This window comes from Syngnathus scovelli, chromosome 22 (assembly GCF_024217435.2).
Source record: "Syngnathus scovelli strain Florida chromosome 22, RoL_Ssco_1.2, whole genome shotgun sequence".
In the NCBI taxonomy this organism is placed as follows: Eukaryota; Metazoa; Chordata; class Actinopteri; order Syngnathiformes; family Syngnathidae; genus Syngnathus; species Syngnathus scovelli.
In genome coordinates this window covers 2,566,573-3,083,517 of record NC_090868.1, presented here as the reverse complement: position 1 = coordinate 3,083,517, position 516,945 = coordinate 2,566,573, and the positions used below count along the sequence as shown (strand labels likewise).

At 45.9% G+C, this 516,945-nt stretch overlaps 38 protein-coding genes and 6 long non-coding RNA genes across 99 annotated transcripts; 24 read left to right on the top strand and 20 right to left on the bottom strand.

Annotated features, from left to right (window-relative positions):
* Positions 1-2,153: 2,153 nt before the first annotated feature.
* dnajc2 (DnaJ (Hsp40) homolog, subfamily C, member 2) lies at positions 2,154-5,893 on the bottom strand. Its single transcript, XM_049760877.2, has 16 exons — positions 5,687-5,893; positions 5,067-5,257; positions 4,841-4,916; positions 4,662-4,760; positions 4,364-4,586; positions 4,223-4,288; positions 4,050-4,141; positions 3,838-3,959; positions 3,623-3,772; positions 3,457-3,545; positions 3,294-3,363; positions 3,025-3,212; positions 2,848-2,948; positions 2,652-2,762; positions 2,406-2,566; positions 2,154-2,323 (listed from the first exon to the last, which is right to left on the bottom strand). Exons 1-16 carry the CDS (start codon positions 5,739-5,741, stop codon positions 2,255-2,257), a joined length of 1,863 nt encoding a protein of 620 aa, XP_049616834.1. The 5' UTR covers positions 5,742-5,893; the 3' UTR covers positions 2,154-2,254.
* Positions 5,894-6,200: 307 nt separating this feature from the next.
* Positions 6,201-16,280, bottom strand: LOC125992176 (protein PHTF2). Of its 8 annotated transcripts, XM_049760862.2 has the most exons (22): positions 15,960-16,280; positions 14,987-15,039; positions 12,893-12,973; positions 11,699-11,755; positions 11,483-11,494; positions 10,851-10,920; positions 10,615-10,773; positions 10,375-10,543; positions 9,924-10,085; positions 9,613-9,817; positions 9,400-9,543; positions 9,175-9,331; positions 9,028-9,098; positions 8,836-8,964; positions 8,684-8,769; positions 8,423-8,615; positions 8,216-8,347; positions 8,059-8,145; positions 7,839-7,994; positions 7,672-7,767; positions 7,476-7,601; positions 6,201-7,408 (listed from the first exon to the last, which is right to left on the bottom strand). In XM_049760862.2, exons 3-22 carry the CDS (start codon positions 12,935-12,937, stop codon positions 7,388-7,390), a joined length of 2,277 nt encoding a protein of 758 aa, XP_049616819.1. In that variant the 5' UTR covers positions 12,938-12,973; positions 14,987-15,039; positions 15,960-16,280; the 3' UTR covers positions 6,201-7,387. The 8 variants fall into 8 exon arrangements, with proteins under 8 accessions (XP_049616819.1, XP_049616818.1, XP_049616820.1 ...); XM_049760861.2 differs by having other exon boundaries at positions 9,400-9,817; XM_049760863.2 differs by lacking the exon at positions 9,924-10,085.
* Positions 16,281-16,406: 126 nt separating this feature from the next.
* LOC125992192 (transmembrane protein 60) lies at positions 16,407-17,568 on the top strand. 2 transcript variants are annotated; one of them, XM_049760898.2, is made up of 3 exons: positions 16,407-16,635; positions 16,761-16,874; positions 16,935-17,568. In XM_049760898.2, exons 2-3 carry the CDS (start codon positions 16,791-16,793, stop codon positions 17,250-17,252), a joined length of 402 nt encoding a protein of 133 aa, XP_049616855.1. In that variant the 5' UTR covers positions 16,407-16,635; positions 16,761-16,790; the 3' UTR covers positions 17,253-17,568. The 2 variants fall into 2 exon arrangements, with proteins under 2 accessions (XP_049616855.1, XP_049616854.1); XM_049760897.2 differs by having other exon boundaries at positions 16,410-16,583.
* A 59-nt stretch (positions 17,569-17,627) lies between these two features.
* LOC137839851 (uncharacterized) lies at positions 17,628-20,806 on the bottom strand. The gene is made up of 3 exons (XM_068649680.1): positions 20,666-20,806; positions 20,500-20,608; positions 17,628-20,404 (listed from the first exon to the last, which is right to left on the bottom strand). Exons 1-3 carry the CDS (start codon positions 20,773-20,775, stop codon positions 18,941-18,943), a joined length of 1,683 nt encoding a protein of 560 aa, XP_068505781.1. The 5' UTR covers positions 20,776-20,806; the 3' UTR covers positions 17,628-18,940.
* Positions 20,807-20,901: 95 nt separating this feature from the next.
* On the bottom strand, positions 20,902-27,472 carry LOC125992171 (lysine-specific demethylase RSBN1L). Its single transcript, XM_049760842.2, has 6 exons — positions 25,489-27,472; positions 23,797-23,907; positions 21,984-22,474; positions 21,760-21,918; positions 21,146-21,283; positions 20,902-21,048 (listed from the first exon to the last, which is right to left on the bottom strand). Exons 1-6 carry the CDS (start codon positions 26,042-26,044, stop codon positions 20,902-20,904), a joined length of 1,602 nt encoding a protein of 533 aa, XP_049616799.2. The 5' UTR covers positions 26,045-27,472.
* Positions 27,473-28,035: 563 nt separating this feature from the next.
* Positions 28,036-40,371, bottom strand: LOC125992177 (tyrosine-protein phosphatase non-receptor type 12). 6 transcript variants are annotated; one of them, XM_049760866.2, is made up of 18 exons: positions 39,769-40,371; positions 35,984-36,092; positions 35,843-35,919; positions 35,676-35,771; positions 35,367-35,405; positions 35,213-35,281; positions 35,048-35,107; positions 34,844-34,986; positions 34,698-34,764; positions 34,539-34,616; positions 34,115-34,213; positions 33,474-33,559; positions 31,690-31,879; positions 30,698-31,619; positions 29,908-29,979; positions 29,572-29,619; positions 29,394-29,481; positions 28,036-29,218 (listed from the first exon to the last, which is right to left on the bottom strand). In XM_049760866.2, exons 1-18 carry the CDS (start codon positions 39,871-39,873, stop codon positions 29,209-29,211), a joined length of 2,358 nt encoding a protein of 785 aa, XP_049616823.1. In that variant the 5' UTR covers positions 39,874-40,371; the 3' UTR covers positions 28,036-29,208. The 6 variants fall into 6 exon arrangements, with proteins under 6 accessions (XP_049616823.1, XP_049616824.1, XP_049616822.1 ...); XM_049760867.2 differs by having other exon boundaries at positions 29,908-29,975; positions 30,683-31,619; positions 33,474-33,562; positions 39,769-40,370; XM_049760865.2 differs by having other exon boundaries at positions 33,474-33,562; positions 39,769-40,370.
* A 2,919-nt stretch (positions 40,372-43,290) lies between these two features.
* LOC125992195 (uncharacterized) lies at positions 43,291-53,095 on the top strand. Its single transcript, XR_007489550.1, has 3 exons — positions 43,291-43,541; positions 49,237-49,340; positions 51,883-53,095. It is a non-coding gene; the product is annotated as an uncharacterized lncRNA (long non-coding RNA).
* Positions 53,096-54,582: 1,487 nt separating this feature from the next.
* pim3 (Pim-3 proto-oncogene, serine/threonine kinase) lies at positions 54,583-58,389 on the bottom strand. The gene is made up of 6 exons (XM_049760891.2): positions 57,765-58,389; positions 57,528-57,637; positions 57,401-57,451; positions 56,949-57,312; positions 56,280-56,456; positions 54,583-56,021 (listed from the first exon to the last, which is right to left on the bottom strand). Exons 1-6 carry the CDS (start codon positions 57,850-57,852, stop codon positions 55,816-55,818), a joined length of 996 nt encoding a protein of 331 aa, XP_049616848.1. The 5' UTR covers positions 57,853-58,389; the 3' UTR covers positions 54,583-55,815.
* A 46,880-nt stretch (positions 58,390-105,269) lies between these two features.
* On the bottom strand, positions 105,270-109,694 carry il17rel (interleukin 17 receptor E-like). Of its 2 annotated transcripts, none has more exons than XR_007489548.2 (18): positions 109,479-109,690; positions 108,900-108,927; positions 108,634-108,783; positions 108,449-108,555; positions 108,270-108,384; positions 108,164-108,208; positions 107,955-108,094; positions 107,824-107,895; positions 107,702-107,756; positions 107,469-107,632; positions 107,004-107,048; positions 106,785-106,839; positions 105,940-106,076; positions 105,821-105,868; positions 105,697-105,753; positions 105,522-105,629; positions 105,406-105,457; positions 105,270-105,328 (listed from the first exon to the last, which is right to left on the bottom strand). XR_007489548.2 is itself a non-coding variant. In XM_049760885.2 (18 exons), exons 1-18 carry the CDS (start codon positions 109,581-109,583, stop codon positions 105,313-105,315), a joined length of 1,503 nt encoding a protein of 500 aa, XP_049616842.1. In that variant the 5' UTR covers positions 109,584-109,694; the 3' UTR covers positions 105,270-105,312. The 2 variants fall into 2 exon arrangements, 1 of the variants encoding a protein (XP_049616842.1); XM_049760885.2 differs by having other exon boundaries at positions 105,693-105,753; positions 109,479-109,694.
* Positions 109,695-110,851: 1,157 nt separating this feature from the next.
* Positions 110,852-115,599, top strand: LOC125992182 (protein phosphatase 1H). 3 transcript variants are annotated; one of them, XM_049760881.2, is made up of 10 exons: positions 110,852-111,375; positions 112,248-112,434; positions 112,533-112,904; positions 112,963-113,075; positions 113,143-113,227; positions 113,289-113,407; positions 113,473-113,536; positions 113,597-113,704; positions 113,777-113,928; positions 114,289-115,599. In XM_049760881.2, the coding sequence occupies exons 1-10, from the start codon at positions 111,140-111,142 to the stop codon at positions 114,434-114,436; spliced, it is 1,584 nt and encodes a 527-aa protein (XP_049616838.1). In that variant the 5' UTR covers positions 110,852-111,139; the 3' UTR covers positions 114,437-115,599. The 3 variants fall into 3 exon arrangements, with proteins under 3 accessions (XP_049616838.1, XP_049616837.1, XP_049616836.1); XM_049760880.2 differs by having other exon boundaries at positions 112,500-112,904; XM_049760879.2 differs by having other exon boundaries at positions 113,473-113,704.
* Positions 115,600-115,662: 63 nt separating this feature from the next.
* On the bottom strand, positions 115,663-125,268 carry LOC125992173 (ubiquitin carboxyl-terminal hydrolase 15). 4 transcript variants are annotated; one of them, XM_049760849.1, is made up of 21 exons: positions 125,112-125,268; positions 124,481-124,608; positions 124,154-124,284; positions 123,136-123,262; positions 122,781-122,926; positions 122,636-122,697; positions 122,262-122,351; positions 120,619-120,766; positions 120,357-120,530; positions 120,122-120,280; positions 119,831-120,055; positions 119,686-119,769; positions 119,247-119,341; positions 118,991-119,179; positions 118,792-118,910; positions 118,460-118,720; positions 118,210-118,396; positions 118,004-118,153; positions 117,820-117,923; positions 117,643-117,731; positions 115,663-117,405 (listed from the first exon to the last, which is right to left on the bottom strand). In XM_049760849.1, exons 1-21 carry the CDS (start codon positions 125,198-125,200, stop codon positions 117,073-117,075), a joined length of 3,090 nt encoding a protein of 1,029 aa, XP_049616806.1. In that variant the 5' UTR covers positions 125,201-125,268; the 3' UTR covers positions 115,663-117,072. The 4 variants fall into 4 exon arrangements, with proteins under 4 accessions (XP_049616806.1, XP_049616807.1, XP_049616808.1 ...); XM_049760850.1 differs by lacking the exon at positions 122,262-122,351; XM_049760851.1 differs by lacking the exons at positions 124,154-124,284; positions 124,481-124,608; positions 125,112-125,268 and adding an exon at positions 123,820-123,906.
* A 373-nt stretch (positions 125,269-125,641) lies between these two features.
* Positions 125,642-129,790, bottom strand: LOC125992181 (sodium- and chloride-dependent GABA transporter 2). The gene is made up of 15 exons (XM_049760878.2): positions 129,459-129,790; positions 129,200-129,388; positions 128,652-128,786; positions 128,389-128,529; positions 128,244-128,331; positions 128,042-128,174; positions 127,845-127,979; positions 127,347-127,450; positions 127,147-127,271; positions 126,968-127,080; positions 126,766-126,903; positions 126,595-126,697; positions 126,429-126,529; positions 126,195-126,365; positions 125,642-126,119 (listed from the first exon to the last, which is right to left on the bottom strand). Exons 1-15 carry the CDS (start codon positions 129,463-129,465, stop codon positions 125,967-125,969), a joined length of 1,836 nt encoding a protein of 611 aa, XP_049616835.1. The 5' UTR covers positions 129,466-129,790; the 3' UTR covers positions 125,642-125,966.
* A 191-nt stretch (positions 129,791-129,981) lies between these two features.
* kdm5a (lysine demethylase 5A) lies at positions 129,982-139,549 on the bottom strand. The gene is made up of 29 exons (XM_049760841.2): positions 138,530-139,549; positions 137,799-137,876; positions 137,488-137,610; positions 137,255-137,425; positions 137,004-137,183; positions 136,846-136,924; positions 136,684-136,775; positions 136,454-136,612; positions 136,254-136,373; positions 136,036-136,194; positions 135,795-135,976; positions 135,575-135,737; positions 135,387-135,506; positions 135,125-135,319; positions 134,881-135,062; positions 134,700-134,824; positions 134,478-134,628; positions 134,286-134,406; positions 134,035-134,211; positions 133,736-133,914; positions 133,524-133,662; positions 133,270-133,449; positions 132,622-133,182; positions 132,330-132,488; positions 132,140-132,268; positions 131,925-132,072; positions 131,637-131,857; positions 131,043-131,534; positions 129,982-130,580 (listed from the first exon to the last, which is right to left on the bottom strand). The coding sequence occupies exons 1-29, from the start codon at positions 138,674-138,676 to the stop codon at positions 130,302-130,304; spliced, it is 5,211 nt and encodes a 1,736-aa protein (XP_049616798.1). The 5' UTR covers positions 138,677-139,549; the 3' UTR covers positions 129,982-130,301.
* LOC125992194 (uncharacterized) lies at positions 133,772-135,119 on the top strand. Its single transcript, XR_007489549.1, has 2 exons — positions 133,772-133,887; positions 133,996-135,119. It is a non-coding gene; the product is annotated as an uncharacterized lncRNA (long non-coding RNA).
* Positions 139,550-139,611: 62 nt separating the features above from the next.
* On the bottom strand, positions 139,612-141,994 carry LOC125992190 (aldo-keto reductase family 1 member D1). Of its 2 annotated transcripts, XM_049760893.2 has the most exons (10): positions 141,696-141,994; positions 141,435-141,602; positions 141,250-141,366; positions 141,120-141,197; positions 140,854-140,976; positions 140,593-140,702; positions 140,359-140,524; positions 140,198-140,280; positions 140,072-140,130; positions 139,612-139,896 (listed from the first exon to the last, which is right to left on the bottom strand). In XM_049760893.2, the coding sequence occupies exons 1-9, from the start codon at positions 141,786-141,788 to the stop codon at positions 140,088-140,090; spliced, it is 981 nt and encodes a 326-aa protein (XP_049616850.1). In that variant the 5' UTR covers positions 141,789-141,994; the 3' UTR covers positions 139,612-139,896; positions 140,072-140,087. The 2 variants fall into 2 exon arrangements, with proteins under 2 accessions (XP_049616850.1, XP_049616849.1); XM_049760892.2 differs by having other exon boundaries at positions 139,612-140,130; positions 141,696-141,992.
* Positions 141,995-142,049: 55 nt separating this feature from the next.
* trim24 (tripartite motif containing 24) lies at positions 142,050-147,435 on the top strand. Of its 4 annotated transcripts, none has more exons than XM_049760846.2 (19): positions 142,050-142,821; positions 142,901-143,016; positions 143,085-143,232; positions 143,297-143,429; positions 143,512-143,628; positions 143,695-143,809; positions 143,868-144,014; positions 144,089-144,203; positions 144,264-144,400; positions 144,478-144,741; positions 144,811-144,873; positions 144,957-145,068; positions 145,157-145,214; positions 145,466-145,592; positions 145,662-145,945; positions 146,014-146,125; positions 146,204-146,269; positions 146,370-146,531; positions 146,608-147,435. In XM_049760846.2, exons 1-19 carry the CDS (start codon positions 142,536-142,538, stop codon positions 147,151-147,153), a joined length of 3,108 nt encoding a protein of 1,035 aa, XP_049616803.1. In that variant the 5' UTR covers positions 142,050-142,535; the 3' UTR covers positions 147,154-147,435. The 4 variants fall into 4 exon arrangements, with proteins under 4 accessions (XP_049616803.1, XP_049616805.1, XP_049616804.1 ...); XM_049760848.2 differs by having other exon boundaries at positions 142,898-143,016; positions 144,499-144,741; XM_049760847.2 differs by having other exon boundaries at positions 142,898-143,016; positions 144,496-144,741.
* A 192-nt stretch (positions 147,436-147,627) lies between these two features.
* Positions 147,628-153,102, top strand: LOC125992179 (fibulin-1). Of its 4 annotated transcripts, none has more exons than XM_049760875.2 (17): positions 147,628-148,133; positions 148,206-148,326; positions 148,387-148,522; positions 148,587-148,737; positions 148,895-148,987; positions 149,059-149,148; positions 149,258-149,347; positions 149,412-149,543; positions 149,665-149,808; positions 149,913-150,032; positions 150,092-150,217; positions 150,279-150,392; positions 150,456-150,587; positions 150,651-150,774; positions 151,794-151,936; positions 151,996-152,130; positions 152,199-153,102. In XM_049760875.2, the coding sequence occupies exons 1-17, from the start codon at positions 148,082-148,084 to the stop codon at positions 152,336-152,338; spliced, it is 2,043 nt and encodes a 680-aa protein (XP_049616832.1). In that variant the 5' UTR covers positions 147,628-148,081; the 3' UTR covers positions 152,339-153,102. The 4 variants fall into 4 exon arrangements, with proteins under 4 accessions (XP_049616832.1, XP_049616829.1, XP_049616828.1 ...); XM_049760872.2 differs by having other exon boundaries at positions 149,210-149,347; XM_049760871.2 differs by having other exon boundaries at positions 149,207-149,347.
* A 107-nt stretch (positions 153,103-153,209) lies between these two features.
* atxn10 (ataxin 10) lies at positions 153,210-165,350 on the top strand. The gene is made up of 14 exons (XM_049760889.2): positions 153,210-153,385; positions 153,804-153,983; positions 154,041-154,117; positions 154,196-154,292; positions 154,370-154,531; positions 154,603-154,683; positions 154,774-154,930; positions 154,996-155,113; positions 155,247-155,425; positions 156,407-156,470; positions 156,553-158,108; positions 158,192-158,424; positions 162,695-162,810; positions 164,843-165,350. The coding sequence occupies exons 1-11, from the start codon at positions 153,243-153,245 to the stop codon at positions 156,735-156,737; spliced, it is 1,443 nt and encodes a 480-aa protein (XP_049616846.1). The 5' UTR covers positions 153,210-153,242; the 3' UTR covers positions 156,738-158,108; positions 158,192-158,424; positions 162,695-162,810; positions 164,843-165,350.
* On the bottom strand, positions 157,314-162,269 carry LOC125992188 (protein Wnt-7b-like). Its single transcript, XM_049760890.2, has 4 exons — positions 161,747-162,269; positions 161,021-161,247; positions 158,728-158,999; positions 157,314-158,664 (listed from the first exon to the last, which is right to left on the bottom strand). Exons 1-4 carry the CDS (start codon positions 161,827-161,829, stop codon positions 158,182-158,184), a joined length of 1,065 nt encoding a protein of 354 aa, XP_049616847.1. The 5' UTR covers positions 161,830-162,269; the 3' UTR covers positions 157,314-158,181.
* Positions 165,351-174,257: 8,907 nt separating the features above from the next.
* On the top strand, positions 174,258-188,164 carry pparaa (peroxisome proliferator-activated receptor alpha a). Of its 2 annotated transcripts, XM_049760888.2 has the most exons (10): positions 174,264-179,285; positions 181,613-181,806; positions 182,605-183,788; positions 184,926-185,136; positions 185,291-185,445; positions 186,188-186,326; positions 186,661-186,863; positions 186,927-187,187; positions 187,251-187,494; positions 187,558-188,164. In XM_049760888.2, exons 4-10 carry the CDS (start codon positions 184,953-184,955, stop codon positions 187,800-187,802), a joined length of 1,431 nt encoding a protein of 476 aa, XP_049616845.1. In that variant the 5' UTR covers positions 174,264-179,285; positions 181,613-181,806; positions 182,605-183,788; positions 184,926-184,952; the 3' UTR covers positions 187,803-188,164. The 2 variants fall into 2 exon arrangements, with proteins under 2 accessions (XP_049616843.1, XP_049616845.1); XM_049760886.2 differs by having other exon boundaries at positions 174,258-179,285; positions 186,661-187,187.
* Positions 188,165-188,253: 89 nt separating this feature from the next.
* On the top strand, positions 188,254-189,060 carry cdpf1 (cysteine rich DPF motif domain containing 1). Its single transcript, XM_049760899.2, has 3 exons — positions 188,254-188,444; positions 188,523-188,634; positions 188,825-189,060. Exons 1-3 carry the CDS (start codon positions 188,332-188,334, stop codon positions 188,933-188,935), a joined length of 336 nt encoding a protein of 111 aa, XP_049616856.1. The 5' UTR covers positions 188,254-188,331; the 3' UTR covers positions 188,936-189,060.
* A 498-nt stretch (positions 189,061-189,558) lies between these two features.
* LOC125992531 (cyclin-dependent kinase inhibitor 1B-like) lies at positions 189,559-191,922 on the top strand. Its single transcript, XM_068649681.1, has 3 exons — positions 189,559-190,457; positions 190,664-190,765; positions 190,860-191,922. The coding sequence occupies exons 1-2, from the start codon at positions 190,148-190,150 to the stop codon at positions 190,762-190,764; spliced, it is 411 nt and encodes a 136-aa protein (XP_068505782.1). The 5' UTR covers positions 189,559-190,147; the 3' UTR covers position 190,765; positions 190,860-191,922.
* Positions 191,923-209,096: 17,174 nt separating this feature from the next.
* On the bottom strand, positions 209,097-214,773 carry LOC125992174 (DENN domain-containing protein 2A-like). Of its 4 annotated transcripts, XM_049760856.2 has the most exons (19): positions 214,430-214,773; positions 213,254-213,773; positions 213,027-213,100; positions 212,877-212,968; positions 212,629-212,805; positions 212,482-212,575; positions 212,357-212,407; positions 212,102-212,292; positions 211,925-212,034; positions 211,467-211,536; positions 211,132-211,209; positions 210,923-211,063; positions 210,709-210,857; positions 210,456-210,633; positions 210,347-210,388; positions 210,182-210,284; positions 209,780-210,037; positions 209,614-209,700; positions 209,102-209,510 (listed from the first exon to the last, which is right to left on the bottom strand). In XM_049760856.2, exons 1-19 carry the CDS (start codon positions 214,521-214,523, stop codon positions 209,479-209,481), a joined length of 2,541 nt encoding a protein of 846 aa, XP_049616813.1. In that variant the 5' UTR covers positions 214,524-214,773; the 3' UTR covers positions 209,102-209,478. The 4 variants fall into 4 exon arrangements, with proteins under 4 accessions (XP_049616810.1, XP_049616811.1, XP_049616812.1 ...); XM_049760854.2 differs by having other exon boundaries at positions 209,099-209,510; positions 209,780-210,284; XM_049760855.2 differs by having other exon boundaries at positions 209,101-209,510; positions 210,456-210,857.
* slc37a3 (solute carrier family 37 member 3) lies at positions 210,923-219,179 on the top strand. 3 transcript variants are annotated; one of them, XM_049760884.2, is made up of 14 exons: positions 214,939-215,012; positions 215,609-215,794; positions 216,260-216,374; positions 216,432-216,524; positions 216,592-216,675; positions 216,740-216,885; positions 216,984-217,080; positions 217,149-217,233; positions 217,297-217,490; positions 217,566-217,707; positions 217,777-217,878; positions 217,967-218,166; positions 218,226-218,291; positions 218,374-219,179. In XM_049760884.2, exons 2-14 carry the CDS (start codon positions 215,718-215,720, stop codon positions 218,464-218,466), a joined length of 1,494 nt encoding a protein of 497 aa, XP_049616841.1. In that variant the 5' UTR covers positions 214,939-215,012; positions 215,609-215,717; the 3' UTR covers positions 218,467-219,179. The 3 variants fall into 3 exon arrangements, with proteins under 3 accessions (XP_049616840.1, XP_049616839.1, XP_049616841.1); XM_049760883.1 differs by lacking the exon at positions 214,939-215,012 and adding an exon at positions 210,923-211,068 and having other exon boundaries at positions 217,149-217,490; XM_049760882.2 differs by having other exon boundaries at positions 214,936-215,012; positions 217,149-217,490.
* Positions 219,180-219,354: 175 nt separating this feature from the next.
* Positions 219,355-223,823, bottom strand: LOC125992191 (cyclin-dependent kinase inhibitor 1). Of its 2 annotated transcripts, none has more exons than XM_049760894.1 (3): positions 223,658-223,823; positions 221,215-221,681; positions 219,355-221,133 (listed from the first exon to the last, which is right to left on the bottom strand). In XM_049760894.1, exons 1-3 carry the CDS (start codon positions 223,681-223,683, stop codon positions 221,075-221,077), a joined length of 552 nt encoding a protein of 183 aa, XP_049616851.1. In that variant the 5' UTR covers positions 223,684-223,823; the 3' UTR covers positions 219,355-221,074. The 2 variants fall into 2 exon arrangements, with proteins under 2 accessions (XP_049616851.1, XP_049616853.1); XM_049760896.2 differs by lacking the exon at positions 223,658-223,823 and adding an exon at positions 223,195-223,411.
* A 3,552-nt stretch (positions 223,824-227,375) lies between these two features.
* Positions 227,376-229,916, top strand: LOC125992204 (suppressor APC domain-containing protein 1). Its single transcript, XM_049760935.2, has 4 exons — positions 227,376-227,540; positions 228,242-228,412; positions 228,471-228,617; positions 228,681-229,916. The coding sequence occupies exons 1-4, from the start codon at positions 227,448-227,450 to the stop codon at positions 228,759-228,761; spliced, it is 492 nt and encodes a 163-aa protein (XP_049616892.1). The 5' UTR covers positions 227,376-227,447; the 3' UTR covers positions 228,762-229,916.
* On the bottom strand, positions 228,013-228,831 carry LOC125992205 (uncharacterized). The gene is made up of 3 exons (XR_007489551.1): positions 228,693-228,831; positions 228,454-228,605; positions 228,013-228,259 (listed from the first exon to the last, which is right to left on the bottom strand). It is a non-coding gene; the product is annotated as an uncharacterized lncRNA (long non-coding RNA).
* A 1,261-nt stretch (positions 229,917-231,177) lies between the features above and the next one.
* On the top strand, positions 231,178-234,939 carry prdm4 (PR domain containing 4). Its single transcript, XM_049760932.2, has 11 exons — positions 231,178-231,561; positions 231,645-231,760; positions 231,821-232,009; positions 232,070-232,804; positions 232,872-233,021; positions 233,087-233,205; positions 233,281-233,366; positions 233,438-233,565; positions 233,642-234,133; positions 234,200-234,368; positions 234,454-234,939. Exons 2-11 carry the CDS (start codon positions 231,646-231,648, stop codon positions 234,803-234,805), a joined length of 2,535 nt encoding a protein of 844 aa, XP_049616889.1. The 5' UTR covers positions 231,178-231,561; position 231,645; the 3' UTR covers positions 234,806-234,939.
* A 136-nt stretch (positions 234,940-235,075) lies between these two features.
* tmem209 (transmembrane protein 209) lies at positions 235,076-238,486 on the top strand. Of its 2 annotated transcripts, XM_049760934.2 has the most exons (15): positions 235,123-235,235; positions 235,471-235,610; positions 235,698-235,756; positions 235,823-235,954; positions 236,026-236,249; positions 236,318-236,507; positions 236,590-236,765; positions 236,836-236,907; positions 236,978-237,074; positions 237,144-237,269; positions 237,344-237,441; positions 237,529-237,643; positions 237,710-237,807; positions 237,916-237,989; positions 238,073-238,486. In XM_049760934.2, the coding sequence occupies exons 2-15, from the start codon at positions 235,471-235,473 to the stop codon at positions 238,125-238,127; spliced, it is 1,656 nt and encodes a 551-aa protein (XP_049616891.1). In that variant the 5' UTR covers positions 235,123-235,235; the 3' UTR covers positions 238,128-238,486. The 2 variants fall into 2 exon arrangements, with proteins under 2 accessions (XP_049616890.1, XP_049616891.1); XM_049760933.2 differs by having other exon boundaries at positions 235,076-235,610.
* Positions 238,487-239,127: 641 nt separating this feature from the next.
* On the top strand, positions 239,128-247,164 carry ahcyl2b (adenosylhomocysteinase like 2b). Of its 2 annotated transcripts, XM_049761331.2 has the most exons (16): positions 239,129-239,513; positions 243,588-243,696; positions 243,775-243,918; positions 244,115-244,215; positions 244,295-244,397; positions 244,474-244,568; positions 244,626-244,732; positions 244,823-244,939; positions 245,011-245,163; positions 245,239-245,309; positions 245,516-245,610; positions 245,720-245,818; positions 245,881-245,949; positions 246,021-246,099; positions 246,165-246,285; positions 246,364-247,164. In XM_049761331.2, the coding sequence occupies exons 1-16, from the start codon at positions 239,187-239,189 to the stop codon at positions 246,368-246,370; spliced, it is 1,797 nt and encodes a 598-aa protein (XP_049617288.1). In that variant the 5' UTR covers positions 239,129-239,186; the 3' UTR covers positions 246,371-247,164. The 2 variants fall into 2 exon arrangements, with proteins under 2 accessions (XP_049617289.1, XP_049617288.1); XM_049761332.2 differs by lacking the exon at positions 246,364-247,164 and having other exon boundaries at positions 239,128-239,513; positions 246,165-246,289.
* Positions 247,165-247,886: 722 nt separating this feature from the next.
* On the top strand, positions 247,887-255,702 carry strip2 (striatin interacting protein 2). Of its 4 annotated transcripts, none has more exons than XM_049761324.2 (22): positions 247,887-248,117; positions 249,216-249,285; positions 249,541-249,615; positions 249,803-249,937; positions 250,006-250,126; positions 250,197-250,265; positions 250,325-250,431; positions 250,493-250,620; positions 250,693-250,881; positions 251,142-251,192; positions 251,983-252,215; positions 252,635-252,700; positions 252,767-252,830; positions 252,897-252,968; positions 253,027-253,101; positions 253,166-253,263; positions 253,345-253,471; positions 253,544-253,644; positions 253,748-253,814; positions 253,905-254,009; positions 254,075-254,279; positions 254,351-255,702. In XM_049761324.2, the coding sequence occupies exons 1-22, from the start codon at positions 248,007-248,009 to the stop codon at positions 254,599-254,601; spliced, it is 2,520 nt and encodes an 839-aa protein (XP_049617281.1). In that variant the 5' UTR covers positions 247,887-248,006; the 3' UTR covers positions 254,602-255,702. The 4 variants fall into 4 exon arrangements, with proteins under 4 accessions (XP_049617281.1, XP_049617282.1, XP_049617284.1 ...); XM_049761327.2 differs by lacking the exon at positions 247,887-248,117 and adding an exon at positions 249,026-249,148; XM_049761328.2 differs by lacking the exon at positions 247,887-248,117 and adding an exon at positions 249,049-249,137.
* A 241-nt stretch (positions 255,703-255,943) lies between these two features.
* Positions 255,944-262,307, top strand: dhx57 (DEAH (Asp-Glu-Ala-Asp/His) box polypeptide 57). The gene is made up of 22 exons (XM_049761319.1): positions 255,944-256,135; positions 256,358-256,537; positions 256,592-256,849; positions 256,917-257,114; positions 257,188-258,071; positions 258,163-258,317; positions 258,398-258,519; positions 258,604-258,799; positions 258,875-258,999; positions 259,078-259,211; positions 259,276-259,330; positions 259,398-259,612; positions 259,687-259,803; positions 259,869-260,139; positions 260,207-260,407; positions 260,470-260,746; positions 260,808-260,903; positions 260,979-261,200; positions 261,261-261,335; positions 261,420-261,548; positions 261,620-261,820; positions 261,883-262,307. Exons 2-22 carry the CDS (start codon positions 256,362-256,364, stop codon positions 262,024-262,026), a joined length of 4,251 nt encoding a protein of 1,416 aa, XP_049617276.1. The 5' UTR covers positions 255,944-256,135; positions 256,358-256,361; the 3' UTR covers positions 262,027-262,307.
* Positions 262,308-262,572: 265 nt separating this feature from the next.
* Positions 262,573-263,287, bottom strand: stmp1 (short transmembrane mitochondrial protein 1). The gene is made up of 3 exons (XM_049761347.1): positions 263,125-263,287; positions 262,941-262,994; positions 262,573-262,872 (listed from the first exon to the last, which is right to left on the bottom strand). The coding sequence occupies exons 1-3, from the start codon at positions 263,137-263,139 to the stop codon at positions 262,801-262,803; spliced, it is 141 nt and encodes a 46-aa protein (XP_049617304.1). The 5' UTR covers positions 263,140-263,287; the 3' UTR covers positions 262,573-262,800.
* Positions 263,288-263,568: 281 nt separating this feature from the next.
* LOC125992374 (dynamin-1-like protein) lies at positions 263,569-268,024 on the top strand. Of its 2 annotated transcripts, XM_049761329.2 has the most exons (19): positions 263,569-263,801; positions 264,174-264,315; positions 264,658-264,704; positions 264,768-264,839; positions 264,930-265,016; positions 265,068-265,230; positions 265,298-265,418; positions 265,505-265,636; positions 265,693-265,899; positions 265,972-266,092; positions 266,152-266,307; positions 266,372-266,461; positions 266,528-266,620; positions 266,696-266,749; positions 266,867-266,938; positions 267,163-267,294; positions 267,361-267,470; positions 267,538-267,697; positions 267,769-268,024. In XM_049761329.2, the coding sequence occupies exons 1-19, from the start codon at positions 263,700-263,702 to the stop codon at positions 267,823-267,825; spliced, it is 2,118 nt and encodes a 705-aa protein (XP_049617286.1). In that variant the 5' UTR covers positions 263,569-263,699; the 3' UTR covers positions 267,826-268,024. The 2 variants fall into 2 exon arrangements, with proteins under 2 accessions (XP_049617286.1, XP_049617287.1); XM_049761330.2 differs by lacking the exon at positions 266,867-266,938 and having other exon boundaries at positions 263,570-263,801.
* Positions 268,025-268,243: 219 nt separating this feature from the next.
* creld2 (cysteine-rich with EGF-like domains 2) lies at positions 268,244-270,381 on the bottom strand. The gene is made up of 10 exons (XM_049761344.2): positions 270,017-270,381; positions 269,849-269,931; positions 269,664-269,774; positions 269,498-269,589; positions 269,253-269,429; positions 269,084-269,182; positions 268,939-269,022; positions 268,782-268,877; positions 268,582-268,722; positions 268,244-268,510 (listed from the first exon to the last, which is right to left on the bottom strand). Exons 1-10 carry the CDS (start codon positions 270,152-270,154, stop codon positions 268,461-268,463), a joined length of 1,071 nt encoding a protein of 356 aa, XP_049617301.1. The 5' UTR covers positions 270,155-270,381; the 3' UTR covers positions 268,244-268,460.
* A 223-nt stretch (positions 270,382-270,604) lies between these two features.
* alg12 (ALG12 alpha-1,6-mannosyltransferase) lies at positions 270,605-273,125 on the top strand. The gene is made up of 9 exons (XM_049761343.2): positions 270,605-270,803; positions 270,961-271,093; positions 271,163-271,336; positions 271,396-271,590; positions 271,654-271,758; positions 271,836-272,058; positions 272,125-272,294; positions 272,362-272,437; positions 272,496-273,125. Exons 1-9 carry the CDS (start codon positions 270,645-270,647, stop codon positions 272,770-272,772), a joined length of 1,512 nt encoding a protein of 503 aa, XP_049617300.1. The 5' UTR covers positions 270,605-270,644; the 3' UTR covers positions 272,773-273,125.
* Positions 272,846-278,795, bottom strand: zbed4 (zinc finger, BED-type containing 4). 2 transcript variants are annotated; one of them, XM_049761322.2, is made up of 3 exons: positions 278,633-278,781; positions 277,721-277,765; positions 272,846-277,449 (listed from the first exon to the last, which is right to left on the bottom strand). In XM_049761322.2, exon 3 carries the CDS (start codon positions 277,260-277,262, stop codon positions 273,591-273,593), a length of 3,672 nt encoding a protein of 1,223 aa, XP_049617279.1. In that variant the 5' UTR covers positions 277,263-277,449; positions 277,721-277,765; positions 278,633-278,781; the 3' UTR covers positions 272,846-273,590. The 2 variants fall into 2 exon arrangements, with proteins under 2 accessions (XP_049617279.1, XP_049617280.1); XM_049761323.1 differs by lacking the exon at positions 277,721-277,765 and having other exon boundaries at positions 278,633-278,795.
* Positions 278,796-279,062: 267 nt separating this feature from the next.
* Positions 279,063-286,559, top strand: brd1a (bromodomain containing 1a). The gene is made up of 12 exons (XM_049761320.2): positions 279,063-279,665; positions 280,209-281,631; positions 281,858-282,014; positions 282,085-282,216; positions 282,289-282,727; positions 282,802-283,122; positions 283,254-283,793; positions 283,868-283,994; positions 284,070-284,203; positions 284,732-284,841; positions 285,155-285,309; positions 285,390-286,559. The coding sequence occupies exons 1-12, from the start codon at positions 279,578-279,580 to the stop codon at positions 285,571-285,573; spliced, it is 3,810 nt and encodes a 1,269-aa protein (XP_049617277.1). The 5' UTR covers positions 279,063-279,577; the 3' UTR covers positions 285,574-286,559.
* A 527-nt stretch (positions 286,560-287,086) lies between these two features.
* On the top strand, positions 287,087-442,942 carry LOC125992383 (uncharacterized). 9 transcript variants are annotated; one of them, XR_011086215.1, is made up of 15 exons: positions 287,227-287,368; positions 287,916-288,034; positions 288,193-288,280; positions 288,490-288,525; positions 300,840-301,056; positions 320,068-320,176; positions 364,360-364,413; positions 376,478-376,609; positions 381,951-382,065; positions 382,471-382,597; positions 389,401-389,535; positions 393,467-393,612; positions 439,986-441,090; positions 441,170-441,341; positions 442,281-442,941. It is a non-coding gene; the product is annotated as an uncharacterized lncRNA (long non-coding RNA). The 9 variants fall into 9 exon arrangements; XR_011086221.1 differs by having other exon boundaries at positions 287,228-287,368; positions 439,986-441,341; positions 442,281-442,403; positions 442,734-442,942; XR_011086216.1 differs by lacking the exon at positions 287,227-287,368 and adding an exon at positions 287,087-287,167 and having other exon boundaries at positions 439,986-441,341.
* Positions 347,326-408,845, bottom strand: tafa5a (TAFA chemokine like family member 5a). 2 transcript variants are annotated; one of them, XM_049761345.1, is made up of 5 exons: positions 408,147-408,845; positions 370,260-370,409; positions 356,399-356,526; positions 352,282-352,458; positions 347,326-349,259 (listed from the first exon to the last, which is right to left on the bottom strand). In XM_049761345.1, exons 1-4 carry the CDS (start codon positions 408,256-408,258, stop codon positions 352,450-352,452), a joined length of 399 nt encoding a protein of 132 aa, XP_049617302.1. In that variant the 5' UTR covers positions 408,259-408,845; the 3' UTR covers positions 347,326-349,259; positions 352,282-352,449. The 2 variants fall into 2 exon arrangements, with proteins under 2 accessions (XP_049617302.1, XP_049617303.1); XM_049761346.2 differs by lacking the exon at positions 408,147-408,845 and adding an exon at positions 389,477-390,049.
* Positions 442,943-443,029: 87 nt separating the features above from the next.
* LOC125992384 (uncharacterized) lies at positions 443,030-447,089 on the top strand. Its single transcript, XR_007489596.2, has 5 exons — positions 443,030-443,320; positions 444,461-444,568; positions 444,638-445,708; positions 445,772-446,805; positions 446,878-447,089. It is a non-coding gene; the product is annotated as an uncharacterized lncRNA (long non-coding RNA).
* Positions 447,090-460,400: 13,311 nt separating this feature from the next.
* Positions 460,401-505,274, bottom strand: tbc1d22a (TBC1 domain family, member 22a). 5 transcript variants are annotated; one of them, XM_049761334.2, is made up of 15 exons: positions 504,316-505,274; positions 499,808-500,065; positions 498,883-499,066; positions 498,595-498,817; positions 496,999-497,178; positions 492,462-492,532; positions 487,783-487,911; positions 487,063-487,125; positions 486,664-486,729; positions 484,497-484,611; positions 478,072-478,178; positions 472,960-473,035; positions 470,513-470,640; positions 467,197-467,292; positions 460,401-461,347 (listed from the first exon to the last, which is right to left on the bottom strand). In XM_049761334.2, exons 2-15 carry the CDS (start codon positions 499,867-499,869, stop codon positions 461,219-461,221), a joined length of 1,629 nt encoding a protein of 542 aa, XP_049617291.1. In that variant the 5' UTR covers positions 499,870-500,065; positions 504,316-505,274; the 3' UTR covers positions 460,401-461,218. The 5 variants fall into 5 exon arrangements, with proteins under 5 accessions (XP_049617291.1, XP_068505643.1, XP_049617295.1 ...); XM_068649542.1 differs by lacking the exon at positions 504,316-505,274 and adding an exon at positions 499,380-499,436 and having other exon boundaries at positions 499,808-500,051; XM_049761338.2 differs by lacking the exon at positions 486,664-486,729 and having other exon boundaries at positions 504,316-505,273.
* On the top strand, positions 472,024-473,171 carry LOC125992385 (uncharacterized). Of its 2 annotated transcripts, XR_007489597.2 has the most exons (3): positions 472,025-472,120; positions 472,710-472,811; positions 472,899-473,171. It is a non-coding gene; the product is annotated as an uncharacterized lncRNA (long non-coding RNA). The 2 variants fall into 2 exon arrangements; XR_011086170.1 differs by having other exon boundaries at positions 472,024-472,811.
* On the top strand, positions 500,775-513,623 carry cerk (ceramide kinase). Of its 2 annotated transcripts, XM_049761339.2 has the most exons (13): positions 500,782-501,028; positions 505,320-505,433; positions 506,036-506,161; positions 507,236-507,361; positions 507,921-507,987; positions 508,173-508,318; positions 508,882-508,956; positions 509,049-509,201; positions 509,511-509,616; positions 509,735-509,799; positions 510,904-511,106; positions 512,135-512,331; positions 512,688-513,623. In XM_049761339.2, exons 1-13 carry the CDS (start codon positions 500,887-500,889, stop codon positions 512,794-512,796), a joined length of 1,629 nt encoding a protein of 542 aa, XP_049617296.1. In that variant the 5' UTR covers positions 500,782-500,886; the 3' UTR covers positions 512,797-513,623. The 2 variants fall into 2 exon arrangements, with proteins under 2 accessions (XP_049617299.1, XP_049617296.1); XM_049761342.2 differs by lacking the exon at positions 512,135-512,331 and having other exon boundaries at positions 500,775-501,028.
* Positions 513,624-516,945: the final 3,322 nt, after the last annotated feature.

Sequence of the window (516,945 nt, the reverse complement as noted above, 5' to 3'; positions counted from 1 at the left end):
AATGAGGAGGTGGGGGCGGGTGGGGCACATATCTCTTACAGTTAAACTTTGACCATGATTATTCCCTAATAAAGTGGCCTGAAAGTGGTGGTGTACCTAATGGAGTGTCCGAGTGACAGATCAACCAGCCAATCAGGAGGTGGGGGTGAGGGCGGGTGGGGCACTTGTCACTTTCAGTTAACCTTTGACCCTGATTATTCCCTAATGAAGTGGCCTGTTATTAGGTGTACCTAATGGAGTGTCCAAGTGACGTCACAAATCAACCAGCCAATCAGCAGGTGGGGGTGAGGGCGGGTGGGGCACTTTTCACTTACGGTTAACCTTTGACCCTGATTATTCCCTAATGAAGTGGCCTGTTATTAGGTGTACCTAATGAAGTGTCCAAGTGACGTCACAGATGAACCAGCCAATCAGCAGGTGGGGGTGAGGGCGGGTGTGGCACTTTTCACTTAAACCAGGGGTGTGGACCTCTAGTCCTCGAGGGGCCGCGTTCCAACATGTTTTCCAAGTGACCCTCGTTAAGCGCACCTGCGGGAAAACTTTTAGCTTCTTTCACGTTCAAAAGGAGCTAAAAGTTTTCACGCACCTGCACTTAACGAGGTAATGTTTTCTTTTTTTTTTTTTTTTTTTTTTTTAGGGTGACTGTGTTTTGTTCTTGTACAAGATGAACATACAGTATAAGTGCAGCTGGAAACCACAAATAAATACATGCTGTCCTGATTGATGATAGGACTTGGATTAAAGTTTTTTCATGAACATAATTTAACCAGGGGTGTCGAACTCCAGTCCTCGGGGGCCGCGTTCCAACATGTTTTCCAAGTGACCCTCGTTAAGCGCACCTGCGGGAAAACTTTTAGCTTCTTTCACCTTCAAAAGGAGCTAAAAGTTTTCACGCACCTGCACTTAACGAGGTAATGTTTTCTTTTTTTTTTTTTTTTTTTTAGGGTGACTGTGTTTTGTTCTTGTACAAGATGAACATACAGTATAAGTGCAGCTGGAAACCACAAATAAATACATGCTGTCCTGATTGATGATAGGACTTGGATTAAAGTTTTTTCATGAACATAATTTAACCAGGGGTGTCGACCTCCAGTCCTCGGGGGCCGCGTTCCAACATGTTTTCCAAGTGACCCTCGTTAAGCGCACCTGCGTGAAAACTTTTAGCATCTTTCACGTTCAGAAGGAGCTAAAAGTTTTCACGCAGGTGCACTTAACGAGGTAATGTTTTTTTTTTGTTTTGTTTTGTTTTTTTATGGTGACTGTGTTCTGTTCTTGTGAACAACAAAGGGTGTAGCACTTTTCACGTAAACCAGGGCCGTGGACCTCCAGTCCTCGAGGGGCCACGTTCCACCATGTTTTCCAAGAGACCCTCGTTAAGCGCACCTGCGTGAAAACTTTTAGCATCTTTCACCTTCTAAAGAAGCTAAAAGTTTTCACGCAGGTGCACTTAACGAGGTAATGTTTTTTTTTTTTTTTTTTTTTTCATGGTGACTGTGTTCTGTTCTTGAGAACAACAAAGGGTGTATGTAGCACTTTTCACATAAACCAGGGCTGTGGACCTCCAGTCCTCGAGGGGCCGCGTTCCACCATGTTTTCCAAGTGACCCTCGTTAAGCGCACCTGCGTGAAAACTTTTAGCTTCTTTCATTGTCTGAAGGAGCTAAAAGTTTTCACGCAGGTGCACTTAACGAGGTAATGTTTATGTTTTTTTTAGGGTAACTGTGTTTTGTTCTTGTACAAGTTGAACATAAAGTATAATATAAGTGCAGCTGGAAACCACAAATAAATACACGCTGTCTTGATTGATAAGACTTGGAGTAAAGTGTTTTCATGAACATATTTGAGCAAATTTGCCAGGGGTGTCGGACTCCGGTCCTCAGGGGCCGCGTTCCAATATGTTTTCCAAGTTACCCTCGTTAAGCGCACCTGCGTGAAAACTTTTAGCATCTTTCACGTTCAGAAGGAGCTAAAAGTTTTCACGCACCTGCACTTAACGAGGGAGTCATGAAAACATGTTGGAATGCAGCCCTGTGGACTGGACCTTAACACCTGTGACCTTTGACCCTGATTTTTCCCTAATGAAGTGGCCTAAAAGTGGTGGTGTACCTAATGGAGTGTCTGTGAGTCACACTCAAATGTAAACAAAGGCAGCACTTTCTTTTCTCAATTTTTCTTTTAATTCTTTTCATATAAAACAAAGAAGACAAACACATTACGGTCATAATAAAAATAATAACGATGCCCTCTTTGTGTTGTCATTTTTTACTCTTGCTTGCGACTTGCTCTTGTGCAGCTTTCTTGGCTTTAACCATCTCCACCAATTCCTGTCAGAGAAATGAAAAATATAAACAAAACACAGTGGAATGTGTGGTGTCATTAAAACCGCAGCCGGCCACTTTTTCTCACCTTGTACCTCTTCATACAATCTTTCTTGTTCCGTCCTGGCACGGATGCGGCTATCTTGTCCCAGCGTTCAGGCGTACTGACAGGATATGTCTTGAGGGCCTGCTCAAGAAGCTTCTGTTCCTCTGTGGTCCAGGGAGCAGCGCTTCCATCGCCACCTGGGGCTTGAGGTCACAAGGACAGCGAGAATTATTAAAAAAAAAAAAAAAAAAAAAAGACAAATCATTTCATCTAAAGTGGAGCACCCACCTTCAAACCTCTCCGATGGCGCAGCGTTGTCAACGGTGGGTGGCACAGAATTGTGTTCCTTCTTGAATTTCTCAAAAGCTTTTCTGTTGATGTCATCTTTCTGTAATGGATCTGAAGAGGCGACAGTTGGACGTGGATTGTGTTGGCCCTAATTGCTGTGAAGCAAACGCTATTCAAGGACTTTTATTTTATTTACCAAGGCGTTGTAAACTCTTGGCTTTGTTGATGACGTCTTTGGCTGTCCTCTTCATGCCACTTGTCGAGTGTAAATTCATGTAGTTGGCAATAACTTCCCACCTTGAAGAAGAAGGAAAAAAAAAGTGCTTATGTAGCATGACTTGTAATGCTGGATATTTATTGGCTGGCAGATTACCTCGCATTGGTTCCAGCAGGGAAAAGATTGACGGCCTTGATGAGCAGCTGGAGGTCTTCCTCGTTCCAGCCTTTGCCGCCGCCCCCTCCTCCCCCGCCGCCGCCGCCGTGCTCGGCGCTCCGAGAGGCCTGCATTGCCTGAACCTCAGCCTCCCGCTCCTTCTGGAGCTGTGCGTTCACCTCCAGCACCTGAGAGGGAAGGGAAAGATTTAGGCACACTTGTGCTCAGAAGAACGGACAAGCCGATGAGATTTTTTTTTTTCTTTTTACCTGCTTCTCGACTGCAACTTTGCTGTCCTCCTTTGAAGCAGTGGCCAGTAACTCATTGAGGGTCTGCAGGCTGGAAGTGAACACAAGAAGAAAAAACTTCAAATTGCGTTTCATGTAGCTCAACATTTGTGATCAAATCAACGCTCTGCTTGCTTTCGTTCACCTGCTGAGTTCGAGCCTATCGCAGAGCTTCTCCACCTCCTCCATCATCTTCACGTTCTCGCCCTCACTGGCAGCAAAGTAGTTCCAGTTCTGCGGCATGTGAAACGGTCGCCGTTAGCGCAGCCCACGGATGGGCAGCAAACAATAGCGCTTGGTGTGGAATCAACCTTGCAGGTTGTCCTGAGCTTCTGCCGCTCCTTCTTGATGGCTTTCTTCTGGATCTCCTTTTCTTTCTTGGCCAGCTGGGCCGCCTGCTTGGCTTCTTCGTCTTCTTTCTCTTTCGCCAAACGAGCCGCCTCCAGCTCAGCCTGTCGGGCCTGAAAACAAATGAGAATGTCATCAGCAATTTTTTGTTGCTTCAACTTTTCCCGTCGGGACTTACTCTGTCTTTTTCTTCCTGCTCTTTCTTCTTGGCTTCCGCTTTTGCTTTCTTCTCAGACTCCTTCCGGGCCTTTTCCTCTTCCTTGAACTTCTTGATCCGGGGATCGCAACTGTAAGCGGTATCTGCATGGGACAAACGGAGCGGGTTCACTCGAGCGATTCTTTCACGGCATGCGCGCCGTACTGCAACGTTCACATTTGTAGTCTCTGTACCAACTAGTGTTCGTATTCGGATCATCTCCTCCTTCTTCCTCTGAGCTCTGGAGGCTCGGTTCTGCTTTTCGATCCATCTCCGCTCATCCCGACTGCAAGGGGAAAATCCCAAGGGCTAGTCAGACACAGACACTCAGACCAACGAATCGGATTTGAGTGCTCAAAATGTCTACCACTCAGCCTTTTCCTTCTCCTCCTCATCCAAGTACGAGAATTCCCGCCACGAATCAAAATTGTACCTGCAACAACACAAATCAAATCGCGAGAGTAAGACCTTGAAAATATTTTCAGCGCTGAAATTGAATACGGCGTACCAAAAGGAGTAGAAGTTATCCACTTCCTCAAAGGAAGATGCCTTGGTGCCGAGGTTGGGCACGTGCTTTTTGGTGGACCACCGGGAGTTCCTCTCAAAAACTGCAGGGAACACCTGGAAGAAGTTTTCTTTGCCCTCCGCCTTGGAAGGCACGCTGTTGTCAAATGTAGGATCGACACTGTCAAATGCTCGCCTCTTCACGGGGTCGGACAGGGCTTCGATAGCTATTGGGAAGCAATAATGACATCAATAGAGAGCAACCCCAAACCCTCGATCAATACAAACGAGTAACAACGCACCTTTAGTTATACACGTGAAGTAGTCATTATCGCCTTCTGAAATTTGCTCTCCCGCAGCTTTCCTTTTGTCGGGATGGTGCTTCAACACAATGGCTTTGTCTGTTGAGAAACAAGCAAGCATGTGACCCCAGGAACAAACACGATAAACTAGACCAGTACCATGCCGAAAGAATACTTACGGGCAGCTTTGATCTGTTTTTGAGTAGCTTTGTATCTCAAGTGCGGAAGACCGAGGACAGCGTAGTGATCTTGATTCTAACACCGAGAAACAGAAGGCAAGTTGTAAGCATATGTATAAGCCAATGAAAACAAAATTATATTGTTCTTAGTAAATCAGTCAACATTCAAGTCCATGTTCCCATTATACATATGTTTGCTCAACATTAAAAAAAAAAAAAAAAACACCTTCCAGTCCTTTGGGTCGAGCGTTCGGAGCATGGGATGCTCTTGCAACTGAAAGTCCTCATCATCCGACTCCTCAGAGGACTCCTCTTCCTCTTCCAACTCCTGGAAGGAGGTGGACAGGTTCCTGTTTCTCCTCTTCACATAGGCTTCGAACCATCGGCCCACTGGCTCCACCTGAACCTGCACGGAGGCTGACAGAAGGATGCAAATGTAGGTATTTATAAATATGTACTCAACTACTAGTCACACTCAAACTGACCCCCTAATTCTGCTACTCAGTCAAGCCTTTAACGGAAGTAGTTAATAAATAAAATGTCCACGTTGAAAATATATGTTATGACCATGTATATGTATTGACATTGTGTGCTATAACCAACTGTTTTTATACCGGCACAATAATTTGACTGACAACGTGTCACTCAAAAAATGAGCTGCTGTTATGTAACAGTCACATAACTGAGCTAAAATAGCCCGACTCAGACAGAAATATCTTTTTGGTATGAGCTCTATGTTTTCTGTCTGTTTTGAAACGTATTGCTAAGCTAACAAGCATGCTAACAAACTCTTAAAGTGTAGCTTAGCACACTAGCTCCCATTAGCCTCAGTCATTCAATCCTTACCGGCAACGTCTCGAAACACTGTCGTTTCATCGTTGTCCACCGCTTTTAATAACATTTTTACAAAGAAGGCAACACGAACATTCGACAGCCACAGTAATTAAATGATATATTTCTGAAGGAACTTCCAAATTCAGTAAAGGCTAACGAATGTTTGCGATAGCGACATGTGTCGACGCAGTCTGTATGTCACTTCCGCCTACGCCGGTATGTCGCTGAGACCAAACGTCACTTCTGTGATACGTCACTTCCGTTTTTAGGAACGTTCGAAAATTGGGGTCAAGTTTTCTACTCGTACGTGAAAAAATACTTGAAACTGAAAATAAACGTGTTGAGCTTGAAATTTGAAAAATAAAAAATGTATTAAAAATAGTTTAATAATTTGCTTGGGGAGAGGAGGAATAACAAACCTTAGTGCCTTGCTCAAGGACTCTTGGACAGGATTACCAGGTTTGAGGATAGAACCCACCACCTCCAGAATATTTGGTTGGCTTCCCTCCCAAAAAAACACACCAAGTAGCATTATATCATCCAGCGCTTGGATTTTATTATCAAAATGTCGACAGACCAATTTCCTCTCAAATACATGAATTTTTTTGGACCGTCTGAACTTCATGTTTCAACATACACTTCTTTGTTCCTTAAAAAAATAAAACACATATTCAAACATGCCTCTTCTCCCCACAAGTGTGAAGAACAAACTTGAAAATATAAAGAGACCACAAAAAAAAAAAAAACACACACACAAATGTACAACCTGACAAAATTTAAAGCTGCAAATACATTCTTTTACCAGCGTAGGAAAAAACAGTTTTCAAACAATCAATACAAGCACTTTGGTCTCCTTCTACCGCACACAATTATGAATAATATAGAATTAGCAACATGCTAACAACATTTGTCAGCATTTAAATTGGACGAGACTGATGCAAATGATCCGCTGTAGGTTTAAAGTGCACGTTTGTTTTCTTTCAATAACCAGGCTGCTTCAACGTGACGAGCTAATACTGATGAACATAAATTGACCAATCGGATTGCCTGCCCCAAACTACCATTTACATCGCCATTTGTTTTGTGTTTTGACTCGACTCGGGGGGGATATGAAGAGAAAATACTGCGGAAGACATTTTGGAATGAAATGGACAAATAAAATCAAATAACTTCATTTACTTTCCCTTTTTGTTTGGATTTGACATTTCTTGTTCAACACAACCATCCTTATTTGTAGTCTTATTACTACCATCTTCCATATTTGTAGTTTTCTTTCTTTTTCCTAATTTCTACCTTGGTGAGTCAGCCAATTGCGAACCTGAAAATGTGGCAGGTGACTGATTTGCTGCCGATTGTTCACGTCATCCAATATCGGGATTTGTACCTGCGTTGAAAAATGTAACTGTATTATTATCAAGAGCAGGTAGAACACGCGAGTACTTTTGAAACAAAATAAAAACCAAAATTACAACAGCAACAACAACAACAAAAAAAACAGACATGAAATATCGCACTGCACTGAGAAGCAACAAGAACGACAAAATAATATTCAGGACAAGAAAATAAAATAACTTAAGCTCAAGGGCACAATGTGAGACGTCATAAATAGTGAAGTTAAATAAAAGGTGAAAACACTGAGCAGGTAAAATAGCTTGTTGACGGACAAAGCACTCGGATGATACGTCGTCCTCTTCTTCTTCAGTCATCTCAATGTCACGACTTGATTTTCCACAGCTGCAAACACACACACGTATGTTACACATGTACGGACACACACGCTGTTTTGTTTTGTCACGCTCACCTTCAAGTTAAATCCTAACAGGTCTGAAATGACGCCCGAGACAGCGGAGAGGATGACCACCTGCGTGATGTTGTACAGCAGCGGGTTCATGGTCAAACCGTACAGCCGGAACGGACTATCCAGCTCCTGCGAAGCGACAAAGGCGGCAACGTCACCCGCGTGCACGCTTGATGACCACACGCGCATGCACACACACCTTGAGTAGTTTGGTTGCCAGTTTTAAGACGTTGTTGACCAGCGTCAGCTCTTCCTTCTTGTTGGGCTTCTTCTCCATCTTGAGATACAAGTTGATCTGAGACACACACATACACACATAATCAGTACTAAGAAGCAAAGTGTGCGTGTGTGTGTGTTTTCATCCACCTGTTCAGTGAGCAAAATGGAGGTGTTGCTGTACTTCTTGCTGGTCTCCGAGCCCAGCGTGACGAACCTGAGCAGGAAGAGCGAGAGGCTGGAGCACCAGATCACCAACTCCCAGTTGTAGTGACACTCCAGGAACGGCTCTTGCGCGTGCAGCAACTGCGTGAGAACAAACGTCGGTGGAATCGCCGTGACGATGGCAAGGTGCGCTCGCGCACGTTACCTGCGCGCAGCAGATGAAGACGACGGAGAGCGTCAGCAGGAAGGCAGAAGATACGATGACGTCCACGGAGCGCTGGGGGCCTCGACGCTGCAACGGAATCGACATCGTTCAAAAGCGTTCAGCCAAAAAAAAAATCTCAATCAAGACTTATTTTTACTTTAAGGTATGAGCGTAGTGACAGCCACATCTTGATGTTCTGGACCTTCTTCAGTCGAAAGTGAGGAACCTCTGATTTCCTGGCTCTCCGGGCTGAAGTCAGGTGACCAAATAGTTTTGCGAACAGCAGCCTCTGAAAAACACATTTATGTCATACACTCCAGTTTGGCAACAATAAATAAATATTCATTGTCAGTATGGTCCTCACCTGCTTGTAGGTCCTCTCGGCCACGCTCAGCAAGAAGAAGAAGAGCCAGATGAGGCACACCCGCACCATGAAGCTCAGCGTCACCATGGTGACCACCAGGGCTTCCGAGCCGGAGCCGGCGCCCAGCGCCACGGACAGCAGCTCGTTGGCCGACAGCGTGGGTAGCTGGTCCAAGTCGCCGTGCTGAGCAAGTCTGACGACACAGAAAATAAACATTGGAAAATAAAATCGTGCCGACTCATCGCAAAGTAATCAAGCCACCTGTAAGCGAAGGGCGTGAGACCCAGCGTGACCGACACCAGATTCCCAAACACCTGGTAGCCAATTCCCGGAGTGTAAAGATTCACCTGGAACACGCAAACACGTTAAGCTTAAATTTAAAATGAAAAAAGGTGCGTTGGTGGTGCGCTCACTCTGTTCATGATCATCCCACTGATCTCCAGGACGGACATATCAGCTTTCTTGCACTCGTTTCCCTCCCAGACGATGGCGCTCACTCTCTCCAAGCCCGGGTTGGAGCTATGGAGCCAGGGGGCATGGCCCTGAGGAGGAACAAAAAGGTTAGTCTCCCAAAAAATCAACTGGACGGTGTTGCGTTTGCTGACCTGGTGGAAAGGGTCGTCTCTGTACTCCTTCTTGGTGGGAGGACACAACGGCGCGCCTCCTCCTTCTCCGTCTGCGGAGGAGGACAATTCTCATGTTAGGCACACAAGTGAAAGGATTTTTATTGGGGGCTTGGCGGACTCTCTAACCCGTCTCCGAGGTGCAGGACGACCTGCACTCGGCGCAGTGCAAGAAGTCCTCCCACAGCAGGTCCTCCGTCTCCGACTCGTGGCGAGTGCTCTCCGAGTCAGGCGTCCTCAGGCTGGAGCACCTGGAGCTGCAGCTGGTGCCCGACTTGGGGACATCCTGACACAAGAGAAACATTGAGACTCCGGGGTGGGGTGGGGGCATGGGGGGGACAGGACTTGACAGACCTCCACGGTGTAGTGTTTCTTGTAGTGTGTGCTCTTGCGGTTTCGCAGCGCACAGTCGACGTTCAGTCTCTCGACTCCCCTGCGGAGGGCGATGTAAGACGCCTCTGGGTCCTCCTCGCTGGACGCCTCGTCTGACGCGGGCCCCTGTGAGACACCGGCGACGTTGTGAGTCGTGACTATGTTTTCAGGGAGTCGCGCGGCGCCTTGGCTCACCTTGGCGGTGGTGGCGGCGCTGCGGGCGGCGTGCGCCTGCGGGGGCGGCCCGCGGGCGGCCCAGCAGGCCTCGTCCAGGCGGCTCAAGAGCTCGCAGCGCTGCAGGCCTTCCTCGCTGCTGCGGTTGGTCACGCGGCCGTCCAGCGACACGTAGCCGTTGTCCGTTTCTGTCGACTTGTCAATGGACAGCTTGGACTTCTTGGACCTGGGGCAAATTGTTAAGCGGCTTACAATTCCGCGCCTCAATCGGTTCAAGCGAGAAGAAAATGCCTCACTTTGGCCACTCGGAGAGGAAGAAAGGAAATACACACCCAGCTTTACACAGATCATGCCAGAAACCGTGGAAGAGAGTGCCCAGGCTTTTTGTGGCGCTGGCAGAGTAGGAGAGCGGCGCCCCCTCATGTGTGTTATCGGTAGTGCTAGAGCCGTCGCCTTCCCTATGCACCTCCATCTGGGAGGCCTTCCTCAACTTCCTTTAGTCGGGGGAAAGAAGGATAGAGCACAGAAAGACTTAGTGTCCGCCGCTTGGGAGCCTTGCGAACCAAGCCCAAGGCGTGCGACGATCCTTCCCGAGAGAGGAGAAACGTCGAGGTGACGTTCCCAAAGTGAAAATGCAGACGCTCCAAAAACACACAAAGCGGCGTCAAACTCCAAACTTTGCAATCGTGATGGAGAGCCTGATCAATCATGATCAATTGGAAAAAAAAAGATCTAAATTTGAACGAAGAGACTCTCCATGACAAACAGGTTTTTTCTCATCACCTGCGTCTCTTGCCGCCGAGGCCGCCGGAGACCGGCTTGGGCGTCCGGGTGGAGACGATCTGACAGTGCACGGTGCCCAGCAGCAGCATGAGCCAGATGGCGCCCAACACCTCGGTGGCGGGGATGCCGTGAGGCTGCGGGATGCTGGCGTAGAGGAGGGCCGCCGCCGCTGTGGACATTTAGAGGAGGCGGAGTTACTAATGTTTCAAAATATTCAAACAAGCTCGCCAGGAGCCGCACCTTGCAAGACGTAGAGAGCCAGCAGCAAGAGGAAGATGGCTCTGGAGGTGACCTGGATCCACCATCGGTAGAAGAAAGGGAAGAAGACCACGCGCACGATGCCCTTGCGAGTCAACGAGGTCCACGGGCTCTCCGGTTTCGCTTTTGCAAAGGCGGAGCCTTGGGAGGGAGGCAAAATGAAAGAATGACGGCGGCGCTCGTCAGCACGCACGCACTTCGAGTCACCCTCGTCTCACCTCGAACCAGGTCCACGTCGATGAGGTCCGGCTTGACGTGACCTGTCTTCTTTGGCTTGTTCCTCAGGCCCTGCGGGGAGGACGCAAAAAAAACATCAATGGAGGTAGATTTAAAAAAAAAAAAGTTTCCATTTGGGAGGCACACAGTACTTTCTACAAGCGTTAGATGCATTCCTACTTTTTTTTTAAGTCGACCAAGCCACACCGAGCCCGTGTTAAAAAGACATCAAGCACACGTTGAGTCACGCGTTGTTGTCCTTCAGGCCGACCCAAACGAGGGGATCGATAGTTCCTCGTTGGAAAGAGATTTATCTTGGCACTGCCCTTCCAAACAAACCGCTCGCTCGTGTTCTTCTTATCTGCGGGCTACTTGCGGTTTCTTATCTTTATAACGGCCACTCGGCTTCTTGGAGACTGTAAATGGCCTCCTTAGATAAACATTGGATCAAAACCCCCGCAAACGTTTTTGGGGATTTCCACTCGGGTGTCACGTGGGCAAGCGTGGAGGGGTAAACACACCAAACACAAAGGCCGGGCCGCTCGAGGGACGGACCAAACACAAGCGGCGCTACGTCTACGCCGCGGGGTCAGCGAGCGCACGTGCACCACGCCGGCCGCCGCTGAATACTCACCCGGGATATAAACTGAAGACGAGGACGATTGACAGGGAGGATGGGTGAAGATGGAGAGGAGGAAGTGGGGCAGAAAGGAAATGGTTAAAAAAAAATAAAAGAAGACAAACACTTGGACGAGGACGGAGGTGGGAGGGAGAAGACAACTTGAAGAAAGTGAGAAAGAAAACAAATGAATGGCGGGCGGTGGCCAAGAGTAAATGGAGAGAGGAGCACCTTGATTTCCCGCTGCTCCACCGACTTCTCCCAGATCTGCTGGTCGTAGGCGCCGATCTACGAGACAAACGCAAGCACAGACTCGTGAAGATTTTGTTTGACGACACGGATTAGTTGTATTCAGACAGACACAAAAGAGTGCTGAGGCGCTCAAGCGTCATCTGTCTGTGCCACGTGGAGTCAACAGACTTGGCGTGGCGTTGCCGTGGCAACAAGATAAAGTGCCGTCAGTGAGACCTGGCAGGGTTCAACTACCTATTTCCTCCACACAGTGTGGCGAGACTCCCGTGGCCGGGCCAAGTGTGCGCTGCGGCACTTGGCGAGGGTTGCCATGGCGACGCAGTCGGAGGAGTGGGGGATTATGATGAACAACCTGGCGGCTAACTAGGAGCTGCTAGCGTGCAAATTAGCTCATCGGTGATCCTTTTGTGAAAGCGAATGGGGCTTCTCCGTGATGTCATTTTCAGTCGACGGCAAGACAAAATGGCCGCCCCGGTGATGGATAAAGAAAAACGTGGATTTTTCTGCTGAGTTCATATTTTGCAACAGTAACCGAAATAGCACGTTTCGACGAGAGGAGTCGCGAATAAAATGTTTTGACTTGACTTCCCCTGCAATATGAAAAACATCTCACTCCACTTTTGCATGTATGAAAAAGGAGAAGCTCACTCATCTCTCATGACTCAGCGCTTCTCCTCACGAGCAACAATTTGACTCAACAATTTGGAGCTCCGATCACAGCTTGAATGCAGTCAGACAGATTTCGTTTTAATTGCACGTGAGTCACGTTTGTTGTCAAGCGGAGCGCGTCTGCCAGAGAGGAAGGGAAAATAACGAAAGCCAAGCCGGCTGAGATACACGTAAGGTGAGAGGCGAGGAAGGGGGGGGGGGGGGGAGAAGGTCGGTGGGTATCAATATTAGTCCAGCGGCGGATCGGATATCGGAAACCACGGAAAAAAAGATGACACACGACGCCGGCTTGCTGGCCCGTTTTGTATTCTGAACGCGTCGGGTCCTTTGAATGGCGATCATGCATACAGCAAATGTATTGGGACGCAGGCTTGTCAATAATTAATCATCAATCAGGGGTTGGAGGAGCTGCAGAATTAAATAATCGAAGGCATTTTTCAACGACTGCAGAACACAAAGTTTACGATGGGACGATAAGAGCAGGCCATAAAAGCAGCTTCTCACCTTTTTCTGGTACCACACCACGGCATCTTTCACTTTGGAAGCCATTTACATGTCACCTCTCGCCGTCTGGGGCATCTTAGACTGGAATGGAAGAGGGGGGGAAGAAAAAAATAAATAAATCACACGGGAGGGAGAGGAAGGTGAGTGTGACAGAGCAAAGCGAGCGCACACGCAATTTGGAGGCAGGCGTGTCCAGACTAACGACGCCAGGGGGAGGGAGGGGCGGACCTGCGCGGCGAGCACACGCGGGCGCACATTTGTAACAGTTGTACAAATGCAGACTTGTGGTTGGAAGGCCACTCGGTCACACCACCGAGCATGACGCTTGCGATACAATGCAGCGCCGGGCTCCGCCCTTAACATTTGGGCGTTGACACCAATTTGTTATGCGCGCAAGACGTGTCACTTTTGACAGGCACATTCTTCTTCTTTTTTTTTTTTTCTTCTTCTTGTTACTATGTATAAAAATATGGAAAATTCCAGAGTGTCAAAGCCGCGCTACAAGTCACTTCCAACCCCCCCCGTTGTGTTGACGCCAACATTCAACAGGTGCCGAATAGAGGACCCCCCCCCCGCCGCGGACCCCACTGGGATGATGTCATGCATTTAAAGGAAGGCTGGACTTTATGCTAAACGATGACACAAGGCTATGTGACGGCCAACCGGATCGAGGATGTTTTTCTTAGTCTGCTGGATATCTCAAAATTACAAAAGGATTTGAAAAAAGCTGAGAAAGCTTCACTACATCTTTCCGAGAGGGGACACGTGGAAATGCTGAAGAAAATTGGGGGGGTCCAAGCATTCCTCAAGGGGGCGGTGTCCCCGGGCCCCCACTAGTGCCACAACAAGCAGGAAGGAAGCCATCTTGTTTAAATTTGAAGATGTGGTCAGCTCCTTCCTTGTTCTTGTCACTTTTCTCATAAAGGTCTTCCTCTCCTGTCAAGCTTCTCATGCTGACCGTGACATGGAGTGCATTGCCATCTCGCCGCGAGATAAGCGTGATAAAAGCTCACGCGGCAAGGCCGTGCTCGCTCCATCGAAAGCGGTGGGGAGTGCCCGAGTGCCTGTCTATCTTGACACAACAGGCGGAAAGAAAAAGACATTTATAGCAACGGGAAGACTCTCCGGCCAGAAGTCGTCTGAACTTCTAATCCTCCAAGCTTAAGGCACTTAAACGCTTGGCTGCAACTCCGCTTCCCCGGTTGGCCTAATATGGCCTCAAAGTTGCAGATTGTGCAGTGAAGCTCGTCATTTCAAACATGGCAGGATCCCTAAAAAAAAAAAAAATCTTCCCAAAATACACTGCGGCTTTGGGTGTGTATTTCAGGAGCACAAGCGGATGTCTTAATGCACTCAAGTCACATGACACCAAACACAAAGTGCAGCACACTGGCCAGTTCCACAGAAATTCAGTCAAGAGAAACGGAAAAAATAAACAACTGCTGTGCACACTTCGGGGAGGCCGTTAAGAGCAAAGTCATCCCGAGCCTGGGTGTGGGGGGGAACAACAACATTAAATATTTAAGAAAAGGATACAAATGGGACAAGCCTCACATGGAACATTCCACTGACGTTAAGCTTTTAACTTGTCAAGACACCTTTTGACCTGTGTTGGATTTTGATGGCATGAAAAATAATGCGTGCAAAGTGTCATAGAAACACAGGAGGCAGATAAACAAGGGCGGGGCACGAGACGGAATTAATTTCATACACAACGCGAGTCATAATTGGGTTATGCAATGGAGAACGATATAATTGACACCTTTGGATGAGTTCGAGTTAACTCAGCTAAGTGGAACCCGAGCTGCCATCCTCTCCCCTCCCTGTGGCTGCTCTATATTTCATGATGGGTGCCAGTTACATCTCTTGTGCCACATTGGAAAAAGCGCCAGGCTGCCAAATGAAGGCGGGCGAGCCAGATAAACACAGGCGCACCCCAATGATGGGTCGAGACTTTCCGTCTGGCCCGCTATGGGGACAGGGGTGGACTCGTATCCTCTGAAATTCACTTCCGGTCAGCCGACAGCAGGTGGGCAAAAGTATTGGGACAGTAGTGGACAATGTACCTTAAGTCAGTAATATGAATTAACATACCAGCGGTGGTGAAAAGTCTTGACGCTGGGATTGTCAGGCTCCAGGCGGTGACTCTGCACAAGAAATGATTATCACACATCAATGATTTGATATTTGGGGAGAATAGCGACTCAGCTTTTCTGCTAGGGACACCAGCGAAAAAAAAAAAGGGATGCTTCCTCCTACGTTCACACTTTAAACATCTGCAGCGGGCGGGTGATGTAACAGTAATGCAGCAAGTGATGTAACCAAGCCACCGGCGCGACGGGCTCGCTCGGCCGGGCATCGCAGGTGCCCGACGGCAACTCAAAAACAAATACGACGCAAGACGTGAGCCTTAATCGCAATCCATTGTATCCATGGCAACTAACATCTTATCCCAATCTCACAGTTGAGATTCTTTTTTGAGCGTTAATTGTTAGTTTCCCTTCCATCTGTCAGCGACAGACACACCTAGTTGTCTCACACTATGACAGAAGAAGCTAATTAAAGGCGGCCATCCCGTCACCTTTTGACCTCACCCAACAAACAATCTTCCCTGACAACTTAATCCCTTTGGGGAAAACAAAAATAGTCTCAATCTACGCAACCTTTGAAACAAAATGTCAAGTATGAGAACCCAACCTTAAGAGTTTACCTTGAAGCAACGTTCTCCGTGTCATGGGTAATCTAGTAAATCAGCTTCACAGCAACCTCTTATCAACCAAATACGTTCAAGTGCAAGTGCAAAGACACGGATGTAAACAACGGGTCCTTTTTGCCGTTTTAAAGCGTGATGTATAATAAAAACAGTCAACGAGCAACGCGCACACAACGTGTTCTTCTCCTTTATCCCTTTTCTAATCGTTTTCTAAGCGCCCCCCCTCCCTGCAGAATGAGAAGCTAGCTCGGAAGCTAACTAGCCAGACGGCTATGCTACCCGGCGGCCACAAAGACCCCCCCCCCTCCTCCTCTTGACCCAGACATGCAACTGGCGGGGGCTGCAGCGTCTTACCTCGCTGATGGTCAAAGTTACTCCCGCCGCTCACAATGGATAAAAAGAAAAGCTTGGAGCTAGCCAGCCCGGTCCGTGGTGTTCAGAGGCTCGGCATCTCCTCGCTGGTTCAGCTTGTTGAGCTCCTCCGAAGCTGAGTGACGAGTAATGCAAAAATACAAGTTCACTTCACTCGCCCCGACCGTAAAGTCCCACTTAAAGACGCCTCCACATTTTCAGCAGCCTTTGTGTGTCCGTGGAGAAACAAAACACGTCATAAGTGCGACTCACCATCATTAAACGGCTTTAAAACACATAAAAGAAATGTAAGAAGACAGTGGATTGTCTACCTCTAGTGGACATTATTAATTCCTGCAGGTGAAAAAAAATTGCCCTGCGTCACGAGCACGGGGACTATGGTGAAAGCTATTGCGTGACGCAAGAGCTTGCTAACCAATCAGGATTCAGAGTGGGCGTGCCAATCGCGGATAACGGATCTACTTTCGCTCGCCCATCTACCAGCGATCGTCAGTACAAAACCTTCGGAAAACAAATTTTTGAATTAAAAAACAAACATTCAAACAGTAATGATGTAGGCCATACGGGAAGATGGAGAGGCTGGTCACCGATGTAGGAACACGCTGAGTGAGTGACATCGTCTGCGGCTAGCTTCATGCTAATGTGCTATGAGAGCTAGGTTAGCATGGTGGATTTTAAATATGTGCACAAATGGATTCCAATAATAAAAGCCTGTCTCGATTGACAATGCATTTAGTCATGTTATTGCGTATTTAACAGTGTTGAAATGTTATTCCATCCTAGCCTGTTTGTCTCCTGCCTTGCCAAGTCAAGATGTCCCTGGCCCAGAGGGTCTTGCTGACCTGGGTCTTCACCTTGGTCTTCCTCATCATGCTCGTACTGAAACTGGATGGGAAGGTAGGAATGTACTTGCAGAAATGACAAATATGCAATAATGATGGTTAATGTGGACCTCAGGTGCAGTGGAACTGGTTCCTCATCTTCTTGCCGGTGTGGGTCTTTGACGGCATCCTGCTCCTCATGCTCACCATCAAGATGGCCGGTCGCTGCAAACCAGGTTTTGACCCGCGGAACGGCTCACCGGACCTGCGTCTGCGCGCTTGGTACCTGGCGGCCATGCTGCTGAAGCTGGCCTTCTGCCTGACGCTGTGCGCTAAGCTGGAGAAGCTGGCAGAGGTGAAGCTCACGTTGGTGTGCATCCCACTGTGGACCATGCTGCTGGGAGCGTTGGTGGAGCTTGGCTTCAATATCTTTCCAGAGAGGAGAGAGGCCTGATAAATGATGGAAGAAACAAAAAAAAAAATTAGACTACTAAAAATTAGACTACTTTGAACAACACACTGGATGATTACTTTTATTTGTTACCATTCCGTTGAATATTTGTGATTTGAGAATGTTTATGTTGCACAATTTTAAATCTCAATTTTGCGTCCAAAGTCAAGTACTGTATTAAGTAGCTGAAGTTCCACATTGTCAACCGACTAAATGTGACGTGCTGTTTAGAAATGAATTTAATGAACAAACAAATGAATGATACTTATTTTGCACTGTTTTGCACTGTGCCAATGTAAATAAATGATAATGCAGTCAATGTGTTGTGGCTAATCAACAAGAAATCGAAATATGCTGAGCGAAAGAAAGACATTGAACTTCTTCTGAGAATATCAATATTTTATCCAGTGAGCCTTTTATTAGTTTGGCTCTTATTTATTTAAAGTAGAAACCCTTCTACGCGTTTGTCTTTACAAAACCTCTTATATACACTACAGTGCTGACAGTTAAAAAGAAAATGGCTAAAATCAAATAGAAAAACACACACTTGATAAATAATCCTGAAAAAACAAGTCCCTGAAGACTTTCTACGGTCATTGCGAGTTTGAACACAAATAGAAAGATCATGTCAGGTTTTTTTCCATTTCTGGCTGACCACACCTGAACTGTTTCAAATAAAAAAAAAAAAAAGCTTCATATTGTCCTTCACCTCTCAAGTGAAGCCTTCTGCAAGTCCCCAAAAAAAAAAAGATGAGAACTAGCTTACATTTTGGAAATATTTGCCACTCTAGCTGCGAGACTAAATGGCAAAAAAACACAACTCGGCTTGCTGACCATTTTTTAAGGCTTTGGTCTAATTTTCCAGTGTGTGGGGGTCAAAGTGGGAAACTTTGGGATGATGAAGCAACACAACGAAATCTCTGTGTGAACATTCCATAGTTTACAGTTGAGGACAGGCACTCGGGGGGGGGGGGGGGGGGAATGTCGTGGGCTACATTAGCAAGTGGGGAGGAAGAGATAGGAAACATTCCACGACTGTGCGACAACAAGAGAAGAATAGTTTCAAAATTTGGAAGCAGAATGTCCGTCACTAAGCGCTTTTGGAAGCTGACATTCGTGATGAGCTTAAAAACCATCTTGGCGGTGTGTGTATAAAAATCTCGGAAGAACACAAAATCTCCCCTGTGGACCGCGGGAAATGACGTGGATCTATGCCGAAGCGGTTGAAAAACGGGTCACGTTTCACTCGGCAGTTTCGAGAGTGCATGATAATAATTATTCGTTGGGCTACTTGCCATTTGTGACATCACTCCGGTAAGACAACGTGGCTGAAACCGTGGGCGACACCTCGATTTAAAAATAGTAACATCTCGGCAGGAAGTGTTATCGTATTACGTAATATCGTCTCGGCCATTGTATTACAACGCGGGCGAGTGTTGTGTAAGGTGGCGGGTTTTTTTTGTGTTTTGTTTCATAAAACGTCTCGGGCACAATTGGAAGCATTAGCTGCAAGTTGAACGGTAAAACGTCAATCTTCCACAATGAGACTCGGCTTACCTGGTTTGTAACACTTTTCAAAGCATACTGGGACTTTTGAAAACCACTTTCCTTTTTACATCATTTTACAACACCAGCAAAAGGAAAGCTGTACAATTTCATCTGGAAAAACCAAATTGTTAGGTAGAAAAGCCCTAGAGACTCCGCTCCTCCTCCTCCTCGTTGTTTGGGGGGAGTGGGGGGAGAGGGGGAGGCGGCGGGGGAGGGGGAGAGGCAGAAGAGGAGGGCGGGGGCGGGGGAGGCGGGGTGAAGGTGTGAGGTGGAGGATGGTGAGGCGGGGCCGGTGCCATGGGTTGGTAATGGGGGGGAGGAGGGTGGTTGGGGAAGGGCTGGGAGGGGAGGAAGGGGTGCGTGGGGTAATGTGGGGGGTAGAAGGGCTTGGGGTGAGGGTGGAAGTGGTGGGGGGACATGAGGGGGGCCATTTGGGGGTAGTAGTGCTGGGTCTGGGTGGTGGCGTCACCCGGGTGTGGGGGGGGCAGGTGCATTGGGCTGATGTGAACTGGGTGGGGAGGCGGCACCTGACTGAGGAAGGGGGGAGGTCTGTGGGGGAGGTGCGAGTGAGGCAGGAGCGGCGAATAGGAAGGGGGGAACATTTGGGGGAGGTGATGGGGAGGCGGCATGGGGGGAGGATATTGCTGCATGTGGTGAGCGTGCGCGAACGTCCGGGGGCTCATGTCCACGCCGTGAGTCCACTTTTCTGTCGGCGCGTGAGTCCGTGCGTCGCCATAGGAACCGAGGTGGGCGTGGAAGTCCGAGGACGCGGGAGCCCGCCGGTCGGCGCCCGCTTCCGGGTTGAAGCGCGGCGAGTCTTTGTCCTTCTGAGGGGAGGGGGCCAGACGGGAAGACGCGGATTCCGGGGAAGGGTGCGGGTGAGAGTCTGGCGGGGGCTTAGGGCTCTGCGATGAAGACGAGGAGGAGGAGGAAGGGCTGGCAGCAGCGAGCGGGTGGCGTAAAGAAGAGTGCGGCGAGGAGGTCACTGGGGACAACGGAGACGAGCTGGAAGACGGCGTGGTGGCGCTTGGCAGATGACGATGAAGAAAGTTGTGATGAGTGTTTTTTGTGGCTTTTGTGTCAGGCTGGTGAGGGCGAGGTGATGAAGGTTTGCTCCTTTTGGGCAGTTCTGCTGTGACTCGGCTCGGCGGCGACTGTGGACGTTTGGGCCTCGCTTCATCCTGTGCAACCTCGTTCTCCTCCGGCTTGTCGCTCGCTCTCGCTTGCGAGTCCACTGAGAGCATCGGCGGCGGACAATCATCAGAAGGCGGAAGATCTTCCAGTGTTGGCAACGTCCTGTTCCTGGCTGCACCCAACTCCTCCTCTTCCTCCTCCACTTTGATCCTCTCCTGTTCCTCGCCCTTGGTTTCTTCCATCAGGTCCAGCTCCTCCTCTTCCTCCTTCACTTCCTCTCCCTGGCCTCCCTGCTCGTACTGCCGTAAGCGGACGTGCCAGGCCAGGCTGCAGACGGCCGACACGGTCTTGAACTGGTGGACCACGTTGCGCGGGATGAAGTAGACGTCGTCGTGACATAGCCGGATGCGGGCGTAGCGGATGCCCTCCCGACGAAGCTGGTTCAGCTTGGCATCGTCCACCCATTGCACACACTAGGAGACCAATACGACAAGATGGCGGCATCGTGGGATTAAAACCTTGAAAATTCACCATGATCATAGTCGATATACTTGATTCGTTTGAAGACCTGAGAGAGCGGCGGTTCATAAAGATCCAACTGCAGCCGCTGAACCACGTACGGGAAATCGGCGGCGTGGAAGCACACCACGTCTTTGGTTACGCGAGGAGGGTCCAAGCTGCAAAGGAACGCAGATGTCACGTCAGCGTCCATCCGTACGTCCGTACTTACTTACCCTTCTTTGTAGCAGACGGCTTTCAGCACCCCCACCGCCGCCGTGGTCTGGCGCTCGAAACCCTGGCCGATGTGGTCGGCGTGGGCCCGGGTCCTGTCTTCGAAGAGCATCTCCCTGGGCTCGCTGGTCCTGGGAAGGGACTGGAGGAGGTTCTTCACCTCGTTGGTGGAGCTGTGAAGGAAACTAAATCTAGTAGTAAAACCCAATAAAAAGTGGAAACTGTTCTGGCGGTCTTCTTACCGTCTTCTTTTGAAAGGAGACTTTGGTATGTCGGCCACCGGGATCATCTGCTCTCCCGGCCTCACCCACATGATGGGCCCGTCGTCGCTCTCGTCGGGGCTCATCAGGCTCAGGCTGGACATGGTCCCCCAGGGAAGTGTGCGCTGGAAGGAAAAAAAAAAAAAAAAATCCGTTTGCCGCCCAACTTGTGCAAAGTAACATCTGCCCGTGCTTTGTTTATCCAGCAGGCAAGGGACTCACCTTCAGGAAGGGCGACTCCCCCAGCATGCCGAGGAATTCCGGAAAGAAATTGCCCGCCTCCTCATCCACGGCTCCCACCAGGCTGATCTGCCTCATCGCCCCGGCTCGGTACGTGCCGTGGCTGTAAGTTCTCTTCACCTGCGGCGACGACAAGCAAGCGTTTTGGACCTTGTGTCAAGATTTTGGCTGATGATGTCAGCAAGATGAGTAGCTTCAAGCTCATCGGGGGGTGCCTGCTTTTTTTTCTTCTATTTTTTATTTTTACATCCGCTGTACTTAAAATAGTCAATGACCTAGATACTGAAGGATCAGGTTTTTCAAACGACCTCATAAATGTAGTTCGTGCGACAACCTCCGTCTCACCTCTGAGCGGTTTTATACGCTCGCTTGTGGTCGCGGATGTGGCTCGACGGGACTAAGTCCATTCGAGCACTGCGTCACAACAAAGCCGGCGCGTCGCCCAACACACATTTTATTACATAATCCCTCCGCCGCGCTTGGCGACAAATGAGTTGCTCGAATGCGCTCAGAGTCAAAGCGCCGCATTAGCCCGCCGGGCGCCTTTTATTGATTCTCCGCCAATGGTCAAACATAAACACGGCTGGGGACTTTACCTGAGAGTAGAAATTCGCCATTGTGGTGGTTTCGATGTCCTTCTTTCCCAGGATCTCCATTTTGACCGGCGCTGATGAGAACTTGGTGGAAAAGTAGTCCAGGAAGTCGGGCAGGTAGGAGGCTTCTCCGTGGACGATGCCCATGACGTAATGAGCGGCCTAGGACGCACAGATAAAAAAAAAATGTAATCTTTGCCATTTAAAAATGAAATTGTATCACGTACCTGCGCCGAGTCCTCGCTGAAGGCCAGCGTGACAAACTCCTGGGCGAATCGCCGCCTCTGGGCCGCCGAGAGCGAGGCCAGCTGTGAGCCGTAAGCGTGGGCCACCAGAGCGCCGCCGTTGGGCTGCGTCTCGATGTGGATGTAAGGGGCGAACTCCAAGCCCGAAAGGCCGGGATGGATGTGGCGTCCCGGGCTCTTGAGCGGGGACGAGTTGACGTACGGCGAGTGCAGGTGGGCGCTCTTGTTGTTGGGCAGGGGTTGAACGGGTAGGGGCAGTTTAAACGGGGACGCCGTGGCGGCGGTGGAGGAATTGTCGAGGTGAGGCGGCGGGGAGGGCAAGAGGAGCAAGCCGGCGCAAGCGGTTTGGCACGAGCGGTGGTACATCTTCACGCGCTTGTGCTTCTCCCCCTCTTTGTGTTTCTTCTTCTTTTTCTTCTTGACTTTTTTGATTTGCAGCTCCGAGTCCAGCTCGGCTTGGACGCCTCCTCCATCTGTCGGGGGGGAAACGAGTCGGCCGACCGTGAGACGTTTCGGTGACTGCTCGCGATCGACTTTTTGTCATTTCTTACACGCCGACCCCGCGACCCGCCGGCGGATTTTCTTCCGCAGAACTGAACCGAGGCATTTACAAGTCATCGAATAGCGTGAAATGGAAAGCCTGGAGAGCGGCTGATACGAGTCAGGCCGCATCTCCTGAATTGCCGCGGGCTTTTAGTTATTTATGCGCCGAGTGCGGTGTGTTCACGGAGGCGGGGGACTCGCCCGCGCGTCTGTGGCAATTGTTCACCCAAAGTGGACAGGTAGTAGAAATAGATAGCGAGCCGGGATATATGTGCTGCCGCGTCAGCAATCTTACGCCGTCTCGTTTGCACTCCGGGCACGTTTTTTTTTTTGATGCCACATAACGCGGCAATGAGACGGCCTGAGCGCACACTGTAATACAATGTGTGTGTGAGAGAACAATAAAGAGAGTAACAGAGCGAGGATTTGCACACAAGCTACTAATCCAAAAGCTCTTTAGGTGCCCCACGACACACAAGCGCCCTCCCCCAATTCCCCTTTCTGCGAATCCACACACTTTCCCCCCCGAAAGTGTCCTCGAGCCCCAACAGAAAATTATTTGGAAGCAAACGATACGATCGACGCCGGTGAGCGGTTGTGCTTTCTTTCGGGATAACCGATCAAACCAAAACATTGATGTTATTGTTATTATTAAAATACAGATTCATTTATTACTTGTATGTGTTACAAAAAAAATGCATAAGAGGACTTGGGGGGGGGGGGGGCGTGGGGGGGTTGGGAGTGCAACCCACTAGTCGACATTAAACAGCATCTGATGCGTTCCCACACACAAACGCGTTAACAAATGGCCTCGGCGCTCGTAAAGCAGCCGCTTGCCGCTTATTGATTTCCTTTCGTCGTTTCCTCCGGCCGCCGATGGCCCCCCGCTTCAGCAGTAAACTAGAACTGATAAGATTTTTTTCGCCCCCTTTTCCGCTCCGAACGGACTTGGAAAAATAAACACTCCTTTGGATGCGTCAAATTCACGCCTGCTTTCTATTTGGATCACATGACTGGCGAGTTGCCTCGGAAGCACATTTAATACCTAATAATGTTTTTTTTCTTCTTCTCACTGGATAAGGGGATAAAAAAAGAAAAGAAGAGCCCCACAAGGACGGAATTATCTACGGTTAATTTGATGTGCAGCCACCGGCTATGAATGTATGAGAGACCTTCAAATGCCTCCCTGTTCGGTTACAAATTTTTGATGGTGGCAAAAAAAAAAAAAAGAAAAAAGAAAATCCATATCTACCTTTAATGGGCTGCTTGACCTCTCCATTCTCCCGCTTGATGTCGTTCATCACTTTGTGCTTCTTCTTCTCCTCACGCTCCTGCTCTTTAGTCTTGTCCTTGTTCAGGAGTTCTGCGGGAACAGAAAGGAAGTGATATTTTATCGTAAATAAATAAAAAGAAAATGGTTCAATCCCTTGTACGCAAGATTAAAGCGAGACTTGCTATGATGCATGATCACAGCACGCAATGTTCCCGGGAATATTGCAATATGCTTATGATATTTTATGATTCGAACATGCAATTTCCAAGGTGAAATCGAGTTTTTTTTTTTCCCCCTCCCCAGACTCATGGAGAGCACGGACGTGAGGAGTGTGAAAGTGAACACGGCGGGGTTGCGGCTGCCGCTCGCCATCAAAGTGGAAAATGCTTTCATGGCGGCTTAAAAAGAAGGCTTGAAGGAGCAATGACACTTTTTTTTTTTTTTTTTTATAGCGACATGACTCTCCTTCCATTTTAAAATATACTGTTTGACATTTCAGTGGATTCTTTCACTTCCACTTTGTACGCGGGTGTCAGACTTGCGTGGTAACATATAGGGGTCAGAGGTCAATGTGTGGCACGAGTTCCCTTCAAGACTAAAGTCAGTAAGTTAATAACGGCGCTGAAGAATTTCAGAAGGGCACTATTTGACCGCGGCCACTTCGTAAACGCTGACAGCCCGGGTGAATATTTAATCGTATTTTGACATCTTGAGTGCGGTTGTGTCCACGACGCATCTCTGGACAGCTGCCATGACTGTTCACAGGCGCGACCTCTTAAACTAACCAACTGGAAAAGGCAACGCTCGCATACATAAACACCCGATTGGCCTCTAATGATGTAAATCCTTTAGCATAAAGACAAATGGCCCAAACTTGGTTTTGCAGATTTGGATCACGAAAAGAAGATTAAGACTTCCTCCTGAGAAAGCGACAAAACAGCACAGATAAAACAATGTCTTCATGGATCAGGACAAAACCGTGATTCTGGATTCAGGGGTTGTCGACCTAGTAGGAGATTAAAATGGAACTTTCCAAGAGAAAGTTAACAAAGCCGATCGCTTCTCCCAAAAATATTTGCCACTGTATAGCAACGTTGTCTAAAAGATATTTTATTGAAATGATTGCTGAAGGTTAGGAAACAAAACGTGTCTAAAGTAACCGAGCATGAATGGAGCAGAGGGGGGCGTGGTGCTCTACCAAAACAACACTTGCTCCATAATGGCGGGCGCCTGTCATCGTGTCATGACAGCGGCGTGTACTTTGAATACACTCCGATAATCGAGCCAGAATTTCGACGTTCAATACCCCGGCGGGTGTTAAACCGACAGTCACGTGACACACTTTGTTTGTTTTCGGGATTATTTTATGATCTATGCGTTAGCTACCACCGCGAGGGTTCAGCGACGGGTGAGGGAGAGCTGGCAGCCATTAACCGAGGGAAGGGGGGGCTTTGTGGCGTAAACACCCCCCTTGTGTTCCAGTCCAGCCAGTTTGAAGGGCTCCCTTTCAAAATCGTCCGAAAACGGGACTGTCCAGACGAATTAGGCGGCAGACTAGTGCACACTAGTTAAAGGGGGAGGGAACGTGCCAGACAAGTGGCTGAATGTAACACTTTGGAAAATAAGAGTTGAGTCAACTTAATCGAATTGTTGAAAGACACCGTGGCCTACCTTTATGTGGCAACGCGACATCCCCATTTTGTCTTTTGATTGGAGAAATGTGGTCGAATCTGCCAATGTCGTTGTTAGCGGGCGTCACGAATAGTTTCTTTTTAGCGTCTCCCTTCTCGCGCTGTTTATCCTTGCTCGGCTTCTTGGTTTTTGGCGCCTTGTGGAGGAAGAAATCGCTTTGCTTTAAGATTTTGTGCCCGGTAGAGACTGCCGCTTGGTTTCCGCTGATTGTGTGGACCAAAGCGGGGCTGGCGTTGGCCGGGTTGAGGCTCCACAAACCCGCCGCGAGACACGGTTGCTTCGTCGGCTGCTGGAGTTTCTCCTTGCCGCCACAGTTGCCTCCCAGCAGCCCTCCATCCCGGACGACTTTCTTTGGTTTGACGTTCCTCTCCTCGACTCGGAGCTTCTTGGGCGGCGGCGCGTTTAAGTCTCGGGAAGACTGCGGGCGGTTTTCGGGGGCGCCTTTCGCCTCCGAGGACTTGGGGAGCGGGTTTCCAACGGGGGCGGTCGCCGCGGCTCCGCTGCTGAAGCGAACGGAGCTCGGCGAGTCCGCCATCTTGAGGCTTCTCTCGCTAGTATTTACTCGCTCCGCTCAACTGGCGCGAGACGTGCGGAGAGGCGGGGGCGGGGCTTGACTCGCTTTGATTGACAGATCCGGAGGGGGCGCTTTACAGTGCAGATAATACAATACTACGTAAAACTCAATAATAACAGCTAAATTGTCATTTTTTCCCCCCTTAGAATTATACTAATTTATCCCAAAACCGCACGTTGCCACTATTTTACCGCATTTCTTCGTCTGCACCGCTTCCTGTGTTAATAGATTTTTCATCAAATCAAATTTGAGCTCCTGTGTTGCCAGGTTAATCTAATCTGCCCAGCGCATTCATAATAATAAATGCTAGTATGCCTTAAAATAAGACTTTGTTCCATAACCACGCTTTTATCTTAAAAGTGGAAATTAACTCATTTTTATCACATGACATTCATAATGTGAGCCCAAGGGCATTTTGACGTCATCTCCAGTCAACAACAGGGGGAAGTATAATGCCAAAATGTCTATTCAATTCTTAATTTATCAATGTAATAATATTTACAACACTGTGTTTAGACTTTCGGGCAAAGATTTCTTTTGACTTCCATTTTAAATCATTTAACGAGCAATTTTAACACAATATTTGGGCCGTCGATCACAATCCACTAGTTTATACTGCTCCAATTGAACAGTCTGAGAAATAGTGGATGACAGCGTGTGTTTGTCTGTGGGCTGGAAATAAAAATGCATCCATCAAGGGGATCCGCTCACCTCTTTGATCCAATTTCCCCAAGAGGATTATCTTATTTCCCTTTCACACACAGAAAACACATCATTACGCAACGTCTTGTGAACCGTCCGGGCCTTGTGTACACTTTGTGTATTCAAAATTGGCTATGATATAAAAATGAGTCAGCCAAACCGGGAATGAGGCCATTATTGACAGCGCAAGGAAATGATTGTCGTGGCTGGATTAGTAAACAGAGCCATTAATGGCAAAGTCAAAAGTTCACATGCTGGGAATAAAACTGAAGGTATTGTCTAGAAAATGACAGTTATTTCATCAAGAACAATCTTGCTTCATTGACACAGCTTTTGCATCCTGTATTGTGATGCAAACAGCTCGCCACGCAATTCACAAAGTCGGTGTGTATTTCCCCAACGTGCAGAGATTAATAAATGCCTGCTATTAGCATGTGTGTGTACAGGTGGTGGCGCCATCTTGACGCCCACGCACACATTTCTAGCAAGTCATGACATTATCAGTTTACAAGAGGCGAACAAATGGAAGGCATCCAACTCCACTAAAAAATGCTTTACTGGAGTTTTGCCACGGAATGCCATTTGGGATTTCTATTTCTGTATACAAGTCAATGTTGACCTATTCATGTTAATATTTCATCAGAAATGAGATAGCGCAGCCCAAAGTGTGCTTCACAGATAAGTAGCACATTCCAAAAAAAAAAGAGTCATGTCTTCATATAATGTTCATTTTACTGATTGATTTCTGCAACATACAATGTGTGTAGTTTTAAGGGGGGGGGCAACAGGGTGGGTTACACGAGGGTGGTGGTGGTGGGGTAAACAAAAAGAGCTTCAGCAGCAAATATCAGCACCACTCAAATGAGGGGCGGGGGGGTTGGGGGGGGAGCTGTCTCGTAAAAGGCACAGGTGGGCTTGTTTCTGAAACTGAGGACAGTGCGCATACGGTTTGTCGGCAAAACCTCGAGTCCAAGGAAAGAGAAATCAAATGAAAGTCTGATGGGAATTGAGCGAAGTGGATCAAACCAAGCGACAAACAACTGCGTATACAAAAATAAGATTTAAAACAATTTACAAAAAAAAAAAGCCACATTATTATTATTGTCATTATTATTACAATCTTATAAGAAAAGGGCCAACAGGCTGCTTTTCTGTCAACTAATTAAAATCTTTTTTTTTTTTTGGCAAAAAGTAAAACCCCCAAAAAAACAAATAGGCAGCTAGAAATAATTTACACTTTTTTGAGTAGAGTTGACGAATTTTCTTACATCTTCTGTTTAAACGGAAAGAAAATCCGAAATAAAATAGATCTCAACTCACCTGTACAGTTTTGGATCTTTCGAAAAGCAAAAAAAAATAAAAACTATGAAACATTGTGTATCCTGTAATAGACATTGCGAGAAAATGAGAGTCCTTGTGGGTCCGATTTGAGCTCGTTCTGGTGTCAGTCAACTGCCACGAGAGTATCGCATGTGCAAAGTCGTTCACCTGACGGCCTCCCCCAGGGGGCGATGAAGAGACAAGCAGCAGAAAATGAAGCAAGCAAAAAAATAATAATACCGACGCATGATTGGAAAGCTGAGGAGGACTGCGCTTGACGGTCTTCTTCGAGAGACAGACTAAGGCCGGCTCATGGTCCCAGCACTGAGAACCCGAGTCTCCAAGCGTAGTTGTTTGGACCTTAAATACTTCAACGGCTACTTAACAACTTATTAGGACCAAACCACATCACTCTAGGACTCGGGTTTAAAAACATCGTAGGACTATTGTCCAAAGTACTGCAGCTAAAAGGCAAACCATGACAGAGGGGGAGACACAAGGGTATGTCCCCGTTTTTCTTCTTCTACGCTCATCTTGGGTAACGTAGCATCAGCAGAACAGAACGTGAGGGGAGAGTGAAGAGGAAGGGAGGCGGGGAGACTACCCAGGAGGTTGCGTCATGGTTAAGATTATCTCACTTCGCTTTGAAGATTGTTGCTGATTCAGTAGAAGGGCACCTTCTAGTCAAGTGTTGCTTTCAAGGAGAACATCTAATAAGAAGGGCTTCCATTTGGTCAAAGAGGGAAAACGTCTCCAGCTCAGAGAGAAGACGGCTCCTTATTTGCGCTCACGTCAAAGATATTAGGCTTCGGACTAACCGGGGGAAGAAGCAGACGGCTTCCACGTCAGCGTCTTGAAACATCCGCCGGCAGCCAGCCAAACGGACGAGCCTCTCGAGAAGAAGGGGGTGAAGGAGAGGGGGGGGGGCTCCGACTTGCAAAAACGCACAGCCGGCAGGGTGGCATCTTAGAAGCTCGCTTTGGGACCACCCCGGGGTGAGATCTTGGCCCGTCTCCAGAGGGAGGACATTGTTGTGGACAGATCGGTCCGTCGTGTCCACGCCAGGGGGGCATTGTTGAGGGCCTTTGGGCGCAATGCGGCGGTTATCGAACCCTGGAGACAAAGAGGACCAACCACAAGGCTAAGAAAACCAAGAGAGGTCCAAAACAGGGCTGAATCATTTGAAAAAGTAGCTTAAGTATCGCAAGTTGGTATCGGAGGCCTCCGAGTGTACCCGATACCTAAGAATGATTGAACTGCTGACTGAACAAAAACAAACCAGACTTACCCACTCAGGTCTGCCTTGCTGTTGGCTGTTGCGGCGGCCGAAGACTGACTATCGGCTGCAGAGGTCTTCTTGACACACTCGGACAAATCTACACAAAAGTAAACACACAAAAAGCAAATGTTTAATTTTGGACTGCGGTCGAACAATAACTTTTGGTGTTTCATTACAGGGGACTCACCTTTCCCACTCCACTCAGCTGAGGCGGGTGTCCTAACGTCCAGAGGGTCTGGCGGAGACAAAACAGGCATTTAAATTTAAAAAAAAAAAAAAAACTTGAACTCATTCAAACTTTGTATGTGTACTCTTGCAAGCTCTTTGGGAACAAATTCATTCATGCTGACTCAATGCCTGCCCTTCACTGTCCTACATCATTCCCTTGCACGAGGGACAAGAGCGCCCTCTGTTGTACAACTGTATAAACTTCACTTGAGTCGGGGATGACGTATTTTTAGTTTTCCTGCCATCATCCAGGAGGCGTCTGGGTGAGCGTCCTCCCCCAGCGAGGCAAACGCACCTGTGGCCAGTATGAAGGACTCGGGGGTCCTCTCTGGGAGGGGGGGAGGGGAGTCGTCACTGTCCCAGCTGTCTGGGTTAAAAGGGTCAGAGGTCAAATAAGAGGCAAGGTTACAAAAAAAAAGAAAAAATCAAATCTGGATGGATTGATTGGGGAAGCAATCGGTGCGGCAAAACAAGCAGCCACCAGCCGTGTGCTTGACACAAAGCAGAAATCAGCAGAGCGCCACCCGTCCAAAAGCACATCCATCTTTGCGACCCATCCATCGTGTGACGCGTTATGGAAACAACGCTCCGGAAAAAAAGCCAAGCAGAAAAACAACACTCCCGGGACCACTTTGAGAAATGCCATGGACATAAATCTGCGTCTGGTGGGTTTAAATACGGGAACTACTCGAGGCGAGCATGAAGATGAACACTTTAGTCAACCCAAGAGTGATGGACATCATGCAGCCTCGGCGTATTTAAAAAAGGCAGCAAACACTCAACGCGTGTCCAAAAGCATTCCTAAGTGTGTCCCAAGTCCAACACTCCGTGATTCTCCGTTGCAATTGCATAACCGCAACACGCCACCGCAATCCCAAACGTGTTTCACATGCTCTATTGAACCTTCACCATTCAACATGCGACCACCACACACACACACTTTCTTAACCCACATTGACCCAGAAAAAGTATGCGAGGATTACGGGGGCAATTTTCTGTGGTTTGCTCAACTTGTGTCAGCGGGTTGCTAAGTGCAGTGCGAAACAGGCCCCCGATGGCGAAATACGGACCGGCGGTCGCCGTACTTGCTGTGGCTGCGGCGGGTGACGAGGAGCTCTGCCCGGCGATGGACATGGGCGACACCTTCCGCACGGGCTGATGATCTCCAAAGTTAAGGGACGTGACCGTCGCCGTGGAAATACTGGTGCGGTGGCTCTCCCGGCACGCCGCCATCTCCCCGTCGCCCTCTTCGTCCGAGTTGTCCGAGTGCAGCGGGTTGGTGAAGCTCAGCGCAGTCCGAACCGGCGTGGACGAGGAGGAGGACGAGGAGGAGGAGAGGTGCGAAGAAGAGGAGGAGGACGGGGCGACGCGATCGGACGACGACGAAGACGAGGAGGTCTTGGGGAAAGGTTTTTCGGGGCTGGCATGAGTCCACGCCGCGTGACTGGCCTTCGGCTCCGCCCGGTCCCCGCCGTCGCTCGTTACCGGGAGGTGGTTGGGTCTGGCGAGGACGCCGCCTTCTGCGTGGGTCTCCCCGCATCCCCCCGCTCCGCCCTCTGCGCCGGAGTCCTCAGACAGCGAGGAGCTGGACGTGAGCAGGGACTGTCCGGAGCGGGCCTTGAAGGCGTGGCACCTCTGCAGCGGGCTCCCGCTATTGGTCGAGCCGCCGCCCGCTCCGGCCGCCGCTCCCATAGAGGCGCAAGTGTCAAAACTGCGAGGTCCTTCCTGCAAAGGCACCTTCTTGATCTCGATGCTGAGCTTCCTCTCCACCCGTGGCGCAACGCCGCAGTCGGCCGCCGGGGATATGGGCAAGGAAGGAGTCCCGCTCAGACCCGATTCCGTCTTTGCTGTTGCCGCAGACAGTTTGTTGTTGTAGTTTTCATTCAGATCCAGATTGGACATCTGCTGCTTTTGACAGAGCAGATTTTGGTCATTCGGCTCGGAACTGCTCTGCGTCTTCTTCACACTTGCTTCGGACAGGTTCTTCTCCATCTCTGTGCCTTTATTCTGGAAAGAAAGAAGGCATGACATTTTGCTGCTTGTAGGCACAACGTAAATGAACAGCTTGTCATTTTACCTGAGTGAGGTTCTGTTGCGCGCTGGCCAGGACGTGGATGACAGGCTTGGGATGGTAGCGGTCGTTGTCCTGGCGGACGTTGGTGACGGTGGGGAAAGCCGACGGGGGCGACGGGGTCAGTATAGGGGGCACGGGGTGAGGCTCAGGGGGCTGCAGGATCTCCTCTTTCACGTCGCCTTCCACCTGAGCACTAAAGTCACAAGAACAATCTTGACTTTATTTTTCCACCACTAGAGGGCGCAAATAGTAGCGACAAATTTTCCACCATATTTTCTAGGCAATCCAAATTGGCCCGCCGAGGCGCGTCAAAATGCGATTTGAAATTTCCGAGAAAGCCAACGGAAGAAGCGGGAGCAGATTGTTTGTGAGCACGTGAGCGACGCGTTTTCTGACAGCACGTGAAAATTGTTGACAGGAAGTTGAGGTTGCCACCTTTGAGCCAACGCATTCATTTTACGTGTTTGCTGAAACGCCAATTTCCTTTGCTTTGACAACTTTGCAGACAAAAGGGCACTTGGGTTATTTTCTCCAGATTTAATTTTGATCCCACTTTATGGATTATTTCTTTAACCGATGAGACGGAGCGAGTTTCCGTGCAAGCGCGCAGGGGCTTCTCGGAAATGATTTCAAATGCCTTTTGACTTGATTAAGGGGAATTAACGAGTCTCCTCCGCGGGGAGATCAGATTGCACGCCATCTTAATTTACCGTCCTGCTTCGGCACTCTTCATTGCAGTCGTTCGAGTGGCGACACTAACTTCTTTTCAGATAAACAAAGAAAAAATGGCTTCGCTCGGAACAACTTGAAAATTGTCTGAGCAAATAAAAGAGATGATTCCCACCACTGGAGCGGATTGTTTCCATGGGGATATGAATTATTAAAAAAGCACGAGTTCATCCGAGACGTTCGTCCTTTCGATATGATGAAACTTTTATGATATGCTGAAGGGCTTAAAAAGGAGCAAACGTAAAAAAAAAAAAACAAACACGAGTAGGATTTGCTTTACATGTTAAGTATGCAAATGAGCTTTTGAATAAAGCACATTTTGGGGTGTGTCTGACTCGCTAGCGGTGACCTTGACGTTCAAGCGCAGTGTGTGTGTGTGTGTGTGTGTGTGCCGACTATAAAAATAGCTACTTGGATAGTCTTAGGAGGCTTAAAACACGCAGTGAGTATTTAGGCAGCGGAAGGATGAATTTGTGGGAAACGGCTCCATATATATTCCCATATAAGTTGACATTTTTTAACGGCACGTTTGCGGCTTTGGGTTGTAGCGCTTTGAAAAAAATTTTGCGTTCCCATCAACCGTCTTTGGTCAGATAAAAAAGAGGTTTATTTCTGCGTGTGGGGGGGGGATGGAAGAAAGAAAAAGCCAGACTTAATTTTTATGTGGATATCTTTTAGCGTCCTTGAGTGTTCATTTCCCCGGCGGCGGTAATAAACGCATATCTTGTCTATAGGTACGTGCATTCATCATGGGCGAGGCTGCCGTTTCTGGGCGTGGATCGTAAAAGCCAACGAGAATCAGGAGGACCGAGCGGAGAGGAGAAAGTGGAGCGCAATCCCTGCCGGGGCCGTACGGCGAAATTAAAATTGAGAAGGGGAGAGACGAGCGAGTCCCGCTCAGCAGGGGAGCGCGCCAATACACTTATGGCAAAGATAAGTCAAGTGTTTGGAAAAAGCCTGCCAGCCACATTCGAGTTGCAGACCATTGCAAAAGATCAGCAGGAAGCAGAGTAAGGAAGACATTTTTTTTTTTTCAAAAGACAGAAAAAGCATTTCACCTGCGTATCCGAGGTGGTTTGGGAGGAGGCGTGTCCCATCGTTCGTCATCCGACTGGTGGCTGGCTTTGTCGGGGCTGCTTTCATCCTGCTTTAAAAAAAAAAAAAGTAAGCTGCGTAATGCACCTCTGTGGGTGTTTGTGCCGCTAAACAATAGCCGTGACTCAGCCCGCTAAAGGCATGAGTCAGTAATGGCCGCTGAAAATGTTTGGAGAAGCAGTTAAGCACAAGATAATAACACACTTGTTGCCCTGATGACATTTCACGCCCAAATCTTCTATAATGACTAACAATAATTATATAACAATAACTGTGACTTTTAAACGCTGTTTCCGGGTGAGGAGAATGTTTCTAATCATGTGTCTGAACTTGGGTCGCACGTCAAGGGCCACGGGAAGGAAGATGAACGAGTGGCGACACGCAGCTTGTTAGCAGTTATGTGGGCCGAAGGACTAAAAAAAAACAGACGAGAGCAAAAAAGTTCTTTTTGATTAGAGTCCTCCGAGGCTCCACAACTCTCCGAGAGTTTTCTGGAGGCCAACTTTGACACGCTGCCTCCCATGTGACTCATTATTTGTGTTTTTGTTTGGCTTCCATTGTGCTACTAGGCGACATTTGTGTTGACACGGCGTGCGCCTCCTACCATGACGTCGTGGATCTGCACGTTTGTGGGGCTCTCCAGTAGCTGAAGTTGCTTCTGGAAGAGCTGCGCTATCGCTCTGTGGACCAACTCGTACTGCTCCTGGGGAGGACAACAAGAGACAACAAATCAATGAAAAGCAAAAGTTTTTTGGCACGGCAAAGGATGGAGCAATGAAACAAGCACTGGCGGATGAACGCTAACCTCATTACTCCCCCTGAGTGAGGCAGGAAGTGTACGCCGGGCTTTTTTTTTTTTTCTTTTTCTTTTTAAATTTCATTACCGGCTTCCTGGAAACTGCTTCGCTTTGTGTTAAGCATAATATTTTGATTCAGACGAGAGGTACGAACACAAATATACGGCGGATGTGAAATCGAAAATTATGAATAGAGAGTAAGAAAATAAATAAAAATAGTGGCGGACAAACCTTTGTCTGAACAGCCGAGTGTCGCTGCGTCCTCATTTCTTGGATCAAGTGGAAAACGTTGAAATCTTCTGGAATTTTCTTAAGGGGCACACAAAAAAAAAAAAAGACATTTATTTGGACATTAAAGACAAAGCGGAAAGTATTTGGATTTGCAGCTACCCCAGCTTTGAGAAGGTTCCACGTGTAGTCAATGGCGCAGATGGCTCCTGTCCTCCCGCAGCCGGCACTGAACAGAGGAAAAAAAAAAAAAAATCATACAAATGATCTGAGATGAGCACCTTTTTCGAGTACCCGCTGTATCGCACCTGCAGTGGACACATATGGGGACGTCATCGTTCTCTTGGTATTCCCTCATAAGTCCGATCATGTCCAAGATGGAGTCAAACGAAGAAGGGACGTCGTGATCGGGCCAGTTGATGTAATGGAACTGCGTTATCCTACGTGTTTCCTGCGGAGAAGACGAGACGGCTCGTGATTGCTTCCCGCTTCGTGTTTGAGCGCCAACTTACGTTTTCGTACTCCACCACCAAAGAGCGGATGGAGTAGTCGGTCCTGGCTTGCTCCGATTCCTGAAAGACAACGAGAGCGTTGACAAAAAGCTCAAGCGACGTCCATGAGAAGAAAATATGAGAAAGGCTCCGCCTCCTCGCACAGTTGCAGATTGATCTACTCACGCAGGAGATTCTGAAAGGGCCGAAACTCACAGGCTCCCCGAACAGCGGGAAATACCGTTCGCATTTTTTCTGAGGAGAGAAGAGCGGGAGAGTTTGCCGAAAAGGAATCTACTCCTTTTAATTAAAATTTAAAAAAAAAAATAAAAAGGCTCACCCTTCCCATCTCAAACTCACGACAGGCCATCACAATGACCTGCAGGGATGCACAGAGGACGTATTAGGACGGGCTCACATCTGCAAGCTCCTCAGCTTAATCGCCGAAAAAACACGGGACCCATCTGCTCAGTCCCATCTGCCTCTCAATTTCTCTCAGCTATATGAAATATTTATCCGCTACTTATACAATTAGCAGCCTTTTTCAATTATTGATAACAAAATGGATGTCTTCGAATCCGGTGGACCAGCCGGACCGAGAATCGAAATCGTAGCGAAGCCCGAGTGATGACGTTTTTCGACAACTCACAGCCACATTGTATTCCCAGTTCATCCTCCAGAAATCGATCACGGTGTTGGGGAGGGGGCCCTGAGTTGCTATGTAGGCCTCCGGGCCATCCATACCCTGAGAAGAAAAAAAACAAGATGATCAATCATCAGAAGAATCACCCAGAATTTTTTTAAAAATCTTCACACCTTGATAAAATTGGCATTGATGTAATCTGTATCCTGATTGGTCGTTTTTAACGTCAGCTTCACCCGAGTGTGATCAACTGAGGAGAAAAAAGAAGGACATGGTTTGAAAAGGCAGAAAAAGTATCTCCAGGAGGCACTTACATGGCAGTATGTCCTTGTATCGGTTCTTCTTGATGTTTTCTTCTCGCTCGCCGATGTTGGTGGGGTAAATCTTTTCCGTGCGGTACTTGGTGGAAAGCCGCCGCAGACACTGCAAAAAAACAAAACATGAAGACACCGAGGTTGAATATTTCCTCATTTAAAGCTCCTTGTGGTTGACATATTGAGGAAGACATGTTGAAAGAGGAGAGAGTCACATGATAACAATTGCTTTTATTCCAAAATGATGTAAAACGGGGTCACAGGGCACACACGAACTCCACATCCACGACGGCGCTGGCTACCGTCTGCAGAGGCCCTGCTTCTAATTACTCGTACTTCCTGTTACATAAAGTGCACATGTGTACCCGGACAAATAATAGAGGACGCCTGGAGGGCGGAAAAGGAAGAATAAAGCGGAGGGAGTCGGACCGTTGCTTGAGCCGACCGACCGGCACAAAAGATCAACAAGAAAAGATGCTCTTGCTAACAAAGCTAACGGCCTTCCTGCATTCACGATTCCGTGACACACTTTGGTGAATGGGAGACGAAGAAACCAGGGCCTGTGAAATGACAAGATGCGCCTTCCTGGCATCCAATCGTAGAGGAGCGAAGCACGTTTTCCTGCGCACACACACAAACACACACACACGCACAGAGGCAGGGCGTTTCCCGCCTCCACAGACCCCCGTCAGGGTGAGTCACCAACGTTCACAGACACATTACTTGGGTCGAAAATAACTCGCGGATGCCAAGGCCGTTACAGCGCAGAGGGCTGCCGACATAATAACTGTGATTAAAAAAAAAAAAAGAAAAAAAGCCATTAGCAGCTAAGCGAATTGAGTGAACAGAAAAAGGTAAAGCCGCTCGGAGATGCTGCCGCCGAGCTAACCTACTTTCCGTCTCCTGGCTGAATAAGCAACGGCGTACTTGCTGAATAATTCAAACATTTAGACGCTTTTCTCTTTCTGCAGTTCGGTCGTGAGCGCTGATTGGCAGAGCATGTGTTCTTCCTGCATATGGATAGTGCGTGCATGGGGGGGGTTGTGTTTGTGTGGTCAGGAAGTGGGGGTGCCTCGCTGCTGCTTCACTCTTGCCGGTCAACTTTCAGCGCCACGGTAAAATAGGTCAGCACTTACAAAACAAAAAACTGGCAAAGATGCACCGAGAAGTTTGGAGTCACATCCCATGAAAGCAAATTTAGGTCAGTGGAGCACCGTCGCGTCCGCTCCTTTAATTAGCCACCGACCGGTGTTTCCTTTTTTTTTTTTTCCTCAATGTCTGTCACTCTTCATTTCCAAGTCGCCCTGATAGAATTCCCGTAGCTCCTCTGTTACGCAAAACAAACCGTTCGTCGCTATTGTTCCCCGCCGGCCGCAGGAAGCAGATGCGGACCGAGCGCACGTAATCCCGATCATCCGCTTGTGCATCGCTTCACCGGGTGAGATATTCGCAGGGCGTAAAACGGCGACCTGTTGACCTTGCGCTCGTAGGCCGTGGCCTTTTTTTTGTCGAGGCCTTCGTGACACTTTTGTGAGGCGGTAATCAATGTTCTAACTTTCACCCGAGTGTGTGATCAGCAAACTTTCGTCGAGCGGAAATACGCCTCGGCTTCTCTTGTGAGAAGAAGCCAGCTTCCGGGGCAGAAGGCCTGTTTTTTGGGTTAAGCCCAACGAGGGGGAAGCTTCCAGAAGAAACGAGAAGGTGTTTTTACAGTAACGTGAGGCAAAAGGAGCGACAACCCCCCTGCCGTGTCACCCTAAACCAAAAAGCAAGCTAATGAAACATCCACACGTCACGCGCACGTCGGCAGATTCCGCTTTAACGAGATGACAAAACTCCTTCGGCAGTCTCCGCTTTTTAACCTGAGAGGCTCGAACATCTTGAAAACATCCACAGACCGTGGGTGGGAAGAAAAAAAGCTTCAGTCGGTATTTCACACAAAAAAAGTAGCGCCCGACAAATTATACTTAGTCTTCATATAGAAGCTAAATAGCACAAGGAGAGCAATCAAATCAATTTAACACACGTCGGCTTTTATACGCAATTTGGGACCCGGCACCTTGCACAAATTACACGCATATATTTTGATTTGATGTTTCCCTCCAGGGCAAGATTGCATCTTTTTGCATTGGTAGCGCTGACAGTAAAGGGGCAACTCGGCGTCTGCTTCGGGCTTTCCGTTCACCTCGTGAGTCACCGATGTTCTCGCGGAAAAACACACACGTTGCCAGTACGGGCTGATGAGCCCAGAAGAAAATAGGTTTGACATTCAAAAAAAAAAAAGAAAAAGCACTCTGCCTGAATATTTCGGATTCTCCCGCAGTTTGGCCAACCATATAATCTGTGACTGGATGACCTAGCAAGTGCACTGTCATTATGTGTATAAAACACACTCTATATATAAGTAACAATAGGTGGTTAAAGTGGGTGTCCAAGTTTTTTTTTTACAGCGGGCCTAACCAACTACTAGTCAACGGGCTGCTCTCGGATGAATAATTAAAGAAGAACAGCGCACAATGTTGCCAGATGAGAGCAAAGTCAGCCAGAGGCCTCGGATTAATATTTAGCACGCGGGCTTCAATTCAAACGTTTTCTCGCCTGCAACGAATGTTGGGGGTCATGCGAGGGGCCGGACGAGTGAATGTAAGGTCAATATCATCTTTGTATCTTCAGCGAATAATTTTGGAGCATTGTGACGTTTGAAATTTAATATAGAAAAAGTATCGGATCTTGGTATTGGTGCGGATGGACGTTACATCACAACATGCTACTAAGCAATAGCCAACATTACAAATCCTACTTCCCTAAAGTCTCTTTTTGGGCAATATCTGAGGTCAACTTGAAACGCATATTTACCGGACAGAACTCCAAAACAACGGAAAGCGTGTTGATATTTCGGCGAATTTTTTTGAAAGAGGTTTGACAAAAGTATATCCAAAAGGCAATGACGCAGCGATTTAAAAGGCGGGATATAATGTTATGAAATAAACGCAAGAAAGAATGTTGCAAGCTCCGGCAAGCAAGCAGCTTCCATAAAGTTCACGAGAGGGTGTGTATTTGTGTGTAATGTGTGTGGGTGCCCGACGCCTCCATCCCAATCAGTACGTCACGATCAAACAACTGCTCAATACTTCATACGAAATATGATGCAATATAACCTTTAAACACGGTGACTAACATTAGATTTAAAACATTTGCGACGCGTTGCTAGGAGCTACAAGCTAACCTCCAATTAGAAGGTGCAATACTTTTCTAATTGATGGGAAAACGGGCTAGAGCAGAGAGGGCCCTTTTACCCCCCCATCAAGGGCAAAGGAGCTGGAGCCAGAGCATCACTAAGGGTCTAAAAAAAAAATCTAAATGTAGCATATGTAGTCACTGTTAATGAAGATCTTAGAAATAGGGAACACCTATCAATTAGTATTTCATCGGTGTATTTTATTAGTATACATTTATGTCTATGGTGAACAGAAGCTAGCTTATAACAGGAAGTAAAAAGCCACCATAACAACTGCACTAACAAGCTATGCTAATAAAAGAGCTATTCAATATAATGACTATTAGCCAAAACGTGACGTCAAGAAGGTTTGGTTGCTTAATTGTACGAAAGAGGAACCGGCGGCGTGTCTGTGGTTAGGCCGACGTGTGAAGCCTGGAAATGGGAGGAATGGGACAGCGGGGCAGGGCGGTTGTCCCTTTGCGGGACAGAGCGGACCGGGTGGGATCAGAGCACGGAGGGTTTCTACGTGAGCTAACGAGCTAGCTGTCGATCATTTTGCACCCACCATAAAGTCGCTGCCGAAGTTGTCCTCTCCCCTGTCGTCGTCCCCCTCCGTCATGGCTTTCACGCCCTGGATAAACTTTCTCAGGATGCCGGCTTGGTCCATCATGCTTGTGGGCGCTTTCTATTAAAAACAACCTCCCTGAAGTAGCAGAGGAGGCGAAAAAAAAAAAAAAAAGCAACGAAAAAAAAAAGACAAAAGGAAGTGGGGGGGTTGGGGGGGAATAAATAAAAAATAAATATGCTTCACGGATCCTCCCAAGGAGTCATCGTCGGTTCACAAGCCTTCCTCGTCTTCTTTTTTTTTTTAATTATCGCCCCATGTTGTCTCGCCTTCTTTCTTCTTTGCTGTTTTCACAATGCTTGACAGTAGTCGGAGGAAAATGCAGGAGCGACCGGGGTTCCGCCACAACGGTGAAGTTTATTACCACAGCGTCACACAAGCTATGCAAACTTCCTTGTAGATGAATTTTTTTTCTTCCTCCAAGAAAGCAATTAGACTTTAAAAAGAGATCCGGTTCGGATAAGTCTATCTATCCACCCCTCCCTGCCTAGCTCGATTTCCACATTCACTGCTTGCTCGTTACTTGCTACTGGGGAATATCCGGACGCGGCTAGCCAACGAGAAAGAGAACCCGCCCCTTCCAAGAGAATTCACTCTGCTGATTGGCGGCAGCGGATAAATGTTGGGATGTCATTGGCAAACACGAATGTCTCTCTGTGTAAAGGACGATTCTGATTGGATAGAACACCAGTCTGTCGTTTTGACGCGGTTTGGCACGTCATCGTTTTGAATTTTATTTTTTTTATTACACGCATATTGGATAACAGTACAGCAATAGGATTATTATTATTATTATTTTAATTAATTAAAAACGCTCGGAATGTGTGTATTTTGGTAACGGTCACAATTCTCCTACCAGATCAAGAATAGACAAGGGAGCAGGTTAATCCCGTCCATATCTCTAAAATCAAAAGCAAACACTCAAATAATCCAGTCAAGCAGCCATTACGGGATTTTAATCTCCACCACTAAGGATGTTGGGATGTGTGGCTCGATATTACGTGAAGGCCGGAATTAAAACGCAGATTAATGGGTCAAATGTCGACTCTAGATTAAAACAACTCCAGAAATAACTTGGAACAAATACACCGCTAACAGCCAGTCTTTTTTTTCCCTCAATTATTTAGTAAATCGATTTGACAAGTGAACGTGACCTTTGTCTGTTCTGGATTATGGCAACAGTAGTGGAAGTTTGAAAGGGGCGATACAAACTGAAAACAAATTACTGTGAGAAGGTTGTGCCAGTAACACTAATTTATCCTCACACACAAAAATCTCCTTCTGAAGCATGACATCATCCCAACACAGTTTCTTTCTCTGACTAACCCCCTCAATTCACACGTAACTGTCTAAACAAGTTTATTTCTTCCCTCCACACTCGAGTGGAAACAAATCAAAAAGCGAGACAACAGGCGATGGTGTGTGCATGGGAATCCTAAAAGAACGTGGTCTTCTGGGTTCAACGCCCGCCTCCTTCTCTTGACAGTGGCGCTGAGGGGCCCCAGGACAGTTAGCTATGACAACATCCTGCTGACATGGCTCCCAAATCATCCCGCTTTGACTTTCTCCCTCACACACACACTATTTTTCCCCTCCCATCTTTCCGCCTCTCTCTCTCTGGAATGTAGCGTTCAGAAGCAGCTGAGAGGAGGAATGCTGCTGTTACAAGCCCATACACAACCTCAAGGGGCTGGAGGGAGGCCCCAGCAAACACACACACACACTACTGCACGTACACATTATGAACTTGAACCAAAAGCAACCCATTTGGGTGATTTCTAATCAGGAGCGCTGCTGGCAATAATTCCACGGGCTCCTGACTGGCAGTATTGAAGCGGTGTCATGATTAAGCCAATAATAATCCAAATAAGGATTGTTGGGAGCCGGCCCACGCCTCCACGCAGCCTGAAGCGCAATTGAATAATGCCGCCATTTATATCTGCCCAAAACGGTGATTATTCATCATTACACAGCCTTCTAAGTGATAATGGGGATACTATCATCAAGGCCTATTAAAAGTAATAAAAATGGTGCAAAGAAAGCAGTCATCATTGTGCTTAAATGTCTGCTTGACCATAAGCGTTTCATTATTCTGCTACATTTCTTTTAATAATAAAAGTGAATCTGAGAAGTGCAGGACGTCACATCCACTTCGCAGTGAAACAATATTGAAGAGTTGTATGTGGGCTCCCTCTAGTGGTAAGAGAATGACTAAATGAAACTATTCCAACACTGCATAATTTTAGAGCCCAAACATTTAATTTTCAGGTGTATAGCTTTTCCCAGTGTGTAATTTTTTAGGGGTCATTAGTTGACGTTGCTCTAACTTGTTTCCCTCAATCAGCTGACTAACAGTATTTTTTATTTTTTTTTTCACACCAGGGTGTGATTACTCGAATTGGCCACAAGACGGCAGCGTTGCACGCAGAGCACATCGAAAATGATGCAATGACATTACCGCCTTAATTTTAGGTTAACTTTGGATTTTATTCAATTATTATCACTTCATGTGACAGAAGACATGCTTTCTCCCAATTCACTCAGTTGAAATCCTCAAAAATACTCGTTTGTAGCTAGATTAACGTGCACTGGACGGAAAACACTGTTGCGAAAGCGACTTCCGCATGTGACGCGGCATAATCTCGCGAGAACACGGCGAATTCATGCGTTGCGTTCAAATACGTCGTAATCTTAAGACCTTTACAATAAAACGTCAAAATTCCATTAAACGGTGCGAAGTAACAGCAAAATTAGTCTAGGGAGTGAAAAAGATTCTTTTTGTTGATGTAAAAATAATAAATATTAAATCACCTTCCGAATCAAAGCATTAATGGGCGAAGATTGGCCCATACAGTGCCCACCCCTGCATAGTAACAAAGCATTATTTCCCCTTGATAAGTAAAACATTTTTACTCACCAGTGCAGGATACAATGGTCATCCAAATTGCATGACTTGGTATCGATTGCTTCTTTATTAGTTGTCCACCAGGGTGCAGCATTGACTCACGGATTGCTTTGCATTGCACTGAAAAAGCTCACTGTAAGAAAAAAAAAAAGCCAATTTATTTCCAACCGTCATTCCTCTAAACTAAGTAAATACATCACTGAAGTTTAATGTAGAAATTTGGAAGCTCACAATATTTGCAATGCAGCTTCTATTACCACAATATTAAATATATTGTTAAATAAACACTTCTATTTATCCGTGTTAGTCAAAGTTGCGTAACTTTATTGGCTGCCATTACAGGTGTTCCTAATGGAGTGTTATGTTTGTTTTAGATCAAAGCATATTTTTCTTAACTTTGGTTTCCGCGTTTCCAATAAGACTTCCTGTGCAATGATGTCACCTGTTTTGACTTGACAGGCCCGCCGAGGTGCAGGGGGCAAGCCAGTCAAGACCTGCCCGTGCTCAGCTGTAATCCAAAGCCTTCTTCGTGCCCTTCATCTCCATTTCACGCCAATTTCAAGTCTGACGCCTCATGTGTAGAAAAGTCGGATATTCATTCTGACACCCCCACCCCACGCCTCGGGGATTGAATAAAGGGATTATATGCAACCATACATTTCCTGCTTCTGCTCAGGTCATGGTTTGGACACCTGAAGCATTCCTGAAGGAATGTCTTAACAAGAGCCTTCTGGATTCCCCGAGTGAAGGAATCTCGGAATGTGGCGCGTTCTTGAGAAGAGCATCTGGTCCAAAGCTGTTCCAACAGGTAACCAAACTAAAGCACCCTTAATAATGGCCTGTTGCAAGACCTGATCCAAAAGGACAGTAGGCCACATTAGAGGTTCTCAAAACCTTTGAACATCTGCTGTTTGGTGACACGCTTAACATGACAGCCCAGTTGCATCTGCCTGCATGAGCGTCTTGGACGGGGAAACCGACACAAAGCGAGACGGCTTTAGGTGGCGTGAGTCAGCGTAGTGACTAATAACGGAGTCCGTTGGCTAAATTAGCTCATGTTACGTGGCGCAATGACAGATGGGGGAAGAGATCGGATCTTGATAGCGGAAGCCAGACAGACAACACCAATTTGCGGCCAGAAGCACCGGCGGAGCTAGAGGGGGAGCCGTGAGGGCAGTGCCTCCCCGAAGAAATATGCTCGTATTAATCCTGTACAACCTATTTTATATATGATATGTAATTCTTACACATGGTTGGAGTTTGAGTCAACTATTTAAATACTGTGACTTATGATCAGGTGGTTTTCGTCTCCGTACTCAATTGTTACACGATTGAGAGAAGATCGGGAGTAAGACCTCCTGGAGCCACTTCCTATTCAAACCGGCCCGTCTTGGCCTCAGCCGTCGGAATTCACGTCGTGTGCATTAACGGACAGCGTCGGGATCTTTTCTCGTGGACTGGTTTTTCAGTAAATCTCATCTGCGGAGCACATGCTTCAAAGGGGTGAGGATGAGGACACCAAACGGACAAGGGGAGAGGGGGGGGGGGTTGCTGAGGAAACCCAGAAGCATGCTGGGAAACAAAGTGCGCTGTTAGCCCTTTAATCTCCATTCAGGAACTTTTTTTTTAAACTTGAACCAACCGGAACACTGTGCCCTCTCCTCCCCGGCACCCCGAGTGATTCTCCAACTTGTTTCCCATGGCTGTCCTTCAACAACAATCCTCTTTGTTCTACTGGAAGACGGGTGGGAGAGGGAGAGATAATCACAGGAGGCGAGGGAGGCCGAGGCAAAACCGTGAGCCAGATGTGGCAGCGCTGGCTTTTTTTTTTCTTCACCGGGACGTCAGCGGGCCTCTGAAGTCGGAACGCTCCTTCAATTTGCCGCCCTGTGATGCGGTCAAGCTCATTTCGGCTCGCTCTGCAGCTGGAGTCGGAAAGCACGCCGAGGTGGGAGGGGGGGACTACAGTCCACAATTCCGAACCTGGGGCTTTTGTATTTCACAATGATTAAAGTTGAACTTATAAGCGTCCCCCCAATTTCTGTCATTTTTTTCCTGACCTACTTTTTTTTATGAATAGGCACTATTCTGCATTGTTGACCCCGTTTAGCACCTGCAGGAGCGGGGCCCCCTTCACATCAAAAGCATTTTTCCACCTCACTGACAAGCACGGCGTCAACAAAGCCAGGCTGGAAGCAGTTTCGCTTCCCCACGTAGCCGCTGCCGCTCGCTACCATGGTGCTCGGGCCTTGTTGATACCGGCGGGTGTAAACAGACAAGGAGCGAGACGGAGGAGGTGGTCTGAAGGGGATTCTGTAGATTAGTATTGCTGGAAGGACACGTGTTAGATTTTTCCGGTGTATTTCTAGACAGGAAAGGAAAACATCATGCGCTGAAGGAGTCGCTTGGTGTCGAGTCATCTCATGACTATGCAGGCTCGTCGTTGGAATAACATCAACTGTCGTAAACAAATGAACGAGCCGCTTACTTGCACCTGAATTAACAATAACAAGACCTTTTCGGCCTGGAGAAAGACTTGGTATTTAAAAATTGGATCTCATTCAAAATCATCAATTTTCGATTCAAACCGGGAACTCTAATTTCCTTTAAATTATTAACTCATGTTTGATTAGATTGAGATGATGAATTTTAGCTTCAGACCAGCGCCCCCTAAAGGTGTGGAGTGTTTGCATACAAAAACGGGAATTACTTCTATTGCTTGTTATCTTTGTGGTGCGTTCGAGTGCAACTGAGGGTAAGAATTAAAAATAGAAGGCGGAGTGTAAATGAAGACACGCGTGCTGGCACTCGGGCAGATAAGCGGGTTGCAAATAACACGTGTGTTGTATTTTGCGGTGTTGTGTTGTTGTAGTTGTCTGCTTAATATAGCTTTAAATTGCAAGGCCGACCTTTGTTTGTTTTTTTGGCCCCCTTGGGATCGGCTCGCCCGGGTCGTCATCTTCCCTGATCCCTCTTTTATTTGATAGTACCGTTCTGGCCGTGATATAATAAGAGAGAACACGAGAGGGTTGCGACGCTGGAAAAACCACACGGGCCCTGAAGGGAGCGGGAAAAAAAGCAGGCTTGCAACAACAGGCGTCCATTGCACTTGTGCCCTTGTTACGGATATGAAACAGAACTGAGTGTCAATTTTGGGTTGGGAGTAGTTTGGAGGATTTTTTTGTTTTTTCTGGCTGGGAGCGCTTACAAACATCACTGAGGCTACTTTGGGTCATTGTGAATTAAGAAATGTTTTTGGGAGCCGGCAATTTATTCGATATTCGATAAGAGCGGGTGTACTACTTTCTAAATTGTCAAGACTTTGGCACCACCTAGTGGCATCTTAAGGTACTTCGGAAAGAGCAGGAAAAAAATGCAAATTAGTGAGTTTTTCCGAGTTGCATTCAAAAGAAAAATAATTTGGGAGGAGCAAAAGCGCAAAAATACGGCGGATCACCGCACAATAAAAGCTGAACCTGATACGAGCGGACATTTTGTGTGTTGCCGGAGTTGACATTCAGACAAACAGCGATTAGGGATGCTGGCTCAGCGAATAAGCCGCAGCGCCTCTCTGTCCGCTCAGCGCTTTTTGGACATCCTGTATATCTGGCCAATCACGTGCCACTCACTCCACATTGGCACACGCCATTCAACCCATTGTGCCCCGTTTGGAATTTAGCGGCTACACACTGGCCACTTCATTAGGTACACCTTATGAAGTCCAATACAGGACCTGCAAACAGTTGTCGTTCGAATTAAAATGGAGTGAAGAACTGATTTAATATCGTGAGCCGGCGCCTGGTGGAACGCCGTCGCCTCCGGAGCGGGAAGAGAAGCTTCCTCTGCCCGTCGGTCACTTGAAATGTAAATGAAGCGTGCGAGCGAATGACTGCACAGCTTGATGTGGCCGTTTTACATAACGTCGGAGCGGCCAAAGCGACAGCGCGGTTCCGGCTTGGCCCGGCTCCCGCCGTTCTGGAGCTCTTTAGCGGATGGCAGTGAATGGCCGAGTGGAAGCCCGTCGTGGAGGCCGAGGTGCCCACGCACCAGCCTGCCCGCCGCCCCCGCGCTTACGCTGTCGCTCCATTCAAACCATCCGTTCGGCACTCGAACGTATTTAGAAATTGCATCCGAAGCGTACGACGGGCTGTACGCACACACACACACACACCGACTCACTTGACTTTTTCCCATCCTTCTCTCGCCTACACGCACGCTGCCACAAAAGAGTATTCCCAGATGGATGCTAGCAGAGCGGGAATTATGTAACAACTCCCAACTTGAGCTCCGCTTGTCATCTCCAAGCAAACCACATACACATTACGCCGGACCGGAATAGAAAGCGCATTGGAGAAAATTTAATGGATATAAGACCCGACCAATTTTAATCGGCCATTTTAGAACCGGCTGTTTTTTTTACATGACCCGAAAAAGGGGCTATTGAACGCCCGGCAGTTCCATCCTAGCAACGGCCCGACTCTGAAAGAGGTTTGCGGGCGCTGCCAGATGGAAGCTGGCCCAGTTCCGCATCCCTGACAAGCGACTCTCTCGAGTCGTAATTCACGACAACGCTACTCGATTGCAAAAGCTGATCTCGCGAAATGAGTTGGTGCGTGTTCAGCGGTTTTTTGTGCTGTCCTTGAATGGACTTTCTGTCGTAATTCTGGTTAGTGGTCCTCCCGTTTATTTGCAAGCTAAGGGGTGGTGGTGGTGGTGTGGGGGGGTGCAGACCAAACTGGGAGCAGATGTAACTTTTACCCCCCACGCTGACACATCGTGCTCACATGCACCAATCCTAGCGTCTCAACGGCGGCCTCCCTTTCGAAGGAGGGGGCCTTCACGCACCCCTAAATTCCTGCCATCACCACCAGCGCATTCCCAGGCCCTCTCCTCGCAGCCCCCCCCCCCCCCCCCCCCTCACCGGTTCCTCGGAACAACGGCGTCAGTGTGGCCCACTGGCGTCACCTTGCTCCTCGGCTGCACACTGGCAACTCTGTTTGTCAAACGGGGGGAACCACCCCGACTTGGAGATGATGGGAAACTAGGAATGATCTTAAAAGCTTGTTTTGACAAATTTGTTTTGTAACACGTTTGCGCACACCTGTCCCGAGATGAAACAATGCGTGGGTTGTCGTTTTTTTTTTTTTTTTTGTCTCTCCAAAATCCCCCACCTGGCCACATCACACGGAAATGAACACAATGGCCTTGTTGTGCACAGAGGAGGGAAATGAAGGGATTGTGCGGTCACCTCATCTCACCCATCCAGGTGTTTAGCGATTAAAAAAAAAAAAGATGCAAATGACAATTACAACAAATGCTCTTCTGTATAATTCGCTTCGAGACAGATTGGTCGATGGAAAAATATCTTTCCGGATGGTTTCAATTCAAACAAATACAATCTTAACTGGAAGAACGTTATCATTCATTTGTGATGAGTCATGGGGATTTTTTTTTTTTTTTTTTTTTGCTACCTTGATTTCTTGTTTGATGATGCCGCCACATTTGTGCAAGTGAGAACATGCTCTGGTTGCTTTCCGGAGAGCCAGATGTTTTTGGACGTGTCTTTCCAATGCTAGCAGGTGGTCACAGCTTGTGAAACATCTGGATGAGACAAATGACAAAAGATTCATGCTGGAATTTCTCTGGCCTGATTTCAACCAGCTTTTCTTAAGTAGTGTTAAACATCAAAAATTAGAATATTGGTTTTAGACGGGTACAAAGGGACGTTTGCGCCGTTGTGGGAGTTAAAAAAAAAATCTGTGGAGGGGAAATAATGCATGGTGCTTCTTTTGCGCGACATTACAGCATGGCCTAACACCCCACCTGATGAAAGCGACGCAGTATGTTGCTGATGCTCATAGGTTCTTTCAGCGGATCGAGGAGGCCCCGCCCCCAGCCCGGCCAATAACAATGGACGCCGGCGTGATTAACCAAACAAATGCCACCGGCGGCACAAAACCTCTTCTGTCAATGCACGTGGGCATTCCCGACATGCCTCGCTGTTTACGTGCACCCCCTGGTTTGGGGGGGGGGGGTCAGAGGGGTTCATGCATTTGGGCCGGCGTGTGACTGGGGGCAAACTGCTTCCATGGACGCTGCCAACAAGTGACCTGAATGAACTCGCCCGATTGAATGCATGCGGGCACATCGTTGTACCGACCGTAAATAAGCCGATCTAAACGGAGGGCCCCCTTTCCCAAGATCGTTTTTTGTTTTACAGCGACGCGAGTTAACAGGAAGTCACCATTAAGTGTCCGAATACATTAATCTTCCTAAACAGTAGGGGGCAGTGCACTTATGATGTAGCCTATATTTTTTTATATACCTTACAATTGTAATATAGTACAAACTTATTTTTAGAATGCTTTGTTGTCAACTATGACCTACATTCATATCTTAATTCATAAAGTCTGCAGATGTTCTTTCCTTCCTCTGGAGTCCTTTTTGTACTCGTAAATAGGAAAAGCGACATATTTTGATGATGTATTTATTATTTTTTACAGAATGTCATGTTCCCAAATACGATGAGGCACGGCATTGAGTGTGCGGACAACATCGTAAACTGGAGCCAATAAATGCTTTGTCACAGCGGGGGCAAGTTGAGGAGGTAAATATGGAAAGACCGTGACGTCGCTTACTCCGGTGATGTTTTTGATTGGAGGTGTTGGGGGGGGGGGGGGGTTTCTAGGAGACATTGTTATCACACAACAGCAAGTGAACGACACAGTGACACGCAGTCGAGCTTTTTCCAGCTCTTGAATAATTAAACATCCACTGAACGGCTCACTCCAAATCTATTTTTAGCCGGACAAACGTGTGTCAAATATACACGGGAGCGAGGCGCTGGTATTTATCACGCGACATAAAACGTCACATGACGCCGGCGGCCACATCAATGGAGGATGACTTCGCCCCCCCCCCCCCCTCCCCTGAGGCGTTCGAATGACACTTTTGTTTGCTCTTAAAATGGACTGGCTTTGTTCTAAAAATAAGATTTCAGCACAGCAATAAATGTCACTTGACCGACACACCACTTGCTTTATTTTCCATGGAATGTTTTCATTTTTACTAGAACCCGAGAACTTGCTAACACACCACAAGAACAACCCTGTAAAAAGTCGGTCTGCCGTTTTTGAGCTTCGCAAAAACAGACCGGCTTACCAAAGCTTTTTCATCGCCATGGTGACCTGGGATCATCTCGCATATTGAAATTTAAAACAGTCAGCGCATGCTTTTTTTTTTTTTTATGCTTTCACTCAGAATATTTCACGCTTGACTGCGTTCAAAGAGATACTGTACGTTCAAGCGTGACCGCATCAAATCTGAATATGAGTGACCTATACGCTTCAAGATGGTATCTTTTTAGCCTCGAGCTTAAAGTGACCGGCGCTTGTGCTCTGGCCCACCACTGAACTCCATCTTTGCCCCTCCTCCCAAAAGCCTGCCGGCTACAAATCCTTCACATCATCTCGGCATTTTCAGATATCGTCAAGTTCAATGTAAAGAGGGACGACACGGCTCGTATGTTGTATTAATCGGAAAAGATGGTGTCCAAATACTTTTGTCCACAGAAATTTTCCTTCTCCGTGATGTCATCGGTATGTTCGGTGGCAGCTGGCTTTCACTTCCGGAAGATGATGTTACTCATTCGTATTAACTTAGCTTCCCTACGAATTTCTCAACGGCGGAATACGCGACGGCGTGACCTCGCCGAGACGGGCGAGCGTATTGTTTTAAAGGTCGCCGTAACGCCGGGTCCGCGGCCGCCTTATCTGCCGACACAAATTGACGAGATGAAGCGCATTGTTTACACACAACGGAAAAGTCCCGACATACGGCAAGTTACTTGATAGTGGTAACCTTCGGCGGCGACGTCAGCGGAGATAATCCGGCGAGACGCAAACATGAATAAACGCACCGAACGCAATAATGGCAGATAGCCGCGCTTGAAAACAGGAAGCCGAGCGTGCTCTGCTAATCGGAGGAGGGGTGGGGGGTGGGGGGGGGTCGCTGCCTGCGTTGCCGTGCTTGCTCAACTCAAAGTTGCTGGAGCGGAAGTAATCTCGGCTGTTCACTGAGTGCATTCTTTTAAGCTACTGAGCTTGCCTCCTTGCTTCGAAAACAAAACAAAGCGAGCGGCGGTGGCGGCGGCAACGGCATGTTGGGTAACCAAGTCCTTTTTCGGGACCTTTGCCATCCACCTGAGCGCCTCGCCACCCACGTTTGGACGGCTGCCATTTGCTCGGGCTTTGCCAGGGAGAAGAATTACAACGGGAAGGAAGCCTTCGAGCGCATTTGATTGATCGGCCGACTCGGTTTTAACGCCCAAGCGGAAATTCAAAAGGCTTGTGAATTAAAACACGCCGCGTGATGTCACTGGCTCCTTTTGATTTGGACTAACCGGGGACCGCGAGAACTTTAAAAACTGCAGCGCTGCCTTAATTAGTCCATCTTGGTGACGTGCGGCGCAAAGTAGGCCGAGAGCGCCGACCTCGTTGCACACGACCGACCGTGTTTGCACTTGAGTGTGTGCGTGTTATGATGCCGCGTGTGACCTAGTTATGTTGGGCCCGCGTCGGAGTTTCTGCGCTGCAGGTCACATCGATGCACTTTACTCGCTCGCTTTCGGAATTCTTGCTGGGCCAGCACTTGCGCTCGAACAGAATTTTCCCCAGCATGTCGTGGAGGTTCTGTACGTTCTCGCTTTATGATTGCCTTTGTAGTGTCACATTATTATTATTATCGAGACTAACACGTTTTCCGCCGCGTCTGGGAACTGAATGTCCTGGTTGTAACATAATCGCCGTGACGACTTCGGCCATCGCCGTGGATACGGAGTCACAGGTAAACAAGAGAGGGGAAGGGGGTGAAGATACAATGACTGTGATTTCAAAACATAAATGAAAGGCTGTTTAAATCACGTTTGTCCCAGTTTGGACCGGAGCGTCCGAGTGAAACCCGGTGCTGAGGAGCCGACACAATTGATGCATTGATACACCTCAGGGTGCGAAACATTCTCACATTTCTTCCAATTCAAAGACTTTGAGGTCGGCGAAACTGTGATCACATTCCTCGCTAGCAATTGTTTTCGTTTGGTCAGGAAGTCAGGAAAAACAACAAAACAAAACGCATGAATTTTTAATCTACAGGTGAGTCGTGTCTTCAGGGATCCTCCGAACAAAACGTGACTGAAAAGAAGTCCTTCTGTACTCTCAACCGTGACGGCAATCTTCCTTTTCACTATTTAGTTAGGAGGTCACGGTCGGCTGGACTCAATCCCGACATGCATTGTGAACCGACCAGATCGTCATTCATCATCGGACCTCATTTGTTGGAATGAAACACGAGCCCAGAAAGCTTGGAGAATTTCTACTCGATAAACTCTATTGACTGGTGTAAAATTAATGAAAGGGGTAGACTACATCGGAACCTTACGCAACGATGATCTCAAATTTGTCAATCTGGTTTTTAGTGTGCGGTTCATAACTTTGCTGAAAGATATTTTGCTCTAATAATAATTTCCATAAAATTGAGGTGCACTCTGGCAGCACACAAACCCTTCTGTCACTTTGCTGGAAGCCCGAGGGCCGAAATTATTGCTTTGATTCCGATTTTAACGATTAATATTTTATTCCGCCTATTCATTACATTACACATAGTACTGATCAAGCTTTTTGAGTTTCTGTTGTCATGCCAAGCTTCAGAACTTTTTTTTTATCATGGGCAGAGAACGTCCTCAACTAATCTCTAGTAATAGTAATTGTTTACACACAGCAAAGATAATGGCTGCTTGTGAGAAGTGTTGTAAGCTCTTTGTGTGTTTGTTAAAATTGCCATTGTTTGAAGGTTTATAATCACCCTAAAAAAAACATTTTATCTCTGCGTGTGCCCATACTTACCGCTCATGAATACGTGGTGTTCAACAGAACAAAGGGTTCCTTCAGGGTGAGCAGCAGGTTGCCTCCAGCTTCGCAGCCAGGTAGTCCTCTGCTGGCAGTGGCGCAACTTTTAATGAACACCAGGACCAGACCATGAGGTGGCAAGCCCCGAGCAGGAGGCCTCCACATCTACACAACACATGGGGCAATGTTCAAACTGAAGCTGAAGATAGTTTAAGAAAAAATATTTGAATAAATTAGCTAAATAAATATGAATTAAGAAATACGACAAGTTAAATGTCAAAATGGATTGATTACGAGTGACGTGTTAGCGTTGTTGCTAACAATAGCATTTTGTTTTTAGCAAACGCTACTTCTACTCGTTATAAAAAATAAAATATAATACAAACTTCTTCTCGTTATGTATTTAAATAATGCATATCTCACTAAAATGTCCAGTAGAGCCGCAATACACACCACAATCTCCAAGACAAAAGAGTATTTCGTTCATTAAAGTTTGGGCATGGCAAACCGGAAATTGCCGCGCTATCACTTCCTGTTTCTTCTGAAAGTGCAGCGCCACCTAAAGGCTTGGCATGCATGTTACATTATTTTGTAAACATGTTTGCGTATTAAACGGCATTTTATCCATAAAGTATGTTTTATCGGCGCTAAAAGTATAAAGTATAGAACGACGTAACAAAACAAGTTAGATTCGTTATACTGCCTTTTACCTCAATGTCAATAGATAATAAAATGCAACAATAATTATAGATATTTTCAAAGTATGAGAGTCAGTATAGATTTAATTGTGACGTCACACAGAAGCAAAATGACGTGCTTAAGCACAACATAGCATGGACCAATACAAACTCGTGCATTCTAATGGCCGCGTGTCCTCAAAGCGGGGTCAGACGGATGGACACACAACCACTCACAGTTAGATCCACGGAGAAACAAAGAAGCTAGTGTGAAGTGTAGTATCACTGGCAACGGCGGTGCAATCTCTCGTCTCGTCTTTTCCTGTTCTCGGCGCTGGCGTCGCAGCCTGTGCCGCCTGTGTGGGTTGACACCCACCGGCCCATCTGCGCCCGCCGAAGGCCTTCAGGGCCCCTGGAGACCATCTGGCATCTCCCTCTCGTGTCTGGCGACTCGTCACCTACGAAAGTCTCTTCGACTTATCTGAATTGCTTTGCATACTCGTGCAAGTCAGGACACGTCATATGACATCATTTAGATAGGAAACAGATCATATTAAGAGTTAATATATAAATGGTTGTGTTCCTCTAGATACTAATGGACATTGATAAAAGTGTGTGCGTGGGGGTGGAGACCATATGCCCACCCATCTCCACTTAATGAGGATTTCACAGTGAGAGTGGATGAGGCCTCACTGTCATCTGTGAGGTTTTGATGAAGACAAGATGGCGCTCATTTACATGCTGTTAAGACAATGAATGGGAGGATTAGCCGGGTCGTTCGAGCAGAGTTAATAAATTAACTTGATGAATGAGAACAGTGCTTTAACAGCACTACTTGGTAACTAGTGGAGGTCAGAAGGGTTAGAGGAACCAGAGGAGCCTGTTTTACACTCCAGCTGTGACTGTCTCCAGCCTAGAACATGTGCCTCTTATTTGTAGCGTGGTTTTTGCACATTGTCGTGCGGTTAATGACTGCTGTGATGTCTTGGCGCGGTCATGCTAGTCTTTGTGGTCGAATAAAAAAGTTACATTGCATTCTTGCACTTTGAAATAATCACGACACCAGTTATTTCTGTACATAAAAGTGGGATTTTAATTGAAAATTTGGTATAAAAAAAAAAAGCAATATTAAATCCTTCGGGACCCCGAGTGGCAACGTTGAGCCCGAAGGTGTTGAATGTGGCGCGGTTGTGTGAAAAGCTAATTGTTTTCAACTTCAAAGTACAGATGGAGTCAACGTCCAAAGTAGTTAAATAACATTCAAATCCTCTCAAATTTAAGTAAACTTGTTTTATTCTGCTTTACATCGACAATTGTCAGTGCATCCTCCACATCTACAAAAAGGAAAAAAAATTGTCGATATGTAAAAATAAGTTAGGAATGCAAACTAAATGCAAAGTAGAATATGCAAAAAAAAAAAAAATCGTTTTTAAAGGGAAGGGAGTTTAAGCAGACAATAAATAAATAAATAACCACAGAATGTGGAATGTCTACATGTTTTGTTGACAAATAAATTAAATGAAAATGGGGAGGAGGGGGAAAAAATATACACACTAAAAGAGGCGGGAGGAAACACACTGTACAATATTTGCCAAAAAAAAAGAAAAAAAAAACCCAACAACACAGTCTATGAATATTGCATTGATTGTGCATTTCACCCCCCCCCGAGGAGCCCCGAGAGGGGCCGAGGGGGGGTGGGGCATAACGTGTCAAGCGGTGAGATGGCGGGAGGCAAAAAACGTTCAAGAGGCGACAGAACTCGCAACAGGCATGGCTGAACACAGCGGGAGGGAAAAAGAGAGAGGAGAAAAAAGGCCGAGCGGGGTCGAGGTGTATGCGTCTGTTGACATGTTGTAGACATTCAGAAAAGACAGGATCCAGTTTCCAAAACACCTGTTCAGGCTATAGAGTGAGTGAGCAGCTTCCAAGAGTGATACACAGTCGCGCATGTGTGTTTCAAGTATTCTATTCTCTCCTCTCTGATGCTCTCGCAACCTCTCAACTGGGGGCTACTTGGCTTGTAGTGACGGAGACGCTCTCCGGTCACTGAGGTTTGAGTCCGAAAAAAAACAAATGTTGAAAACTGCTGAGATGAAAAGCCCCCAGAACAAGCAGCGTTCCAAACAAAAAAAGGCACTCCAAAATTAAAACGTTGAATTTAAAAAAAAAAAAAAAGTGTTTTCCCCAAAGCTCTATGAGAGCAGCCATATCTGAATAGGAAGGCCTTGCCAGATGCATATACCAGCCTACTGACAAAAACAAGTTCAAACAAGGGGAAATAAATAGTGCTGGTAAGACCAACCAAACAGCCAACATGTTCCCCTTCAGGAAACAACTGAATGGAAAAAAAGGGAATTTTTGGGGGTAAGAGAAGCAACAACAAACAGTTGCAACCAAACAGCAACATGTTCCCCGTCGGGAAACAACTTTTTAAGAGAAACAACAACAACGTGTTGCTGAACCCCCCCCCACGGCAAGTCTTTAGAGTCCTTCAGACTGCTCCTCAGAGGCTCCCCTTGCTTGAGGTTGTGCTCGACGACGAATCGGTGGCGATGGTCCGCAGGCGGATGTCGACGGCGGCCGGCTCCTCGGGATTGGAGTCGGGCGCCTCGGCCGTCGCCCGCATCCAGGCGTGGTCGTAGATCTGCTCCAGTGTGGGCCGGTCGGAGGGCCGCAGGGCCAGGCACCATTTGATCAGCTGCTGGCACTCTGGGGAATCAAGAGAGCAAGCTCAGAGGGACGCTTTCACTTCATTATTCGGACAATTATTCATTAACTGTAAATATATTAGATCCCCCCCCCAGTAAATAAAACAAGTGCCTTGGCTCAATAAACAATTTGGAAACACTGCTGCAATTCATTCTTTTCACACCAGTTAGTTCCGGATCCCATTAGTACTACTTGCTGCAGCTAGGGGGCGACAGAGGCAATCTTTGCGGCCGCGCGTGTGTACTTGCAGCAACTCACCAGCTGACACCCTCCTCCTGAAGTACACTCTTCCCCGGAGGATCTCCTCATCCTGCTCGAAGGGGATGTCTCCGCACACCATGTCGTAAAGCAGCACGCCGAGCGACCACACCGTGGCGGAGCGTCCGTGGTATCTGTGGAAGCGGATCCACTCTGGTGGGCTGTACACACGAGTACCTAGAGGAAAAAAAAAAAAAAAGGGGGGCAATGAGTATGGAGGCTGCACAAAAAGGCACAAAAATGGTTGGTGTTTCTAGGTCATGCAAAAAAGAGAGAGAGAAGCTCCCTGTGCAACCACAACAAACCGGCTAACCTATACCCCCCCCCCCCCCCCTTTTTTTTCCTCCTCCTCCCTCATCAGCACAGAGCAGGAAACGTGATCCCATCATGTGACGCCGCGGCTCGGGTTTCACAACAAACGCCTTACGTGGCACTCGACGGACCCGACTATGACTCACGCGATTCGGTTCCCGTACGAATCATGCGTCATGCAGTCGTCACAAGCGCTCACGATTCAATTTGAAATTGATTAATATGAGGAAAGCCCTCCGCCCCCCGCCCCAACTTAAAAACATAAACATCACTGCGTCACAGGCTAGTAAACGCCTCCGCGGCTGGAAATAGCACCGAGTGCATCAAGGGCCCGAAATGACCAAAAAACAACCTTACCGTCAAAGTCCGTGTACACGGTGTCCTTGAGGATCGCCCCGGAGCCAAAGTCGATAAGCTTGAGCTCCCCGGTGCGGAGATCCACGAGTAGGTTCTCGTCCTTGATGTCCCGGTGCACCACGCCGCAGCTGTAGCAGTGGCGCACCGCTTCCAGGACTTGCCGAAAAAAGCCCCGCGCCGCGTCCTCGTCCAGGGCGCCCTTCTCGGTGATGAAGTCGAACAGGTCCTTAACGAGCTCCGGCCGCTCCATAACCAGGAGCCAGCCGTCGGCGCGCTCGTAATAATCCAGCAATTTGATAACTCCGCGAAAAGAGGAGCTGACTTTCTTCAGCAGGAGAATCTCCAGCGGGACCATGCTTCCATTCTAGGAGGAGAAAACGAGGGAATCCGTGATGATGACTGCGGGGATTACACGCAGCCCGCCCCGATGTTACATCAAAACAAACACTTACAATCGAGCCCCACTCGGTCACCCTTTCCTTGGCAACGTGTTTGACAGCGACCTGGAGTAAATAAAAAAAACATTTAGAGTCGCATCAAGAGGAAATTCTCAATTCCTCCACACCGTCCGCGACTCACCGGTGCCCCGTCAGAGAGCCTGCTGCCGGCGTAGACTGTTCCGAAGCCGCCGCTCCCCACCACGGAGCCCACCTGGTAGACCTTCTCGAACGGCTCCTTTTCCACTTTGACTGTTTCGGGGGGAAGGCGAAGATTAGCTCCCCGAGTAGTTCCACAACAGCCTCTTTCAAGTCTCCCTCCCCCGCTGCCAGCCGTCTTTTGCTTTGACCAAGACGCTGCGACGTTACGCTTACTTACCCGGCGGAAGCTGGATTTTCACTGGGAGGTGGTCCATGCTCGAAGGGTTGCAAATGTGCGAAAAAGAACCAAACTTTGACAGCAACATATTAGAAAAAGGAGGTAAAAATGAAAAGCCGGTGGTGGTGATCCAAGGCAACCAGAGAGAGGGGATTCGACTACTTCTAGAAAGACTTTAAAAGGGTTCGGGCGCCGTCTAAATTGTAGTATGGATCGTCTTGGGGTATATCCAACCCAGCAGTGCGCCAACTCGGCCGCACCGCGCCCGTTCAAATCGTGTCACGACCGTAAAGTCGCACACCGGTGCCTGAAAGCCGACATGAAAGCGGGTCGGAAGGGGTCGAGGTACCCCCAAAAAAACAAATAGTAGATTCCGAGGAAACAACAGCAACAAAAAAGTAACGTCCGGAATTTCTGGAAACGCACACGCGTGCAGTAGGTCAAAATGTCCTCCGCGATGTGTTGTTATCCTGAAGTGTTGCCGCTGTCTGAGCTTTGACGCTCTCTCCCAGAGCCAATATTTTGACGCGCAGTGGGACGTTAAGTATCCCTCCGCCGCTATACCGGGCGATCCTTTCGTTCAAATCTTTCTGATAAAAACCTCACGTTTCCCAAAATACATATCCGAACACGTATGAAAAACAGAAAATATCATAAAACACACTTTTAGTCCAAAATACGGTTTGAAACTCCATTTGTATCACGGGACTACTTTTTCATAGTAGGAGACGCGCAAGAATTCCTGTCTGGTAGATTCGCACTACGTTCACTATAGCCTCGGAGGCGGCAACCAATCAGATGTGGTATAAAAATACTTTCTTTTGGGCATTGGCCAATCAGGTAAAAGTTGTTGTAATAAAGCGGACATTTGAGTGCACGTGGCGGCAATTTTGGACGCCCCCCCTTTTTTTATTTACTTGTACCCCCCACCATTACTTATGCAGCAAGAGACAGACAGTCTGGTTGGAAAAGAAAAGGTCATTTTGTAGACAAATTAGTCATGAACATATCACCACTGTTCTTTGTTCATGAGGGCGTGGAACCCAAATAAATAGTCAAGTCTACTTAGCAACCCAAACTAATCCATAAACGTCAGTTACTAGAGTTAGTCATTAAGGTGTGCAAATCTGTTTATTCTGTCTTTTGAATTTTCAAATCCAAACAAAGCCTTTGCAACATTTAGACTCGGTACGATTTGTACTTGCATGAATCCCACTTGATATTGTTTTGGGAGAAAAATAGGTTAGCGAGTTGAAAACACGCACCGATCGAAGTTTGCAAAGTTAACCGTGCAATTCTGGAGTTCAAACTTTCCACGTTTACTGTCACACATGGCAACATGACCTTGGCTCGCTGTGAACTTTCCACTGTTTATCTCCTCTATCCGCTGATAACCTGTACATGTATGTGTGTATTTTTGACCGCTAACCAAATAAAAAGCGTTTGAAAAGTTCCACGGAACGTTATCGGGGCACAGACCGAGCCAGCGCAAAGTTATGTAAATGCAAATATGAAAACACCGTGCAGGTTGTAAATTACTTTAATGCTCTATATTTCGTTTCATATATTAATCGGCGAAATTCATACAAGTTATGCATTGCTTAACGTTGTGTATAAACCTACCGCCAGATTTATGTTGAATAAAATACTTCTATATTTTTTTTTTTTACTTTATTATTTGACATCCCACTTTGGTCAACATTCTGTAAAAACAACAATACTGGAGGAGGTCAAAGGGGAAACTGCCGCTCCTTTGTACCCGGATGTGTTGACAGCAATTATGACTGTCTGATTATCTGATTCGGTGGAAGCCGTAGTTCTTTGGAAAAAGGCAACACAATACAAATGTAAATTCTTACCCTGAAGCTCAACACATTTAAAGCACCATTTTAAATGTCTATCTGGTTAACCATAAAAGTGGTCCTGCTTGTTTTTGTGCAGGTACTTGAGTGAGTGCATTCTTTCAATGACTCAAACTGGCTCAAAAATGTTTCTAGAATTTGACTTCAAGGACTGAAACCAAGTATGTTTTCATGACCTTGTGGATCCCAAGTGGGGTTTCTAGCCAAAATGTCTCACTTTTCACCAGATACAAGTCAGTTCAGTTGAAGTTTTTATGTCCCCGTTTCTCATGAGGTCACACTCCATAACTATTAAGAGTCTTGGAGATGCAACATAATACTTGGACAGGAAAGCCCGCAGTGGGTCAATGTGCAAATGGGGGTGGACTGAGGTGAAGCTGTAATGAGACCCGCGATAGATGAGATGTCATAAATGTCACAATTGCTCTTGACTTTTAGTCTACACTTTAAAAAAAACATCACTTAAGTAGTAATTTAAGTCGGAGCAATTTTAAAATATATTTTCACGTGTTAGTTAGCATAGCAAAGCAATTAGCCGAGCTGTTTTTCCGACGGGACGGTGTTTTGATTCTTTAATTTTCAGTCATTTAAATAACCCGCAGTTAATCTCAGTGAAATTTAGTTCAATAACGTCGATGTTCATATTTTTAAAAATATATAAAACCATACCGTCTGGGACGCTGTCCTGGAGGGCTGCCATTTTCGGCGACGGACTGCCGAAGAGGACAAACATAGCGAATTGCGATTCATCGTGGGAAACACATTCAATGCACTTCGTGACTTACAAGAATACCAGAAAACATTAACAGTAACCATTGAGAAATTTGTCCTTTCTGTGGTACCGTAATTCGCGATCTTAAAAATGGACGCGCTTTTAATTTAGCTCATTACATTCTACAAGTTCACCACTAGATGGCAAAATGTCGGAAAGCGATCTTCATAACGGCACAACGATTTATTTATTTATTTTAATCAAAATACGTTGCTGAGTTCACCCAATGTAGTTTTATTCCAGTCTAGTGCAATCACATGACCGTAAATTTTACATTTTAAAATCCATTTCCCGGACTCCTCAAATGAAAAGACATCATCAGGTCATAATCGACCACCAATGACCTTACAAGCACCCCACATTACATTTCCAGCGTCCTCTAAAAATATCCTCACACACTAAATAATGCATTTAATAGACAGTATGCATCTCTCAATCCTATGCTCTGAAATGTTGGAGTGTATAATACCGGGATGGATCCAATCTTTGCCCTGGACAAGGATCAGTCAACTTTATGAAGTATTCATGATTGTACCCCCCCCCCCCCCCCCCCCCCCATTCAACCCATGCAGACAAGCATCTTTTTGCTGAGGTTTAATCCGAATAGTCGTTCACAGCTCTCATGGGAAATCATCATCAGTTTTTTTTTTTTTATGCGCGGCACTTCTCAAAGAAAAGCCATGAAGAAGAAAAATGGCTAGTGGCACTGTGATGAGCTGTCACTGTCCGGCCTCCTCTCGTTTTGGGCGTACACATGCCTGGGATGCCTCCCACTTTTCCTTTGCTCTAATTGCCGCCTTAGTAACGGGTGTCAGCCAGCCCCAAAAAGGGGGTGGGGGGTCCAGTAGCATTTGCATCTCTAATTTGATGGCTTTCACTGGGGACACATAAAACCAGACATGCCAGAGGGTAACGTGGCCACATCAGAGTCCTGGAGTCACATGTGGTTATTTTTAGCCTCCACCGCGCCGGTTAGTAGCGACCACATCATTTTGGTAAGCCGACGGTTGAATTCCATCCAGCTCGGCTTTGCTGGTGCAATCTGGGACGTTTGTCATGCACTGTCCTCTCGACATGAGAACGAGTCAGGATGTCCTTACAGGCCTCAATAAAACTTTCATTGTGATTGCCAGCCATTAAAAATCAGAGTGACAGTGTACACGTGTGGCAGCCAGGTATGGATTACGACCCCGTCTCGGTATTACGCAACAACGTCAGGCTGGTCAGTCTGGTAATCTCCCGGCCACATTGTGTAAGCGCTCATTAGTGCTTTTAACACATTCCCTTCGCACCTTCCCGTTATGCAAATTTGGCCGGAGAATAGCGTGCATGCTACATACTACATATGGAGATAACGTGTGTTAGCATTTGGTGTTGAATAAATAACGTGGAGAGACTCGATCGTGTCCCCCGAGATACTCGTGTAAATTTAGCCGGCATGAGGGTCAAGCGTAGGGCAAAGTGACATTTCTCGTCCTTGCGTTGCTTATCGCCTTCTGCGTAGAGCGGGCGAATAATAATAGGTTGAGCGAAAAGACAAATTAAAATAGGCGGCCGGCCGGGGGAGTTATTTAATTTCTGCGTCACCGCCAGCCAGCGGGTTAACGATGCCCTCGGTGAGTGGATGAGTGACGGCGGCCTTCGGCGAAAAACATTTTTGAAGAGTAAATCTGTTTTTCTGTCCTGAAAAACGTCCGTCACGTTTCTTCTAATGTCAACTTTATCATTAACATGTTTCAAACTTTCGTGTTGCGGCAGATTTTTTTTTTTTCATTTTGCAAATTGTCAGTAAAATATCTCTTTTCCAAAATATACATTTTTCATTTTTTTTCTTCACTAATATATCACATCCATATTTCCATTTGACATAAATATCCTCGAAATGGAATTTCCTCTTATCCCTATTAAGAGATAGTTATTTAGTAGTCAGTAATCACTAAGTCTATTGCCCAAACTGTCAAGAGATGTAACCCGGCCCCCCAGGCAACTCGTCGTTGCTTAATCCTCATCGGCAAAGCGTCGCTCCATAATTTCCACGTACATCCAGTACAAGTTAGCGCTAAGTGCTCCACTTCCCTTCACTGACTTGATCCATTTAACCGCCCATCCCCGTCTTAAGAGGATACCGAGACCAAAGCTTTAAATCCCCCCCCCTACCCAACCGGGCTGCGATTCTGGGAGGGGGGTGGTCAGTTGTAATCTTTTGTGTTTAAAGATAGACATTCAGATGTATTATTTTAGTCCTCTTTTGGGGATATTTGTAGATTTGCATTCCCTTTGACCGACGTTTTTGACGGGCGTACTGCTGACTGTGTGTCTGCGAGGGCCCGAGCTCGGACACGAGTTGCCCGCTCAGCAGTCTTGTGGCCGCACGTTTATTTTCCCCCAAGAAATTGCAGCACGGTGTGGAGATACGCCGACAAGCCCCTCCCCCTTCGCCTGGGGGGGTCATGGTGGTGGGGGCATTATCTTCAATTTGGTTTACATGAACGCTGTAATTAATGGCCGTGAGGTGCTTATATGATTGACAGTTCGTCCTTTCCTTGTATGAAAGCAGGTATGGTTAGCTTAGCCTAGCGTAAACCGGCGACAGCATAGACAAGCAGGCTTAGCATACATGTTCTTGAAATGTGGGAGGAAGCCGGAGTGCCTGTCGAAAATGTTCGTAAGCATGTGGAGAAATCCTAACGCCACACAGGAAGGCAAGATTCGAACCCACAAACCTCAGAAATGCGAGGCAGATGTGCTAACCACGACACCAATTCCAAACACAGTCCGATTGTATTCAAAACACACCACGTGCTACGCGCTAAATTGAAAGCTAACGCGCTAAAGTCGCTTTGTGATACTTCGTTTGGGTCGATGCGGGCTAATGATGCTGATTAGCACAGTTGACCTTCCGCTTTGAAAAGCCACTCTTCTCCGTCTTGTTCTCGCCAAAGTCCGCACACGTCCGAGTTAATGAGAACACACCGGCTAGTGACGAACCGTCTCTTAACGAAGGGCTAGCTAATTGCACGTCGATGAGCGTGGCGCACTCAGCACTTTTCCGCCATAATTGCTCTCTTTCCGCCGTGTAATCAAAACGAGACTTGGCGCTTACGTAACAATTCTATACAAAATGCCTCATTATTCCCCCGCGCGCTAGCCTTGTCAACATCGACGGCGGCGGATCAATCCGAAATGTCAAGAATGAAGCAGTAATTATTCCTGGGGACCGACGTGTTCTTGCACGCTAAGTCATCAGAAATTAGGGCGCTGAAGGGAACACGGTGTCAAAGCTTGATAGCGGCCGCGCCCGCCGCCACATTAGCGGCGTAGCGTCTTGCGTCACATGCTAATCACCCCTCGCCGCCTCATTCCTGGGATTGTGCTGCACACGGATTGCAGGTCCTTGAACCGCGGGTAATTACGGGCAGGAATGCGCACGGCCCAGAAGCCAATGAGAAGTAGCATGTTGCCATGGCAACCGGCGAGGTGTTAATTATTTTCTTCCTTGACGGAATCCCCTCTTCAAAGAGAAGAAACACCTGCGAGTCAAACCCCCCTGCTTCAGTTTCTTTTTTTATTGCCTCCGCTGGTTCTCTGTTTTTCCGTTGCCTACTCTCCCAATTTCCTCTTCACGTCGTCGGGCCTGTTTTTGACAAAACGGTCATTTACATGTTTGTTTACACACGTCAACAACCGAGACAGAAAAAAAACGGTTTGATTCCATCGAAGCACAACTCGAGTTGTTTATTAAAGCGGTAGCGCTAATGTTAGCTGGGTAGCATTTATGCTAGCCTCTGTTACTCTTTCATCACTTTGTGCAAATATTCACTACGCCCACCAGGAACTAGCAACTCTTCCGAGTCGGAATTTTTTTATTTTTTCCAAAAATGACATTAGCGACTATCATGGTGACCTGAGTATTTCCAAGGTCTGTAGGGATTGTGTTAAGCTCCTCTTATCATCAAAAAATGTTCTCATTTAAATACAAAAGCGCTTGAGGGAAAAATGATCCTGAGAATTATTTTTGTTTCAATGATCTTCCGGAAGGCGGAGGAACTGGTTTGGGCGACAACATGCTATGACACACATCGCATTGAACTTGGGGGAATGTAATTATAAGTGAGGGAGAGGTCAAGTAAAGTTTATTTCATCTCGCCGCTTCGGTTTGAAAATGTCGTCGATGCTTTCGGACCTCTAACGAGAAACTAATTTGGAGTATTTCACCAAATTGTTGATTTTTATCATCGGCGATAAGCCCGATTTTCCTTTTCACTCCTCAATAACAACCGGATTGTTTTTACCTTGCCTGCCATGTTTAATTTGAGTGATGGCCCAAACACGTCCAGCACCCCCCATCCTTCCTGCTCTTTAATTGGATCGTCAACAGGACCCCCCGTCTGTATTTGTGCACGACTCCGCTACACACACACGCACAAAAAGTCACACAAACCCATCAAAACCAGAAGGGCTGTGTGACCACGCTGACTGGGGCCAAGTTTTTCCAAAAGGGAGGGGGCGGGGCACTCTGACCCCCCCCCCCCCCGCCCCTCTCAGCTGATTAGGAAACTACTAGTAAGGTTATCGCAAACTTTCCTCCTACATGCACGGAAAACACCTTGACATGCTCGTGTTTGTCTTCGCTGTTGGCGGGTAAACAAAGACGCTCGCTCGCATCTATCGCACCGATTTTCCATTTCGCAGGCCCGGCCGGCCCCCCCCAAAAAAACGCCCACCGCTTGCGCCAACAATACAAACACCGAGTCTCATTTGACTTTTTCCGTTGAAACAAGTCGTGTTGCGCTAACCTCCGCGTATGATGTCTTTCGCATCGAGATAAATAGAGGTAACTCTTTCCATCAACACAGAAGAGTGACGTAAATAAAGATTGAAACAAAAACAAAGGGCTTGTCAACAAAATGAGTTGGTTAGCTTATGCTGTAAAAAAAAAAAAAAAAGGACTCATTTGGTTGGTGCTCCATTTATTTGCACTGGGAATTAATTCAGAATTTTCGGAATTGCATCGCCATGGTAACAGAATTATTAGAAAAAAAAATCCTCTTCAAGCATGTATTTAATCATGTCTTTAATGCATTTATTCAATATTCTGGTTAAAATTGTGACCATTAAAACTGACTGTTTTAATAAATTAAAAATATATAATTTATTTTTATTAATAACTGTATTTTATGACATTTTTCTATGTATTATTTTTTTAAATATTATTTTTAATATTATTATTTAATTTGTGACCATTAAAACTGACTGCTCTAATAAATTAAAAATATATCATGAATTTTTATTAATAACTGTATTTTATGACATTTTTCTATTTATTATTCTTTAAAAAAATATTATTTTTAATATTATTATTTATATTAATGTGCTTTCGTAGTGTAGGTTTTCCGCGGGCACTCTACAATATTCATTTATATGACCAAAAATCCATATCGGTGAATGTGGCTGTTTTTGTAATGGGAAAAAAAAAAAGGAATTGTCCGAAGTAGCCTCGAATTGGATCGTTGCGGATCATCAAACAACTCTACTGGGAACACTGCCACATGGCACCATGTGTGGATTGGGAACGTTCGTAAAAAAAAAAAAAAAAAAGTCAGGGCACCTCTCCACACACACTCACCCAACACACACACACTAAGGAGGACTATTTCATTAAGTATTATTAGTTTAGTTTCAGGAAGCAGAGGTCAATGGAAAAAAAAAAAAAAAAAAACCCTGACTGCTCCGGATGACTTGGTACTCGGAAGTTCATCATTCCGAGCTGCTCGGCGGCCTCACATGTCCAATAACGGGCGACATAGCAATATCAGCGGTGTATTAGCGCCCTCGGATTAGCGGTGTGTGCGGACGGGGGCGAACGGGGGGTCAACACGCTGCGAAGCTCGGCGTGCGAACTGATTGATGAAAGCGGCCGTAACAAGGTTTCGCGGAAAAGTAATAGAAATCTTTGCTGACCTGTCGCCGCTTTGTTCTCGCCGATGCAATCAAAACATCACAAGTGTGAAAGTCTGATAAATGGCACGCTGCCACGGCAAAGTTCAAGTTCCGTTTCGATTACGCGCCGCACACACAAATCGGATGAACAGGAAGTTACCGTGATCATTAAACGCAAGCTCGAGGTCGTCGACAAAACGTTTTTGGGTGGCGAGGAGAAATGAGAAAACTCTGCATATGTCAACGATTAAAAAAAAAAAGACCGGTCCACACTTTTTGGATAAACCTGGGAACCTTCCAGGTACTTTTTTTTGCACGCCATTTAATCAAGACCAGTTCTTCGCGTCACACTTTGCCTCAGGTCCAAACATGAGCATCAAAGCAAACAGCGCCACATGTTCTTAGCATGTCCAAAAAGCGCACGTGTGTCCTCCGCCCGTTCGTCCCGGCACCTTTGTGTCTTTTTATGAGCTCATTGCAGGGGAGCGCTCTCTCGCCAGAAACCCCCCCTCCCCTCCCGCCCTCACCATCAAAGCTTGAGCGGCGCCTCCGCGTCGTTTGATGCTGCGTCGAAAAAGAAAATAAGAGAGCCTGGAGGAGGTTTTGATTTCTTCATCCATTCTGCTCTCCATAAAAGCCAACCAGGCCACTCTTGAGTTCAGAGGGAAGGAAAGCACCATGGAGGAAGTCCCAGGCCTGATGAGATGATGTCATTTACGATGTCATGGCCTGCCTGCAATATTTTAAATATATCGCAAAAGCACCATATTGATATCCCCTGGCGGGAATTCACCAGAACGTTTTGATTACTCATTTCGGGGCTGATTCAAAACTTCTGCCTGAAATAACTTTTTTTTTTTTTTAATATATATATTTTTATCCCCATTAAGTCCCATTCGAGTGCTTATATATTAGCAAGCTGTCTTGAGAACATACAGTCTGTCCAGAGTCTGATGACTAACCGTTCATAAACTGCTGAAAACAAGATGTCCCATTATCTATCTCACACTGTTCCAAAGTCTCCCTTTTAATCTAAAAAACCTTCACCGTCACAAAAACAGCAAAGACGCTTTTGAATAGCTGCTTATTTTCCAGCCTTCCACTGAGAAATTTGCATGGTAAATAAATTTCATTTGAAAAGAAACCGGGGCAGGTCGAGTTAGATTCCACACCTGAAAGTAGAATGAAAAGCTCTTGACATATTTTTTCATTCATTTCAAGACCTGAAATGAAGCTAATATGTGCTAGTCATGTAAAAATAAAAAGGCTTTATTATTTTAATCCAACAGTGCATCCACCTCTTCTCTATCCCCTAGGGGGCAAACCTAAAGAGGTCACAGAGGTCACGATGACTCTTCAAAGGCCCCATCACGCATTTATTGATCGGGGGCCGCTAATCCGTGTGAATTTTCAACTCGAGAATTCCGACGGGTTGCTCAACGGCGCCCCCTATGCTTGGACATTCCCCACAGCTGCGAGTTCCCTTCTATGGCTGGATGTCTCTATGTATAGAAAGCAGACATCCATGTCCCGATATAAAGTTCGAATCCCCTTTCGCACCTCCTACGGTATCACGAGGTGTGAACATTCGTGGCGCAACACTGGATGACTTCGACTATGCTGCAGCACGCGCAAGCTATTCACCCTCAAGGGTCGAGGGGGGGGGGGGGGGGGGGGGGGGGGCGGGGACAAATATGCCGAAGCACAAAATGTACTAGATGATGATAGAAGGTGCGGAATGGGGCTAAAGGTGAGGTGATTAAAAAGTCTTTTACAGCAGGCCTTTTTTTTTTTTTTTTGTGGCGAGACTTATTGATGTTTCCACTCCGAGTTGTGTCGAGTGTCAATAAGACGCCGTCGGCCGTCACGTGCTGTGGCAACAAACAAGCCGAGACGACGCAAAGGTTGTGTGGAGTGATGCGGGCGATGTTTACATGACACCACGAAACTTTTCCCATATTGTTCATTCGATACTTTTCCTTTTCTTGACCACTAATTGTTTTATGGATCAAAATATATGATTTTTTTTTCAGAATTCATGCTAATCTCGCTAGCATCCAAGTATTCTGACGTTTATAGCCGTCATTGGCAGTGAATGATTTAACAAATTTAAATATAGCAGATATCGCATTAGGTTTAAGAGTGTCTAATTACCGGAATTGAACTTGTTAGCTATTTTTTGATCGTGTTGCTACAGCTCAGCAGTTGTTGTGTTTGCTGGGCGTGCTCAAGTTGACCCTCCCAAGATAAATAAAGTAAAACAAAGCCACAGGGTAACAGTAGCTAGGGGGGGGGGGAGGGGGGGAGTTAGCCGAAGGAGTGTCCCGCTCGATTCCTTGGGATATCCCTATCGAGTGTCAACCTTCACTGGATAAACAATATTAGCTACTACCGTGACTCACTTTTCCAAATAATGACAAAGTTGAGGTGGAACCTGTAATTGGTTGAGTGAAGGGAAACTGCGGCCAAGTCCAAATATGAGTGTTTTTTTTGTAAGACGATCCCCCCCCCCTCCCCTCTGTATTCAATTTGCACACAAACCTCATTAACACCTAAAAACTTCCTCTCTCTCATCTCGTGCCAAATCGACCCGTGCAGGCACATGCTCGTATAAACCGAGTCTGATTTAAAGCAGGCCCGCACTTTGTTGTGTTTACTATACATGCAACTTGTATCTACTTGTCCTTAACGACGACGTCTATACCGCATTTCCATCTTACGTCAGTCTTTGTTTCAACTACAAAGCTATTAAAAGCGATATTTGAGACGCGCAATGTCTTGGTCTGTCGCGGTACTAATGAAAACCGTAACACCAATCAAATCTAAATGGAGCAGAACTAAAATGGTATTCTGCCAAAAAGATTGTGCGATAGCGCTAAAAATGACCCCATGTGACTTTTTACTGCTTCACAATTGTTTCGACATAACTTCGTGGGAATCCGAGCCTGACCAATCAGCTTTCCCGCCACACCTTTTTATCCCGATGACCCATTTAACCACGCAGGTAAATCTGCACTGATATCATTAACCCCCCCCCCCCCCCCCCCTGGTGTATCCAAGCAGAAAAATCTAGGCCAAGAAGCCGTAGCGTATCGCTTTAAAAACGCTCTAACATGCAAAAAGGTAAAAAAAAAAAATCTGGCATGCTCGGGTGGTCCGATTTTTTTTTTTTTGAGCTATAGATACAATTTTCTGAAGATAATGCTTACAGTGTAGCTCTACATGGTTGTTTAGTGCCAATAAAAACATTTATGGGGCAATTCAATTTATTGAGCATGGATGGGAGCGAGAGGCAAGCCATCTGTCATGTTGAATTTCCTGGGCAATTATGAGCTAGCCTGTAATGTTATTTGCCCCGGCGGTTCTTTATATCCAAGTTAGGAGCACTCACGTCTTTGCTAATAATGCGTCAAAATAACTCATTTGTGACCGGGAGGCACGATACTGGACGGCTAGCTGACATTTATGCCGAATGTGGTCAGCTGTTAGCTCTGGATGACCACCACCAAGATCAACAGTAGCCCCCCCCCCCGCCCTTCCCCTTTTTATTTTCCCAGTGGCGCTTTGGGCCGGTGACTCTACGTCTGGTCAACTCCTCACTTGTGTGTGTGTGCACAACAGGAGGATGAAGCGAGACGGCCAAATTATGGTATGAGGGAGGCGGAGCGGGACCATCAAAATGCTGTTTAGACTCAAACAGTTGGCAGTCTGGAAGGTTTGAGTAAGTAAAGCTTTATTATATGAGCATTGGCAGCGCTAGGTTTTTTTTTCTTCCTCGGGGCTAAGGGGGTTGCGAAATAAAAAAAATATATAAAAAAGAATCGTCAGAAACAGCTGATGAAGATTCACGATAGGTGTTAAAATGTTGGAAATAATTCCAGAAAAAAAAAAATCCGAAATATTAGTAAGTAACTCAAAAATACACAATGCACGCTAATGTGCTAAATTAGCTTGAGCGACAAGTCTCGACTTTGGTTCTTCACAAATTCCCCAAATTAAATTTACAACTCTCAACGATGACATCAGCGAGTGACCTTAGCACAGCCATACATTTGTGGGTCTTACACTTTTTCGGACCAAGCGGCACCTCTCTCCAGTCATAATAAACTAATCCGAGAATTAGAACACGGTCTGTCTTGTTTACACTCCTCACTACCGTGATGACACGCTCTTCTGGAACGCACACCAAACATTAAAATAGCGGCCCGCTGGTCAAGTCTAGACATTTTATATTTTGCTGGACTCCCCACACTTTTTTTTGTTGTGCCTCACTAGAACTTTTGATTTATTCCTGCAGAGCCTTTTCATGTGTGACATGTATAGGAGAAGGTTTGTTTAGGCGTGATGCATCATGGAAAGCATGGCTCACCTCTTTCTGCCTTATAAGGTAGCCGGCGGCGTGTCTCACGGGAGAGAAATGAGATGTTGTTCGAGTCTCTGGCCATATAGCCACTAAGTATGCAGCGGTGAGTGTGTTTGACTAAATGGTGAGTATGCAAGGGAAAGGGAAGCCAGCTTGTCTATTTAGGGGAAAGAAATGATCCGAAGGTCCATTAAGGAACGGGGAGGAGAACCAGCGGGATGAAGATATAGCAGAAGGTATTCGTGAAACACAAGAGAGGCTTTGATATGGCTCCAACTACCGTGTTTGGCTAACCCCCCCCCTCCCCGCCATCACATTCCCATCTTCTCTTGGGGGTCCGCAGTGGGATTAACCCGCCGCCGAGGAGCCCCTGCTATCTCACGTGAGGGGAGCTTAGAGGGAAATGAAGGAGAAGTTGCGATCCAATTTTCAGCCTCCCACGTGGGTTTGTGTTTTTTTTGTCCAAAGCCGTTCCCAGGACGTGGAGTGTGTGGTCTCGGCTAGTTTCGGAAATCTCTTATGACTCGAACTGGAGAATTAGAACGCGGTTATCCTACGGGTAGTAAATAGACGCCCAGGGTCATCACCGGGTTGACCTGACACTGACCCGAGCTCGTTATAAGTCGGTAAAGTTATGAGCGCAAGCTGATAAAATAGGATTGCGGCGCTCTAAGCTCATCTATCGTGGAGACCCCCGCCCCTTGTTCAGGCTTAAAGGCCGATTATGCCATATGATATTGAATCCTCTTTGGGCTGTTGCTATTGTGTGTTTAAAGTTAGCACCGCTCGGCCTTGGGTGTGTGGGGGGGGGGTCGTGGGTCAGGAGTTCAACGGGGGAGCTAAGTAATGACCTTCAATCAGCATCCATCACTTACTGGCGGGACGCATGGCTGCTTCCAGGTAGACGGTGGAAGGCTTAGCGCCACTTTTCACTGATGAAGTACCATGACCTGATTATACCGCTCAGATTTTGGGTTAACCCCCCCCCACACACACACCTCTTATTTTGGCGTAAAACACACTTAAATGTCAAGAAAAGGGCAAATATTTGGTTTTATAGTGTTTAGCCGCTAACAGGTTGCTCTGACATTGGAGGCGGGGCTTTTTTGGATTTGGGAGACGCCGGCCCACGCTGACTGATTTACAAGGTTATGGCACGCCGTTGTAAACTTTCAGAGGCTGTAAAAAGCGGGCTGATTGACAGGTCAAGCTGAACTCTGGAGCGGTGACACGTCGTCGTTTGAAACGTTGCCATCTCGACGCACGCACAACATGACACGGCGGATTGTTTACGGTTTTGTAAACAAAGGCTTTGTTAAATTCTATATTATATTTTTATTATGAAATATATATATATATATATATATATATATATATATATATATATATATATATATATATATATATAAAACCTTTATTTACCCAGGCAAACAATTAACAATAAATATAGATAATAAATAAATATATAATGAAAATTATATTATATTTATTATAATATTTTTTTTAACCTTTATTTACCCAGGCAAACAATAACAATAAATATAGATAATAAATAAATATATAATAAAAATTATATTATATTTATTATTATATTTTTTTAACCTTTATTTACCCAGGCAAACAATTAACAATAAATATAGATAAATATATAATAAAATATTATATTATATTTATTATTATATTTTTTTAACCTTTATTTACTCAGGCAAACAATTAACAATAAATATAGATAATAAATATAAAAAAAATATTTTATATTATATTTATTATTATATTTTTTAACCTTTATTTACCCAGGCAAACAATTAATTAACAATAAATATAGATAATAAATAAATATATAATAAACAATTATATTATATTGCATTTATTTATTTATTTATTTATTTATTTATTTATTTATTTTAATCATTTTCAGCAATTTGCTTCACAGGCACTCGGCCGCACGTGCGAGCTTTATGTTGACTTTTTTTCCAGGAGTCATTTTGTCTTTCAGGGAATTTGGATGGAAAATAGAAAATTGTTCTCCTTTCATGTGGCGGTGGGCAATTTATTTTCTCCACGCGTCCCCCCTTTCTTGGAAGATAATGTATGGGTGGGGGCGAGGAGACATGACTGCGGTTCGAGAGCGGCCCCGGGTTTTCAATTTCAACGCTGGCGCTGAACTTTCCTGCACCTGTTGCTAATTGTTGCTCAAAATGGAGGCTGCAGATTCTCACTGTGTACAACTAAAACATGGTGATAAGCGATGACGTCTGCCGCCGAGGATCGGATGTCACGACCTGGCTTAAAATGAACACAGGCGACCAATCGGCTATTATTCCGCGCTAGCCGAATAACTCCAGCCCTGTAATTAGCGAGTTTAGCTACATAGCATGTCATACCCCCACATACATCAAAGTCAATCCATTTTTCAGGAAATAAAACCCAATTTAGCGACGTTTTAATTCCAATCTTAAGGCGGCTCGGAACACGACACATTGGCAGGATTTTTTTGCGGCGCTATTTTCGTCCGGCTTTGAATCGTCTCGAATTATATCGTCAGCTGACTGCCAGCGCGTTGTCACTTTTATTGGCTGTACGCGAAATCGAATGAGCACCAGCGTGTCTGTTTTTACGAGCCGACATGCTCATGTGGTTTTAATACGGATCCAGCCAAGCTCTTTCCTTCTGCGGACCACCGGGAGCAATCGGACCGTTCTTTTGTTTCTTCTAATTAAAGACTGCGCCTGGCTGGGTTTTGCTTATTTGAGGCAAAAAAAAAAAAAATTGAGCGCCATTAGCAGTCACTCTTGAGTCCTTCCCACTTTTTTTTATTTTTACCCAAAAGGAAAGCCAGCGAGCAACAAAGGGAGGAAGTGCCCCTGACATTAGCGTCTTAGAAAATTATATTTAGCCTTTGGGTTATATCGGGCGCCATTCTGCCGGATTTAGATCAGAACCACGAGTGATTGTTGAGGAGCTTGGCGGTCACAATCACTTGGAGTTTTATTCCACTCCGCTAAATCCTGGCCATCTTTGATATTAAAAGACTATATTTTATTTGACTTTACGATTATAGACGTCAACGATATTTACTGGATGGGCCTAATTTGTCTGAAAAGGCCGTATTAATATCGTTTTTGTGTCCTCGTATGACCACGGATCCAAAACACAGTCTCATATTGTCGGACGCTTGCAAATGATCCCTTAGCATGAGTGCTTATTACCAACGCATCTATTTGGAATGATTGCACATTGCATATCCAATGGCCGGTCGGTGTCTCTGGTTCTCTCGCACCCTCTCCGGGGAGCGCCACGGCCGCAATCCTCCCACGCCTGCACTCGCTAACTCCCCGTGGCTGAGTCACCGCGCCAAATTCTGTTGGACACCGAACCAACCCGCTGACCTCAGGTTCTGATCCGCCCGTGGCACGCCGGTCGAGAAGCGTCAGAAGTTTTACCGAAATTTTCTATTTTTTAGTTTCTATTTAAACGCCATACTGTACTTCTGTTCAGACGCGAAGCTAAAACCACATTGTAGACAATTGGAGGATATTTATAAAAGGTGGGAGTGAAGAGGGGAGTGTAGATGTTCTCACATTTTGGTCTCATCTTCATTATGTGGTCGTCTGCTTTTCCTTACAGTCAAGGAAGTGGGCGGCGACGCTAGTTGTTGCTGCAGTGTCTGAGTAAATAGTCTGGGAAGCAAAAAAAAAAGCTGCGCCTGCAGAACCATTCCGAACGCCGGGAACGTGCTTAATTATATTCATTAACATATATTTCGGATATAAATAAAAGAAAAAAAAAAGCTTTGGTAGTGATCGTGTCACACGACTTGCGCCGCAAATTAGACCTGCTCTTATGTGGTCTACTTTCTGTCAGAAAATTACTCAACGTGCCGGGGGCGTGTCATAAAAAAAAAAAACTATTTATGTGCTCATCTTCACACCCACTCTGGCTCAGTCCAGCAGTATATCATTTAAAACCAATATTACTTGTTTTCATGTCAAAATAATAACTCGGAAAGACGCTACAGAGCCAAAAATCCAAAATTGTCTCATCAAGCGCTACTACAGTTGGAGTCGTTGGTCCGACTCGCCTTCAAGTTCTTTGCCAAAGACTTTTGTGGGCCAGAGCATCATGCAGATGTTGAGAGTTAGCGACAGAGCGAGGGGCCCGGCGGAGGGGCCGATGCTGCGGCTTGGAAGCGTCCCCAAACAGAGGCCCCCATCCCTCCCCCTCCGCCGGCAGCCCTCCCTTGTTATTGTTTTGACTACGTTTGGGGGCAGGGGTACCGGGTGGGAGGGGCCGGGGGGTGAGCGGGTTCACGTGGGGGGTAAGGCAGTGCCTATTATGTCTGAGCATCTTGGAATCTAGGTCAGGATTCAACCTCATGGTTTCCAACCGTCCTCCCTCCCTCCCTGCCAGGGCCACTGCCAAAAATCTTTAATCCCGCAGCGCCTTTTTCACTCCTCGCCGTCTTGATCGATGCACGTCTAAACCTTCCCTCCTCCGCTATCTCGCCCTTGTCTCATGGCGCCAAATGCCAGGCATTTATCAGGGATAAGCAGATGTCCCCTTTGCTTCAGGGGAAGGGAAAAAAAAGGAGACCACAGAAGCTGCAGCCATTTTTTTTTTTATGCAGCTGCTTTTGAATGTTAATTCTTAAAGAAAACTTTCATCGTCAACCAAACCCAAGTCGCTCGCCGCCTTTTATCCTTTCAAATCGATTTGATTTAAACGTTCGTCAGCCGTCGAAATGGAAAATCCCAGCAAACAAGTTCATCTCACGGATGACACTTGGGGCGCCATCGAGATTGGAATCCAACTTTTGAAGATACAAATAGTAATCGACGGGATTTCATAATTTATAAACAAACACCAGCTGAAAGCTGCTCAGCGTCTGGAGGTTAACACCGCCACGGTAGACGCATCTTCAAAACACAAGCATAACTCAGATAAGTCAGCAAGATCAACATTGTGGTCCTCAGCCTTGGAATACTTTTGGAATTTTCATTACAGTTTAATCTTTATTTTTTTACCCTTTTTTGTAAACCTTTTTAATTTTAGCTTTAGTTATTTAACGGCCTAAAAAAAAACATCTTTGTAAAAATACCCTCCATTTTAGCTACTAGTAGCTTTAGCTAACAAGATCAACATTGTTTTCTTCAGCCTTGGAATCCTTTTGGAATTTTTATTAAAGTTCGCTTTAATCATTTTTTTTTTTACCCTTTTTTGTAAATCGTTTTAATTTTAGCTTTAGTTATTTAACAGCCTAAAAAAAACATCTTTGTAAAAATACCCTCCATTTTAGTAGCTTTAGCTAGCACAGTTTTATCTCCACTGCCTCAAGTGTCACCTTGGTAGTAATCATTAAAACACAATACAACATTTTGTTGACAGAGGAACGCCCCCCCCCCCTTCGATCAGATAAAACAAAATATTTTGCTTGTCTCCGACACCCTCCGAGAATTATCCAAACATCGACTGCTTGAGGAATCTGCTTCATGTTGTCCTTGTGACTTGTTTTGTAACACACACTGCAAATCCTATTGACTGCATGACTGAGAGATCAAAAAATAACCCCCTTCCCCCCCCACGGACATTATCTGAAACTTCATCCCTTCATTCTTAGCATGCCTGTCTGCATTGTCGTGTGTCATGACGCACGAGGAGGCAAATAATAAATAATAAATGAAATTTATTTTTTTGAAAAAACCTTTCCAAGCCATATGACTCAAGTCAATTCCCCACTTGGCTACCTGATGTATATAATTAGATCGGTGACATTATCTGCAAGGGTCAAAGTTCCACCCGAGGCACCTCAAGCGTGGAGGACAAGGACACGTGGAGGCGACCAATTAGAGGTCGCTTAGTTAAGGAAGGACGCCGCTATCAGCGAGGCTGCCAACAATGCGACGCCGCGCAAACAGAAAAAGGAAGTGATAAGAGGCCCTAAAAGGCAGATTGGCGAGAGTGACTCGAGGTGGTAAAAATGTAACAACGCCCACACAGGAATTCCTATTACCCAGTGGCTTTTGTATTTCGACAATCGGGTGTAAACAAACAGGTGCGACGAGGTGAAAGGTTGACGCTGAAAGCTGTTTGCGCGACTAATATTCAACAAAATGTGAAAAAAAAAATATCCGTCATAAGGCCTATTTGACTTGACGTAGCAAAAGCATGGTTGCTAGGCAACCAAATAGTAGCCTGGTGCCTTCATTTTAAATCTACCTTGCTATTAGCTTCATGCTAGCTAGTTTGTCAATCCACTCAATTTATTTAGGGCCTTATTTTTTTTTAATCCAAAGCCTATAGCGCTATTACCTTTGTATGACCTTGGCTGTCAAATAATTTTAGCCAAGCGGTGTGTGCCATTTAATCATCACACACTAATCATCCAATCACCATTACGGCGAGTACAGGCACAATTATTTGGTGTTTGTTTTTTTTTAACGTCCCTCATTCTCATTTCCATAATTTGTCCGCTGACTTATTAAGAAGATAATCCTCTTGTTATACGGTCACCGCGGAGGAATTCACGAGGGAACTGTGTTTGGGGTTCATATTAGGACACATGAAGTCCTTCGCCCATCCCTCCTCCTCCTCGCTGTCCTCCTTCCCTTGCGTCAGCTGCTTGCCAGCGCTAATGATTAATTGCTTATTTGCTAGGCCGGGCTATGATTGGCGTGTGCGCGGAGTGGAGTTGACGAGACGCCAAAGCTGTCAAGCGGGATGCAGAACGACAGCGGCGAGAGAGGGAACGAGAGGTTGATAGTAAATAATCTGCCTGTCTGAAGATTTTTACTAGCACAAGCACACTGCGCGACCTTTTAGCGAATTTTAAGCTAGTGAGCGGACAAAAAAATAAAATGGCTTTGCAATTACACTTAAGACAAGTTGCTGCAGTGCGTTTTTTTTTTTTTTTATACTGACCCGCATGCTGACACCGTTCCGTCAATCAGCGCCGCAGCCTCCGTTTCAATCATCGTTAGAGGCGGCGATCAAATGGCGGTCGGCGTTGGAAAACGACTGATTGCATGCATAAACATGAACGAAAGGACAATCAAGTGAAGAGGCTTGGAAATTCAATTGGCCTCATCGCGCAGTTTTTTTTTTTATATATAAAGCGATTTGAAGGATCCATTCCGATGCTGGTTTTTAGCTTTACTCAAATTTTTATATTTTTATATCAAATATATATTATGTAATAAGTTAGGAAGAAGCGGTGTTAACAGGTTCAGTTCACCTTCCTGTCAGCGTTTGGAAGTTGGCCTTTGGCACTTTTGGATAAATAATTAATGCATGTGCGCAAATAAAACCTGCCTTTGATTAATATTTGGCGATTTGCAAATGCAACTACGGCAAAGTTAACCTGAACGTGAACTCACATGACTTGAGTTCACCCAGCTCAAGCAAGTTCTTTTTTTAGTTTGTTAGTTTGCAGGATTCCGTTGAAATGGCGTGACCTAAAATTTGTTTAAATAAATTAAATCCAGTTTTAATTTGTTCTCACAGCAGTTTTTTAATTTTTTTTTTCTCAAAGGCTTCATTTTTTTTATGATTAATTTTAGTTATAATTTAAAAAAATATATGGAATATTTAAAAAAAAACTAAAATGTGAGGTAAAAAAAAAAAACTCTTAATCTCAAACCACTAAAACAAACGTCCCTAAATAATGATCCAAACCCTTTAATCGATGAACGTGATAATCGATTCATTGTGGAATAATCGTTGCATCTCCACAAAGTCTGAAAATCAGATTATTTTTGTTCTATAAAATGCTCCATTTCCGCATCTTATCTATTAATCAGCAACATTCTGGTTTGCGCCATGTGATTTCCGACTTGCTCCTCTTATTTACTCATTGATGTGGTCAACTATGAAAACATGTCGTGCGCATTCCTCGAGGCTCCGCCCCGCCACCGAATCTGCAAATTCCATCCGGCGGCCATTACATCTAAATATACGCTTTTGTCGCATGTGCTGCTGGAATTCCGAATCCTCTTGTTGTGTGTCTGCTACTGCTCCCCCCCCCCTTTTTTTTTTTTTTACAGTTGGGGGACACTTTTTCACAAGGCTGTTATTTCCTGTCCCTCTGCATTCTGTGGGTGTGACATCCACGAGGAATCGGGGCAAACCTCGTGCAGATGTAAGACACGCACACACACACACAAAAAAAAAAAAAAAAACCCGACTGTGATGCAGGCGGAGGATGCTGAAGCAGGGAGGGGAGGGGCCGAGTGCGCCGTGTCCTCAAACGGCCTCTGAGAAACTGGAGGCAGGGATGATGAGAATGAGCAGTGCGGCGTAGTCGGGGAAGGAGGTTAGTAAACCGTTTGGAATTGGATAACAGCCCCGCCGCCGCCGCCTCGTCGTCACGTGAAAGTGACGAATGAAAAAATAGCAGATTAACTGAGATGCCGGTCGGTCGGGGGACAGATGGCGCCGGTTTAATCTAGTACGCGCAAATCCGACACATATGACGGATTTAAGCGCGATAGCCGATTCGAGTGTTTGCGTCCGTACCGGCGAGCCAATTAGGAACGACTTGATTAGGTTCGAACTGGATGCGGAGGGGAAAAAAAGGAGGGGAGGGGTGGGGAGCTCCGGAAAAATGTCTGCAGTTGGAGCCGCAGTGTCACCCTGCCTCTCTTTGTTGATTTTTGGGAACAATTTGTCCTCACAGGAAAATGTCACGCCACCCTGTCAGCTCCGACTGCCCCCCCCCCCCCCCTCCCTCGCCCACCACCGTCTCTCGCTTCCTCTCGTTGCAGCTTCCTCCCTCCTCTCACTTCACATCTCATCATGTCCTCCCTCCCCTCACTTTTTTTTTTTTTTTTAGGCGAGAGCATCCACAGAACACGTTTTTTTTTACACAAAAGATGCTACCGAGATGATTCCTTGGATATTTTAAACCAAAGAGCAGGACAGGTCAAAAACACGACAGGTCCCGGAAGGACACCGGCGCGTGGATGCTACGAAAAAAGCATTTGCGGTTGCCCTCAAATGAACTCCAGGAGATATCGTCTGACTTCCTTCCTGCTCACATGCTCCGCCCCACCCCCACCCGAAATAAACAACAACAGCATTCTTTGTGGAAAATGCTAACGATGGTTGGAATGTGCGCGACGCCTATCATGTGAGCTAGCTTACAAATAAGCTACGCACGGTCAAGCCCTTGCGGCCGCACGTGCACGGGGTGACGCAGAGGTGTGTGTGTGTGTAAGCTTAGGCTTTGTCCAGCAGTTAAGACGATACACACCTAGCGTAAGCCCCTTAACAAATAAACGTTATGTACTCGCAGGTGCGTCACACCGTGTCTTTTTAGCTAACGTGGGCCGGCCTAAAAGAACAATCAAGCCCCTTTTCCATTTGATACAGTCCAGTATTTCATCGAAAAGACTTCACATGATGTTCTGTACCGAGCTCAAGTCAACGTGCTCGACGGGAGGGAAGTCAGCCGGTACTTTCTGGTTCCTCCCGAGCGAATCGTTAGAGAATTAGCGTGAAATCAGACGATCGTCACTACAACCTGACTAGTCGTCATCGCTTGTTCATTGAATTCAGAGTCACATGTCGGCTATGCTAATGTTTTAGCTTTATTCTCATGATGACTCAGCATTTCTCCCATGAATTCTTAGCCCGTGGCGTTGGTGAGCGTGTTATCTTTAGCCACCTCACGCCAGCCGTTGACCTTTTCCAAAAGGTCCGGCCGCCCAGTTGTCCGAACGGAGACACGTACGCGGGATGATTGACCCGCTCAGGCATGTTTGGATTTGACAGCACGTTCCCGAAAGGTTGTAGCAATTTTTTTTTTTTCAGGCTTACTATAAATAATAGCTGGGATTTGACTGTCACAAAATATTTTTGCTACGTCTAATCTATTCAACGTCGCTGGAGGGAAACAGTTGCGCGATTTCCCTAATGTAAAAAATGCCGGTACGTGCGATTTTTATTTTTGGCTCGTTTCAATGACGAGAAGTGTGTTAAAGTTTGTTTTACAAAAAATGGAGCACAAGTCACTTGCGCACGTGTTTAAAAAAAAAAAAAAGATGTGCTGGAGGCGATGTGGGGGGAAACCTTTGGACCAGAACGTCCTCAAGTCAAAATGTGCAATGGATGTACTATTCAGACATCCTTGAAAATGAATTTGAACACCAAAGCCCGCAAACATTCCAATCGGTAATTAACCAGGAAGTCTTCCTTTTTTACGACCGCATTTTCTTTTCAACGGTGACCTTGTACTCCTATATTTAGCCCGGAGTCCGTCGACGCCTCCGTGTAAGGTTTTCGAGCGCCGTGTTTACACTGGAAACATCATAAAGGGCTATTCTTGAATTGGCCGAGTCGACAAGCGACAAAAACACTTGAAGCGGCTAAGAAGCAATCCAGACGAACCTTAATCCGAACCCTCGGTGCTAAATCAAGGCTCAGCTGTGAGTGACACGTAGTAACTACTGAGTGATCAATGAAGCAAAAAAAAATTGTTTAACCAGTTAGCATTTTGACCTGGCAGGCAGCCATTTTTTTTGTGGGGTTATTTGATTGTCAGAAAAGCAGTAACGTCTATTGCCATGGCTAATTTGTCAAATTCCGTCGAGGCCTGCGGTGAATTTATAAAGTTTCATGGAAATATTTTTCAGCCTCGGTTGCTGTTTATCGGCGATTTCCTCCCGGTGTTTGTCGCGCTCGGCGCATCATCGCTCATCATTAGCGGCGGCGGCATGAGAGGCCATTAGAGAGAAATTGACCCAGCTCGTTGCGGTTCCCAGCAGGTTGCAGCCGGCACCATCCGACGCTCGAGAGCTCGTCGGCCCACTTTCAAACATTTATCGATACGCCACTTGACCCTGCTCTAAATAAAACTTACAGTCGCTCGGTGTCAATAAACTGCAAAAAAAAAAATATTCACACGTCCGCATTTGGACTTGCTAGCAGGTGCAGAGTCCACTAGTGTCATAGGCTTGTTTATTGTCGGAGGCGGGACAGGAAGTGACAGGAATCCTCGAGCTAAGCGATACTCACGAGAAAGACCGCGTTAATCATTTTATAGGCCCTGCTGACACGTGAATGTGAAATCCGAATCATTTCAAGGTCGCTTTGCTAGCACACACACACACTGGGAATGTCTACTCCACCATGCATGAATATTCATGGATGTACTTATGTTCTAGTCATGGATATTGCTCGGGTTTGTGGATCATGTGTGTGTCAGAGTGCAAAGATCAGGCACAAGACTCACAAACTGCAAGTGAGATCTCTCATGGGGCCCATCCTTGACAGACTTGAGCATGTGTGCGTCAGTGTGTGTATGTGTGTGTGTATTTCTACAAGCAGCTCTGAAAATGACATTGAGCCCATCCCGAAAGCTTTAAAAAAAAATTAAATCAGCCCAAAAACAGAATTTGTATCCAAACAAAAAGTTAAAGACACAGGTTTGTGCAGGAAAGCAGAAAGCTGATTGGTCAACCAAGCCCAATGGGCGGAGCCTCACGAGGTGAAACTAACCGCAGAGACGATGAGCGACGCGGTTTAAAAACAATAATTAATTCCGATGTCAACAAAGAGAATCTTCCCCGTGCACGGCAAGTGACGTCAAACGCTCGCCGTGTTCCTGTTGAATTGTCAACAATGACACAGTTGAAGTCACACACCTTTATTTAGAAACACACACAAGAGCAGCTGGCATCATTTGCAGCGTGCAACATTTATTCATATCCAAGTGCTATTTATTTTTCTTATCGAGCCGTGACGATGTAGTATATTTAAGGTCATGCTTGAAAGAAATAAAAATATCTCAAGATGAATTAATATACAATGACTAAGTTGTTTTTCCAGCCGTAGGCTACGGATGGTTAGCGTTAGCTAAATAGAACTAATTTTGTGCTTGTTTCTACATGCCAAGGCCAGAAGGGTTTGCATCTACGTGTGTGTGAGGTGCCAGTCGAGGCCAGTTGAGGCCGTCTCGACGGCCCCGCTTTATTTTGACTTTGGTTACCATAGCGACCCAGTGGGACTTTGAGTGTGTCTGCACTAGCGAGGCAATGAGCCATCTCGCAGCGTGCGTTTCTTCCAAGTCGTGAGTAGTATAAAAATAGCTTTTGAATGAACGCCACGAGGAAGAGTCGAAATAAAAAACGGGTTCATTATCCTGTTATCAGTTCCCGCTTATGAACGTAGGCGTGTTTACCTGCGTCCTAGAAAGGAGGACAACAGTTACACAAGACGCGTATTCCTGTAAAGCTAACACGCTGCTGCCGAGCATCGCCAAAATAACCTTTGACCGGTAGTGTTAGCCTAAAGCGGTGTTTTTGATTATTTGCCTCAAACTCTCGTTTGAATAAACGATTGCGTACAATTCACACGGACTCATAAACACGGTTCGTGCCGTGACTCGCCCCGGAACGTCGACGAGTGTACGCCGAGAGGCATGCGAGGAACGTGAGGAACGTGGAGTGCACGCCTAGCATGGGAAAAAAATAAAACCCTGCTTGACGGTCCGGTTGTTTCCTTTTGTCAAACAAAGCTAACTTGAGTTAGCCATGTTCAAAAATCCAAATCATCCGAAGTTTTTAAAGAACGAGAAGAGCAAGAATGTTTGGGATGTTTTGAAATAACCTCAAAAGTCAACTCTGGACAATGACTGGTTTTCTTTTTAAGCGATTTAAATAGATTCTTGTTTGAGAAGCTTCAAAAATAAAAAAATTCAAGTGTTGTATAACTTCGGTTCGTTCGAGTCGTCGCTTTGACTTCACTGTCGCATTCCATTCACGATTTTCCTTCAGTCGATGAAAGCACAAGTGACGCACGAGCGGTTAAAAGAAGAACCATTCAAACAGTCTCCTTGAAATAAAAGTCGTTTTTTTTTTCTTTTCAATCTCCATTGACCAGTTTTATTTAAAAAAAAAAATAATATTAAAGTTGCTCGACTGAAAGCAAGGAATGAAATCAGAGCGCAGCAGGAAATATTGACTTCAGAAAGTGCCGGAGAGCTTCCGGGACGATATGTTCTCTCGTATGTGTGTGCTCGTATTTGTGTAATTGTGTTGAAATCAAGACTGAGGGGAAAAACATGTTTGCTTGAAACATTTTGTAATATTTGTAAAGTAGCAAACATTCTGGTCCTAGCTTGATCTCTCATTAGATTCTGAAGAAACCACCGCGCCGGAAAATTAACAACCAATTAGAGGCAAAAGGTGTTTTGTATGGTTTGTTATTAATTCCGCAGTTGTAATAAAAAGGAACAGAATGTTCATACCAAGAAAATGTGTCACGAGAGAATTTGCCTTGATGCTTGCCGCCTTTGATGATCCCGCCCGAAGAAATCATTTCCAAGCAAATTCTTTCATCTCATTACATAGACTTCCTGTTGTTGTCCATGACAAAAAAGTTCTGACTTCACCCTGAATGACCTCAACTGAAAAAAAGCACTTTGTTGACAATAATAATATTTTTAAAAAAAGCATGTTTTTCACCCACGGGTTGGCTGAAGGTCAAACGTTTCTTATTTCACCGACGTTACCTCGATGAGTCACTGGATTAATAAATTTGGCCCACGCTGAATTTTAAAATCTTCCAAATTAAGAGTGGAAAAGGCCAGCCTGCATCACACAGCTGAGTTTTATATGTGACACTTTTTTTTTTTTTTTTTTTAAATCTGACAACAACAACAAAGAGCCTGCTTATCGCCAAAAGGAAATGGATTTGTTTTTTTCCGGCTTCATCGCGCTATAGCAAAACAATGTTTGGCTAATTTGAGTTCGGAAAGTTGTGTTGCTTTATGAGCTGGAAAATTTGGATTCCCCTGGGAAAAATTTTTACAAAAATGCATCGTTGCCAAATAAACCACGTAATAGTTGTTAATATCAGACAAAGACGTCGCGATGCGTTTGAGGGAACTGGGACAAAATGTTTACATAAAAAATATTGATCCTTTCCAAAAAAAAAAAAAAAAAAAAACTACTTGCCTACTGGTTTTCCCCGACATTCCCTTATCCAAAATGGAAATTGGAAATTTTCCAGCACCTCTGCCGATAATTCTAATTCTAAGTGTGTGTCTTCAAATAACAATTACGGCCCGGAAAAATATTTTTGTCGCGACCGTTAGCATGAGTCTTCTTTGTCTGACTTGTTTACGTGATCCCCTCACTCCACGGAAGGACGTGTTAATCCTATGACGATATCAGGGATCCCCCCCCCCCTCCCTCCTCGTAGACCCCCACCTTCCTAAACTATGCTAAGAGGCTCCGCCTTCTTATCCGCCATGTGACCAAAATAAACTTGAAAACAGGATGGCGGGAAGATGCGCTGGTTTGTGACCCTGCCTTTTATTTGTGTGTGTGTGTGTGTGTGTGAGTGTGTGAGAGTGGTAAAAGGGGGCTACCCCGCTATAGAGGAAGCCAGCAGGAAGTCTGAGCCGATTGTTTTTCTGGTTCAGCGAGTTCGCCGCGGCTTGTGTCTTCATAACAACGAGAGCCTCCACGTGTTATTGGAAAAAGCTGCAGCGAGTGTGTGTGTGTGTGTGTATGTGTGTGTATGTCATGTAACAACACATAATGGGATTATATGAGCATGTTTACATTGGGAAAATGGCTGTTAAGGTTCTTTAAAAAAAAAAAAAAACAGCAACTGATGTTTACGACGGTTGTCGACGGTTGCGCGTTGAGGTCACGGCGCCAAAGACCCGCTCGTGCCTGAATAAACATTAAACGGCAAATAACAGAAGAAGAAGAAAAACATGTGTGTGTTATGTTTGCCTTTTGTGTCTCACTGTTTGGGGACGGTGGCACATGAAAGGGATGAAGGTCAGAGGTTATCGGGTGCGTAAATAACGCCGGAGCGGCGACGCCAAATGTAGAAAAAGATGCGGTCAAGGACTTGATAAAAAAACGGGAAAGTCGAGTGAGGGTCACCTGAACGGGGGAAAGGTCAAGAGCTTCTGACTGGAATATCACAACACGACCTGAATTCAAGTCAACCGTGTACACACATGCGGGAGCGTCACTCGATAGAGGAACAAAAAGAAAATGGAAAACTTTTTCTTTTTTTTTTTTCCGCTAGCAGTTTGGCTTCACTCAGCTTACACTGATTTAACTCGATTTGATTGGTTGTCAATAAGCTTGCGTAACCCAGCGTGGTCATCATTCGGAATTTCCACTCAGCCCACACGACAGGGAATCCCGCATATTTTTACAATGATTAAAAATGAGTGGCGCACAGCACGAATATCAATAAAGTTTTGACATTTGAATCCTCATAGAAAATGAACGCGGCCTTCCGATCACCGTGGTGCCGAGTGGAAGTGTAAACACGACCCCGCCTTTCATGTAAACACGTACGTGTGTGTGTCAACGGACCAGGATATCCTGCAAGCGTGTCATTTTTTTTTTTTTTGCTCGTTTTATTGATCGCAAAGCTCTCGTCATTAATTCATCGGCGGCTGAGGGATGCCCGCATTGTGTATTCATCACTTTGCATGATGATGATGAGTCAGCCGTGGCTTTGCGGGGAGCACGTCGACGTCCTTCAGGTGACAGCCAAAAAGGCACTTTTCACAATTGCCCTCAACCCACAAGAGGCGGGAAAAAAAAAAAAAAAACGTTTAAGCCACACGGTATGTCACACGAATCAATCTATCTCGCACAATCGGGACGCAAATCGGATTCCCGTCGCGTTTATATGAACGATCAGATTTACGAGGTGGGAGGAAGAAGCCATTGTCTTTTTCACCGTATGCTAAATAAAATCATCCGCTAGGATTGGGCTTAAATAAATCACTGCGTCGGCATTTCGAATGAGTCGGGTGACTTGAATCGTTTCGGTAAAAGATAAAACCTTAAGGGGTCAAATTTTTTGCTGATGAAATCTTCTTATAGTTCACGTAAAGTACATATCATGTATAAACGTGCAAGGCTGACATTCCGAATTATAAAACCGACCTCCTCCCACTGGTCTAGTGAAGACGTAACCGTCTATGTGTTTTGTTTTTTTTCCCCGTCCACCCGTCATGCTGCCCGTCGGCCCTCGTGTGCATGAGCAGGTATATTCTAGCTGACATACGGATCAATAGTGAATTAGGCCCTATCACAGCTGCTCGCCCCGGAGACGGGACACGCGGGGCGAGGCGGCATCAAGCTGATAACGCTCCCCCTCGGGCCAGCTGCAGATACGAACGGGTTGAGGCGGATAGGGGGAGGGGGGTAGAAAAGAAGCTGTCAGAGGGGGAGACAAGCTGGGTAACCGAGAGGGAAAGATGCGGCGATCGGGAATGGCCGCCAGATGAAGAAACTAGTCAAAACTATACTTAGTTTTTAAAAGTGAATTTTCCGGGCCACATAAAATGATGTGCCGGGCCGTATCTGGCCCCCCCGGCCTTAGGTTTGACACCAATGTCTTAAAATATAACAGGGGTGTGAAAAAAAAAAAAACAGGAAGGCTTGAATTAGATTGCATCAAATTTCAAATTTCCAAGACAAGCAATCCCTCAATAGCCCCGCCCCCTCGGTAACGACCCCCGTAACATCCGGCCTATTACACCGGCCGGCTTGTTCCTGGATGTGAAGCGTATATGGCAATAAAAGATGGCCACCTGTGCTTATTGCTGGATTGGTGGTGGGGGGGGGGACATTTTCCAACATGGCGTAAAGAGCAGTCACCATCTGCGACTGGCTTTCTAATAAACGGCTTAATAGCTTTCCAATCTTACGCCGGGGGTCTCCACGTTTATACCCGTGTGTGCATCTACATGTATGTAAAGTGCTTCGGGGTGGGCTTCGAGATTTATAGCGCTCTAATCAAAAAATCTTACAGTAGATGCGGATCGTTTTTGTCGTCATGTATATTGCCGGAGAATCCAATTGTCTCCCATAAGAGCTATAAACGTCCGTCACAGCTCGATAGACTGCCACCATACAGACTACAATATTTGTTTTATTGAACGCTGATGGCGTAGGAATGCCCCGTCGAAAGCTGATATTTCGATTTATTTACGCATCCCTGCACATATTCAAATGAAGTATGCCGATTAATTCACACCTGCCCGATAAAAGTGAGAAATACCTGCAGGAAAAAAAGCGGGGACTTATTTATTCATGAGCTATGAAACGGATCATGCATGGCAACGGGGGGAAATAGAAACGATTCGATGAATTTAATTTGCTATGATTAAAAAATATATACATTTGTGTATACATAACCCCGCAGTTCATTAACATGGTACGACCCGTACGCGAAGGTTGCGAAGCGGGCTAATTACAACCCGGCCATTGTTTCTCGTAATGAATTCTCTTTATTAGCATTCTCCGCTGAATCCTTCCACACGCGTGTTGTATTGTGCTAAAGTATTTAATGAACCTGCCAGTGACAATTAGCGCAGGGCGCCTTGTACTCTGAGCTCTTGCCATTAATTTAGGCTAATTAATGATGTGATTTTTTACAAGCGGGAGATTACACTTTGTGTTTTTTTACACCACTCTAAAGTCATTCATTTATTCTACTTTGTACATAAAAAAATATATATTTTAATATATATTATATATTAATATATATATATATTTGTATTTTTTTTTATTATTTGTTTTAAGTAATTTTCAGGTCAGTACGAATGATTTGATTTGTACTGCTGCCGACTTGTTTTATTCCAGCGAATCCTATTTGATTGGACGCAGAGATTGCCCCGTTTTCCTATTAGCGCCGAGGATCAGCGCCGGTTCATCTTATAGCGTTTAACGTCAGGATTTTTTTTTTTAATCTCTGTGTTTCCGTGACCCTTGCTAAGCTAGTTAATACACAACTACGAGGTGAAGGCAAAAAAAAAAAAGGAGGGGTTGTTTTGTGCTAATCGGAAAGGTCCGGGGGGAAATGTTGGATGCGATGAATCCTTTACCCGGATGGGGAATCCGCCAGCAGGGGTTTCAATTTGTCTCCGGGGCCTTGTGTGTATTACATGCACGTCTGGATGTTTGAAACAGGAACACGTGACGGGTTTAAAGAGCGGTCGCCTTGGCGTGGTTTTTTTTTCGGCAGATGGGGGGGGGTTGCGTCAGCGTTGCCGTTTCCGTCCGCCTCAGCCTGCGTTTGCATCAGCATTGACTTTCTCTTGCCTCAACACATGCAATTCAAAAACAAATGTGTCAATAGGCTGCAAGACGCCGTTTAGTTTCGAAATGTATTTCCGCAAAAGGCTGACGAAACTGCACTTTTAAACCGTAACCGCGTGGGAAAGGCGATTCGAAAATGGACGCCGCTACAAAATCACAAGATGAAAAGCCGCGTTGTTGTTCAGGTAGCCCAAACCATGTTTTGAGTTCATATAATAAAATATATTCATAAATAAAATAAATATATATTAATAGTAAATATATATCGACAAAATAATATTCTATTTTATTTATTTATTTATTTTATTTTATTTTTTTTCCAGAGCATTTAAGTGTGGACGTGCTGAGCCTGCTCCTGTCACTCCCGGCTCGCCCATCATTCTCTTTGTGTCTTGGCGGGGAAGACGGGGAAGGGGGTGGGGTGGCACCGGTTTACGCCAGCTGACACAAACCCGATGCCCTCACACACACAGATACACACACACACACACACACACACACTTACGCAGGGGCTCAGAAAACTTTTAGAGCTTTGAAACATTCAAGGCTATGTAGTAACGGTCGTGGGGTTCTCAACACACAATAATGTCGGAGATTTAATCGGCACACGGATATCGTATTCTGGGCCCGTCGTGTGCCCTTCCTCTCCCCTCTGACACAGTGAGCTCCGACCGGAAACTGGGCTCCTTAGCATTCTGCACAGAGAGGAGCTTTTGTCTTGGCTACACAGATGCCTCTTTCTCTAAACTCAGTGGAAGTGTGTGGCAAGTGCGGATAAAAGTTAAGGGTGTCGAAGAAAAGAAAGGAAAGCGGGTGTAGGGGGAAAAAAAATTGGGGCGCGTTTAAAAAGATGCTGTCAGATTCAAAAGAGGAAATGCAAATGAGGTGTTTGGGATGACATCACGGTGTGTGAGCGTAATATAAAGTTAGTTTGATGGGAAAACGAGAGTACGATTGGCCGCTTTAGTCTCCAATGATTAAAAATATTCCTGATATTTTACTATTTTTTGGTTCTTTCGAAACGAGCCAGACGGCCTCAACTTTCACCCCTGGTTGCTTCACCCCAAGCAGACTCCCTGCGGAAATGTCGCTGCTATTTCGCCACTGTGCTTTTATGGCCACCTTTACCATGGGGAAGCACTTTGTCTTTGTGACCTCCAAGGGAAGGACAGACGATAAAGATCAGACGTATAAATATAGACGCACTCCCGCTCGCCGGCCAAAACATTAGGTACACCTACACGAGCAAAAAATAATATAAAAAATATATATACGTATATAAAAATTAAATTAAAAAAATATTAAAATAATAAAATAATAAAAAAATATTAAAATAATAAAATAAAAATATAAATATATATAAATATATATTTTTTATTTTATAAATACATGTATATACACACAATCTATACCACAAATGTCAAACTCAAGGCCCGGGGGCCAGATACGGCCCGCCACATAAAAATGAAATCAAAAAAAATATTTAAAAAAATAAAAAATAAATATGTACATATATATTTACCCTTATATTTTTATAAATACATGTAAATACACACAATCTATACCACAGGTGTCAAACTCAAGGCCCGGGGGCCAGATACGGCCCACCACATAATTTTTTTTGTGGCCCGTGTAGACAAATTGTGCATCAAATTCGTGTGTCATGACTAAAATTGCAAATTGTCTTCATTTTTAATACTTTTTTAAAAATATTTCACCAGTTTTTACTCGTCTGATTTGAAAACGAGTTGTCAGTTTGTTTTGTTGCTTTTACTGAACATAATATGAGGTACAGTCATAATGGCCCTCCGAAAGAAGCTATGAAAAAAACGAGTTTGAGAATCTCTGAATTCTATACACACTAGATGTGCAGGAGCCCGCATGTCTTGCACAAGGGACACGCACGGACATCTTGACACGTGTTAAAAAGGTGCATTAGACTGTAAAAAGCGTCGCATTCATCACAAGGCTGTATTGCGGTTGATATAAAGCTGGCTGGAGCTGTTTAAACAGCTCAGCAATCTCCACCGACATCTCCCTGATGCATCATTCATGAAGCAGGCCGGAGCACGGCGATCAATAACCGAGCACGCATGACGCAGCGATGAAGCCGTGATTTCCCACAACGCTCACCCTGCCGGCGGCCATACAGTAAAGCAGAGCCACGCCCGCCCTCTCTGCAGCAGTCGGGGAGATGACTCAGGCCCACTCGTACAGCGAACGTCGTCTTATGTGGCGAGCATCTGGGATTGGCCCCTCCCCTCCACCGCCACCATTTTGGAACAGCTGCGGCCGAGGCTTTCATGTCTGGCGGTGGAATGCGGGACGGCAAAGGTAAATTACAGGGGAAGCCGGAGGTCAATTTGCGCCTTGAGGCTTCTGGATTTTAAATTTTTTTTCAAACGGTGTCGCTGCCACAGATGTGGGCTCGCCAGTCACGGGTTGTGACAAACGACCGGACCGGACCACTTGCGAGCGTTGGCTTTGCCCACCGCAAGCATGTTTGACTAGTTTGTGAACATGCGAGTGTCGTATAATCCATCATTCAAGTCCATGTGGGCGTCTTTTTTTTTGGGTGGGGATAAAACGTTGGGAAAGTTGAGTGTGAAATGAAACAACCAAGTCGATAAGTCAAAAACTTGTTTGGGTTTACGCTACTTCCTGCAACAGGAACCACTTGCAAGTCTTTAAATACTCGAAAAGTGCAGTTTAGGGCTTCCTTTGCGGGGCTCCTAATGTTGTTGTTAGCGAGCCACAGCCAAGAATCAAAAGGCTGCGGAACCGATTAAACGTGCGTAATGCGCAGCTGTGAAAATGGCCCCCGTTTGGATATAAATATCGACGATCGGCTGGGGTGAGTCAGGTCGCTTCCGGAATTGTTTTGCCATCTCCAAGAAAAAACGGCAATGTTGGAAAAATTTGAGGTCTTTGTTTTGAACGATCAAAGGAGTCGAGGGTTAGCGTTAATGGACGCCGGGATAAAAGTTTTTTTTTTTTTCAGCCAAGTCGTCATAAGCAGGCGAACGTAGCGTTCAGTTCCTAAACAGTAACATCATCTTGTCCTTTTTGATGCCAGGCCAGATTGTTCTAGAAGGGCACGAGCTGTTTCTCTTGCTTATCAGCAGTAATACCTTTGCCAAGCGTAAAAAAAAAAAATCTCAGATGACGCTAAAAGCACTTGTGGAAACGGCGGACCAAAGATGAAAGGGATTAAACTATAACCGGCACGGTTGCCGAAACCGATTTGAATCGGAAAATCGGATTTGAAAATATTTCTGAATCATCCTGAAAGAGCCGTACAACAAATATGAATTGATGCAATGTTGCCGATAACTTATTTGAACCAAACCGAATCACTGAATCAAACAAAATAGAATCACCTACTTGGAATCGGGTCATTTATTAATCGTCATTTACGGATATACGTATTTAAATGTGATTTATTTCGGTTTTCCTTTCATCCCCTCTCGTAACACTAAGCGATACCGGTTTCACTATATCCATTTTGAGACGGGAGTCATGTGAATGCACCGGACGCCCCCGTCTTTTTTTTTTTTTTTTTTTAAATGGTGCAGCGGAGCAGAGCCCCCGCTGCGCGAGAGCTGTCGTATCCTACGCAGAGGCGGAGAGAGCGAGAATTTTGACACAACGCCAGGCCGACCTCATTTCCCCCGACTCGGCTCGGGGAGCGTGTGCGCTGTCGTGGCGCTGGCCCAGCTGGCGGATCTCCGCCCTGCACTTTAGACATGTAACACAAGCCGTACCGTCACTCACACACACACACACACATCCAATCAAAACGACCTCACGCACACATATTGCACATAATCCAGCTACTTAAGGGATCTTGTCATGTAACAAAGGTTTGCAGGAGGCATTTGCAACAACCATATAAGCTAATTCTTAGCCGCGTGTGGGCGCTAGCTAAAAATGCTACGAGGGCCAATAATAAGACGATTGGATGTAGTGACACACTGACAGTGTGTGTGTGTGTGTGTGTGTGTGTGTGTGTGTGTGTGTGTGTGTGTGTGCATCCCTGGCAAGCTTCCCTCCCCAACAAGGAACTCATTGACCTGGATCGGTGCAGAGCCGAGCCGCGCCCCTCCTCACGGCTGCTGCAGCGACCAGAAAGGGAGGGAGCGAGCGAGAGAGCCCCTGGTGGCTGCACTGTGAACCTTTTGGCGCCAATTGATTCCCACGTTTTATGAGTCTAATTTTTCTTTTCTCGCTCGACGCTGCACGCGTCGTAAAAACAGTCTGACTCGTCTCGGCTTTTAGTGCGGAATACGAGCGTGCGCGGCTGTCCGGGTTGCGGCGAGTTAATCTGTCACTCATTGGATGAACGTTGAATGGATTAGCCTTTCGCTAGCTAACTTTTAGACAATGGGGATTTGGTTTTTATCAGCGGGAACGGGTCATTGCTTGTGCAGCAGCTTCTGAGGACTCAACGTGAAGAGGTTTAAAAAAAACAAGCAGATTTTGATTGACATTTGAAGGTATTAGAAGCCAATTTTGCCCCGCCCATTGCCTTCATTATTATTTTTTTATGTTAGCTTGAAGACTAATTTGCGGTGAGTACACAATGTCCTGTGCCAGCCTTCGAACCGCAAGCCTCTGGCATTCAAAAATTCCAATGTCAAAAAAAAAACCATGCAAGCACGGAAGTACTGATGAGCTTTGCCACTTCGGAATTTTTCTTTGTAAATGTTTCTGTTGCGTTTCTAAATCAGGAGTACAGTTACTCGGCATCACAGAGACAAATTTGCGAGTGGGAGTGAGTTGGGCTTTTAAGATATAAATAGGAGATAGTTCAGAGAAGCCATCTTTTTTAGGGACGATTCGTGCGTCGGAACGTCAAGCTAAGTCTTTGAAATGACAACGTAGATGACGGCGGGACCAGACAAAGGCGGACGGGTGGGCGAAGTTTGTCATCTGTCGACTTATTATTATTATTATTAGTCTTGCGTGCGTTTATGTGCAGCCGCTCAACTCTATGCAGGAAATAAACAAAATATTTATATTCATATATTATTTATTATGTTCTTCCATATTATTGTCTACAAGGTTGCTCATTCGCTATAATGGAAGCAAGAAAAACAAATCAATCAGCTTTTGTCGTGTCTATTTGTGGCTTGAAATCAAATTTGCACAAGCACTCTGTCAGGTAAAAGATCACAGCGGACACATGTGTGCATGTGTGGTCGGCCGTGATTGGCCGGCCCGGCACACTCCCCCCATCATCCCGACCCCTCCTCTTTGCCTCCGGAGTGGTTCAGACACACGGGCCTGGTCGCCATGACGACGGCCACGTCAGGCGGCTAGCCTGGTGTAAATATCTTCCCCCTCCTGTGAAGCTCTCTGCCTTTTCCTCAATTTACCCCGACCTCCCGCCATACATCCTTATATATCGATACAAAATCATTTCTCACGGTTTGTCTGCCTATTCACGTATTTAGCATGCTATTAGCATAACATGTTTAAGGGGAATGAAAGGAACCAATCTGATTGGCTGCGACTCAACTGGACTGCGACCACTCCCACAGCGGCGCACACCTCCCTCAGAGTTATTAGCTAGGTGCAAATGATTAGCAGTGCTCAAGTGGGGGGGGGGGGGCGTACTTGAAACGGCTTAAAGTCTCCAGAGGCGGACAATGTCAGGATATCAATCTGCGAACACTTTCGTAATCATTCCCCAAGGTTGTTTCCGTCAGAAAAAGTAATTAATTCAATCACGAAAAGGAAAGCCAACTATGATGAAAATCATGACACCTCTCCCCGCCCCGCCCCTCCCACACATGACTTCAGGTGATGTTGTTGAAGCGAATTCTTGGAAAAGCTCCACGTGCGCTCTTCCCGGACACCGGGCGGGCGTCACATTGTGGACTGACCGCTCGGCTGTGACTCACTCCTTCCGATAACGAGAAGGGCGAAACGATGGCGAGCGGAAGAGCCTCACTTTCCCACCCTCGTGAGCGAAATGTGTTATCGAGACAACCTGATTCCGGGATGATGCGCAAAAAAAAATAAAAAAGGGGGGGAAACCTGCAGCGCAACACGGCTTGAATTATTCATCGGCGAGACAGAAAGGAGCAGGCAAGGTGAGAGGAAAGGATGGAGGATGCGAGAAGGGAGGGAGGGATGGCGCAGGAGTCTGAGCTGCCTGTTCCCGACGGTCACGTTCGCGCTGTCTGAAACCCGAAAGACGCGACACACACATCGAGAGTCTAGATGAAGGGCGGGAAGATCACACGCTAAGACAAACGTGGGAGGTGGTTTACATAAAAAAAAAAAAGATGGCAGCAGACATGGTGAAGTCAAATAAGGAGAGGCATGAAGTCAAAGAAGCACTTAAGAAGCAACACTTTCCAGACAGAGCTTTTTTTTTTTTTTTATTGCCTCATTTTAATACGAGCGACAGGCTTTGTGTCTGGCACATGCAGAACAAAACGTACACATAAGATCCAGAGCGAGCTAGAGAGAGAGAGAGCGAGAGAGAGAGAGAGAGAGAGAGAGAGAGAGCTGGAAAAAAAAAAAAAAGTCGAGAGTGGATATATGTGCATGCAGCTGGGCGGAGGAGGAAGAAGATAGACAACACTGCTGCAGTGGCAAAGACATGTACCTCGTGCAAAACACACACACACACCGAAATCGACGTGGCACATCGAGAGTCGCGGCAGACGCACCTGCACGCGCACACACTGTCACGCTTCGCTGCTAGATTTCACACTACTGATATTTATCACTTGGAGAGACGCGAATAAATGCATATATTAAGTCACATGATACAATGAATTTAGCAGAGCATAGCGGCTAACAAAGAAAAAAAACTGATATTTGTCACGCACATAAATAGACGTATATTAGGTCACATGACAGCGACAAAAGCTAGCAAAACATGCTAACGTTAGCATGGATGTAATCCCAAAGCGGTCTAATCAAATGTTACAATTTGGCCTGCAAATGTAGGTGACTCTGATAAGGTTTTAACCTTTGACCCTGACAGACTCAAAATCAACAAGCGAGCCGGTGACACGAGAGCTAACGGGGTTAGCTCAGTGGCACGATCTGAGTTTTATGTCCATATAAGGGCGTCTTAATCCCCCCACCCCCCCCGTCTAAAAAAAATCCAAGTCCCGTCAGTTAAGACCATGATCCATCCATACGGGCTGGCGCTAAGCTCAGCACGATGCTAGCCGTAGCGTAGCGTGACTGAGGCGCATTACGCCGGTCGGCCCCCGTCGAGCTCGAGGCAACTTGCGTGTCCGGCCCGGGTGTGCGTTTGGATGTAAGTGTAATTACATGCGCTTGGCTCGCAAAAAAAAGATGTGGACATGCGGCGGGTGGGAATGGTCGCATGATCGCGTGCACGTTTTTGGCGCGTCCATCTGTGTGCCTACGACCGCTAGTCAGGCAGCCAGATGAGCGGCCATCGCTGCTCTTCCTCCTGCCGAGGCTGTGAAACCCGGAGATAACCGATACCACGTATGAAAATAGAAATGTGTGAGAAAAAAATATATATTTTAGCGCCTCCCTGTGGAAAATTGCGATACTTATGCAGCACCAATTAACTCATTCACTGCCAGCCCAGGATTTTGTCGTGTATAGCCGTCAATGGCAGGGAAGGAGTGTCGATTGAGCGTGTGAAAAATTTCAAGTCGGGTTTTTGTGGGGCTTAAACGGAAAAATCGACGCATTAAGGACTTTTTAGGTCGAGCGTTTTAATCAGGACGGTGAGAACTGTCAGACTTCTTTCAAGTCCGTTAAATCTGTACGACGTCGGGCTTCAGATAAAAGACTCCCTCTAGTGCCTTAACGCGGTCAATTCGAAGGATTTTTTTTTGGTGGATTAAAATCGACCGCGTGTGAAATCCCGAGCCTAACCTCGCCGAAGACATTGCCGCCATTTTGCTCCGAGCGACACAGAGAGGTGAGAGGTCACGGAAGGGTGTTTTTGTTTGTGCGGCCCATCTGCTTAATCCACTGCGACATTTAAAACTTGCAGAGGGAGGGGGGGGGGGCGAGACGGAGGAAGCGTTCCATAAATGTATCGATTCCGTGAATGGCAAAGTGTAAACACAGAGGCGCCGTTGCATAATTCATGAGAGGATCATGTGTGTGTGTTTACATGGATGAAACTAACCTGGCGGGCGACGGGGGCGGATGTGATATTTCGGTTTGCGCAGATTTGAGATTTTTGATGGACGATTAGCGCCGAGAGCTAGCTTCTCCACACGCTGCTATCAATCAAGCCTTTCCGGAAGGGAGGGAATGTGCTGGCGTTTGTGCTTCTGTCAATCAGCCAGCTTGATGGCCGTCCATCCGTCCATCCGTCCGTCCGTCCGTCCGTCCGTCCGTCCGGCACAGCAATTACAAAGCCGTTCGAGTCGTGTGTCAAAAAGCGACGGTGCCTTTAAAATTGACCCGTGAGCACCCCCCCCCCCCCCCCAACTGGAGGTTTGCCCGCCTGCCATCGGAGCGCTCCAACCGGCGCCAAGTTCCACACTCGCCTCGCATGACTGCCAGCCTACGCCATCCCCCCCCCTCCCCCTACGGTTTCTGCTTATTTAAAAATCCTTTTCAGCAATTGTACTTGGCACTTTGTGTGCTGAGTGAGACGTGCGCAGCCTGAAAAAAAGAAACGCTCCACTCTGTTATTTCGTGGGTGTCAAAAAAAAAAAAAACAAATTTGACGTGTCTTTGAAAAAGAAGATGAAGACCTGTCGTCGATGTATTTCTTAAATAGGAGTCTTGACAAAGATGGTATTGAGGTCACGTGAAAAAATATTAATTCTATTAAAATTATTACAATTTATAAATAAATATTTGAATAAATAAATCTAAAAAAAATAAATACATATCTTAAATAAATAAATTTAATCCCAAATTATATGCATTCAATTAACGAGACATTGAGAATTTGACGTGGGAGGATAGTTGCTACGGGGCAAGGTCATGCCAAGCATTACAAAACAGCACTGGCGAGAAAAATTAAGCTGGAATAAAAAATATATATATCACCAAAGTCCAGTAAAAGCAACATTCCAGCCAAGAATATGACATCAATACGAAAAAGAAGGGCAAACGCTGCATTCTGGTGTCATATTGTTCCAAAAAAAAAATGGGAAACTTTCCACCAGCAGGAGTCAAACCACTGGAATGTGAGGGTTGGCTCCCCTGCCGTCATTTTTTTCCTCCATAACAACAATAAACGATCACATTTACAATTTCCATCCTCGACATGGCCGCCTCGGTCTTGCCTTCTCCTCGAGCTTTTGCTCTCTCCGCCTACTCGGAGGTAAATATTTCTTTAAGCCCCGTCACATCAGTCGGTTTCCCAGGACAAGCACCTGCTTTCCCTCCCGATTTATTTGTTATGAATTCCACCATTATGGACGTCTCATCTTCGCTATTTGTCTCCTGCTTGCAGTCAGCAGCTGACGCGCCACGGGATGTGTGTGTGTGTGTGTGTGCGAGAAAATGAAGAAACGTGAGCATGTAGATGCGCATGAGGAGAATCAGGTGACGGGGCGCCGTCAGACCAAAACAATAACACAACAGCTTGCACGTGTGCACACACACACAGCTGTCAAAAGTCACCCCCCCCCCGCCCTTTGACCTTTCTGATCACATGCCCAAAAAAAAAAATGGTTCGACAATACAATAGTTTGTATTTCCCTTTATTTGATCGGGCCCATACTGCTGGAGAGAGCTCGAGAATTGCCCCCGCCGCTAATCGGATTAGGAAGGACAAATCAGTACCAGGGAGGCCCGGATTGACTGAAGCCTACAGATGGCTCCTTTTGTTTCAGCGGGGAAAGGTACGAGGCCAAGTATAAAATGGACGAAAATAAAAAAAAAAGCTTTGATTTGACTTTTAGCTCTTAAAAAAAAAAAAAAAAGTCTGCTCCCTTACCGAACTGCAAAACAGATGTAGTCACCGTGACCTGGCGAAACCTTTTTAAAAGCTTCTCATCCATTTTTATCTAGTTAAATCCACTCCCAATGAAACTTAGGGAGGGAGGGGGGGGCTGATGAGACGGTTGGGGTCGGCGGAGGAGAGCGGGAGTCATTTGCATTTGTCCCGGCGTGACCCGAGGGTAGGAAAAAAAAAGTAGCGAGGCCGGAAGAAAAGGGAAGAAGCAACTGATCGTTTTTCCATCGTTTAAAAAATCGAAAAAGCGATTTTTAAGGCACCGTTTAGATGAGCGCAGATATGTGTCACGCCGTGCCCTAAATAATAAGAAGCGCCGCTTGGATTTGTATAGTAATGCTTTTGGCTCCCGGCCAAGGTAGGCCCTGCTGTCGACACACACACGTACACACACACACACGCATCCCACAGCTTTACACTGCGGAAAATAGGGATGCCCTTTACTCATTTGGATGGAAAAAGAAATACGATTCAATTAGCAGCTCAGCCCAAACTCACCATTGTAAACAGTGTGTGCGCACGCCGGTGTGTGTGTTTGCGTGTGCTCGGAGCGCTCGTGAATAGGCCCATAGAGCCGCTAACCACAGGTCGGCCATTACACCTAGTTACAGTCACCGCCGGATCGACAAGGAGACAGACAGTCTGCGACACTGACAGAACGCCACTGTGCGGGAGTTCCGAACGCGCGCCGACGATTAGCAACGGGGTCCCCCCCCCCCCGAAAAAACTTCTTCCCGGTCGCCCTTCTCAATGGCGTATTCTTAATCTAGAAGAGACGACGAGCTAACGTGATTGATTCGGAGGCGGTCGTTACTTTTTTATGCTCGCTGTATTTCACGATTTACGTTTGGATGCGGGATTACGTGCCCCGGTGGGACCGCCGCAGAAAGATCCAGAAAAGAATCTCCTGATACTTTAGTCCAGAACACAAATTCCGAGAGAACAATCGGAGTCGCTAAATCAAATAATGGGGGTAGTTAACGCCTCGGATTAATCAAAGCACCCGCCTGAGTGTTTATGAGGAAAATATGGCGGCGCATGAATGCTTCTTTGTGATGGTCCCGCCCTCATTTGGCCAATATTGCTTCTCTGTCTATTGCTGTGTCTTTGGCCTTAAAAGGGAAGCCTATGCTCCATGTTGCCTGTTTGTGAACCCCGCTGGAACAGCTGAGCATTTAGAATGGTTTGTTTATGTCTGAAAAAGGGCTTTCCACACTAGGCCACTGTGGAGGAGCCGAGACGTCGTTCTGGACTGGAGGACGGATTTCTAACTCGAATCTTGACCTTTCCGTATTTCTCCAACCCGTTCGTCTCGTCTTGATTAATTAATGGATATTGAATGATCATCTCTGTCGAAACTAATTTCAACTTGCTGTGTAAATGTATTGATCTGAATCGGATCCTGACTGCACTGATTTAAATAAGAGCTGACGACTCTTCTTTAAAAGACCTTAATGATCGACTGTCGGGTACTTATCTGTATCAGATCCAATTTGCAATGTATACGCACTAATCCAGATTTGACTAACCATTTTCGATTAAAAAAAAAAAAACTGAAAAATGTACGGAAACATTTTTTTACATATTGGCCCAATCAGTTTCTCAACCGGTTCAAATATGCTAATTCAAAATATTCATATCACATCTTATATATTGGAAAACTGCAAATGAATCATTCAATCAAATCCACGGCAAGTGACTTCAGTTTTTCAGCATTCCCACGCAATTTACAAAAACGTTTTACTCGTATTATTCTAATCATCGGTCGCTGGAACGAGAGGGAGGAAAAAAGCAAAGGACGGGGCGGTGGAAAAGACGGCTCGGGCTCCGAGGGGGAAGATAGAAGGCTTATTATTGGTCGCCGGGAAGCCTGGAAAGTCTGCCTTCCAGGAAAAAAAAAAAAAAATTGGTGGAAGCGGCCTGTGGCTTTCCACGCACGTGCGCACCCGCCCGCCTGCCCACCCGCCTGCCCACCCGGTATATTTAACAGCACGCCAACTGCGTGTGTTTTGATTGACAGGTGTCAGGATACCTTGCACCTGTCTCTAATGGAGGAGCAGAAGCGCAAGGGGGAAGAAAGATGGAGTGGTCCTCAGTGACAGACACATGTGGAGGGGGTTGGTGGGGGGTTCTGTCGTTAATTGCCCCCTACTCCATAACCCGCTGAGCGGAGGGAGGGGGGGGTGAAAGAGTGGAGGAGGGGTGGCGCTGTCTGCCATCTGCTCTGATTCCTGACCCCTCCCTCCCTCCTGCAAGCAAGCTCTCCTCCTTGCACATCCACTTCTCCCGCCATTTTCCCTCCTCCTTGTTTCTTCCAGCGTCAAAAAAATATGTGTATAACATACGTCTGATCCAGATTTGAATTTAATTTGCGATGTAAATCCGCCGATCTGATTCCGATCCAGTTAAAACTGAAATATTAATAATAAGGTGGCATCACGACGACCTCCCCGAAGGAGAAAGTCTAGTGACAATAAAGTCTGAGTATATCTTTGCTGACAGCTTGCATGCTTCTCCCTTCCTGACCTCTCCGACCTTTCAACCCTCCGCCCCCGGGGCTCGCTGGGGCATTGTGCATCCGCAAACATTTGAGCAGAAAACGCAAGCGCAGCATTCTAAAAGGTGACCTGGGTTAGCCTTCCAATTCCACGCCGCCAGCTCCCCAAAACGGGAAGCTCCATCAATGGCGTGGCGTTAATGGACCACGGGATGATGTTCCACATTGTGTACATACCTATCGCACGCACGCACATAAGCGATTATCAAGTAAAGCCCAACAAGTGGGGAGCTTATCGGCCTGGCACTCGCCCCTCCCCTCCTCTTCCGTCCCCATTGCGCTCTGCTTAGTGGGAGGGGCGGGGTTCACCCCCTTTTGCAAAACACAGCTTCTGCATTACTCATTTTACAAAGACAGAAGAAATTGAGCCATCTTGGAAGATGTTCTTGGGTTTGTGCACAGGAAGGGGAGGGGGGGAGGTTAGCCCCACCCTGAGGTTGTGTGTAAATATTTTTCTAACAGTATTTGCAATGACTTTGGGGTATTAAAACTGACATTTGGAATCCCTCTTGGTTATATTGTCTCTGGGCAACAATGTTTGTGCTGAGTTGGCTCGCACTTGTATTCCCACTCGTGCTTTTGCTATTGTTGTGTGGACGCCGCTCGGCTCCACCTGCCAGTGTCTCAAACACACACACACACAGAGGAGTGTGTGACCGTCGCAGCTGGCCGATCGGCACGTGTCCTGACCTCAGCGGCCGAAACGGCAAGGGTCACAGGTTGTGTGTGTAGGGAGGATGGGGGGGTTAATTATGGCCGTGTACTCACGTGGCTCTTAAAGTGACAACAAACACAAGCAGGGATGATAGGAAGGGCGCCGGCAGCGGGCCGGGCGTGTGCCGGGGTCAGCGAGGGTGAAAGGTCAACGCGGCGGACAAAAGGGCCGGCTGCTGCGGTCCTTTTTGGCTCTTCACGAGTATTATATTGCCCGGCAACTCAGGCATTTACGGACGGCGGCCATTTTTAAAAGCAGGAAAACTTTACAGTTGATTATGTGTGTGTATAGAAAGTGAATATTATTTATTTATTATTATTTTTCTGTACTTTTTACTTTGTCCATCAGTGCGGCACTAATAGTCATTCTTTGCAGATGATAAAGAATATGAACACAGTTTCATGGCAAGCCATAGAGATGCAACAACGCAAGATGCTATTTAGCATTAGCATTAAGCTAGCGGCAGGGTTACGACTACTGTGGAGGAGTATCCGTTGGATGCTTTGCTGACATTTACAGAGTCGCTTAATGAAATCGACGGCCAGTTGAGATGTCAATCACGAAACGTCGTACCAGACAGCGGTTGCTAGGCTACGCCAGCTCACGTCGTCATTGCCGAGAGGTCAGTCATGTCAGCCCCACTTGACGCAGATATTAGCCAGTCTCCATTACAAAGAGTGCCAGTAAAATCTAACAGCCGGCCACCCACCCGCCAAGTGGAAAATCCAAATACGGTAATCCTCCGACAGTACGCGTTGCAGAGCAAAAAAGGAGACAGCTGACGGATAGCGTGAAGATGGGAGTTCCAGGGAAAAGGCCACGTTCGCCAGCCGGGGGAGGCGTGAGCTCATCGGCCCGTGCAACTCCGCGCCGGTTCTCCCTCCCGAAACTCGGAAACTCCTCCTGTCTCGGCCTTCTATTATCCCAAGGCGACACACAATGTCACACACTCATCCCACTGTTCTGCTTATTGATGACTCAAGCTTTCCGTTTTCTTTCCGGATACACAGTCAACGCCGAGCCGCTCCGGCACCTCTGGGCCTAATGGACTGATTTGGACTGTTTACAGCTGTGCTCCGTTTCTACAATGACTCACAAAAGGAACAAAGGGGCCTCTGTGAGTGTGTGAGGGAGCTTCTCCGTTTCTTGTCAACAGGACCTACCCGAGTGCGCTAAACTTTTTCTTCGAAAGCCCTCCCTACCTTGATTAACTCCCCCCGGGCCTCCAATTTCATGTTTTGAAATACACCATGTGTGGGAATGTTCACACAACTCTAAATTAGCATTAGCATTGATTCAGAGGAAAGTTATCAAGGGTAAAAAAAACAGAAGCATTGCGCAACAGCATGTTAGCTGTGATGCTAATGTCAACACCGTGGGTGGTGTGTCATGGCTGGGTCGCCATGGCGATTATTAAAAATGTGCTGGTCCATTTACAGGAGTATCTTGAACTATAATGCTAGCACCGCCGCTAACGCTAACACCTGGCTGGTCCACCAATGTTACAAACTACTACAAGTAGGCAAGGGAGTTCAAAATGTCCACTTTTAAAGTCAAACTGAAACGCTATTATGCAAATTGAAGGTTATATACCGCTCCCGGTATTTTCTCTTTCACCCTTGAACCTTTCACCTAGTCCCCCTCATGTTCCTCCTGTCAGTTGCAGGTCTTTCCGTGCATACCTGAGGCTATGAGTGCCTCCTCAGTGTGTTTGACATCAAATTTCCACTCGGCGCGGTTCTAAAAGACCTGTTTGTTTAACGCAAAGCCCGGACGCGAGCCCAGCTCGCCGATGAACTCGCCCGGGGAACAACACCCTGTCGGAATGTCTGGAATTCTCCATAAGGATTAGCTCATCCCTGTCTGTTGTCTCTGGCTTGTGTGTTTGTCATTCTTTCCCCCCGCGTGGGCTTACATGGACCAACTGATGGACTCGCACACAAAAGGCCAACCTGAAGGCCTGAGATGCCGGAGCGGCACACAACCATCGCTCTTACGTTACCCCGCAAAAAAAAACAACCTCTGGACACCGTTACCTGGGTCATTATTTGGATCTGAGGAGCCGTAATTTTCAGCCATTAGCAACATCAGAGACGAGATCGTGCCGCATGTTCCAAAATCCAAGAATAAGGAGTCTGTTTATAAGCGTGCGTCGACACAAAGAACAATAGAGACTATTTACACAGATGTCCAAACATTATTGGACTAAAAGATGCACCCTTTGAAGGCCCAAAATCAAGCTGTCCATCACTAGAAGTACAAATATCCACTTTGATAGAGAAAACATGACGTTTGATAATAAATAATAGGAATAAAATAAGAAGAAAACTGCTTTCATCACTGTAATTGTTCCACTAGGTCACCCATGTTGGCGCAACTGAGTTAGAGCAATAAGTTAGTCAACATTGCCCCCTTGTGGACAATATTATATAGCATCAACAGTAAAAGATTATTTTAAACGAATAAAAAGAAAATTGGTGAACTCAATTAATAGATTACACATATTTGTCCACACATTTTAATGATTAATATTGTTCATTTTTGCTTCGTCACCTTGAGCAGGATCGAGATATCTTCAAGAGGACTATGACCATCATGTGATGGAGTTGCGAGCGAGCATGGAAATCCCACTTGACAAAATAACACTGGTAATTCCCCTTCAATGCAAACTGAAAGGAACTATAAGTAGCATTTAATAAGGAAGTGTCACATATTGTTTTACGGAAACTCTTGACATTTATTACAGGTTACAAAAGACCTACCTTGTTTCTGTTGTTTCAGAGAGCAGCAGGAACGACAACGTTTCTAAGTGATCCCGAGTGTGCAGTCCGCATATTCTCTCATTTGAAGTACAGTTGTATTCTGAGTATTTATAAAGTCTACACACCCCTGTTCTGAGGCAATTCACAAGGAGGCAGGTGGGTCCCGACTCCCATTTCTCCAGTTATAAGAGGGTGTGCACACTTATGCTACTCCATCACTGTTGGTTATTTTGACTTTTTTTAATGGACTTAGGCATGCTGATTTATCTTTGTTACTTTTTATATAACAAAAACATGGCATGACTGACGTGCAGACTTTGAACGGGAAGATCCAACTCATGACGTAATCATGTCAACGAGTGGAGTGACACGTGCACACGTTGAGGAACAAGCGAGAGTTCAAAACAGATTGACGGGAACTCGGACGTAAAAAATAAATAGAGTTCATAGAGAGTGTTTACTTACACGCTGGTCACGCTGACTCACTGGGTTGTTTGGATCCGTGGAAGAAAGCAAATAGTTTGACCTTTTTCTTGTCTTTTATTCATTTTCATATAGAGTCATTAAGAAGTGTAGAATCTGCCAAAAAAATAAAAAAATTGACTTAGTGACAGGAAAAAGGTGATTGAGGTGGTGGTGGTGGGGGGGTGACTTACTTGATGTGTTTTCCAACGCACTTCATTTTTGTTTCCTTTCTCCTTCGATCAACTAAGAAGAGAAAATATACTCAGCGGTCAGCACATCAAGTCGGCCAGGGCGGTTTGAACTTTACCTGCGATCGTCAAAAGAAACGCCAAGGCCACCACGCTGATCGCGGCGAGGCCAAGACCAAGTGAGATGACGTCCCAGCCGGCTTGTGTTCTGAGAGTTGACCCTTGACCTGTGAAGAAAAGAAGACAATCGCACAAATGGCCATCACGGGGGGGGTAAAGAATAAACTTACTGACTTGCTGGGTGGGGCAGTGAAGGACGGTGGCGGCGTAATTCACATCGGTCCTCCTCACCTGTGCCAACACAAAACATAAGTCAAGTCTTCTCTTGAGCAACCGAGTATTTATTCGAGCAACTCACAAGAACACACACGTCTGTCAGGATCAAGTTGACGGATGAGCGCTCCCCCTGATGAAGACAAATACGGTCGCCACGGTTACTTGCGGACGTGACGGAGCGAGGCGCGCTTGGCGACCTACCACTTGCACGGTCACGCCGGTCCCAGTTGCGTGACACACGGTGGAGTCTTGAGAGGGCCTACACGCGTCGATGGAGAAAGTGGCGTTGATGCGTGATGTCAGCGTTGACCCTTGTTGCGTCAAGGTCACGTCCCACACTGCAAATAAAAAGTCACTTTGTTTTTTTTTTAACCGCGTTAAAGTTCCTCTACTTAATTCCTTTGCATTGAAATGCCACAAGGTGACCTCAAAGCACTACATGAAGGTCAACAACTCACTTCCATATAGTTTCTAGCCCACAAAATGGCGCCAAAACAACAAAACCGTATATAAGTCACCAAACAGTATTGTGCATAGTTTATTATTACAACACTAAATAATTGTAAATAATACATGATTAGTATAAACAGAAAAGTTTGTATAAATATTGAAAATATACGTGTAACATGTTAACAAGAAGTACTGGGCAGGCTAACGAGTTAGCGGAAAGATGCTAATTCGCGATCGTGCTAACACGCGAAAACGGACCTCTAAAGGAATGTAAACGAACATTTGGAGCAATAATACATTTTCCTAAAGGTTATACACATGTTATTGTTCATTTCTTTTGTTAGGAGACCCACTTACATTGTCAATAACTGCTGTATCAAAGTAACCGACATGATGTATGTAAGCGAAGGTGAAACAGGAAGTAGCATCGCCTGAAAATGCCCTTCAAAATAAAGCATCCTACCTCAACTCAAAGAACGCTGAAAATTTTTAGCAACAACAAATCTAGTTTATTATAATTTGTACTTGCTTGAAGGGCATTTTTACAAACACCTACTAAATATGAAGAATTTTAAATTATTTTTTAAAAGTAGTACCTTGGAGTCTCTCGACAAAAGGACACCTGATCCAAGACTGGTTGCCTGCCGTGAACTAAAAAATAAAATATATATATATTAAAAACCTTATTATTTTTTTTATGTTTCACATTTTTTTCTGTATTTATACTTGTTTATTTACTCATTTAGATGTATTTAAGAATGCCCCCATTACATTTTAGGTCAAAATGTCCGCCCCACAAAATAAAGAGTTGTTACCTCCATGCACAGTTGAGGGTGAGGGTCCACTTTTGCAAATGTTATCTGAAAAGCAACAATATTTATATATATTGCGTGTGAGCCAAACAACATTCCATGGAAAAAAAAAAAAAAAAAGCACTCCAGCAGCTTCATGCGTCATAGCACTGGCGTTTTGTTTCTCTTTAACCACGAATGATTTACGTAGAAATTCCACTTTAAGAATGTTTACAACTTGAATGCCAGCAGACATGCTTGAGTTAAACACCCACGTCCAAAATTACGTCAGCGGGATTTCACAATTGTGCCACTTAACATATTCGAAATGAAAGATGGAATGATAGATTCACATCACTTGTTTTTCCATGATCGAAACTGAGTCACATCATGACTCAGCTCAATCGTAATGAACAAGCTCTGAGTCATCATCAATTACCAATGAATGAATGACGAGGCGTTGACGACTCAGCATTTTTTTTTCTTTACCATTTCTCTGCTGATATCGCGCCAGACGCTCTCCTGATCAGAACAGCCGTCTTTCTCCCGCCTCTGGCACAGCGTCACCCGAGCCGAAAGCGGACAGGCAGGTTCCCACGACAGCGCCTCCTCCAGCGGGTCGAAACGAATCCCGTGCCACATCTCCTCCAAGTCTACGAGGACCCGCGAAAAATATTAGCAATCAAGTTTACAAAATAAAAATCACGCAACAGAAGACTCACCGTCTTTGAAAGGGCAGACCTGAACTCTGGGGGCGTCCATCACGGCCGGCCAACCCTGCGGATAATCGGAAACATATAATCGGCGTTCATCGAATACATAGAAACTCCGCCGGAGGTCTGACCTCAATGCACAGGCACGGCAACGGTCTGGAGAAAGACAGAACCACGCTCTTGTCGGGCTCTTCTTTCTTGATCTGGGAGACAGATACGATTAAGTTGGAGTTCAAATTCCGATTCTTGTCCGAGGCCTTACCATAGCGTTGGCGCCGGTGCCGACGCAGATGAAATCCTTCCGGCACAATCGCACATGGTAGTCGTGACCCTGCAGGGCCTCGCTGACCCCGACGTGAATTTCTTTTCGATCCAGGTCGACGTCATGCCAGAGCCGACCAGCTGATGGATAGCTAGTTAGTCTCAGGTAGGGGGGGGGGGAGCAGAGGTGACATTTTGAGGGGTACTCACTAGTGCATTCTGGGATGTTTCTTCTCAGATCTTTCCATGAGCAGTCTGGAGTCAGAAAAAAAATTATGAAACAGGTTTCACAGATAAAACACGAAATTCTGAGTACCTGGAGCCACGTAAATCCCACTCTGGATTATCCCACAGTAGCTCGGGAACGTGGTGACGCTGACTCTCACTTTCTGCCGCGGAGAAACGTCAATGCAGTCGTTCTCCACCTCCACCTAGCAAGATAAGTCGGATTATTTTAACAAACGGTAACAGTGCTGAGGTTCAGGGTCACGGTACCTCCATCCCAGCCATTTTCCGCCTGGATGCTTTTGAGATGCTGATGCTTTGGCACTTTTGCGGCGTTCCTGGCGTTTCGGAGCAAATGGAAAAGCCCTGGATGGACTCTGGAGGTTGAAAACATACCAGGACAATTGTAGATACCAAGCACCGATACTGCAAGTACTTTTAATATTGGAACGTACTGGCAAGGTGTGCAGTTGTTTTGATCCGAAGGCGCAAGGAACATTTCTGGTTCGCCTCGCACATCATGACAGTGGAAAAGCTGAGGTTGCGGAAAACAGCGGTCACGTCAAGTCCGTCAATAGGCTTCCGGCAAGGAGGAGGAACAAAATCTGTAAAAACAAAACAAAACAAAACAGTCACTTTTCACCAGATGACTTCCTCCATCATCACATGTCGTTCCTGTTTAACCGGACAGGAGACCACTTCGGATTGTGTCGGCACTCACAAGCTGGCTTGGTCTTGCATTGAAGGCCCTGTGAGGAGAAGAATCACAAATAAAATTGAAATATAATTTTAAAAATAAATATAAAAAAAATAAATACCAAATAATTAACAAATAAATAAATACATAAATAAATACATAAATAAATAAATACATAAATAAATAGATGAATACATACATAAATAAATACATAAATAAATACATAAATAAATCAAAGGACTACTCCATAATAAAAAAATAATATAGTGCTGAATAAATCGTTTCATTCACTTTAAGTTTCTATATAGTGTTACAAAAAATATTTCAACTCCAGTTTTTGTTTACCTGTATTTTCATGATACAAAATAAAAATAGAAAGTCAATTAAATGTTTGTTAGCCCTTTGAGACTGTTTGTGATTTAGGGCTATACAAATAAACTTGACTTGACTTGACTTGACTTGTTTCGTCGGTTCACTGAGGTATCAGAAAATTCTGTCAAAATATTCAACTTTAAATGTGAGTCAGCAATTATAAATATAAACTGAAAACCCCTCTGGATTATTTTGGGGTGTGTAAAACAATCAAGAAGGAAGCAGACGTACCTGAGAACACTTGGTACCACATGCCGTTATCCTTTCCACTTCCAGGTTTGGTCCAGCACCTCCAAACCCAAAATGGCACATCAGCAAGGCAGCCCAGAGGATCATCTTTGGACTTGTTCAGTCACGACTCCCACTCTTATTTGAGTGATGTGCTTGTGATGTCAGTATCTCCCAGTGGTGGTGTGATGGCGCTAGGGAATTGGTGATAATTGGTGACATCATGGGGGCGGAGCTTCCTCCCACGTTTTAAAAACATGCAAGCTCAGCTGATTGTATTTTAAATTCCCCGTAGGTGTGAGTTTCGGTCTTTTTGAGCAATGTGATTGGGTGGCCCAAAGTCTAAGGGGATCGGGTCCAGCACGCCCGCGATCCTCGTTCAGACAGTGGATGGATGGATTGAAGGGGGCGGAGCTTGATGACTCTGGAAAACAAGAGTCTATTATTAGCAACAGACAGTGAAATTAGGTAATCAATGTGTATTCACAAAAAAAATCTAAAAAACACACACAAAAACGTTTGACTTGAGCAACAGTAAAAAAAATAAGCACTGGTAAAGTTTTCAGGAAACGCAATTAAAGGAAATACACATAGCAGAACACAAACCATGATTACTGGAAATCACATGGGATTTATTTCTCCTCCCTGGAGATTTTTATCTTCTCTTGATTCATCGCTGGCATCGTTTCCTTTAACTGATAGCGAGTGCGGATAAATAGCGCCCTCTGGCAGGATGCGAGGTGTATTGCAGGATGGCGTTTCAATTACGTCATGACGATAAATCTTTCGTCGGGCTTTTAGAATAAATTTGTTGTGTTATTAAAAAAAACAATTATGGGTTGGTTACTGGCTATTTTTTTCATTTTTTTATATTTCCATTTCCACTATTGCGCAATATCTTATTTTTATAGGTTATTTAATAAATTGATGGCGAGTCTGACGACATAGTTTTCTTTTAAATAATCAGTCATGCTGCACTTAGATGTCGGTTGCATCTCAATCGAGGATTGAGATGATTGATTGCATCTACGGCGAGGATTTATCCTCCTTCTGGGGAGTGCTCATCCTCTGCACGCTGCAAAAAATGCCGAGCACAACACGAGCCTTGCGCTTAACATGAGAAAACAAAAATGAAATGTCTGACTATCAAACCAAAATAAATCCTATAAATGCTTTATTGTTATTCCCATGACTATTGTTAGTGTTCTTGCCGATTGAACCTTTTTTTTTAAATCGATTTAATCATGTGCATATCTACTTTTGTCCCACGCTGTATTCTACAGTTGTGATGTATTTTTAATGAACTAGTCATTACACGTATACATGACGTAAATAAAAGCAGAGGGTTCATTTTTTGCAGCGTGGGTTTACGGAGGCGTCACGTGACCCGATAATTCCGCGTTCCCGACGACCGGGATGTTTTCTCCGGCTCTCCATGGAGGCGCGCCCGGCTTTGCCTACTAAGCCATCCTCGGCGTTATTCGTCCCCGGTGCGAGCCACCCCTTGCACGCCCCAATATCGATGCGGCATTGAACGACCGACCGCGTCATCCCATCGAGTTCTGTCGTCGAGCAGCGCGGCCGAACTGGGGGGCAATCCGGGGAAAGGGAGCCGCGGCGCCGCGCACCGGCCGCCTGACACACCGCCGCGGCGCACCACCAACATGCTGACCCGAGTCAAGTCGGCCGTGGGCGCCTTTATGGGTGGAATCATGACCGGTGGTGGTTCCGGAGGAGGTGGAAGCCCCGGCTCGGACCTGCCTCTCAAATTCCCCTATATGAGGCCGGAGTTCCTCGGACTCTCCCCGGATGAGATTGAGTGCTCTGCGGATCACATCGCCCGGCCCATCCTCATCCTGAAGGAGACCAGGAGATTACCGTGGGCCACCGGATACGCTGAGTAAGTCCGCCCAAACGGGTCTTGGCCTTTTGGGGGGGCATCACAACAATGATCCAGATGGAGCGCATGCGCAAAGTGCGCAGACCTCTAAGCTGCACCTGTTGTGAGAGCCTATGCGTAACGTCATTTTGCGTGCATGTTGCATTAAACACGCAAAAAGAAACGCAATAAGGTCATGGCAGATAAGAGACACGTGATTTAGATTCCACTTTTGCAGGGGGGAAAATATAAATAACCTAAACTATATTTGCTCAGAGCGGAAAAGTGAAAAAGAACCTATTGTGTTCCAAGGCCTCGTCTGCTGATCCGACACGAGTCAGGCAGATGAGTTCAGGGTTGGAGCAAAACTAATAACATGCTAGATTTATAACGCTTGGGGAAGAACAGCTTTTTCATGGAAATAAATTAGAAGGAGTCACAATGACAACTTATATCCGTGAAATCCTTTTTCTGGAATTGAAACAATGTGTTGACCTTATATAATGGTGCATATACCGTCTTGCCCATGCAGCTGTGAGTCAGTGATGCTGCCGAGTGAGCACCAAACAACCCACAGTCGCCTTCTAAAAATAGTCATGCTAATTTCTCTCACACACCCTCCAGAGATGTCTGATAAGCAAGCAGGGCACACTTTGATGTCATTTATTTTATACCGCCGCCTCCACTCTCTATTTCTTCTCGCTCTCTTGCTCATGTAAAAGTAAGACCCTAATATACATATTTAATTTAATTTAATTTAATTTAATTTAATTTAATTTAATTTTATTTTATTTTATTTTATTTTATTTATATTAATATTTATTTTATTTTAATTTATTTTATTTATTATATATTTATTTTATTTATTATATATTTATTTATATTTTATCCAGAGTGATTAATGCTGGAAAGAGCGCTCTGAACGAGGACCAGGCATGCTGCGAGGTGGTGGTGGTGAGAAGACGGCCCATGAGCTACTGCCCCCCCTCGACGCCCAACAAGACCCCCACGGCTAAGAGACGCAACTCCCTGCCCAACGGCGAAGGCCCGGGAGTCTACTTGGAACACAAGCATCCGGAGGTGCGGCCATTTTGCTCTGTGACTATATTTTGTGCATAATTTGTACCAGATATTTTCTTTCTTAGCATGGAGATGGAGAGACTACTTTGCCTTTCCAGGATGAGGGTCTCATGTTCCACTACTGGGCGTTATTCGACGGCCATGCTGGTTCCGGCGCCGCCGTCGTGGCCTCCCGCCTGCTCCAGCACCACATCGCCTGCCAGCTCCAATCCGTCATGGAGATCCTGCATAACCTGGATTCCCTGCCGCCGACCATCCTGGGCGAGGAACCCGACGGCAACCCCTACCTACAGGGAAACACGCCGGGTCCTCACCAGCGTTCCCTGACGAGGGCGGCGTCGCTTCGGGGCGCGGCCGGGGCGCCGAGCTCACCTAGCAACACGCCGCCACCGCCGCGGTTCTTCACCGAGAAGAAGATCCAGCATGAGAGCTTGGTGATCGGAGCGATGGAGAATGCCTTCAAAGAGATGGTAGGACTTCAACGTTTGTATTCCTCATTTTTGGACGTAAACTGGAATCCCATCTCAGGACGCACAAATCGAGAGGGAGAAGCAAGGGTACAACATCACGGGAGGTTGCACGGCTCTCACCGTGGTCTACATGTTGGGGAAGCTCTACGTCGGCAACGCGGGCGACAGCAGGTCCGCGTGGGCGTCCTGATTTTTTTAATCTAAGCGTTTCCATCTAACTCGTCTCTCCGATTGACAGGGCCATCATTATCAGGAACAATGAGATCGTTCCAATGTCGACCGAGTTCACGCCGGAATCCGAACGACAGAGGCTTCAATTCCTGGTAGGACTTGGTTTTGGATTTTTTTTAAAGATTGAAATGACACGGGTTTGTCCATCATCAGGGTTTCATGCAGCCTCAACTGTTGGGAAACGAGTTCACACACTTGGAGTTCCCGCGGAGGGTCCAGCGGAAGGAGGTCGGGAAGAGGATGCTCTACCGGGACTTCACCATGAATGGATGGTCGGTGACATCATCACTCATTGGATGGCCAGAATGTCACATTTTTGCTTTTGTCTTTCAAACAGGGCCTATAAGACCATTGAGGATGAAGATCTCAAATTTCCGCTCATATACGGCGAAGGGAAAAAGGTCAGGTTGAATTCAGACTTCGGACTTCTGACAAAAAAAAAAACTTGGTTGATTTTCCAGGCTCGGGTGTTGGCGACCATCGGCGTGACGCGTGGACTTGGAGACCACGACCTTAAAGTTCACGACTCCAACATCTACATCAAGCCCTTCCTGTCCTGCCTTCCCGAAGTGAGCACTATTGACAAGTCCAACTTTATTCCGAAATGCACCACAACGAAACACACTGTTTGGGTCACACAGGTGAAGGTGTACAACCTCACGCAGTACGAGCACGGCGCTGACGACGTCCTGGTGATGGGCACGGACGGCCTCTGGGATGTTTTGTCCAATCAGGAAGTCGCTGAAGCTGTTTCCACCTTCCTTGCCAACTGTGATCCAGATGACCTTCACAGGTAAGGACCAAATATATATATTTTTTTGTATTATCATTTTAAATTAATAATTCAATTAATATTATTTAAATGAAATTTTTATATATTTTTAATTAATATTTTTTTAAATGACATTTTTAGATATTATTTTTTTTAAATTAATAATATAATGAATACTTTTTTGAATATAAATATTTTTTAAATTACATTTTTATATATTGTTTTAATTAATATTTTCATTAATACTTTTTTAAATTAAATTTTTATATATTATTTTTTTAAATTAATAATATAATTAATACTTTTTTCAATATTTTTTTTTAATATATTTTAATTTATATATAAAATTAAAATATTTATATTTTAATTTCTTATGGTTAGGTATACGATGGCAGCACAAGATTTGGTGATGCGAGCACGCGGCGTGCTCAGGGATCGAGGATGGAGGATCACCAACGAGCGTTTGGGCTCCGGGGACGACATCTCCGTTTTCATCATCCCGTTGATGTATGGCAATCGTCAGCCCTGAGTGGCAACCCCCCCCCCCCTTCCCCCCCTTCGATACAAAATCTTTTTTTGCACATGTTTCTGTTGGAGTGACCAGCCAAAAAAAAATTTGGTGCGAACAGGAGCTCACAAAACCGGCTCACCGTTGCCTCTTGATGACTTAAGCGGCATTATAACCCAAGAGACAATCTGGACGAAAGTTTTGGGACGCATCAGACAAGTCAGGTGTCCCTATTGAGTCTAGCTTTTTAGGTGCTCATAAAATAATCGTAAAATAGAACCTAAGGCTTTTTTTTTTCGGCCAAAATGTAGCTTTTGAGAATCTACAGATGCTTCCTGGCATCACTTGCATGGATCCAAATTGAAAAAAAAAAATCATTCCATTAAAAATCAACGGCGGTTTTAAGCATCACGGTTGGTTGGACATTAAACGACTTAATTGCACTTTAATTCGACTGACGTCACTTCAAAAATTGAAAGATGTTTTCGTGCATGCCTCGACCGAATTTGTATTCTTGTAACTTGTCGTACGGCTAAATTGAGTGTCATTTAGTTTTAGTTGTGCTGACGGCGTTCATTTTGAAATATTCTGAAAGGAGAAATGGCGGCATGATGCTGGAAATGATGTGCAGAGGGAAGAATGTGGAATTTTTTTGGGTGTCATTTTTTTCCTCATGTACATTCCACGAGAAATGTAGAATTCTTATTACGCTTTTTGTGGTCATCAAAAAAGTTTTGGATCCTTCGACGTGATTGAATGTTCATCCTCGCTCGACTTGTCATTCAGCCTTCATTTCTGTCCATTAGATGAATGTAATTTTTTTTTTCTCGCCCTATTGTGCCACCCAACTTCTGCACATCAACTCAGGTTCAACGTTGGGTCGATAGAGAGCGTGTCCATCCGATATTGGCGTCTTCATGTCACCGCAGATGTAAAAATTGGGTTTGCTGTACTTGTAAAATGAAATAGCTGTGCTTAATTTATTTTTTTTCTTCGGGATTCTACTTCTTAGCAAAAAACAGCCACGGGTGGGAATTAAAGTGGCCTCGTGACTTTCCTGCTTTGTGAATGTCGACTGTACCTTTTGTATAAGGTTCCTCCAGAAGTCCAAAAACATTTTAATGTTTACTTAACTGTGCAACACTGTTGCAGAAGGTGGGCTGAATAAATAATTATTAAATGTGTCTGATTTATATTTTCTTTTACTATTACAATTTTTTTTTGCCAAAGTCAGATGGACAGGTAAAGAAGCTTGATACAACTTTATTGAAGACTGTGTATAAATACACATGCACATTTCAAATGTAAACCCAAGTGAACTCAAGTGCAGCCAAACCTGGAAACCCCTTAACATGCAAGGACGCCTGGAGTTATTTCTTTTATAAAAAAAAAAAAAAAAGTCCCAAACAGAGCCATCCTTTTATTTCGAAATGAAGAAAGGAATTCCCTCCCTGACAAGAGCACCTCATCATCTCCATTCCCAATCTTTCATCTCTTGCTAGAGTTTTAAATGTTATTAAATGCTTACATATAAATAAATAAGCTTTTATCAAATGTGCACTCACAGAGTGAACTCTTATGTACATTACAGTATGTCTATCGTAGCAGTCTTGTTCGCGCTCGTTCCGGAAGGGGAGGGGTGGGGCGTCCGAAAAGCAAGGCAAGCAGAGGTGCTGAACTCCCCCCCACCCTCCCTCCCTTTTTTAACCTGACCCAAAAGGTCAGGGGCATGTCACCCCTCTTGGAGAGAGACACATTCAACCAACCCGGGGAAAGAAAAATAAAGAACTAACATGGCCCGAGTGAGAATTGGAAAAAGAAAAGGCAATATATGCGGTCAAGACATTTTTAAATGACATTCAAGTGTGTTTAAAGGGGGCCATGCAAAAAAGTGGGGGGAGGGGATTTAAAAGTTAAGGCTGAGCACACACAAGATGGCGCTAACACTGCAAAATGCATAGCAGGCGATTGAAGCTCCTCTGGCATTGATGGCACGTCATGATTGAAGGTTGTCAAAGATGCAGATAAGTGGAGTGTTTAAATGGCCAACAGAGGGCGCCAGAGACAGCTGGACATGAAAACAAGGTCACAGCAAGAGCAAGTTTGGCAATTTAATCAAAAGAAAATAAATAAGAGGGCGGGCAGATTTGATATGAGCAACGCCCGCAGGGATGAAGGCAGATTCCTGTGGGGGGGGGGGGGGGGGGGGAGTTTTCAGAGAAAAGTCACGTCACATTCATCTCTGAATGACTGCAGTTGTCCGGCAAATGGAGGAATTTCAAAAAAGTGGATGGTTGGTGATTGTGCGAGTCCACAATGCTTCGAGCGCGGGATGACGACACCTCGGTGTTTAAAATATGTACAAAGCGACCAGACTTAAAAGCGGACATTTCTCTCAGAGATATATAAAAAAAAACGCTCAAACTGCTCTGACCTCCAAACGCGACGGCCACAGATTCCTTTTGAAACAAAAAAAAAATGTAACAGCGTGTGCAAACAGTGATTCAGCCACGGCTCCGGATTCTCAGCGTACCGTAAAAAGGTCACGCCCCCTTTGGCTCCGACCTGGCGAGCCCGGGTGGGCCTGATGGCGCCGGCTTGCCATGCTGTGCGTCCATATGGCTTTGGATGGAAAGATCGCAACCTCTATTGCTTCATCAGTTAGCGCTCATGGGAACATCTCGACTGGGCGCCTCTTCTTCCTCGTGTTCCGACCCGTCGCTCTTAGCGCGCCGGTTCTCGTTGGGGTCGTCGCTCACAGCGACGGGAGAGGCCGCGCCCCGCGCCGAGGACGTGCTCCGTCTGCCTTCGTTCTCCTCATCGTCCTCCACTTCTTCCTCCTCCCCATCTTCTTCTTCTTCTTCTTCGTCGCCGCCCTCCCCATCCTCCTCTTCGCCGTCCTCCTCCTCTTTCTCCCGGTCCAGAGCGAAGTAGCCAGTGCCTTTGACGGTATCCTGGCGCTGGTAGAAGAGCACGTAGCCCGCTTTGGACTGCACATGAGCACAGTGGAGCCATGAATAGAGAACCTTTGACACCCCCCCACCCCTCCCCTCCCCTACAAGATGGGCCTGGAAAGTTCCACTCCATTTGACTGCGCTCAGGTTAAACGGGACTTCACGACATCCTCTAACTAGACTATATGGAGTTTGTTGATGAACCTCCACTGGGTGGCGCTAGTAAAACTTTTTTTTTTTTAATGTCTCTAAAATGATGAGCGCTGCACTCACCACGATTTGATCCTCGCTGACCGGCGACACGCTGCTGTCGTCGAAGTTGTACCACTTGCCGTCGTTGGTGTTCTTGGCGTAAGCGGTATCTGTGGGGGGGGGGGGGGGGGGGGGGAGTAGATGACGGCACGTTAAAAGTCAAAGTGGTTCAAAAGTGCGGGAATTTGGAAGACTCACAGTGGCCTCCGCCCATGCCGCCGTAGTGGTTGGACACGGCGATGAGGTCGTAACAACACGGCCCGCTGTTGGGGTTGATCAGGAACTCCGACATGTCCAGATCGCTGCGTGTCAAAAAAAAATAAAATCAACCATCCAAGATGGCGGCAAGGTGAGATGATGGATGAATCCACCACGTGCGTACCTGAGCGGAAAGTCGACGAGCGAGTCGAGTTTATCCCTCATGTAGCGACTGTAGGAGAATCTTTTTAGGTGGACCACGAGCACCGGAGGTAGAGACCACAGGTCCAGTTTCTTCGTGGCCTGCTGGTGCTGCTTGCAGTTTGGACAGTACCTGGATGGAATTGTCAAATTGCTATCGGCGCCAACGAGAAGACGCGAGGAGCTTACCAAGGGTCCTCGGCTCCTAGCTTCTCCTTGGTGGTGAACAGTTCGATGCAGTCTTTTAATTTAAAGTAGGCCTTCTTCTGAGGCTTGTACTCCATGCTCTCGTGCTTGTCGAAGTCCTCCACGACCGTGTCGTCAAAGTACTTTTTCTTCATCTCGGGTTCCCAATCCAAAGAGAGGTAAGATCGATCTGCAAGAGAACGACGGATGAGTAAATTCGTGAAATGGGATGGCGGCGAAATGAATCCCCCACCGTTGAGCCGCAAGTGTCCCTCGTCGAAGCGGATCTGCCTGGTGTCCTCCTTGCCCATGTTATTGAGCTGGAATGTGAAAAGTCTCTTTTTGCCGTGCCCGCTGCTCTGCTGGCCTTTGCTGGAGTTCTGCGGGATGACCAGGCCGTTCTCCAGCTCGTTGTCCCCGCCCACGGAGTCCTCGGATTGGCTGTGGTCGTTCTCGGAGGGCAGCTCCTGATCCTGACTGGACTCGTCGTCCTGCTCGTCCGTCTCCATCTCGCCTCAAGTATGACAATTTTTTTTTTTTCAAATGGAACTGTCAGAAAAAAACAAATTTCCGTGAAGGACTCACTCGGCGACCCCTCCTCCAACACGCCATTGGTCGCGTTGCCGTTGACGGCGTGCACTTTAATCGACTGGGTCTCCTCCCGGGCGTCCTCGTCTTCCGCTACGGTGGATCTCACAAAGCGGCTGCAAGAACGAGACGGCTTTTTTTTCACACAGAAGCATTACAAACTTCGCTTGGAGATAAGCGGCGACTTGAAACCCACCAAAGACGCAGCAGCAGCATATTGTAGAGTTTGTCTTCGTTCAGCGTCCTCGGCACGGCGATGAGGAAAGGCTGGCCGAACAGCGGCGTGCTCGTCTGGTTGTACCCCGACTGTTTATATTTTTCCCTCAGGTGCACCGGAATCACCACGTGGTCCGTGTCCTCCACTCGGTTCACGGCCAGCTCAAACCTACGGAGGTGTTCCTGCGGTTAATAGACTTAACGGCTTTTCGAGACTTTGCCCCGCCGCCACTCACACGAAGATATCGTCTCTCTCCATGATGCTGCTGAGGTTGTCGTTGGTGGCGAAGATCCGGTGGAAACGGTGGCTGTAGATGTCCGTCACGATCATCTGTCAGGGGAGGGAGGGGGGGTCACATTGGTGCAGATCCAAGACTTTCATTCCATTTTTTTTTTTATAACTTTGCAAGATGATGAGGGACAAAAGAGTGGATTTCTATTAGGTTTGCAATTTGCTGCCAAATTCGGGATGCTTCATCCTTGGCAGAGGTCTGCGCTCCACTGAGAGCATTTTTCCGGCGCAATGACAAAAAGGGCGAAACGTCGCCCGACGTAAGACTGACTTGTGTATGATCAAGGACACTTAAAATGATTAAATGGCCACGGGTCGGCGTTTTAATGTGACGGCTCTTAAGAGCTTTTTTTTTTTTTTGACATTGGAATGCCCGTCCGTACCTTCTCAGCAGGAACCCCCGACAAAGCGGAGAGTGAGGTACACAGGTCGGAGATGTAGCCCACCTTTGGCACGGTTAGTTTGTACTGAGAAAAAAAAAAATTAAGTGTGAAAGACCGTGCCGAGATGTTAGAAGACTCGCGGTACCTGTGTGGGCTTGGCCAGAGGATCCAGTCGGACGAGATACACCTCCAGGGTGCGCTCTTTCTTCATGGGAAGAGGCAGCGTCAAGTAACAGAAAGGGTCAAAGGTCACAGAGACCTTGAAGCAGACAGGACACACCAACGTGGACTTAAAAAGGCCGTGAAAGATGTCCACGATGATGGAGTCGTTCCTCTTGATATGGTTCTCCCAAGCTTCCTCGGCCACCACCTTGGCGAGGAAAACGTTTTAATACTCGTGGAGTTGAGATCATGCCGAGCGTGGCCCCGCCCCCACCTTATCGGGCCGTCCGTTAGCATCCTTGAGCTGTATGTACGGCTTCTTCCTGATCCGGTTCAAGTCCTCGTGAAGGCCGTCCAGGAAAAAAGCCAGCAGCTCGTGAGAGTCCTGCTGCTGGTAGCCTGAGAATTGAGGGGCGAAGCGGCCCACTTGGGTCTGGAAGGAGATTCGGGGGGGGGAAAATCAAGGTCAGGTCATGCCACCCAAAAAAAAAATGATGCTCGTGATGAACCTTGAAAGGCCTCGGCGTCACGTAGCTGAATTTGCACGACCACAGTTGCTTTATCAGCTCGGCGTAGGCTCGGGCGATCTCTCCCTTCATGCCCAGCGGGTTGTCCTCGTTCAACTCGCTCGTGTACTTGTCTTTGAGGAAGTAGTCCGTCAGGGGAGGGATATTACTTAAACACTGAGAGGGACACCAGAGCGAGCAGAGGACAATGAGAATGTCACGGCGGACGTGGTTTCATTTCCAAGCGCGGCGGCGTGTTCCTTACCTGCACGGCGGAGTTCATGAAGCAAGTGTTGCCGAGGTTGGAGAGCCCGCACAGGCCGGCGTGCTCGCTTTGCCGACTCAGCTCCGAGTACTCGTAGCTGTTGCTGTAGCTGTGGTAGGAAGGCAGGCTGAAGGTTGAATTCTTCACGCTGCAATAAACAAAACGTCCCGAGGTGAGGAGCAAATCAATTGACGGGTGAAACAGCAAGTGGTGGAGTGATGTTTTTGGGGGGGGGGGGGGGGGAAGAGGTCTGCAGCGAGCGGACCTCTGAGAGCTCCGCGGGACGGCTTTGGCGGTTTGGGGCTCCCAGCGGTCGAGGGCTGTGATGGCGGCGGAAGGGTGCTCCACCCGCCTGCTGTCCAGCTCTACCGTTTCAGACCTCAGGCACCACCAGCAACACAGTAGCATGACATCTCAGCCCCACCCCCGGCCCACATGGCTCTACAAAACGCAAAGCCGCTCGCTTCCGGCATCGTCGAAGCGCGGCTCCATCCTCTCGACGCAGCCCCGGAAGAGACTCCCGACAACTAGAACATCTCCAAAACTACTTTGTTATCATCTGACGTCCCGTGATGCGATCTCCGGCACCTCCCTCCGGCGCCTCCTGCCTGCCTGCTGCCGCTCTGCTACCAGCGGATATTTATAGCAAGGATGCTCAAGAGTGCCGCTACCAAAGCTCGAGGTGCACAGAGAAAGAGAGAGAGTGCAGGGGAAGTGAGCGGAGGAGGGGCTAGAGGGGGGGGGGCAATCGACTGCATCCAGCTGAGGCTGCAGTATTCACGAGCTTGTAAATGTACGTTGATGCATGTTCTTACATCGCCATCGTCATGCCCAAGCCTCCTGGGTCAAAGCCGCACTTTGGCAGCTCTAATGCCTTTTAAAAAAAGAGAGCTAGGACGATAAACAATCTTGGAAGAAGTGCTTTTTTTTTTTTTTTATGACAGCTACTTGTGCCTCGTGCGAAGAGGAACGTAGATGGAGAGGACTTGTGAAGGTCACTTGCCTTGCGAGAAGGTGCGCATGGCAATGAGCTCGAAATGACAGTGACTGCTAGCGTGCGTCGCCACCCAAAAGACAAAAAAAAAAAAAAGAGGCCGCATGCATAATTTAGATGAAACTGCTACGGAGGAGCTTCTGCCACAAACTCAGCAGCCGAGAAAAGATGACGCGTGGCTGTGGAATGTCAACATGCGGTCCGACGCCTTTATGGATGCAAAATAAAATTCATAAAAATATCATTTATGAACAGTAAAAGCGGTCGATTCACATTTCAGCTTTTTTTAATGAGTCCATTTTACCTTGCAAGATGTAAATAAGTTGTCTCCTTCACTACCATTGACTCCTAGAAGCGCGTCAAAGCCCTACTTTTACCTGAACTCATCCACTGCCGGATAAAATTGCTGACTAAGATGACTCGAGGCTCCGCTAGCACTGCTGTCACCCAAAAAAAATCAATCACATTTTTTTTTCCTCGCTGTCACCTCCAACGATTGAAACTGCACCCTTGGCAATATTCTCTACGCACGCCCCGAATCCAAAGCAAGAGACGATTTGGACGCCGTAAACCGACACTGGGCTCCATCTCTGGCTGTTGCCATCCAAACAAGTGCCCCCCCCCTCCCCCTTCTACTACTACGTCTTACTTCCTGCTGTTGAAGCTGCTGTTATGATTGTTTGTGAGAGATGAAGGCGAGATCTTTGGCAAAGCGGAGAGATTGGAAGCACCGGATGACCTTCAAAAAAGATAAAGAATAGATCATGAGTTAGCGGAGAGGAGGAGGAGGGAGAGCTACAGAAAAGGTGCGAGGAAAATAAAATAAAAAAGCAAAGTGGGAATGTGTCGGCAATGATAAATTGAGCAAATGAGAGAGACATGCTAGGAGGGCTAAATGATCATCCGATTCTGTCATGTCTTGGTGTAAACTCAAATCTCAAACTATTTTCACTTTCTGTGAGAAAACTTTTTTTTTTGGGGTCCACAAGGTAAAAAAAAAAAAGAAGCCGGGACTGCGCTCACTTGGCTGTGTCGGAGCCTCGCGGCCACGAGCCGTCTTCGTTCTTCTGCTCGATTACGAGAACCTAAAAGAGAGATATTGGAAGAGAAAATGGTGAGGTGTAAAGAAAGGGGCGGAGCCAAAAGCTGCAAAATAAAACGTCACTACCTGCCCTTGATAGAGGCCGGCGTCTTGGATGGTGCTGTCGGGCTTGTTGAGAGGTTCAAAGGTGTTGCTCATGTAGCGGTTCCAAAGTCTGGTTTCCTTCTCATCGGGGATGCTGAAGAGCTTTCGCATCTCCTTCTCGATGACGTCTGCGTCAGGAAAAAAAAAAAACATACATTGTTCAAATAAATAAAATAAATCAGCCACTCTTTGCATCAGTTTAGTGTTTACCAACAATCACTCAAATTGGACACGGCACAAGAAACAAAAAATGTCAAGCTTCTGCCATCTAGTGGAGGAGCATTTAAATATCCTGTCTGTCATCTTCAGCAAAGCAACTTTTAAGCGGGCGACTCACCGATGGTGTCGGCTTTGCTGAAGCGCCTGGTGATCACGTTGTCCATGTTCCCGTCCTCGCAGAGCTTCAGCTCGGTCAGGTAGACCTCCACCTTGTAGTGCTTCACGAACATACCCTGCTCCACCACCTAGGACGGACACACGAGGATGTCACTCCTTTGCGTTGACAAAACTAGCGGCTAACGCTAAACCGTTTCGTTTAGGTGAGTTTGTGTGGTGGCCGCCGACTCGTCTGACAGGAGCCGCGGTCAAGAGTGGAAGGCCCAAATTAGCAGCACCTTGTGGAAACAGCTGAGGGCTCCGAGCCTATTTATTTCAACACCGCACGACTCCGACACGCTCGCTCTTGAATTCATATTCCCAAAGGACCGATTGAACATATGTCCCGCCAGCTCAGAATCACCGCCCCTCGCTCGTTGCAAATCTCGACACGTCTGAAAGCTAGCAGGGGAAAAATTACCGCCGAGAAGAATTTCTCAAATCACCGCCGAGCCAAAAGCTTTTTATCCGGTGACCTCAGCGGGCCTCGCTGGGCTTCAAATAAAACAAGGACAATCACGCGGCCGGTGCCAGCGAAAAGATGTCGTGACCGGAGTCCTCGGTGTGTGACACCAACCCCCTTTCAAAACACAGAAAGTGGGATCGCCACGGAACACGTGCGAGATCAACAAAAAGCACGATGAACCTCCTTCATGTTGTGCCTCGGAGCCTGCTCCATGTCGCTTTTCACTCATACAGAACCTTGCCTGAAAATAGAAACCCCGCGGCCACCCGATACGCCCCAGCGCATATATGGTAAAATGGGAGGGGTCAATGGACCAGGGAGGGAGGGAGGACCAGGATCGGGACCAGGGGGGGGTTGGGGCAACACCATTGGCAGCCATGATAGCATGACTAGCCAAATGTGCAGGTGACATCTGACAATAGCAAAAAAAAAAAGTATAATGAGAACACTTGTGTTAAAATAAAACTAGTCCTAAAAATATTGACAACTTTTTTTTGCTCTCGTCAAGTCATACCTTACGTGCAATTGGCTCCTGACCCTCCGTCAGCCCGTACCAGCTGACCAACTTATTCCAGCCCTCCGTAGGAACCAAGATGTAGTCCAGCTCATCGATAAGGTGCTCCTTGATAGCCAGAACATCCCGATCTAAAAATAAAGAAAGGAGATGGGAGGTTGGACAAATACGCAGAGCACACAAAGCAACCTGACAATGACAACAAAACACAAAGGTATGCCGCGGAGAATTCCATGAACCTTGCAAAAAATAAAAGAGACGCAGTCCAACAATGCTGTTTGTGCTCTTCTGTGCTATTTGTTGCCAGAACGTGTCAGGAGGTCTTACCTCGGAGAAGACCAGCGTTGTCAACTGGTCCGGGGTAGACGTTCTGGTCCCCCATTTGATATTTGTCCCAACTATCAAATCCAACATATTTCTTCCACTGTTTGAACCAGTGACTGTCTACGAGGTACCTGCAACGATGACAAAAAAGTTAAATTCGATTTGAGTCACTGATGGTTTTTACAAATGTAAACTACTAACTTTTAATAACCAAACGTGAGTTTTGATGGTCGAACCGAGTTCGGGTTGCTTAAAGTGTGTCCAGCTGGCTCTGTGATTTTGACAGGTGCTTGTTTTTCCGACTCCGCCCTTAACAAGTCAACGGACGAACCCACTGACAGGTTCGGAATTAGCAATTAGCTTAACCATAGCTAAGTCAATATACGAGGCGTCCTGTAGATATGTCATGAATTAAAAAAAGTGCCGGAATAAACTAGGAGGGGCTGGGATAGTAACTCGAGAATGCCTCAACGCAGGATAGCTGAGACACATGAAGCTGACAGCTAATTCCAAGCTAACTGTCAACACGGTGCTGGAGTCGCCACTTTACTCCGCTTCGGCGAAGTCGACAGGCGCGGCTGAAGCCGGCGGCGCCCACGCACCGCTTTAAAAATGCCCCCCAGTCGACTCTTACCAAGTGTCGCCCTTTTTTAGTTGTGTTTTCATCAGTGCCGCGACCTCTCCTCTCTGGGTTTCCAGATCGGCCGCTCCTCCTTCCGCCATCTTTCCTCAGTCATGCCGCGGTGCATGATGGGAGAGAAAAAGACGCACGTTGCGCATGGAAAGGGTGGTACGTCAGTGTTTTGAGCCAATCAGGATGGAGTAACGGCATGTTTTCAAATGGAGCGCATACGTCATATTTAGGTTGTGTCAGTTCTTTTTTAAAAAGATGACAAGTGTTTTTATTTTGTAATGTACTTACCCACGAGTCATTTTAAGTTTATTTTATATACATAGAAAATCAATTTTTAAAGAAATAATAAAGAACCACCTTTCTTAATACGTCACCTACAAATGTCAACTCACAATCTTTCATTTTTTTTTCACCTTATCTGGTTTCTATATCATTCATCCCATAACGGGATAATTTATATGACAAAAATCCTTTTTTACATATGGACAACATAGCAGTTAATGCGTACAATTATTAAAGCAGACATTAGATACATCCACCGAGGATTTTATTTAAAAAGAGTCTTAAAATTTCCTTTGTACAGACGATTTGTTGCAGTATAAAATAAAAGACTACAGTGACATTAGTTCTACAACAGTGAGCACAGAAATCTTGTTGACGTTGCAAAATAAAACTTAGAAATACAAATACCAAATCACTTATGATGATATAATATTATAATACAAACAGGGCTTTGGGGCTATGCACAGTAATTGGAATTAAGAGTCGGCTGCATCCACAAGCAAGCTATTAATGATTTATATGTCTTTAATTCTATTCAGCTCTTAAAATTGAACCAAAATCCACCTGCGTAGCTCATAAGTTTGAATCTTGCTCCGCCGACACAGGGTGGTAGTTATTTTTATTCCTACCGGTGTCTTCCTCAGGGGCAAAAATGGCCAGCAACCTCTCTTGCTCTCTCTTGGTTTTGGGGAGGTCCTCAGATGGTGTGATGAGCAGCCGGATGCGCTTTAAGAAGACACAAAAAGTCCACGACGTGCACTATAAACATTTGAAATAAATTATGAAAGAAATTAGCATTACCTCTCTGAACGTTCCCTGAGTGGTGCTGATCTTGTAGGCCATCCACAAGGGGATGCAGACCATGGAGGAGAGAGCCAGCAGCCAGCCAATCACGTAGCCCCACCACGGATACACATACTCATTGTTGTATTTTAAGGGTGTGTATTTAATGAGGGAGAAGGCAAAAGTACCCTGGGGAGACAATCAAACTAAAAGTTAGGCATGATAATCATTCATTGTAAAAAAATAACTCACAATACACGTGGCCGGGGTGAAGAACATCCAGCAGTACTTGATGTAAGGTCCTGGACGGTAGCCAATCATGTCTTCTATGTTGTCATAAAACCGATCAGCACCTGGAGGGTCCCCATATTTGTTTTAGCTTTAAAAAAAAAAAAAAAAAAGTTTGATGGCGGCTTACCGTAGACCCATGCAATGCAGACGGTCTCAAAGAGGCCCATGAAGAGAAGACACATGCCGCTAGCGGCGTAGTAATCAAAAAGCTGGAAGACGTACATGCCACCCTGAAAAATAAAAAAATAAAATTGACTCCAACACTCTGAAACTCCCCGAGCTGCATCCCCACACCTACCTCCATGAGCATGATAAGCCCCACCAGGAAGGAAAGGAAGACCACAAGGAGGAGGAAGAGCTCCCGGCGGTTTTTCCGGCGGAAGGTGGCGGGGTACATGTCGACGATGGCGGTCACGAGGCTTTCCACGCATACAAACTTTCGAATAAAAAGTGTCGCTTTAATCATCACTATTGACACAGCAGCGTGGAATAATCCTCACCTGACTGTCCAGCCCAAGAAAAACAATCATGATGAAGAAGAGGGCGGCCCAAAGGGGGGAGAAGGGCATCATGGTCACGGCGCGGGGGTAAGCAATGAAAGCTAAACCGGGACCTGCAAACAGATTCCATTTTAAATTTGTTAGCTTGAAAAATTCACCGTATTGCCGTCCAGCCTCACCGGATTCCGCCACCTCCGAGATGGGAACGTTCTGCTCGTAAGACATGAAGCCCAAAATGGAAAAGATGGCAAATCCGGCCACAAAACTGGTGCCGCTGTTCAGAAAGCACAACGCCAGGCAATCTCTGCAATACAGATGATTTATTTTCAAAAAATTTGTGCAAAATTAATACACACAAGGGGGAAAAATCCGATCCTACCTGTAGCAGTTGTTATTATATTTATTATAGCTGCCTAGTGCTGTCAAAGAGCCTAAGCAGATAGCATAGGAAAAAAAGATTTGGGTCCCAGCATCCATCCATACCTTAAAAAAAAAAAAATTGGCAAGTTATAAAAAAGTGCATGACATGCACCAGGGACAATCATTGACTATTCCAGAAGTAATAACTGGGATAATTATTAAACCGAGTTTTCAGAAACCAAAACACGATTTCAAAACAGGCCCCAACCACAACAATGGAGCAAAACAAGAACTTGTTTACAGCGCAGATGGACCCAGCAGGCTCCCACAGCAGAGAACCATGGGGAACCTGCATCTGCTGCAACCTCACCAGCAGGGGGCATAACACCAAAAAAAGCCTCTCATTGGGGATTTTCGAGAGGGAAGGTCATACTGTTCCAGTTAGCATAATTTGAATGAAGCTTCAGGATTGCTTCATGAAGCAGTTGTATTTGTGCCTGAAGTTGCATTTTGGTACCTGTGGGTCTGCTAGACGTCCCAAATCAGGGTAGAGGTAAAACTGAATCCCAATCCCTGCACCAGGTAAGGTGAGTCCTCTCACCAGAAGCACGATCAGCATCAGATAGGGGAAGGTTGCAGTGAAGTAGACCACCTAAATATTCAAGAAGATTGTGTTTCTATATTTGTAAATATTTTTTTTCGGTTGCCACCTACTTTTCCTGTGGATTTAACCCCCTTCCAGATGCAGAAGTAGCACATGACCCAGGCGATGAACAGACACAGGACCAGATCCCAGTTGAGCGAGCCCATGTGGTCGATCCCGGGCGAGATCCTCAGAGCTCGTCTCCTGTCGAGACCAAAAATCAGTGCAGAGGAGTCACATGACAACATGATCGCCCGTCACTTGAGAACTCACTCCCAGAACTCCATAACCGGAGATGTGGCATTGAGGAAGATGGTTTGGTTGACGGAGGTGTTTCTCCTCTGGAACTCCACGCAGTTTTCTGGAGAAGTCATGAGGTCATTCTGAGGGCACTAATCCAAATTGATTTTTTTATTACCTGTGTTCCATGAGTTGTTGCAGGAAGACCAAGGTAGATCCCAGGAGAAGGAGAAAGATAGGTAGAACATCCCCCAAGCCAGGACGATGATGTAGTAGAAGTTCAGCAGGGTCACTATCACTTGTGTTCCATAGCCAAGACCTGAAGACAATTAAAAAAAAAAAAAAAAAATAGTATGAACTTTTTTTTTTTAATTGTATTTAATATAAAAAAATTGCCAGGGGTGTGTAGACTTTTGCAACCCCTTTTTGGAGTGATTGTACCTTCAAACAAGGGGCTGATTTTTCTCCAGCACGTCACTCCTCCCTGGCTGGTGTACTGGCCGAGGGCCGTCTCCAGGAAGAAGACGGGAACTCCGCAGGCAAAAAGGAAGATGAGGTACGGGATGAGGAAGGCACCTGAGAAATCAGACGCTTACTTATTTGGGTGTTCCTTTTTGGTGAAAGTCAATCTGGAGGGGTCTTCTTCCCCTTATGGGTGGGTGGCCTGAGATGTTTGCTCACATTTCCACCTCTCTGCGGGGACAGCTGTTGCGAGTGAGGAGCAACAACAGCTGTGTGACCCGGCTAGAACCTGAACTTTGACCTTGCCACCCCGCCGAGGCAAAGCACATGCTGTTTCAAGACACCCCCTCGGGAAAAAAAAGGGGGTGAAAATAATCTCTTTAAAAGAAGAAGAAGACAGGAGCTCATTTAAACGAAACAGCGGGGGTTAAAAACAAGCAAGTCTTTTGTTTTGTATTTTCTGAGGGAGACAACAAAACATTGGGGGGGGGGGGGGGGGGGGGAGTTTTTAGAATGGAATTCCTCACCTCCTCCGTTCTTATAGCAGAGGTACGGGAAGCGCCACATGTTCCCCAGACCGATGATGGATCCGGCGACGGACAGGATGAATTCCACCTTGTTGCTCCACTGGCCCCTTTCCTCCATCTTCACCTCCGAGGTGGGTTCTCGTGCGGGGACGGCGGCGCCATTCCGGACGCCCACCTTGGCGGCGTCAGCTAAAAATACGAGAAATGTTGGGATTTTATTTTTCTCAAAAAGTGAGCGTTGATAAGCGAGCGAGCTTACCCATCATGGTCCGTGTATGCCTCACGCTGGTGGTTTACCAGTAAATGCTGAAGATTTAGAATTTAAAGACAAAACTAGGGGGGAGGGGGTGAGGAGGCGGGGGCTACGCTAAACTTAGTCCAGCCTCCAGTCTTCGGCGTCATGTGGCCGTCCGCCTGAGAGCAAAGTGCATGGCTTAAACTTGACATTCAAAAAAATGATGGAAGCCCACCTGAAAAGTCTGACATGATATCAAATATAGCCATTTTTATTTCATTAATTAAATTGCTGTAATTAAAAACATTGAAGAAAACACTCGGAATTTTATTATCATTATTTTCAACTGAAATGCACAGAAGCTGAAAATATAAAATTCAAGAACTTCTGGCGACTCACCAAGACGACAAAAGTGGTTGAGGCGAGTTTACGCCAGAATGTACCCGGGGGCAAGTTATGAGTAGCCCCCCACCCCCTCCTCCTCTTCCAGCACATTCCTTTCTGTAAAAGACAAAATAAACTCCGGAATAATCAGCATCTGCAAAAATTGTTTGACTAGCAATAGTTTATTAAAAGGTGAGAAACCAAAAAAATGCCACAACCCATTATTTTAATTTTGGAAGCTATATACATTATAAATAATTCCACTACATTACAACCATTTTTACCTAACCAGATAAATCTGGAGGAGTTTGTTGGTTATTGAAAGCGTGGGAGATATCTGGGCAGCAGTTCCTCAAGCTAAAACTCGGGGTCCAAGAAGGCTGAGAAATATTTCTGTGTTGAGGTTGATGATGCAGGAAGTTCGAGAAATAGGCTTCTACGTGGAAAGGGTCTCCATCCTGGACGTTCAAGCCTGACGTAGTGCTAACTGTTCTGGGGAGGTTCCTCCGCTGGGTTTAGATGGACGGCGGTGGTGGGGGGGCGGGGCCAAGAAGCGCCGGCTGCCAGCAGTCCTGGCGCGGTGAGCATCACCACGGTTTCCTCGGGGGGTTCGGTCGAGCCCCCTCCTCGTCTGGACCCGCCGGCTTTGAGGGAGCAGTCCACGCAGATGTAGTCTTCGTTCTCGGCCATTTCGCAGGAGACGCCCACGCAGACTTGGTGGAACCATTCGTCGCAGCCGCCGTCGCATTGGACCCAGTCCACCTTGGAGACCGAAAAGAAAGTTCTGTTAAGCCGTCTGGCTTTTTTTTTTTTAAATAATAGAATTTGCTTAAAATAATTTTCAAAAATCTAATTCCACTCATGCGGCAAGCCTACCGAATTCCACGGCTGTGATTGGCCGTCGCAAACTGGCCATTTGTTAACTTACCGGCGAGCCTCGTGTGGCGTCTCGCAAAAGCTCGACCGGTTAATAAGTTACGTGTAACTCTCTTTAGGATGTTCTAGTGCTGTCGTCAGCTGTCCGTTGACTTCCATGAAGTTCATTTCAGGAACATGTTTGCGATTAACTCAAAAGGAAATTCTACAAGCGTGCGACACCGAATAATTTTTTTTTTTTTTTCAATTTGAGTTAACAAGTATAAACATGGTGGAAAATATTCTGTTAACATGTAATCTGTCGATATGTCTATCAATTATTTGTAATTTTTTTTTTTTGTGTTTCACCTTGTCTTTACACGGTCTTTGACAGTTTTTGGCGGCGCACACGGCGTTCTCGTCGTTGGAGTCTTCGGCGCCGGACCACTCGTACTTCGAGGGAATGTCGAGAATCTTCTTCTCCTTTCTTTTCTCCAGCCCTTCTCTGATGGCTTCTGCTTTCGCGGCGGCTTTCTCTTTCCGCTTCCTCTCTTTCTCCTCCTTGGCTAAACGTTTAGCCAGCTGCTTCATCTCCCGGTTCTTATCCAAGCCCAGTTTCAGCTTCTTCTTCTTGGCTTTGCCTCCGAGGCTGAGCTCCAAGCCGGCTCTTTTTAGTTCTTTGGACTTGGAGGGTCGAACGCCGCCCAGCGTCCCGGGCCCGCCGGCGGAGGTCATCAACATGTGATGGTGATGGTGGTGGTGATGATGGTGGTGCTCGGCTCGCTCCAGCTTCCTCTTCCTCTTCTTCTCTGAATCCTTGATTTTAATTTTCAGAGACTTCTCCATTGGACCATCATCAGGCTGAGGAAAAAAAATATGTAAGTTATAAAAATTTCTATCCAGTTAAAAATAATTCAAATTGGAACATTGATAGTCCTTAGTCTCCACAAATGGTGCCTATACCTCCATAACCTGGAGGAACCTCTCCTCCAAGGGGGGATGCGTGGCCTGCAGGATCCTCCAGATGTGCTGGGTCTCATCTAGAGACACTTCCAGCAGGTCACCAAGCATCATCAGCTCCTCAAGCTGGGCTTTGGCTTGTGGAGACAGCTCCAGAACCGGCGGCTCCAGACTGCGAGGTACCAGAGGAGTCTTCCTGGGTTGCTTTCTTGGGGTTCCCACATCTGAGAAGAAGAAGAAGAAAAAAATTAATCATGGTAAACAATCGTTTGGGAATCACTAACGCCTTACTTTGTACGACGGACTTGGAAGCTGAGGAGTAGGCGTGTTCGGCGCAGAACGAAGGCGTGGCCGTCGGCCACATGTGACTAACCACCTCTTCGGATTTAACCGGGATCTCGTCGTCGCAGAAGAGGTATGGTTTCACCTCACCTGGATCCTGGAAAGACAACATTAAGAATTATATATAAGCCAGAGCTCTGATTTATTTCACGTCCAGGTTTTACCTTCACGTCGTAACCGTACGTCTCCCGGATGTCCTCATCCGAGTCCGTCTCCTCGTCGTCGTAGTCCACAGACTGGCGAGGCGACGTGGCTCTGCTGAAGCCTGACTGCTGGAAGGTCTGGATGTGACCCTAGAAGACAACAAGGTTCTCTCAAGTTTCGTCTGATGGTGGATTCCAGCCGTCGTCTTACCTGCAAGTCGGGGTTGGCTGCGGCTTTCTGCAACTCGGCGTTGATGATCTTCTCCGTCTTCTCCCGTGCGGCCTGCTCCACCATGCGCTGGCTCAAAACGGACAGCTTTGCGAGAGCCGACGACAGTTCCTCCGTAGCCAGAGCTCGACGTGCCCGGTCCTGGTAGCAACGTTGACCGTTAGTTAACATAAGTTCCTCAGTTTTTCCCTCACTCGTGGGTCATTTTGGTTCTCAAATGTTCACGGTCCAGGAGATATGTGAGGTGACCCCAAAAATGTTGGAGAAGCCATACCTGCCAACTCATGGCCCTCTCAGTTAAACACTGGAGGGCCTCGCCTTCTGGTAGTCTCACAGGAAGCTTCTGGAGCGACACCAGCAGAGACAAGATGGTCTCCAACCTCGGCCGCCTGGACCGTTGACACAGCGGGCAGAGAAATTTGGAGTCCTTGCTATTGTTCTGCCAACCAGCGCCGAGCTTCTTCTGCGTTCCCGTCTTGGGCAGAGGAACGCAAACACCGTGGAACCAATCCTTGCACAGCTCGCACTGCAGCATGAACCCGCTGGCCGTTTTCCGACACAGGCAGAACTTGACCTCCTCGATTCGATCGGCCATGGCCATCTTGGCCAGGTTGGCGGCACGAAGCGAGTGGATGGCTTCCACCTCTTTCTGCTCTTTGGCTTTGAAGGCAGCGACCACGGTGGAGGGGTCTCGCGACTCCTCCGGGTTCTCGTCCACGTCGCTCAAGTTGTCCGGGTCGAAGCCTCCTCGGTCTTTCTCCATCAGCTCCCTCACTCGTTTCCGCTTGCTCTTGCTGTTGCCGTACACGCCGATGTCCACGCGAGGACTGAGAACCTTAAAAGATCATCACAGAAGGTACTACAATCACTATTTCAAATTTTATTTTATTTTTTTAACGCTACCTGAGATGTGACATCGTACCTGGAGTAGAGTGTACGTCGAGTTCTTCTTGAGAAAGGTGCGGCCGGTCCTCTCCCTCCAGGCTCGCGCCGAGGCAACTTGCGACTCCACCTGGGCCAGCGGATCGAGACGGACGGGAATGGAACGACCCCGAGCCAGCAGGTTCTCCAACTGCTCCAGGTAAGCGTAGCTACTCCCGCTCTGTGTGGAGATAAAAAAATCTTTGTCACTGTGAACTCAAGATGAAAATATTGTTTTTGGAACGGAAGATCTACCTGAATAGCGTCCACCTTGGAAGTCCAGTCTTTGGCTTTTTGCAGAGCATCTCGTAGCGCTAAAATATTAGGGAGGTATGCTGGAATGTTCCTGGCCTCCAGCACGATACTTTCCAACGTCACCATACTGTGCCGAGGTCTTTTGTTTAAAGACAATGAAGCAGGAGTGACTCATCTTGCTACTTTCAAGCAACACATCTGTGGAGAAATACCTGGCCTGCAAGCAAGCACGGGCCTTGTCCTCCCATTTTTCAGAGACGGTGAGGATCTCCTGCAGTTCAGCCATCGCTTTCTCCACAGCGAGATGGGGAGCTAGGCCGACCCCGGAATCGATGAGCCTCTTCATCAGCTCCAGGGTGACGCGGTGAGGCTCCGTCAAAGTGACGCGTACCTTGAAAAGACCACAGACGTCATTTATTTTGTGGATCTCCACGTCGCAGCTGGTAGACCCTTAATGTCCCGGGAACCCCAGTTTGAGGACCACTAATACATCACGTATTTCAAAACCAACCTCATCGAGCCAACGGGCCTGCTGGAGCTCCTGTTTGAGGCGAGGAAGCTCAGGTAACTCCACATCGAGCCCGCTGCCCATGTCCAGGAGGGCCTGCAGCTTGGAAGAATCGGGCAGTTCGTCCGCCAGCGCGACCTGGGCTCGCTCGTGGAACTCTTCCACGTTCTCAAGTAACTCCTGTAAACACGTGCGAGGCAAACGATCACTCCATCTTTTTTTTTTTTGTCAACGCATTTTTGGGTGATACGAACCTTCACTTGTCTGGCCTGGCTGATGACGCAGGGGAGCTTGTAAAGTTGCTCCACAAAAGCCTTGAGCTCGTCCACCGTCAGCTTGCTTCGGGTCCGACTGCTCTCAGAACGCAAGCGGCTGCTGTGGATTGGCGAAAAAAAAAAAAAAATGGTGGTCAATGCGTAAATATCTCGCTTATGTCGTGACCTTACCTGTGTCTCTGTTTACGGCTGAGCAACATCTGAGCTACGGACGAGCAGGTCTCGGCTTCTTTCACCATTTCTCGGAGGCGGCGGAATAGAGAATTCTCCGGGTACTTCCTGTCCTCGGCGTCCTCCAGCAAAACCTTCAGCTCAATAAGATCTATGGGAGAGAGCCAAATTAAAATTCGCTAATTCCCCACACAAAGTAGAATAACTGAGATGGGTGGAAACCTTTTTTGTTCTTCTGGTCTGCAGCCAAAGCCTCGTTGATCCTTTTTGCCCAAGTGTCGTACGACTGCGCACGATTCTTCACGCCGTACAGCATGGCGGGAAACTCCTCCAGATTGTAGCGATATCTGAAGATGTGTACCTAAGCTAAGTCGGGCCCCAAAATTTTTTTGGAAGATCTTACCTGAGGCACTTGTTGCTGAGAGGGCACTCGCAAAGATCTGCCGCATGGTGGAGACAAACTAGTCGATCCGGAGAACAAGAGCAGGTGAGCGCCGAAAGGAAGCAGGTGGTCTTGCACTTATGGCACTGCCGCTCGTCGTCGGGGACCAGCTCAAAAACTTCCTGCTCGGAAGACAGCACCCCCTACAGGCAAAAGGACAACAAGTCATTTTTTGAACCACAAAATGTTGGACAAAATCACCAACCATTTCTTGCACTGTCTTTCTGAGCTGCGTCTCCTCGTCCATCATCTCCCCCATCTCCTTAACGACGGAGGCGGCCAGCTCCACGTCCAGGCTCTCGGGATCGGCGGCCATTTTGCACAGCAGCTCATCGTGAGAGAAGACGCAATAGCGATGAAGGCGTCGGTAGTGGGCCACGCACTGACGGCCCATCGGTAACTGCGACGGACGAAATCGGATTCAGATTTCCACGGGGCTCGGTAGTGAACCTTGGGGGACGCCTTACCCAATCAGCGGTGCAGAAGTTAACAGCCTCGGCAAAATTATAACCCTGATTGAAGCCGCTGTGGTAAGCTCGTGGAAAGGTCACCACAAACTCTCCTGCGCACTGATTGGTCCTGTACACCTATAAAAAAAACAATCATTAATATCATCGAAAATAAAAATGGATGGAATGTGGTGAAGGTCACGTACAGGCACACCGTGCTCCATGAGGATGTTGGGGTTCATGATGGTGACCAGCTGATGGAGGAGGTCCGGCTGCGACTGAAACAACTCGGGAGCTAACTTCTTCATCACCGCCTCGAGCTGCTCCGCTGCCGACGCCGGGACTCCATACCAGGTCTTCGGCTCGCCCCTGATGTCCGAAAAGTTACATTTTTTTGCAACAGGTGACGAAGACGAGCAATCTCACCAATGGAGGAAATTAATGGAGTAGCTCCAGTGGTCCTCGATGTGCCAGCAGAAGGAGGAGAAACACATGCCGACGTAGAGCCAGGGCACCTTCATGCCTGAGATGTCCACATTGATGTGGGCGAGGACCGACTGCTCCAACACCGGCATGTTGTTTAAATTCCAGCCAGAGTTGGCGTATTCCTAAGAAGAAGAACATCCATGACTATTTGTAACCCTGTAAAAAAAAAAATCTCACTCACCTCCTCATCTCCAAGCAGCCTCCTCTTGCCGTCTCGGACGGGGAACCCGCTGCCTACGTCCTTCGAGCTGATGTCGGCGCCGTACTCCACGATGACGTCCTCCTCGATGCTGCTCACCAGGCGCCAGAATTCTTTCTCCACCAGCTCGGTGGGCACCATCTGTGAAAAAAACTTTTAACGTATGTGCACAAGAAGACTAACGAAAATCATTTGCATACATGGACTGGCATGTTGAAGTAGTCCGACTTGAACTGGTCGGCCATTTCTCCAAAACTCTGGAGTGAGTATTCCCTCACCGCCTGCTCAAAGCCAAACGCTTCTCTGGGCTTACTGCACTCCTGCGTAAGGATCAGAGGGGGGGGGAATGAAAAACCAAAAATCCAGAAGGGAAATTGAGCATAGTCGTGTTGGGGTTTACCTCGAGAACACACTTGGGGCAGCGCCAGTCACCTTTGGGGACATCTTGGAGAGGCGGAATCAGGCAGAAGGTGTGGTAGCTGTCGTCGCAGCCGTCGCACAGGAGCAGGCGGTCCTCCTCGTCGCCACGCCCGCACATCAGACAGAAGTATAGGTCGATCTGGAGGTACGGATCACGATGTGAGGAAAGAGTTGAGAAGAAAAAAAAAAAAAGTGCAGACCCGAACTCACAAAATTGACTTCAAGCGTCTCCTTGCGTGGTCTCATTTTGATGGCGAAGGCTTGAGCTTTGAGGTGACGGTGTTTTTTGGTGTAGCCGTCGTCTAAGGGAAACATTTTCCGATTGTATTCCACGACGGAAATCAAAAATGTGGGGCCAATCGTGTTTCTTACCTGCTGACACAATTTCTAAGTCCACCATTTTGGGACTGGCACCGAAGAGTTTGAGGCCTTTGGGTTCTTTGTTTTCCCTCTGGTAAGACAAAAATGAAAAATTTACCTTGCGTAATTCAGTAGATAGGATAAAAAAAAAAATCCTTCTTGACACCCGCCTCTGATTTAAGTCGCCTTGAGCGTCTTTCGGCCAGCGGGCGCTCTTTCACCTGCGCTGCATCAACCTCTCCGTCTTTGTCCTCGTCTTCTTCTTGCTCGTCCTCCTCCGTGGCCTCCTCGCCGACTCCTTCATCGACTTCCTCGCCGTCGTCTCCATCCTCGTAGAGTTGCTGGATGCCCTAACGGATGGGAAACGTGTAAACGGCTGAAAAATAATATACCGGGGAAAAATAAATAAATGATGGCTTACGGTTAGAGTGGCTCCTGACTGGAAGAGCTCGTAGGGGTAAAGGATCCTTTCGTAATGGGACCGCAAGAGTGAGCCGGTGCCTTTCCCTGGCGGGAAGCCCATTCTGCTGCTCACTTTGGACCACCTCTTCTCTTTACACGCGGTCACAAAGCCACCTTCTGATGACACAACCTGAAGAAAAAAAAAAGATGTTGAATATTAAACGAATAGAATCCTTCATGCAACAGTTTTACCTTGCTGAGTTGATACAGGTCTAGGACTTTCCGCTCCACGTGGGGGAAACGAATCTTGGATCCCTGCAGTTCCCAGAATTTGGCAATTTGATCCAGAAAATTGAGCTTAACCCGAGTGAGTGCCTGGAAGTAGATGAGACAAAACCGGAAGTGACGAACAGCACCCTCCTATTTTTGTTTTCCTCATGCATTGCAATACAAAAGTACATCTAGTGGGGAAATGTTGGTTCATTTGAATTATCAAAGCAAATTATAATAATAAAACATATTTTCTTATTTATTATTTGTCATAATAATGATTATAAACTCACCTCAAGTTCATTCAATCTTTGGACTCGAGGAGTAAACCGGAAGTGACGCACGTCGCACGCAAACGGAGGCTGCCAGTCCTTGCAGAAGAGGAGGAGAAATAAATTTAATAAGTTGACGCATAAAAGTAAAATAAAAGACGTAATCGCGATTTAATACGAATTATAGCATTCACATCACTTCATTCACGACGTTTTGAGGAAATGGTGACTTTGAAGTGGGTTGTGGTCACCACAGGACCTGCCCACTTTTTCATCGCTGTTTTTTTTTGTGTGTTTGTTTTGGGATTAAAGCTTCTCGTTCGTACAAAAACAATTCCATCGAGGAAAAAAAAAACAAAGTTTATAATGTTGGCTTTTAGGCCTGCACAACCGACAAAAATAAAATGAGGCGTGACTGGGCTACCTGAGGCCCAACGTCGAGTTGACGTAGCTAACGTAAATTAGCTCGATGAATACATCAAATGTGAGTGGAATTTCTCACTATTTTCCGCCTTTAATATATTTTTGGGGCGGTGATAATATAAAATTATGCTATGGAAGGTAAAATGAAGGAGTTTGAGTGGTGGTGCCCACAATAGAAGCCTTGTGTGACCTCTAATTGGAGTGATGGGAAGTGGTCCTGTTTTTCTAAATACAGGCCCATGGAAAAAAAATGACAGGAAGAAAAAAACCCAGAAATCAAATCATGAGTTTATGTTTTCGTGTTGTTACGTGGATGTTTTTCTATTTACCTCCGGGGGTCTGATCTTGCAGATGCCAGTTTTCTCAGCGATGGGTCGGATCTTGTTGATAAATCCAAGGGGGTCCGAGAAATCCTCCCAACTTGGCTCAAAAACGGGACATTCCGGAGGGGGTACAAACTCGCCGATGGCAGACATGTTTGGATATTTTCTTTTTCCTCCCCCCTCAAGAAGTCTTGTCAATATGTTATAGTAAATATTTCCAAGTTGCTTTCACCAGGCCATGACTGAATCCAAATGTTCCTCCTCGCGTGGAACTTCCTCCATCATCTTCCTTGGTGTAAAAAACGTCAATGACGTTTCGGATAAGGGATGAAATGGAGCTATTTTGAACGTTATTCCGGCTAGGATTCATGCAAAAAGCTTGGATTTGGGGCGCTTTGTCGCCTCACCTACAGGGCACAGAGGGCAGTGTCAGTCCAAAACGCCATCACGCTTCTCTCACAGAGGAGATAGACGATCGGGGTGAGTAGACGACTTTCTCCATTATTTGATGGCAAAACACATACCTTCTTGTAAATCCAAAGAATTACAATCCAGGATGGCGACGTTAGCTGGGAGTGCTAACCTAGCTCGGTGTGTGTACCTGTGTAACACATGATCTCTTCGCGATGCTGCACTTCCAACCGAGCCGACTCACGCCGAGCAGTATTCAGCCACTGAAGGTATTTCGATCTTTTTGAAATTATCCATCACTAACCTCCCAAATTGGTTAGTATTGTACATTGTTGACTGATGCGTTCATTTGCCTCCGCCATTCATTGACGCGTACAGGAAACTAGCATTAGGGGGCTAATTTTGTTAGCTTAGCTACCAAGCATTGCGCAGCTAACGTTGGCTAAAAACTTCGATTTGCCAGGGTTAATTTTAGATATTGTGGCCACGAAACTCATATTCGTCGTGGTTAAAATGTAAAAAAACGAACTGTTATTTTTCTGATGTCACTTTTTAAACATCGTCCGTCCCTGTTTGGGCTACATGAGTTGAGCTAGCGCCGTCTAGCGGTGTGGAGTCGTCATTGACGCGTTTAAATTGTTCAAAGTATAAACAAAACCTTAAAAAAGAAAACGAGATTATTTTCATACTTATTTTGTTGAATAAACTTTACTATGTCGAGCAAGGTACATTTGTACATGTTGTACAGGCATGTAATAACAAGTGTAATAAAGTTAAAATGAAGCTTATTGATTGATATTTCATGGTTGGTATTCAAAATAATTCATAAAAAGGAAGGGTTAGTATAAAAACACACAGGAATAATGAGATACAACAACAAAATCATTAAAAATGTAACATAGCTGATTGCAAAAGATTTGAAATCACATCATCATGGGTGTGTCCGTGGGAGTGAACCAGCCCTAACGAAACAAAAGGACATTTTTTGAATAGTTAATATTTCAATATAAATTTAAAAATACAATATTTTATATCATTGCCCCTCTCGAGATAATATTTTTGGAAGTTTGCCCCCACCCTGATTTATACAGAATACTCCAAACCACGTGATATGATTGTGGAGGAGTCGAAACATACTTCATAAAATTGTTGTTTAGTAATCATCATGAAATGGATATTCAGGATGATCGGCCCACCTGTTGAATAACAGAAAAATATATTAATTAAAATGATACCAATGTCAGAGTACACACGGTTACTCACATGAGGAGTTCCACAAAGCGAATATTCTTGTTCAAACCCTCAACAGCCTTCATGTCCTCTTCAGAAATGCAGAAGTCAAAGATCTACACAGATGACGCAATTCCAGATGATTTTCTTTTTTTCCAAATTCCACGTTACGCTTCTTAACTCGTAAAACAAACCTGAAAGTTCTCCTTAATTCGAGACAGGCTGAAGCTCTTTGGGATGACCACAACTCCCCTCTGCACGTTAAATCTGAGAGCAATCTGAGCTGCCGTCTTCTTGTACTTCTTAGCCAGCGACACCAGAAGCTCGTCCTCCAATAACGGCGGGCAGGTTAAGTTGACCCTGTTGGTAAATGCATCTTAATTTTTTTTTAAACAAAACTGCTTTTTGAGAAAGATGCTCCGCAATACCAGGATGCATCTCTAGATGTCCCTAATGGGCTGTATCCCACGATGACAATTTCTTTCTGCCTGCAGAACTCCAGCAACTTTGGCTGAGTGTAATAAGGATGGCATTCAACCTGATAAGATCAGGATAGAATTAGTAACATCAAAATAATTAGTTCTGCAACTTTCTCCCTTTGTTTAGCAGGACGCTGGACAAGGTTGCGCAATCTCCTCCCTTGTTCAGGAAGTGTCTTTTTGTTTTTTAACACTGTAACATATTTGCACCTGATTTGAAACCGGTTTATATTTCAGTCCAGGTTTGTTGAGGATCAACTCCAGCTGTCGTTTGTTGAAGTTGGACACGCCGAGAGATTTCACCAACCCGGCGTCTTTGCAAGCTTCCAAAGCCTTTTTTTGGGGGGGAAATAGTTAATAGCAAACAAAATGCAGAAAAAAGACTCTAAGCAAATATTCAGAATTCTCAGTAGTGCCCTTACCTGTTAACAGTTAATACTTAACTTATTAATTAAGGGGTGCAGTTTGATGCTCACCTCCCAAGTAGCACAGAGATCTGTGTCGTGATAAATATATTTCCCGTTCTCATCTTTGGGGTAGAAGTTATCTCCTGGCTGCAGAAAAGTCATCAATATTCATCGCTAACTCATTTCGCAACGCGTGTACCTGAAACGCCGTGGGCAACTCGATGATGTATAAGTCGACATATTCTAATTGTAATGTCCTCAAAGTTCTCTCCAGAGCAGGTCGGACCAGTTCTGGCGGATGGAAGGTATTCCAGAGCTGCACAAAAATATGGCGTTTAGAGATTATCGGTTCTTGAATAGGTGAGTGAGCAATGTTTTGCAAACCTTTCCACAGTAGAAAATGTCTTCTCTTTTCACAGTTCCATCTGCTATTTTGTCCCTGATGGCTTGTCCCACTTCATGTTCGTTGAAATAAACCAAAGCACCATCAATGTGTCGGTATCCTGTCTCAATTGCAACTTTTACAGCATTGTATGCAGTGTTTTTTGGGGTCTTATGGGAAGAAAAAAAAAAAAAGTCCGATCATGGTGTAATAATTTCAAGTTATTTCCTAATCATCTCCAGATGTGGTGCAAATTTTCTTACCGTGCGTGGATCTGCGTAAGTACCAAGTCCTATCAAAGGCATGCTCATCCCGTCGCAAAGAGGGACAGCGTGACTCTCAGCTGTCAAATTCATTTTTATAAATGATGGAAAAAAAATTAAAAATTCCCCAAGCTCTGCAACATGCGCTCGGAACGCTCCACGCTGCAATATCTGATATTTAAATCTTGCAGCAAGCTGTGCTGCGTGCCCTTTGGCCACAGTCGGAAACCCCACCCATGTCCAAAGAGCGAAAATGTAAACATAGGAGGTGGAACAGCAGGGTTACGTAGATGATTATTTAACTCTAGCCATCCTTTTTTTTTTTTGAGTGAAATCGGATGATGGGGGTCGTGTCGCATGAAAATTGGCATTCTTAGCGGCGTACTGTCACTTTAAGACGCCGCGGTGCATTCTGGGTAACTTAGCTAGCTGTTGTGGTAAAAAAGAACCGATGTCTCTTTTCTGACATTTCGGCTTCAATAAAACGTATGTAACGTGAATTATAACGTTTAGTCTTTTAGTAGGGTTTTAATTAAAAGCAATTTTAATTTATAAATATTGTAATTGTCTGTACTGGATAACTTGAAGAGCAAATTAACGGGGAAGCTACGTGGCTAACGATGCTAGCCTCCCAGTGCCGAATCGTTTTTAATATTTCTCATATAAGCTTGTTATTAGTGCAACTCGTGACTAATGTATGATTAATTCCGACAATATATAATAAATATGATATGTTTGCCATGTCCCGAAGTATAACATGTCAAAGTAGGCTGGTCTTTGTTTCCCAACGTTACGCTACAATCGATTGACCCCCTCGAATAATCAATACGTGTTATTGAAATGGATCCGAGTGTCAAAATTACAACCAATGACGATATAGTCATCATCGTGGAGAACGAGGCAGAGAGTTTGCCCCTTGGGGAGGAGAGACCGAAACCACAAGGCGCATTCGGGCTCATGGACACCTGCCCCATCTGCAAGTTGAGTTTTCATAACCGAGAACCCAAACTGCTTCCTTGTCTTCACTCGTTCTGCAAGAGATGCCTGCCGGCACCGTTCCGGGGGGTCGAACCCAGAAGGGACCACTCCCTCCATCCCCTCGGCCAAGTGGAAAACAACAAACAATGTGAGTCAAGCATCCTCACCACTGTCAATATTAATTCTGGAGGATTCAGAGGACTCTTGATGATCTTTCCATCCAGTAGGTACCATCCGTTGCCCGGTATGCCGACAGGAATGCTGGGAAATGGACATGTTGGACAACTTCTTCGTCAAGGACTCGGCCGAGGTGCCGAGTAGCACCATGGAGAAGAACAGCCAGGTTGGGCGGTTAAATTTGAAACTTCAAGTCCAAGCGCTGGTCTTACACTTTTTTATTTCTCCCGGCAGGTGTGTATGAGTTGTGACGACAACACGGAGGCCACGGGTTACTGTTTGGAGTGCGTGGAGTTCTTGTGTGTGACCTGCATCGAGGCCCACCAGAGGGTGAAGTTCACCAGGGATCACACGATCCAACAAAAGAAAGAAATGTCACCAGGTAATGAAGCAATTTGACATTTATGATTATTTTTAATTTAAGGACATTCCCTTCCCATGTGCAGAAGCAGTAGCTGTCTCCTCCCAGAAGCCCGTTTTTTGTGACATCCACAAGCAGGAGCCGCTGAAGCTTTTTTGCGAGACGTGCGATCGACTCACCTGTCGAGACTGTCAGCTGCTCAAACATAAAGATCACAAGTATGACTATCATCAATCAAAAATAATCATCAGTGATTGATTTCCGTCTGATTGATTTTGCCGAAATATGGTTTGCGTCCAGCTATCAGTTTTTGGAGGATGCGTACCGGAACCACCGACAGTATCTGGAGAACATGACCCAGCAGCTGCAAGAGAAAAGGAGAGCCATCGAGGAGGTCTCCAACTGTATCAGCAGCGGGTATGTCTGATGTTTTTTTTTTTTTCTGACAAACTTTGTTTGATTTTTATCGATTTCTTTTTATAGACTGCAGCAAGTTGAAGAAAACCGCAAATCCGTCACCAACGAAATAAAGAAGGCTATCTGCAATCTCATCATGGAGATTAACAGAAAGGGAAAAGTTCTCGCGAACCAGCTTGAGGTCGGTTTGACTCGCTCGGGAACGTTTTGGACTTTGCTCCAACGTGCTCTTTCTACAGACTCTTACCAAAGATCACGAGCTGGGTCTGAAAAAGCAGCAGGACGAAGTCAACCTGCTGCGCCGGCAACTGGACCACGTGATCAGTTTCACCAAGTGGGCCACGGCCAGCCACAGCGGGACGGCGCTCCTCTACTGCAAGAGATTGGTGAATGACGTCACACTCAACAGGAATAAATAATTGTGATACGTGGAGTCATAAAAAAAAAAAAATCTCTTCAGATTTTATTCCAGATCCACTATCTGATGGGCACCAGATGCAATCCGTCCACCATCCCTCAGAGTTCTGTCCGCTTCCAGTGTCGCTCCGGTTTCTGGGCCTCAAACGTCGATCTGGGTAAGTCCTAAAATGGACAAAGGGTCCCTGATGATTTCACGGCTGACTTGTGGTCTCCAGGTTCTCTGGTGGTGGAGAGAAACTCTGCCCAGCCGTCCATGCCTAACCAACAAGCAGGTCCCAGAGGAGATCTGGCGAGCGGGGCGCTGTCGCTAGCTCAGCAGCGCCAGAGCACGCTAGCCCAGCTACAGATGCAGGTTGGAAAACTTCGCCGCTGCTGATTGGATAACGCCAGACGTGAAATATTCGCTCTTTGACAAATCCTCTGTCTCAGGTTGACAAAATTTCCCAGCAGCCCCACAGGCAGGCCGCGTCCAATCATTGGTCCTGGTACCAGAACGCCCGGCTCCCCGGGCCGCACGGATCCCACGCCCCACCGGGCCCACCGCCGCCGACCAGACCCATCCAGGGGGGCTCCTCGCCATCTCAGGGCCACAGCAGCTTGGCGCAGATGGGACGCCGATTCGGGACCGCCCATGCCAACACAAGGAGTCCCAACTCGTCAATCCTGCCCAACGCCGGGTTCCCGACTCCACAGGTACCAAAAACTAGATTTGTCAACACAACCCCGAGAAATTTAAAGGCTTGTATTCCTTTAACCGCACAGGGGACCTTTCGCTATCCGGCTCACATGTCCACTGGAGGGGTCTCGCATGGACCGCCAAACCAGGTCAATCTGATCAATTCCATGCTTTTGTCACACCCCCTCCTCCCTTCACAACATGTTTTGATTTAGTTTTTTTTTTTCTTCAGCGGAACTTGGGAGACTTCAGCTATCTGAAGAGGGTCGAAGCCGGTGGGCCGGGCCCGTCCGTTAGCATCACAATGGCGAGAAGCCTAGCATCGGCAAGCACTGACAAACTGGGTTAGTTCAATCCCATAAATACAACAAGTTATGCGATATTTTCCACTTGTGAAAAGTAATTTCCCCTTTTTTTATTTTATTTGTCAAGTTCAAGGAAGGCATAACTCGCCCATGACTAAACCGACATCTTCGGAACGAAGCGGAGGGTAAGACATGCTCAAAGTTCTCAGACTCCAAATTCACCATCTGCAAAAGCACACAATTGAAAACATATGCAAGAATTCCTTGTGCCGCTCATTAAATCATTTTGACTCTCTGGTGCCCCCTACTGGACGGAGTTGAACGTTGCATCAACGACAAGCATGCGAGTTGTATTTTGACTCATATTCCGACTCGTTGCGACACGTACCTCCAAAACTCTTTCTCTGTCTTCCTCGGGCAATCTTGGACATTGAAGGCCCCCGTCCTGGAAGCCGAGCACCGAGACTCCAGCCGCTCCCTCAGCCAAGCGACGGAGAAGGTCGTCCCCGGGGCCCGTTATCGTCATCAAGGACGAACCGGAGGACGAGGATGAAGTCCGTTTTGTAAGTCCGCTCTTTGGGCGCTACGATATTTCCTCTCCGCCAACACGTTTTTTTTTTTTTCCCGCCTAGGTGCAGTCGAGCCTCCCCGACAGCAGCACGGGGGCGTGTCCCACCCTGCAGCTCAAGATCGGCCCCCCTTTCTCCACACGCCAATCCGAGTCGGAGCAGGCGACCGAGCCCCGCCCTCAACCCGGCGCCCAGCCGGCGTCGGAGAAGAGCGCCGCGGCGGAGGACGACCCCAACGAGGACTGGTGCGCCGTTTGCCAGAACGGAGGAGAGCTGCTGTGCTGCGATAAGTGTCCCAAAGTTTTCCATCTGGCCTGCCACATCCCTTTGCTGCACGAGTCGCCAAGGTAACAAGCCTACTTCTCCCTTAAATATATTTTGTTCTCCTCGTGTAACGCTCACGTGTCCCTCTCAGCGGCGAGTGGTTCTGCTCCTTCTGCCGAGACCTGGTCTCACCCGAGATGCAATACGAATGCGACAAGCAGGACACGCAGACGGGAGAAAGACTGCCACCTGTTGACCAAAGGGTGCACATTCATTTTTTATTTGATTTTTTTAAATACACTGCAGGATCTTTAACCCCCACTGTTCCTTCTCCTTTGCAGACATGCGAGCGGCTTCTTCTGCTTCTCTTCTGCAGTGACTTTAGCACCCACTTCCAGCACGCATGCGTAAGTTCTCGCCAATTGTGTCCCGTCGACGGAAATAAGAGTTAAACGTTTTGGAAAAACTGTTTTGAAATTAGAACCATTTTTTTTCTCTCTCCTACAGGAGTCCAAAAAATATAAAGAGGTGATCACCAAACCGATGGATTTATCTCTCGTTAAGAAGAAGCTGGAGGGGAAGACCAGCGATGGCAAGCGTTACGTTACTCCCGAGGAGTTTGTCGCCGACGTGAGGCTCATTTTCATGAACTGTGCCAAGTACTACAAGGTAAACGGGTGCAGATCGCATAAAGACGAGAACTGTTCATTTATCTCCATTTTGTTTTCTGTGTTATGATTCCCAGGCGACGACTGAAGTGGGCAGCGCCGGTTTGTACTTGGAGGACTACTTTGAGGAGCAGCTGAGGCTGCTTTACCCTGACAAGATATTCCCTGGAGAAAGGGAAGGCGGCATGATCCCACCGCTGGAGGACGAGATCGACGATGACGAAGAACAGCAGCAGCAGGAAGCCGCGGCCCCCTCGGAGCCAGCCGCCAGCTCCGTGGCGAACCCACCCACACCGGCGGAGGAGAGCACACCCCCGGCGGAGGAAGACGAGCTACCGACGAAGGAGCAGGCGACCGACATGAGCGAGGCGGGAACAAAACCGGCGACTGAAGACGGAGCAAAGCCGCTCCCAGAAGATAAAGTCAAGCAAGAAGACGAAGCAGAAGTCAAAACGTCCGAAGCGCCCATCGGTTCCCCTGACGAGGAACTCACCCCACTTCCTAACGAGCAGACTTGCGACGTCACGAAAAGCCAGGAAAATGTCCCCGACGAAAAAATGCAGGAAGAGACAGCGGACAAAATGGAATGCACCAGCGAAGAAGTGGACGAAAAAGAAGCCTGATGACATTTTTTCGATATAGGCCCGTTTAAGCATGTTATTTAATACAAACTGGAAGCTCTTTGTGAGATTCTGCAGGGTGGACAATTTATTATTGTCATGACTCAAAAGTCAACAACCTCATTCATGCACGAGTCATCTTTTCTTTTATACCTCATACTTCTTTATTCTTGCGCAATAGGAATTTTTTTTTATCATTATTGTATTCATTACGACGATATATGTTCTGTACAGGTTGAAGCGCATCCATTTAAATAATCCCTTTTGATGAACAACAAAACAGAACGTCTTAATCTGCTTTTTTTATCGTCGCCTATGAGCTCATCGAGCCTTGTTTTATCTTTTGCAACCTTGTTTTTTTTTTTCGCCTCATTATCAGCTGCCGATAATTCCGAGACGTGAGCAACACGTTCGCTGAACGTCCTTGTTCTCGTTACGCATCGCAATTCCTTCCTCTCGGGACAAGATTGCGGCAAAAAAGAATCTGGAGTTCTCGTTTCTGTGGGTCAAAAAGATAAAAATATGAAAGCTCTTAAAAAAAAAAGAAGACAGCTGAGTTCTTAAAATGTATTTCATCAATTAAATTTTACTTTTAATATTTAAGGTAAGAAAAATAAAGTCCAAATTTAGATTAAATAATTAATATTACAAAAATTATTTCAAAAGTTTTATTCAAAAATTATACAAATGTTATGAATGAATGCAGTATTTATTTTTCGAGTTGGACATTTTTTATAGCCAATCTTCATGGATGATCTTCCATGCAAGTTAACTTCCATTTTTTTGTTCATTCAGTGATGATGCACTTTTTTTCTCGCCTGTGCTGATGACATGAACACATTCCAAGCCCCTCCCCCTCCCCCCTCCTACAATTACCAAGACGGCACGCATCCTTCCAGTCGACACACAACAGAAACTACCGAGTGACTCGATGGCGCTTTGGATTATCTTTCTCATCATACACTTCTTTCCTCATGGGCACGGTAAGAACGCTTTCCTTTTTTTTTTTTTTATTATTTACCGCCGCTAATCACATCCAACGTCATCCTTATTAGAATCCACCGACTTTCCTCATCCTCACGTTTTACACGGCTGCTGCCAGGATGGCAAGGAGAGGGCTCGAATGGTGCCCGACTGCGACAACCTTCCCTTCATCTCCCACTTCCACGCGTGCAGGTGAAGATTTTAATTAAGCAATTATAAAAAAAACATAAATATAAATATGTTTTATCGCAGGCTGGCCCAGGAGCAGTGCTGCTTAGCGGTGATGGAGCAGCAACTGTGCCAAAATGGCGCCAACTTAGCCACCTGGCAGCAGGCTTGTGAAAGACACTTCTTCTCTGGGAACACTTTGGAAGTTCATATCTCCAAGGTGACACATCTCCTTCCACTTATCCATTTATACCTTTGATTGTAATAATCGTTTGTGTCTTCAGAGGTGCTGCGATTGCTGCATGTTGGGCATGGCGGTGTCAAGTCAAGACCCGACTTGCGGCTTGACTTACACGTCGCTTGGGAAAGATTGCAAACGCATCGCTCAAAATTGTTGCGCCCATAACGGCACGGAGGGATTTAATTCCACAGCAGGTGACGTACGCTTAGATATTTTTTCCTGTGGACTTTTCGAGAATATTTCAAAACGCCGTGTCTGGTATCTCTCTTATCTGTGTATCATTGAAAGTAAGGACAGTGTGTAAGTGTCACCGCAACAAGTTGTGTTAATATTTTTTTTTTTTTTTTCTAGTTAATTTTACCACGCCGTTTACGATGAATTCTACCATGGTGCCTCCGATGAATTTGACCATCGTGCCTCTGATGGAATCAAAAGGCTGTGCAGGTTTGACCTTAACGATTTTAATAAAACCTCAAAGAAATAAAAGAAATAAAGATTGTCTCTCTACTCTCCAGTCATGAATTGCACCCAGCGTTGTCTTGAAGAAAACACGTGCGCTTGTTACCTCGGTTACCGCCTGCGACCCGACGGCGTGACCTGCGAAGGTGAGTTCCCTTTTCGAGTCATGAATTCGTTTTTCAAATACGCGTTCGATTCCGTCAGCAGATGTTGACGAGTGTCTTCTTGGCGTCCACAACTGCGTCGCCGGACAAGCGTGCGTCAACACGGAAGGCTCGTTCATTTGCCGACGGGAAATCGGCTGCGGCGCCGGCTACGAGCTAACACACGATAACCGGTGTGAAGGTAACGTGTCAAGAAACGAAGAAACGACGCCATCTTCTCAACGATTTTTTTTTTTTCATTCCAGACATTGACGAGTGCGCTTTGAACATTCACAACTGCACCTCAAATTTCGAGTGCAACAACACGGAAGGTTCCTTCCAATGTCACCCCAAGTGTCTCTTGGGGTACCTTAAAGACGCTAACGGCAACTGCTTTGGTAGCTAACACGACACGCCAAAGTTTTACTTTTACCCGAGCTAAAAAATGACTGAAAATTATGCTTGAGCTTTTTTTTTTTTTTGGGGGGGGCTACTTTTGACACATGTACTCTTCTGTAGACATCAACGAGTGCGTGATCCACTCGAGCGTCTGCCAAGCTAGCCAAACATGCGTCAACACGATTGGCTCCTACTTTTGTCGTAAAAGGACCATCATATGTGCACGAGGCTATCGCCCGAACGAAGATGGCACACACTGCGAAGGTATATGGGGAGGCAGTGCCCCGCATCCCCCACCCTCTAATCCCGCCACTGGTTGGAAATCTCAATACAGCAATTTGGGTTTTTCTTCTCCGTTCCTCCTCTAGATATCAACGAGTGCCAGTCGGATGTTTGTCGGGGTCACGTCTGCGTCAACCTGATTGGCTCGTACCGCTGCAGCTGCAAAAGTGGCTTTGTGTTCAACACCATCAAGAAGCTCTGTGAAGGTAAAAGTCATCCTGAACGTGCCTTCACCCAATCCCAAAAAAAAAATCCCACTTTGTAGATGTCGACGAATGCAAGCATTACCCCAAGAAGCTGTGCGCCCAGAAATGTGAAAACACAGAGGGGTCTTACCGATGCAGCTGCTCCGCTGGTTTCAAACTATCCTTCGATGGCCGCAACTGCGAAGGTAATGAATTCGAAATTCCTCTACGTCAATATTGGCTCACCTATTTTGGGTTCTTCTTCAGATATCAACGAGTGCGAGTCCAACCCGTGCAACCAGGAGTGCGCCAACGTCTACGGTTCCTACCAGTGCCGCTGTCACCGTGGTTACCAGCTGAGCCATAGGGCAACATGCGAAGGTGAAGGGAAGAAAAAAAAAAAATCCAACCTGGCACACGTCAAGAACCTCTTTTAACCGTTAGACATCGACGAGTGCGCCCTGCCCACCGCCAGCCAAGCATGCGCCTACCGTTGCTCCAACTCGCCCGGGAGCTTCGAATGCTCCTGCCCACCGGTGGGCTACACGTTAGCCTCGGATGGACGCACATGCCAAGGTAAACGAATAATTCCTTTACTCAAACATGCTGCTGTGTATTTAATCTTTGCAATGTGTTTAGATATCGACGAGTGTGAAAGCGGGAGCCACTCGTGCGACGATTCGCATAGCTGCTTTAATATCCACGGAGGATACCGTTGCGTGGCCTTTCAGTGTCCAACCTACTACCGGCCAGCGGCACATAAGTGAGAAAATGTTTTTGTATCCTTTTTAGATCTGGGCCATGAATTTGAAATGAAAATATAAATAAATACAACTGCAGTACACTTTTCAACCTGCCAGAGGGCGCTAGTTAGCCGTTGCTCTATTGGCAACCTGGCTTCTTTCCATCCCATCTGTGTGGCAGCTTCTCATTGTGAGCCTTTTTATATGTATTTGCAATTAAGCCGTCAAAAAAAAAAAAAAAAAAGCACGTGAAAATGACCTTTCCATACACGCACAGTACCTGCTTCTTCTCTTCAACATTCCTGTTTCCGAGAGGTTTTTTTTTTTCCGGCAGGAAAAATAAGCTCGTGGGTTTTGGGCACCTCGGGGCTCCCGTCCAGCATCAGCACGGCGACCCAATTAGAGGTGGAACGGCCGGTGATGGATGGTGTCCGTGAGGGTCGCTGTCAGGCGATTAACACTTGGTAGCCGCGTCGCTCAGCGGACACTTTTTGGTTCCTCCAACTTTTCCAGCGAGAGGTTGATTGAAAAAAAATATAGCATGACCGCGGCGATGGTAAATCTTTGGGTTGGAGGGGCCTCCTTGTCCAAATAGTGCATTAATCATTGAATAATTACAGTATCTCTGTTTTGGACTCTTATTTTTGGAGCTTATTGGGATGTGTATTATTTGACAAAATGTTGACCCTGCGCCGATGATGTCACTGGATCGCATCAGTATAGATTTTTTTTGGCCCGGAGTCCCCGACCACATGGTCTTGGCGTTGGAGTCGCTGAGCGACTTGGACTCTCACCTGCTAGCTGGCTCCGGCCCCTGTGTGCTTTTTCTGCGGTCGGGTTTTGAAAGCTCCACTGTTACTCGGGTAAGTGTTACTCTTGAGACGGAGCGTCGGGTTTGGACTCAAAGGCGCTCGTTCCCCTCGGAAAGGCGGATTACTCAGACGGCGGCTTTTTAATATCGAAGGACGGATTCGTACTCTGCGGTTTCCGCTCACGTGTCTCACGCTTGTTATGCCCCCCCCCACCCCTCTCGATTCAGATTGCCCAACGAGGACTCGCTCAGCATGCGTTGCCATAAATTCTGCCAACCCAACAACCAGGAATGCGTGCAAGAACCTGTCAGAATGGTCACGTACACCGTCCTCGCTCTACCCAGCTACAGGGACCTCCAACAGCCTGAAGGTGAATCTTCCACTCAATGCCATCGAATAAAATAAAATAAAAAAAATTCCCTTCCACAGAAATTGTTTACCTCCGGACGTCGCTGCCGTCTCATTTCGCCAACGGCGACGTCGACGTCATCTTTGAAATGCTGAAGACGGACGAGAACTTCTCCTACGACGTCGTCAAGCGCTTTTATGAGGGTTACGTCATTGGTAAGACAAAATAGTTTATTATCCCTTGACACAGAGATGGCGTCAAAGCACTACTGTCATTTTTCCAGGTGTGGTGCGGCAGGTGAAGCCAGTCGCCGGACCCCGGGACGTGGAACTGCGGGTGGCCTTGAATTACTTTAAGTCGGGATTCGTCTCACACCGCAACGTTGTCGTCATCTACATCGTCCTCTCCGAGTTCTGGTTCTGAGCTCAATCGCTCATTGATATTTTTTTTAATGTAGGTGAATTTTATTTTTCAACACAGGATGATAAATGAAGATGAACATATGCAATAACTGTAAACACCTAGAATGTTCTTAATCAGTTTTATAATATTGTAAAGTTTTTTTCATTGAGCAACTGTACATAGTTTTTTTCACATTTTTTTGCATCCTCCACTGCCTGCAGAAATCGGCCATCTTGCAGCTTCCAAAGACATCCAAGTCTCACAAAATTTTCCCTGTAACTCCACACCGCCAGTTTCCTCAACAAACTTCCAGTTTGGTGAGGATATTTCCAGTTATTACCGCTCGCAGGGAGGAATAATCAGATATACAATACTGGAAATGTTTTATTCTGTAAATAACTCACGTTAAAGATGAAAAATGGCTCCAGGGCGAATACTTTGCCACGTATATAATCAACTGATCCGACTTTGACCACCACCGTCGTCTTCCACGTGGCCAACCAAAACACAGGGGGCAACCATAGCGGGGGGAAAATCCTCTGATCTAAACTTCACCACACTGCATGGAAATCCCAGATGCTTGTCCTGTGGCAACAACTGTCCCACAACTTGTCTTGGATAAATGAAAATCTCTGCAGATTTTAAACATTGCACTCACTCAATGGATTTCATATGTCGGTTTAGAATTATTAAAGGGAGTGGGTAGTAATTATGTGTAATTAAAACGTTACGGAAGTCAGGAGAGGGTAAAAGCTACAATAAATGTTATCTGCTCCTTTCATTCACACACTTGTACTATTTATTTTTATTGAACTGCGTGAAATATTGAAAACACTAGCACATGTTTTGACTCCGCCCCTTACTGAGAATCAACCAATGAGCTTTGAGTTCTACTTCCGTACCCGCCCCCTTCTTCCCAACTCACATGAAGCAAGAAAACATGGCAGCTACTACCAACCCAAATGATTTTTCAGTGTCTATCGCGCGTATTTTGAATGAAAAGTACTGCCCCGAACACTTGGAGGCTCTTAAAAGGTTTACGAGCGCGTTACGGGACCAGCAATACAGGTGGGAACAAAATCGGGAGTTTTCTCGTAGTACGACTACGGAGGTGTTAGCTTGTATGCTAAGCTAACTCAGCTGTCACGAATACAAATAAACAACCCATTCGACTGTAATATAATATTTTGAGTACACCGGTAGAAGTTGAAGGCAGGTCAGACTAAAAGTTTTTTTTTAAAAAGTGACCTTATTCAGAGGAGAGTGACTATTTTGCGCATCACTCCTGATGACGTCATGAAAACACTTTACAGTATTTACAATCTAAAATGGCTTTTATGGTCCACCATTTCATCCACGGTAATGCACCCGATGACCTGAAGGTCATAAGAGTCCGCTGCTTGGTCACGGGATAAATTAAACTAGAGTTAATTCCAAAAGATCTTATTATTAGGTAATTGTGTCATTTTATTTGCTCGACCTCCAGGGATGCTGTGGATAGAGAAGCTTTCCTGACTATTCTGAAGGTCTTATCCCGATTAAGCGACGAGCTCCAAGCTGATCGGGACCTGAAATCCGCCACCTTGCAGCTTCAGCTCGCCGCAGAGTGCTTCCGGGCTCTGAGGAACTCCTGCGTGCAAAGTGCTCGCAACCAGAGCCTCCTCAGGTAACATCATGCATAATTTAGATGTGTGGCAATACGTCAATATGTTTCGTCTTTCAGGGAACTTGGTTTTGTCCATGTTTCCATTCAACTCCTGAGATTCCTCCACGCAAAGAGCGGTGATGGGATTTTTGAGTGTAAGTTTTTCGTTATCAATCCCCCTCAATAATGCAAATTGGTTTTTGTGACCCATTTTTTTTAATTATCCATTTTAGCACTGCGTTGTGGGACCCAGTTTCTTGGCAATCTGTCCGTGGGGAACCAAATGTGTAAAGAGGACATTTGGCGGATGAGTTTTCCAGATTTACTCTTGTAAGTTCTTGCAAAAAAAGATATCTGGAATTCTATCAAGGATAGAATTTCACGCAAATTCTCCCCATTGCGAGCAGGCAGCTGCTCAACGTTGACGACGAGAAGACGGTGAGCTACGCTTCCATGGTGCTCCACACGTGCCTGGATGAAAGCAAGGTGGAGGAACTGGCCCAGCAGAACATCCAGCTGGCGCTCAGGGTGGTGGATCTTTGTCAAAGCCAGCCTGAGCTGGACTGGACGTAAGAGAAAATTGTCCATGTCACAGGAGAGTTTTATTTATTTTTTTTGATCACATTATCTTGATTAACAGGGTCCTTATCGCAACTCAGCATTTTCTCAAGTCTTCAGCTCTGGTTGAAAACATGTACTCTGCAATGTTGCCCAGCGAAAGGTCATTTATTCATTTGATTTGGAAAATCATCCGATCAGCACAAAACTTGCAGCGAGCTGAACTGTTTTTTTATGCCGCCTTTTTATTCAGGCTGACCCTCTTAGAGCTGATCTCCGCCCAGCTTAATGGCGGCGAGTCACCGGATTGCGGCATCCCCCCCGGTGTGGCCCGTTTCCTCGCCTCCTCCTTCCAGAAAGGTTGCGGCGCCGTGCTGAGCCTCGCCACTGGCTCCGCCTCCAGCAACGAGGTTCTTCTCAAATCTTTCCCCATCCAGTTTGATGGACAGTGACAGTATAGTGTCATTCTCCTCAGGTCCTGCAGGAGGCGCTAACAGTGATCAGTTTACTCGACCTACTATGTGAGATGACGTCACACCATGGACAGTTCATGTTCCTCCAGGACCATCCGGACCTTCTGGTGACCACTGTAGGTAAATCAAATCTCAAATTCCCTCCCCACTCCCGTCGTAAAGGCGCCGTGATGCAAAACAGGTCCCAGCGCGCATTCCTCCCCCCCCGGCACTCGATCAAACATTTAAGTGTCTCCCTCCTGTTTCCCATCAGAGCTGCTGAAGCAGGTTCACACCATCGGCAAGAACGGTAAGAACATCTTCAGCCCGGCTCAGAATTTCGACACCCTGGTCGACGTGCAGACGGACCCGTCGCCCGTCGTCAGCTTCAAGGCGCACCTCATCAGGCTTGTGGCGAATATGTGCTACAGTCACGGCAACAACCAAAACAAGGTAAGCCTAAAAAAAAAAAAATGGCGTATTTTTGTAATGTAGGTTTTGAAGCAAGATAGAGTGCGTTATTATTTTACAACAGGCGTCCGCCAACTCAGCTCGGCAGACAGGAAATGAGTCCATGGACTTTACAAAGCATGTTCTTGCCCCCCCCCTTCCCACTCACGCCTCCCTAGCCGTGATTTTATCAGTTCGCCTCCATCGCCCGCTGTCAACATCTCACTCGGCACACGGAGATAAATATTACGGCGGTCTGAGGAGGAGCTGGCCTCCGTGCGTGCGGCGATATAAGGGCCCCGTCCCGTTTAATAGGAAGCGATTGATGGAATGCTTGTGGGATGGACACCCTCGGTTGGCCTCGCCGTCATATTTATGGATGCTGATCTGCGGCCTGTCAGTGGTCAGAAATCACCCCCGTATCTGTTTTCACCACGCAAGTTCCAGTAAACCACATTTTACTCCGTTTTGCCGTCTGGAGAGACGGGGAGCATAAGATGTCCCCGCCAAGCGGCCAATTGGATGAAGTTCGGTCGCTGCGATGGAAAAAGCAGATTGGGGGCTGTTTGTTCTCATCTTTGACAACACCAATAGTTTTTTTTTTTTTTTTTTTAACCAGGCTATTAGTTCTGGCACTCTATTTGGAGAGTAACCGCCGTGACAAGTGGAGGTCAGCGGCAAGCAAATACAATAATTGAGCCTATAGACGCAAATAAATGATAAGAAGCAGATGATGGCGTCGTGAGAGGCAAAGCCACAACTATGCCGCTGCTTTATTTTATTTTTTTTATGTCTTTTTCACTTTCCCCCCTCTGTAAGGTATCACTTGCCTTCAAATAATCGCTCGGAATTTTTAAACACCGGCCCTTTTTTTTTTCTCACTTATTATAAGAGACATTGGTTTTGAAATTGTGGGACAGCTGAAAAACTTTAGAATTTTAAATTTACTGCAGATGGTATTTCTCTTCATTTGTTTCTCCTCAGGTGAGAGAACTTGAAGGCATCCCGCTCATTCTGGATAACTGCAGAATCGACAGCAACAACCCTTGTATCCTTAATCACTACAAAATATCATTTTTATTAATAATTTGTGAAATAAAAAAAAAAATCTCCTTATTTAACACTTCCAGTCATCAGCCAGTGGTCCATTTTAGCCATTCGCAACCTCTTCGACCACAACCCGAAGAACCAGGAGCTGCTGGCCTCTCTTGAGCGCCGTGGCGACGCCGACTACTCAGCGCTTAAGGACTTGGGCTTCCGCGTGGAGGAGCGGGACGGCGCCTTGTTGCTCAGACCTACCCCGAAGGACCTTTGAGGGCTTCACTGGAGCGCAGGTTTTAAGAAAAAGTTTGCTCGGTATCATAGTTAGACGCTTATAGAGTAGGAGCTAAACAAGCTAGATAAACAGAGGAGGGAGGGGGCGGGGGGGGGGTTTACAGAATCCCGACCCGATAAGCTGAACAGTCCTGACACTTCAACAATGCGTGCCCTGCCCCGCCCTGTTTGCTCTGTCTCCCATTTTTGCTAATGACAAGATGCGCTGAAACAATCGGCCAGACCCTGCCGTCAATCCGCCGCCATAGTGCGGGGAGCTTACGGGGGTTCCGGTCGCCAAGGATTTCAGACGGCTAACAAAACAGCGCTTACTTGCGCTCCAGCGGCTGGCTGCAATGCTTTTGAGCCCCCCTCACAGGAAAAAAAAAAAAAAAAAAAAAAAAAAAAAGCAGCGAGAGTCATTCAGCGCCGCCACGCCCGTCTGGTCGCCTCTCAACATATTAGTCAGGGCCGCGACTTCTGGGGTTTCCCAGATCAGCGTTTTATGCTGCTTTGTGTTCCGAAAAAAAAAAAAAAAAGCGATAAGGCTTAATAAAAACATTTGTTTGCGACCCACAACGTTTTGTAACGACTTTATTGAAGCCACGAAAGGTCAGATGTGACCCAAAAAAAAAAAACAGACTCAAAATGTTGCTTTTGGAAAGCAATTCTAAAAAAATTTCAGACTAGCATCTTGACCAAGGGTTATTTTTACTCAATTATTTACAATTTAGCAACAACAGTATAAACCCCAAATAATTTATAACTCTCAAATACAACCCCCCCCGACACACACACTTTCTTTTTTTTTTTTTTTTTGTAAATGACATAAAGTGCCATGTCCCTCATATAAAAATATACTCTACAAATTGTTTTCTCAGTTACATAAACATTATTTAACACATGACGGGTGATGGACTATGAGCCATTCATGGGAACGTCCACTACCCCACCGCGCCGGCGGGCTTGCCTTGCGTACTTTTCTCACCCCCTTCAAAAACAACAAAACAATGAACACAGTCGGGATGGAAAGTGCCGTTCGCACTCACGAGGTTGGATGCTAAAAATAGAAAAAAAAAAACCTCATGCTTAATCGATAGCGTGAAAAGGTGACCGGGAAAAGAAGTCCAGGAGAAAAAGAAAAAAAAAAATGGTGAGTTTTTGTTTCCACTTTCGCGACATAAATTATTTTAAAATTCAGTGTTCAAACAGTATACAGTGTGAATTACGGTCAGTCGTATTCCATTCCTCGCCCCCTCCCCTTCCCATTTATTGTGTGCGAAACCTTTTCCATATTTTTTTGAGGAAACCTTCAACTACTAACATCTCCCGTTCTCTTCCAGGACGCGTTATTTCGCCACGCCCATATATGGTAAGTCATCAAAAATGTGCAAAATGTTGGAATAAATACTTTGAATAAGACGCCCTGACCTTTCACCCCTTCTTTACTTGCAGGTGAAAACTTGGGATTTCTCACTACAGGTGTTGCACTTGACCACGCAGCACCAGTGGAACTTGCAGTTGCACTGCCAGACTCGCGTGTAGTGACGCGTGTCGAAACCGCGGCCGCAGCACATCACGTTGCAGCCGTCGCCGAGAGCCGCCGACGTCCCGTTGCAGAGTCTGCCCCGCGTCCCCGTGCTCCCCGTGGCCTTATCCTCCTCGCAGTAATTCGGCGAACGCTCCAGGTACACCAAATCGGTATCGGTGGGTTTCTGGTAGGCTCGGCCTTCTTTGAGACGTAGAAAAGACGGCTGGCGGAGGCGGGAAGCCTGCACGGGCTCCACTTGAACCGCCGCGCCGTAGCGTTCCTTGAGGAGAAAACCGATCTCTCGGAATTTCGGCAGGGTGATCCAGCAGGTCTTGGTGGTGCAGGAACCGGAAACCCCATGGCATTTGCACTCTAGTTTCATCCTCTCTTCCAGGATCTGCTCACAAAAACCCCGAATTAGTTTAGACTAGAAGACTCGGGAGGATTCTGGTCTTACTACCTTCCGCCCTGCCTCGTTGTTGTGCAGGTTCATCAGGCGCCGTGCGTTTTTCTTGATCTCCCGGGCGTCCACGAATCGCCGGGAGAACTCCACGCCGTATTTCACGTCGGCCGAGCAGCCGCCCCACTTCCAGCCTTCCTCGCGGTCGTGGTAGCCCTGCTTGTCTCGGTCGCAGCCGCACTGGCTAAGGTTACCTTGGCTACACGCCGCCGTCACCGCGTGGGCCACACCGGCGGCGGTGATGGCGTACGTGAAAGCCGCTTCTCGGCTACCTAGTCGGAAATAAATCATCAGCCGGGAGAAATAATATAAAAACGATTCCTCCGATGGTGTTACTGACTGGCCCTCGAAGTGGAGAAGGCTTTGTTAGGCCCACCTCTGGTATTACGTTGTCAGTGTGAGGACTGAAGTTCTTTCATGTAGCACATGCAGAATGTGGCTTCCATTAGAAGACGTCATCTGGTTCGCAGTAGCGGACCCTGCGTGTAGCTTCGGCGGCCATGAAGGCTTTTAATCGCCCATGATGCCGTAGGCCACCGAAACATACCATCACGGATGCTGACTTTGTATCGGGAAGCATCTGGACGCTCCTTCTGACTCTTTAGTCAATGAGGACATGAAAAGCCAAGATTTCCAAAAGCAATTTTTGAAACATGGACTCGTCTGACCACAGCGGACTTTTCCACTTTGCGTCATCTCAGACAGAGCCCGAGCCCAGAAGGAGCTTCTGGATGTTATTGCTTTAACTTTTTTGTAAGACTTGAGTCTTATTTTTATTTCTTTTTTAAATATTTTTATTTATTTATTTTGACTTGAGTCTTCCCTTTATTTCTTTTTCTTTTTTTACGTTTTTTTTTGGGTAGAGTAGTAATATTCTTTATGGAATCGTGTCAGGTTTTGAAACTCAGGGAGGGAAGGTCGGGTTTTTTATTTATTTATTTTTTTTATACGTGATTTTAAAACATTCTTCAAATAATTTATAGCTATTATGGCTTGTCAATGATGGAATCCCCATAAATTCCCCACAATGATTTCTTGTTGTTCTTAGACGATTGGACCCACATACCGAGCCTTTCAAGGATGCCCCCCATAAGAGGCAATTACGACACCCTTACTACTTGTCGGATTTTCATTCCTCCTTCGTTTTCCGGCCAATTTTTAAACACTAATTTATGTCCGCAAATGCAGGCTGAAGTCCTCAGCAGTTTTTGGTTCACTTATTGTCCAAACTTGAGGAAAGTGACATCTACTGGCTGACCAGAAGTTTTTTTTTTTTCTGGATAAGCCTTCCTGTTATGTTTTCATCAATGGAATTTCTCACACATCTTAAATGTCCGTCTTGGGCATTCCACGATGTCGAAACCCTCCGTGACTGACACATGGCTATTTCTTTTTTTTTTTTTCTTCGGGGTCACCGTTTGAACCGGAGAATAAACACCCTTATATTTGACGGTATCCTTCAGGGGGGGGTTAATTGGCACCACGGTGGGTCGGTGTAACGGGATATCCGCCCGCGCCAATCAGTGTAATACGTTCTCTCAACAATCCGCGGTATTAACACACGGGGCGATTCTAATGGCTTCCCTCCAACCTGACAAAATGAAACCATCGGGTTCCATAACTAATAACAAAGTCTTCTCTCATCAGGCTAAATCTGTACAATCCGCATATATTCTACAGGGGGGGGCATTTCCCTCTCTTCGCTGTGATTTGTTTGGATTGCACAGCAGCGCATTGTTGCTATCCAGCTGCCGAGCAGGCCTGACTTCAATTAGCGGTTAGCGTGATTCGAGCCGGCTCTTAATGAGTTCAAAAAGAGCCGCGGTCAAGTCGATGAAGTGCTACAGATGGTACATTAGTGACTTGTGTCACTTCATTTTTTTTTTTAATATATAATTATTCAAATTTTGCAGGGTGTTACTTTTCACTACGATAAACAGGACGAGAAATTCTTAACAAGTCTCCATGGGGAGTCCAGAGCTGCTTTTTTTTACACGCCACAAAGTGAAAGGAGACATTTCCTTTTGACAAAAGAACGAAAAGGATCCAGATGTCTGTCTCTGTGGAACAAAGTGATTGCTCCCAGAGCTGCGAGATTAAACGAGGGTCCAAACCCGCAGCGTGACCGCAACAAAACATTTCACATGGCAATAGAATTTATAGAAGGGTCTCGCAATGAGGAGCCAAAAAGGCTTCGGAGCCAAGTTGGATAGCAACGTGGACGGAAGCCCAACCGGGCATCCAGACCGGCCAGTCTACCTTTAAAAAACTTTCGAGACGCTAATGGACTGACCTACTCTCAGCTCTTGTCCGAAGACCGTCTTCTCGCCGAGGGCCGAGCAGTTCCAGCGCCCGTGGCGGAACTGGTACTGGCACTCGTTGATGCCCAGTTGGGCGCCCTCCCCGATGACGATGATGGCGTCCGGGCGGCTCTGACAGAGGGCCCGCTGACGGGGCGCCAGGCCCGGTATCTTGTTGCAGATGATGTTGGCGCCCAGAGCGACCACGGATGACAGCGTCCTGTATGTAGACAGACCCGGATTAAGTCAAGGGTCAGAACCGTATGCAGTTTTCATTGAGAACTGCATTAAATGAGGTCATTTGATTAAAAATGCCAAATCACTACTTTTGTCCAAGTTTAAATTCCAAAATATTCTCAAATCTACAATACCATGAACATAATTATCACTGCTAATTAATTTCTAAAAGCCAATTAAGAACATGCTTTTAAAAAAACAGGGCAAAGCAATAAATAACTATCTGTGATTTGTCGTCTAACATGAAATTTGACTGACTAAATATTCCAATTCCCATTTTCCTCCATTTTTAAAAATATCCTGTCTCGCCAAAGAGGAAGCTCAACAAGTCAGTGTGGAAATAAACCGGGGCACGTTATTTCCTTGTGTACAGCACCTGCGTCCTCGCCGTGCGTAATCGGTGCGTAAAAGCAATATTATCCGAGACTAGGCGTGTTTAAAATGCGGAAAAAAAGGAGCAGCGCGTAAGGTGGGGAACGTACAGGTAGCTACCGCTGGTGAGGATGAGGAAGATCTGCGGGTAGTAGACGGAGAGCAGCGCGCTGCGAGACGAGATGATGAGCATGGTTGCGCATTGAACGCAACTTGATCCTCACTCCTTCTTGTTAAAAAAAAAAAAAAAAAAGTCCTTTAACAAGGTACGCGTTGGATTCAAGGCTTTCCCGAAGGTGCTCCAATTCCGAGCTCCACTGGCGGTGCGCCGAGGGTGAGCCGCTGCATCCCGAGGCCGAAGTGCGCGCTCCCACCTGGGCTGTGAGAGTGCGGAGGTGGGCGTGGTGCGGGTGTGGATAGGTGGGTGGGTCGCAAAGTGAGCATCCGGAAAGTGGCGCCTGTGGGTCTTTGCGATGGGATGGTGTTGCACATCCTACTTTGTCGCGCGCCTCCAATACCGGGCCGGCCCACGCCTCCGTGGGATGGGACCCTCAGCAAAATTTTATTGAGGGAGTCCTCTTCATTCAACGTTCTAAATATCTAATATTCTAAATAATTGAAATCAATAAAAATGTCATAATTCTGTGCTTTTATATGATTCGACAACATTCAAAACAATAATTTGCCTTAAAATTATTCAGTTCAAACAGTTCTCAAAGACTAAACGCAAATAAGCAGTTTGAACATTTTTGCAGTCATTCTTTTCCCTACCACGAGGGGGAGCTCGCATACGACTACAGCATTGGTATGTGTACTACACTATGAGAAATATTGCACTTAAATAATAAATGCAATAAATAATTAGAGTAAAATTATAATAATAAATAATGTGATTGAGCAGAGAAACAATGAATGACAAAAAAATATATAAAATCAAAGCCTTACTCCGCATACCAGCCCCTCCCTTCAGCAAATCTACTTGTCTTAATACCAAGTGTATCGAATCATTTCGTCACATCGAGCTTATTAACATGCTTCTTTCCTTTTAATCCTTTTAGCAAAGAGTTGAGAGGTCACGTTTTGTTCCCTCCGGGCCCCGGATGTTGAGTTCATCAGCGTTTTTGCGCCCTCGTGTGGTGGCAAGGGGAAAACACATCTGCAGCTTCAAACCCAGGTAAATCCACATTTCAGGATTAAATGTGCGGGTTAGTTATTTAGTTAATTATTACCATCTTGCTTTTCCCTGTTTTTTAAATAATAATACGGGAGTGTTCAATTCCTCAGAATCTTTAAACGAAGATCTTTTTTTATTAGTTCTCTTCACAAGAGGACAAAGTCCATATTTTATCCGTCGCCCTCTTTCATTCCTGTACTTTCAAATCTTTACAACCGCAGGGCGATTATTTTTTAAATAAATTCCAAATATGATGTGAGATTCCCCCGAGAGGAAAGGAACCCTTTAATTCCAATTGATTGAGAATGTAAACAGACTAAAACTACAGTTTATTCTTTGAAAAGATTGGTCAGGGCCTCATTTGCCTCTTTTGAAAAATGTCCAATCAGATGTGCTGAATCCTGTGTGACTTTCACTCTGACTGACCTTCCTAACCACATGTTCCAAACGCCAAAATAGCTCTTAATAGTCTGCGTTCAAGTCTTGGCAGTTGCACGGTAATATCTGTTTCTTTTCACTTTTCAAGACTAGGACTTGACTTTCGGGGGGCCCCTTGTGTTGGGAACGCGTGTGCCGCCAAGTAGGATATCAAATCAGGGATGAGAGCAGCCATAAAGATTTAATGAGTTCATGTTCGTCAAGGGTGATGACAGAAGAGACATTATCTACTCGGTTATGATGATTGACAAGGCGGAAGGGAGGGAGGCTAAGCATCATCCTGCTCATAAAATATTTTTACGGGCCTTTAGGATACATTCCAGACCCACCTAGAATCGGTTAAAATCCCCAATGTGGGGACGCCGTTCAGTTTGTTAATATAAACAAAAATATCGGCAAAAATTAGTAAATTAAGTGGCCAATTCCTGCTGAATTTAGCTATTATGCTGCCCTCTGGTGGTCAGGAGGACCAACACAATGTGTATTGAATTGAAGCAAAAAAAAATGTTTACATTTTTTATTATGTATAATATCGCCTGTTTCTCGATAGTCGAGATACAAACGTCTCGAATGTGCAATATTTGCCGGAGGGGGAAAAAAAAATCAGGATATAATTGGCTGTCAAAAGCGGTGGAAATATTTTGCATGTCGCCAAGCGAAGATGACATGAAGAGCGACTTAATGCGCCTGGAAGCTAATTTAGCAGTCAAACATAAGTAGTAGCAACACTTGTTCCCATTATTTTGCCAAGGTTGTCGTTGAAATGCCAGGGATTTGTCAGCGTGAAGGGAATTTAACCTCATTTAAGGCAAATCTTGGTGTTTTAGGAAAGCAGGTTGAACCTCGGGAGGAGAATCGGGGTCACCGTGTCAGTCTAATGTGCGTCAATCACAACTTGGCCACGGGAATTATCGAGATTTGTTGAAGCGAAAGAGAGCTACGTTGAATTTAATCGTGATTTTTAAAAGCCAGAAATTGAATCCAGAAGAACAAGCTGTTGTCTTTGAGGTCTTCAGTGATTGAATACCACCAAAGTGATTTTTATTTATTTTTTTGTTTTGTTTTTTTTTTGCTGCTGCAGCAAATGCTTTTATTTATGTTCTCAGTGGATGTGGCAAACATTTTGCAGATGTGGAGACGTGACAGTGGAGCCTTTTGAGAACAAAAGCAAACGATATTTCACGAATGAGGAATTGATTTGACAAGTTTTCATTTTTTTTTCTGTAATAATTTCGATTTTCTAATAGCCCAGATGCATTTTTGTAGCTAAAACAGTCATTTAATTTAGAAAAACGTACAAATGTAAAATATTGACATTTATAGCAACTTTGTTGGTTAGAACAACAACTTCTTTGCTCCAAAACAATTTGCTGAGTTATTTTAGTTTTTATCTTACATTACGTTGGGGGACAATACAATGGACAGTTAATTTTGTAAACTTTTATTTCTATGCTAAAAATGTGCCAAAGCCTATTTTCACATTAGCAAAACTATTTATCTTCTTAGTATTTTTATTTTTTTTAATTTCCAGTGCATGGCTATTTTTAATTAATAGACGAGGTATTAATTAAAAAAGTGTTAATATTAATTTCAGCCTTGATAAAGATGCACTCCGAATTCCACCGTCAAGTCTCAAGCACTCCAGCAATGTAAGTACCTCCGACATCCTCAAGGGGGCTCTTCACCCCCACGTTTCACACGGTGCACCAAACAAATCTGCACAGCAACTCAGAAAGCTCCAGCAAGAAGTTCCACCATTTTGGTTCCTACAGTCCAGATGGTTCCTTTTGCTCCGGCAAGTCCCGGGTATCCCACGTTTTTTTTTTTGTTTTTTTTTTCTTTTTGTATATGTACACGTGAACTCATATCATCCTCCTATAGAATATAAATAATTATTGTAATTATGATTTATGACATCATACACAGAAGAGGAAGTGTGTGTGTAAATAGCAGGTTGACATGGAATGCAAGCAGTTTTTTTTTTTTTTTGTCAAGTACTCGTGCAAATATTTGAGGTACTTGAGGGAGATAATCAATACTCAGCCACATACGATCGGATTATTTTTTTGGTACACAGTAAAAATATAATTTGGTTATTTGAATTTAAATCTCTTTTTGCCTTCCAAGTAAGGACAATGCTTTTTTTTCTTTTTTTTTTAAATCAACATACATGGTCAATTTATAGAGTTGATTGAATTTTAAGTTTATTTGATTGCATCCATTTGTAACGTCAGCGCGGCTGTTTTTTATCCGGCCTCATTTGATCTGTTTGTAATTTGCATGGGAAACAATTGCCCCGTTGGGGAGGGGGGGGGGGGGGGGGTAATCATACACTTGCAAAAAATTTCAGTTTTTTTGGGGGGTAAAACACAAACAAATCATCGAAGGAAGAAAACAGTCCCGTCGTGTTTGCGCTGACCTTGCTGATTGTGTTTTCTTTCAATCACACGGGTCAGGACGCGGGTCAGGCCCCATGGATCATTTACTTTAACGGCCGCTTCCTGCCTGCTCGCACGCACGAGGCACACGGACACGACGTGATGCGCTAAAAAAGACCTCACCGAGCGGCTACGTTTGTACCGAAGAAAGGCTTCGTCTCATTTGGTGCCCTGTTGGGACGACAGATGTGCCGATGATGTCATGTCGAAAGAGTAGAGGGGCGGGAGGGCGAGGAGGAGGAGCCTCCATCCCCGGACTGGGACAGGAGGGGAGGAACCAGCACATCCTCCATTGCTGTCACGTGATCATTTTATAAGATCCAGCCTCCAAACTACTTTTCCAAAAGATGTGCAGTGGAGGCAACAAATGCGTTGAATTGTTTTTTTTTCTTTTTAAGTCGTAAGACCTCTCACAAAGCGAATCGTTTCCAAACCGCACAGGCCGTTGGAGCTATAATTTACTTAGCGCAGTCATTGCTGAAGTTTACCCTCCCATGCCGGGACGGGCCGCAGCATAAGAACCCAATTGTTCTCGCGGTCTGTAGTGACAATGGCTGTTTGTGGTCCTCCGGAGAAGAGGAGGGGAGGGGAGGGGGGGGAGAAAGGAGAGCTATGCCATCCAAGTCATTTGTGCTGCATGTGGTGGCAGGCCGTGCATTTGCCTACCTGGGCCTTCAAAACGTATGACCAGAATGAAAACAAAATGTATTATATTCGTCAGAGGTGGTGAAATCTGGGAAAAAGAAAAGCTGCAGTTGCTGATGCACTTTTTAGCTGTTTATTGAGCAATAAAACACATAGCATGCAAAACTGCTGTTGGCCACAGCTCACACCCTGACGCTCACGCGTGTGATGAAGAATATTCAACATTTCCCGAAAAATACCTAAAAAGCTCAAAATAAAAGGCCATAATTAAAATTCATTTTACTTAATAAAAATCAGTTTTCAAATTTAAATTCAGCGTCTCAATTAATGTGTAAAACAAACATTACAAAAAAATAAATTCTACAAAATAACACCAGAGGTCCCATCCAGGTAACCGGGGAGAAACCAGGGAGAAGCATTGGAATCTTTCTCAATTCTTTGAATGTCCAGCCAATCAAGTTAAGCTCCCTTGGTCATGTGACCCTGGCATTGGAAGGACAGGCAAGCAGCATTTTTAAAAAAAAAAAAAAAAAGGAAAGAAATTCAAAGTCAGATGGCACAGCTATCCTCCCCAACCGTCTCCGAGCATCCAGACACGACCGGTTGAAACCGTCCGAACCACTTTTCGAGCCAGTCGCGGTCAAAGGGTCAAGGGTGACCACAGAAACCTCACAGACGCCATTTGACTCCGTTCCTTTGCCTGCGTAAACGCGGCCATTCCTGCCATTGTGTGTGAACCACACTGAAAGGCATTGTGCTCTTCTCGGCCCGTTGCAGGAAGGTGCTCGCGAAGAAAAGAGCGCCCGTCCGTCTGTCCCTCGGCTTTGAGGTCAAGTGCAAAGCGCCGGGGTCATCGATTCACCCAACACGTGGCAACCGAAGCAGCGCCTTGATGCTAATTGATATCAACATTTAACATATTTGGCCTTAGAAGATGCGGCCCAGGAGGTTCTGACCTGCACTTGAGGACAATCCGGGCCTCACTGGGTAATCATTGACCCGTTACCCGCGGCAACCAAGCCACAACATACTGTACAACCACTGGGCCGCAGATAATAAAGTGATAATACCTCCGCAGGTGCGTGAACCTACTCGGGCAGTGCACACATATAGTCCATATATGATAAAAAAATGTAAATAAAATACAATCATACTCACCAGAAATGCTGATTTTTAAAAGTATTTATGCACACATCCTTATAAATAGATCGTGCCAGTTGTGACATGTTTTGCTCTGTTCAGCCAATCAGAAGAAAGAAAAATGATGATGTCGTTCAGTCAGTGAGGACAAATTAGAAATTTGTTTGGTTCAAGAAATTTAGATTAATTTACATCGGCCAGCTCTGCTGATTCTGAAGGCAAAACTGACATTTGATTGATCTGCAATAAGCCACGAGAAACACGATGAAATGAAGAGGTCACCTGGAATTAAAAAATACACTTTTGCCGAATGAATGATAAATGTAGGTCAGTGCTTCTGATTGAGAAGGCCTTGCTGGCCCTGACCCTCCCTCCACCACATTACGAAAAGCACGAGGATAATTTTTTGGCTGACTTTTCTTGCATTTCACAAACTCCAGGAACAAATTTCAGTCATGGTCACATACCAATTCAGTCCAGCCACTCTGTTGGAGGACAAAATGGATCTTTTAGTGGTGCAAGGTGGGGCATGTGCCGCAATGCAGCACTTATTTGGAGAGGGGGGGGGGAACTAGCGTGCGGCCTGAAGTGCAACTAAAAGCGGCCTCGCCTACCTTGCTCATTGTTCCCTCCTATCACTTAATAATTACTCGATCGATCAAAACTACACTTGATAAAGTCACTAAAATAGGAGACAATAACACTCCATGTAGAAATGAATTGCAATCCTTAAAAATACACATTAAGTATTATAGATAGATCCTCGTGGGTTCTTTTAATAACATGAAATTCTTTAATTTTACATCAAAATATTGTGTAGAATATATAAAAAGTATATAAACTAAAATATGTATGCCTGAAAAATACATGGATACAATAAAATGAATGCTAAAGTGGACAAACTTCTCCAACTGTTTCTACTTTGTTTTGTAATAAATCAGGACACAGGTACATAACAATATTATATATTGTAATTATACCGAAGAGTAATACACATTTTTCGGTATTCATTTGGAATTAATATAAGTTTTGACAGTAAACTGGACACTTTCGGTTTAACCGATGGACCGGCTTCTTTGTGCACACACACACACACACACACCAAGTTATTTTAAGCCATTAAAAAAAAAATCACTCTTCGTCTTTATGCACTTGAAACTCCATCGGTATAAAAGTTAATCGACTTTTAATCCCTTTAAAGTATAGCCTGCATGCTTCATGAAGATACGTCAAGGTTGGATGGATAGATAGAAAGAAAAATGCACTGGAGATAAAAACTTTATTTATCCACTTATCCATGAGGGAACTTTCCATTCGTCTCCAAAATGAGAACAATATAGCAGCATTTGGTAAAGTAGGTATGCCAATTTACTAATATTATTAGAAGATATGATAAATAATAAACTTCTGTCTTAAATATTCAAGATGGTAAGTAAAGCATTTAAGGATATGAAAAATCTCAAACAACTATAAAAGTCATTTTCCTTTTTGCCCTTCTTTTTTAAATACAAAAATACACACATTTAAGAGATTTAGTTTGGAAATTATTAACACTATAAAACTTGTATAGTTCATTTAGTTTTTCTGAATGATTGTTATAAATGTATTATTTACATTTGGGGACAAAACAAAAGGGTCCTTGGAAATATGTAAACGTGTGCTTCCCCTTTTTTTTGATGTCCTATATTATGCCTGATTGTTATGGCAGCTAAAAAATATATTTACCAAATATTGAAACATTGTTTTTTGAATGTATTCAAGCAACTAATCCTCATGTGTACAATTGATTTAAAAGATATATAAAAATATCTACTTCACTTAAAAAAAACTGAAAAAGAAATTTTAGGAACTTTATCATGTCCGTATCATTATCACTGCCTCAATTTGGACCCATAACCAACCAGTTATGAATGTTCTCGAAAGACGACATTTTGGTAAGTCTTGCTCATCAAATTTATACTTTAACTTATTTTGCGTGTGCGTTCAGGTAAACCAAAACTTAATTGAATATTTATCAACTTTTTATGAAGCACGTGGAGCTAATTAAGTCACTTTTACAGACGTGTGAAAATCCACTTTTGATGTCTTATCTAAGCTAATTAGCCCAACTGGGCTAAGTAGCTAGCAATTAACTTTCTTATATTTAATCCTTTGTGTCTTCAAAGTAAGTCACACGCATATTTACTGATTAAATGATTTTAATAGCGATATTAAAACGTGGGAGTTCCCCCTTTCAAACAAACTAGTTGATCAAAGGACTAGAATCGACTTAAACGCTTATAATATCACCGTATTGTATTTTTAAACGCCACTTGACGGTTATTTTCCCCGTCAAATTAAGCTTTCAAATATAATTTTTTTGCACAAAGCTGGCACTAAGCAATATCAAATAGTCCTTTTTTTTCTATTCGCGGAAGAGGCGAAAAGGAGGGGGGGGGGTGAGGGAGCCCTCAATATTCATCTCCCAGCAAGCAGCCTACTTTTTGCAGCTTTTACATCGTCAAGTGGCTTTTCACTCTTTTTTTTTTTTTTAATGCCCTCCTCCTCTCCTCTTCTGTCCTCATCTTGAAAGACTTTAAAACAAGCGGACTACGGGGCTTTTGCTTGTGTAACGAGCTGCTTTTCACCTCAGCTGAACTTGACGCATCTGCTTGAGCGGCGGGCATAGGACGCGCCGTGTCCCCGCTGAACCGAGCAGCCGTAGCCGCGGGAGGAGGGAGCGGAGAGCGGCGTCACCATTCCCCGGCTGCTGTCTTCGAACACGGACGCGTTTTTTCCTCCTCTTCCTAAGAAGTCGTCTTTTACGAGACGGGAATTAAGACAACTTGAACGTGACACCTTCGGGTATGTACTTTTGCTCTTCCTGGTTTGTTTATTTTGTGGTGTCGAATGCAGGACGTGCTCATAAATTTCCGCAGGTGGTCGAAACCATTTGCGGTTCGACATACTAATCGCATAAATAGAAGCTTTCGTGGGGGAAATTAGCCTTGTGCCCTAGTTCCGACTGGCACACGTCGATTCCCTGCCCTTTGTTTACCGATCGAAGCGAGCTCGAGCGGGGTAGCCGCTCATAAGCACCTCCGCGCGGGGGGAGCGTGACAGGCGAGCCGCTCTTTGTAGAGGACGAGAAAAGTGCTTAAAAACAGAAAAGCAATGACCCAGGATTCACATATCGTGCAGGAGTGCCCCCCCTGATGCCCCCCTGTGTGTTTTTCATGAAAATGAATTCAATGAAACGTGAGCTGGGCTTGCTCAGCTGTTGCTGGATGTGTTTTTTTTTTATAAATGATTAAAACGCCTTCTATAATTCATCCCCAATCTAATAGTCCCAAAAATATTGATCCTAGTGATGTGTGGGAGGGCGACTTATGATCCTATTAAAAGGATAAAGATTATAAAAAAGGCATCAAACACTGTTTTTTGTTGACTTTAATCCAAAGCATTTATAGCTTGTTGACCTTGTTTTGGCTGATGTCACCCAGATTATCCTTTGCAACAGTGATTTTTTTTTATTTAAGATCCACATCTGCCCTTATAGTTCCACACACCTGGGATTCCCCCAAAAAAAGATCCATGACTTGCTTTTTCACTGCACGTGTGTGTGTGGGGCTGTCCCAATTGAGACGCCCACCCTCTCATGTGATGTATTAATACCCCGACGTTGCATGTTTTGATTATAAGGGCAACTATAAAAATGCCATCGTGCCTGCGCCGTGTAAACTGTCGAAATTGACTCAGCATCGAGGCCTGGAATTACGATTTTGCTTGTCATTGATGGAACATCGAGATGGCGAGATTAATTCAAACGAAGATCTGATCGGGATGTGCTTGGCAATGCGGCGTGGTGTTCCTTTAAGGATATTTCAGGCCAGTGGGCAGGACGTGGCGGCGTTGGGGGGATTTTTTTTTTTTCGGCAAACACTCAAGCAGCTGATATCGTCGTGTAATATGTTCTGTCCCTAATGAGATCATTTGCGAGGCGCAGCGTTTAAATGCGGCAGAGATGCAACTTTTAATTTGACGCTTGCATACTTTTCTGCACGCGCAGTTGCCGTTTGAAATCTGCGTTGATCGCCGCGCAGGGTTCTTAAGTGCTTGACCTAATTTCTCGGGCAGCAAAGAATCCACCAGTTGAAGGCCTCGCTCTGTGTGTGTGTGTTTGTGTGCGCATGCGCGTGCTGCCCTGGGTGTTTCCTCTTTGCCTTTCTAACAGGAAGCTGATGCGGAGTTCAACCGAGGACGAGGAAAAGGCCTTTTCTTTCCACCGAGAATCATTTGAGAGCGAAAGACGCGGAGAGGGAGAAAATACTGCCCCCCCCACACCCCCCCACTCACAACAAAAAGACACCGTGGGGGGAAAACGAGAGCGAGCAGGATTTTCTGCCTCCATTCGCTACCCTGCCGATCTCTCGCTTCATTTTCGAGCATCTCGCTCCGTTTTCAGTCGCAGCCCTCCCACGTCGTTCGGTGGTGAGAAGATGGAAATGAAGCGCACCCTCGGTGGCGAGCAGGTTCTTCCGGTTTAGTTCAAACGCGAAGCCGGCCGGCGGGTCCACCTGCTCGGGAAAGCTCGCCCCCGCGGCTTTATTAAGCCCAATCGAGAGTCTTCAATCGTCGATCGCACGGGAGAACAAATTGTGGCGCCCCCCTGCTATAAATAGCAGATAAACCGCTTTGAGCCCCAGCGCCGGATGAAATATTCAAGTCAGCTTTCACTCGATGGGCTTTGCGTCCATCGAAAGAGACGACGACTCGACGAAAGGCGAACTTTCTATCGCGGTGTCATGGAAGGATGAGTTGAAACGTGTTATTGCATATTGGAAGCAACCAAGACTGAACTGGACACGGTACAGCAGAAATATTCCAAAACAAAATGTTTTTTTTTGCTCCACATGGAATAGAAAAAGTGCCGTCTCGTTTTCGAGCCCTTGTTTTGATCAATCATGAAGCAATGTGTATTTTTGATGCTACCTACGTCAAATATGAAAAAGTTATAAACGAAAAAAGTTTGGAAAAGCAGCAATGTGATTTAGTGCTAGACTGCACCGACATGTTCCAGCAGGAACGTCATGCGCTCGGCTTGCATGCACCCAGCCACTCGCCGTTCTCTCGACTTCATCATTCCACGACCTGTCGGCGTTTGCCACACTTTTCCCGTTTTTGAACACACTTGTGTTTCCTCTGTGTGCCGCAGGACCTCCAGAGAACACCCGCGTCCTCGAGAGCCCGTCGGATAACCTGTCGGTAAGTTCTTCTTCTCAACGTTGGATGAAAATTTGCGTGAACTTCCTCTCCCAGTGTCCATTTTGAAATTTGTTGGACTTGACCCCCCCACCTTTCCAAATTTGGACTAATTTTGGATAGAAAGATCTTGTTGGACTCCACAGTTGGGATCAGGTGTTATCCAGATGTGCTGGAAAGAGATCCTCGGGCTCCTATCAGCTATTTTGCGGAGAAGAGCCCGAACCAGAAAGTCCTCCCGGGAGGCTCGTGTGCTCTCCGCTGTCGGAGACATCTAATTTTTTGAAATAGCTTTTTTTTTTTTGCAACTTGATGTCCGTCCGGGCTCTTTTATTTACCACGTATCATTTTTGCTTTTTGGACGATTAAGATGGAGTCGATACCGATTTATATTAAAAGAAATAAATCGTTTAGAAATAGCTAACGTCATCCCGCAGAAATTCGCATGCAGCAAGAATATGATATTTGACTTGAAGTATCATCATGCAAAATAAAAAACGGGAATGATTTACATCTCGCACACAAAAAAAAAAAAGTAATTTCCTATGGGAATTAGTTTGAGATGGTTTTTAAAATGGCTGCTTTTCTCATCATCTCAAGATGGCGAAAACTCCCGAGCCGTCAGCAGACTTTTTTTGTGTGTGTAATTATCCGTATTGAAGCTCTGAAGGTTCCATCCAAATATTTTCACATCTTGTAAAAATACCAGCTTGCTCATTTGAGGAACAAAAATGGCTTCGGACACGGCACAGTAGTTATTTTGTCTCGTTGAAGCCGTATTGTGACTTTGAAGAACGTTCCGGCCATCCGAGCAGCATCCACCTGATTGCTCACACGAGTCAGCGCATTGTTCGAATGTGCAAGGCAGACCTCCAGAAAAACTTGTTTTCCCCTTTTGGATTTACTGCCATGTGATAAGTAGCCAAAAAAAACAACAAAATGGCACATAGTTGGGAATTTCCAAAGTGAAATTACATCCATGTTTGGTTTAATGCTATAAAAAAAAGTCATATTTGTATATTTGAAAAGTTCAATCTATTTTCAAACACACATGTGAGTAAAAATCCTAAAACGACAAATCAAATATTAACTTTTGTTGCCTGGCTTCGCATACAATTAGTAGTTGTCGGTTTGTTCCCATCATCGAGAGTTTGGCAAAATATTGAATATGGCAAAGAGTGTGTCATGTGTGAGCGAACGAGCCCCGCTCAAGCTGCTCGGCAGGCCCGGGGCCCCCGAGAGCCGGACCCGGTGCACAAAAGGAGCCCGCTCCATCTATATGCACCCCGCATAGGCCGGCTTTTGTTGCGGCCGACGGACACATGGCCGCCAGCGTCTTAAGCCCCGAGAGACGGCCACCTCTCTTTCCCTTATTCGGAACGAGCTGATCTTTAAACCTCGTTCTTGCTGAGCCTCAAAGTCGTCTCATTGTTTCTTGCAGCCTGGAAGCACGTGCGGGAAAACGTTTGTCCCTGTGGCGTCTTTGGAAGCCCGTGAGCGACGTTCCGGCGAGATCCACGGTGAGTGTTTGTTGACTTTTTTTGTTTTGTTTTGTTTTTACTGCACTTTGCACGCAACGTTGAAATTAGACCAAAGGAGCACGATCTGTCTGGCTTCACCTCGCCCGGCCGACTTCACTGTTAGCTAAGTCAATGTCTTGCTTTTAACAATACTGGGAAAAAAAAAAAGAAAAAATTCTCGGTATATAGTCAGCGTGTAACATTTGATCTCGAAATGTTTCCCAATATTTATTTCTAATTATACCCACGCTCAACTTTGCACTAGTGCCTCAAGAAATCTTAAAAAAGAATCGACTCGACTCATTTCCCGGTTTGTGTCAAAAGTTAAAAATGTTAACTAGAAATTTATGCAGCAACAAAATGCCAAATTGACTATTATTATAATTTTAAAACACTAATTTGCATTTTAGCCTTTTAAAATGAGGACTTGATTCTTTTCCAAACTTGTGTTTTCAGAAAGTTAACATTTTGGCTCGCCTGTAACTTGAAAACAGTTTTTAAAAAAAGTTAAGGAACTGACCCGGGTAACCAAAATAATCATTCTTTTTTATTCTTAAGTTAGATATTTAATAAAAAAAAGACAGTAATTCAAAATGAGACCTTTAAGCTTAACATAATACTGCAATGGGTAATTTTATTTGTCTTTAAATTTGCTTTATTTATGTAACGCTCCTTTATCGATACATTCTAGATTACTTGTATTTTTTCTTCTTGCTGCTGTGATTTCTTTATTTGCACAATTTTGGAACGGTCGTGTCATAATAACAGAAATCCGATTTCAAACGTGCACCTTGCAGGCTTGGCGGCTGACGCAATATTATTTTCCCCTTGATTCAAATTGAAAACGTCAGTCAAGGCCGCCATGTTGTCTCCTGTCGTCCTCCATTTTGTGCTCGTGACTCTGCGGGAGCTCAGCTGCTTCCATCAAAGTTTTCTCTCAACTCGGGCCTGGCTCTTTATCAAAGGCGGGGAAACTCGTGCTTTCTTTTATATCTTTTTTTTTTTTTTTGACGTGTCTGCCTTTTTGATTTATCCCAGGCAATCGGCCTTTTCTTTTTTTTTTTTTGTCTCGCCCGCCCGATGCCAACCTCATGAATAAGTTGAAAACTTGCCTCAACAGGTTAACCTCCAGGGTATCGCATCCTATTTTCTACTCCTGAAACAATTTGTCAGTGTTATCAGCGAGAGGTCACGGCGGGCGTTTGCTTTGACGGCTCTGCGGCGCGTGCGCCCGTGACCCGGGGGCCCGATAACGGCCGGCAAAGGTCACGGAGGCTAATAGAGACTGATGTACGAGGCCCCCGAGTGACGTTCCAAAGGAGACGGCCCCTTAATCCTTATTAGGCCCTCGCGTTAGCGATGCTTACCTTTCAAAGCGAGCGGCACGCTCTCTCTTTGCGTCGGGGCCCCTCGGGCCTGCCCCCGGCGTTCCGCTTCTGACCCCGGGGTCGTGGCCTTTGTGCGCAAGACTTCAGAGCCTGACCCCTGAGGTCACGCTCGTAATGGAGAAGTTGTCGCGGCGCGTGCTGCCGAGGGGCCCCTCGGCGGACCACCTTGTAGACTTTTGAGCGGGCCGGGGGCCGCTCCGCCGCCGAGCAGCGCGAGAGCAGAAACGGAAAAGTTTTACTTTTTTTTTTAATTCAGACAGGATTTGATCGATGAATTTGTCGACGTGTCACAGCTGCAGACACACGTGCTCGTTTGGAAAAGAACAGCTAACTTAATTTGTCCCAGTTATACTTTACAATTATTACCTATTTTTAAGTTTAAAAAAAAAAGGAGAGGGAAAAAAAATCCTTGTCATTAGTATTTTACTATGTAAGTGATAGATTAAAAAAAAAACAAATTGACGTTTTGTTTAAAGGTCAAACCGCGCAGCCCTAATTTGACACTTTAGCCGTCACAACCCTATCTTGGAAATCTCTCTTAAATTTGAACCGAGCTGTTTGCTGTTAGCTTGATTTCTAGTCGTAAAATCTTTTTCAAACTTCAGTGAAACTTTTTGGGCTGTATTCGGAAAGTATGTGTAATTTTTGCCGTCGTCGACGATGGTTGTGGGGCGACGACATCCGAAATTGCAAATACTCCCAGCGAGCAAAAGTGTTGATGTCGCCAGCGTCATTAGCGGCGGCGGCGGCGTTGCGCGGGCGAGGCCCGAGCAGAGGCCTCAGAAGTTGCGTCCGGGCCAAAAGGCAAAGCCGTATCCTCCGCTCAACGCCGTACAGCCGAGGAACAGGCTCCGCCAAGTTTTTGGAATTCCTGCCACCTGAGACAGTAAACAACCGAAAAGAAACACCGTCTTGATCAGGGAGGTGTGTGTGTGGGGGGGGTGATCGCTTCTGCAAAAAAAGCCGATTCAAGCGTTTTTCATACGCTATTGTTTGATTTTGTCATTCGGCCCCGGTTGCGATTGGTTCAGCCGACGTGGCGAGAGATGACGTCAGCAGGTTTCAAACTAACGACCGTTTGTGTTTTCCTCGTCGGGAGTGTGTGTCTCCACAAAGAAGCTTTGCTCGCCTCCCGACTCGACGGATTTTTTTGTCGCCCGTGTTTACAGCTTGTGCGTGTGTGTTTGTTTGAGAGTGTGTGTGTGTGTGAGAGAGAGAGGGAGAAGATAGCACAGCTCTCGGCAGAATACGAATGAATTCGGAATTTTTCTTTTTTGCAAGGAGAGGCTGCGACTTTAAAGAAGCGTGCTTTCCCTCGCGTTTGATTCGTTACTGTAAGCGTCGGAAATCAAGCGCAGCGACTAGCGGTGCTACGTGATGCGTCGTGTTTCTCTCCCGTCCCCTCCCACCACCCCGACGCTCTTTTGTGCAACATGGAGGAGAGGAAATTTTTGCCGGTGCTGAGTTGCGGGAGAGACCGAAGGGGAGGGGAACGCTGTCCGAAAGAGAGGAAGTTGTGTGTTTTTTTTTTTTTGTGTGTTACAGTGGGGCCGAGTGCTAAAGGGCATGACAGCGTTCTGGTCGCTGAAAGAAGTTTGGAGGTGGAAGTTGGGTGGGAAGTGGACGTGGCGCCAAAGACCAAGCGGCAAAGGTGTTCACGAAGGGCGACAGACGATAGAAGGAGGGAGGGGCGGGGGGGTTGTTGGCACAAAGACCCTCAGCGCCACGGCCCGAATGTAACGCTCGCCAGGATGTTGGTTAGCCGCGCTTTGGAAGGACGAAAACGGACAGAATAGGCGAGGGGGGGAGGCGCTAAGGGGGAGGACACAACCAGAGTCCATTTTGTCGTCCCGCCGTTTGCTCCCCTCGTAATGGCGGGCGCGCTCGGCCGTATCCGGGCAGATGCGACGTCGCCGCCAGGTGCGCGTTTGGCCGTCCAGTCGTGAATGTGTTTAGAGGGGGGGGGGGGGGTAAAAAAATGACCTTGGATGAAGCCGGCGATGGTGATTGGCTGCCACTTCCTGGTTGGTGGTTTGGTGTTGCCAGCCTCTCCTGCAAGCTCTCAAACTTGCTCGCTCGGAGTTACGCAAAGCGTCTTACAAATATGTTTGGTTTATTGGCCGACCCCCCCCCCCCACCCCCCCTCCTTGGAAATGGTGATGAAAAGCGTAGTGCGTACCCACTCCCGCTGGTCCCTGTTTCATCATCAGCTGAGCCCTTTCTCCTCCACTCACAGCCCTAACCCCGACCCCCCCAGCCTCCCCCCCCCCGCCCTCCTTGCCTCTTTTTCTATCCACCGCCGCCCTCCTCCTCTTCTCTGCCTGGGTCCCAGCCACATGCGAGAGGGTAGACTCGGACGCAGCAGCTCTGAGAGAACGAGCGAGGGGGTGGAGGAGGAGGAGGAGGGTTGTGGGGGGGCTCTGCTGCTATTTCTACAGGCGGGCCCTCCCCTCGGTGCCAAAAAGAGGGAGGGATGTTTCACTACTCGTAGTCCCAGGATTTTAACCCCCTGCCTGCACCCGCGCCGCACCACCAAGCAACAAGTGGCTTCCTTCTGCACGGAACGCATTTTTGGGACCTGGCGATTTTTCGACTGATTTTTCTTCCCTGCTTTTGTGGAGTTTTGTCAAATATTTTTGCCCTGCCCTCCACCTTGGTCTCCCCATCTCTGGACCTCTCCCTCTTTTTTTTTTTTTTTTCTTTTTTTTTTTTGGGTGTTCTGCCCCACCCTCTCTCTCCCTTTCCCCTCACTCTCGCTCGCTTGGCTTTCTGTTTGTGTCTGCGTGTCTCGCTCTCTCTTTCTCCTCCTCTGTCTCGCTCGTGGGCAGTCTCCAGTGAAAGCAGAGCAGGAGGGCGGAGCGGCCGACCGGGCTTTTTTTTTCTGGGACAGGTGCCAATTCTAAACAAAAGGCACAGAAAGCCATAAAGGAGCGAGATGATTCCGAGGCAGAGGGGGGGGGAGAAAAAAAAAAGTCGTATGTTTCAGGAACCGATTGGCGCGTGCGTCCGCCGTCGTCCTCGTGCACGACTTTGTTTTAGTCGATTTTGACGAGTTGCTGCCGAGCTCCTGAATCTCCCGTGAAGGCATTTGAGTTTTGGAGCAAGGGAGGGTGGGGGGGGTGGCGTCGGGCTCAGGCAGGAGCAGCGCGAGGGGAGGAGCTTCACCTCCTCCGTTCGTTCCCTTTGCATTATTCATGCGCCCGGGTCGGCGCTGCGATCTGACTGGTCGCCGGGCTTAGCATTGGGCCGACGCGCAGCGGCTCTGTTTGCTAACATTCCTCATTGAAAGCCTCGTTAACTGCCAGACAGGAGGAACACGCGACTGCACGGGAAACCACATGGCCTCCCCCCATTGTGGCGGGCCGACTAGAAGCTGGCAGACGGGGAGAGACGGCGAGGGAAGCCCCGCTTGCAAAGATTAGAAAAAGTGCTCGCAGGCGGTCCGGACAAAGGTGGCAGAGGGTCCAACAGATGGCAACACACACACATGCACACACTGGACTTTTGCGGGAGTCCGGACGGGGCGCTCGCCGGCACGCTGGTGTCGAGCTCTGTGACTGAACCCGACTTGCCTCTCCTCCACAGAGCGGATGTGCGGACGTGTGGCGAGCCAGCCGTACGCCACAAACGATCGCCGCGGATCTCTCGGCGTCAAACCTCGCTGGGTGAGTCACTGTGCGTGTGTGTGTGGGGAGATTCACGTGTGTATTCCTGCACATATGTAGATTTGGAAAACGCAAATGTGTGAGCAGCGCAATGCTCTGCTTGATGCTTTCGGAGAGGTGACCCGAGGCCGACACGGAACCAAGTTAATCTCCGTCGTGGTGCTTCCCGAAAAGAGATGAGGCTGTGCGGCGCTGGGCCTGCGTCCAGGCGGGCCCCGCCGCAACGCTCCGTCTCTGCAGCCCATTCGCCCCTTTCTTCCTTCTTTTTTCATTTATTTCTCCCGATTCGATTCCGCACTAGATGGAGTTTCCGCATTCGAAGCTGGAATGTGTTTAAAGGCCGAATACTTAAAAAAAAAAAAGGGGGTCATCTGTGACACGTGGCCACACATAGCTTTCTAACGCTTCTACGAGCAGGCCCGAGAGGCAAAATGTTTTGTATTTTCTCTCAAAACACGTGCGCGCTAATCTCCTCGTTTTTGCAATAAGTTCCACGATTTCGTTGGCCTCTTCTGGGTTCCGTGCGGCACCGGAAAACGGGTTCAAGCGTACACGTTTTAGAAATTTGCAGTATTAGCATTGAAGAGAGGAATATCGGCTTGTTTTTTAATGCGTCATATTATTTGTTTTTTTCCGCAGCCGGTATTTAGCCATAAACCCGAACGCATATGTTTGGCATTCCTTCACAGTTAGCCGGAGATCGAACCGTGTCGAGCAGATAGGAGTGGCGGCATCGTGCGGCGTCAGCGATTCGTCAAAGCCGTCACACCTACCGCCCGCTCGTCATCCGCCACTCGATAACGCCGCAGGAAACCCCAAATGTGTACTCGAAACGTCTCGACCCCTCCCTCTCGGAGGACGCCGAAGACATCAGGTGCGTCGTTACGCGCGCGGTCTTGCACGCCGCTTTCGAATGATTTATTAATTTAAAAAAAAAAAAGAAATATATCGGCGTCCTTTCATTTCAAATTAAAGATGACGACAAATCGACGGTAAAGCCGCGCGGTCGAAAAAAGCCGCCACGTCGTAAATCGACGAAATATATTTCGAAAGTTCACACATCAATATTAATTGAGGCAAAACACACACACACACACACTTCCTCTCAGCAGCCAGCCAGACGCATTTGATGGTGCGCAGCCCCACAATGAAGCCCCGGCTCCCCGGATGAATGGGGTTCCCACGCCTCTCCCAAGGAGTCCAGGGCACAGCCTCCTCCTCGCAGCATTCACACGCACAATGGGCCCCATACAGATGGCCACTGTCTTACTTAAACACACACAGGTGCATCGGGGGCAAAGTTAGAAACACACACACACACACACTTTGCCCATGCCGAGCGGGCAAAGTTCAAATTAAGAGCGTCGTACTTATTTCTTGCCTTTAGCAAATACACAAATTTGTCGATCAGATATGTTCATCTTGGTGCGGGTGAGAAATCCTCAACGTGTGTGTGTGTGGGGTTGGAGTGTGTTTATTTTCAAGTTTCAATAGATCACCTTTTAATTATTTACATTAGGTGGAGCACTATTTTAATTTATGAGTATTTGTATTTTTTTAATTGCTACCTTTACACGGCGTAATTTTCAAAATACTTATTTTTTAACCCCTTCATTTATTTGTGTGTGTGTGTGTGCATGTGTGTGTGTGTCGAGCGCGCATGCGTGTACATAATATTTTTTTAACACTGCAATTGTAGTCGCTTTTATCATTTTGTGGTTGTTCAAAATTTCTTGGGTCGATTAATTAAATCCTAGTGGGTATTTTAATTTGTGTATTTTTCAAAACTTAGTGTCATTATATAGATACCATTTTTGTGTGTTTGTGTGAGTGTGTGTGTGTGTGTGTGTGTGTCAGCTCAACTAATTATATTATTTTGCTCTCACACCCAATCGATGATTCCAATTTTATTTACCTTTCTCGTGCTTTGTTAAATTTTCAGAAAAGGGATCCTGATTTAGCAAGTCATTTCTGCTTTATATATTTAGCAAGTATAATTAGATACAATTTAAAGAAGGAAGGGGGGGAAAAAAAAATCTTCATGCTCAAGCCAAAAGCCACAAAGTGAGCGTGTGCTGATGAATCAGAAAGAGCCTATTAACGTCCTCGTCTCTTTGCCAGCAGTCAACGATGACAAAGTGGTCAATGTAGTCTTAATGTGAGTCCGCAGTTTTTCTTTTTTTTTTTTTTTTTTCTTCAACTGTGATCACTCTAACATGTGTGGCATCGGCGTATTTAGGGAGCTGCTTTCATGGACACCTTTCTGTGTGTGTGTGTGTGCCAGTACGACCACACATAGCTGACGTCGGTTCTCTTTCATTTTGCAGGCGCAGTGTACGTCTTGGGCAAACCTCAACTTCAAGGTTTCTTCTTCTTCCCTCATTTAATATCGTCCTGAACGCGACGAGCCGCTCGCCACCACGTGGTCCGATTCCCTGGAGTCTGGCGCCAATGCGGTTTCCTCTTTCAGACTCCCGTCCGGAGAACTCCACCCGGGCCACGTTGAGTCGCCTCAAAGCGGGTACGTCCTCGCGATAATCTTCTCAAAGGAGGGGATGCAAAGGTCAAATGAAGATTAGAGGGCAAACGCTACACGAAGGCACGGCGGCCGGAACTGCACAAAGGCCTTGTTGTCACGGGAGAGATCCCTCGGCCCGGGCCTCGCGCGCTCGGGAGGACACCTGTTGGCCGCCTTGCTCAACTGCAGCCGGGCCGGCCGCAATGCTTCATCTCAACTCGTTTTGAACAATCCTCGGTGACATCTTAACGCCGCTTAGCACTTTACGGCGAGCTCCCCAAACAGGGCAGCCATTTTACTCTCCTCTCATTAGTCACCGTTTATTTTATGACACGCGGTTTTAGCTCAATTTTAGATCCTCCGTCCAAACCGAAGCAGACTTTGATAATCGCGCCATCGATTATAAAAGTCTGAAGCGAAAGTTTTTATTTTATGTGAACTGTGGCCCTGTGTGAATAAATGCTGAGTCAGGGCTTCTGTGTACTTTACAGGCCCGGGCATAAAGTAGTGCCGCTGTGGCATTTATGGGTGAAGTGAACAAGGGAGGGGGAAAAAAAAAAATGTGGTTAGTAATGAGGCCACTGAGTCACTTTTCAAAACTGCTGCCGCACATCGACCCAAAACATGGAGATGAGATATTGTTTGCTAATTTGTTTGGGGAAAGGGCTCCCAGTAGGACGTGGCGCTCTCAGTACACCCTATCTGCTTTTCTCCGAGCGCTGACAATAGTTACACGATCCTCTCGGGTGTAAGGCGAGAGCCAAGTGAAAGTGTGACACTCTCCTCCCTTGTGTCCTTCAGGCCGAGCCCGGCGGAGCGGCCGGACCAGCGCACGAGCGTAAGTGATCCAAACGCTGCTTTTTTCCACGTCGAGCCGGAGGAGGCGAAAAGAGTCCAACGGTCCTTTGGGGTGAGGTAGTAGGTTGTATAGTCTTAGGGTCCTTCCCAAACTGTCACATGACTATACAACTTACTGTCTTTCCTGAAGCGACTGTCATGGCGGCGGCGGCAAACTGTTGCAGCATTGTAAACGTCATTTTTTTTCCCCCCATCAACTCGGATCTCACTTTGCCACGGGCCTCGTCGGTGATTTACGGTGTTCGTACAGGGTGAGGTAGTAGGTTGTGTGGTTTCAGGGTTGTGATTTTACCCCATCAGGAGCTAACTATACAACCTACTGCCTTCCCTGGAGGGCAGCAATTCGTCCAAGGAGACGCACGTCACCCTGCTCCAAATGCGCTGCTTTGACGTCAGCAAGCGCACCCGTGGTGAGTTTTACTCCGAATTATTTCAGTATTTGCGTCATGGATTATAACGGTTTTGTTCTAAGATTAATAAAGAACGGGGACAAAAGTTTGACTCATTGATTTTATTGCCTGAATGAGCTCATTTAATTCACAAGTGAAATATTGATTGTCTCAAGACCAACAAATAATTTAAGTAGCGTGCATTGTAGGCTAGTAGTTTTCGAAGTTGTAGTTAGCTGGTGATAAGCTTCAGCTTTTCATTTTTACCCATTAAATCCTCCAAATCATGATCACACCCTTGACGCGCATCCTCAACAGTAGAGGGCGCAACACTCAATGCATGGAATGCCTTTTTTTGAAAGCATTCATAGTCCACGCTAAACATGAAAGACCGCTAAATGTTCTTTTCCTGAATTTAAATTAAACGTTTTTATCCAAATGTTTTTATCTTTTATAAAGATTATTTGAAGTTTAATCATTTTACAACCCGGAAGTCTTAGCGCTTCCTGCCCTGTGATTGGTCCAAACTATAGGTGTGTAAGGAGGTGTGCTCTTTTCAGTTGTCCCCTTTGACGTCATTTCCTCCGAAAGCGCCAAGGGTGTTGACTGAAACCAGGCCGGAGTAGGACGCTCCCGAAGCGGCTGCGCTGAACCAAACGTCTCGCTCTCCGTCTTCGCAGTCAAACGAGCGCCCCCGGGATTTGTCATCTGGAAATGCTCGGCAGCCAAATCTCTGCGGTAATACAAACATTATCAAGTTGACTCGTTCTTTTATTTTTTTGCAAGTGTGATTATGAGCTCCTAAGAGGATTTCCGCCCTCGCTTGTGATGCGCTTGGAAAGTTTTGGACCAGTTTGTTCTCGCAACTATTTCGAGTAGTTTGATGACCTTGTCAGACATGAGTGGGCAGTTCAACCCAATATATTTGGACATTAAACAACCCTTTTAGCAGAAATTAAAAACAAAACAACAGGAATAAGGACAGCTGTACCCAGCTGGGTCTCGATCACATGATGTCTAGATTTTTTTTGTTCCCCCTCGTTTGTTGTGCATCCATGTTTCTTTGTTGACATGAATTCTGCAAAGCTCTTTTCCTCTCCTGCGACCTAAAGATAGCAACCTTGTCCGCTTGGGAAGTAAAAAACAATGAATGCCTGATCAGGTTACATTTCATAAATTGCCCCCCCCCCCCCCTCTTTTTTTTTTGGTTGTATTTTACCACTTGTGAATATTTGACCTTTGACCTCAAACAAAGATGTTTAATCTCTTTTTAGGGTGTTAATTGTACTCCACCAAGTGGTTAAAAAAAAAAAAACTTACACAATGCCATCTCCGGAAGTTATCGACATGATCCCACTTTAATGTGACTCATTTGCACTCACCTGTTCCCCCCCCCCAAAAAAAAATTACCTGTTTGGAGGCTTTGCAATGTTCTGCTTGCTAGTCGACAGGACGCGACATGTCCAGCAGACATGCTGAACGCACTAACACTGAATAAACAAGAGTGGATCGATTTAGATCTCCTCGTTTGTCGGTTGTTTTGTATTAGTGGATGGATGTATAAAAGTTAAGGTGTCAAACTCGTGGCACGGGGGCCAGATACGGTCCAATCACAAGAAAGTAGCACTGCCTCGCAATTCCCATTCCTGTTGTAATCTGGAATCGAGGTCCGTTCTGCGCTACATTAACGTCAGAACATCTGCCGGAGTCAATTACTGGAAGTTGTAGGGGGGGGGGGGGGGGGGGGAATGGCTCAAACAGATGTTCCGGCACGCTAGCTATACCGCATTGGTGTTTCTTTTTTTACGGCAATTTAACGGCCATCTTCTTGAACACAAAACTGATCAGGTTTCACTGCTGTCTGCTTTTTTGTAGTCTGGTGAGTGAGGTCGGGATCCAGGCATGGCAGGGGACCTCTACTGCCCCCCGTCTCCATTAGGGGACTCCCTTTTGGACAGCCCCCTGTGCGCTGACCTCATGGACGATCTTGGCGATATATCCCAGTCCGTCAGAGACCAGGCTCTGGGGTTTGATTTCCCGGAGTACCAGAATCCTGGTTCGGAGTCGGAGAGCTCCATTGCACTGGGTGAGTTGTCAAAAAAAAAAAAAACTTTGCCCACGCCTGATTTATTGCATAATAGTGAACCTGAAAAAAAGGCCACTGTGGTGAAAGGTTAGCGTGCAGTCCTTTTTTGTAAATTGTGCAAAAGGTCAACGAACGTACCTGTCTTGTTTGACAGACACTTTAACCCCGGCTTCCAGTCCGTCACCGGGGGGCTGCGGGGAAGCATCGCGGCCTGGTGAGGTCTCGGGCCCCCTCAGCTTGGAGTGCAGGGTGTGTTCGGACAAAGCTTCGGGGTTCCACTACGGCGTGCACGCCTGTGAGGGCTGCAAGGTGAGCCTAAAAATAAAAAAATGCATTTGGGTCATCATGCATTCACTTAGCTCACGCGGGGAAAGTCCCGGAGCCCAGGTCGGCGAGGCCATGCCCTCAGTTGACTCGTCACCTCCCTCCATCTTGGCTTCCGGCCAGCCTCAGCGACGTTCACGCACGCGCGCGGAGCCACACTTTTTGATCGTTTGACGTCCCGGCTAGTCCGTGCACGTCAGAAACTCGACAGCTGTCATGGAAAAATCCACCATGTGTGGCCGTCAGCAACGTGTTGGTATTATTCCTCGCTCCGATTGTGTGTTGATTTAAAATGGCTACAATTAAGCCGATTATTTTTCCAGAGCTCAGTGTCCAGCCACATTTATTTACGTTTTACACCAAACTTTTTTTTCTTTCTACGCAGCCTATCTAGGCAGCAAGCCAGTTAGCCTCAAATTACATGTGGCCTGCGGCTCCAGGCTAAGTCACTTGAATGCTCACGCCATCTGTAACAAAGTAAGAGAGCTTCTTCCTACTGATTGCACAGTAATCTGAGCAAAGCCTAATGAGCGTCACTGCGGCATTTACCAAATGCAGCTGTACAGGATGCTAACGTTACAGGCCAGGAGAACTTCCCTCCATTCGCTTTCCACCAATATGCTGTTTTTTGTTTTCTTCAAAATGCAAAAAAAGTGCCACAAGGTTCCGTTCTTAGCCCCCTCACATTCTAAAATTCATGACTACTTGAGTTTTATGTCCCCGCCAGGGTTTCTTCAGGAGAACCATCCGGCTCGGGCTGGAGTACGACAAGTGCGAACGCCATTGCAAAATCCAGAAGAAGAACCGCAACAAGTGCCAGTACTGCCGCTTCCACAAGTGCCTTTCCGTGGGCATGTCTCACAACGGTAAGTCCGAGGTTTTCGGGTTTTTAATTGTGTAAAAAAATAATAATAAATGCGAGTCAAACAAAAAATCCACTTGGTAACCGTATTTGTTAGCAATGAATGCGGACCCATGTGCACAAGCGTAGCAGGAGGTGACCCGGGTCAACGGGTTTCACATCGCTGGAGCGTTCCGCTGACAAAACACAGCCCCCCCCCCCCCCACATCTGGCTTGTCATCAACAGTGGGGTCGCGGGGTTCGTCCCCCCCCCCCCGCCGTCTTCGGAAAGCCGAGACGCTATTCGTTAGCTAGCTCCTTTACGTACGGGAGGCTGAAAGGATGTCTCGACTCAACAGCCATCCGCTTCGGCCGCATGCCCCAGGCGGAGAAGATCAAGCTGAAGGCGGAGAGCAAAATGGCCGAGAAGAAGAAAGAGGCCACCCCGGCGCTGTCCGACCACCGGGTGCTCGTCGGGCGAATCCACCGAGCCTACATGAAGAACTTCAACATGAACAAAGCCAAAGCGCGGCTCATACTCACCGGGAAGAGCAGCGAGCCGGTAAAGCCGCCGACGGACGCGCTCGTTCTCATCATCTCCACCTCACCTCCTTTTCTTCTTCAGCCGTTCATCATCCACGACATGGAGACGTTCCAGCTCGCCGAGAGGACGCTAGCGGCGTCCAAGGGGGACGACGCGGAACCCGAGTGCAGCCTCTCGGCGGGGGTCCTGGTTGCCGCCGTGGGGTGCGGCGGGCTCCGGCAGAGGGAGGCCGAAGCTCGTCTCTTCCATTGCTGCCAGAGCACCTCCGTGGAGACGGTCACCGAGCTCACCGAGTTCGCCAAAGCTATTCCAAGCTTCCAGAACCTGGATTTGAATGATCAGGTACTTGTGAGCTTCTCAATCATCCTTCACGCTTAACATTAAATACCGTTTTTATCCCCATAGGTGACTCTCCTCAAGTACGGCGTTTACGAGGCTCTCTTCACGCTCCTGGCCTCGTGCATGAACAAAGACGGCCTCCTGGTGGCGCGCGGCGGCGGCTTCATCACCCGCGAGTTCCTCAAGAGCCTCCGGCGGCCCTTTGGCGACATGATGGAACCCAAGTTCCAGTTCGCCGCACGCTTCAACTCCCTTGAGCTGGACGACAGCGACCTGGCTCTCTTCGTGGCCGCCATCATCTGTTGCGGAGGTGAGTAGACACCTAACGGAGATGATCGTTTTGGGTCCTCACTCCCCCTATTTGTATTCGCAGACCGTCCGGGTCTTGTGAACGCGACGCTGGTGGAGAGGCTCCAGGAAGGAATCGTACAGGCGCTACGGCTCCACCTGCAGGCCAACCACCCCGACGACGCCTTCCTCTTCCCGAGGCTGTTGCAGAAATTAGCCGACCTCCGGGAACTGGTGACGGAGCACGCTCAGTTGGTGCACGATATCGAGACCACCGAGGACACCTCGCTGCACCCCCTCCTCCAGGAAATCTACAGGGACATGTACTAAGAGTTATTTTTTAGGACAAAAGGAGCCAGAAGAAAAATAGTGTTGCAGCCAAGGTCTCAAACTCAAGTTTAAATCTTTATCATGCAATATTTAAAACTTATTTTTGATGCGTGACTGTGAAATTAGCCAAGTAGTTGAGTTTCTTTTATTTTTTGAACTGTAATTCTAACCTCCTTGAATTAACCACTGAATTCCACTTGAAGCAATCATTTCAAACTTGCATGCTTCATACCCTTTGTACAATCTTTCATAAATACAAAATACTATGTGCCAGTATGAATCATTTGTTTTAACAAGACAATAATTGTATGATTCTGTACAAACTTATTTTCAAAACTGTATATAAATAATAATGTTCTCAATTTTATGCGTTTAAATGTGTGTTGTACTTACTTTTACGATTAATTTCAATGGCTGGATAAATTCCGTTATTATTGTCATTTCTCTCCAGTCCGCTAGGTGGTGGTAAAGCTTCACCCAACATCTGCAGCTACTTCCGCGTCATTTGTGCCTTTCACTTAGCAAAACAATGGAAGAGAGTACACGCGAAAACCGTCAAAAAACATTTACATGCCAATTGTGCGATTTACGCTGCCCTTATACTTCCTACGGACAGAAACCACCAAACACCAGAGCCATTGTGTAAGTAAAAAAAAGAAGCAGCGTACTGTGTGTGCTAGCTATGCTATCGTTGTTAGCTACTATAATTTATTTAATCAGGTTGCTGGAGGAGTGCTATGTGACGAAAGACCCCTTCAGTCCCGATAAGGAAAAGTTTCTCGTTTTGGGTTCCAAATGCAGCTTGTGTGGCGTCACTGTATGCGTTGGTTCGGTAAGATTTATTAAAATATTAAAATACTCCATGAATGATTTAAAGGCGTCACGTGATGCAATTTAGGGAGTCACGTGATGCAATGTGCTGCGTATGCATTAGTGAAATAAATGTACTTTTTACACGCTTCACACTTATTGAATGTGAGATCCTGTAAACACACGCGACCATTGATTCTCTCAACTGGCAGGATTGCAGTCTGTTCTACACCAAGAGGTTCTGCCTGCGCTGTGTCAACAAAAACCTGGAGCAGTTTCCCCGCCAGATCCGGACCGAGCTGGCCAAGAAGCTGCCGCAATAGGTTTACAGTTTTTTTTTTTTTTTACATAAACATATGGGACACTTCAGCACCACCATTTTTTGTTACTCTTATGCATGAGAGTGAATTCTACTATTTTCTTTTTTAAAAAAGAACATTTCAACTCCCATTGTTGCTTTTATCACTTGTGAGCCGGTCACAAGATGTTATTGACCTTCAATACTGCAGGAACAATTGAAGTTTTTTTTTTTTTTGTGACGCCTCTTATCTGCACTGATTGGATTTACCGCGATTCAATCAAGTTGTTTACGAGCTGCTGAAATTGGATCAACCGGTACTTTGTCAGCTCGCCAGCACACGGATCAGCTGATGCTTGTGATAGTACTACGCTGTCCCTGCTAGCAATTCGCCTTGCAAATCTTTATCGCACAAAAGATTACAGGATCAATTATTAAACTGCTGTAAACAAAAGAGAAACTAAATTGTATTGCAGTGTAGCTGCAATTTTATTTTGGACTTTATCGGTTCTCTTTATTGACATGTAAAATAAAATGTATTTTATGATTAGAATACAAATCAAAGTAAATCTGCCCCCTGCTGGCTGTCAGCAACACATGCGTGACCTCAGAGCAACCCGATTTTAGTGGCCGCGACGTCACAACATTTTTTTCGGGTGTTAAAAAACTACAGTCGCTTATTTCCTTTCAAACTTTGGGCAAATAACGTTTTATTTTCACTCGTTCATCTCTTTAATCCATTCACACATAAAGGAGCCTTGATGTATTTTGATTTTGCTTTGCATTATAATTGGACGCGACTGATTTTTTGGGAGCCTTTTGTCAAAAAACAAAGGGAATATTTGAATATAAGGTAAGAAAAGAATTTTGAGATTGTGATTTAATCCGGGTTTTAAAAAGCGTGCTGCTTTAAGAGCTTCTCGCTCCGTGGGCGGGGCAAAGCAAGAGCGTAAACCAATGAGCGCGCTCGTCTGTTTAAATAGTCCTTCATGTCAACTTGCCTTCTTCACTCACGGTTCACTCTCACGCCATGTTGGCTCTTGCGACCTGACTTCTGCGTGCGCGCTTTGCAGAACTTGACAGGAGTGCTTGATAAATCGTGCCTTTTTTTTGTGTGGATTTTTTTTAAAAAGCATTTTTTAATTTTTTTGCATGGCGCACTGGAGTACGCGCGTTGCATTGGCGCTGTGACATCGCAAGGAATATTAAGGGATTTGAGATTTGTTGTTGTTGTCATATGTGCAAGAAAATGTCAGACGTGCGCCTTTCCAACGCCAGTCCGCCGCTGGAGAGGGTCGACGCGCGGCAGCAGGACCGCGTCCGACCCCGGGTGTGCAGGAACCTCTTCGGGAAACCTGATGAGGTCCATGCCAGTTTGACGGCTACCCTGGAGGATGACACACGCAGGCTCGTGGACCAGTACAATTTCGACCCGGACCAAGGTCCGCTCCCGGGTGGGAACTTTCAGTGGACGGAGGAGCGGGAGGCTCCGGAGTTCTACTCCCGACCGCCGCACTCTTCGAAGAAAAGACCGTCGGATGCTGCAGGTGACAAAAACCAAGCACATGCCTTCTCCAAGCATCTTTTGCGGATTTCCTCCTTTTTGGCGAACTCGTTATTATTATTTTTTCTTAGGGGGGGGGGGGGGGGGGGGGGGTCGAGGACGTGCAACTCTGCACAGCGACACCCCCACCATACTAATCCTTCCTCATCCTCCCTTTCCTCCTCCTGACGACTCTTTCGCTCCCGCCAGGTCTGTCTAGCGAATGCACGACGAAGAGGTCGCATTCCGGGGAAGACGGCGACAACGAGCCGCCCACGGGTGCTGGAGGTCGGGCGGGGGAGGTCCAGTGAGGTCAGAGCGTGTCATTGAACGCACCACATCATCTCATCATCTATCTATTATCAGACTGGAAAAAAATTCTCATATCTTGCTTCTTCTTTTGCAGACGGCATCATGGAGAAGATCCCTCAGAAGAGCCCATAGGAAGGCAATCGAGGCTGCACAAGCACTGAAATATGTACACTATCGAGGTTTGGCTCTTATTAATATTATTTTATATTCTTAAATGGCCTCAGAAGCAGCAGACAATGTAGCAAGACATGTGCAAATTGATTATTATCCTCCCTGACCCTCCCTTAAGTTAGTGTTCTTACTACCTATGTATTTTATTTTTTTTTAAATATGTAGCACATAAAAAGCATTCTGCTTTTCATACCTGTGTTTTTTAACATGTGTGAATTTTGACACGGGGGGAATTGCAGTGCAATTTCCGCCCCAAAAAGATGTTTCTTGTACAAGTGGTCATTAATGTGTCATTATTATTCAGGTATTCCACTTTATGGAGCTAAATGCAGATTTCAACAAGTCAGGGTTGTATGGAAACTTAAATGTCTTTTGTTTCTTTTTTATTACGGCTTTATGTGTGCCAGTGTTTTTAGATTGTTACACTGGCAAGGTTCCATCTTAACTGGCCACAAAAGATAACGTTTACAAGGTCTCCTGATATGCCCCATTTTATTTCATAATTATATATGTATAAAATCAGGGTTTTGCCAAAGTGTGTGCCTTTTTTGCCTGAGCAATATTTGACCAAATTTTACAGTATTTGCCGATAATCCTAAGAAAGAAAAATTATGTATGTATTTTGACCGGCTTATACTGCAGCCGTTTTGTTGAACTGTGGTGTCCAGATAAAAAAGTTTTTTGAAAAAAAAAAAATCACTGGGCTACTTATGCAAATATGTGAACTTCATGTGGAACATGTAATTGCACTAAAGCTTTTGTGTATTAGGCAGAAAAACAAAGTTGCACTGCCTCAGCGAGGGTGTTAACTCTGAAGTGTACCTCGGTGCCTTTTTGTTTTTGAAAAACACTGAAAAATTATACTAACTTATTTATGGTTTTGTTCGTGTGGGTGTTTATAGGGCTTTTCCAAAGCGACATTTTTTTTTTTGTAAGTATGTTTGAATCATTTTGTTTCAAAGATGAATAAACTGTTGAAAAACTGATGCTTTTAATATATTATTTGTCCTTTCAAAGTCAACTTAGGAGGCCAAAATTCTTCTCTGGGCAATTTATAAGCAGTTCTAATAAAGTTCTTATATGCTCCGGGAGCTTATTTGCATTACAGTGTAACCACACATGCACTTGGCAACAACTGCACGATAGTAAGTGAGCTCAAATGTCCCTCGGAAAAAAAAAAAAAAAAGAAAAATCTAGCACAGTCCTCGTGGGGACAGAAAAGCTGCAGTGAAGGCATGTGAGCTGAAGGAGGAGGATTAAGAAGATTGGCGTGCCGAGCAGCCAATAAGAACGCAGAATAGAAGAGCACACCACCTACCCAGCAGCCAATCAGGAGCCGGAAGATGGGCGGGACTTCGGTAAGGTACAGGCTGTTCTTTTGATAAAACACTCACGTACACTGCAATTAGTTTTTGTTGGCTCTTCACTTTTGATATCAGTGTGTAGTGGTTTATAAGTAAAAAAAAGTGTGTGCATGAGTTATTCCTGTAGTACCTCACTCGACTCTTGTGGGTGCTGAGCTCAATGCCGCGCCCTAAATTTCATTCTTTTGTTTTTAACCTTTGTTAGCATAGCCTGTTAGCATCACGTTGCCGTCAAAAGTTACAAAAGTAGATAAAAACCAAAACAACAAACCCCAAAAAACATACTAACCAATAGTTGTTGTTTTTTTTGTCACTTTAGGGCAGTTGACAGGCCAAACAATTCTACTCAAGAGTCAGAAGGTACGTAATTAACTTGTGTATCCAATTATTTTTTTTGTATACCACAAAGATTGTGTTTTTTTATTTAAAATATATACAATAACAAAATAATTGTTGAGAAATGCTCGTGCACCTTATCTAGTGATTTTTAGGTGATGACATCACCACATTGACTGCTTGTACCTCTCCATCTTTTTCCCTTTTTTTTTTATCTTTCGGCAATGTCAGGAAAAGCTTTCACATTAGCCGAGTTAATGTACGGTAATTGTTGCTCCAGATAACCAACAAGGGCCATAAACGCTGAAAGCTATGAATAGATATTCACCAGAAGGCCTATAAAAGTATGAGCTCACTTCTTGGCCATCTTTGCCAAAGAGGAAGGCAGGGTGCGGATATTCCTTTAGAATTTGTTTTCGTGTGGAAATACAACTTCCCCGAGAAAGCTGGTATTAATTAAGCCCTTCTTCTGCATCATTATTGCTTCGTGGTCACGCGATCGTTACAGCCGAGCTAAAAAGGGAACATTTGGCCAGATCTTTTTTGTGGTGCAGGATGTAAACAAACAAATGTGCTTGTGTGAGCGTTTACGCAGTTTTGGCTGTGGCGATTTGTGAATATGCTATTTTGCGGTGAACCAACAATATTTTAGCCTATTCAAATAGAATAGAGCGTACACGGATAGGTTAAAACAGAAAATGGGATTTTTGAACCTAAATACGAGCAGGTTACAAATGTTTCTCATCTTAACTGGTTGCAGTACCAAAACTGACCTGTGAGAGGCAGTGTAGTGCACTAGGGCCAGTCGTAGAAGAAGAAATAGCATTCTAATTGGTTGTCATTCAGTTTCGGGCCAATTAATTAAAACCGTACATCATGACTAAACATTACAGCGCAAAGATTGTAGTTTATGTTTTTCATTAGGCCTGGAGAGACGAAGATTTGCGAGGAAACGCCAATCATCCGCTGCTAGTAACCCCGGGCCACAACATTTCCCCAAATGCGTGTTTGCACCCGTCGCCTGGAGATGCGTGGCCCAACAACAAATTAACCAAGTCATAAAAAGAAAAAATGAAACTGTACAGTTGTACTCTAGACACCCCCCCCCCCCCCCCCCCCCCTTAGTCAACACGCTTAAATTCCCGTGACTAATGTTTGACCCGAGGGCAAACGGCCAGCTACAGGAAGTATCGGCGTTAGTGATGCGGTCACAACCAGGTCAAAGTGTCTGAGGATTATTTTTGCATTTTTAATTCCATTTTACACGTTTGTATATTATGGGAGTTAATTCCTAGTGTTGTTTGTTGCCAAATCTGTCAACAAAAGTGTGAGCTAAATGTCAAGAGCCATGTGATTGCTATATTCCGAACACGCCTGAGGGCTGATTTCGAGGATGGCTTGATTTTTTTGTTTTTTTTCTCACCCACTCGCTCAACACACACTCACACAAATACGCTAGTGTTTGTTTTTATTTTTTTTTTCCTCAAAAAATGGGCCAATATGGCCATCGAACCTGCCGCCCACGTGCATCTAAAAGCATGACTTCATTTTATGATCGCTGCTCATTATCGTGATAAGCGCTATCCTGTTATAAAATATCTGAGTCGATTATTAACTTTGTTTCAATTCACATGACAGATGGGGGAGGAAGCGCGGCGGAGCGTAGAGAATTACATTTTAATTTCAAACAATCAATTAAAGCGTTTAGAAAAAAAAAAAAAAATGTCGCCGTGGAAACGATCAATTGGATTTCAACGTGGTGTGTTTGTGCGCGCGTGTGCCACCGTCTCATTTGTGCAGACGGCGCCCTAGTGCGATAAAACCGGAGGGCCGTCATTATCAGTTTCACAGTCTCACTTTAGACGTACAGACAGATTTCACGCCGCGGTCATGGCCTTCAAAACGCCAGCGTGTACGCTAATCTCCCCGCCGCTAACCAAAACACACTCCAGAACGGTGACGTCATTTTTCCCACGTCACTTGTTGCTAATCCCATGAATCCAAAAAATGTCATTTTTGAACCACTAGTCAACCACTTTGTTTTAAACAAAATATTTTTCCTCATCGCTTGTTACTAGGCAGATTCCATAGGGCACAATGATACCTGCCCCATGATTCAAAAAAAGTTAGCAGAAAACCAGACACCAAGGGAGCTCCCAAGTTGATTATGAGCTCAACAATTCACACACTGCTCAAGAGGCCGTGTCAAACCAGGGCACGGACTTTGGCCCGAGTCCAGTTTTCCAGTTTCTCATTTAGGCACCTCCCCTGTGTTATCTGCCAGCTGTTATACAAAACACTTGCAGTTACAGAAAGCAAATTAAGGTCAACGCAAATAAGGACGCTAAGCCGATTTATATCTTTATGTCATTTGCCTCGGTTCCTGCCAAACGTATTTAAAGAAAGGAATGTTTTCCACACGTAGACGCCACATGTGGCTGATACGTGAGAGCCGTCCTCAATGCATTCCAAAACATTTCACATAAATCTATGTGCGATTTTGTGCAGGAAAAAAAAAGCAGTAGGCGGCCTTGTGGCGGTATTTGTAATATTACTGTGACTGGCTGCACTTGACTCTACCAAACTCACTAATCTTTGTTTGTTAGATTTATACCAAAAAAAAAAAAAAAAAGACTTGAGATTTTCATGAAACTTAAAGTAGTGGAAAAGAAAAATGTGAAATTCCTGCAAAAGTTGAGGATTTTGAATCATTAAGAAGTCATTATGTAACCGTCCCCCCCCCGTGTTGAAGTATAATTGGTACGGTCCTATTATCTAATTATAGCCAGAAATATAACCAAACAAAAGAAAAGACATGTTTTGAATTTTGGGAACCAGACAAAACCTTGTTGACTTTCACCCTGTCGAGCTCAATTATATGCAAAACACATCTCAGGAAGTAATTTTTGTGACTAACGACCAAACTGGTCCAACCAGCCATTCAAAAGAGAGAAAAAAAAAATGGATGGGCAGACACAGGTGCAGTGGCGCTACAACGCAGTACATTTCCAGACCTTTTCATACTGTAAATAAGCGTGTGTGTAATGATGAGGGTGTGTGTTTGTCTATATGGGTGTGTTCACTTATGACTTTTAATGTGTTTCAAACAAAGACAAAACAGCGTTTGCACGACAGTAAATGCACCTTGTGTCTGGCACACATTGTGACGCATCATAGCAAGCGTGCAAAAGAAAAAAAAAAAAAACATGTGGCCCACACTGGTTGCTAAGTCAGCAAAACGGGAAGGAGTCAGTATAAATCAGCATTCAGTCGAGCAAAAAAAAAAAAAGAGGCTCTAATCTTAACTCATTAATGATAATAACACACTTCTGGAGGCTATTTTTGGCTAACTGCGGTTAAAATTGGACATTTTTAGCTCGCTCTGCGTTCCTTTTTTGGTCCTTCCCCCCTCTTTTTAGTTTATGAAGGAAAATAGATGCGAGCCAAGAGACCTCAGACCACAGCACAAAACGATGTCAGGCGTATTTATGTAAAAAAAAAAAAAAAAAAAAAAAAGCCAGAAATCACGTAAGTACAGGGCGCTCCCCCCTTTCCAGTTGTATGTGTGCGTAACACATGTCGAGAGGTGCATCATGATGTAAAGTGACCCTTTAATCACTTTCAAGATGAATAAATAGATAATTAGCATTGATTCAAACAAACTCTTAATTCAATAATAGCCAAAAAACTCAGTTTGTTATAATTGCCCGTATTTACCACTACTGAAGCTAGCTGGCTTTAGCTAGCTAAGCTAGTGTCACGATAGCTAGCTAACTAGCTAAATCAGCGGTTCTTAACCTTATTGGAGATACCGAACCCCACTAGTTTCATATGCGCATTCACCGAACCCCTCTTTAGTGAAAAATAAAAAAAAATGTGTTCAAATTCAAGACATCGATGTTTTTTACTGGTGCACAAAATGAGCCGTTCATGAACATCACCATGTTCAAAGAACAAAACAACACAATGCATGAACTCAACAGATTACACACTTGCAAATCAGTGTGACTTCTGCTGTTGCCTTTGCGAGACGAGTTCAGATATGTGTCATCACAAATTTACACGATAAATCAGGCATGTTCGAACCTCCACAGTGGAGACCGACTCACTGAACCCCTAGGGTTCGATCGAACCCAGGTTAAGAACCACTGAGCTAAATCACCAAAGTCGTCTAGCTATAAAATACTCCGCATAAAAGTGTAATAATGGAACTAATTAACCAATATGTAATTGTAAAAAACTTTATTTGGGTGAGTACAAAGACTGCACTTAAATTTGAAGTGTTTGTAAAATGATCACGGTGACATTTGTCACACATGAACAACACCCAGTCGGCAAACCGTCACATTCTTGCCTCGGTGACACGCGCCAAACAGTCACATTTCACACCGACCATCACACTTCTCGAAAGTAAAAATACATATATGTATATCATAAAATCATAAAAACAATCGGATAAGATAAGAAGCCTTTATTGTCATTGTACGAATGACACCATCATCCGTCAATGTGCTAAATTATGATCTGATTATCTTTTCAAGGGGAAATTCCAAGATGAAGATAGAAAGAGAAAGAAAATGAAGTGGCAGGAATAACGTGACAGACATGAAACTCCTGCACGGTGAGTATAATTCAAAAGTATTTTCCTACGTGGGCGAGGGCGTGGTGACATTTTTTCTTTGTGATTTATATTTTAGCCATACCCATGTCAGCTGATGCTCCACACCTTCAGGAAAATATCTCTGGCAAGACTTCATCACCCACACAAGGTTGCTAACCTTCACTTTCTTTTTTTAGAATTTATGACAATGGTTCTAGAAAGGAGCCTTGCGGTACGCCGCAACTACAATTATGTCCATTTATAACATAATGTCACCGTTAACTCAAGTTTATTATTTATTACCTTCAATGCTCACATGAATCATTTCCCTTAGGTCATATTCAGGCAGGAGATGTTTTCATGGCCTTCTTTAAGTTATTAATACTCCTATCACAGGTCCTTGTTGCTTTTTTTAATATATTTCTAGAACATCCTGAGGCAGGATCTCTTCTTGACTACAAACTGTACTTTGTGTTCCTGTGCTAAAATTAGAATTAGCATAAAAACACACAAAGAGGACTTGAGTTTACCTCTGTGGGACTTTTTTTTTTTTTTTTTACAGTTATGTGTTTAAATAAACAACGCTGTCATAGCTACTGAAGGCAGCCAATTAGAAAAGCGGCTCAAGCCAGTCGCAATAAACGGCTCGCCTACGTAAGGCCTTTTGTTGAGCCGTGGCGTGCGAACGGGCTTATGTACTCAATCACGCTTAAACGCCGCTGACACGCACTTTGAACGTCACGTTCCCCAGGAGGGCCCGATTCACATTTTTTTTTGTGGGCCCAGCACCTGATGCGCAAAGCGAACGTCAACAAAAAGAGGAAATTCTACACATTTTTTTGCACGGTTTGTTTTCCGTCACTATAATTAGGGAAAATAATATTTTTATGAATCCATTAGTGGCACTAATGATTAATATTTCAAAGGGCATTAATGCCTCGGGATCAGCAACAGGTGGTTCGCATAATTCCGCCGAGGCTTTTTTTTTTTTTCCCGACAGCGGAGGAAAACAAAAAAAAAAAAGGAGGCCTCGGTAAAATATACACTTCGGCTGAATTGGGAGAACACTCTACGTGACGCCTCGTCCCTCGAGTCACTTGTCTGCGATCAAGCGTGACGATCTGGAGTGTGTGACACGCTCGCAATCCGTGCCATCGAGTGAATCTCCACGATATTAGACGTGTGTTATGTCTGCGCCTGGCCAAGCGGAGCGTTCACGTCATGTGTCTGGAAATGAGCAGGTAAAAAAAAAAAGTCAAACGGGACAAAAAAACCTTGTGAATGGGGCCTACAGATGAGGAGTTTGTTTGTTGCCACTAGATCATGAGTTTAAAAAAAAATCAATGAAGGAGCTTCCAGGCAGAAGAACACTTAATGTACTCTTTGCAGGCTGAACATGTGGTGTGAAGTCATCCCCAGTTCCCATCGTCAAAAAGTTTGCAAGCAAATTAATCTTGGTCAAGATGTTCCCTAGGAAGTTTTTGGACCAAAAAAAAAATTGATCTCACTTTCACTAAGCAACAATTTTGACCATTTATAGATTCAGCCCACCAAAACACATCCTAATGTGAGTGGACCCACAAAAAAAAAACATCTCAGGAAGCCATGCCCACCAAAACACAGAAGCGGCCATCTTGGGCATTTCCCGAAAAATCAATAATTTTGCATTCAGGTGCGCTACAAACGAGCCTTTATGACGGCGTCCCCTAACTCTTAAATGATTAACTGTGAGCGACGGCTAACGAGCCGCTGCGAAAATAATGCTAGGTATGTTTTGGCAGCGCCATTAAATGAAACCGTTCAACTCTCACCTACGTCGTTTTATTGCAAAGGTAAACATCGGGAAGGCCATACATCAAGCCGCAGGTGTTGAATAATACCCAAAGCTAAGGTGAACGAGTTTACGAGCTTTACATGTTAGCCGCGGGTCACACGAGGGTAGCGGAATCCGTTTCTGCTAGCCTGGACCTTGTAGCTTCTGGGAGCCCTTCAAAGCGAGTGAAGTCATGCCAGAAACACACAGAACCAGCTCATCTGCTTTATGACATCATCCATTTTGTCTCCTCAAAATGTGAAAGAAGTTTTTCAACTTTTGGCCTCTTGGGCGGTTTGGAGCTTCGCGGCCGTGTTCTGACCTCGGGAAATCAAACAGACTAGTGATGTGGAGGCAGCGGCGGAGAAACCGGCCCAGTGCTTTAGTTGGAGGCACACCAAAAAAACGCCGAGTCGGGAAAACAGGGGCAAGCTGCTGTGCAGACGCTTCGCATTTGATCCACCCAGTAAGCGCTCGCAGATCCTGACACATGTGGAACTCGGCAAAATGGACGTTGAGATGATTCGTGCTGACTGGACTTCTTTCTTAAAAAAAATATATTTTAGTTGGGGGGGTAAAATAAAATAGCCACACCCTTTATGAGTGGACCCACAAAAAAATATCAGGAGGCCATATCCAAAAACACCTAGGAAGTCCGCCATTTTGTTTTGAAGAGGCCATTTTGGCAGATTTTCAAAGCTGGAATTCGGCCATTTTGGTTCAGACCGTTCATTTTGCTGTTTCAGTAAAGCCACTTAAATTTGATTGATTTGAATTGAATTGTTGAATTTTAAATTTATCGAAGATTAGTTGTACTAAATTCATCTTATTTTTCCTTTTTAATCACTTCACTGGTTCTTTTATATCAAACAAATTATTCCAAGATTGTTTTCAAACCAATCCAAAATTGAACTTTCCCAAACCCCGTCCGCATTTCTTGCCGATGGCTCTCCAAACACCCCATAAAAATATTTTTGTGCCAATTCCAATGTTCTCTTCCTTCAAGAAAAGGTGTTTTACGTCGTATAATGTGATCACAGGACAAACGTTCGCAGTAAAGTCCATAATTGGTCACAGGTTTCCATGTGTGCCGAGCAGCTGATGAGTGGAAATGTCAGGAGCATAATGTGTGCCGCTTGTGTGTTTCCTGCCTCGCTGCTCCCTTTTCCTCCTCGCTACTCTACCCTCCTTTTCCTGCTTACTGGCAACGAGTCAACGGGGCCTCACGTGAGCTCGCCGTCCTCCGCTCGCTTTGCGTGGAAGACACCGCCCTGTCTGGGTCGCCATTGGCCCGAGACTCCCGGCTGATCAGGCGTAGCGTGTCTGGGACAAAAACCGAGGCCAACCTGCTAACTGCTGTTCCTGAAAGGAGGAGCACTGATTAGAAATGTTTTTTTTTTTTGCAGTTTAGAACAATTCCAAGGTGTTGTAAGAGTTTTTTTTTTTTCTTTTGTCATATTAAATAGGATTTCCCATGTGGCAAGGTTCGTTACCATGACGACCAGTTGAAAAATTCATTTTCACTCAAGTGTCAGCTTCTAGTTGTACAAACGTGTTTTGTAATTTCATTTTTTTTTTACCCAAAGACATTCAAATGTTTCTCTGTTTTCATACCAATCACTACGAAGAAATGTTCTTTATATTTTAGCAATTCTAAAGGTCCTTTTTGTCCGGCCTGAGGACGTGATGTTACCAGATCGCAAGCGAAGGGAATTTTTTGTCAACATTCCTTGCAACGGTTTATGTGAGTACACACAAACCTCTTTGCACGCTCATGAATGTGATGAAGGGGGGGGGAGAAGCCAAGGGGTTAAAGGTCAGACAACCCATCTGTTGGAATGACAGCTTTATCTTAAAAGTGAAAAGGAGAGCAAAGGAGTGCCAGAAAATGTCATCTCGTCACTCTCGACTGCAGATGAAAAATCCAGATGTCACCCAGCGTGCGTTGTGGTCGTCTGCCGCCGTTTCATTTCTACTTCCCTAGTGGAAATGATGCGTCATAAAACGCACGGAGAAGCAAGACGAGACGCTTTTCCACCATTCCGCCAATGACTCACTTAGCACAGCCGAGCCCCTCTTGACGTCCTCCTTACCCTTTTGTTCTCATCAGACACCGACAAATAAATACGCTCTCGCGACGGGGCCCCTTTTCATCGTGTCAGCGGGTTCAAACGTCTGCAATGTGATCACGTTTGACCTCTGACCCCGCCGGCCGGGCCCTGGGATCTCTCGGTTCAGAAACGTCGCGATTCAACTGCCACTTTATTGTCTGAATCCTTAGCTGTAGAAAATGTTAACTATCTAAAAAAGTTTTTATAAAAATTAAATAAACAAATAAATAAACATCAAAATGATAGCAATTTTTCAAATAATTTCTTTTGTGAAAAATAAATATTATTATTGTCACATTGTGTACACAGACTCCATAATGTAAACTATATAAAAAAATTACCAAAATTAAATAAATAAACCGAAAAATGATAAAAAAAAAATAAAAATAATTTATTTAGCTAATAAATGATATTATTATCGTATATATAAATATATAAATAGCATCGATCCCTTTCACTGATATGCACTTATGTTGTTTTAGTTTTTTTTTTTGTTCTTAATTTGACTGGCAAAACATCCACGCAGAAGAACCGGGCGCGTCATTTCCATAAACAAACGAAGGAGCCATGCCAACACATGCGCCACATGTGCGAACGGGCCCCGCCCGCCGCCATGTTAGCTGTTTTGCATGGCGAGCCGCGACAACGGCGCAGATAGGCGGCTCGATAACCGCTGTGCGGAGCGGCAAAACCGCGTAGGGGGCTGTGAAACCACTCTTGAGGTCTGAATAATGAGGAACTATAACTGCCAGAGTCAGCCGACACACCCCCTCAAAAAAATGTGATTCGTCATAAGGAAAATATCTCTATACTGATATAATGAAATACAATTAAAATGAAAATATTTTTTTTATACAGGTGTGAGATGTCTCCACTTCTTTCAAGTCATCAGTACGCCACTAATACTGCCGTTCTACACAAGGGAGTCCGAATATGGCGGTGAGTTTTTTTTTTTTTTAAGTGAGGTCTGCCATCTAGTGGCGAACACTGCTATTACACCTTAGACCTGTTTTTGTCAGCCGTTAATTGAGAGCCACTCCGAGTGATGTCATGTCGATGACTCGATAGTTCTGACCGCTGGGGGCGGAATAGTCGGATTAGTGTGTCAGGGCCCAACACACACACACACGCTCAAGCTTATTATTAAAAGTGGGTGTATGATAGACATGTGGTGAAAGCCATGTAGCGTTGAGGGAGGGAAAGAAGAAGAAGAAGAAGGATGTCAAGGTCAGTGGGTTCCTCCACGCTCCTCTTTACCACAGAATCCCTCCTCTTCCCCCCTTCCCCTCCTCCTCCTCTTTGCCTTACCACACACCAACGGTCTGACTCTCAATGTGGACCGCTTATGAAATTTGCCACATCGCCCCCGAGATGAAAACCAAACGGCGTCTTTCAGCCATCGGCTCAGCAGGCCGCTCATTTTTTAGTCCGTGCTGGTTGGAGAGGAACATAAATTTAAAATTTATTTATAAATGTAATTATAAATTGTGCTATTAAATCAAATATATATATATATATATAAATCAAATGTGTATAAATTATTGTTAGGTGAGTATTTGGATTTAGAAGTGAAAAAAAAAATCAGCCCACAAAAAAATACAAGTGGTAATTTCTTCGTTGGCATCTTAAGTCGACAAACTTGTTGTATCGCATCTCCAACGAGATACTTTCGACACCCACGGTGACCTTTTCGTATGCAAATGTCACGTGCGGCTTTTGCAAAATTCATGCAAAAAAAACAAAACAAAAAAAAAAACCGCGTGTTCATCTGATTCGAATATAAACGCTCAAATCATCCAACTAAAATCGACACTCTTGTGTGCCGGAACGATTTGCTATCCATGAGACTGAAGCATATGATTAAACGATGCTTTGAGACCCCGAGTTCTTTCCTGACTGAGATGATTTGGAGATAAGCTACGCTATAAGTTAGCGATTTCACACCCCGGGGATAATTCTTTGTCTTGCCGTCCAGCTACAAGTCGGATTCTGTCATTTCGATTTACTGCCGAGAACCATGTGGCATTCGCTGACCTCTATGTGCACCGTATGTCTTTTAAAAAAAAAAAAAAATGGTGTCTGCCACTCCTCGGAGATCTTTTTTATCCTCACATTGAATTTCAAGAAGATGGACGCCACGGGATGAGTCAGTTGGCGCGATGGCCAAAGTGCGAATGATTATTGCTCCAAAAAACCCGAAGAGAAACAATAGTCCAGATGTTTTTTTTTTTTAGGCAAATTCAACTGAATTATATCTCGAGTTGGTAACTTTGCGAAGCTTCTCCCATCGTGCCTGCAAGGAGGAGCCAATCCTCCTGTCCAAAACAACACTCAGGCCCACTCCAGAACACTTGGATGAGCTTTTGCCTCTGGCGCAGTCACCAGTACAATAATCTGGCCGTCATCCAAAAACAATATTTGTCAGTGTAGCCCTGTTCCAGCCCTTTTTTTTTTTTTTTTCTGTTTAGCACATTCTGCAGCCTGGGAACAAAACGGTTTAAGGTTTCAACCTGAAGGAGTCCTCCCCTCGCACTTTTTTGCTCTTGTGTTTTTAATCACTCAAAAGGTTTTGATCCAGCTGCCAAAAAAATTGATATATTTGATTTTTTAAAGATCTTTTTGACCTGAAGAGTATCTAGTCCGCGTTTCTGTGAAAAACAGATTCATTTGAGTCATTACAAAGTCAGTATGGCGCTAGTTGAGTCCAAAGCTGGACGGGAACACGACACATGAGGAGTGCTGTTCCGGGACGGAGTCCAGAATGTCAGCCGTCGGCGGCATCCTTCGTATTTCACCCAGGAATGTCTCGCTTTTTAAGGCCAAGGTGCTGATTGCTCCAAAAAAAGGCTGGCATGCGAGGTATGCGGCGACATAATCTACTCATTGAAAAATATTTACTGGCATAACCAGTTTGTAATATCAATTACACACAATTTTTTTTTTTTTAAAGTGTGTTGAAATGATCTTGGTGTGAAATTGAAAGTTGTTTTGGTATTGTTCTTTTATCTGTACCATTATTGTGTTTACACCAAAACAATCGTCAGCCATTTTGATTGTCGCCGCCAAAACAAAATGGCCGAATTCCATTCCATCCCGCCGAAATGTACCTGCTTTCAAGTCCAAACTACTCAGGTCTGGCTACACCGATTCGTAATCCCCGTTAACGGGAAGGCCAGGCGTTTACTTGGAGGTAGCCCGGCCCGAGCGACCAGGAGCCGAGGACAAAGTCTGTGTTTGTTCAAGCGTATCGTACAGGATCGGCTCCGGCGCACGTTTCTCAATGAGTCCGAGTGATGGATGATTTTCGGAATCGCAAATCCCCCCTCCCTCCCTCCTCCTCTCTTGAAGAGTCCAATCGGATTCCACAGACGCCTGCCTCACTTCCCAGGAATTCTATGCTCGGCGAGTCTTTGTATAACTTTTGTAGCTTATATTCCAACAGTCTTTTCTCTTAGCGACTTTTTTTTTACTCTTTGGACGTGACAAGAGTGGATGAGCCATCCAAGTGAGGATCTGCACAAATTGATAGCATGTGCATGAGAGGGTAACGCGACACTGAGCTAGCGGACAACCCAAACACAGGCCACCTGCTGCGGTTTTTGCGAGAGAGAGAGCGTCGTCGATCGAGACGGCCTTTGGGATAATGACGGTTCAAACGAGGCCACGTTGGCTAGCGGCCATTGACCAGTCTGATAGCCACAGTTGAAAACGGGGGAAGCTGCAGAACTAGATGGCTTTAAGGTACATTGAGTTTTGTAAATACTCAGAGCGGCCGTTAAATACTCACATTTAGTTTTGCGGTATTCAGTGCGGCAGCTAAAAAAAAAACCCTGACTTAAAATAATAGAGTATCATTTATTTTATTTATGAGGACGCAGTTAGCGACACAGATAACAGCAGGCCGCTTCCTCCTTTCCCCACATTTGTCAACACGCTCGGGTGACCTCATGTGAGCGACGTGAGTCAACCACAAAGCACATGATGTCGCGTCCTCGTGAAAGTCCAAATAGTCCAAAGAGGGCAAAACATATTTTTGCAGATGTCAGCGTTGTCTATTTATAGCCGAGGCAGAAGTTTTGGCACGAGGATCAGTTTTCTCGATCAAGCCGAGATCTGGAAATGGAATCACGCACATTTTCTCCGATGGATTCGCCATGTGCTTCCCTTCCCAAACCGCGGCTTTGTGTAAATCACCAAGGGGTGGGGGAGGGGGGGGGGGGGTTTCGCCATCGATCGCAGTTACGTGACAGCACGGTGGCATTAAAAACGGACTCGGTGCCATCTGCAGTCGGTTCCATCGGAAAAAGTTGAACTTTCCAGACCGACGGTGGTTCGGATATGGAGGAGCACAAATCACAGTGAGGCGACTGAGATGGAAAATGACGAGCGCACCGAAAAACATGGAAATATTGCGATCCAGATGTGGACCAACTGGTCTCGCTTCTAAACATTTTTTGGGTTTTGATTAAGTCGTTTTTGAAGATTAAGAACTGCAGTTGAGTTGGATCCTGTTTGGATCGCTTTTATTTTTTTTGGGTCGTTATTTTTTGACCAATCGAATCATCGTGACAATTGTCCCGCTAACAAATCATTTTAACATTCTATAGTATCATTTGTTGGATCGAGGCCACGTCAACAAATCGAAGTGTTTGCGATCCGACAGCTCGGCGGCAAAACAAACAACGATTACGCACGATGATGGATGACCAAGTTGACATCTTGAAGACAAATTGCAAATGGCGCATCGCCAACTGAGCGCTTTGTTAAAAACACCGCACTTAGTCGTCCAAATGAGTTTTTAAGCAGGGCCACTCTCGACTCTTCTTGACTAGATCACATTTCCAGGCAGAATTTTTGCAGATGGTGGAGAGAAAAAAAAAAAAAAGATTGTTGTCGACCGACCGGCGGTCTTCATGTTGACGTTGGCCAGCTAGCGGCTCGGCAAAGAAAAAGGAAGAAGGAGGAAAACTTCGGGCCGGGCTTGTAAACGTGCCCGCACTCGAGCGTTGAATTTAATAAACCCCGCGCTCGCTCGGAATGAAATGTTACCCGGCTCGTAATTTAACTACTCCGAGGCTCGCTTTTGTTGAGACATTCATCGTTCATATGGGGAGTGAGGAGAAATAAATTTCAATTATATTTTTTTGCCCTTGAGAAAACAAAACTAAAAACCCACCTTGCTTATATTTTTTTTATAATTGATCCAAATTAGGATCCTGATGCGAAAAATCATAGAAAGCATTTAAATACGTTCAAAGGAACTTTTGAGAACACACACAAAGCACAAAAAAGGGGAGAGATGAGTTTATGTACCAATGGCGCGGACCACCCTGGAACTGGGCTGACAAAGACTCCCCACAACTTGGAGTGCAAGAGTGCGTGTCCACTCTAGAGGCTACACACACATGCACACACACTCCTAAGATGCTGGGAGAGACTTGTCAACAGTGTGGGAGAAGAATTGTTTGCCCGTTTGCTTAAAGTTTGGCGGGATGGGGGGGGGGGGGTAATATTTTGAGCCTCTGGTGTAATAGCAACGTGGAAATACAAATGCAGCTGCAGACCACGAGGAGACAGTCGGGAGTCCGGAGTGACGCAGCCTCATCAGGTCTGCGAAATCCACGTGTGTGGCCCGAGCCGGACTCGTCATCCTCCTTGCGTGCCGTCTCCCATTTTTATTTTTTTTATACTATGAAAAGAAGGCAAACATAAACCTGTGTTTTTTAATAATTAAAATTAGCTGTCTTTAATATCCATCTAGAAATAGTAACAACAAAATTGACTTAAATATAAAGAATTTAATAGTTTACGTATCATGATTTGATACTGCAATTCATTCATTGTGCTGCTTCTTCTCATTTGCCCATCCCGGCCACCAGGGGGCGGTATATTACAGTCATGCAAATGAAGAAGAATAGTATGTTTTTTATTACTGCTGGAACAGTCAAAACTACTCCAATAAGATCTTGTACTCTTTGTCATTAAGGGTGTAAGGAAAAACTATTTGAATTGCTAAATCTTTTTTTTTTTAATTAGCTTTCACTTCAGTCCTCCCTTTCATTTCCTGATTTTGGGCAAAAGTATCCCCGAGCATTCACGGGTAATTTCTGTGGGAATTCCAATTGCCAGAATTCCCAAATGGGCTTTGATGGCCATCGGAAATGACTCAGGCACGCAGCTGGACGTTGCACCTGCAGCCAGAACAACAAGCAGCCATGCGTGACCTTTTCCAAATAACACCGTTTGCGTGTGCCGTTCGATTTTACAGTAACTCAAACTCACTTTACAGGCGAAATTTATCATTTGATGAAAATACTCCAAGGCAACCTAAAATAATATATACAAAATCTCATATTCCACAAGGGATATTAGCGTAATAGACACAAATGTTCATTCAGGTTGTGTGATTGATGGGAAGGTTTTAAAAAGTTCGAAGGAAAATGACATCCACTTTCCGTTGTGACTGATGACAAGTGACGCCGGGTTACCGCACCTTCCCCAAAGCGCGCCGTACTCCATAAATCATGTAATTAGTACAAGGCCACCTCGGGGGAGCCTCAAATGTGGTTCTCAAACTTGAAAATGAGGTCAATAAATCCCTAGAGAGAAGTCATGTCAAGTCGGTGGTTGACTTTTAATGGGCTGTGAAGTTTGCTTGATACTTTACATACAGTGCTGTCGAAGTTTGCCCCCCCCCCTCCTTCCTGATTTTTATCACACTCAAAAGACAGAACTTTCAGTTCTAAGAGTGTCCAGAACTTTTTTTCTAGCCAATTTAATTCAAACCATCAACTCAAATATAACGGTGGCAGTAGGAGGGGTGATGCTTTGCGACTTCAGGACCTGGACGACTTTTACATTTCCTTTTGTTGACTTTGTGAGACACTAAAACTGGTATAAAAACACCCCCCACCTCCCCCGAGAGGAAGATAAGCATTCTCCCGCTTCGTGAGCAAAAACATGTGACACACGTGTGGAGCAGGATATTCTGCAGAGAAGTTGCAAAGCTCCGGGGGGGGGGGGGGGGGGTCAACCCTCACTGACTGGAATTGATTTAAACCATAATTACCTCCGCAATAACGCGACCGTCGGTTTGAGCTGAAGCCCAGGTGTATGGCGGAAAAGCTGTCTGGGACCGTTTCGAGTTATGGCACCTGGCCACAAGTGACCCCCACCACCACCAGAACCCGAGCGAGCAATCTGTCAGCAGCTGTCAGTTCTCTCTCTCTCTCTCTCCCCGCGCCCTCTTGACGAAATCGGCCTGTGGCGTCACCGCTTTACCACCTGGGGGAGCAGATGGAGCCATGATTTATGATTTCTTAACCACTGACAGATTTACTCTATTTTACTAAGCTGTTTATATAGATATAAAATGTGGTGTTCCGCAAGGTTCTATTATAGGTCCCCTCGGAGTCTCTAAATACATACAGTATTCTCAAATAGAATCATTTTCCGACAGACTTTTTTTTTTTTTTTATCCTGGTTCATTAACCTATTTAATCTGAGTTTGCAGCCCATTTGTGTTTATGCATCAACATATGTCCATCAGGGCGACGGTTGGATGCGACGGTACACCAACCCCCGAGGCGTTCACAGGCCGACACAATACGCTACTATGTTCTTTTCTCCGCACCTGTGTTATGCTTTCACGGCGACAAAAGATGTGCTTTTCCTCTTTGCGGCCAGTTTTATTCCCATGACTCACATGACAAGAATAGTGTTTGCGGCCACCGACTCTTTGTGACTACGAGGCCTCGGTGCCTTTTACCACACAAACACAGCAGTTGTGTGGTTAGTGGACGTGTGGCATGTGGATCAGTCATCGGGTACATTTGGCACGTGAATGCTGAATGAGCACATCATTTTTTTTTTAGTTGCCTTTTAACAAGCCGCGTTTCTGACTCAGGAAAACTTTTGCTGTGGCTGAGAGTAAACATATCAGAAGGCTTTCTTTTCACATTGAAACAGTGTTTAATATGATCCATTTGACATATTTTGATAAGACAACTTGATGTGGGTCAAATTGACCCAGGGGCGTCTTTACTCATTCCGGGAAACAAGTATAAGGAAAGAAAATAATTACAATGTTTATTGGGATTACTTTTCCCGTTTCAGACACTTTTTCATAGTTAAAGCCGGGTCAAATTGACCCAGGACCATTTCTGCCATTCCTCAGAAACGTGCAGGTGGACCTAAAGATTGGACCAGTGAGTGTTGGCGTTAAACTGCTCGTACCCAATCACTAAACCCTTACTGCTGCCTCCTAGTGGATGGTGCTGGATATTATGACATATCAGTCTCTCTTTTTTCCTGGGTCTTTATTTCTTAGACAGAAATTTCATTCTGTTTCCTGTGGGGGACAAAAAAAAATCACGTTAGACTTGGATAGGATGCAACCGTGCTTCAGCGTCAGAATTGACATCTCTGAAGCTTAAAATAGTAAATATCCTCACCTAAACCTTTGAGGAACCTATTAACCCTGCGGTGTTCACTCTCATGGATGGTGTCTAGATATTCATGCACCCTCATTTCAAAAAGCCCTGAGGAGACATTGAAAAAGGGAATCTCTGTTTATTGTACCATACTGCAAAATCCCATAAAAAAAAACCCTATCATTACCTCTCAGGCTAGGCCCGTGAAGCTCCCGCTCCTGGATGAACCAGGAGAACATCTGCGTCTCCATAAAGACCTCCAGGAAGCGCCTCATGGTCTTGGATGGGACGGCCTTCCGGAAGGCCTCCCGCTGGAAGGAGCAAGGAAGCGGCGGCGTGGTGGAGACCTCGCCTTCCCGTTCGTTGAAGAAGAAGAGGGGATAGTGGCCTACTAGCTCCACGAAGAACCGAACAAAGGCCTCGGACACAACGGTGCTCAGGTGGTCTAAAGAAAAGATAAAGTGAGTCGCTACTATCTCAGCAATTATCCAACAATAATATAAAGACAAGAAATGTGGTGTTCCGCAAGGCTCTACTGTTGGTCCCCTCAAGTTCTCTAAATTCTCATAAAGAATATTTTTCCCATTACCATTGACGGTGTCACCTCCACCAGCAAGCTCTCTTCTCCTCTCTAAAACATTCTCCAGAGCGGACTGAAGCTTAGAAGGCAGGATGGAGTCTTCGTCATCCATCTTAAAAAGAGGCCAAAAATACTTCAGGGTCTCTACATTGCAAGCTTTCATGAAGAACCCACCTGTTTTAGAAATCGACTTTTCCCCAGATCCACCACCAGAACCTGCGCCGTGACAAATCAGCATCATTTGAAGGATTCGACTTTTTTAGTTTGTGAAAACTTGGCTGACCTCTTCAAGGGGGAGCTCGGTGAGCTGAGGTAAGGAACCGGACAGCAGGCCCACGATGAAAGGGGTGGGGGTGCACACGATGTCCAGCATGGCAGAGGGGAGCACGGGGATGTAGGTGTGCTGCCACACAAACGGGTAGAGAAGCGCCACTACCGCATGGCAGCACTGGGACAGGGTACTGGACATACAGTTTAATTCTATGTGCTGCCATCTAGTGGTCAAGTAGTATACTCTCCATATAAAGTGCCCAAACCTGAGTTTCTCAGCAGTGAAGATGACCCTGCGTTCCAGAAGCAGAGAAGCAAACACCCTGAGAAGCAGCCGCACACTCAGGCAGGAAAAAAGACACTCAAAGTCCACGTGCTCCAAATGCGAGTCGGACGGTCGACACAGTTCCATTACCTACCAGGGACGGAAAAATAAAAAAATTAATCTAAAGACTTTTTTTTCTACAGACCACATTGTACCTCCGTGCCCGAGCCGGGAAGGAAAGTCTTGACTGTGATGGTCCTGCCCGGAGCTGGAAACTGGGCCTCCATGATGGCTCTCATGAACGGCTGCACCAGAGCAGGAGACAGAGCTCTTCGCCTTTCCACCTCATCCAGCACCTACGGTATAGTGGTCACACACATCACCAACACACAAATGGAGGGAAAAAGATTTTTGTGTCAAGAACCTTGGAGAATAATTTAAAACAGCCAAGACGGCTGACGATGCAGTAGACCTCTGGCAGACGTTTTCCTCGACCAGTAGGCTGAAACCAACACAGATAAACCAAGACGATTTATATATGTCACAAATAATCATGAAGTAAGACACAATGGTTGCGAATCAGTGCTCGACACAATGCACGCAAACACACACACTTTCCCAGACACACACTTCCTGTTTTCCCACAGGCATGCCAGCATTTTTGGCACAGTTATTTATTCAGCCGTGATGGTCGGTATTTGCTCGCTTCCTGTTCGCTGGCAGCTCTTCTTTATTTATTTTTTTTCAAATGTTATTTACCAGTAAACGGCGGCAGTATCCGAACCTTCTGCTCCCATCCTCTCCAGTCAATACGAAGGAGAACATCTCACTAAGGGGAGGATGAGTTGTGTTAAATACACAAATAGAGTATGTTATGACTGCACGGTTTAAAAATAGACATTGCTAATGACTGGATAGTCCAAGGGTGAACTAGGGGTCACATATGGTCCACTTTGTTCTATATTCTGAATTCTGAATAAATCACTAATGTAAGTGAGGGTCAGATTAAGTAAATATTGAAAACGATTCAGGATTCAGAGAACTTGAGGGGGCCAAGGATAGAACCTTGTGGAACACCATAGGTTTTTGTTTTTGTCTTTGCTGTTTTTCACAAAATTGGTTAATTAAAATGTTGTTATGGTTTTCATAAAATAAGTGTCTGTGTTGATTTACCGTAAATATTAAAATAAAATAAAAATAAATATATTTGACCTCACCTTGGGTAGCTGTCTGCCGGCTCCCAGTCGTTCATATCTGGGAAACAAAATTTGGGAATAACCTTGAGCTGATTCTCCGTCTCCTTCAAGAATTTAAAATTTCGTTCCAACTGCAACAAAACAACATCAAAATGTCATTATAGGCTGCAATCAAATATGGATCAAACCATTTCTGACCTTCGGGGGGAACTGCTGTGTGACTTCAGGGACATAATGGCCGCCCGTTTTGGCCTTCTGTAACGACACAACTAAGAAGTACTCCAAAAGCTGCCGGTGGTGATTATTATCCAAGTTTCTGGATTTGGTATTGTTGCTCTGGCTCGGGGGGCTCAGAATGGACTGCACCGAGACCAGCCTCTGTTGGTGGGCTGCGTCGGAACCAAAGAGTCCATGAAGGAAAAACTTGCAAAGCCCTTCAGAGAAGTTCCCTACCTTTAGCTCGCTCTTCAAATTCACTCTCAGAATCGCTGTTTTCGTCCGTTACTGTGAACCAAAGTCAGTTTTATTAACCACTGAAATTAAAGTTCAATAGAACTGAACAGTCCAAAAGTGATCACCTCTCCCTGAGCTGGTTTCAGCATACTGATAAATCCTCCGTAAGTGTTTTTTCCCGATCCGAGCCTCAAAGATACTGTTGATCCTCAGCACCACCTTCAAAAATATTTTTAAAATTCCAATCAAATCAATTATTCCACTAAACGTACCGTCGGAATCCTGCGGTAGGTCCGGCTGTAGGGGTCCGAGGAGGTTTCAGTCGGGGTTGACGGGGGGCTGAGCTGGGACGGGGAAACCACACCGCTGTTCTGCTGGTTACCCCGACGCAAGTCCAACAGCTTAAAACTCCTGGCGGAATTCTGCCTGAAGAATCCGGGCCTTGATGCCTGGGGAGAAGGACTCTCAGTGGGAAACCACGACCCCCCTTATTGATTAAGATCCGATGAGATATTGTAACCTTGCTCGTGTCAGCGCCCGGAGAGGAAGGTAAAGATGACTGCTGGGAGCATTGACTCTCTAACTCGATATCCTCGTATGGGTTCTCTTTCTCTGGGAGAAGATAAATTGAAATGAAATAAGTCACATTTCATTTTCATCGTGGAGTTACCGAGTATGTCTTCATAGTGATGCTCCAGAGTCAGGAAGTGTTGTGAAACCGGAATGTCACGCTCAAGTCTTCTCCTGTCGAAATAAAAATTAAAAGTTAATAAAGAACAATAGCAGAGAACTTCAGGGGGGTAATAATAGACCCTTGCGGAACACCGCAGCTTTTAGTTAAAATAAATGGAAGCAAATGTTAATTTTATTCATAAAATAAATTTACGCCGGTTTTACCTGTCATGGTAGTTTTGTCGTCCCCTGTCAGAACCAGGCAAAGGTCTCGAGGAAGTTTTAGGTAGTGGAGGAAGGTTGCGTTGCCCTTTTGTAGCGGGGTGCTGGAAGGTGCGCTTGGGTTTGGGGAGTGGGTTAACAGTGGGGGACCCCGACTCACCGTACAAATCATCCTTCCTCTTCCCCTCCGCTTGTTTGTCCTTGCTCGGCGGGCTGAAGTAGTTCCCCAATTCCGGCGGGGTCTTCCCGTGATTGGAACCCATGGCGTCCAGCTTCTTAAAAAGCGTAAACACCGCCCTCGTATCTTCATTGAATGTTTTTGTTAATTTCTCCAACTGGTCTTTTGTGACATATTCAATCTGCTCTTCTCTCTTCAAGCTCGGAGAGGAGGACTTGGAAGGTTCTTTTCCCTCCCAAAGAGAGATCTTGGCCTTGATGGTGCCGGGGAGCTTGTTGCCATCACTTCGATGGTCCATCGTTAGCTTCAGAACTTCTCTCACTGTAATGACAACCCTGATTTGATCTAAACACATTAGGAAACAAAAACAAATATTAGCATCCTGTAATCTCAAAAGTCTGCACACCCCAGACTCATGCTCTATAAATACATGTGACCATATTCTGCCGATAAAACGCTTAACAGACTTCTAAGAGTCGTCCTGAACTCCCCAATGAGTCACTTGAGAGCGTCCCTTTCCAGCAACGGTGGGAAAATGGAGCCTGAGAGGCCTATGAACCCCCGAGTGTTTTTTTCCTCTCATCGGTCTTTGCAAAATAAACACATAGTTGGACTCTGGCCCGTTTCAGCAAACTATTATGTTTTAATAAATAAACCAGAGGAAATGGGAAGCCCTAATTGGAGAAACGTTGTGCTCCTGAATGGATTTGTTGCCGACCGCAAGGCAAATGTGGCTTTTATTTCCCAAACTCTGGCTTGAGATATTGAAGCGTTTAGTGTTCATAATTCGGATAATGCACATTTTTATTCTGCTTTTCCGCATTTACCGACACCGAGGTGATTTTCGATCTTAAACTGTATGACTTAAATATGCAGTTTTTCTTTTACTACCGTGGGAATAATATTTTTTTCAGTTTTTAGGGCGCCATCCTAATCGTAAAAAATATTTTAAGGCAAACACAAAACACAATTCACATCAAATTCAAAAGTTTTCGACTTACCTGCTGGTTTAATAAAACAAGAGGACGGGATGCTCCATCGAAAGAATCCATCACTGTGACTTGCAATCCAAAAAGATTTTGGATCTCGCTCCATTCATTCGCTCCACGACATCCTTCGTCTCTCATTTACTCTCTCTACACAGAGCCTGAACTCTCTCTCGCTCTCTTTCTCTGGGGAGGTTGCACACGTGACTTTCTTGATATGCTTTTTCCCATTCAGGCATTTGATTTCAAATATAGTTTTTTTGGTTTTTCCATTAGTTGATAGGCATGTATTTGCAAACATAACAAATTAGGCTTACTAAACAGCATCCTATATTGAAATTATTTGGTTTTATACATTTACACCTTTTTTAGCACGAGTACTTCGACTTGTGAATACTGAGTGAATACTTTTACCACTTCTGCAGTGCAAATTTTGAGATTTATTGTGCTGTAATTCCACCCCTGGCCCGCAGAGGGCGGTAACTCCTCAGTCAAGCGTAAACCCGTATAGTGACGTCACTATGACGCTACTCCTACTGTAAACAGATGTTTATGGCCAAAGCGAGCTGCTAGCTTATACCGCAACTCGAGCTGGGAGGTAAGAGCTGCTTTCTTTTCCATTTAAAATTATTTTTCTTTTTTTTACTTTCTTGCGGATTGTTTCTATTTCCCGAGAAAAGCGCCGGTGGTGTAAATAGAGGCTCTGTCGTAACAATTAAATGCCTCAGTTTAATGAAGCACAACATGATCGACGTCTATTCATTCTTATTTCTCCCCCCCCAAAAAAAAACGAGAAAATATTCATATGAGGTTATATAACTTTAAATTTATAACGAGGGCATTGTATGTAAGAAAAGCTAATTCTTGAAATGAGCGTTAATTAAACATTACGAATTTGGCAATCGAGTGGTGCTGCGTTCAAGGTACAAAATGCCACATGTCATTTCCTGTGCACATTGAAATTGAGTAGAAAGTTCAGACTACCTTGATTAAAAAATGATTCATAACTGATAATTAAATTCACTTTAGTGCTGCAGAACGAGTGAGAATATTTTTAATTGCAGAATGTTTTTAATGGCTTTCACTTCCTCTCCCAACTTTTGACCTTATATTCCAAGTAAATGAAACTATAAAATAACTTGAAAGTGAAAGCTCTTCTTATGCAACGCTTAACATTGAGTTCCCTCTTTCCAGGCGTTTGCCCCTGTGATGTGCTTGTCCCGCCCGACCTTTTAGCTCAACCCCTTCCTTTTTTCGCACCCACCCTGAAGATCCCTCACCTCCCCAGAACCGAACCCCTGTGATGCCTCCCTCATGCTGTGGCTACCTGTCACAGTACACCCATCATCACCTGGTCGCCTTCCTCCTTACCTTCTTTAGGTAATTTGGGAATTTTCCTCCCCAACCTGAATATCGACTGTCTTGTGTGTCACTGGTGCTTTGCTTGTGGTTGGACTTCCGGAATGTAGTTTCGAAACAAGGTGTGAAGCCATGTACGCGGGTCAAAGGTTCTCGGCCCACATGTTGGCAGGGTAGTGTGAAGCATGTATATTGATTTTAAGTGTCCATAGCAGGTGTTGAATTTATTTGCCTGACCCGCAAATGGAAAGTGTTTTTTTTATCGACCTGCTTGCGCCTTCCTTTGTTGAATGTTCGCGAGTTAATGTTTAATCGGGGCGAAGATCATCAGAAAAGCTGAGTTGGTTTCCTGCTCCGTTTCCTGTTTTTAGACGCTCGCCGACTCGAGTGTCTTGTTACCCGCAATTCATGTGTCACAAAAGAAAAGTAAACAAATGCTCAGCTCAAACGAATAATATAAATCCCTTTTTTGTGTCGCCGCCCCAGCTATGTGTTCCTCCATGCATCCAGGAAAACCTTCAGCAATGTGAAAGTGAGCATCTCCGCCCAGTGGACGCCTTCTCTCCAAAATGGCAGCACTCCCGCTTTCTCGCCTGGCGAGGTACAGCTTCTCTTTATAGATGGTTTTAAAAAATTGCTAATTGATGGCTCATTTCAGACATGGGAGAAGAACCAACTGTTTGCCAATGAAGAGCAGGCCACGCTCTTCCTGGGAGCTCTGGACTCCATCTTCCTTTTCTCCTACGCTGTGGTGAGGCGGATTAACATCCAGATCTGCTTCTCACCTCATTTCATTTTATTTATTTTTCTCCACGCAGGGTTTGTATCTAAGCGGCGTGATTGGTGACAGGGTGAACCTCCGCTATGTCCTCTGCTTCGGCCTGTGCGGCTCCGCTGCTGTGGTGAGTGAGCACAAACAATTTTTTTTTCCAAGGTGTTCTTTTGTTCACTGCGGATTTTCGGCAGAACGTTGCATTCGGCACCTTGACCGAGTGGCTCCACATCTACAACGTCTACCTCTACTGCATCCTGTGGGTGCTGAACGGGTTGCTCCAGTCCACCGTCTGGCCTTGTATCGTCGCCGTCATGGCCAACTGGTTCGGCAAGACTGGGTGTGTGCGCTAACGCAAAGACGATCATTTATCATCTCCGACCGAGGCTTAGCAGCCGGACTTGTAAAGTCACTCACAAGGATTTTTTTGTTTTTCAGGCGCGGCTTCGTGTTTGGTCTGTGGAGCGCATGCGCGTCGGTGGGGAACATCCTGGGAGCCTTCCTGGCGTCCAGCGTGCTCAAGTACGGCTATGAGGTAAGAAAAGGTGTGTTAGCCGTATTTTGAAAACGAAGATGAGCTGAGGGTGTTGTGTTTTTTGCAAGTATGCCTTCCTGGTGACGTCAGTGGTGCAGTTCGCCGGAGGCGTCGTGCTCTTCTTCGGCCTGCTCACCTCCCCAAATGAAATCGGTGAGGAAGACGCTGGCGAGTCCTCCGCTTTCGTCAATAACGGAAAATATCTGCGCGCGGCAGGTCTGAGCACGGATTGCCAGACGGGACTCGGCCCAGTCGACACAGACACCCACAGACCTCTGATAACCGAGGAGGAGGAGGTGGAGGAGGCGGAGGACGTGTACGACCAAAACAGCCACTCACAGCGTGGCGACCAAGGGTCCCCGAAAGCCGTGGGCTTCTTCCAAGCTTTCTGCCTGCCCGGAGTTCTGCCGGTAAGCTTCTGCCGCATTTATAATTTCCCCCCCCCCCTTGAGTGAACTTTGACCCTTTATTTGTGCTGCCTTTAGTATTCCCTGTCGTACGCGTGCCTGAAGCTGGTCAATTACTCCTTCTTCTTCTGGCTTCCTTTTTACTTGAGCAACAACTACGGCTGGAAGGAAGCCGAGGCCGACCGGCTGTCCATGTGGTATGACGTCGGAGGAATCATCGGTGAGCGATGTAGGATCACGACGGTTGAGTTAAACGTTGTTTACATTTTTTTTTTTTTTATAATGTCAGGTGGAACCGTTCAAGGTCTGATAACGGACTTCATGGGAAAGCGCTCCCCGGTCTTGGCCGTATGTCTTTTGCTCGCCATGGCTTCCCTGGTGGGGTACAGCCGTGAGTCCCCCCCCCCCCTCCGCACGCAACGTAGCATCATAACACCAGCGAGGAAATAGAACTTATACAAGAACTTGTATTTTTGTAGACTCGCCAGCCGACAAGACAACCAACGCCGCCCTGCTGGCCATCACCGGCTTCCTCATCGGCGGTCCGTCCAACATGATCAGCTCGGCTATTTCTGCTGACCTAGGCAGGCAGGACGCCATCAGGGGCAGTCGGGAGGCTCTCGCCACAGTCACCGGCATCGTGGATGGCACAGGAAGTATCGGAGCTGCCGGAGGACAGGTGCGTATTTCCTTCTCGTGGGACGGGAATTCAATTTATTAACGGAATTTGTTTTCCAGTACCTGGTGTCTCTCATCGAGAGCAAGTTGGGTTGGGTGTCTGTGTTCTACTTCTTCGTCGTCATGGTAAGACTCAAGCTAATTTTACATTCCTCACAAGCGGCGGGGTTTTTTTTTTTAGACTCAAAAAGATTTGTTGACATTACAGACAGGGGGCAGCATTGTTTTCATCACTCCCCTGATCATGACGGAGGCAAGCGCCATGTGGAGAGAGCGGCAAACCCGCCATCACCAACTCTGAACTCCTCCTCACTACCTTGCTGGGGAAAAAAAAAAAAAATTGTTTTCTTTCCTCCAAGCCTCAGAGGATGGCGTCCTTTCGAAAAGACTGACATGAACATTCATTTATAATTGGACTGACAACAGCCCAGTTTGTAAATACTTTCAAAAAATGCACTGTGGTGTTACTTGGAGACATATTGCAGTTCACAGGGTGCCCATGTGGAAATGGATGATGGACTATAGACAGTTTCAGTTTCTTATAATCAGGTTAAGTGTCCTTTGGCGTTGGGTCATTAGTTTGCCCCCCCCCCCCCCCCCCCCCCCCCCCCACACACACACACGCAATCATTCCAATTTCCGTATATGACTGCAACACTAACGCTCTTTCCATTTAATTTACTTTCAGTAGGCCGGGAACTCATTTGCATTAGCTGCGCAATGCTTTGGGGTCGTGACCTATCATGCCCCAGATGACTCGCTCGGGGCGGCGAGACAACTCGTAATGAACTGCCGTACCGCAGTAGAAGTTAAACTAGGTAAGGAATGTTTTATCATTATTTATATTTTCCTTTTTTTTTCAAATGAAAGAGCATTTTGTGTAGGATAAATGGGGGTCGTATGATGAATGTGTGGCTTTATCAAGCACCAATAAATTATTGGTGTGCTAACATACTTAAATGCACTTGTTAAAGCACTTCATCCAATTGAAAAGTAAAGTGAATTTATAAGCAATCGATGTGACTCGTTTTGATATTTATAGTTTGGAACAGTTGACAGATTTCGACGCTATTCAAACAACTAATATTTGGCTTTTTTTATCGTGGTGAAAACTAGGTCAAATTGCAGTGTCGCTTTTCAGCCGCTAGATGGTGGTGTCGCCGAGGAGAAAAAAAATCAATGCGTCAACTCCGTAAATCAAATTTTTTTTTTATTCATTTGAGCACATGTAAAGAAGTCACAGACAAAGGTAGCAGTGTACAAACAGCCCAGCAATATTCAGAATCTTTTTAACAACTCCATACAAATATACGATTCTGTACTTTTCAATCTTTATAGGATACACACGTGATTACAAAAAATGATTATCATACATTTATGCAGAATACAAAAAAGAGACTGATATAGCTGTGACAGATAAATTAGAAAAATGAGAGAATTGCCCTCAGTGAGGAAAGTGTGAAAAAGCTTAACAGTCAAGAGTTTTTTTTTATCATTATTTTAAAGATTACCATACAAAAATATCTCTCTGTCAACAATGTTGGAGTAGTGCAAAGATCTCAGAAATGACACAATTAGTAATAGCAACAAATAGAAGGGATATTCATAACTCTAAACACACAATATAAACTCCAAATAAGTTAACTTTTTTTCTTATCAATGTTTTTCACTCACACACAAGTAAAACAATCGTTTTCTGAAATATACCCTTTTCAAAGCAAGACAATGATTTTTTGCAGTGACTGACTTTGTTGGTGCAGCAAAGAGAGATTGAGAGACTAACAAAAAAAAAAGGGGCGTGGCTAATTAATTGGTCATGATACTGTCATATTTTAAAAAGGGGTCCAAAGCATTTTCTCAGACCTGCTAGCGGCCCTTCCCCCACTTGGCTGTCAAAGCAACTCAAAAGGCCAAGTGAGTGACAACAAAAGCAGTGCGGGCCCCTCCGAGCCCCCTCGCTGACTCTTTTACCCGATGTGAAACTGACAAAAACAAAAAAAGTATCTCAATTTCTCTTAACTGATCCAACAGATGCAAACAACCTGAGTTGCATTGTTTATTTATTTTTATACTTTTTGTATATTTGACTGAAATGAGGTAGTAATGAGTCTATCCAACGTATGGCTTTAAAAACCACAAATCTGAATTGTGTAGTTTTGAGAACAGAGAACATTTTTAACCCTATAAGTTCCTCTAATATGAATAAAAATGCTTGAGACGCCATTAAATTCAACCGTCACAATACTTTTTGCCTAAAGTTTACAAACTGGCACAAAAGTGAGGCACAACCAAAATGCTACATTATTTAAAAGCATTGAAATAATAACTAAATAAGGTTTGTCTATACTGCTGCCAAAATAAAAAAGATGTTAAATACCCCTTTACGTAAATAATACGTTAGAAGCGCAGATAGTGTGATTTTTTTGTTGTGATGTTTAATCTACATTTCCTAGTGGCAACGGTGGAGCCATAATCACACAATTTTGGGGGCAATGGCACGCGGATCCACAAACATCTTATTTTACCTCGTTGTACACATTGCGTGTTATATTTTTTTTGTTTTTTTTTAATCTTTTTTTGACGACGAGCTAGCGTCATGAATAATAAATAAATAGTCATTATAATGGGATTATTAGTGAAGCCACATCAAGTCTCCACCGTTGATCTCTAACCTGGAGCGAATCACTACCATGCCGCCATTTTTTTTTTTTTTTAAATGACGACATGGGGTTAGGAATGGTGACTCTTCGAATGAAAACTTCTGAGCTCACCGTAAGAGTAGTTGTCCGTAAGAGTGCACGTAATATAATTTCACAGTATAGCGAAAAAAGCTGAAGAAAACTATATAGAATATATATATATATATATATATATGCTACATATGTTCATTTGATATTTATGAGGTGGTCTTATTGTCGGGATGAGCCTTTGTAATGTAGAAGCCGCCTCCTTTTCACCTTGAAGAAATCTGGAGTGACACAAAAAGGCAGAGGTTGGTGACTGATATTCATTTTTTTTTTTTATATATGATTTGGATTTTCGGATTTACCTGTGATGGGGGCTTGTCTGCGTTTTTCTGGCCGTTTCAGCCTGTAGCACCCCCTGGTGGTCACCTCCAGGTACTCGTCCCCGGATCCCGAAGAGCTGCTGGACGTAGGGGAGCCCTCGCCCGACGAGGTGGAGCTCCGCCTCACCGGCTTGCCCGATCGCACCGCCGGCCTCACCGTGCAGCCGCGGTAGAAACCCGGCATGTCTTGGCACCGCACTTCCTCCCACTGGACGTTGGATCCCGTGCCCGGCGTGTCTTCAAGGAAGTCGTAGTTCCACCGCTTGTTGGCCGTCTCGATGCCCATGCACAGCAGCCGCTGGAAGTCTTCACGCAGCTGCTGGTGGTCCACGGGACCGAAGAGGTTCCTCCGCACCGGACCCACTTTTAGCCTCAGGGCCTCCACGCCACCCAGGCGTGAGATTTCGGACTCGGTCGTTGACGTTGATGGCGTTTCCATCGCCATGTCCCTGTCGGATGACAAACGGGTGCCAAAGGTGAGTGCTCTGTTCCACTTGTGACTAATGAGACGTGACCTTTTGTGCCTAATGAGACGTGACCTTTTTTACTCTGGCTTTTTCATTCTAGCTGTATTTGGTGTATTTGCAAGTGCAAGAAAATATTTTTTTGCTAATTATTCTGCAGAAACAACAAATCTGAGGACCCCAATTTGAGAACCACTAATTTATTGGTTGTCTTGCATCACACCTGTACAACTTTATGTGAACAGGTACATGACCACCACATAAATCTTTTGACTAGCATAGCTGCTCTTGAGTCAGAGGGTCAAAGGGCTCCACGAAAGGTGAAGGGTTGCACATATGTTAAACTCATGAGAAATGCTTCACAGCATTCCGCCTCTGCTCTCTGACAAAATTAATTAGCGTGCTGCTGTTGGGTTCAGAGGTCATGAGCTTCAGTTTTAGCTACGACCTGGAAAAGTTGACATTTGACACACAATCTCTGTGTAGCTTTTATCGGGAAAATTTGAGGCCTTCAAACGTACGCGTGAGCAGATAAGGTTATCTATACAGTCGGCAGACACTGTATTATGTACGGGGGGGGGGGGGGGGGGGGGGGTAAAGTATGGCAAACAAAATGTAGAATTGGATCCATTACATTTTGTATAGCACTAATAATAATGACACAAAAGACTCCTATTGTGAGATAATCTGTCACAACCACTAATTGCGGCATAATCCTAAATTAAATTTGCATCTAATGTCTCGGATTAATTGGGGGGCAAAGGGGGGGGGGGGTCATCAGATTATTCAGATTATGACTCCCTGCGGTGTTTTAATTAGGCCTGTCTGCATGCAAAAATAATTACAACACATATGACAGCAGTTGGGTATGTTTAGTCATAATTTAGCCCACAAAAAGAGTCTCGTCGGGTTGAATTAGTCGCGGAAAGTGTTTGGTTAAGAAACTAAGAGGAAAAAAAACAAGGGGGCGGAGCTTGGTGCTACTCGGAATGTACAGTAAGAAGAAAGTACAGTAAACACGTCACACTGAAATGCATTGCTTGAGACCACCTCAGAATTTAACAAATCAAATTACTTGATTTTTGGCTATTGTTAAACAAATATCCAAAATGCACGTTTAGAATTTGTGCATGGAGAGAAAGTTGTTTGCGTCTGGAAATGAAGTGGGCGCGTCATGCAGATCAAGTTACAGTACAGTACGTGCGCACTTGGCCCGAGTTGTCCCGTTTTTCCGCAGAAAATAGCGTAAATATCAACGACAGCATTTAAAAAAAAGATTTCACGCGGGAAAATTCTCATAAAACTAAATTCGGATGCACTCGTGATAGTAGATGACGCACTTTCTTTGCCAAGAGGATGTAGGTCAATGAGATGCGTCACACAAACAACTTGTCAAAGATCCAAATGATCTCACGAAACAACGTTAAACACGCACTAATATCCAAATTAAACTATATTATGTGCAGAATAAAGGAAAAAAACTATTTTAAAAACTTACCATAGAAGTCTGACACGGTGTGAAGTCAAAAATTCCGACAGTTTTTTTTAATAAACGCACCAAAAATACCCAACGCAAGAAAAATAAGATGTGTTCGTGACAAGCTCGGAGAAAACAGTGTCGCGTTGAAAGTCTGACTGTACAATCCGCGGAGAAAGCTTGCTCCCGTCCTCTTATCTCTACCACTTGTTTGTTATGGACTGGGACTCGGGCGTGATGGGGAGGGCTGTCGCTGTGGTGGGGGCCGTCCCACGCGAGAATTTAGTCACGTGGTTGGACTAAAAACATACATTGTATGACTACAATACTAAAATGACCGTAATGCAATTAAACGCAACAATAACAAAACTGAAAAAAAAAAAGAAAAGTTAAGAAATTAAAAAGAAAAAACTTAAAATAGATAACTACAACTAGATATATTTGTAAATTCTATGCATAAAAGTATTCTTAAAAGTTTTCTTACCCTGTAGACATGTTCCAAAAGGTCATTTTAGCGCGCGCAATTCTGGACGTGTTGTTCCGTGCTCTGTGTGACTCCTCTGTGCTACTTTGAGTCCTGCACGGAAAGTAGGTCAAAGAAACTTGGCAGGGGTTGCCATTTCCCGGCTCCCGCAAAATGTGACACACATTCTCGTGTTGGCCTTGCATCAGGTTTTTTTTCTGGAGCCGCGCCCACCTCCTCTAGTCACGTTGCAGTGCAACGTGAGCACACTTTTTTTTTTTTGCCCTCCTTTTGCAGAATGTATAGCCACTACTGTATTTTATATATGCAAGTATGCAAAGGAAAATAAACATTTTGGGATGCGTTGGTAAATTAAGCTGGATGGAACACTTCATAAAGTCGCTGGTGTTTAGCGAAACAATAAATGCGCTTGAAAATTTTAACTTGACTTTAGTTTAATGGATAAATTAATTGCGTTGAAAATGGAGACTTTTCCCAAAGTCTCGACTTTCCTCCTTGCGTCACTTGACCTTCTGTTACGACCCCTGTTACGAAATGTGAGCCTCAGGTGTCGGAGTCACCTTTTCGAAACACCAACGCCCTTCACTTACGTTTATTTTACCAAAACTGTTTTTGTCATGAGGCCTCTGTTTCCATGTGACGGGGACATCTATAGGAGGACTTATGTCACTCCAATGGAATGCGTCCTTGTTGAAAAACAGTATTCACATGTTGAGGGACGAAAAAGGGGAGGAGAGGGCGTGGTCTTGCTTTGGTTCCATTACAAGGTGGCTCACTTGACAGCTCATTGCGAACTGCTATCTTGAAGCCCCCCCATTCCCATTTGATGATGGAAAAACTTTTTTCTTCCAGAACCTGAGACCTGTGCCAATGAAACTCTCTCATGCTGCTGAATAATACGTTAGCGATGCTGACCCAATTCCCTAATAGCCCACTAATCTGTTTCCCAAGTGGTCTCTTTTATACGCTGTCATATTCGAGGGGAAAATGAGGCCTTGGGACTTGGATGATCCCACAAAGTGTTTACCAGCACTCTGACCTCGTATTTACAGTCATCTACATTCAAATCCTAATCCTCTCCTTGTTTTCTTGGGCCCCTTTCCCACCCCTGTGTATTTCCTAATCCAGGGGACTGAGCGGGCTACACTTGGCCGTGCAGTATTTGAAGCCATTGTTGTCCTTCTCCAGTTCTCACCCCTTGAATAAATTAGTTTGGTCGGGAAAACAGTCCCGTGATAATGTGAATGGGAGAAAAGCACTTCATCTTTTTGCCATTCAAGTGTCACAGTCGGAAGAGATTTGCAGTCGGGACCACACGCGTGTGCTCCCACATGGGAGGTTTTTGATTAGCTGATTTGAAAATATAATTTTAAAAATTGAATCATTTTGTCTTGCAAGACGTGAGGGAATAATAACGAAGGAGTGGAAGTTGTTGCCTCACAGGTACCGTTTGGGGCCTTCCACATCCTTTTCGTTATTCTATTGCAGAAGCAAAATGGAGAAGTGGTACACCACAAACAACCTTTTTCCCCTCCCTTCAGGCTTTGTTTATTGACGCCGCCGCAAGAAATTAGAAAGCCACTGTTGACGAATCAAATTTTAGAGTCGCAACCAAAATATTTTTGAGCCCTACTACGAAAATGTAACATAACGCTGCTGGGGCCTCATACCAAATAGCTTTGCGGGGTGGGCGTGGCCTAAGGAGAAATGAAAACCCCATAACTTTGTGGGGGGCAGCTGATGTTGTGTGTATTTGGGGTACAGGGAGCAGCTGGATATTGTCACGAGGGGAGGGGCCGAGGGGCTTCAGGGTCCGAGTTGAAATATAAAATAATAATTCAAGTATCGTGGCTTCTAGTTGTTGTTGGATAGGTTGTGGGCGTGTTTGTGTGGAGGGGCGGCAGAGGTTAAAGGGCGGTCCGCTGAAGGTGTAAATTGATCCTTTGTTTTCGTCCCGGCGTAAGTGTCTGGGGGGCTCATTTGGGCCTCTGACTTTGAGAGCCACGATTCCGAGGAACTTCCTAATGCAGAAGTTTAAAAATAGCAAAGTGGATGATGATTATGGCGCAATTTAAAACTAGCACTTAGTGGGACTGTAAAATAGCTTCTGTAGCAAAATGTCTGTTCAGGTGAAAATGTTGTTGTGGTTCAGCTGATGTGTTTTTGCCCTTATCTTCATCTGGCGAAAATCTCGTTCACATCTGGGCCCAGCTGTAACACTAGCATGTGCACTAGCATGATAGCGTGTGCACACGTCAGAGTCTAAGTCGGACTTCCAGGGTGAAGTATTCCACAGACTCTGCATCCTTGGAACTTTTAATAAACTTTGGTATTCGGGGGGCATGTCGCGATCCACCTCCAGACTTTTTTAATCAGCCAGAGCCAGCGGGTCTAAAGTACCCGATGTTCAAACCTGCTTCAGTGAGGAGCTTGTTGACTGTGGAATGACATATTTGAACCAGATTCCTCTAAGCTGAAGTGGGCCTCTCGGAACGAGGGTGTGCCCCGGCGCCTTCCCGCCTTCACGTGTCGTAGTTCCTAGAAAACGTCGGCGGTTTTGGAAAGTGTGTGTTTGCGTGTAACCATGTGTGAGACAGGAAGTAATAAGGGGTCCCTTTCTTCGCCGCAAAGCTGACTAGTTGGCCAAGAGAGTCTGTAAAAGGATGTCGGGGGTGAATCCAGTGTGTATTTATTTAACCAGATTTTAAAATTAAAATGAGAGTAGATTACAGGTGCAAATTCATGTGTAGCAATGTGGTCAGCTTCCTTTTTTAGAGGGGCCCACGATGGAAAATCATCATAATCTAAAAGTGAAGTGAGGAAGATAAGAACACACCGAAAGGGGAATCATAAACTTCCACAAAAACTAAACCCACGTTAAACATTTTGTGAACCTTTATTTTTTAAGGAGCAATTTCTCTGATTCAATACCTAATATTAGGTAGGTAACATTAATTAATATTGTTACTTGATCCAAAAATATTAATGGATTCATAAATAGCTTCCATTACTATTAAAAGACAAATTAAATAAATTGTTGCATGTGTTGGACAGAGTTGTCCAAAAAACTGTATTTTTATATTAGATTTTAAACATCTTAATAGCAAACAATGCCATCTAGTGGTCAAAATGAGATAGTTCACTGAGTGGTGTAAATATTTTTAGAAAAATAATGGAAATAAAGACAAACCTACAAGGCACAACATATTTATACTTTTTAATATGGTATATTGAAATTAGCAACTCTTAGCCCTTAGCAATCAACATTCCATGTAAGAAAGTTGCTACGGACAGTAAGTTATTTTGGCATTTTTTATCTAGTATTTTATTTGACGATTTAATTTAATTTGTTTTATTCATTTTAATCGGTGCGCTGAAGGTGTAAATTGTCCCCCAAATACACGCACTGAAAATACTGCCTAATCTTTGGAACTACAGCACCCTCCTCTGGTGAAATATGGTAACAGCTTTGGAAAACCACTTTTCCTCTGAGCCTGTTAGTCTCGTAAATAAATACACGTCGCTAAAAAACACACTTTTTTTTATCCATAAAATAAATTCCCTCTCCAGCGTGTGATATTTTCACCTCTCCTGTCGTATTTTGTCCGTTTGGCGGCGATGGCGGGGACGTGTGGAATGTTTCATTGGCTCGCCCCAGGGGCACCATGCTGTCTGTTCCTGCCCACCGCTATTGCTTCTCTTTTTTTCTCTTTTGTTTCCACCCATCCCTTACTTTTTTTTGTTGTTGTACTCTATCAGCCAGGCGTTTGTAGCAGCTCTGTTGCCGTCCATGGCCAGCCGTCCCCCCGCCGCCTCTTGCTCCTACACGGTGGTCCTCATCCCACTCCGGAGCAGCCTGGACGCCCTTCGCTTCTACTTGTGGGTGAGTCACGTGTCCAAATTGACGAAATATTTTTTTTAGGGGGGGTTATCATCTTGTAGTGTCAGTAAATGATGCATGTAAACAACAAGAGGTCAAAGTGTGCCCCAATAATAATAAAGATTGTTTTCATGGAATCATTCTTAGGCACTTTGAATCCAAAGTAACTCTGAAAGGAACTCTTTATTTTACAAAAATGTCCTCCAAGACAGCTCAAGCAAGTGCAGGCGTGTACGAAAGCCGTTAAGCGCTGACACAATATACCTGAAAGAACAAAAGCACTTTGCCACCACACCTTTTTTGTTCTTCTGCTTAGACTCTGGCTCTTTAGGTCAGGTTTTAAGAAGAATAAATATCCTTAATATTTGAAATAACCCTTTAAATTTGTGTTGCAACCATTGTTTTTATTTTTTTGCAATCCCCATAAAATTTAAAAGGTATATTGATTTAAAAAAAAAAAATTCTCAGTCTAACAGAATTTAAAAATACCTTTTTTATAACATGTATTTCTATTTTTATTTTTCCATTTTGTCTTTTGGCTGTGACAGCGTCAGCTTCCTGTTTAAAGCTCAGAATAGCAACCAAGTGGAAACATATTGTCACCGAGCTACAAATACCATCCATGCAAATAAAAATCCAACTTGACTTCTGAATATGGACATAATATAAATATAGTTGTGTCACCAACTGCTCTGTGTTTACAGATCAGGCATCTCAAGGATCTAGAAAAGGAAAAAGACATCCTGTACTGTGGTCTGGAGATTCTGGACCAGGCCCGACTCTGGTACCATCATCAACTAGAAAAGAACAAGGCCCAGCAGGCTGACGCCGACGCCAAGAGTCGGGTCAACTCCCCTCGAGAAGGTGTAGAAAAGGTACCAAAGTTTTAAGTCTGGTCATGTGACTTGTCACCCACCTCTGATGTCTCCACAGGTCCATTCCTGTTGGCTGAGGTCACGCATGGAGCAGGTGAACGCATCTCTGGCTTCTCTCATGGCTGAGCCCTTTGACACCGGCACCAACAATAATGACGCTGCAGCAGAGAGCGCCCTCCGGTGGCAACACAGCCTACTCACACAAGTCAGGACCTACTTGCATTAGAAAAATTGACATAAAATGGTGACAGTCTTTTTTTTTTTACAGAAAGTGAGTCACCAGAATCGCCAAATCTCCATGTTAGAGATGGAAAAAGAAGCACTCATTGAACAACTTTATGAAGTTTAACCTGCCGGGTGCACATCGTTGTTATGGATCGGATGGAGCAGGGCGACCAAATGCAGCTTGGACCAGGGTTTATTGAAGAGAACTCAAAAGGCAAACTGATATGACTTAACAAAAAATAACTTGACTGACTGGCCAGGACGTGAAACAAGAAGACCGGGAGTGAGGGTCAGACAGGATTTAAATACACGACAGGTAACAAGAGGCAAGTTGGAATGATCACACTAATCATGGGCACACAGGAGGGGAGGGGCGAGCACACAGGTAACACTGACAGAAACTACGACAACATGCACATAACAAAACAATCGAGGACGAGATGTGACAAATATGTTTAAGTTATTGAAATATTGTACAGTCAAAGGAAGGAATTTGGTGGGACTCCTAAGACGATTATTTGAGTTCAACTTTTCAAATTTCAGTATTAAGTAGCATCCTCGTTTGCGTTGGGCGCATGCGGGCTCTCTGCCCCGACACGCCGAGCTGGCTCGGTGGTCCCGTGCTGATCTTAGTTGTGCTGATAAATTTTATCTAAGACGGTCATCAGGCGAGTCTACGGGAATTTCAGGCCCCTCCTCTCACTCTTTTTTTTTTTTTTTGCACTCGATCACAGAATACCAAAAACTCCACTTGACCTTTTGACCCCTCTATTTTGTCTTTAGCATTTCTTTTGAACAAAAATGTGACGAGTGGACAGTTTTGAAGAATCTATCATACTAAATTGTAGAGCAATATAAAGGTCTAACCTCTCCGTCACACCCTAGTGAGCACTTTTTGCTCACTTCCTGCAAGTAAGCAGATTAAAATCAACCCGTGTGCGTCCAAAAGAAAAACATCCATTATGGAGGTGGCTTTCATTTAAGGAGCTTCATGCTTTCTGCCTTCAAACTGCAACTGAACCATCAAGGCCCGGGTACCAGCACTTGTCGATTTACCATCTCCACTTCACATGCTGAGAAACTTTGTTTTGGACGTGTCACGCCTCACGGTTCAGCTCAAATACACCCCGTGCGGGTCTGATCAAATCCTCTATGTACAATGTCAATATCGGGTTTTATTTTGCTTCCAATTTTGTGAGTTTAGCGCAAATCTTAAGTCGCTTCCGTGCAGGTCCGTGGGGGTCCTTGATAAATGACTTCCTGTCATGCTTGTAATATACAGTGACCGGACTCTTCATTAGGTACACCTGCTTGCCCAATTCAAATGATATGTTAATGCTGAATTTTGACAGAAATGTTGTCCTTATAGTTTTAATGATGCTATCAGGTAAGTACAAATACTGGCGCATTATCTTTGGAGTAAAGTTGTATAACTACTTCTTTAAAGAAAAGTGTTCAATGTTGTTCACTGGCATTTTGGCCGTTTGTGAGCAGCTTCCAGTGACATCCCAGCAACGTTAAGGTCCAAAAGTTCCTGCAGATGTTTGATATAATCGATGGCGGCCCGCAGCGTCTCCACTTTACTTAGCCTCTTGTCGTCGAATTCCCTCGGCAGGCGCTCCCGGAGGCGCGCGTAACCCTCGTTGACGCAGCGCACCCGGTGGCGCTCCCGTTCGTTCCTCTTGTGAATAAACGCCGGCTCCAACGAATGTTCACACCTGCTCACCGGACCGGGACATGAGTAATAGTGCAGACCTCCGTATGGGAACTTGGAGCGGGCACGCTCGAGGTACGCTGGCTCCAGGTGGAAGGATGGAAGACCGAAGTGGTGGCGCGCACTCGTGATGTCCACCGAGAAGCAGTGGAGCGCCAGTGGTGGAATATATGGAATATGCTCCGTCATGTCATTACAACAAGACATTTTCATCCCTGAAATAAATGTAATTGGTATATATAAAAATTGTAAGCATGTTATTTGCATTTATTTGTGACGCTGTAAGCTCATCCCCCAAAAAATTAATATATAAGAATTGTAAGCATGTTATTTGCATCAAATTAATATAACTTACCCTATTTGTGACGCTCTAAACTCATCCCAAGCATCCCAAGTTTCTCTGAAATAATTGTATAAAATTGCAAAAGCCTCCTCTCGATGAGGAGTCGAGTTTGTATGCCAACTTGTTACAGTATATTGGAGTTTTTTTCTGATGGTACGCTGTGCGGTGGGTGTGATTTGGGGAGGAGATTTGCAGACCGTTTTTGCACGTCACTTCCAACTGCAAGGCAAATGTCAACATCACTAAACTTTACTGGGATCAAATTGTTCCCAAAAAAATGTTCGGTTTTCCTATGAAAAAAGAAAAAGTTATTGTATTAAAAATCAGGGCCTACTTTGCAAACGCCCAGGAGTAGTACAAGGTCGTCTACTCACTCTAACACCCCCAAAAATAAATTACCTGATTAAAATATATCAAAAATAATTTAATTACGCTCTACGTCACTGCGCATGCGTATTGGTCAAAGCGCTGGTTAGCTACTGCGCATGCGTCGTGTAAGTGCTGCTATGGCCCCCTTCAGGCAGAAGTTATTGCACTGCTGCTTTGTTATTGTTTTTTCACAACCTTTTCCTCAAGCTGCTCGAGTTTTTTAAGCTATCGGATCACATTCGATTGCAATTCGCGACATTTATCTATTCATTTTTTAAAACTGTCACACATTAATCAGGTTTTGGGATATAGAATAGTCATCGAGAGCTAGGCTAACGCTCAGTTAGCAGTGTAATAAACTACAGTAGCTAGTTGCTGAATGCTTTTACTTAGTAAAGTAGTCATAATGGAGGTGGAAATTGTCTTTATTACATACTTGACAGGTTCAAATATGTACCATTGTCTAGTCCACTAATGGAAAGAGACTGTTGATTTCAGGTAAGCTATCTTTATTAGCATTATATATTATGTTGTAGCCTTGCCATGTTTTTTCAAGTGAGAATGAATTGATCATTTTGTAGGATGAATGACATGAACCTGAGTCCAGTGGGCATGGACCAGCTGAGTGTGCCTTCAGTGAGTGCCAGCCACTTGGGTCTGGCCACCTCACCGCCCCATAACACCATGCCCACCCCAGGTAGGATAACAACTCCAATTTGTAATATCTGCAGTTTTTTCAATTATATATATGTTGTAGGCATGCCAGTGGCCATCCCCAGCCTGGGTCCTTCTTTAGGTTCTCTTCCCTCTGCACTGTCCCTCATGCTGCCAATGGGACCTCTGGGTGATCGAGGAGTCATGTGTGGTCTCCCGGATAGGAATTATTCCCTGCCACCTCCTCCTTACCCCCATTTGGAAAGCAGCTACTTCCGACATATATTACCAGGTATTCACAAACACAAAAATAATTTATGTCCTGTGTATAATAATGTTTTTGTTTCTCTAGGCATTTTGTCCTATTTGGCTGACCGTCCACCACCTCAGTACATCCATCCAAGCAGCCTTAACATGGACGGGACCCTGTCTGTTGCCAGCAATAACCCATCGGGTCTAGACCCGTACAGCGGAGCAGGTGGCCCATTGGAGCAGGGCCTGGTGCCCATGGACTCGAGACAAGTCAGCGGCCAAGGAGACCTCCACCAGACTGGCAGCCACGATTTGGACTCCACAGGGTTAGCGATGGAGTCTCGTGACAGCAGCCCCATGACCCCGGACAGGATGGGAGAGGAGCTGGCCTCCATGGACGGAGTTGGGGTGGTTCCGGTGTCTGATGGCGGGAGCCAACCCTTGACTGGGGTGGACTCTTCCGGCGGGGTGATGCCCCTGCATGGACCCCCTGTGCTGGAACTCCCTGTGGTGATGGAGTCAGATCACATGGGGGGCCGCGTGGGCAATGCTGGAGGAGCAGCAGGAGGACTCGGGGACCAGCTCCACCCCAATGGAGAACTGAATTCCAGCGTCGTTAGCGTGGTGCTCACAAGCTCCATGGCCGGCCAGGGCCAGCTGGGGCCCGTGTCCCTCCACGGGCACTCCGGGATGGGCCTGGACTCTGTGAACGTCTCCCCCATCACCGCGGAGGTATCGCTGGGTCCGGAAAACAACCTGGTGCTGGTCAACTCCAGTCTTCAACTAGATCATTCAAGTCCCAACAAGGAGAGCTTAGTTGCTGCTTACACTATTTGTAAGTTGATTAGGAACGGATTTAAAAAGCGATAAAAGAATAATTACGATATGCTTCTGTCACACAGGGTGCACTCTGTGCGAGCGCTCGTATACCTCAGACTGCCCGGAGCACGGTCCGGTCACCTTCATCCCAGACACGCCCATCCAAAGCCGGGCTCGCCTCTCCATCCCGCGTCCCCTTTGCTTGCGAATCTCCGTCGCCGACGAGCCGCTCGGTAAGAAAAGCGAACGGACCCCGTCAGGGTTTCGTTCTGATCTCCTTTTTGCTGTTTGACGTCAGGTGTTTTTGCACGCGACATCATCCCGGCGAGGACCTGCTTCGGCCCGATGATAGGTCAGCACTGTAGCAATGTGGATCTCTCCGATTGGCCCGAAAAGGACACGCCTCAGATTTGGAAGGTCGGTCAGCATTATTTATTCTAGCCTGGGTCTACTTGACTTGGATCATCGAGAATAAACACTCGATTGTGATAGATGTACCACAACAACGTGCTGGAGTTCTACATCGTGACGGCAGATGAGAACGAATGCAACTGGATGATGTTTGTGCACAAGGCAAGGTATGAACATGTGAACTCAAAACGTCCCTCGAAAGATTTTTTTTTTCCGCTAATATTTTCCATTTAATCAGGAGCCGCGAAGAGCAGAACCTGGTGGCCTACTCTGCTAACGGGAAGCTCTTCTTCTGCACCACCATGGAGATCCACCCCGACGAGGAGCTGCGTTTCTACTACAGCCGAGACTACTGCAGACTCATGGGTGAGATCCAGAGAAATCTACTCACATATCTTCTTGCTTTACTTACCCTGCAGCTGATCGTACGTTGATCTCTCAGGTGTTCCTCCGTTACCTGAGGCTCATCTCTGCCAGTGCGGCAAAGACTGCTCCTCTTTTTCCGACCTCAAGCCTCACATGAACAACCCTGACCACAACCGGCCTCCTCACAGCCACAGCCCGCCACAGCAGGACCTCCCGCTTCAGCAAGAGCAGCAACAAGCGCCTCCGCAACAGGACGAGAAGCTCACCAATGGCACGTCGAGCTCTTCATCCTCTCCGTGGCCTCAAACGGCAGGACAGACCAACGTGGACAACCCCAACGCCAGTCAGAATCCGAGCAGCGGGACCTCCGGAACAAACTCCAAAGGTCCGAGGCACCCGCGGGAGAAAAAATTTAAGTGCAGCATGTGCTCGCGGGCGTTCATCACATCCACCAAGCTCAACGTGCACTTCATGGGCCACGTCGGCATGAAGCCGCACAAGTGCGAATACTGCAGCAAGGCCTTCAGCGACCCCAGTAACCTCAGGATGCACCTCAAAATACACACTGGTGGGTACAACCGAGTACGTGATCATATTTTTTTTCTTAACGTCACTTTCCTTCCACCACCAACAGGTCAGAAGAACTATCGGTGCACGGTTTGCGAGAAGTCGTTCACGCAAAAGTCCCACGTGGCCTCTCACATGCTCATCCACACGGGCGCCGAGAAACTCAAGTGCGACCTGTGCGAGCGAATGTTCATCCGGAAGCACGACCTGAATCAGCACATGTTCTCTCACACCCAGTACGGTCGTCATTTTCCACAAAACCACCTAACCCGATTATTTACCGATTCGATTTCATCAATTTTTTTTTAATGTACTTTACAGTGAGCGTCGGATTCAGTGTCCCAAATGCAACAAGCACTTCCTGAAGCCCAACCACCTGAAGAAGCACATGAACTCCCACGAGGGCCGCCGAGACTTTGTTTGCGAGAAGTGCCACAAGGCCTTCCTCACCAAGTACCACCTCACGCGTCACCTCAAGATATGCAAGGGGCCCAAGGCGGAGCGCTCGTCCCGGAAAGAGCGACACGTTCACGAGGAGGAGGACGACGAAGAGGAAGAAGAGGAGGAAGCCGAGGACAGCATGGGAAGGGGAGGGGAGAGACTTTTGGAGTCGGGCACGAGTGAAGATGTTGGAGGCTATAACTCTGAAAAGTCACTGTCACCCCCTCATTGACTATTTGCTCATATTAATTTATACACACTGTTTACCTCTCATTTCTTCACCAAATTATTTTTCATTCATATTGAATATCACAAAACTAAACTTGTCTAGTTTTGTTTTAGGTGCATAAAAGCTTGCTTTCTTAATCTGCCTTTGTGAGTTAGTCAAATTTATGATGTGTAACTTTTGTATAGGTTTATAAAGGCGAGTTAGTAATAGATGAGTATTTTTATTGTATGTAATAATTTATTTTCTTTTAAATTAGTCTGGCGTATTTGGAAAAGAAAAGCATTTTATCCGGATAAAATAAATTATTTTAATTTATTTTCTTTTCCGGGAGAACCCCGGAAGTAGATAACTCTGCTTCCGGGTTGGATTTAAAAGAAAAATGAGGCCATTTGCAGTTCTTAATGTTAGCGAACTATGAACGCATTAATATGCTGTACGGTATTACGCAAACTATTTTTCGTTTCAATGAATCGTAATGCAACGTCATTTAAATAATACTTTATATTGAACCTTTCTACGTTTGCCCATTCGTTGTTGATTATGTCACCGGGCTAACTTCAGCTCAGCTAAGTTAGCAGCTGAGTTAGCTAGCACTAGTACGCGAACATTATTTTTCTTTTTTCCTTTTTACTTTTTTTGGTCCTTTTTTTGGCCTCAATTTGTTGAAGATGTTTAGCCCACCAAAGGAGGAGATAGCCAGCATGACTGACAAGGCTCTGAGGATGAGGAGGGAGGAACATGCTCGTCAGGTGGTGCTTGCCTGGGCTCTTCTCGACATTTCCCTGGCTGGCATGATTTACACTGAAATGTAAGTTTATGACTTCACAGTTTTATATAACTTTTTTTTTTTTCAAAACTCCCGAATGGTTTATGCAGTAATTATCCAACTTTTTAGGTCTGGGGAATTGTTAAGCCGATTTTACAACATCAATTATTGGCCTATTTGGTACATAGGTGAGTCTCTTGTGCTTTTACATTTGCCACTCAAAATGAGCTTAACATGTTTTCTTCTCATGGCAGAACTGACACTGGCCACACTTCTTAGTCTTACTGCTCTTCTTCATTTCTGGAAATATTTTAAGTACACCATGGCTCCGTTCACCATCGAGCTAACCCCGCAACAGCATCTGCTCCTGGGGCTGAGAAACACGAGTAGGTCTTGAATACATCGGCTCTTTTTGAGGAATACTGGCTCATGTTGTCTCTCAATCATCCTCTCACAGGTATTCAAGCCTCTCCTCCGAAGAAGGAAGAAAAAAAGGAGAGCCCCGCTCCGACCGAGTCATCCCCCTTGCAGGGTCAGAGCGTTTTGAGTTTCAGCCCATCTCGCTCTGCCACCACCAGCCCCAAGTTTTCTCCGAGCTGTGTGCCGGGCTACAGCCCATCTCTGAGTAATCCCACCACTCCAAGTAGTTCTCCTTATTCACCCTCAGTGAGCTTTGGGAATGTACGTTGCTAAAAATTTTGAAAATTGGACTTTATCAATGATGTTAATTTGTTGTCTTCCCTTTTCAGGTTTTGAGTTACAGTCCTGGCTCCCCGGCTTACCCAAGCAGCACGGAAAACTCAGTGTTGAGGGCTCGGTACCGTACGTCACCCACAGTGTTAAACTCACCAGGAAGTGAGGAGGACTACATGGAGGATTTGAAAAGCCTCGAACGATTCTTGCGTACAGAGGAAGAGAAGAGTCATCGTAGTCAGCTGGGTACTAATGGACGATTTTTTTTTGGGGAAGCAATTTTTAAACACAATTACTTTTCTAAGTCTTCACCTCCCGCCCCCATTAGGGAGTCCAGAATCCATCTCCCCGAGTCACAGTCCGTCGTTTTGGAACTACAACCGCTCAGTGGGGGACTATGCACAGAGTCTGAGGAAGTTCTTGTACCAGCCCGCCTGCCGCTCCCAGGCGCCCTCTGCCCACAAGGATGAAGCAGACCCGGGTTCCAAACAGGCTGCCGAGGAGGTCACGCACATGTCTCTGATTTATTTGACTGACGTAAAAAAAAATAACACATTTATTGAATTCCATGCAGGTCTGGGCAAGGATCGCAACCAGCCGCCCCGTTGTGGACCGCATCGACGGCTGGACAGCCAAGCTTCGAAACGTAAGTCATATATGAACTCCTTTTATTTTTTTAATAAGTAATCTGTAAGTATTCTGTGTGATTTTTGCAGTGGATCAGCGACACCATCTTGGTGCCCCTTGTGAGGGAAATGGACTCGGTCAACACTCAGCTCAGGAGAATGGGCTGTCCTGAGCTTCAGATTGGAGGTAAATCATCAAATGTTTCCGCTTAGAGGACACATTATCAACCCGTCTTGTCCTCTTTCCTTCCACCAGAGGCCAGCATCAGCAGCCTCAAACAAGCCGCCGTGATGAAAGCTTCATCCATCCCTACTTTGAACTCCATGGTCCAGTACCTCGACATCACTCCCAATCAGGAATATCTTGTGGATCGAATCAAAGGTTCCTTGCACGCGTGTGTGGAAAACGAGTTATCATATACGCCGCCTAAGTTTTTTTTGTTTTGGAATCGTCAGAGCTGGCACACAGTGGCTGCATGAGCTCCTTTCGCTGGAATCGAGGAGGTGATATGAAGAACCGCAAGTGGGACACGGACCTTCCCACTGATTGTGCGGTGTGTATCGTTATTGTTACAGTTGACATCGTTTTTTTTTGTTTTCTTACGAATGACGCCACCTCACCTTGGGTGTCTCCACTCTAGATCCTCACGCACATATTTTGTACATACCTGGACTCCAGACTTCCTCCTCATCCAAAATATCCAGACGGGAAGACGTTCACCTCGCAGCATTTCAGCCACATCCCGGACAAACCTGGTAAGTGCACACACACACATGCAAACACACACACGTCCACACATCTGTTTTTGTCCTCATCCACAGATGTGACCAAGGAGAACCTCTTCTGCATCCACCAGAGTTGCACGACGCCACCTCACTATCAGCTCATCTATCAGGGACACATCTTCAGTCTGCCCAAGGTGACGTAACATAATACCAAATCCAATTTTCAAAATGAAGTGGTTGCAGAAATTTAATTTGTTCCATTATGATTGGCATCTCAAATTAACGACCCCTCCCTGTTACAGGGTAGGAATAACTTGTTCCATACAATCCTCATGTTCCTCTATGTCATTAAAACCAAGGAGTCAGGAATGCTGGGGTGAGCCATTTTTATTTATTTGAAACATCTAAGGAGGTCAAAATGACATTTTATTCAGTAAGTTGCATTTCATTCTCTCACAGGCGAGTAAACCTCGGACTCTCCGGTGTGAACATTCTGTGGATCTTTGAAGACTGACAATTGACAATTTAAATTAGAACCCCACCCACCTTCCATCAATAGTCAACAACAGAAAAACAGCACTCGAACACAACATATCCTTTGGCTTCAAATTTGTCTGTAGAGTGTTTAAGGGCTCAGTCGTCGTTTGGTTGAATGTTTGACAGCTTACAATTAAGAGCACAAATTGTATTTTTTGTATTTTCTTTATCTCCAAGGTCATTTTTTTTATGAGGCATGCAAAATAGAAAAAGCACTTGGAAGTCCAAGTTAACTGAATGTAATAGCTCTCCAAATGAACATTAGATGGTCTTGTTTTTAATTTTTTTTTACAAAAAAAGCCACGGTCTTTTGTGAATAAAACCAATTTCACGCAACTTTTCTTTGTGTCCACTAGATGTCGCTGTTGTTCACATGCGTCTTTTTGACCTTGCTGTCGTTTGATGCAGTGCAGATGCACAGCGTGAGGCTTAAAATTAAAATCCCAATGATCGGGACGTGCAATTTTGAGCCATCATCTGGGCGAGAAGGGAATCATTTGGTGATCTTAGGCCCCATTTCAACCCCTTACACTGAGTGCCAAGCAGGGAAGAAATGAGTACCACTTTTAGAGTCTCTGGTGTGACCCGGCCGGGGTTTGAACCCACGACCTCCTAATCTCAGGTCGGGCACTCTAACACAAGGCCGCTGAGCTGTGATTCATTGCGAGGTCAAATCCAAACCACCCGGTAAAAAATAATGCAGTAAAAATGTAAATACTGTGGGAAATGGCATGTTTCACACGGTTTCAATTGTCCCACAGACACCATTACCCAGAATGCACCTTAAATTTGCGCTTTTTCTAAATATTGTCAGGGCAACCGATTTAATCGAAACTCTAACATGTCTTTTTTTAACGCATTATAAAAGGTAGTAAAACCCCAGCAGTGTAATAAGCATCGATGGCAAGCGAGCATGGGCTGTTGTAGTCCAAATACACCAAAAGAACTACAAGAACCATAATGCATTTCGCAGCTGAGCTCCTCCACTCACATCCGTTTGCTTGCATAGAAAAGGGACTTGGTGAAAACTGTAACGATGTCAGTGCAGGTTGTGGCAGCAAAAATGGCAGAGGTCGAACTCAAAGACGTCGTTAAAGAACTACCCGCCGACTCTCCGGTTACCCCGACGTCGGAAGGACTTATCGCCAGGAACTACACGCGCGAGGCCGGTTCCTCCACCGCAACGTCCCCGAGCGCGGAGCCCTCCGCCAAAGCCGGGGAAGGCAGCCCGGGCTTGCTCGCCCCGAATCCCACCAAGATGCCTCAGGCGTCGGCTATGAAGCGACCGGACCCACAGCAGAACGGCGGCGAGGCGTTTGTCAATCGGGACGGCACCGTGGCCGAGGCTCCGCGGATGAAAAAGGCGAGTTGTGTTTTTCCTCCCTTTTGCCTTTTTCCTCCGAGCGCACGCTGTGTAACGTGTGACCAAGCTAACAATGCTAACAAACAACCAGGCTGATTCAGCAGTGTGACTTCCAGTCATAATTAGAATATTTAATAACATTCAAACTAATCCATCAATGGCTGAACACTATTAAACTTCTTAATTTTTTACAGATTATTTGGTGAGCCGTCAAATTAATATACGCTGCCATTTTTCTGTTTTTCCCAACCTTTTTTGCGCAGCCTAGCATAATATTTACATTAAAAAGTAATAAAAATGCCTCATAGTGTCATCTACAAAACTACTTATTAAATCACCCACTTGGAAACAATAAGCCACTTTACAAAATATACATTTAGGACAAAGAATCATAAAGTATCTAGTAATATTATAATACTGATCAGTAAATATTAATGATCACTTATTGCAATTCTAAAATATGAATAACAAAATGAGTGGTTTTGATTGACACCTGTCATGGACGTCTCAGAGAGCAACATCTGGATTATTTGAGTTTTCCCTATGAGTGAATTATTAACCGTGTAATTTAGATAATGCGATGTGATCCATGGGGATTGTTTTGAAGCAATATTATTTCCCCGTCGCATCCGGCAGGGCAGAAGGTTGTATATTTATAGGTCGCCGTCTACACGGGAGGGCTTATGATAAACATATATGACCACGCATGTGTTGCGGTCATCCGGTCCAGTAAAAAGTGGAAAATGGTTGACAACAGCATTTTAATCTCCATCATGTCGCCCTCATGAGAGGATTACAACGCCAGCTCTGTGTTGTAAGCGGGACCCAGATGTGTGCTGTTTTCATCCCTGACGTTGGTTTTATTATAACCTGTTGTGCTTGGGGTAAATATCCGACCCACAAGTGGTTGCATAATAAAAGATCATTTGAGAATCCTGCGTCGGCTCATCTGACCACTTTTTTTTTCTTTTCACATACCAGATGGTTTCCCGCAACAACCAAAGGTTAATCATTCTCCATTGCCGTTTTTTTTTTTCCTGATAATCACCAGGTGAAAAAAAAAAAAAAAAAAGCACGCCAAATTCAATGTAGGATTCCAAATCGTCCCGCTTTGATGTAACGTTATGTCACACACTCTAAGCTGGCGTTCCTGGTATTGCTTGCCGGCTAACAGGCTTAGTGTGACCTGTGGCTGGCCTACATGGCAAATGGAGTGGACGGAAGGATGGGTTATGTATTTGAAAAAAAAAAATAGTACTCTTCCAACCACCCTCCTTGGAGGCAAACTCAGCAAATGGACCGTTGGCCACACTTTGACACGTCTCCTTCTCACTGCACAGATGGACTGTTCTTGTCGTAGAACCGAATCTCGAGCAGAAAAAAATCCGTAGCCACCTTTCCTCTGACACGTGTTGCCCAATTGCAAGTGTCTCAAAGGAAATGGAGCGTACCCATGTATCCAGGAACCCGTGCGTGAGTGTGAAATGTTCAACCCTCTCGATTTCATCACTGGCAAACGAGTGTGTGCTGGGAGATGTTAAAATGTGTGACCAGTGGAGTGGACACGATTTGTAGCGTGACGGTAAGTGCGACAATGGGGAAAAGAAAAATCTAAAAAGACATTGCTGGGGTTTTTTTCTTTCAAATTTTCCCACAGTGGGTTTTGCTTCTCCACAAGTCGTTACACCGTGACCACCAATGAAGTAAAACCACTAAAAACTCATTGACGTGTTTCGTTCCCAAGCCATTTACTGAAAGGCTCGATTGAGCCATTAGGATTCCCGAAAGCTAACAGGATGGCCGGTCGCGGGTAAACATATTTGTTACAGCTCAATAACGCAACAGCGTGAAAGCCACGCCATCCAATCTTTCCACTGCTTAGTCAAACATCTCAACACTGAGTAACAGATTATCCGCAGCGGTGACTTTTGACCGCCGTTCGCACGTGAACTGCCCCTGAGGCTGACCGTCATAACAAACAAAAATTAAAAAAACTCAAAAATATTATTTATTCCTCTAATATTCATGCAGTGATGTCAGATTTGTGATGTCACAATCTTATCAGAGCTTTATGTTGCCCTGAAGATAAATTGGTGGAATAATTAGTTTTACAGACTCCCACTCCCTATATTTTCAAATAGATCCAAGATAATTATTTTCTCGACCCCTGAGGAGTACCCAGACCCCAGTTTGAGAACCCTTGGTAGAAATGACTCCAGGATGACTTCCTCCTGGCTGGTACTGTATTAGCGAACGCCCAGTTGACATGAAGCTTCTGGCGATGCACGTGCGACGCCACCGGTAGCCGTGCACGTACGCGCCCCCTGTTGTTTACGAGGCGAGCGCTTGTCGCTGACAATAAATCACCAGCAGTGAGCGAGCGAGTGCTCTTACATCACAGGCGCCCTCGGGGCACCTCACGCTAGCTGCCTCCTCCTCTTCTCCGCGTCAGACAGAAATACAGTGAACCCGAGAAGCTAGCTCGCGGCTCATGCTAGCTAAGTCTTACAGAGAACAGGGCATGACATTTTTTTGGGTGAAACAACTTTATTTCTAGAGCACTATAAAATCACTGCAGAGAGTGAAGAAATAGAAAAACATAGGGGCCCCAACGTTGACCCCTGGGGAACACCACCTGATATGGCAGCACCCAAAGCAAAAAGTATCCCAGACTCCTCCTGTCAGAACCAACTGGGCACCTATAGCGCACATTATTTTTACCGCCATTGACATCTTATATGGCAGCACGTTTGATTTATTTCTTTTACGAGAATATTTCCAATGCAAGTTGAAACCGAGGGCGTTGTAGCCCGGACTAGCTGAGATTGCGTTTGATCAGGTTTCAAGGGAGCCGATGCATAGAAGGACGTCCCCCCCCCCCCCCCCCCCCCCCCTTCGCTGTCTGCCTGCGTCTTATTTTAGTGCATTCTTCCCGTTTAATTGTCATGTGGGAACGGCAACTGTGTCATCCGCTGCATTTCACACCCCAAAAAAAAAAAAAACTCGAGGCCTGCGCCGTATTCTCGGTTTCGCTCTGTGCCATCGCTGCGTGACAGCGAAATATCTTCAAATCATCTGCCGTTTATGTAATGCCGTTGAGTAACAGATGGCAGAGGATCAGTCTCCCGCGACACCGGACGGATCGCTGTCCATTTTTCACTCGTTAGCCCCACGGGGTTGCGTAACTGTGGCTGCAAGGCGGATATATTTGAATTTACGCTATCTTTGCGGAAATCACCAGTAGAAACTCAACGGCGAACCAGCTGCTCGGTCAAAGGTTATATTTCCGTAAGGCTCCCCCCCCCTGCTTCGTTTCATGACCCGCTATGTTTGATTAGACTCAGGTTCCCCGTCTCTGTGGGCCTGAGAAACCCACGGAGAACCAAGCTCTCCCCTTGTGGGAAGCAAGTTACCGCCGAGGATCTCGAAAATGGGACGGAACCACCCGCAGACAACACAGCTGTATGATTGAAGGCGCGGGAAGCCGTGATTAATTTGTTGACACACGAAGCACCGATGAAAAGTTCCCACGCTTCACGTCTGTTTTTTTGTTTTCTCTTTGCCGGGAAAAGCGGTCAAACCTGAAGCTTTATCTCAATTATGTCACTAAACGGGTAAATTTTACATTATGTCGCCTAATTTGCATTTTTCCATCAACAATGCTGGTTTGAGTTAGCGGTTAAGCTAGCAAGCTAAGCCCACCTTCTGGACCCAAATCTTTTCTGTTAAAGAGCCGCTAATGAATCGATGAGGTGCGTTCACGCCGTGAGAACTGCTCATTTATTTTCTATTAATTGTCTCAGCTCCAAGCGCTAAGCCGCTGGAACTCCTGGTCCTAAGGAGCGGGCCGATTAGGACACCAGCTCAGTCGTAGCGTGAAATTTGATCTTAAAGTCTAATCGCAGCGCGTTATAAAACGGATTAATACCAGATTTTCGATAAACGCTGACAAAGCTCTTGGCCCGTCGAAGGATTTTGCACTTGAGTCATGCGCTCTGGAACGGCAGTGGTATAAAAAAATCTTCCGAAGATCCCAAAATGACTCAAAAACTTTGTGTTGACCAATCCCAACAGATCCAGTTCGCAGACCAGAAGCAGGAGTTCAACAAGCGGCCCTCCAAGATCGGCCGCCGCTCTTTGTCACGCTCCATCTCGCAATCGTCCACAGACAGCTACAGCTCAGGTAAGACCTTAGTCGGATTTCTTCCGGAATCGCCTCGCCCGATTCGAGTCTTTCAATCTCGTGTTTTTTTATTCCTAGCGGCGTCGTACACGGACAGCTCCGATGACGAGACGTCGCCTCGGGACAAACAGCAGAAGAACTCCAAGGGCAACGGCGACTTCTGCATCAAAAACATCAAGCAGGCCGACTTCGGACGCCGGGAGATCGAGATAGCCGAGCAAGGTTTGTCGTATTGTTCTGGAAAAAAAAAAAACACTCCACCGCCGTCGGTGGAAACGAAGCCTCAGCTGAACTCTGCTGCCTAAACACACACAAATATGTTTGTGTGTTTTCAGCTTAGCCGTAAAGTCTTAAAGGGATTAAACAATCATCTAAATGAATTCCTTCAGGCTGTTATTTATTTATTTATTTTTTTCAGAGATGCCAGCCCTCATGGCTTTGAGGAAGCGAGCCCAGGGTGAGAAACCCCTCGCCGGCGCCAAAGTGGTGGGCTGCACCCACATCACCGCCCAGACTGCTGTGAGTAGAGCTTCCAATTGTTTTTTTTTTATTGTTTTTTTATTGTATTTATCTTTTTTGGGTCAACTGTTCCCTCCAGGTGCTGATGGAGACTTTGTCAGCTCTGGGGGCTCAGTGCAGATGGGCGGCCTGCAACATCTACTCCACCCAAAATGAAGTGGCAGCTGCTCTGGCAGAAGGAGGTGAGATACTTTTTTTTCCCTCCTCCATTGCGTTTCCTGGTTTCTTTCTCAACACGGCAAATCTCTCCGTGTCCAGGTTTCAGCGTCTTCGCATGGAAGGGCGAGTCCGAGGACGATTTCTGGTGGTGCATCGACCGCTGCGTCAACGTGGAAGGCTGGCAGCCCAACATGGTCGGTTAACATGGTTAATGAAGACTCGACTCGACACTAATCATTCACTCTTTCCAGATTTTGGACGATGGTGGCGACCTGACGCACTGGATCTACAAAAAGTACCCCAACATGTTCAAAAAAATCAAGGGCATTGTGGAGGAGAGCGTCACCGGTGTGCACAGGTGACTGTCGGTTCCTGGCGCTATGTCTCCCTCTAGTGGCGAAAGTGTGCAACTGCTTGATGGAGTTGCACTATTTTGAAAAACTTTCAGGCTTTACCAGCTGTCCAAGGCCGGGAAGCTGTGCGTCCCCGCCATGAACGTCAACGACTCTGTGACCAAGCAGAAGTTTGACAACCTCTACTGCTGCAGGGAGTCCATCTTAGACGGGTAGGAACTCCTAATATGGACGTGATGCACTCGCAATGAAACCAGCCAGTAATGCCGCCACCCATTTGCAGATTGAAGAGGACGACTGATGTCATGTTCGGAGGCAAACAAGTGGTGGTGTGTGGTTACGGCGAGGTGGGGAAAGGCTGCTGCGCCGCCCTCAAAGCCATGGGCGCCATCGTTTACGTGACGGAGATCGATCCCATCTGCGCCTTGCAGGCTTGGTAGGCCGCGACCTCGTCTGTTGACTTTCCCCGAGGCCCCTCTTGACGCTCGGCTTTTTGTTTGCCCAACGACAGCATGGACGGCTTCCGATTGGTGAAGCTCAACGAAGTCATCAGACAAGTAGACATCGTCATCACCTGCACCGGTGCGTTGACTTCTTCTCCCTCTTCGTGGAATTTCCGCAAAAGTGCTAGATGGTCACCTTTAACTCTATACCGCTTCTATTTATGTCAAAGTAATTAACTGAGAAGGCGTTAATTTCACGTTTGAGTTTAATTAACCCATGTAAGTCTCTCATGGCTGCCATTTCCCTTGTCTGATTTTTTTTTTTTTTTTTCCATTTCCCATCAGGCAACAAGAACGTGGTGGTGCGAGAGAACTTGGACCGCATGAAGAACAGCTGCATCGTCTGCAACATGGGCCACTCCAACACTGAGATCGACGTGGTCCGTCACCAGCTTTGATTTTGGAATAAATATGAGTGATTGAATAAGGACAGATGAGTTATGTGGTGGTTGTCATGGTAACCGCCGGATTTTTGTTGCCAATCCGCAGGCAAGTCTGCGGACGCCCGAGCTGACCTGGGAGCGAGTGCGCTCGCAAGTGGACCACGTCATCTGGCCCGACGGCAAGAGGATAGTCTTGCTGGCCGAGGTACTCGCTCACACGCACTTTGAGAAATCCTGATTTGTATTTATTGATTGTTTGTTTCGCAGGGTCGCTTGCTGAACCTCAGCTGTTCCACCGTGCCCACGTTTGTGCTCTCCATCACGGCCACGACCCAGGTAGCGCCGCCGCACTATTGCCAAGCCTCTTTGGGCCAAGCAGGAAGACTCATGTGTGTTTGCTCGGCCAGGCCCTGGCTCTGATCGAACTCTACAACGCTCCAGACGGACGCTACAAGCAAGATGTTTACCTTCTGCCCAAGAAGATGGGTAAGGTCACGCGTAGCGTTTGGAGCCGAGGAACGCGAGGAGAAACATTTCACGCTTGTGTTTAGATGAGTACGTGGCCAGCCTGCATCTGCCAACGTTCGACGCGCACCTCACCGAGCTGAGCGACGAGCAGGCCAAGTATCTGGGCTTGAACAAGAACGGACCCTTCAAGCCAAACTACTATAGGTAGCGAAATTAGCATAGCTGCTGATTTTGCAATTTTTGTTGAATTTCACAAACTCAAATTTTTTTTTTTCTCTCAAGGTATTAAAGAAGTTTGACGGCGGGGCCAAGAGGAGACGGCAGCACTCCCCAAAGCGCACAGAACCTACAAGGCTGTCAAGGTGGAAGGGGGGGGGGGGGTCTCAGGCCGTGCCTGAGGGGGCAAACGTTTAATTTATTCCAACTTGTTAATATCGGCAAAAAAAAAAAAACTCCAAGGAGGGCGACTCCTTCTCTTCTCGGCCGCCTGCTCGCTCCCCGGGAAGACTTTTGATTTTTGCCCCTTTTTTTTGTTTTTAGCTGCGCGTCGCCATCCTCCCCTCCCGTCGCCACGCCTTTTTATCGTTTCAACAAATGTGACAATATATATATGCTATATAAGAAAAACAAATGTGATTTAAAAAGAAAAAATAGAATGAAAATGAAATTTTGTGTTTTTCCCCTCCCTTGTTATTTTTGTAATTATTCTTTTATACTTTGTTTTATTCTTATTTTATTCTAGGGGGGACGATCCATTCTTATCCATTTGATTTTTTTTAAAAAGTATTTCTTAACACACGGTCGGTTCCGCCTCATTTAGTAGTAGTCCATTTTTAAAAGGCAGATTAGATTTTTTCCCGGCCGTCACTCAAACTGCCTCACGTGTTTGGCATTTTGGAGATCAACTTTATTTTGGACCATAATGTATTCAAAGTGATCATTACATATTGTATAGTTACATATTTGTATAGAAACGACAAATTTTCTACATTTCTCTCCCTCTCATTGTCTTCGATTATGTCATTGAGATAAGCAATTAAATATTCTAATTATATGTGTAATAAATGTACATATATGAATGAATACTGTGATTATATTAACGAAGATACCAAATTATACTGAAAGTTGGCTTGGGAACTAAAAGGATCCGAATTTGAAAATTCATTTTTGGGAAGCAGCGTCCCGTTCCTACTTTTCATTCTGCTCAAATTCGAAGTGCGTGCTTTTGTGTCCTTTGTGCTGTACTGAATCTTCTCCATCGTGTGATCTACCAAGTGTGTGGCCTTGAGAGACTGCTGACGATAATGTGTGTGTGTGTGTGTATGTGCTTCATAAACAGCTGCCTCAGGATCCAAGCCTGTGCATTTGAGGGTGGGAAAATTTCCGTTTTTGTCAGCCTCAAACTGACCTTTGACCCCGAGGGTGGGTGGGCAGGGGTGACACCAGCATCGTGTATGTATAGAATATACACATTCTATAGGACAGCCTTTATAAATCTTAGGAAAATCATCTCATGTATTTATTGTTGTAAAAAAAAAAAAGTGTTGAAAATTCCCAAACCTCTCTTGTCCATAAAGGACGCAAAGTGATGACGATAGATGACAAGCAATAATCTGTAATCTCCAATAAAGATGTAAAGAAAAAAAATGTTTCCCCTTATCATCTTTGCTGCTTTATTTTAAAGTATTCAAGGGAATTTAATTGCTATTTTCGGCGTGTTAAAATTCAATCAAGTGCTCCCTCCTTTCCGTAGTGATTTGTCTAGCCCCGCCCTCGCTAGACGTGCGTAGACGACAAATCCAACGCCCGTTTTTAAGCAGAGAGGCGGGGGACGCGAAAACGAGAAACTCCCCACTTGTCCTCTTGCCGGGGACCGTCGTCTCTCGTCCCCCCCTCCCGTTTGTCCTCCAAAACCTTCCTGCGAGATGCAGGCGGAGGACTTGGAGGTCCCTCTCCTCAATAACCTCAACGACAACGGCGGCAGGTTGAGGTCGAAAGGGAAAGATGTGTTCAAGGAGCAACAGAAGGAGTCCGAGGTGGGTAAAACCGAGAGGCGTTCGCGTACGTCGGAAACGGCAATATTTTACCTTCTCCCATGGCGTGGTTGTTGCTGGGGAGCTTTTTTTTTTTTTTTTTTTTTTCCGGGACAGCTGGGCCTCTCTTTCTCTAAAACATACATGCATGGCATGCAGACGGGAACACTTGAGAGGTTATTTTGGCGAACGTCTAAAAATAACCCTGCAGCGTTACTCGATTGCAGGTGGTGAAATGTGGCTGCGTGCTGCATGGATGCCATCTAATATTTACATTCGTAAATTCGCCCATATCACATGTCAGGAATGAATTTAATATTAAAAGCGTTATGCGATGTTTGCCGCCCTACCTTTGTGACATTTTAACCTAGTTTGAACATAGCAAAGGTCACATGACTGATTTGATTTGAAAGGAGAATAATGGATAATCCTGCATTGACGTCACGTGAATACCTTCTTGTGTTTTAGTACAATTACTCGTACCTTGTATTACATCTAAATTGTTTTTGTAATTGCTTTTAATTATATGTTCCCATTTTTTTTCTCTGTTTAATGAAACTTTATCAAACAAGACTAAGCAAACAGTGAATATTGGTATTTGAAAGGACATTTTTATTTATTTAAAAAAAACTGAATTGGGGTATTGTAATTGATCATTTTTCTAATTTTTTTTCCCATTTAACGAAATATGAATTTTATATTAAAAAAAATATAGTTCCTATTCAGCTCCCTAATATTGGGGCCTAAAGTGTCTTTCCATTGCCTTGGAAAATAACTCGGTCTGTCTGTCTGTCTGTCTGTCTGTCTGTCTGTCTGTCTGTCTGTCTGTCTGTCTGTCTGTCTGTCCACAGGACAAAGTAATTTCAATAGCTATTAACCTGTTCCGTTTTTCTTTTAACCTGTTTTTGTCTTTACCGGAGCTCATTTGCATTGCCCGGAGCAGATGGAGGCTTACTTCCTGGTGTCACTCTTCTTTTACTTCCAGAATCACTTTTAGCCTCATCATTTTTACAATTTAACAAAGTTCGTTGCGTGTGAGCACGATAGGCGTTGCTGCTTTTTTGTTTTTTTTGTTCTCACCATTATTTCCTTTCTTGGCAGAACTCCATGGAGTCTCCCAATTTGGAGTTTGAATACGGCGACACCGACACCCCCACCGCCGAACTCTCAGGTATCATTTGTTGACAAATTTATTTATCAATCAAATTAATCTACAAATGACAGCAGATTTGTCCATTTAAAAAAAAAAAAAAAATGCAGACTTTGTTTTGCATATATTTGCGATCCCGACCGACAAGTGTTCTTACACACTCGTAAACTTGTTCGACATCGTCCCGCCTAACGAGCACCCGCCCGCGTTTGCCCTCGGGCGCAACGTGTTCCCTGCGTTTTCCGTTCACGTCGTTCACATTTTTGTCCTTGCCAGAGTTGTACAGCTACACCGAGGAGCCTGAATTTGCTCTCAACAGAGACTACTTCGAGGAGGACTTCAAAAGTCACGGTATGTGTGTGTGATTTCAAAAAAATTTTAAGCCGATTTAGTTTAAGTTGATGAAACTCGGCATTTCAAAGCGCTGTGGATTTTTAAGCTGTTGGAACTCAGGACCTCCTCATCATGTGTAGTACCGTTCAAAGAGCATAGGGGTCGATATTTCACATGTCCTTGAGAATGACCTCGTCTTCCGCAGCCCGGGGACGACGATGGATCGATGTGAGCGCGGAGGAGCGGCGTGCGTACGTGATGAGATTACTGGACGCACTGGAGGTGACCGACAGGGACAAGAGACTGAAGGTGGCCCGGGCCATCCTCTACCTCGCTCAGGGTACGACGACTCGGCGATTCGACTCGTGTTTGAATCTGTCACGTGTGTAACCCGTGTTTCCCACGAAGGTGTGTTCGACGAATGTGACGCCGAGGCGGACGTGCTCCGCTGGTCCAGGCGCAATGTCTTCCTCCTCTACGACATGGGGATCTTCACGGCCCTGTTGGAGCTCCTCAGCATGGAGATAGAGTGAGCGCCGTGGTGTCATTAAAAGTGGTCCACTATGACGTTCAAAAATATTTTTGGATGTGTTTCGCAGTAACAACCAAGCCTGCAGCAGCGCTTTGAGGAAGCCCGCCATCTCGCTCGCGGATAGCACAGAGCTCAGGTGAGCAAAATGGCCGCTTACATTAATTCTTATTCACTCATTAATTTGTTTCTCTCAAGAGTGTTGCTCAGCATCATGTACTTAATGGTGGAGACGGTTCGAGTTCAAACGGACGACGACAACCCGGAATGGCGAGCCACCAGGGAGGCCTTCAAGAACGAGCTCGGTGGGTAAAACGTTGTGGAGGATTAGCTTGAGTTTGCTAATCGTGTCTTTCTCCTACTCAGGTGCTCCGCTATACAACGGCGAGCCTTTTGCCTTGCTTCTCTTCTCCATGGTGACCAAATTCTGCAGCATGAACGCACCACATTTCCCCATGAAGAAAGTTCTCCTTCTCCTATGGAAAACCATTTTGGTCAGTGTAGCAATGTTACATTTTAATTCATAAATTCAAAAGCACTACTAACAGTAGCTCCGCCCCCTCCAGTTCACCTTGGGGGGCTTCGAGGAGCTGCAGGAGATGAAGATGCGGGGCCGGGAGCGTCTCAACTTACCGCCGCTCCCCGAGGACAGCATCAAGGTGGTCCGGGCCATGAGAGCCGCCTCGCCGCCCGCCTCCGCCATGGAGCTTATCGAGCAGCAGCAACAGCAGAAGAGAGGACGGCGCAGTCGCAGGGTATGCCCGCATGCCACCAAAGCCTCATCCAGATAGGAAAGTAGTAATTGGTGTCAAGGTAGCATCATCAACAAATCGCTGACACGGCAGAATTTGTTATCACTAACACATCATACACACTGACCCGAGACTAATTTTTTTTTTCATTTCATTGAAGCGATCCTTCTCGAACTGATCCGACGCTAATCGGGCTGAAATGAGACTCGCCCGCTAACTGCCCTCATGGTGTCTCATTGCGCCTCTTCCTTGTGTCCCCACAGAGTGCCTTTGTTGATAGCTTGGAAGGAGACAGTCCCTTTCCCAAGAAGCAGGTCTTTACCCGCAAGTTCCCTCTTTAGTTTCTTTTCCTTTTTTATTTTTTTGCATTTTTTCTTTCCATTTCTTTTTTTTTTTGGTTGCACTCCTGTCCCTCACCTCTATTTCCGTTCCTCCCTTCTCTCTCTCTCTCTTTCTCTCTCCGCATATATATATATATATATATATATATATATATATATATATATATATATAATTAAAATATAAAGCAAATGCAATTATTGACAAATACAATTATGATTTTAATTGGCCCGCCTCCAAATTAATATTAGAAGAAGCGATTTTGATGGAGCTCTACCCATTTACCTCCAACCTTCTCTTGTCTTTCTGCATTTTTTTATTTTTATATCTCATCCAAACCACCTCAACGTGTCTTCTTCTTCTTCTTCCTTCTCGTCTACCTGCACAGTAGCCAGTTTGAGATGCCTTGCTAGCTTGTTGTTTGGCCCACCGTCCTATAAAGGGATTCGTAGCCCCCCCCCCATGCCCCCCACCATCACCACCACACAATCATGCACTTTCGACACTTAAGGGTCATGAAAAAAAAAAAATGCAGTCATCAACGAGGTGAGCTTTCAGATATTTAAGCGACCGGCCACCTCCTTGATGGAATGCAGTTGACCCCCCCACTAGAAACAAAAAACACCCCACGCTGTTAGCTTAGCTTTGGCTAGCATGAAGACTGAAATGAATCATCACGGCTGTGCTTGCGGACATATTTGCATGACGGTAAACAAAAGCATCTTGTTATTGTTTATGCCCCGCCCCCTTTCTTCCCGCCCTCAGCCGCTGGTCAAACAAGACAGCCTGGACACGTACAACGAGCGAGACCCCTTCAAGAACGACGACGTCCGTGACGAGGAAGAGGACCCCGAGGATGGTGATGGCGGCATGGAGGGTGAGGTGGACCCCTTGGATCGTGATGTCATCATCCAACCTCCGCCTCCGCCGCCTCCTCTTCGGCCCCCTGCGGAGAGGGTCAACTTCCCCAAAGGCCTCCCTTGGGCCCCCAAAGTCAGGTACACAAATCTCAGATTGTGTGGAACAAAAATGTTGAGAATTGAGCTGGCTGACACGTTCACACCCTGAATCTGGATGTGTGAAGATTTTTTTTTTTTTCTTCTCAGCTTCATCTCTAGCAATATGCTCTCCATGTGTAGATGATCCAAGATTCCTTAATCAGGACTACTGTAGATAATTACATTAAAAAAATATATAAAAAATATATACGTATATATATTAAAAAATATTAAAACATTTTCAATAAATTTTTTAAAAATGTATAAAATTTAAAAAATGGAAGAATTTAAAATAAAAATAAATATAAAAAATATATATATATTTTAAAAAATTGAAACATTTTCAATAAATTTTTTTGAAATGTATAAAATTAATAATAGGCAAGTTCAATGTAATTCAACATAAGCATCTCCTGCAGGGAGAAGGACATCGAGCACTTCCTGGAGACCAGTCGGAACAAGTTCATCGGCTTCACCCTCGGAAAGTCAGTATTCAATCGCCAGCGTTTATTGATCGCTATGCCCCTAATCGAGGCCGAATTTTCTTGCAGTGACACCGAGACCCTCGTAGGCCTGCCCCGACCTATCCACGAGAGTGTCAAGACTCTCAAACAGGTTATTAATTGATCAAATTCAAGTTATTTAATTGACCATTTTAAACCTTCTCTCTTTTCCCCGCAGCACAAATACGTGTCCATCGCCGAAGTCCAGATGAAGCGCGAGGAGGAGCTACAACAATGTCCGCTGAGCTTGGTGGGTTTCTCATAAACTCTTACCCGACGTTTGCTTACGAACGATTCTCATCACGCAGGGCGAGGAGGAGGTGGACGAGACGCCTGCTGAGATGCTCTACCTGGGCATGCTTCCAAACCTCTCCCAGTATGTGGTGAGTTTTGGACATCAAAAGTGATCCAAATGTTTGATGGTGAAAGTTTGCCGTCCCGCGTTAGATCGCTCTCCTGAAGCTACTCTTGGCCGCCGCACCCACCTCCAAAGCCAAAACGGATTCCATTAATATCCTCGCCGACGTGCTGCCTGAGGAGATGCCGTAAGTAGGCCAGGTCTTGTTAAATAATAATAATGAATTTATTTATTTATTTTTTTTCATTATTCATTATTATCCCTGCAGAATCACGGTCCTCCAGAGCATGAAGCTTGGCATCGACGTCAACCGGCACAAAGAGATCATCGTCAAGGCCATCTCGGCTCTGCTGCTGCTCCTACTCAAACACTTGAAACTCAACCACGTCTACCAGGTGACGGCCGGTTATAGCACGTGTTTTTCTTTTTAGAGTCAAGAAATACAATTTCGAAAATGGCTCTTTCAGTTTGAGATTGTCTCCCAGCATCTGGTGTTTGCCAACTGCATACCACTCATCCTCAAGTTCTTCAACCAGAACATCATGTCTTATATCAGTGCCAAAAACAGGTAGGCTGGATTTATTTATTTATTAATTTTTTTTTATTCATTTATTTGTTTTTTTTAATTTTTATTTATTAGTTTTCAGACCGATTGTGTGTTTTCTGTGCAGCATTTGTGTTTTGGATTTTCCACACTGCGCCGTCCACGAAATGCCCGAGCTCACTGCCGAGAGCCTGGTGAGTCCAAAAGCCTGTTCGAGTTTGATTGTGTTACGCTCATAAAAAAATAAAAAAATAAAACTGTTATGGTTTTTGTTGGGTTCTCAGGAAGCTGGAGACAACAACCAGTTCTGTTGGCGTAATCTATTCTCTTGCATCAACCTGCTGAGAATCCTCAACAAGCTGACTAAGTGGAAACACTCTCGGACCATGGTCTTTGTTTTTCTCCTGTAAAATACGTGCTTTGGCGCCTCTCCTCACACTCCCCCCCCTCTTAGATGTTGGTGGTCTTCAAGTCAGCCCCCATCCTGAAGAGAGCCCTGAAGGTCAAGCAGGCCATGATGCAGCTGTACGTGCTTAAGCTGCTCAAAATCCAGACCAAGTATTTGGGCCGCCAGTGGAGGAAGAGCAACATGAAGACCATGTCGGCTATCTACCAGAAGGTCCGCCACAGGCTCAATGACGACTGGGCGTACGGGAATGGTAAAAAAAACAAAAAAAAACATCAGTATATATATTTGACGCTCCAAGTGATGATGTCACCGCCCTGCCAGATATCGACGCACGGCCTTGGGACTTCCAGGCGGAGGAGTGCGCCCTTCGCGAGAGCATCGAGAAGTTCAACAGCCGGCGCTACGACAAGAACCGCAACGGCGACTTGGCGCCGGTGGACAACTGCCTACAGAGCGTGCTGGGTCAGCGCGTGGACCTGCCCGACGACTTCCACTACAGCTACGAAATGTGGCTGGAGAGGGAGGTGTTCTCGCAGCCTATCGAGTGGGAGGGCCTCCTCGTGGAGCCGTGACGCAAAAACACGACCACTTTAAACGCTCATGGAGGAGCTAGTCGAAAACTGAGGTAGCGTTTTTTTGTTTTCAAGATGGTAGCTTTGGTCTCCACTCTAAAATTAAATTATAACGCCGTTGGTTTTGAAAAAGAGCAAACATCGTAAAGCAATTTCTTCTCTTAGCTTTTTTGAAAACATGGGTGCTGCTTTGACCCCTTTGATACTTGTTTGTATATTTGTCTGTGGTAAACTTTGGAGTGTCAAGTTGTACATCTCGCACACAATTTGGAATTTGAAGTTATTATTTTTTTTTAAATGTGTTTTATTTTTTAGGAGGCAGGATGAGGATTTTAAAAAGCAGGGTGTCCTAAAAACTTTTGATTGACATTTTGTAAACTAACAATGTAGTTTTCCCAACACAGCAAAAAAAAAAAAAAAAGGAGGTGAGTTACTCGCAATCCGCAACTGCAGAATACAAATAATAATTTAAAAAAAAAAAAAAGGTTACCTTCACAAGCACATTGTCGACACAAATTTATTCTTTTCTCTACCTGACCTGCCAACTCCAAAAACTTCAGGGCAGTGAATCACACGCACAGAGCACAAACAAAATTGTCACAATGTGTTTAATGTCGTATTTCAAAATATTCTCTTGACGGTTCACAAATGCACGTGATCACTCCCCCCCCCCTCCTCTGTTTTTATTACGTCAAAATCTCTGAATAATAATATACATGTAGAATCTCAGGTTTCCACAGATCTTATATGGCAAAGGTTTGATCATTTTTAGCTTCTGCACATTCTTCTACTGAACTTTGTTACAGTTGTGCCAAATATGAGTGGCTTTTTAACTTTCTCACTCTCACCTTCATTTTCATGCTGTTTTAAAATGCCAAATGTTATTTATTTTCTACTTCCAAAGTGTACAGTCTATGAAATTAGACATTTAATGTATCTAGTAGAATATTTCAAATGTAATATTATTGTGGCTATGACCATGACATATAGCTGAGTGGGTATTTTGGGGGGTATGTGCAATTACAGATCAGCAGAGGCTTTATTCGAGATATAAATGAATAAAATGACAGTTCCATATTAAACTTTTTTTTTTTAAAGTGATTTGCATCTGTGTCTGATTTTTTTTATTTTTTTTAAATACGCAGTGTGTTGGGTGCAATCATGACTAAGGGGAAAACATAGCAAAAAAAATCATGGAATCAAAAGGTTTGCTTTTTGGTTCTCCAGCATATGTAATTTTATTTATCTGTTTATTCTTTTCCGGTATGGTAGCTATTCAACAGTAGCTTTACCGGAAGTGAAAACTTTGACCTCTGAATTTTGACCAATCAACGACCAGCAAGTGCCTAGCTACTTCCTCATGCGGTATTTTGTGTTGTTTCGTTTTATTTTGTTCTTATAGAGTTCATTTTTTTTTAACGTGACATTTCTCTATAACACGTCGCTTAAACTCATAGCTCAAATTAAAACCTCCTCCACTTTTCCTCAATGAGAAAGAAGCGAGAAAGCCTCTTATTTCATTGGAAGCCGGCCGGTAAGCATTTTAGCACTTCGTGCTAAATTAACACACCGCTTCGTTAAGCGGCGCGTTAAAAGTTTTGTCTTTCTTTATTTGAAGTTTTGGAACAAAAAGGTTTGACTTAGTTTTGCTTCCATTATGTTTGTTTTGAAACATGGGCTTTAAACCGAGTTTGGCATTGATTTAATAAAATACATTTTATGGTGTGCTGATAGTTGAATTTGGTTCTGTCGACAGAAAAATGAGTACAAGAAGAGGTGGGAAGCCCAACAGAGGAGGAGGCAAATTTAACAAACCGAGAGGGAGAGGAGGTGGAGGAGGAGGAGGAGGAGGTGGAGGTAGAAAAGGAGAAAGTGGCCGCTGGGATGATGACGACGATTTCACCCTTTGTTTAGGACCCCAGCGCCCATCCAACAGGTATAAACCTTCAGTTTGATCTATTCTGTCATAAATCTGTATTTTCACCTCCAGAAACGCCAACGCACAAACTAGCGGCAGCCATATCAGGAATGGCAATCCCGGACGAGGAGGTGGAGCTGGAGACAAATACAACCAAACAAAGCCGGTTCTTCCCAAACCCTTGGCAAAGAACCCGACGTACGCTAAGCCGAGTGACAGCAGGATGCATGAAACCAGCAGCATGCCTATGCAGAAGATTTTTATGACCAACAAGAACCAAAAACTCGTCAAGGACCTGCTGTGGGACCTGAGGAACTTGGATGAGCACGGGTAAGACCAGCATTAAGAGGAGCATTAAAAACACTTTAAAAACCATTGCTCTTATTTATGTCCTCAGTGACACCGGTTTGAATGACGAGGAGGAGGAGGAAGCAGAAGAATACGATGAGATAGACCATCGTGAGGAAGGCCAGTTTTGGACCACCACCGACGAGCCTGTGGAGAGAGCGGCGAGCCCGGAAGAGTACGAGTCTGACCACGAACGTCCTCCAGCCGAACCTGTCGTCTCCTTGTTTGCTATCGGCAAACTCAGCAGGTGATCTTGTGTCTCTCCCAAATTCTTTTATTATTTTCTTAGTATTTTATTTAATTTATTTTTTTGGTCTAAGGTATGGGTTTGACCGTGAACGCAGCAAGCAGGCACTGGAGTCCTGTGGAGGAGATTTCGGGATTACATTGGAGCAGCTTCTTAACGAGGTTTACACTGAGCGCTACGGACAGGAAGCGGTTTCCAACGCGGGCCCTTCCGCCACGCCCATCGACGAGTGCCTGAACCAGAGGCAGGAGGAAGCCCTGGCGCTGGCTGCCATTTTTGGGGACCGTTTCCAGGAGCGCATAACCAATTCAGTATGGGTCATAACCTTGGAGCCCCCATTCCTCACGAACAAGATCGAAAAAAACTACAGCGAGAAGTCTTCGAAAAAAGTCTGCCAGTTCTACTTGAAAGGAAACACCTGTAGGTACGGCAGCAAATGCAAGTTCAAGCACCAAGCTCCCGATAAAGGCTTATCTGACCAATACGGACCAGCTCAGACCGAGATCAGCAGTTATTCTCCCCCGGAATACGAACTGGAGATCCGTTTTCCCAAAGGGAACAGCTATCCGTCTCAAGCACCGGTCGTGGCCTACAGCACCAACGACGAGGCGGTCGGCGCCGCCGGGAGGCTCAGCGTGACCGAAAGGTTATTTGGGGAAGCCCTGATGGCCGCCCACAACAAAGAACCTGTGGTTTACACTCTGGTCAGCGTGTGCGAGGACGAGACCACCATGAAGGAGCTGCTGGGGGTCGCGCATCATAAATACAGCAAGCCACCGCCCGTCGTGGTTCCTCCTGCCTCAGTTGCCAAGGCAAAGCGGAAGGTTGGTACCAGCAAGGCTTTGGTGGAAAGCGTCTGTCCCAGCAGAAGGACCACACCGCCAGTAGACCGTGAGGACACTATTCCGAGAAGCAAATACAATGGAAGCAGTAGGGGACCTAAAATTGAACCCTGTGGTACGCCATACAAGAGATACAGAAGTCAAAATCATAAGGATGATGAACAGTGTCTAAATTCCGCCGTGTCTTTCATATTTTTTGCCAAAAGGGGCCGGAGAAGCAAATGGGCCAGAAGAAGACAACGAAGTCGCCGCCGTCCTCGTGGAGAACGTCAGCTCCGTCAACCTGAGGAAGAGGGTGACCAATAATTCCAATCTGCTGCAAGAGAATGGCAAGCTCTGCAGGGACTTTGCCAAAAAACAGGTGCAGATAGACACCAGGAAAAAAAAACCAAAAGCTTCATCTGCGTTTCTGTGCTAACGACTCGTTACATCACTTGATAGTCCTCCAAAAGCTTCAGGTCAATGCTGGAGCAGAGGACGAAGCTGCCGGCTTGGGATGAAAGATACAACATTCTGGAACTGCTGGAAAGCTGTCAAGTGTTGGTCGTCAGCGGTATGACGGGGTGAGGCAGTGGACTCCCGGGGGTGGGGGGGGGGGCACGTGTCGTCAAACGACACTCTTCTATGAATGTTGGTCTTCTCTGAAGGTGCGGTAAGACCACTCAGATCCCCCAGTTCATTCTGGACGCTTCCTTGGCCGGTCCGGCCGATAAGGTGGCCAACATCGTGTGCACTCAGCCGCGACGAATCTCCGCCACCTCGGTGGCCAGGCGGGTGGCGCAGGAACGCGGCGAGAGTCTCGGGCGCTCCGTGGGCTACCAGATTCGCCTGGAGAGTGTCAGGGTGGGTTGACGCTTGCATCAGCAAAAAGGAATGAAAAAAAAAAAAAATTTTAATCTCTTCCCTCCCCACTTTTAGTCTTCTGCCACCAGGCTGCTTTACTGCACCACAGGAGTGTTGCTGAGAAGATTGCAGAGCGACGCGGACCTTCAAGACGTCACCCACGTCATCGTGGATGAGGTGCACGAGCGCACGGACGAAAGGTCAGACGCTCACTTAGGGCAAGGTGCCACCTCGTAAAAAAAAAAAAAAAAAATCAACTTTCATTTCTATCTTTCCAGTGACTTCCTCCTTTTGGTCCTCAAAGACCTGATTCATCAGAGACCTGACTTGAAGATTATCCTCATGAGCGCCACACTGAACGCCAACCTCTTCTCGGAATATTTCTACGACTGTCCTACTGTACACATACCTGGTAAAAAAAAAAAAAATCTTTTGCAGCCATTTTTCTTTCATTGATTATGTATAAATCTGTCCAGGTCACACTTTCCCCGTGACTCAGCTCTTCCTGGAGGACGCCATCTCTTTGACCCGGTTAGTGCTTCTCCATGGATAGAAGTCTTAACGAGTGGCTTGGATTCATCTCCATCGGTGTTTTCAGCTACGTGGTGGAGGACGGGAGCCCTTACATGCGCTCAAACCGGCAAAACTCCTCGGCTGCGAGTCGGCAGGGTGGAAGGGGAGCGCCGAAGGGCATCGTGGACACCTTGGAGGAGGACATGTGGAACTTCATGTCTCTCACTAAAAAGGACTTTGTCAAGGACTCGGTGCCCGACCAGCAGCTCAGCTTGCAGGAACTTACGGTTAGATTCAAAGGTGAACTCGGGGAAAGGCGCCGTCGCTATGGAGACGACGACATGACCCGACGGGTGTTTTTGCTGACCGTTCAGGTTGTAAACCGTCGGTGCTGCAGACCATTGCCGCGATGGACCTGGACAAGATCAATATGGACCTGATAGAAAGTCTGCTGGAGTGGATTGTGGATGGAAAGCACAGTTACCCCCCAGGTAAGAATCACCGAAGCGGGGTGAAGTCACGAACCGCCGACTTTGACGGTTCTCGCCGACTCCAGGTGCCGTGCTGGTGTTTCTTCCCGGCCTCGCCGAGATCAAGATGCTTTTTGAGCAGCTGCAGTCAAACAGGATGTTCAGCAACAGGCGCACCGACCGATGCGTGGTGTACCCGCTCCACTCCTCGATGTCCAACGAGGAACAGCAGGCCGTCTTCAACCGCCCGCCCGAGGGCGTCACCAAGATCATCATCTCCACCAACATCGCTGAGACCTCGGTCACCATCGACGACGTGGTGTACGTCATCGACTGCGGCAAGATGAAGGAGAAAAGGTGACTCTCAAAAAGTGGAAGGCTGAGTTCTGGAGATGCCTTTGTCGTGATGAGTGTCTCTTTTCAGCTACGATGCGTCCAAAAGCATGGAGAGCCTGGAAGAGTCGTGGGTTTCACGGGCCAACGCGCTGCAGAGGAAGGGCCGGGCGGGCCGCGTGGCCTCCGGGGTGTGCTTCCACCTTTTCACCAGCCACTGCTTCCGACACCAGCTGGCCGAGCAACAGATTCCCCAGATCCAGAGAGTTCCCCTGGAGCAGCTCTGCCTCCGGTAGATCCATCCACCTGGCTCTCTGGAGAGCCAGAATCACACTTTGCTCCCTTCTGCTTCAGCATCAAGATCCTGGACGTGTTCGCCGAGCAACCGCTGGAGGACGTCTTCCGTTGCCTCATCGAGCCGCCGGCCACGGGCAGCTTGGAGGCGGCCGAGCGGCGCCTGCAGGACCTCGGCGCCTTGACGGCAGAGGAGAAGCTCACTCCGCTAGGCTACCACCTGGCCCGCCTGCCCGTCGACGTACGCGTCGGCAAGCTCATGCTGTTTGGCGCCATCTTCCGCTGCCTCGACCCGGCGCTCACCATCGCTGCCAGTCTCGCCTTCAAATCACCTTTTGTAAGAACCCGTTTGGAAAGGCGTCGTTGGACGGACGTGTACTCATCGCCTTGTCTTCAAGGTGTCACCGTGGGGCAAGCAGGAGGAGGCCAACTTGAAGAAACTGGCCTTTGCCGTGGCCAGGAGTGACCACCTGGCTCTGCTGCAGGCTTACAAGGTGCTCATTTACAAAGATGAAACTGAGTTGATTTTATTTTTCATCATTAGTTAGTTTTGTCTTTTTGTGTTCTAGGGTTGGTACAGCGCTAAAAAGGCAACCAAAGCATCTGGCCACGGTTATTGCCAGGAGAACTTCCTGTCCAGGCGGGTTCTGCAGGAAATCGCTTGCGTCAAGCGGCAGTTTGCCGAGCTGCTTTCCGACATCGGCTTCATCAAAGAAGGCCTGAGGTCCAGGGACATCGAGCGACTCAGCTCCAAAGGCTCCGACGGTGTTCTGGAGGCTACGGGTCCCGAGGTATCTAGCGCACGTTAGATTTACTTGAATGAAATTTCAAATCTATTCTTTCTCTTCTAGGCGAACCTCAATGCGGAGAACATGGACCTCATGTCTGCCATGCTGTGTGCTGCCCTCTATCCCAATGTGGTGCAGGTACAATCATCCTCAAAAATGAAAAAAAAAAATTGATATTGAATCAGGTGACGTCAAAATGTCTTTGCGCCGTTTGGTGTCAAGGTCAAAGCCCCTCAGGACGTTTACAAGATGAGCGTCAAAGGAGCGGTGAAGATGCACCCCAACGAGCTGCACTTCCTGACTAAGAACGACGGCTGCGTCCACGTTCACCCCTCGTCCGTCAACTACTCCGTGAGTGCCGCCACGAATCAAGACAAAGCCGGAGCGAACCGACTCGAGCGTGTCCCCCTTCTGCGCTAAAGTTCCGCCGGTACGACAGCCCCTACCTGGTGTACTTGGAGAAGGTGAAAACCAGTCGGGTCTTCATCCGGGACTGCAGCATGGTGTCCGTGTACGCTTTGGTGCTCTTCGGAGGCGGGGAGATCAACGTGGACATGCGCAAGGGCCAGTTTGTCATCTCGCTGGACGACGGATGGATTCGATTCGCTGCTGATTCTCACCAGGTCAGCGCTCAGCTCATTGATTAATTTTTTTTTTTTAAATCATGAGGTTGTGCTTAATACAGGTAGCGGAGCTGATAAAGGAGCTGCGCCTGGAGCTGGACCGCCTGCTGGAGGACAAAATCCAGAACCCCAGCATGGACCTGTGCAGCTGCCCCCGCGGCTCCCGCATCATCCACATGATCGTCAACCTCGTGTCCACTCAGTAACCCTCTCCAAAGCGTTCTGACCTTATTTATTTTTCTTATCTCATCGCTACAGGAAGAAAAAATCGTTTTGGGTCCCGACAGCATTTCTTTTTTTTGCTATGCATGCTTTTGCACGTTATGATTTCCAGGATCCATATTGGATGCCTTGTACCCAAAGTGACTTAGGACAGGAAGGTCCTTTTGTGTCTGCATGCTTTTCAGAATGGATTTGCATGCTTACAATGTGACCACCAAGGGCTTCTTGAATTGGGGAGGATATTTGAAATAAAACAAACAAGGTATTTTTTTGTTGGCTTTTATTTGCATCTTTGGTTCTCCGTGACATTTTGTTGGCCAAGTCAGTCCAATATGTGCCGTTACCATGACAACAGGATATAAACAAACAAGGAGCTGGTCGAAATCCATTGTTGGCATATCAGCAACTGCACAGAACTGGTCAGCTGTTTTTGTGGCCACTCTCTTGCTTTTAAAGGACATTATAAAGTTTTTTAATCTTAGATCCACCTCACCAAATACCTAACCCCGAATAGTGACACTTTTTTTCCCCCCCCCCGCCAAGGCTACCAAGACCACCCAAAAGACTAGGTATCTAAAAGCAGCCAAGAAACGGTCCAGCCATCTCGTAAAAATAGATGTAACAGTTCTGTGAGTGTGATATAAATGTTTCAGACACTGTCATTATTCCCGTGTATATGAAATATATCAATCATGTTGCACGACCCTGTGAAATAAATAGATGTTGCATATTCTTGGTGGAAACATCTTCCACATTGGTCACTCGGGGGGCTTCTTCTTAGCCTCCACGTCTTTCTTGAATGCCTCGATTTTTTTGGCTACGTTGGGTACCTTGAAGACAAAATACAAATATAGTTAACACTGAAGAATTGGAGCTTTGATGGCGCTTATAAACTTACGTCGTAGTTCTGAGCGAGGTACATGCCCACAAGGTTGCCCAAGGTGAATCCTGCCTGAAAGATGATCACATATCAATTTTAAAAACATCGGGCTCATAATCATGTTTCGTTTGATTATATTGTTAGCCTTCGTTTCGACTCCCGTTAATGGTTAAAGAAATAAAAAAAATAAGACTTAACTCACCAAGAACTGTAACATAGTGCAACGTTAAAGGCTAAAAGGTGATAGACTTAGTTTATTTGAAGAAGAAAAAATAATGTCCGTGTGTCAAAGCTTAGCGATCAGAAGTGGAGCTTTCACTTCCGGTGTTAGATGTCAAGTTGCTCTTAGCGTGGGGTGTAACTCGAAACGTGGAGTACGATAACGTGACATGTAACACCGGGTCTAAATATTTTGTTTAGGATTTTGTTTAATTTATTTTAAACGTGCGTAAAATTAAGCGTATAGGGTATACATTAACTTGTGAAAAAAAACATTAAATAAAGTACGCTTACCATAACAATGCCTTTACGCATGCGCGAGAGTTGCAGCCAATCGTGTATGCTCGCGTTGTTGTCTGAGCTCCACCTTTGTAGTCCTTCTCTCATCACAGGCCACGATTGAATGCAATGAAAAAAACTACAAGTCCCATAGCCTTAAATTCTCAAGCGCAGCTGCTGTTGTCGCAATGGTGGCGATGTCGAGACATTGAATGACTTTGGCTCCATCACCAAAAATAGCCGATTAGCCGGCGATTCCCTCCTCGCGTAACCGAAGTCATGGAGGCACTTATTCCCGTCATCAACAAGCTCCAGGATGTGTTCAACACAGTGGGCGCGGATATCATCCAGCTGCCGCAAATAGCTGTAGTGGGGACCCAGGTACAGTAAGCGGCTAACTGCCAATAAAAGGATCATTTAGTCAGTCAATGCGTCATATTATTTTGGATTTTAATGCATTACAGAAGACAATTTAGATATGCTTTCACGTCCGCACTAGAAAGACTGATAACCTTCATTCAGTGCTAAATTTAGGAACGATTCCAAGACTCTGCTGGCCAACGAAGGCCACTAAAAGACAGGTGTCATTCATCTCCACCAACCTGTAAAAATACCAATTACTACTTTCCTATTAGGCATGTTAGAAGGAAAACGGGTGGATAAAGTCTTGTGACCCCCCCTCGGTCCGGCATTCATATCTCTCCAATTTAGACAAAAGTCAATTAAATAAATCTGTGCTTGTTACATCTCCAGAGCAGCGGCAAGAGTTCCGTCCTGGAAAGCCTGGTGGGTCGTGACCTGCTCCCTCGCGGGACCGGCATCGTCACTCGGCGGCCTCTCATCCTCCAGCTGGTTCACGTCGATCCGGGAGATGCCCGCAAGAATGACGACGTCGGTAGGCGTCAATTTTTCACTTTGATTTTCAAACCTCTTTCCATCCTTTGTGTTCTCAATCTTTTCCACCACACATTTTGGTGTCCTGACAATGAAGTTTTCTTTCTCTGTTGCTGTTTAATCACCTCCAGATTCCGGGGTGTGAAAAAGCTCCATAAAGGTGCATTGTAGTCATGTGACTCACATTTGAACCACCCTCTTCCTCCTCCTCATTTGATCCCCAGCTTTAGTGGAGCCCTGTCGCCACCCTGCCTCTCGTGGCCTCGCATCCTGCACACAATATTTGTGTTGTCAGTCTTAAACTCTGTGGTCATACTTTAAAATGTGTGTTTGTGTTGTACAGGCAGAGAAGATGAAGAGTGGGGGAAGTTTCTGCACACCAAAAATAAGGTATCGAGTGTTGCGTAATCCTACCTGGTAATCAATCTCATTTATTTTTATTTTTTTTCCCAGATCTTCACTGATTTTGATGAAATCAGGCAAGAAATAGAAGCTGAAACGGAGCGAGTGTCGGGGAATAATAAGGTATGTGAAGTCTTCAAAAAAAAAAAAGAATATATATGTGGCCCACTGTTCTGATTAATAAAGGACCAAAAATGAATTTTTTTTGTGCAGGGCATCAGTGATGACCCCATCCACCTGAAGATATTTTCTCCCCACGTCGTCAACCTCACCCTGGTGGACCTACCCGGCATCACCAAGGTAACGCCCCCCTTCGCGACTCCAACGCGGCTTAATACCATTTTCTCTCAGGTGCCCGTAGGAGATCAGCCCGTACACATCGAGCTCCAGATCCTCGAGCTCATCCTGAAGTACATCTCCAACCCCAACTGCATCATATTAGCCGTCAGCGCCGCCAACACCGACATGGCCACGTCGGAGGCCCTCAAAGTGGCCCGGCAGGTGGACCCGGACGGTAAAGTCCAAAAGCATTTCCCTTAGAGCGGCCTTTGAAATCAAACAACTATTTTCTCACCTTACAGGCAGGAGGACTTTGGCCGTGGTGACCAAACTAGACCTGATGGACGCCGGTACCGACGCCATGGACGTGCTGATGGGTCGAGTCATTCCTGTTAAACTAGGACTCATCGGCGTGGTCAACAGGTGGGTCGATATGTGTTGTTTATTTATGATCTACTAATCAAAGCTTGGCTTTTGGACTCGGCATTAAATATTAATCATGTGTGCAGGAGCCAGCTGGACATCAACAATAGAAAGTCCGTGGCCGACGCCATCCGTGACGAACACGGCTTCCTGCAGAAGAAATATCCCTCGCTCGCTAATCGCAACGGGACCAAATACCTGGCCAGGACCCTTAACAGGTCAGTCGGATCCAGATTATCGACTCGGTGGAGCTTGACGTCGCTTGCCTCGTCAGACTCCTGATGCATCACATCCGCGACTGTCTGCCGGAGCTGAAGACGCGCATCAACGTGCTGGCCGCCCAGTACCAGTCGCTGCTCGGCAGCTACGGCGAGCCGGTGGAGGACCAAAGCGCCACCTTGCTTCAGCTCATCACCAAGTTCGCCACCGAGTACTGCAACACCATCGAGGGCACGGCCAAGTACATCGAGACGGCAGAGCTGTCAGTGTCTTTTTTTATTATTCATTAACGTGGCCTGTGTGAAGTCCATCATCTCAAGTATGGCCGTTTTAGGTGCGGTGGTGCCCGAATCTGTTACATATTCCATGAGACCTTTGGACGAACTTTGGAATGTGTGGATCCGCTAGGAGGCCTCAGCACCATCGACATCCTCACAGCCATAAGGAACGCCACCGTAAGTGCCGCTTTTTTTTCTCCTGTCTTCTCAAAGGTGACCTTTCTCCTCCACGTCAGGGCCCCCGGCCTTCTCTGTTCGTGCCCGAGATCTCCTTCGAGCTCCTGGTGAAGAAGCAGGTGAAACGCCTGGAGGAGCCCAGTTTGCGCTGCGTGGAGTTGGTCCACGAGGAGATGCAGAGGATTATCCAGCACTGCAGCAACTACAGCACGCAGGTAGTCACCGGCATCCATAAAAGGGGCGGGGTCACTTCCTGCTAATTACCCACTTGTCCACCAGGAGCTGCAGAGATTCCCAAAGCTCCACGAGGCCATCGTGGAAGTGGTCACTTCCCTCTTGAGGAAAAGGCTGCCCATCACCAATGAGATGGTACATCTGCTGAAATTTTTTGGAGACATATTTGGCATATTTGAGATGATTTTGCCGTTCCGTCAGGTCCACAACTTGGTTGCCATCGAGCTGGCTTACATCAACACAAAGCATCCGGACTTTGCAGACGCCTGCGGGGTCATGAACAACAACATCGAGGTACGTGTGTTCTTCTATTTTTTGTCGTCTGTTACGCAAGAGAACTTCATTCATTCGAATTCGATTGTCTCGCAGGAGCAAAGGAGAAACCGGATGAGAGAACTTCCCACTGCAGTGCCCCGGGAGAAGGTAAAGTTCTGAATATTCAAGCGAGGGTTTTCCTGTGTAGGTTTCACCTAAAGAACCAAATTATTACCTGCCCCTACTTTCTATGTCTTTCTTGCTTTCATTTGATTTCTCTGCCAGTCTGTTGGCAAAGGCCCGGTTGCGGTTTCTGGCGAGCCCCCCGCGTCCGGAGCAGACGCGGACGGCGCCAAGGTGGGCAGCTTCTTGCCTCGTGCCCGGATCGATGGATGGCTTGATCCTCATTTCCCCCCAAGTCATGCTCTTTTTTGTTTTTTTTCCTGCTCTGAGTGGACTAACTTGTGTTTCCTCCAGTCTTGACCAATTCTTCTTTTTCCCCCCCGCAAGCGCTTTTGCTTTTGTCTTGCATTTCAAGCTTGTAAAGAAACTTTTGTGACAGTGTTTTTTTTTATTTCCAGGCTCTGGCGGCTGGGCCGCAGGGTGACCAGGACGGGGCAGGCACCTGGAGGGGGATGCTCAAGAAAGAAGAGGAAGGCGCAGGCTCGGGTCCAGGAAGCCCTCTCAAAGGAGCCGTCAACTTGCTGGACGTGGTGAGGTGTCCTCCTTGTCTTCCCGCCAAAATTTGTCAGGAGGAGTAATAATCTTTGGAATCTTAGCCCGTCCCGGTAGCCAGGAAGCTGTCGTCACGTGAGCAGCGGGACTGCGAGGTCATCGAACGCCTCATCAAGTCCTACTTCCTGATTGTCCGCAAGAACATCCAAGACAGGTAAGCAGGCGGAGAGATGCTTTTGTCACAGTGCGGCATATTAAATATACTTGATGTGCTCCTCAAGCGTGCCCAAGGCGGTGATGCACTTCCTGGTCAACCACGTGAAGGACAGCCTCCAGAGCGAGCTGGTGGGGCAGCTCTACAAGTCGGGGCTCCTCAACGATCTGCTGACGGAGTCGGAGGACATGGCTCAGCGCCGCAAGGAAGCGGCAGACATGCTGCAGGTAAAAAGACGCTCAGGTCTTCATGTCCTGGATGGAAAATTTCTTCACCCTCTTTTTTTTCTTTGATTCAGGCACTGCAGAAAGCGAGCCAGGTGATAGCTGAAATCAGAGAAACTCATCTGTGGTGACTTGAAAGGTACGAATAAAATTGCACTGAACCTTCCCCTAAAAGTAGACGCCATCATGGCCTCATGTACCTTGGAAACAAGATAATGTAAATATAGTATGTCATGACATTGTAACATTATATTTATTGTGACTGGACAAAAGTTGTCAAAATGCGGATTTGTCTTTGGTGGTGACATTAAATGACAAAAGTGCTCTGAACTTTTGTGTGGATTTATGAGTTTATTTAAAGTCTGGATGAAGTAGAAGTGTCCAGAAGTCATCAATAACACCTTAGAAAATATTTGGTGTCCATTTTAGCTCGACTCTTGAGTTTTTAAACCACTTAATGCAATATAATGTAGAAAGTACATCAGAGTAAGTTCAGTTGTTATGGTTAGACTGCCCTCTTGTGGACATTTATGGTCACTACCACAAAAATGGATTTCGATCACGTCTCTATTTGTAACACATTTAAGTACTTTAAAACAAGATGACAAATCAGGACACATTGAGCAGTGCAAAAACAACAGCATAAAATGTCAATGACTCCTCCTTGGTCCACAAAGTAGAAAACACTGACTGGCGACTGTTGAAGTTCTCAAAAGTTTTTTTTCCCCAATCTTTTTAAAATGAGCCAGCGTCAAAAAGATCTTCATCACAGCTCCGTGTGAGGACTCTCGGATTCTGCCGCCTCTTCTTCTTGTACTGATGACGCAATAGCAAAGATTTAGACGGAGATGCTGAACTTCTAAGAGCATTCAAGAGTGGACACAAACCTTCTTGTGGTTTTTGGACGCACTCGCCTTCCTGGTCCTCATAGCCGTCTGAGCAGACACACTTGTAGCTGCCTTCGCTATTGACACACTGCTGGTGCTCCTTCGTGCATATCGGCTCGGCTTGGGAACACTCGTCAATATCTAGTTCAAAATTGAAGCTTAGATCTTCATCGCTTCTTTCCTCCAATGAAACTACAAACCTGTGCAGGTGTCCTCAGTGTCCTGGTATCCACCAGCGCACGCTTTGCACATGCCCGCACCGGCTCCAGCGCATCCCGTGCACGCTTTATCGCAACCTGACAGAAGAAAAAAAAAAAATTCATTTCCAGACTAATCGGACTGAATCGAGATGTTTACCTTTGCAGGAGTAAGAGCCTTCCGTGTTGATGCAGTATTGGTTTTCTTGACATGGAGGTGAGTCTTTGGAGCATTCGTCCACATCTGGAATCACATGGCGTGTGGTTGGAGGAGTCGGAACGTTCTTGAAATGAGGTTGTCCTACCAATGCAGGCTTCCTGCTCGTCCTCCTCCCAGCCATCCTCGCACTCGTCGCAGTCCTGATTGGTTGCCTCGCTGCAGGTCTTGCAGGAGGGGTGGCATTCTAATGGAGAGGAGATACTTGGTAGTCCATTGTTGATTTTTAAAGTGAAGTATAATTGGTGATTTCGTACTTGTGCACAGGGAGAAGGAGTTATTGCGCAATTGGTTGAAGTAGCCGTCGATGCAGTCCAGGCAGAACTCGCCCTTGTACTCCATGTCGCATAAGCACTTGCCGTCCCCTCCTCGGGTTCCGTCGCCGTCACATTTGCCGTTCCCGTTGCAGGGTTTCTCGGAGCCTCCGACACAAGCTTTGACACACACAAAAAAAATAATTACAGCTACCTTTGTGTGGTTTTATAGGAATAAATTTCCTTACCGTTGCAGTCAGGTCCAAATGTGCCTTTTGGACAGCACACTTTGAGGGTGTCGATGCAGAACCATGTATGCAAAACGGGATGCTTTGTTTTCCTTTATTGCAGATAAAACCAAAAAAAGATCAAGGAGATGTTTTGGAGTAACATTTGGAGTTCACGTCCACCAACCTTTTAAACCACCATGTCTCTAATAATTCCTCGTGTTCTTCCAGCATCTTGTTGCACTCGAAGCTGCTGCTGTCACACAGACCCTCAATTATCTCCATCAGTCGGATCTCACTGTAAAATTTAAATTGTTACAAAACTGATACTTTTAATAATTAAGATTACTGTTTTTGCATTATTGCTCATACCTTGTCTCATATTTAGACAATGCCCTTTCCTCCCAGGCTGTGTTGCCACCTCCAAAATTTTGCTTTTCAGTTCTCTCATAGCCCTAAAAGCAAAAACAACCATAAAAAAAATACAGATTATGCAATCTATATTTAGACTTCATTCATTAGAGTAGTTTGATCGCTTACCTTTTGGAAGTTGTCAGTAATCTGCTGGCAGGTAACACAGGAGCTTTTTAAATCCCTCTTTGCGTTCGTGAATTGAAAAAGTAAAATAAAACAGGACAAAAGCCCGAGAAGTCGCAAATCTGGACCCATGGGCAGCATTTCACCGTTTCATCAGGACACAGTGAAATCCACTACACAACTAATTTGTTATTAATGGTACTTTCGGAGCGATGCACGCAGTGAATAAATGTTTCGCCTTTTAGAATAAATAAGGGATTGCGTTTGAATACAACGCGCGGTAAAGTAATATTTACATGCCGGCTGAGGAAAAGATGCACGACTTCTCGTGTTCCGCTTCAGTCTCCTCGATCGAATTGTGGCTTGCGGCCATTGGCTCTTTGTGCCTGCCAATCAAACGGAAAGCCAATCACCTGCCGCCACGCTCGGGACAATGCGCGTTCCACACGTGAAAAATTCACAAACGTGAAATTTAATAATAGAACTCACCCTCTTTCCCCGTAATATTGAATTCCAAACAAATGTTGTATTTAATATAATACATAAAATAAAATAATACTTCTAAGCTGCAATAATGCCTTGGTAGGTCACGTCCGTTTTAAACCGGAAGTAACGACACCCACCAACTGTCATGGCTGACAAAATGAATGTTGTGGGGCTCCCATTGTTGTTTTTATTAATATCCGTGGCTCTGTTACACTTATTCATTTGTCCATTCACTAAAGTGGAAGAAAGCTTCAACTTGCAAGCGGCCCACGACCTCTTGTATCACAAGTTTGACTTTGACAAGGTAAGGAAGCAGCAGGTGTTGCAGGGGAAGCTAGCAGGCTAGGCTAAAATTGTACACAAAAGTTAGCAAATAGAAAACATGGGAACATAAGTATGGAAAATGGTTGTTTAGACGTTTCCTAGCACTAATATTTCTTCTTATTGTTGATTTGTTTCAGTACGACCACCATGAGTTCCCTGGTGTGGTTCCACGAACCTTCATTGGTCCCCTCCTCATCTGCATCCTTTGCTCCCCTCTTGTTTTTCTTTCTTCTCTGCTGGACGCACCAAAATTCTCCACGCAGCTTATCGGTATTTTACTCGCACCTCACAAAGTTATCTGAAGAGCGTATTGAGATGTTGTCTGTTCCTCACGTCCAGTCCGAGCCACCCTGGGAGCATGCGTGATGGCCGCGCTGTGGCACATGCAGCGAGAGGTGAGGAGGCAATTTGGCTCCACGGTGGCGCTCCTCTTCTGCCTGATGTGCGCCTCTCAGTTCCACCTCATGTTCTACAGCACCCGGACGCTCCCTAATGTGTTTGCGCTCCCGATTGGTAAGTTTATATGCTAATTCTGATATTGTTGAAATAATTCACCTTTTTTTTCTCGGCAGTCCTGGTTGCATTCACCTCTTGGATGGCTCACAAACACGGCAGCTTTATCGGCCTCTCCGCTTTTGTGATCATCGTGTTCCGCTCTGAACTCTGCATTTTTTTGGGACTCATGTTGCTGGTGTCACTGTGGAGCAGAAAGCTGAGCTTACTGGATCTTTTTTACTACGCCGTTCCCGCCGGTTTGCTATCATTGGGTAAGTGGTGTGCATTCATTCATTTTTTTTTTAGGCTGGACTTTGATTTGTTATATCTTGCAGCTCTTACTGTGGCGATTGACACTTTCTTTTGGAGGAAGCCTTTGTGGCCAGAAGGTCAGGTTCTATGGTACAACGCTATCCTCAACAAAAGCTCCAACTGGGGAATATCCTTTAAAATATATTTGGTGAAGTAAAAAAAATTCAGAAATTCCCAATCGGTGTCTCCTTAACTCATTTTTAAACCTCGCCCTTCCTTTGGTATTTCTACTCGGCTTTGCCCCGTGGCCTGGGCTGCACGCTGCCGCTGGTCCCGCTGGGTTTGCTGGACCGGCGCACGAGGCTTCTACTGCTACCCGCCGTCACCTTCATCCTGGTCTACTCGCTGCTGCCGCACAAAGAGCTCCGCTTCATCATCTACACCTTCCCCGTGCTCACTCTGGTGGCCGCCCGAGGCTGCTCTTTTATGTCTGTATACGAAATGAAATGAAGCGTAACGCCGCCATATTGTAATGTGTTTTTATTTTATTTTAGTTTAAGCAACTACCGGAAATCGTGGCTGTATAAATTAGGATCGGCTGTCGTGGTGGGTCAGCTGGTGATGAACGTGGCATACTCGGGCGTTTGCCTCTACGTTTCTCATCACAACTACCCAGGAGGGCGAGGCATGCAGGAACTGCACAGGTTGTTGCCGGCTACAACTGGTAAGGATTACTTTGCTGGACACAAAAATGATTTAAAAGCCGATTCAAACTTTTGCTATCTCCTCAGACGTCTTTGTTCACATTGACACGTACGCTGCTGAAACCGGAGTGTCTCGGTTCTTGGAGCAACACCCACATTGGAGGTTAGTGTATTCCAAATATTATGTACTTTTTTTTTTCTCACATAAGTGTCCTCAACAGATACGACAAACGAGAGGATCTGCATCCAGCAAGTCCCGACGTGGAAATGTTCACGCATCTCCTGATGGAGGCAAACGTCACCAAGATGGAGCTTCTTCGCCACACTCATCGCCCCCTGGTGTTCATACGCGGATACGATGGCATCGCTCGCCACTTGTTTGGCGTCCCGCCTTTTAGCGTGATGTTGGCGAACAAAACTGTGCTGATGCAGAGGATCGCCGTCGTCTCATCAAGGAGTCAGGTGACCGACTCTCCCACTTCATCTCCTCAAGGTTAACGTCAAACTAACAAATACGTTTTCATAAAAACTTCTCATTTCCAACCCGAGAAGAAAATCAAATGCACCCGTGTGACGTAAGGAAAACCTTTATTTACAAATGGCTGCAACATTTGCATGTTTCCAGTTTCAATGCTCAACATTTATCAAATCAAGTAAATAAATTCTTATAAAAATGTACAGAACATTATTTTTCTCAAACCCATAAATTAATCCCCTGAACATAAACCGACATTGTGCTTTACGAGACAAATTGTCTATTCCAAACTTCTCAATTCTGTAAAAACAGCAATATCTTACACTCATTAAAAAAAAAAAAAAAAAAAAAGTCAATCTCTAAACGACAGTGTCGCGAGCCACAATTTCACAATGAAAATTAAATAACTTAAAACATCTTTCAGTCACAGCATGTACTTTTTGGGACGGCGTTTTCCTCGAGAAAACTCCGCATCAGTAAATCGAGAATATTTAAAAGCAAACCTGACGTGGATTGCGCAAACATGATATTTACAGCATTTTGACCTGAAGTAGATTTGGATAAGGCACAAGGAGAGAGCAGAGGAAACAAAAAAAAACACTCAACCCCTAACAACTAGAAAAACCCCTCCCTCCCTGATTCAACTCTCGCTGAGACTTTTCGTTGAAAACTTCTTCAGTGTTCAAACAGTAGTACACACATAATAGAATTAACCCCGCCCCCCTGGCTGCAGCATTGAAAGAAAATCAGTGTATGCATGAGACTGTACATCACACAATTCACAGCTATGTTTCTTGGTCCTTAAGATTTTTTTTTTTCCTTCCCTCAAGTTAATGCTTCATCAGTATTGAAAAAAAATGAGCGGGAGGTTAACCTTGAGAAAGAGCAGACCCTCCATGTTTTCCAGCACGGGCCTCGGATGGTTGGGGGCGCAATTGACGCCGGCCGTGCTGAACAGCGCCTCGGCCGGCACGATGCTGGGAGGGCAGCCCACGTAACGGGCGGCGACTTTGGCGAGCTCGGGCCACAGGAACTTTTTCAAGTTCCAGTAGTCCAGCGGATCACAGCTTTGATCGAGTATGTCCTCCTCGAGGTACTCCAGCACGGCCAGCTCCGAGGACTTTGCTTTTTCCTCGTGTTTGGCCTTTTGCCTCAAGTCGGCCATCAGGGACCAGATGTTGTCCTTGTCCGACGCCGGGGCTTCGTCCCGCCCGTTGAGCAGCGGAGACTTTTCTGCCGAGGTAGAAGAGAACAGGTCCAGCTCCTGGATCAGGTCTTGCTTACATCGCTCTGCCTCTTCTTCGGTGAATAATGACGTCTTGTATCGAGGGTCCAGCATGGTGGCCCAGGTGAAGCGCGGGTCGTTGAGCGTGGCCGACATCCTGCTCACCGTGGCCTCTTTGAGAGATCTCAGCATGTTGTCGATGCCCACCGTCTCGTCGAAGAGCAGCTCGATCTTTCTGTTCAGGATGTGGATGAGCGGTATGACTTGTCCCAGAGTGGCGGCGCGGTTGCGGATTTCCCCGTAGGCCACCTCGAAAGGTTTCAGCGCGTTGCAGACGGACTGCATCACCTCCCACTGGTCGCAGCTGATGATTTCCCTGAAATTGCACTCGATCGACAGCTCGTCGACGGCTTTCTGTTGCTCCACCAGCCGCTCCAGCATGAGGAGGGAAGTCCTCCACTTGGAGGGAATGTCCTGAATGAGTTGGTTCTCGGGTAAGCCGTGGTCCTTCTGGAGCTCGGCCAGCTTCTCCTTCGCCTTGGCCGAGCGGTGAATGCGCTCGCAGATCTTCCGAGCCATACTCAGAAGGTTCTGGACCATCCTCTGACTCTTTATGGCTTCGCTGACAATGAGGTCAATGGTGTGGGCAAAGCACTGGACGGTGACGTGGCCGTGGTCTTCCAGATTGTTCCTTATGTTGGCGTTATCGGTGACGGTGAAGCCCCTCTTGAGACCCGCCGACGTGATCCAGGAATCCCACAGATACTCCAGCTGCTTGGGGATGTCGTGCATATCTTGGTCGCAGTCTATCTGAGAGACGCTGAGAAGAGCCGAACAGTGGAAGTCCTGGCCCTGGGGTCTGACCCTGGACTCGTACGTGGCCCAGTGGGCCGTCAGGGTCAAATATTCTTTTGTTTGGCTACTGAGCCAGATACTGGTGGTGAAGTGGACGACCCCTCCTTCGGCCTCTTTCAGATGCGTCAGCACGACGTCCCGAACTTTTCCGTACATCTCCGGTATGGCGGTGCTGGTGAAGTAAGAAGAGGGCGGTAGGCAATACTGAGGCTGGAAGTACTCGAGAAGTCTGCTCAGTCCGGCGTTCTCCACCATGGCTGACGGCTGAAGATCCAGTGCAAGCATTTCGGCGATAAGTTTGGTGATTTTTTGGGCAACCGGGTGGTGTTGGTCAAAGCTCCCGTGGTTCTGTTCCCTTTTGTAAACGGGCATTGCGGCGGGTTCTTGCTTGATGTGATTTCCAGCAGACGGCGGCGCGTCACCTGAGATAGCGTTGTTGCTTTCAAGAAAGTCTCCATGAAACCTCTGCATGTGCCTGAAGAGGCAGCTGGTGCCGAGGTTCGTCGTCTTTTTGCCTCTGCTAATAGTGCGGCTACAGTGCAAACAGACCACCTTGGTGGGGTCGGCGGGGGAAATGGAGAAATGGTTCCACAGTTTGGACGTCTTCTTACTGAAAACGGTTTGGGACTTTTTCCTGACGCCGGGCTTTTCGCTCGCTTTGGCTGCCGTGTCGAAAGGTTGCGAGGCGGGCTCCTTGTCGTCGGCGACTTTTTGGTTCTGGAGGACGTCCGGGTGGCGCCTCATGAGGTGCCGCATGAGACAGCTCGTACCAAAGTCCCCCCGTTTACCCCGACTGATGACGCAGGGGCAGTAGCGGCACAGCGCTTTCAACTGGTCGACCGGCGACACGATAAAATGTTGCCATACCTCCGACTTGACCCGTTTCATGATTTTCTTGTTTTGCTCAAACACCATGTGATTTCGATTATGGCCGGGAGCGTCGGAGAGATCGCACGGCGAGGAGGTCGAGGGCGTGTCGTCCCCGTGAGCGCCGAAGGGTAGATTGAGGGAGGAGTCCCGTTCGCTCAGGAGCATGGGCTCGTCGGATTCGTCCTTGATATCGCCGCTTTCCACCGCCGTCTGCGGCAACTCGTCTAAAATGGTTTCGGGCGAAGACGGAAGAAGAGGCGATTCCTTTTTGATGTCCAGCGGGTCGTGTAAAAGCGTGCGGGACAAGAGCGACGGCGAGTTGGAGTAGGGCGGAGGAATGTGATTGCCCAATCCGTTCTCCTCAATGACCACCTCCTTGTGGGCCCTCCACATGTGACGAATCAGACAGCTCGTCCCCAGATCTTTCCCGTTCTTGCCTCGGCTGAATTCGTTCATGCAATGGATGCAGACGGCTTTGGAATTGTCCATGGGCGAAAGGTAGAAGTGTTTCCACACGGCCGATCTCCGACGGGAACTGGAGTTTTTGGGGTTGCTCGGAAGGCGCTCCTGCCCTCCGTCCGATATCTCCTCGAGGTTGTTCTCACTGGAATGTGAAGATTCAAGCGCGTTAAAGATGGAGTCGGCGAGCGGCTCGGGTTTCACTTCCGCTTTGGACAGCACTTCTTTGGACGACAGGTCGGAGTTGTCAAGCGACGATGCGGACGGCGACGTGTTCTTCGAGCCGGGATACGTGTTCAAGTCTCCGTTTTTTGGCGAGTTTGGGGAAGGGGGGATGGAGGCGAGGGGATTCAGGTTAGGTGCGGCCGAGTCCGCTCCCTCTTGGTAAAGCATGGTCGGGTGAGCCCTTCGGACGTGCCTCATCAAACAACTGGTGCTGAGGTCTTTCTCGTTCTTGCCCCGACTAAATTCTTTCATGCAGTACAAACAGATTGCTTTGGTATTGTCCCTGGGCGAGATACAGAAATGATTCCAGGCGGGAGATTTTTTCCTCGGGTTGCTTTGATTCCTCATGGACGCCAGGAGGCTCTGGGTGACGGCATCCATGGCCACGTCGTAGAGGGTGCTCGTATAGCCGCTTAATAAATTATAGTCGTCGCCGTCGCGACTCAAAAAAGGGCCGAATGAGTTACCGAATGCCAGTCTTTCAAAATCTTGCGTTTCGTCTTCTAAATCGTTTGCGTCCCGGCTTTCGTCTTTGATAGGCTGACCGGGTTCGTATTTTCCATTCTCCGGATTTTCATGCGTGTGCACGCTGAGCCATTTGCTCGAAAGAGACGGCGAGGCCGGATCCGTGTCGGACTCCGACTGTTTATCACCCTGAGAAGAAAGATGGCTTGATTGAGAAAGGGCTTTCTCCAGTGTTTTGGACGAACATGACGACTTTGCCTCCGTGGTCTCGTGCGGCTTCATGCTGTAGGATTTAAAAACGTATCCGTCCTGACCCTCGATTTTCAGGCAGGTTCCTTTTGCCTCTCGTTTCTTTTCCACGGAGCCGTCGAGCGAATCGTCGCCCACGCCGGACGTGTCGTCCTCCTTGTCCATGGCGGCGGCAGCCCAAAGGTTTCTCTCTTGCGGTCAGGTGGGCCTCGTCAGATGGGATCGCTTCTCGTCATTGGCCGGGCGGTCCTCAGGCAGGTGTTGTTAGTTTGACGTGGCTGTGCGGGTCACAGGGTGCCAGCTTGTCCCTCTCCATTTATGACCCAAATAGTTCCACCTCGCCGCACACAACCTAGACAGAGTCAAACAAGGTCAGAGTCCATTCTCTTCACAGATATGACAACAGGTAATAACACTCAAATGAGTCCGTCGACATGTTCAGTTCGAACTCAACTCGTGACACTTTTTTGGCTGGAGAGAATTCCAAAGAACATTTGACATAAAATAAGTTTCAAGTAGCTCTTGGCGAGCCGCTCGTGCACTTCCTGTGCTCTTGTGCAACCTTTAACTGCTGAGGGACATGACACACATTGTGCAATGCTTTTCACTACTGTGTGGATTACCTTTAATTATAACATGACAAGTGGCGGCCATCTTTGGGGAATTTTCTAAAAAAAGAAAGCAAAAACGGAATGAGCACTTCAAATGCCCGGCCGGTTCATTCGGTTACTTTGGTGACCCTGGTTTTAAAATAAGGCGATAAGTCAACGCACCCATACAAAACATCAGCAAGGGGAAAAAAAACAAGTGATGAGATTTGAACCTTAAAATTGTGAAGCACACTGACTATCCACTAGGTCACTATGCTGCCCTGATACAATTACATACAAATAAAACGTCAATTTTGCTTTTGGAGCTGCAACATATTTGTTATTTTGATTGCGTTTCTAAATAGAGGGTGAATATTAATAGTCACATATGGCAAAGCATTTCGCAAGTGCTATTAGACAACCTTTTCCGGGTTTGACTCAAGTGCTAGTCCGGAAGGATAACAGCATTAGATGATAACTTATATTTAATTAGCTTTGGTTCCAATCTTAAATAATAACGGTGTCGTTCACAAAAAGCAAACGAAGCGCTGTTCATAACATGTAACGCGTTAGTAATAAACAAGTAGTAACGACACACCATCAGTAAACATCATGGTGGCTATTCTGGTGCTAACTCGGCTAGCTTTGAGGCTAATGCACTCACCAAAACAAACGGGCGATTAACGATGTTATGACCGAGTTGTAACGCACAATAGACTCCCGTTTGACTCCAATGGGGATTCTGAGGGATTCGTAAACGAACCTTGACTATTTGGTACCACGCTACGATTGCTCTAGTTAGCCACTAGCTAGGCCATACATCGGAGCCAAGTAGCTCAACCCGGCGAGACAGAACCCAACCGAACCCAACCCAGGTCAGATCTCTCCCCAACGACGCTCCCGAGCGAGACTCTTGCATTGATTCGACTCCGGTTGCTGACTTACCGTGAAGTGCTGCCCCACCGTTTCGGCCCACGAACATTGACACATTGGAGTGATCCGGACAGGGGAGGGGGGCTTCACTTTGTTGCTTTTGTCTGCACGTTGGGCCGAAGCAGCTCCACACAGCGTCCGACGGAAGGAACAGGTTTTCGTGATGTCAGCGGAACGGCAAAAGGGGAAGTGGTGATGTATGGGTCAGTCATTGCACGACACTACTTTGATGTTCGTCCCAGAAGCACTTGTGCGTGACTTTGACTGTGAATCTTTATGTGGGATAAGACCATGCACGGCGTTGACGTCATTTAAAGACCTGCAAGGGGGTTCTCGTTCGTTCGCTTCAACGTGTGCTGCGTTCACTGTCAATTAAAGAGCATTCGCTATCCAGGTTTCATATTAATGCGTGGGTAGACGCGAAGTGGAATATGTTTATTTTTATTAGGGGTTTTAAATAAAACGTGAGTGCAAGAATGGTTGGTTTGGAAATAAATGTTTGTGTGCTATTTGTGTTAGGGGGAGAAACGATCAATCAAATGACCCACCGTACGATGGGGACGTAAACTCACCGCGGTGGCTCGCGTTTGCTGCCCCTGTTGGACGCTTTGTTTTCGGGTTTAGCTTTGTGTGTCTGTGTGTATGTAGCGTTCGTCAAAAGATCGCGTGACAGATGGGGCTTTTGTGTGAAATACGACTCGCTACCAACATGACCTCCAGCGTCACGCGTCGAGCGTTGCGTGCACTGGGAGTTGTCTGCTGAAAATGCATTGTTGTGTTGGGGGGTGGAAGAGCCGCCCGGGCTGCCGCCGCTGCTGCTCTCTGCAGCTCTTCACTCCGGCTCGATCGCTCGATTATGAATTACCCTTTAAAACCTCAAACTAGCGTGGAGGGGATCGTCGGAACGGAACGAAGCACCAAGCCTGCATTAGCATATGAATCCAAACGCCGAATTGGATGAGAACTCGGCGTACAGAAGAGAGCCACTTAGCAGGCCGTGTCGCCATTGCTGGCTGCTGGCGAGCTAACAGTTTGACAAGCAAAGGTATGTGTCCTTCATTTTAATCCAAAATGCATCTCACAGTAGCATTACTTTGCAAACTTGTGCAAACATTGCAATCTAAAAGGCTTTTATTTAACCTGACTCCATTTTTAGTAGGCTTGTTAGCTCTTCGTGCTAATGCCTGCTAGCTTGTCAATGTTATTGTTAGCCGCTCGGCTACTTTGGAATCTAAAATTATTTTACTTTACTATCCAGGTTTGTTGTGCAAGTGCAAACTTGCGCAGTGATCATCAATGTCCGCTTCCCCCTGCAGTGCGATCGTTTTACGCACTTACTCAACTTTAACTTAGAAAACTTTTTGTGTTGCAATAAAAGACACTCTGCTCTACTGCAATGTTTCCGAGACACATTTTGTCACACTATTTTGTTGCATGAATGGGAGCAGCTTCCTGGGAGTCACAGATTTCACCCAAAATCCGTTTTTTTGTTTTCCAATAAGATATTTCTTCTGTAAAGTGGCAACACTATTTGCTATTATTGAATGTTTGTTAATGCTCATGTGGCTGAATGTGTTTTTCTCTGCAGAAACACGGAGCAGCGAGATGAAGAAGAAAGCCCGGAACCACCGAGTCTCGGCTCCGCCGAGGCCTTCGTCGCCTATCAAGCCCTCGCCCAACAAACAGATCCTGACGTACGCCCAGGCGCAGCGAATGGTGGAGTTCGAACTGGACGGCCGCATCCATCGGCTCAGCGTCTTCGACCGCCTCGACGTGGTTTCGGACGGCGACCCCGTGTTGCGGGAGATGCTGGAGTGCGCCAACAACAAGGAGAACGCCGATAAGCCGCAGCAGCAGGTTCTGCTGAGGTCGGTCCGATTAAAAAACAATCAGGAGAAGAGAAAGGCTGCTCTCGGCATCGCTGCTCATAAAGGAGGCGGCGGCGGTGGCGGCGGCGGCCATCCCGTCGCTGCGAATCCCGGTCCAAAACTTCCCGAGGCAAAATTCCGAACCGTGGAGTACAACCTGCCCGCAGTTCCTAAACGCCCGTCTTCTTACTACAAATACGAAGAGAAGACCGAGGAGGAGCTGGACGAGGAAACGGAGTACGACATGGACGAGGAAGATTACGCCTGGCTGGATTTGGTCAACGAAAAGCGGCGAAGCGAAGGCGCCAGCCAGGTGTCTTTTAACGTCTTTGAGTTCCTGGTGGACCGCTTTGAGAAGGAGTTGTACCTGGAGGGCTTGGATAAAGGTAGCGAGAAGCAAGCGTCGGTGGACGAGGACACGGTCTGCTGCATCTGCATGGACGGCGAGGCTCACAACAGCAACGCCATCCTCTTCTGTGATGCCTGCAACGTGGCCGTGCACCAGGAGTGCTACGGCGTCCCCTACGTCCCCGAGGGTCAGTGGCTTTGCCGCCATTGCCTGCAGTCGCCGGCGCAACCCGCCCGCTGCGTCCTCTGCCCCAGCGAGGGCGGCGCGGTGAAAAAAACAGACGACGGGCGCTGGGGTCACGTGGTGTGCGCTTTGTGGGTCCCCGAGGTGGGCTTCTCCAACACCACCTTCATCGAGCCCATCGACGGCGTGCGCCACATCCCGCCGGCCCGCTGGAAGCTCACCTGCTACCTGTGCAAAGAAAAGGGCGTGGGGGCGTGCATCCAGTGCCACAAAGCCAACTGCTACACCGCCTTCCACGTCAGCTGCGCCCAAAAGGCCGGCCTCTTCATGAAGATTGAGCCCGTCAAAGACCTGACCGAGTCGGGCGAGCCCACCGTCTCGCTCAAGAAGACCGCCTACTGCGGAGCGCACACGCCCAACGGCTGCGTGAGGAGGAAGCTCACCATATACGACCGGGCCAAAGCCAAGAATGGGTTCGGCGCCAAATCGGATAGAAGCAGAGGAGCCGGGCAGTGCAAAGGCAAGCATAAGAGGAAGAGCAAGAAACCGGAAGCTGATGTTGAAAGTGAGGCGCTGTCTCCTCCTGCTCTGCCTACATTTCCTTCTCACAGGTTAATTTTTTTCTTTTTTACTCCAAACATGTTTTTGTGCAAATGTTGAGAAATCGATGATTAGTTAGCTGCATTGTGTCCAACAAATTTCATGTATAGTAAGCAAAAAAAGCATGCAATACCACTAATGTCCACAAGACGGCAGTAAAGTACATCAACAAACAAATCAAACTTCACTTTATTGTTTCACTAACTTTTATTTATTTCTTTTCATGTCCATGGCCAGGTTACAAACCATTCTGAACCAAGTCTCAGTCCAGAAAAAGAAAGCCTTCGTGGAGCTGGTTCTAAATTACTGGACCCTCAAACGTCAATCCAGGAACGGGCTTCCGTTGATCCGACGTCTGCAGACGAGCTCGCAGTCTCAGAAGAACGCACAGCCGGTTTGTTCATCAGTCAGAAGGTTTTTTTGGTCAAGCCTTGTCAAATATCGGCCTTTTCTTCTTCCTGCAGAAGCAGACCGAGGAAGATACGCGGGCGCTGAAGGAGCAGCTGAAGGAGTGGCACCGGCTCCGGCACGACCTTGAGAGGGCCCGGTTGTTGCTGGAGCTCATCCGCAAGAGGGAGAAACTCAAGAGGGAGGAGGTAATCAAGAAAAAGAAAAAAAAATTCCTCCTGGGTGGAAAATCACAATGTTTCTCGGTTCTTTGTCAAAAGTTAAAGTTGCAAGAGAGCCTACTGGAGATGCAGCTCACGCCATTCAGCATCCTGCTCAGAGCCGTCTTGGACCAGCTGGTGTCCAAAGACCAGGCCAGGATCTTCACCCAGCCGGTGGACGTGGACGAGGTGCCCGACTACCTGGACCACATCAAGCGCCCGATGGACTTCTCCACCATGCGCCAGCGCATCGACGCCCAGAAGTACTGCGACTTCCAGCGCTTCCAGGAGGACTTTGACCTCATTGTGGATAACTGCATGAAGTACAACTCCAAGGAGACCTACTTCTACCGGGCCGCAGTTCGACTCCGGGATCAGGGCGGGGCGGTGATTCGGAAAGCGAGGCGGGACGCCGAGAAGATCGGCTTTGACGCGGTGAGCGGGATGCATCTAGACGAGGCCCCTCAATTGAAGACGTCGGCTTTTTCGTGGGAGGACGGTAAAGCCCGAAGAACCGGTCCAAGTCTATTTGATACACGTCATGGTAACACTGAATTTTTTTTTTTTCCTCAGTGGATCGCTTATTAGTGTCGGCCAATCGCAGCCATTTGCCGCTGGACAAGCAGCTGCAGCAACTTCTGGAGAAGTTAGACCTGACCTGCGCCATGAAGTCCAGCCCGTCGCGCAGCAAACGCATCAAGCTGCTCAAAAAGACCATCAACGACGTGCGGAGCGACATGAGCCTGGCACGGGTCCAGTCCTCCACTCACCACCACCGGAACCGCAACCGCAGTAGCAGCTCGGCCTCTGTGGCGCCTTCGGCATCGGCGGGAGGTGTCGTGCAACCCAAAGAGGAGAAATGGAAGTTAAACGGACATTTCCCGGACGACGAGGGTATGCAGCGTATTTATTTATTTATTTATTTATTTATTTATGGTAGTAATAATAATAAAAAATAAAATAATAAAAATAATTTTGGACCATTAAAGGGAGCAAGCAGTCACTATTTTGTTTCCCTCTTGCAGACAAGTCTCTCCCGCCTAAACTCGAGCCCTCCGACGCCATCCCGCCTCTCATCCACTCGGACGCCAACCCCGAACCCCCGACCCTCAAACCCATCGACGCCGCCCCGGATCGCGAGGGCAAAACCCCCGGCGAGGGTGCGACGTACGACAGCGAGCCGCCAAACCCGCCGCCGTCCCCGCCGCTCCTCAACGGCCACTCCCGCCGCACCCTCCCGGATCCTCTATTCGACGGCGACGTTAGCGTGGTGGCCACTTCCACTTTGGCCGAGCCGGCGGACGCCGTCGCTCGGCGGAGCGCCGTGCTCTTTCGTAATTCCAAAGCCGCCGGTCCGCACGAGGACGGCGGAGGGCGAGACGACGAGGACGAAGACAGCGACGAGGAGCTGGACGGCGGCGACGCGCAGCTGGCGTCCAAATCATTCCTGTCGGTGGTGATTCCCAGGCTGGAGACGTTACTCCACAGCAAAAAGAGGAAGCACCTCGACGGACAGGACGAGCACAAAGAGGATGGCGAGTCTCCTGGTAAAAGACTCGACATGGGTAAGATCAAAACGACTCGACCGCACGTCCTGCGACGGCTTTGGCAACTCGCGTCCCATTTTGCGTCCTCTCAGGACTGTCGCGAGGTTTCCTGGAGGCCGAGGATGAGCTCGGCCAGCCCAGCAGACCCGCCGAGCCCCGACGGCGCTGCGCCTCCGAGTCGTCCATTTCCTCATGTAGCAGTCTACCCGGAGGTCCCGGGTAAAACTCGCTCGCCGTGTCAGCAATCTTACAAAAAACCCTCTAAATGTTTTTTTTTTTTTTTTTTGTCTCCAGCACCATTCTCAGTCTTCCAAAATGCGGGAAAGGCAAACCGGCCTTGTTGCGGAGAAACACCGTGGACGATAAGAATGAATTAATTGCCTGCATCGAAAATGGCAATTTTGCCAAAGCCGCACGAATTGCCGCAGGTAAGTTTCCCGACTACTGCGTGTTGATATACAAAAAAAAAAATTCTTATCGCCGATAATCGTTTTTACGGAAGGCCATCCTGATATTTTGCTATTTGTGGCAGATAGATATAAATTAAAAATATATAGTAAATATAACAAAATTCAAAATAAATCTAATGTGAAAAAAAATACAAGCATGTTGACAGGCTTTTTATGAATAAATAAATAAATGAAAGTTCGAGTAGGACGACACAAGGTTGCAAATTGTCAATAGCTTCCAGAGCCAACTTGTTGTGGCACTTGGCAGTGACCGGTGTCTGTCTGTCGCCGTGGCAACATCCGCCCCCCCCCATTGGAAAAACTCACATTTGGCTCATTAAGTGAACAGAAAACATGGCTGATGAAGTGCAATAACTGTAATGTGAATTTCCCGCCCCCGATCGTCTCTGTGCTCCTGCTGTGCTTCTGCCGTGTGTGTGTGTGTGTTCTATTTTTTTTTTAAAACCCACCTGTATCCTGTTTGGTGTTGTGTTCCCGCTTCCGTAGAGGTTGGCAACAGCAATATTTGGATGCCCGCTAGTGCTGCAACAGTTGCACTGGAACCCCTAAAGCTAGTTTGGGCCAAATGTAGTGGCTACCCCTCCTATCCTGCCTTGGTGAGTGTTTCGGACCAAATAACACACATCATAACTTGAATATATATATATATTTTTTACTCTGGAAAGAAAATTTGACAAACTATCTGTAGCACAACATTTTTCTAAAAGATGTGCCTTGGCGCCACAAAGGTAGGGCAATTCTAATTGGAATGAATCGAGCTGAGTTGCACCTAACCACTTGGCCCTCTAGGGGGCGCAATTTAACAGCTGGTCATCAACTCGACCTATGCATGCCAGACTGCAAGCAAGACTATTAAGTGCATGTGCACGTTGACGCCAAACGAAATAAATTTTGTATTTTTCCGTGTAGATCATCGACCCCCACATGCCGCGCGTGGGCTGCCAACACAACGGCGTGTCCATCCCCATGCCCCCCATGGACGTGCTCCGCATCGGAGAACAAATGCAGTACAAATCGGACGAGAAACTCTACCTCGTGCTCTTCTTCGACACCAAGCGCAGTTGGTGAGCGACCGTTCGCGGGTTTCCATCTTCCCAAATGTCACTTGAGAATGAATTCGAAAAAAAATGTCTCTCTTCCAAAGGCAGTGGCTTCCTAGATCCAAGATGGTTCCCCTGGGCGCGGACAAGACCATCGACAAGATCAAAATGATGGAAGGCCGCACGTCCGGCGTCCGTAAAGCCGTGCAGGTGGCCTTCAGCCGCGCCATGAATCACCTGAGCATCGTGCGGGACGAACCGGTCAGCGACCTCAGCGACGTGGACTGACGGGCTAAGCGGGGAACCTCCTCACGTACCTCTGTCTTCTCTCGGAGACGCTCATGTTTACCGATCGGCCCGCTAAAACTCGCTCCTCCGACATGCTGCTGGAATGAATGACCACCTAACCCCCCCCTATCTCCACCTTGAGAGCGTCGCCACTATCCTCACCAACCCCGTGACGTTTTCCTTCTTCACATTTCAAGATTTCCGAATGGCGGCAACTATCCTGGTGGAAATAACGACATGGTGTATATTTCCATACGCCCGCCTTTGTATGTAAACTGTAAATATGTATAGTTAACTCGACACTAACTTATTTAGCAGCTTTGACCCACTTTGCTTTGTATGGAGACTTTGAGCAAGAAAAAAAAGGGGGAAGAGGAAGAAAAAAAAAGAGCAAATTGTTCAAACGGGTGAGGGGCGAATTATGTGTATGAAAGTATTCCTTTTTCCCCCCATTTTAAATTATTGAACTTTATTATCAAGCCTCTATTTGGTATTAATCCTTTTGTATGGAATAATTTTAGTCTATTTTTGTTCCTATATAGTATATTTATATGGTTTGGATACAACAATGTGTCTGATATTGTGAACAAATGAACCAAAAACTTTGCTACCCAGATTTTGTTTGTAGGTGGGATGTGTGAGCAAAAAAATGTACTATTTTTTTTTTTTGATGCGTTTGAAAATTCTGCTATAGTTGTAGGATACCTGCCTGCACTAACTTACTGTAAATCATTTTCATGACTTTATATTTGAGGAATTAATGTTGAAATTGTCCAAGTGGCACATTTTGAGTGAGAGGGAGTCTTGCCTTTTTTTTTTTTTTTCACAAATATGATTTTCTAACTTTTTTTTTATAGATGTCAGAATACAGATTTTTTTTCTGGGTAGCATCGGTTATGCTAATTTCATTTTGTATTTAACCTTAGTTTGTTTCTATCAAGTCAAATCAACACAAAGCAAAAAAATAAAAAATATCCAAATATGAACACAGCGTCATGAATTTTGTTTAAATATGCATTTGAATTGAAATTGGTTAACTTCTAATGCGCTCAAGTGTTTCATGCACCACAGAGCTTGAAAAGAAGTACATGAAATTTGATGGAAGGTTATTTTATTAATCATGAGGACTTCTGAGGCTCTGTAGGGGGCCTTTCATATCCTCAAGTAGAGAAATATTAGAAATGCAAACGTTCTCTTCACATTCGTATCACTCAAAACACATCTTTTACCAAGTCTTTATAATTGATCTCATTTTAATTTCATATTTTAGTTAGGTCGGCTGTTTCTTCTTTTCTTTTAATCCTCCAAAACGACTTGAAAAGTGCCTGAAATAAAATGCATTTCATGTGTTCAATAAACACAGTTTTTTTAAATCGTTGAATTCATTTTGTGAGCCTTTTATCTGCTGTATTTTTTCAAATATTGTTACAAAACGTCCTGGTTAGTAGTAAGCGACCCCAGTAGGGAGTGCTGTAGTTCCAAGGCGGGCCATAGGGTGGCGCTGTGGCCCCGTTGAAGGACCTTTCCGTCAGCGTTTGTTTCCTTTGCACGCACCTGAATTAGCCTTTCAATTAGCTCATATCCCGTCATGCCGGTAAGATAAACTTGCTAAGTTGATGTAAATAAAACTTATTTAAATTCATATTTACACTGTACTCGTTAGTGGAAACATACGCGCGTATGCTAAAAAACTGTTTTTCGAACGTTGGTGCTTTTTCACTTCTCAAATTTGGCATTTGTTTCCTTTGTACACACCTGAATTAGCCTTTCAATTAGCTCATATCCCGTCATGCCGGTAAGATAAACTTGCTAAATTCATGTAAATAAAACGTATTTAAATTCATATTGTTAGTGGAAACATACGCGCGTATGCTAAAACTATTTCTCGAACGCTTTTCCTTTTCTTAAATTTGGCGTTTGTTTAAACACTCAAATCACATTTTCTAAACTTTTTTTTTTTTTTTTTTACATTCAAGTCACGTCCAAGATGCAAATGCGAGTTAAAAGTTGATGAAACACGCATTTTATTTCCAATTCAAGCCAACCCGGCGTTTGTTATTTTGAGCCAGAGGCACTTGGAGAGGGGAAAGTAGCATCATGGGGATTAAACGAGCGAGTAATGGCCCTTCAGTTATAAGGGAGCCACCTTGAAGACGTTTGAAAGACATCTCCCATCTTTATAAACAGCTTCCCCTAATCAAGCCACGTCCACATACACACTCACAGCAACGTCTCTCCTTTCGGTCTGTTTTCACCTGAGACTAATTGTGCTGGCAGGTAAACACCACAGTCAAGTGGATAGGAAACAGAGTTGAGCGTGAATATCAATCTCTCTCTTTCAGGGTCATCGGGTGACTTTGGCTGGAGACGAGGTTGGCCTCATTAGGTTGGACGTCCAGGTCCCCAAAACATCTAGAAAGTCTGCAGAGCTCACCTCAAAACAAACAAAAGTGGGCTAAAAGTACGTAAACACGATGCATTTCCTTCCTTCCTTCCTAACCTTCCATCCTTCTCCCCATTTCTTCTTCCAATTTTTTCTTCCATCATCCCTCACTTCTTTTTTCCTTTCTCAAAAAAGTCAAGTGAACTAACCTATGGATCTGTGTGTGTATGTGACAGGACAGTCCTTGTGTCCGTCCGCCTGCCGTCCTGGTCCCAAGTGTCACCTGTGTGTGTGAGTCCAAGAGAAAAAAAAGCTCCCACACAGGTATGTTCCTCATCTTAAAATCCACATGGGCACCAAAATATTATTTTCATTTATTGTATTTGTTTGACTTTCTCTGTGTTGATTTTTATTTTATTTTTTTATTTTTATTTCTTGGTGTTTATCTTGTGTGTGTATTTTAACATATATTATTTATTTTGTTGACAGGCTAACAAGAATCAAATAATAATCAGATGATTTTATGTTCACAGAGATAAAGAGTGGTTTGGATGGACACGATTGGGAAGGTAAGGATCACATTATTCCCGATTTTGATTGTTATTATGGTCTGACCGATATGAAGATTTATAAGAAAAAAATCTAAAAGAGGCCAATTAATTAAAAAGATATAAAATAAGATTTTTTTTTCCACCTGCTAATCACTAAGAGTACATTTTAGGGAGGGGAAAGTCGTGTAATGGCCGCCATTTTGTTCCCACCCTAAACGAAACTGTTTAAAGAGAGCGCTGATTTATTTATTCATTAAAAGTAAACCCTTTTAATATACTTCCTGCCAGTTCTCGGCCTTGCCTGTTTGTTCACGCAAAAACGTCTTGACTTTTTAATTCAAAGTGGAAGCTAAAGTCTCTAACCTTGCAAAAAAAAAAAAAAAAAGTACTGCCGAGGCGCGTTTATGCCTGAAAGTTGGCGGCGTGTGGGGTGACTCGTGAAGTAAACGCACTCTGAAACTTGGCCTGCTCCTTCTGCATTAAACATCACGCAAAACCATCCACTTTCCATTTTGGAACATGCACAAAAAATATTATCCTCCGCCGCTCGCTCCCAGCGCCTTTCCTCGATTTTTTTTTTTGTCTCTCTTTCTCTCTCTCTCTCTCACTGCGAGTCCCTGATAGGTCCAATCTCCAGTGGCTATGTTCAAAACACTGGGCTAGAATAGCACAAGCCCTGGGTAGATAAATATTTATGGGGTGCGCATACGTCTTACCACAGAGGAGAAGTAGAAATAGTGCGTTTCCAAGGTGAGCAAAACAAACAACTTCAAAAGAATCGAAATGCAATTTATGTAAATTTAACCCCCCCCCCCTCCCGCCTCGCAGTCGCACGCCTTCTGCGGAGATTGCGTCGACCTGATTATTGTGTCTTTTACACCAAACGGAAAAAGCTAAAAAGGTGCACGCGTAAGGAGATTCCGGATGCCAATCAAGTCGGTGAATTTTTCATTGATCAGCGCCGATTGATCAGAAGCTGGCCTGCTAATGGGGGAGATGAAAGCAGTTGATGAAATCTCAGAGGGGGTGGGGGGGGGAGTACAGCCGATGGCCCCCTGGGGTGTCATTTATTTACTGCTAATCTGTAACCGACTTGGTCTAGGCCGATTAGCGGCTCATTTTGGCTAGCAAACAATCGGAGCGCTTATTTTGTTTGCACAAATACGCGCTTATGGTTTGGGGGTTGAAGTTTTGCCGCTGATGGTTGCGTAAGCGCTGCACCTTGGGTAATAAGTAGGGGAGGGGGGGGGGTGAGGACATGTGGCCTTTTTGATGTGAAAATAATTAGTAGAGGTAATTGGCGGTCAGGAAAGTAAACAAAGCTAACGAGTTTTTGAGCTTGGTAGTGGGGGGCCCGATTTGCGGATTTTGTTCCAAAAGAAAATCTACATTTAAGTCGTAGCACTTGTTTGTGGCACTAAGCCGAGTTCGAACACGCCTAAACACGGCCGCATCCCGACTCTCGCGGAAAAAAAAGAGACTCCCCGCCAGCCATCCTCCGCTCTCATCACCATTCTGCCGCATCCCAAGGACACTGTTGTGATTGACGGGGCTTAATGTGTATCTTGCCAGAATTGGATTTGATCCTGGGGGCTCTGCCACAGGCCCCTATGTTAGATTTACGCCCCCCCCTCTCGCTCCCCACTCCTCCCGTCGCCCCCGCCGGCGGCTCCTATCTTTTCCCCTCCCTTTCTCTGTCGAACAAATAGAAACAGAATTACCTCTTCTCTGGAGCCGCTCCGGCGCGAGCCCGGCTCGCAGCATTGTAGCGAGATCATGCGCGGATCTGTGTCGCTGAATGATTGTGCTTGGCCCCCGCCTGTGTTTTTCCAGGGGAAGTGTAGGAGAGGATTTGCGCAAAGAAGCCGGCTCGCCTTGACGTGAAGCGACTTGAAGCGCGTGTTCGCTTTTTTCAGAGAACGTACAGGCGGGTCTCGCGGCGTGTCTCTCTCAGCTCAGGGCGTCGGGCCCGTTTCGCCGCAGCACAACGGCCAAATGCTGCTTCACCGTGTTTGCTTCTCCAACCTCTATCTTGTTTTTTAGTCAACCAAAATTTAAGACCCATGCTCGTATGTCTCACGTACGCACGGTAAAGACGTCGTTTCCCATCGCCGGGCCGCCATCAATTCCTAAAACGCCCGCCTTTAACGACCTCATATGATATCGGACTCGTCCGTTACAGATCGGCGACGGTAACATCCTTTAAAACAAGCCGAGAGCCCGCCGCCGCCGTCCCGGCTTATTCATCTGGTGGAGGGGCTGACATTAGCGCCGCGTCCCGCCTTATCTCTCCCTCGCGGCGAGGGAAGCAAATGCAAGATAGATTCCTATTCCGCCCGAGAGGGGAAACAATGGCTTTCTATCTTGTTTGTGTCCGTGAGTGCGAGGACGCCGCATACACACACACACGTAACGGAACAGGCGAGGAATACCTTGAGCTATGTACCATATCCTCACCCAGCACTTTATTAGCTACGCCAGTTGATGCGATCCCATACGAGAGATATTTCCACCCCTTCCTTCACCAAGTCGGAGTTTGCAACTTTCCAAAGTCTCTCGCCGCCGGCAGCCTCGCACCGACAAAGCACCCTGAACTTGACCCAAAACATAACTCAGCCCCTTGTCAGATTCAGGGCCACGTTGCGCACCTGCAAGCTTCAACTTGGCGCCGGACTAAAATTAGACGCTTCCAGCATCCTCTCGTGTCTTCCCGGAGCGAGCAAAGCGGAGATATCAAGGCTGACCTCCAAGCGTGGGAATAATTACCCGCGGTTCCCCGCCATCCCGTGTCCCGCTTAACTCCGGCAAAGAGAGCGGCCAAATGAGACACGCCAGCTTTTTAATGGACTTTATTTACTTTGCCGTGTTTACCCATTAACGTCGCCCCCAATTTCATCTGCATAGTGTGTGTGTGTGTGTGTGTGCAGGCCTGCCTCAGGGCTTCTCTGAACAACTTAAAAGTCCTCGGAAACCGCATCGGTCAGGAAATCCACATTTTAGTACAAGTATCAGTCGCGGAGTTTTTAACTTAATGTCAAAAGGTGCGATAAAAGCGTGACTTGTCGGTGTCTCGCCACCGTTTCGTTAAAATTGGCTCGGATCTCGCCGCGACACGAAAAGGACCGAGCGACTCGGCGCTAATGAGACGGTCAGACGGAAATTTCCGTTTGATTTCACGTGTTGAAATGTTTCCGCTCGCAGCGGTCGTATGATCGGACGAAGCGCTCTTTAAAGGCTACCAATTTGTCGTCTTTCTATATCCGCTTAACATTCTCCGATTTAGGATCTGTTGGCACGAAGAATCGGGGTTCTCCGAAATGAGCATTGCTCCATTTTATTCCCCCCCCCCCCATCCCTGATTCCCCTTTTATTGCTTTTCATATCATCGTCCGCCTGCTCAAATACAAACACACCTGCCCAGCAAACAAAAGTCGATTTTATTTACAGAGCACCTTTTATATAGATAATAATATGTAATTTAAATTAAAAGCATTTAAAAACTTCAACGAGTCACCCAATGAGAAAAGAAACGGTTGAATAATTTTTTTTTTAAACTTTTCAGTACGGGGGGGAAAAAAATAGTTTGAACTTTTGCCGCATCTTTTCATTTGCAAAACCAAACGGCACAGCTGCTGCGTGGTAACAAACGTACCCGACGTCACGATCGACTTGTGAAAGCTCTCCCCCTGCCAGCCACGGTTTTATTATTCGCTTTGTAATTTCAAATAAAAAAAAAATATATTGCCTTTGACACCTCAAAGCTGTGACAACAGAATTTTTTTTCCTCCTTTTGCACTGAGCATTTCTCACAAACAACATCAATGAGGTGTCGTTAGCGCATCATCACTTGTGATAAATTGACAAGAAGTGATCACCCCCCCCCCCCCCCCCATTCGTTTAATGAAGTTAAGAATTACCTTTTTGTGTACAATCCTGCTACATTATCTCCAAGTCCTTGAGCACAGTCATCCGTACCCGCGCTCGCTTGATGTATCACCCGGCGCGGCCGCAAAGTAATGACCGGCGCCCGCGAAAGCGCTTACAAACATTTCTGCCAAAACCGCGCCCGATGATTTTTATCTCACAAAAGTGAAATCAATTAAAGTCTGATGTATGTATCACCCTTGTTGCTCTCCGGGCACGAGACGCCAACGTTATTCGGAATGAGAGAGGAAAGGTCCGTTGAAGGTCAGTGCAGAAAAAGCTTTGCCGCTTGTTTGGCTGGAAAATGAGTTAAATCAACAAGGTGAATTTGATGGGAATTGGATCAAACCCTCAAGGGCGGACCCGGTATGAATTCCATATTCGTTTCATTGACGCGTAATTCACGACTACTTTGGATCAGCACCACCTGTGCAGGAAGAAAAGGAAAATGGTATTTTCCCCGTTTTTTTGTTTTTGTTTTTTTCACCAGGAGCTTTTTGTCGTGACAGCAGTACGCCGCTAAGAGATGGGAAGAGACAGGCGAGGGGCGGAGCAGCGGGGAAGAATAAAGTGAAAACAGTTAGGCGCTCAAGACGCCACCTGTGATCCGACGTGAAAGTAAAACCTCTCGTTCCCAATCGGCTCCTCATCCCCGTTTGGAAGCTCCCGGGAGGACGGCCGATTGGCGAGGCGAGGCTATTTCCCGCCCGGGCCCAAAGTGATAGAAAACACGTCATTTGCTTTGATTCGGCCCCTCGGCAATCTTTCGCCGTTATTTAACTTCTCGCCGGCGTCTGACAGCAAAACAACAAATCTCCGGTTACCATGGATCTCCTCTATTTATAGTCGGCCGCCTTTCGATATCTTTTTCATTTATCACCTTCGCTTGGTAGAAAAAAAAATTGATTTGAAATTCTTTTCTAGCAGATCAGATTTTTTAGATTTTTTTGAGTTTGACCTATAAAAGCTTATGAGGTTTCAGAAAAAAAAAATCCAACTGTTGCTAAACCTCAACTCATTCACTCCCATTGATGGCTATAGACGTCAAAGATCCATTTTGTGACTATACCATAAATACTATATGACTTTATGGCATACTATAATATTATGTTGTTACTGATTTGACAGAACAATGGGCTTCTTTCTATTCCCGCTGCTTACATATCTAGGTTGGTATGATCCAAGGAAACGTCTAGGAATAGCAAGTGGGGGGAAAAAAAAAACTCCACAACAGTCCCAAAATAGGGAGCTTCATTATGCCATTCGTCCCTCTCCTGCTGATAATCAATTCATTGTGAATCGCACTTTTCTGCCTAAAAAAAAAACAACAACAACAAAAAAGGCCCTCGCGCTATGCTTTGCGCCGACAAGGTGTCATCCCGATAACGCAGTTTGTCTTTGTATTCTTGTTTTTTTTTTTTTTTTCCAAGCGACTTCAACTCACGCGCTTTATTGTCAGAAAGTAATTTGGTATCCTCACGGAAAAGCAACAACGAGCGAGAGCGAGGTTTGATGCCTGCTCCCACGCAAGAAATACGTGCATCCCTGTCACGCGTCTGCAGCCGCCGCAAACGCTTTCATCGTTTCCCTCGCCGTCGGATAAAACAGTCCATCTTGTGATTTGCGATTGTTTGCTTTATTTGCATTACCTCGCCACTAATCGGAGTCAATAGTTATATCAAAGACGAAACGATCGCGCTCGGTATCGCTGTCCCATTTCACCTTTCGTTTTGATAGAAGAGGAGGAAAGTGGGCGGAGCCATACACGGGCGCTATCGTATAGCCACAGCTCTAATTACTTCCACACTCCTCCCGCGTGTCTTTGATGGATTCTCAAGAGCCTAAAGTGCTGGATCAGCACTTTCCATCCCTCCTACCTTCCCCACACGCCTCCTTTTGTCAGGACAGGGCTTGTGTTATTAACCTTCCGTCTGCTCATGCAAATACAACGCCGTAGTCCTTCCAACCTCGCTCGTCGTCCAACAGTTGAGCTCTTATTTCTCCTCCGCGTTATCCCGCAGCGTTTGTCAGAGGTCGAAAGCGAGAAGAAATTCAAACAGGGCGGGCGGCGGAACGCAGACGGATCGACCGGACGCCGCGCTTCAATTACCGTCGGATTTCACTTGAGGATACGGGAGAAAATAGAAAAGGCCCAAACAGAAGGGCGTGTTTGGAAAGAACAAAATGGAGACAGAGCCGGCTCGATGATGGAGTGCCAGTTGAGTGTTGACGGCGTCTGTCTGAGCGCAGCAAAAAGGGGTCATGGGTAGTTTTTGATGAATGGAGGCTAAAGTCTCGGCCCACACGCCGCTCGTTAGGGAAGACGTCACAAGTTGAAAACAATAATAATAATGATAATAATAATAATATATTGTACTCATTAGCCTCCCTTCTTTGCTCTCGTTGGACCGCCCTCCCCCCCCCCCCCCTCCTCCCGTTTCGCAATGACCAATGATGACATCTCACGGCGCCTCTCATAAAACCCATTTTCATACCCGGCCGTATAAAAATGCCAGCTGCACTTTCAAGTGTTACCGTGTCGCTTGTTACGGCCGACACAATGAGATACACAGTCGTTAAAGGTCTGCGATTCGGCAGTTAAGGGCCTTGCCGAGAGACTAAATGGGCCTGATGATCCTCCGACCAAATGTCATTCCCATCTATCTGGCCACACGTGGCGCAATTAATAGATCTGCCCACTTAAATATTTCACACGCTCTGGATTTTGGCGCCATTACGCGCCCAATTTGGGAAATTTTGGTTCGGAAAAGAGAATAAAAAAAAAGCTTTTTGAAGGACACACAAAAGCTATGTTTGATGAACTAGTCAAGGCAGGCGTTACGAACTACTGTTCTCCTAAAACAATGTTGCCATGGCGTCGGCCTTCACTTTTTCTGCCAGTAATTTGCAGAAGAGCGCCTTAGCTTCCGATTAGCAGTCAGTAACACGGTGGACGTTAAATCAAATGTCAGAAGCGCTGGCCGGGTGGACCTTTCAAATAAGAGAACACACGTGGAGGCAAGCCGCCGCCGCCGACGACACACACATATAGTCGTAGTCACTGCGGATTTCGAGCGGCCCCGGGGGGGGGTGGGTGGGAAGGCGCTAAAATACATCCAACTGAGCGTTCCTTTTTTTGTCCCCCTCGCCGTGAAAGGTAGAGCCCTTCCACTCTGCCATCTAATCTTGTCGAGTTCTCATCACAGGCTTTTCATTTAAACACCCCCGAGGTGCTGTCAGCACTTCTCCCGATGGGCAATTTGATGAGTTGTCATAGGAACACTGTTGAGTGCTATGTTTGTGTGTGTGTGTGAGAGAGAATTTAGTTCGATTTTTTTTTAAAATCCTTTACGGAATAAACGAGCCACTTTATGGTTAAATACAACCCCCTCATCTTAAGAGCCGCCAATATCCCGTCTGTTAGTTTTAAGGCCTCGGTTTTGGGATCCAGCGCCAGTCGGATACCTTATATTTATTTTTTAATTTGCATTCTTGATATATTTCAACGTGCTCGTTTTTCCGTAGTTTATTATTTGCTCGGAAGAACACGCTTGTAAGTCACCTTCCCATCCTCGGCTTCCCGTCGTTGTCCATTCGCTCCACGTAGTGTTTGGATCAGGTGGTGCGTTTATTTCCACCAGGAATGCCGAATTCTTATCAAACACATGCTCTGCCGCTATTCGTCATTACCGAGGAAGAAAATAAAAAAAAAGTTGCTTGGCCCCGGCCTATTATTTCCAATTTCTCCAGGAGAAAGTTAATCTAATGAGCATTATCGGCAGCTAATGGGAATTATAATTAGTCAGATGCGGCAGATTATCTGCACGTAATTAGCTGTGTCTGTCAGCTCCAATTAGCATGACAGAAATTAGGAGACTTTGGAGTTGGTTGCGCCGCTGATGACGATGATGAGAGAGGCGAGAAGGGCGAGGGGGATGGAGAGATGGAGGCGGGGAGACACTTTACTCTTTTAAATTAGCCCAAAAAATGATGGATTTTCCACACACATCCATTTCGTAGCATTACAGCAATAACCGTAGCTGTAACCGGGGATGAATACTGGGATCGTTAACTCTCCTTACAACAACCCTCAAATGTGTGCTGATTGATTTTGGTGCTGTAAAGCGCTTAAAAGCTGCCATAGCCATTTAATGAACAGTGTCAAATTGGTCTTTGGGGTGAAATCTACCGTAGTCCGCTGACCAGGCCCACAGTGACCCATCTGGAGTAGCGGGGAAGATTCCTGCTGGGCCCCTATCGAGTCCATAGCATCCTTCGATTCCCTAACTCTGCCAAAAGTAAATTTGAAACAAAAGCCGCCCTTCGAAAAGTCAACATACCGACATAGTCACGGTTTTGTCAAATGGATTCAGGGTACACTCAAAAGCACACAAATAGCCCGCTGCTAAACAAACCACTCCCTGAGGTTTTTAATCAACCTCGTATCGCCGTGCCAACCCCTCCCGGGGAGCTGTGTCAATGAGCACCGCCGCACGACACGGCCCGATGCACAGGCAGCTAAATAGCTTCTGATGGAGAGACTCCCCACCCCCCTCCCCCCCTTCGTTACATTTGCATGGATTATCTTTGTCTATTTGACCAGGCTGCATGTGTCAGCAAAGCACGCACGGTAAACAGTTGCAGTCGATCGGCCGGGGAAGCCGCACACATGATGCTAATACGCCCTGCAGTACTTGAGAACCAACCCCCCCCCCCCTTCCCATCCCACCCGCCGAAAGCATCAAACCGGCTAGCTCGAGTCTAAACCCAGAGGTGGCGATATATATTCCCGTCGGTGACAGTCAATTTAGGACGATCTTAAGCCTCGCTTTCCTGGAGATTATCGATCGGGCTTTGCTCATATTTACCTGACAGACACTCAACGCCGTAATGTGTCCAGGAGACATATATCAAAAGTGTTTCATACCCCCAAAGGACCGTTAGCGGGAAGATTAGATTTAATACCAGACATGCAAATGTATCCCGTCTCGGCCATCAATTTATGCCGTCCGTTTAACGTTGGGAAACGTTGCCAACAATGTAAAGTAGTTCCGAGCTGTGACCGGCCTGCTTATGTTCTTCTTATATCTAAAAAGTCCTTTTTTGCGTGGACATACCCCATTTGTTGTAAAAAAAAAAAAAGCCCTAAAATGTCAAAACACCGTCTCCAATCATTTCAGGGTAGACAAGTTTGAAGCGAGGGGTTGAAAACATTTGTTAAACAACGGTGAGACGGCAATTCCGATCTCTATCCCGCGCGATACCGGCGTAAAACGCTCCGTCACGCTTGACAGCCTTCTTCCCTCCCGAACGCATGCTTACATTTAAGCGAGTCGAGCCAAGTGCCGCGCTTGCCCATTGCATTTCATCTAGTTGTCTTCTCAAATCAGTCAATTTAAAATCGTAAGCCGTCATCAGGCCTTAAAAAAAAAAAAACTGGACAGTAATTCCTTTCTGATGGCAATCAGGTTCTCAGCAGTTTCATTCCCTTCCATGTACGGTAATTTAGGAATACTGACATACCGACCTTAAACCAAATCGTGTGATTCCTGAAATACACAGAATTACGTAACGGTCCGATATTTGCCGGTTGTTGTCAAACAGGCGCAATCTGTTCCCTAAGTTCCCTGGTAGCTCTGCGGTGAGTAGATGCACGCCCGGCGTATTACAACACGTTTTTTTTCGGCATCCCACCTCAAGGCGACTTCGCATCCCCGTAGACTCACGCTATGTCAGTACGCTCGCCGTCGTCCCCCCCCCCTCGTCTGCCCGTGTTGACGTCTCGCCGCTCTGACAGGCACGCCGGAACTGACAGGGTGATTTGTACTGCGGTGCAAACAAGCCCGGCTACATCAATTCCCGCTAGATGGAGGAACTCGTAAAAATGCCTCGCAATTCCACTGTGCCTTTTACATATTGTTTTGGCTTGGAAGGTTGAACCGCATAGCAAGCTCGCAGGTTCAACAACTTATCTTCGGAAAGCACTTGCTCTCTCGTGAGACGTCGTTTTTTTCCCCTGGTACGGGGTCAGGTTGACCGGCAGAACTCAAATCGGACCGGAGTGCCAAAACAGAAAATTTTGGAAGCCGATTACATATTCTTATTTTGGCGGGAACTCTAAAAAAAAAAAGTTCTGCCTTAGTACTTTTGACACTTGACTTTTAACACCCGAGAAGACATTTTTTTTGGCATTGGAGAACGCACCTTGAAAGCCACGCTAGAATTCATTAGTGCGGATTTAATTAAATATCCCGCCTACAAATCTGTAATCAACAGCCAAATCCTCATTCCTTGGCCTCATCACAATTAGCCGTTAGTGGAGAATGCTTCCAATAATCCCTTCCTGTTTGCATTGCGCCGCTACATTTTTACGAGGGTTAACTTTTAATTAGCGCGCGGCGGTTTTGATGCATATCCTCCGCGTACTGATGTTTGTCCAGCTGGCGGAGCGGCGGGGCTGGCGATCGATGATCGCCCGCCTGCGAGGGTGGGCGCGGTCGGAGTTGCCCCGCCCCGGCAGAGCGTGTGTCTTCTGGGCAGAACGTGTGGATTAAGGGAGGCCTGAACTTGAAACGAGAAAGGACAGAACAGTCAATAACACACTGATTAATGATAATGGCATGCAAGCCAGGGGGCTAATCTGTCCAAGATCTTTTTTTTTTTTTCTTCTAAATCTAAGAAGCGTGGGCTAATAACATCGAGGACAGGAAGGGAAGCCGAGGAAGCCCGCGAATGTTTGTTAATCCCTTCACCTTTCATAAATGCGATGCGGGCCGGTAATGCGCCGGCTTTGGCACGACTTGGACTTTGACACTGCGGTGCAATCCGGATTTGGACTGGGTCCAGTCGTATTGTCTTTCTTGACGATTGGAGCTTTTCAAGATGGTTCTCTACCATAATCATGCCAAGCTTACTTACCGAATTCCTTCTGCCAAGTTGAAGAGGTGCTGATCTATAAATTTGCCACAAGCGTGGGTTAATTTATGCCCCCTCGCGACTGTGTCCAAAATCATAACAGAACGACGGATTGGATAATGCCTTGAGTGTTTATCTCAGAACCTTGTCATCAGTCTTTAGGATTTACTCTCTTCTGGCCTTGATGGGTGAGGCCCACTCAACTTAGTGCTCTTGATCTACATAGGCATCGTTAAGAAAGTCAGATCAGCTTTCAATGAGCCGTAATAAATTCGGCCTTTGTTTTTGTTACTTTCATTTCTGAAATGGAGACTGTTGATTTATTACAGAAAGCCTTTTCCTGCTTTGGGGTCCGAACTGTCGCATATTATGACAAATGGATTGAATAATTATTATTTAGGTGAGTGGAAGAAATGATATTCACCTTTGATTTTCCCCGTGGAGCAATTAGAAAATAGGCCATCTCAAAATAAGTCGGCAATCAAGGACTCAAGGACTTTTCTTGGGTTATCTTTTATGTTGTCCTGCCATCCTTCATCATGAACAAGAATCAGCTTTCTCGGCCCTGAACTTCCTGCTTGATTGGCCCAATAGTTGATTCGCTTCACTCACACACAAAAGGCATCAAGCCGACCGATCTGTGCATAGGAGCCAAAACCGGGCTGATCGATGAGGCCTTGGACTGAGTGGTGGGTGGGGAGGTGGGGAGGGGGGCAGTCACGGTGGTAGCAGTCTGGACAGGTAGGCTGACGGACGTACAATCAGTGGGCCGATCGATGGCAACTTTTGCTGAGCTCAGATAAGAACCTGCTCGGGATGCTCAATCGCCGTAGCTGACGCTAGCTTTGGCTCGCCGCGCCAATCGTCCTTTTGCTCCTCACGTCTTCAAATCATGTCTTTGGCAAAACAGAGTATGCAGCGCGGCGTGATAAATGCTTTCCTTATATGTGTATTAGTGTATATCAGCGGAACCATCGATCGAGCTTCATGCTGTTTTGTTTGTCTGACCATCACGCACGCTAATGGCGCCGACGATCGATTCAGCGTACGGAAAACAATGGAGCCAACTGCATGTTTGCTGTTGTCTTTCAATTTACCACTTTCAAATGCATGTCGAACTGTGCAGAGAAGATTTCCAGTCGGGCCGAAGAATAAATCAGACTTAAAACCCCTCTGGTGCCCTCATTACGGCAGGCTATTGAACCTCAATAGACACCCGGAATGTGTCACGGGAGTCGTTGCCTTCAGGCTCACCATAAAGCTTCGAGTAAAGCAATAAAGCTAAAGTTCGGCTTTGCTTAAGGTAAAAGTTAAGTACTTTAGAATCCGCTTATTTCTCGTCTTTGGCATTTAGGCGATAGGACCTCGTTGCCATCAGATCCGATCCACTCACAATTTAACTGCGTTAGCTTGAAACGTTGCAGCGACACGCATATTGCTAGGCAACAGAACAATCCAGAACGTATGATCATATTGTCTTTCTTTCGTTTTAGGATTGTGCAGTTAAAAGACAGCAAGCGGATCCGTCGAGCTCCGGCTCGAGGCATCGGTGCGCGTTTGATCGACCGAGCGGAACCCACCAACATGGCTTGCAGATGTGCTAATAGCAGAGCGACGGGGAAAGCCATCAGACTGACGGCAAAGAACAAAAGTAATTAAAGTGGAAAAGGAGCCCGGAGCCAAAGCGCCACGGCGGCTCCACCTTCCAAAGTAAGTGCAGTTTCATATCCAACAGTTACCGCAAAATACATTTCATAAGCTGCGAGCTAGCAGTCAGTGTTAAGTTAGTTCAATTAGAAAGAACAGAAAACAGCCGTAGGACACTACAAAGAGTGCTCTTACTTCAAATAATGTCCGCCGGATTGCTAAATTGACTCTCTGAAGAAAATAGAAGTGGACATCACAGGCCCGCCAAATTACTGCAATTTGTGAAAGCGACGCGCCGCTTGCAATCTGAAAATACCTCGACTGTATTTCACGAATGCGGGGAGCAGAAAAAAAAAAGCTCTCAGCGTCCTTCGTGTAGACTTCTAGCCGGAACTGCCACATACGTTTTTGTATGTAAATCTACCGAGTGGGCATTGGGTTGACTATCTGACCTTATAAAAGTTTTTAGTTGTAGCCGTTCAGTTACGATCAGAAGGAAACAAACACTTGGGAATAGACGAGCAGCCTGACGACAAAAAAAAAATACCCGTCTCGGCATACTCAGGGGATCACTGCATGTCACCAGAAGACGATGAAGTGCCAGACATGAGTGACAGTGATAGCCACTATGGGTCGAGGATGCACTTCCCCCCCCCCCCCCCCCCCCCAATTCCCAAGGCCTGGCTTTTCTATCCCCGTGACAAGATGAGATGTTGTGTAAGGCGCGCTGAGACCGTCATTGTTTTCCGCGAATGAACTTGCCTTGTCTCTTAGATTCAGATTGCCGGAGTGTTTTTTCCACTCCGAAAAAATTAGTTCTTGCAAGCAAGTAATCATACAATAAACAGCCCTTATAAATATAGTGTAGACCCACAAAAAAGGTTACGCGGTTAGTTGTATAAAAATGACGGAATATGTCGCGTTAAGCATTAAAAATATGCAGAGGGACCCGGAACCTCGGTTTCACACCTGGTCAAGAGCTACGTAAAGGTCCGTCGTAAATCACCGGATCCGGTCCCCCAATTCTGCCATCGCCACGGGGGTTCAAAGACTCAGGGGATAAAGAAAAATAAAATGAAGCCAGCGCTAGATCATAAATCCAGTCTACGCTGAGCTGACAATGCAAAAGGGAACCGGCGCTTTTCCCCTCCCGTGTAATTTCGAACCGATTGGTTTGTTAGGAATCGTCCGAATTTCTCGGCCTGAACCCAAACTCCCCCTTAAATAGCGAACTTTTTTTCAATTACTTGAGAATGTTTGCGATATTTCCCATCAAGTCCATTAAGCTCCGTCTTAGCTTTATATAATGGCGGCTTTATCAAGCAGCCAGCCTCCCTCCCTCCTCTTCCCTTTCGTTGACTATCTCCGCCATTTATTTCGCCGGGCGGACAAGCCAATCTTGTTTTGTGCAGCTGTTGCCATCCACCGAAGCTGGCCTGGCTTACTTGTATCTCCAACTTCATCAAGCTCCTGATGAAACCCATACTGGCCCTTCTCCAGATAAGCTAAGGCGGGCAACGAGATATATCCATCATTCCTCTACTTAACACACAAATGTGCTTACCTGTGTGTGTGTGTGTCGGGTCTTGATATACGGCGGGGTAACGCCACCGTTTTCCTTTTAGAGAATTTGCACATGAAAAGCAAGGACGGAGAAAAATGTCACTTCTTAATCAAGATGGAGCTTTCTGTTGAATCTCCTTCTCAAATGTCGAACGAAAACAAAAGCATCACTATATCGACTCTTCTGAGAATTGAACGGGGAGTTCTCGGATTTTTTTCTATTTGGATACAATTTCACATCGAGCACATTGAAATGACAGTCGGCCCTATTAGTCATCCTTGCGGCCTCGCAAAATGAAATCTCATTAATCCGGTAACCTGCCACACACACACGTGGAGGTACTTCAGCTAGGTACTTTATCATCTCGCAATTGTAAAACTCGTACGTTTGTGAGCCAAGAGACCCAGGTTGAGCTCTACCTGTGGTGAAGGACCAAAGGTTGCTAGGTGGTGCTAATTGACTTGCGTTACCAACATAAAATATGATTGCTTGTCATGACAGCGTGGTCGAAGTGTTGCATAAATATGAACAGAAAGATAAATTGCACTCTGGGTAATGCGTGGAGAAGGTCCTGCACGTCGCTCCAGATATTAAAAGCGTTTGGTTGATGTATTCTCCTCTCGGTCTTTTGGTCACAGTGTACACAAGGTCATTCGGTTACTGATCGATAGCTTGCATCGAGCCGTTCAATCGATGCCAACAAATGAAATTAAGCTTCCGGGGTGGCTCAAATGATCTGGCGGCGATTAATAACACACCGTCAAGGCGTCGGCGCGTGAGGATTTCCTTTGCCTTGTTTCCTCGGGGTAATACCCGCGGGAACAAAGCGCCGCTAATGGTGTTTATCTGCGGGAGCGCCATTTGCCGTTAACAGCGAGGAGAACAAATGGTTTTGTTTACAGAGCTGGAAGTATATTGCTTTTGGATTCCTGTCATTTTCGAGAAGCCAAAAACAAAAAGTCTTTATCGTCACGCGGCTTCTAAATCTAAAGTGTTTGGGGTTTTGTGTTTGCTCGCGCACACCACGGCGGTAAACAAATTATTCACCGCGCCGTAGTTGTAAACACGATTTTCGCGTTTCTGGAAAAACGTGGAGGTGACGATCGAGCCTGCGACAAATTACGAGACGACCGCGAGGCCTCTTTATTGCTTTGAAACGAAAATCAAGTCTCATTGTTTGCCCGTCTTTCTCGCCTATTCTGCTCCAAAGTACACAAGTTGTAATTCAAGCTAACGACGCTAATAATCGCCCCGATCATTTTCATGATCTGTGCTTTCGCCGCCCCAAGTAGAGAAATGGTTTTCCGCTTTGCTCTCGGCTCAAGAACCATTTGTTAAGGTGTGTTTATCATTCACGGTGACCTCGGTTAAGTGTCCTGAGAATTATATTTAAGGCCGCCGCTCCCAGTCGGCAATTAAGTACAATTCATTACAGCAGTCACGCGAGGCCTACGGGGGGGAAAGGTAGGAGCAAAAGAAAAAAAAAAAAGGCGAAACAGATGGAGGAGCAAGGGGACTGGCCCGAGCAGGGAGAGGAATAAGAAAAGCGCCACTAGGCCACGCCCCCGAATACCTCCGTACTTACGCCGCGCTCGCTCTCCTCCCGAGTCATTTTGCATTCAGAATCCGATTTGTCACACGTTCTGAATCGGGAGTCGTGCTCATCAGTCTGGAAGTGCACTTCCTGTTCTTTTTAACTCGTTGGCTGCCAGCCATTTTGAGAGCCTGCAAAAAATACATTTCCAATGCTGTATCACGTTGATTTGAACAACCTTATCAGAAAATTGAAACGCAAAATCCAAATATACCGTATTAAATACCGGCACCGTCGTTGACCTTTGACATTGCACTCAAAGGAGAGGCGCAGATAAATCCCACTTCGGTTTTCGTTGAACCGAAAATATTTTCTCCGTAACCCGCAGACATGATGTCACGCAAACCGTACATAAATCCACCCAAAAGTATTTTCCCATTTTCCCTCCCAAACAGTATTTTTTTAATTTTTTTAATGAATTATTTCAAATTTTTTTGGTGACATCACTCTTGCGAGAGCCGAATAACAAACTCTAAGTACTCTTTTATCATTTAACTTTTTTTCTCACCCCCCCAACCCGTCTCGCCGAACGGTACCGCAGTTTTCGGCGGACTTGATGACTTTGCCGACCATTTGCCTTTTCCTCCAGCGCTCCCGCTATGAGGTCATCACTTCTCCCGTAAACTGTTGTGACAGCTGTTGAATGGACTTGCCATTACATTAGACAGTCACGTTCCCCCCAGCTTGCCCGCTAATACCCCCCACCCCCCCAAACCCCGTGACATTTCATCAACGGCTCTACACCATCAGGTCACCATCTTCTTTTTGTCCACCAAATATTTGACACGTTTCGGTGGCGATAGTTTTTGTTTACGTACGGACCCCCTCCAAGAACATCCTGACTCCCTGCATATGATTCAAAAGTGTGGTTAAGTATTAGCAGCAGGTGTGTGTTGATGCGCGCCGGTGTCCAAGCACTATGTTTGTGCTAAAAGCCTTCCCGCTGTGCAACAAGCCACGGATTCATTTTCTTTCTTTTTTTTTTTGTGTGTGGACAAACGTGTAACTTCCATTTTAACACTTGGAATCTTTCGTTCGAATCCATACAGAGGAGTTCATTTGTGTAGTCACGATTCCACTCAGGTCGCTATTCATCTCCGATTACACTCTCCGATAAAAAGCGGGGTCGGAGGTTACGCCGAGCCGCGAAGAGATTTACCGAAATAACAGGAGGGTCAAGTCGACTCTCACGTCTTTGCCGGGTCGTGCCGCTCGGACCTTTTCAATGTGCTTGCGTGTGAACGGATGAATCGATAACAATCCATCCTGCTAACCACTTCCATAACCTGAGAGACCAGCCGATCAATAGCGAAGGAATCGATGGTAAATGAAGGAGCATGTTGCTAATTAACCGCAGCGCTAGATCAAAATAGGAGATGCGTCCTAAAAATATTAACAAGCTTTCTGTGTTCAATTTCATGGCTGGTACCCATTTGGAAAAATATTTTTTTCTTCCTTAACCTACCACTGTGTTTTATTCTCTACTCTAAAAATTATTGTTCGACCCCGCCCCTCTTAAATGTAAATTTTGCATCATTTCAAGTGTTTTAATGAGTTAAATGATCTTTGCAAAAAGGCACGCGCCGCCACAGCTCAACACAAAGCCGGCGGCTCATAATGAATTACAAAAGCGGCAATTAATAGCTAATTAAACCGTATCAATCACGCCGGTCAGGTCGAACTAATAATGATTAATGGGTGAAATCTTCAAAAATGAACCGGAGCACATTTCTATCGAGCGCAAGTTAAGACACTTGAAAAGGGGAGATATCGGACGACGTGGAAACGAGTCAATTGAAATTCCTTCGCTGATTGGACGGGATGCATTGGCTAAGACACTCGCGCGCTAATTCGGTATTCATGAGGAAAATAAGTAAATCATTTCTGATCCGGCGCTGTCCGAGCGTATGTATGCTAATTGCTAGACTTTGATGGAATGCTTATCAACGGTAAATGGAAAAAAAAAAAAAAGTTCACCCTAATAGCCGGGAGATGCAGATCAGGAGACTCTCGCCTTAGCAAAGAATCATTGTAGCTCGTTAGAAACGGCACGCTATCGGAATATATGAAGAGCCAATCATTATTCATTCAAATAGAGGTCACCCGCACGCCACGTCTTTTTTTTTTCTTTCCTCTAGATTATAAATTTCTTCTCCCTGTCTGTCCTGCTCTTCTTCCACCCACCACCCCCGCAGCGCTTGAGAAAGTCTACTGAATTTAAATGGGATAAATCATAAATCTGATTAGGTGAATATTCTCTGTGATCTGGAGGGCAATATGGGGAGAAAGGTGATGAATTGGAATTGATGAGAAGACTTGGCTCATTTTTATTTTCTCTCCCCTCCTCGGCGTCACCCGGCCCTCCCATCAGGACTTTTCCTTGAATAATTTACCAGCACGACAATAATGGGAAGTACTTCATTAGAGCAAAAAGCTCTCGCGGTGTCGGCAATGTCTCTTAATTGAGAGTCCTTGGATGAATCCGGATAGGGAGTGCTACAATTTCAACAGTCTGGAGATTTATTATCGCAACCTTTCATTTTAAACCGCCGCCGAGGTTGCGGCGCTGGCGGGCGGCCGCTAACTTGCGCTTAATGGCGACTCAAGGTGGACCGAAGTGCATTTCCTCCGCCTCCAGATGTTGCTTTTGATGCTCAAGGCCGCAATCGGAGAGTCTGGCTTATGCGTAAAAGCTCACCGCCGATTAAATATACCATGCAAAAAAAAAGTTTTAGGATAATCTCTCATTGTCTCCGGAAACTTTACCTCACCCTGAGGCCGCAGGACATATAATGGCAACCTGTAAGCCAACACGAGCACTTTCGGAAGGGATTAGTTTCCGACCCCGGCTATCCCACGGCCGAAGGAAGTCGCCCCGCGGAGCCGTGTCTGCTCTGTCGGGCCCGGAGCGACGACGGAATAGCCATGTGAATAAATGGATTCCCCGCGGCCTCCATCCATCTCTCCGCTCATGCCAAACAACGCATCTTAAAGTAAGCAGCACATAAGCTGCAAAAAAATTCCCCCCCCCAATCTCAGAATTACCCCGGTCCTCGGTATCTCCCGCCCCGATAGAGAATATCGCAGCGACCGCCGCGTTTGAGCCACAAACGCCCTCTATTTCTCCATCTCTCACTTTCACCACGCCTCCATTGGCGGCTGAGCGTGTGTCGGGATGCTATCGCGCCCCAGGCAATCAGAGATACAGTCATATGTCACAAATAGGTGTCAACTCTTATTACAGTATGGAGGGGGGGGCGGTCGAAGGCGAGAGAAAACTCACTTATCAGGAAGGACATAGGCTGGGCACATCCCTTCTTCATGCCTTAGCTGGCTGTTAACTTGTTTCCTTTCGCAGGCCGACTGTATTTTGGCAGTAACACAAATGTAACGCCTCTTCCTGTCCACTCCGTCGCACTATCCTTCTTTCACCTGTAAACGGAGTCTTGTTTTTTCATCGGAAGTCAGGTCGCAAGGTACTAATTTGTCGTTATTTAATACATTTAAAAACATTATTTTTGAGGAATTTTACGTTTGACGTTTGGGCTTGTACATGTAGGCTAATGGTAGTGCAGAGAACATATAAAGAATTGTTTTTTTTTTTTAACTGGACTTCCCCTTTTAAGGAAATGCTCAGTCACTCAAGAGACACATTTTACATGATTGGACGCGATGCGATGTCCTAAGAAAGTCATAGAACGGCGAAAGCCCATGTTCTCGCATCGTCCGTCATACATGGCTCACGGTACATTGGCCTCGCTAACGTGTCGTGCTACACTTATATAAGCCCCCGAGGTCGCACTTATGCAATTGGCGCCTTTGGAAGACATTCCGCAGTGTCGTTAGTACCGCTTCGTACGTAACAAGCGCCTTTTAGCAGCTCTAATGCCTTTCGGTGCCGAAACGTTCGCTTCAGTCCGTAAATTGGACACGTTTGTGTATAGTATTTGTGTATCCAGGTGAAGAAAAAAAACAAACTAAAATTGACCTTAAATAGACTGTAAGTTTTAAGGCAAAGAAAACTTTGTGTTTGTACATTTCCATCCCTCGCTAATCATTTTATTGTTTACCCAACATCGTAGCAGGAAATTTCTGTTTGTTCAACATTTCTCCTCCGCACAATTTACTCTTACAATCATTATCACACAGCATCTCCCTGTTTCTATTTCTTTCCTCTGTGGTTTTTATCTGGCGCTCCATCTTTGACCACGCGTCCACCCCCCCACCCCGCCCTGAGCAGAGGCGCGGGGAGGGGGGGCTCGGCGAGCTTCCACCGGCGAGATGGGCAAAAATCAGCCAGCCAGGAAGAGTCAGCCATCAATCTTCCTTTGCTGTCATTGCCTTATTCGCCCTCTCCTGCTCCCCTTCACTATCATTTCCTCTGTCTGCGCTCTATCTTCCTCGGTCTGTCCGGCTCGCCCACCACCCTTTCTAATCCCGACTTCAGTCAAGGTTGGACATGTGACGGCTGTCCGGCTAGACCAATATAAGCCTCGTCTCGCCCTGCGCTTTATTACTCCTCTGTCTCGATAGCATCTTCAGGAATCTTCATTGTGATTTTTTTTTTTTCCCGCACTCTCTGTCCCCTCAGTGGGCGTCTTTTTGTTTGGGTGAGACGTACCTTTAGTGCCAAGCCAAAAGTGGAAATCCTCAACAGATGGTTTCAAAATGCAGGGCGATCCAAGCTCCGCTTTCGTACTTGGCGCTGGCAAATGTCCCTTAAGCCTCTTTTCAAGGCAAATATCCTGTTGGTTCAATTCGAAGCCGCTAATTAAGCTTCTTTTGTCCAAAAAAAGAAAAATAAGTCGAGATCTATAAAGATAAAACCGCAGATTAGATGTAAACCTTGTTAAATACCTAACGGTCTTCAAAAAGGGAATCGAGTTATGGCCTCTTGTTCAGTGGCTAATACCGGAGTGTGGGGATCACAGGGGGGGGGGTGTGCTTTAACCTCCCCTGTCAGCCCTAATTAATGAGCTAATTAAGGGCTCAGGTTGAATTAAAGGTAGACACCTTAAGTGCCCTCGGGCTGTTCAGATAAGTGGCGCCGGGACGTAACGTTACAAAGACGGACGGCGGTTTCCCGAGCGGAGGTCAACCCGGACGGCCGTCATTCGATGGCGATGTAATTTGGAGCGCGGCGGGCGACAGTCGGTGAAATGCGGCCGTCGACAAGGACTCGCCCGGAAAAATCATAGCGGTTTGTTTGCCATTACAGGTCGGTGCTGATAAGCGATCGGGCGAACATAAGGAGAATTGAAGAGGCTCTTTTGGGCAGTTTGCTGTGATTACATTACATCGCCTGCTGCAGTCGTAAAATCAGCCGATTTAAAGCAAACATAAAACGCTCCCCCGGGGATCATTTTCGCATGATGGATTTTTTAGTGCCTTCTCCTTCTCCCCGCTGGGGCTTCTATATGTTTTTATTTTTTCTTTATTTTTTAGTGTTTTCAATTTCCCAACTTTCTTTACTTGGGAAATACAATTCCAAATATTGATTGATTGTCCGTCGAGGAGATAAAGGCGGCAGATGCAGTCGTAAATGTGCTACTACCAGATTAAAAACAATACGAGATGAGCACGGGTTCCGCCGCCCGTCGTCGTTTTAGCACAAATGAAAAGATTGAAGGACTCGGAAACTCTCCCGGCCTCCCGTGTCATAACCCGTCATTTCATTCCAAACGTCCATCGTAACCTTTCTCGTAAAGCTAACGAATGCAATCAAGTGAAATCATTCCGGAACGGCTTGGGCGGCCATTAGCCAGAGACACAGGTGGCTTTTCCAGCCCGTCGTTACCCTAATCCAAAACCACCGCGGGGCAGCCCGCAGTCATTTTGTCAGGCAAACAAGTTGAATTCTTATTACATTCACAGTGATCTTCTTCTGTCCATTGGGCAGAGGTAATTAGCTCATTTCTCTCGCCGCGCTATATGAGCCAATATCAGAGGACGCAGCCTGTGGGCGTTCCTATCAGTGTCCAATGTCTCCCGCGAGATTCATCAGCTATACGGCAAAGTCACATTTTCGCAAGGAAAGCTTTGAGATTCAAGATGCAGTCGGCCGAACAAACGGTTCAAGGCGCATATCGTTGATGCACTTGGAGTTCCTATAAATCGCCCGCTGAGTTTACTGCCGAGTTGCGACCAAAGTCAGGCTCCGGTTGTCCTCCCAGTGCGTCCTCTGATGTTACTCACTAGTTTGACTCCCGCCGGTCGAGCTCTGTCGGACCGGCCCGTCTCTATCCCTTCCTGGGGTTCTTCACATATGCCAGAGTGTAATCTGACATTTCCTGGCTCGGCCGCAGGCGCAATCTCAAACATCGCCCCACCTTCACCTTGAGTGTTTACACTCCTCTATGAACTTAACGTTGCCCAAACACTCTATCTAAATGTCACGGCGAGTTGTTGGAATAGACCGCCGACGATCCAGTCCGGCCACAGTCTTTGCAGTGCTCTTCCTCATCTTTTCCCCATTTTTTTCTTTTTTTTTTTTTCTTCAGGCTCACTGAACTGAGGGAAAATGACATTTAATTACAGGAGAGCAGTCACGCAGTTTGGCTAATTACAATCCCGGGAGTTCAGTCATCATATCTAATTAACTTTCACTTTCATGAAAGCTTAATGCAGCTCCATAGGATGGCGCTGCATGCGCCGCACTTGAGCACCATTGACAAATGTCTGACAATTCATTTCTGTTTTGACTTGCCGTCTTCTCATTTACAAGCAGCGGAGGGTTAATGGCTGTTTTTGGGGGTCTTTATTTCATATCGGACCCTTTTTTGTTTTACGACTACTAAAGAGACTATAAAAAGATATTCATAATTGATCGAAGCCGAAATTATGCCTAAATAGGAATGAATATAATCAATCACTTGGATGGTGGTGGTAATTCCTGGCCGTATCGATTGCTCAAAACGCGGCGCGCAGTCTGATTCACATTCATTATGACACTCTCAGAGGACAATCAATTCATTATTATGCCTGCCCTTGACCACATTGTTAGTGTGCTTACTGGGGCATAATCCTTGGAGTGCACGCGAGTGCTTGTTGGAGTCATTTTTCATATGCGCACCGCACTTGACAATCCACTCGATCTCATCTCACACAAGACATTTTTTTGTCTGTGTGTTTTTATTTGCACCTGTTAGAAAAGTTAGCTAGTCGGCTTTTAGCGTGTAAAAAAAATTCAATCAGGGGCGGAGCTAGTACGGGGTGCTGCTCTCCAGCCACCCCACTGGCCACACCCACATCTCAATAAGTATTGATACTCGGATTTGTTTTTATGTTATTGTCATCACTGAAAGATCTAGCTCCGCCCCCGAGTCGCAGATTTAGCGATTCACTTAAATACGGCCATCTTGTTTGTTATGATAAGGTGGCTATAGGTGGGCAAAGCTAATACCGAAAAGTTTTCAATCACTCGCGGCATTATGGGATTTCCTGGGTCGCGTCACGCTTGTCTTATCAATCTATTGACATGGCACCTGTGGTTGCACCGGTGTAGGAGACGGTCGCCGCTCCGCCATGGACGAATACTAATAGGGATGCAGATAGCTCTGGCTTTGGCCGTCTCAGCAGACATTGATCCCCCTGCAGACTTCCAAGGTGGTGACAGATGGACTGTCACCTCCGAATGAGATGAGATTGGGACACGTCCCTTCACATCTTCCTCAGTCACCGCACTCCACTGAGTTTGGCTCGGAGTGGGTCTCCCTTTGTGTTGCCGCTCCGTAGTTGCTTCCCCTCCCCCCCCACAGCGTCTAGTTGGAGGGTCTCCCGCATATTCAAAAGGTTACAGCTTGAATCCCTGCACCTGCCATCTGTCATTTTTGCTGTCAGTAACTTGTCGATCTTTACTAATGGTAACTAATGAAATGAGGCAAGGGGGGGGTCGTTACTATTGTTGTGTCTTCTCAGGAGAGCTGAAGAGGATTTTGAAGAGGTGATTTGTTAGCTCGCTGGTTTACACACAAGACAACATTCCGTTTTGGTGCCGATCCGGAGAAGATTTTCGATAGATCCTGCCAGCCTGGATTAGATTTTTATATCACAGAATCGGTCGCAATTCTTTTTCTCTGACCTTAACTGTCAGTGTCGGACTTTGGGCCCTGAGAAGCATCACACTCAGGCGGTCTGGCAACAACAAGTACGCTATCCTAAAAAGTCTCTTAAATCACCTCTTGTACCGATTCTTATCCCCAGCAGATCCCTTTGACCGTGTCCGCATGGCGTGTGTGGGTTTTAGTCTTGCAAGGAGAAATATCTTGTTCTCTCATCTGAAACTTCAAATGAATTTCCTTTTGAGGGCTTTTCTCAACATGCCCGGATTATTGGATTAGCCGGCACTCTACATTTGGACAACAGTCCGAAAAGCCGTCGGACATGTCTTCTGATTTAAAAAGGAATCAAACTCGGCACGCCCAGTCGTACCTTGAAAGCGATTGGGACCGAAGCTTTTTAAATCACCTGTTGAGCGGTTTTGACTCGCCATTCCTCACATCTCCCAAATCCCACTTATCAAGCGCCGGCCGGCCACGGGATCATATCGAGAGGAGCTATGCAAATGACCGGGAGAGAGGCCAGATCTAATCTTTAGGTTTATTCTAATTAAAAGTGATTTACTTTCCGCACCATCCCTGCGAGGCAGAGGTGCTTAAATGTCCTGCTCTCTGAGGAGATGGCATCCTCTAACTCAATTAGTTAGCAGAAGATGCACTTGGATAAAGTTTACTCTGTGTAGAACTGCTTAACATGCAATACAAAGCTAATGTGGCGATGCAGCTTGCATCGTGGAATAGTCAAATGTCAAGGTTGAGGGGTTTTGTTTACTTTTAAAGCCTAAACCAGACGCCGCAGATTTTATGCAAATCCCGTGAAACAAAGTATCGTCAAAAGTTGCTATACCAGAAGATTATTCAATGATTAGTAAAATGTGCAACCCCCCCCATGCAGACCTTCATTGATAAAGGCACCATTTACCGCTGTCACCCAGCACCCCTCATCAGCAACACCACTTAGTGAATAAAGGTCAGGCAATCAGGCATCTGGAAGGACAGCTAATTTGTCATCCCTCGACAAACGTGTCAGAGTCCGATCTTGTCCGCCGGGCTTGATACCGCAACAAGCCGTAAAGGTTAAGAGATTCAAAGAACAGCCCCCCCCCCCACCCCCACCCCGCCCAGCCCCTCTCCTTCCCCCGCTTGCCCCGTTTCCATCTCAACAAGCATCGGGTGGCAGAGCAGAAAATTCAATTTACGGATTTGATACCGTGAGAGTTATGGGGTTTCTCGGATCTAACTCGGAGGGGTGTTTAAGCATGTCGTTCGCCATCGCCGCCTCGCTCCGTTGAACCCGCTAAGATCGAGGTGTCGTAGTTGTCAACCGGCCATTGACCCGACAAACCTCATCCTGTCTTTAACACCGACCTATGGAATGTGAAATGAGCGTTGAAATGTCTTAGTCACCGCAAAGCGTCGTCGTTATCGATTATTTGTGTGCTGGCAGGAAAACGGACAAAAAGCATTAAATATGGATTGAGGTTTAAACACCCATGAGATGACGGCTTGTACCTTTTGATCGTCGCGTGGAATAAATCTGAGTGTGCCCACCTTAGGCCTCACTATCATCCCACCATCCACGAGAATACATCATGCAAATAATTTACACAAGAAACAAACACAAGCGGCTCTTCCCCACCCCAAAGGAAGACGCCGCCATCCCTAATGAGCCGAGTGACATTTGAATATTTATACCTTTTTTTTTTTTTTTTTGGGCTCTCAAGAATTAAGTGCAACTCTATAATTTCATGGCACATTCTTTCGAGAATCAAATGAATCGCCGAACGATGACGCAGCGGTATACCCGCAGAGGAGCTGGCGCTTGCTAAAACTCTAATGACATTCCAGGTGGGCATTTGAAGGCAGGTGGCGTATTAAAAAGCCCATAAAAGGCCGGGCGGCGGGAAGGGCGTTTGGGACGGGCGAAGACGGCGGCGGTAACAAGAAACAGCACGAGACAAGAGGGGTGTTAGTCGTGGGTCAAGTTGCCTGGGGGCTGGGGATTTAATGGACTTGTGTACAAAGGAAGGGAAGATGCAGGTTGCGGCGCTTGCAGGGAAGAAAACAGATGCTAGCTTTGCAGCCCAGCTTGTTTTATTCCAGTGCCAGCCTTAGATTAGCCTAACATGTTTATTTTCTTTGATCATTTTTGGCCCCTCAGAGCTACCATACCAAAGCGTGACTCGAACCCTGACGCCGCGAGTGGTTTTTAGTTGTTTAGCAATAAGATAATAACCCAAAAGGTGCATCCTCTAAAACACGCTAAAAATAATTTCCGCTAAAAGTAATCATTATAGCTATCAACAGCAAACATTTTCGTTATGTTTGTCTCATGCATTTTTGAACAGCACTGTCGTTTCTCGCTGGTTTTCTGTAATGCGAGCGCTAAGGAAAAGCAGCCCTGACTGTCAGTAGGCGGATGATCAAGACGATGATATTAAGAGCTCATGCCAGCCCTCTGCAAGCTGGGCTCGTCTGGGAATTCAAAGTTAAGAAAAAAAAAAAATCCCATGTAAAGTATGCGCGGCTACACGCTCAAAGCTAGCAGGTCAGGTTACATAGCAAAGACCTTGCTAATTAACGTGTCAAATCGTGTATGTTGTTTTCTGGATTCCACGTGTCAATTTAAAGACAGAACTGAACGGGAAACAAAAAAACAAAACTGAAACATTTCTCTCCTCCTAATGCCGAATCAGACCTGGTCTGAGCCTTGAGAAATGTTCTGCTACCTCTTTGGGAATCAACCACTTGGTGGCACTAGCAGCCAAAATCAATGAGGGCCAACTCAGTGTATGGAGCTGTGTGCAAATCACGCTTCGAGAACACCACACGACCGTGGAATGGAATCAAAATGAATCATTTGCTGCATTAATTTAATTAGAGGATGGAAATTCCAGCTTTGGAGCAGCTTTGGATGAGGGCCCCCCGGAACGCTCACCAACCGCAATATTAGGTACACAGTAATCACTCGTGTAGGATCAAAATTGTGCTAGAGGTGTACCTAATATTGTGACCGTTACGTGCTATATATCGTTCAGATCAAAGAAAAAGCTATTTTTGTGCCCGAGATGTTTTTACATTCACCCCCCCCCACAGTCGGTTTGCTTTTAGTTGGTAGAGCAATTAGGAGCGTGAGCCATTCGGAGCTCAGAGGGGGAGCCGCTTTCTGATTCAGGTCATGTCTCCGCCTAAATGTCATTGGCCCGAGTGCAGCGGGTTAATTAAAGGCGTACGCTCGACACGGTAGCCTGCTTCAACCAGATAGTCGGAGGAGGAAGGGATTGACCTGTCCTGAAATCCGATCGATTATTCATTTCCAAACAGATGCATGTAATTTCATCTTCGATTCAATACGTAAGGCGTGGCCGATCAGATTGCCGATTTTTGAGCCAATTAAAGCAAGTGTGCCTTATATTCGTCAAAATACGGTATTCATAATGTCAAATATAACGATGGCGCAAAGATACATATTGCCGGCCCGCTCTAGGTAATAATCAGGGCTCATTTGCCGCAATAGCGGGTAAATACTCCAGTGTGACTGGGTCGTCCTGTCAGCGGGACTCTGGCGGCGGCAGTGGCCCCCGATAATCTTTCACTAATTTTTATTAAGTGGGAAGGAAAAGGGCAAGTCTTGGCAGCAAAGCACGCACGACATAAATCAACCACCAGGGGGGCGGCGGTTATTATTCACACGACGCTACACGTACGGCTTTGCTCGTTAAGGGAAACGGATGCCTCGCCATATTAAACGTGTCATAATTAGCAAACGGTGAAAGTAATACCGCCGTCCCTGGGAGATTTCATTTCCGTTCTTCCGCCCGGTTTGATTTTGGAAGTGCACAAAGTGGAAGCCCCGCGGCAAAGTTTCTCCGTGGCGCTCGCCGCCGTCTCGCTGAAGAAACTCCCAGATAAGACAAATGGTTGAAATGACCTTTGAAAACATCACCATCTCTCAGCCGGCCCGAGAGAGACGAGGGAAGGAGCTATTTCGACGGAGTGCCGGGTAAAAGTGGGTTCCCAAACCGTGCCGGATTTGTCTTGCTTCTCTGAATGCTTTCTGCTCCATTTACACGCGGCCAGTACATTCGTCTCTGTCTCGGACAAGTGAAGAACAAGAAATGAAGGAGCCTTAGTTTTAAAAGCTCTCCGAGTCACTCGTGGCAAATTTCCAGTTCGTCACCTAAACTACTCGGTGACTCATTAGTGTTTCGGTCGACTTTTCGGAGCACCTGTTGCCGCCCAATCATCTTACTGGCACAGCAGAGATTTAAAAGCATTTATTTTCATTTTTTTTTTTTTTTTCTCAAATGATTTTTTGGGGTAATTCTTTCGATTCCAATTGATTTAATCACTGAATGTATTACGTGAAGATATCTTAGCATTGAAAAGGTTTTACTCACAGTTGGAAACGCTTATTTCTGGCTAAATGGCCACAACAGGGTGTCCCTTTTTAAAATTCAAAAGCGCAGCCACTTGCAAATTAAACGCGTCGGCGCGCTTGTGTGTTCGGGGGACTTCACCGAGGAGATGGAGTCCAGTCTGCGGCATCGCTCGTGTCCCAATTAGCCATGCGGGGCTTTGAATGTGTTTAACCTTAGCGGCGCTTAATCATGTCATTAACAAGACGGGGGTCGGGGAACTGCCTGCGTGTTGCTACCTTCCTGCTGCAACCCCAAAAAAATAAAATATTTGTGAGGCATCAATTGTGACCTCTAATTCAAGGAGAGTTTCGGCTACCCAAGGCGTTTTATTTAGCCGCTCTAAATTAAACCCCGATTATGTCTCGCCGCTGATGACTTTTTCGGCCGCGGTTCTCCACCGGAATTCGTAATTGCTCATCAAATCATCGCTTATATTTCAAGGAGCCAGAGATTGAAAGGGACATATGGAATCGGACAGCTCCCGTGAAACTATAACCGGGCGGCAATATATAACCGTCGGTGTGCATCGGCGGTGTCTATTAGCTAAACACGCCTGAATCCTATTTGGCGGTAATCAACAGAAGCACCGTGGAAGATAAAGATCAGCCGCAGGCATTATTTTCCCTTCAGACTTGAAGAGTGACAGGCCCATTATGCCCTGCACGGGATTTATGCGATGATCGTTTTTGATGGCCCGGACGTCCGCCGTCGCCCGTAATGTTTTCTATGCTAATGAGGCTTCTACTCCTGCCACGTGACGCCATCTTTTCTGCGGGAAAGCGTTTGTTGACGGCTCCATTAAAAGCCGCAACAATATTTCCTCCTCGGTTACCGTCGCTCGTCAGCCAAGCGTATTTATGTCTTTAGCTCCCGTATAACCACGGATCGGACTTCCTTTGGGAGATATGAAGCGACCTTGACGCAAGGTCCGGCCCGTGAAACAGCAACATAAGGCGGCGGACAAGGAATCCAAGAGTGAAATGAAAAGCCGCCCCTCCGCCTTCATTAGTGCTGCGAGGCCATCCGCACTTGTCTAATGACAAACTACCTTGTTGTGCATTGTAAGTACAGTGTCTTGATGGATCGGCTTGCATTAGTAATGACCTTTCCAAAGACTACATAGCCACTAACTTGCTGTGTACTCTGTTTTTCACACACACATATATATATTTACCGTATTTTCCGGACTATAAGGTGCACCTAAAAACCTTAAAATGTTCTCAAAAGCCGCCTTATAGTCCGGTGCGCCTTATATATGGACCAAATTCCTAAATTTAAACTGGCCCAAAGCATTGTGTCATGAAATCAATCATAAGTGGCCCGCTGAAGACTATGAATCATGAATCAAAAAGACTATGGCTCATTATTTTGTGATTATAAAGTCATTTGTTGCGATTGAAGTTGAAATAAAATAGATGAAATGGAGAATGATTTGATTTGGATTAAAAATCTGACATGATGCATTAATGGTGCGCCTTATAGTCCGGTGCGCCTTATAGTCCAGAAAATACGGTATGTGTAATAAGCATTAAAAAAATAAAAACATATATGTGTCGAATAATTTATAACCATTCTAGAATATTGAGGCAATCAGGGAAGTCTCCTGTCACCCCCAATACTCGCAGCTCAACAAACGCCAGAGACTTTGCGGCAATCCGAAACATTTCTCTCTTTCATACTTGGCTGGCAGCTGCCTTTAACAATAGATGGGACGGATGTGACCCTTGGGGTTTGTATCTTTTGACATGTGTTTTTCACAGTGGGACTCATGGCGGTAATTGCTTCCGAGGGGTCCCTAATCCGTTTTTACGCCACACATCGCACATCCAAAGCGGGAAACATGATTTATATTTGACACATGTCCTCTTTTCATCTCGACTCTTTGTGATGAAGTTGTTTATTCCGTGGACTCTCGGGGAGATAGAATATTTTCTCTTCCCATGCACACTACACGTTTTTTTTTTTTGTTTCTATCAATCAGTGCGGAGATTCAAACGGCAATTAATAATACAAATACATTCATCACATGAAGCCCGTCGTTTCTACCGCAGCTATAAACACTTGAACGTAATGAACACTTGCGTTTTTTTTTTTTTTTGCTTCGACTCGTCGTATGCATCTCAAACAATTTCTTGCCGATAAAACAACGTTTCTCAGAATGCCTTTTTGAGCCAAGAACCAGCAAAACAGACCCACTTAAAGAAACATCAGTTCCACTCGCGAATGCAAAACGGGTTCTTGCAGTCTCCCAGAATCTCGTCTTCAATCGGTCGCTGGCGCTAAAATTAGCATCAAGTTTTTATCAGCGCTGTGAAGAATTTCCTCCCAAACTTCTGCAGAATGTGCGCCCCGTCTTCAAAAGCCGGAGTCGTGTTGTCGCACAACACAAGACCATCCTGACTCCCTGTGTCGGGCTGTGAATACTAATACACGTTTTCTTGTTTGATGCTTCATAGAGGACACGGGGAACACGTATCGAGCGCTTACCTTTTCTCTCTTTATTGGCTGACGGGTTATGCGCGCAAATTCCCTTAAGGCCTTTCTCATCAGCGGATTAATTATCACGGAATTAATTGTTCATACAACACCACGTGAGAAACAGACGATAATTAGTACATTTCATAAGCACATTGACTGATCAAGTCCTCCGGCAGCCGCCATGAGAACCAAGTTAGCAAATACGTTTTGCTAGCAACACAATAATGCCGTTCAAGCAAAACGGTCGACTGAAACTAAGCCGTGTCGGTTCTCGTATTGCGCACGGGTCACTGCGGATTCTTTCGGAACAAAGCCATTGTTAATGTTATTAATGACCGCATGGTTCTGCACTCTGGAGTCGAAGCCCGGGGATTTATTTCATATAGAATCCCTGTGAAAGTCTTCAAAGTGGGAGCCACGGATCATTGTTCTTTTGCTCCCAAGCTCCCCCTACAGCTACTCTGGGAATTGCATATTGGCATCCACAAAGAACAAATGCGCTAACACAACTTGTCTTCATTATAAGCGGATTGTCCAGATGTGGCAGTTTAATTACCATATCCAAGTCCTTCTCATTTAATGGAACTTTCCAAATTTCTGGAATAGCCCATTTGCATATCAGATTCATTGCAACTTGAGCCGCTTGACAATCTAATCTACAGCTTTGTTTGTCGCCTCCCTCCGCAAAGCTAGATTAATAAATGAGAATTCATCGGAAGGCATATCTGCGATTAAAGTAAAAATCGAAAACAAAAGCATCTCCACGACAATACATGTTTTACAGCTCACCGACAGCCGCTCGAATTAAGTGATGCAAACACGGCAAATTGAATCAATTTGCCGCCTCTAAATGGATGTGATGCGCGGCGCCTGAACGCTCGAATGAATCCGAGAGAATTTCTACGTTTAATAATGTTGTTTTTGTTTGTGCCTTTCTTGTCCCTCGCTCACTTGATGAAGCTTCCAGAAGATGGGGCGTGAAGAGGATATCAGATAACAAGGCGGCGTCGCATGCTCCGGGAACGAAGCGACGGGCCGTGGTAGAGCGCGACGAGGGCGGAGGGCCGAGGTGAGTGGAGCATATCAAACAGATAAGAAGTCATGTGGAAAATGCGGGAGGCAAAACCATGCATAAAATTATCAAAAAAAACCTCTAAATCGGAGCAACATTCTATATTGACAGGTTAGCTTGTGTTGGCTTGCCTTTTATGCTATCAAAACAATGTTTCACAAATCAATATTATTAGCCAAAAAAGCTAACTAAAATGTTTACATTTCACTTTTTTAATGTTGTGTCTTTATGTGCTGTGGTTGAAAAAAGTTACAAGGATATTTTATCAAAGGAGTAAAGTCCTTGTCTTGTATGCCAAATCATCCCTCCCCATTGAAATGAATAGAAATGCCCTTAATCCATTCCAGTGACCCTATCAAACTCTATCAAAATCTTTTGTAATGGGAAAAATAGTACCCTACATTCTTTTACTTCTTCAAAATGTACATTAACAACACATTTAAGTAGACTGTAAAGAATTAAACAATTCCCTGGCCAATGTTGCGTCATCATACCTCATTAATTCAATGTCATACCGATTTACAGTACAGTGTGTTCCTATATGTTGACCCCACACTTGTGTAAAATACACAAAACTATAGGACATGTACCTGAAAAAGCCGAGCAACAGAATATTTGTTTTTCGTTACTTGCCACCGCTGTCACTCTGTTGACATATTGATCCGGAACCTGCAACACGTAATGATCAACACGGAATACAAAGCTTCCCGACAGTGCCGACACATTGACAGACCCGTGATTAAATCAAGAGAGGCGGCCACGTTGTTGACGACAATGATGATAACGCCGCGGGCACTTATCAACGTCGCCGCCAATCTCCCGTCCGCCGCCGTTTCCAAGTCCGTGTCAGCTGATGGGGTGAATCAATCTGAACAAAAACCAAAGCGTTTATCATCAAAACCAAGTGAGCGCCTGGCGCCGACTCGTGAATAATTGTTGCCAGGCGTTATGCTTTGGCTGTCACTCGCGAGCACGCCGCCTCGGCTGTAATGCATCTGCATTAAGGCGGCCGCTGGCACGCTGTCACGTACGCCGCGCCGTAAGCCGTTAAATACATAAATCGGGTTTAAATGAACACACACCCCACTTGTCTCGCTCGCTTTAGCGAGTAATTCATCTCCCAACTCTGTGATTCTGTTATGCCGTCAAATTGACACGTAATCCATTGCCGGCGTCCTTGTTGTCAACGTTGAGGTCATCGCCGTCTCGCATCGAGCGAGTGTACAGTGAACCCGAATATCGTAATTTACAAAGCGTACCTGTTCCTGCAGAACATAGCAGGGGAACACTGTATGTCGACTCACAAAAGGAACTCTGTTGTCAGTCTTAATCCCAGCCTGCACCTTGCCCGGATGATAATCCTCCCCCTTTTGTCACTCTGAATCCTTTGTCGCAAACTTTTCAAACCTGTCAGGTCTCTTTGCAAGCTCTGTGAGCGTCAGACATACATTTTTAACCCCCCCCCCCCCCCCCCCTTTAACAAGAGCACTCAGGCTTTAAATAGATTACACCCCATTATCCCCAATTACATTTCAGAATAAACTTGGAAATGGAGAGTAAATCGCTTACCTGCTCAAATGTCTTTCATGGAACTTTTACAGAAGTCCTCACTGGCTATTTGTCTTAATTAATACACGGGAAGGGGGCGGGGTTATAGCAAGGTCAAGATTAAAATGTAAACACAAAAAGACTTTTATTAAACTGCACTGAGTCACCTCAAATATTAGGATGTTGGGAAAACTTTCGAGTAATCGACTGAGAACAACGAGAAAAAAATATCTTCAAAAGGTCTTTGAATGTGATCTCATTTGTGGATGTGTTTTTGTTTTTTTTTACCTGACAGTGTAAGACACAAGCACAAATACATTGTGAGAAGTATTGGAGCATGTAGATATCAACCTATAGACCAAAAAAAAAAAATACAATATACAGCCGAGGTCTCCCGTGTGTCTCAAAGTGCCCGCGGCCACCTCCGTGGCGCCGAACGTGGGGTGTAACATCTTGTCGTGTCCATCACCGCCGCTTGATAAGTTACCTCTCGGCGCGCACTCGACATATACGAGCGCCGTTTTTATACCCTGTCAATAAAAGTGATTTACCCGGGAATCAATACGACGCTAGCCCGTGCGCTGACAGTGTGCTGTCCTAAATTTATACCCGCCCAACATACAGTACATTTTTAGCTTTAACATTTGCACAGGCAGTCAATGACGGAATCAACTGCAATTTCCCGAAGGGGAAATTCTGGATGACATTTACATTAAAGGAAAAAATAAAAAATGTATGCTCGCTGAGATGTTTCTCATAAATGTTACGCCGTCGTCATGTCACCATTATTCCGACGCATTAAAGTACTCGACATTATCTCCAAACATGTCTTTTCCCTAATAAGCCGGGATGTCAAAAATATTGCGACGTTATAGTTTCAGAGGGAATTTCCCCCCGGTTCTGTTATTCAAATCTTGCCTCGTGGAGATGGTAAAAAAAGGAAAAAACATCTGCTCTACGGCTATTATCCATCTGTCGGCCCTCGTTCCTCCCCGTTTTGCTCAATGGATTCCTCCTCTTTGTCTACAACATGCAATAACCATCATCTTCCGTGCCAATGAGCCATGTCGCCTCAAAATGGCCGCCCGTCATCCCTTCTAACGGTCCAACAGGCGATGAGTGGGTGGGACCCCTCCGTTTGGCCTCCACGGCCAAGAATTGGTGAAGCTAGGTGGATAGATGCCCACATGAGAAGTTCTCGTTTATTAAAATGTACTTTCCAGTCCCCCGAAAAGACTATTTCTGTATCCATATTTACCGGCGGAATGAAATTCTTGACAAGCAGGTTGGGTCTCCGTTGGCCAGCCGCCCGCACGCAACGGCATCTTGCGGGACCGACGTGACATTTACTGGTAAATTTGCATGCTGCAGCTCATTAGCTAATTAGAAATCTACATAGCCCCTCAGTAAAGCGCAGTTAACTTTGTCCTCAGGTGAAGGATTCCCCCGGCGGCCTGTTTAACAAGCTCACGAACTAAATCGGACCAAAGCTAAAGTGAAATTTGGCGGTCGCTAATAAGCAGTGGAAGTCAACAAGTATTATTTTTTGTTTTTATAACGGCACTGACAAGCTCTTAAAAGACCTCCATCATTAGTCAACGTCACGTGTCCTCTCGAGCTGTGAATCTCGCTTTTGGTCTAGCAGCAGCAGCAGGACTAATATTTACATCACCGATAAAAGTCGTCGTAGTGCGGCCCACTCTAAATCTGAGCCCCGCGACTGTCGCTGATGACAGAGGGAAACATAAAGCATCCCTCACAGTGATGGAGCGCCCCTGATGCTTTTATTGGGCCGCTAGGAAAAAAAAAAAGGGCAGCGCTCGTCACTTTCCGTCCGACTGTGCTGTAACGCCGTTTGATTCCTCCCGATGTTAGGCATCAAAAAATTCCACATGATCTATGACTTAAGTTTTGCTTTTGATTTGGTCTATGTCGCCTCTGCTTGTAGTTCAAAATACAGCCCAATAAGACACAATTGTGTCAAACTTTTATACTACATAACTTTTTGTGGTTTCGATAGCTAGCGAGATTGATAGTGAGCTAGCTGGGTTGATAGCTAGCTAGATTGATAGTGAGCTCGCTAGCTGTTTTCTTTTTTTTCCTGCAGTTTCAGAGAGTTCATGCACAGTTGAAACTAGACAAAGGTCAAGGCGCTGAAAGAAAGGACTTTGCAGAGCCCGAACATGCCTGCTAACCTTCGTCGGGCCGATTCGGAGCTAACCGCGTGGGTAGTAGCCGACAGTGGGGAGAGTCGCGGCTGCCAAATTCTCCGCCGGCCAAAACGGAGAGAAGTCCTTGCCATCTGGGGCGCCTGAGGCAAGGCTGAGAACAACTCACTGAACCCCTCCCCTACTTTTTCCCCCCTCATTTGCGGGGTACTCGTTTTTGAGAAGAAAACCAATGAGTGGACACGATGAAAAGGTCTTCCCATCGCTTTGCCAACGTGGGGAGACTGTGACTTCCACAAAACTTCAAGTTCAACTTTGCCAAACATATTTATTAAGCCTGACTTTTTTGGGGGCGGGAATGGCTCGCAGTCTTAATGCAAGAAAAATAATCTGTCTTCTCCCGATTTACATGAGGATAACCGTGGCAAGGATAAATATTTTTAGTTGTGACGGGGAGGGGGCAAACAGATGTCTGTTTAAATGTCATGTTTGTCGCCGAAGCCGCGCTGACATTTCCGTCCCAGACTTTCACCTCTCGGATTTGTTTCGCCGTGACTCATTTAGCGGGATCGGCTCGAGTCGGAGCCGCGCTTGTGAATAAATATGATCTAATTGATAGCTGACCTCTCACATCAACAAGCAAACGGGACCAAGGCGAGGGAGACTTAACTGTTTATGCATGCATCCGCATCACGCCCCCCCTCCTTCCCTCCCCCGTTGCATGTAAACCGCCTTGGGTGTGCGTGTCTGATTCCGACTGCATATGCAGTCGGGACAGCTGGTGGCCGCGGATATTGATAATGGCATCGGGGACGCTCAGCTTCTTGTCTTATTAATCACACCAGGCTGAGCGGTGACCTTTCCCCGAGCCCACTGCTTGGGGCTCAGCCGTATCCCGTGCTTCCTTCCCCTGCGCCCCCCCCTCACTCCCTCCCTCCCATGGGAGTAGGAGCCTGACATCACTCACCCGGCGTCCGCTAATGTCAGCCCCGAGCCCGGCCGCCGCGGCTCACCGGCCCTGCCCGACGCCCCGGACACGGCCCGGGATGACAGAGACATTGATCATCCGGGAAGCAAGCGTTGTCTGGCGGTGGCCGAGTCGAGGGGGGGGGAGCGTACATGTGTGTGCGTGTCGGGATATAACGCCAATTGTGACTGGTGGGCCTAATTACAACACACATCTGGGTCCTAATGAGCAAATCAACACCTATTATCGATCAAGGATCAACTGGCCTCGAGCCGCTCTCCGATTGGCCGAGACGATTCACACGGGTCGCTCGGTTACGACTAATTACTCATTCAGAAAACTCGCGCGAATCAGTTTATTAGCGCTAAACGCTAGCTTGGCACATTGGGAATTTGGATGCAATGAAGAGAAATGAAGAGTTGAGGTCACCTCATCTTTACAATCATAATGGCCAATCGTTTCTTTTTAGGCTTGGCAGAAGCCCATTTGGACAAAGCTATGTAATCGTGTTGTATTGATGCAACGAAAAAAAACGATATATTTGGGAAGGTGGGGGCCGAGCTCTACCGATATCCTGTCTATCATTTATCCTTGTACTCATCAAATAAACAAAATTCACGTTCTAATTAATAGTCTCGATATTAACTGATTCAAATATTCCTTCATTAACCCCCCGCTAAGGCAATTTAATTGCTCTGTTGATTGCAAAATCAGGGCTCGCTCGCAGATGACAATCAAAATTGAGAATTAAAAACACTTTCCCGAAAGCCGCCACCAAGATTGCTCAGGTGGGAGAGACTAACAAGATAATAAATAGCAAATCAACTCGGAGTGGAAAACACTTTGGTACTCGTAGCCTGCCTGAAATTGCAAAATAAAAGATGTAAAGCATTAAAAAGTTAGATGTGTAGATTCAAATGTAATTTAAGCGACATATTTGCGTTAAAATCCAGGAAAATGTTTATACAGCAACGGCCGCGACACATCTTCCCGGCGCTTTGCTGTCCATTCCAGTCCAAAGAAGAAGAGCAAACAAAATCATCCAGAATCAAAGTGATTAAAGTGCAGCGAGATGTCAGAATGCCTCGGCTGGCTTGTTAAGTTGTCAGCTTTTTGTTTGATTACCTTTAATTGTGTTTGACGCTGTCGGCACTTTCTCCGAATGCAGTATGACAAATCGCACAGCAGCCCGAAAAAATAAATAAATGTGTTTTTCTTGCGTTGGGAGTTTGTGCAATGAAGACAGAAAAAAAAGAAGCAATATTGTATGGAAGGAATCCGCTCGAGCGGCTCATTCTAAACGAGGACAAGAAAAACAAATTAAAGAAGACATCAAAGTGTACGTTGATGAGGACGCGCCGACATTAGCCAAAAGAATTCCATTCAAATTATTCAAGGATAAAAAGGCTAGGACTGCAAATCAGCACTTATATTTGCGGAAGAGCACGCAACTTTCAATTCCTCCTTAACGACCGCGTTTGGCACCCTCGCCGTGGCCCGTTAATGAGGACTCGCTTGTTGATTTGGTCCTCCGAGAACAAATGAGTTCAATTTTGTAATAATGATTTCTGAGGTTTGGCCTTGATGACTTTGCCTCGCTTTGTAATAAACTTTTCCGCTCTAATTTATGGCTCTTCTCTGCCAAAGAAAAACCACGTAATGTCACTCAGACGCGTCAAAGGTTCTTCAACGTATTTGTTCGCCGGTTGAATCGACTTGCTGAATTCATCTTCGCACACGTGATTTTCCGTGTGTGTTTACCTATGTTGTCTAGCATCGAACAGATTTCCTTGACGCCACCCAAGCAATACAGATTTGCCAATTAACCTCGATGTCACTGTAATTACCGAGTCACATCAGTAAAATGAATTAATTTCCCAAAAGGACCCGGCAACAAAATTAGCTCTTCCCGATGAGAGCCAATATGTTGTCTGATAATTAGGCGAGGCAAAAGTGAGTCGCTGCCATATTTACGGCCGCCCTTATGTGTAACGTACGTAATCGGCCACTAGGGGGAAACGACGGCCGATCGGCTACTTCCTGTTACGGAACGAAGCGACTTTTCAAAGCTCACTTTCAATCAACGCTTCAATTAGTATGAAAATTGCTAATAACGCTCATTCGAGACACGCCGGGTTACCTCAGATGGCGCCAGAGCAAATAAACCGTCGCAAAAAGTGTCGAAAAAATATTCGGCGGTCTCCAGTGTCGCATCAATCATGTTAAGATATAATTAAAGCTTCAATCTTGTTAGATGTGTGATTGATGTTTTGTTTAATCAGTTCAATAATTCAGCCTCGGCTCATTAATTAGCAATAATACCGCGATAATGAATCAATTTGAAATATGTATCGTTAGGGTTTATGGATGCGTCGCGTTGGATCTCCGGGGCGTGGTAGACTCCTCCCCCGTCGTAAAAATACAAACAAAAATCTTTATTAGCTCGGCTTCCCTGGCAGCGATCGGCTTGGTGACCGATTCGGGGATGTGTACCGATACAGGACAAGTCTGATTTAAAAAAAAAAAAAATCACCATTTGGAGCTCTCTTTGCTTCAATATCGTTTTAACAAGTCTGCAGTTAACGCAACACAAAGTAATTGCACTTTTTTTTTTTTAATAACTCGCAAAGTAATGGCAATAAACATAGGCGAATAAAAATAAAAGTTTGTGATGCTTCTCAGCATTCACAAAATAAGACTATAACGCTTCATACGTGTTCAGGGAGCCATACGGGAGCGGAAAACGAAATAAAAACAAGTAGTGTGTCTTGTGCCTAAAGCCAACCTCATTATTTTCCACGGATAAATTATTTAGGAAATGTTTAATAGCTTGTAAAAAGAGGCAAACCGCTGTCCTTCGCATTTGTTTTGCATTCAGGGCTTTTTTTTTTTTTAACCAATCGCTTACAAAATAAATCTGGCTAAATGTAGCAGCATTCATTTCAAGGTTGGAGAAAACGAAATTGGAACGACCGTAGTATACCTGCCAGGCCACTAGTTGGCGACATACACAAAATTTGCATTTGAATACCATAGTCAACATAATTTTATATAAGACTCGAGGAGATGCTTTATGATATTAACGAGCTCCGATGGTAATTCGCACGTTCGATTGCGTCCTTGCTGTTTAAGGAAGAAAAACAAAATTCGCCGCCGCAGTCGTTAAGACCGTTAGCCGGGCTCGACGTCTCCAGTACGTGCGACATCGCTGTTTACATCACTTATGTCCTTGTGGCATTTAAAAATAAAGTCAATGTCTAGCACAGTTGATGTTCATGACATTTATTTATTTATTTTTTCCGGCCCCTGATGAAATTAGGCAACGGCGAGGAAGCCAGCAGCGATTCCTTGCTTGAGCAAAGGACTTCGTAAAATAAGGCGGCGCTGATCTAGGAGTCCAATTAAAATATAAAACGGGAATTTTCCAGTTAATAGACACACCCAAAAGATATTGACCTAATATTGACCTTTGATGAAATAAAATCATATGACACTTGTGTAAGTTTTAATTCATAATCAAACAGGGTGGTTGGAATTAGCATGGAGGCTAAACATTAGCGCTAAAAAATCATGACACGTTTTCACACATCCAGCAAAATGATTCAAGAGGCTTTCCCCGCACGTGTCAGTTATCGGAACAGAGTAACATTTGTCTGGCTTCCCCGACACAAAACAAACCCAAAGACCCGCTTGATGAAGTAGGACGGCGGCGGACCCAATGGAGACAAGTCCCGGCGCGAACAAACAAGGAGAGAAACGGATTCGCTATCAAAAGGACGGAGCAGGCGTGCGACTCCAATTAAAGACGCTTAAAAAAACATGATCAAATAAAAACAATTTTGGCCGGTCGTCACTAATTTCAAGCTTGAACCAAATTCAAACGTGTGTTTGGCGTTGACGCTCTTCAGGGAGACAGATGGGACGGACCCCTAACAATCCACCGTGCCTTCCTTCCGCATGACTTCCCGTTGCAGTCTGCGGCGCGTTTTAGTGCCAGAGCGTCACACACACACACACTACACACACAAGCGCAAAAAAACCAACTAGTCTTTCATTAATCATCTGCATGTGTAAATTAGGCATGAAAAGGGAGTATTTGGAGCATTAAAAAAGTTGGAATGCGGCGCTTTAAGGGCACCCCGCGGTCATAAATGGGATGATGGAGGCAAGTTAACGAGCTTCTGTCTGTTTCTGGACAGAAGGGCCCCACTCGAGTGGAAATGTCACCAGTGCTCACTCAACGTGGAGCTTCCGTGTTTGCTGTTGATTATGATTAATTGGCGTCGTTTGGAGTTGCAACGTGGCAGTTTTGTAGTCGGGAAGAAAATAGTTTGTTTTTGGGATTTAAGATTTTTGCTTCAATATTAAGAAAAGGTTCCTAAGTATTGCGTAATTTTCAGTTCCCAAACAATGTACAGTAATTATAGTGAGTTTTTAATTCCTATTTTTTTAAAATTCACTTTGGTTGATTATTTTTTTTTGGGAAAGATTTGTTAGTTTTTATTAGTATTTATTTTTCTCAGAAACCCTTCATTTTATTTATTTTTTTTGCCCTTTATATTCCATATCTGCCAAAACATTTTCACACGAGCCGAAATTAATCGTATGAATGAAAATAAATCCAGTTCCTCTTCTCCACCATTGCATCCACATTCAACGCACCGCTTTATTTATCTTACTTGCATCCCGACAAGACTATTTGAACACGCCGCCTCACCCCTAAGATTAACATTTCGCCAAGCGGCTTATTAGAGCAATTCATCAAATCAGTGGGCAGTGCTGATTAAATCAACGTGGTAATAAATGGAATGATCTGAAGCCTTCTGACACGGCGGGTCCTCGCAGCCCACCTGCCTGATTAGGAGGCAATTTATCCCATCGCTTTCCACACAGCCTCGCCTTTTAATTGGGCCAGCAACGAGAACGTCATACTGTTTTCCTGATGGCCCATCCTGCGGGGTCTTGATGAAAGATCTCGGAGCATCAATTTAGCTTCATGATGAGACAATTGGCGGACCTTGGGCTGTGGGAATCTGGGTTGCTTCTCAAACTTTTTACACTACCAGTCCCCCCAAAAATATTTAGCCTACTCGGAGCAAGGGTTCATTAGTAGTCGTCGTAGTTATTATTATTGGACATCCGTAAGAATTGCTGAATGTTGACAAAAGCGAGCATCGACTGGCTCGCTATAAATAGTCAATTAAGTACAAACTTGTTCCAGGAACGACCGGCGAGGAGAGGACGGCTGTTGGAGGCTGAAGAAAAGCCGTCCATTATCTAGCAGCTAATTATCGAGCCACTGTTATTTCCATTTGCCAGATAGTTCCTGATTAAAGGGTTTGGTCAATCAAATAGATAACAGGGATTAGAACCAGCAGGATGAGAGCGTCGGGGAATGAGCCAGCACACTGATGCCTCGCTTGGATTCGATGTCGGCTTTTTTAACTGCTAACAAGATGGCATTGCTTATTAGCGTCAATATTTCCCGCAACTGTGGGGTGAAACGGATCTTTTGATGCTGAGCGTAATAGCAATATTGTATTTGCTTAACTCGTGGATGAGGCTTTGTTTGCATTGTTAGTTTGTCTGAAGAAAATTTACTCCTTTTCAATCTTTGATTATGTTTTTTTATCCAATGCCGTGCCATTTTTATTTAGAAAACATGTAACAAAAACACAATCATCACAAACAGAATCCTGCCGAGCTCAATTTACGACATAATGGGTTGCACTGTATTACACTTTTCAGATGATACAACTAAGCAACGAAATATAAAGTAAATATAGTAAATTACTGCCACCTACAGGATTGGAGTGGAACAGTCAAACGATAATGTTTGAGATTGTCTGGCCTTGGGAGGTCGACGCCGCATCGGAAGCCGTTTTAGTCAGCTAAAAATAATAAGCAGTTGTAATTAAAAAGTAGATCTACAAAAAAGCAATATACAATATTAAACAAGTGTAAAGTCCAAATGTGGACTCATAGTAGATAAAGGCTAATAAACGTAGGAAAATACCCAGCGACACCGCATGGAATATTAATGACCAATATCACAACCGCCATTGCAATAAAGGCACACACAAACAATAAGTCTCTGCTGGAGGGTCGACAATGCATTGTGAATAATCTGCAGGGGTGGGGGGCGGGGGGCACGCCCCTTAAATGCTCTCGGAGACATCCAGCCTCTCTGAAGGGGCAATTATGTCTCTTTTACAATTCAACTTAAAATGCTAAAGAGGTTGTTAAATAAATTTAAATAAAATTATAATTTTTTTTCCCCTCCAAAGTATGATTGATCGTGTAAAAAATAATTCAGCTAAGTGGCTTGCTGCATTCATTTTGTGTAACACTCCCGCAAAAAATAAATAAATAACTGTTCTCAACTTATAAAAAAAAAAAAAAAAAAATGAATCAATGGAAAAAAAGAGGCTGAGCAAGAAGAACAGGTACATTCTAAAAGTATGCTGACTAATTGAGACAAATGAACAGCAGTAGAGAGCAGCGCCGGAGAGACAGCAGCGAATTTATCGAGTCCGTCTTTTGCCCTTTTTCCTCTGCTCGCCCCCCCCTCCCTTCTCAGTTTGAATAACAACACAAAACATCACGTCTTCCTCTTTGCACACATTTAGAATCTATAAATCATTCCGGATCACATCTTTGGTGTTACATAAAAGGAATGTGTCTTTTTTCGCTCAATAAAGGTTGAGAATCACTTCCTGCGTCAAACATACTTCAATATAAGTGATACGTTTATTATTTAAGAAATATCAATTTTCTTCTTCCATCCATCAAAATTAAATGAATTTGAACAGGCTTCCTCTACATTATAACATCATTTACATCATCATGAGTAATGCAGCATAAAAGCAAACTATTATTCATTTATGGCCGTCACATCTTGTGATGATACAAACGCATCAGAGGCTGTGTGTGAACTTTGAATTTGTGACCCCCATAAAAAAACTGCTTTGGTTTCTTCTGACGTCCCCAAGAGTAACCGCAGAATCAAAAGGCTTCTACAGACGGCTTTTTTTTTTTTTTTTTTTGTCCACCGCTGCTTTGCCAGTTGTTGAGTAGAATTAATTATCACCTCCGCCAAGGACATTGTGTTTTGCACCTACATCACTCACTCGATTAGCCGGATTACTCAAAAACCGCTGGACTGGCACCGGTTAAAAAATGATCCCGGTACGGCAGAGCCTTGATTTAACGGGAAAGTGGCCGGGCATCCCTTAGAACCAATTTGCTGTTACCTTGATGCTACTCCAACGGTTCACAGTCCGTAAAGTCGACACTCCGCTGTACAAAGTGCAAATTCTTGCCGGCACTCAACTCATCCGAGGTTGTCTCGGTCGGCGGCACGACCGGATTGTTGATAATTCCGCAATGCGAGATGAGACCCGGACTGTTTTGAAGACGCATTGTAATTGGTTAATGAGTCGGAACAGAAAAGCTTCTTGATCTCATTTCCAGTGCTTAATTAACCTTGGAGTTGGGAGATTTCCCCCCGGTGCTTGGGACAATGCCGGGGGCATTTGGCTCCGCCTCTTCTTGCCCGTGTCACTCTCTCTCTGGGCCATGTGACCATCCCCCCCACAATGACAACAGCTCATCTGGCGTGTCCTTCACGTGGCGACAACACTTTATTGACGAAATGGAAATATGCATAGGCGCCACCTGCGTATGCATAAAGATGACAAAGTGATTCTCTTTCTGCGTTGCATTCAAGTCCGGAACAAAAATAGCAGCGCCGCTGCTCTTCCCCGCCGACTTTGACTCTTTCCCCAGGCCAGCCCAGTTCTGTGGCCCCGGGGGTGTGAACCCAGTTCTGACAGAATTGATCTCGGGTTCATCATCAGCCTTCCCTCGAGACCGGAATGACACCCAGCTTCACTTTCATCCCGCCCTCCTTCTCTACTTAATTTATCCTCCCTCGGCTATTCCCCACCTTTTCATCTTTCCGTGTCTATACTTCCTCGTCGCATTTGCTCACCTCTCTCTAAATCCAAAGCATCGTGTTCCCAGCTCTGTAAATACAAGTCGGTATTGACTTTGTCGATCCCCTTCTTACCTGCGGAAGAAGCCCAGGCTTCTCGACAAGCACGGAAGACTTAACCCTTCGTTATCTTTGCACACATCGGAACCTCGGAATTTGAAATCGCCGATTCCGGGCTGCAGAAGCTAGCGCTTGACACCTGCGGCTCCTCGCTGTCGCCTCCGGCTTCAAAGCGCATCATTTATAAGTCATCGGGCACCTCTCCACCGCTTCTCTCTCTTCGCCCCTCGTCCAAGTTCCAGGAGCGAGGCCATTTTTCTCCATCGCCTTCTCGGTTCTCGGCTTTGGTCGGCCGCCGTCTGCCAACAAAGCTTCATGCATCCTCTGGCGTACTCCTCCATCTCTAGTTCCTTTCAGAGACCGAGCCATATGGTCCCGGGCCTCGCCGGTCCTCAGCCTGGGGTCAGTTGCGGTGATGCCACAGAGGAAGGATCTCAGACAGGAGAAGATGCGGCGTGAAATTTGTAATTATCGTCCGCATTTGCGCAAAATCTGTGTGACATTATTGCACTTTATTACCACAGCAGGTGGAGTCACGGTGAACCAGGTGGTAGTTTGACATTGACATAATGAAGGTGGAAATTCATTTCCATGACCCAGATTCGGCTCCTGAAACAAAAGAAAGTGTTCTCTTTGCGAAATCATGCGGAGCCAGCCGTATGGTAAATACATTTTGGCCTCGGGGACGTTCCAAAAATCACTCAAGCGGAGATTTCCTTGTCTATTACCTTAAAAAAAACCAGACGGACCTTTTTTAATTAGATCTCGAGAAAGAAACTAAGTCTGAAAGTGAGACGATAAAAGCACCAATAAAAGTGAATGTATGCTTACACCAAAAAAAAAAAAAATCCTCGAAATCAGGGGATGACATTGAATAAGCAATTAGACCAAGACGATACGAGCACGTCGGAGTATCGCCGCTCTCGGCATATTTAGGAATCGAAGCCGAGCGTACGGAGAGGCGGAGTGGAGCGAAACAGCAGGCATCAAATGGGAAGAGGTGTGAAATTGAAAGCCATAAATCCCTACAGTTGTGGGAGCCTCAGCGGCCATAAGACGCAAACCTAGCTCGTGTTCCCTTCTTTTAATTGGAAGCTAGCCGATTGTTGGGCTCAATATAAGCGACAATTTCGCCGCCATAACTGCGCCATCCTCTTGTCGCTTGTTTGCATGGCTTTGAATTCTCCCCAGGCCATAACTGAAAGAAAATACGACTGACAGTAGTTTGAACTCGTCCAATATTGCGCTGTAAAGTTGCGAACCAAACAAAGTAATAGCTCGCCATCGCCGCCGATTTCCCTTCACGGCTTAAGGCCACGCCCCCTCCGGCCGTGTTAATTGACTCAAGCATATCGTGTCTCCACTTAAGACCTCCGATCCCTCGACTCGGCACCCCTCCAGGACCCACGCTGGCCCGCCGCTAAAAATAGCAACTTATAAACTAGCGCCGCTAAATGCACTCGCTAATATCCCCCCCATCTGGAGAACTCTTTAAAAAGTCTGATGAATGATTGCAGGGCCTGCATTTGACAGTGGGCTCTGGCCAGCAACCCCCACCAACCCCCCCTTCACACTTCTCCTCAACCAAGCTCCCGGGCAACAAACCATACATAGCAAATGTAGCTCTTTAGCAATATGCTAATTTCTAAAAGCACCCAGCGAGACCGAATGAATATTCTGCACGTATATTAAGCGCAGGTTGTGATTTAATAGATGGTGTGCGGTATGCTCCTGCCGACCACGCCAAGTGGCAGGAACTCCCGGGGATGATGGAGCGAAGGCCGGCCTTGATGCGGCAGCTTTTAATAATTAATGAAAGAACGTGGCGGGTAGATTGGCAAAGAGAGGATTAGAGCTTCGAGAAAGAGCGAAGACCAATCAAGACCGAGCGTAAAGTGAATGATCTGTTGCCGCTTAGCTAATTGGCCACTTCTTGCTTTTCCGTTTCTTTCTTAGCTCGCTGGATATTTGAACAGAAAAGGTCTTTCATCTGGTCTGTCCTTGGTTTTTCTTGGCACCACACGGAGATTTAGAGTAGTAGAGTTCCATTTCCAGCTCCTCCAAATGAGGGTTGGAATACTTCAATGTATTCTGGCAAGGTTGTGTAATAATTTTGGATTTGGTCCAAGGAATCGTCTTACATGGCATGAGCGGCATGGCAGTGATTCCATCGAAAATAAAGAGCCATCATTCATCCGTCGACACTTTTACTATTGCACGGTAAACCTGCTGTTGCCTGATATTCTCGCCGCTCCCTGCCAAAGCGTGAGAACCCGATGAATTATTTGCATGATTTCCAGGCCCACCTCCAGACAGGCAGCTCGCATTGTCCACGACACGCTAAGAATTAGCTCGCCAACTGAAATATCGCCCATGTCAGTCCTGTTGTTGTTTGGTGTCACACTGTTACTTAACAAACGGCAAAGAAAACAAGATGGAGCTAATTCACTATTATCTGGGAATAAAACCGTCGACGCACACGTTTTTTACCCATCATCAATCTCACGGCTTCACATGCCCTCCCCCCTTGAGTCCTCGGCTCTGTTTTTGGCTCTGTCTCTATGCAGGTAGGAGGTCTCCTGATACTTACCACTGGGCTCGCTCACTTCACATTAATGCAACATCCCTCCCCATTAAGAACTCCATCCGATGACCGTTCTTCCACACTGCGGATGAATTTTCTCGAAAAAAAAATCCCCCTCCGAACCCTGTGCCAGATCAATTCCGTGTAACCCGAATATGATTTCAAACGTGACACGGTGCCAGGTTCATCAAGGGCGGCGACGTCGGGACGTTTAGTAGCATATAATCAGGATGTTCATTAGCGAGCGGTAAAGATTTGACCGTGGATTTAAATGGCGCGTGTGCAGATTTCACCGTCTAACCTGCCATGTGGGAAATTTCATTACGTCGACGTGCTGTTCACTAATGAAAAACATGCCAATAATCAAAGAGACAGACGCTCAAGTATTGAGCAAGTTGCGCGGAAGATATTACGGTAAATTTGGATCACCAGATGTGGCGATATTCAAAATGGCTAAGTTACTAATTAATGCAAACACAGCAAATCCAAAAAAAAAAAAAGAAAAGCCGTGCTGACAGCTTATGCCCTCGTATTCTGCAATTTCTTATTATTTTCCAAACCCTCACCCTGAAATCAATTTGGCCAGTGAAACGGGGTCTTGCGGTTTGGGGGCGGGGCCAGTTGTACAAGCTCGGCAGTTTGTTCTCTACAGCTGGGGCGTCCCGCTTTCGCGACTATTCCCAGTCCGGGCCTGCCTCGGAGCCTGCCTGCCTGCCTGCCTGTGATTTGTGGAGCCCGCTGGGGCCAGAAGCCGGCTCCCCCCTAGCTTGCAATCTGCAAACAATGAGCCCCGTGTCCGTGACGGATGGCCTACATCCCTCCCCATTTGTCTGCACTTTATCCCCATCACAGAATCAATTGTTCAACCCCAAAGTTTGCTTAACATGCACTCCCAGCCAAGAGGGCACCTCGCCGCCGCCGAATTTAGAGATCAATGTTGTCCCGAAGTGGAGGAGTGGATGAGAGGGGACTTTTCAGCGTGACTTTCAGGGTCCTAATTAGGGATAGGACAGCTCGCTACCTCTCCGGGTGACATTTAACTGGACATACTTGATAAATGTCACAACGCTGGATACAGCCGCAACAAATGGATGCATCAACAACGGCTTCATAACCTTTACTGATAGTCCCTGCCAGGAATTCAAATTCTTTATCCGCTCCCCCTTGCATCTCTAAACACCGCACCCTGATAATCAACATTGTGTAGGGAGAGTGCCTTTCGCGTTCAGCCAAATTAAGTGGACCATGGAGAAGGGGTGGGGCGAGGGAAGGGAGGGGAGGGGTTGTCTTCATGTGCCCTTGCAACACGACGACGTGTACACGGCTTGCGTGCCAATGCCAAATGATGTTGAGAAGGGGACCTTTGGAAGCAATCAGAGGCAATGGAGTGCTCGTAGACCTCCCTCGTATTTTGCCAAACTTAGACGAGACACGCCATTGGAATTAATCAGCTCCCAAGATGGACTCGCTGGTGTAATAATTGTCGTGCACGTAATGCTCAAGGCTCGCGTTCTGTTATTTACTTCGATTTTCAAATATACATGCATATTTAACGGGGTTTTTTCGTATTAAAATAAATGCGTCAAAAACCAAATAATCTTTCCCCATCAAAATGAATAGGAATGCCATTAATCCATTTCAATCCCCTACATAAAAAAATTAAATATGCTAAAGGATAACGATGAACACTTCGATATAGGAACAAATACCAGTAAATTTTAACATTGATGAAAAATTATTTAACAGGCAACTTGTCGCTTTTTTTTTTTTCTTTTTAAAATCCAATCTGTTCCGGTCCCATCGGAAGGCGTAAACGCTCTTTGATTAGAAGTGACGCCTTGGCAAGTACCCGAGAGAGTCGATGAGCTCACATGAGGCCGAGTGCAAGTCAACTGACAGCACGGTGACATTTTCAGGACAAATCAAAAAAAAAAAAGAATAAAGGTGGCTTATTATGTTGTCGTAGGAAGTTGAAACAAAAAAATACTTTTATTTCCGTTAGTGATTAATTTCAAAAGCACAACCCCCAAATGGTCATGCACCAGCACTTCTCGTCTTTTGAAGTACGTCTTTGATATGGAGAATATGTACATAGATTTATCTCAATGTTTTGCTCCTCTGCATATAAAGTAAAATCATTTATCTGATTAAAGTGACTGTCTAAATATAAACCCTTGATTTGTTTCAGGGATTCTTTTATCTAACACGGTGCTCTCCTCGGACCTGTGCTCCTGAGTGATTGTGCGTATGTGTGTGTCCCCGCATTCCCATGCAGCCGAGCGCGCGTGTGTGTGTGTGTGCACCTGCATATTCACGTATGTTGGTGTACGCCATGCTTCACATCACGCCGCCTTAGTTGCATTGCGGTGGCTAATTGCCTCTCCTGAGGAATAATTAGATGACAAAAGCAAATCTAGCCGTAGCCTCGGAAGCAAAAAAAAAAAAGGGAGGGGGGGGAGGGAAGATGTATGTTATGTCACGAGTTCGCGTCGCCATTTGTTTGCGATGGAAATCTGCCAGCGGTGGCGATAAGAGGACATCGCAGAGGCCGTACATCCGCAGGCCGAAACCAAAGAAAGACGGAGCGACAATTAATTACGGCTAATTAGATGTATCCGTTATATTTACTGGGTCAACCATAAATCAAATGGTCAAGTTATTTTTAGATGTGTGTGCGGGCATGCGGCGTATTTGTGTTGTTCCCCCCGTGTCGCTGCTTATTTACCGTTAGCGTTCCAGGTGCTCCGAGCTGGGTCGCTGCACATTCCCTCCTCCTCAAAGATTAATAATCAATTAGTAATCCATTTCGCTAATGAGCAGAGCGGAAGGGGTGGATTTAGTGGTTTAGGCAGAGACGGTCAAGCGCATACATTGAGCCAATCAGATGAGAGGCCCGTTCGGAAAGACATCGATTAAAATTTGGTCGATTTTGTTGTCTATGTTGGCTTCCGGGAAATAAGCGTTCAAGTTATTCACAATCAGTACGGGGAATTTCATCATAACATTCCGGTAACTGCCGTGGCAACAATAGGAGCTCCCCAGGGAACCGTTCCGAGCCTCTTTCTCTTCCCGCCCCGCATAGTTTGCTTTAGTTTGCTATATCATTTGTCAAAAGTTTTAAATTTTCCGGATGTCTACACGACAGAGCAAGTAGTAACACAATTGCCGCATTAGCATTTATATAGCTCTTGTCAAGGAGCCTGACTCAAAAGGTGCCACACATGGTTACAATGCAAAGTCAAATACAGTCACAAACATCAATCACCAGTCGGGTCGTTTTGTTTGGTAACTTTTGTTCGGGAAGAGCGTTCAACAATTTCATCCGTCTTGTCCAAACCGGCAAAAAAAAAAAAAAATTAATGAAGTTGGCACGTGACATGACATTGAGAGGCCTGATCAGTGACAACGTGACGGCCCACCGGGGAGAGGTTAACAACCTGACAAAGCCCCGACGTCTCTTAATGACAAGCAAAGCGCCCGCTGAGGACCACACGAGGAGTGGAAAGGACTCCGGAATGTCACCAATGGCTCTGATAGACTAGCAAATGTACCACAGAGGTAATTGTTCTAAAAATACCTCCAAATTCCAAAGAGTGAATTTAGAGGTGACTCTTAAAAGGATCTTCAAGATGGGCTCCTGCACTCAAAGCTTTTCAGACTTGATAAGCGTTTAGCTGTCACGCTGCGCCGTTGTGCGTTTTTTTTTTTTTTTAATCGAGTTCCAGCGGGGCTCGTGGCACCTAAAAAGCCGTTACGAAGGGGCTGGCACATCAAAATGAGGCGGTAAACACAGAAGAGTCTTCACAGCCGCCGCCGCCGATCCAGCACGCCCCGCGACAATCTACAATTGTGTGTTTCAAGTCTAAACGCGAGATTTCCCCAGTGTGGCGCCCGGCTCGGCTCCCGCCACAGATCTTCTCTCCACTGTTTAGCAGTCGCACCGTGATGGAGCCTGACAAAAAAAAAACCCTCAAAATTGAACACTAAGTGTGTGTGTGTGAGGGGGAGGCAAGTTGCTACCTCCACCTACACGCATGGGTGAAATCTGACACCTTCTTCCTTTTTTTTTTTTCTTCTTGGGCCTCCCTTAGGGAGCGAGCCCTGCTTCCAGATTGCCCCGCATGATGGATGTGCAATGTGAGGAATGGGCCGTCCCGTGGGCCGGGGCGTCGTTTCTGGGTTAAACAGCATCCTATATCAAACCCATCTATACCTTCACAAGCGGGGGAACCTGTTTACTGGGGCGGGAAAGCACCGCAATCCATTTCCTGTCAGACTCTCTCGCTCTCTCATGGAAGCAACAAAAAAATTTGGACAGCCACAGGTTGGGGAGGGTTGGGTTCCAACACGGTGTGATGTGAGGAAACCATGGTGGAAGCTTCAGGCTTGAATTCTGTTGTTAGGAAAAAGAAACGTCTTCTCGTCCACAGGTAAAGTCACCGTTAGAGTTCCCACACTCTTCGGAAAGTGCGCTGAAACTTTTGATGACGATCCCCACGAGCGCCGCCTTTTAACCGATATGAAACGGGAAGCTCGGCGACGTCCTCCCGGGTGTCGATTAGACGGACCCCGGGTTCCGGAGTGGTTTAATGCACCAGTAGAAGGGAAAAGACCTGTGAAGATGATATTCCACTTTGCACTTTATGTTCAATTCCCGCTAATGCGGTGCGGGCTTACCTGCGCGCCATAGGTGGATCAAGAGTCAATTAGCGGGGCGAGCGGGCAGCCTTAGCCGAGGGGCCTCAGGCGACAGTTTGCGGCGGGCTGCCGAGACCCGGCGAGGGGCAGGCGGGGGGGGGGGGGGGGGGGGGAGGGAGCCTAAATGGAATGCTAATACGGGGCACACAAGTCAGGGCTCTCTAATTGGGACACAGCTGCTGCAGGGACCGAGTATCCCGTCAAGCGCCGCAGAGGTAGACCAAGCGGCGGGTCGCGGCCATCGGGTCGGTCAGGTGCACTGCTGAAAATACTTTTGGAAGGAAAGACGGAAGAACGGAGTTTTAAAAGAAGTCAGCTAATGACCAAAAGTCTCAAACTGAAGGCAGAGCAATTTGTTTTTTTTGTTGTTTTTTTTTTTTTGCTAACAAATGGCAGGTGGTTAACAGTCCATCACGGTTTTATTAGACAGTTAATTTGATGCGTGGGTGCTCAACACCGAGGCAGCTGCGATTTTAAAAGCCTAGCGTGACCGTCAAAAGATTTATTTTCTTGTATCTTAGCCGAGGTTTGGACTTAATTGTCAAAGTTAGATTTTTTCTTTAGAACACAAAAGACGGATGACGGCAGCACGTCTCAGGGGTTAGCACGTCTGTCTCGAGGTTTCGAGTCTCGGTTTATGGTGTCAACGTGCTGGAAACGATGATGTCACTCAAATGCGAATTGTAGTCTGATTTTCTGATACTCAAAAATGTGCATATTTGGAGCGACGGGTTTCGTATTCATGCCGTACCGGCGGCGCCAACCACGTTGTGTGTTTGTACTTTGGAATGGTAGGGGGCATGTCCTCTTTGTAAGCTTTTGCGCTGGAGGCGAAGTCGTGATTAGCCGCGCGGCGTTTCGACAAGAAGCATCCAGCTTCAGCGCCGTACGCAATCGTCAGTCATCTCTCGCCTCGTTTCAAGTCGGCGTTCTGTCTACACGCCGCCGTCTTCCCTTTTCAAAGCGCTCCTTCTCCGGCTCTTCAAATTAGCCCGGGAATAATGCATGAGCTCATGGCGGGAGACGGACGGGAGGCCCCCCTTGCCTCAGAAGTCGGCCCCCGTCGACGGCGAGGCGATTGACATTAACCACCCGAGAGGAGAACCTCAGGTGGCGAGGTGTTGGGGGAAGCCTTTGAACGGCCTGGCCTGCCGTAATGAGGCCTTCTCAAACAGTCGCACCTCCAGACAACCTTCAGTCCATGCAGATAGATAGTAAGCTTCCGCTAAATGATGACTCTTCATGAGCCGTGCCCACACCTGCCGCGATACCAGCCCGTCAAATCTATTCCGCCTTCGTGTTCTGTCAGAGTGAAAAGAAATATTTGGCCTCGGATCGACTTGGGTGAATAACTCGACCGAGTCGGTCCGCGGAAGGGCACTTTGATATCGGTCGCGGCGTGAAAGGGCAACCGATAACATTTTTGCGGATACATATCCACGCGTTACATATTGATATGTGTCAAATGCCGGTTCTTTTCAAGCGAGGTCAGGCAAGCGTACGCCGGCGCCACCGCCGACGACACTAATACCCCCGTGCCGAAGCGGCGCGGCGCCGCCATCGCGGGCGACCATGCGCGTCGGTCGCACTCGGTTGCACTCGATGAGCCCGAGTCGAGCAATTGATGGGTAGTGGGACGGAAATAGGTTTTTTTTGGGGGGGGGGCAGATGGTGAATAATGTTCCACTCAGGCTAATGCAAATGATTCTGCCACATAAACATCAAGACGCTCGGAGTGAAGCCGTGCTTCGGAAAGGCGTCTCGTACGGCTATAGACGCCGTCGCGCCCGCTCGTGATGCCATTTTGTCTCTCTTGCCACATTATGGCCCCGCTGTAAAAAAATGCAGCAATGCAGCTTTCATTAGCGCACCGAGCAAAGATTATGGCTCAATGCAGTGCTATAAATTATGTATGGGCTGCTATAGCGCAAAGCCTTCACCCCCCCCCCCCCCCCCCCACATCCCAATTTAAAGATGACAATTTCCATCCGGAATATTCCCAGAGCTTTGATGTAAAATTCTATTATTTTAATTTTTCCACTTTGTCACCAGGACCACAGTGGAGGCGGTTTCATCATTAATTATAAAGGAGTTTTTTTTAATAAGGCAATTTCCTCTACCGCATATATGCAATTGCATCTTGTCTCACCATCTGGAACAAAAACCACTTCATTAATGAAAAAAATACAATTTGTACAAATACTATAATGCTCAGTTTTGATCATCAGCGTAGTAATAATAATATTTTTTTTGCTACTTAGTGAAGTATAGGCCGTAGTGACGCAACTCCCCATCTGACTCACCTCGGGATTTTCACGGTATACTTTTTCGTTTGATCACTCGGCGCGCCGTTGTCATTTTTTGTTTGTTAACCACGCTCCCGTCGACGCCCGAGTTCGGCAGGAGCGTCTGGTGGTTGAATACAGCGCCGCGAGCGAAACGTGGCGGCAGATGGCGGGGCTTAACCGCGTCGGCGGTTACAATACGCGTGGAATTCATAACAAAAGGCAACAAGACGGGCTCTCGCTCGGATGCAGGTACATATAATTAGCTGTGGAAATACTCAACGGTCTCTCATCATTCAGCGCCGATGATTTGACAGGAACGGCGGAGCGGGTGGGCGGCCATCTGCCTCAAGCCGAGCGATAAAATGGCCTCCTGGAATGCGCTCAGTTTTAAACGGTAGAAATAAGTGTGTGTGTGTTTTTCTTCTTAAAGATGACACCAAAGTGTGTTTACGGAAGCAGACGTGGCTTCGAATGATAAGCGGCTCCTTTAATCGCCGGCTCGATGTCGACTTCACCTTTTAAGCCACGGAGGCGGAGCCAAAAGCCCGCCCGGCGTCTCGCCCGCTCGACTCTTGTCGGTTCTGAGCGACATCCGTCGTCGCGCCAACGCTTAACGCCCTTGACGAGCTCGGGCTTCACAACCGCTCAGAATATCCCGTTTTTGGAGCAGGCCTTTTTTAACAGCCTCCCCTTTTAAAAGTGTCGCCCTGTTTGTATTGCTCATTTTCAGCACATTTCGCCGTACTTTGAGCAGTTATGAGCCGGTGATAAAGAATAATGGGTGGTTTTATTTCTCATAGCATTTTACGTCCCAGTGACCCCCCCCCTCTCCCCCTCCCCCGGGGATTTTTTTTTGGCAGGCCGGCGGGTTTTGATTCCGACTCGCAATCAATTCATTTTAATCACAATGGGCGCCCAGCCGAAGGACGGGGCGGGGTTAAATTGATTGGCAGGTATTTGCATATACAGTACGCGACGAAATGTCACGCCCGGCCTTGGTGGTGACCTGCGTGGGCCTGTTGGCGAAACAAACTGATGAGGGTAATTCATCATGCCGCCGGCTCGGAGTGGGGGGGGGACGGGCGGCGGCGCGCCCGCCATTGTTAGCGTCGTCAGTCACCTGTCACGCCACGGTGGCCACGAGGACGTACGAGGAGAAAGTGGAGGGCTGGCGAGATTGCAGATGAGGATGATCTTTCGCAGCAATATTTACTGCTGTCATCCATAAACATTTTTCGAAAACGCCCCGCATGGAAACAACCACCCGTTGATCCCTACCCCCAAACGTTATTCAAGGTCGACGCAGCCGGTGCATGCGTCATTACTCGCCTTCTCGTAAGAACTCTCCAGCGTGCCGACTTTGCTTCGAAGGTAAACATTCGGCCGTCATTGTCGTAATTATGCCCCGGCGCAAGTCCCCATCCCCAGGCTGAGAGGAAATATAGAAAAACGGGGTGGTGGTGGGAGGGGGGGTACAACTCATTAATAGCGTAGCTGACTTGCCGTGATAACGCCGCCTCCAATTCCTGTGAGAGGTTTTACTTTTTGACCAATTAGCTTGCCGGAGCAACCTATTGGCCACCAAGTGATCTCAGCCGGGACTTTATCAGAGCGCGCTCTATTAAATCCACTCTCCGGCTGAGGCGTCGGAATGGCTCTCTCTGATGTCGCCGCCAAATGCCAAATCATAATCGTTGTTATGACACATTTTTATGCTTCTATTCGGTATAAAACCCAACCGGCGCTTGGATTGTATGTGTGTGTGTGCTACGATCTGATATCTGTGTGTGTGTGTTATGGGCCATTTTTTAAGCAATAAGGCTGGCTGAATAGATTATCATAATGCACAGGGGTGGGAAGGTGTCCCGAAACGGAAATACAGCTTTCTCGTATTCACCCGACGTCTTCGAGTGGGTCAAAAGGCCTGGCAGCAGTCGCCGGCTAATGTAATCAGGTGGCAAGTAATCCTAATGACTCCAATTGACGTGCTCGGTAAAGTAAACTTCTCAGAAGCTTCTTGATGGTTTGCAAATAGCCGTGGTCGTTTCACTTAAAATACAAACTGAGGTAGACGTGTTAGCTCGGCACTACCAACGTCATGTTTTTATTTCCCGACAGGGTCACATTTTTGTCAAACGCGGTACTTCTAGAAGATCACGCGGCGCTAAACTGCTCTCATTGTCGTGTTTGCTGTGCCAAAGCACGTTGATCCCCTCCGAGCGCCCTGATAAAAATCGACAGTCCCTCCTGCGTGGTGCAACCCGTTGTTTCGGGGATTACGGGGGATTAAGGGCGGATGCCGGGGACCCGAGCCTTGAGCCGTGTGACCCTTCCACTCATCATTATGAGACAGATACACAGCACTCGAGAAGGCCGAGAACGCTGTCGCCTTCTCAATAATTCATGGCTGCTGGCAGCAGAGGGTGTATGGAAATGTGAGGACCTTTGGAGACACTTACTGGGTGTAATGGTTTGGAGTTGGACTCATTTAACAACGTCTTTATCGGCAATTCGATCAGGACACAAGTCCCCGTTCCAGAGTTGCATTGATCGTGTCATCAAACTTCGGCGCTACTTGTTTACTCGTGTCCAGTGGTGCTTCTTGTTTCATGCTAGCGCAAGACTGGCGACTTGGTAGTTCTCCCCAGTCGGCTAGCGGCTAGATAAAAGAATCCTCAGAGAGCAGGGGCTTTGAGTTTTGCTAGGTTGCGTTAAGCCTCAGCAGGCTCTCGCAAGGCTTCTGCTTATCAAAAGCTACATCCTGCGGATTCAGTATCAAGAAAGAAAAAGTTGGCCACTTAGTAGTACTGGTCATGTAATATTTCTGTTCAACTTTGCAGAAGTGACTTAAGGACTCTTCTATTCTCGCTGATATTTCCTTATTCCCCAGTAACCGAATTAGACGATCCCATTTTGGGAAATATGTCTCATAAGGGGAGAAGATTGATGACACGGTTCATTTAACGCCGAAGGTCTTCGCAAATCTCTGCTTGGATATTTTCAGCTTTGATCTTTGTGATTGGACTGTATTTCATGGACCACGAGGCACACCGTATTAATTATGTAACATTGTCGGTACCCGATGTCCAGATGTCAATTAAGTACCTCGCTATAGCCAGACTTTGAACCGGAGGTTCTTAGGAGGTTCTCGGAGTCCGTCTCCCGCCGCCCGGCCTCCCTCAAGAGAACCGACGGGCTGTTAGTGTGCTAATCGCTTCAGCCTCACTCCATTATCAAGGTGCCTGGGCTCAGTAAGCGCAAGTCCATCATTTCTCAGACGCTCTTTTGGGGACAGTGTAAATAAATTGGTGAGGGCATCAAGGAAAGGCTGGAGAGAAAAAAAAAAACCCAGCTGCCCACCCGGGGATCGCACTTTATCATTTTAGCCAAAAGGGATTATAGTCCTAAAAGCATTAAAGTAGAAAGCCAGCTCAAGTCAGAGTGATTGAAATGTACACTCCGGGATTGGAAAGAAAATAGTCAAGGAGCATGATGATCATATCTGGACTGTGTTATTTTGACCGACCGATAAACCTTGGGCTATCAAATTAAGATGAAAAACTTTGATTCAATCAGTTTGTCCAGAAGGCGAAGAGCTGGTGACTAAGTAAATTAAGGACGTATCTGAATTTTTCAAATAACCAGATCCTATGATATATTAAACCATTTGCGGCGTTAATGAAATATGACAACTGATAGATGTTTGTTTGTTTTTTTAGCCGTACTGTAAATCACAGCTTGACACGCTGCCGCCGCTAATTAAAGCTCGTCGCAATGTATAGAAACTCGTGTGGTGAGATGTTCACAGCAGGTGTCCCCGAGGAGCAGGCGAGCCGCTATGAAGCTCGTTGTTAGGCTAATGAACACACGCGTTGACTTAGCCTCAAACAACCCTTCGCCACGGTATGGCTCCGCCCCCGTTGTTATTCAGGTCGGATATGCGTGATCATTCATATGTTGTTTGACTCTGTTCTTGGTTTTAAGAGTGACCTATGACCCTTCAAAGACCGGAATGTGGTGCTAGTGTTAGCGGAGATTCAGGTTCGGCGCTACGCCCGGGCGCCTTGGCTATCCCGCCGGCTACCGTCGGCAGCCGTAATGGAAGCTGACAGCATGTAAATGAGTTTTTAAAGGAGCTGCTGAAAAGCGCGTCATTTTTTCTCATTCGGCGCTCTCGTGTGTCAGGCCGGTCGCCATCTGTCAACCTCGTCGAGGAGACGGAGAGGGCCTGCGGTTGAATCGGCGTACGTCTTGATTACCGATCGATATGCCGTCAAGCATGTCTTTTTCCTCCGTCTCTACCCGTTGTGTCTATTATAGATCAAATCAAATCGCAAAACATATTTGCGTATAGATTCCACTTCCTGAATTCTTTGCATAACTACGCGTGTACTTTTTAATAGTGTTTGTGAAAACAAAAGAAGAATTTGCTCATTTGAGATGTGCTGATACAAACCTCCTTAATGAACCGTTCACCTGTGGATCCAAAAAAATAACACAAATAAAGAATGGACAAGAAAAGACAAATGACTTTGCTGCTGTAACCATGACAGATTATTGTAAGTATTTTTTTTGGCAGCTAGGCGGGGGGGGGGGGGGCATCCATAAGTAAGCAGCTGCGTTGGCCATATTATCTATCGATCTTTTTTTTCAGCACTTCATCAACTTCGTACTGTAAAGAAAGACTCCTAGTGTGAAATATGAATTAGATGCCAAATATGTCAATAATGTTACATCTGGACATGAAGTCTGGGGAAAAAAAAAAAGGCAAGCAGAAAACAGCAGGGTGACCCATAAAAGAAAAAAATCCTAAATTAAATTGTTGCCAAAATAAGACTGAGTTGAAGTCGTTCAATTTAATTAACCGGTTTAACCTCCGTGGGGATTCTTCGACATTTTCCGTCTTGGTAGTCAAACGTTTGCTGCGGGAATGCACGCTGTCAGAAAAACAAAAGCTCAAAGGTATAACATGAGCTTCTTAAAAATAGTCATAATCATATTCATTATTTGCGTTGAAAAATAGACAGATACCGTATCCGAAAATAACCACATCAAATGTATACAGTAGAGAAATACATGAAATCATATGCTATATGCGTTCCTGGTTAATTAAGAGATGATTAATTTTACTTCAGGCATTAAATAATCACAAGCACTTGTGGTAATCGCATCTCATGAGCAATGACGGTTCATTTCGACAACTTGTTCGGTCGCAATTACGCCGACGCCGGGGCTCCGTATTGGAATCGGAATAAAGCCTGTAGGATTGGGTTGCCGTGGCAACCGATTTCTCGTCGTAATTTGTTAACATTCACCGTCGGTCGTCTTGGGATCTTGTCCGACGTGCTCGAAATCAAACGGATGACTTCAGTTACCCTGCGGGACTCCGGTCAAAGAGCACACGGATCAAACACCATCTCCATTTTCAAGGGACATTTCATTCAATGTATTTAATTTATTCTTAAAATATTTCATGATTAAAAAAAGTACTGTATGTCAATGACCGCAATCTCTCCGCCGCTCCCTCGTTCGATCTCTCCCCCCCACCCCCTCGTTCCGCTCGCCGACGCCGAGGCCCGATTGTCGCGCCGACCGAGGCGAGCACGGAAATAAATTAAGAGATCAAAAGCCATCGAGGGGAAACGATTCAGTATTCCACATTGTGTACGATACAATATCATAGCAAATTAGCAGTCTTCAATGGCTTCCACTGACTACTATACACTTAAAATGTAAGTCGGCGGCAGAGTCAGTCCTCGGGATTTCTTTTTTTGCTGGACAGTGACTTGGAAATGAAGATGAAAATAAAGCAGCTAGTGAGGTGTGAACCGAAAAACCCAAGACTACGAGAGGCCGGCGGTAATGAGAACAACAGCATTTTGCGCACATCCTAATTGTCATTGTGACCACAAGTCCAATAAGCTTCTCTACAAAGGTACAACATATAAAAACTGTTAAATATATAACTTTTAGGGACTTTCAAAATACATTTAATGACATTTCTTCACGCCGTCTTTTCATTTGCGTTTTTTTGATGCGCCTTCTTGCCTTCCGACCGTCGCATCTTTTGTGTTTATTTTTTTATTCATTTTTTTTTTGTTCTCGATACACAGTTATACGTTATGTAAGTACCTATATCTCCAGTTCCAAAGTACAGTGTTGGGCTCGGTCCGAGGAAAGAAAACAGTCAGGAAATGGTCAAAAGTACTCCTTTGATCCGTGTGTGTGTGTGTGTGTGTGTGTGTGCTAGTCCACGAGGTGTCCACGGGTAGCTTGGTGGGCACGCAAGCCGGCGAGGGTCTACTGCCTCAGTCCTGGCGCGTTTGTTTCATTTGCTCTTTGGTCTATAAAAATATGGGAGGTCTGCTCCAGCAGAAGGCCTATTCACAGCAGCGAGCGCTCACTTCTCTAAATGATCCTTGCGCCCCGCTGAGGTTCTAGAAAGGTGAAGAAATGCGGAGAATTCTCGTCTTCAATGCGGAGGACTTCCGATAGGGCGCAAGTCACCCGTGACATTTGGCAGGGGTCCCACCCTCCACGGCGAAGGGCGAAAGCTGCTAATTGGACGGAGCAGGCAGAAGTGGAGAGCAGACGACCTTGTTGACCCAACGACACCCGCCGGGTGGGAGAAGTCAGAAAGCCCGTGGAGTCGCTCGCAGGGAACAGTGTTTTATTGCGAGTCATTTACCCAATGTCCTCGGGGGGATGGGGATGGGGGGGGGGGGGTCCTGCAAACACTCCCGTTCTGGTGCTCTGGTGGTGTTACGAGACCTGTCACGAAGGACGAAGAACAGAGCAGACGAGATTTTGTTAGCACAGTCAGGAGTCGATTGAAGTGTTTTGACTTATCAGCAAAATCTTGATATAAACTTTGCCATATCATGCAAAAGCAAAATATACTGTAGGACCTTTAAGAGCAAAGCACAGTCAGCCCTGTTATGAGTTTTTAATGACACCCCCCCGGCTAATGACACTGGAGACGTTTTGTTTTGTTGGACCTGACTCAATGCGGGGGGGGGACCACATTATCGTGTTTGCAGCACCACGTTGGGCATTGGAAACGCTTTAGATATTATTTGGCAGCGGTTGCTCTGAATTCCGCAGGCTCGCTGTCGTATGGTGTTCCACAGGGTTCAATTTCGGAGCCCCTGCTCTTTCCATTTGTATGGTATTATATCTTAATCGGATCGACAATATGTCCTGCTTTCTCCTTAAGTCTATTTTTGTCCTGCTTGGAGCACAACCAGTCTTTGAAAAGAAAACAGACGTTATGGTGTTAAGTCTAATTTCGGATTAGCTTCCTTGGCCAACCAAAATCCTTTTCATTGCACTTTTAAAATCACATTTGTCTGCGTCTTTGTAGTTCTGCCACGACCGACTAAAAACAACTAACTACTGTACGCCTGAGACTTGCAAACAGGATTTTCTCCATTGAAGGTTATTTCCATTACAACTCGCCTTCATTCTCCACCTAGTGTACAAGAACAAAGTGACTCTGGCGGAGAAACAATTAATCTTAGGGCAAAAAAGACAAATCTGGAAGCGTCCGCAAACCATCTGGCCGCTCGCTGTCGCCACACCGCCAAAATAATAGTGTCGCCGTTCAAGATCTTGGCAATGTCACCGAGGCTTGAATGTAATAATAATGAACTTGAATGGAGCAGGCCATGCGAGGATCAAGGTGTTGGATGCAGACCAGGCACTGCAGGTAACGACTTTTTGGGTAGCATTTCAACTACCAACTATTAACACAGCTAATTATTAATACGGCAACTGTCAACATTTTTTTTTTTTTTTGCTTTCTCCCACGAGATGACTGCAGCCAATCCTGGCGGCCCTACTGGGAAATCCTACAACCGCCGTCAAGGAAATGGAATGCAAATGGCTAGCGATGAAATGTTTTTTTTTTGGTAAACTACCACATAGTTAGACGAAGCGGTCGAGCATGGTAATTTTCTCATATTCCCACAATGCTCCCCCTTTTGCTCTTACTCGCAGACACAAAACTCGCAATCGGCATTGTGGAAAACAGCCTCCCATAAATCTCCCCTACACACAAATCTCATCTCGGGGAAATGCGAGTCGCCCTATTAAAAGAGGAACCGGCGTCAGATGAATATCAGATGAATTTGCCCTATGAATAAAATTCCCAGGCCCTAGGTGATAATTACCTCGGGTTTATCAGCAAACTGCCATATTACTCTATTTTATATCTTACGAGGGCCAACGACCAGATGCCATTCTCGGGCACGCACGAACGGCGAGAGAGAGAGCGATGAAGTCCCCGCCCGTAAACCGACTGACAAACTTTAAGGCATCACCAAGAAACGGAACGTAAATAATCCATCCGTGTTTATGTCTAATTTGTGCACGCTGGCCCGCGGGCATTCCACTCGATACATGTCGATATTCATCCAAGGAAGAGGAAAACATTGGATTCCACGCACATGGAATTTATAGGGTACATCTTCCTATCTGGAGGCGCAGCCGAGTGTAGCAAAGTATACGTCCTGCTCTCCATAACGCATATTGTGCGCTGGAGTGAAGGTGAACACAGGCACATCTGTTAGCGCTAAAGACAACTCGATTCATAATACATAGTGTGGAGTCACTCTCCAGCTGGGACGGAAAGCAAATCCGCGTCTACGTACGGCCGAGACTTGACATTTCCGCTGCGTGTGTACTCTGGCCGACTCCCTCGGAAATGTCAGCGCACACCGACCCGCGCTAAACGTGTTAAGGGTCTCATGAAAGGAAAATGCGTCACACCGACTGAAGTCAATGCATTTAAAAATAAGAAAGAAATATAAAATTAATAATAAAAAAGGCTCATTTGTCATTGTAACATTCTTGTTGCATCTCCCTCCCCGGCCCGATGAATATTCATGAGCGGGTTAGCAATAAGCCACAGGTTAATGAGCGGTGGGAAATGGCTCGTTACACGCCCGAAGCAGCAAAAATATTCACACGCACGCCACTAGACGCTTAACCCACGTGAGTTATGTCACCATCAAACCTTTTTTTTTTTGGTATTCCTCGGAACATCAAACAGATGTCTATACGATATGATTAGAAAGCTCGGTCCCGAAATATGACCTCGGGGAGCAAGTGTACTAATATCCGATACAAAGTATCCGATACTTTATGAGGCCCATCGTTCTAATTGCATTTCAGTCTTCCTTAACTGGTGCTAAACAGATCTGCTCTATGATGGGCTGTGCAAGTATCTGAGCATGGATTCCTTCAATGTCTATTTTTAGCTGCAAATCTACCGAGGCCCTCGCTGCCTGCTTGGGAAAGAAACAGCAGGATCAGATTTTCTCTTAAAAGCAAATCATAAAACTGCCAGCGATATTGACTGGTGGAGGACCCTGCTTTTCTGAAGCTCAACACGAACGGGCACTTTTACGACTTTGTCCTAATCTTTTTTATTGCATTGTAAGTTAAAAATGTCCGCGTGGCTACTCCAGCGTCGCGGTAACGCGCATTAATATCCGCCCCTGTCTGGCGCCTCGTTTTTATGCCGAATAACAGATGCCATCGGAGTCAGGGCTCGCCAGCGCAGGCTTAGGTCGTGCCAAGCAAGAGCGGAAACAAGCTGGAAATGCAGATGGAGCCATCTTGTATCGGAGCGCGTATGGATTTAGCCTAGCTTAACGCGCACGGTGGGAATTGATGGGCTAAATACAAAACCAACAATAGAAAAAAACAAAATACAGGTTGTTTCAGTTATGAATCTCCCTCCTGTTAAGAGTTTTGGATGGATTACTTTTGGCATTCTTGAGTTCGGTACCTTTCCGCCTCCGCGAGGACCGCGGCGCAGGATAGTTAGCTTCCGGGGAATGGGCGGACTTGTGATAGTGGTCTTAAGGTGGCGGTGGTGAGTGGTGTCTGGCTGCCTGTCAAGGGGGTCGTCAATGCTCTCCTCAGTGCAACAATGTGGAGGGAGAGTCCTGTCGCGTCATAGAGCCTGTAGGGGAAAGAAAAAAAAAATCACATTGATAAAATAACAACATGTAACGTAATCAACGCTGATGTTTTTCTTGAGCGGCGTCGCTGTATTATTAGCCCGGCTTATCAAAGTGTCACATTTAAGCGCCTTCAAAAGCGTCGCGAGCCGAGTAGAAAAATAGTTACGGGAGTTATTGCGCTCGGAGAAGGGAGCCAAGGGAGGGAATTAAAGAAGTAGCTCAAAAGATTGATTTGCGTTGCATTCACTTGTGCGCTGTGTAATTGTCAGGTGGTAACTCAAACGTAATCTTTTGTTTTTGTCTTCGGCGGCGGGAGAGTCGAATGACACGAATTTAAGGACTTGAGACAAGCGAAAACTTACTGAATAATTGACTCATCTTGACTTGACAGGAATCACATGACAAAGTCTTCATTGTGATACCTTACTGATATTTTTTTCTCTCCTATTCTCTTTTAAATGCTTGACCGCTTATTAAACCTCCAAATTATGAGTGCCCAATTTGATTTCGATTGTATTTCCAGACAGCTCACATTTAGTCTTTCAGCGTCTGTAATTACTCTCACATTTTGTGAAACTTCAAAAAAAATTAAGCTACTGTACAATGAACATAATGGTCCATCGGCCTTGTGTTCGTTTGCAGCCGTCTGCTCGTCGGAATAAAGACAAGCTGCTTGCGGCTCGAGCCCGAGCCATCAATCACGTCCTACTTTATGAAATCAATTATCTGTTTTTGCCAAAACTAAATGGCTGAAACACGCCATGATTGGCAATTTGAGCTGGAAACATTTGCTCTTCACACTTTTTCACTGGCCAGGGGAGACTTGAGCAATCCTCCCCACTTAGTCCATCAATCCTCTCTCCAGAACATGAGGAGACAGCACTTTTTTATTCTCGGTGCATCTCCCTCTTGCCCCTCGCTAACACTCTAATGTCTTCCCCAAGTCCCCCAAATGGAGGGTGAGGTGCGCTGACTCGGCTCCCTCTAAAAGCAAGCTGGGAACAGAACCGGGTCTTTGTCTTGCCATCTCTCTCCATGTCTGGGGCGACCAAGCAGCTGTCTTCTTCGTGGTGATTCTGTTCAACGCGCAACTCGGATGTGCCCGCAATACCCAGAGGGATCAATTACACAAGTTGGTACCAACCCAAAACCTATACTGAAGGGGGAGCGTGGGGAGATCCCGTCAGGATCGTCTTCAATCGGTTCCACGGAGAGACCGAGATGCAGATGATAAATTTCTGCGTAAATATCCGAAAAGCAGACGGCCGGCCGGGTTATGCGTCGAAGTCCGCGGTCTTCACGTGAAGGGTCAAATACTCGCCTGGACCAGGTCGAGTCGACCTGTACTTCACTGTGGACGCATGATTATCTTCTGCTCCAGTTTGTTTCCACTCAAAGAGGTATTGAGCATCTTCTCTTTCCCCTGAGAGGTGAAAATGTCATGATTGCAGTCACGCCGCTGCTTCTCCGTTGATTCTGTTCTGTGCGGCGGAATCGGCAGCACTCGACAATGCTTAGCGGAAGGAAAATTGGGTATTGACTCGACCTGCCACTATGAGTTCCTAGCGTGGGACATTTCCAACAGTGGAAGGATTCATTTATATTTCCATCACTGAAGCAGCCAACTGTGATTCTCCCGTCTTTTCAAGGACAGCTTAGAAATGATTTTCTCCATTCTAACTTTCCGAGTTGACATTCAACAATGAACCTGTACTAACAAAGACGAGGTCAGAACCGTATTGAGTTGCTTTATTTACATACCGTACCGGTGTTGACGATTAAAGTGCTTACTTAGAGCCCACTTAGACGACAAAAATGAAAACAACTTAAGTAAGGTTGAATACTTTTTCTTTTCTGCCGCCACCGCAGGTTTTTCGTTGCGTTTTGTCTCGTCCCGATTGTTTGTCTTATTAGGCTGTCGGCAAAAATCCGCCGAATCACCTGCGGTGATTTTGCTTTTTCTCTTCTTAATGGCGCAATCACTCTGCCTCCATCTCACTGAGCACCCGGCGTCGCCCCCATGCAGCAGAAAGCGAGACAGACAAAAAGAGAGAGAGAGAGAGAGGCTTGTGTCGTTTCATCTGCCAGTCTGAAATCGTGGAGGGCACAATGCCGAGCATTCTCCGGGGAGAGTCTCACAAAGGCGAGGACGGAAGATGACGACTCAGATAGCATTTGCCAAAAGAGAGTGCTTTAGAATATAGGGAATAACAATCCATACTATAAATAAGGCTACATTAAATTCTAGTCCCAAAAAATTCTATGACCCGTAGCATTTCCAAGATTGCCTCTGTTTGATGTTTGTCCTTTTCGTCAGTCAATGCAGGTGAAAGTAACCTCGTTCAAAGCCTTACTGTCAGGGTCCATGTGCGGGTATCAATCTTCATGTTGAACCACGATCAATATTGTGGTTTTATTGAGAGGCCCGACACAAAGCAGCTTGAGACTAAGATGAATGAAGGGGTGACGGGTGGGAGGGGGGGGCGGAGCCTGACGTGAAAGAAACAAATGCACGCAAGCTATTATTTAACAGATAGAGAATATGTTTGGTCAATCAAGACACGCAAACTGCTTCCTGACATTTATCCAAAATAGCCCTTTATAGGGCTTGGGGGGCTGAGTCAGATCGGCTTCGTCATACGACCCCCCTCAGGGACGAGCCCGCTTGTCCGCATTGATGTTTTCACACAAACACCTGACGGACAGGTCGGACATGCTCAGCGGAGCGTGCACGAGGCGCATTCAGCCTCCGGCAGCGTCCACATACGGGGCCAGTGTGGGCTTATAGTCGGAAAAGGCCTCGGGGAAAAGGGCATTTGTTCAAATGAAGTAAATGCTTTTGCATGTTATTGTATCAAAGAGTCTGAAAGAAACACGGCAGTGGATAATTTTTTTTTCTCCCCCCCCCTCGTCTGAAACTTAGCTTTGATGCCCTTTTAATGGGTAGTTGGGGAAAAATCAAACATTCACCCGACTTTCCCCGTCGTCCGTTCGTCCCTGACACGGATTCATATTTTGAAAGGAATTTTAAACGGTGACCCATGACTGCTTGCTGCCAACTACTAAAATCCCTGACAGCGAAAGCCGCTTAAACATTCACGGCCAACTGGGGACAGTCGAGTACGCGCGGCCGTCCGGCCGCTTGACGAGCTGTCGGCGGGCTTAAAGCGGCCAATGAGCCGAGCGGGAAATACCTGTCATCCCCCCCGATGACTGACGTCTTCGAGCGGGATATGAAAAGTACAAGTAGGCCGAAACGTATCTGCGCGCTAGCGTTTCCGTACTCGCGTGCGGACTCTGTCAAATATAAAAAATGGACGCAGATATGTGCGGGGCTATCTTTGCCTGCCCGGATAACAAACGACTTTGTTGGCGAAACATCGGGCGGCTGTCACCCCGGCCGACGGCAATCAGGTACATTCGTGGTCGGAGCTAACTCTCAGCGGTGCGGCGTAAACAAGTGAGTCACTTGATGACTAAATTATGATTTAATGATGTCCCGGCGGGCCTCGGCCTTCGCCCGTTCCACCTTTGTAGATAAGCTAGCCAGCTAGCGTTTCCGTGTGAAAGAAGTGGAAAAAGAACGGAATATTTTCCCATCGGCATGTGTGAATTTTCCATATATTGACAAGAAAAGTTCCTCCCACTTTCTTCACGACTCGTCATTATCCCGAAAGGTGTCCTGCGTCGTCGCTCACGCGATCATTGTTCAATCGCAAACATTTCTGCCACAGCGGGTAATTTCACCACGGGAAGGAAATTACACGTGGCGACGAATAAGAACCCAGATGAGGATAATCGGAGCATTTTAGTAAGCAAAGCCGCAAATCGTATGGCCTCAAATGTAAGAAAAGCCAGAACCTTAATTATGGTTGGAAAGGAATAAGAGGAAGCATTTGAAGGGATTTGATTTGGAAGACGGGGGCGGTCTGAGCTTACCGTAGTTGTCTTGACTCGGCCTCCGGGCTGCGTACAAGTCCAGCCGGATTTATTGACTAACAGGTCGCAGCCTTCGTCGTCCAAACACGGCACCATCTCGCACCACTGCTTTTTCCGAACAATGGCGGCTGTGGAGAAAATAGAAAGAACGATTGAAGTGGAGGGGGGGGGGGGAGCGAGACAGAGTAAGATTAGCATAGAGAGAAAAGCGGAGGGATGCGTAAGGGTTGAACATGATGGAAAAATGATGGGAAGGGCGAGATAGAGGATGGGAAATACTTGAAAATAAACATACCACTGTAAACGTCGGCGGGGGGTTGCGACGATTGGACGAGATGAAGAGCAATGAAGCGCGCACACAATTGAAAGATATGAAATGAGGGGCTGACAGTGAGAGATGAGGCCAAGATGGCCGCAATCAGACAGAAGGAGAGCTCAATGCATTCAATAGAAAGACAACAAATAACAGAGCTGCACACCAAATTGAGCAATTTAAGCGTCATTATGCCATTCCTGTAGTTCGGCCGCACATTGTGGAAATTATAACCTGCTCCAAATTTGTGCAAGAAAAATTGTACGGTCGTCTATGGTAGATGAAATGAGAAATATATGATTTTTTTGTATTTTATTTTGGGGCACATAATATGAATTAAAGAAATTCCTTAAAAGTTCAAAATGTCGCTGCACAAACGGCAAAAAGCACATCAGCCCTTTTGAAACCTTTTTTCAAAACATTCAAAAAAACAAAACAAGCTAAGAGCACTTTGAAGTCAAAAAGACAAGGACAAACATCTTTTCTTAGCGCCGCACAAAAGCACCACCGCGTCTAATGGCAAATTTGAGCGGAGAAAAGGATGAATTGAAAGTGAAATTGGACGTCATGAACTAAGATCCGCTTTTATACTTCATTTTAACACCCCGCAGAGATGGCAAAAAAAAAGTCGAGCAATAGCCGCACATCCAAAATAAAGCCCGAGTAGCCTTAATTGCTCCTGTTGGCAACTTTAAAGGTGCTGGGGAAAAAAAAACAAAGTGTGATGAGTGATTCACTCTGGCACACTGACACGGAAGAGCAGTTTGAATCATTTGAAAAAAAGCGATCGATCCATTCAGTGCCGCGGGGGGCAACCGACACCGATGTCGTGCTGGGCGCTTATGTGTTCTCACTCAGTTGCTTTTTTTTTTCCCCCCCACCAGGCGGTTGCCATGGCTACGCACCCGTGTAATGACAAACTAGATAAGTGATTCGAGGAAGTGAATATTGAACGGAAATGCTGTGAAATATTTAAATTTGGAAATATTTAGTGAACAAAGTAGTTTACAATAGCACAGCCGGAAATTTAGCAATTTGCTCTGCGGTGCCCTAAAAGAAGGTTTCATATTATTAAAGCTTCCGTCGGGGCGTTTATCTCCCCACCAAATGGTCGCTCACATTCGTGTCAACAGCCAGCATCTTGGCCTAATAAATTCCGTCTCATCCCATGCCCAGGCGGTGAAAGATGGGCCGTGCGCAAAGGGGAAGGTGAGGGAGGGGGGGGCAGACAGATCTGATCTCGCGTGATGTATGCGGCGCTCCGCTCCAAGATGAAGCGTTTTGATAATTAGAAAGGGGGCAGATTGGTTGTGACCCAAGCAGGTGAGCAACATCTTTGTTTGGGATCGCGCCTTGATTTGCGATAAAGCTGTTTTGAGTTACGACCATCGTCATAAAATATATTACACTTGTATCTCAAGGTGTTACTGAGAGTCATGATAGGCTAGGCTAAGCTAGCACATGTGCTATGATGCACTCCTGAGGGAATCACATTTTTCTACCAAGTCCATTTAAATAATGCGCCATATCCGCAACACCTCTCTATGCATGGGGGAAAAAAAAAAAGTCACACCGTCGAGATGACTACAAGGCAATATTTGCATGTATGCGTTTATTGAAGCCATGATTGCTTCAAGGTTGCAGTTTCTGCCACTCGTATTGGTTAGCGCAGAGCAGCAGCATCAAATCAACATTATTCATCATTCCCCTCCTGCGATGAGCTGCTTGTAAATTGGAGCTGGCGCATACAAATAAGCATCCTTGTGTGTGTGTGTGTGTGTTTTCTTCTCCTCACTCTTCATCAATTCACTCCCGCACACCTCCTCCCCCTCCTCTTCTTCCTCCTCGCTAATGCGCCGCCATGTTGCTCAAACTCAGACGAGTCAAATAACCTTTTAAGCCAATTCACTGTGTCTTCATTTCACCTGAAGTGCGATGAATCTGCCAGGATTTTTTTTTTTTTTTCTTCTCTTCCCGGGCTCCTCATCCTACTGTAAGAGTAAAATGTCCCAGCGGTACATGCAAGCAAGCAGAAGCAGAAGCACACAAAAGAGGCGCCTGCTCCCTCCCATCATTCTCCTTTTATTGGTTGAAAATTGGCAATTTATTCGCACTCGGCTCTGCTTGAGCAAGTGATAAACATCAACAAACCATATGGAGAATCCAGAATATTTTGCATGGACTCTTCTGACTGGGCAGGCAGCACCGATGCTAACCGACGGATGTCGTCTTCAGTCTTCCCGAACTGTTTTGATTCCATTCCTCCAAAGTTTTCTGTCACACGATCAACTTTTTTAACTGGCATTACTTGTTCAAGTTAAATTTTAGCCCGAGCCAATCTAAACCGAAAAAATATCACTATTTGTCGTAAATAGATCATTTTCAGCCCGATTGAGTGAAATCAGATAATTCCCTGCGGCGCAGATTTGTGCTGTAGCGGCGCAGATTTATCATACCGTCCAAAAGTTTTTTTTTTTTTTTTTTCCCGCCTGGCAAGGACAAGGCAAAGTCGTCGGCAAGTCGTTCCTCACGCTTCCTTCTTCGCAGTCAACAAGGGAGGCGCTAACTTCATTTCACGCCAACGACAAAGACCAATAAAGAGCGGGAGAGAACAAGGAGTCTCGGTACACGGGGTACGCACGGTTCGATTTTTGGCTTATTATTTTGCTATTTTTTTTTTTTGGGGCGACGCCATTGTGGTTTGGTAACCGGCAGTTTGTGTGGCGTGACATTGCTTCAGGCAGGTGTTTATTTTCCTTCCACCCGTGCGTATGTGCGCGGTGACCATCAGGTAGCGGCGATATCGTTCCGTTGCAGATGCGCGCTGACATTTCCACACAGCTGAGCGACAACACTAACCCCCCTGATTTGTTGACGGGCGCATTTTGCGCACACGCGAAGCGGAGGCCCGGCGGCTCGGTGAGCCAGAGGAGGAAATGTCAGCGTGAACAAGCACATGTGGGAAATGAGATCATTTAACACCAGTGTCTGCAGAGACGGCGCCGCATCAGCACCGAGTGGTGCACTCTTGACATGGCGCTTTCGGATCTACGGGCCATGTAATAGCAACCTCGTCGGACATGTCGCTACATATTCCACCGTGGAAATTATAATGGATATAAAAGTGCATTTTTGTAAAGAAAACGATGAATAAAATTAATAAAATAAAATAAAACCTATCCCTAAACCTAACCCTAAACCTATCCCTAAACCTAACCCTATCCCTAAACCTATCCCTAAACCTAACCCTAAACCTATCCCTAAACCTAACCCTAACCCTAAACCTACAACGAAACGTAAAACGAAACTAAATCGAGACTCAATCTGTTTGATTTGGCATCAAACGCATCGTGCGACGGCGATCCCATGATGCGTGCGACGGTAATGAAGGGGACTCATTTGAAGATGATGGCAAATGACACGCTGACATACTTAAGGTTGAACGAAAACATCATTCTCCGTCGTCGCCCGGAGGCCTAATGATTCGCCGATGATGGACGTACTCGTGGAGGATTTTGCTGGCACGTGTCTCTGCCTTTCAAGAGTTTGCCTCCCTAATATTGTCCGCTTAGCCTTCTCCACCTCTACATCCAAACTAATCCGCCTTAAATTATGCATAACCTTTACTTGGCTGAGGCCCGTCCACCGATAAATCTGTTTATTCCCTTTTTCCCCACCCTTATAAATTGTGCTAAACAAATTCCAATTAAGTGAAACTGCAATACGGCGTGAATGGTAATTTGCCGGAGAACCGTCCCCAAAGACGATAAGACCACAATCATCTGTGTTTATATCCAAGGCAGCTTATGGCAGGTTTTGCTGAAAATATCTTTAGTGCTTGTTATCGGGTCAGCGCTCCGCGCGGTACCTGTTCCTGTACTCCATTACTTCGATTGATTTCTTTCTTAGACTTTTCACATGACATTTCTAAGGGAATTGCACTTGTCTCCTATCAACAATGAATGATAGCAGAGGGCAGAACCCAATCACCCAATCTGGACCCGGACAAGTCAGTCCCAAAACCTCTCGTGACCGATAACCGAAGCAGAGTTATATATTTAGAGTAATGACGGGGCGAACACCTTTCCTCGTCCGAACCGTGACCTCCTCTCCGTCCTTTGCCTCCATCGTGTTTTCTCGTAGCAGGAAGCCATCTATTTCGCACTCCTCCGCCAGAAAAAGTGCAGCGTAACCCATCAAAATCTCCCTGCGTGATTGATTTTTATGGTCTTTTAAAAAAAAAACCACACGAAAACTCAATGCCAAAACTTTTCCACTTATGCTTTTGATGCATTGGACAGGACTGAAATTGCTCAGTGCTTGTTTTGGTCGGCGGGGGAACGAGGTAGAATCGACTATATCATCCCAAAAAGTCGATGTAATACGAATACCCCGTCATTGGTAACCGTCTGAACTCAGCATCGTCTTCCTGGTATATTCCCGCGTCTTGTGGACCGCACTTTTTTGTAGCGTGGCCGACTTGTGGAGGCTGACATTTCAAAGGATCAGCGTGGATCGATAGCAAAGGTCAGGAAAACAAGAACCCCACGTTTGTTGCCACGGAAGCTTCGCCCACGGTTCTCCGTCGTCGCTGTCTAAGCGGGTTTTTAAGTTTTAGTTGGCGAGCTCGAGGTAAACAATGTTGTCAGTTGGCAAGGCAGCTATTCTGAGGTCCGTCATGTGCACTGAAGGGGAGGGGGGAGGGGTGGGGGGGCAATCTGAACCCTGGATTGTAAACAACAAAATCGATAGCTCATTTGTCATTAACGTTGGAAGGAAGCAGCTTTTGGGAGAGATGCACTTTTCCCAATCCAAATGAACCAATCATTCTTTGTTCTCCCTCGGGGTGGGGGTGAGGAAGTCTCCAGTTTTCCATTCCTTGCCAGCATTTTTAATCAACCTCGCTTGGCTCATCCCTCAATTTTTTATTCAATCACCTCCATATAGCAAAATATAAGGAGTTAAATTTCCTAATTCAAGAATTTTGGTATTTTTTTACCAGCTTCGACAAAGTGCCGGTGGGTTTTGCGAGCGCTTTTTCTTGTCCTTTCCGGCTTTTTCATTGACACATCTGTAGTGAAAGGAAGGAGTGGGTGTCGAGTGGGAGGGGGAGGGGGTGAGCGCTTTCTGCGGTTCTGCACTGATGCTGTTTTGTAGTTAAGTGGAAGAAGGGCCCGAATGTTTCTGCCACATGGCCGCTGATGCTGAACGGCGCTGGCAGGTGGATTATACCTTGTGCCGCTCTGTCCCCGGACAAATTTACAGGTAGCCCCCCAAACACGGCTCACGGGAGGGTTGGCCCATCTTCCCGTTTTATTCTGTGTTCCATTTTTTTTTTTCTGAACTTTTAATGCACACCAACTGCCGGTCAGAGCCAAAAGTCTGATAATAATCCATGTTTTTGTAATGCGTACCGACGCCAGTGAAAAGGTAAAGTGGGGGAACAAGTAGTGTTGATGGTTTTTGTTTTTTTTTCCCCCCAGCGTAGATGAATGGCAGATAAGCGGCCACTCAGAGTGAATCAGCCAAACTCGAGCGTTTCTGAGTGGCCAAGTGCTATTTTAGGGCGCACAAAAGCAGAGCCGTGAGGGACCAACAGCCATTAGTCGAAGGAAGAGACTTTCAGGGTCGTGATAAATATGCCGGTTTAAAAACATGCACGTTTTAAAAATAGCAGCGTCTGACTAGAAATGCGGAGCGAGGCATTATAACATAACTGGTGGGAATCCCAAATTATTACTTTTTTTCTTTCTGGCAAACCGGATTATAAGATGTCGTCTCAACGGACGGGTCGTCTTTTTGGAAATTTCCATCATCGGATTAGGAGGCGCATTGCTGCACGTTAAGGGAAACAAAACATTTGTTTTGGGGGGAACTTTTATCTTCAATCCGATATTTGTCCGTCGTTTTTTAATTGTGCCTGATTTGCTTGCACTTATAACAACTCTAGCTCACCTTCCCTCGCTTTCAGCCACACACGGAATAAACTCTCCTTCCTCCGACGCTATAAGTCAGGCCTCTGGTGGCCTGCTCCCCGCGGGCTCGGTGTAACCGCCCGTATTGACTTTGTCCTGTCTCGGGAGATGGCGGCGTCTCCCGCGGGACCGCCGCTCTCTATGCACATCTCACAAAAATGAGTCCTCACTCTACCTCACACATTTTTGTAAAACCAATGTGCATTGTGTTTGTGTTGTGTGCCGCAATTCTCCCGAGGACCTTCACTTTATTATTTTGATTTCCAAACACCTGTCGAGTCCTCGGGGAAAAGCGTAAAAAAGACAATCCCGACGAGAAAATGGAGTCGAAAACTATCCGACACATTTGAGCCACCTTTGCCCCTTTTCAAAGTGCCCGCACCTTTGTGTTGTTCCTCGCCTGACGAAACCTCTGGCCTCACTTTAGCCTGCCAGAGATTTGCAGGAATCCAAACACACACAACCTGACGTGAACCTTCACCCCCGCACGTCTTAACATCTATCAGTTCCTCCGGCGCCCTCGCATCATTCCGGCCGACTCCCGTTCCGACGAAACCATTCGTTCGGCGTCGCCTCCGACCAAATTTCAAACGGCCGTGCCGCCATGACATGTTGACACCGGCGTCTCCGGTAAATAGCTCGGCTCACCTCCGCGAGTGTATTATTAATAGAGAAGGACACAAAGTTAATCTGATGAAGTGAGATGGAGAGGCAAGAAGAGGGAGAGAGGGCGAGCGAGCCGACTGCATTAGAGCACGTGTGATTTATTCGCCCCTCTAGGTGAAGGAGACCCCATTTGTATTCATTTGCCTTTTTATTTTTATCCCGGATTCATCTGGCCTTCACGTGCCTGTCGCCACCACGCTAATATTATTTTGGCCATGTGCGGCTCCATAACAGGCTCTTATAAAAATTGCCCCAGTGCGGCCGCAAGATGCACGGGAGGAGAGGGGAGGGAGGGGTGCTGGGTTTATTTTATATCATTCATCTGATTTGATTCTTTTTTTTTTTTTTACGGGAAGATTAAAAGTCTCCCAGGGACAAGACGGTGAGAAAGGTGGAGATAATGATGCCTGTCCTCCTATAGAAACGGCGAGATGGGGGCACGCAAACACAAATGCGCAGGCACACTTTTTTTTGTTTTTTTCTTTACAAGCACTCAACAGACGGCCTGGCCTTTTTTTTTTTCTTTCCTTTTAAGGCTGTCAAGGTGAGCCAGTGGTGCTCCAAGCCAAGGGCAAAGACAACAGTGACCACCAAGCTCCTTTTTGCAGAACAATTAGATGGAAGTGGTTGTGTTGTGTAAGAGCGCACTCAAATAGAGGTAGAGGAAAATAAATAAATAAATAAATAAATAAATAACTCTTAAATTAATTTTTGCTGCACTCTTGATGCTAACCTATGCAAAAAAATGGGAGCAAATAATAAACAAAGGAAATAACAATTAATAGGTAAATAAATAAGTAAATAATCTTAGATTCATTTTTGCTGCACTCTTGATGCTAAGCTACGCTAAAAAAAAAAAAATGGGGGTACGATTAATCTCCAGCAAGAGAGCAAAAGCACATATTTCCCTCAATGGCAAATGATTGTTTTTGAACATGTGATGATTTTTTCTCCTAACAGGATGTGAGCATGTTTTTTAATGAACCCTCTTTCTCTCTCTCTCTCAGAGTTCTGCTCGCCATCCGTCCACCCGAGTGCACCCAGCTGCGCAGCAATTACAGGTGGGTTCGCAGACGTGCACAATAACCAGACGCATGCATTATTGAACCAAGCCGCTCCGACACGGAATTGCTAAGCCGACCAATAAAGGCAAATTACCAAAGACAAAAAAAAAAAAAAACGCGGCGGCGCCATCCGGAGCCCCGATGACAAAACGGCATTGCGGTAATGAACAACATCATTTCTTAAAATGGGAGGGGAAGCGCAAGGTTGCGTCCATCAACTCGCGGGTAAAAGCAAGGAGGGAAGAGACGGAACACAACATTGACTACCTAATTATGCATTTTATCATTTCAGTCACAATAGAGTGCCTCCTTTTTTTTTTTTTTTGCCCCTGTGCAGCAGTGCGGCTGTTGCTCTGCTGCTTCTTTAATAACATAGATAAAGAAAAATCACTGGCACGCTTTATTTAGCTTCAAGCGCATTACTTCCCGTCTACGGCGTAACGTGTGTAACAACCGCGCTAGCATGAAAATTAGCCGCCGCGCGCCTAATGGTACGTCACGAGGCAATGGGCCGCAAATTTTGTACGAAATTGTCTAATTGGTTTAAAAATGATTATTTGTTATTTATACTTTGGAAATAAACACATTTGCTCATATTTACTCTCATAGTTTAGCCGTAGCGAGAGAACAGTAGCTTCATAATTTTTTATTGCGTTGTGACAGAATGAACAGGTGAGCGAGTGAACCCTCGGCATCGCGGTGGAATCCGATTGCGGCGAGCGGAACTTGACAGACGATTGGCCGGCCGTATCCCGCCTTCCGTAGCAATAAAAGTCCATTTGCGGTCCCGCGGGGTCGCCGCTCCTCGCTGCGTCACGGGACACCGCCAAGACACGAAAGATGGAATTACTGGAGAACAAGCTGTCTTGTCGCATATTGCAGCCAGAAGGGGAAACGTTTCGATGTGTGCACGGCGCGCTGAGTCAAGTCTTAGATGCGATCCGATGACAAGCTAATGGTGGAATTATGATAAGAAAATGAGGCCTCCCCGTCCATATAAACGATCTGGAAGTATCGAACCGCCATGACAGATTTGACGTCTTACATATTCACACTAGCGCAATCCATAATCTGTAACGACGGCGTGCGTGTCACTGTTCATTTGTTCAATTCAGACAATCGATCATTTTTTTTTGGGACAGAAATGGGCCGCTACGTGTCGACGTGTTAGCGTCAATTTCAAGGTACACCGCCTTGCGATAAGAAGAATATTGTCAGGCATCGCCATGGCAACCGCAGATTATCTACTTTAGCCCACGACAATGTACGCCGTTGGAGTCGGGCATTATCGTTACAATCTTTGTCACTTCACAGAAAGGGGGGAAAAAATAGTCTTAGTTTGAAAGAAGGGAGCAGGCAAGGTGAACTCGCACTGAAGAAAAAAAACAAATTTGCTTCCCAATCTTGACACCATCCAGCCCTTCCCCGCTTCAACCCTGAGGCGCCCGCACGAGCAGTAATTATTAATTAATTGTTTTTCGCTCGTGGTCGGCCGGCCGGGCGAGCGGACAGACGCGGCCCCTCGGATGTGTGCTCACAGCAGGGGAACTGTTCACTTCCAATTAGACCGGCAAGGTGGAGAGCACGGCCCATCAAACACTCAAGTGCTAGTGAGCCGACTTCTGGGAAACAGGGAGCGCTTCGGCCTCATCACCTTACTTGACAGGCTTCGTTTCCGACAAAGAATTGCACTCAGCTCGAAGAATAAACGTGCCGGCGATGAAACGAGGACCGCGGCGTCGCTCGTTTAGACGGCACGCGGAGGCTTCGGGAACGACGGCGCCGTCAAGAAGCCCGGAAAGAACGGCAAATTGTCCACGGGAATATTTAGCCGGCTTTGTTCCCCGTTCAAGATGGATTAATGAAAATAAAAGACACGCGGGCGGCAATGTGCGCCACCGCGGGGCATCAATAACCCCGTGATGTCACCCAGCACCTGCGTCCACTTCATCACCTGGTAAATTTATGCCGGCCGAGACGGGAAGGATATCGGAGTAATGCAAGTTCCTTAAAAGGCTGTAAAATGTCGTTCAGTATAGTTAGTCAGTATGCGCGTATAATTATTATTATTTTATTTTATTTATAATCATTTATTTTTATTATGTTTATATTAGAATTACAAAAAATGGTCATCACCGATTGGATGAATCCATCAAATGATGACGGAATTAACTGGCCGATTATAGCGTTCGGCAGAGAGGCGTCGTTAACATCGGGAAAGTTACAATAAACGCCGCCGCCTTATTTCTATGCTAATATGCGCCGCGCAGCTTCTCAGCCTATAGGGGGCGGGGCGGGGGACACAAGCATCCTTTTGTTGCATTTTCATGCTTGTCATAATCCAAAACACAAACCAGCTCAGTGTTTCTCTTTGCGTCTGTGTAAACCCACAAAGAAACTAATTTCATAGCAGCTACTCTACTGGGAGAGCGAGAGAGAGTGCGAGAGATCTGCGCTCATATTAACACAATGCAAACAAATAGAAAAAGGGATTTGAGATGCTCATTTGGGAGTGCGGTTTGTTCTCGTTCGCTCTCAAAGCCGCTTCCAAACTCTGCTACAAGCTCACGCAATAATAAATTATTCCCGACAAACAGATGTACAAAAAAATCGTTTTTTTACTCTCCCAGATTCGTTTTAACATTCCCGACGTGTCCAATCTGTTTTCAAAATGAATAAAAGAAGCAAATAAGCTTTCAAAATAATATTTACCTCCAGAGTATGAATCGTGATAAAAAAAAAAAAAGCGTTTGACAAATGCAATGTTGACTTTTTAGATTGAAATGTTACAGAATAACCTCTTCATAAATTCCACTTCTCTGGTGGTGAGGTCTTGGGACATTCTTAAGCCTGCCATCTAGTGGTGAACACTGGTATTACAACTTCAAACTGCCCATTTTCTTTTTGAAAAAAGTCTAAAGTAAAGCCACACAGGTTTCAGCTCTAACTCCAGGTTCCGACAGCAGGATTTGATCATGTATGCCAAATTGCCCCTTTAGTGTACGAGATGTTTGTAACGACGTCAATTTGGAGCTTAAAATGGTTTTACTTTACGTCGCCTCTGCTTTATGCTTGTTTTATGATCTACTTCTACACCAAACATCTCCTTCATTTCAACGCTAAATAGCAGACGCAATCACAAGCAACCCCACGCTGATATAATAACAGTGAGATTGCTTCATTTTATAACATATCGGCAGCAAATTGGAGGGGGGGCGGGTAAATGCTGTTTTTTTTTTTTTGCTCGATGATTAATTATGAGGATGGAAAGAAAAGCAGACGCGGATTAAAACAAATCATGCACGCTAACACCAGAAAGCAATCGAGCGTGCATTTCAAAGGGGAAAATGCAATCACTCTGCAAATGAAAGATTATCTCGTCCCTCTAGCTTGGATAGAATGGCGACCTGGAATTCTGAAATGGGGGATTTCCAACAAGACAAGATATCGAGGCGGCAGGCTGTGCGACTTGGATGAGATTAGATAGATAAATATTTAAAAAAGTATTTAAAAAAATAACAAATAAATGAAAATAAATAAATATAAATAAATAGGCGCCATGTAATTTGTGTCACGCTGCAAAAGGAGAAGGGGTCTACCTCAGGGCTGCAGTACCCATCTGCCTGCCCCCTTGCCCCTCCTTCGACAAGACCGCAGCCCACGGCCATCAGCTTGCACGTAAATGTAAAACAGATTTAAAATAAATAAAGACGGGGGGGGGGTCAAGAATCATAAGACAGCATAGAGGGAGTGCACGCTTTGCATTACCCCTTCTCCAGCAAACCATCTTTTTCTAGTCCGGCTCCCTCCGGAGTATAGTTCCATTTCCGTGGTAGTGGCTAGCTTGCTAACTGGCTGCTGGAGCTGACATGACATGTTTCCCCAACAGACCCCTGTGCCCATTGGCCCCCTTCCTTCCCCCGCCCGGGATCAAATCAAGCCAGTGGCTTGATGCAGTATGATTGCAGCACTGGTAATGTCTAAAAGCCCAGAGAGAGTCACTCGGAGGCCTGTTGTTGTTTCCAGCACCGCCCAATTCGCGGACAACATGCCAGAGACGAGGATCACACTTGTAATACCGCTTAATGCATCTTAGCGTTTGCATGGAAATGAGCACGAAGTCATTCACACGACGGAGCAAAAAAAAAAAAAAAAAAGTCTTTGAACCGAAAGACCGTATCAATAATAGATGACGTGAGATTCCTTAGTTCCTTCGGAACGCTAAAACACTTTGGAAGAGGCTGTGCTTTCAACACGGCGGTAGGGAAGATGATGCTGTGCAGCGTTCCAAAAATAATGTGGCTTTGTCCATGTCGGTGACGTACAGTGACAGGCAGAAGAATAAAATGTTCTTCCGCTACAAGGCAGAAGCTCCAATTAATCTGTAATCTCGGCATTCATGCGAGGGAATAATAGATCTTTTCATATCGCCGGCGAACAATAGGCGGCGGGGTACTTCCGGGTGGCACAAAGCGAGTGACTCCCACTGACCCGAAAGGGATGACAAAGCGAGATGCGCTGGTGGGATTTAGCGAAACATAGCCCGCTAGCTAGCGACAGCTCCGCTCGTTTCACCAAGCAACCGCTAACACGGCGGCACTTGTCGAAACTCGGATTCAAATGACCTCATCGTTACGCGGGTTTTGTTTACTTGCGTAATGGATGACACCATTCTGCTTTTTGGGGGGCTCAAACACGCAGCTGACAAGTGACTGCCAGATAAGAGGCGCCGCGTTCCCGCTCTGACTCTTACTCAAAAGTCATCAAGCTAGCACGGAGATAAAAGGGGAGGAAATTGCAGATAGGCGCCGGCGTCTTCGGAAACAAGGGCGAAGTGAGGGAGGGTTTCCAAAAAAAAACTCAATCCCCTTTTCAACGTGACCGTCTTTGTCGCCGTTAAGACACGGTGACCTGGAAACGGCAAGAGCTTGTATACGGCGGTTATGGATTAGCCCGGAATGACCGAAGGGAGGTGTCGGCAAAAAGAAGACCTTCAATGACTCGGGTGGATTAGAACTGATTGAATTCCCATTTGCCGCATTTCGGGTCATCGGCGGCGGCCTTGATTCATTCTGACTTTCTAACTCTGAACAAATAAGACTTGCACATTTGCATGGCGATAATAACAAGACTTGAGATTTTGAAATATAACCCGCAATAAAGTTTTTATTTCGACGCGAGGCAATATCGTCGAGCGGGAAATTGTAAATTACACGCATCCTCGCAAAATAGCGAGCACGCAAAGTTTGCTTTTATGTCCGCGGCAGACGTCGCTACGCATACATTTGATGTTTTTCCTATTCCGGTCAAGCGCTTTGATCAATACCAGGAAGTCGAATGTTGAAGACGCATTGATTCATCGGCGTAAGACTTGCCAAAATGACAAGGAGAGATGAAATTCCAACCCGCCTGCTATCTTGCTGAGGGAAGCGTCGCAAAAAAAAAAAAAAAATGCAGAGTCATCGTGTCGTTCGACAGGTTTCTACTCGGGATGAATGTTTGCTCGACTTCTATTTCGGCGACTTTTAATGTGCTCGGAGTCAAACGCCCCGTCGAATTCAGAAAAAGGAGTTGAAAAAGCAAGGTTGTATTTTCCAAAGACGTGATTTTTCGTTGCCTTTAACTGACACTTCTTTCTTTGTGAGGACTGCACCGCTATTAGCCTTGGAATAATATCCATTTTATATCGCTGGCTAAGAAATACTCGAGAGTTTAAACTTGATACTTCTGCAATGCCCTTGAATGACATGTAAATGTCTTCAAAATTTCTTGCTAGTGTTAAACCGGGAACCGGGGTTTCCACTTTTGATAAATACGTTCGCCTCGGAACAAGTCCGCCTTACCATCCACGCAGGCGGGTCTGGCTCTCGTGGTTCCCGCGATCTGGCCCTTCTTGCAGGCACAGCGGGCCGTCTGCCTGGCGATGGTCCGCCGCGGTTGGCTGCTGTCCCTGTCCAGCGTCACAATTTCACATGTCCCCGCCGCCAGCTGGCCTGCGAACGACAATACACGGCAGGAAGCGAGGTCAGACACACGCAAGCGGACACGGGGGCAAAATCCAGCAATCTGCTTTTCGCCACGATCCCGTGACACCTTCTGTCACGTCACCCGGACTGTTCGGAAGTTAACCTACGAGTAACACGCCGTCGTCAAGTAGTAGCATGTAGCGTTGTCATGCTATTAAGGGCAAGATAGCAAGGACTGCTTAAATGACTTTCCATAGCTTCGTTCAATCGGTGGCATCGCTTTGAAGGTAATGCAGCCATTAGCCATGAAGGAACCGCATGAATACTGATGAACTTTGTAATTGCACCAGAGCAACCCCCCCATCGCACACACTCCATGTATTCAATCAGGTGACCTTTGGCTCCTTAGCCAGGCCCTCGCTGCTCGCAAATTAACCTTTGTGTGTGTATGGAAGCCCCGAGGCCCCATGCTGGAGAGGCTTACCGGGACCTAATTGTGATTGGCAAGAGAGCGGAAGTTGTGATTAAATCTGGACTCCAGTCGCCGACACTCGGCCGCTCGGCTTAATGAACTGAGCCGCGAGGGGTCACACCTGGGGTAATGAGGATCCATCAGGATTCATGCGCACGGCGCCCGAGACCGTGACACACGGCGCCTGTGCATAAAGCGGAAAGTTTCTCGAATTAGGGTTCCCTCGCTACTTTTAATGGCAAGATTAAAGTGCCTCACCTGCTTTTTCCGCTGAATTCCTAGAGCCCGAGAAGATTTTGAATAAATAAACATCCCCTAACAGCTCGGAAGAGTTTGAACAGTCGAATAAGGAAGATCGCTAGCTATAGCTAGATAGACAACCTCAAGGATTTTCTTTTTTCAATACTTTCTACCTTTGAAAGCCTGATAAATTGTTAAAATGGGTGGCGGTAGGTAGTGGGGAAGAGTTTTCAGTTCAGGAGGCGGAGGTTCACCTCAAAAAGTCGTACATCTGTCAAAACACGATTCGGCCTTTCTCAGTCTTGTTGTTATATTTCGAGGTGCCACAAAAGCAATCAAATATTAGCATAAAAGTCACTCCGGCTTGACACAAAAAACAGAATCGACCTCGAACTACTAAATATTTCTTTTGAGGTTCTCTTTTGGCATTGGAAGAATTCACAAACGGTCAGACGAATCGGAGAGTCGCGTGAAACAGTGGCGAAGACTCGTGGGAAGTACGCGGATAGATATCACTTTGTTCAATAATGCACGTCAACGAAATCAAACGCGCCGCCGTCTTGGGGGATCAAGACGCCACCTCCACCTTCATCACCGCCCCCTTTCCTGTTTACTTAACTTCCTCCTCCGCCTTCCTCGCCGCAACCGCTCAGGCTGATGGCGGATAATGACTTGTCATCTAAACCCCGGCGACGTTCTCACGTTTAACTTCCCCGCTACCCACCGAGAGTCTCGCAGACTGTCTTTTTCGGCGTGTCAAGACTCAAAGGCCGCGGTGACGTCTGAAGTCGCGGCGGCGCCCGTGTTGTTGTGTCTTTCTTGAGTCGCAGGAGCTCATTACTCGCCCACGTTTCATCAAGCAAGAGGCCTTGCGCCGGCGCTGTCAGAGCTCCGGCTGTCAGCGAAGCTAAATTAATATCCTCTTAATGCTGCGTTGCACTCTGTCCTTCCATGAGTGCTTCTATAAGGGAATGAAAACAAACATTTTCGTGTGCGGGCATGACTGTATCTGCGTGTTTTGACGTTCCGCGGCAATAAAATTAGCCTCATTTAAATCTGAATCCACAAAATTGAGCAACTCTTGTAGAGTTTCATTTCAATGTGACTTTTTTTCGTTTCTTTTTTGAAATATATTTGTTGAGTGCGAGATAAAAAAAAAAAATAAAAGGTCAGTGTGCAAAGTGAAGTCCAATTCCCAAACAAATGATTGATGGGTGAAAAATGCGAGGTTTTCATTTTAAGGCCACATCACCCAGCCGTAATAGAAACACACTCGTGTTTAGTCATATCCGCCCAAAAGTTCTCGCCGTGACACGTCCGTGTCACCCGCACGCGGTCATAAATCAAAGTAATGATGAAATCTCGAGCTGATGGTGGCCCTGGGTAGAAAGATTTAAGGATGGCCGGAGACACTGAAGCTCATGAGAGGTGATTTGTCACTTCAAAAACAAACAACAAGAACAAAACAGCTATTAAAGAGCTATTAAAAAGATTTGGAACCGGTGGCTGTGCTGAAAGGCCAAGGTGAGCGATCGCTAAAGCCGGCCCCGCGTTTTCGTCGGCGCGGCCATCAATATCAACATCGCTAGATGATGGAAATTTCCATTGATATGTACGCCGGGTCCCTTAGAGATGACTTTTGATTTCATCCCCATGAATCAAAGAAATTCTCTCCGTCTGGGGTGTCAACCTGCAGCACACGCCATGCCGCGGAGAATTGCGGCGAGGAATCAAAGATTTTTTTAAGAGCTTGTTTCTACTTAGGTGAGCTACAGTGTCTGATATATTCCTTACGCTTTAAAACTAACAATCCCCAGAAGGGGTTTCAAGTACAGCCGAGTTGAAACGGGGGAAAGTCGGGTTAGGGTTAGCGGATTTGGAAACAAGACGTAGAAACCGTCCGAGCCTTCTCAGAAATGACTCCAAAAGCTGCGAGCGGCGCCGCTGTGATTTATCATCAGCCTTATCAGCTTCAGTTTGTCGAGCGGTTGTCGGCTCGGCCGGCCAAACGGCTGATTAAAATGTATGTGCGGCCACCCTCGAGCGAAGCCGAAGATGGATTCGCGTGGCGTAATACGACGTAATGTTATTGACACCCCCCCTCCCCCTCCTATGCCTTATTATTTCGCCTCCCACTCCTCAGCACATTACGATTGCTCTGTCATCGCCCCGGCCGTCTTGACAAATGGCCAGCGCGGCGTCAAAGCATTTGTTTTCACCGAGCCTCCCCGTTAGGCCCAAAGGTCTCGGCACGTCATCTCAGGACACTCGCTCGGGCGGTCATTTTTCAAAAACGCTTTAATTTGACTGCCCTGGCAAAAGTTTGATTGGATGATAATATTTTCTACTTCCAGCGCATTCAAATAAACATTTTTGTGTCGATGACGTTATTTTTTTTTCTCTTCATGCCACAGCTTGCGCGTGGATTTTTAATTTGCAACATATGGACACGTGTAAACAGACATCTTCTTGTCAAAAAGGCGCACTCACCAAATGTCTTCCCCAAATAATCTCCACTTAACCCAAAAACATTACATGACAGCTCGATGTAGTTGGCATCTGTTGTGCTGGGGGAGGAGTGCCGCGCGAGCATGTAAACGTGAGCCACGAAGCCCGAGCCAAGATGCTGCATCACTCCTGCGTACTGCAGCTGCTCAAAAAAAATGAGCCAGGAGCGAGCGTCTGGCTGGCTGCGACACTCTAAATCCTTTTTTTTAATTTATTTTTTTATAAAACATCCAAGCACTGCTTTAGTCCTACTATATATATATATATATATATATATATATATATATATATTACATATAGACCATATAACGTATTATTATTCACGTTATTTTGTTGGAATTAGTTTTTTCATACTAAGCATTTTTTTTTTTTTTAATCCTTATCGTGTTATGCCGTCGGTTCGCGCTAAATGAAAAGCAAACAAAACGTCCGCGCCTGTGACGTCTTTTGAAAATGCCATTAGTTTTCTTTTTTTTTTTTTGTACACCCCCCCCCCCCCCTCCATTCAATCTCCCATAATTGCTTCCCGTCTCTGTATTATTTGATTTGAATAGCAACCGTTTTTTATATCTTTTGAACTTTTCAAATTGCCGAGTATCTGGTTAAATGACCCGCCAATTGCTCTGTGGATGATGAATCTAACGTAAAGCCGAATGACAACCTGATGTTTTATTACCGAGCAATGAAAAAGATTTACCCCCGGTGGTACCTTCTACCGCCTCATCAGTCACTTCAGCTCGGCGCCTCGCCCGCAATCTCCCCATTTAACGTATAGACGCCGCCGACGACTGTCCATCACTTTCGTCCACTGACTCGACTCTCGGACTAGCGCCGACGTTTTAATTCACACGTGGCGGCGGAACGGAAGGTTCAAGATAACGTCACCGAATCTCGGTGTTGGAAAGAAAGTAAGCTCATCTCAAAGTGCCTCACATTTGTTTTTTCTCCCTCCGACGCTGATCGATTGACCGAGAAGCCATCATAAGGTCGGCCTTGAAATTATTCATACCGCCGCCGTGAGTCAGAGAAAGTTCTGGAGACAATCCTCACCAGGAGCAGTCTAATCACCACTAGGGGGGGGGGCACACCATCTATTTTAAGTTACTTCTTGAGAATCTTTTTTCTTAACTTCCCTCCAAAAAAGAGGACAAAGGAAAAATAGTTTGGCTAGCAGCCGGCGCGCAGGAGTAGGCACGCTACAACATCAGCACATGCACTTGGAAAATAAACGGCATATGAATGTCAAACACAGCCCGCGCATGATAGAGTTTGCTCTCGCCCTCCTCTGACTCATCTAAATTCTAAGCCGTCGTTGCCACGCAACAGCAGCCACAACCAAACTTAAAGAATCGCTTGCCTTTTCTTCTTGTTTTGTTCTCTTTCCAGAAAAAAAATGCTCCACTTTTTTGTAAAAACAAATTCCGTGTACAGTCATGACAGAAAATAAGACGCAATAAAAAAATGTAATAATAAAATTAAAAAATTCCTGTAATATTTTATAAACTACTTTACAAAATAATTCTGTACAAAATTACTTTTAACATTGAAACAAAAACACCTGCTGGTTTGTGCTGATAAAACTCCCCCCCCCCCAAGTGTCTGCGATATCAAAACAATCTGATCGTCTTTTCGTCAATTCCATGACGGCGTGATTGCTTTTTCTGCGATCTCTCTTCTGATTTTGTTTGAATAAGGCCCAATATTTGGGAAGCAATTGGTCTGAGATCTGTCGCGTCTCCCACTCAGAAGCGTGTTTGCTTTTTGATTGCCTTTGAATCTACCGAGAGAAGCCGCCTTGTTGTTTCTCCGACGACTGAAAAACACAAAGGTTTTTAATTCCTCTCTTATCGTCGCCTTGTCGCCATTTGATTCACCGTTGCATTGACTTGTGCTCGGAATAAATGAGACTCATTCTCGCTGTTGTGTGACCTTGTGTAAAAGCACACGCCGAATGGCGTTCTCCCGCGGGACGCCCCCCCCCCCCAGGTGCTTTATAATCATGAACGGCGCTTAATAACACTGGCGTGAAAACAATGAACAATCATCTATTAAGACTGCGAGGGAGAAAAAGGGGGAAACAAATGTCCCCCTGTAACCCCACGTACGAATATGAGCGTCACGTTAGCGTCGCAATTAAGGGCACTTGCCTCCCTCCGCTTCGGGGAGGCTCATCGCAGCGGGGCAACGTCCTTAAAGGTGGCGGCCATTTTGCATACTAAAGACCTTTGGGCGAATGCAGGACACTGAGGGGAAAAAAACAACACTGGATATCATCTAAAACTGTTCCCGTGCTGCTGTTTTGGTTAGCAACTGTTTATTATTTGCAAACCATATGATCTAGAAATTAAGATAATTAGTTTTTTTTTTCCTCGTGGGAAAAAGGGAGGCTATTTGTCTTAACGGATGACACGCTCGGCGGCTAATTAGGGCACGGAGGGGGACCGCTATTTGAGGAAATACGGTATTTCACGCTGGCCTACTTCAGCGGCTTCTTTCAAATTTCGACGCGAGAGGAATGTTGGAGAGGAACAAACGGCAAACCTCACATTAGGCTCAGCGGCGCAAAATAAGAACGGGATTTATGTTTGCTGCAGTCAGAGCGCCGCGGAGACTTGAGAGGCAGCAGTGCACCTCTTCAAAAATGCAACCGCAGCTTGAGGCCGTCGTGCCGAGACGACAACAAGCGTGACTGGTCATGTCGAGCTACACTGACCTCGGCCTTACAGAGGGAATAAAATGCCCCCTTTTCTCACTCGGGCGACATTTCAACCGGCAAAGCTGTTTCTCCTCCTTTCAGCGCCGCAAAACAACTTGAATCGTGTAATTGTTTAACATCGTCTGCTCGTGTGTGATTATTTTTTTCGTCTTTGTGTAGCCAGGAGAACATCCCACGCCCTGAAACCATCGAGGCTCATTCTGTAAGACTGCAGTGGATCGTCGCAGTCTGACCCACTTTGTACAAATGTATTCGGATCAACTCTCTATTTGATGCAAGAGGTTTTTCAAGGTAAGTTTTTGTTCAAATCAAAGTTTGAGATGATAAAAATACCAAATTCTGAACCTGAAAACCGTCAAACTTTCCCCGTTAGCCGTTTACGTTTGCTAACTAGGGCAGATCGCTTGTTATCGCTAGCTAGCCCTTGCTAGCTAGCCATCGCTACTGAGTTTTACGTAGCCATGTGAAGACTGAACTGAAAACAATGTGTGCCTTTTAGTTGGGAGAACAAATGACTCAAAAATAAACAGGCCTTATTAAATCATAACGGAACCACAGGTTAATTGTCCCTTCTGGGATCCAGTAAGAGTATTAAATTGTCACATTACAGCAGCAAATGAGCAAAAACAAATTATCGGTAGAAAACAAACCAAATGGATCTTTGACATCCACGTTAATAATATTCAGAGGGACACAAGGCTGAGATTTTGTAGCTCAGTATCCTCGGCGCTGGGAGTGGCCGAGTGCATGGCTCCTTTCACCGCAGCCCCATCAGCATGCAGACTGAGGTGTGGCCCAGCGTGCTGATTGAATACAGAGGCTGCCCGCCCCGGCGTTGCCTTTAATCTCCCCCCCCCTCCCCGTTTAACTTGGCCTCTGTGCCGCCGCTCAGCTGGGCCATAAAGACGCACACTTGCGATCTTTCTCTCTTGCTTTCCCGTCCATTTTTTTTTTTTGTCCTTGTACCTTGATATGATTTTCTTACCTGTGGCGTCACAAGCGGCTAATTGTCATATCTCGGAGCAATTACGGGGAACTCTTTAGAGGGTCGTGCCAATTTGCCAGTGCGATGTTTTTTTTTTTTTTTTAGATTTTACTAGCCAAAGGGGAACGCTCACGACGGCGTTTAATAAAATCAAGCGGCGGGGGTTCTGCGATATGTCGTGCTTACGGTTATCTCCGGCAATAAAGAAGGTCTTTCTCGTTATATTTGCGCCACTTGTTGCACCGGGAGATTTTTTTTTAAAGGTCGCTTGCTCTTCAAGAAGAGTGCAAAATCCTCTGACCCGAGCGGCGAGAAGAAAAGGACGACGATCCTCGGCTGTTTAATAATTCACGAGGCTTCCAGTAAATATAGGAGGCGACCTCCCCGTGCTCACTCGCAAAACAGCCCTCGTAAGCTCCTGGAACTTTATGAGTACGGTCCAAAAGAGGTCTTCAGCGTTTCCCAGTAAATTAAAGTGGACAGCTTTAACACTTTTATACATATTTAAAACAGTCCATTAGATGATTGACCTCCATAAATACAAAGTGAGCAAGTCAGCAGCGGCGAGCTTTGGCAAGAGTCAACAGATAGGACTGAATGCGCCATTAGAAACAAAAAAAAAAAAGTTGGCAGGCACACTGGATTTTTTTTTTTTTTTTTTTACCGGCTTGGGAGATAAGGTGGCTAGGAAAAAAAAAAAAAACGGTTTTAATTTGGATACATGAGAGGAAAACAGATTCCGATGCGCAACACGGCGGCCTCGTTAACACTTGGGCTGCGGCTAATTGCTGCATTAATGTTTTAGAAGAGACCCTGATTTCCAAATGTGGGTAAGCTACATAACCCAACGAGGGGGGAAAACAATGTCCGTCGGTCACGTATGTGCGATCCGACGAACATTACGAGGGTAAGAACGGAATATTGACTTTATTTTCTAATTACTTAGCCCAGTAACCAAGCATCAATTCAAGGCCAAAGTCATTACTGCCGCGTGTAAAAAAACATTAAGCTTCGCGGCGTTGCTTTTAATGTAGTTTGGTGAGGCTTTAAAATTTTAGGACGCTTCGCCCTGTCGGTTCGCGAGAAGCCAAAGGGCGTTCATTACAGCAAATTCTAGGTACACCTGAGCCAGTGGGATCTCGTGGATCCAAAAGTCTGCTTTTACTTAAAAGTGGTGAACCCCCTGGATGCATCCCAAGCCCACACACTTTTCTCACATTTCGTATTACAGAAAGTACTCTCAAACAAAAATCTTCTAAACCTCTTTTGACAGCATTTCCGGGGAAGGATTTAGCAGTTTCTTTGACTTAATAATCCAAAGATGGAGAGGGAAAATGAACTTTTTGAAGAAGTGAGGCAAAGAGACAAAAGAGCGATAGGAAAGCAGGGAGGAAAAAAAATGTTTGGCTATTCAAGTCAACCAGATTGCTCCTCGCTTGCCAGTTGAATAAGCGAGAGAGATGATTGGATCTCTCATGAACAAAAGCTCCTTCTCCCTAATCATCAATAACGCCGCCGACAGGCCAACGACTAATGAAGCTCCGAGCTCATCTCGTGTCAAAGCATTGTCGAGCGGGCCTTTCATTCACGTGGAAGTACGCGCCGAGCCATTTCGCCACGTCTGGAATTAAAACACCCAACGTGGCGTTTGATTTTGAGCGACGTCTGCGGCGGGAAGTTGCAGAGAGGCGCCTGCTGCCGAGTGTGGGACGCGCGAGGCTGTCAAAACACAGCGACAGGCTGTCAAACACGATGCGGTCGTTGTCACTTGCGCAACACGGGCCCTTTCCTCGTAATTACAAACCATGCCTTTGGACGATGCCGCGATGAGACCACAGTGACCATCAGAAAACGATTTAATCCTCTAAGGTTGTCTCATCAACATTCTATTCCAGACTTCCGAAGATTTACATATAACGCGAGCAAAGAGTTATGCTACGCGGGGATTAAGCTTCAAGATGTCGTACGCATATAGCACGAGAGCCCGCGGACACTCCAGCGACCGTTTTAAGTCATAATTAGCGACAACGTTCTCTTTGGAAGTATTCAAGACGGCGTATAAACAGGCTCATTTCGAGCATATACGCTATAATATGCTTTGTGCGAGAGGCGAGAGAAGAAAAATCAAAGCACGTTAGATGTCAGTAGGGAACGAGGACATTAATAGAGCCATTTTCCCCAAAGGCTGGTTATGGTCGGCATGTATAATTGGGTTACAGTACGGTTACCCCAGTCGGAGGAGCCTTCGTGGATTTTAGAACGTGACAGATGGTCGGGGGGCTCACTTGTCGTCTTTCGAGAAAATGGTTGGTTTTTACGACTTTTTGAAAAGTTGGATTCAAGAAATCATGATTGATTCCAAAGTGAATCAACTAAATTTAGATATTAAGTTGACTCATTTGCGGGGGGGGGGGGGAGAGTCTCATCTGCATGGTACTCTGTCATCGGTTGGACAAAAACCGTGATAGATGTGCGCCGTCCCAGCAAAATAAAGCTTTCAAAAGTTGTTACTCGCCTCATTTTTCATCACCGGTAAAAAAAAAACAAAAAAAAAACTGCTGAACAATTTTGGGGCCCAAGAGTACCTCCGTGTAGCGGGGCTGTGAGGGGTGGGGGCAAAAACTTGTGCACGGTAATTCTCCTTGAGACATGCAAATACATCAACCGTATCCCCGCGCATAGCAACAAAGCGCCGAGAAAACAAGGCCATAAAAAGGCAAAGTGCGCCTTATATTTCACAATCGGAGTCGGCTTCGGCCAGACGCTGCCTCATGAATATTTAGGCGGCGTCGCTATGAATATGCATTAGGACACCGGAGCGCCGCTATCAGCTCGTAGATTTATGAGCTGGTGCGCACATAATGATGAAGGAGGGGATAACCTGGCTGCCGGGATGATGAGGAGGAGCACACACACGCCGAGAGACGCCCGTTCGCGTGGCCGCTCGTACATTACGAAACAAGCGGGGAACTTGTGGAACTCGTTTTTTTTTTTTAAACGCCTGAGGGTTTGTGCGGGTAAATTAAATTGACTCTATGGTTATTAACTTATCCATTGCCAGTTAGAAATTGACGTCTATAGCTGTCAATGGTATCGAATGATTGCAAAACAAACTATAGCGAGGGCGCAAGGGCTCCCTCTGTGGCACGTTTGCATTAACTTCCGATATTAAGGTGACGCGTTGAGATGAACTCTGCATAATTTGTGACGGCTGCTAATTAAAGTTCATTTGTCATGCGCGTGAGTCACGGCGGAATGCTCTGAACTCGGCTAACTTGGTTCCAGGCAGCTGATGTCAACATTCCCCTCGACAAATGTCAACGGAAATTAAAATGTGACAAACATCACGTTCTTTTTTTTCCCCCTTCCACTTGCACATTATTTTTTTTTAGAGTCACACCTGCGCCATTTAATGAGCGCAAGATATTCCGCTCACAAGAAAAAAAACGACATGACCGTACACGAGGTGCTCAACCAGCAGGATGACAAGGGCCTGATGGTGTCGCGGTCACGTTCGACTTAAAAAAAAAAAAAAAAAATGAGTTCACAGCAGGAAGAACCCAGCATGGAAATCCATCCCGGCCCGGATTCTCGGCTCCTTTTCCCCAAACTGGTTGCTCAGTCAAAGGAGATAGCGGCACTCACGATAGCATTTAGCATAACAAAAGAGGAGGAAATAAGGACGTGAGGAAAGGAATAAAAAATAAAAAAATAACAGAAGTGAGGAATGGTGCATGTCAAGTATGGAGAGGAAGTTCTACATTTGTGACTGTGTGTGTATGTGTGTGTGTGCATTAGTAATAAAGCCAGCGGGGGCTAGAAGCTGGAGCGCACACACAGTCAATGTGCTTTAATGGAGACGATGTGCTCACTTCGGTGCGGCATAAATGATAAATTATTCATTTGCTTCAACATCAGGCGGCCGCTGTTATTACCAGGCGGCGCTCGGCCATCATTTACACATGCAGATGAAATGACTTTTAAGAAACTGGTCCAACGCAGTCAAGCACACGTGCGGGCCAATCGGGACGTTGTATTTATTGATTGGACTTGTGATAAAAAGCAGCAGTTTTTAAAATTAAATTGATATTTATTTTTTATATATATATTTTTATTTTATTTTTTAACAAGGTTATTTATTTATGATTTTATTTATGATTTTTCTTTTTATTTATCTATTTCTTTTTTTTTATTATTATTTTAGAGCACGCAAGGTGAGTTGTCTGATTTTAATATTTGCTTCAAGGTCTCGTGAGATGAAAAACTCCGTTCAAAAATCGTGTTTGATCGTTTCACCATATTTTCGCAAGGGCAATTAATCATTCGGGCCTAATCATAAATCATCACATTTCATAAATGCTTCATTTTGTTTTCTTGCCACCGATCAATACAAGCCGAGTGAGGACCCCGAGGACTGTCGGACTTTTTACTCGGAACCTCGAATCGAACTGTTCTGCTGCTGTTCTGTTTGACTTCCCGAAATATGTAACGAGTCCACGGAGCGTAACGCTGAAAGAAAGCAGCGCCGTATCGATTCCGTCTCACGTGGAGGACACCTTCCGCAGTCTTCCATCTCGTCCACCTGTCCCTCCCCGGCCTCGCATTCATTCTGCCGCTGGCTTTTTTTTTTTTTTTCTGCTCCCACAGCCCCAATTTCTCCAGCGGAGGCGCCATTGGTATGCAGGCGCCGTGTGATCCAATGCAGAAGCCCAGTTAGGGGGGAAGAAGAAAGGAGGAAACGTCCCTGGATGGATTTCCAAAGGTAACAAGACGCTCTTATTAGTTTTCTTTTGTGCTCGTGCAAACTTTGCTTAATTATTGACCGCTCATATATGTGTGTGTGCACACGGCAAAAAAAAAAAAAACACGGGTATATTCGCACGCCGTGTCTTCTCCTCACAGCTCCACAGGGCGACACGGCAAGACACATGTACTTGCGCGGGACTATTTTAAGGACGTTGGGTAAAAATACCAAGCGGCTCTCGAGTCAAACCTCCTCACGCTACCCACAAAGAGAAACAATCATGGCCGCTCGCCCGGGCCCATACGTGACCTAACTTTTTTGGGGTGTGCATTCAAATGGCTCCTTATTTGTATGTGAAGCCGACTAATCATGAGCCAAACGTTATATAACCTGCGACTCCCCGTGTGACTTCTCCGCAATTAGGCTCCGGATTAACGAGGAGAGTGATTAAAATGCAAACAGGCAGCAGGAGCGCCGTGCCATTAAGAGTTGACCTTTCACCTTGCCGCAACAGGACCGTTTTACAAGCACCACATATTAAACAGTCAAGGTGAGCTAATGCATACATTATTTTGAACGGTTCTCGAGCCTGAAAAAAAAAAAATTGTGGCATTTTCCAACCAGCCGAGCTCTCATAGTTGTTAGAAAATATTTGATAAACATTTTATCGGGAAGTAACTGACACTTAGTTGCCCCGGCGACCAGCTCCAATTTCCAAAAAGGAAGGAAACAATTTGCAACAACCTATGACCGGCCTCGACTCGCCACTCTATTTGTTTGCCTTTCAAATACAAACGCGCTCGGCGGACAATTTGTTAGATACCCCAGCAAAGGCCAACGTGTCCTCGTACACGAGCTAGCGCAGACTGCGCCTTGTCTTCCCTTGGCTCGACATTTTCCCCGTCTGTTCCTTTTCCACCTCATTTGCCGTCACCGACTGGCCGTACTTCTGCCACCGGGTTACTTCATTTGCAAGCTACAACCAAAGGCGCATTGGGCTGGAGTTGTTATCTCGGTGTGTGTGTGCGCGGACATGTGTGCAAAGAGACGGTAAATCTATAAAAGAGCCGTTTGAGGCACTCAGTGTCAATTATTTCATTAGCCGCTGAGGATCCCCCGCCACATGCATGTTCTCGCGAGGTGCCAGCTCAGCAACCAGTCAAAGTCCATCAATTAGGGAGGCAATTTGCACCCAAAAAAAAAAAGGGCTTCTACCTGAGCCAGAAAGCAAGTCGGTTCCGCTCCGTTAGTCATTGTGATGTCAGCACTTAAATAACCGCCAAAAGCGTGACAACCCAATGACAGCCCATGTTATTTGCACGTGTGTGCATTTCATGATAGAAGAAAAAAAAAGTCGGTGGACAGACTTGGCACCTCGCTCGGCGACATTTTAACATAATTAAATTGGCTGTCGCAACCTTGGAAAATAGAAAACGCCTGGCTGAACAATCAATGAAAAGATGGCTTCTGAGTGCCATGTTCTAGATAATGACGGTATTTATTTGAAGCAGACGGTTGACAATAAAGGTTTATTTTCACTCAACCAAATCGAAATTACCCACACGGTCAACTCAAACGACTCCCCTCGCTTAAAGGCGCGTCAATATACATTTCGTGACAAAAATTGCACACCATGTACTTCCAGTCGAGCTTTACTGTAAAAACTAAAACTTAAAGGGTGTACGGTTAAATACATGGTAGTGTCGTTATAACCCCTCAAACAACTTCTGGTAATATAATACAAGCTCAAAAAGAGAAATGAAGAGAATCGGTAAGCAGAGGATAAATAATATATGACTGTGGGCATTGTTAGCATTTAGCATGCGCGGGGTGTTTTGAGGACACGACTCGAATGTGTGATTGAAGACAGTAGCACCCCAAAGGCCCTTTGTACAATATTTTGATCTAAGCAAGTATTTCCCTTTCCCCCGAATCCCACAAGCGTTATTTCCTTTCAACTCATTGGATGTGGTATTAGCGTCTAGCTTAGGTGGCGGCGCACCAGGTATAATTTCTTGTCTGTTCAGCAAGGCAAATGTGCCACGCCGGCATATTCCCTCTGCAGAATATATGTGATTATTAAAATCAAGTGATTTTTTTTTTTTTTACCCTCCCGTCGCGACTTTTTGTCAGCGCGTGTGCTTCAAACAGCCCATCTAAAACCATCGTCTCCGTCGCCTCATTGTGAATTTTCTCGCTTGATAATAAGCGCTGAAATATGGAAGAAGCAGCGGCGTGGGCAAAAGAAAGTTGGCTGATTTGAAAGAGAGCGAGCGGCGGGGGGGGGGAAGTGAGTCAGGTCACATCGATGCATTGCAAAAAAGCGCATTACGTCTCAGATGATGAGAAAAGTCGGAGCAGCCCGAGCTGTTCATAGCCCGTCGTAAATTATTGTCTTTACACTACGCAATACTTCGAAGTGAGAAAGCCAACTGTAACGACACAACGCTTTTATGTATTCATGAGTTTGCTTTAAATAGTCCCCGCAGGTATAATAATAAAGTCCGTCTGCCCTGTGTGGAACGGACCATCATGAAGATAAAGAAACACGATCCCCAGCTGTTTTTCATTCTTTGTCGTATATCCCAGCGCTAAAAGCACCGAGAGTAAACGATTAACTAAAAAAAGTTGCTATCGTTACTCCATTTGGATGGCTCGAGTATTATTGCAGTTGGAGTTCATCATCTTAAATCGGACACAATAGGAACACAATCGATATTCTTAAACTAATTGCTGTCGTTAAAAAGGCTTATGTGCATTGGATTAGACACTCTAGCCGTACCTAATCAAGTGTCCTGTGGGTGCATGGTTGTTAACTAAGGCTGTGATGAGTTATGGAGTAATATCCTTTGCCACAAATGCCTCAATCTGAGCAAAACAGCAATAACAGACCCTTTAGTGGTCCCTTTCCTCGGATAAACACATATACTGTTTGGTTAATTGATTTAAAGGAAGTTATGAAAATATCACGCCAGCCAATAGCCCTCTAAAAATATTTTTTGGGGTGTGCAAAATTTCAATCGTTTTCAAGCATGTTCAATTGAAAATTTTCCTGGCGTCGCCACGGCAACAGTTTTGAATTCATCGGACCATAAAAAGTAACAATGAGGCCCAGACTTGAAAAGTACGAAAAAAAGAAAAATAGTGGCCTTCCTGTCAGAGACACAAAAGAAATGGCGACGTCCCGGCTGATATTCGCACGTGATTGATTCCATTTTGACGCTCTGTCAACGATAAGCCTCGGCGGTGCGGACAAATGAATGGCGCCACGCGTGACTAACAGGCATGTCGCCACCTTTGCCGCCACTCGACGCGCCGACGTTAGACAATAAACGAATCGCCCTCCTCCTTACGACCCATCATTTTCTAGCTTGTCCCTTTCACTCGGATAAATCCATTTCACATTGGCGAGATAGCAATTGGAGAACCCCGCGAGCAATTTATTCAAGGGTGCGACAAGCTAACGGGATGTGTCGCGCCGTGGCTTTTTCTATTTAGCGATTTTCATTACTTGCCATTCGCTTCTAATTCATTTCCTATTGGTGCGCAACAACCCAATGTGGCAACAAAAGGCAAGAAGGTAGCTGGCGGAGATCTTGTTTAGCAGCCAGCTATCCCTAGAAACAAAATAATGATCTTTATGAAATTGCTTTAGACACAATCCGACAGGCGGGACAAAGCAAGTTGGCTCGGGCTCGTTGGAATCGATAAAGCTTCCATTAGTTTTCTAAAGAGAAACACGCTATTTTCGCTCTGTGGCGGTATCGGTAATATTACGGGCCCCCTTTTTGAGCCCAAGGTGAGTTTACCCGCTATCATCGAGCTAATGTCAGATTAAACCCAGATTTCTGTCAGATGGAAATGGAGAAAAATGTTCCGAAGCGGCCGATCCATAAAGCATGACCGAGCTTGTTATCACCGACACCACAGTTGCGGCGCAAGGGGCCCTCGGGTACCCGCCCCTCCCCCCAAAAAAAGAACGCATTGTTTCTAAATGCATTCAAACGACTGCAGACTCAAAGACGATCAAACTTCTTAAGTAGCTATCGATTAGCGAGATGAACAGAGACGCGGCGATTGATTCCGCGCGGGGGGGGGATGACCTCATCGTTGCCTTTTGGCACGGCAGGGGATGTGCAAAGTGAAAGCGGAGAAGGGCAAGCACACTTCTCAGCCGTCATTTCCTCGGGAAGGCGTGGACGCCACGCACTCGGCCGCCGTGGAATCGATAATCTGGAGGGTGAATAAAACCGACCCAGGGTCCATCTTGTTGCCCTTCAATCTAAATAAATACACACGCGGGGCTTTAGTGGGATTGGCCCGATGACGGTGATGGACTGATGTGAGGATGGACCGAGGAGGAAACTGCTGATGTGAGAGGTTCTTTGTCTCGCCTGTTGACAAGCAGATAGACAAATGACTCAACTAGTCTCTAACCTCTGAAACCGCTCGCCCCTCCCCCTTCACGATCTATACAGCCACAACCCGGACGGTCGATGTCTTCTTCCTGACCGACGAGTCGAAACCGGCAAAGTGGCTCCTCACAGCCAGCTTTTCATTAGCGCCCTAGCCCGTCATCTTTTATTGTCCCACCGCGCTGCCAAAACATAATCGATACGACTTTAGGAAAACAGGGTGCAATAGCGCACACTTTTTTTTTTTTTTTTTTTTACTGTCCCCGCAATCAATACGGCAAGTGAAATACCGAGACCGGAGAGTTCATACAAGCGCCCCCGAGACACACGACACACCGAGGTCATTTGAAGGTTTGATTACCTTGAAAACGCCGCCGCGGGTCTCGGAGCGATGAATCTAATGGCGTTCATTAACAAAGGCTTGACGTCATCAATCAATTGGCCTTATAGATTCCAGATGATAGCGACCCTGGTTGAAATGAGTCACGGAACGCTGACGTATCGGCCGAGTCGACGTGGCGGGAGATTTGCGTTGCTTCTGTATGCCAACGGAGTATTACTGCGGCTTTAAATACAAGCGCATTATCATTCCGTCTCTGGAGCCTGCAAATATGCTTCAAGGCTGAGATCTGTAAAATCCCTTTTTTTTTTTTTTCCTACAAGATGAATAATAGATGTGTAAAAAAAAAAGGGAAGAATGACTTAATGACTGACGCCGCCGCCGCTGCTCAAACATGTTTGGGTCGGAATGCCGCAGTTTGCTCTTGACTGCTCTTGACATTTCTCCTCCTCGTCCATTAAAGGTAAGTCATGGACGGGTCAAGTCACAGACTGAAAAAAAAGATACTGGACCAGCACTTTGAGAGGTTCCAAATCCAGGTCCAGAAACCCTGCCAAAGTTTTGGCTTTAGACACCAAGTGCTTCTACTCAACTGCGGTCACCTGTGGCTAAAGCTAAACGGCGACTTTCTAGATCTGGATTTGTCACCACTGACCCACGCTAAGCTGGCCAATTCCAAACCTTACACCAAGACCTTCATTTGATTTCTGGACCCGTATCGGTACGATCAATTTTCTCCACCTCGTAGTTAAAACGAGACGCCCGGGTTTAATGAGAAGAATCAGGTAGCGAACCTGCGCCAGACTACTTCTCCGTTCCATTCTCGTAAAGCCCCCAAAGCAGCTTCCCACTTCAAAGCGAGGCGTTCTCGGCGAAAAAATGGTGTCTGCTCCAATGAGAAGTTGAATGCGAGTTCAGCCACACATCATTTCTCCTTCAATCATAAAGCCTTTCCCTCCACTCCACCCCGCTCGGCTAGCAAAGAGGCGCGCAGTGTGCCTGACTCCTGCAGTTATTGATCCTAAAAACCACAAGGTTAGGTGTAATGGTCCAAAGCGACAGAGAGATGTGTATTCATACACTGCGGCTGACACCGGGCAACCCGCGTCACTTTTGATTTAGCACGTACGGCGAGACGCAAAAAAATGACGGGAGCGACGGTGTGGTGTGGCGGTTCGGCTCAGAGCCTCGGGAAGATTCGGGTCAAATAGTGTCAAAGGCTTAAAAAAAACTGAAAGAGACGCTATGGAGGTAGTTGAGACGTCAGAATCTTGACCCCAATGTGCTCGGTTCTGGCTCGGTCCCTTCTGGGTCGCGCACTAAATTTGCAATTTCACCCAAATTTGACTGACTTATGACCCAATGGTTTTAAGAGTCCACTTAATAACATTTGCCATTTAAAAGCGATGGCACCTATTAACCTTTAAAAGCTGTACGTTTTTTTAAATTGCATGATCGCTCCCGTTTCATGCCGAAATCGTTCTCAGCCGGGGACTCAACGCCATTACCGAACGTTCATGCAGATCCCCTCCATGGCAGATCTGGAGCCAGCAGAGTCTGGCGTCTAAAAATATGTGTGTTGAACAGGGTGTCAGCAAATATACAGATGGCCAATCTGCCACATGCTAAAATGAGGCTAAAAACAAGTCTGCCTTTGTGGAACTCGAGGATTTCAAGGCAATCCTGTTCCTCCATTCCCACCCCCAACCAAAGGGCCCTCCATGTATGAGGCCTTGTCTTTGACCTTGTTCATTCACAAAGGCCGCATTCTTCACAGCTAACACTTCCAAGCTATTCAACGTTAAGCTTGTAAAAACAAAAGAGGAATCTCTCTCGCGCAACATGACAGCACCAAAGGTCAAAAATATAAAGTCGACGTTGCTGCTGACTGGAATGTTGCTTGATCGCGTTACAATAGCCCGGGGGGACGGCTTTGTCATACTCTGAGGTGGCCACAGGATGCTCTTTTGACCCCAAGCATGTCATAAAACATCAGGAGGTCCAAAGGTCCAGCACAGAATCCTCAACGCCACCATTTTGCCTCACGTACGAGCTCGGGTGTCAAAAAAAAAAAAAAAAAAGCTCAGAGCGAATCAACGGTGGGGGACAATCGACTGCTTTATATTTGCCGCCAAGTTCATCAAGTCCAGCGACTTGAGAGATTACTCGCCGTTGAAACAGAAGCAATAAAAGTAATGAAATCAATCAAATCCCATCAATCCATCATCAGCTTCAAAAAAAAAAAAAAGAGCTAAAGTGCAGCGTGTCTGCAGGGATGTGTCAACCATGCAGGCGTGGATGTGATGACGGCAATGATGGCCGGAAGGAAGAGGGGGGGGGGGGAGTGATGATCTTAATTGCTATTCAACCTTGTTGGAGAATCAGAAGGGCGGACAACAGAAGGAAACATTGGCGTGGCTTGACCTCCATGTTCCCCTAAAGCTAGACTCTAGTGCCATCTATTGAGACGGATTAAAACAAAAGCACTCGCCGCTTTCTCCTCATGCCCATGTTGGGACGTGTTTATTATTCCGCTTGCGATTTCAAATAAAAAAGAAATAAATCGAGCTTGCGAACGTCTACGAATGTTCTTTTCAGACGCCCGCGGACACTTTTGGTGGCAACTTGACGGCGGCGCGGAGATGGCGCAAAAGCGCCGAGGTGGTGGCTTTACCTTCTTTGAGCAGACGAGAGTGGATGAGGAGGATGAGGAAGCAGCAGATCGCCGCTCCGGTGAGTGCCCACGCAACTCGGAGCAGCTGCATGCTGGCGGAGAGGACGCCGGTGGCGGTGCAGGAGAAGGGGGTGGGGGGGGCGGGGAGGGGGGGACGTCCAAACTCAGAAAATCACACTGCCTTGCAATGCAGCATTCACGTCTTGTATTTCAAAAAAAACAAAAAAAACCAAAAATCAATCCAAAGCGTTAGTCCAAGTGTTGAAAGCGAAACGCGCGCCGGCGTCAGTGCGTCACAGCGACTCCAAAACGGTGCCCATCGTCTTTCACTTGTTTGCCGCCCCCCGAGGCTGTTCCGACGAGATCGGCAGCAGAGTGCCCTTCGAGCGTGCGCCCGACGCTTCTCCCAGGCGCGCAGGAGATGCCCAGCGCTCTCCAACGCATGTAGGACGCGCGTCGCCACCACCACCACCGCCGCCGCCGCCGTCGCCACCGCTCAGGCTGAGACAAACACTCGCCACCAAGTCCCCCCCCTTGCAGCCCCTTTCTTTTTCCACCTCTCTCTCTCTCTCTCCTCTCTCTCCTTACAATGCTGCCGTACATCTCCCTCCCTCCCTGCGCTCTTCTCTCCCCTCCTCCTCCCCCCCTCCCCTCCCCTCTCCAACCAGTCCAATGCGACTTCTTTAGGCGCGATAAGTATGCCTGTCAGACGCATCTCCTCAATAACGGCCACGCTTGATAAGACTCGGGCAATTGGCTGGCTTAGCTCAGGCGAAACGTATTCACCAAATAACGTCGAGAGAGCCGAAAGCGTTTCCATCCAATTCGCTCGTCGTGTCGTCACTCGGTTATTTCCGCAGTTTTGCATATTATTAACAGTAGTTGCGAACGCTACCAATTAGTTCCATTAGAGTAGCAACGCGATAAGAGCGGAGGCCAACACCATGTCTTTATCTAGAGTGCACAAATGGTCTCATTATTGTACCTTCCAAATGGGACACAAATTAAATTAATTATCAAGATGATTTTTTTATTTTAGGCAAATGAAGCCCCCTCTTAAATACACTATTTATCCCTCAGGGCAAATTATTGCACCATTTCCAGGATTAGCGTTGACATGTTCAATGTACAAATGAGTCACTGTTTTCCAAATCAGAATTCAGATGTAGAAACGGCATTTTTTTTTTTTGCATTCCCGCATTGGCGAAGCCTTCGTGTTTTGGCAACAGGCAATGTGAATTATCGTCGCTCAGTTTGTGATCCAAAAGGATTTATCGCCAACTGAAAAGCATGACATATTTAGCCCCAGATGTCATCATATGATGGCGAGAAAAATTCTTTTAAAAAAAAAAAAAAAAACATTTAAAAAGGAAGCCTTGAAAGCAGCGTGACTGAAGGAGGATCCAATATAGAGCAAAGAATCCAAACAATAGCTTGCATAATCCCGCCCCTGCAGTGCAAAACAAATGCAATTGTTTCCTCTTATTTATATCCCGCCATGTTGTTTGAAGCTAAAAGAGAAAATGCAAATTTGCAACAATGACACGCGCACAAAAAAAAAAGATTTGTAGGTCAGCCATTTTTCCACACTAACGCTCTTTAGGGGGGCTTCCTCGTGTGCCCACTTGTGTGCATTTCTAATTGAGGCAGATGACAAGTGATGGCAGCACCCACACCGCAAAAGTGAGCCGAGAGCCCCCCCCCCCCCCCTCCTCCTCGCCCCTCCCCTCCCAGCTCCCAGCACTAATTAGCTGATAACAGTCTCTGCTATCAAGTGCCAAACTGCACGCTTTCCAGTTCCGCCACGATTGCGCCGCACGTGTTTAACTTGTGATGCATCCCGAGACTTGACCCGAACAAGGATTTGAGGCTGGGAATTCTGCTCCGGCGTGCATGTCAAACAGGATCATATGGACCGAGCATATGCTGGCGCACACCCCGGCGGACCGGCTAAATATAGTACATTGACAGAGTTGAAAAGTTCGGAGCCAATGAGAACCGTTCACACGCTTTACGTGACTTGCCACCTGTTTTGACACTTAACATGCGGCAGTTAGAACCGCCCCAAAAAAATTGTCACAGCAATTCAAAGTGACACCAGCAGTTTGTGTAAATGAGAGGAAATATTTATACGCCGCCTTCGCCAACACCGAGCGGCAATTAGGCTTCCCACCCCGTTAAGTTATTCATCAATGTGCAGATTGTCGTCGGCGCTGGCTTGGGATGGAAATTCAACCTCACCAAGTCGTTTCCTTCGAAGTAGCGTCTTCTATATACAATATAGGCGACACAAACATATAATAATCGAAATCATAGACGAGTCAAAACTGATCAAATATTTTAAAAAGATGAATGGAGAAAATAATTTGTAATTTTAGTATTGACACATGAAGTTAAAATGATGTGGCGGGCCGTATCTAGCCCCCGGGCCTTATGTTTGACACCTGTGGTCTTGATATGATCTTTTATTTTGTTCTAATCCTTCACACACAAAGATAGGTTTCGGAAAACCCTCCCCTCCCTCCCTAGTTGAGACGAGCTTTATTAATTCATAAATAAAGCTCGTCTCACCTAGTTGCAAGTATCCCCCGCCGCTTCTCCCTCTTCCTGACACCCCCTCGCTGTTCGAGAAAAGGCGTTCCCCGCTTTGTCCTTTTGCAGGTCATTGGCCGAGCGCCAGGACGAGCCCTCGCCAATAAAAGCCATGAGTAATGGCCTCAAACCTCGACATTCGCTGTGTTTCCCATTATTTCCCTTAGCCGATAAATCTGCGAGAGGGCTTAATCAGAGGGAAAAGCCAAAACGCAAGGCAAATGTCCACCGAGGTGTACGACGCAAATTTAATCAGAGCTAAAAAGTTGAGGCGGCAGACGCGTCGCAAACACGTTTGACGAGGAACATTTGTGAACTCTGAATAAACACATTTCCAAATGGCGTCGAATGAATATTTTATAATTTGATTTAGTGAAAAAGAAAGCCCAGAGACTCTCCCGGGAGACCGCACGCATAACGTTGTTTGAAATCAACAACGGCTTTGCTGCAATATGTTTGGGAACTTTGCCGAGCGGAGGGGAAAAAAAAAATAAAAAATATGCGGTCAGCATCCGGGAGTCCATAACTTGACTTCTTTTACGACAACATAAAGATTTTAAAGCCGATATATAGTTGTAAACTCCTTTGCATGCGAAAGGCGCATTGATTAGATTTGCTCTCGCAATATTTGATGGCTACGTTTTTTTTCCTCAAAGGAAAACCCACAAAAAAAAAATCGAGCCATTGGCATAGAATGGGAACACACGCAGAGGATAAAGAATATATGCCTGCGTGTAGATCAGCGGTGAGGAATAATTCCAGTTCTCACGTCAAACGTCTCAGTTGATTGACAAGATGAAATCCACTACGTACGTTGTCGGAAGTCCCTAAAGCGTTCCTGACAACTTTCTAATCCCCTCGAAGCGCTAATGACCGACGTGCGAGCCATTCAAGTCGCTCCTCTTCATATCTCACATCTCCGCGTGTTGCTTAGCCGAGCTTTTAATCTCCCTCGCCACGAGATAAATTCACAGAAAATGTCTCATCACTTCCATTTATAAATCCAACGCTTTGCCACAGACCACACGCTGCGGCCTTTGCGAAAATAAACGTTAGCGGCGACGGCGTTTTAAAACTTGCGTCAGCTCCTTCATCCCACTCCCGATATTAAATATGCGCCTTATTAATTTGTAAACTTGCCCGCAATGTCACGCCGTATTGTTTAATTGGAATCAATGTCACTCACGCCGACTCGAAAAACAAACTTCTTCCCGTGGTGAATTATTTATCGTCTGTAAACACACATGGGCAAACACGGCGGACATTTTATTAAGTCTCATTACAGGAAATGAAATGGCCGACGCCTCATCTGCCGTGATTGGTTAGCGACAAAGTGCTACGTCGCCACAAAAGTGCGCTCGATTGCGTCTCTAACTTTTTATTTCACTCCGCCCACAGACGTCGGTGACGTATGGAGACAAGTGAGCGCCATTTGCCAACAAGCACTTTGCCCTAAGAAGATTGTGCAAATCTATCTAATCAAAAGACACAAGTAATTCCCGGAAGGAGCTTAATGGACACGCTGCACTGAAATGCCGAAACAAGTAAGTGATGAATCAGAATGTACCTAAATTGCACCAACACGAAAAACTTTTGTAGGAAAAAAAAAAACTATATATATTTGTAAAATAACACTCATAGCACTCCATCATAGTTGTGACCTTGAAGACTCTCATGCGTTCCATGCGAGTGAACCCGAAAGACACCTGACTCATCACTATTGATCATTTTATGCAACGAGGGTGTCAAATTAAATCTGTTAGGCGGAAATTAAAAATCAATACGCTGACAAAATTAAATGGATCGCACTTTCTGGCCTGCTCGGAATCAAACCCCCCCTCATCCGTCCATCCGTCCATCCATCCACGATAGGACGGCAAAGAAAACCACCGTCGGCTTGTCTGGGCGAGCCCGAGACTTTTTGCATACGAGGCGGGAAAATGCGTATGGAAATGAAGGAAGAAAGGTGACACGCTGATAGAAGCAATAACATGAGCCTTTGCCACAACCAAAGCATTAAAAAACAATCATTTGCATCTCGACTCGTGCGGGAGACAAAGAGAAAATGTGGGCGAGGGAAAAAAAAAACCTCGGTATTGATTTGAACCATTCTTCCACCAAGTTCTTCCTGATTGGAGAATGACGATAAATGCCGAATTGCAGTTTTTTCCCCTTTTTGTTTACATTTGTATTCCTTGTATTGAAAGATGACCAAAGTTTGGTATCTTGACGGAGATGGGAAAAGCCCACGTCCGTTTATAACCGGTTAGCAACTTCTTAGTCAAGGCAAAAAGGTAGACGGCAATGAAAAGAAAAGGGCAGTTTCCTCGAGGTTGCGACAACCTTGAGTCACCCCGCCACGCTTGTATTCACGGAGAAAGCCGTAAAGAAATGTGATCATTAGATGGAGGGCACGTTGGCCTGGAAGAGACAGCGGGAGGGTAAAGAGAAAGTCGAAGGCATGGAGGTCACGTGCGGGAAGGCAAATTTATTGTCTCGCAGGACTCCGGCAAGACGGCGAGGAAAGTGCTTGGAGTGACATGAAGGGCGAGAGGATTTTCTCTCTCTCTTTCCCTCGCTCGCTCGCTCTTTTAATGCTCTAGCAGCCCGTCAAACACTAACACTGTCACCACAGGCTGCTGATGGACACATTATTGGATCCTCGCAGCAGCCCTTTGCTCACTTGTACTTCTTCACTCGAGACGTGCGGCCTTCGCTAGAGGAATCGTTCGGGAGGGGTTACTGCCAGCCCGGGCCTCACGATTCAATTGCGACGTGAAACCTAATAAAAGTTGTGTTGTGTTCTGCTTACACTTGACGGCCCAAGCTGTCTGCGGTTTATCTTTATACATGAAGGTTTAGGAGACAGAACAGATGGAGTTGTCTTTAGTCAGTCTCGCTGGACGGCCTTGGCCTGAGCGAGATATTAAATCATTGTCTGGAGCTGAGTTTCCTTTAAACAGATTAGCTAGCAAGCTAGCTTGGACGGGTTTGTTAGCATGAAGCTAAATAGACTTGGCAATAAACAGCTTGAGAATTCTTTTTGAGGAATCGTTTCACTGCTAGCGCTACCTCGAATCTTTATTTGAATTCTTTGGCCGTATCTTCAGGTCACTTGCATCTCGATGGATTTACATTAGAGGTGGCGAGAATGAAGCGCGGTGTATTTTCGAGCCTCTCCAGGTGTTGCACTGCCTCTGAAATCCCCCCCAAATACGAGGGGATAAAGATTAATTCCACGCAGGCTTTGTCTCTTGATACAGTGAAAATATGGCTTTAGACTCCATGATCCTCAGCGATAGAGATGCGAGGGCACCATCTTCCTACTTTTATGCCGAAAAACATCAACAATGGCCTTATCTGAAAAAATGTGATCTCTTTCTCGGGCTCTCTTTAGGGCCATCATACAATCTCCAGGCATCCAAAAAAAATGTGAGATTAGTTTTACGGGTTTCTGGCTGGCAAGTGCTTCTTGTTTATTTGGTGTGTTTGCAAGTTATTGAAAAGAAGCCAAAAAGAAGCGGCGTCATAAAAAAAAAGCTTCCTTAAGAGCAAGGCCATCAAACGAGGCTCGCATCGCTCTCGTGTGTGCATATCAAGTAGCCCTCCCAAAATGCTTAGAGGGCACGGACGATGTTTCACGGCGCATTTGCATATTTATCCAGCGCCAATTTTCCGCCCGCTTTCTTTTTTTACCGCGTTAGCTGTATTTATTGACTGATTTGAGCGCAGTAAGCGCAAAAAAAAAAACTAGAAAATGCGCCGAAGCCCGTCTTTTCTCTTAAAGAAGGCCATTTGCATTACACCCTCATTACCCACACATTGCCATCCTTCCGGAAGCCTCACGTCTCAGCATTTTCTATACAGACACGCTAAATGGACCTAAAAAGATGCTCATGGGTAACAAGAAACAGCCACCCTTATAATAAATGTCATTAGGCCTTAGAAAGTGCAAGAAACACTTTGAGGACTAGTTGGCCAGGAGCAAAAGAAGGAGGCGGAGGTTCCATCTGTGCAGCCGAGTCGGGTGTCTGGCAGCCGTCTCAATCCAATCCACCCTTCCCTGCTTGTGACTGACCACCATTGCCCCTCCCCTTATATCCCCCCCCCTCCCCCAGCCCCTTGTATCCTGAACCACCTCGTGTCACATGAGCAGGCGGAAGTCGCAAGCTGCCGGCGTCCATCCGAGTTGTGGACTGCGTGAGGCCCAGACTGCCCGATTGGCACGCGTCGAGATGAACGCGTCCGCACGGCATGGACAGCTTGTTGTAGAGCTTCATGTTGCTGCGCATACTGCGTCGTGTCATGTTTGTGTGTTAAGCGGTTTTCACAGCTTTTTCAACAGCTCCAAATAAGTAATGCATCAAAATACTATACATATATTCACCGGCTATGTTTTTTTTTTTCCTCTTAAATATGCTGCTGGGTTTCAAGTAACCCAAATAGGGTGGAATAGCTAACCCAATGGGTCGAAAAGGGACCAAGCCGATTTTATTTTATTCTACAGGGCTTGTTTTTTTTTTTTTTTTTAAACAGCCAATCATAATCCAGCCCCTTTTGTCCTCCACTCCATTTTCTGCCGTCGCTCTGATCAGAGACTTCACCCGTCACAGTTTGAACCCGCCATATTCCCGTCTGTAAACAAGGAGGCCTGCCACCAGGAAATCAATACGACCCCCCACCACCACCCGCAACATTAGCAGCTGCGACGTCAAACCTCTGCCCGGCGCGGCGGCCCACATTCAAAAAGGGGCGGGCGGCAATTTTGATGAAGTCCCTGAAGTCAAAGATTGGCAGCCGGTTGAAAGCTTTTGCTAGCCTCTGCCTGCTCATTGATTCTCCCTTGATTTCTAGCCCGTGTCACAACCCTCTTTGCTTTTAACTTTCCATTTAACTCTCTTGCACTTTTCCATTGTTTCACCCAGCCTCTTTATTTATGTCTTCTTCCCAGCCCGTTTGAAATCGCTCCTCCCGTTCGTCGTGTCATCCGTCTCGCTGTCCATACCGCAAACATCAGTCGCGAGGGCGTGCGGATGAGTAACGCGGCGCATTTAGCGCAAGCGCGCCGTCCTAATAACCTCGGCGAAGCGCCGGCGGCGTGACATAATCCGTGCCGCCTTGGGGAAAAAAACGCATCGCCATATTTGGACAGATTAGAGCTAATCAATTAGCATACGGCCTAGTCCAAATGAGCATGTAAAATAACCTCGCGTCATAAACGCCACAGGAAGCGACTTGACTACAAAACGTGAGAAACAGGAACGTTCAGAAGATGCTCGGCCCGTGCGGAGTCGTCAAACTGAACAAATTTATTTTTCTCCCGCTTTAGTGTCGCCCATCTGTCTCGTTCATGCGGCTGCATTTTGGTAGCTATCAAACTAAATCTCTCGGACCGGGATAAAGGCCTGCAAAGCAAAAAGTCTCAAAATGGCAACTTAGTTGGGGAATGATGATGCCTAAGAAGTAGTTTCTAAAAAAGAAAATCTCCCTGGAGCTCATCCTTCTTCTCCTGGCCCAAACCCGGACACCCTGTTGTGAGCCTTGACCTGCCCCTTTATCATCACAGAGCCAGGTGCACCCTGGGAGCTTCCAGCTCGCTCTTTATCGGCTTTTCCTGTAAAGATGCAAAAAACATGTTTGGCGCGTCGCTACTCGTGTTAGCCGGGGGAATCCATCAGATATTTTGGGGCTGATAAAGTCAACCCTAGAAAAGCGCATGGGAGCAAATATGTATCCAGTGTGTGTTTCTCCCGGGGAGGGGCTGAGAGCCTCGGAGCTCACGGCGATCCTGTTTACGTGTCTGGCGACCCGGCGTTTGTTCGGACCGCCGGCGCCCGTGCAGTTTTTAAGTCCGCACCGCCACGCCATCGTATTCCCTCTACGGGAAATGATGCTCCAGTCAAAAAAAGTAACACGAATGACGTGACGGTCGCTCAAAGGGAAGAAACTTTTGGGCTAGACTTTCACTCTCATCAAGCCGATCACAAAGAAGATTGATCGGTGCCGCTTAGGGACTTTCAAGAGGATTTTAACGACGTTGATGTGACGTTAATGTGCTTGACAATCTCCATCCCCCACCCCCCTTCCCTCTCTTATATTTTACAATAAACTGGTTCTGGCAAGCGTCTGAGCTTCAGGATCCTCTCGAGCGGCATCCATCACAAAAGCGGAAAACAAAAAAAATATCTTTTTATGTAATCGGTTCAGGGGAAATATGTCAAAACAAGCCATGTCATTTAACGGGACGTCGTGAAAAAATGGATCCAACCACGCAAACGTCTCCCCCTAGTCTGCCCCGGTTATTCCAAAATAAAATAAACGCGGTACATCACTTATTTAACCCGTTACATGACATCCTCCCCGGGGAGCGAGTCTTTCGCATATCAAGCCGCCGTTCAAGCAAATAGACCAAGCTCTCCGAGGTCGCTGTCAGAACGACTGTAAGCTCCACGGAGGGACTCCAAAAGCCACAAGTGGAGGAACTAAATAGTTCAGAAGTAGCTGCCAATCAAACCACACGAGCCAGAGAGCCAAATTGCCCGAGTCGAAGTCGATATACTTATGTATTAAGGTATTTCACGTTAACTTCAGTCATACTTTTTAAGCCTGGTAGCAGTGTGCATCTCTGAGGTCATTGAGATAAAGCTTCACTGCCCCCCCCAACCCTCACCCCAAAATTGCGGCGACTTCATCGCCGTTGAGAGTAGGCCAACACACCTCGCAATGATCCCACCTTCGCTAAGACCTCCAGAGAGCAGAGTCCTTCTGCCTCAGTGATGAAATCCATCACATTTCTATGATTGCAAAAGGGGTCCTGCTACCCCCACCCCGGAATCACTCAAGTGCGTCCTTCAAATCCAAAAAGTGCAGGGGAGCAGAAATATACGCGTAACCCCGGCGACCTCATTCTTTTTCTCTGGCCGCGCTACGCTAACACGTCACTCACGACGGAATCCGATCGATATCGGAATCCAACCTACGCGAGTCTTCACGATTATCTCCGCGCCCAAGACTTTTAAATCCAACTTCATATTTCACTCGCTCATAAATCAACCGCCCGCTCGTAGTTTACAACACGGTGTCACCGGGCCTTTAATAAACTTAGCGCAATAATCACATCACATTTTTATTCTATCACCTTCCCCACTCGCTGGCTGTCACTTTTATGTTTGATTTTGATTAAGACTCGTCTAATAACTTTTTAGGACTGGACCCGGTCAGGACACGGCGTTGATGTATGAACGTGTTAGAAGATGAATCGATTTGGCGCGGAGGCCCGACCCGCTTACCCATAAAAGTACATCCCGGTTGTTTTATGGTCAAAGTTGGGGTTTGGTCCCGTCAGATTGAAAGCCACTTTCAAGCTGACGTGCCCAAACGGATAAATCACTCCTTTTTGATTGATGGACACGATGAAAGGGGCTCGGCTATTCCGATAACCCACGCCTCGCAAAGCCCGCCGCCAGTCTCCCGAGTGTCCAATGAGCTCCACCTGATCCCGCTCTCACTTTGCGTATCCTTTTAGCGAGAGAGGCTCACAAGTGCAATCACGCTTTTTTAAAAACCCAAACAGCACTCGCCGCGGAAAGCGATTCCACCGAGCCGATCCTCTCAGCGGCCGCGGAATGCAAAGCTCCGCTCGGCTAAAGGGATAAAGGGACGAGATGATTTTGGATATACCTCCCATCTAGTTCTCCGCAAATGTGTTTTGTTTGGAAGCTAACCTGCGTACTCAGCAGGTTACAAAGTTGTTTTGCTAGCACTTCCCTCATAGCCTGGACCGAAAATGTTTCGAACGCACTCCTGCTGTTTATTCCCTAGCCAACCGAGGAGCTGGAGTCCTATTAGCTTTTGTTTTGATTCCGTTAACAAAACTAACTCCCACCGAGTTCACTCCGGAGGACTTTTTCTTTCCGAGTGACTCCGGAAAGACCCCCGACACCAACCGCCTACGAGGTTCCCCCCGAGGGAGCCACTTATGTGTGTTTATTTAGTACAGTGAGGGCGAAGGGAGCAGAGTTCCCGAATGGCGCGACAGAGCGGCGGAACGCGTCTCGCTCACGCTTACAAGAGGCGAACCACCTGACCGTGCAACGGCTCGGCGGTCGCCGTCAATCATCGTAAGCCGCCGTAGCGCGAGTGCACTTTGCTACAGCTAATTCTAAGACTCGACTTTACTTACTATATATATCTATTTTTTTTTAGTACTTTTATTACACAACCGTTAAACGCTGCCGGGGTTTTGTATAATCTCGAAGGCGAGGATGCGGTTTAATGTTGTGTTTAGGTGTCGTCGTCATAAAAAGCTTCCGCTAAAGTGGCGTTAATTGCTCGGAAACGGGGATTGTTGTAAACGAAGACAACTCTTGACTTAACGTAGCGTCCATACGACGGAGAGACCTCAAACTCAAGGCCCGGGGGCCAGATAAGGCCCGCCGCATCATTTTAGTGGCCCGCGGAGACAAATTGTGTTTTTTTCGGACCGGTTTTTCTGATTTGTAAACAAGTTTGACACCCAACGTCACTCTATTATTTTTTTTTTTTCCTTCGCTCTCCTTTTTACAGCTTCTATTCAGTAAAGAAGCTTCAGGGGGAGGAGAAAATAGAGTGAGCAATCAATTCTGCCTGAATCATCCCATGGTTTGTGCGATGAAAAAAAAAACAAAATCTCCGTCTTATTTTAAAGGCTGCTGCTTGAATCGCGGCTAAATTTGACATGCCCGCCAGGGTCCGCGACGGCGTCTTAGCATCGAGAGCGCTAAGTGTCGCCGAGTGACCTGCGAGGGAGGCAAGCTGTCGGCCGCCCTCACGCAAAGGTCGAGGCTTTCCGCGGAGGCTCCGCTGTTAACACGAGCACAAATTATGCTCGTTTAAGGGGAAAAGATGAACTTTGTCACTGGAAGAGGTCCTGGAGGAAGTTACTCAGGCCTGAAGTGACATTAAAAGCATAAAAAGAAAAACACTGACGTCTTAAGAGTGGCTGTTTAATTCAAGTCGGTGATGTCATCCGCTTAATGGGCTAGTTTAGCATACGGATAAAACTGAGCGATCAATCTGACGCCATTGACCGTTAACTGTACAACACAAGTTGTAGCAAAAGATCGATGTCCAAATAATCTGTGTGTGTGTGTGTCGCCAGATTTATGAGTGACACACAGCAACGGAGGCTGATATCAAACAGTCCAATTCACAATGGAAGCAATTTGAGAGAAGGTCACACACACACACACACACGATGTTGCCAATTGGGTCCCCGCTGAGACGTCGTAATGAGCTCCTCAAGCCTTGAGAAGCAGGCGTAGCTCACATGTTCCGCCGTCATCGTAACAACGGGAGGGTTTATCAGTGCCAAAGCCTCGGGAGGGAAGGAGCGTGAGCAGAGGCTAGACAGGAGATATTGTGTACAAAAGAGACGAGCGAGCGAGCCAGGCTGAGATAGCGAGAGAGCATGATGGAAATATGAAATAAATCTCCTCCAGGATGTAGTGCGTGAACCGAGCCATGTTTCAGCGCGGTGAGGAGGCCGGATTATTCTTTCTGGAAAACAATATCGGATGTGATTTCTTATGACATAATATGACATATGATTTTCATAGTCACCTGTGGCAGAAAAAAAAAGTGAAGCGTGGAGAGTCTGCGTGTCAGTGAATGGGCTCGTTCGTGTGGATGTCAATCTCCAATTTTGTAGAATAAATAATGACATCCAGCTAATTTGATATCACAGAGTTGGGCGGCTTTTATATTATAAACCAAGACTAGCCAACGCGAGCTAACCGCTAATAGCTTTCTTGGACATATGGCGTCGGCGGATACTATACAGCATGTATGGCAGCAGGAGTCAGCTGCTGGCATGAGGAATCAGCTCGGCGATTATATACGTTCCCTGATCGCACACACACACAAAAAAGCCCTGCAGGAAAGTCCATGTGGGTGTCGCTCACCACCCGCACTGTTCAAAGAAACTTAAATAGAACAAGTGCAAGATCACATTGGGAGCAGATCAACTTCTTTCGAGCCAGGCGGGGTCTCAAATCAAATCTTTAACCGTATACAGCAGCGGCCGCAAATCAGTTCATTGTTTCCGCATCCCAATACGGCTGTTGGAGCAGCGTCGGCGGCGCTAGAGATAAATGAGGGCAGGCGGGTTGCAATTTCCATATCATTCACACATCCGGAGAGTGAAAGCCAGAGGAGAAACAAAACCACTAACAAGCTTTTTATTTTTCTTGACAAAGTACTGGTAAAACCCTCCTTTGGTCGGTTCAAACAGAGTCACAACTGGCTAATCGCAGGTCAAGCCAAGTTGGTTCAAAGGTTCCGAAACTCCTGGCAATTAGTGCCGAAAGCTGGAAATCACAGTCCTGCTGCAGCATGGTGTGTGTTCTTAAAAGAAAAACAGTCACAAAAATAGAGCTTGGTGATCACTTCAAGAGAATCCAATCCGAGGCGGGTAACGTCGTCTCTGGACTGATGATCGCCTCCGGGAGCGCATTTCGGAGTCGCTATGAAATGCGGCGAGGCACTAATGAGCATTTCTTAGTATTAAGATGCAATTCATGAAGAGATTGCTTTTTTTCTGGCGAACTCGGGTGTTCTGAGTCACCTTAAAATCAGCCCCTCGCGTGATCTCATCACCGACTCATTCAGAGGTGACACAATGGCGACGAGTCGACGCACGGCTTATCAAATTGTAAAAGCGGTCGAGGTAATGCGGCGCGTGGCGCCGAGCCAAGCGTCTGACCGGCCGACCCACGGGCGCCCCGACTCTCCCGCTACTCCTTAAACCGACTTCGTACTTGATGACACGCGGGGGGCAACGAGAGTGCAGCTGTCACCGAGGCCGTAAACGTCCTGCGGATTTGGCTCGCGGACGCATTAACATTGAATTGTGGTTGTCAGCACGGATGCTGAGGTGTGCGGTCAGGGAGGGGAGGGGGCGGCCGCCTGGAGTAAGACCGAAGAACGCCTTGGAGGTCTAATAATAAGTTTGAGAGTGGTGAAAGTTTGGGGTCTCGAGAGGGCTAATTGATTGAACGGAGTTGACTTCAGCACAATTGTCACGGCGTCGGCGGCGTAGTGTAGATCAAGCTTAGCTGCGCCACCTTAACTACCTCTCAGGCCGCCCATTGTGACAAATGGCTTCTGTCTCTTCTAATGTAATATTTGTTTGCGCTTCAGAGAGCCTCCGGGCTGCTCCGTCGGCAGACTGCTTCCTGGCGTTAGTTGACTTTATTCCCCGACCGGCTGTCAATTACCCGAGCATCTCGGTGTTGTCGTCTGTCTGTCTGTTGTCATGCGGGTTCACCTGCCGCCCCCCCCCGACTTTCTACGGCTCCCTTGTCGACCTCTGGCTCCGTCTGTCTCGCGCTCGCCATTTCGCCGCCTCCACGAGCTCTCTGTCGCTCTCTGACTGCTCATCCCGTTGTCTTCTCCTTCCCTCATTCGCTCAACACCCCCCCCCCCCCCCCCCCCCCCCCTCTCCCTGCGCCGCCCCGCACACGCCGCCGTGTCTTTGCTCCAGATGCTAGCTGTCTCAGCTCCGTGGGCCGTGTCTCTGTGATGGGCCCCTCCAGGAATTCAAAGCACCATTCTGGCATTTTCTTCCAAGCAATTGCTTTTTGTAGTAATAAAGGAAAGGAGGTGGGAGGAGGTGACAGTGGGTAAGGAGAGGGGGGGGGGGGTGCTTAGCTTTAGCATCGCTCTCTGGATGGACTTACTGGCCCAAGGCAAAACATGCACAAATGTGCATTCCTGAATCCTCTTGAGAGGGAAGCACAGAGCCAGACTTCTGTCTAAATTCTGACCCAATTAAGCCTAGCTCAACTTAACGGACTAGTTTTAAGGTAGAAAGTAAGTTGACAAAGCTTTCTGAATTATGTTGCCATTTCCCGTAGTCATCAAAATCGTCATGTGTCATTGATCCTGAACGATTGTCGCATTTGCATGTTGTTTTCCATTAAAACGAGTCTGTGGCATTTTTTAAAGAGTCACACCAACAGCATATTAATTCCTAACGGGACCGACCAACATTTAGACTGCAATTAAACACGTAGTCGCTCGTGTAGCCAGACTTGAAAAACACTTTTTTGCTTTGGTAAAGTAAATGTCAGAGCATATTTGCATGCTATTAGCGGCGGCGGCAGTTTGCTAACGAATGCACGGGCATGTTTTACGAGAGACAAGTGTGAGGTGAGGAGGTTTTTGAACATGACCGAATTTGGAAGGGCACGTTTTAAAACTCTACTAAAGATGTGATTTGACCCAATGGAAAATAAACCATTGCAAAAAAAACCCTGCAGATTAGATGCTCCTCGTCAAACTTTAACCGGCGTCCATTATTGAAAAGGTTGCTTTCGAATTCAACTGGTTCTTAGCGCCGAGGACGTTCCCCGAACGGCGCAAGCTGTTGGCGTCAGCCATAAATGAGCGTGTCCTGGTGCGATGTAATTGCCTCATAGCGTGCTGACCTCGGCACATTTTAAAGCTGATGGGATGACGGATGGGCCGGCGCCTCGCCAGACGCCGGGCCCGAGGATCACTGCAAACCTCCCGGTTGGAACGCTCGTGTTCAGGCCCATTTCATCTCAGCACGCAGATAGAGATCCCAAGCCTGCTTAATATTTCATATTCCAAGTTGCAAAATAGTCATACGTCTTACTTGATTTACAAAAGTCGAGGCCTTCCGTATGTGCAATGCTTCATTATGCGATAACGACAAATACGACCCTCCGCCTCATCACGCTTTAAATTTTGCAACAGCGCCGTCTAAAAAGCTCTTCAAATATGTATACGCGCTCTGGCCCAATTTCCCGGGGTTCCATAATGTGGCGTTTCCCTTTCTCGCAGCGAGAAGACATAACAAGTTGACTTCTTTATGAATTTACCTCCCCGGGCCATCGGCGGGGCCGCTCTGCTACTCCCTGACAGCGGCTCTTCTCTCAGCCTCCCTCCCTGCAGAGGAGACGGCTCCGGGCTACGCTGGAAATAGGATAACATATTCAAATATGTGCACGTGTTCACCTACAAGTGAGGTCAGCCCAGTCCCGTTTTTTTTTTTTTTTTCCTTTTCCCTCGCCGACTGGTGAATCAGCCCCGGCGGAAGCTTCTCAGACATCGCAGACAAAAAGCTAGTGTTTTGTCTGGAAGCCAATACTCGGAGGTGGATGTATATGCTTCGCCGTGGAGCAGTTCGGCGTTTTAATAGCAAAGCAAACGGGAAGTAGGCGTAGAATATTATACGCAACATAACTATGCATTTATGGAGCTAATCTTAGTAAATCTGGATCACCAAGGCATGCACGCTCACGGGACACTTCATTAGGTACGCTAACGTGTCCCGCGGTCACAACGTGGCACACAAGACCGATTTATAAGGAGCTCGATGCATCAGCAGTCGCCGCGGGTTTCCGAGCGCCAGGAAGCGCATCCTAAAGCATGCTAAACTGCGGCTAACCCGACAGCTAAGATTAGCATACTGATTAGCTCGCCCAGCCCGAGCGGACGACAGGCTCATGAATAAAGAGCGATACACGGGGAAAAAAAAAATGTACAGCCGAGAGGTTCCAGAGGAGGGAGCTAGAGGCAGATTGTCTTTTTTTTTTTTTTTTTTTTAAGAATGTAATCAGCGGCTAGTGAAGCATTCTTGTGTGATTAGAGTTTCAAACAGCCTCTTACAGCTCGAGCAGTTAAATTGTTGAGCAGCTGCCATTTATCTTGCCAGTGTTTCGCTCTCGTCTCTCGCTGACTGAATCTCTTCTTTCTGGCTTTGCTCCCTGCTCCCTTCTCACCATGCCCTCGTCTTCCTTCTCAGCAGGGTTTCGCCTTTCTTATTCTTCGCCGGGCCTCTTTTCTATCCTCTTTCCTGCGGATCATCCCCCTTTAAACGCCCTCATTTTCCTCCAGCGGCTCGCACGTTTTTCCTCTTCCCAATCAAAGGACATCAAGTTCCTCCGTCTTTTTTTTTTTTTTTTTGTCTCTGGAGGGCCAGAGTGGGGACGTGAGAAGTCGGATGTTGATTCGAGGTGACGGGCACCGTACGAATGCGAGCTGGTATGAAAGAGCTCCCGCTAGCTGCCGCTTTGGCCCTCCGTCGCAACGGCAACATTATGTTTCTTATTTTAGATGACTTAAAATGATTTTCTTTGTGCAACCATTCAATTTGTTCTCAGCGCAGCGTGGGCAACTTGCTGCGTGGAAGCTTTATGACCCACAAAAGCATTTGATCCGCCTACCTTGCCTTTCAAAAAAATCCAAACCTCCGATGAGCCGTTATAAAAAGCCTCCAAACCATACACCGGCATTTACAATCGTGAAAATTTTACAAACATCAACGCTCTGAACAATGCCACTGACTTGGCACATCTACCAACTGCAAAAAAATAAAAATAAATCAAGGCTGATGGTGAAAGGGAAATGCTGAGCGAGCAGAGACCTCAGTCAATAGCATGCCGTCGTCAGCTCAGACCTTCCGAGCTGGAAGTGCCTCAAAAAAGGAAATGAGTGCAATGGGGAAAATGGCGCAAGTCTGTAGAGGAGGAAATTGAGGAAGGTCAGAAAAAAAAATATAAAGGCACGAGAAGAAAGTTCAAGTAAAAATAAAAAGAAAAGTGTCTTCAGAAGCTCCACTTGAATTGATTGGGAGCCAAAGTAAGAAGAACAAGCCAAGAGAAGATGAAACGCGGACACTTGGGAGCTCAAGAAAAAAAAAAGTCAGGAATATCAGTTTCATTTCAGCAAGAAATAAACAAAAGTTTCCCTTCCCCGTTGCTTGAGGTCAGCAAATAATAGTACGAGCTGAAGATGTTATGAAAGCACAAGGGGGAGGGGCCAAGACCTGCTGACTGCAACAACCAAGCGTCGCCATTGATTGACCCAAAGCAGGGGATCAATCGACACGGCCGTAGACGTCGTAGGAGAAAAAAAAAAAAAAGGTTCCCGCTTCAAAGCAGACCCTCAGTCTTTTCGAAACCCGGCCTCTCCATTGATTGAGCCGGCATCGGTGTGATTACAAAGCAAACTCAATCTTCTGCTTATCTTTCAAGGAGAAAAAAAATGGAGGCACTCGTGGCTGCTTCAGGAGAGGGTGCAGTGCCCCCTAGGCTTCAAGTGTATGAAATACGTTTTGCATATTTGCCAGGATGGCTTCAAGCTATTCAAGTCCGTCTCAAGAAATCTTTTTAGCGTCATTGTAGTCCAACTGTACCTCATGGAACAGTTTGAATCGTTTCCATGACGACCAAGATGGCAGATATGGGTGGTTCTCCGGAAGTGTGGTCCAGAACTGTCACATGGGAGCCCAAGAATATTTTGCAATATTGTAAAATCCCGCGATCGATTGTAAAGGAAGGAAAATAATGACTCGTCCGATTGGACCACGCTTCTGGAGAACTACCCACATGCTCCCAACTTATGGTTGTAGGTCTTTATCATGTTTGGAAAAAAAAAAATAATAATCCGAGCACTTATGAATTCAGCACCCAGTCTCTCATATCTCCAGGTAGCCAATTGAACTTGCTTTCATGAAAATGAAAGGACAACGGAGCTAATGAATACCTAATGTGCTTCAAGACAGGATGATTATAATTCATCATTAGCTGAGGGCCTAATGGTATACTTTTTTTTTCCACCCCCTCCCTCCTTTCCACAAGCCAGTGGGCTGGAGCGCCGCGTGCCATCTGGATCTTTCTTCACGCGTGACTCACATGTAGTCGCCGAAGAAGTGGGCTTCAGAATGGCACACAGTGTGGCCAAGTGTGTATGTGCGTGAATACATTTGCCTAATAAGATTGAACGAACTTGCTGGTCAGGAGTTTGATGCATCCTCTGGAGTCGCTGTTTGGTGCTGATAGCCAAATGACTGACACATGACTGTCTGACCTCAGCAAGTCTGCGACAGCAGCGTAGCCCCCAGGACATGTGTGTGTGTCCAGTAGACAAGCTGAATTACATGACACTGCACATTGCAGAAGCAAACAAATCATAGGACACACTTATTGTCTCGTTGCCCCTGGTCATCACGCGCCCGTCCGTCATTGCGCACACGGGTGCGGGGCCAACCCAGCGCGCACCAAGCACTTACCGCAGTAGAGAAGCAAGAGCGCGGTGAGGAGCACAAAAGCCCAGAAAGTTGATGACATCCTCGGCCAGCGACTGGCGTCTTTGCGTCTGGCCGAACGGGTCAGCGATGCCATGAAAGAGCACGCAGAGGATAAAGACTGAGGGGGGGGGGGGGGGGGGGTACTTGAGGACAAAAAAAAAAACAGCTCACAATCCAAATGGGGCTCTTGTGAAGCTCATTTCTCCGTTGTTATTTCCTCTTAAGAATAGAAATGTCTGGCTGAAGAAGGCGGGAGGGAAAAGGTTGATTTGTTCCCGCGGTAGTCCGATTACCGGTGCACAAAAGAAACATTACATCCTCCACGCCGGTCAGGGAAAAAAAATGATGTCCTTTAGTTGTCGACCCCCAAAAAGTGCACGGAATCTCAATTCCCGACGAGGGGGACGCGCCGGCGGCTGATTGCGCTGAGTGGATGCTCCAAGTGTTCAATCATCTATACCGCAGCGTCGTAAAAGATCCTTTCCACCTGTGCTGCCTGCTGATTTTTTTTTTTCTTTTTTTTTTTTCTCCCCCACTTACGCCAAAAAAAAAAAAAGGCACCACTCCAAAATAACAGCGAGGTCCTATGCAACCCGGTGATTAAGCATCGAGGGAGCCGGGCAGAAAGTAGATCACAGCGTGCATGCTGGAAGACGGTGAACGCATGAGATGAGATGAGCGAGAGAGCGAGAGAGGAGAGGAGAGGAGAGGAAGAGGGAGGGAGGGAGTTAGGGCGAAAAGTGCGCACCTCCAATGATGTCCAAAGTGAAATGCTCGCATAAGATAATCAATTTAATGTCACGTAATTAGCCCCGCTACGTCACAATATTAACCGCTCTGACGATTTGTTTATTGATAGATTGCACGCCGTATGTTTGATTTTTGGAGTCGATGATGGATGATTGATATTCCCGCAAAGCAACGCACGTATACTCCGGGTGCACGGGGCAGATTCGGGCTGGTCATTTCATTAGGCACACCTGAGCCAGCCTCGCCTACTGTTTTCAAGACATGCATTTGATATTTTGATTATAATTAATATAAAAAAATAGAATGGTAACTGCAAAATATATAATAAATAATATAAACGATTGTATTTGATTAAATAACATTAAATAATAAAGTGTGTAATTGATCAAATTAAATGAATAATATAATATATAATATAATAAATAATAAAAACAATTATTATTAATTAACGATTATTCGCAAAAAATGGATGACGAGACCCCATGTTGAAACTTGTCATGGAAATCACGATTGCACGCCGACCCCGCCCACCTGGAAACCCAACCCGGTGTCTGGCGCCCGCCTATTTTGTATGAACAACGGTTGAACATGGGTATCATTCCCACCAAACGAACGATTAATTAATGGACATACTCAAGTTATCCCGTTTAGCCTCGGCGCCGTAATGAGCTCCAAATTGGGCGTCTTTTAAAACAGACTATAAAAGCACACTAATAAAATGGTTAATTGCAGTATATGCCTTTCCTTGTAATCCGCTAAATCTGTGTGTAATTGCTCCGTTTGACTACTTTCAAATCCTCCGCGAGGACTCATTGGAGAAAAGCAGCTCCGGTGGACTCTTCTCGTTAAAACGGAACAACTTCATCAAGTCGACGCCTGTCAGCCATTTCTATTTATTACGGCCATCATGCCTTGATAGAACCTTGTGACTTGTTTACCTGTCACTTCCTTTGTCCCTTACCAGATTGTCACTATCGGAGCTTTTTGTCTTTTTCATTTCCAACCAATCTGTTTGTTCCGGGGATTTGGACCGGGGCCCGATTACCCGAGTTTGTTCTGTGCATCCGCCTGATTGTTTGATTTGGAGCTTTTTTTTTATTATTTGACTCTGCGAGCTGTCTCTCTGCCAGTTGAATTCTAGTTTTAATCACTCCACTCTGCATCTTGTTTTTTGTCAAACGTTTTGTTGCCCTCTTCCAACACACCTGATTCAAACGACTCGGATTATGAATCCTTGCGGAGGATTCCAACCTGTCAGTGATTCATCTTCTTATGTCACGTCCTTCTCAAACTCAATGCGATCGATGGCGGTATCCAATTAATGTCGTTAATGAAGCAAATTGGGAGTGGAGTGAAGAGGACCACACACGAGGGGAACAAAAATGGAAGCTTTTTAAAAATGCCATCTCCTCTATCGTCCGACTTTTTGTGCCACAAATAGCAAAGCCGGTGCAGAGCTTCGTCTCTCACGGCGGAGCTAAGCTTCAGACCTGACCTTTCCCGCCGTCGCTCGGCTTTCATCTGGCCAGACACGAGCGTCGCCGCCGCCGTCTTCTTCTTCTGCTCGGCTAGTCCACCAAGGAGCGCTTTGAACATGGCCGACTCTTGAGTGATTTAAGCGAACAAAGTCATGGTGGCACCAGTCGCGACTCTGACTTTCTTTCGGCGGATTAAGAAAACATACGAGAGCTTTTGGGATATCTTCCGAGCAGGAGAACTTTAAGATGCAGAGGAGCAAGCATTAGTCTCATGGTTCAATCAGTCTGTCTTAGCTTTGGTCATTTTCTTGCATTTCTCCTGAAAAAATCTTTTCATCATCACGTGGCAATAGTTCGTTCGTTCGTTCGTTCACCCACCTTCCAAAATCAAGCCATGTTGCTATTCCAGATGCCGTCTGATTCTTGCAAATAATTTTCATCCTTTGGAAATTAGCGCGGCACGATTGGACTAATGACGGCAGAGCCTGAGGACAATATTTCTTCCAGCAGCAGGGCTAAATGTTGATCCCAGGTAAACAAGCGGGTAGGAACAGAGCGGCCCACCTGTCCCCCCCCCCTCCCCTGCCGGTTTTGGAGGCTGTCGTTTACAAATGGATAACAGGTGCCTTTGCGTGTATTTGCCGCCGTTTGGCACACCGCCACGGGCCACATCAATTAAGCAAGTTATTTTAGGAATTAAAGAGGAGCGACTCAATACAAGAAGTGGTGACAAGGTCATTTTCGCCAGACGATGTAATAATTGCCATCAGTGTGTTTTTTTCTCGTCATCGTTGTTCCTTTTACCTCAGTTTGAGCCTGCCAACATGCAATAAGAGCCTGTCACCTGCCTCTCAGCCCCTGCAATGCCAGATATGAAGTCATATCCGATATGAGATAATCACCATAGCGACAGGTTAGCTGTGATTTTTCAACACGGAGGCGTCCTTTCTTTTCCCGTCGCTTTTCCCGCTTCGGATTTTTGACGGCGGCGAGCAAGTTTGATTGATGTGGTGTGCTTTTCTGCGCGAGTCAATAGGAGCAGGTTTGCCACTCGCTCCGGCATCCGTCGCAGCTGAGCACCGCAGGTAGTCCATTTGCATGGATTGTACCTCCCCCCCAAAAAAATGGAAATGAACGCAGAGAGATCGCAAATCACGTCGGAAATGATTTCGTGTCGCTTTGTCGGTTCCGTTGCTCCATTCGCACCTGATGAAAGAACTTTTATTATCTTGTGTTGCACTGGCGCGATGGCTACAGTGGGGAGGGAAGGGGGGGGGCTTTTTCTTTGACAATTATTTGCAGGCAATTCTCTTTCTTCTGAACAAGGCGCCATTAATTGCCTTTGCGGGGCTTTGAAATGAAGTACGGCAAAAGGCTTTAAGTCGACGACTCCCCAACTCATTTGCATGGTAATTAATATATTTGTGTGGAAATCCCCAATGCGTCCGTGCGAGCTTTTGGGGAAATGCGCCTGGAAGCCAAAGATGAGCGGCGTTCTAATCAAAGCCGCAAGTGTGTGTGTGTGTGTGTGTGTTTTCCTGTTGCTTTAAATCTGCCAGGCACAGTCTGAGGCCCATAAATAGAGCATTTGTGGAGCAGGAAGCGGCTCCTTAACCAGTGGGCATTGTTTCCCCGTAATGTGACTCGGTATTGGTAGAGGAAACATGAATGACGTGAAGATGAGCTTCATGCGGCGACGGGGCTTGGGGGGAGGCGGGGCTTGATTTGATTCTTCAGGCGCTCGGCTCGTCGTGCATATTAGATCACATACAACCACCTTGTCGTTTATAAGATCACTCCAGACTAGCATCCTGTAGGCCGACTCACAATTTAGAACACCAACGTAGTCGTGCCTAAGGGTTCATCGCTCGTATCCAAACGGCGTGCATTTTTACAATTTGCCCCGCTGTCCGTCACACAAGCGCACCAACACCTTCTTTGTTCATCGGAATAGGAATGCAGGACGTGAGTCAGTATCCTCAGGTTATTTTTTTTTTTAAATGACAGTAAAAAATTATAAATAAGAATTTGAAATAAAAATAATAAATAAATATAATAAAATAATTATAAATAAAATATTTAAAGTGGACTTGCCAAAAAAATCGGGATCTCTGAAAGCAATGGACCGTCGCTATCATCTTTCCCACGCTCGGCCTTTCCAAGTTCCAATCAAACGGAAATCCTCACTTTATTTAAATCGCTTGACAGCCAAGCGCAATAAAAAAACAAAAAGCACGGCCAAACAATCCCGCCCGATCTATTTTGATTCGGCGGGTGCGAAATGCCAGCGAGCCTGATTAGCCGTATCACGCAAAGAGGCGGCTAATCTAGTTTAGCGCTATCTTTTTCCTTGCCGTACGCCCCCAAATTGCTTTTACTGGCCAACTTTGCGGGTGCCTTCCGTTGACAAATGCCAACCCTGCAAACAAAGCCAAAGAGACGACCGACTCGACAAAGATTTGAGTGCAAAACAACTACTGCTATTGGCATAGCAGCCTTGTTTTTTTTTTTTTTTTAATCTTTCAAATAAGCCCTCAGCTCGGGAGCCATCTTGGCATTCTGTTGCAAGGCAGACACAATTAATAGCACTAATTACAACGCTGTGTCATTTAGCCAAGCCAGTGTCTTGTTTTTTTTTTTTTTTTTTTTGTGGAGGTCCTAAATCGCTTGGGCCAAAGCAACCGGAATGGCAGCACAAGCAATTAGATCAATGATACCTGTGATTAGCTCAAAACAACACTCCTGTCGCTTGCCAGTTCACGATTGCTAGCAATGGAGTCGCTAAATAAGTGCTTGGGGGTCAAAAAAAGAAATAAAAAGACGAGACATGCAAAGATGGACTGACGCTAGATGACTTGTTCTATGAGTAGGTTGATGAAAGTCAGTTTTGGTAATCAAAGGGATTTCACTGAGGCCGTTAAATGATTTTGCTTCCATCGGCATCGATCGACATTCCCAACGCGTTCGGCGCCGCATCGGCAATCCTCTCACAACTGTAAGCCGCTGACCTTATGACTGCGGCTGGGAATTTATGCAGCGCATTATCACTGATTCACATAAAGATGTACTTTTAAATTGGCCCATTTTTATGCTGCGAGGGGAGGGGGGGGGCGGAGCCGTCTGATAAGACGGCCGATTTTCCCAGCGCGCAATTTTAGACTGCAGATAGAGAAGTGGTCGCTTCGTTAACTAGTAGCTCTTCACCGCTTCTGATACAATCGCGCGGTCGCCGTGGTAACGACGCTTTTTATGTGATTATAAAGCCATTATTTGAAAAGTACAGTCAGTATCAAAACTATGACCCACTTTGAAATGCACTCAAGATGTTTCACGTCGCCTCCTCCTCCATCATCATCTTACCGAGTGGTAGGCAGGTCCGTGGCGTTTAACCTCCAGAGCGTCGCTTAACCCCTTTGAGAGTCGCCGAGGTCACGCGTGGGTCGTTTGTCCACCCGGCTGTCAAGCGGGAGTCATTAGAGTCACGAGGTGGGCTGTGAATAAGTGTTCAAGTGTCCGGAATGACATGTCGGGTCGTCGCCGTAAATGACTGATAAGTAATGTCGCCCGCCGACTACCTCTTCTGATGACTGATGCGTCCGTCGCATGGACACAGATGGCCTCCTTCACTTCTCTTTCAAACCATCTGTCTTTGTCTACATTAGGGTCTTTAAAAAAAGCCCCCCCCCCCGTACACTGTATGCCGAACCGAACATTTTTAAAAACCTCAATAGTGCTGCTCATGTTTTGATTTCACCAGGTCATATTTGTGATACACCGAGAGCTCAATTATAAATATAAATAGATGGCATTTTGTTGCCTGTGGCGCAGTAATATTTGTGTTAATAAAAATCCATTTTTCTTACCCCGGAATAAAATATAAAAGCACCATTGTCGGGGTGTTATCGATTCGCTAATTGAGCCCGTTAATCATTCGTATAATTAACCGGCGAATACAGCCATGGAGCTCAAATCGCTACAAGCCATGTAAGAACGTGTAAACGATTCATCAATTGACGCCACCGATCGGACAATATTTTCCGCTAGTGATGACTCAAGGAGGAAACTTGTTTATGGTGACACTTCTCCAGTAAATCATGAGACTGGTGCTTATTTCACGTTATTAGCGGAACCATGACAACCAAGCCATAATATTTACCAATCAGTGGCGGATATAAATAAATGCTTAGATATGACGATCGTTGAGGCATTTTATGCATTTCTTCTCCGCAATCGCGACCTCGCTCATATTTTATTCCGTGTGTAGCGTTGATATTGTGCGGCAAGGCCACACAGCAGCATGACGCACCTTGCGTATCGACACATCTACTCCAATGAACTCGTACGCTAAACTGTTTTCTGATCAATATTTAATGCTAACAGTTGCGACTATTTAGCCTCTAAAAGATGGCGAGGATTCTGCGGAACATTCTCAGGACTTGACAGCAGCATGCGGTGCGCCGATGTTGCTTTTAGCGCAAATATGATTATCTAAAGCCCCGGCTGAGCCGCTAACATTAACACCACTGTTAATCTTGTTTTCTCAAAAGTGTTCCTGGAATTCGGAAGAGTTTTGGCACAGCGGCGGGATGGTTTGTTTACACCTCCTTCCAGCATGCTGGTTGGTGCGGTGCTATCAAATTTATGTATACTTTATAAAATCCATATTGGTAACAGCGACAGAACTTTGATGAGTTATTTTTCATTTCGTTGCCTTTGGGCTGCTTAGGGTAGAGTCCGGCAAGACGCTGTGAGAAAAATCACATGCTGGCGCTCGGTTTTTGAAAATTCCAAAAGACTCTCGAATAGTCCCACGCTGTTGTCATATTTATGAATAAAATACGATGACACCCATCACACTCAAAATCCCGACACGGCACCTACGCCACAACTTTGACCTGCTTTTAGCTAATCTAGCATCACACTTCTACATATGCTAGCGTTGGAATTCCCGTGATACAGCAGCGGAATATTTTTTCTACTTAGAACAAATGATCAAGTGTCTCAAAGCCTTAAATTTCCTTGATTAAACCTTCTTGAAGGAGCCCGCTTTCATCAGGAAGCATCCAACAGCAGGTTGCCCAGGGAGATTTACTAACCAGCTTTCCTCGCAAATACAAACGTGTCAAAGGAAGTTTGAGATGAAATACAAACACAGCTGGATGTTTGCATCAGATACTGGAGGCTGTGCTCTCCAGGTACGGCTAATTGGCTTGATGAAAACCGATGCAGAGTGGTGGCTGTTAAACGAGAGGAGTGGTCGCTCTTGGCTCGACTTGGATGATTAAAGGGGAAGGAGGCGAAAAGATTCACCGACTCTCCCTTTGCCACGATGATAACGCTCGCTCTTGAGTGACAGGGGTGTAGGACAGCGCTGCGAGCTCCCGCACAAAATGGCATCTGCAATTTGTACCCAGGAGGAAGATGAGGCCTCACAAACAGATAAATACTCAGAGACTATGGGAGTCGCAGAGAAATGGGCCAGTCCATCACCGTGTTGACTCAAAAGATGCCCAGATTCCTTTGGTTTGTTCGCAAAAAAAAAACGTCCTTTTGTTTTACTTTTGGCTAACCGACTCAGTATGACCTTTCTCAACTCCGACGTTGCCATTTCCCGATTCAATCAGGAGCTCATTGTGGTCAAAACCACATGCACAAATCTCGAACCAAACGAAATTAAGAGTGGATTCAACGGCGCCTAAAGCCCGCAGATGTAATTAACACGGGTTAACATACAGTACACAAAGGCTGCTTGGCTAGATAACGCCGCACAAAAAGGTAAAAGCAGTCGCACAAAGGCATCACCGGGACCCCCGCTTCTTTACGCATTCATGCCACGGATGAATTGATCGATTCCTAACTCGAGGGATTCGATAGTAACCGCATTAATCCGCCACTGGGCACAGTCGGCGTGTCTCGCGGACAGCCGCTTCTCTGCTAGCCTACCCGGTCGGGATCACGATTGGTAGTAGTGCGCCAGCCAGCCGCAAACAGGGAATGAATGAGTCAAATGAAATGTCACTATATTGTTATGCCTGCCCTTTGCAAAGTGCCTGGTCGCGGGAGTCAAATCAAACTAGAATGGACGGTAAAGTTCAAGCAGGGGAAACGCTGTGTTGTGTGTGTGCATGTTTGTTTGAGCGTGTGGGCATGAAATTGAGATTTGCCTCGACTTGTTTTCGACTAAAAGCGGACGACAAGAAAATTCCCAAGGCTTTGCGCTCATAAAAATCGGATATTTCAGTCGTAAACTGCGCAGTAGCAGCGGTTTTATAAGCATGACCGTAATGAAGGACAGTGAGGAGAGGCGAGCTTGTCTTTGGAGGCCATTAATCAACAACGACTGATTTAACGATCACCGTAGTGTCGACGACAAAAAAAAATGGTCGTCTATTTCCAAGGTAATCTGCACGGAATGTTGTTTTGCGCGTTTGATGATTAAATGAAAGCTGCACTTTGTAATGTAAAGGCCGCTCGCCATGGTAACCATCTCGAAAACATGTTTACCATCTCGTTAAAATACAGACATGTTTGCTATTTAACGTCGAGGCCGGGAAAACCCACACGAGCTTCGCTAGTTATTTTTAAATGCTATTTTTTACGTTCACCTTGACAAGTTTGCAACTCTGGCAACTCTTTGTCTTGCTATAATTCAAGATTAGATTATTATAATCAAGTGACTTTTTCCCGGAGTACCACCTGGCTCTATGACACGCCCTCTAATGTTTGAGCACTTGAGTAGTCCAAAAAAAAATCCTTCGAGCTCCATTCAGGCCCATTTGGGATGCATCTGTGTGGCCTTGAAAGACTGCCCAGCAGGGCCAATTGGTCTGGATGCCCTCATTGGCATTGCCGTTGTGATTTTCTGACAGCTTTGGCAGCTACATAAAAATACAACGCGTGGAGAACAAAGCCAACAACTAGACGACATGACGTGAATAGAACATTTTGTAGTTTTTTTTTTGGTGGTCTTCTTGATTGACGTCGACACGGGTTAGCTTCAGCTCGGTATTTGTATCACGGCTGAAGGTGTTGCAGAAATATTACATCAGCACTGCAGTGCAGCAACGGTCAATTCCGGGATGGTTTGTGTCAACATTGATGTTATCTGTGCCAAAGTCCGTCTATATATCAAGATGGTGGCTAGCCAATGAATCCATTCCGGTGGATTCTTTCCCGGCAATAAACATTGTAATGGATGCTGTAATTTGTGACTTTGGTTTAATTCTGTGCCGCAGTCGTGGCTTAATTTAATGTAATTCCCGCTGCTTCCTCACCATCTCCTCACTCAAATCGCCCCCCCGGGGAGATTTGGAGAGATTTATTTGTTATTGATTTGAATTAGGGCGCTTGAAAACACGGCTAAATGGATACAATGCAAATGCAAAAAAAAGAGAAGCAGATGCTTTGAAATGGGTTCGATGACACCAGCAAAGCCGCTGTTCAAGATGGATTACACTCCAAGATCATCAGCTTTTTGTGATACGCATGAGTGGACTTGCGCTAATAGCGCGCGTTTGTGTTTCGATGAGGATTAGCCGCGTTGCTATTGCCTCCACGTTCCTCGGTGTGACACGAACTCTGTCCGGTGTCTTTCCAGGAATGGAACCCGACACAATCTCCAAGTGTTCTTTCCTCGGGGGGGGATGCACGGATTCTAAATTCATGCCGCATGAAACATTTAGCAGCGCAACGGCTTCTTTTGCCGTATCCACCCTTAATCTGTGGGCACGGGTAAAACGGGACTCTCCTCCTTCTCGGCGGCCATGTGGGATAACAGCTGGACGGCATCATTCGATACAGATGCCACGATAAACAAAAGGCGGTTCAAATAGAAAAAATAAGACATTTTCCTGTCGGGACTTTTTGGGGATTTTAATTAAGGCAGCTTTGAAATGTAGGATTTGCAAAGTCATGGTAAAAGATCTTTGTGACAATTTGAGTTATTGAAAACGCTCATGTGTGGCAAAGTAAAGAAAAATCACTTTTTTTTTTTGGGGTGTGTTTGCATTTGTGTGTGGACTCCTATCACAGAAGCTCTGTTTGATTGGTTCCAGCCCAGCGCCACCTGGGTCCATTTAGATAATCCAAATCTCGGGACTCATACATACGGATGCAAATGCAGTGGATGCACACAAAAAAAGGGACAAGCAGGACAAACGATAACACGGGCTCAGATGAACAAACCTGAAGTTCTGCGAGTTGAAAATACTCGGAGATCCCTCCGCCTGCCGATTATGAACCGAGGCCGTGTTTGTAAACCAAGGTTAGCTGATGAGACTCGCTTACTCTTGGCAGCGGGGAAAAAAAAGCGTGAAAAATATGTCCCGGTAGTCAATAAACACGCTCAAGGCGCGTAGCATTAGCCGAGAAGCCATTAAAGTGTGTTCCGCAGGACTTGGTGGAGGTCGGCACTGCGCCGGGAGCCGGCTGATTTTATTGTTGGTTTATTTACTGCCTATAAATATTAAGGAGGAGAGGTTAAAGCAACACTGGCATGTTTTGTAAAACCACAAAGCAAGTGAAATAGAGCCAAGGTTTGGGTTCCATTGGCGCCACAGAACATTAAAGCCTCAAGTGAGCCTCAAGTGAGCCTCAAGTGAGCCTCAAGTGAGCCTCAAGGGCTCTCAGGATAATCGATATTGAAAATAATTTTATCAGACAAATAAATCTATTGCTACTACACTTCATTGAGAGACAATTTAAAATGACGGGGTGGTTCCCACACTGCTATCACAGATTGTACAAATTAGTAGAAAAGCCTGACCAATGTACGTGCTCCATGACATTTTGTGAAACATCTTCCTTAATTGGAACTTTTAGGGCACGAAAAAAAAACTCGAAATTGTATCACTGAGCACAAATGTCAGATGTACAATCAAAACCATTCAACCTTCTTGTCCCAATACGTTTGTCATCCGGGTTAAATTACAAGTGACTTTCTTGGTTCCTAGCAAATTCCTCCCTCACTCAAGGCTGCTTATTCCTCTCCGAGGTCGACACCATCGATACTAATTGCGCAAATAAAACACAACTGCACAGTACTTGTCGACTATTAACGGCCTGGCATACATCGGAAAAGCAATCTGGGTTGTAACGACTCGCCAAAAACAACAAAGTCAGTCATGATCGTTCGCGACTTGTGATTACCATCGCATCTGGCTATTGCCACGCCGTTTTGTAATTATACCATGCAAACGGAACAAATATGCGCAAATGGAACACCATCCCAAACGATGTCATTAGGAAATTGTCGTTCTCTTAACGACAGGGGTACTTTGGCGTGAGAATATCCAAATAAAGTTTCCATCAGCACCGTTTTGAAATATCCCCCACACACTTATTGACTTTTTACCTTCTTTGGCTGCTTCTCAGCTCGGCCGGATGCAACCTGAATAAACTCTCCGCCGTGTGTGTTTGTGTATGCGGAGTGGATTAACACGGAAGGGGTCAAAGCCTGCCCGCCCTTATCTTGTTTATCAACAGCTGAAAGACATATTTGGACACACGGGGACTGTGTTTGTGTGCGCACGTGCCTTGCAGGGGGGTCACGTGTCGAAGGCTCGGGAGATAGGTCGACGCCGGTTCGCAAATAATAAATAACAGACGGCAAGCAAAAAATATATCTTAAGTCGCATTTCGGTTCATTTGCTATTTTTCTAGACCACTGAGAAGAAAAGTAGACTTTGTTTAATGGGTCTAAAAGCAGTAGTTCACAATCTTAGTTTTTGTATCTGTGTTGTAGTATCGGAGCTTTTTTATCCAGCTCTCTTGGTACCTCACGTGCGGCAGCAAAGTAAACAAAATGGCGGGGCCGAAAACAATTAAAATAACAAAAATAACAAAAATTCGATACATGCAAAAAATAGGTGATTGACATGTTTTTGCAATTCATAAATACAGAATTAAAAATCCAACAAACTGAAGCATAGGAACAATTTCAGTTTATTCTGTGCTAATGACGGGAGGTTGGAATGTTCTTTAAGATGACAACATGGCGCTCATTAAGTTGAGCATAAACTAACAGTAGAATTCACGGGCTGTTTAATTAGCCAATCAAGACAACGCTGTCGTGCGCCTATACCACCTTCATGCATTTTACATGTTCAACCATCAAGCCTCATAAAGTCGCCGGCGATGGAAATGAGCAATCAGTCAGCGATAGCAACACATCATTTACGAGCCTGCGGTGGTACTAAAGGGCTGATTTGCTTTTCAGCCTGCTTTTTATTTTTGCCTTTTCATTTGTGAGACTTCAAGAGAGGAAATGATTCATTTCCCGCGCGGCGCTTTTGGTTAAAGCAGTAAAAGCCGTGTTTGTATACCTTCATTACTGTGTTTAAATGATCAAAATGAATGTTTTTATTCACAGGCAGTCATCCTTAAGTAATGATCTCATTTTGTCCGACTGTTTGACCGTCAAATTTCACTGCCGCCTTTAATGTGTGTTTAGAGTTTGCCAGATCCACTGGCTTAGCTAGCTTAGCTAACCCAGTTTAGGGTACCAGTTGAGTGTAGGTCTTCTTTAGTGCCACTAAAAAAAAAACAAAAAAGTTTTATTTTGTTGGTGTCCAGATGCCCAATGATGTTTCAACCAAGCGTGAAACGATATTGAGGGCCAGTTGGACAGCGGGAAAAAAAAGATGGCTGCCATTATAGACGACACACACATGCTCGCAAAGTCACACAAAACACTTGATCCGCTTAGCATACACACAGGCGGGTCAGACAAGTCCAAGTTTGGCGTGTTCCAAGAAGAACGGGATTTCCCATCACTTTGCGTTTGCTGATACACGCGTTGGGATCGTGATGCTAGCTAGCTTGGAGACATGCACAAACGCATTGGCGCGCATTCCATCCTTGTCATCTGTCGTTTGTTGCCTACTGGCCAAGCCGAAACGCTCTGAGCGTCAGAACTGTTCTGCCAAAGCTTATTTAGAGACAGCACATCGCTCACAACAATTTCGCCGCTCCAGCGATTGTGAGTGGGAAATTGTCGAGGCCTTTGAGAAATGACCGGTCAGGGTAACCTTGGATGAAATCTTTTTTTTTTTTAAAAACTACGCGGATGTGTGCGTTGTAGGTGCGAAGAGGAAACGCTTCGGTGAGATTTTCTGAGATGGTGAATGAACGCCCGCTGTTATGAAATCAAAAAGTTGAGTCAGAAAGAAATCGTCTTTTTCGGTTTTGTCGAATCCCTTGTGTGTATAAAATTTACTCCAGCATCTTGCTGCTATACATGAACGATTTGGCAACTGACTCCCTGTTCACATCCCGGCAGATTTTAAGGTACTGCTAATAACTTCCCTTTTAAATATCTTAGAGATATTTAAATTCCCCCATTTAAAGGGTAAAAAATCCTCTAATTCATTTTAATTTCCAACGCTAACTGTTAGTCTCGATGCCAAAACTCGGGCTACTTTGCTGCTACGGAGTCATCAAAGCTGAAAAAGACAGATCAGATCAGAAACCTGCTCTTATACATGCTTGGAAATAATATAATGCGGATTGACCCGATTACGCTGCATTGTGCTGCAAAGTGAAGGACAAGTACTTGAAGCTAAATACACAGAAAATGTTTTTTTCCTTTGAGCTGATATCAGCGCTCGGAGCAAAGCGAGAGTTGTACTCGTATCCTCTTCCCACTCATCGCGATTATACGTCTGCAGTTCTTCCAAGACCGACTAAGAGTTGAGTTTCGAGTCGTCAGGCTGATTTGCGGTGACAAAGTAAAGCTGTTTGTGCCGCAGTGTGGGTGGCAAGATGAGCGTCGAGTATCTTTGTTTTCGCTGCTTTCTTTGGGAAAAAAAAATTTGCACATTAAGAAGTACATTTGGCATGAAACACAATTTAAAAACAACAAACAAGCCGGGGCTGATATTGAGTATCGCCGAGGAGCAGCTGCCTTTGTTTTACTGACGACTGACATGTTTGGGTGGTGAATACAAATCACCACGCTTAATCTCTTCTGATGCTCTGTCAAACACTTACACACGGTCTTGGCCATGCTGTCGTTTTGTGGATTTTTACGAGTTGAGTCATTTTCAATACAACAATACCTATTTATTCATTTTTTAAAAGCACTGACCGGCTTACGGTCAGACCTTCATTGTGCCACTCTGACCACCGCAATGTCTGGCTCCGCCCCCTGCCAGACCCAAAATGAATTAATTGGATCAATGCAGTTGAATTTCAAGCACCCGCGGGAACAGTCCACGCACTACTTCCCGGGTTCTCCTGATTCACTTGCTTGGCGGAGTGGTCTCCATGGGGACGGTCTCCTAGCTACACAGGTGCTCACTTGTCCCATCCTGTTTCTTCCATGACTGATCAAACGCAAAAAAGGAGAAGAAGAAAAAAAAGGTGCTGTCAATCACAAGCACGCCCCTCCAATCTGGACTTTCTTGCCAGGTTCTCCCCTGTGGTCCCTCCAAGTTTTATGCGTCTGGCCTAACACATCAAAGCTAGTGAGGACAGCTGTGGGGTGGCACATCTAAACCGCCTTGGCAGCAGGTGAATTAATCCACTGTGGCATTTTTAAGCCCGCCTCCACCCGCTCCCAAAGTGTTATATTTGTACGGCGCCCCGTTTCCTTGCCACTTAATGGGTACCAGGCAGTGGCATAGACAATGTCATCATCTGACGTCACTTGGAAATTACATTGTAGTCTTGGGTCTTGTTTTTTTTGGGGGGTAGGAGTTGAGAGTAATAAGTTGGGTTGTCTGAATTGAATCCAAGAAGAATCATATTAGAGATTGTATAGACTAGTTGACTTTGGTAGTCCAATAGTCTTTGAAGCGTGACATTGACTAGTCTTGGATCAAAGTGGTTTTGGATTTCATCATCTCAGTCACCAGATTTAGGTCATTCGTGGAACAAGTAACTAGAGTATTTGGTGCCTGTGGAATGAGGGTTCAAGGGTCGGGGCGTCAATTACGTCCATCACAGCAGGGCTCAATCTGGATACCTTAAGGCAATCATTTTCCCTGTAATCATTTTCAAAAAGTCGAAACGGCAACAAAAGGCGGAAATGTACTGAATTGATCGCCATGGCATTCCCCGGCACAAAAAGCATTCGCACAATGGAGAAAGCTTTGAAATTGCCATTCAGCCTCGCCTTGCTTATATTTTTGCCCGCTCTCTTGCTTTTCAAACGCCGAGCTTTCGCAGCGGCCCTTTGGCAACGCGGGTTTGATCTTTGTAAGAGCCAAAAATTCCTTGGGAGATTTTCTGACTACTTCTATACAGGCTTTACGCACTCCCGGTTTTGGGCGGTCCCAGAAGCCGCGTTGACAACATCGAACAATGCGGTTAATCCGAAAACGCCTTCATAAACTTTATCGTAACACGGAGGAAAGATTCGCTTTGAAGGCGGACTCATCGTGGCAGGCGTAGCAGACATGGAATTGGACTCGGCAGGTAGATACAAGAGTTGCCTGGTGACAATGTTTCCGGTCAGTGTCAGCTGCAGGAAGAGCGAATGAGCGAACGAGCGGATCCCATTTGACTGCTGGGATGAAGCGCTGCGCTTCGCCGTCTTATCTGCATGAAGCTACGCAGGACATCATTCAAAGCCGGATTCCTGGAAAGGAACTCGGCCGCATGCGCCTCCGCATTTTATTGGCTGGTTATCTCACAGAGGAAGCGATTATTCAAGTGAATGCATTTGAAAGTTGAACAAGTCGGTGTGTTTTTTGAGCATAGAAATCGGAATCTTATTTCGTTACCGAACATTTCACCTTCGATTATCATAATAAAACAGACAAATGGTGGTCCCCCTCGCCCCCCATTTCATGCTCTTTTGTTGCTCCACCATGCATCAAGAGCTTAATGGCTCTTTGCTATTTGGCACAGCGACACCAACGTGATTCTTCTGGCTTGGAATTTCAGTTTCAGAGAGCCCTATGGCTTTCTGGCTAGCGACGAAGATGGAAGCCAGCTGGCTCCTTCCCGTTCTGGATGTGAACTGACGGCAGAAATATGGTCTTGGGGGCTGCCAGAGGAGAAAAGGGTCGTGGGAGAGATATTGACAGGCAAAGGTTGGCCCAGTAGCATTCAAGCAACTCTGAAAAGCGACTTCATACATATTAACTGACTCTCGATCCAGTCCGAACTGCAAAATGTCAACTATGAACCTAAAGGTACTCCTGAAGCAATCAGTTATATGTAACCTTTCGTTAAACTATACAGCAGACTTGGAATCAACAGCAGGCGGAAAAGTGTTAGCAAAAGCGACTCGTTAGCTTAGCACACATTCCATGACTTTGATTTGCCATCCCTAGAGACATCAGTCATTTCTGGATATTTGCTCACGTATTCCCAAGAGCGTAGTCCCGAAAGACGTATGAGTACCTTCTGGTTATTGTTATGATAACAACGCACAGATGACGTGAAGGTTATTCTGACTCAAAGGGCGAAATAATCGATTGGTTCAAAATGGAGGTCATGCATCCTTTTGAAAATCGGCCCGTTGTTTTCGTTCGACGGTCTCGCTACATTTACAGTTAAATAATTGCAATTAAATCGACGGCGAAGAAAGTAGGGCCCCTCCCCTCGCATCTCATTTCAAAGTCTGTGGGTGAGATTGCATAAATGACTGCGCCGATGGCTTCCCCATTCTGCGAATCCATCAGAAGTAATGCGACTTGATTGAGCATCCGCTGTGGCTCTGATTAAAAAAAAGCCGCGAGATGGGCTTCGTTTAAAAAAGAAGCGCGCCCCTCGCCGAGATGTCTCTAAATTTGGTCACGCGCAATGATTACCTCGCTTCCACGGGTGGTAACCATTAAGGCAAAAGTTCCGGGACGTAAATGGACTCTTTGTGGCGATTCGAGGAGTGGCGCCAGAAGTCTGATCAGGAAAGCAGTGGGTGAGTTGGAGACACGTGGAGATAGGTGTGATTAGATATCACCCACTGAATAATAAGTTAATATCTCCAAAAATTTATATAGCTAGAGAAAAAAAAATGAGTCCGCCCAATTTCGATATTATTCCATTTGTTTAAACGAAAGCTTTTAAGTTAAGTTCCCTAACTTGTTGGTATACTTTTGCAAAGCTTTCTTTCACAAATTAATTTACATTACGGCAAATTTCCCGAGCACAGCAGAACATATGGCGAGCGTATCCAAGCCTCCGACGGTTCAATTTAAATTGATGATTGTGGCTCAAGGAAAAAAAATAAAATGTAAAGCTGGATCTCATTAGAGCTACGCAATATGGCCCCTCGCTATTTTCCATTATACTTTGAACACCATCTTACGTACGATCAATTTGTTTTTGTTTGATGAAAATTTATAATTTGCGTTTTTTTTTGTACTTTGATCAACATATGTTGTTGTTCAACCCAAACAAATTGGCACGCAGTCAAACGGCAAAGAATCGAAAGCAGAATCGGAAAGCAGACGCTTTGGATGGTCCTTTAAGTCTTGCAAACTTTGAACGCCAATTAAAAATGTTTCAAAGTTAATTTTAACTAGGCAAATGATTATACAAAAAAATTTTAGGAGGGTTTTGCCGGAAGAAAATATGTTCGGGGTACTTGTCGTGTTTCATTTTGCATTACCTTGTTAATATTTAGTTCACATGGATTTGTCCTCAATGCTTCTCGCGCCAAGTGTAGAATGTTTGTTTGGAAGTCGTCGCGAGTAGATCAGTAAGAATTCCTCGTTTCACCCAGCACGGGGTCAGAGTGAACATTACAAAGCAACAGCATGTGTGTTGTATAATTGCAGCGGAAGAACAGATTGTCGCGTGGCCGTTTCTGCGGGGAGCTTGTTCCGAGGAGCGGCTCTAATCGCCGTTTTTATCGGCCCCGCATCGGATCCCTCGCTCGCTTTGCGTCTTTAGGGAAAGTTAGCGCGACTCCCAGGGAGATCGGCGGCAAAGCTTCACACAACGGCGCGGCCGCGTTCGGTTCGGGCTCATTTGTTCACAGCGGCTCGTCGTATTAAATGTCGCCGCCGCCGCCGTTGGTGAGCTGTTGCTTCGTGTGCCAAGCGCATTACACAAACTACTTTGGGAAGGGAATCGAGTCGCCCGAAACACCACAAAGCGAGGAAAACGGCCTGGTGTTTGCATTAGTAGAATCCTGTAAAGTTTGAAGACAGTTTTTGTGTTGCTAAATGATGGACACAAATAAATCGTGACCCCTCGTAATACATATGGCCAATGGGATGCCCTCATTTTCTCACTGTCTGACCTCTCACCTTGTTGCCGGGGGAAAAAAAAAAAAAGTGAGCGGCGCAAAGCAATTCAAATACCGAGCGTGCATTTGTCGGCCATCCCCTCCCACAATGTCACGGCTCGGGTTGTAGCGTCTAAGCGCAACATCATCCGGCTCCTGACATGAAGTTCACTCGGATGCCTTGAACAGGTCCCAAAGCGCGGCTGCAGTTTTGCCGTGGATGAAAAATTCATAGCGGTCCCTTGGTGAAAATCCCAATGCAGCTTGATCCCATTAATATTTATCCGACCGTCACTATTTGGTTTGGAAATAGGAGAATATAGTGGGGCTTTTTTTTTTTTTTAAAAAGAAGGGAAAAGGTCACGTTGTCGAGATAAATATCATTTTTGTGTGTCCAAAATTGAATAAATATAACCGTTGCAATGCATTAGTTAGCATCTATAACGTCTAATGTTTTTTTGTTATTTAGAACTTTATGGAAGTTGAAAACTAGGTCAAAACAAGAGCTGCATTCAGAACACATTTCGTTCAATAAAATAAGATAAACTAAGATGCACGGAGCATTTCCCTCTCAGCAGTCCGACCTGTAAATCCACTGTGGTTTATTTTTCCCCCAAAATATTTATTTATTTATAAAATTTTGAGTCCAACTATTTTACAAAACTTTGCTTGCTTTCTGACAAAAAAAAAGATACGCCAGTGACTTAAGTGTAAGAAATGATGACATATTCGGTAAGAGGCCAAATGTTGATACAAATTGCGTGACATAAAAAATAAAAAGCCGTCTGAAATGAAGACGAGTGACCTTGAGAGCCGTCTGACAGAAGCCCGCTAGACGAGCACGGCTCATCATTCACCAAAGCAAAAAACCTCGTGTGAAGCGTCGAGGTGAAAGAATCAGGCTAGGTCCTGGGTGGCCGCCACGCGCGCTGACACCGAGCTGCCGAAATGGAGCAGCCGCCGACATTTTCGCCGTGGGAGCGTTCGGAGAACACGACCAACTGTGCATCACAAAATGCAGTTCTGCAACACCTTATACTTTAGTTTACAATCTGCCCAAAACGTTTTGAATTTGGCTTTTAATAGACTATCTTGACCCGGCACTAGGTTAGCTAAAGTATTTCTGTTTCATTTATTAAAACGATGTAACAAACGATTTTTTTCAAAGGGGCTAAAACACATTAATCGCATTTCAATTCATTTTAATAAGGAACTTTGCTTTGGTCTGCGTTCCCATTGTATTTAAAGCACTTTACTCACTCGCAAGCTGCTGCAGTTCAACAGTTGCCAACAACGATTTTTACCGGTTTCGGATTTTAAAAAGCCGGGGGACACGCCAGTCAGATTTGGACCGACTGTGCCGGTGAACACGGGGGTAATGATGTTGGACCGCTTCCGGTGTTGTTTGGTGAAACACTCCTCAATTCCACACGGGGGGGTTCTTTTCGGAGGCTTCTTGCAGATAATGAATGGTGTTATTTACCGAAGGAGGCAGCCAGAGCACTGACATGGCCGAGAGGCAGCCAGATGCGGTGCAGTGTGTGTGTGTGTGTGTATCTCGCAAAGGGGCCCTTAGCCAAAGTAGCTAGTCCTGCCTCTTCTAGGCAGAGAAAGTCGCACGCCTACACGGCATCTGTCCTCTAAAGAAACCCATTCCAGAGCTGAACGGTGATTTGGCAAAATGGCTTTCATAGGCGAAACCCTTTTACATGTTCACTCTTCACCTATCGATCGGCGACTAGTTCATTTCAAGCGACTACAATAACAGTCTGTTAATAAAAGTCACTTTAACCGCTCCGACCCGAACGGTAATGGTACTCCGGCTCGGCTATTTATCCGAATAACAAGCTAATAGCCACTAACGGACACACACAAACATTGAAACATACTCGGGCCAGCGACACAATCTCATTAAATCCAGTCAAATAAATCGAGACTTAACAAGCAATACGCAACTGTTTGTTGTTAGCGAGTTGCCGTTGGCTTTTATTGTTTTGGTTCCTACTAGAAGGTCAGAAGGTGTTTTTTTTTTTTTTGTGGGCGGCCATTGTTACGGTAAACTTGCTGCAACATTTCCCGCCAACCGCCTTCTCGTCCGGTTAAAATCACAGCGAGTAATGAGTGATGAATGACATTTCGGACCCCGCGGCCCCCAAGCTAACAGCTGCCAAGTACCTGTCGGCTTCATACACGGGGGGATTATTTTTAGAAAGCCTCTCTCGTCGGCGACCTGTCTGATTGTGCTAAAAGCTAGCCTCTCGGACATCTATCTTTGGAAATGCGCCTGTGTATATTTTTTTGCAAACCTTTTAAAGCGTCGCCACTTGGGCTATTACTACATTCGCCCCTTTATCTCCGCCGTGTCCTCTTCACCTTACCTCCTCTTTTTTTTTTGGGTCTCCCAAAGTCATCCTAATTAGCGCACCCCCACGGTGAGGTTGTCTGTGCCCGTAAGCCACGACTGCCTTGTCTTTTCCGTGCTAGCTAGTGAAAGGGCACGATCTGCCGCCGTCAGTATTATGACAACGCCGATTTGAATTCGATGAATCGTTCACACCGAGTCGAAGCATTTATTGCCCCTCTACCGGTATATCTGGACCGACCTCTGCATATACAGTGTGACTTTATATTCCACACATGATTGAACATGCTTTGACAGAGACATAGCGGCTGGCGGAAGTGGCCATTTGCTTTGCAATGACAGGCCGCGATGCATTCGAATCAAACTGGCATTTTTCTTTTCTGCCGCTCCCGCATCCTTTTTTTTTGCATGACAATGCTTTCCTGCCTCTGCCACAACAGTAAGTAGATTTGACTCTTGTCATGCTAGCTTGTTTTTTACCCCCCCGCCCCTCCCTCCCTTTCCATCTTCGGCAGCTGCAATTTTAAAGATGCCTGTCTTTTATTTATCTCCGAATTTCCTCTGGGAACAAGACTCAAGACAACAGAGGCTTCCGTATGGGGAACGGGAAAGAGAAAAAGAAAAACAAGAAGCAAAAGATGACATGATGGAGGTGGAGGAGATGCTGGCGGTGAGAGAAATAGTTCAAATCAATATCAGGCATCTACGGGGATTTAAAATGGTGCCCAGGGACAGTTTAGAAGCGGCACATCCTCCGCCGATTGTGTGTCTAACCCAGGGGGCAAGACCAGTCGGGTCTGCTCGACCACGGCGCTCGACAAATCAATAACCCTGCTTTGTGTGGCTCCGCATGTGTATGTGTGTGCGCAAAAAAAAAAAACATCATCCATTTACAGGCATGGAGTCTAACGAAATGTCCTGAGCAGAATGCAAAGTCACGCTTAGTAACTCGATACAAATAATTCGGTGCTGTTTTTCATCAACGGTGAACATTCAAGAGAATAATTTGAGCATAGGCTGTTCATATAATAACAATAAACTAACAAGTGTAGTTATAAGTTATAAGGTTTTACAGTAAACTAAATTTGAAAAGCCGACGACGGAAGCAACATGTCTTCTAATGAGCGTCGACACTTTTAATTAGTATACGCCAACAGCTGGTGTTCTTGAAATCTCCTTGCTAGGAAGAAAACTCGAGCGCTATGTTGTTGTTTTGCCATCCACAAAGCTTAAACAAATAATGTAAAATTGTTGTTAGGGAACAACTGCGTGTTTTGCGTGCCCCGCCGTCAAGTTACGGAACTTGGAAATGATTCATCGGGTGCGGACCACCAACGATGCGTCAGAGGTAACGCTTGAACACGGACGATTACGCGCTCATCTATCTTCGGGACCTTGCCGGTGTCACAAGGTGAAACGTGACGCGTCTCTCGGGGAGCTACCGCGACACCGTTCTTGTCCAGTTTTAGAAATGGAGACGTAAATACCATACCTGCGTTATTTCAGGTGATATCTTTCCGAGCCATTTTTTTTGCTTTTTAAATAAGTGAGAGTGTAACCCCTCCCACATGATTTAAACCCATTTAAATTCATGTTATTAAATCATGTATATTATACAAATATGTCATTAAATTAAAGGGGAGCTGAATTTCATGGCGAGTTAGCGGTTAGCATGCTAAACATGCAGCGTTTTTTTATACTTGCTAGCTTTCTGCGCAACAAAAAATAAGGGCTCAATTGTGCCAACAATTTCTGAAGCCATTTATTTGTTGCTTTTTTTATCAAAATGTTTCACAGTCCTCGAAGGTTGTCACTCTTGTCGTGCAGATGCCATCGACACGGACATATTTAGGATTTTTTTTTTCTTAGTCAAGGGCAGCGCTAATGTGGTAAGAGCTCTCAAGGGAAGCGCAACCTTCTCTTTTGTTATTATAAGTATTTGTGGGTTGAACAACATCTCGCATTAACCCTGGCCCTTCTATTCTCAATTGTGTAATTATATTCTAAAGGTACCAGCAATGGCTGCCACTGAATGTGGGACATATATGCGCAATAACAGAGCAGAAGGTCAGGAAAAAATGACGCACAACCGTTATGAGTGTACCATCACCTTTTGCGTAGATATGTGTGACCTTTCCGCCAACTGATGCTTCAATTACAGTGGCAGAAGGCCTCGGGCTACGTGACGCTTTAACCCCTGATTGACTGCCGCAATTCCGCTTTCAAATAATAACGGCGTTGAAGACAGGAAGTGGAATGGAAGGCCGCGGAGAGTGAGATTTTCGAATAACATTTAACTCGGTGGCTCCTGAAGCAAAAATATTGTGCAAAAATTGCATCAGTATGCTGATTGGTTGTCTTTGACAGGAGGTTAACAAGCTCGACCAAGGCTTGCAAGTCTTCACTTATTGTAATTAGATTTCCTGCAGTGATGGTCATTTCCATTTTTCCATTTGTGGCAGAAGTGATGACGGGATTTTTTTTTTTCTCCTCTCCGTCTTATGATTTGACTTCACCGTGACAGAAGAGTGATGAATGAAGTAAAAAACAGAAGCTACAAAATAATGGGCAAAATAATAAAGTGCGCTGTTAAATAGCGTTTAGCATATTTCCTTTTTTTGACAAAAGCTTTGAGTTGGCATCCTTTGAAACTCAAATAATTCTCGAGTAGTCGGTGGAAAATTCTCAGCGGGAGTTCAAAGTTACAATTTTTTTAGAATGCGTATGTGGGACGGCGTGCAAAAAGCGGCAATCCTGCCTTTTGAAGTGGAGTTATTGAACCTAACATCTTGCTTGGCGGGCAGAATTTGTCAATTTTTGCCGTCTTGTATCCATTTAGTTTGGAAAAGGAGCAGCCGAGAAACACAAGAGACCAAAGAGTGTGAAATGTGCTTCAATGTGAGCACAAGGACTCCATAACACACAAGCTCAGTCGAAAAGTTTGCCTATTTGCTTTCTCTTGCCTCACGTACCAGATGGCCGTGCTTTGTGGTGTGGGACTGCTGTGGCGCAGTCCATAAGGCAGCTGTCGCTCCATCGCCATGTAAGAATCCTCCCGTGTTGAGTTGTTGTTGTTTGGGGGCTTCGCTTCCCTCCATGTACAGAACAACTTCCGCGCCCTTAAAAATTCACAATTAGGCCCGTGGATTTGAGGTAATTGATTCTGTCATACAATTTTACGTTAATCAGATGGAAGAGCGGAACAGGGCTTTTCTGGAACTGGGGATTGTTTCGCCCATTGTTGCCTCGGATGAGATGACAAAATAGTTTTTGAATCTCTAGGTTGAACTTTTGAAGCATCTATCTTGACGCTTCCCAAATCGGGCCTTCAGGGATTTGCTCGATCCTGTCAATCAGCAGCTAGCTTAAGCCGCTAACGGGCGGAACGCGGCTGTCAGGGCAAAAAGCCAAACATTCCAATGCAGGCGATGAAATTATCTTTTACGATAGCTAAGAATAAAGTGAATGAGCCCTTTTATTAAGTCCATCTTTTTTTAGCCCACCATTTAGTAGAGCCTCCGTGCTTTCATTTGTCATTTTTACTTCAAGTTACAAGTGAAGCAACTAAACCTCGGCTGACATATGTTCCGTCCGCTGAAAGGTAGTCTAATCATCCAGCTCTTTTTCCTCCACCCTATAATTGATCATATCGCATGTGGCCGTGATTAAACACCCACTCGCGCTTGGAAATTAATCACGCGTTGCGCGAACTTAGCATTAATCACGAGATAACCCCCCGCTCCGTCTCAATTCCTCAGTCCAACTGTAATGGGATATTCATCCATTGGACAATTAATAACGACGACACGCTAGCCCCGTTCTCTTTGTTCCCTCCGGTGTTATTTTAAGTTGGGTGATGATTGAGGGGATGCAACAAGGGCTTCAATTGAGTTTATTAACATCGGTGCTAGAGGTGAGGCGAGGGGAAGAGCGGGGGAGTCGGCGAGGGGAAGGCAAGAACGGTATGATTAGAAACGGAGAGAAGGAAATAACTTAGAGACACCTAAAGGTGATGGAGTCATCGGCGCAGGCTCCCGCCGGAGAGTCATCGATCTTCTTTATCACTTGAAGATTTTTTTTTTTTATATCTTTCTGTTTATCTCTCTGTAATAACCTTCTGCTAGCAAGCAAGTAATTCATGAGACACTGCTCTCCGCCCGTCGCCTCGCTTAGAAATGAAGCCGAAAAAACGAATCACGTGGCTTTCGAACAATGCGAGGAGACGATTCCACCACGCCGCCGTTGTCGAAAACCAAACAGCCCCCGTGGAAAGCTCTTTCGGAGGTCAGAGTCGACTGATGGAGGGATGATAGCTTTTTAATGTTTGCATTTTTCATTTTTCACTCAATCTGACGTATCGCCCGCGCTACAAATGGGTTTATTTACTCAACGTGGTCAGAACGAAAGGAACGACTTCAGCGAGGTGTCAAAAGTGTCGTCGCGAGCAGAGACGGACGATGGAAATTCACAAGCAGGCTGGGCCAAGACAGAAGGATGAATTATTTGCACAAAATGAGGTGTGACAAGGGAGACGGGTTTCATTTGATTGTTCAAAAGACGTGCGATATTTCAAACACTAACATAAATGAGTGCCAGCTGAGGCGGCTTGGAAAAACAAGCGTTTTATTTTGAGTGGACCGACTCAATCTTTTGTTGAGTGTGTTGCTAGCTTTTCTTCTTCCCGCCTGGTGAGGTCACCTGAGGTGAAGATTTTGTGAGAACAATTCAATTGTGTCTGATGCCATGACATCTTTGGTTTCAGTTCTAGTTCAATGGAGTGATCACATCGGATTATTCAAGGGTACCAAATTTTGTGGCAAGCGATAGCACGTCTGGAAAATTCCTACCGCTTCGCCCTCTCTTAATGAATGAATAAATCATCGGTGCAAATGAAGTAGGTCGATTTGTCGGCATTGAAGCGTGTCCAAAAAAGGTAGAAGGGGGAAGAAAAAAAAAAAAGTGGGGCGATGATGTGCTGTTCATTTTGCTCTCAGTGAGGATCAAAAACTTTTTGGACGGGTTTATTAATACTGGCAAACGGGCAGATTGGCATCGGCCCGTTCTCGCTTTTGGGAACGATGCTGCAAGCTGTGAATGCAAACTCTGGCGAGTCTCGTGGGCACGGCGTGCCAAAAACAGGATGTTTCCTGGCTGAGGCGGACGAGACAATAGAACAGGAGAAGATGCCAGGTCCTTTGAAGCTCTTTGGCAGTCTCCGAGCGATCCAACGTGAGCTCCATGGCGCCTCCGGTGGACAAATGTTTTCCCCCGAGGGGCAGTGTACAAAAAAGCTAAAATATCCAAGCGCTATGATGTTATTCTAAATGTTTTCGGGAGGTCATTGGGCTGAGTCGAGTTGACTTACAGTGTTAGATGATAGATTTTTTTTTTCCGATGCTAATTTCACTTTATCAGATCACACGAAGACTGTAACCAGATGACGATGCTCTATCTACCGTGTTGAACATCAGTCCTGGCTGTAGAATGCCGACTGTGTCGAGCCAGCCCCTCTGTAAGGCTCTGATAATGTCTCCGGGAGATAACAACTCAGCAAATTCCCCCAGCACCTTCCCAGTCCATTAGCCAGCTACGTTCCCCGACACGTGACGAAATGAAACCCGAGTGAGAAATATCTTGTCTTCTGGATGTGTCACACATGGCTGACTAACAAATGAACATTGTTACTCCACGTAAGAGTTACTTAGTCGCCATGGAAATGGTTAAGTTGCAGCCGAGCACTTACGGGAGCCGGAGCCTTTTTTTTTTTTTTTTTTTTTATCCCAGCAGGAATGCACCGCGGTCACACTTGAACAAATCAAACAACACAGAATGAACCTCTTCAAAGTCAAAAATCCTTTTAATTCGATCTCGGCTTTTTGAAAAGCCTCCTACCTCTTGAAGGTGCGTATCTACGCTAGGCGACTTTTAATTACATTTGATGAGAAGGGGGGGGGTCATAAAAATCCAATTTCCCTCAGTGGCCTTTAATAGTAGCTCTGCTATAACAAGCTGCCATTGCATATGGAGAATGAGCAAAGCTCATTTGGACCAAGCGACAACTCGGACACCGTTTGTCATAACTAATGAAGGTTAGCACATTTTGGCATCCTTCCATCGGGATAACCGAGCGGAGCCGCCGTCCAGCCGTCCCTCTCCAAAGTTTGATTCAATATTCCGAGCAGGCCCTCCCCCATTTGTACGGCAACACATTCCCAGCAAAGCGTCTCCCCCGTTCATCAGCCGTCATCCTTCACTCCCAGTCTATTTCGCTCCTGGCCCCGAAGCAAATAGGGTTCATTACATTTTTAATGTTGTTTGTAATTGCTTGGCACTCTCTACACGTCAACAAAAGGATTTTTTTTTTTTCTCCCCTGTTTGTTTATTCCTGGTTGAGTGGGGATCTCAATCAGTCTGGTACATGTTACAAAAATGATCACCCCCCCCCCCCTCCCCCCAACCCACACGTTGCAGTTTTAAACACATATTTCAAACAAACATGAGGACGTTTTGTCTGCGCAACAACCCGACAAGCAAACGCTGACACATTTTAGTCTGCTGATAATAGCAAACTCCAAAGTGCCTTCATGCTTCTGCACAATGCTCCTTATTTGAGCAATAAATATAGACTCGAAAAGAAATTGAAAGACTTGTACGCCGGGGCTGACGGCAAAACGAAAAGTGCGCTTTGTGTCTTTCCCGGGCTTGCACTTGTCAAAACACAAAAAAGCCGCTCAGTCAATCTGCGATGAACAAAAGTCAAGGGGTCACAAAGCATGACTTGATATCAACATAAATCAGATACTCTGATATTGTAGATGAAGTGATGATTTCTACTGATGCCCTGACCCAGAACCAAACTCTGCCTGCTATGAAGCCTCTATGGATCTCCAGCGTAGAAGGGCCAAGCTGTGTTCTTTCCACCGCATTACACATGCACACGGCCCCGGCTTCACACCGGAGCAGACGACCCAAAGGGATTGTGGACGTCAGTGCACGGATGCGTCGCAAAGTTTTGATGTTGTACAAGCGGCGCGGGCTCCTTTGCAGGTTTCCAGTGTGTTCACCCGACCGTTGCGATAGTCGCAAATTTAAATCCGTCTGCGGTTGAATGTGGTGGTCATAGGTACCAAGTGTCTTCTAGGGGGTACAGAAGTTTTTTTTTCGAGTCCCATTTTCAACTCAGGCCGTGACTCATGCGACTGCGGTATTTTACGGCGGCCAAATAGAATTCCAAACTTTTGAGGCAGCCGCTTGATGATCACTGACATTGAGAGACTGACCTCTTTGGACCCGCTGCCGTTAAATCTTCAAAAAAAAAAACGATGAGAAGAGCGAGGCGGTTGATGATGTCGCACTCCAGTGAACATGGGCGAAGAGAAAAATAAGTATCCATTTCTCCGAGGACTCTAAATCAGGACGGGTTCGCCGAGACGACTTTATCGTTCAATCTGGCCGCCCCGCTCCGGAGGCGTTAGCGAGGTTAGACAAGCGAGAGACGAGCACGCCCGCCTCGCTAGAACAATAATCATCTCGCCGAACCGCCACCTCGCGACCTGTAAATTGATTAAGGGGAGAGCGGTGGCAAAAAAAAAATATTCTCAGGCGCTATTTCGCCGCGTCTTCATTAGATCAAGCGTCTTTCCAATGCAGAGCGGAGATTATGAAAGGGGCTGAGGGGGTAATGGGAAAACTCCAAACTCATTGGTGTCATTGATATGAGCTGCCACAAAGAGAAGACACGTTTTGTCCCGAGACCGTCTGTTTCATTAGGAAGAATCTCTCAACTAAATCAGAGCAGATAACTTATTTAGAAAAGGGGGGGGGGGGTGAATAATCGAGAGATGTGATGGACACTAACCAATGGCCGCCTCCGTGGATAAAACCCTCATTTAATCTCCGAGCTACATATTTACATCGAATCGAAGAAATAAAAAGGTGCAGCTCAGTCTGTACAAGATTGCGCTTAAAACTATCCCTGGGGAAGTTTGTGATATGCTGTTCTAGTAAATTCCAAGTGACAGCCAGCTAGCGGGCGTACAAAGTGCTAGCATCTCTGTTACTGATAGAGCTTTTAATATTTGTATGCATTTATGGGGGCGGCGTGGATTAATGGTAGGTGGTCGTCTCACAACCTGGAGGCTCTGGGTTCGATCCCCGTCCATAGTAAAAGGAAAAAAAAAATACTCGTCTAGGTTCTGGAGAGCTGTATGAAAAATTAGCATTTGACATTTTATTTCGTAAAGAGACGAGCTCCGTTCGACGCCACATTTGAATGGGCAGCAAGTATTCTTTAAGGGAATTCTTTTACTTCTCGACTTGTTTTCTTTTGGTAAAAATGGAAAAGACAAACGACGTGAATTTGTTTTTGATGAGTTATGAAATGTGAGAAATGAAAGTGTTATGTAAGTGTAATTTCTAGTGATGCTCAACACTTTGCTCTCACTAAGGTTGCACAAAGATGTTTATTCCCAACGCACCCACGCAGGCTGTCACTTTCCAGCGTGCTGCTTCTTGTTTTTTTTCTCTCCACACTTTGTTCGTATTTTTTACTTTGTTCTATACATTTCCTCGCTTGGTTTAAAAACGGCAGCAGTCGGTAATTTTGGATTTGGTAGAAAAGGATTGCACTTTGAAAATCACCCATTTTTTTTCTTGTGACTTCTCATAATTTGTAAATACGAATGTTAAAAACATTGAGCATGAGTCAGTCCAGAAACGTTGGACCTTTTCTGTCCCCTTAAATATTGTTCAAGTAGCTTTTGCGCACCCTCATTTTTGTTTCTTTTATTCCTCTCCCTATAACTAATCTACATATCAAAGTCTAAAATAGTTTCTAACCACATCCCTAGCAGCGTTTTAGCCATCGAGAGGAACAGAAAAAAACATGACTCAGCAGAAATTACAAATCAAATTGTTTTTTTTTCCTTGGTAAGAATCCAAATGTAAAACAAACGATCTGTTTTTCCAAAATGTTGGAGCCTAAATTGCCTTGTAATCCTAGAATGACCCATAAATTGTATGACTTGCGGCTCTCATGGTGTCATTTTCCGACTCAGCAAATCACCTTTTATTTTCATTTCCAACTAAATAAGCCAGGGGGGGGGGGGGGGGAAGAAATACTGAGTACTTTATTTCCAGGCAAAATCAAAGTCCGCGACTAGCTAATGTTGCAATGTAGCTTCTAGCTTGAAGGTCCCCTCAGGATCGGAACACTTCTGTTCATCAAGTGGACAGCATCTTAAAAAGGCATATTTAAGTTTGCCAAATCAACTCCTTGATTTTTTTTTCCTCGTCCCGTTTATCGCGTTAATAAAGTTAGCCGTACGCTAGCTAGCGATGATAGCGAGAGAGGACGGCGGCGTGTTGGAGAGCAGCTGAGCATCTACTGTGCTTAAGAAGTGTATTAACCTTTCCGCAGATGTCATCATATAATGGGAGGCACGGCGTGGCGCACGCTGGCATTTGTCTTGGATAAGGTGCAAGGCGACGGCGGCTAAATGCCAGCGGTAATGAAGCGGCTCTTTACCGGGGCCTCTGCGTTTCTCTAAACTGTGCTTAATGTCCATCATGGTGTGCGAGCGTGATACTCGATTAAGGAGGGGACCAAAATGAGAGGCCGCAGCTCATTTTCATGCGCAGTTAGCACTGATGCTGATCGCGGGCTACACGTCGAGTCGTTTTCAAGCACGCCGAGATTGTGTCGTTAAAGGCTTCTGCTGACGATTCTCCCTTTTTTTTTTTTTTTTATGGACCCTCTTTTCATTCAAAATCTATTTTCATGGGTGGTGGAAATGAGAGTGGCGAGTCTCAAAGCAGCTCAAAGATAGTTGCTAGGCATTTGCATTTATTCTCGAGTGTGAAATTGCACTTTGTTGAAGAAGAGCCGGCCGGCCTCGGAGAAGCGCTGCTGTTGTTAGATATCACATCGAACGGATGATGGCAAATGAATTTGTTTAAGCGCCCCATCACTTGTGTCTTTGACATTCCACTTTGCAGTGCCAACAGACTCGAGCGCGCCGGGATTAATTAGCTTTGCACGTCACCGCGAGTAAACGGAATCATGTATCGACTAGATGAGCTGTGAAACGGCAAGAAAAGCCATTTTTCCTCGCAGACGGCGAGATGGTTGAGAGGAAATGATCATTAGCATCCGCTAGCAACATTTCTTGATCTGTGGCGTTGAAGAACCTGATTTCAAAAAATGGCTCCACCGCTGTCAACAAATATTGATCCTCGGTTACCGTGCTTAACCACTCAAACCTGTAGAAAAAAAAAAAACCTTGGCTCAACATAGACTAGATCAATATTTCATGCTTCCGACTGTGTCAACATGTAGAACACCGCGGAAAATCGAGAGCGCTAATTACGAGATGATCACAGCAGAAGAAACGTTTTCAGGTACATAGATGTTAGCCTTTCGCTTTGGCTAAAAAAAAAAATCTCAGTTGGAAATCTGTGTATTTACCGCATGAACTCAAAAGTGGATAAAAGCTGCTCTGGGGACGTTCAAAAGTTCAGAATGTCGGGGAGAAAAATCTTTGGTTTATTGAGCCCAGCTCTCCTCCGGCGGTCCTGATGGTGAAGCTGAAGCCGAGTATCGATCCGGCGGTTCAGAGGAGAGGACCCCGCAGGCCCGACCGCACACGCTCTCCAACTCCTGGAAGCACTCTTGCAACTTCTCCACGCAACAATATGATCTTGTAAAAGCGTCAAAATGTTTACTAGAAAAACGCTCTATGTAAAAACGATGCCAAGTATCCAATCCCCTTTGCCCTGTAAACTTGTTTACGGTCCCCCGCCCTCAACTGGAGGACCTGAAAGGATTTTTATGGCTTTAAGACTATATTTTATTCAGTCAGTGCGGTCTGGCAATCTGTATGAATCTTTTAAAAGTGTCAACCCGGGTGAAGATCAGGGTCAGGAGACAAAGGCCAAACCCTTTCAAGTTTCAACGGAGCAAAAATATCTTCAATAATTGGACATAATCTGTTTCCGTTTGGTGGCCGTTTACACTCTTGGCTTTTTTTTCCCCATGTTTGTGTTTTTCATAGATAAAGTGGAGTAAATGGAAAGCCATCCTTCAATCCTTGGATGCCATACAAAGCTCGCCGCTTCTCCTGTTTCGGGGAACAATATCCCGTCGTGGCTGCCAAACACCAATCCTGCCCTTTAGGTGGAAGAACTTCCCGAATGCAGTTGGGCCGGAGAGAATCACGTCCTCGCCGTGGCTTCTCTCAAAGTCACAAAGGCAGCAAAGTCCCTCAGCGGGACGGGCTCTTTGGCCACCAGCGCAAGATACTGTTTACTGGCCACATTTCACAGCTGTAAAGCTTTGTCGCGCCCGCCGCAGCCTCGATGACAAATCGTGCTCCGGTGCAGCCATACTTGGAGAAGAAAAGGGGGGGGGGGTAGTTAATTCCCCCGCCATCCTTGCCCGCTCCCTTCCTGTAGCGAGCGAGACGACACGGCCAGCTGGCTGGTCGCGTCAACAATGAACAAACACAACAGTGTGCAGCAGCTCTGACAAGCAACCTGCAGCTTCCGTCGCAATTTGAGATTTTTTTTTTGGGGAGCGGGATATTGATAAAGCTGGAAGGGAATCTGCTGCTGTGTCGATATAGAATTCCTTCTACGCTTTGGCCTTGTCACGTGTCCATGTGTGTGTGATTCATCTGGTGATTTCTTTAACCTTGCAGCCATGCTGACATATTCAAACAACAACAAAGTCTCAGCGTGCCCCGGTCGCGGTCATGTTGTAGTACGAGGGCCCGTAGCGTGAAGCATGCGGCGCCCCCTCAGCACGTCACTGCGCTGTGTAATTGTGTGCTAGGAAAGCCACTTTGTAGCACTCCTCCCGAGCCTCATTGACTCCGTAAATATCATTAACAAACCCTCTCGCGCTAAAGTGTGCTCGCACACACACACACATGTGCGCGCTGTGTGTGCCGCAGTCCCACGGCTACAACAAGTACTTCCACCAAGCAGCTCTAAATGACTATAATTAAGCCATTTGTTGACATGTTTAACCCAAAACACAAGCACGATTCTGAAAATGCAACGGAGGCACGTAATCGGATCGTCTCTGAATGCATGTAGCGGAATTTTCCGGCTGTAAGGTGAGACATTGAGACTCCACGTGATTTGGCACAAGTAGAGGTAAGGTGCCAGCTCAGCCCAGTAAGTCCCAAGACTTCATAAAATAAAATAATCTGCCATTTTGTATGTTTTGTTCCAGGAAAATGCCATATGATATGTAAGAATTCTAATTATTCCCGCCGATGAGGAATGCACGCGTGGAGCTTCCAGCAGATGCTCCAAATGCCGAACGCAAGCGTAGCAGACGTTAGAATGCACGAGAACGTCACCGCCGTGCTTTCGGACGCCCTCGGCAACCTCGCCGTGCATATGTAATGGCGCCCATGTCCTTTAATGACAAACGTGTCGTTGTAACGTTGCGCGGCGGTGGCATTGGACCGAGTAAATATTTAATAACGCATTACACTTAATGGCCGACTGGCTGCTCGCTGATGAGCTACTGGAACGCGTGGCGTAACGAGCCCTTAGCGGGAGGATCCCACCCACACGGCCCCTCCCTCCCTCCCTCCCTCCCAGAGTAAAACCATTACATTATGCATGAAAGGATGCAATGAGAAGCAGAAAATTGCTTCAAAACAGACATGTTGCACCACTAATGAGATTTATGATGCTTAAAAGTGCCCATAACCTTGAATGGATGGATAGCGTGGATAAATTGAGTCGTTGAGGGTACAATTACGTAACATCATCCTCGTGCTAACGTCGCTATCGAGAGAATGCGTATTAGGGGGGGGTGGTAGATTGGTAGAATGCACATGTCAAGGTAATCCATCAGTTAGCCGAGTTTCGCAAGCATCGGCCATCTGGTGACCTTTTACCGCCGCGGCTAATCAATGAGCACGAGCCGGTTAAACAACGGGATGACGTGTTGACATTTTAAAGGCAGATGGTTAACAATGATTCAAATTGTTGCTTTTTATTTTGATGTGTGTCTGACCCCAAAATTCAAGCCAGATGCAAGCGCAAACTTTATTTTTTTTGATAGCGCCAAAGACCAACGTTCGCCATCTGTTCCGACTCCGCCTTTTGAATTTAATACATGGGACGAGGCGCTGCGAGCACAGCGTGAGCCGGCAACAAATCCACACTCAAATGAAAGAAGATTAGAAATGTAGGCACCCTATCCGATTTTATTACACTGCGAGACTTCAGACGGGGATTGCGCTTATTAAAAAAGGGTTCTCACGGGCCGGCCTGCTGAATCTCCTTTTGAAGCTGCCAACCTCTAATTTGTCACTCCTCTCTTGCAGCCTGCCAAGACGACCCCTTCAGCCCTTTTCTCTTGCTCTCCGTGGAAGCTGCTTCTGTTCCGGCTGGGAACCGACTGGACTGACAAAACCAAGCTATTGCTGTCCCATACCACCCTACGAAAAGTTTAAAATCCTATTGTTACAGGAAATAGTGAAAAAATGAGATACCAGTGATTGCCAGCTCAAAACAAAGTCAGTCATACTGTGTGATTTGTGGCACTAAATATGACAAGTTGGTTCCTCCTTGTGGTGCTTTGACATTTTTTAATATACTTTGAGTTCACGTCGCTCCCTTTTGTTATACTGAAGCACTTTTGCGAGCCTTTTTTTTAATGATTTATTCATGAAGTCACTGGCATTGAATGAAAAACCTTTAGCGAGTACTTAGTGAATTAAATGTGAGTTTTTTGTAATTTGATATAATGGAGTTGTAATTTGAGCTTTGACCAGCAGGACCGGACGGAGTGCCAGGAAGGCTGTGGAAGTGGCCGCCAGCTTGCTGCTGTTTTCTTGTGTTTCTTTTCTACAATGATTATTAAGCTTCTTGTTGTTAAAAGTGTACTCCCTATGGCAGATAACAGCTGTTGATTTTTTTCAAAAACATCCGTGTGGTAAAAATGAATAATAAAATATCCATCCATGTTCTAAATCTTATTTATTCATTTCAATTTTTTTTTACCTCGTGTAGTGTCACTATTGTTTTTTTCCCTAATGAAGTGGCCTGTTATTAGGTACACCTCATGAACACTTCAATCGGTAAAATAAACGAATAAATAAAATAAATAAATAAGTGTCCTGCGGTCTCAGTTGAGCACTTAAGCCTGAAGTTTTACATTGTAAGCGTATAGTCAGCGAAGCAATCCTGTCACCATAACAGGTCACCTGTTGGCGCTAGTGTGCAAAGCGCCGTTGGACGAGCAGGAGAAGAAGAATATTTGAATTGGCGGATGTGACGTCACGTCTTCAAGTGAATTTGAGACAGGTGCGCTCAAGAGGAGTTATCAAATGCAAGTGCCACAGAACGCGTGGCGGTTTGTCAGGTAAGCCAGCAAATGTTTGTCGTGTCTTGCCGTTTCTCACGACGGACGACGTGTTTGTTTGTTGCAGGATTTTCACGCTCGCGAGCAAATGTTTGGCGTTTCTTACGATGCCTTTTACTATTTCTTGCAGGATTTTCGCTCTCCAGGAACTCAAGAGTGTTTGAGGTTTGCCCACGGCACGCCACAATCGACTTTGCGTCGCGTTGTTGCGCGCTTCGGTCGTTTTGCCGCGACAGTATTTCAAATGTCTTTCGCGTTTTTTTTTTTTTTTTTTAATGCTGGCCAGCATTTTTTCATTCGTTTTTACGTTGTTTGTCTGGCTATAGGAAACGTTTGAATATAGCCAAATAAACAATTATGATCGTTGGTTATATTGGTTCTGTTCAGATGTGTGCGCGCTATTTCCTTGTTATACAAACTTATGAATGTGACGAGTAAGTTACGTCATGTCGAAATCAGAGATTCGTGACCCAAATCTGTTCAAAGATGGCGCCCGCCCGCCTCAGTCTGTTCAAAGATGGCGCCCGCCCGCCCGCCTCAGTCTGTTCAAAGATGGCAGCCTCAGTCTGTTCAAAGATGGCGCCCGCCCGTGTTCCGTTACACAACAAACATTTGCGCGCGTTATTTTCTCCCGTTTTGAACGACTCTGCTCAATTCGTGCGACGCCGCAAACCCTGGATCATCTGTCAGACGTGAGGTGAGTTGATGGATAATAAAAGTTAAAGTCCCAAAGTCCCAATGATCATCGTCACACACACATCTGGGTGTGGTGAAATTTGTCCTCTGCATTTAACCCATCCCCATGTGATTTTGATCCATCCCCTGGGGGAGAGGGGAGCAGTGAGCAGCAGCGGTGCCGCGCTCGGGAATCATTTGGTGATCTAAAATTAAAATCTTAATGATCATTCTGATAATGATTGTAATTATTTTAACTTATTATAATATAATGCTAATTATAAATCTATATTAAATATATAGAACTATACTTAGTATGTATAATTGTTGCAAACATATCATGCCATTGCCCCTAAATATATATTGCATTTAGAACTTGGTATGTATAATTGTTGAAAAATATCATGCCATTGCCACTCTACTGGATGTCTATAATTGTTGCAATAATTTCTGTTTCTTTTGTAGCGCTATAAAAGGCCACCGAGCCAGCATCCTTGGACACAAAGCAAGCGGGAGGCTCTTGAGCCATCTCAGTGATGTTGAGGACACTGAGGAAGACTAGTCCTAAATCAGGTGAAAACAAGTTTGTGCAAAGTTTCAGCTTTCCAGCACACAATTAATGGTGTATGCGCGTGTTTGCAGGCTGCAAGAGGAGCCGAGTGGGATGAGGAAAAGGATGATTCCATTTCAAAAAGAGCAATGCCATATCAAAAGGATCAATGCCATATCCAAAGGATCAATGCCATATCCAAAGGAGCAATGCCCTATCCAAAGGAGCAATGCCCTATCCAAAGGAGCAATGGCCTATCCAAAGGAGCAATGGCCTATCCAAAGGAGCAATGGCCTATCCAAAGGAGCAATGGCCATATCCAAAGGAGCAATGGCCATATCCAAAGGACCAATGGCCATATCCAAAGGAGCAATGCTATATCAAGTCAAGAATCAAGCAGCACGCTGCAAAAGTCAACATGTGCGGATCATGTGCCCAGGAGGGGGCAGTGTGGTTGCATTTGGTTATGGGTGCACGACGGAAAAGTTACAGGTGTGGACAGTGTTTGGGGGTCTGACGGTTGGTCTTGCTTAAGAGGTTGTGGCTTATCTGGATCCAGCGGTGTCTTGTGCTTGGTTGCCATTGACGGCTCACTTGGGGGAGGACGTGGTGACTTGGATGGAGGCAAAACTGAACTTTGATGAGGAGCCCAATGTCCAAGCTTGCCATATGACTTGTACCATTTTGTGTCTTTTTCTAACCTGCCACTGTCGTGCTTGCTGCGTTCTTTGTTCTCCCCCATCGGTGTAGGGCGGCGTTGGAGCGAGCCGATCCCGAATGTCCAATTTTGCAATTTGCCTTGTACCATTTTGTCTTTTTCTAACCTGCCACTGTTGCACTTCATCTAACCCTAACCTACCACCACGGTGGTACTTGCGTTCTTTGTTCTCCCCTAGGTGTAGGACAGCATTGGAGCGAGTCGGTAACATTTTGTCTTTTTCTAACCTACCACTGTCGTGCTTGATCTAAGCTGTGTGTCCTTTGTTCTCTAGGTGTAGGGGGCAGTGTTTGGGCGAGCCGATCCACGAGGAAGACGTAATGATGCGAGCAGCGCCCAACTCATTGCATGTTCTGCCATTTGCAGGCCGGACGCAAAAGTGGGAGGCGCAAGGCCCGATCCGACCCGGTGACGGTCACCAATAGTAGCTAGCCGCTGTGATCAAGTAAGCAAGTGACCGACAACTTGGGGTGCTCTGAGTTTCTAACATTTGTTTCTGTTTCTGCAGATGGCGACCGGGATGTGACACGATCTGATCAGAGGTGAACGGACTGCTGTGGCATCGCTCTGAAGTCGCAGTGTTTTGAGGGAGACCCGCTTCCCTGGAGGCGTCGACCTGCTCAGCTTCAACGTGTGAAAGATTTTATTTATTTATTTTAATTACACCAGCGGTGTCCCAATGTCTGCTTGAGGGCTGCATACTGAAACAAATTCAGAATTCTTTGACGCAAATTCCTTAAATCAATCACGAAATGTTGCCATTGATATTTAGTGCTACAAAGCAGTCTTGTGTCCATTCGTGTGGTGTGTTGATTAAGTTGCCCCTCGGCTGCCTTTTGGACACCAATGGTGACGTGTAGGGCTGCACGTGTATTGGAAAACTGCCATATAGTTGTCTAGGTTATTGACATGCACTTTAAGACAGCAAAGATTTTTGTTTTTCATGTCTCAAATGAAACATGTTTTCTTGCCTAACTATTTGTAATGAGTTAAGACGATAAGTCATTGATGTAAGTTAAAGTTAACTCATCTAGCTGATCTCATTGCGATCAAATAGTTAACCTCCATCCAAGAATTTTGCACAACTTGCCTCAATGCAGTGGTCTGGCCCAATACTGCCGTATCATCGATTTTCCAAAATGTTGTGCAGCCCTCATTGAGTGCCAAACGCGCAGCGACGGCAAGCGACGGCGCAAGCGACGGCAAGCGCAACCGACTGCGCAGCGAGACCTTTGTGCTTGTCTTGCAAGGTGGATGTATGAAACGAAGAGCCGGTGGACGGAGGCCACCAGACCCGCGATTGGTGAGCGGGTTGCAAAGGAAGGAATCACCCAAAGAAAGCAGTGCCAAGTGTTGAAGAGGAGCCTGATGCACGGCTGGCCAGAGGCGGTGACATGGCAATCCAATCTGCAAGCGTAGTGGACACACTTGTTGGTTCTAATTTGATTTCTTTATTTTTCTGCCTTTCAGCTGGCAGCGGATGGGGCGAGCGCCAGCCTGCACCGAGACGGACTGGGTTGCACCCACAAGACCAGGGAGGGGGTAGGTAATGAGTACGTTGACAGAAGTGAACCGCATGCAACTGAGTGCTGTTTGTCTTTTTGCACTTGAAAGACGAGTCCAACACCGGCCGGAGCAGAACTGGACCTTGGCCCGTGACGAGCGGCCCACACGAGACTGATGGGTGCAGATGCAGCCAGCGTTTGGGGGAGTATGACTTTGTTTTTTCTTTTGTGCTTTCCCTGCCCCTGTCTGTTTGAATAGGGTAACTAATAGCACGCACGGGCATTTGGGTTGCTGTGACCCTCTAGATACGAATCGGCAAAGTAGGCACCCCCTGCGCCCCCCCCCCTCTCTCTCTCTCTCTCTCTCTCTCTCTCTCTCTCTCTCTCTCCTCTCCCTCTCCCTCTCCCTCTCCCTCTCCCTCTCTCTCTCTCTCTCTCTCTCTCTCTCTCTCTCTCTCTCTCTCTCTCTCTCTCTCTCTCTCTCTCTCTCTCTCTCTCTCTCTCCCTCCCTCCCTCCCCAACGTGCCCGGCAGTACCTGCATGGCCCTGGTGCACTCAGGGTGGAACGTGCTTATACTTTGCCCTTTGTGGAATACCAGGGTATAATGTCTGCCAGACTGGGGGGGGGGGGGGGGTGTGCTAGTGGAATTTTTCCCCTTGCCAAAACCACCACAATATGTCTGCCTTTCAGGATTGCTGGGGCGGTGGATCGGATAAATGCCTGCACAGAGAGGGACTGGACAGGACCGCGAGACCAGAGGGTAATAATAAAAAACTTTAATTGTCGAGCACCTTTCATACAAGAAATGCAGCTCAAAACACTTTACAACAAAGCAATTATAAGCATTCAAGTCTTCATATAGGAACAGACATAAAAAGAAAACAAAAACATTCATGTATAAATACGCAATTAATAAAGGGAGCTTAAAAGAGGAGCAAGCTTTAATACAGGTAATGCTATCGAGATCCGCAAGCAGGGCCCGAGAACCATCAACAGGGATGAGGGAGCCTATATGCTCTCTCAAACCTGGAACAGCATTCTGGAGAGGTGAATGGACAGCGGAGGGCGTGGCTCACCTGTCAAATCTGACAGGTGAGCCGCGCCTTCGTCGATCGATCAGCTGATAAAGACGCGTCACCATCACATCTGTGACACTCTGATGAAGGCGGAAGAAACCGCCGAAACATGTCAGGTGAATAACCTAAAAACCATTTGTTTGATATAAAAGAAACCTGTGAAGTAGGTAATGCGTACGTCCACAGAAGCGAACCGCATGCAACAGAGTGACGTTTTTCTTTTTGCAGTGGCACGAGGCGGAGGATGAGTCCAAACGTCGAATACCGGCCGGGCGGGAAGGAGCCAACCGTCGGCCGACCTTCGCCCATGATGAGCGGCCGACACGACACGGACTGTGTGTGTTCTGTTCTGTGTGTGTCTTCTGTGTCTGTTCTGTGTTCTGTTGTGTGTGTGTGGTCTGTTTGTGTGGTCTGTTTGTGTGGTGTGTGTTGTGTGGGCTGTGTGGTGTGTTCTGTGTGGTTGTGTGGTGTGTGTGTGATCTGTCTGTGGTGTGGTTTTGTGTGTGGTGTGTGTGTGGTCTATGTCTGTGTGGTGCTGTGTGTGTGGTGTGTGGTCTGTGTTGGTGTGGTTTTGTGTGTGGTGCGTTCTGTGTGTGTGGTCTGTGTTGTGTGTGAGGTCTATGTCTGTGTAGTGTGGTTTTGAGTGTGGTGTGGTTTTGTGTGCTGTGTGTGTGTGTGTGTGTGTGGTGTATGTCTGTGTGGTGTGGTTTTGTGTGTGCTGTGTGTGGTCTATGTCTGTGTGGTGTGTGTGTTCTATGTGGTGGATGTGTTGTGTGTGGTGTGTGTGGTCTATGTCTATGTGGTGTGGTTTTGTGTGTATTGTGTGTGGTGTGTGTGGTGTGGTTTTGTGTGTGGTGTGTGTAGTCTATGTCTGTGTGGTGGATGTGTTGTGTGTGGTCTGTCTGGGTGGTGTGTGCTGTGTGTGTGGTCTATGTCTGTGTGGTGTGGTTTTGTGTGTGCTGGGTGTGTGGTGTGTGGTCTGTGTTGTGTGTGGTGTGTGTGTGTGGTCTATGTCTGTGTGGAGTGTTGTGTGTGTGGTCAATGTCTGTGTGGTGTGGTTTTGTGTGTGGTGTGTGTGGTCCTTGTCTGTGTGGTGTGTGTGTGTTCTATGTGGTGGATGTGTGGTGTATGTGGTCTATGTCTATGTGGTGTGGTTTTGTGTGTATTGTGTGTGGTGTGTGTGTGTGGTCTGTCTGTGTGGTCTGTCTGTGTGGTGTGGTTTTGTGTGTGGTGTGTGCTGTGTGTGTGGTCTGTGTTGTGTGTGGTGTGTGCTGTGTGTGTGGTCTGTGTTGTGTGTGGTGTGTGTGGTGGATGTGTTGTGTGTGTGTGGTGTGGTGCGTGTGTGTGTTGTGTGTGGTCTATGTCTGTGTGGAGTGTTGTGTGTGTGTGTGTGTGTTCTGTTCTGTGTGGTGTGTGTGTGGTCTGTCTGGGTGGTGTGTGCTGTGTGGTGTGGTTTTGTGTGTGCTGTGTGTGTGGTGTGTTGTGTGTGGTCTGTCTGTGTGGTGTGGTTTTGTGTGTGGTCTGTGGTGTGTGTGTGTGGTCTATGTCTGTGTGGAGTGTCGTGTGTGTTGTGTGTGTGGTCAGTGTCTGTGTGGTGTGGTTTTGTGTGTGCTGTGTGTGTGGTGCGTTCTGTGTGTGTGGTCTATGTCTGTGTGGTGTGGTTTTGTGTGTGTGGTGTGTGGTCTGTCTGTGTGTTGTGTGTGTGTGTGTGTGTGGTCTATGTCTGTGTGGTGTGTGTGTGGTCTATGTCTGTGTGGTGTGGTTTTGTGTGTGCTGTGTGTGGTCTGTCTGTGTAGTGTGTGTGTTCTATGTGTTGTGTGTGGTGTGTGTGGTCTATGTCTATATGGTGTGGTTTTGTGTGTGGTGTGTGTGTGTGGTCTGTCTGTGTGGTGTGGTTTTGTGTGTGGTCTGTGTTGTGTGTGGTGTGTGTGTGTGGTCTATGTCTGTGTGGAGTGTTGTGTGTGTGTGTGTGGTGTGTTGTGTGGTGTATGTGTGTGGTCTATATCTGTGTTGTGTGTATGCCCTATGTCGGTGTGTGTGGTCTATGTCTGTGTGGTGTGTTGTGTGTGTGTGTGTGGTCTATGTCTGTGTGGTGTGGTTTTGTGTGTGGTCTATGTCTGTGTGTGGTCTGTGTTGGTGTGGTTTTGTGTGTGGTGCGTTCTGTGTGTGTGGTCTGTGTTATGTGTGTGGTCTATGTCTGCGTGGTGTGGTTTTGTGTGCTGTGCTGTGTGGTCTGTGTTGTGTGTGTGTGTGGTCTGTCTGTGTGGTGTGTGTGTTCTATGTGGTGGATGTGTTGTGTGTGTGTGGTCTATGTCTATGTGGTGTGGTTTTGTGTGTGGTGTGGTTTTGTGTGTGCTGTGTGTGTGGTCTGTGTTGTGTGTGTGTGGTATGTTGTGTGTGTTGTGTGTGGTCTGTGTCTGTGTGGAGTGTTGTGTGTGTGCGTTGTGTGTGGTGTATGTGTGTGTGGTCTGTCTGGGTGGTGTGTGTGTTGGTGTGGTTTTGTGTGTGGTGTGTGCTATGTGTGTGGTCTATGTCTGTGTGGTGTGGTTTTGTGTGTGTGGTGTGTTGTGTGTGGTCTGTCTGTGTGGTGTGGTTTTGTGTGTGGTGTGTGGTCTGTGTGGTGTGTGTGTGTGTGGTCTATGTCTGTGTGGTGTGGTTGTGTGTTGTGTGGTTGTAGTTTAAAAAAAAATTGTGTAGTTAAAAAAATGTTTGCGTAGTTTGTGTAGTTTATAAAAATGTTTGTAGTTTTTTGTGTAGTTTAAAAAAAATTGCGTAATTTGTGTAGTTTAAAAAAATGTTTGGGTAGTTTGTTTGCGTAGTTTGTGTAGTTTAAATTTTTTTTGTGTAGTTTAAAAAAATGTTTGCGTAGTTTGTTCGTGTAGTTTATAAAAATGTTCGTAGTTTGCGTAGTTTAAAATTTTTTTTGTAGTGTTTTTAAACTACACAAACTACGCAAACATTTTTTTAAACTACAAACATTTTTTTAAACTACACAAACTACGTAAACTTTTTTTTAAACTACACAAACTACGCAAACTTTTTTTTAAACTACGCAAACAAACTACAAACATTTTTATAAACTACACAAACTACGCAAACAAACTACAAACATGTTTTTAAACTACACAAACTACGCAAATTTTTTTTAAACTACGCAAACAAACTACAAACATTTTTATAAACTACACAAACTACGCAAACAAACTACAAACATGTTTTTAAACTACACAAACTACGCAAACTTTTTTAAACTACGCAAACAAACTACAAACATTTTTATAAACTACACAAACTACAAACATTTTTATTAAACTACACAAGCTACGCAAACAAACTACACAAACTACGCGAACAAACTACGCAAACATTTTTTTAAACTACACAAACTACGCAAAAAAACCACAAACTACGCAAACATTTTTTTTAACTACACAAACTACACACACAAACTACACAAACATTTCTTTTAACTAAACAAACAAACTACACAACACACCACCCAGACATAGACCACACACACATACACCACACTCACAACACACCACACACACCACAGACAGACCACACACACACACCACCCAGACAGACCACACACAACGCACACACACACACCACACACAATACACATAAAACCACACCACATAGACCACACACACAAAACCACACCACACAGAAGACCACACACACCCACCACACACAATACACATAAAACCACACCACATAGACATAGACCACACACACCACACACAACACATCCACCACATAGAACACACACAGACATAGACCACACACAGCACACACAAAACCACACCACACAGACATAGACCACACACACACCACACACAACACAGACCACACACACAGCACACAAAACCACACCACACAGACATAGACCACACACACACACCACACAGAGCACACACCACACAGACATAGACCACACACACGGAACACACCACACACAAAACCACACCAACACAGACCACACACACCACACACAGACGTAGACCACACACACAAAACCACACCACACACACACACCACACAACCACACAGAACAGACACAGAACAGACACAGAACACACACAGAACACACACAGAACACACACAGAACAGACACAGAACAGACACAGAACACACACAGAACAGACACACACAGAACACACACACACAGAACACACACACACAGAACACACACACACAGAACACACACACAGAACACACACACACACACACAGAACACACACACACACACACAGAACAGACACACACACACAGAACACACACACACACAGAACACACACACACACACACACACAGAACACACACAGAACACACAGAACACACCACACAGACATACAACACACCACACACACAACACACCACACAGACATAGACCACACACACACAACACACACACCACACACAAAACCACACTACAGACATAGACCACATACACATACACACACATACACACACCACACAGACATAGACCACACACACCACACCACACAGACAGACCACACGCACACACCACACACAGCACACACACCACACACACCACACAAACAGACCACACACATATAGCCCACACACATATAGACCACACACACCACACAGAACAGAACACACACACACACACACAACACTCCACACAGACATAGACCACACACACACACCACACACACAGCACACACAAAACCACACCACACAGACAGACCACACACAATACACATAAAACCACACCACATAGACATAGACCACACACACCACACACACACCACACACACACCACACACAACACATAGACCACACACACAACACAGACCACACACAGCACACACAAAACCACACCACACAGACAAGACCACACACACACACACACACCACACACACCACAGACCACACACACAGCACACAAAACCACACCACACAGACATAGACCACACACACACACACAACACACACAGACAGACCACACACCACACAGACAGACCACACACACAGAACACACCACACACAAAACCACACCAACACAGACCACACACACCACACACAGACGTAGACCACACACAACACACAAAACCACACCACACACACACAACCACACTACACCACACTACACCACACTACACCACACAGAACACACACAGAACAGACACAGAACAGACACACACAGAACAGACACACACACAGAACAGACACACACACAGAACAGACACAGAACAGACAGAACACACCACACACACACACACAACACACCACACAGACATAGACCACACACACAACACACACAAAACCACACTACAGACATAGACCACACACACATACACCACACTCACAACACACCACACACACAACACAGACCACACACACACACACACCACCCAGACAGACCACACACACATACACCACACACAACGCACACCACACACAAAACCACACCACACACAATACACATAAAACCACACCACATAGACAGACCACACACACCACACACACAACACATCCACCACATAGACCACACACACAACACAGACCACACACAGCACACACAAAACCACACCACACACACACACCACACACAATACACATAAAACCACACCACACAGACATAGACCACACACACACACACCACACACAGCACACACCACACAGACATAGACCACACACAGAACACACCACACACAAAACCACGCCAACACAGACCACACACACCACACACAGACGTAGACCACACACAACACACCACACACAAAACCACACCAACACAGACCACACACACCACACACAGACGTAGACCACACACAACACACCACACACACCACACAACCACACTACACCACACAGAACACACACAGAACACACACAGAACACAACACACACACAACAGAACACACACACACACAACACACCACACACACAACACACCACACAGACATAGACCACACACACACAACACACACACCACACACAAAACCACACCACAGACAGACCACACACACACACATACACACAACACACACACACAGACATAGACCACACACCACCACACCACACAGACAGACCACATGCACACAGCACACACAACACACAGACATAGACCACACACACCACACAGACAGACCACACGCACACACCACACACAGCACACACACCACACAAACAGACCACACACATATAGACCACACACATAGACCACACACACACCACACAGAACAGAACACACACAGAACACACCACACACACAACACACCACACAGACATAGACCACACACGCAACACACACAGACATTGACCACACACAAAACCACACTACAGACATAGACCACACACACACACAACACACCACACAGACATAGACCACACACACAACACACCACACACAGACATTGACCACACACAAAACCACACTACAGACATAGACCACACACACACACACACAGAGACATAGACCACACACAACCACACCACACAGACATAGACCACACGCACACACAGCACACAAACAGACCACACACATATAGACCACACACACCACACAGAACAGAACACACACAGAACACAGAACAGAACACACACACACACAGACATAGACCACACACACACAACACCCACAACCACACCACACACACACCACACACAGACCACACACACAACACACGCACATACACCACACATACACCACATCCCACACACCACTCACACACCACATCCCACACACACCACTCACTCTCCTTAAATGCTGGCTGGGCGCTTTGCCCTCGCCGCATCCGCACCCGTCCGTCTCGTGTCGTGTCGGCCGCTCATCATGGGCGAAGGTCGGCCAACGGTTGGTTCCTTCCCGCCCGGCCGGTATTCGACGTTTGGACTCATCCTCCGCCTCGTGCCACTGCAAAAAGAAAAACGTCACTCAGTTGCATGCGGTTCGCTTCTGTGGACGTACTCATTACCTGTATTAAAGCTTGCTCCTATTTTAAGCTCCCTTTATTAATTGCGTATTTATACATGAATGTTTTTTTCTTTTTATGTCTGTTCCTATATGAAGACTTGAATGCTTATAATTGCTTTGTTGTAAAGTGCTTTGAGCTGCATTTCTTGTATGAAAGGTGCTCGACAATTAAAGTTTTTTATTATTACCCTCTGGTCTCGCGGTCCTGTCCAGTCCCTCTCTGTGCAGGCATTCATCCGATCCACCGCCCCAGCAATCCTGAAAGGCAGACATATTGTGGTGGTTTTGGCAAGGGGAAAAATTCCACTAGCACCCCCCCCCCCCCCCCCCCCCCCCCCCAGTCTGGCAGACATTATACCCTGGTATTCCACAAAGGGCAAAGTATAAGCACGTTCCACCCTGAGTGCACCAGGGCCATGCAGGTACTGCCGGGCACGTTGGAGAGAGAAAGAGAGAGCGAGAGAGAGAGAGAGAGAGAGAGAGGGGGGGGGGGGGGGCAGGGGGTGCCTACTTTGCCGATTCGTATCTAGAGGGTCACAGCAACCCAAATGCCCGTGCGTGCTATTAGTTACCCTATTCAAACAGACAGGGGCAGGGAAAGCACAAAAGAAAAAACAAAGTCATACTCCCCCAAACGCTGGCTGCATCTGCACCCATCAGTCTCGTGTAGGCCGCTCGTCACGGGCCAAGGTCCAGTTCTGTTCCGGCCGGTGTTGGACTCCTCTTTCAAGTGCAAAAAGACAAACAGCACTCAGTTGCATGCGGTTCACTTCTGTCAACGTACTCATTACCTACCCCCTCCCTGGTCTTGTGGGTGCAACCCAGTCCGTCTCGGTGCAGGCTGGCGCTCGCCCCATCCGCTGCCAGCTGAAAGGCAGAAAAATAAAGAAATCAAATTAGAACCAACAAGTGTGTCCACTACGCTTGCAGATTGGATTGCCATGTCACCGCCTCTGGCCAGCCGTGCATCAGGCTCCTCTTCAACACTTGGCACTGCTTTCTTTGGGTGATTCCTTCCTTTGCAACCCGCTCACCAATCGCGGGTCTGGTGGCCTCCGTCCACCGGCTCTTCGTTTCATACATCCACCTTGCAAGACAAGCACAAAGGTCTCGCTGCGCAGTCGGTTGCGCTTGCCGTCGCTTGCGCGGTCGCTTGCCATCGCTGCGCGTTTGGCACTCAATGAGGGCTGCACAAAATTTTGGAAAATCGATGATACGGCAGTATTGGGCCAGACCACTGCATTGAGGCAAGTTGTGCAAAATTCTTGGATGGAGGTTAACTATTTGATCGCAATGAGATCAGCTAGATGAGTTAACTTTAACTTACATCAATGACTTATCGTCTTAACTCATCACAAATAGTTAGGCAAGAAAACATGTTTCATTTGAGACATGAAAAACTAAAATCTTTGCTGTCTTAAAGTGCATGTCAATAACCTAGACCACCATATGGCAGTTTTCCAATACACGTGCAGCCCTACACGTCACCATTGGTGTCCAAAAGGCAGCCGAGGGGCAACTTAATCAACAAACCACACGAATGGACACAAGACTGCTTTGTAGCACTAAATATCAATGGCAACATTTCGTAATTGATTTAAGGAATTTGCGTCAAAGAATTCTGAATTTGTTTCAGTATGCAGCCCTCAAGCAGACATTGGGACACCGCTGGTGTAATTAAAAAAATAAATAAAATCTTTCACACGTTGAAGCTGAGCAAGTCGACGCCTCCAGGGAAGCGGGTCTCCCTCAAAACACTGCGACTTCAGAGCGATGTCACAGCAGTCCGTTCACCTCTGATCAGATCGTGTCACATCCCGGTCGCCATCTGCAGAAACAGAAACAAATGTTAGAAACTCAGAGCACCCCAAGTTGTCGGTCACTTGCATACTTGATCACAGCGGCTAGCTACTATTGGTGACCGTCACCGGGTCGGATCGGGCCTTGCGCCTCCCACTTTTGCATCCGGCCTGCAAATGGCAGAACATGCAATGAGTTGGGCGCTGCTCGCATCATTACGTCTTCCTCGTGGATCGGCTCGCCCAAACACTGCCCCCTACACCTAGAGAACAAAGGACACACAGCTTAGATCAAGCACGACAGTGGTAGGTTAGAAAAAGACAAAATGTTACCGACTCGCTCCAATGCGGTCCTACACCTAGGGGAGAATAAAGAACGCAAGTACCACAGTGGTGGTAGGTTAGGGTTAGATGAAGTGCAACAGTGGCAGGTTAGAAAAAGACAAAATGGTACAAGTCAAATTGCAAAATTGGACATTCTGGATCGGCTCGCTCCAACGCCGCCCTACACCGATGGGGGAGAACAAAGAACGCAGCAAGCACAACAGTGGCAGGTTAGAAAAAGACACAAAATGGTACAAGTCATATGGCAAGCTTGGACATTGGGCTCCTCATCAAAGTTCAGTTTTGCCTCCATCCAAGTCACCACGTCCTCCCCCAAGTGAGCCGTCAATGGCAACCAAGCACAAGACACCGCTGGATCCAGATAAGCCACAACCTCTTAAGCAAGAGCAACCGTCAGACCCCCAAACACTGTCCACACCTGCAACCTAACCAAAGGCAACCACACTGCCCCCTCCTGGGCACATGATCCGCACATGTTGACTTTTGCAGCGTTCTGCTTGATTCTTGACTTGATATAGCATTGCTCTTTTGGATATGGCCATTGCTCCTTTGGATATGGCCATTGCTCCTTTGGATAGGCCATTGCTCCTTTGGATAGGCCATTGCTCCTTTGGATAGGCCATTGCTCCTTTGGATAGGCCATTCATTGCTCCTTTGGATATGGCATTGATCCTTTGGATATGGCATTGATCCTTTGGATATGGCATTGATCCTTTGGATATGGCATTGCTCCTTTTGAAATGGAATCATCCTTTTCCTCATCCCACTCGGCTCCTCTTGCAGCCTGCAAACACACGCATACACCATTAATTGTGTGCTGGAAAGCTGAAACTTTGCACAAACTTGTTTTCACCTGATTTAGGACTAGTCTTCCTCAGTGTCCTCAACATCACTGAGATGGCTCAAGAGCCTCCCGCTTGCTTTGTGTCCAAGGATGCTGGCTCGGTGGCCTTTTATAGCGCTACAAAAGAAACAGAAATTATTGCAACAATTATAGACATCCAGTAGAGTGGCAATGGCATGATATTTTTCAACAATTATACATACCAAGTAAAGTTCTAAATGCAATATATATATTTAGGGGCAATGGCATGATATGTTTGCAACAATTATACATACTAAGTATAGTTTTATATATTTAATATAGATTTATAATTAGCATTATATTGTAATAAGTTAAAATAATTACAATCATTATCAGAATTATCATTAAGATTTTAATTTTATTATCCATCAACTCACCTCACATCCGACAGATGATCCAGGGTTTGCGGCGTCGCACGAATTGAGCAGAGTCGTTCAAAACGGGAGAAAATAACGCGCGCAAATGTTTGTTGTGTAACGGAACACGGGCGGGCGCCATCTTTAAATAGATTTGGGCGCCATCTTTGAACAGACTGAGGCGGGCGGGCGCCATCTTTGAACAGACTGAGGCGGGCGGGCGCCATCTTTGAACAGACTGAGGCGGGCGGGCGCCATCTTTGAACAGATTTGGGTCACGAATCTCTGATTTCGACATGACGTAACTTACTCGTCACATTCATAAGTTTGTATAACAAGGAAATAGCGCGCACACATCTGAACAGAACCAATATAACAGACGATCATAATTGTTTATTTGGCTATATTCAAACGTTTCCTATAGCCAGACAAACAACGTAAAAACGAATGAAAAAATGCTGGCCAGCATTAAAAAAAAAAAAAACGCGAAAGACACTTGAAATACTGTCGCGGCAAAATGACCGAAGCGCGCCACAACGCGACGCAAAGTCGATTGTGGCGTGCCGTGGGCAAACCTCAAACACTTTTGAGTTCCTGGAGAGCGAAAATCCTGCACGAAATAGTAAAAGGCATCGTAAGAAACGCCAAACATTTGCTCGCGAGCGTGAAAATCCTGCAACAAACAAACACGGCGTCCGTCGTGAGAAACGGCAAGACACGACAAACATTTGCTGGCTTACCTGACAAACCGCAACGCGTTCGGTGGCACTTGCATTTGATAACTCCTCTTGAGCGCACCTGTCTCCAATTCACTTGAAGACGTGACGTCACATCCGCCAATTCAAATATTCTTCTTCTCCTTCTCGTCCAACGGCGCTTTGCACACTAGCGCCATCAGGTGACCTGTCATGGTGACAGGATTGCTTCGCTGACTATACGCTTACAATGTAAAACTTCAGGCTTAAGTGCTCAACTGAGACCGCAGGACACTTATTTATTTATTTTATTTATTCGTTTATTTTACCGATTGAAGTGTTCATGAGGTGTACCTAATAACAGGCCACTTAATTAGGGGGGAAAATAATAGGTACACTCCATGAGGTAAAAAAATTAAATGAATAAAAAAAAAAAGGTTTGTGACTATCCATGGTCATCTTAATTGACATCATAAACAATGTACACAAGAACACTGACACATTTTAGGAGTCTGCAGCTTTTATAAGAATTCAAGTAAGTAATTCACTGTCATTAAAAAAGGTCAATAATGCAATTTGTATCCAGCTGGCAGGATGCATTATGCTGCAGAATGAGAAGAGAGGTAATAGTTGTCGTCATGGTAACATACACACATCTACTATTTTAGTGCACGTACCGCTTCAATTTACATGCCCAGTTCAACAGTCACAAGTCGATTTTCTCAGTGGCTTTCGTGGAATCGTTTTGATGCTGCATACGTTGGGTCGCAGCGTTGGTCACAAGTACTCACTGGGAGGCAATTGTTTTTTTTTTTGGTCGCATTGAGTTCACACCAAGTGCATTCTTTAAATAGCCTCAGAAGAGAAGGCGGGCAGGCCTGCTTCGCCGAGCGCAGGGGAAATGTCAGTGGCTTAACAGTCCCCATGCTGCTAAGCTACTTTGCAAGAAGGAATAAAAGCCTCAATACAGCTCCTTAGTGAGAGCAATATCCGATTCAATTGGCCTTAGCCAATTGTGGAAGTAATTTGTCAATGATTCATCCTCAAACGTTGTAATACTTTGGGAGATTGACAATGTTAGCGTACGTTGGCATATTTTTGCTTTCCTCTCATTTGTCAATTTAAAATGGACGCAATTTAAACTACTGGAGGAATATATTTTTAGTGGCGTCCTACATGTCGTGCAATTTTAATGTACAGTTTCCAATTAGTTGCTGACAAGACAAATTAGGCTAAGGCAGTTCAAAATGAGCAAAATTGTTTTTGGGCAGGGTTCCACAGCTAATGCGAGGTTTTGCTGTGTAATGATATAATGCTCCCTGAGGTAAGGAAGGGCAGATGAATAGCAAGAAGTTCCCAGCGACCATTGTTGCTACTAATGTATTTTTAATTTCCCATGAAGTGACTGGAGTCCTCATGCGACCACTACGCCATAATTGGTTGCCCTGCGCGAACATCACTCAGCCTAACAAGCGCATGGGCACAAACCTTTGGTTGAGAATATCCATGCTTTAAAAAAACAAAAAAAACATAATATGACAGGTTATCATATAGATGATTTATTTACATTTTCTATTTACACTTTTCTTCATTTCAAAAATTTCTGTACATTTTTGTCCATTCGGGAACCCTTCTGTGAGCAAATGTAAGGGATTTTATTTATTTATTTATTTATTTATTTTTGTTCAACTGAGGGGAGCAAGACCTACTACGGGGGATGTCATTGCAGGAGATTCTTCAACGATGGTTTGAGGTTCAGTGTATTTGTTGTAGGCTGAAGAAGGCTGCAGCCATTTCCTCACTGCGAGGAACCTTGTGGGAGCACACTGGCATTAAATTAACACTAAATCCATAAAACTGAAAGAGGAACATTTACAGTATGTAAAAAATCAAAGCCAGATTTTCTTCCCCCCCACAAGTTTCAACAGTGTTCATCTTTCAGTTTGCAGTGTGGAATAAGGCAACAAAAGCGACATGTTGATAAGCCCCGCCCCCCATCCAAACAAGGCTTGAGTGTACCTAATGTATCAGTATCAAAATAATAATGTAAACAAAATAAAGGATATGACATGAGGAGAACGTCCAATTTCAATTGCATTTGAAATCCAGAAGAATAAGAGTCCACTTTGAACGGGGGGGAGGTTTCTTGCACACTTTGCCCTTTTCGCCGTCTTCTGTTGACTTGACACAACAGTCAAAAAAGGTCAGCAAAAAAAAAAAAGTTCTCCCGAATGTCTCCCCATGTAGTAGAATGCGAATTTTTTTTGAGTCAAATAAAAAAAAGTTCAGTGCTACATCCGCTCAGTTTCTCAAATCTCCTTTAGGGCAATGTGGTCCTTCCACTGAAGAATCTTCAGGTCATCATCTCTTATAGTGGTTAGGTGCGTCAGCAAAGGCGAACTTCAACCGGTAGGCCTCGGCCAGCAGCACGCTGACTTCCTCGTTGCCCCAGTGCATGGTGGGAAGGTTCTGCAGGAGAATCATGAGGCCCTTTCGGAAAGAACAGATCATTTAGATCGAGGCGGCCGTGTACAGTACACTACCGAATGATCGTTTAAATATTTCACATTGTATTACGGGGGAGGAAAAAAAAAAATGTAATCAGCAATAAAAAAGCCCTTTGGAAGACATTATTGCCTCCAAAACTGATTTTCAAATTAATTTTGTTTGTGTAAACAGATTTAATGCATACATAAAATAAAAAGTGTAATTATTTTGCATTGACTTATAATGGGCTTCTTATCCCATGCTAAAAACCTTTTTGTTCAATACGGCACACACACACACACACACACACACACAGAATTGATAGTGGAAACATTATCTCCCCAGAGGCGGTAATTAAGTCATTTTTCATGCAGACACACAAAACACTTGCCGAATATGACCCATTATTTGCTGTTTACATCTCTACTTTTTTGCAAATGGAACGACTAATTCCACTTATTTAAGGTTTGGCTACGAAGAAAAGTAAACATTGGAAAACGCCGCTGATGGGTTCAAAGAGAAATCAGCACAATCTTTAAAGTCAGGAAGATTACAAATGGGATTGAATCGGAAATTTCAAAAGTAAACAGGTGGGTGAAGATGTTAAAAGGATTCAAATAAATAAATAAATGTCTAACTAAAATTTATGCTCCGCTGCACGTATTGAATGTTTACAACGAGAAGGTACTTTGTATTATGGCTGTGTTCGCCATATTAAGACAAACTTGTTCCATGATTGTTTTTTTTTTCTCTTCCTTGAGTTTTTAATGAGGAGCTGAGACAACCTTAATGACTTCGCAACCGGGGGCATTTATATTCTGAGTGGTGCCTTTTAAAAAAAAAAAAAAAGCCAACTTTTCTCTCACTAATTAAGTTGCCATTCATTTTTTTTTTTTTTTTCCCTATCGCCCATCAGGCACTTTGCTGTGTTTCACCTCTCGCATCGTGACTAACTTTAAAAGGTGAGCGGGAGACAGGGAAAAGTTTGGCGACATGTTTGCGTGGCGTTTAAAAGCGACGAGATAATTAAGTAAACATGAACGGCGGATCACGGGCCTTTCGACGTTTTTAGTGAGAAGACAAAAGCAATGAGAAACTCATTAAACCAGAGGTGTCAAACAATTTTTTCATGACTGTCAACCAAAATAAATGTATGAGCACCTCATATTAGATACAGTAAAAGCTACAAAACAAACTGACAAATAACAGTAAAAACTCGTCAAATATTTAAAAAAAAATATATATATATATTATTAAAAGTGAAGACAATTTGCAATTCTAGTAATGACACACGAATTTGATGCACAATTTGTCTTCGCCGGCCACATAAAGTGGAGATTCAACCAACTCCACTAACTTGCTAGCTAAGCTCGCTAATAAGCAGTCTTGGCCAACAGCTGCTTGTTTTGAGGGCCTGACCTTCTCCGACCCCCCCAAGCAGTGTTCACAAAGACACACTCCCTCTGAAGATTCTTGACTGGAAGCTTTTGGAGAAAAGAGCGGAAGGGGAAGGAGAGAAAGGGCGCCTGATGGGCTTTCAGCCGGGCCTTTCGCTCATCTGTATTCCGCCGAGCGTCACCATCCGCTCGCCGCTTTCACCGCTGCACGAGTATTTATGCTAATTCACGTCCTCGCACGAGCGGCAAACGGTACATAACGTTTACAATTAAAGTGGCCCGCCGACGTCTTGCCGTGCGCTTTCGACGGAGGGCGAGGCGACTGGAGCGTTGTTAATCGGAGTCCTAAGAGAAGAAAGTGGATCTGGGAGACATTCGAAGTAGTGCGTGCCTCATGTTGTGTTGAATGTTTGAATATTGGACGCTCGTGGTTCTGGAAGCCCGAGGCTAAACAGCATGTTTCGGCCTCCCCCAAGGCTCTTCGCCGCGTGCGCTTCATCAGTCAAAGAAAAATATCTCGCGTGTTCACTTGATCTGATGGATATTTCTGTCGCGTTTATAGAATTTATTTTTTTTTTTTTTACAGCAACTGCAGGAAGCTTAGCATGTGCTAGCATATGTCCATAAATCGCCAAGGTCGTCTAACGGCAGATCAAGTCCTGCTTTGTGTCATGGATGGTGACTGAGGAGCTTCATTAGGGCCATATTTCAGCTCGCTAACCATCTGCCGGGTATCACTTCAACGAGGCTATGGGCTTTAATTGCAGCCGTCTCGGCTTTCGGGAAGGAGCGCGCTCGGGCTCAAACGCGCAGGTGGTGTGGCGCCCGCCACCAGTGAACCGCTTTCATATTATTCCAAAAAAAAAGTGTTTGCAAACAAACTTGTCGCATCTAATAGGTGCCTCCTCCATGAAATGTTTCTTAATAGCTTATATATTCCCCTGGCCCAAAGAAAAATAAATAAAACGTGTTCATTATGTGCGCGTGTGGCTTCCTGCTGCTATTTAAGAACAGAGATTCATTTGTCCCGCAGCACCAACACATTGATCCGACACGACTGTACGTGGTGTGTTACACGCACTCACGAAAAAAAAAGGCAATTAGCTCGCCGTCCCCTTCACTTGGCGAGCCTTAAAGTGCTTAATGGCTATTGATATTGAGGGGAAAGCAGATTGCCAATAGAGTCGGGCGGCGCTGAGGCTCTTACTTTAAGAGACGGTTGTGTTTGCTTTTACGTTGTTGTGTTGCGAGCTGAATCGCGCCTCGCTCGCTGTTGTATGCAACGACACTGACAATCAAATTTTATCCGGCTTTTAACACACATTGGAGCATTTTCAGTTTTGGTCTTCCCCGGTACACCTCAAAACTCATATTTTAAGTTTTTAAATTAGTTAATGTGTTTTTAATCAATGCAGCTTTTGCTATTACTTATATTGATTATGCTGGATGGATAGTCATGCTATTTTGTGGATTTTTCAATCTCAGGCTTTATTTGGGGGTGTAATTCCACCTTTAGCCACTAGGTGGCCTACCTGCAACTTTTAAATAAAGAGTGGTGAAGAGAAAAAAGTTTACAGAGTGTCTAAGTTTTTATGATCCTGCCTTGGCGCCTTCAGAAAGCAATGCATGTTTTTAAATAATGATAAAAAAATATTTAAAAATTATTTTGAATAACGCCAGTTATTTGCTTTTTCTATAATCGAAGGGGGGAATTTAGTCAGTAAATTTGTGTTTGTGATTTTTTTTTTTTTTTTTAAAGGCCATAAGCTATTCCGCAGGGTCTCCGAAATCCACTTAAAAGGATGCCCATGGAGTGCAGACCTCCGCCAAAGCAACATGTTCAGAAGCCACATCAAATAAACCAATCAAACCAAAGAGGGCCATGTCGCTAGCGAGATGAAACGGCGCTAAGTGAAGTGAGGGTACCGGCGCTTTAAGCCTTTCAAGGTGCCTCAACACACATTCAGAAGATATGCACTTGTAACCAACTGTTTTCTCTGACATGCATCATTCCACCCCCTGACCTCCCTTGCACAGCTACATGTAGACACACACACACACACACACGTGCGCGATGGCTGTCACCCGCGTGCACACACTCCAGGTAGCCGGCGCTGGTAATGGTGTTTTGCGGCATCCTGAGGTGTAATGGGCAAAGGCACTGCTCCGTCAGGGCCATTAGCTTTCTGTAGCTCATATAATTACACTAAATGGGCCCTCTGGCAAACAGTGGGCGAGAAAAGAGGAGTCGCCCATGTGGCACGCGAGGAGAGGTGCACACGTGAAAATGGCCGGGCCGAGTCACGGAAAGACAGGTGGATGAAAGCCTGGCTGTGTCGTTCCAATGGCTAATGAGGCGATGCTTTGCACATTTGGAAAATACTTCTTAGCCTTTTTATTGTGCGATTGTTATGACACTTCAAATTTGGTTTTCTCAAATAGATCGCGGGACCTAAATGACTGCAAGCGGCCAATATTTCAGGGCGAGAGGAGCCCAAAAGAGAACGGCAGCGCGTTAAATGCCACCCGGCGAGCCCCGAGAAGCGGGCTAATTAAACCTGTTCTTTGTAGCTTGTTGGCTCCATCTTCACACACGCGCTCGCTCGCACACAAAAACACACCAAGGAGCAGTTGCCAGGCAACAAGTCGAGACTCCATGAAGTCCCTAAATCCTGGACAGTTGGTTAGTTAACACGGGGCACCTTAACCCGGCACGTCATTCAAACATTTTCGTCTGACATATTTGCTCGACCTGCCACGGGTTTTCATCCTCAACCTGCACTCTGGATTTTTATTTGAAATTTTTTTTTTTCTCTACATCAAAATGTGTCAGCATCTCCCTCGATGTTAGCGTGTGTGTTTTTTTTACGTGTGTGACAAGTGGAAATAAAACGCTGCAATATGTGCGGCATTATTTATGGGCATGTCGAGGTCTCTTGAGTGCGCCTCGTTCAGCGGTAGGAGAAAGGTATGACGAGCACATGCGCTAGCGGGCACGCATCCCAGGTCGGCGGTTAGCCGTTAGCGCGCTCGGCCATGCGGAACGCCGGAGGGCGGATTGCTCGAGGAGGAAACCCGCCTCCGCCCTCCCGCTTTTCATTTGGCGGCTTAACCGGTCCCAGCCAACGCGGCGGCGGAGGTTTCACGCTTTAGTTGGCGTACGACGCCCGATAACCGCCGGCAAATTATCATTTTAAATGATTTTCTTCCTGTCGGTTAATTAAAAGCATTAATGTGAATCAATCATTCACTCGCACCAAGTGGGGCGACGGCGGCGGCGGCGGGGATGCAACGTCACACGCCGCAGATGCTCGATATTTGTCATTGAAAACAATTAGCTCGCACTCGAAGTTCGACGGACTGTAAATGGGCTTTTTTTGGGATAAACAAAAACAACTCCGGATTTAAAATCAGCATTAGCTTGGACTTTTTTTATTTGTCGCTCATAAAACCACGCTATTTAAGTTGCTGTTTAAAATTCTCCGACGACCCACTGAGGCACGAAACCAAGTTGGGTCTGAAGCAGATTGGAATTTATTTTTTTGTCATCTCCCCTTCCTGTTTACTCGCCGTTTTCTTTTTCTGTGACAGCCTACTTAGGCGGAACGCTGAATTAGCCGCTTTGTTTTTGACAAGTAAGGAAATTCATTATGCACTTTTTCCTCGTTGCTTTTAAACAGTTTGAAACATTGATTTTTATTCTTCCGACTGTTTTCTTTGAAAGTTTCATAAGCATTCCTTGCCTGTATTGAATTTATTACTCTATTAAAAAGAATTACTGAGAACATATAAATACACGCAGATTAAATGCCTGCTTCAAAACGTAAATAGCATAACATGTTTCCATGTCAACTTCCACCTGAATTGATTTATTTATCATATGCTTCTGACGCCTACATTAGGGGGGGAGGGGGGGGGGGGCACGAGTGGGCTGTGCGAGTTGATAAGAAGTTGCTCAGCAGGCCCTTAAGAACCTGCCAGGCCCACGTCTGAACCGGCGCACTCGCTGGATCAGAAGCAGAAATCTCGGCGAATTAAACCTCTAAAGCCGAGGGAAGAGCGGGAACTTTTTTTCCCCGGCTCCCCCGCTGACATTAATCTGCGCCCGGAAATACTTGGTGTTCTTTTTGGGGCGGATCAATTTGCGAGCGGAATTTGGCGATGGATCAAGGAGGGCCGCGGTACATGAAGACATTTTGGCCGAGTGCGTTTTGCCATTTTGAATGGCGCACAGCTAGCGCCGCTGTCGTAGCTCGCCAGCGCAGTTAAAAGAGTCAGGTTTCCCGCCGAGCGGGCCAGCAATGTCACCTTCTGGCAGCTGTCTAGCGCCACCCGACTTCTGAACCTTACAGTTAATGACCATAGAGGGAATGGAGAAGGATGCGGACCATGAACAACTCCACAATTACAGCCCGGTGGATTTCCCGCGCCTTATTGAGCGCCGCTATGAATTACCTGAAAGTCTCGCTCTTCTAAAATCTCTTTCCGCCACCTCACCAGGAAAGCTGCGCAGACGTAGAGATGGAAATGGGAGAAACCCTCCGGTTCAGCCTAAAGGGGAAGGAGATAAAAAAAAAAAAGTTGCTGTTGATTCGACGACGTCGAGCAAGTCAACAACGCTTCCTTCCGTTTCATTTTGACACATTTAAATCATTAAGCTAGCGAGAACATTTGCTGCCACAATCCACAAATAGGCAGAACAAGCAAGTGACACAATTCTTCTTTTCTTTGCCTTCTTATTTCAAGCTCTCATTATGTTTGGCAGTTTGCTTTTTTTTTTTTTTTTATAAGCAGCAGGGAATTAGAGTAGCGGAGAGAGAGAGAGGAGAGACAAAGGATGAGATGTTCCTTGTTCTTATTCATTTTCCTCCCGAGCCCTATCACATGGAGGATAATTACTCGGCTCTTTGAATGCGAGTCACTCTCCAAACGCGTGCGGCCCCTTTAAGGACGTCTTCTGATATTCAAAGTGGAAATGCGTTGAACTCGTTCTGGAATTTTTATTTTTTTCGTGTGCATCACCAGCACATTTTGTTGGTCTGACCGAGCGAGCGAGCAAACACAGATGAGTGAGTGCATGAGTGACACACCATGTTTATCAGCGGCCCAAAAAGATTTGTCGTTTTAATTTTCTTTTCTTCTCCCGAGTGTGGGGCTTGGAGTTCACGGCTGAGGGCACTGGTAAACTTCTACCGACTATAAAAGTGAAATTCACTCTTATCTCGCTCCCCGCAAAAAAAAAAAAAAAAGCTTTGTAGGATTCTTGCTAGGCCAGTATTTGGCAAGGCGCTGATTTCTCTCCCTTCCATGTCTAATCCTTTTTTTTTTTTAAACACCCTGCTGACCTATGTAAGTAATGCATTTGTGTTGGATGCTGTAGCTGAATTGTTTTTAAATAAACAAGCAAAAGTTTTGCTCGATTATCATAACAGTCGATTCATTCTGACGTTTTGAATACATCTCGAGCTTCATGAAAAAAGGTACGCTTGGAGAATATCTCGAGGTATTTTAAGAAAATCAAATGGGCCTCATTGTCCAAATACATGCAAAGGCAAAACATCAGGGCCGACCATCCCAACAGATTAATGTTGACAGTAATAAATGTTAGCCGCATTTGTATCATCCATCACTCTTTGTCTCGTTCCGCATCAATTTCTCTCCCTGACACACGATCCCTCCCTACTGTCCTATCTCGCCGGCGCCGCCTCGTCGTTTCAATGACGTCCGTGCCGTTATGAACTAGAAAATAAAGTTTGTCTCGCTAGTCAAGGTGACTCAGTTAAACGCGCGCGTCTCCTCTGTTGTTACGCCTCGTCGCGGCGGCCATATTGGCGGAGACGCGCTCGACTGGCTGATCAAAGCGGCGAGGAAACGGGGGAAGGGGGGGGGGGGCAAAGTAAACAAAGATGCGACTGGGAATGCGGGACTTCTGCAATGTCACAGCGGCTTCAAAACGTATTCAAAAAAGCGAGCGGCGTAGCTTCATTGATATTCCCTGCCGACCCGAGTGATGTAAGATGATCTAGCGCTGATGCAATCATTACGTGGGAAGGACAGAAACGCTGGGAAAGCACTTTTGGGGAATGTAATGTCACACTCAGGTGTCGCTCTCATATGGCAAAAGAAGGAAAAATGTTCCCACGCATGTTGCGGTCACTCAACGACGGCACGGAGAAGAAGCGTGATTCAGAAAGTGTCACAGTATCACTTTAGCAGCCATGCTAATGCTGCCACACTGTGTTACTTGCTAATTTCATGCTCTACGCAACAGGGATAATTTGGTCCCTGTCTGCCTACCCGCCCGCCCGCCTGCTGGGAAGGAAAAGTGAATGTGCGTTTTTTTTTTTCTTTTCTCTCCGCTACATGATTCCTGTGTCTGTGTTTTTAATGTCACTTCCATCCTTTCTCTTAAAAAAAAAAGGGGGGCGGAATAATAAATGATCATTTGGAGGAACAGAACCAGCCAAATAGGAAGATGAAGGCAAATATGAGCGAAATGTAGAGAAAGAGGAAAAGGCTGGCTTGTGCTGGAGCGAGCGAGCTGGTCCGAACAGATGGTCACGCCGCAGAAGACCACAGTGGAGACATTACAACACTCAGGTTAAAGCCTCCCTTGGAACGCGCACAGATGCCGAGAGGCAAAGGGCAAGAGCTTCCTATTTATCAGGGGGCATTTGGAGTGACCCCAAAAAACATGTTTGTGTCTGTCCGACAGCCTTCGCTTTGCATTTCGCTCGTTCGGACGAGAAAAGATAAATGGGGCAAAAGCTGACAAAGGTCGTTCGATACTTTTCAAAGAGCACTCCGAATGAGGTTAGCGTCGGTGCTAATGCTAACATTTGGAGATGTTTGGCACGAATGTAGTTTTTTCTCTTGGTACATTTATCACTTACAGGCGCAAAGAGACAAAAGCGGTTGATAGCTGCTGTCGTGCTGAAAATTTTATGAGTGGAAAGCGCCACTACAGGTGACAGAGCCTGCCAGAAAACAGGTGTACTATTGTGTGTGTGTGTGTGTGTTTGTGCATGGCATCCAAACAAGCATTGTCAAATCAAATATTTAGGGGTTGAATTACAAGTACACTGTGTGGCTGGGCAACTCGCTCAACCGTCATTTATTTTCCAACTTTCAGAGCCCGGTGTTTTGTTTTTTTTCTTCTTCCCCGGCTTCCGATAAAGCAGCGGGTCTCCGGTTCTCGTTTTCAAGTGTCGTCTGCAATTACCGTACTGTGAATTTCTCTATCAAATCGATTAAACCTACTTGTTGCTCACGACATATTCAAAATATATGTTTCTACAGTAACCGTGCTGACTTTAAAATTCTACTGTACGTATTATGATCAACCCCAACGTTGATAATACTAATAAAATTCTTTCTAATGCCACTATATTAAATAGTATAGGCATCTTTTTTTGTCAACAATTAGCCTCGCCGGTCCCAATTCAACAAATGGTGGCATGAAAGCCAATAAAGTGAATTTGTATTTAATTGCGATGCTCTTCCCGTCTCATCATTTGCACTCCTCACCTCCGCGGTGGAACTCGAGCGCTCGCCGCACAAGGAGCCGGGGCGATGAATCAATAACAAACATTAGGCGTAATTGGCGACGTAAAAAGGAGGTTAACCACCTTGCTAAAGAGTGGGCGCTGCTATTAAATCAATGAAGGAAAAAAAAAAAGGGTTTAAATGTGAAAAGGGCAGCGGAGAGACATGTTTGGAACATGAGGAGGAGTTTAGCCTCTGTCTAGTGTTAGGAAGGAAAAGTGATGACCTGGTAGGTGTCCCACAATCGGATGGTGCATCGTAGCGGCAGCTCCCGCATCAAAAGGTTGTTCATCCAGCGGAAGGCAAACTGCAAGTACTCCACCTCGTAATGCTGCATGTGATGATGCACCGACTCTGCAAGAAAATGATTTCGGGGGAGATTAGCGCAGGAAAAGAAAAATGACTTCATTCCCGCCATCCAGGTGTCGATAACGGCGTACCGCAAACACACAGGTATTGATTATCGCGTGGAGTGTTGATGCGGAGCGAAAGGCAGCTTTGGTATTCATGGCGTTGTCTTTTTTGCTGAATCAGCCTGTCTGGCGATGGATGACCAATTGTGCGGCACTGTCTGAAGGTGCGATGGAGGTTTAGGAACGGAAGTTTGGAGCAAGAAAAATGTTTAAATCATCGGGCAGGCTACTTCCTGCTTGCTGGCAAAAAGTATAACAAAATAAATATTTTTTTATGTAAAAAAAAAAGATTAAAAATACCGCTCTTTATTCAGCGGCTGATAGATTTCGCAGCAATCAAAACCTCGACACTCAATCAACACACACACGCACACACGTGTGTGTCTCATAATAGAGCTGTAATTACTGAGCTGTCAGAGTTTGCGAGAAAAGGCAGTTCGGGGGGGGGGGGGGGGACTACGGCATCGTTTTGACTGACAAGCACACACGCAACACCCCAACGAATATAATTTGGATATCCCAAAATATACATTCCAGCGTAGCTGCCAGAGTAGACAACATGGCCGCCCCATTAACGGCGGAGCTCGGCCGGCTGCCAAGCAACTTTTCGGACAAAGTTAAATGACGCTAATGAACTCGCTCCGTCTCGTATTAGCGACTTGAGTAACCGCGAGGAGGAAGTGCAGGTTGTTAGATTGCCGTTTGTCATGACGAATTATCACGGTGGGCGAGGAGCTAAAATGAAGGCTAACGCACACATACGCATAAACTTATGGCTTTTTAACTCTGGGCTGCCGTCCAGCTGGCACGGCGCTCGCTCAGCACGCTGGGTCGGCTGGTTACTGCGGGCCGAGCGAGGTGGAGGATGACATCGCTCACGGCCGCTGATTGACTGATGAGTCTTGTCTTCTTTCCTAGCGAGGGGGGGCGGAGGCCGCGCCCACGGCTCGTGGCCGGACGGTCAGAGGTCGTACAGTGACGAGTGAGTGTTTCCCGCCGTTGTGCTGATGACGGCGTTTCGGCTCGACTCTCCTTGGTGCGCAGCATAATTGCAAGCGCGCTTCCTCTCGTCTGACCTTTATTTGCTTCGCTGATTGCTGACAAAATGGAAGAAGGTGGAAACAAACTTTTTTCGATGGATGTATAGCCGTCGATGACAGTATAGATTTAAAATTTTTTCCCAGTGTCACTCCAAAATACTATCTCAACCCAACTAGGAGGTTTTGAAAACAATCCACGCTGTGAGTGTGCCTTGCCTCTCATTTGCATAACTAAATTCACCTTTGGGCAATTTGCATGTTAATGAACTCGGCGCTAATGCACTTGCTCGCGACAAATACACAGACAGAAGATAAGGGAGAGATAAAGAGATCAGAGAGGCGTTTTACGCGTGCCGACAAAATGGCTTGTCTTTGGAGGAGGTAGGCTGCCCGGGATGGCGTCGAAACAAGGCAAACAGGACTCGTTACAAGTGGAATAATTATGAGGGGCGGGCAGTGAGGGGGGAGAAAAAAAAAAAAATCCTGTCGCTTTTAATCGAGAGCAATCAACTTCTGTATTCAAAAACGTTTGCGCTCTGGAGTAAATAAATTGCGTAACCGGATTGACAATGCTAGTGTCAAAAAGGCAAACTTCTATCTGATAGGTGCTGGGGAATCAATTTGGAAAAGATGACAAGCCAAAAAAAAAAAAAATTACAGACGCTCAGTCGACAGCAAAGCGAAACGCGATCGCGTAACACAAGATAAAGACTATCAGTGATCTCATTAGGCGCGGTAATGTCAAACCAGCGAGGTAGAAAATGTCCGTGCCCCGGCTTGTGATGACAGGGCACTTATGGAGTAAGACAAAGCGAAACATGCCGAGTCATATTTTTCCAGCCTTTTTTTTTTTGCTGGTGCTATGCTCTCAAGTGTCGCAAGGACATTGTTCTGCTTTGTCTTCATTTATTTCCTTTTAAACCCACATTCACGCTCCAAATGCAAACAATCTGTTTTCATTAATACGCAGAGCGCAAGCGTGACCTGGACACGCGTGTGCAAAACTCAAGGGGAGGGGCGGCTGAGTTAAGTCCTCGCCCTTTCTGGTGACGGCATCGGGGGACATTACAAGGTTATCCAATAACATGGCCATTATACAAAGTCACGCTCCGATGAGACCTGCTTGATATATACGTACGTCTTTTTTTTTTTTTCGTAGCTGGGAAGAATTTCCCCACATCGGATTTGAGAACGTTTCAATGGCAATGCACGAGACTCACCATCAATCCTGCTGACCAGCTCCTCCAGGGCCTTGACCTTCCTCTGGATGCCCGGCTGCGCAAACGTGTAGTTGTCCTGGGAAGAAAGAGCGGCGGTCACATGGGTCAGGTGTCCGTCACATGACCTTGACGCAATCAACAGGTGAAAACCGAACCTTATTGGCAGAGAGCTGATACAATCAAACAGAATGCCATTAAAGGAATACTTGTCATGTCTCTCAGTAATTTCCTGGAAAACATTGCTAAAATTGTTTCCCTGTGCGTTCCGGAACCAATTGCAGATCCAAAACGGTCAGAAATTGCACCATTTTTATTTTTATTTTACCTTCTCCGACGGTTTATTTGTCACGGGAAAAGAGCAGCAGCCATTACGGGTTTGAAGTGCTTGCCAAGACTCGTTTTGCGTATCACGTGCGTCACTCGAAAAGTCTATTAAAAAAAAAATCAGCGTATGGCCTTGAAGACAAAGCGGGGAGCTGATTGTCTGGCGGGTTGGCAAAAATTGAACATTAGACGGAACGAGAACGTGTACAATTGCGAAAAAAAAAAAAAAGTCAATTACGCGTGTAATAACTGCGTGTCGAAAATGCTAATAAACTGTAATAATGTCACAAGGATCATGAGAATGATACGTCAAACTTGCGGGAAGTGCATATGAGAAGGGCCTGTAAGCATTCTGTGGGCGACTCCAAGCACATACACGCACACACAAAACCAGGATTAAGTTTCCTTGAGGGGTCATTTCAGTATGGCCGGAGAACAGCTGATGTGGCAAACCATCCAACAAGCAGAGAGTGATGGAAAGAGAAAATGAGGAGAGGGAAGAAGGGAAGGAGGGGTGATTTAGTAATAAACAGCTCGACTTGTCCTTCAGGATCAGCAGAACGAAGGTGTGCGCATCCCCCCTGAGTTTAGCCCCCCCCCTGTTTTGTTTTTCAATTTTTATCAGAATTATTCTTCCCTGATTGAGTCATGAAGCAAATCAATAGCATGGTTGTAAGAAAGGGTAAAAAAAATACCCATTACATTTTGTTATTATAAGAAAAGTATCAAAAAAGCTTTTGGAGTTCCGCAGGGGTCTGTCGTCGAGCCCTTGCAGTTTAACCTGAATTATTTTTTTTTTTACAGGTCAAATGACTTGATCTCAATTAAATACAGAATTTTTTAAGTCTTCTATAGTCCACATTTGGAGTTAGTATCACAGCCCATCAGTGTTGTTCATAAAAAGAAATTTAAAAATACTCGTCAGATTAATCCTGCAGCTTTTGCAGCTTTTGCAGGTTAATGTCAGGGGGAGTCGAGGAGGCGACCCGCGTCGTCATAACAACAATTGCTTCTTTGGTTCTCGTGACCTAAAATGATTTGGATGAGCGCTTTTCAGAATAAGAGGATAAATTCCCAAGAGCTATTTAGTCAACCTACTAATTCACGAAGCCTCCCTCCATCTATTAATCTGAATCACATTTGCCTTTTGTAATTCGGCTCTATTTTCCAAGTCGCCTCTTCTTCTACACCGGCGTTAATTTGGTGCGCTGCGGTGCAAGCGTTGGAGAGTAATTACATTTGCATTATTGAGGCTGCTGGCTTTAATCAACTACCCTTCTTCTCCGGCTTTCACCTGCTAGTTGTTTTCCCTGCTTTCAGTCACCGCAGTACATTTCCCCAGTTCTTCATTTCTGCTTTATCTCAGAGTTCCTCACATTTGTCCTTTATTTTAAATTATTCTCTTTAATTGAATCCAATCAGGTATCAGATTCCCATTTCACGTCGAGTCTTGCGGTGGTCTTCTAAAATGGGCGGCACTAAACAAACTATGGAGGAAGCTAATCTCGCATATTTCCTATACGTTCTTGACTTCTCCGCAAATCTTGGGCTGTCATGCAAGCGGAAGTGCCCACCCACCCGACCAATAGTTGCGCAAGGTGTCAAAAGCCTCTCCACTGGCTCTCAGCCGAATCAATAGCTCCTCTTCACCTCTAAAGTCCATTCTATTAGAGACGACAATGGCCCCACGCTGGACTCAGATTGCCTTCCATTGTGGCGCCCGATGTCTATCAGCGAGTTGGACAGCGGCGGCGCAACAATGCGGCGAGCGGACGTGGCGTTTGTGTTGCTGAGCGGCAAAGAGACAGATGACAGGTAAAGATAAAGGCTTTACGATAATAGATGCCGCCGTGTTGCGTCGGAAAAGCAAAAGGACAGTGCGGGCAGTTATCGGCGAGACGCTTGATGCATGTCTGTGACAGAGAAGGAAGATTATATAAAACAGGTTGAGATAAAAGACAAGAGCGGAGACAATATCCAAGAGGGATTAAAGGATTTCGCCGAGCGATGGATGGGACAGGTTTCCGAGATGTGGATTGGCTCGCTCATATCTGTCATGGGCTCGCCATTGCCAGGATTGGGCGCCACACATCACTTCCAGAGGGACCAATCTTTTTTTTTTTGTAGCTTCTTGTTTAAAGATGATTGTTTTGGATTTTTTTTTGCACCATTTATCGGGACGTCAAGGACTATCATGGTACCACAAAGCTCTGTTTTTATTTGGAGCCATTCTGGGGGGTATCTGCATTTTTAAGGAGGCGAGTTCCAGACTATAAACGGAAAGATTTAAGATCTTTCGGATACTCGCAGGCAAAAAGTGGTGTCGCGGGGACTCCTGAAGGAGCCAAGGACAGTCTGCTTCGGTCTTGCTACCGTCTGCTCGACATTAGACGGCGGAGCCCTGCTCCTACTCAGAGTCCCCGTCTCGAGCTGGTACCACGGAAACAGATGGTTGCCTTGACAATGAGCGGGGCACGCATGGTTTTTGCCTGCACTCCAAATGAGGCCTTGGATGCAGCTCAGACGAGGAGCAGCGGGAAAGAGAACCGTTCACGCCTTTAATCATGCTACATTTTATGTAACGTATTTGTCAGGTCGCTCGGCGCTGGCATTTGGTTCGGTTTTATTTTACGGAGCGCGGTGTGCCTAATTGTAGTCTGATATCCATATCAAAGTAGAAGGCAATTTCCATGCTGTGCCCTTTATTATTACATTCATATCCCAATGTGACCGTCGCCCCAAAAAAAAATATCCAATGTTCAATCATGGGCTGAATAATTCTTTTAAAAGCCACCGCTCACTAGAATTAGCATAAAAAACCAGGTGTTCATCGGCCGGGTTTGAAAACTAAGCACCCTCTGGGGCGTGCTAACCGTGTAATGGACTTTTTGAACTTTCTGACTTGCTTCCCCTCCACAAGAAACGGAGGTGAGCCGCAAAACGGCCACGTGTGGTATCGGAGGCGCTTTCCGCCGCCGCCTGCGAATTTCACGCCGCAACTTCTTCCGTTAACGACGGATTATAATTGGCAAATTAGCTTGAAATATTTATACCGACGGACGGCGGCGTTTTTTAATGGATGTGGAACCATTGTAACACGTTAAATGAGTTAAGTTGTCTGCGAAGCTCTGTCCAATTTCGCACGGCCCGAGAGTAATTAGACCCGGGTCGACTTAAAAATAGCTCGATCAAACGGCCACGTCGACTCATCGAGATAAGATCCGTTGGCGTTTTGCAAATATTTTATCCTCTAATTGACTCATTCTTGGATTCTTCAAGGGTCTGCCTGGCAAGAAGGAGAGTCATCTTATTGGATTAGCGTAAAGAGCAGACTATTTGAACGTGAGCGGAGAGGATTAGGAAGTTCAAACATGTTTGCGGGGGGAACTCGGCGTTGCTACTGTCAGCTGCCAGTTTGACGTGGAAACGGTACTACGTGCTTATCTTGTTGATAGGCTCGGCCCCGGGATCACGCTCCGGCGCCGGTGTTTGTCTGTTTAACTAGGCCTTCCGTGTCGGGCCAGGACAGACGAGTGCGGGATGCCACTCAATCTTAGACGTGCTTTAATCCATTTGAACAACAAAAGCTTTTGGCAAACTTTGTTTTGGGATCATCGTGTGCGGCGTGAGGAAAAGGCTTAAACCGCTAATATTGCCAATTCAGAACCAACTTTTTAAAATGTGATTTTTTTTTAACAACAGAATTATGCAAAGTTTTATGGATGAGATGGAGTAAAAAAAAAATAAATACAACAAAATTCCCTCAAGTATTTTCAAAGGCATTTTTTTTTTTCGAAGAGCACAGTGATGCAATTAGCCCGAAACAAAACAGCGAGACGAGTTTCGGCGGATGTACGCGGCCGCTTTAAAGCCAATGAATAAATGTAATTACGCAGACAAGACTCCCTTCCTCTCCGCCCCATGAGACGGCCACCTTTAGGACACAGCGTCGTTTAATAGAGAATGTGAGCGGCTTGGAGACGAGGTCAGAGAAAGGATCGCCAACTAATTACGCTGCCGAAGCACTCAGCCTCCGCCGGATTGTTTAAAAAGCATTAGGGAAGGTGGAGGATGCAGAGAAAAAGGGAGGGGGGGGGCAAAGCGGCTTCCCAGATGCATTGTACATAATTAGTTTGGAGCCAAGGTCACAAATAAACACAAGCGCCGAGACGACAGCGTTTGGCGCACACACTGAACACGCGCGCGCCGACGCACGCTCCATTCTTCGCTCTTTACTTGCTCGCCTCGCAACTTCAGCTCGCCTCGCCGCTCGGCTCCCTCCGGAACCACACGGGCACAGTGACTATTAATTTCCAAAATGAATCGCCGACAAATTGACTGTAATGAATGAACGCTCGCGTGCGCGCAAGCGCCGTCGATAAAAGACTATGGAAATATCACAATTTGTAATTTGGAGTGGAAAATTCCAGCTATTCAGAAGATGATTTTTTTTTGTTTGCCCTACCTTCACCTTGAGTGATGTTCTTAAAGCTCAAATTGTTTAAACATTGGATATCAAAGTTACAGCCACATTCTAGAATGAGCAGGAAATAAAATATCTTTCATGGGGTAGGAGAAACAGTGCCAATGAGAAAGAAGAGCCCGGCAGCTCCCGCCTACGTCGGCAGTATCAATAGCCCACACTAGAAGATCTTCCCCTCGGGCAGCATGTAGGTGGAGACACTTGGAAATTCAGCGTGTACAGTAAATTGGTGTAAAAGTATGGACGTGTGTGAAGAGAGTTCCCCAGCCCTTATCTTTTCAACACACAATGACGGCTACGCTTACCTGGATGCCGTCCAGCAGTTTGCTCATGCACCAGAAGCTGTCAGCTTCAATGTTCCTCAGAGCCTCTTCCTGGAGACTGGACACGTCAAAGTTTTCCACTTCTTCCTCTGGAGGAGGGAAATGAGAGAGAGTGTGAATGGAGGAGGAGGAAGGGAGGGAGGTGTGTTAGCTCGAAGAAATTCAGGTTTACTTGGGTCGCCATAATAAACTATTATGAGAAGGTCTTGCGGAAAAAAATGAAGAAATGACGGGGGAAACAAGAACGGACAGGCTGGTAATAGAAATGGTGCTTAAAAAGGCGGACCTCAGAAAAAATAAAAATTCAGGGAAGCAAATGATTAATTATTTTTTTAAGGTGGATGTAAAATGATACACAGGGAAGAAATTATTCAAGCGCAGTCAGCCATCTTGGAACGGGTGACTACAACAGCGGGGTGGCATGGCGTCATTAACGCCACTCGTGCGTGACGGACAGCGCGGGGCTTTGACAGTATTCTGACGAGCCACTGACAGATGAGACGGGACTGATTAAGCGTGATCCAGAGTGGACATGAATGGAGCACACAGACGGCAACAGAGGAAAGGGGAAAATGTTTAGGCAGGTATTTCGGTTTTGTATTTTTTGCAAGACTGCGAGAATTGTAAGTCGGTGAGTAAGGGAGGTGGGGGGGGGGGGGCGATCTGGCAGCTCTGTTGGTATCCTTGGCAACCTGGGTGGAATGTAGTTAGGTTGGTAATGGGCATGCTCAGTCTGACAGAATGACAGACAGGGAGCTGGAAGCAGGCCACAGCTACAAAGCCACTAACAATTGTATGTAGACTTCCAAAATGGCGTCCACGGCCTTTTGATTTAACGACACTGCAATGCTATTTCAGAAGCCCCCCCCCCCGACGACCCCAAAGTTGCTGCGTCTTCCAGTGGGGCGGCTCAGCTCCAAAATGTGAACCTTGACGAGAGCAGATTAGAAGGGATGGCTACCAAGAGTCCAGCGGTTGCCCGGGAATTGGGCAAAGCTCGTCGCGACGGGGACTGAAGCCAAGAATTCTGCCGGGAGGACGGCGAGGCAACAGTGACCCCTGCGACCGCTGGTGGAAAACCAAACCGAGTGTGGTGGGAGAAACAGTTGAACCTGATGTCATTAGTTAAATTCACATCCAGGCACTTCAGACGCGGCCTCACGCTTGATGAGGCTCAAAGGAAGAAGCTTTGTGGCGCCACCGTTTGAGGATTTAACACAAACCGGCTAACTTGTCACGACGCACTTGATCCGCCGGCAAAGTGGAAGACTTGCCGCTCGTTCGATAATCTAACAAGCATTTGGCGGGGAAAGAAGGAAAAAAAAAAAAAAAACTCCAGTCGGGTTCTATTAAAACACAAGAGCTCGACTACTTTGGATTCCGTATTACAATGGAGGTGATAGCTCGTGTGACATTTGTATCCTCGAAAGCTCGACTTGCAAAGACATCCACTTTACAACGTTGTTCATTATAACCAATTTCCCACCCAAGTCTTTGACATTATCCCGTGTCTCCAAGCTGTTAGCCTTCTTTTCTCGTTGCTGTCTCGACTGGACACAGGTTGAGTTGCCTGCCAAGCCCCAGGGCTCATTTCCTGTTTGTCCTGGCGCATGTGGGGGGGGGGGGGTTGGTCAGGCAACATGTCCATCGAGACCAACTGCTCGGTCGCGGCCAGCTGTGAGCACTTGGCACAGCCTGGCACGCGGAGCCCGGGTCACACCTCGGGAGACGGAGCGCCGGCGCCGACACGCACGTCGCCATCTGCCCTCTGCGGGCCACAAGGTAATGTGATGTAAAATGATAAAAGACCTAATTTAGCCTGATGTCACCATAAAGTCATGTTTTTTAAAAAAATAAAAATAAAACAGCATCCTGTTCGACAATGTTCCGCGGCTTCAAATTAATCCCCGGCAAAGCCGTGTAGCAAACCATCGGGGAGCGGCGCCATTGTTTAAACGGAATCTCCCCATCCATAAGATTAAAGCAATTGGTGCAGTCACTAGTTATAATTTACAGTGGCGGCTCAGGATTAATCCAATTAATTGAATGACTTTCTATTAAGGCCAAGATTCGAAACATGTTACTCTCTCCTTGCCACCTTCAAAGTGCAAAAAGCTGGAGGCCTAACACTTGCAGATGAGACACGCTGCTTGTGAAACACGCGAGCCGAGGGTTACGCAAGGCGCTCGCGGTACAATTAGTGCCGCGGCGCCATGGTTAATGAGAGACGAGGCTTTTTCCAGAGGTGGCGTTCGAGCTGTCGTATCGTTAGGAGGCGAGATGCGGCGTCACCGACGCGTTGACTCACAGACGGGATGTGGGGAATCGCAGCGGGAGGTTGCCATGAGATTAGGCCGACAATAACGTGAAGATACAGAGGTGGGGGGGAACGCGGCGGGTTCTCGAGGTGTGTTTGTAAAGTCTTCCGAAACTTGAGAGGATAATCTCGACTCTCCAGAGAAATAAGCCGATTAATTTTATGCAGAGCAGCATCTCCCCCCCCAAAAAAAAAGACTGCCAATTGACCTTTTAGCTAAAACAGACATCGGACGTACAGACCGGCCAATCAGAATGCCCGTTTTAAGCCCACGTTGGACTTAGCAACCGTAACCAAGGGCGGGCGGGTCTTGGTGTGAGCTCAGTCCACGTGTCAAACTTATTCCAAGTCGTACAAGTAATAAAGAAACTCTTGAGCCATAAAATCACCGCATCTCACATTTTGTGTGCGGTAATGCCTCAAGCACATGCAACAAAATGGCAGACCGGCGCCAAAGCTCTTAGCGAGATAATGTAAGTCCTTGACATGAAATGCAATACAGATATTAATACGGTATCTGTCTACGCGCAAGTACATAATGACCCACTTACCCCGGGGTGAGATTGTTTCTTGGAAGACGAGTGTTTAACGCCGAGTATGATGCGCCACGTTAATTGAGCGGCGAAAATATCTCCCGCCCCTTTTTTTCCCTCAAATATGCTGGCAGATTAAAACAACATATACAAAAAGGCAGTATTATTTTTTTTTTTTTAAGCAAAGTAAATCAGACTCCATAATACAGCGGACACATCTGGGAGCTGACAAGAGTTTTTTTTTTTTTGGAGATCCTGCCGGTGAAGTCCATTAAGTCATTACCGTGTGTAATCTGCGGCTTTAGTTTGGGAATAAAAGACATTAGGGGACGTTATGGGGAGCAGCAGACACGTTTGAGGATGGGAAAAGCGAAGCTGAAGGGCGATGAAATGCCTCAGCACAGCTGGACTCGATATGTCTGACGGTCTGTTGTTGTTGTTGTGTAATATTATTTTTTTTTTCCCGCGCCATCATTGTCCATTTACGGCAAACGCATCTACGCAAATCCTCCTCGGTTGAAATTTATGACGCAAGCGACCCAACTGCCACGATTGTGTCGGTTGCATCCAATTGCATCAGGTCAAGCGCGACGCATCCAAAAGATAAAAAACATGTTTTTCTGTCCCGATCGAGTGGCGGTGAAAGAGCGAGCGACGGGAAAAGATCTGAAGCCAGTTTCGATTTAAGGCTTTTTATAGTCAAGTAATTAACTTAATCTAAAAATATTCAATACCCCCACTTATGATTATTCAGTCGATAAATCACTCTTTGACATAACTATTTCGACTGCGCTCCGCTTTTTTTTATCAGAAGGAATGAGATCATATCTGCTTACGACGCGGGAGCGAGTCTATCGAGTTACGGATTTATAAATCCTGTTGTGAAGCCACTTGCCGTTGGAAATAAACCTCCAATCGCAATTTTGTCCCTTGATTTTGGAAAAGACGCCGCGGCGACACAACCGCGAGCCATTACCGAAAAGGAGTCGCAAATGGGAGCCGACGTCGACGAGGCGACTCGTATAAAGTGTTATGAAAAGACAGACGTTGCGGCGATTGATGGGTGAAGACAGAGACTTGAGGGTCAGAACCGAGCGGCTGATTCAATTTCGGCCGGTCCCAGTCCTATTACTTAACTCCAGAAAGAGGGTGATTGCATTCTAAAGCCTATAGAACATTCCGGCGAGGCAAAGCTCGGGCTGTGAGAGTAATACAAATTGGGGGGGGGGGGGCTAACTGTCTGGGAGAAGACAATGCTTTTCGCAGAGTCAATAATCTCATTGAATCATTAAAGATGGGAGGGATTAGAGGAAGTAAAGGTAGATAAGGAACAAGCAACCTGGAGCCGCTCGGCGCCGTTGAAATATAGGATCCAGACCGGGCAAGAATAGATCGATGTATAGTAAATAATAAAAAAAAAAAAAAAGACATGTTGCACCAAAAAATGAGCTCATTCACATTCAATGGAGTTTCTTCGGAGAAGGCTATTATAAAAATCTGGTGGCTATGAAATTAATGTACAATCATCCAAGTCGACGGCTCGGTCTTAGCGCTTTCATCAAAATAAGTTCCAATTCAGTGAGGTGTAAAGATTTTAAATTTGAGGGCAAAGGGAGGACTCGGAGAACTCGAGATGCATCAGGCGGGCTGACAAGTTTGGGTCGACACCCCTTTTTTTTTTTTCCATTAGTCAATCAGTGCTCGGCTATTTCGATGGCCTTGAATTTTCCAGTTGTCAGGCGGCTCGTGCTTCATAGACGCTACGTCAAGCGCGGCCAGCCTTGAAAGCGCTGAGCCGGCGGTTTTCCCAGCTGGTACTCAACGTCGCTTAAAAACTGAGCAACAAGTGACCGCGTCGTTGGATTACGGAAAAAGAAAATACATTTTAGTTGGGTGGAAAAGTACAACTTTTAGGAGGAAGTGACAGATTGCGTCTTTTTTCCGGAACAGCTATCTCACAAGGTCATGCAAAGTATTATTATTACCTAGAAGCAATTCACTCCTATCTTGTGTGTCATTAAAATGATGTAGATGGAGCAACAGCGTGCCGCGGTGTCTGTTGTGATATTTGCACTTGGAAAGACAATTTATTCAAGGTCTGCGATATAAAAAAAAAAAATTAAAAAAAGGACAAAGGGGGAAAGACGTATGATGTATGTTTGCTGGGCTGACTCAGCCATCGCCACCCTAAGTATCAAACAATTATGTTGACGAATGTCGTGAGAGCTGGAACAGACAAAAAGCGAACAAAATGGCTGACAAATTGGAAATGAGAGCGCTTTTAAAATCCATTTCTGCTTTGATAAGCAAAGCGGCTAAATTGCTTCACACTCCAGGTGGATAAACAGCAAATGTTCCGTGTGGTCTCTAACGCACCACTTGTAACACAATACTCATCGATAATTAAAATGAGACTCGCGTTCGTGGAGCTAATCTTCTATGAAGCCAATTTTTTTTCATTTGATGTTGAATGCCTACGCGGGAAAAAAAAATAAATAAAAATCCCGACAACAAACATCGTGTGTTGTTCGCGGCTCATCAGCGCACGCCGCACACGCGGGGAACCGAGACGCGGCGTGATGCTTTGAAGCCCGGGTCTCGGTTCACGCCCACAGAGGCCGGCAGAACAAACGGAGGAAGGTGGAGATTGAAAGAGTTGAAGGGGGGAGAAAAAAAAAAAGCAAAGAAGAAAAGATTTCATGATGAAAGTGTGGAGTAATAAGTCGACATCGCTGACGTGTGAAAATATTCGCCTTTAGGGATGCGCCGATACAACAAGTGTTTACATTCGATACTAAACACGATACCAAATACCGATACTTATCATTAATTCTCACAATTTGGATGCAAATGCGCATTTATTGCAACTTCCCTTCCGTATTTAAAAATTGTAACGCTCTATACCGCCGTGCTAAGTGCAAAAATAAGCCCGACTAAAAGTCCTAACGAAATAGAGAGTCCGACCTCTTGCATGCAAGCTAGCACTTAACGTCGGGACCCTAATGTGTCTCTTGCATGCGAGGTTCCCCGCAGAGCATCCCGACTTCTATTTCGAATGGATTGAAAGTTGGAGAAAACAAACTGAAACAGATTAAGGCTACAAAATAAAAAAAAATGACTTCATTAAAAAATGAACATCAGTGTCAAAAGCTAACTCTTATCATGAATGTTGAAACAGGGTCGCTGAACCCTTTGTGTAATTCGATTTTTTTTTTGTTGCTTCGAGAGGAGTCAATACGGTGAAATTAAAAATAGATTTGAATCTCTCAGCTGCTCGGGGAAGCCAATTTCAGACGAGCTATTTTCACGGGAGAAATTTCACTTGAAAATATGATGGAGAGAGAATTCCCCGAGTTGGCCCTGAAGCTGTTGAAAGAAATACCGGAGCGCCCCGATGTAAGCTGCGGTGATGAAGCAGCAAATGAACCCTGAGTCCTCCCAGCTAGGAAAGGTGAAAGGTGTCAGGGGGAGACACTTGCAGCAGAGGGTGGTTAAAAAAAAGATGGCTGACACATTGGTAAGAAAAGCGAAAATGAAGTCGAGAGGGAGCTACTCACCGATGTACTCAAAGACGTAGACCACAAAAAAGGGCGTGACCAGGTCGTTGATGCCTTGCACGTAGCCGCTGGCCGGGTGGCGGATGGCCCAAATGAAAAGGATCCGCTCGAATATCTAAACGAAAAGCGGAGCGTCAACAATTGCCTGTTCATTGCCGACGGGGTAAAGAAAAAAAATAAAAAAAACACATCAGTCTGTGTAAATTTGTGAGGCATGCAAGGGGGCACTTGTGAGCAATAAGAATAATATGAGGCATGCCAAGCTTGCAAAATGAAATGGAATTAAATAGGAAGAACATTGCTTTGCGCTGGGAGCCTGGCGGAGAAAACACTTTTGATTTATTAGCTACAACATTCGACCAAAAAAAAAAAAAAAAAAAAACTCAAGTAAACAACAGAGAAACTAAGCAGATTTTTTTTTTTACCGCAATACTTGATGTTGTTCGGGCACGGTCGTTCCTGTTCATGTTTATTTATTTTTCCTCCCCATCCCCGATTTGAGTGGTCCAACATTTGCTGTCAGTTCAGGTGAATTAGAGACGAGCTGGCTGGGCTGGCTTTTGTTTTGCTCGAGCGCAAATGGATTTCCACGGGGGAACACATACATCTAACCGGCACCTTTCCCGCATCGGACCCATCACGTATTTTTTTTTTTTTTTTAAATATATAGGAGAGTATGTCATGTTGCTGTCACTTTCTAAATAACCTCATAGCTCATTGTGTTAAGGAAAACAGACACGGTGATATGGCTTGGATTTTTTTTTTTTTTCTTTTCCGCTCTTTTAAATAAGTCCAATCACAGTTAAAGCAGTCAGGGGTGATTGTAAGCTGTAGCTCTCCCCTTACCTGCCTCCGCACGTTTATCAAAGCCCCATCCATCAAACAGGGAGGACGCTGGTGCCAGCAGAAAGGGGGGGGGAGGGGGGAGCGGGTAATGGCACTTTGCTTTTCATGCCGCCTCAAAAGCTGACATGCATATTTCACACACAGAGGAGCTTCAAGTGAAAAAGGCAGCAGCCGCTGCCCACGCAAGATGTGTTACGGGCAAATAAGCCAACTTTGGTGGGGGGGGGGTGTAAAAGACATGTCGCGACAAGCGCCTTGAAATGGAAGCAAATGTTGGCTTTTGTTTGAACCCGAGTATTCAGGGCTGCATTTTGGACTAGGGCCCAATTTATTAAATCTAGCCATTTGTCCGAATAGGGTGGGGCAAACGCTACAAGTTCTTGAGCTCGTCTTAACTTTACGTTGAGCTACGTATTACCATTTTCCCTGCACCGCTTAACGAAGACTAATAAATCCTAATCTCGTCTGGGCGGGAAATATTTTTAGACCGACTCTCGGTATCCTGTGAACTCGTCCGACTGGTTTGAAAAGCAACCAAACACTTAGGTAGCACTTACGAAATCCCGCTTGGATATCCCGCCTGGAATGGAACAGACTGCCGAAATTTCAGCAGAGCCCCGGGAGGGGAGGCGGAGGGGAGGTGAGGGGGGGGGAGGTTTTTGTGCCGCAGAAAACAAACAACCGAATGAAATGAAGCAGAGGTGATTTTCAGGTGGCACTGCAGCGAGCATAACCATATAAAAGGGCCCTTTGGAGTCTGTTGCATATGCGGGAGGGAGGGTATTTCAAATCAGTGCTTGTGGCTTTCATTTTGAAAGCGAAAAAGGAAAGGGGGTGTGGGGGGGGGCTTGTACGATATGGATCATCATTTGATATTTCCCAGCCTTGACTTGTATGCTTGACAACGGAGGGGGCAAAAGGTATTTGCGACGGCTAATGCGCTTCGACTTGGCTTTGTGTGCATGCAAAAAAAAAAAAAATGGTGCAATACACCCGTGCATCTGCCTTAATGAGTGTTTGTGTGTGTGTGTGTGTGTGTGTTTAGAGATGTGAGCGCCGGCCTGGCTACCTCATTAGCCACAAGCCTTGTTTTTATTCCCCATGTGGCCGCAAGTTCTCAAATTAGTCTTTTGCGTGGGGGGAAGTTCTGATCAAGACCAATATATAACCTTTAAAGACTGAACATTTAGTCTTCGCCTTGGTTTTAGATACAGCTATTTAATTTCAATTTAACCTTGTCGGAGCCTTCCAAAAAAAAGTTTAGGAGCTCTTTTTCACCAAAATGAAGAGAACAAACAAATAATGTTGGGGCTGATCTCACCTCTTGGACAGAAGCTTGTTGAAAGAGAGGAATAAGAGGATTAGTTCTCGGTATGTCAATGTGAATCTGCAGAGAGAGAGAGAGAAGGGAGAGAAAAACAAAAAAGACAAACTGAAGCAACGGGCAGGTTAGCGCGGATCAAGCGGCGGACAGTAAGTGTGCGATTGAAGGCACACTAATTTCAGAGTGTGCCCTAGCGGCTGAGCGACATGGCAGGCGGACAGAATCGTCAGAAGGGAGGAAAAAAAAAAAAAAAAAAACGATGCAGGTCAGCGGCTGGAGGTGAGCCCAGTGGGACAGTCCAGATTGTGCCTGATTTTTTTTTTTTTTGAAGGATGTCGTGGCTTGTTACAGGCAACCGAGTCAGGATGGAGTACTCGTGGTCCTGTCCAGCCTTACCTCTGTCACCTTTGGTTGTAGCACCAAAGACTCTGGACTCATCCTAGGAATATCTATTTGGATCTGACATGGGGAAAAAAACATTTTAGACACAAAAACATGCACCCGTTAGCGCTCCTCTTCAACGTTCTCAGCTATTCAGACAAGCGATAAATTAATTAATTAAAAATAAACTCAATAAATAGGGCTGGACAAAAATGGTGGTACCCCCTAATCTTCCAACTGGGTGACAAACTATAAATAAATTTAAAAAAACAATTCCGTCAAATTAAGTGCCAGAAAGTTGCACTCCTTCACAAGAAAAGACAAAGCGGCGCTCAACAAGTTTGCTAAAGTCAAAGAGATGCTTCAAGACACCATTCCAAGTCATCACCAAAACAAGCCGGCGAGAGACTTGGGCGAAATTGGATGAAACACGACAAGGTGTTTCTCTACGGACGGCCCACTGAGATGTTTGTTATCGGTCCCAATTCAACCAGACAATAAACGAAGAGAAAGGAGTTGTTTTCAAAGCCAACGAGCGGTGCTTGTTTTTGTCAAATGAGTGCCTGAGTTGGATCACATGGCCTCACTTAGAAGGAGGCCAAACCGAGGGAGAAAAGCACTTTTGCTCAAATAACTGGTTTCGCTGATCCTGCTACACACACACTCAGACTTGCTCACACACACAATTGTAACTCCTGTTTATCCCTTCGAGGAAATCTACGAATACAAGCGTACCTGTCTGTACGTGTCCTGATGGTGCTCGTCATTGCGGGAGTCGTAGTACTGCTGGATGAAACCGAAATATTCCTGTCGCTTCCTCTGAAGGACGTTCTCTCTCCTTTCAGCGTTGGCAGGCAGGTAACCCTGAGGAAAGTCACATCGTATATATTTGGACAGATAAGTCACCTCTTCTGCTCAAGTGCCTCTTGGGTATTTTTTTTTTTTTTTAAAGCAGATGGGGTGTGTTCTTAAATCGCTATTAATCCAAAACCATAGAATATTTATATTTTTATTTATAATATTTTTTATATTATATATTTATTTATTTATTATATTTTTCTTGGTAGTGCTTTTCACAAAAATCACTAATTCGCCCACTCGTAGCTTTCACATCAGGTAAAAACAACTTCAAATATTTTTATTTATAAATTCCGACAGTGTCCAAATAATAATAATAGGCGGTAGCAAGTTGGCGGCTACGCTAACAAACAACTCGGAGCGCGCAAACACAAGCAGCACCCACTTGGGACTCATTAAATTCTTTTAACTCCTACATCTGCCATTCATTTTTTTTTTTTTGGTGTTCTCTCTTTCATATGTGTGCGTCAGTATAATAAAATAGCATATCTTTTTATGTTTTTATTTTAAAGCCCCTGCTTTAAAGTGTCAATAAAGTGCCCGTCTCGTCTCCCAGGTATGAAGAGCGCGAAGCAAACTGAAGACGTGATAAACGACAACGCGACTTTTGGCTCGCTGTCGCTTACGCGTATAAAGAGACGGCAAACTCGTGGCGCCCTTTGAGACGGTAAATAATTTATTTTCAATCTTTCCAACAGAAGAGCTCAAGCATAATCCCGTGTCCACATGAATAAACGACAAAGTACATTGCAAGCGGTAACTAAATCAGACAAATTAGACGGGCGGGATATGGAGGCCATCTCGCAGTTTATACCAGTACGTCGGACCAATTACGAGCTCCAAATTGACCGTTAAAATTATCTACGGCTCTCTTAAAGCACTTTGACAGATGGAAGGACGTCTCCACCCGGCAAATGATGTCATTACGCAGCCTTCAGACACCGTAAGCCTGCTTTGAATTGTTGATATGACTATTAGCTTCTTTTTTTTTTTTTTTTCTCCAAGACGCTAAACAAACAAGGCGGACCCGGACCGCATATGTTCTGTCTACCTGTCACGCAAACGGGCCAGGTCCTAATTGGTTGAAAGGGGAATCACGAAGGTTGGGGTCAGGGGTCACGGCGGGGCACTCGCGTGCGTGTATGAGGTTAATGGAAAGCTCAGCGGAGGTCGGCTGCTTTACGGCTGGATGGGAGCGAGCACCTGCGTAGTTAAGTTTTAAGACGAAGCCTCCGCTTTTCAAATCATCAAATATTTCACACGGTAAAGTGCATTACTCAGAGAAATGGCGCGGGGGCTTAAATTGAAGTGGCTAAATTGGAATTTAGTTGTGGTCGGCTAGCTTGAAAGGGGTGTAAATGCACGAATGTGTTATCCGCCCGCATCAAAAAATAAAAAAATCTCAGCCTTTCGTTGTCCTCCTCGGAATGCAGAAGCTTCCATCTCTCTAATGGATCTTCCACTTGAAAAGCAGAGAACTGTAAATACATGTCGGGGAATCCATTCGGGGACTTTCAAATGAAGCGGCTTCTTTTTAACGAAGCTTTTGCACCATCCAAATTATTTTCGACTCGGGGAGTGAAAACAAATGGTCCCGCTAAGGGACAGGGTAAAAGTTGAGCAAAAAACTTTGTGTGAATTTATTCTTGTCTCTTGACTGGAGGCCTCAATATTCATTTCTTGAAACTTTGTGCATTTTCAAACACACGGCATACAGGAGAAAAAAAAAAAAAAACTCAAAGTAATGACAGATTATCAAGTCGCATTTCCTCATCAGTTCTCACTATTATTAAATTGCGGGAAAACATTCAATATAGTGACGATTATTTTTTAATATGTATGGTTATTATTGAAATAACCCCCTTATTATTTTAAACAGAACTACACCAGGACACCGTCTACTATCATTTTCCCTCTCCGCGCCGATAATGTAGCATATTTAGACGATATTTACCGCTGGTTTTATTTGCCACCGGGTGCTTTTTTGTCAAATTCACTGCGGGGGTGTTATTTGGACACGTGCGGGAATATATCATCGACGATTTAATTGACCGGGTGGAGCCAATCCGATATGGTAGAGCGGCTTGGGCAAATACGCCATTCCATATCTGATTTAGATTTGCATACAAATACTTGACGATTTAAATACGATTTAAGACGGCTTGGTGTTTTCGAGTCCTGGATCAAGATAAAACTCGCGTGAGCTTTTTATACCGTGGGTAATTTGACCAACTGAATTATATATATTAAGTGATTTATTCAGCAGGGGGGGGTTTCCCGACGAATAAAATAAAAGTGTTTTCCACCGAGTGTAACCGAACTAGCGGTTTAACGTCGTTATCTGTAAAAATCACTCCCGCTGCTTTACGATACATATCATATAAACTCGGCGTCTTATCACAGTTCAGACAGCTGGTTAGCTTTTTTTTTTTTGCACCCCCCCCCAATGCGTCACATTTTTGCAGCCACACTCCATTAGCAAATGTACATATTGCCACGGGCCGCCATTCTTTCACAAAATAGAAAAGTCATTAAATCCATTTGCCTTTCACTTGGGGCTCGGACGCCGAGCGCTCTTTAAACAAATGGAATGAGATGGCGTTGTTTTCGGAAATAATGGGAAGTTCAAGGCGACGCGTTTTGGATCGCCTGAGGAAGGTTGGGGGGGGGGGCAACCTGTGGAGCCCCTCGCTTGCATAGTGAAATGAGGTGGAGCATTTTTTTTCATTTCCACGCTGAATAATAACGTCGTGCTGCGTATCGCTCGGTGTAAACGTCGGGGCCGCTGTGGTGGGATTGCCCGGCTCTCGAGGCGAGGGGGGGGAATTTGTTTCTCATCTTTGTCAGGTACAAAAAAAATGCCGAGTGGAAAGGAAAGGAGGGGGGAGGGGGGGGTTAAATAAGACGGTGCATGCTGGTGAGCAGCGGAAGGGCACAAGGGACATCAGCGGAGTGAAGTTTTATTAGGTGTCTCTAGCAAGTTTATGGCATCCAGCGAGGCCTGCGAGCCCGAGTGTGTGTGCACAGATTGAGAATAGATTTCCGCCTTGATCCCTCCGATCCATCTTGCCATCCGACGGCGGCGCAGACAGGACAGAAAAGGCAGTCAAGTGTTATGACATTCCGGAAGATATGAGTGCTTTTTGGGACGCCGAGCTTTAATCCCAGCTTTGGGTTTAACCCTGTGATAATTCATACGCCGAGATCAAGGTCTCTATTGGAATCCTCGCCAGGTGGGCTAGAAAACACATATTTAGCTTGTTGGAACAGTGAAGATAAACATTTTAAATTCAAATAAACCTTCTCACCAAAAATGGTAGTCATTGCTTATGGGTGAAACAAAAAAACTGTGAATTAATTTTGAGTTGAAAAATTGTGAGTGAATCGAATCAAACTGTATCTTCCCATTTTAAAATATAATTTATAGTACGGACAAGTTCATTCATATTTTATAACGACACGTATTTCAACATAACTTCTACCAATTATTGTAACTCATTATTTTATGAAATAAATGGTGATCATTTATAATAAATCCATTTTTAATTGGAATTGAAGACTTGACGTGACCATCGTGTATACTGCAAAAATGAGTCTCTTCTTTTTAATCGAGTAATGCAACATTAAAAAAAAAAAAAAAAAAAAAGAAGAAGCTTAGGGCCATTTTTCCCTAATGTACTGACTAATAATGACAAAGCTTTGGACCAAATGGAGAAGAACTTGCAGACGAAAAGGTCAAGTCATAATTCCATTGCCTGCTGTGTTGCTTGTGTGCCCGAGCCGACTTCCTCCTTTCATTAACATTCATTTCTCCGCAGGGAAGCCCTTGCGGTTGCCTTTATGCAAGCACGCATATACTCAAAAACGTGAGGACGCTTGCCATACTGTGGCAGGACGCCCTCAGTGCCCCCCCAGTCAGCTAGCATCATGCCAGCTAGCTAGCGCCGCACAACACAGCCAGGCGCTCACACCTTTAATGGCATCTTTTCTGCGGCACATTAGCTATTGTGCGGTAATTAATGGGAGAGTCACGGTGCTCAAAAAGCCCGTCATCTCTCGGCAGACTCGCAGCCGTACGACACAACAATGGCTTAATGAGTAAACACACAGAGTGTCTCATGAATAAATTATTGGTTCCTCGCAATTAATTTTCCCTATTCAAGTTTTTTGTTAATAAATAAAAAAAAAAGCTAACTCAAACGGTTAGCAGTCTTCATAAATCAAAAAAAAAAAAGGGAGCAGGGTCGGGAGAAAGATGGTGACAGCAACTTTATGTGCCTGCCTGTGTGCGGGTGATCATCTGTTATGTGTTTATTATTATTTGTACAAGTTTATTAGCGCAAGCGGCTGTGTGTGCACTTTTGTTTGCATAGTTGTGTTTCTTCCAAGATTACAGCTAAACAAACGCACGTTTTGCTAATTAATCGAATTCAAATCGACATCGCGGTGGAGCAGAAAGCAAAGGCTGCAAATTTGGAGGAGAAAAATCAACCGTCGTATCAATTTATGGTCCGTTGGTCTTTCTTTTTGCATAAATCTATAAGACCAAAACTTACCGAAAGGAGCTTCCACGCGATTGGTCGGACTTGTCGCGGGATTCCAGACCAGCTGAGTTTCCGAAGCTCTTCTGCAGAACAGCAAAAAAAAAAAAAACAGCCTTGAGTCATTTTTGCAAAAATAAAAAATATGTTGATCAATAAGGAGCAGACACAAAATCATTCGTGGCTCATTAAATTTAACAGTCAAATCTGGTTTCTTTTTCTAAAGATTTGGAAGACCCTCAAGACAAACTTTTCAAAAGCAAAAAAAAATAAAGGGTAGACAACTACCTAATAAATAAAGCAAATAGTTCCAAGACTTGCATTGAAAGCAGAGTCGAGGAATTGATAAGGAGAGTGAACGGTATTGATTAGCGCTGCCAAACGACTGCGCCCGGCCTGTTCTTCAAGGCAAAACGCAATGAAGTCCGAGACAGATAGCGGGATGGGAAATAGAAATCAGCTAAATAGCAAGAGGTTGGATCCATTGGCCAAATTGAGTGAAATGCATTAGAGCTTCCTTGCTCGATGGAAGCGGCCATTTGTTTGCGCTACGTCCGTCTTAAAAAAAATAATTCTCGCTTACCTTGCCTGACTAGATTTTAATTATGTAAAGATTCACTCGGGATTTACTACCACTTCTTAGTTTTCTATTAGATAACGGGCTCTTATATAAAGGAAAAAAGTTTTGAAAAAAAAATCAAGTTTGTCTGCCGTTTGAAATCGCGACCATGAGAGGAATTTGGTGGCGAGGCTAAAAACGCAGATCAGTGGCAGAATCGCTCACATATTTTTTTTTTGGAACGCGTCATTAGTTTGCCACCAATGACATGCGCCTTTATGTGGTAGGGGGACAGCCGCGGGGGAAGTTATGTACCGTTTTCGCCCGAGCCGAAGTCATTAAGGGTGGAATCGTTATCCTACAAGCAAGCTCTGCATTCATTATTCTTTTAAAAGCTAGTCAAGGGTGTCCCCTTCTCTTACCGTGCACCCTTTGAACCTTCATTTGCACCGTCAGACAAGGAAATGAGTCCATGAATCTTGTGGACTCGGGCTTAATTAAACTATGTTATATTTCTCGCACCTGGCATTAATCTCACCATAGGAGGAGGGCAGAGTCGGTTAATGGTACTTCCTGATGGCACCGAGAGTACGGCACTCTTGGATGATAGCGGGGGGGGGATTGCAAACACAAAAAAAAAAAAAAATCCTATCTGACAAACGCTCTCCGGCGGGGTTTTGGATCAATCCTGAATCCAAATCACTCAGCCCAAACGGTTATAAACATTCATATGCTATATTAGAGACAGAGCAGGCAGCACTTAGACGAGATCATTTGCAAGCCGCTATACACGTTGGGGAAAATAATTTCTATACACACGCGACATGCCAGCACGCATCTGGCCGCCTGTTCCGCCGAAATTGAGAAGGGCACAATTCAATTTCCCGGAAGGCAGAGACGTACAGGACGCGCGGGGTGGAATTGCGCATGTGGTTTTATTAGCGGCAAGCTAACTCACCTCTCCCGACAACTCTGAGGGCGCCTCTTGTGCATTATGAATGAGACGGCCGTGCCCCGGCTACCGCTGGAATACATTTCATGTCATTTTTGAAAATTAATCTGTTGTCGTGGGTGAGAAAGTTTCTACTACTGTCCCGGAGGCGGCAAGGCTAGCTGTCCTTGTCGGGTTTGATGAGCAAAGTTAACAATGCGTGGCGGCGGACGGAATTTGCCAAGTCTACCAGCCCTTTTTTTTTTTTCTAATTTGTGTCGGAAACGTGCAAACTCCACTAATTGCAATTTTCAAGGCGTCTCTTTAAGCGGTCTCTATAGAAAGAAATGGAGAGGAAGACTTTACAGGCAATTTAGCCGGCAGACAATCATTCCCAAGTATAGCAAGTGGGGGAGGAACGTCAAGGCCGAATCTCCCCGGTGGGTCCGATAAAACGTCACGTTATTGTGGAATTAGCGTGATTAGTATGGTGGATGTTTATCTTGCTGGCAGACCTCAGAAGGTTGGTCAACTAATGTATTAAAAAAAAAAAAAAAAATACCTGTAACATTAGCATTACAAGGCCAAGGGTTGACTGATGTGCATTACGCCTGAGCACACGTTTGTGCGACTGGTGCAAAAACACAACACGCGTCCGGTTAGAAGACCGGACGTCAGCAAGGACGTAAGAAGAGCTGTCAGTCAGCGTCGGCTGAGCGGCGAGTTTGACGGGCGCGGGAGGTGAGGGGGTTGGCGGGCCGGAGCCATGCACTATTCAGGCATCATTCAGATGGAGCGAGATCACTGGGGCAAAGCAAGGTTTTGGCACAAACCTGTTAAAAAAAAAAAATTAAAAAAAAAAATCTAGACTAGAAAGCCACATCTTCTTACCAGTCACAGCTACAAAAACTAAAATTTTTTAAACTCACCATCTTGTATTACAGTAGAATTAAGAAGGGGAAAAAAAAAGGGACTATTTTTTTGTCCAGAAGGGGGTGCTGTAATTTACTGACGGCAAACCAAAACAAGCTGAATTGACTTGAAATTTCGCAACCGAATTCAATTTGACGATGATGTGAAGGTGAATGTCATCCATTGTTGCCGTTTGAAACGATTGTGAGAGGTCAAAAAAACAATGCTATTACAAGTGACATCTTTACCATCCGGTGTGTTAAAAAAAATTTAAGACCGCCGCCTATAAACCTTCAATGCAGCGCGACGTTCTTGGACCACCTAACTCATCTGGGAAGGACGACGCGCTTCCGCCAGGGAGCAGAAGGCTCGTAAACCCAGAAGAATTGTTAAAAAAAAAAAAACTCACCCCTCCATCCATCCCGATTATACCCGCTCAGCCGACCCGATTGAGTGCGTGCGTTAGCCTCGCTTTTAGTTTCCGTTACGTTCACTTGGCGATGTAGCGACATGGTGCGCGGCAGCTGAAGAAGAGTAGAACGCGTAATGAATTATGCTCGGTGAAATCAGAAGATAATGAACGAGCGGCGTGCTAACGTGAGCGCCCGCTCGCGCAATTCACTCATCGAGCGACTGACAATGAAAAAGCCGCATCAAATGACACAATTTGAACGTTTGAGAAAAAAATCCACACTGAATTAGCGATGCGACAGATATACATGATCTCATAATTCGATATATAAAAATAAAAAAAGATCAATTCATTCAAATGAAGCTCTTCCTCGGTTATATGTGCTATTTATTTGGATTATTAAAATTCCAGGCACACGTAGCCTTGGCGAGGAAAAAGGGCTGAATGATTTAGAAACATAATCTAACTGCATTTTTTTTTTTTTTTTTCTTGAATCAAAGTGCTGCGTCAAAGTAGAACGCCGCGTTAGGGCTTCTGCACTTTTCCCCGTGCCAGACGCCGCTAAAAAGGCCACGCGCACACACAAAAGCCCGCCATCATCAGCACTGCATTAAACAGAGTTACATCACCGTTTTGGCACGTGCTGACCACATCGTGGAGCAGATGCAAAGAGGAGAGAGAGAGAGAGAGAGAGAGAGAGTGGTCTTTTTCGGCCTGTGGCTGCCGCAAAAGAAAAGCAAAGCGCCGCAGCACCCCCAACAGAGCAAAAGATGAAGAGAGAGAAGAAAAATATTTTATTTTAATTGATGCGTGGCACTTTGGCCACCGGTTGCGCGTGGGGGCAAACGACAAGACAAACGAGGACCTGATACAACAGGGACGAGGGAAAAGTTAGGATGAGTTGCGAGTGGAGCGATGAGGAGGAGCGTCGCCATGGCAACAGCTGCATTCACACCACCAAGCAAAGAGCTGCTCTCGACTCTCGTCCGAGTGAAAATCATGTGGCGTAAACGCCGGCGATTTGACGCCGGTCCAAGTTGTCCCCGGCCCACAAGCCGCCACCTCCCTCCAGTTTCCTGGCGCTTTCCACGGCTCGTATCACACGGCAGACAGGCTAGCCTCAGGACATGGGGGGGGGGGGGGGGATAATGAGCCGCAACCCACCTGACATCAATCAGCCCCTTTCTGCACAGGTCATCGCCCTACGCGTGACCTTACATGCTAAGCAGACTGCCGTCGCCAACGGAGTTTTACAAAAACATGAAATGGTCCGAGGCATGAAGAACACCACGATGCTTAAGCGCGCTGACATTTTCGCGGGCGCCTCAGACGACAAGGTGACACCGCTAACCAATTTGGAAGGACCGGCAGAACTCTGATAATGTTTCGTTTGCGATGAACGAGGACAAAGAGCATTCTCGCAAAACAAAGGCAAGGCGCCCGAGCTAATTAAAACACGCCGTTTCTGCTTCGAACTATTCCCGACACTTTGCATGTTGGGCGCGAGCGCGTGACTCATTAGTTGCTAAGCGCTAATTCCCTTCACGTGCTCCTTTTTTCTCTCGAGTGCTCTCCAGGCGCCGCCGGGAAACCACTCGAGGCATGACGACGAAAGAGGCTTTGAGCGGAGATTTTGCGAGGAGTTCAACGAGTACGCCGTTCTCACAATGGGCCGGCGGTTGCTTAGCAAATCGCAGCTGTTTGCCGAGCACAACCGAGACTTCGGCTCGTCTCTTACCCAGATCTGTATTGGGGCCAGCCAACAACTGCTTGAACTTATCCAGACGTGATGCTTCCCTTTCCGTCATGGCTGGAGTGCCTGATGTGTTCTGGTCGGCCATGCGCGCCACGAGCGGGATGACGGGCCGGTGTGGCAGAGAGCGCTGTCTGTACAGGGCTGCGTGCTCACCTGCTGCATCTAGAAGAAAGAAAGAAAAAAAAGATTTTATATGTATATTACATCACAGTACACAAGTCCGCTATGAATGAATAAAATGTTGCTTTTGTGTGTGTGTGTGTGTGTGGGGGGGGGGGGGGGGGGGGGTATTTCAAGCTGGCGGGTTCTTTTCAAAAGAATGACCCATTTTACATTAGAGGAGGAAAATGCGCCGAAGGCAAGATTACGTACTACATTGCAGCATGCCATCCAAATCTCCTTTATGAAAACGACGCATGTGACCATTTTTTCCTTTTAATGTCGTTTCGCTCCAAGCGCGTCGCCTGGTGAAAATGATGATAATTACTGGCGGTTGCCCCCTCCTCCCCCTCCCCTCCACCACAATGTGCGTATTGTTTGCCCACCTGCTGGATGCACCCGCTATTTATTTATTTATTTATTCAGGTTTACATCTCTCACGTTGAATTTTTGCATCACGCAGGTGTAAAATAACTTGTCTTACATATGCGCATGTCGCTGCGATCCGACGGCGCGTGCCAGCTCGGGGCCGCGTCGTCTCCAAGGAGATGAGAAGGAGCGCCGGAGGGCAGCGGTCTGTTTATATAATCATAACACGGCAGCCCGAGTATACATGTTACGATCTGTACTGTATTGATAATATATAGTATTTTTATTCCATTTGAATAACACGTCGCAGTGCTGCAGAGTGCAATAAAGATCGCAAACCTTTGTTGACCCTCTGTGCCTTTATTCAGAAGCATATCGGTAAAACTTTTTTTTTTTAATCATCATTGAAATATTAATCTGTGAATGTCATGTCAAATTTTACTGCGCAGCCACGTCAACATCCCATTTTTGGTTTCTCAGTATCATTGGACTTTTTAACAAGGTTTCCCAGTATTTTTCACCCTCCCAGAACATTTTGGTTCAACTCTTAACTTTGAAAGCTCTGCTGTACGAATGCCTGCCGAGCGATAATTGCGCCCCCAAACAACAAGCGCCCCGCTTCCGAATCATTTGAACGCCATAAACGCGAGCGCAGACAGGCGGCTGCCGAGAACGCTCCGAACATCAGACGAGTTCAATTCTGGCCTGTCGTCAAGTTGCTCCGGCACTTCGCTCCGACGATGCGCTGCCAGAAATCATTTGCATCATCTAATGGCGTGTTTGCTGCTCACCTCACAGGCGCAACTCCAGATTCAATGATTTTTTTTTCTTCTCCCCCCCTTCAGCCCTAATTCACCCCCTTACAACTAAACGTGATGATATAATAATGAGAGTATTAAGATCACTCCAGTTGACAGCTTGGGTTGTAAAGACGGCAATCTAAGTAAGAGGACTATGCACATTTTGGCTTGATGTTCCTCGTGGCTTGCAAAACAAAGCATCACATAAGAGCGAAAAGAAAAAGGCGGGGGGGAAAAAAGAGGCGCTAACCTTTCGGTGATCCAATGGGAGCTTCGCTGTGGGATTTTACCAGGCGACCTTCAGTGTCGAGGCTGCCCGGGAAAGCGAAGGAAACCTCCGGACTGGTCAAGTCTCCGTCCTCGTCTTCCTCATCCTCCTCATCGTCGTACGCCGTCTCCTCCTGCGGGTCGTCGTCCCTCTGGGGGTCGTCCAGCTTTTGTCTCTCCTGCAACTTGCTGTGATTCTCAATCACCTACGCAGAGGATGGCCAAAGTTTGACGTGTCGCTCGCCGGGCGACCGGAGAATACCAGGGTTACCTTATTGGCGGTTTCCATGACGACCTCGATGTTGAGGTTCTGCGCGGCCATGGCCAGCAGCTCGTCGTCGTCATCACCGACGTCCCAGGCGTCGCTTGTGATGCTCTCAAACTCCTGGAACGTCGTGGCCTTCTTTGGCTTGCCCGGCGTGGAGGGAGATGGCCTCTGGCCAGCTTTAATCAAACTGACAAAAACATCATGATGATGATGATTATTGGTAAATCAAATCTCAGAAACTCTTGTTGCACACTTAAATTTCAGCTTAGGGGCCACTGTGCACCAAGTAAACAAAATAAACAAATAGTCTGGAACCCAGATTTCATTAGGTCATACAAAGCAGTTCAACCACAACTTGATTTTCTGGTAAGGCCACTTCCTCCTCCAAGACAAATGACACCAAAATACCAAGCAACTGTAGGAAGAAAGAAATCAATGCACCCCCCCCCCCACACACACACACATATATAAAAACACACACACACACTAGTTGCACTTACTTAGCGTGAAGAAGTGGGTCAAAAGGGGGATGCTGTGCGCCATACACATGCTGAATGCTGAGGAAAGTGACACAGAAAGACAAGGAATGAACTGTCAGGGCGTCCATGCACATGCTGATCTAAGATCGCGACTATAAAAGCCATTGCAGCCATGTTGTTGTCAAATTTGATCTGATTTGTGCTGTTGTGAAATGACAAGTCTGTGATTGCGATAGCCGCTATTAGCATCGCATGTTCGGCCGGCTTTTAACGTGTAATTCCCGCAACGAGGCGAATGTGTAGCACACGCAAGCAGAGTGAAAGCCGCGATTGTTATATTTGCCAGCTTGACAAGTTAAACCTCAAGAGTGTATCCCAGTAAGAGTTACTGAACGTGAATTAGCCTCGCTAAGCTAATGTAGCTATTCGTAGGGGAACACGTCACTCACCTGCCGGGGACCTTCGCCGCATTCCTTTTCCAAAACTGCTTTTTGTTTCCGTCACCCGACATTTTCCCCTTCGGGTCCGACCGGTCCTAAACAAAGACGCCCGGACGCTGTCGCTACTGGCAAACCGTCAAATTCAGCTTTTATTTACACCCGGTTGCTTCCTGTAAAACTCAGAGCGCCGCCATGTTGATACTGGCTCGTCGCGAGTAAGCGCGTCTGTGATTGGCCGCGTCCTCGCCGGCCAATCAGAAGTGAGACCTGTTTGAAGAGCAGATGACGTCGTTATTCAATATTGTAGCTTTGTTGATAAAGCAAAAAGTAATAAATAATAAGTAATAAGTAATTTAGCAGAAACAAATTCTTCCTACTATTTTGAGTCAAAGTGTTCAAGTCAAAATATACAGGCCCAAAAAAAAAATTGCCATCAAGAATGTATTGTTGTATTAGTAAAACGCAGTAATAGGACTAAGGGGTTGTTTTATTTCTATTTTGCAGAGTTAGTAGGTTAATCTTTTTGTCGTTGTAGTTGTTAGGAGCCCAAAGCAACTTTTTCCACAATATTTTTCCAACAGGGGTCTCAAATTCCAAGTGGGACTATATTTTGCAATGATATTACACCACCTGAGGTCACCATATCATGGGGAAAATAAAAACAAAAACAAATGACATGTTGTATAAGTTTGGGGGCCCCCTAGTGGCAGGGTGCTTCGTTGCCTTGGGTCATGAGAGCTTATTATGCTGATGTGTAGAATTTGTTTCGCTGTCAAACTCAAGCCAATGAATACTCACTCTGTCCCTTTCCCTAGTTTGGTTTAATCTACACAATGGGATACGCAGGTATTAATAACACATTAAAACTCACGCCTAGCTGGTTTATTAGTCTGATACGATAGTGACTCAACAAGCTGCACTCTGAGGTGGGGTAACTTTTTTTTCTTCCTGGTGTGAATCACCTCTTGCCTGTACAAAATCTTTGCGCCAAACGAGTTCCCCTGACAGCATGAGACGAGACACACAAAACCGCATGTACTGAGTGAGCTCAGCCTGTTATGGTGGCAGCTGCGAGCGTTGACTGAATAATGGATAATGGGAGTATAGTGTTGTTGTCAGACCTTTTCCACAAGTACGGGCAGGTACAGGTGGCTCTTTATCGGGATTTTCTTGCATGGAAGGATATTAAAAAGAACTGGAGGAGAAGTTCTGGAAGCACTTCCCCAACAGGTAAGTTTATACTTAGAGAAGTCACATCTGTTTTTAGGATATGTCAAAAACTTGATCATTTATTTATTTGTTTTTCTACTGTATGTACCTCGTAGGAACTTTGAGAATCATATTTGTAATTGTATTACATCATCCATTATAACAACTCTACTAAAAATTTATGACAGTTACGGGGTGTGCGCACTGGTGTCTCACTCTTTTTGTTTTTGACTTCACCTCTGTATAGTATTTATTTCTCAAATCGCAAAAAAACTGTGATTTGAACAGGGGTGTGTAGACTTTTCCAATCAATCCAGTTATCTATGCATATTTTTAAAATATTTTTTTAGATTAGAATCTTAATTAATTTATTAGTAGTTATTAATCATCATCATCTTCTGTTTGTACTTTTTTTTTGGGGCACGCCCCATCAAAGCAAACACGAATATTAGCAGACGGGTTAATGTTTGCTCATGTAAACGAGTTCCCCAGCCTAAGATCATTGTAGCGCATCCAGCGGGGCAATTATCGTTGGTACACTTCACTTTAAACCTGGCCATTGACCTTCTTCAAAGTGGTATCAAGCGCCCGATAATATGCCGCCATAAACACTTCTTTTTATTGAACCAATGTTCCTAGTTGGTCACATCAAAATGTCTCCCGGTGATCGTTGCGACCGGAGCGTGTCACCGGGAACTTGGAGGTGGGACTCAAAACCGGAGACAATTTGATCAAAATAGTCACATGGCGCTTAAATAGTCTTTTAATGGGGGTAGTTTTACTCCAAAAAATTTTTGTGGAGAAAATTTGTGATATAGCATTGCTATGTTAGCAAGGTTCTGGCTACATGACCTTTAAGAAAGGTCATGTGAGCATGCAACATTCACTTTCCATTATTGCCAATGGGATTTTTTTTTTTGTACTGACTTCTTTTTTTTTCTTATTCTAATTTATAAAAAACAACCCCGGGGATATTTGTCTGCTTTTTTTCAAGAAACAGGATACTGTACTAGTTTTATGCCCAGCGTTTTGGAAGTAATCCTGTTTGGTATGCAAATGATGAGTGTGTGTAGGGGTGGGGGTGGGGTGGGGGGGAGGTTGTTTTTGTCACATTGAATATCTCAAACGCGTGCATCCAAATGACACGGCTGATGGATGGAAAAGCAGATACGGGTTTAACCAGAGTAGGACAATTACTCACAGATTGTATCTTCGGGGGAATCACGTCATACGTTTGACACGACAGCCTCACCTTGGCCTGTTTCTCATGTTTGTCCTCCCCTTCAACCAAACATCCAGCGCGTGTAAACATCAACTCGTTATAAGTCGTAAACGTCACTCCTGCGTCGTGGCTGCGGACCGCGACGGCGCTGTTGACATTTAAGTGGATTTTCTTGAATCAGAGCAGCTGTCAGTCAAATGTAAGGGTGGGATTCGGAGGGGGAGGGGGAGGGGGGGGGATTTTATCCTTCCTTCCGAGGATATTGAATGGAAGCTACCACCGGGAAGGGAGAGGTTTGAAAAAGTCTCGGGGCTTCAAATCACTATGCTCAGTGAGCGACGCTACCTCAGGCCCACCAAAGCCTCACATAGCGGGGTGGGGGGGGTGGGGGGTGTCGAGATATTTGCTTCATAGTTGCACAATCACTTTGCTATCCTCATGTGGCAACCATAACAGGTGGAGTAAGTTTTTATTGGACTTATTGTTGCTGTAGCCGCGCAAGTTTAACCACATTGTTTGGCTAGGCAGTGTTTTTTTGTTTTGGTTTTTTTTTTATTCCTCAATTGTAGGAACTGATGGAGCTGGTAGATCTGGAAAATCTCCACGGCTAACTCAGCTGTAGTTTAAGCACACGACCGACAGCGTACACCTTCCACCTTGCCTGTCCTCTCGTCTCCATCTGTTTGCCTAAGCGCCGGTCGAGCGAAACCGAGCCGGCCTGTTTGACAGTCCGGCTTGCTGGAGATTGGGTGAAGCGCAGGTTTATACCGCATTACGTGCTTTTTTTTTTTTTTTTTATTGCCGTGATTGTATTTATTTACCTGCAGCAGCTGGGGTCAATAGACAGAGGAAGGAAGCTAATTACACGATGAATCAACGCAAAAGGGTGGAGACCTTCCGGCGGCGGTGCATCATTCACATTTTATCCCTTTTTTTTTTTTTTTTTTTGGTATGGATGTCCACATCACTTATCTTGTGGCTCGGAGGCAGAAAAAAGGGAAAAGGACTTCAACGACACAGCGAGCGGCGGCTTTTCCTTCAACTTGCGCCGGCTTGTTCTCCAACACGTTGCTGTTGCCAACACGCAGTGGCGGAAAAGGGATTACATAGCCATCCACTGTGTACAAGCGGGGGGGCGGACAGGGCAAGGGAGTGGAGCGGAATATCAATACGTTTTTTTTTTTGTTGTCAGGCTGAAGGAAGGTGTGACGAGACAAGCCATTTTTTTTTTTTTTATGTTTGTGTGAGGAATTCTGCCGCACATCAATTGTGAGAATGCCGAACGGGCGCTCTTACGGCCGTTGCAATTATTCCCAAAAGCATTTTAAGGCCCATTTCATGAACATAAAGGTCCTCTTTGTTTGGCTGTTATAAGAAAGCACTTTTGTCTTTCTTAATTACCGTTCGAGCACATTGGCGCCGTCATTTAACGTGACACGACGAATTTTTGTCTCTTTTTATGGTCATATTTTTTTTTTCTATTAGGGAATCAAACAACCGGATTTTTTTGGGTGTTGTCTAACATTGCAATGATCATGTGACAGGATGGGAACGAGAAGCCTGAGGATTTAAATCGAGTGTGGTCCCAATGAAAACAGATTAGTGGATTACATTCATTATGAGAGCCAACGTGGAACGCGCCAATTCCTCGTTTACATCGATACCTACTTTTTCAGTCCGAGACTTTTTTTTTTTGCGATAATCTCTCTCCGCGAGCACACAAACACATCCCGCTTCTTAAAAAAAAAAAAAAACTGACGTTCAGCAGCGAGGCGACCTATTGAGCTGAAAAGCGCCACACTGAGCGGCGCGGCGTGAATAGGAGACTCGCCGTGGCCCGGCGCCATTACTAAGATCCTTTCGGAGCACAAAGGGAAAGGATGTCAGAGCGGAGCGGAGAGGATCTGGGCCTTGTACGGCCGAGGGGCTTAGCGTGTAGCTTAGAGGACTTCGCTCGGCTCCGAACTTGGGCAAATGTGCATGTGGAGGGGATGTGTTCTGGATGTGTGTGTGCTGATGGGATTATTGTGGACTCGGGTGCACATATCCAAGTGTGTGAAAAATAAACTGTATTCAAATTACTCACCAAAATCAGCTCTTATGTGATGTCACTTGTTGCTAGGCAGAAAATCCTCCTTTGGCGCTTTCCTCTTGAGTGTCACTTTAAGACAGGGAGGAGAAGCATTATCGGCGCTATCGTAAACATGATAGCGACAAGCGAGATAACACGTCAATCACTTTAACTTATCGTGTATTTTGACTGTGATTATTTTCCACCGTTAATCATCTACTTTTGCTTATCGCGTTGAATTAGGCGTCAGCGTATTAGAATACGCGTGCGGTTTTCATTTTTGTTGCCGTGTAAATTGAGGAAAAGCGTAATTGAGGGTAACGCAATCACACACGCGGCGACGGAATTCCATTGACATTACGTTGAAATTGCCCGAGTGAATGTCGTATTACCGCCGCGCCGCCGTTTCCCTCAAGGCCATCACTCTTCCGTCTATTTGTCAAAGTGTGAATATCGATGGCCGTAAACTTATTCATGCCCGCACGCCGCATCATCTTTATTTGAGAACGAAATGAAATCCCATTCCTGGCCAGACTCCCCGGAGAGAAATAATATGTAGCGCCGCCCGCCCGCCCGCCCGCCATCCATTTGGCCATATCAACTTCATAATTCGGGGAGGAATGAATGCGCCGGAGAGTTGAAGAGGTCACTTTAACTCCACGCCAGCGCCGTCTTTTCCCCATCACTTAGTCAAGCTGCTTCCAAGTTGGGATGAATATAAAACTTATCCCCCAAACTGTATGCAAATGAGCTTTCAAGTTTTTTTGTTCTCAACCCTTCGCAGGAGTTTTTAGGAGCATCTGGCAAGGTCTCCCTTAATTTCCACGCTCGCTTCTTTTCAAGTTCAACATTAGTCCTTATTAAATTCTTTGATGGAACCGCCAACAAGCGAGCCTTCTGTCTCACTCTCCAAGGACTTGCGGAACGGGATCACGCTCTACTTAAAAAAAAATTTTAATGACCAGGGCTGCCTAACTGTTGTTTTTTTTCCCTCTGTTTATGAAATTGTGTTATTGCAGCTCGCAGCCACGCCGTGCACGTGTGTGAAATTGTCGCCGTGCACAAGACGGACACCGGCGACCAGATCAAGGCGGCGCCGAAGCACCTTCAGCTCAATCCGCACGCGTTCACAGGTATTGGGGAAAAACTGCTTCAATGTCACGGAAAAAAAAAAAAAAAAGAATAAATGCGAACGTTCAATCTTCTTAATGCTAAGCCCGCAAACGGCCGGGCAGTTATAAAGGCAATACATTAACAAGAATCTAAAGTAGCCATTTTGTAGATGGGGGAGTCGAAGATATCAATCAGCCATTAGATCGTCGCCAAACAAGATGATCGGATTAACGTAACTCATTGGAGCGACTACCCAAAAGAAAGGATTCAGCTAATGTATGCATTAAAGCTCGCCATCATATTTTTTTTTTGCAAAAACTTGGCACGTCACATTCCCACTTAGGGCTATAAGAAAGATTTGCCGCCCACTCTTAAAACATTTGTCCAACTCAAACTACTGATAAAAGAAATGCTCAGCAAGTCGGTCGAGCGTTAAAAGCGCTCGGCGTGCACATTTTTGCTAGCCTGTGACGACGGTAAATATTCCGGAAAACTTCGCCGTGGGAATGTTTTTAACAAAAAAAAAAAATTAATAATAATCACGATGACTCATCTCCACGCACTTATGACGCCGCCTACGCGTCGATGACACTGATTGTGATCGTTTTTTGTTTCGATGCAGTTTTCTACGTCAGGAGGGCGACGACGGCGCATCAGTGGCGATGTGACGACGTCACTTTTTACAGCGACGACCCGGAACTTTGCCGTCACTGGATTCAAACCATCAATGATCAAGTGGCCACGCAAAGTATGTATTTTTTACAGCGTGAGCTACTCCGGATCGAAATGCAAAGTCTTCCCGTTCCCCAAAGAGGGGAGGTTATTACTATCCTTAGAAAACATGGATTCCTTTCTTTTGTCGACACCCCGAGGGAAGTCCTGAGGCAAATCTGGAAAAAAAAAAAAAAGAAAAAGTTGCTTTTCAGCAGCTCTGTCGCAGACAGTCCCCTCTCGGGCTCAGGCGTGTAAATTGCGGCATTGTAAGAGTTGAAATTGAGATCCTGCTTTATTTTCTAAACTGCACCATTCGCAGATCCCTATAGATGGCGCTGTTGCATTCTTTTACGATTAGCACAGTTTTTGAGTAGAAGATAAATATTGAAATTAAATTTATGGCATCGCAAAATCAGAAGCTTGTTTTGCGTTTTTGGAACCAACCAACATTTTATTGCTGACACCGCTTTTTTTTTCCCTGTGACAAACGAGATTGAGAATTGATTTTAAATTACGTAAATTGATGTTGACGGGTGCTTTTATCAAGGAACCCTTTTTTTTTTTTCCCGATGGATGGATGGTCAGTTATATTGGAAGAAACTTTACTTTAAAAACGACTGATTGTTAACGTGCGTTCATTCGTTTTGCAGGTGACAAGTCTTGGCGGGGCCCGCCCGCTCTTGAGTGCCCTACCGTTGAACGTTTTCCAGCGGCGTAATTACATTAGGAACCGCAACGTGGAGGACATTTTGAATGTTTTACTCCCTTGATTGGATTCCGTTTGAGTCGTGACCGCACCTCAATCCCGACGCCTTCATTTGCAATTCCCGCGAGGGGAGGGGGGGGCGTTTGTCGTGCGTGAGCCGGGCCACTCCGTCGGCCATAAACAAGCCATTTAGCATTTTCCGTCTGGGCGCTTTTTGCAAGTTTTATCACCAAATGATGCAGTGCCTCGCGATTGCTTCGTACACCCCTCATTATTTCTCCGGCAGCCTCGTTTGAAGGTTCTCTTGTTAATGAAAACTTCATCAAGCTGATGTCAAAGTGCACATTTGTTTAAAAAAAAAAAAAAAAAAAAAGATTCATCTTAATACGTTTCTCCCCGCAGCCAATCGTCCCAAGAGCCTGCTGGTGTACATCAATCCCTTCGGCGGGAAGCGGCAAGGGAAGCACATTTACGATCAGAAGGTGGCGCCGCTGTTTTGCCGAGCCTGCATCGCCACGGACGTGATTGGTGAGCGGCTATCGGAGGTGTACCCTAAACATTTCGATAAAAAATGACTCTCGCCGGCCGCCTGTGTCGGCGTGAAGAGGCTTGCGAGAATATGATTTGGCTTATGGCGGCCATTAATCATGCCAGCACCTTAATGGAGGCGCTGATAGCTGATAAGCTCGGGTATCCAAACACATCTATTATTCAATAAGTGTTTGCAGCGGCTACACGTAGTCGGCGCTATTGATGGGCCGTCGGAGTGAATACGCTTTGCTCTGGAGTACCGGAGTCTTTTATTTGTGTTGTTATTAGAAGGGCGCCACGCAGATTTACAGTTGGAATTTTAGTTTTTGTTTTTCTGGGCTCCGAGCTCGTTTTGGGGGCAGGGGGTGATATACGACCCCCGAATTAGGTTTTCTTGTTGTTGCCCGCACGCTTCCACTTTTGTCCCGTACATCAATCTGTGCAACGGGGGTCTAGTAAATACTTCAAATTGCGGTACTTTTTCTTGTCTGCCCGTTTATTGTCTTTTCCTTGTCATCGGGCTAATCGGACATGACTATTTTATTTGTCTCCATAGTTACCGAGCGGGCCAATCATGCCAGAGATCATTTGAAAACAGAAGCAAATTTGGAGAAATATGACGGGTGAGTCCTTGACAGAATTGGATGCTTTTAACGTGTCAATGGGAAAAAAAAAGATGTGCCTATTATAAAACATTTAGCAGGAAATTGCACAAAATCCCACTGCAAATATATTGTAATTATAAATTCATTTAAACACATTCCAGCTCACAATTATAATACAAAAAGTCTTCTGGTCGTGTTTTTAGAGTGGTGTGCGTGGGCGGAGACGGGATGTTCAGCGAGATCCTACACGGGTTGGTCGCCAGGACCCAAACGGAGCGCGGCATCGACCCCAACCCGCCCGACGCCCAATTGGCGCCGTGTTCCCTCCGCATCGGGATCATCCCTGCAGGTGAATCCGCTCGTGAGAACCGAGGCACTCGGTCCGTATCGGATGACGGCTAAGAAAACTCGAGCCCCCGCCGATCACACTGCGTTCCGGCGTTACCTGAGGGGGTCGCCATGGCAACAGGGCAGGCGCTCCCACCGGGGGCTCGAGTAGGGTCAGGTCATCCCAAGAAAAAAAAGCCCATACTATTATAACCCTATTTTATATGACATGTATTTTTTTTTTAGCTCACATTGTTTTTACAACCTTTTTAACGGTCAAAGACGATAAAAAATATGTACATTTAATCGTACCCAAGGGGGGGCTTTTTGGAACATACTGTGACAAGACATTAAGTATTTTTCTTTTAATGCGAACATATGGCTGCTCGTCTAAATACAAAAAGATAAATGGCCCCGAAAGTACTTTTATGGGCTTGTCGAATGGGTAGTCGTCTTAAGTGTACGCTTAACATTTGACTTTGACAGCTTGGGAATGTTTCTGGTCGGGGGGAAAAAAAAAAAGTCATTTAGAAAAGTTACCCTGAGGGTTTAAAATGGACGCCTGCTATGTTGTTATTTGAACAGGCTCCACTGATTGCATCTGCTTTGCCACGGTGGGGACCAACGATCCCGTTACGTCCGCCCTGCACATCATCGTAGGTAGGTGTTACTTTTCCCGACATTGTTTTTTTTTTCCGTCATGGTTGAATAACAATGGTGGATGTGAAGACGCCGCTCACCTTTGTCAATAGGTGACTCCCAACCCATGGACGTGTGCTCGGTGCACCACAACAACACGTTCCTCAGATATTCCGTGTCGTTGCTGGGCTACGGATTCTACGCCGACGTTCAGACTGACAGCGAGAGGCAGAGATGGCTGGGCCCGGCTCGCTATGACCTGTCGGGTAACAAAAACAACAATGGCCTCCGTGAATGAACTCACTTGGAATTTCCCCTTAACTTAAAACACGTCCGATAATATTCAGCCATTCAGTAATCGGCATCCTTTTTTTTTAGCAGCTAACCTGATAAGTGAGCCGCATCCCGAGATGCCAAACACAATGCGGGCTCTCACGCTATTATCATTTCAGCCAAACGAGAGAAACGGCAGCACAATTAGCCTCTCCAAATTGTCTTTTCAGCTCCGAGCAAAGCCGACAGAAGGGTATCGGCGGCAATTCTCAAGGCGCCTTCTTGTTTTTATTTTATTTCAGGGGTAAAGACCTTTCTGAGTCACAACTATTATGAAGGCACCGTCTCGTTCGTTCCGGCTGAGGACAATGTGGGCAACCCCAGGGACAAGGAGCAGTGTCGGGCTGGGTAAATAAAACCAAACACAATCCAAGAGATGATAGCAAACAGCAATCACAGAAGGACAGAGCTCTGATGTCGAATCTTAATGGAGGCAAAATATAACACAATGCTTTGAATGTGATAGGTGCCGCGTTTGCCACCGCCAAACCTCGTTACAGGAGACGAACAATGACGAGCCGTCGGACGCAGGTAAAAGATTTGGGAATAATAAATGAAAACTCATGGAAAAAGTTCGCGAAATAAAAATTGTTGTGCTTAATGAAGCACATTTTAAAAAAAAAAGACTCATTTGCGTTCACAAATGATGTTCCTCATTTCTGCTTTTATACTTTAATTAGAATTATTTTGTACGGAGGCCTCGGCGGGCTTGTTGTCACGAGGCGTGTTATCACCTCGCAAGGCGCTTCGGCGGAGTGACTCTAATGAATCGTTTAGAAGTCTGCGATCACGTTTTCGCCGCCGCTCGTTTTGATGAGCTGACAAACAAACAAGGAAAAAAAAATAAAAATAAAGGAGGGGGTGTGATTCTCAGAGGAACGTCAGTGTCTCTTCAATGGAGGTTTATAACGAGGAAATGGAGCTCACTCTTCCGTTTGCTGGACTTCTTTATTTGCGGTGAAGTTCACACCGAGTGGGAATACAAACTTGTCAATAGTACAGACTCGGTTTAATCCGCTAAAAGAAGATGCCCGCACACTCTGGAGCTGACTTGCGTCTCTCCTACGTCAACAATAATTACTTCTTACCGGGGCTAAGATTCATGACTTCATAATTACTAAGTTATTATGATGTCAATTGACTTACCGGCACATTTCCACACTGTAATTAGTTACACTTAACACAGTTCTATGAGCCTTTTCCAGTTAGTTACTTAGTTACTCGCTCTTGATGCGCGCTTGACTTTTGTCGGATTGTCGAGTTGATTACGACTCATTAGGTTCTCAGGAAATGGAAAAGGTAGCAAGGACGGCGACACAAAAGCTAACACAGTAGTGACGTCAAGGATTTTTAAGTGCTTCCAAGTGGAGGCGGTTTGAGTTTGAAAAGGTGCCTTTTGAGTTGGATACAGAAAAATCATTCACTCATTGTGCTTGAGTAAAAATAAAAAACGGAAATGTAAAACTCAGATACGAGCCTGCATGCTAACGTCAATGCTAAACTAACTGCCCCTCCTAACATGGCCACCACTAATATCCATATTGCCCCTCCTAACATGGCCGCCATGTTCTTTAGCCTGCTCTAGTCTACTCTAAATCTATTTAAGTTAAACTGCCATTTTTTTTTCCTGTCTAGTCGTTGACACCTGGACGGAAATCCGGGGGAAATTCATCGCCATCAACGCCGCCAACATGAGCTGCGCGTGTCCCCGCAGTCCGCAGGGCCTGTCGCCCTCCGCCCACTTGGCCGACGGCACCGCCGACCTCATCCTGGTCCGCAAGTGCTCCCGCTTGGATTTTTTCAAACACCTCCTCCGCCACACCAACAATGAAGACCAGGTAGCCTCCTGTCAATCATTTTAGGCTCGCCCGCCCACTCGCTGCGCTAGCAGCTGACTCGGCAAACGCCGGTTCACTTAAGTTCAAGTGCCCTCACCTACGTGTCGTAAATAACCTTCACCCGGTGGGCCCGTGGAGATGCCGCTAATGGCTGCATGGGTGAGATGTGGAACATAAGAACCAGACTAAGGCCCTCTCAGGATAGCGTTGGAACTTGGGCGATTAGTAATTATTACCTCAGGAAGTGGATCAACTGTGCAGCTGCCTCGGTCAAATGTGCTTAAAGTCAACACAAAGTCAAAGAGTGAAATCAATATTTGGGTTGCGAGGCGTTAGATGTTTCAATTAATATCGTCACGTCCATTTTTTTTTTAATTGTCTTTAAACCAAAACGACTGCAAAACAATTCTCCGGCATTTTGTAACTCGGTGTTTCCTATTCGAATGAACGAGACAGGCCGACGATTCAATTCGTATCAGTCGCGGTGTTCGGTCGAGCGGAGAAAAACAAAAAGCGAGAAGCCACTAAGCGTATTCATGGCCTTGTCACAAAGACTTTTAGGCCGAGCGTCCGGCGTGAATACAAAGTGAGAGCGCCGTCATAAAGTGAGTCCGATGTTCAAATAAACGGCTGTCACTCTGCTTTTTTTTTTTGGGAGGTGAGCGGACAAGAGCGGGCGACAGGAAAGAAGATGAGAATAGCGAAAAAGTGGCATCCCGTGAAGTTGGAGAAAATTGTTTGCGGGGCACGAGTGAACCTTTTGGCGACGCTGACTGAGATGAAAAGGGAGACTGACAAAATAATGCGTTCTTCTCTCGTTTTATTTTTTTTTTCTCACCTTGCCGTCTTCTCGCTCCTCTGATGCTGATTTGCTTTAATGCGCCTCCATTTTGCCTTCCTGCTGTTTTTGTAAACGAGGAGGAAAGTCGGAGGAACTTTTTATTAAGAAATCACCGGGGAGGTGTTAGAATATAATGGGGGTGAAATTCACATTTTTCTTTTATCTGGGATTTGTAATTTGTCCGCAGTTCGACCACTCGTTCGTAGAGGTCCACCGGGTGCGCAAGTTCCGCTTCCAGCCTCTCCACAATGAGCAGGTGTCGCTGGAGGACCTGAGCGGGCCCCAAAAGACAGCGCCCGAGAATCCAATTTGCTCGCCCAACTTCGCCTACAGCCACTGGACGTGTGACGGCGAGATCCTGCCTTACGTCGCCGTCCAAGTCAGGTGCTCAAATTTCCGAATATATTAAGATCAAACGAGGGAAGCGACTTTTGTTTCACACGTTATTGTCTACAACTTACGAGGCGCTGTAATGATGCTAATTTAAAAACCCTCCCCATCTTAAACGTGTACTCCCTTTTAATTTAAGGCGGAGGTTTGTGCGTCCATTTTATCACCTAGCCGGCGTGAAAATTGAGTTTTTCAAAAAGGGCTGTTGTTTTGAGTCCGATTAGCTCGTACGGATCACGATTGTCTAAGCGTGTCCGCCCCATCTGTCATGTCAGAGAGCGCGCCACACGGGCGATAAAACCACATGAGATGAAATCGTTAAACGATGTGCGCGTTTGTTGTTGTTGCAGTGTCCAGTGCCAGCTGATCAGACTGTTTGCCCGCGGCATCGAGGAGAACAGCCACAACCAAACGCCGCTGTGGCTTCTGGAAGCAACGGCGCACCAATCTGTGGACTGAAAGTTGATCAGGAAAGAACTTTGGCGGGGTAATTATTAGCAGTTCCAGCCTGAAGGAGCCGTAAGCGGAGATGAAGGCTATTTGCCTCTTCTGGGAACACAGATGAGATAAATTTGAAAAACCAAGTAATTTCCTTTTCTTTGATGAAGACAAAATGTTTCATCTGTGATCTAAGCAGGACCAGATGTGAGTCAGGAACTCTTGTAAGGAGCCCATCTGATAGACTAACAAGGCCCCGATGATGTATTTTGGATAATAAGGTAAAGTGGTTGCTAAGTGGAGTTTGTGTTTCTCAGGGCTGAGAAACACCTGTGGCTCCACTGCGGCTAAAAGCGAAGCGCTGGCTCGTTCCGGCCGAAATTAGTCCAAATGAGACATTTTTGCTGTCATTAGAGACTTCTTTGCTCAGATGTCAAGCTGGTCTTGATGTCTCTGAAGAAAGGTCACGGGAAATTTGAAGACTATTTTTAGTTAGCGTTTATCTGCTGGATCTTCAAGTCTCGGACCCTGAGCCAATCAAAAGTTCTTTTGGTTTCCCGATGGAAATGAAGTGTTTGACCTTGAAGTCCACTGAATAACTAAATAAGCAACTCATCATTATTTATATATAGTGCTTTCCCAAAAGCTGCAACAAAGTTCTTTGCACGAAACATTAAAAAAAAAAAAAAAACTAAAAACAGCAGGGGGCAGAAAATTGAACCCTGCGGAACACCATATTGAGATAACATACTCCGAATGGTTAAATAAAGGCAATCTTAAGATCTTGTTGTCAGTCAACTGTAACAAAACATTGTTTGCCAAAGTAAACAAGTGAGTAGCTCAAAAAAGGCTTTAAGTCTTTTATTTCCTCTTCCTGCTCATGTTGCCCATTTTGTTTAAAAACGAGTTTGTCCAATCCGGCGCAAAGTAGGAGATATATCACCGACTGGACAGATCATTAGGTAGGCTTGCTAAATCGGAAAACGGAGTAAAGTAGTACACTAAGCAAATAAGAAACATCCCTGGCCAGTCTCGTTAAATGTGTCATTATGTAGCGTCCAAGCGGACTACCGTGTAAATTTCAGTGACAGATAAATAGGATGGAGGAAGACGAGGAGCTGTATTGATTGCAGAGGGCCTCCTGTGAGAGAGCTAGATCAATGATGCTACATCTTCTTGGTCAGGAGCCACTATTCGCTCTTCACACACGCCCTGCTCCCCTCCCTCAACCTCTCATACACACTATAATGTACTTGTAGATGCTAAAGGTCAGACTATAAAGATGAGCCCTGTGGTATTTCTTTTTTTTTTTGCATTCTAACTGCATTCATTTGTCTTTTGGATGTAGGCAATTACCTAGCATAAAATGCTACGTTCGAGAAAAGATGGACATGTCCGAATATTAGACATGATTGAACCATATTGATTTTGGATGACTGAGTGAAAAATATTTTCGAAATCGGCTCACGTCAAAGCGAGATATGTTAATGGTGCGTTCTTCAGAGGTTATTGTTTTACATCAAAAGCAAGAATGCCATTGACTTTGACTGATGCCCGCAAAGGACATTCCAAATGACAGTAAAAGGTCAACTCGGAAAGGTTTATGTTCCTTGTTGGCTCAATATCCAATCCAAAATCCTCAAGGGGGGACGATGACTACAAAAAAAAAAAAAAAAGATGAGCGGCAACATTTGTGGTTTGAGAACTATTATTTTTACCTGAGTCTAATTCTAGGCTATTCCATCATCAGGGATTATCATGTCGGAACGGTTCAAGATGCCTTCAAGTAACCAAGGTCAACGTTATTATTTATTTGTACCTCTCGACGAGCTCCCCGAACGAGAAGCCATTACCTCAGCTAGTGCGTTGTTAGCAAACATAGGAGAGCCCGCTCATGACTTATTAATAAAAAACAAAAAAACAAAGGGCAGCCAGACAAACACACGCACGACGTAGGACTTTAGTTTTTCTGCGCAACGTCAAAGTTATTGCGCTGCTAATGGTGCTTGAAGTAATTACACTCTCTATTGTTGCTCGCAGGCCGCAACGTGGTCGTCCCGGCGTAGCGCACACGCGAGGCCGAATAACGTTCTTGCCCTGAATGGCGCCATTAGCCAGAAGGCATCTGCTATAGCTCACTCACCATCCAGTGTATGTGGAATAACTCAGCCTGCATAAAAGGGTCAGCGGGAGTAAACATAGTAATTATGACTTATAGCTACTGGAGCGTGGGTGGGAAAGACTGAAGGTTTTTTTTTTTAAACCAAAGCAACAATTGAGCCCAAACAAAAAAAAATCTCATTGCTTATTTTTAGTGGTGGAAAAAGTGATTGACTAATTCTCCACGTGGAAAGATGCAAGAACTGCTAAGGCCTTTTCAAAAAAATCACTGTGCCTGAAAACTGTGCCTCAAGTATTCTAAGTCTTCCAGTTAACCTCTAACTTATGTGATTTATTTATTCGGTCGCACAAGGTAGATGTGATTCCCGGCTGCCTGTTGGCCTGTGTCGAGGCGGGATGCGGCACAATCCAATATTAATGCACCTCAGCTCGGTGTGACTCAAATGTCTCTCGGCGTGAGGCACTTTGTCCTCCAGGAAAAAAAAAAAATCCCGACCGATCTCGCCGCTCTCTATTCACCCTCGCGGCCCATCCCGGGGGATATTTTGTTCAAGTCCTCCCCCGCTTTCCCCATCGGTGTGATGTCACAGGCTTGTTCTCCCGTCAAGGACTGCGAGGGACTGAGAAGTGACGCGCTGTGCTGCGGAGCGAAATCGCAGCGGGGATTCGGACAAACAAAAAGTGGTCACCTTCTGAAGTAGCTGCCGCTGCTGGATGAGAGTGATGACTGACAGCCACGAGAAAGATCTGGATGACTCCAAACAAGAAGCTAACCATTGACAGTAGAAGACATTAATCGTCCTTGACTAGTGAATAATTTCTATGGCGGAGTCAAATGTTAGCCAACCACTTTAGCCCTACTTCAACACAAAGTGGAAATGGGCTGAGGAGGAACAACCACATGTAAGCCACCAGGAGCAACAGCGTGTGTGTCAGAACGTGCAGGCATCTCTCACAAATTCACACGACTTTCACAAATAGCCTTCCAGTTCTCGAGTAGGTCCGAGAGTGCCCCCTTCAGGATCGGTTCGACTTTCCACATCTTATTGCATCTGTCGCTTCCTCCATAGGAGAAGCATCCTGTCCTTTTTTTTTTTTTTGGACTCTTTGCTGAACGAGCGTGGAAAATCCCGAGGTATCGGCACCACGTGAAGCCATTACCAAACGGCAAACACATTCGACGGCTCTGCAAACAGCGGCGGCTCGCCGCGCCGACGTCGTGGTGGTGCTGCAGAGCTAACAGACAGGAATCATTACGTGCTTCCGCCGGGACCGACGCTCGACCGTATTTGACGAGCACACAGATGAAACTGCGTATGGCGCGCAGGTGGGGAGGGGAGGAGGTCAAACAGTGGCGGACATACGAATCGGCAATATCGGCCGATTAATCGGTCTCACCATACTGCTTACATCAAACCTGCGCCTAAAATGGATGACATCACTCGTTGTGTTCTTAAACATAATTAAAAAGAAACAGGTCGGTAATGAGGCTGCACATGGTGGTTGGGTCTTATTACACCCAAAATACAAAAAGGTGCCAGGAGGTGCAGAATCCGTCTCAAAACACAAGCCAATCTAGAAGACACGTCACCTTTGAGAGAATACACACGTCTGACACACGTACAAGTCACACTCCTTCGTTACCATCCTCACAGCAGCCCGTGTTCTAGTCAGGGTGCGAAGAACTAGCTCGATGACATTCAGGGATATAGGATGCCCTCGGAGGAGCGTTGCGGGTCATTAAAAGTCAAGGCGGATGGCACGTTGTGCCTGCAGCGAGCGTTGGAGAACCCGTCTTATCATCACATATGTATTTGCCGCTCGCGGAGTTCAAGGGTGGTCGGCTTGAGGGGCCCGAGGAGAAAAAAAAAAAAAAAAAAAATGAAGGCGTGAGACAATATGATGGAACAAGTGTGTTTGATGGCATTTTTTTTTTTTTTTTGTCAGGATCCCAAGGTATGGATGAATACTAAAATAACCTCGTGTGGGAGAGGAAGGTGAGAAAGGAGATGGGTGGAAATGTACCCGGCTGAGATGTGAGAGCGTCCT

Coding starts and splice junctions, on each gene's coding strand:
- dnajc2 (XM_049760877.2), bottom strand. CDS start 5,741: ATGTTATTAAAAGCGGTGGACAACGATGAAACGACAGTGTTTCGAGAC. Junction 4,761..4,840: donor AAAACAGATCAAAGCTGCCC/GTAAGTATTCTT, acceptor GTTTCTCAACAG/ACAAAGCCATTGTGTTGAAG. Junction 2,324..2,405: donor ATTGTATGAAGAGGTACAAG/GTGAGAAAAAGT, acceptor TTTCTCTGACAG/GAATTGGTGGAGATGGTTAA.
- LOC125992176 (XM_049760857.2), bottom strand. CDS start 12,937: ATGGCTTCCAAAGTGAAAGATGCCGTGGTGTGGTACCAGAAAAAG. Junction 8,348..8,422: donor CCGAGAGGACCTACAAGCAG/GTGAGGACCATA, acceptor TGTGTTTTTCAG/AGGCTGCTGTTCGCAAAACT. Junction 7,995..8,058: donor TCTTCATCTGCTGCGCGCAG/GTAACGTGCGCG, acceptor GTTCTCACGCAG/TTGCTGCACGCGCAAGAGCC.
- LOC125992192 (XM_049760898.2), top strand. CDS start 16,791: ATGTCCCTGGCCCAGAGGGTCTTGCTGACCTGGGTCTTCACCTTGGTC. Junction 16,875..16,934: donor TACTGAAACTGGATGGGAAG/GTAGGAATGTAC, acceptor TGTGGACCTCAG/GTGCAGTGGAACTGGTTCCT.
- LOC137839851 (XM_068649680.1), bottom strand. CDS start 20,775: ATGCTCTTCGAAGACAGGACCCGGGCCCACGCCGACCACATCGGCCAG. Junction 20,609..20,665: donor GCCGTCTGCTACAAAGAAGG/GTAAGTAAGTAC, acceptor GTTCCTTTGCAG/CTTGGACCCTCCTCGCGTAA. Junction 20,405..20,499: donor ATGAACCGCCGCTCTCTCAG/GTCTTCAAACGA, acceptor TTGGTCTCCTAG/TGTGTGCAATGGGTGGACGA.
- LOC125992171 (XM_049760842.2), bottom strand. CDS start 26,044: ATGGCGGACTCGCCGAGCTCCGTTCGCTTCAGCAGCGGAGCCGCGGCG. Junction 21,919..21,983: donor TCAGCGAGGACTCGGCGCAG/GTACGTGATACA, acceptor TGTGCGTCCTAG/GCCGCTCATTACGTCATGGG. Junction 21,049..21,145: donor GGGAGTCGCCCTTCCTGAAG/GTGAGTCCCTTG, acceptor TTTTCCTTCCAG/CGCACACTTCCCTGGGGGAC.
- LOC125992177 (XM_049760865.2), bottom strand. CDS start 39,873: ATGATGGACCAAGCCGGCATCCTGAGAAAGTTTATCCAGGGCGTGAAA. Junction 35,920..35,983: donor ATACAAGGACATACTGCCAT/GTAAGTGCCTCC, acceptor TTTTCTCCTCAG/TTGATCACACTCGGGTGAAG. Junction 35,282..35,366: donor GTGAGTTTGAGATGGGAAGG/GTGAGCCTTTTT, acceptor TTCTCTCCTCAG/AAAAAATGCGAACGGTATTT.
- pim3 (XM_049760891.2), bottom strand. CDS start 57,852: ATGTTGCTGTCAAAGTTTGGTTCTTTTTCGCACATTTGCAACCCTTCG. Junction 57,638..57,764: donor GAAAATCCAGCTTCCGCCGG/GTAAGTAAGCGT, acceptor CCCCCGAAACAG/TCAAAGTGGAAAAGGAGCCG. Junction 56,022..56,279: donor CAGGAGGAGGGTGTCAGCTG/GTGAGTTGCTGC, acceptor TTGATTCCCCAG/AGTGCCAGCAGCTGATCAAA.
- il17rel (XM_049760885.2), bottom strand. CDS start 109,583: ATGATCCTCTGGGCTGCCTTGCTGATGTGCCATTTTGGGTTTGGAGGT. Junction 108,784..108,899: donor ATGCAAGACCAAGCCAGCTT/GTGAGTGCCGAC, acceptor TTGTTTTTACAG/ATTTTGTTCCTCCTCCTTGC. Junction 107,896..107,954: donor GCACCGGCGCCAACGCTATG/GTAAGGCCTCGG, acceptor TCTGTCTCCCAG/ATCAAGAAAGAAGAGCCCGA.
- LOC125992182 (XM_049760879.2), top strand. CDS start 111,140: ATGCTGACCCGAGTCAAGTCGGCCGTGGGCGCCTTTATGGGTGGAATC. Junction 113,408..113,472: donor GACTTCACCATGAATGGATG/GTCGGTGACATC, acceptor TCTTTCAAACAG/GGCCTATAAGACCATTGAGG. Junction 113,929..114,288: donor GATCCAGATGACCTTCACAG/GTAAGGACCAAA, acceptor TCTTATGGTTAG/GTATACGATGGCAGCACAAG.
- LOC125992173 (XM_049760849.1), bottom strand. CDS start 125,200: ATGGCGGAAGGAGGAGCGGCCGATCTGGAAACCCAGAGAGGAGAGGTC. Junction 120,531..120,618: donor TCATGAACTCCGCCGTGCAG/GTAAGGAACACG, acceptor TGTCCCTCTCAG/TGTTTAAGTAATATCCCTCC. Junction 118,911..118,990: donor ATGCTGCTGCTGCGTCTTTG/GTGGGTTTCAAG, acceptor TCGTTCTTGCAG/CCGCTTTGTGAGATCCACCG.
- LOC125992181 (XM_049760878.2), bottom strand. Junction 128,332..128,388: donor CAACAACTCATGGAACACAG/GTAATAAAAAAA, acceptor TGACTTCTCCAG/AAAACTGCGTGGAGTTCCAG. Junction 127,980..128,041: donor GGGTTAAATCCACAGGAAAA/GTAGGTGGCAAC, acceptor TTGAATATTTAG/GTGGTCTACTTCACTGCAAC.
- kdm5a (XM_049760841.2), bottom strand. CDS start 138,676: ATGTCTGCCATCGGCGAGTTTGTACCCCCTCCGGAATGTCCCGTTTTT. Junction 133,915..134,034: donor AGGCCCGTTGGCTCGATGAG/GTTGGTTTTGAA, acceptor GGTCTTTTCAAG/GTACGCGTCACTTTGACGGA. Junction 133,183..133,269: donor CGACGTACACTCTACTCCAG/GTACGATGTCAC, acceptor TGATCTTTTAAG/GTTCTCAGTCCTCGCGTGGA.
- LOC125992190 (XM_049760893.2), bottom strand. CDS start 141,788: ATGAATTTGACAGCTGAGAGTCACGCTGTCCCTCTTTGCGACGGGATG. Junction 141,603..141,695: donor CTTACGCAGATCCACGCACG/GTAAGAAAATTT, acceptor TCTTCCCATAAG/ACCCCAAAAAACACTGCATA. Junction 141,367..141,434: donor ACATTTTCTACTGTGGAAAG/GTTTGCAAAACA, acceptor ATTTTTGTGCAG/CTCTGGAATACCTTCCATCC.
- trim24 (XM_049760845.2), top strand. CDS start 142,536: ATGGATCCGAGTGTCAAAATTACAACCAATGACGATATAGTCATCATC. Junction 145,593..145,661: donor ACGAGGATGAAGTCCGTTTT/GTAAGTCCGCTC, acceptor TTTCCCGCCTAG/GTGCAGTCGAGCCTCCCCGA. Junction 146,270..146,369: donor CCCACTTCCAGCACGCATGC/GTAAGTTCTCGC, acceptor TCTCTCCTACAG/GAGTCCAAAAAATATAAAGA.
- LOC125992179 (XM_049760871.2), top strand. CDS start 148,082: ATGGCGCTTTGGATTATCTTTCTCATCATACACTTCTTTCCTCATGGG. Junction 148,327..148,386: donor TCCCACTTCCACGCGTGCAG/GTGAAGATTTTA, acceptor GTTTTATCGCAG/GCTGGCCCAGGAGCAGTGCT. Junction 150,218..150,278: donor CGATGGCCGCAACTGCGAAG/GTAATGAATTCG, acceptor GTTCTTCTTCAG/ATATCAACGAGTGCGAGTCC.
- atxn10 (XM_049760889.2), top strand. CDS start 153,243: ATGAAGCAAGAAAACATGGCAGCTACTACCAACCCAAATGATTTTTCA. Junction 154,931..154,995: donor GCTCCGCCTCCAGCAACGAG/GTTCTTCTCAAA, acceptor CATTCTCCTCAG/GTCCTGCAGGAGGCGCTAAC. Junction 155,114..155,246: donor CCTTCTGGTGACCACTGTAG/GTAAATCAAATC, acceptor GTTTCCCATCAG/AGCTGCTGAAGCAGGTTCAC.
- LOC125992188 (XM_049760890.2), bottom strand. CDS start 161,829: ATGCTCATCATCTCGTCTCGCAGCGCGCTGCTCTCCGTCTACTACCCG. Junction 161,248..161,746: donor CTCACCAGCGGTAGCTACCT/GTACGTTCCCCA, acceptor GTCTACATACAG/GACGCTGTCATCCGTGGTCG. Junction 159,000..161,020: donor CGGACAAGAGCTGAGAGTAG/GTCAGTCCATTA, acceptor ATTTCCGACTAG/GTAGCCGAGAAGCGGCTTTC.
- pparaa (XM_049760886.2), top strand. CDS start 184,953: ATGGCAGGGGACCTCTACTGCCCCCCGTCTCCATTAGGGGACTCCCTT. Junction 185,446..186,187: donor ACGCCTGTGAGGGCTGCAAG/GTGAGCCTAAAA, acceptor TGTCCCCGCCAG/GGTTTCTTCAGGAGAACCAT. Junction 187,188..187,250: donor ACCTGGATTTGAATGATCAG/GTACTTGTGAGC, acceptor TTATCCCCATAG/GTGACTCTCCTCAAGTACGG.
- cdpf1 (XM_049760899.2), top strand. CDS start 188,332: ATGGAAGAGAGTACACGCGAAAACCGTCAAAAAACATTTACATGCCAA. Junction 188,445..188,522: donor CCAAACACCAGAGCCATTGT/GTAAGTAAAAAA, acceptor TTATTTAATCAG/GTTGCTGGAGGAGTGCTATG. Junction 188,635..188,824: donor TCACTGTATGCGTTGGTTCG/GTAAGATTTATT, acceptor CTCAACTGGCAG/GATTGCAGTCTGTTCTACAC.
- LOC125992531 (XM_068649681.1), top strand. CDS start 190,148: ATGTGCAAGAAAATGTCAGACGTGCGCCTTTCCAACGCCAGTCCGCCG. Junction 190,458..190,663: donor AAGACCGTCGGATGCTGCAG/GTGACAAAAACC, acceptor CGCTCCCGCCAG/GTCTGTCTAGCGAATGCACG.
- LOC125992174 (XM_049760853.2), bottom strand. CDS start 214,523: ATGGAGCGAGATCCAAAATCTTTTTGGATTGCAAGTCACAGTGATGGA. Junction 212,806..212,876: donor CGGGCGCTGACACGAGCAAG/GTTACAATATCT, acceptor CCTTCTCCCCAG/GCATCAAGGCCCGGATTCTT. Junction 209,511..209,613: donor TAGGTTCCTCAAAGGTTTAG/GTGAGGATATTT, acceptor TGTCCCCCACAG/GAAACAGAATGAAATTTCTG.
- slc37a3 (XM_049760883.1), top strand. CDS start 215,718: ATGCCTCCCTCATGCTGTGGCTACCTGTCACAGTACACCCATCATCAC. Junction 217,081..217,148: donor TGCTCAAGTACGGCTATGAG/GTAAGAAAAGGT, acceptor GTTTTTTGCAAG/TATGCCTTCCTGGTGACGTC. Junction 217,491..217,565: donor GCCTGCCCGGAGTTCTGCCG/GTAAGCTTCTGC, acceptor TGCTGCCTTTAG/TATTCCCTGTCGTACGCGTG.
- LOC125992191 (XM_049760894.1), bottom strand. CDS start 223,683: ATGACCTTTTGGAACATGTCTACAGG. Junction 221,682..223,657: donor TTTTGGAACATGTCTACAGG/GTAAGAAAACTT, acceptor GTCATCCGACAG/GGACATGGCGATGGAAACGC. Junction 221,134..221,214: donor CAGACAAGCCCCCATCACAG/GTAAATCCGAAA, acceptor GTGTCACTCCAG/ATTTCTTCAAGGTGAAAAGG.
- LOC125992204 (XM_049760935.2), top strand. CDS start 227,448: ATGGCCAGCCGTCCCCCCGCCGCCTCTTGCTCCTACACGGTGGTCCTC. Junction 227,541..228,241: donor CCCTTCGCTTCTACTTGTGG/GTGAGTCACGTG, acceptor CTGTGTTTACAG/ATCAGGCATCTCAAGGATCT. Junction 228,618..228,680: donor AACACAGCCTACTCACACAA/GTCAGGACCTAC, acceptor TTTTTTTTACAG/AAAGTGAGTCACCAGAATCG.
- prdm4 (XM_049760932.2), top strand. CDS start 231,646: ATGAATGACATGAACCTGAGTCCAGTGGGCATGGACCAGCTGAGTGTG. Junction 232,805..232,871: donor AGTTGCTGCTTACACTATTT/GTAAGTTGATTA, acceptor TCTGTCACACAG/GGTGCACTCTGTGCGAGCGC. Junction 234,369..234,453: donor CACATGTTCTCTCACACCCA/GTACGGTCGTCA, acceptor TGTACTTTACAG/TGAGCGTCGGATTCAGTGTC.
- tmem209 (XM_049760933.2), top strand. CDS start 235,471: ATGTTTAGCCCACCAAAGGAGGAGATAGCCAGCATGACTGACAAGGCT. Junction 235,611..235,697: donor GGCATGATTTACACTGAAAT/GTAAGTTTATGA, acceptor CCAACTTTTTAG/GTCTGGGGAATTGTTAAGCC. Junction 236,508..236,589: donor GAGTCATCGTAGTCAGCTGG/GTACTAATGGAC, acceptor CGCCCCCATTAG/GGAGTCCAGAATCCATCTCC.
- ahcyl2b (XM_049761331.2), top strand. CDS start 239,187: ATGTCAGTGCAGGTTGTGGCAGCAAAAATGGCAGAGGTCGAACTCAAA. Junction 243,697..243,774: donor CACAGACAGCTACAGCTCAG/GTAAGACCTTAG, acceptor TTTTATTCCTAG/CGGCGTCGTACACGGACAGC. Junction 245,310..245,515: donor CATCGTCATCACCTGCACCG/GTGCGTTGACTT, acceptor ATTTCCCATCAG/GCAACAAGAACGTGGTGGTG.
- strip2 (XM_049761324.2), top strand. CDS start 248,007: ATGCAGGCGGAGGACTTGGAGGTCCCTCTCCTCAATAACCTCAACGAC. Junction 249,938..250,005: donor CATCCTCTACCTCGCTCAGG/GTACGACGACTC, acceptor TTTCCCACGAAG/GTGTGTTCGACGAATGTGAC. Junction 253,645..253,747: donor TATATCAGTGCCAAAAACAG/GTAGGCTGGATT, acceptor TTTTCTGTGCAG/CATTTGTGTTTTGGATTTTC.
- dhx57 (XM_049761319.1), top strand. CDS start 256,362: ATGAGTACAAGAAGAGGTGGGAAGCCCAACAGAGGAGGAGGCAAATTT. Junction 257,115..257,187: donor GCTATCGGCAAACTCAGCAG/GTGATCTTGTGT, acceptor TTTTGGTCTAAG/GTATGGGTTTGACCGTGAAC. Junction 259,000..259,077: donor CACGAGCGCACGGACGAAAG/GTCAGACGCTCA, acceptor CTATCTTTCCAG/TGACTTCCTCCTTTTGGTCC.
- stmp1 (XM_049761347.1), bottom strand. Junction 262,873..262,940: donor ACCTCGCTCAGAACTACGAC/GTAAGTTTATAA, acceptor TTTGTCTTCAAG/GTACCCAACGTAGCCAAAAA.
- LOC125992374 (XM_049761329.2), top strand. CDS start 263,700: ATGGAGGCACTTATTCCCGTCATCAACAAGCTCCAGGATGTGTTCAAC. Junction 263,802..264,173: donor TAGCTGTAGTGGGGACCCAG/GTACAGTAAGCG, acceptor TTACATCTCCAG/AGCAGCGGCAAGAGTTCCGT. Junction 267,471..267,537: donor CGCAAGAACATCCAAGACAG/GTAAGCAGGCGG, acceptor GTGCTCCTCAAG/CGTGCCCAAGGCGGTGATGC.
- creld2 (XM_049761344.2), bottom strand. CDS start 270,154: ATGCTGCCCATGGGTCCAGATTTGCGACTTCTCGGGCTTTTGTCCTGT. Junction 269,932..270,016: donor TTACTGACAACTTCCAAAAG/GTAAGCGATCAA, acceptor TTTTGCTTTTAG/GGCTATGAGAGAACTGAAAA. Junction 269,590..269,663: donor GAGACATGGTGGTTTAAAAG/GTTGGTGGACGT, acceptor TCTGCAATAAAG/GAAAACAAAGCATCCCGTTT.
- alg12 (XM_049761343.2), top strand. CDS start 270,645: ATGGCTGACAAAATGAATGTTGTGGGGCTCCCATTGTTGTTTTTATTA. Junction 270,804..270,960: donor ACAAGTTTGACTTTGACAAG/GTAAGGAAGCAG, acceptor GATTTGTTTCAG/TACGACCACCATGAGTTCCC. Junction 271,094..271,162: donor ATTCTCCACGCAGCTTATCG/GTATTTTACTCG, acceptor CCTCACGTCCAG/TCCGAGCCACCCTGGGAGCA.
- zbed4 (XM_049761323.1), bottom strand. CDS start 277,262: ATGGACAAGGAGGACGACACGTCCGGCGTGGGCGACGATTCGCTCGAC.
- brd1a (XM_049761320.2), top strand. CDS start 279,578: ATGAGAACTCGGCGTACAGAAGAGAGCCACTTAGCAGGCCGTGTCGCC. Junction 283,123..283,253: donor ACATTTCCCGGACGACGAGG/GTATGCAGCGTA, acceptor TCCCTCTTGCAG/ACAAGTCTCTCCCGCCTAAA. Junction 285,310..285,389: donor TTCGACACCAAGCGCAGTTG/GTGAGCGACCGT, acceptor TCTCTTCCAAAG/GCAGTGGCTTCCTAGATCCA.
- tafa5a (XM_049761345.1), bottom strand. CDS start 408,258: ATGGCATCGCTGACCCGTTCGGCCAGACGCAAAGACGCCAGTCGCTGG. Junction 370,410..408,146: donor GCTCTTGCTTCTCTACTGCG/GTAAGTGCTTGG, acceptor TGTCGTTCGCAG/GCCAGCTGGCGGCGGGGACA. Junction 356,527..370,259: donor CAGACCCGCCTGCGTGGATG/GTAAGGCGGACT, acceptor TTTTCTCCACAG/CCGCCATTGTTCGGAAAAAG.
- tbc1d22a (XM_068649542.1), bottom strand. CDS start 499,869: ATGTCGGGTGACGGAAACAAAAAGCAGTTTTGGAAAAGGAATGCGGCG. Junction 498,818..498,882: donor TCATGGAAACCGCCAATAAG/GTAACCCTGGTA, acceptor TCCTCTGCGTAG/GTGATTGAGAATCACAGCAA. Junction 487,912..492,461: donor TCGCGTGGAAGCTCCTTTCG/GTAAGTTTTGGT, acceptor GACTTTCCTCAG/GGTTACCTGCCTGCCAACGC.
- cerk (XM_049761339.2), top strand. CDS start 500,887: ATGGATAATGGGAGTATAGTGTTGTTGTCAGACCTTTTCCACAAGTAC. Junction 506,162..507,235: donor TGATCAAGTGGCCACGCAAA/GTATGTATTTTT, acceptor TTCTCCCCGCAG/CCAATCGTCCCAAGAGCCTG. Junction 509,800..510,903: donor TGACGAGCCGTCGGACGCAG/GTAAAAGATTTG, acceptor TTTCCTGTCTAG/TCGTTGACACCTGGACGGAA.